General features: G+C 45.8%; 7 protein-coding genes and 3 long non-coding RNA genes across 13 annotated transcripts in view; 6 read left to right on the forward strand and 4 right to left on the reverse strand.

Moving 5' to 3' along the window:
* Nucleotides 1–2,707, reverse strand: part of SIX1 (SIX homeobox 1) — a 10,964-nt gene extending 8,257 nt beyond the window's left edge. Inside the window, exon 1 of one of the 2 annotated variants that reach the window (XM_083737937.1) lies at nucleotides 1,504–2,707. In XM_083737937.1, coding sequence (XP_083594063.1) covers nucleotides 1,504–2,063 — 560 coding nt within the window. In that variant the 5' untranslated portion in view covers nucleotides 2,064–2,707. The remainder of the gene's footprint in view (nucleotides 1–1,503) is intronic. The other variant, XM_083737938.1, reaches the window with a different exon arrangement.
* Nucleotides 2,708–12,860: 10,153 nt separating this feature from the next.
* Nucleotides 12,861–15,689, forward strand: LOC310851648. Its single transcript, XR_014567785.1, has 3 exons — nucleotides 12,861–13,148; nucleotides 13,231–13,443; nucleotides 14,779–15,689. It is a non-coding gene; the product is annotated as an uncharacterized lncRNA (long non-coding RNA).
* Nucleotides 15,690–50,687: 34,998 nt separating this feature from the next.
* LOC310844879 lies at nucleotides 50,688–54,663 on the forward strand. The gene is made up of 3 exons (XR_014564372.1): nucleotides 50,688–51,604; nucleotides 51,772–54,518; nucleotides 54,556–54,663. It is a non-coding gene; the product is annotated as an uncharacterized lncRNA (long non-coding RNA).
* LOC310841796 (homeobox protein SIX4-like) lies at nucleotides 53,518–79,760 on the reverse strand. Its single transcript, XM_083733277.1, has 3 exons — nucleotides 78,591–79,760; nucleotides 61,553–62,262; nucleotides 53,518–56,124 (listed from the first exon to the last, which is right to left on the reverse strand). Exons 1-3 carry the CDS (start codon nucleotides 79,577–79,579, stop codon nucleotides 55,337–55,339), a joined length of 2,487 nt encoding a protein of 828 aa, XP_083589403.1. The 5' UTR covers nucleotides 79,580–79,760; the 3' UTR covers nucleotides 53,518–55,336.
* Nucleotides 79,761–91,588: 11,828 nt separating this feature from the next.
* MNAT1 (MNAT1 component of CDK activating kinase) lies at nucleotides 91,589–235,753 on the forward strand. The gene is made up of 8 exons (XM_083737633.1): nucleotides 91,589–91,782; nucleotides 132,305–132,457; nucleotides 133,425–133,498; nucleotides 142,023–142,126; nucleotides 143,550–143,690; nucleotides 153,359–153,484; nucleotides 191,727–191,848; nucleotides 235,285–235,753. Exons 1-8 carry the CDS (start codon nucleotides 91,694–91,696, stop codon nucleotides 235,403–235,405), a joined length of 930 nt encoding a protein of 309 aa, XP_083593759.1. The 5' UTR covers nucleotides 91,589–91,693; the 3' UTR covers nucleotides 235,406–235,753.
* A 2,208-nt stretch (nucleotides 235,754–237,961) lies between these two features.
* Nucleotides 237,962–248,141, reverse strand: TRMT5 (tRNA methyltransferase 5). 2 transcript variants are annotated; one of them, XM_083735395.1, is made up of 5 exons: nucleotides 248,003–248,141; nucleotides 241,943–242,598; nucleotides 241,393–241,520; nucleotides 239,644–240,289; nucleotides 237,962–238,252 (listed from the first exon to the last, which is right to left on the reverse strand). In XM_083735395.1, the coding sequence occupies exons 1-5, from the start codon at nucleotides 248,005–248,007 to the stop codon at nucleotides 238,167–238,169; spliced, it is 1,521 nt and encodes a 506-aa protein (XP_083591521.1). In that variant the 5' UTR covers nucleotides 248,008–248,141; the 3' UTR covers nucleotides 237,962–238,166. The 2 variants fall into 2 exon arrangements, with proteins under 2 accessions (XP_083591521.1, XP_083591522.1); XM_083735396.1 differs by lacking the exon at nucleotides 248,003–248,141 and adding an exon at nucleotides 246,454–246,582.
* A 55-nt stretch (nucleotides 248,142–248,196) lies between these two features.
* Nucleotides 248,197–304,367, forward strand: SLC38A6 (solute carrier family 38 member 6; the record flags this gene model as incomplete). Its single annotated transcript, XM_083736211.1, has 16 exons — nucleotides 248,197–248,313; nucleotides 251,463–251,593; nucleotides 253,487–253,560; nucleotides 259,619–259,671; nucleotides 260,473–260,512; nucleotides 279,163–279,241; nucleotides 287,645–287,727; nucleotides 288,235–288,293; nucleotides 296,361–296,426; nucleotides 297,516–297,569; nucleotides 298,340–298,419; nucleotides 300,114–300,214; nucleotides 300,579–300,703; nucleotides 302,497–302,641; nucleotides 302,746–302,840; nucleotides 303,469–304,367. The coding sequence occupies 16 exons, from the start codon at nucleotides 248,197–248,199 to the stop codon at nucleotides 303,547–303,549; spliced, it is 1,383 nt and encodes a 460-aa protein (XP_083592337.1). The 3' UTR covers nucleotides 303,550–304,367.
* Nucleotides 304,368–326,888: 22,521 nt separating this feature from the next.
* Nucleotides 326,889–345,983, reverse strand: LOC310845019. The gene is made up of 4 exons (XR_014564427.1): nucleotides 345,882–345,983; nucleotides 335,197–335,319; nucleotides 330,128–330,266; nucleotides 326,889–327,038 (listed from the first exon to the last, which is right to left on the reverse strand). It is a non-coding gene; the product is annotated as an uncharacterized lncRNA (long non-coding RNA).
* Nucleotides 345,984–375,982: 29,999 nt separating this feature from the next.
* On the forward strand, nucleotides 375,983–493,157 carry PRKCH (protein kinase C eta). The gene is made up of 14 exons (XM_083734129.1): nucleotides 375,983–377,309; nucleotides 408,470–408,533; nucleotides 424,268–424,418; nucleotides 428,397–428,431; nucleotides 430,784–430,872; nucleotides 431,543–431,672; nucleotides 434,622–434,749; nucleotides 440,523–440,666; nucleotides 441,158–441,331; nucleotides 451,569–451,723; nucleotides 480,541–480,679; nucleotides 481,574–481,762; nucleotides 489,819–489,962; nucleotides 491,611–493,157. Exons 1-14 carry the CDS (start codon nucleotides 376,962–376,964, stop codon nucleotides 491,791–491,793), a joined length of 2,073 nt encoding a protein of 690 aa, XP_083590255.1. The 5' UTR covers nucleotides 375,983–376,961; the 3' UTR covers nucleotides 491,794–493,157.
* A 59,364-nt stretch (nucleotides 493,158–552,521) lies between these two features.
* HIF1A (hypoxia inducible factor 1 subunit alpha) overlaps nucleotides 552,522–576,716 on the forward strand; it is a 641,105-nt gene continuing 616,910 nt past the window's right edge. The window contains exons 1-2 of one of the 2 annotated variants that reach the window (XM_083733151.1): nucleotides 552,522–553,148; nucleotides 575,130–575,320. In XM_083733151.1, coding sequence (XP_083589277.1) covers nucleotides 553,105–553,148; nucleotides 575,130–575,320 — 235 coding nt within the window. In that variant the 5' untranslated portion in view covers nucleotides 552,522–553,104. The remainder of the gene's footprint in view (nucleotides 553,149–575,129; nucleotides 575,321–576,716) is intronic. The other variant, XR_014562736.1, reaches the window with a different exon arrangement.

Below are 576,716 nucleotides of genomic sequence, written 5' to 3' on the forward strand. Positions count from 1 at the left end.
GGGGGGGGGAGAGGATTAAAGGGGAGAGTGGAAACATTACTTGGCACCAAAAGAATCAGGATAGCTTCTATCAAGTACAGGGAACGCTGGACTAGCTCCCAGAGACGAAAGGAAATCGGGAACAGAGCTGCAAATGGGACCTCTTTTTGCAGGATGTGCTGGTCTGTGGGCTTCAGTCCACAGAAGTTTCTGCCCTGACAAATGTGTCGTCTTTTAAGGTGACAAAAGACTCTGATTTGTTTTCCTGCAAGAGACTGACGCAGCTGCCACTCTGGAAATCTTGGCCTTCCAGTTACCTTGTCCTTTCAATATATATATATGTGCATAACCCCCCTAGGCCAAGCAGGACTGCAGTGACGTTTATTTGTGCTGAGCGCCAGAAACTGTAACAACTCCACATCAGGAAAATGCCGCAAAGGGTGTGATTATTTTCATTCTCCTCCCTCAGGACATAATAGGAGGAAGGAGAGGTTTGGAAGCAACAAGCAACAATCAAGGGAAGGAGTTGAGGAGGTTTTGAAAAGGCCCTCTTTCACCAAGATACGGCCTTTCTATCGGGTACCTGCTAGTACTCTTGACTAACAGGTATTTAACATGACACCGTAGGCTGTGCGCAGATTTCAGAAGCGACTAAGAGCCCCTAGGGACACGATCCAGGCCCATCTGAGCCCTGAAGGCCCAATGAGTTTCGCGGTCAGGGTGGCATGATGCAATCCTAATCATGTCCATTCAGAAGCAAGTCCCACTGAACTTAATGGGATTACTCCCAGGTAAAGCAGGGTTTAACTAGGAACCTCCTCCTAGGCATGTCTATTGAGAGGCAAGTCCTTTAGGAGAGGGTATTATTATTATTATTATTCCAGGTAATACCATTACAGCCTAAAAATCAATGGGGATGGTGAACTGTATCGGGAAGTTTTTGATGTTTTGCTATGTTTTTATATGTACTGCATGCCCCACAGAGTGGCTGGGGAATCCTAGCCAGATGGGTGGGGTATAAATAATAAAATCCTTGCTTTTATTATTATAAACGCTAGGAATGATCATTTGGCATAGTTGGTACTGAATATAGGATACCATCCAGCCAAAGTTAAGATTTCCTATATAAATCACCATAAATTTAGGCTTCAACGATATATCCAACATACCTGGGGGGCGGGCGGGGGCGGTGTTTAAGGCCCCACAGCCCCAAACTAGAGTGACTTCTGAATAGACATGTATGAGGCTGCGATGCAAAAGTGCCTACCTGTGGCTGAATCCTTACATTATCTTATGGATAATTCCGGATAGCGGGAGCCTACGCGTGCTTACTCGGATGCAAGTCTCAGCGCGTTTAGTTGGGCTTGCTCTCTGTCGGTACGTCTGTCCGTCTGTCTGGAGGTCTCTCTCTCTCTCTCTCTCTCTCTCTCTCTCTCACACACACACACACACACACACACCCCTCCCCAGATAAAGTTTGGTCGCCCCCTCCGCTCCTCTGACTGGCAAAACAGCAGCACCCACCTCTCTTTCGCCTCCGCCGCTCGGTCGCGCTGCCTGCGGTTTTTGAACCAGTTGCTGACCTGGGTGGTGGTGAGGCCGGTGGCTTCGGCCAGCTCCCTCTTCTCCCGGGGCGAGGGGTAAGGGTTGTGGGCGTACCACTCGCGCAGGACGCCCCGGGACTTCTCCTTGAAGCAGTAGCTGGTCTCCTCGCCGTCCCAGATGGTCCTGGGCAAGGGGAATTTCCTCCGCACGCGGTACTTGCCCACGGCGCCCAGCGGCCGGCCGCGCAGCTTCTCGGCTTCCACGTAGTGGGCCTTGAGCCACAACTGCTGCAGCTTGGGGTGGTTGTGCGGAGAGAACTGGTGGCTCTCGAGGATCTTGTACAGCTCGCGGAAGTTGCCCCGGTGGAAAGCCACCACCGCCTTGGCTTTCAGCACGCTCTCGTTCTTGTGCAAGTGGTCGCAGGCGGGCAGCGACCACAGGAAGCGGCCCAGCCTCTCCAAGTTGCCGCCTTGCTGGAGCACCTCGCAGACGCACGCCACTTGCTCCTGCGTGAAGCCGAAAGACGGCAGCATGGACATGGCGACGGGGGCGCCGAGCCGCCGACGGGGCGCCCGCCACCCGGCGCTCGCTTAGCTGGCCGGAACCGGCAGAAGGACCGGCGGGGCGGTGGGGTGGGGGGAGCGAGGAAAAAGCAGCGCTGGGCGCCGCCCCCCTCCCCACGCAGGCAGAAGACGGGGAGGCGCGCAGAGACTCACCCCCAGGCGCAAACTCCAAAAAGACCCTTGGCGAATCCAAGCAGGGAGGCAAAAGCGCCCCCGACAAAAACCCAGCGAGCGAGGCGCAAAGGAACTGGATGCTCCGGCGCTGTCGCTGCAGGCGCAGGAAACTTTTGGGTCGGGATCTCCGACGGCAGCCAAGCTGAAAGCCGCCCCGTCGTCCTCCGGGCTCCCTTGGATTGGATGTTTGCAGCGCCCTATAGGAACGCGCGTCCAGCAAAGCAGCAGCTGCGCCCGGGAGAGGGAGAGCGAGAGCGCGCGCCGCCCAGGACGCAGCAGAAAAAAGCAGCCAAGGGAAGGCGCGGCCCGGCGCGGCTCCGGCCTGGTTGGTTGGTGCGTGAGCGAGCGAGCCGGCGCTGGCGACGGGAGCTTGGCAAGGTCCGCTTCGCTGTGGCTCTGGCTGCAGCCGAGGGGCCGACTGAGTGGCGAAGAAAGGCGAAGAAGACAGATAGGGCGGCTCTTGGTCTCTCGCTCTCTCCTCCTCCTCCTCCTCCTCCCTCCAGAGGGGAGACACGTCAGGACCCTGCAATTCGAGCTGCTTCTCAAGTGTCACCTAAGGGGAACTAAACTCTGTGCAAATCAATTATTGCAGACTCTCTTTTTTTAAGAAGAAAAAAGAAAAAGACAGCCACCCATACCCAACCCAGCTCTCTCCCCCTTCCTCTGCGGGCCCATCTCTCCTCTAGCTAGCCAGCCAGCCAGCCAGCAAACCTCCTCTCCCTTCGCCCCCCCCCCCGCCTTTTTTTTCAGACCTGTTCATTCCTGGTGAGCTCATATTTAATTACCTTAATGTTGAGAATGAATAAATGATGCCCCTGATGAATAGGTTATGGCGCGCGATAAATAATGAAAGGAGCTCCATAACTATGTCTTAAGAGGCTAGGGAGGCGAGGTGGGCATCTTATTGTTATTTATTCTTTCTTTCATTCATTTATTAATCATCACCCTCCTCGGAAATACATATTACTATTTATTTATTTTTTGCATTCAAAGAGGTGAAGCTTAAAAGCGATGCCTTTGGGCTGCCACCAGGAGTTGTGTTGCAGAAGGCCTGCGTGTAAATTGGTGGGAATTCGAATTATGCCAGGAGCGGACGCGGGAGCGCGCAGGAGCGCGTATTCCAATTACATCACGAAAAGCGATGCCCCTGCGGTCAATACAGCCTCCAAACGTAAGGTGACAGAAAGGGCACCCTGTCGACGTTAAGTAATAGGTGCTGGAATCGAACCAGCACATATTTCGCCTGTGCAGACGGAGTTAGGCCTATTTAAAATCCGCGATCCGCTCTGGAACGAACGGTACCGGGCTGAAACACTCCTTCCAAGGCGGCCTCAGCAAGATGACTCCGGAGTAAGCGTCTCCGGCCCTCTTGCAATGTGACCTGATCGCCGCGTAATTGCGCATCCTGCCCTGGAAGTCAGGCGCGCTGAACGGAGCGCAGGTTATTTCCGAGTAAACTGAAATGCAGTTGTTGTTTTCCCCCCTAATGAAGCTGCTGTCCTCGGCATATTAATCAGGGACGTGGACCCCCATCCATCGAGAGCTGGCCCTCCTTGTAAAAACGCCAATGATGTTGCCCGATTCTGTGGATGGTGACTCGGAAACAGCTGTCACTTGAATTCAATGGGGCTCGCGACCAACTTAGTATGTTGTGGGGAGCTGGCGCAACCCTAGTCGGGGTTGCGGGTGGTGTCAGAATTGTCTTACCGTATTTTCTGCACTGCGCGTAGCCACCCGCGCCCTCCCTTGAATTCTGCTAATCCTCATTTTGGTTCAAAAAGCAATTAGGAGGTTCCTCCTGGAGGAGGAAGATGATTTGGGGGAGGGAGGGAGAAACAATTAGAGCCTCTCCAAACAAAGGTAATCCATTGTCAGTAGCAAGGGCAGGGCTTGAGATAAGGACAATGAGGGCGAGATAAGCGCAGCAGCAGCGCTGCGGAAAAGAACGAAACGAAGAGTCTTTTATGAGCTGTACTTATCTTGGAGGCGATAAGTGACCAACAGCGGCGCTTACGAGGAGAGAACGCTTTTTGAGGTGCATCTAGTCAGGCAGAACTCCCGGGGTCCCCAAAAAACACCAGAGGGATTGAAGACCGGTGAGGTGCCCTCCAGGTGCTGTTGAACTACAACTCCCATCTGCCTCAGTTTGGCCCGTGGTCCTGGATAACGGGAGTTATAGTCCCTCAATTTATGGAGGGCGCCGCTTTGGGTACCGCTGGATTAGGAGAAGGTAATGTCAGAGCATCTCAATGTCAGAACATCTGCCTTGCATGCGGGTGCAGCTCCAATGAAGGCTGGGAGAGACTCCTGGACTCCCCAAAACCTGATGGCGCACTATAAGGCCGCCCTACGTTTCCACGTTCAGAGGGATAACGGTGTTAAGTCGGATGGTGCAGCAAAAAGTAGGGAGAATGGGGACTTGCTTCGAAGTCAGGGTCCTTAAGCATGGCAGGTGGTCGCCCCGCACCCCTAAAACCAATCGCGCGTCTGTTTTGATCCCACATCTTTGTATCTAGAAGCAAAGTCCGGTAGATGTCAGCCGTCCAATTCATTCCCAACTCGAAACGTGGGGAGCTGTCTCCTGCCCAGTCAGACCACTGACTGCTGCGTCCAGATCTGTGTCGTCTCCAGTAGGGGGTCTCAGGCAGATGCTCTGCCACGGGGCTACGACCCTTCCCCAACTGCGAATAATAATAATAATAATAATAATAATAATAATAATAATACTTTAGCATTTGTATCGCGCTTTTTACTACTTAGGATGCTTCGCGGGCATAGTTCCAGCGACCCCTCCATCCATACCCCATTGTTCTATTGACACCCCCCCCCTTGTGGTTTGTTTATTTTTTGCTTCCGCGGGGTTTCAGCTTCAGCGTACAGGCGCAATCCTATGAATGCTGGTTGGGACTTAAAGCTCCCCGGTGCGTGTATAGGATCGCAGCATTAGGCTTCCTTTAGCGCTCAAGAATGGTACCTCGGGTTACAGACGCTTCAGGTTACATAGGCTGCAGGTTACAGGCTCTGCTAACCCAGAAATAGTCCTGGGTTAAGAACTTTGCTTCAGGATGAGAACAGAAATCGCGCAGCAGCAGCGCAGTGGCAGCAGCAGGAGGCCCCATTAGCTAAAGTGGTGCCTCAAGTTAAGAACGGTTTCAGGTTAAGAACGGACCTCCGGAACGAATTAAGCTCGTAACCCGAGGCACCACTGTACTAGTTTTCATCCTCGTCTCAGCAGGTTTGTGAATCAGACCTGAGATTTGGTTTTTGTCCTTGGTTGGACTGATGTTCATATATCCTAACTGACTTTTCCAACCGGGTCATATTCCTTCCATCGGAAGGTCGTAGAGGTTGGAATCTGAACACGTGTTGTGTTGCTCGCCCACGTCGCTTGTAGTGGGAACGCGAGACCACACTGACAGGCACGGCGACGGTGACTATAACTAACCCCGTGAAGTTAGATGTTAGGGGACGGCTGAGGAAGGCCCGGGTGTCCCTCTCCCTTAGTAGGAGGGCTGAAACCCCTGTAGAGGCTGCCTAGATCAGAGATGTTCGCGGAGTGGCACCCGGAATGCTTGGCTATCAGTTTTTCTTTTCTTTTACGTCGTTTTTTCTCTCCCCTTTTACTCGCAGGAATAAAAGGGAAAGCATGCAGGCAGCAGGGTTTGTGTAGAACTGCTCACCAAGAAGTAATACAGTGGAAGAAGATTTAAAATTACATCAGGCCAGGACACATTTTGAAGAAACGCGCATTTGCCATCCAAAGACAGCGGTTGCGCTTAAGATCCTTAATTCCACAGCCTTAAAATGACCTAACTCGGGTCCGCAGAAAGAAGGCCCACTGCTCCTCCATCTGTTTGCACGCCTCTCTGCGTGTCCCTGTCACGTGAAAATGCATAGGATCCTCTTTGCTCCCGAAAACGACCGCGCCGGTCAAACAACCCTTCTGCCTTGGTCGGTCTGCTCTGTGCCTCGGTATTATGAAACCACAAGGCAAAGACACTTTCGCGCCTTGGCTTTTGACCGCCAGGTCTGAAAACGGGGCTGGGTTTTCTTTTGCACACTCGAGGAGCCCGTTCGTTTGGGGCTGAATTGAATCCGGTTCTTCTCATCTTTCTGGATCTTGCAGAAAGTGCCCTTAAGCCAGAGAAAGGCAGGCCCAAGCGCCTTGGCTGTGCATCACGCAATGGTCAAAGTTTAGCAATTTAAGACCATATGGACTTAAAGGCATTAGGTGAGTGTTGGGGCGGATCTTTTCCTTTTCCACGACTTCAAGAGGTGAGACCCCCTCCTGCACACTCTGCAAAGCGGGCCCTGGACGACATCTGCCCCCCCCCATCTTTTTCTGAAAGAATCACTGCATAGGAGCCACAAGTTAGGGGCAGTTGGCCCTTCGCTCCCCAATAAAATATTTTGAGGGGGCCAGCTCTCTACAAGTTGATGGGCATTGCCAGTCAAATGGTGCGTGTGTCTTGTGATCAGCACCCCCCCCCAATTTTTTTATTCAAGTTGGCACCATTACACCACTTTATGCGTGTGGATATAATATGCATATGGAGAGACAATCTCTACCCACTCCCCTCGGCCGGTGCAACGAATTGTCCCACCCGATCTGGTACTTTCCCCCACTTTATTTTGGTCATCGTGATGCCTTCAGAGAAGCTGCTGCAATGAATGTCCTGCCAGCAAAAAATGTCTCGACTTGGAACGGACTTCTTATTGACAAGGCAGCTGCGTGGGGACCGGAACGCGACTCTTTAGAAAGGCGTGTCTCTCTCTCTCTCTCTCTCTCTCTCTCTCTCTCTCTCTCTCTCTCTCTCTCTCTCTCTCTCTCTCTCTCCACACACACACTCACAAAATTATATGCTCCAACCTACCCCAAAGTCTATAACAGATGCGCAAAATATTTTCCCCCTCCGTTTAGCAGAGAGAGGTTGGAAAGCTTCCCCCCCACCCCCGGAAAAAAATGCCTCTCTCAAAGAGCTCAAATGGATGTTTACCGCGGCTAATGCTTTTAAAATAAGGACAGGAGGGATTTTTTTTTTAAGTCTTCTTTTAAAAAAAGAGGCCAAAGGTCTGACAGATTATACCTGCAGGACTGGCGGGCGAGGCGAAAGACAGATCTGAACCAAATTGGTGGAGATAACTCTCTCTCCGGCCTGACAGCTATTTGTCTGCTGCCACCAACCCCCTCAACCCGCTTCCCTCCCCTGGGATCCTTTTCAAACGTCTGAGAAGCAAACACGGGATTTATCATTCTGTAGCTCCGCGCTGGACGGGCTGAGGATTCTCTTTAAAGGGCCGGTTATAAATATATCAGCAGAGCCCACATGCTATCTAGCAGCAGTCGGCTACGAACAACGCTCTGGATTAATCTGTGTGTGTGTGTGTTGTGTGTTGTGTGTTTGTGGAGAACCCTCCAACACTTACACCCACATCCCCTAAACATTTATATCCGGCTCTGCAGAGAATACTTGGCAGTTTAAAGTCCGCTTTTGGTTTCTTTCCGAACTGATTTTCGCCTAACTCGTTCAGGACGCAAGAGCGGTGTTCCTTGCGAGTAAAAAATTCATTTCAATGTCGTTTTGCGCTCAGTTAAGTCTCATTTCTGTTGCAAATCATTCTGTTTCTGCTGCAATCGCCGACGAGCCACAAAAAGTGATATTTGTTTCCTAACGCGGAGATTAAATAATTCGCTTTTATAAACAAGGGAACGTAGAGACCGAGAGCTTTCCTGCGCCACAAGGGGGTCTCTAACCTGATGCTGGGAGTCCTGCACGCGAGAGCTAACTGCGGACGGTCATCATCACTTGCTATGTTTTATAAAAACCAGTCCCTTTCACTTCTCCAAATCAGACCGCAAAAAAAGGCGGATATGGAATCGCGTTGCAAATTTACCAACTAGCCGAAAGGAGAAGCGCATCGCCCTGACGTCCCTTTGCGGCGTTGTTGTTTTTCATTGAGCCTTTTCAGAGAAAAGAATTTGCTATAAATAATCATTTGAAACATCGGGTCACCCGACTGTTGTCTTATTATTTCGCAGCCGCATTTTCCGCGGAGTCAGTTTACAAAAACAGCGTTTCTATGCGCCGTTAAGGAGAATGCGCGCGCGCGCCGACTAGATCCTCTCCCTGGCGTCCACGTGTACGGCGCCAACGTCTGAAAGGAGCGAGCCCCCGCGTGGAAGCCCGCGCGCGCCGGGCGGGGGGGGGCTCCCTTCGGGTGCCAGATAGAAAGCCTATTCGGCGTGGTCCCGCTCCCTGATCTCTTGTTCTCCTCAAAGGTAAGTCTAAACGCCTGAAGAGGAGGCAGAGAGGCAGGATCCCATCCACACCTCTGCACGTCTTCGCAGAAGTAGTAAGCCCTACCGAATTTAAGGGGATTTGCTCCCGAGTAATTGTGCATAGGTTCAGGACCAGTGCTCCTCTCACAGTGCATGATTAATGGGAAGGTCTGATAAATAAAATAAAATACAGGAGAGCCTCGGATTCTAAGCATGTTTACTTGGAAGTAAACCCGACTGGCAGGAATTGTTTTCTGCCACGAACATCGTGAGCAATTTCCTCCTGAAATGCAAGTGTCATTACAATCACATCAGACAAGCTAGTTTAGGTGTATTAGGCTGGAGTGCTAATGAAATAGATAAAGTCCCATATAAAATATAAACATTTTAAGCGACAGACACTACTCAGCAGCTGTTTGTGTGTGTTCAACACCTTAAGTTATTGCACAAAACAGCTTCTACTTGTGCTATATTAAGACAGTTTACACGTCCAAAAATTTCTATTGATATGACCCCCCCCCATTTAAAGGCTTTTGCCTGACCGTTCAATCCTATACACGCTTATCCACCGTGTAAACTGGGACATTTACTCCGAGGTAAGTGCGGCACAATAACCCCCTTCTACTCAGAAGTCGCATTGAGTTTATTTCACTCAGGTAAGTACAGGTCAGGACAGCATCCTTAGTCTCCTCGCCAGATGATGCCAAACCCAATTTCAACTCAGTGTACCCAGTTTGTGAACAGAGGACTGTTCTATATAAACACACACACACACACACATTTTACACGTCGACCCTACTAAGCACACGTAGGGAGGACAAACTCTGATGAATTCAAGGGAGTTTTCTCCTGAATAAATAAACATCCACAGCATGGGGCGTAAATTTCTTTATGAATGGACGCTAGATTTTTATTTTTAAAAGAACCCCAAAAAACAAACAAAACAGGAACCTCCGTGGGGCGTAAGTGGCAGAATTTTGTGGACAATCCGAAGGCTGTTACCTTCGAAAATCGATTTGCAGCGTGAAATTGAACTGTCCACGGGTATAAGGCACGCATCTGTGGTTTGGGCGGAGTGGTGGGGGTGGGGGTGGGAGAGGCTGGCGAGAAATTTGCCCACCTTTCGGGCCTGGTTACTTCCAAATGCAGAACGTAAACAAGACCTTATTGGTGCGCGGCCTGAGGGAAAGAGCCCAGGGAAGAATGGTTTCTGGGGAATGATCGGCGCTGCTCCTTAATTAATTAAAGCAGAAAAAAGGATTTGCAGAATGCGGCCAGTTATAAGTGCGGCCAGTAACCCAAAACTCCAGCGATTTCCGACCCTGGAGACGCGAAGGAAACCCAAAACCGAGCCCATTAGCAAATGAGTTTTCTGTCGTGGACGGCTTCGTTCCCATCCACTTGCCGCTCTGAAAAATAGATCACATTTCGTTATCTTTAGTGGGAATCTGCAACGTGATACCGGATCTCACCCTCTCTGAGCTGCTAAGCGCAGAGGAAAGAGAGCGAGAGAGAGACGCAGGGAGGGAGCGAGAGAGAAAAAGAAGGAAAGAAAGGAGGGGTGCGGAGGGTTGGCTTATTTCTAAACAATAAAGGACTTGTCTTCTCTCTCTCACAACCCCTTTAGCTCTTTTTTCCCCTGCTTTCCTCCCTCTCTGCGCTTCCTCCTCCCCTGAAAAAATTCAAACCACTGAAAGAGAAGAGGGGCGCGATTTTGGAGACGCGTCCACCGCGCCGGGGCTGAAAAGCGTTTCGTGCAAAAAGGCGTCTGAAAGGAGGGAGAGGAAGAAGAACCCCCGAAGGAGGCTCGGGGGACCGGCTGGCCATCGCTGCCCTCCAGACACCTGTGAAAACAAAGCGGGTGTCACCCTGCGAGCTCTGGAGGAGCCCAGGAAAGAGGGGAGCGTCGCCAGGAAGCCCGCGGTCGCTCCTCCAGATGTTTGTGGACCGCAGCGCCGCATCAGGCCCGGCTGGTCAGAGAGGACGGGGAGAAGTGGAGGCTAACAACATCTGAAGGGCCACACGCTCCCCGGCCTTCTAGTGAAAGATGCGCCTTTTCAGCTCTTCCCTAAACGCCCCGCCGTAACGCCATTCCCACGCATTCCGCGCGTGATGGGCTAGAAAGGCAATTAATAAATGCAATAAATCCCTGCATTGCAGGGAGTTGGACTAGATGACCCTTGGGGTCCCTCCCAACTCTAAGATTCTAGGAAATATATGTGTGTGAGAGAGGAGGACATAGCTGTCAACATCCCCCCTTTTTTTGCGAGGAATCCTATTCGGAATAAGGGAATTTCCCTTAAAAAAAGGGAAACGTTGACAGCTATGGTGGTTGTGCGCCCCTGTATGTGTTTCAGCGGCGCAAGGGCAGGAGATGAGCGGCTGCTCTGGTTGCAGTCCCCGTGTTCAGACGCGTGTTCAGGAACGAACGTCTGAACGAAGTCCGGGAGCCTTCAGGAGCACGGGCTTCCATGCGCTCTGGGATACAGAAGGAAGGCTCCCTCGTCGCCACTTATACTAACCGGTAAGGCAGAACAAGCCAGATGTCGGCGCCTAGGGGTGCCAACTTGAATAAAATATTGGGGCGGCGGCGGGGGGCAAGGAAGTCCTGCCCCGCGCAATCAATCATGCAACGCGGTGCACGGGCACCATGTGAATGGGAATGCCCATCAACTTGGGGGGGACCCTCCCCCTCAAATATTTTATTGCCTCCTAGCAGTTGGCTCACATGGTGAGCGCTGAGTAGCTACCCCCGCCTACAGCAGTAACGTCTGAAGGCAAAGGAGCACTCGCGTGTATAGGATTCCAGATTCCACGCAGGCTCCCTCCGTTCAGACGTTACGTGCAGGAGCCAGAGGGGAAACGTTGCTGGTCGGCGGCGCCTTCTCCACTTGCCGGTTCTCCTCAACTGTGAAGTCTGAATGCGGGTTATGTTAGTAACTTGCCCGAGGACGCATCCCGAGTTCGTGGCAGAGGGAAGAACTGAACTCAAGAGACTTCAAAAAATCTGTTGCCGCCACCGCTTCACTGAAGTGCTTTCCCCGGTAGCCAGTGGGGGGGAAAGCCCCTGAGGGTTTTCGCAGAAATCCCAGGCAACAGAGAACATTTCAGGTTTTTAAAATAAAGCGCGAGCGGCCCCGTCCTTTCTCCCCTACAGCAAAACCCCAACCCCTGTTCCAAGGGGACTTCCTCTTGCCAGAATTCAGGACTGCGACCTTTCCAAACGGGATATGAGGTTCGGGATGAGAAAAGTAGCCAATCTCCCTGCTGAAAATTCTCTATGGAACATCATAGAATTGTTGGAAGGGACCCGAGGATCATCTAGTCCAACCCCGCAACGCAGGAATTTCAACTGAAGCATCCATGGAAACTGCCTTATATACTGCATCAGACAGTTAGTCCCCTTTGGCCAGTATTATCAACACTGACTGGCAGCGGCACGTCGGGTTTAGACAGGAGATGTCGGGGATCGAACTGGGCACCTTCTGCCCTCCAAGTCCGATCCTAAGCAGGCTGGCTTGGGAAGGGAGCCAGCCAATCCTCAGCCAGCCAGTCAGGTGGGCGGGGCTGGGGCTTAAATGCCTGAAATATGAAGCCCTGTGGGTTTGCTTCACCGGCTTGGGATAGACATCGCTCTCTCCCCACTGGCCCCATCCCGCCCCATGGTGGCGTCTGGCATCCTGCAGAGGAGCTGCAAGCCGCGTTCGATTCGGGGTTAGACTAGATGACCCTCTGTCCCTCTTCCAGCTCTACAGTTCTGTGATTCTATAGGATTCTATGTCTTCGGAAAACAGCAATGAACCAGCTTGCCTGATGAAAAGGGGACTTAATTTTGGTGTCACTATCCAGCTCTCTGTCTCTCTCTCTTTCTCTCTCTCTCTCTCACACACACACACCCACCCACCCACACACAAACACCCACACACCCACACCTGAGAAACATGCAAGGCTGCCATTGACGCGAGTTCCCACAAACTCTTAAAGAAGCAGCGGTTCCCACGATTAAGGTCATGTTGCACACAAACGTTCCCTCCACTAAATAGCCATTAAAACGTGTTGTCTCCCCACCACATGGGTTATAAGTGATCATGTGATTCTCCCTCCCATCTCTTTTACACCCCTAAACCTAAAAACGTTTCCTTTTGGAATCGCTCGCCTCCCACTGATATCTTGTTTGACTTCCGTGCACAGGAACCGGGGCAGGATCCAACCATCTCTCTCTCTCTCTCTCTCTCTCTCTCTCGGAAGTGTATTACACACATATTAGGGGGGGATCATTTCCCCTGCAAAATGTCGACATATTCTCATTGATTTCCAGGGGGGGCGAGGTCTACACGCGCACATTCCAGGCTGTAAAATGAAGTCGCGCTTACCAGGGAAAAGTTCAGCCCCACTGGACACAGTAGGGGGTTATTCCTCACAGCCAAATAAATATGCCGCCGCCTGGGCGCTCCCTCCCCCGCCAGTTTCAAGGAATGTGCTTAAACAGGGCTGGATCCGCGCGTCCTCTGCTTGCCGGAACCGGAGCGAAAACAGGAGCCAGTCCGGATCAAAGGGAGACTGGAGACGAGCTCCAGAAAACGGGGACGCGGAGACTTGGAGCCCAGGTAATAGTGCACGTGCCTCCCCCCCCCCCACTGCCCAGATTTCCGTCCTCCGCCCACGTTATTCCTCCTCTCTTTCTTTCAGAGGTTTCAATCATCGTGAAAATCAGCCAAGGGCGCAGCACCAGCGCTCCCGCCGCCTCCTCCTCCTCCTCCTCCTGCGCCACTAATGTACATCCTGGATGCTGAAGTCTGTCTAAGCTAAAAAGAATTTCCTTTTTGGAGGAGAAAGCCTCCAGCTCCTTCTGTTCAGAGGAAAGTGCCAGTGATGTTAATGCGGGGTGACACTAAATAAACAGTTAAGTTCGCTTTGGAAAGATGGAGTTCATTATCCAGTGAGCTGCAGTTAAAGCCAGACCAGGCGGGGCCGGTTTGTTTTGGCGCAAAGCGCACAGCAGACTTGCCCCCCCCCTCTCTCTCTCCGGAGCCAGCGAGCAACCTCCGATTCCCCCTCCTGCTCCGCTTCTAAAACACACCACTTCTTCTCCTCCTTCAAACTTTCGTAATTAGGTCATTGGAGGAAGGGGAATTAAAACGGCCGTGTTGTAACATAAATGGACAGTTTCAAATAGGTAGATCTACAAAATCACCAAATTTTGTGTGACTCCGCTTTTTTTTTTTTTTAAAAAAAGAACCCTGCTCCGAATTAATCCGGGATTTGCGTTCCGACTTGCCCTCGAAGAAGCGGAGATGTTATTCCAGGCAGCGAGTCGCAAAGAGCGTGTGGATCGCGCCTCTGGTCCCCCGCGCGGCATCCAAGGCACGCCTCTTTGGAAGGAAATCCCCCACTGGGAGTGATTCTCCCCCCTCACTAAGTGGGGCTTACTTCCGAGTAGACACGCACAGGGCAGGTTGCTCGGTCTCAGTGCTCACTTAGCTTGTGGTGGGATAAGGAGCCCCATCGAGTTAAGGTGGGTTTTTCTGAGAAAAACTCATTTGAATTGGAGGGATACCCAGACCCATCTCCTATACGTGTTTACTCAAAGGTAAACCCAATTTTGAGAGCCGGTGGAGCGTGTTCTTCCTAGGAAAGCCTGCCAAGGAGTGCAGGGGTTGTAAACACGCGTGTCCTGCTGCAATCCACGCTAACCTGGAGGCAAAGCTCCATTCAACTCAATGGGATTTCTAAATAGAAACACTCGGGACTGCGTTGCAAATTTAAAGGAGATTTTAAAATTTGCCTGGATCGTATCCTCCTTTTTTTTTTTTAAGCGACTTTACTCTCGCCTCCCGTATGCCAAATTCGTTTACCTGGAAGTAAATCGCCATTGAAAGCAATAGGGTTCGCCTCCAAGTCCGTGCGTTTCCGAATCGGGGCCCCCTCTCCGACTTCGCAGCAAGAAAGAAGCCGAGAACTTGTTACCTGACACCCGCAATCCTGTATTTACTTGCCTGGAAGTAAGTCCCAGTGAGTTCAACAGGGCTTGCTTCTGAGTAGGCAGGTATAGGATTGCGTTGCGCCTCGGCTAAGGTTCCACGCAGTTCAGAGCCTCACCGCACCAGTAGGAAATCTCAACAGACGCTTAATTAAAATAGCAACCCCCTTTGTGTTTTTTTAAAAGCCTACCTAAAAGACTTCATTCCAAACCTCCCCCCTTTAATTTATATTTTATCCACTATAATTTCCCCACAGGGCTCTGAAAAGAATTCCAAACCCTTGGCATAATAAGTGGATTGTACGGATCTTTTCTACTTTCCTCGAGCACAATTTGCACAACAAGAAAAGAGGAGAGCCGCTGCCGGTAACATAAACCTCTCGGATTGGAAAAGGAAGAGGAAGAATAAGGAGGAATAAGCTAAGAGGTGGAGAGCGGGAGACGCGAAAGAACAATCGCCGGGTGCCCCTCTTTCCGGGTCATTACGGTACTGCTGGTCTCCAATCAATCCTAATGCGATGGCAATTGGAGTCCCCGATGAACGCATCTCAGGTTTCGTGTAATGGCTCTACCACATTTTCCTGGACCCCCTTCTTTAACCTGAGATGCCAGGGGGACGAGTCTCTTTTCAGCTGCTGATTGCTTCAAGATGTGGGGACTTGGGGGGGGGGAGGGGAGCGAGAAAGTCTTGGGATAGCCAGAAACTGTTTGTTGTTAGTCTAAGCTGTTTATTTAATCAACAGAACAAAGCAGATTTTTCTCTCTTCTTCCATTTCTTTCTGCAACGCTCCCTCCATCTGTTCGGGATTCGGAATTCCGCCTCCCACTTGAGCTAAGTTTCCAGTTTTATAATACTGGGCTGCTGTCTCTGTTTACTAACAAACAGATCACTTGGAAAGGACTAAGGATTTATTCTAGCCAGAACCTACAAAGGCTGATTATGATTATGATATTTACAAACCACTTAAGGTCAAAACAGACTTCTAAACGGTTTGCGATTTTTTTTTTAAAAAAAAAACCAGTTCATACAAACCTTAGAATAGAATCTGCAATAGAATAATCCCATTATTTGACCCCAGAAAATTGTGAAGGTCTTTTATGTGCAGAGTGCCTATGCCAGCAGTAGCCCAAGACGTTTCTGCACCTGAAACCAAGAGTCACAATGATTTCTGAAGAAGTGTGCATGCACATCTGAAGAAGTGTGCATGCACATCTGAAGAAGTGTGCATGCACACGAAAGCTCATACCAAGAACTGACTTAGTTGGTCTTTAAGGTGCTACTGGAAGGAATTTTTTTTGTTTTGACTATGGCAGACCAACACGGCTACCTATCTGTAAATGATTTCTTAATATTTCTTATTTATTTGTTAGATGTATATCCACCCCCATCCTTGGATCAAGTTGCTACAGAAGTTTTAATTTATTTTTGTTCTCTTACATATATAAAAAGGAGTGTTCATATTCCCACACTTTCATTGTAAAAACCATGCATTGGAGACTCACATCAGGTATTTTTAAAAAAATGATAAGGAATCATACATATTATGATGTAGATTCAGTATCTGTGGGGTTGCACAGAATGCGGTACTGTGCCATACACAGCCCTATGCAGGGGGAGTAATGAATACATAAAGATCGACAGTTTCAGTAATAAGTACTAGTGTTACTATTATTTTACTTTTACTTTGGTCGTATTTAAACATTTATTTGTTAAAATTATTTACTTCCCACTTTGAGAAAACATTCCCTCCCCAAAGAAACCTGCAAACAAAAGTAATAAACACATGACAATAATGAAATGGGGGGGAAAATGGATTAAAACAGATCAATTAATATTTTTTTCATACTCGCATGTACTTCTGCAGAATGCCAGAATAATACCTGCAAAATAATTATTTATCAATGCAAATATGGGCAGAGAGGCAAGTATGTTTATTGAGGGAGAATCATGTGAAATGTGGTGAAGAACCTCATTTGTTCCAGTTTCCTTTCTCTTTTTGTTTTATCCTTATTTTTTTCTTGAATCTATGCTTATTGTAAATAAATGTTTTTGTAAAAATAGGGTGTTTTTGTTTTTTGGGGGGAATAACAGCGAGTCAAAAACAAATCAAATATTGATCTCTAGAGAGGGCAGAGGAGAGGAAGACAAATAGCAGCATCACTGAATGCAAGAAGAGAGCAATAAAAAGCAACAAATTGTAAAATGCCGGACAGGACTGAAAAGAGTTTCAGTGCTGGTTTCAAAGCAGGAGGAGAGAGAGGCTTCTAACTGGAGGGAATTATACAAGTGTGGTGCCAACACTGAAAAGGTCCTGTCTGGGAGAGCTCATTGGTACAGCATCTGCTTTGAATTCAGGTTCCAGGCTGAACCTCCAACATCCTCAGGTACAGCTAGCAAATACTCCTTTTCTAAAATTCTGGAAAGCCAATGCCCATCAGTGCAGTAACTGCTCTTGAGCTGGGTGGACCGATGCCTACTAAATCAATGTCTACTGATTTAAATAAAGAGATGCACTGACATGAAAAAAACAACAACCCTGCAGGCGTGAATAGAGTAGTCCCTGAAGAAAAAGCTTCCCCTAGCAACAGCTTCAAATTACTTTCATGGTAAAGGTAAAGGGACCCCTGACCATTAGGTCCAGTCATGGCCGACTCTGGGGTTGCGGCGCTCATCTCGCTTTATTGGCCGAGGGAGCCGGCGTACAGCTTCCAGGTGATGTGGCCAGCATGACTAAGCCGCTTCTGGTGAACCAGAGCAGCACACGGAAACACCGTTCACCTTCCCGCCAGAGTGGTACCTATTTATCTACTTGCACTTTGATGTGCTTTCGAACTGCTAGGTTGGCAGGAGCAGGTACAGAGCAACGGGAGCTCACCCCGTCGCGGGGATTTGAACCGCCGACCTTCTGATTGGCAAGTCCTAGACTCTGTAGTTTAACCCACAGCGCCACCCGCGTACCTTTCATGGTAGGAAGCACAAAATGGGGGTGCTCATCAAATGACACCAAACTGGGAGGGGCAGCTAATACCGCAGAAGTTAGAATCAAGAGTCAAGAGGACCTTAACAGATTGGAGAACTAGACCAAGACTAACAAAATGAATTTCAGTGGGGACAATTGTAAGGTTCTGCACTTAGGCAGGAAGAACCAGATGCACAAATAGAAGATGGGGAACACCTGGCTTACTAGTGTGGGGCAGGGGAGTTATTTGGTTTGTTTTTGTTTTAATTTTGATTATGTATTAATGTATTGTTGTCAGGGGTTCAGAAGCAGAGGCACAGGGGAGAGAGGAGATGGAGAGCGAGGGGGAGGAATCCGAGGGGAGCGTAGGAGATGACAGTGGTCCGAGGGATTCCATGAGCCTCTCCAGCGAATCAGAAGATTCACAGAAGGGGGCGCCGGTGGCCAGGGGTAGGGGGTTCCCAAGGGGAACGCCCCAGGAGCAAGGCAGCAGCAGGGACTCCCAGAGCAGTAGTTGGAAATCAGGACCAGCTTCCCCACCAGAGCGGAGTGGGGGGGAAGAGTCCCAAGCATCGGGGCCAGTGCATTCCCCACCAGGGAGAGAGGACGAGGCAGGGCTGACCACGCCTCCATCGGAGAGTCAGACAACGGGGGGGAGGTCAGATCCGGCCAGCGTCCCGGAAGGGGGAAGCAGTGACACAAGTAGTGTGACGGTTAGGAGAAAGGTCACTGGGTTGGCGCGAGAGGCAATTTCAAATGTACAGGAGCGCGGGACAGCAGAGAATGAGGATTGGGAACCGGGTCCTAAAGCCCGCCGGAGGCAGGGGGAGGAGCTAAGCGACTCAGCGTCGGAAGAGTCCAGAAAGGGCAATGCCCCAGCGGGCAGAAGGACCCAGAGGAGGAGAGAGCAGCGCAAGAGGTGGAGCAGGGCTAGGATCTTAAACTGGTGTCAGGGGGGAGGAGACTCAGATGGGACTTCGCCGATCTAGAGTTCAAGACGTAGTGCTGCACGCTGTGGCTTTGAAATGGAAATTGGACTTTAATAAAGACTTTTGTACATTACCACAGCCTAGCGTTGGTCCTCTGTGAGCTGGGACCTAGAGGCAGCTCTGACAATTGTGTATTAATGTATTTTATTTTTGATGATGATGATGAAGTAAAGGATCTAGGGGTCTTGGTGGACCACAAGTTTAACATGAGTCAACAGTGTGGTGCAGCAGCAAAAAAGGCAAATTTTATTCTAGGCTGCATCAACAGAAGTATAGCGTCCAGATCAAGGGAAGTCATAATACCACTTTATTCCGCCTTGGTCAGACCACACCGGGAATACTGTGTCCAGTTCTGGGCTCCACAGTTTAAGAAGGATGTTGATAAGCTGGAAGGTGTGCAGAGGAGGGCGACCAAGATGATCAAGGGTCTGGAAACGAAGCCTGATGAGGAATGGTTGAAGGAGCTGGGTATGTTTAGCATTGAAAAGAGGCGACTGAGAAGAGATGTGATGGCCATCTTCAAATATCTCAAGGGCTGCCACATGGTAGAGTGAACAAGCTTGCTTTCTCCTGCTTCAGAGGGTAGAATCCGAACCCATGGAGTCAAGTTACAAGAAAGGAGATTCCGACTGAACATTAGGACGAACTTTCTGATGGTAAGAGCTGTTCACCAGTGGAACGGATTCATGCAGGATGTTGTGGACTCTCCCTCATCGGAGGTGGGATGACCAGCTGTCAGGGACTATTTAGCTGAGATTCCTGCATTGAAGGGGGTTGAGCTAGATGGCCTTTGGGGGTCCCTTCTAACTCTTTGCAATCTATGCTAGGGAAAGGTGCATGTACTTGCAGGTTTATTTGTTTCAGATGCCAAGACAACTTGGCCACTGTTGAGGACTATGCCCACTTGACGCTCCATTTTACTAGCAAAACACGAACTATTTTAATATATATATATATATACATACAGTATATACAAATACATGCACATTTAATTAAGAACATAAAAAAGAGGCAGCAGGTTTCTGTATGGTTTGATGTAATGTTTAATTCCTTGACTCTGGCACTAGAAGGCAGCATGGAGCACAAGCCTGTGGGCTAAAGCAATTATGGTCAATTTCTATATTCTCACAAGGGTCACACCTTGATTGAAATTTGGCAGGGCTGTTGCACAGAATCTTTTTCTCCTGGTTGGACCTATTTGTCCTGGCCCAGAACACATAATGCACTAGAGTCTAGGTTCAAATTCATACTGGCTTTTAGACCATGGATGGGAAACCTGGACCCTCCAGATGTGGTTGGCCAACAGTCTGGGATGCTGAGAATTAGAATCATAGAAACATACGATACGATACGATACGATACGATACGATACGATACGATACGATACGATACGATACGATACGATACGATACAATACAATACAATACAATACAATACAATACAATAATCTTTATTGTCATTGTCCCATACAGAACAACAAAATTGAAAAAAATCTACATAAGACATTCAAAAACCAACAAGCCTGCTATCCCAGCTATCCCAACCTGGTTGTTGTTGTTTAGTCCTTTAGTCGTGTCTGACTCTTCATGACCCCATGGACCGGAGCACACCAGGCACTCCTGTCTTCCACTGCCTCCCGCAGTTTGGTCAAACTCATGCTGGTGGCTTCGAGAACACTGTCCAACCATCTCGTCCTCTGTCGTCCCCTTCTCCTTGTGCCCTCCATCTTTCCCAACATCAGGGTCTTTTCCAGGGAGTCTTCTCTTCTCATGAGGTGGCCAAAGTCTTGGAGCCTCAGCTTCAGGATCTGTCCTTCCAGTGAGCACTCAGGGCTGATTTCCTTAAGAATGGATAGGTTTGATCTTCTTGCAGTCCATGGGACTCTCAAAAGTCTCCTCCAGCACCATAATTCAAAAGCATCAATTCTTCGGCGATCAGCCTTCTTTATGGTCCACCTCTCACTTCCATACATCACTACTGGGAAAACAATAGCTTGAACTATACGGACCTTTGTTGGCAAGGTGATGTCTCTGCTTTTTAAGATGCTGTCTAGGTTTGCCATTGCTTTTCTCCCAAGAAGCAGGCGTCTTTTAATTTCGTGGTTGCTGTCACCATCTGCAGGGATCATGGCCATAGGAAGCGGCTTATACTGAATATAGATCAATATTGTCTGCTCCTGAATGGCAGCAAGGAGTCTCTCCCAGCCCTACCTGGAGATGCCAGGGATTGAACCCATGAACTTCTGTACGCAAGGCGGATGCTCAGCCACTGAGCTAGGAAGCTGCTTTATACAGACTCACACCACTGGTCCAGGTACCCAACCTACCCAACCTGGTTAGCCCCCTAAAAACTCTGATACCCCACTTTTAAAATACAATATGCTCCCATAGAGACTCCTTACACTGCATTTAAAACCAAAATCGCATTTGGATAGAAAGCATCGTATAATAATAATAATAATAATAATAATAATAATAATAATAATATAATTTATTATTTATACCCTGCCCATCTGTCTGAGTTTCCCCAGCCTCTCTGGGCGGTTCCCAATCAAGTGTTAAAAACAATATGGTTGTAGAATTGGAAGGGATCCGCGGGGTCATCTAGTCCAACCCCCTGCAAAGCAGGAAATTCAGCTAAAGCATTTCTGACAGATGGTCATCCACCCTCTGCTCTAAAACCTCCGATGAAGGAGAGTTAACAACATCTGGAGGAGCACAAGTCCCCCACTCCTGACCTAGTCAATATGTTCACGGGGTTATCCCAGTTTATTCTTCCAACAGTCCTGGGATGGTGCTGGGTTAGCATAGCTGAACCCTGGGACTCACTCTCTAATGGAGGCAGGGATAGCTGCCAACCTTGAGGGCTTTGGAAGAGGATGGGACAAATACACAGAGGCAGAGAAGGCTCTCCATAGCTACTCGCCACCATGGCTGCACTGTGCCTCCACAGAGGCACATTTCCGAATACCAGTTGCTGGAAGTGTTGTAGGACCAAGAGACGGCTTTCGGGTTGTATGACCCGTCCGGCCACCCTGGGCACCAGCACCACAGGGGGCGCTGCAACAATACAGTAGTACCTCAAGTTAAGTACTTAATTCGTTCCGGAGGCCTGTTCTTAACCTGAAACGGTTCTTAACCTGAAGCACCACTTTAGCTAATGGGGCCTCCCACTGCCGCCGCACGATTTCTGTTCTCATCCTGAAGCAAAGTTCTTAACCCGAGGTAATATTTCTGGGTTAGCGGAGTCTGTAACCTGAAGCGAACGTAACTTGAAGCGTATGTAACCCGAGGTACCACTGTAGTGTGAAACAGAGCACAGGAGACCTGCCCCCCCCCAATTTTAGTATCACACCAGGGGGTTCTGAATTTTTTTATTAATGTTCTTATGTCATATATGTATACATTATCATTACAGGGCATATTATAATATAATTCCCAACATGTATACAAAGTTTATATACCAAATTTATGTACCTAAATAAAAAAAAAGAAAAAACAAAGACATAAAGCCATTTCAAAATAATATTTGTACCAACACTACAGACCTTCCTATCAATCTCGTTGCATATTCTTTTTTTTTATACAAATGAAGGTACTCTTATTATTGTATATTTCTTTACATTTTATCTAATACATTCCTATATAATTATGTACCCTTAATCTTGTTTCTCAGCTCAGTTTCTCTCCAACATCATTCGAATGCTAGCATACATAGCGAACCTTTACTATATTTTTGAAGATATGTCTTATATCTATCCCATTTTTACATAAAATTTTGTTTTGAATTGCCTCTCAGGCTATTTGTCAATGGCGCCATTTCAGCAAATTCTTGTAGTTTATTATGCCAGTCCGTTATTGTTGGGGCTTCTTCTTCCTTCCACCCCTTTGAGGGGCTTTTGAAATTTGAGGCACCAAACTCCACCGCAGGTAGGTCTCAGTCAGGTCTGGTGTGAGGTTTTCTGCAACAGGAACTTGGTTAGGCTGGTGTAAGAACAGGACACTGAACCATGCTGGTTTTTTTGGATTTGGATTTGATATCCCACTTTATCACTACCCAAAGGAGTCTCAAAGCGGCTAACATTTTTGCTTTATGTATTAAATTCACACACTTGCCCTTCATCCAAAAATCCCAGGGCTGTTTGCAACATAAAAACACAGAATAAAACCAATAAGTAATCTAATTTTTTTAGAAAAAAACGACTTTTGTTTGCTGTTGCAAGTCTCATGGGCTAATTTATCAAAAGCATGGTCCCTGATATAGCAGACTCTACTTATGTTTGTATGTTCTTAAGTGAAATCAGTACCCAGGCATGTTCTGCCCGGACACTGAGGTCCAGCGCCGAGGGCCTTCTGGCGATTCCCTCGCTGCGAGAAGCCAAGTTACAGGGAACCAGGCAGAGGGCCTTCTCGGTAGTGGCACCCGCCCTGTGGAACACCCCCCCATCAGATGTCAAGGAAATAAACAACTATCTGACTTTTAGAAGACATCTGAAGGCAGCCCTGTTTAGGGAAGCTTTTAATGTTTAATAAGTTATTGTATTTTAGTGTTTTGCTGAAAGCCGCCCAGAGTGGCTGGGGAAACCCAGCCATATGGGCAGGGTATGTGTGTGTGTGTGTGTGTGTGTGTGTGTGTATAATAATTATTATTATTATAGCTACCTGGACCAGTGGTGTGACTCTGTATAAAGCAGCTTCCTAGCTCAGTGGCTGAGCATCCGCCTTGCGTACAGAAGTTCATGGGTTCAATCCCTGGCATCTCCAGGTAGGGCTGGGAGAGACTCCTTGCTGCCATTCAGGAGCAGACAATATTGATCTATATTCAGTATAAGCCGCTTCCTATGGCCATGATCCCTGCAGATGGTGACAGCAACCACGAAATTAAAAGACGCCTGCTTCTTGGGAGAAAAGCAATGGCAAACCTAGACAGCATCTTAAAAAGTAGAGACATCACCTTGCCAACAAAGGTCTGTATAGTTAAAGCTATGGTTTTCCCAGGAGTGATTGATGTATGGAAGTGAGAGGTGGACCATAAAGAAGGCTGATCGCCGAAGAATTGATGCTTTTGAATTCTGGTGCTGGAGGAGACTCTTGAGAGTCCCATGGACTGCAAGAAGATCCAACCTATCCATTCTGAAGGAAATCAGCCCTGAGTGCTCACTGGAAGGACAGATCCTGAAGCTGAGGCTCCAAGACTTTGGCCACCTCATGAGAAGAGAAGACTCCCTGGAAAAGACCCTGATGTTGGGAAAGATGGAGGGCACAAGGAGAAGGGGACAACAGAGGACGAGATGTTTGGACAGGGTTCTCGAAGCTACGAAAATGAGTCTGACCAAACTGCGGGAGGCAGTGGAAGACAGGAGTGCCTGGCGTGCTCTGGTCCAGGGGGTCACGAAGAGTCGGGCACGACTAAATGACTAAACAACAACAACAATGGCCCTAACCCAGGCCCACTCCAAGGAAAAACCCTGCGCATGTTTGCACCCCAAATTGCTAAGAACTCTCTTTTTTCCCAGCCCCGTCCACTGGCGATCAATCCAGCAGGCGCTTGTGGCCCAATTTGTCTACAGGCTTTGCTAAAACCTAATTCGAAATGCATTATCTTATTTTGCAAAGTGGGGGGTGGGGGGGGGGAGCCCTCATGAAAGTCTCTCTTATCCGTGTGTCAGGTTACTGCAAATTCCATTATGCTGAGAAATTGGAGGGGAGGCGGCTGGAGAGCAACAAAAACAAATGCCCCGTGAAAATGCGGATTGCTCTGCTAATAATATTGCGCACTAAAAGGAACCGATCTGTCTGCTGAGGCCCCCTTGACGCCTTTGATCTCCTGTCTGCCCAAAGCGGCGCGAGACAGTCCCCCCCATTTTTCCTGTTTGTGATAGGGGGGTTGAAGGTAGAGGAGGGTGTGTTTTTATGCCTTGAAAAACTGCGTCGGGTGGTGGGTGGGGGTTGAGCCTTGGTGCATCTCTGTACGGAAATAGATCTATGGTGCTCTGCTCATAGAAGTGGCAGGGGAAAGTCAGGAAATACATAAAGTGTATCTATGCTGCAAGGCAGGGACGTGGGTGGCGCTGTGGGTTAAACCACAGAGCCTAGGACTTGCCGATCAGAAGGTTGGCGGTTCGAATCCCCGCGACAGGGTGAGCTCCCATTGCTCGGTCCCTGCTCCTGCCAACCTAGCAGTTCAAGAGCACGTCAAAGTGCAAGTAGATAAATAGGTACCACTCCAGCGGGAAGGTAAACGGTGTTTCCGTGCGCTGCTCTGGTTCTCCAGAAGCGGCTTAGTCATGCTGGCCACATGACCCGGAAGCTGTACGCCGGCTCCCTCAGCCAATAAAGCAAGATGAGCACTGCAACCCCAGAGTCGGCCACAACTAGACCTAATGGTCAGGGGTCCCTTTACCCTTTATCTTTAAGGAGAAGAAAGTGAGGGTCCTGTTAAAGCAGGGGTCAGCAACCTTTTCCAGCCATGGGCCGGTCCACCGTCCCTCAGACCATGTGGTGGGCCGGATTATATTTTGGAGGGGGGGGGAATGAACAAATTCCTATGCCCCACAAATAACCCAGAGATGCATTTTAAATAAAAGAACACATTCTATTCATGTAAAAACACACTGATTCCTGGACTGTCCGTGCGCCAGATTGAGAAGGCAATTGGGCCGTATCTGGCCCCTGAGCCTTAGGTTGCCTATCCCTGTGTTAAAGCATTAATTCCAGAGCTTAACATTTGTACCTTAACATTTGTACCTAAACATTAATTCCAGAGCTTAACATTTGTACTATAGACACATGGGAGAAACTCCTCTTGAATCACCTGCAACATTTCTCCAATGAAAATAGCGATGTCCTGTTCCATCATCATCATCATCATCATCACCATTTTATTATTTATACCCCGCCCATCTGACTGGGTTGGTGGCTTCCAACAAACATAAAAACATAATAAAACATTAAACATCTTTAAATCTCCCTGTACGGGGTTGCCGTCAGATGTCTTCTAAAGGTTGCATCTCATCTTGTTGGCTCCAGGATTGCACAATTCCATACCCTCCAACATTTCTCCAAAGAAAAGCGGGACATTCCGGGATCAAATCAGAAAACCGGGACGGCTTCTGTATATCCAGGGCCGTCCCTCAAAAATAGGGAAAATTGGAGGGTCTGCAGAAGCACCTATCCTGTAGGGTCCTCCAGACTGTTGTGTTGAGGGGCGTGTATGTGCTCTGCGACATGCTCTTGACACAGTAAGAGTGTCTATAGTTTGTGCTGGGTTTCTTCAGCTTTAGGCAAGGCCGGCCCATCTATGAGGCAAGGTCAGGTGACCGCCTCAGACTACAGAACCCACAGGGACAGCCAATCTAGCCTCCAAGGAATTTATCGCCCCCTGGTGGCAGCAACAGCTATGTCATGCTCCTTGGGGGTCAGATCAGCCGCCTACCTTGGCAGCCCCCTCAATGCCACCTCTACAGCAGTGAATAAGAGGCGCTGACGGTCTTCTCCCACCCTTTATTCCCATGTCGATCTTCACTTGTCCCTTCTTCCCTGACGGTGGGTGGGAACGCCATTTTGTGGTTCGCCTCAGCTGGCCGAATGTCTTGGGCCGGCCCTGGCATTGGGCTACATTCATACCATACAGTTAAAACCACAGGACCCAACTCTTAGGGGCCGTGGGGCTTCGGCCCTCACAATAAAATATTTGAGGGGGCCAGGCCCCTGCAATGTCAATGAGCATTGCCACTCAAATGGTGTTTGTGCACTGTGTCATGTGATCAATGATGTGAGACGGGGCTTACCCGGGCCTCTACAATACAGTCATACCTCGGTTTACAGACGCTTCAGGTTGCGTTTTTTTGGGTTACGGACTGCCGAAACCCGGAAGTACCGGAACGGGTTACTTCCGGGTTTCGGCAGTCGCGCATGAATTGCAACTTGCGCGTGAGCAGATGCACTGCTGCAGTTGCAAACGTGCATCCCGCGTGGATCACGTTCGCAACCCGAGCGTCCACTGTATTTCATTCAAGTTGATACCCCTGGTTAAAACACTATGATTCCACTTTAGAGAGCCAAAGAAATCTGGGAGCTGTCGCATGTTAAGGGTGCTGACCGTTATTAGGAAAAACCCCATTGCCCTGAAAGAGCTACGTTTTCCTTCCTGTTCATAGCAGCTGGACTAGTTTTTGCCCAACAATGGAAGGAAATTTCTAAATTTCTAAGTTGTACCTTGGTTCTCAAATGGAATCCATTCCGGAAGTCCGTTCAACTTCCAAAAACGTTCAAAAACCAAGGCATGGCTTCTGATTGGCTGCAGGAGCTTCCTGCAGCCAATCGGAAGCCACGGAAGCCACGTCAGACGTTTGGGTTCCAACGAACGTTCACAAACCAGAACGCTCACTTCCGGATTTGCGGCAATTGGGAGCCAAAACGCTCAAGTCGCAAGGCGTTCGAGAACCAAGGTACGACTGTAGAGGCTTGGGTTAATAACATCTGGAGCATTGCTCTACCAGAACACCTCACATACCATCGGCAACTAACCAAGGTAAAGGTAAAGGTAAAGGTACCCCTGCCCGTACGGGCCAGTCTTGACAGACTCTGGGGTTGTGCGCCCATCTCACTTAAGAGGCCAGGGGCCAGCGCTGTCCGGAGACACTTCCGGGTCACGTGGCCAGCGTGACAAAGCTGCATCTGGCATCTCCAAAAAAGATGCCTTTGACACGATCTGGTCTCCCTTTTCTCTTTTATTGAAGAAGAACAGGATATTTTAATGCCACCATCATCACAGATATGTCTGTGGACAGGATATATTGATTGAAATGTATTGTATTGTAACTTTTGAATAAATGCTTTTTTCAAAATACAGAAGAGCTACTTTTTCCAAAGTTTTCCCGGGAAGAGCGATGGATTCTTAAGCCGCTCTGAGAATTCTAGCTCTGGCCAATGTCAGCTGGTTCCAGGAATCTTCCTCTTTGTGAGGTTTTTGTGGGTCCTCTGAGAGCGTGTTTGGACCCTGAGAGAGACCCAGGCTTGCTGGATGGGTGGAGTCCTGGGTGAGAGCCAGGAAGCTAAGAGAGGAGGGGTGTTGGAAGGAAAATGAATCAATACTGATTTATAATGATTAGTAACTTAGAATTAATGTGCATTTTTGTGATATTTGTTGTTGTTTAAGTAGTCTGTTGTTGCTTTAGTTTTCTGTGCACTGCTCAGAGATTTGTTTTACCTATTAAGCCATATAGAAATAGTGCAAATAAATTGTGTGTTTGTGTGTTGTCTATATTCTGTTAATGTTCTAATGTTTAGACCTGGATAGCTTAGTAAGTTATAGCGTGGTGCTGATAATGCCAAGGTTGCAGGTTCGAATCCCCGGGACAGCTGCATATTCCTGCATTGCAGGGGGTGGACTGGATGATCCCCAGGGTCTACAATTCTATGTTTTTAAATGTATTGTTAAGTCACTTGGAGACCTTTAAGTATCAGGCATCTTATCTTAATAGGTCTAATATGGTAATACCACAATAATATAACATACTCAGAATTCTTGAAATGTGCAATATAAATGCTATTCTTGTTGTTTTTATTTCAGCCTGAACCAATGACTGACTTAGATGGACTTGAAATCCCATTCAAGATCTAGGGTTACAGCCAAATGCTAATCATGCTCAAAATAGACCCAATCAAATAAATGAACTTGCTCAGTGTCAGTCATACTGAGAGCATTGCCCCTGAGCCTCTTGGGCTTGCCGATTGGAAGGTCAGCGGTTCGAATCCCTGTGACGGAGTGAGCTCCCATTGCTCTGCCCCAGCTCCTGCCAAACTAGCAGTTCGAAAACATGCCAGTGCAAGTAGATAAATAGGTACCACTGCAGCAGGAAGGTAAATGGAGATTCCGTGCACTCTGGTTTCCATCATGGTCCTCCGTGCGCCAGTAGCAATTTAGTCGTGCTGGCCACATGACCTGGAAAACTGTCTGTGGACAAATGCCAATTCCCTTGGCCTGAAAGTGAGATGAGCGTCACAACCCCATAGTCGCCTTTGACTGGACTTAACCGTCCAGGGGTCCTTTAGGTAAAGGTAAAGGGACCCCTGACCATTAGGTCCAGTCGTGACTGACTCTGGGGTTGCGGTGCTCATCTCGCTTTATTGGCCGAGGGAGCCGGCATACAGCTTCCGGGTCATGTGGCCAGCATGACTAAGCCGCTTCTGGTGAACCAGAACAGCGCACGGAAACACCGTTTACCTTCCCACCAGAGCGGTACCTACCGGTATTTATCTACTTGCACTTTGTCATGCTTTTGAATTGCTAGATTGGCAGGAGCAGGGACGAGCAACGGGAGCTCACACCGTCACGGGGATTCGAACCGCTGACCCATTAAGGAATCGGCAAGTCCTAGGCTCTGTGGTTTAACCCACAGAGCCACCTGCGTCCCTTCCAGGGGTCCTTTAACTGTTACCTAAATCTGAATGGATGGATAAAAGAAGGGACAAGGCAATGAATGCTTTTCTTTTCTCTTCCTTCATTTCCTTTCCTAACTGTTTCAGAGTTTAAACTGAGCAAGGGTGGCTCAGCATGCTTTCATCCGCAGACTTCTTTCTCCTGCAAAACAACAACAGCAAAAAACAAAAAAACGGTATAGCGACACACCTGGATCTTGCGATTTGTTTAATCCATTCTCTCCAGAGCCAGCCGCTCCCAGGGATGCCTGATTGAATGCTCTTTGAGATTTGCATCGGAGGCCTTGTTGACTTAACGCTCTTTGCATCCTGCGAGAAAACAAATATATCCCCACCCCCCACCCCACCCCAGTCCCGGCCATGTTGCGCACTCTTGTCATTGAGCTGTGATGAGAAGCAAACCAGCATGCCACATTTTTTTCCCCTTTTTAAAAAATATATTTTTAAGTGCTTCCAGACAGGCCCCTCCATTTGTTCAATGAAGCTGGCCTGTTGGGGAAGGGGAGGGAGATAACCTTAATTCAGACTTGGTGAGTCAGGGAGAGTTGCAGAGAGAGAGAGAGAGAGAGAGAGAGAGAGAGAGAGAGAGAGAGAGAGAGGACCTTTCACCCCCCATTAGTGGTGCCATCAACGCTCCAGCACAACAGAGAGCGAGGTCACATTACATATGGCGCACAGTCTGTTCAGCCCTCAGAATGCCAGCTTTGAAATTTTAGAGAGGCGAAAGGTCATCTTTAATAAGCGAGCGTTGAGGAAAGGGGGAGGTTATCAGTTCTTTCCGAGCAAACATGGTGGGTGTCCCATCTGCCACCATCACCACCAACATTGCTTGGGTCTCCTGACTGCAGGCACGGAAGAAACTAGGCTTTATTTTACCCGGGTCAAAGACCTAGCTTGACAGTCCTCCCCACATGCATGTACGTATACAGTGGCCAGCCATCACATTTATTTATTTTCGCATTAGCAACTAATTCAACAAAGGAGGAGGCCTCCAGATTGTCAGCATCATAACTTTGCAGAGTGAAGGGGGCTGGGAATTCCAGTGCGCCTGGGAACGTTAGTTTGGCGCACTCAAGCGCTACGTTTCCCTAGCGCCAACAAGTCGGCTTTTGAAAAAGACCGGATTTTCTTTTTTCTTTTTTCAATTTGAAAGTGACAAGAAAGTGTGGGATGAGGGCTGGAAAAATTCCTCTATAACAGGTTTAAGAAAGTTAAGTTCATTGCTGTCTCAAAGAAATTGGCCTGTAATCTTCACGCAGCTAAGCGTGATACTGATATTTCCGGTTTTACGTATTTGGAGGTTAGTTATTAACTACGGCAATGCAGTCACACTGGTGGCAGAGCCCTTTGAAATATTATTTTATTTGTGGGCATCTGTAAACAGACAAGACCAGTCCTATTTTTCTAGGAAAAAAGGTGCCTGCCCTGAGGTCTGGTGAGCTCTGACTGGGAAAAAAAAACCTTTCCCTTTCCCCCCTTTTCCGTTCAATGTTGTGTTTCTGCACCTCATTTATAACTTTATAACTATATTCACTTCATTTTCTCCTGATTTTTTAAATAGCGTTTTCATTTTATCATCCCAAACTCCTTGTACTGAAGTCATAATATTTTTTTGGTTGTTGTCAATGTCTGTCCTCCTTTTTTTCATATGTACTGTCTGTTTTATCATTTAATAAAATAATAATACATTTTTTTAAAAAAAGCAAAGCAAAGTGTGGGATGCACAGATGATTAAAAGTGCAAACAGTACTCCTCAGGCAAATCAGGATGAGTGCTCAGTTGTCATGCACCCACCCTGTAAACAAATCAGAACAAAATGCTCAGCAAAGACCATGGACCGTCTAAGCTTCACAAAGGCAAATCTGGATGAGTGCTGAATAAATTGGACACCTGGAGGCCCTTTTAAATCATAGAATCATAGAGTTGGAAGGGACCCTGAGGATCATCTAGTCCAACCCCCCTGGAAATGTTTATTGCAGCATCTTGGGTTGCCATATCATAGCAAAAAAAGAGGACACATTTGCCGACTTCTACTTTTAACCATGGATTGCCATGACGACTCTGCCCATGAAAAAGAGGACATTTCCTGGAAAAAGAGGCCTTGTAGCCAAAGTCGTCTGTTTTGTGTGGTGGCTCCCAACCGATGTCAAAATGAACCCAAACATCCTTTTGCCACAGCCCGCTTAATCAAAAGGACGTAAGGTTTTTAATTTAATTTGGTTTTATTTTTACAGGGAGGAAGGCTTGTCTTCTAGGGCTGCATCCACAAAGCTATAAAAAACGCTCTGAAAATGCTCTGGGGGGGGGGGGAGAACAGAACATTTTAAAGCTCACAATGGAAAATTTCATAGAGTTCTGATTTCAGCTCTATAGCGCCATCTGGTGTCACACTGTTATAACACATTTATAATGTTTTTAAAATATTTTGTTTACTAGTGTAGCCAAGTCCTAGGATACAGGTTTTAAGCTACAGGAACAAACCCATACAATTATTCTGCAGCTCATTTCTACAGGGGCCACAGGTGTTTGTTTGTTTTTTAATTATTGCTTATTTATCACTGCATTTATATTGCACCTTTCATCCAAGGAACTCAAGGTGTCCTGCATGTTTGTTTCCTCCCTCCCCAACTCATTTTATCCTCACAACGACCCTGTGAGGTAGGTTAGGCTAAGAGACAATGAGCAGTGCAAAGTCAACCCTAGTCAGTCTGGCCCTAGCTCAGCACTCTAACCACTGTTCCACACTACTTCCAGCAAAATAAACAAATAGACCAGGCATAGGCAAACTCGGTCCTCCATTTGTTTTGGGACTACAACTCCCATCATCCCTGACCACTGGTCCTGTTAGCTAGGGATGATGGGAGTTGTAGTCCCAAAACATCTGGAGGGCCGACTTTGCCTATGCCTGAAATAGACACATTGACAACTTCAGCTTCCAGGCCAGGAATGCTCCCTGCTTGCTGCCCTTTGGCAGGTCAGGGGGAGCCTTTACAAAATGGAAGGATAGGTATCTGCAAGGGGTAGTGGTCTGCTGCCTAAGTATACGGGTGCTTATGGCAGTCCTGAAGAGCATAGGAATCAGATCCTGGGTCCATCCAGCTCACCTTTGTCTACTGTGACTGCCACCAGATTCCCCGGGTTTCTGGCAAGAGATATTTCCCAGCTCTGTCTGGAAATCTTGGAAATTGAACCTGAGACTTGTGTGCAAAGCAGCCGCTCCACATAGGAACACAGGAAGCTGCCCTCTGAGTCAGGCCATTGGTCCATCTCACTCAGTATTGTATGGAGAGCCAGTGTGGTATAGTGGTTAAGAGCGGTGGACTCGTGATCTGGTGAACCGGGTTCGCGTCTCCGCTCCTCCACATGCAGCTGCTGGGTGACCTTGGGCCAGTCACACTTCTCTGAAGTCTCTCAGCCCCACTCACCTCACAGAGTGTTTGTTGTGGGGGAGGAAGGGAAAGGAGAATGTTAGCTGCTCTGAGACTCCTTCGGGCAGTGATAAAACGGGATATCAAATCCAAACTCTTCTACACTGACCGGCAGCAGCTGTCTAAGGTTTCAGATGCCGGGGATTGAACCTGCAAACTTCTGCACGCCAGGCAGATGTTACGTCCTGAGCTACGGTCCTTCCTGTAGGATAAAGGAGGGAGCATGGATGTGGTCCTGATAAAAGTGGAGAAAAGGCAGTGGAAGATGGATGACAACAACAGCAACCCCAGACCCAGAGCTCGGCCAGAGCTGTTCTGGTGCCTCCGTGCCACAACTCAGCCACCCTAGTGTTAGAGCTCCCCCTCTTGCACGGAAAGTTATTTATGTTCATCAAGAGGAATGCCCAGTTTGGGATTCCAAGTACGTTGCAGTTCTCCACGAATTTCATTTTGCAGGCTGGCTGCCAGCGTAGTTTCTGTCCGTCCCTCCTCCCCCCGTCTCTTATATCCACAAAACTTTTCTATTCCGCATTCCTCTGAGCTGGAAATCTCCCTGGGTGGGGCAGTGGGACTGCTGTCTGTTAGGCTTGTATGGCAGCCAAATGATTTTCTGCCGTTCTTCTCGTCCGCTGTGTATTGCATTTGGCAAGGTGGCTCTTCTGAGTCGTTCCTCCCCATTCCCTCTGGGGCATTGTGATATTTCACATCTGGTTTTAACTGTAGGATAGTGGGCTTTCAAACTCTCATGTCTTCTGGGAACCCTGTGTGCACATCCCACAGAACTACTAAGTCTTGCAGAAGAGTCGAGGGCATTTTGTAGGATAATGCAGTTTGATCTCCCAGAGGGTCAGCCCGGTCTATGCTGGAGCAGTGGAAGCTGGTGCCCATTGGGAATTGATAGGGTGGAAGGCATGGAGCCTGACAGTAGGGGGCACCAGAGCCAGTGGCAGGCAGAACCAGTAATAGGTGCAGTCAACTTACTCTGGTTTCGTCCCCCTGCTCCTCCTCTGTGTTGAATTCTGCAAGAGCAACAGTGAGACTAAGGAGGAGGAAGCAGCTGGCAGGCACAAGACTTTAAGAACATAAGAAGAGTCCGCAGGATCAGGCCAGGGGCCCATCTAGTCCAGCATTCTGTTCTCATAGTGGCCAACCAGATGCCTCTTCTGGGAAAGAATAGAATTTTATTATTACGGTCACAGACCAGATCCGGGTCACCTACAATATCAGGAAAATCATAAACAGGGAATTGCCATTAGGTATAACAGAGACAATTCAGATATAGCGGCATTAAATCTTGATCACTAAAATATAACCTAAAATTGTCATTTAAAACCTTAATCATTTTGGTAGTGCAGCTTGTTCCCTAAGTTTTATGGCAGTCGCACAGAATTTGGCCACCCTTAGTGTCATCTCTGGATCCTTGTCCTCTACCAGGAGTTTTAGACATTGAAGTTCGGACCCATTTGGAGATTTTTGTATAAAAGGAGTGATAAATACCGAGCGTATATCCCCGTAGAAACGTCTTCTGGGAAACCTGCAAGCAGAATTCTTGCACAACAGCTATTCTCCCCTCCTGTAGCTTCCAGCAACTGGCATTCAGAAGAGTTGGTGCCTACAACTGTTCGCCTCCAACAAGTGTCCCTATTTTCCAGGGACAGTCCTGCATTTACCAAAGCAATCCCAGTTTCTGATTTGATCCTGGAACGTCCCACTTTTCCTCAGGACGTCCCTATTTTCACTGGAGAAACATTGGAGGGCATGGAGTCATTGGACCCCAGAGCCAAGGAGATAAGTAACTATGCAACCTTTAGAAGACATCTGAAGGTAACCCTGAATAGGGAAGTTTTTTAACGTTCAGTTATGTTTTTATATATTTTGGAAGCCACCCAGATTGGCTGGGTCAACCCAGATGATGGGCGGGGGTATAAAAAATAAAATTATCATGATGTTGATGATGGAATAGGTAAAGTAAAGTGGCCCCTGACCATTAGGTCCAGTCGTGACTGACTCTGGGGTTGCGGCGCTCATCTCGCTTTATTGGCCGAGGGAGCCGGCGTACAGCATGACTAAGCCGCTTCTGGCGAACCAGAGCAGCGCACAGAAATGCCGTTTACCTTCCCGCTGGAGTGGTACCTATTTATCTATTGCACTTTGATGTGCTTTCAAACTGCTAGGTTGGCAGGAGAAGGGACCGAGCAACAGGAGCTCACCTCGTCGTGGGGATTCGAACCGCCAGCCTTCTGATCGGCAAGTCCTAGGTTTAACCCACAGCGCCACCCGCTTCCCGATGATGGAATAGGATGTCCCTATTTCCATCGGATAAATGTTGGAGGGTATGACGTAGCCATCATGCCTGGTAGCCGCCGATAGCCCTGTCATCCATGAATTTATCCTGCATTTTTATCTTGTTTATCCTGCATTTTTATCTCCCAAACCTTCCTGAGATCCTCGGGTGAAGGGTGGTCTATAAATTTCAATAAATAAATCTGTCCAATCCTCTGTTAGAGCCATCCAGGTTGGTGGCCATTTCAAAGTTTAAGTATGCGCTGCAAGAAGACATGGTTTTCTTTATCAATCCCCTGGTCTGGTCATGTAAGAAGGCAGGTTAGGTCAAGACGGGCTGCCCCCTTCATCCTAAACAGGGTTGCCATATTTCAAGAGGTAAAAATCTGGAGACAAAGGGTTGCTGAGCTTTCTTAGGGCTCAACATGGCCGCCCATGGCATACCCGACCGTGGACCATTTCTTTTTTAACCCAAAATCCAGGACATTTGCTTTAAAATGTAAGATTCCCACCCAGATGGGAAAAAGAGGACATGTCCAGGAATTACCAGACATATGGCAACCCTACAACAGACCAGCCTTCACTGATGTGTCTTGTCATTGCCCCCAGTGAATGGCGAACCAAACCACACATTCAAGTGGAATTTGCAATGAAACCGCATTCTTTTTCGCAAGAGCGTTTGCAGGGCAGGGGAGAAAAAAAATTGGTTTAGTGGTGTGGTGCTGCAGGTGTGGGGTCTTATTCTTGCCCCCTGAGTTGTGGCCCTGATCCAGCTTTCCCTCCCTCAACCGCCGAACTGCTATTAGCCATAGAGGAAGAAAGGTGCAGGCTTAAACATTTAAGATGTTTGGTTCTCCCTTCTTTTGTGACTCACAACAGCTCGGGATGGGGGGCTGATCTGGAGCACAGTTGTAGTCTGGCAGGAAAAAGGTAAACCCCTCCTTCCCTTGTGCCGTGGCCCTGATCCAAATTGCGACAGGGAGCGGGGTGGACAGATGCTTTTACGAAAGAAAAATACATCAGGAGCGCTCAATGTGGCACTTCGATGTGGAATTTGGCCCTGCGACAGAGTACATCAGACACACCCCAGTTCTCTGTGACTTTGCCTTTCAGCAGCAAAACAAAACAAAGCTCTTGTGTGCTATCGCTGCTCGTTTTGAGGACTCTCCCTGATATTGCCAAGGGAACTTTAGGGACACAGCTCTAGGAAAGGCCAAAGCTCAATGGAAGAGAACCTGTTTTTCTTGCAGAAGATCACAGGTTTGGTCCCCAGCATCTCTAGGTAGGGCTGGGAATCATAGAATGATGGAATTGGAAGGGACCACAAAGGTCATCCAGTCCAACCCCTGCAATGCAGGAATCTGTTGCCCAACGTGGTGCTCAAACCCACAACCATGAGATTGAGAGTTTCATGCTGTGCCGACTGAGCTGTTCCCTGTCTGTATAGTGTGTGTGTGTATATATAATTCTCTGTATTTTGTGAGACTGGAATGTAGTTGACTGCACAAAAGCCAGCCAGCCTAGTTAGCTTCAGCAGGACGTATCCAGGGAAGGGCACTTAGGATCACAGACTTATTTGGAGATAGGTGGAGCGGAACCTTTTTCAGACTGAGGGCCAAGTTCCATCCTGGGCGAGCTTCCAGGGGCCACATGCCAGTGATGGGCAGGAGGCAGAGGCAAAAGTTGGCGGAGTTACAAAATGCAGATTTTACCTTTGGTACTGTAGCTTTGTTCCTGCAAACGCTTTGCTCCTCCATCCAGGTGAGCCAGAAGCATTATGAAGAGTTGAGGGAGAGAGGTGGATTTGTGGCAGCGCGACTGGGTGCCAAGCCGAGGAGGGTGCCTCAGGGTGCCGCAACTGTGACATAGCGCACGTGCAGAATGGAAGGCAAGAGGAGGCACTGAATTTTGGCCTCGCCCAAGGCACTGCTGAATTTGAAAGACCACCTCAGTTGAAAGACCCAATAAAGCTTCTCCACATGTTTATCTGTAGAACAGGGCGTTTAGTGAGCTGTTTGATTGAGTTAACACAGGAGAAAAACGTACGCCATGTTGAATAAAGAAGATTTGGGGCTTTGTGGGTGGGGTTATAGACCGGAATAATGTTATACAACTAAGTATACAGTGGATGTTCGGGTTGTGAATGTGATCTGTGTGGAATGCACGTTCACAACCTGCAGCATTCGCAACCCGCAGCGGCACGTCTGCGCACATGAGGGTTGCGATTCGGCGCTTCTGCACATGCGTGACTGCCGAAACCCAGAAGTAACCTGTTCCGATACTTCCGGGTTTCGGCGGTCCGTAACCTGAAAAAACGGAACCTGAAGTGTCTGTAACCCGAGGTAGGACTGTACCAGGTTTTCTCATGTCATTTGTATATCACAAAAATAGCATAATAAATGTGGGAAAGTATCTACAACATATGTTTCATTATTAGTGGTCAATGATAAATTATTGGCTCATGAATTGGGGTTAAACAATTAGGAAGAAGAGAAAAAAAGAAAAAGAAAAAAGGGGGAGAGGGGGAGTGGCGAGTGGGGTGGGGTCAGGTGGTTATGCTTCTCTTATTCTACTTAGTGTGTGTGAAGGGTTGTGCCATTGTGTCGCTTGTGCAGGTTCTCTTTACTATTCGCTTATACTCCTTTGGTGGTGAGAGAGGTTGGGGTTGGCCTAGGGTGTGGTTGTTTGTTTGTGACTGGCTGTGTTGAACTTGGTTTTCGTGTGGGAGTGGGGTGGGTGGGTGTTTTGGATCAGGTTAGCCAGATTGTTTCGTATGCTGTTGGTGGATTCTTGTCATTGTCTTGTTGGGCTGTGTGTGTGATAAAGGGGAGTCTTCTTCTATTTGTCCCCGTGTCAGTTTCAGTTTATTGATTAGTTTTTCTAATAAGGCTGTTTCCCATACTATTTGGTACCCTTGGCCCATGCTTACTCCTGACTGGTCTCTCCAGTGTCTGGCTATGATGCTTTTGGCTGCTGAGAGTAGGCAGGTTATGAGCTCTTTGCGGTGTAAGTGGGCATTGTCATCTTGGATGATGTTTAGTCGGGCCAGTTCTGGGGTGACTTCGAAAACCTGGACAGCAATCATACAAGAAATATGCAAAATAACTAAACAAGAAGATCTGTTTTCAACTGTTAAGGATTCTCTGTTTATTTTTATGTTTTCTGTTTTTAAGCTCCACCAAGGCTTTAATTTAATTTTATTTATTTCACTCATCATATTATACATAATAAAAACATAGATGTTTTAAAACAAATCAGAAGCTTTACAGAAGAAAGCAATTGCTTCCTTTTAATTTCTTTGCCAAAAAAGAGAGAGAAAAAATATGAGGACAAGATATGCACTGAGATGTCAACACATTGTAGCTCCAAGGCTCCTATTTAAGTTAACATTATCCAACCTGTTTAACAAATTGCAGCAGCACAAAAATAACACTGAACTGAACCAGAAAAAATTACACAATTAACTGAAAGTTTCTCAGTGGCAATGGGGCCTGACAGACCTCACCTGGGAAAGAATTCATTAGGGTAGGAGCCTGTTGTCTTTGTCCATGGAGTTTTCTTGGCAGGAATACTGGAGTGGCTTGCTGGTTCCTGCTCCAGGTGGATCACGTTTGGTCAAAACTCTCCACTATGACCTGTCCATCTTGGGTGGTCCTGCATGGCATAGCTCATAGCTTCTCTGAGTTATTCAAGCCCCTTTGCCACGGCAAGGCAGCATCTTCAAAAGCAGAGACATCACAATGGCTGATCGCCAAAGAATTGATGCTTTTGAATTATGGTGCTGGAGGAGACTCTTGGGAGTCCCATGGACTGCAAGAAGATCAAACCTTAAGGAAATCAGCCCTGAGTGCTCACTGGAAGGACAGATCCTGAAGCTGAGACTCCAATACTTTGGCCACCTCAGGAGAAGAGAAGACTCCTTGGAAAAAACCCTGATGTTGGGAAAGATGGAGGGCACAAGGAGAAGGGGACGACAGAGGACGAGATGGTGGGACAGTGTTCTTGAAGCTACCAACATGAGTTTGACCAAACTGCGGGAGGCAGTGGAAGACAGGAGTGCCTGGAGTGCTCTGGTCCAAGGGGTCACGAAGAGTCGGACACGACTAAACGACTAAACATCAACAACAAAGGGTAGGAGCTACAGCAGAAAAAGCTCTGCCCATAGTTGACACCACACTTGCCTGCTGAGGGATTTGGAGCCGGGCCTCAGATGTCAGTCAGAGGGTGCAAGGAAAAGGCAGCTCCCAAGGTACCCAGATCTCCAGCCTTCCGCACTTTCAAGGTTAAGACCAACACCTTAAGTTGAGCCCAGACAGCTAGTGCATAAGCTCTCTGTTTATGACAGTGCAACGTCCCATACTTTCGCTAGCCACTCCTCTCGGGAAGGAGTCGATTTGGGCTTCCAATGGGAGGCCACTGACAATCTGGCTGCAGCAAGAAGCCTAAGCAGAAGAGGTTTATGCATGATGGGCGAGTCGGTACCACGCACCAAGGATAGGAGCGCCTATTTTATTATGTGATAGCTGAATGCCGCATTGCATTCTCAGTTGTTTTCAAGTTTCCCTCGACATAGCATCTTCGTTTTATTTTACTTTTTCTATTTCTGCATGCATTTGTATCGGCTACACTTTGACCGCATTTTACGTGTGTTTATACAAGAGATTAAATAAATTTTATATTGATAAATTAGAAGAGAAAGAAAGAAAGACACATTCCAGCAAGGCAAAAACTCTGTGGGGTGGGGGAGGCAAGAGTCAGTGGTGGGTATGGCAATATTCCGAGGGCCAGATACAGAGGTGTGGCCTGAGGGTCCCACACCTGACCTATTGACATTAACAGAAGCTGGGCAAGAGCAGGCATCCATTGTGTACTTTTGTGTGTGTGCGGAGGGGACGCCGCTTGGCTTTTCTGCTCCACGCACCCAAAATGTGCTGGGGTGACCCTGGAAGCGCCCCAGAACCGGGACTTCTGCCGGGGTGCTGAATCTCCGCCGGATAAGGAAGGCGGCTATTTATGGGGACAGGCAGACATTCACTTCATAACCTACTTGTTCAGAATAGCTTCCCTGTCATCTCGTAGCCAAGAGTGAAAGAGCTGGCTTGGCATGCCAGGCCCATCCCAGCCTGGACAAACAGCCCTGCATGCAGCGGGTTTGGAGGCGGCTGTCTCCAGGGAGCTTAGCATGGTCTGGAGAGGCAGCACCATCGGCAGCCTCCCAGCCTGTTATATAACAAACAGCCCCCTTTGTTTGAAAGGACAATATTTGTTTTTCCTATAGCAAAACCCCTGCAGCCTCAGACTTTGCAGGAGAGCCTCATGTTTTGGCACTGCTGCAAATGTTTGTCGCTTTCTGTGATCAGAGACACCCTAGATCAGGAGTCAGCAAACAGACCTTGGGGGGGGCAGACTATATTTTTTTTGGGGGGGGGAATGAACGAATTCCTATGCCCCACAAATAACCCACAGATGCATTTTAAATAAAAGCACACATTCTACTCATGTAAATAATAATAATAATAATAATAATAATAATAATAATAATAATAATAATAATAATAATAATTTATTATTTATACCCCGCCCATCTGGCTGAGTTTTCCCAGGCACTCTGGGCAGCTCCCAATCAAGTGTTAAAAACAATACAGCATTAAATATTAAAAACGTCCCTGAACAGGGCTGCCTTCAGATGTCTTTTAAAGATAAGATAGCTGCGTATTTCCTTCACATCTGAAGGGAGGGCGTTCCACCGGACGGGCGCCACTACCGAGAAGGCCCTCTGTCTGGTTCCAGGCAGGCCCCACAAATAACCCAGAGATGCATTTTAAATAAAAGAATACATTCTACTCATGTAAAAACACGCTGATTCCAGGACCATCCGCGGGCCGGATTTAGAAGGCGAATGGGCCAGATCCGGCCCCTGGGCCTTACTTTGCCTACCCATGCCCTAGATTGCTTCGGCTGCTAATTCGGGGTTGTTTATAAGGGTGGGAATCCCCAGAATCATAGCATCTTCGAGTTGGGAGGGGACTCTGAGGGTCATTTAGTCCAACCGCCTGCAATGCAGGAATGTTTTGTCGATTCCACTCTAGGGCAATGTGGGGGGAACCTCTGTCCCAGGACCTAAAGGACCCTGCCAGGCCGGCATCTTTCCTTCCAGCGCTGTAGTCCAGCTGTTGCCAAACTGGTGCCCACCAGAAAATAGCAGGACCTGAGCACAGGAGCACCACTCTCCCCTCCTGTCGTCTCTAGCAACAGGTATTCAGAAGCTGATCGCCGAAGAATTGATGCTTTTGAATTCTGGTGCTGGAGGAGACTCTTGAGAGTCCCATGGACTGCAAGAAGATCAAACCTCTCCATTCTGAAGGAAATCAGCCCTGAGTGCTCACTGGAAGGACAGTGAGGCTCCAAGACTTTGGCCACCTCATGAGAAGAGAAGACTCCCTGGAAAAGACCCTGATGTTGGGAAAGATGGAGGGCACAAGGAGAAGGGGACAACAGAGGACGAGATGGCTGGACAGTTTTCTCGAAGCTACCAGCATGAGTTTGACCAAACTGCGGGAGGCAGTGGAAGACAGGAGTGCCTGGCGTGCTCTGGTCCATGGGGTCACGAAGAGTCAGACACGACTAAACGACTAAACAACAACATTCAGAAGCATTGCTGCCATTGATGGGCTTGTCCTCCTTGAATTTGCCCAATCCTCTGTTAAAGCCATCCAAGTTGGTGGCCGTTCCTGCCTCCAGTGGCTGGGAGTTCCGCAGTTTAACAATGCGCTGCGTGAATAAGTCCTTCTTTTTATCTGTCCTGAATCTTCCAATGCTCAGCTTCACAGGGTGTCCACAAGTTAGAATGTTATGAAGGAGGGAGAAAAATCTTTCTCTATATACTTTCTCCACGCCATACATAATTTAAAAAAATGATATCATCTTGCTCAACTTTTCCCTTATCTAAAAAAATCCCAAACGCTGCAACATTTCCTCACAGGGAAGGTGGCCCCCCCCTTTCATCTTGATTGCCCTTTTCTGAACCTTTTCCATCTCCTTTTTGAGATGAGGCAACCAGAACTGTACGCAACATTCCAAATGCAGCCACACCATAGATTTGTATAACAGTGTGATGACGCCGATAGTGTTACTTCCAGCTCCTTTTCTAATGATCCTTAGCCTGGAATCTGCCTTTTTCACAGCTGCAGATACAGTGGGACCTCGGGTTAAGTACTTAATTCGTTCCGGTGGTTCGTTCTTAACCTGAAACTGTTCTTAACCTGAAGCACCACTTTAGCTAATGGGGTCTCCCACTGCCGCCGCGCCGCAGGAGCACGATTTCTCTTCACATCCTGAAGCAAAGTTCTTCACCCAAGGTACTATTTCTGGGTTAGTGGAGTCTGTAACCTGAAGCGTACGTAACCTGAAGCGTATGTAACCCGAGGTACCACTGTATTTCAGACTTCAGATCCCAGCAGTCTAAGCCAGTATGCTGAGAGAAGTTGCGGTCCGAAATATCAGTGGACACCAAGTTGGTCTGCTGCAGCCGGTCACTCCCACTGTCAGGTTTTATAACTGAAGCAAATCAGAGAGGAAAAAGTAAAATAACAACAACAACCACACAATTGAAATCTTGTTGAAGTTTTGTCTCTGTGATTGGGACTGTCTGTCAAACACGGACTGCGATTTCTTTTTTTAAACACTTCTCAGTGCAGTGTGTTCTTCACAGCACAACAGCCGATGCCTCCTGGATGTTGGTAGACTTTATTTTTGCTCGGTCTTCCCGTCAGGACCTCATCTTGCCAAGTTTGGTCCTCCAGCAAATCCCTCCTCTTTGATATAATCCCTCCCGACCTTTCCTTCTTCCCTTCTGCTGGAGCGCAGCCGCAAAAATGGCACCTGCTCATCAGTAACATTCCAGCCCTTTTTACAAAGCCGATCCGATGCTGTAAGAGGTAAATTAAATAATACAATTGCCTATAGGTGAAACTATTTTCGATCTGAAACATCTGAAGTTGGAAAACCAAAACCAAAAGAACAGCTCGCGAGGTCCATCACCATTATCGCCATGTTAAATTTCTATACTGCCACTCACAGGGCAGTTTACAATATAAAATATAAAAACACATACCACAAGAACAAACCATAATACCCCCCCCCAAAAAAAACACATACAGTTTAAAAGGCCATAAGATTGTTTATTTAGCCAGAAGAGGAATGTTTTCGCCTGGTGTCTAAAGAAATGCAATGAAGGCGCCAGGCGAGCGTCCCTGGGGAGAGCATTTCAGAAGCAGGGAGCCACCACAGATAAGGCCCGTTCTCATCTTGCCACCTCCAGACCTCTCGAGAGGGCACACAAAGAAGGGCCTCAGATACTCAAGCAGTTCTGTACATTATTTCCACTGCTCAACATCAAAAAAACAAAGATCATGGCCACTGGTCCCATCACCTGCTGGCAAATAGAAGGGGAAGAAATGGAGGCAGTGAGAGATTTTACTTTCTTGGGCTCCATGATCACTGCAGATGGTCACATCAGCCACGAAATTAAAAGACGCCTGCTTCTTGGGAGAAAAGCAATGACAAACCTAGACAGCATCTTAAAAAGCAGAGACATCACCTTGCCAACAAAGGCCCGTATAATTAAAGCTATGGTTTTGCCAGTAGTGATGTATGGAAGTGAGAGCTGGACCATAAAGAAGACTGATCGCCGAAGAATGGATGCTTTTGAATTATGGTGCTGGAGGAGACTCTTAAGAGTCCCATGGACTGCAAGAAGATCAAACCTACCCATTCTGAAGGCGATCAGCCCTGAGTGCTCACTGGAAGGACAGATCCTGAAGCTGAGGCTCCAATACTTTGGCCACCTCATGAGAAGAGAAGACTCCCTGGAAAAGACCCTGATGTTGGGAAAGATGGAGGGCACAAGGAGAAGGGGACGACAGAGGATGAGATGGCTGGACAGTGTTCTTGAAGCCAGAAACATGAGTCTGACCAAACCGCGGGAGGCAGTGGAAGACAGGAGTGCCTGGTGTGCTCTGGTCCATGGGGTCACGAAGAGTCAGACACGACTAAACAACAACAACAACAACAACAACAACAAATGCATATTTCTTCACTGTTTACCTCAATGCTTGCACTTTTGTGGATATTACTTAACTGGAGAACTCTATTGCAAAATACCGAGGAAAGCAAACTTCAAAGGATGGCATGGTTTTGATTGGCGCATTGCTTCGGGATGCATGCAAAGTGGATCTGATTTCTCTCCTCCATCCCTACTACCTGTCCTTCTCGGGCTATTTACAAAGACACCCAAATATCGATTGTCATCTTCTGCAGAAGAAACCGACCCTCAAAAGGCACTCCGGAATTTCCCAGCACTCAAGAGAAATGTGGATCAAGCTACTATTAATAAGCATTGAGCTGCTTTTCCTGGAACTTCCCAAGATGAGTGACGTCTTTCTAGACGAAGTCTGGAGTATGCTTAATTTCTGGTGGTGATCTGATTTTGTATCCGCCCCCCCTCCACCCTTTTGAAGAAAGGCCTTGAATGCTTTTAGAAAGCTCGATATAGGTCAAACTTTGTGGTTCAGAACCCGTTCCATTGTAATCCACTTTAGGTACTTCTAATAGATTTCCTCCCCCTGCCCACTGGCTTTAAGCTAAGTGCCCTTATAGAGCCAATGCCTTCCTTTCATTTTCTTGCAGGCTGCAGTTAAATGGAGTTTACTCCCTTTTTGAAAGTATGGATTATTTATAGTCACTAAAGAAAAGAGGCACAAATGCTGCCTTGCCATTGCGGTTGCTCTTAAATGCTTTTTATTGATTAACGGTTTTGCTCGATTCTTCCTGCCGAGCCAATGAACTTTCAATCAGAAGTTGTTTCTCGTTTCTCAGAGGCGTTTGGTTTAGAAGGACACATGATATACGGAAGACAGCAGGGAATGTGGGTTTGTGGCCGGTTCGCTGGAGGGAAGGAGGCAGAGAGACTGAGACAATTTTGCAAATAAGGGTGCAATCCAACTTCACCTAATAATAATAATAATAATATATTATTATTATTATTATTATTATTGTTGTTGTTGTTGTTGTTGTTGTTGTTGTTATTATTATTACACTGTCCATCTAGCTGGGTTTCCCCAACCACTCTGGGCAGCTCCTAACAGAATGTTAAAAGTAGAATCAGTTACAGATAGGTAGCCGTGTTGGTCTGCCATAGTCAAAACAAAAAAAATTCCTTCCAGTAGCACCTTAAAGACCAACTAAGTCAGTTCTTGGTATGAGCTTTCGTGTGCATGCACACTTCTTCAGATACCATCTGAAGAAGCGGTATCTGAAGAAGTGTGCATGCACACGAAAGCTCATACCAAGAACTGACTTAGTTGGTCTTTAAGGTGCTACTGGAAGGAATTTTTTTTGTTTTAAAAGTAGAATCAAACATTAAAAACTTCCCTAAACAGGGCTGCCTTCAGATGTCTTCTAAAAGTGAGATAGTAGTTTATTTCCTTGATATCTGATGGAAGGGTGTTCCACAGGGCGGGCGCCACCACCAAGAAGGCCCTCTGCCTGGTTCCCTGTTACCTCACTTCTTGCAGTAAGGGAACTGCCAGAAGGCCCTCGGAGCTGGACCTCAGTGTCCGATGGGGGTGGAGATGCTCCTTCAGGTATTCTGATGCCAGCTACATCCACAACACCGCTGGAAATGGCGACTAGGCTGGAAAAGGGAGGAGCCAACCAGGCCTGACCCAACCACCTCTCCATTCTCAAAATGCTGTTTCAGGGTCTTCCATTGGCTGCCATCAGCAGGCAGCCTGCCAATAACATCCTACCTACTGTTGGTTTCTATTTCCCTCACTGAGCAGCAACTGCAGTCACAAGACATTGTTTTGCATTCCACAGTCAGAGTTACTGTTGGATTCCCACGGGAATGGGAGACTGGATGTGACGTTCACTGGTTTCCTGTTTTTCACTGTTCTCTCGGTGTTCTTTGTTTCCGAGAGGAGTTGTTTCTCTGCTCTCGCAGAGGCAAGATGCATGTTTGTATTCTCTCAGCATAGAGTGTAAATAAAATTAAGAATGTGGCACATACTGCTTATCCTTCCACTGTGTATGACGACGCTCTGCTTGGGCTCAAGATAAGACGAGCCTGTATCAGCTTCAGCTTCAGATGGGCCAAAGCTGGTTGAAATCTCACACCTACATATTTAATAGGGGAGGTTGGTGACAACCAATGTGAGGCTGCCTCAGCTGGGCAGGGGGACGCCTCCAGCCAATCCCAGGCCAATGTAAGGATGGAGGCTTGGATATCTCTGCCAGTTCCTATCCCATCTGCCCTCAAATACCTATATAAGACATCTGTGGTGCGTCAATAGCTGGGGTGTGTGTGTGATGGTCCAGTGTGAGAACCAGCCTACAGGTGAATTTTACTCGCCCTAGGTGAACAGGTGACTGGTTATTGGTATGCCTGGGCTAGAATGCTTGACTTGAACAGAAGCTGAAAGTGGCTTCTTAGCAGTTTACAGGTATAAAAGCCAATTGACCAATCGTTACACAAGTTATGTATAAATATAAAGTTTATTCAGTATATAGTGTTTAGAAAAATAAGTTCACATTTCAGAATACAAACAAAACGAAACACAAAAAAAAACCACTTAAATTTTTCCAGGCACAAGCTTCTATTACAGTACAACATACATACACACATATTTTTTTCTCCTCGATCTCTTTGGTTGGGGGGTTAAAAGCATGGCAATCTCTCTAGTGACATGCAGTGCATCATCCCGGACAGTGCAGCAAACAACAATTCTGCCTCTTTAAACATCTACCTTTCGTGTTACGATTCCATCCTTTGTCATAAGGCACAATCAAAACCATATTGATTTACAGTTCTGGGCATACAGTTTGTGCGCAACGAAAGAAAAGAGACTTCCTAAGCGTAAATTCCAAAGACTAAGAAATCCACATGCTTTTTCTTTTCTTTTACAGCTGAGAAATGTAAAGGTTCCCTGTATTATTAGCTTTCCCACAGTATTATTATTATTATTATTATTATTATTATTATTATTATTTTAAAAAAGAAACTTACAAAATGCATTATGTTAAAACCACCCTTCGAGAAATGGCAGCTTGCAGAGATACAGGAAAGTTTCGGCAAAAGAGTTTATGCATATATTAAAACCTTTGCTGCATTTGCTCCTGGTAGCAGTTGCCTTCGGTGGTGGCTGGTGCCCACTGAACTGGTAGGTCAGAAAGCAGGGAGGCCATCAGTAGGGGGCACTAGAGCCAAGACAGGCAGAGCCACCCCCACCCTCAATGATTGGTTTTAAGGAGGGAAGGAGGCAGGTGGGAACTGCTTGAGGGCAAACTGAGGTGGGTGGGGCAGTGGCCCACCCTAATGGAGCAGTCCACAGGAGCATCCCCATGTCAACAGCAAAGGAAGATTCCCCTGTAAAGACGCTTGCCTGGTTCCAGTTAAGTTCACCAACAGCCATGATTTGGTGACAAGCTATCAAGGAGATACCCAATACACAAAATGACCAAAGGATAACATACAGACATCATTTTTAATAGCCCTCACTGCCAGCTTTCCAAGATGATTTCTGGATTCCTTTTTAATTTAAGCAAAAAGTATACAGAAAATAAATATTATTTAGATGTGTATAATTTTGTTTAAAAAAACTAGTAATACTTTCCGACAGCTGCAACCTATTCATGGACAGTGAAGACAGCGAAGAACAAATTTTTGTGGAGTTCAACAAGATACGACCCTTCACCCGCAAATCTAACTAAGGAAATGGAGAATTCGGTTTCACAGATTTCAAACTTAAAAGGAACGGGGCTGTATGGTCAAAGTATTCCAACATACATGGATTTTGTAATATTGCTCACGTTTCCAAGAGATTCTGAATTTCTGATTTTGTGTTCTCTAGGTAAAGCAATTTCTCATTCACCCCTTCGGCATGCAAGGGTTGTATTTTTGTGGTCCTCTCTTATGTGGGGAGCTGTGAGCAGGGACTGCCCCACTCAGCTGAATTGCTGGCGAATGTGCTACGAGGACAATTCCCACATATTGGGACATGGCTTGAGTGTGACTTAGGGCAGCACACCCAAGCCCACTTGTAAATGAAAAACACTGGGATTCCCTCGAATACATTTTGCAAATTTGGAAATCGAGCTTTTAATGATCAAAGCCAGAATTTTATTTGTCTGCAAGAGGAACCAGACTTCATTTCAAGTTGAATTGCATCGAAGTGATTCCAAATGTTAGGCAACACTTGGAAAAATACTATTGTAATTTTGACAACACCCCCTGTCATTCTTCCTCCCGCCTCCCAGTTTCTCATAACCTACCGCTCGACTTAGCAAACTATCTAATGATTATAGGCTCCCCACACGCCATGGAAACATGTTGTTTGTTCCAAGGCAATTTGCAGAACAAACCCAAATAGAAATATTTTTTTAAAAACACCTGTGAGAAGTTATTTAGCTTGGAACCAAGCTCTATAGTAGCCAAACTGGTACCCTCCAGATGTTTCGTTTGGCCTGATGGAAGCTGCTGTCCCAAATGTCTGGAGGGCAACAGAGTGTCAATGGCTGCACTATGAAACCTCCACACACTGCTGTGCCACACACCTCCGTTCTGTTTGAGACTTATCCCACGTTTCTAAAAATCGCCAGAAGAAAATAGCCGGTTCCAAAAGAGTCATCATAACCCATTTTACTGCTGGCCTTGTCACTCCTGGGATGTATTTGGGTTTCATGTGGCTATTTTTTGACATGTCACCACAAGGCAACTTTCCACCTCACATTTTGTACGGTGAAGTGCTCTGGTGAAAACCACATGAAAAGCTCACAAAACAAATCATCACATCCTCTATTCTGTGATTTCCCCCACCATAAAAATGGGGGAATCAGACCTTGGTAGGCTGGGCTATGATTTATTTATTTCTGAGAAGCAAAGACCTAGTTTTAAGGCAGCTGTGAACAAATAATTGTACTGGGGGCATGGAAACAAAAATGACACCCTTTCTGAATTACATGTATACACATTTCCTAATTGAAAAGCAGTTGCCTGTGTTACTGGAGAGAGACATGAATGAAAAACCTAGTTGAAATACACTAGTTTAAAAACCAAACAAACCACCCCCAAAGGGTGCAGTGACTTAGCCTCAATCCTATCTGCTTGCAGAAACCACAAGATTACAATTATTTAGGCCACATGTTTCGTGAACTGCTTAGTTTTATGGGATATCTATTGAAAAAACAAACACATAGCATCACAATTTTTTCCAACAGACTTTTAGCAGTGGAGTTATCGTTACAATGGTTACCAGCAGAACCATTTTCAGACCGTGTCTGGGAGTTTGAGGGTCTGGGCGTATTTAAAACTACCTGGAAAATGGGACTCTACATGCATAGCATATGATGATGATGATGACTCTGTATTTTGTTTTGAAAACTCCCAGTGATAGGTGGAATCTCTCTGTCACCAAAACTAGCAGTATAGCTTTTCTCCCTAAGGTTTCCTAAGTGCAGGAAAACTAGGTTCACCCACCCCAAATTTCTCCAAAACAATACCATCAAGTGTTATTGTCCAGGTGAAAAAAAATCACAACATAGTTCTTCATGTGCAGATTGGCTCTAGGTGCACCGAATGTGCACCCCCCCAAAGCCTTTGTTGATAGGTCTCCAAACCGATGCAAACACCACCAACTGGTAGTTCTGTAGAGTGGAGGCAGCCTGAGATATTTATTCTGTCTTAAGTGGACACAGGCTTAAAGCACCAGTGCACAACGCACACTTATTTGCTTCCTGGAAGACTTCAGAGCTATTGTCAGCAGCGAGCACTGCAAAGTAAAAAGAGCCAGTCATCTGCGATAGGAAGAGATGTTGCATTGATACACAGCACCGCATTTACAGTTGGTGTGGAAAGCAATGCCAGGTACATATAACTAGCTGTTGCATGCACAGGTGTTTTTAGGATGTATGTAGAAGCATGTATCCCCCCCCCCCCATATTTTATGTTCCTGCTGCATTGCTTTCTGCGACAATGGGATTGCATGCACATAGCTGCAATTAGGAGTCTTGGTAAAACACTTCAAAATAACAGTCAGATCAAGAGTTAGTGGCAACAGGTGCTGGCAGAACCACAAAGCCTTTCCATGAAAAGAACCATTTCCTTTAGCACGCCCATCAAAGAATATTTGCTCAACGCTACTCCTTCCCCCAAGGAAGCCTTTGCATAACTAAATACTGGCCTCGGAATAGGTTTTGGAACCATGATCCTGTCTGATTTAAGAGAAGGATCTGCACAATTCCCCAGAAGGGTTCGACAACGACAAAAGGTAAGTGAAAGAAAACTGAGGCAAGGTAAAAGACCCGGGCAAGGGTGCCTACTAAGAATGACTGACATGCACTCAAAAACCAAGAGCTGCCCAAGAGAGGGTACACAAAAATAAGGGATGCTTGACGTGAAAGGATTGTGCCTTGGAATGCAACATTTGGGGAGGGGGCAGACATTCACCAGCAGACCACAATGTGCAGGATTGTGACCCGGTTCACACTTGATAACAGCAACATCAAGTGTTTAGTTGCATTTGTAAATGGGCCAGTAATACAGCGATACCTCAGGTTACATACGCTTCAGGTTACAGACCACTAACAAAGAAATAGTACCTCAGGTTAAGAACTTTGTTTCAGGATGAGAACAGAAATCATGCACCAGCAGCACAGCAGCAGCTGGAGGCCGCATTAGCTAAAGTGGTGCTTCAGGTTAAGAATAGTTTCAGGTTAAGAACGGAGTGCTCACTGGAAGGACAGATTGTGAAGCTGAGGCTCCAGTACTTTGGCCACCTCATGAGAAGAGAAGACTCCCTGGAGAAGACCCTGATGCTGGGAAAGATGGAGGGCACAAGGAGAAGGGGACGGCAGAGGACGAGATGGTTGGATAGTGTTTTCGAAGTTACCAGCATGAGTTTGACCAAACTGCGGGAGGCAGTGGAGGACAGAGGTGCCTGGCGTTCTCTGGTCCATGGGGTCACGAAGAGTCGGACACGACTAAACGACTAAACAACAACAACAAGAACGGACCTCCGGAACGAATTAAGTACTTAACCCGAGGTACCACTATACAATGCCACCGACAGAACTTTTTTCAAAATTCAGAACCCAGTGCTTTTCAAGCAAGGCCAATTCAGACGTTTTAACTAATCAAGTGCAGAGGACACGTGTTTACATGTGTGAAGGAGTCTTCTCAGTGAACTGAGGAGGACCTTTCAAAAGGGGGCACTGCTCTATAACCCTGCTGTCCACGGATTTTTTTCACAAAGAGGCCCAACTGAGCAAAGGTCCGACAACCTTAGACAGGATTCAGAGGTGTTCTTTGGCAAACAGAAGGCCTCTTCCTGGAGGAGAAGGGCTTTTCGTTATGTTTTCTGGCTTAGTGCAATATCCTTGTATGCGAAAAAAAGAGCTGAAATCCAACGAGACCTTGCGCAAGATCTCAAGTTTCATATCATAGTAAGAGTTGGAAGGGTCTCCTGGGGGTCATCTAGTCCAACCCGCTGCAATTCATTATGGTGCAGGATCTTCCACTGGCTCAATTTATTACATTTTGTGTCTCTTCAGATCCAGCCCACCAGCTGCATACTGGAATCGTAGCCACACTTTCAACTCTACAATTCTATGAAATCCTATAACAGGCCACTTCAGGGTTGAACTGAGCCAGAAATTTGCCTTTTTTGTAGCCTAGGATACTTAATTTCCCTTAAAAAAAATAAACCCGAATGAGATAATGATCAAAACTATGCCATGGCGGTTCTGTTTAGCCACAGTGAGAGAAGCACATAAATTCTGGCATTCTTAAACTTCTGGAGCATGCGTTCAGACTGGGTCCAAGGCGGCCGCAGAGAAAGACACACTAAAACCTGTAAGTCAAACTTTGCATTCTTTAAAACTAAAGGCGGCGAGCAATCAAACAGATCACACTCAACACCATTAATCAGTGGCGTAGCGTGGGGGGTGCAGGGGGGGCCGGCCGCACCAGGCGCAACATCTGGGGGTTAGGGTTAGGGGGCGCAAATCCACGGGTTAGGGGGTGCAAATTACTTGCCTTGCCCCGGGTGCTGACAACCCACGCTACGCCACTGCCATTAATTAACGGCTAGATAGACAACTGAAAAGGTTGTTGCCAAGGTTCTTGCCATATAGTATGTTTGGAAAGTATTCCTTTTCAAAGCTCCTGTCTGTCAGAAATAAATAAGTTAAAAAAGCATTTTGATAAAGCACAAATTCCATAGAATCATGGAATTGTAGAGTTGGAAGGGACCCTCAGGGTTATCGTCGTACTTCCTGAGAGGCAGGAATCTCAACTGAAGTATCCATGACAGATGGCCATCCATCCACTGCTTAAAAACCTCCAAGGAAGGAGAGGCCACCACCTCTCATGGGAGTCTGTACCACAGTCAAACAGCTCTGTCAGAAAGTTCTTCCTGATGTTTAGTCGGAATCTCCTTTCTTGTAACTTGAAGCCATGGGTTCAAGTCCTACCTTTCGGATCAGGAGAAAACAAGCCTGCTCCATCCTTCCTGTGGCAGCCCTCAATATACCTGAAGATGGCTATCCTCTCAGCCACCTCTTTTCCCAGCTCCTTCGACTGTTCCTCATAAGGCTTGGTTTCCAGCCCCTTGACCACCCTGGTTGCCCTCCTCTGCACATGCAGTAGCCGTGTTTGGACTACAGTTCCTATCATCCCTGACCACTGGTCCTGCTAGCTAGGGATGATGGGAGTTGTAGTCCAATAACAGCTGGAGACCCAAGTTTGGGGAACCCTGTATTAGACACTAACAGGTTGTAAGTGGGACACATTAGGCAGACTGGGCTTACTGGGCTAGTGCCCTGCTTGCCTTCCACTGGCCGCATTCACGAAGTCCAGGAATCCCACCAGGAAGTCTACAGGTAAAGGAGGGGAATTTGCACCAGTTCCAGCTGCCCTAAGGATGGTGAGAGACCATAAACACTTTCTCCAACGCCCCATAGCAATTATGGTTTCACAAAAGCTCTCCTGACCAGGTTCTGTTTGCTCATACTACCATTTGCCCAGTAAACATGCCGATACTAGGCCAATTACAGATCAGGTCAAGATGTTTGTCCACTGCATATAAAGGCCATATAATGGTTTTCTGGAGACCTGTTTGTGAGATAAAAACAAAGAGCCCCTCTGCTAGCATTGCCTAGCCCTGCAACATAAGGGAGGGACGAGAACCACAGGACTGCAGTTAGATTTCTCCCCTTATCAGTCTCACAGACTCGTTCTGCAAGGGACTTCTGAGCATCTCCCTTGCAGTTCCTGTCACAAGCGATGGATGCAGTTAATGCAGGTTGGGACCATGGCGGAAGAGAAAGCCGAGGGCAATTTAAAGCAAGGTTTAAACATTGCATGCGGAAATGCCCTTATTGTTTCAAGGAAGTAAAATGTGCAAACAAATCCTTTGCCGTCATCTTCAGAGTTATTAAAGACGTGCTTGTTGTTGACTTTATTGCACGCAGACAAAAAAGGGCGAAATACAACCCACTGACAAAAGGGATCAAATATTTGGCCATGCTTAGATTCCAAGCCTCCCTGTATATGTTGCAAATGGCACTACAACAATTCTATTTCTGAGTAATGTTAGGGGGCTGCTTATTCTAGATCAAAGATAGATTCAGGATAATGTGGGCCAAAGAGGAGATTACCAGCTGAGTTCAATCAAGTGGAATCCTTCTTTCACAGACCTAGGGATTCCCACCCCCACCCCCGAATTAAAACTGGGAAGCAGACATCAAGGTTTATATTCAAAAATCCCCTTTTGCCAAAATCACTGCAACTCCAAAAAGTAAAGTAAGAAGAACGGACAGTACGGGGTGGTTGGGGCAGAGTTATCCAGTTTCAAATGGTTTAATCTGTTCGCTTTGTGCGCCAAGGGGGCATTTTCACCCCAAGTAACCAATCACAATTTCCATATTTATCAGAGCACTGGCACTAGTTTCAAAGTGACTGCACAGATAAGTAAGATAAATCAGGTTAGATTGCTGCAGAACAGAGTTCACATTTTGTACATTAGCTGTGCTTGTTGTCACAAAGATGTAAGGCCACTAGGCAAAAAGGCACGCAGGATTCTTCTTCTTTAGAAAAATACATGAACGTTGCAATATTACTTTAAAGCAGAAAACACAAATTCACAGGGCAGAAGCGGTGCCAGGGGGGAAATGTCCCAGAGTCTCTGAATTGCATTCGTTTATATTCCAACATCAGAAAGTTTAACCTTTTGTCTAAATCAGCCTGAAAAACATTTTTTTAAAACAACAGCACCACCAATTGATGCAAGCCCTAGCAAGAGGGGGCGGGGAAGGTTTTAAAAATGGTCAGAAGTGACTTCCTGTTCAAAAATATCAAAAATAAATTAAGCAGTTCTAAAAACTGTTCCAACATGTCTAAAAATGATAAATGGGACACCAACAGCTATAAATACAACCCAACATACTAATAAAAAGAGGAGTCCCTTTTGGAGCAATTAAAACAATATTTACATAAATAGTGGGGCGGAGGATTCTACGTTGCATGATTTCAAGTTGCAAAATGGACTTTTTCTTCCACAGCACTGATTCCAAACTCTCAGAGCAGGAGTTGTCAATATGGTGCCCCTCTAGTGTGTGTTTGCTTTAAGACTACAACTCCCATCATTCCAACCCAGCATGGCCAATGATCTGGGATGATGGGAGCTGTAGTTTAGCAACATTTGGAAGGCACCATGTTGGTTAATCCTACCTAAGGCGCAATCTGCACTATACATTTAAAGCAGCAGCAACCCTGGGAACTGCGGTTTGTTGAAGTTGCTCAGAGTTCCTAGGGAGAGGGGTTGATTATGCTGGGAATCACAGCTTTATGCAGCAACTTTTAAAAAATAAATCCCCAAGGTATCCAGCATTCTTGTGGGGGAAGCGATGGCTGTTTAAAAGTGGTGTAAGAGTGCTTTCAATACACATATAGTGCGGACGGGGGCCTTACAGAGAAGGAAAGAAAAAGAAAAAGTCACATAACGTTTCAGGAACCACAAAGGTTGAGTGCCCAGAAGTTTGGGGTGCAAAAAGGACTCTGATGCAAAAAGGAAAAGAGGGAAAGGAAAAGAAAAAAAGTTGTTTGCCATTGCGCTTTCTCTGCCAAGGAGGTAACAGCAGCTCATGAGGTATCATCTAGAATATTCCATAAAAACAAACACCACCTTCGTCAATGCCCAAGAACAAAATGCGAGAGACTGGCTTCCCAAACCCAGACTTTTCAAAAAGGTAATTCTCGTTCCTATCTAATATTTGGAAGATATACTTTCTGAAAATACATGGAAGTGTTGCATGTCTAATAAAACTATTTGGATTATATTAGTAAACCAAACAATACCGTATCTGACTGCTATGTTGCACCTCCCCCCCCCCCCGCCCAGCCCACCCCCATTACCAAGTTTAACAAAGGTCAGAGTTCATGCAAAAAACGCATGGCAATCTCATTTTCCTAATGGAGATTTCCACTTCGTTGTAGCAGACCCTTCAAAATGTGCTCTCTTTTTTTGGTTATTCTGTATGCATATCTTGACCAGGTGAGAAAAACAACAACAAGAACACTCTGTGCGTCTAGGGCCTCGTGAGGAAGAGACTTCTCTATGGAAATATGAACCAAAAAAATTAATTATTATTATTATTTAATTTACAAGTCTTGCATATCTTCATCCATTTGCACAGTCTGGAGCTTGGCCAGCTGCTTTTTGTCTGTCTCCAGCTCCTCACAGATTGCGTCGACCATATTGCTCATTACGTATTTGGTTTTCGAATCCAGCATCATCAAGCCACTAGCGGATTTGCTCTCAGCCTCGGACAAGAAGTTTTCCTTTAGGCTGGTGACCGGCTGCAGCACCAACCGCTGCTCCCGGGCGAAATGGGGGTGCACTTGCGCCGACGGGTGAGGTCCGACGTGGCCGCCAATGGCCGGGCCGATCCCCCCCAGCGCCGGCTGCGTTGCCGAAATGGACATCAGGTCATGGCCGGCGAGGAGGGAGCAGTTCTGGAGCGTTGCATAGTTTGAGTTGGTGATGGAAACCACGGTCGCCCCGCTTGTGGCGGGGGCCGACAGGGGCGGGCTCTCGGACACGGGCGAGCCGAGTTCTTCGGAGTTTATCAGAGTGGGCGGTCCCAGGGAAAAGTTATGCGACAGGGTGACGTTGACGAGCGAGGAAGGCCCCCCGCCAGAGAGGCTGTCCGAAGGCAGGGTTGCGTGGAGTTGCGGGTTCTGGCCCAGGGACATGACTTGAGAAAACACCAGGCTGGCCTCCAGGCCTTCCTGCTTGACTGGCCCGATTGCCTGGCTCGAGTTGGGGAGTGTGTACACCACCGCGCTGGGAGGAAGGTTGCTGAAAAACACTTTCCCTTGCTGTGCCGCGGCGGAGTCGCTTGTAAACGTGCTGCTGCTCGGGGTGCTTTGATTTAGCGGCAAGTTGCCTGCGGTGGGAGAGGAAGGGAAAAACAAACAAACAGGAATAGTCTTAAAGTTGTGCATCAGTGCAGAATAAAGATTGCAAAGTCAAGGTCCCACAGCCCATGTGCTTCTGTGTCTCCTGCAGCTTAAATAGTAATAATCATTAATAAATTACTTAAATAGTAATAATCATAATAATAAAATCTTTCAGGACCGCCTCCCTCCATATGAATCCACCTGGACCCTGAGATCATCCTTTGAGGCCTTCCTTCATGTGCCTCCTCTGCAAGAGGTCCAGAGGGTGGCAACACAAAAACGAGACGGCTTCCAACAAAGATTAAAAATACATTAAAATGTCACACATTAAAAACGCCCCTGAACAGGGCTGCCTTCAGATGTCTTCTAAATGTCAGCTAGTTGTTTATCTCTTTGACATCTGATGGGAGGGTGTTCCACAGGACGGGTGCCACTACTGAGAAGGCCCTCTGCCTGGTTCCCTGTAGCTTTGCTTCTTGCAAAAAAAATTCCTTCCAGTAGCACCTTAAAGACCAACTAAGTCAGTTCTTGGTATGAGCTTTTGTGTGCATGCACACTTCTTCAGATACACATCTGAAGAATCTGAAGTGTATCTGAAGAAGTGTGCATGCACACGAAAGCTCATACCAAGAACTGACTTAGTTGGTCTTTAAGGAGCTACTGGAAGGAATTTTTTTTGTTTTGACTATGGCAGACCAACACGGCTACCTATCTGTAACTTTGCTTCTTGCAGTGAGGGAACTGCCAGAAGGCCCTTGGACCTGGACCTCAGTGTCCGGGCAGAATGATGGGGGTGGAGACGCTCCTTCATGTATACAGGACCGAGGCTGTTTAGGGCTTTAAAGATCAACACCAACACTTTGAATTGTGCTTGGAAACGTCCTGGGAGCCAATGTAGGTCTTTCAAGCAAGGCAGGAAATGAATCCAGAGGGATTTAACAGAGGAGATCTAAGCTCCAAGCCAAAAAAAGGCCTGCCCCTTTAAGCCAAGGATGGCTAATCCATGGCCAAAAAGATGCTGCTGCAGTACAGTTCCCACCAGCCACTGGCCACTGGCCAGAGGTGGTGGGAATTGTGGTCCAGAAAGAACTGCAGGGCCTCAGGTTAGCCACCCCGACTTTATTTTTATTTTTTTTAAATAATATTTATTAAGGTTTTAAGGGTTACCAAAAGAAAAAGTAAAAACATCATATTAAACAACAACAGAAATAACACACCGTAATATGAAAATTAAAAGAAAAAAAGAAAAAGAAAATACGAAGACAGAAAAATAAAATCCATTAAAAAAAAATAAAAAATAACACATCGAATCTTCCCATAACTTATCTTTCGTTAGCTTGTTTCCTTGACCTCCTCACACCTCCCTTTTTTGTATTCTAGTTCGGTTAACTATTTCAGCAAATCCTTTCCATCTTTTCCAATTTTTGTCCTCTAATCTTAATATAATATAACTTTACTTTCCCTCGTTTCACCAATTAACAGTCTATTTTTTCCTGATCCTTTATAACATTTCTGCTAAAACCACATAAGTTCATTCCAACATCTTTCTAACATTCATTAATAGCCACCCTGACTTTAAGCCTTCTGTTCATTCTCAGGCGTTGTCTGAGCAAGTTGCTCATCTGAGTGCTATTCCTGCTGCCTTGCCAAGACCAGGATATGACACATCCGAACGCTTGGCTCCAGGCGCCTGGATTAGATCTATAAAGATCTGAATTAGGAGAAAAGGAGCTTCAGAATGATGATGCACTGCTAATCACTCCTTGGCCGCTGCCTTCACGAACCTGGTGCCATCGAAGATGCTTTTGACTGCAACTCAGATCAGCCCCAGCCAGGCTGGAATAATCAGTTTCTGGTTCTGTGGCACTATTAATTTTTTTCTGTCGGTAGAACATCAGGCTCTTGATCTCAGGGCTGTGGGATCACGATGGGCAAAACTTTCCTGCATTGCAGTGGGTTACACCTCCCAACTCTACAATTCTATGATTCTCCACCCTCCCCTGCGCCAATTTTATCCTCGCATCAACCCATAGCTGTCAACTTACAGATTTGAAAATAAGGGACCAGCAGCCTCGAAAATAAGGGATCGGCAGCCAAAATAAAGGATTGCCTTTCCTTTTACTCCACCATGTGCCCCTGCTCCAGACAGACCTTTTCCCCCAGCCAGGATGAGTGGGCCGTCGATGACGTATCCATCCGATTCTGATCCAAGCACTTAGCACAGGTATGTTCAACTTCTGAGCCCCTCTGAGCCAAAGGCAGAAAGCCCAGCCAGCAGCCAAACGAAGCCTCAAGCGGTGGTTCCCACAGCGCAGCAACCCGGCAAAGGGGATGCAGCAAGGGAAACCACCGTCACCTCTCCGCTGGGAAGCGCTGAGCAAAGGCAACGCGGCCGATTTGATCAGCACAAGGCATGCAAGCTCCACCCCCCAGTCGTTCTTAGACTCCTCATTGGGTGAGCAACACAGCCAAGCAACACAGTTGGAGCCTCCCTCCTCCCTGGCCGGCAGGGAGGGAGGGAGAGGAGCTGCTTCCTTTGAAACCCGGGAAATTTAAGGGACATCATCAATAAAGGACAGCAGTGGGACACGGTGCTGGGATAAGGGACTTTCCCACCAAATAAGGGACGATTGACAGATATGCATCAACCCTGTGAGGCAGGTTAGGCTGAGAGACTGTGACTGGCACAAAGTCATCCATAGAGCTTCATGGTCGAGCGGGGATTTGAACCCTGATCTCCTGGGTCCTTGGTCCAACCCACTAACTGCTACCCCACACTGGCTCTCAGGCAGTTTTATCCAGCAACTGCGGCATTGTCCAAAAGTTACGAATGACTCGCATGTTAACACAATTGAAGAAGTCAGTTCCCTGGCCTTTTAATCCTCCTCTTAAGATGTGGAGGAAGATTGGGAGAAGTTTAAAGAATATTTGAAAAAATATGTTAATATTTAAATCTTAGAATAGCTTTGGAAGTAGATATAGGCTGAAGGCTTAGAAGTAGAAGATAGTGTATTTTAAAATAGTATTACTTGTAAGGGATAAAATGTGAATATTATTATGGTGAAAGAAAGTGTGATAAAAAAATGGTTAAAAATTATGATATATGTAAACTGCTAAAGATGAGGTAAAATGAAAATCAGATAGGGGGGACTTGGGGAAGCTCACCTAAAAATGTTTAGAAAAAATAAGGATAAGACAATAATTTGTTTGTATTGTTTGTTTTTCTGTTTGTGTTGTTTATTTTGTTATAAAGTGAATTTAAAAATTTGGGGGGAAAAGAGAAGAGAATCAGTACCGAAAAGCAAAGCAAAGCAACTTAATGTGAATCGCAGTCAGATTAGTCTTTTTGCAGAAGGCATCGGAATGCAAATTCTAGCTCAGCAAAGAACAAAGAGGTATTTTGAGAAGCCCAGATGGTGGAGTGGAGAACTATTTATAAGGATCTCCTCCAGGGTAGAAGAAAAATGGAGACTGGAGATGTGAAGCTCTTGGCTCCTTGCAGCAAGTTGTTTGATGCAATTAAAATTCAGTCCAGGGAGATCATATACCAAGAAAATGAGCTCTCACTTGACCAATATAGGTTACCTTACTGTTTGCATTTGAGATCTGGTTACTTTGGTTGTCTTTTATAAATGCAAAAATGACCAAGAAAAAATAATAGAGAGTTTGGAAACTATGATAAGCTAGGTTACTAACTGGGCCTGGGAATAAGGGACACATCTAACTAGTTTGAAAACAGCTATGCTGGCTCCCAATCCATTTCTGAGCCAAATTCAACATGCTGGTTTTGACTTCTAAAGCCCTGTATTAAGGGTTGCTAACCTGTGGCCCTCCAGGTGCTTTGGACTACAACTTCCACTAGCTCCAGTTCACATGACCAATGGTCAGGGATGATGGGAGTTGTAGTCCAGCTTCTGGATGGTCACAGCTTAGCCACCTCTGCCCTAAACGGTTTGGGACCAGGCTATCTTAATGGCCATCTCCTCCTGCATGAGCCATGAGTCAGATGGGTGGGGTGCAAATAAAATAATAATAATAATAATAATAATAATAATAATAATAATAATAATAATTATTATTATTATTATTCCCCAGAGAACCTTCTACACATGCCCTCTTCCTTCAGATGCAATGCAGGTAGGGATCTGTGAGAGGGCCTTCTCAGTGTTGGCTCCCCAACATGGGAACATCCTTTCCACTCCTTTTCATGTATGCTAGCCAATTTTACAGGACTGACAGAGCAGGATAACTTTTTTAAAAAATAAAAAATAAAAACACACACGAAACTAAGCTAGCTTCACTATTTCAAGAGAGGTATTTGAAGAGATGCGCGTTTTAGAAAACTGTGGGAGAAAATGGTTGCTTCCCTCTGATTCAACGTTGCTTAAATACTTTAAATTTCAACCAAAGGTACACTATAGACATCACTTTTCAGGTCTGATTTAGATGGTGCGGAGCTCATTTATTTATTGGATGCAGGTGACACTTGAGTGGGGGGGAGGGATCCTCAATGTCTAGCTGCCAGAATCCTAGGCTTAGATCAATGAGAATAAGCCACACATGAGGTGGGTGGGTTTCTTCATTTTTTCTGGTAACCCCCACGCCTCCCCAGCCTCCCGTTTCAACACCAGGAGCCATTCTGCTCCAGAAGACTCAACCTCCAGGAGCCATTTTTTGGGGAGGAGGCTGTAGAGAGACCACTACCACCCCCCAGGGACAGCATGCGAGGTGACCCAGGGAGGACTGTCAAAAACTGCCACAACTTATATTATTATTAATAATAATAATAATAATAATAATAATAATAATAATAATAATAATAATTTATTTATACCCTGCCCATCTGGCTGGGTTTCCCCAGCCACTCTGGGCAGCTTCCAACAAAATATTAAAATACAATAGTCCGTCAAACATTAAAAGCTTCCCTAAACAGAGCTGCCTTCAGATGTCTTCTAAAAGTCTGGTAGTTGTTTTTCTCTTTGACATCTAGTGGGAAGGCATTCCACAGGGCAGGTGCCACTACCGAGAAGGCCCTCTGCCTGGTTCCCTGTAACTTGGCTTCTCGCAGAGAGGGAACCGCCAGAAGGCCCTCGGCACTGGACCTCAGTGTCCAGGCTGAACGATGGGGGTGGAGACGCTCAAATGACCTTCTCTTTGCAGAAAAATTCCTTCTGTGTACAGAAGGGACCTGCTTATGCATTCCATACAGAACCTGATGTTTTGGCCTACAACTCCCATCAGCCTCAGCAGGCACAGCCATAGACATCACGGCCATGATGGCAGGGGCTGATGGGAGTTGCGGTCCTGGAGGGGTGCAGGTGGGTCAAATTTGACGCACGAAGCACGGCTACGAAAATATGCAAGAGGCTCAGATTTCCGAACCCCGTAGCAGATTGGAAAGAGAGAAAAACCTACCTTGGGAAGTTGCTGTTGATACAGGAGGGAGCTGCACCGGCGAAAAACTGATGCCTCCGTTGAGGAGCTGGCCTCCGTTGGTTGCCGAATTGGGAATCTGGACGACGCCATACTGGTTTATTTGGACAGGGCCTGTGAAGGTAACAATGGAGCTGCCGTCTTGCGAGGCGATGGCTTCTTCGCTTTCTTCCCTCTTCACCTCAAGGCTTGGTATCAGACCTGAGAAAGAGGCAGAACTGGGGCTGTACGCTGTCGTCGTCGTTGTCGATGGGGCCGCCGAGTTGGACATGGAAGCCTGGAGGATTTTGAAGTCTTTCACGTCTTCCGACGAAGAGGCCAGCATGTCGGCCAAGGGCATGCCATTGCTCAAGGCGTTCGGAGACGATTTGGGCGGATTCAAGGGCACCGCTTGCGAGGCGGCACCCACGTTGAGCCCGTTGAGGAGGACCCCATTGGGCCCCTGGATGAAAGAGGTGCCGTTAAGGAAGACGGGGGACGGGTTGGCGGGCACCAAGTTCCCATTCAACAAAACCCCCGGGGAGCTGAGAGATATTTTGGAGTTTCCAAGCTGCTGCATGTAGACGGGCTCCATGTGGCCAGGAAGGCTCAAGGTAGCACTTCCGTCAGAGGCGCTGGCAAGCGGGTGGGGAGACAAGTCCTCTTGGCCCTTGCTGGACTCATCTTCCGTGCTGGGGTTGCCATCTGACTCGCTGCAATGCAAGAGAGAAAGAGCAGTGATTCTCACTGGGAGAATCTGCGACCAGAAAGAGGAACACCAGGAAGATTGGAAGAAATTTAAAGACTATTTGAATAAATATTGTAATATTAAAGATATGTAATCACTTGAAAGAAACAATTAGGCCTAGGATTAAAATGGAATTAAATTTACAAAGAAGAAAATGTACGATAAGGAAAGTTATGTAATATGATTAGGACTGTGATATGGTCTTTTGAAACACTGATATTGGAAACTGCTACATATAATTACTAAGAAATTCGGATGGAAGAGATTCGAGGAAGTCAAATACTATGTTTATGAAGATGGATGGTATTTAATTTTAATTAAGTGGCAATATGTTGTATGTATCTTTTTTTCTTTTCTCTCTTTTTCTTCTATTTTTTGTTTGTCTTTATTATTGTTAATCTCTTCTTTTTTATTATGTTTACCTATTGAAAATAATAAATATTATTTGGAAAAAAAAGAGAGAGAAAGAGCAGTGAATTCAAATGGTGCCTCCGATTTGATTTGAACGCAGCCTCATTCTGGGGGCAGGGAGAGTCTCCCTGCACACAGAAAACTAGCACGTGATGGGGAAGATTTTGAGGCTATCCTCCCTGAAGACACCCATTTTCCATATAGAGAGAACTGCTTTTTGACTTGAGGTTTCAAGGAGAGCAGACACATAGCTCTCTCTCCTAGGTCAGGCCAACGGCCCATCTTGTTGTTGCTGATAATAACAACAACAACAAAATTATTATTGATACTTATTCAAGCATATATAAAAATTCAGACCCACTACCAAGTCTCTTTCTATAATACAGTGGTACCTCGGGTTACATACGCTTCAGGTTACATACGCTTCAGGTTACATACTCCGCTAACCCAGAAATAGTGCTTCAGGTTAAGAACTTTGCTTCAGGATGAGAACAGAAATTGTGCTCCAGCGGCGCAGCGGCAGCAGGAGGCCCCATTAGCTAAAGTGGTGCTTCAGGTTAAGAACAGTTTCAGGTTAAGTACTTAACCAGAGGTACCACTGTACATGGAAATAATACAGATACTTAATCTAAAAAAGAACAGAAGCAGAAAGAAGAAGAAAAGGAAGAAGGGTAAAAATGATAATGGGGAAAAAAGCCACTTTTGGTTCTCTGTCCTGCAGCTAAACAGAGTATTTACTCATCCAACCATTCTATCTTCTATAAACCAATTTTTAAAAAATCTTCAAATCCTGATATTACAAGTTAATTGTCTCTTTCATGCTGGAAGTCCGTAAAAAGTTTGCAGTCCTTACAAAAAAAATGCCAGTAATGATTCTTCTCTAATTAAACAAGTCAACGATGCCATCTTAACAGGCCCAGCATCCTGTTCTCACAGGGGCCAACCAGATGACTGTGGGAAACCCACAAGCAGAACTGAGGCACAAGAGCAACACTCTCGCCTTCTGTAGCTTCCAGCAACTGAAATCCAGAGGCATCACTGCCTCCGACTGCTAGAAGCCACTCCATGAATTTGCCCAGTTCTCTTCCGAAGCCATTCAGGTCGTTGGCCATCTTTGCCTACACCATCCAATGCTGCCGTCCATGCACGTCAGATCCAGACCCTCCAAGCAGGGACCTTGTCAGGTGAGCATCTAGTGCAGGGGCCAGCAAACTTTCCACTCTTTCTGTTTCTTTTCCAAACTTTCTGAGGGACAGTGCATAAAGATCTGGTGATTTCTGTTTCGGTGTATCTGAAGAAGTGTGCATACACACGAAAGCTTATACCAAGAACAAACTTAGTTGGTCTCTAAGGTGCTACTGGACTATTTTTTAATGTTTTTATATACAGTGGTACCTCAGGTTACAGACGCTTCAGGTTACAGACTCCGCTAACCCAGAAATAGTACCTCGGGTTAAGAACTTTGCTTCAGGATGAGAACAGAAATTGTGCTCTGGCGGCACACCGGCAGCAGGAGGCCCCATTAGCTAAAGTGGTGCTTCAGGTTAAGAACAGTTTCAGGTTAAGAACAGACCTCCGGAACGAATTAAGTACTTAACCCGAGGTACCACTGTATTTCCATTTCCTCAAGCACAGAGAAGAGGCAAATGTCCTCTCCGGCTCCTATTTCCAGGGCAGTCCAACATGTTTATTGCAAAAGGAATCAAAAGGAAAGATATAGCCTCAGGCCAGCCTCTGCCTCCTGCTAAAGTGCCCTCAAGAGAGGCACAAATGTGGGGGACGCCCAGCTATTTGCAGCCATTTGGAGAAATGCCAGGGGGAACAATGTGTTCTTGGCATCTTGTCTGCTATCGAGTGTGGCATTAGGCAACCCCATACACAGAAGAACACACACATCCAGCCTAAATGTTATCAGGATTAATTTTTCGACCTTTCCTTAAAACCCCAGTTGCAAAAATGTATACAAAACTACCGTATTTACGGGGACGCGGGTGGCGCTGTGGGTTAAACCACAGAGCCTAGACCTGCCACTCAGAAGGTTGGCAGTTCTAATCCCCGCAACGGGCTGAGCTCCCGTTGCTCAGTCCCTGCTTCTGCCCACCTAGCAGTTCGAAAGCACGTCAAAGTGCAAGTAGATAAATAGGTACCGCTCCGGTGGGAAGGTAAAAGGTGTTTCCGTGCACTGCTCTGGTTCGCCAGAAGCGGCTTAGTCATGCTGGCCACATGACCCAGAAGCTGTACGCCGGCTCCCTCGGCCAATAAAGCGAGATGAGCGCCGCAACCACAAAGTCGGCCAGAGGTCCCTTTACCTTTAACCGTATTTACCGTACTTGAATGCGATGTCATGAAAATTAGGATGTGTGTTAGATTTGATGCGTATTTACACTCCCCAGCAAATGCTTTTTTGGTTTCAAGGTTCTGAAAACGGAGGTGCGCATTAGATTTGCTGCTTCATATAGACAGTTTAAACCACTGGTCCATCTACCAGGCATGTCCAAAGTCCGTTTTGGGGACCTAATCCGGCCAGTGGTGGAGCTTCATGCTCTGGCATGGGGGGGGGGGGGGCGGAGAGCAGGCAGGGGCGGGGCTGATGCGCATCCCGGGAGAGTGGTGTGCCACCCGCCAAGGCATGGCATGCGTCCTGGGGGAATGGCGCGCCGCCTGCAGGGGCAGCCGCGATGGTACCCCACCAGGATCCCCCCTGCACTCCTCTTCCTCCGCCAGTGAATCCTGTGGCAGTTTATTTAAAAGCTCAACAACGTCTATCCTTAAAAAAGGTCAACAATTTTGGTTGGCCCTCACCGCCCTTCACTTCATCAAATCTGCCACCCTTTGAAAAATTTTTGGACACCACTGAAAGTTGTTCTCCAGGATTCTGAACAGGGTTCTCTCCCAACCCTACCTGAATATGCTAGCATACGATACGATAATCTTTATTGTCACTGTCCCATACAGAACAACGAAATTGAAAAATCTACACCAGACATTCAAAAACCCACAAGCCTGCTGTCCCAACTATCCCAGCCTGTTTAGCCCCTAAAAACTCTGATACCCCATAATTGAATGCAATATACTCACACAGAGACTACCTTACACTGTGTTTAAAACCAAAATTGCATTTGGATAGAAACTGTTTCTCAGGCGGCTAGTCCTAGTCTTTATAACCCTGTACCTTCGTCCAGAAGGCAGAAGCGGAAAGAGATCGTTTCCGGGGTGCACACTATCCCCAAACTTGGGACCGTTTGAATGCAACGCAGAGGCTCTGCTACTAAGCTGCAGCCAGCATTTTGCACCCGGCTACTGGCCACTTGCAACAAAATGAAGATGCTAGGATGAAGACGCCTGACATCTCCATCATCTGGAGGTGCAAATTTGGGGATCCTTGGATCTTGCCTGTTTTCACACACTAATACCCCATCATGTAGAATTCTATCCATCATATTTTATCTGTACAATCAGAATGAATTTGAGGAACCAACATGCTTTTTCTGTGCAGCCTGAGCAGGAGCACTCCTCATTAAGAAAAAGAGGTTGGAACAGGCCAATATATATGTGGACTGTCCCTGGATCAAGAGACTTTTCTTCTTTAAATTCTCAAATCTCTTAATCTAGCTAAGGTTGTCATCTGAATTAGCCAGGTGTTTAACTGATAATCAACCACAGCCAGTCCATCATTTGAAAAATAAGACTTTAGAGCCGTCTTAACCCAAAATGGCCATAAATTGGACCATAAAGAAGGCTGATCGCTGAAGAATTGATGCTTTTGAATTATGGTGCTGGAGGAGACTCTTGAGAGTCCCATAGACTGCAAGAAGATCCAACCTATCCATTCTGAAAGAAATCAGCCCTGAGTGCTCACTGGAAGGACAGATCCTGAAGCTGAGGCTCCAATACTTTGGCCACCTCATGAGAAGAGAAGACTCTCTGGAAAAGACCCTAATGTTGGGAAAGATGAAGGGCACAAGGAGAAGGGGATGACAGAGGACGAGATGGTTGGATAGTGTTCTTGAAGCTACCAGCATGAGTTTGACCAAACTGCGGGAGGCAGTGGAAGACAGGAGTGCCTGGCGTGCTCTGGTCCATGGGGTCACGAAGAGTCGGACACGACTAAACAACAACAACCCAAAATGGCAACTAGACGCAATTCTTTGTCGACTGTAACCTTGGTTTAAAGAGCCATTTGGCACCTAGCTGATATATCTCCGTTTCTAACCCTGGCTGAAGCCCTTCCCCAAGTTTAATTTGGAAAAGACAAATGGCTTTATGGTAACTTACCAAAAAAGGGCAACAAAGAACCAACATTATAAATTCATAGAAAGATGTGCCTTGTCATCAACTTTTGGAATGATAAAATTACGGACGACATACACCCCTGTAATTCTTTCTCAAAGTTGGCTATCATTCCTTCTCACCTATATAACTTCTTTTTTCCCACCGCTGATTTTTTAAAAAATGATGGAATATTTTCTGCTATCTGAACTTGCTACCATGCAGAAAAATGCACGCAACTTCTGAGCAAAGATTGGAAGCTATATAAATATTTATTCTCAAGGACAAAGAATGTCTTTAAAGCTATGGCAATCTAGTCCCACATGATTTCCAGGTCCCACATGATCTTGCTTTCTTGCTTTTCTTTTTTTTAAAAAATAATAATTTATATTCGTATTTGTTATTGATTTTCAACTACATGCATATAAATACACAAGAAGGTTCTCACTTAACCCCATGCCATTTATACTACTTAAATTCTTGCATTATTTATGGTGCGCATTTTAATTATTTAAGGCACAGTCGAGCCCAATTTCAGTACTTTTCAAACCCCACTGATTTCAATGGGTGAGATGTGAGCCCAATGCCTAATTCTTCCTTTGGGATCAATGGGCCCTTGAAAACGATTAAACCCGGTTGGCTTGCATCCAGAGTATTTGGGCTAGTAGGTGCATTATGAAAACAATTCAGCCAGTTACAATCAGCTTCAACCATCAGGCTGAGGCAGGGACAGCTTGCATGTCTGTACGAAGGGAGGAAAAGAGCTGCAAAGATTGATCATCCAAACACGTTTCGATCGTATCATTTTACCCTTGATAAATATTGAAATGCATCGGGAACGCCAGCCCATGTAGCAGACTTTTCTGCATCCAGGCACACATGCATGTGTGCTTCTGCACTGACTTATAGTCATTTTTGATCCCCCTTCATAGTTGACTTACAAGTAGTCTTCACCAACCAGGTTATCTCCAGCTGCCACTACAACTCCCATCAGCCCCCAGCTGTTTTGGACTACAACACCCATCAGCGAGCTGACTGGGAATGATGGGAGTTGTAGTCCAAGCTGGCTGGAGGTCACCAGGCTAATGAAGGCTGCCTCATGACCTGTCTCACCCCACTGGGGTAAGACTTGAAAAATCTATTCTGGACATTGTGAAAATTTAGAGGAATAAAAGAAAATAAGAATGAATGAGACACTTGTACCTTCCGGCTTCCTGTGCTTTGCCTTGGGTTCTGAAGTTGTTGTCGTTATTGTTATTATTTTTATTAATTGGATTTATACACTGCCCTATACCCGGAGGTCTCAGGGCGGTTCACAGAGTAAAATCAAAATGTAAAACCACAAAATGCACAATCAAAATCAAAACAACAACCCAATAACCTCCCCTCCACACAAACCCCACATTTTAAAAAGCCATAGGATGTCAATCAAATTAACCAAAGGCCTGGTGAAAAAGGAATGTTTTTGCTTGGTGCCTAAAGGTGTATAATGAAGGCACCAGGTGAACTTCTCTGGGGAGAGCATTCCACAGATGGGGAGCCGCTGCAGAGAAGGCCCTGTTCTCATGTTGCCACCCTTCGGACCTCTCGAGGAGGCAGCACACAAGGGAGGGCCTCAGAAGACGATCTCAGGGTCTGGGTAGGTTCATATGGAAAGAGGTGGCCCTTGAGGAATTGCATCCTGAGCCGTTTAAGGCTTTATGGGTCAAAACCAGCACTTGGAATTGGGCCAGGAAACTAAATGGTAGCCGGTGCAGTCGGACCAGGATCGGTGTAATATGCTTCGGTGAGCAACCTGCCCACTGATTTCTGCACCAGGTGAAGTTACTCTGAGATCTGGGAATCCTTGGACAACCCGCCCCCCCCCCAGCCTACAGAAAGTAGCTCCCAAGCTAAGGCACCATCCTACGAAAACTGCTGGTCACGATCAGTGGCGAGGCGTGGGTTGTCAGCACCCGGGGCAAGGCAAGTAATTTGCGCCCCCTAACCCGTGGATTTGCGCCCCCTAACCCTAACCCCCAGATGTTGCGCCCGGTGCGGCCGGCCCCCCCTGCACCTCCCACCCTACGCCACTGGTCACGATCCAAAGCTCTGCATGCGTATTGAGGTTTCTCACAAAAAACGGCCCCTCTGCCTGCTATGCTGCAACACAAGTCACTTCTGAAGCCTGGGAAGGCGAGGGGTTGATTTATTAAAAACACATTTTGTAATTTTATTTGAGGTTAGAGGAGGTCCTGCTGTTCCAGGATTCATAAACTCCATACCTTCCAACATTTTTCTGATGGAAATAGGGACATCCTATTCTATGATAATAATAATAATAATTTTATTATTTATACCCCGCCCATCTGACTGTGTTGCCCCAGCCACTGTGGGGAGGCTACAAGCATATATAAAAACATAATAATATATTAAACATTTTTTTAAAAAACATCCCTAAACAAGGCTGCCTTCAGATGTCTTCTAAAGGATGAATAGTTACTTATCTCCTTGGCTCAGGGGTCACATAACTTAAAACCCTCCGACATTTCTATGATGAAAATAGGGACGTCCTAAGAAAAAGTGTGACATTCTGGGATCAAATCAGAAACCTGTAAATCTGGGACTGTCCCTGAAAAATAGGGACACTTGGAGGGTCTGAGTATGGGTTTGCATCCAATTCTGCTCTACTCACGGTAGACCCACTGAAATCAATGCACTTGCATTAATGTCAAAATATTTATGAAATCAGATAGCTAAGTGGCTGCATATAACAAAACTGTAGACGAAACACATGTAAAATCCAGGAAACCAGTAAGAACAAGTGTACATAAAATAATTATCATTAAAACACAGATAAAAACCAGTTTAACGATGAAGATAGACAACTGATTGTATGTCTGGGTAAGGTAAGGTTGCCAAAATAAAGCAACTTTCAGAGGATGACTTGAACAATACAATGAGGTCACTAGTCACATATCCATAACTTAGTCATGTCCGTTAATTTCCATAGGGTTACTCTGAGTTGAGACCAAAGGTAAATAATAATAATAATAATAATAATAATAATAATTTATTTATTCCACTCTTGGTGGCTTCCAACAGAATATTAAAAATAGAATCAAACATTAAAAACTTCCCTAAACAAGGCTGTCTTCAAATGTCTTCTAAATGTCAGATAGTTGTTTATTTTGTTGACATCAGACAGGAGGGCGTTCCACAGGGCGGGTGCCACCACCAAGAAGGCCATCTGCCTGGTTCCCTGTAACCTCACTTCTCGCAATGAGGGAACCGCCAGAAGGCCCTCAGCACTGGACGTAGTAAGCTGCCTTCTCAGAGCAAACAATTCACCTGCCGTTATTCTAGAACTGCCTGCCCTGACTGACAGTGGCTCCTTAGCAGACATCTTTCACATCACCTGTTTCCTGACATCCTTCTCAACTGGAGATGCTGTGGGATGAACCTGAGGCCTTTTGCATGCATGCCCGCCACTTTCTCAGTCATTACCCCTTCCTCAGCAAGTATAAGAAATAATAATAATAATAATAATAATAATAATAATAATAATAATTTTTATTTGTATCCCGGCCGAGACCGGGCTCAGGGCGGCTAATATCAAATATAAACATTGATATAAAATCAAACAATAATTAAATCACCTCTTAAAAACAAGTCGGGATGAAATTAAAATCTGAATTAGATGGCTTTCCGCAGGATTTGGGTTGGGAACAGTAAATGCTCATCGGGCCCAACTGTGTACGCTGATCTTATATGGGCCTGTGAGAATGCTGGGAGGCCTCTTTCATACTAGTTCTTATACAAAAAGGGAAGGGGAGTCAGGCTGAGCCCTGACCAAGGGCTCTGATCTCTTGTGCCAGAGCGTTCCACCAGGCTGGGGCCAAGGCCGAAAAGGCCCTGGCTCTGGTCAAGGCCAGCCTAATCTCTCTTGAGGCCCAAGATGTTATTATTTGCAGACCGTAAGGTCCTCCATGGGGCATACCAGGAGAGGCGGTCCCGTAGGTACGAGGGTCCTAGGCCATATAGGGCTTTAAAGCCTTTAAAGAAAAAATGGCTTAAGCACACACTAGCCATTTTCTTTCTACTTAGGATGGAGGAAGGAAAGACAGAGACTTGAATACTTTCCAGCACCTTACTTTTGAATAAGCCTGCAACTCCATTAAAAATGAAGACGTGGGTGCCTCCTGACTGCCAATATATCCCATCACGTTTGCAAAAAATAACCTTCCACTAGCCCTAGTTCAGACTTAGCTCTCAGAAACCAGTATTGGGTAACTTGGTTTGTAACATGCTATGGCCTCACGAGCAGCACGCCATGACATTCAGAATATTCTGGAATTATCTGGGGGATTCTTGAGGCCCAGGCACAACTCCACAGGGGAGAGCATTCCAAAGATGACCTACTTGCACCTTGAAGTCATCTTCGAAGGCCTGGCTAATGTGCCTGCCTTCAAGGTTAATTAGACTGGGAGGTAGAGAGGGGGAAAGGGCCTTCTCAGCTGTGGCCCCATGCCTGTGAAACTGCTACAAAGTGATGCCTGCCAAGTCCCATCACTGCTGGCTTTCAAGTGGGCTTTAACAACCCAACTGTTTAAAATTGCTTTTGCATAATGGGTTTTACAGCGCAACCGTTTGAATTGGTGCTGTTTCAACTATGAGCATTTGATTTTAGCGTTCTGGTGATGGGCTTAGTGGGCTGGTTCGCTGGTATTTTATTAAGTTTATGATGGCTTATTGCATTTGGATCCTGCCCTGACAGGATGCAAAAGGCAGCCTATCAATATTTCAAATAAGCAGGACAGTAGCCTTCAATTCTTACGGCAGCAAATCTTATAAATTAATTATGCATTACATGAATCACACATTAGGTGGCTAATTTGTCTTCTCTTTCTCTACACGTCTGCCTGAGGCCTAAAACACTATTTATTGACAGCGTTAGAAACTCAGATATATAAGCTAGGTGCCAAATGGCTCCTTAAACCAGGGCTACAGTTGCCAAAACGGAATGCCTAGCTGCCATTTTGGGGCCAGGCGGCTCAAAAGTCATATTTTTCAATACGACTTTTTGGCTCCTGAAATTCATTCCGATTGTGCAGATAAAAGATAATGGATAGAATTCTACAGGATGTGTTGTTAGTGTGTGCAAACAGTCAGGATCCCAGAACCCCTAGGCATGCACCTCCAGGTGGTGGAGACAACAGGCGTCATCTTGGCACCCGGGCATCTTCACTAATGGCCGATAGGCAGGTGCAAAATGAATTTAGAACGCTGCTTTTATAACCCACTCCCTACAGTATCCCAGCACAAGTTTTTTTTTTTTAAGACAATAAAACAATGAAGCTTGTGTGTGTGTGTATTTCTAACTAGCCAATTGCTTTGAGAGGTTTCATAGGAAGCGACTTGTTAATGAAATAAATTAAATACAGTGGACGCTCGGGTTGCAAACATGATCTGTGCGGGAGGCACGTTCACAACCTGCAGTGCTGTGTCTGGGCACACGCAGGTCGCAATTTGGTGGTTCTGCGCATGCGCGAGCACCGAAACCCAGAAGTAACCCGTTCTGGTACTTCCAAGTTTCGGCGCGTCCGTAACCCGAAAACATGCAACTTGAAGTGTCTGTAACCTGAGGTATGACTGTAAACAAAACAATATTTCACTTAAATGCCGTATTTTTCGCTCTATAACACGCACCCGACCATAACACGCACGTAGTTTTTAGAGGAGGAAAATCCATAGGCATGCCACCCGTAGGCATTCCCTCCATAACACGCACAGACATTTCCCCTTACTTTCTAGGAGGAAAAAAGTGAGTGTTATGGTGCAAAAAATATGGTAATTATCATGCCTGTTTTAATGGGTTATAGAATCACAGAATTGTGGAGTTGGAAAGGGCACAGTCAGCGGCGTAGCGTGGGTTGTCAGCACCCGGGGCAAGGCAAGTAATTTGCGCCCCCTAACCCGGGGCAAGGCAAGTAATTTGCACCCCTAACCCGCCGCCGCTGCCAGCTTCTTCTTGCTGCTGCCTGGGCTGGTCGGGTGTGGTTCTCTCCCGCACTCAGCGCTGTGCTGGGCGGCCGCTGCACTGTCCCTCCCCCAGATAGTCCCTCCCTCGCTCTCTCTCCGCTCCACAACGCACCGCACCCCTGGCACCCTCCCCCTCCACAGTGGGCGGCGACCCGGTGGCTCGGATCGGATTCGCACAGCCAGCACTGCAGCGCGAGCGCCCCCCCCCAAAATGTTGCGCCCGGTGTGGCTGGCCCCGCCTGCACCCCCCACGCTAAGCCACTGGGCACAGTGGTTCATCTGGTCCAACCTAAAATGCTGGAATTTCAGCTAAATCATCCTTTATATGAGCTAATCTGTCTATTATGCAGGAGGATAGAATTCTGAAGCAAGAAGCATATTTTGTTTTAAGATGATGTACCTGCTCACAGAAGGGCTTTCAGGTAAGAGTCCTTCCCAGCCTTACCTGGGAGGAGTGAACATGGGACTTTCAGCGTGCAAACCAGGTGCTCTACCACCAAGCGATGCCATTTTTCCCATGTAAGGAAAACAACAAGTAGAGAAGTCTTTAATATGACATCTGGAAGACGGACTGCAAGACATGGCCAACCAGGTAAAGATCCAGAATGTCAGAGTTGTCCCAAAATGTCACTGGCTGGTCTCAGACACAACAGCCTGTTAAAAGCTCTTTGAACTGATGGATTTATCACCACCGTGACAGCTTGGCCAAAATGTGTCAGATGTCCTCAATTCCTTGGCACTTCCCAATGGGAGGAAAGGAACAGCCCACTGGGGAAATGAAAGGAGTAAGCCCCCCAAGGTTATTGCAGCTGTGAAGCTTCAGAGGGGTTTGGAAGGGGCATGATCACACATCCCTGCAAATAAGCAAAGGAGCCGAGTTGTTTATTTTTCGAACGCTCTCATTTCTACAATGCTTGTGGTCTAAACTAAGAGGATGTTACAGCCCAGGTATCTTACTCATCTGCAAAACAAATCATTACTGGAAAGGATTCAAGGGATGGCAAAAAAAGAATTAAATGCAAGCACTGATTAATGCAGCTACAAGAGAATAAATTTGTATGCAATGTTTAGTGGCCCCTTTTCTGCAGCCAAAATAGAAAATAGCCAGGGAAAGAGATGACAATTGCTCTCCAAGCAGATTCATCGCAATAACCAATATTGCTAAAAGCTGAAAAGCAGTCAAGTCTTAACGCAGGGAAAGGGACACAACATCAGATTTCTGCAAGAGAGCAGGTGTAGTGTTGCAGTTATAGAGTGTCTGGACCCGGAACGTGAAGGTTCAAATCCCTGCTCAGCCATGACCCTCACTGGGCAAATCTTGGCTAGTCATTCTCTTTCAGCCTAACCTACCTCGAAAGGTTGTTGTGAGGATAAGAAATGGGGGAAGGACAAAATTAAGTATGCCTCCTTGGGAAAAACCGAAAGATATAGAGCAGGGGTCGGCAACCTAAGGCCCATGGTCCACAAGCAGCCCCAGGGGTCATTTTACTGGCCCCTGAGCTGCCCACTTGGTGAATCCCCGCGCGCTGCGCTAAACCGACATAGCATGGCACGGGGACTCACCAAGCGGCGATGGAAATCGCTTCATGAGCACCCGCAATCCAGCCCACGGAGGGAGCTCTGCAGCAGTAAACTAGCCCAGGCAAGGTAAAGCTTGCCAACCCCGATACAGTGGTACCTCGGGTTACAGACGCTTCAGGTTACAGACTCCGCTAACCCAGAAATATTACCTCAGGTTAAGATCTTTGCTTCAGGATGAGAACAGAAATCAGGCTCTGGAGGCGCAGCGGGAGGCCCCATTAGCTAAAGTGGTGCTTCAGGTTAAGAACAGTTTCAGGTTAAGAACGGACATTCTTAACCCAAGGTACCACTGTATAGAGATTTTGGGAGTGTTGATATGGAAGAGGCGTGAAGGGTCTGCTCTGGGATGGGCTCCTGATTAAACTGCACAAAGCAGAATGATTAAAGAATATTTGCAGGAGCTGGTTTTCTACACAGGTTTAAAAAATAGTCCTTAAAGCAAAAAAACAACAACTTCTGCCTTTGACCTGACACATCTGCTTTCTGAGGAAGATAAGATGCCCCTAAACACATCCCATGAATTCAAATGAACACTTTATTTTAGATCAGCAAAGAAAGCAAGAATATTTCACACATGCTCCCTTGCAACTCTATGATTCTATCACTCTGCTGCCTGCCTCCTCTCCCCACAGGGTTGCAGTTATAGGGGCAGGAATAAATATTTGCTATGAGGTGAAGCATGTCCTGTGGGTTTGTGCACACGTAATATCCGTTCCTGCATCTCATTGATCCAGAAGGGATTGAATTAGTTTTAAGTTTTACACTCCCTTTTCTATTAAAAATAGTCTTCAAATTAGTTTTGATGATGGAGTTTATCCATGCAGAGGAGGTGGGGGAGCAGGACTGGGGGGGGGGGGTGCAGCTGGGGTGATAGTGGTTAGGATCCAGTTTGCCTTCAGGATACATGGAACACAAACAGTTCAGTGTTATAACAAATTAGCGTTGCTAAGCCAGTGAGCTGACTGGAGATATATGGAGGTTTCTGAAGAACAGGAATCTGATTGGAGGAAGGGGCTGGGAGAAATTGGGGAGTGAAGGATTCCTCCCCCGCACCCCTAAACTGCATACATTGATAACAGGCTCCAGGAAGTTACAGCCAGTCATGTTCCTGCTACAACACTTGCCGATAGCAAACACATGTCTGCAAGCAACATGCATCAAATATTTTCTGGAGTTTTTTTGTGTGTAAGCCACATAAAAACATGTGATATAGCCCATGGAGGTATAAAACACCTCCTACTGGGTTATGTTTGCTTCCAGGTGCTTAGAAAAAAAGAAGGGATAAAAAGACCCAAGATTTTAAGAACTGGTTTAAACCACCAGAGGAAGAGGGCAACTGCAGCCTGAAAAGCTTGCCAGAGGGTCTTTGCTCAGTACCTACCAGCAAAAAAAAATAATGAAGCAAATTGCCCCTTACACCCATCAGAAAAAAACAAACAAATGAACAACTGGCCTTGCAAGAATTGCAGCCTGGTCAAACTTCCACCGTCCGGACTTTTGCAGCTGGTCCTCCCGGTTTTACACCCTCCTTTCTCGCCTGCCATTCGTAGCTTTGATGTTATGTCCTTCAAGGATTGAAAGGAGCTACCTGCCTCAGCACAACCAGTGTGTCCTTGCTTGAAAATGGGCCGTTGAGGGTGGTGTTTTTCCTTTCACAAAAACAACAACCACCCAGCCACTTTTCCTGCCTTCTGTCAACCAGCCCCTCTCAAAAGCAAGCAAAAGGGCAAGAAAAGAGGAGAGGAGGAACAGGAGGAGAGGAATGTGCCTTGGGCAGACAAGCAGGTCAGCTCACCTGGCTGGCCCAGCAGAATACCTCTGGGGTGGCCTCTCACTAGCCAAAAACGCCCCCCAACCCCGATTTTAAGTCTCCTAGCCCTGGCCAATTGACCCAACCATTGGCCCAGATCTAGTGAAAGAAAAAGAAAGAGCAGGCTTTGCAGGTTCAGACATTTAAACCCCTGTGGTATTTTAGGAATAAGTCATGCACCAGTATATTTTCAGTGGGAAAGAGGGAAGGAATACAGGGAGATCGGCTAGGTGGTGATCTGTCCTGGGAGCCGCCTTTGAGGGCAAGGGGCTGCTTGGGATTAGAGACCTGGGCAGGTTCCTGTCTTGTGGGGGAAAGGAAAACTGATCTGAACCGAAGGCAGAATCAAGTTTCACAACAAGAGACCCGAGTGAGTGTGCAAGGAGGGGGTGGGGAGAGGGACTAGCAACCCTCCTGCCATGGAAGGAGCTTCAAGTTTCCCTCTCTCTGTTTCCCACCCCCTGGTGACATAAAACCTGGGCAAATGATTAACGCTGTCAAATAAAAATGGGAGAGGGGAGAGAAAGTTTCCTTGGACAACAAGAAGAGGAGGTGATCGGGAGACGATTGAGTGTTTGTTGGATGTGTTGAGGGATCCTAGGAAAGGAGGCTGGTGCTATTTATGCAGAGGGTTAAGATGGAGAAAGAAAACTTTTCTTCCCATGGTAGTATGGAGTTTGCAGATCTGGAAACATTTTTCACACACACACACACAGCCCGCGGCAACAGCAGATTTTAAATGTTAGGTTGGCGGTTTGTGGCAATGTATACAGAACATAATTTCAAGAATCGTGCACAAGGAAAGGAGAAAACAGAAATAAAGGATATGGCATTGGAAAGAACACACAGAAGTTTTGCTGTTGGGGGGGCTGTTTTGCTGGTGGATAAAGTGGGGAGCATTGGGGGGAGAGGAACTTTTATATTTTCGCACTGGGAGAGGAATAAAGGGGTACCCCCACCCCAGGACGAATGAAGCTACAAAAAGTGCTCCCAGGCAGAGATACCTTGAAGGTTATGGAGTGCAAGCCATGGTGGAGGAGAGATTTTCCACCCAGGGAATCTGGAAGCAAAATAACCACTTTCTTTTTTAGTGAGTGGGGGAATTATGTAGCCTTGAGTGCAGGATGAAGGAAGTGGGAAGAAAGTACTTTTAAGGGACAAGGAGATTACCAGAGACACTTATTGTGCTCTACACTCTGCAAGGAAGAAGAGGGTGTGTGTGTGTATTTTTTAAAGTGAGAGATTTGGGGCAGTGGTGGGAGGAAAGAGAGAGAGAGAAGAAAGCTGTAAGGTAAACGCCATGTTTGTCAAGGAATGAGAGCCAGGCTAGGACAGACAGGGCAGGGGAAGGGAGGGAGCAAGCCAGACAGGAGGGGAAAGGGGGGAGGGCAGGAAAAGCAAAGGAGCAGGCAAGGTGTTAAAAGAGATGGCATGTGGTTTTTGGAGAAACAAAGAAAGACAAGGTGAAAGGAGAGGGTCAGGCAAGAAGGATGGGGGTGGGGGGCAAAAGGGAAAAATAAGCCAGGAATGAGACAGTGGCAAATTATGGATGCTAAACCAGAAAGCAAGATGGGGCATTGGGGTATGGTGGGGGCACTAAAGGCCTTTTGTGGGGCAGGGAAAATAGCATATGTAACAAGGCAGAGGGCAGAAGGGGGGGAGGAACCAAGCAAAGCAGCAGAAAGTTTTGGGGAGGGGAAGACAACAGGCGATAAAGGGCAGGGAACAAGGTCTAAACAGAGTGGAAATCAAGCAGAGCGAGGAGCCCCCCGCGTCCAGCAAGAGCCTCAGGCTGTGCCGTCTCTTAACCCGGGGACTTGCTACGCCAGATCGCACTCCTGCGCCCCCTGCCCATGTGCAGAGTTCCGTCCCCCTCGCCAGCCTCTCCCTCTCTCCCCGCCTCAAGGAGCTCCCGGATTCCGGAGCTGCTTTGTCCCCGGCCGATTCCCCACTCCCTGTCTCCTCCTCTCTCTCTCTCTCTCTCTCCAATAAGTGTCTCTGGTAATCTCTCTCTCTTCGTATCTGAAGAAGTGTGCATGCACACGAAAGCTCATACCAAGAACTGACTTAGTTGGTCTTTAAGGTGCTACTGGAAGGAATTTTTTTTGTTTTGACTATGGCAGACAAACACGGCTACCTATCTGTAACTGTCTTTCCAAAAAGTTTGCGAAAGTTTTTCCCTTTCCCGCGGGCGCGCTCACCTCTTGGACTGCGGCTCGGAGGGGTTGCGATCCCTCTGCCGTCGGTTCTTGAACCAGTTGCTGACCTGCGTGAGCGAGAGCCCGGTGACCTTGGCCAGGTTGCGCTTCTCGGCGGGCGACGGGTAGCGGTTCTGCTTGTAGAGCTCCTTGAGCGCGTTGCGCGACCTCTCCTTGAAGCAGTACACGGTCTCCTCGCCATCCCAGATGGTCCGCGGCAAGGGGAACTTCCTGCGCAGGCGGTACTTGTCGACGGCGCCCAGGGGCCGCCCGCGGGCCCTCTCCGCCTCGCTGTAGCGCGCCTTGTACCACAGCTCCTGCAGCAGCGCGTGGTTGGCGGCGTCGAAGCTGTGGCTCTCCAGGATGCCGTACAGCTCCGCGTAAAGACCCTGGTGGAAAGCCACCAGCGCGCGCGCCTTCAGCAGGCTCTCGTTGCCACGTAGCAGGTCGCTCCGCGGCAGCGACCACAGGAACCGCGCCAGCCGGTCCAGGTGGCCGCCTTGCTGGAGAGCCTCGCACACGCACGCGACGTGCTCCGGGGAGAAAGCCAGCGGAGCCTGCGACGGCGGCGAGCAAGGCGAGGCGGGAGACGGCGAGGAGCAGGCGGGCGCCGTGGAGAGGGCAGCGTGGCGCACGGGCTGGTTGCGCACCAGCAGCTCGGCGTGGAGCAGGACCTGGTCGGCCGCCTCCGCCGCTGCCTCCTCGTCCTCGTCGTCGTCTTCGTCCTCCCCGTCGTCCTCCTCCTCCTGCTTCCTGGCGAAAGGCGGCGCGCAGCCTTCCCGGGCTGCCTTCTCCTGCGCCCCGACGCCGCCGGAGAGCATGTCCGCCAGCACGTTTTCCTGCTTGATCGCCGCCACCACGCCGGGGATCGGGGCGGTGGGGGAGGCAGAGGACATTTTCCACCTCCCCCTCCCTTGTTTTGGAGTTGGGTGGTGTGGGTTTGTGGGTTTCCCCCCCTTTCCTCTCTCTCTCCCCCCCTCCCCAGTGCACATACACAAACACACACACCGTTCCTGCTCCTCCTCCTTGCCCCGCCACCCGGCTGGCGTTCAGCCGATCAGGTTTCCTCGCCGCCGCGCAGGAACCATTAAGACAGCTTGTTCGAGCAAAACTTTGTGTAAGCGGATCGCGGCTCCTTTCCCCCCCACCCCGTCCGACCTCCTCCTCCTCCCCCCGCTCTTCCTTCTCTTCCTCTCCCCCCGCCCCCCCTCCACTACCACCACAACGTGACTCCTCCAAAGCCTTCTCTGCCTCTCGCCTGCCTACATATTCTTTAATGGCACAAGCAGCCTCCTGGACCCGGGCGCGGGCGCGGATTGGCCGCCCAGTGCGGAGGGGGCGGGGGCATCCCGGGGTTTCTATGGGAACCGTCAATCAACCCCGCCCCGCCCCTCCCGTCGGTGCCCGCTTGGCGAGGCTTTGCTCCCTCCTTTTTCGAAAAGCGAAACACCTCTACCTGGAAGATCGGGGCGTCTGTACCACCCCCTCTCTCTTCCCCTGCAATGCTTCCCTGGAGCGGCTGGGATGCGGGAGATGCAGGGAAAAACCCGAAAGGGAAGCGTAGGTGTCCCTCTTTCTAGGCATCCTTAAAAGCAAAACTTTCAAGTTTCGAGATACTGTACGTAAATTGTTGAGAGAGCGGATATCTTTCAATGGAGTTGTAGCGCTTAGCTAAAGGAGACTTCAGAACCTGCCTCTCCACATTACTTGGTCAATAACACAGGACTTTGCACGTATATTTAGGAGTTAGATCAGGGGTCTGCAACCTTTAAGACAAAAAGAGCCACTTGGACCCGTTTCCAAAGGAAAAAAAAACTGGGAGCTGCAAAACTCGTCATTATAAAAATAACTTTTTTTGTCACTTTTTTATTATTTCTTTGTTTGACCCCTCAGAATTATTCCTCCTCATAGAAATAAACGTTAAATTAACAAGTTACCTTTTTTGTGTGTGTGTTCTTCACTCCCCTTCAAAACAGTGACCAGCGTACATGCCCCCTTTCAATGTAGCGGGCGGGCGGGAAGGTGACGTCGGGACGGTGCGTGACTAACGCACGCACTGCCCCCATGCGACGTCACAGCCAGTACAGCGCCCGCCACAGTGGGGAGTGTCGGGGGGCACAATGCGCCTCCTCCCCTCGCTAGTATCCGCCCCGGAGCCGCAGCAAAGGTGTAAAAGAGCCACATGCGGCTCCGGAGCCGCGGGTTGCAGACCCCTGAGTTAGATCCATTAAAGTCAGTGGTTCTTACTGCGTGGTGCGCAGAGGGTTGCTCAGAAATAAAGTCTCATTGAGCTCAGTCAGTCCCAGCTAAGCTTCCCAGTTAAGTTAAACTTTCAGGTTTCCAAATAAATGGTTGAGAGTGGAAGATAACTTTCTGTGGACAGCTAGTGTAGGGGTTAGAGAGTTCAAACCCCGCCTCTCCACATTACTTGGTTAATTATATGCATATATATTTAGGAGTCTGATCCATTAAATTCAGTGGTTCTTACTCCAAAGTGCGTAGAGGATTGCTCAGAAGTAAGCCCCATTGAGCTCCTCAACCCCAATTAAGCAGTCCGTGGGATTGAATCCTGTGAAATCCTGTATCAACTTATCTATAAGTCCCATAGAACTGAATGGGGCTTGCTTCTGAGTAGAGAAGCATAGGGTGGCGCTGTAAGTCACCATCTTTTTACATTCATATGTGGATGGTGGATAAAATATGGGAGTGCAAGTCGGGTTTATTCTAAGCTCTGATCCCCCCCCCCCCGCACTAGCAGCCAGTATACTGTCCATCCCCAAAATGAAAGAAAGAAAATGAAAGAGGGAAGAGAAAACAAGAGTTAACACAGAAAGAGGCAGGAAAGAAAAAAAACAGCACAGGAAAAAGGCTGGAAATTTGGGAAAATGAGAAAGACAGTGAGGGAGCAAGAAAAAGCAAAATTTCATTGAAAAGAATGTGTGATTCGCCTGCCGCAGTTTCTTGGGCAAAGAGATTATTTCCCTTTCTTAACCTGCAGTTTGGCACCAAGACTCCATTCCTGCTCAAAACAGAACTATAGAGCTGAGCCCCTACCCAAAATATTATTTTTTTGTGACTAGGATTTGCAGTCTGTTACAAAATGACTATTCTCTCTGTAAAATACATTGAAGGTTCTGTTTACTTTTACTGCTGCGGTATACTAAGAGTTAATGAAGGATAGTTGCAAAATGGCTGCTCAAAAGCTGCAGGGTTGCTGCTGCTTCTAACCCATGTATTATTTACAACACTGTCTGGAATAAGGTCCGGAAAACAAACTTATTAATATCAGTGGATCTGTCTGCCTGTCCTTCAGTTTTTGTCTGGTGACCTTGCACCTTTTGGTCTACCTGGTTCAGTCTGCTGGGCCTAGTGGAAGAAAGGAGGAATCGTCTCAGCCTTGTGATGCTATCCTCTGAACTGTCCACATGCCCTGCCATTTCGGAGAAGTCTTCTTTGAGGATTCGTTCTCCAGGATAGGAGTTGACAAGCTGGAAGGTATGCAGTGGGTGACCAAGATGAACAAGGGCCTGGAAACCAAGAAGAAGAAGAAGAGTTTGGATTTGATATCCTGCTTTATCACTGCCCGAAGGAGTCTCAAAGCGGCTAACATTCTCCTTTCCCTTCCTCCCCCACAACAAACACTCTGTGAGGTGAGTGGGGCTGAGAGACTTCAGAGAAGCGTGACTGGCCCAAGGTCACCCAGCAGCTGCATGTGGAGGAGTGGAGACGCGAACCCGGTTCCCCAGATTATGAGACTACCGCTCTTAACCACTGCACCACACTGGCTCTCCAAGCCTTATGAGGAACGGTTGAAGGAATTGGGGATGTTTAGCCTAGAGGAGACTGAGAGGAGATATGTCATCTTCAAATATCTATAGGGCTGCCACATGGAGGATGGAAACAAGCTTGTTTTTTCCTGCCCCAGAGGGTAGGACTCGAACCAATGGATTCAAGTTTCAAGAAAGGAAATTCTGACACTAAACAACTTTCCGACAGCAAGAGCAGTTCAACAATGAAACAGAGGCCTTCCAAAGGTGGTGGACTCTCTTTCTTTAGAGGTTTTCAAGTGGAGATTGGATGGCTATCCGTCATGGATGCTTTAGTTGCAATTCCTGCATTGCAGAGGGTTGGATTAGATGACCCTTGCGGTCCCTTCCAACTCTACATTTCTATGATTCTGTTGAGAGTTGTTTGGAGACCCCTATTCCCCCAGCAGAGCTTCAGTTCCTAGAGTGGTTTCACAATCAATTCATCTTCACCAGGAGTTCTGTGCGGGGAACTCTCAGCACACTTAAGCAACTACAACTCCCATAATTCTTTGGGGGGGGGGGAGCCATGGCTGTTTAAAGTGGTATCATAGTGCTATAAAGGTATGGTGGGAACGTGGCCTAAGACACAGCAGAGACCTTTGCCAGGCTGCAGCTGCTGTTATACTTGAGAAGTGAAGACAGAGAAGGGATGGGAAAGGGATGCAAAGAGCTGAGATGATAGTTGGCTGGGAGTAGGTGGGTGGGTGTATGTGCACTATCCTGTGATTTGCCAAACTGTCTGTTGAAGGAGAAATCACTAACTGGGCTACCAGGTCTATGTTCTACTGAAAGGCTGAGTTGAAAAGAGTCCTTCAACGGAGAACAGCAGCTGCTGGAGACAGTTTTTGGACCACAGACTGCTGAACACTAAACCACAACACTTTGCCTTTGGAAAGAGTTCCTTGCTGGCAAGGACAAAGACTCCTTTTTTTCTTTCTTTTTTTTACTTTTTCTATTTCTTTTTGTCTTTTCTCATCCATTTTCTCCTCTTCTTTTTAGACTCTACCTAGCTCCTTATTAAATCCCAGGTGCCTGACTGCAGCACAAGCTTATTTCACACTGCACAATTTCCGTGACTCTGCACAAGATGCGTCTAGCTGCATGTTAGAATAAACCCTGATCGTAACCCCCCAAGGTATTTTCTTGGCAGGGAACTCCACTGAGTTTCAAAAGGGCTTACTTCTGATAAGGTTGCAATCTAGACACATGTCACACTGAGTCCACTAAATGTGCATAGGCGTGCAGCAGAACATGAATCATTACCAAAATATAATTATAAACGAGCCTGTTCTATATATATATATCTTAAGTATGTATACAAACTCAATGAGAGGTGTGTTTGCTTTTGCTGGGTAATCTTATTTATATTAGGTCTAATCTGAGACAGAAAAACTCTCATCTCCTCATCAACACATAATAGCCTTTTTCTTTTCTGATTTTTTGAATTTCTCAGAGTTGAAAATCCTTGTTCACAGCAATGCATCGTAGGGAACTGTAGAAGATTAACCAATGCTCTTGAAGAGAGGCGCAGATACTGTTTCTAGTTGTATATCCAAAAAGAATCCAGTGGTGTACTTCTACTGCAAAACAAAAGAAAACAACGAAACATCTTCTGCAAATATTTTTGTTGTTGTTACTATACTATACTGCATGTCTAAATGTTTCTTTAGTTGTCCTTGAATATTCCTGCCACAGTCATCCTTTTGCCACACTCTTTGAGAACCATGCCTTTATATGCATGCCTTATATACAGCTGCTCATTCAGAGATTGCTTACTCACAAGTAGACTACATACTCATATGCTGCGTGATAACACTGGGTCTGTAGATGTAGCCTTCGAGTGCCAGTATTATGAAGGGTGTGGTGATCCTGTATGAAGGAGCGTCTCCACCCCCATTGTTTAGCCCAGACACTGAGGTCCAGCTCCAAGGGCCTTCTGGCGGTTCCCTCACTGCGAGAAGTGAGGTCACAGGGAACCAGGCAGAGGGCCTTCTTGGTGGCGGCGCCGGCCTTGTGGAACATCCTTCTGTCAGATGTCAAGGACATAAACAACTATCTGACTTTCAGAAGATTTCTGAAACAACCCTGTGTTTGATGTTTTCATTTGTCGGAAGATGACCAGAGTGGCTGGGGAAACCCAGATAGGTGGCATATAAATAAATTATCCTCCTCCTTTAACAGCTCCAAGGGTTCTTAAGCAAGTTTCCCACTGGAGGACCCAAGAGATTGCCTGCTTCTAAAGGTCCCTACCCTGTTCAGTGTGGTGTAGTGGTTAAGAGCGGTATACTCGTAATCTGGGGAACCAGGTTCGCGTCTCCACTCCTCCACATGCAGCTGCTGGGTGACCTTGGGCCAGTCACACTTCTTTGAAGTCTCTCAGCCCCACTCACCTCACAGAGTGTTTGTTGTGGGGGAGGAAAGGAAAGGAGAATGTTAGCCGCTTTGAGACTCCTTCGGGTAGTGATAAAGCGGGATATCAAATCCAAACACCTCCTCCTCCTCCTCCTCCTCCTCCTCCTCCTCTTCTTCTTCTCTGAAGACACAAGTGTCCAGCAGTGTTCAGTTACAAGGAGCATTTGAGAAATTGCTTAACCTTGAATTCATTTTCAGAGTCCTTCCAGCTCTAAGATTCTATTAACCTGAACTGAGTTCAGAATCCTTACGCGCCAAAAATCCACTCCTGGTTTTCTCCTAATGCCTAATTTAGGGAGAAAGGAAAAAGCTGTTAAATTCTTAGGAGTCTGAAACGCTTGTCAATCTATTGCAAAGTTTCCCCCCCCATCCCAAATTACTTTCTGCCCACCACCAATGTTGGAAAGCACAGCAATGGATTAAAACCAAAAGTGTCATCATAAAGAGCAGCTCAAGAAGGCAAAGAACGATGCAGTCTAGTCAAAATAGGCACTTTAAAATGAAATTTAAACCACATTCTGATGTGTGTCTACATAGAAGCAAGTCCTGCTTTTCAATGGGATGCTCTCCCACTTTGTGAGATATATGTTGAATTGTGTTCGAAATAGAAGTTACATAGTCAAAAACAGCCTGTTACATTGTGTGTTGCTCCCAGGTAATTGTGCATAGGATTGCGGTCTAAATGTGCTTAACTTAACTTTGGAAGAATCTCCCGTTTTTTGTTGCAATGCTCCTGTACCAGTAGTGGCATGACATTTATTTATTTGATTTTGGATTTACGAAAGCCAGTGCTTAAAAGAGTGCAGTATAAACAGAGAGCGCGTTGTGTCTAAATACAAAGCTGCTATCTTTGCAACCTCAAGTCACAGTGTACATAACACTGAACTCCTGGCTGCCACCGCCACTCTCTTGTGAAGATTCTCATAATGGATTCTGTCAGCTACAGGCAAGTGCTAACCACCACCATTTGTTAAAACTACAACTCCCATCATTCCAGAACCAATGGCCATGCTTGCAGTGGTTGATGGGAATTGGAGTCCAAAACAATAACACCTGGCTGGTACTTTTTTGAATACCCCTGGATTACACCATCATAGCTGCAACTCTAAACACATTTATTTGCAAGTAAGCCTCCCCAAACTCATAGTTTGTAGTAGGACTTAAGAGCACAATTCTACGCAACACATTTCTACTCAGAAATAAGTTTCATTAACTGTAGAGGGACTTATTCCCAGCTGAACCATAGGATTGCAGCCGTTGTCCTCTCAAATATCACAGAACTGCAGCTTTAAGTCTAAGGAAGCATAAAGGTAAAGGTAAAGGGACCCCTGACCATTAGGTCCAGTTGTGGCCGACTCTGGGGTTGCGGCGCTCATCTCGCTTTATTGGCCGAGGGAGCCGGCGTACAGCTTCCGGGTCATGTGGCCAGCATGACTAAGCCGCTTCTGGCGAACCAGAGCAGTGCATGGAAATGCTGTTTACCTTCCTGCCGGAGCGGTACCTATTTATCTACTTTATTTATCTACTTGCACTTTGACGAGCTTTTGAACTGCTAGGTGGGCAGGAGCAGGGACCAAGCAACGAGAGCTCACCCCATCGCGGGGATTCGAACCACTGACCTTCTGATCAGCAAGTCCTAGGCTCTGTGGTTGAACCCACAGCACCACCTGTGTCCTCTAAGGAAGCATATATGGGAGTAAACTGCAAGGCTACAACTCTATGTATGTTTACTTTCGAGTAAACACGATTCAGTTAAGTGGGACTGAGGCTGCCTATACAGTACACTCTCTACACTGCAAATACACCTCTCCCTGTAAAGAATCATGGAAACTGTAGTTTCCAGCACCATTAACAAAGTACAGTTCTCAGGATCATTGCTGTGTGTGTCAAGGCTTTAAATGTGTTTGAAATGTATAGTGCGTAATACCCAGTTGTTGCACAAGAGGCACTTGAGTATGGCACACAGGAGTGAGAACAAAACAGCTTCCTTTTTTTTAAAAAAGCATGTTTGATCAGCCGTTCCTTTCTCTGTCTGGGAAGAATTCATTCATTTTCTGAAAACATTTCCTTTCACCCACTGACACAGTGGATCGTTGCTCCTGGGTTCAGCTCACCGCAGCAGAGACGGGTACATTCCCCGCGTTTTGTGAATCAGAATCAGACACCCATTTCACGGAGGTGTTTGGAATGGGAAAGGACATCAGATGTATGATCCTAGCAAATTTATTAACTTGGATTGGCAGTACAGATTGGAAATCAGTTTTCATGTATAAAAGCGGCTGTGACTGTTCTGCTCAGAAGCCACCAATTGTATTTTATATGAGACGTCTTTCTTTTCCATTTGCTGTCTGGACTAGTCCGACAGATCCTCAAGCGCCTTGTAGATTGCTGCCAAGACAGACGTGATCCATAAGGTACTTAGGCCGTGCCCTATATTGAACTCCCATTACCAAGCCAGTCATTTAGCGTGAACCCTTCTCATATAGCGGCCAAGCGGACCTCCAACTACTGCAAAGACTCATCGTCCCTAACCACTGCTCCTGCTGGCTGGAAAACTACAGGTTCCCAATCCTTGCCCTATAGACCTATTCTCTGTTCTTGAGAAAATCTTAATAAACACAGGTTGGGTTTTGTTTTGGAAGACGAAAAGTACTTTGACCCTGTGAATGAAAAACAATTTCTAGTGTGGAAATAATGGAAGCTGCTTTCCTAACCCGATTTACTCGGGAGCAAGTCCCCACTGAAATCAGCGCATTCATGATTAGGATTTGAAGAAGAAGAATAAGAGTTTGGATTTGATATCCCGCTTTATCACTACCCGAAGGAGTCTCAAAGCGGCTAACATTCTCCTTTCCCTTCCTCCCCCACAACAAACACTCTGTGAGGTGAGTGGGGCTGAGAGACTTCAAAGAAGTGTGACTGGCCCAAGGTCACCCAGCAGCTGCATGTGGAGGAGTGGAGACGCGAACCCGGTTCCCCAGATTACGAGACTACCGCTCTTAACCACTACACCACACTGGCTCTACACTACATTTGATTGACATGACCCCTAACTGCTTACCAAGCCTAGATCTGTGTCAGATTGTGACATTATTGCAGAGCACCCAGTCCATAGCTGTCAACATTTCCCTTTTTTAAAAGGGAAATTCCCTTATTCCGAATAGGATTCCTTGCAAGAAAAGGGAAAAGTTGATAGCTATTACCCAGTCCCATTTTGGTTATCTGCAATTTTAATGCCTTTGGGACACTGTTACCGACTCAAGCATTTAGACAAGATCTGCCGTGTGAATCGTCCCTTGACTAGAGCAGGGTTAATTCGGTTCAGATCCAAATAGTAATATTTGGCATGTTGATGGGTCATTGGGACTTTAAATAACCCCCTTTCCAGCCTAGGGCTCCATGCACACTTAGACTGAAAAGTCCTCTACACACTTACCTGGGAGTAAGCCCCATTGAACACAATGGCACTTAATTCTGAGTTGACGGGCCTGGGATTACAATGATGGTTGCTGATAAGCCTGCAGTCCTATACTGTACATGCTGACCTGGGAGAAAGCCCCGTGGAAAATAATGAAGCTTACCTCTGAGTAGACAGGAATGGGATTGTACTGCAAGACTGTCTGAATTCAGTTGGACTTGTTTCTGGCTAAACACGCTTAGGATCTCCCTGGCAATATATACTTACTTGGGAATAAGCTCCACCGAACATACTGCACAATTCTTTGATCCTAGTGGGAAAACTAAGCAAGTACTTCTAACTTTCTCCCGCTGGAGAACGATTGTCTTCCAAAGTGGCTCACAGACACACCATCAGGCCTGGAGATAAGATGAGATTGAACCTGAGATCTTCTGCAGATCCTCGACCACTGAAGAGCTACACCCCTTCCCAGGTATGTGAGCTTTAAACATCCACATATTTATACATTTAAAAGTACGAGTATGTTAAATATTTATATACAGTACTTCGACGCGGGTGGTGCTGAGGGTAAAACCTCAGTGCCTAGGACTTGCCGATCACATGGTCGGTGGTTCGAATCCCCGCAGCGGGGTGAGCTCCCGTTGTTCGGTCCCAGCTCCTGCCCACCTAGTAGATCGAAAGCACCTCTAAGTGCAAGCAGATAAATAAGGACCGCTTTATAGCGGGAAGGTAAACGGCGTTTCCGTGTGCTGCGCTGCTGCAGGCTGGCCAGCTGCAGCTTTGTCACGCTGGCCACGTGACCCGGAAGTTTATTTGGACGGCGCCGGCTCACGGCCTCTAGAGCGAGATGAGCACGCAACCCCAGAGTCGGACACGACTGGCCCGTACGGGCAGGGGTACCTTTAACTTTTTATACAGTACTTCATTATTATTCTTATTATATGTCCCTATTTTCATCCGAGCAGTGTTGGAGGGTATGCAACGTTACGACAAAGGGGAGTAAGTGCTTTTGAATTAGGCAGTGGGACCCTACGTACGCTAAAGATGCAGTGCCAACCCTGGCTTCCCTGAGAGCAAGCCTCCTTGAATTAAACAGGATATGCTTCCCAGTAGGCAGGAGGACCATGCTGCAACCTGGGAAGCAAGCCGTATTTAAAATAGCCCGGGCTTACACCTGAGTAAGGCCGAGGTCCCCTCGCAGGAGCCACATTGCCTTCTGCAACGCAAAGGCAGATTGGAAGCACCTCGGGGCAGAGACCTGCATGGCCTTCTGCAGTCTGAAAGCTAAAATGGTGTGTGGGGCGTAGTCATGCCACCCCAATCTAGTCCAATAAAAAAAATACTTAACTAAAAGTAGAAATTGTAGAAAGATTTTGACAGATTTCTCTGAGAAATAATTTTAAAGCAACTGTTGTTGAGACATTTCATTCTGAATCTGCTTGATACAGCCAGAGGAAGATGACAGGTGTGGGTGTTGCCATTATTTTTGTTTGGGGGGGGGGGACAGAACCTCAGCTTTGTATTTATTTGCATTGATTTTTGTTGGGAGGGGGGACCGAACCTCAGATTTGTATGTATTTGTATTTTTTAAATTTTTATTTACAATTTTCATTTATATAGGTAAAGGTAAAGTGACCCCTGACCATTAGGTCCAGTCGTGACCGACTCTGGGGTTGCGGCGCTTATCTTGCTTTACTGGCCAGCGTACAGCTTGTGGATCATGTGGCCAGCATGATTAAGTCGCTTCTGGCGAACCAGAGTAGCGCACGGAAACGCTGTTTACCTTTCTATTTATCTACTTGCACTTGATGTGCTTTTGAACTGCTAGGTTGGCAGGAGCAGGGACCGAGCAACGGGAGCTCATCCCGTTGTGGGGATTCAAACCACCAACCTTCTGATCGGCAAGCCCTAGGCTCTGTGGTTTAACCCATAGCGCCACCCGCGTCCCTTTTTATACATTGCCACAATTAATTTACCAAGTTTTAACATTTTCCGTTTCGACTCCCTTCCCCCTTTTTCTGCGGTTCCTTACATTCATTTTTACCCTTTCCTGCCTACTCCTAACTGTCTTAACTCATTCTTTTATGCGTCTCTTCTAATATAGATCTCCAATATCAACCTGCAGGTTGTTACAAGAACCCTGTCTTAATCTGTTTCCAGGTTTGTTTTGCGAATACTCAATAAACCACACCCATTCCTTTCTAAAAAAAAAAAAGTTTGCTGTCTCGATTTCTTAAATATGTATTTCATGGATTCTGATGGATTTAGAAGCTGCCCCTCCTTGGCTACGCCCATGATGACAGGTGGGTATCCTTCCTCCACCCCCCCAATAAATCCTGGCTGCCCCCCTCCAAGTCTCTTCTTTTTTGGCGATCACTCGTAGCCGAGTAATATTGTCTTCCATAAACACGGTTTTAACAATGAATCTGTAAGTGACTGTAAGTGACTGTGGAGGCCAATTCTGGATCCACACGTCCTTCCACAGTGGGGACATAGGTTTCTGGGTGGGAGTTGATCACGGTGAGGATTTGCCAAGCGTGCCTTCCTCTTAGCACGTTTCTCCCTTGCGTCCTGAGTTCAAGTGTCTTCAAAGCCCATGAAAACTGGAGGGCTCGCAGGCCAGTGTTTCCCAATTGTTGGTGTTTATACTACATTTTTAAAAAAATGCCTTGAGACAGTATTTAAACCTCTTTTGTTGACCACCAGCATTACGCTTTCCATTCTTAAGTTCGGAATAGAGTAGTTGCTTTGGAAGACGATGATCAGGCATCCACACAACATGACCAGTCCAACGAAGTTGATGTTGAAGAATCATTGCTTCAACTCTGGTGATCTTTGTTTCTTCCAGTACACTGGAATTAGTTCGGCCGTATTCCCAAGTGATGTGTAAAATTTTCCGGAGATGCCACTGACATAGCTGTCAACTTTTCCCTTTTCTTACGAGGATTCCTATTTGGAATAAGGGAATTTCCCTTAAAAAAAGGGAAACGTTGACAGCTATGGCCATTGATGGAATCTTTCAAGGAGTTGGAGATGGCGTTTATAAGTTGCCCATGTTTCACAAGCACACAGTAAGGTTGGTAGGACAAATAGCTTTGTAAAGAAGCATTTTGGTTTCCCTGCGAAGGTCCCACTCCTCAGACACTCTGCACTTCAATAAAGCCGCACTCGCACAGCTCAGGCGGTGCTGGATTTTGGCATCAGCCTGGGACCTTGTGGAAAGACAACTGCCCATCACAACCTCCAAGTCTACAATTCAAAGAAGTCAGCCGTCGGGCTCTCTGTGCGGCGCGGCTTTCCTTCCCCCGCCCCGCGCCCTCTGCCAGGCGGAACTTTCGTTCCCGAGGCTTCGGAGCCGCCCGGACGTTGTTTGCGGAGGGACGCCGCTGGCCGGAGTTGCCAGGCGATGCTGAGCCTCGGCGAGGAGTAGCTGCAGCGCCAGGAGGAGGAAGGGAGCCCCGGCCGCCATGGACGACCAGGGCTGCCCCCGCTGCAAGACCACCAAGTACAGGAACCCCTCCCTCAAGCTCATGGTCAACGTCTGCGGCCACACGCTGTAAGTGCTGCTGGCCTGGGGGGGGGGGCGAGTTGCTTGGGGCGGCAGTAATCCTTGCCTGTTAGCTGCTGCGTAAAATGGGCTGTGTATATGTGTGCATGTATGTATATGTGTGTATACACACAGAGAGAGATCCCATTTTATATAAATGCTATAATATTGTAAAATATATATATATATATATATATTTGCTTTCGATATATATATATATATCTATCTATCTGTGTGTGTGTGTATACAAACACACGCACACACAAATATATATAACATATTCTGGGGTGTTGTTGTTTATATATAGAGAGATAGAGATAGATAGATAGATAGATAGATAGATAGCTAGCTATAGATAGATAGATAGATAGATATAGGCATAGAATGGAGGGGACCGCAAAAGGCCATATTACCAAACCCCCTTGCAAAAAGCCAAGGGGAATTGTACAATCGCAACAAGCAGGTATTGTTGTTTATATAGATATAGATAGATAGATAGATAGATAGATAGATGATAGATATAGATATATACAGTGGTACCTTGGGGTATGCTGGTCACATGACCCTGAAGCTGTATGCTGGCTCACTCGGCCAATAAAAAGAGATGAGCGCCGCAACCCCAGAGTCGGCCATGACTGGACCTAATGGTCAAGGGTCTCCTTTACCTTTACCTCGGGTTAAGTACTTAATTCGTTCTGGAGGTCTGTTCTTAACATGAAACTGTTCTTAACCTGAAGCACCACTTTAGCTAATGGGCTAAAGTGCCGTCGGAGCATGATTTTTGTTCTCATCCTGAAGCAAAGTTCTTTACCTGAAGCACTATTTCTGGGTTAGCGGAGTCTGTAACCTGAAGCGTATGTAACCTGAGGTACCACTTTAGATAGATAGATATAGGCATAGAATGGAAGGGACCACAAAAGGCCATCTCACCAAACCCCCTTGCAAGAGGGGGCAATGACAATAAAGATATTATTATTATTATTATTATTATTATTATTATTATTAAAAAGCCAAGGGGAATCGTACAAGCACAACAAGCAGGTGGTGTTGTTTATGTAGATATAGATAGATATAGATAGATAGGTAGATATAGGCATAGAATGGAAGGGACCGCAAAAGGCCATCTCACCAAACCCCCTTGCAAAAAGCCAAGGGGAATCGTACAATCGCAACAGGCAGGTACTAAAATTAATAGTTGCCTCTCCTCCGGTTCAGGTAGTAAAATGCTACTATTAATAACTGCCTCTGGTCTGGTAAAAACCTGTAGACTAGATTACTGCAAGGCATTAGAATAATAATAATAATGATTTTGTTATTTGTACCATGCCCACCAGACTGGGTTTCCCCAGCTGCTCTGAGCAGCTACCAGCAAATATGAAAGCACAATAAGGATAACAATGATAATAGTTTTATTATTTGTACCCTGCCCACCTTACTGGCTTGCCCCAGCCACACTGGGTGGCTTACAGAATATAATAAAAAAGTATCAGACATGAAAAACATCCCTAGACAGATGTCTTCTAAAAACTGTAGTTATTTACCTCTGTGACTTGTGGGACTGCATGTGAAGTGGGTTTGGAAACTTCAGCTGGTGCAGAATTCAGCAATGAGGTTGCTTCCCTGGGCAAAGCGGTTTGAGCATAGAACACCAGTCCTGGCTAGATTGCACTGTCTGCCGGTTAGTTTCCAGGCCCAATTCAAAGTGCTGGTTTTCATAGAATCAGAGTGTTGGAAGAGACCACAAGGGCCATCGAGTCCAACCCCCTGCCAAGCAGGAAACACCATCAGAGCACTCCTGACATATGGTTGTCAAGCCTCTGCTTAAAGACCTCCAAAGAAGGAGACTCCACCACACTCCTTGGCAGCAAATTCCACTGTCAAACAGCTCTTACTGTCAGGAAGTTCTTCCTAATGTTTAGGTGGAATCTTCTTTCTTGTAGTTTGGATCCATTGCTCCGTGTCCACTTCTCTGGAGCAGCAGAAAACAACCTTTCTCCCTCCTCTATGTGACATCCTTTTATATATTTGAACATGGCTATCTTATCACTCCTTAACCTCCTCTTCTCCAGGCTAAACATGCCCAGCTCCCTTAGCCGTTCCTCATAAGGCATCGTTTCCAGGCCTTTGACCATTTTGGTTGCCCTCCTCTGGACACGTTCCAGTTTGTCCGTGTCCTTCTTGAACTGTGGTGCCCAGAACTGGACACAGTACTCCAGGTGAGGTCTGACCAGAGCAGAATACAGTGGCACTATTACTTCCCTTGATCTAGATGCTATACTCCTATTGATGCAGCCCAGAATTGCATTGGCTTTTTTAGCTGCCGCGTCACACTGTTGGCTCATGTCAAGTTTGTGGTCAACCAAGACTCCTAGATCCTTTTCACATGTACTGCTCTCAAGCCAGGTGTCCCCCATCTTGTATTTGTGCCTCTCATTTTTTTGCCCAAGTGCAATACTTTACATTTCTCCCTGTTAAAATTCATCTTGTTTGTTTTGATATATAAAGCATTAAATGGCTTAGGACTGTAATACCTCAAGGACTGAACTGACCCAGACGCTGAAGTCATCGGAGGCACCACTCTGTGGAAGGTGGTAACATGAGAATGGGCCTTTTCTGTGGTGGCTCCCTGCTTGTGGTATTCTTTCCCCAGGGAGGCTTGCCTGGAGCCTTTGTTGCATATCTTTAGGTGCGAAAAACATCCTCTTCTCCCAGGCCTTTGTCTAACTAAACAATCTATGGCCTTTTAAACTACGTGAGGGGGTTTATTGTTTTTGTTTGTTACTATGTTATGCATTTTTGTGCTTTTATATTGTAAACTGTCCCGTGATCCTAGATGGAAGGCAGTATAGAAATTTCATAAATACTACTAATAGTAATAGCAGAGAGAAAAAACACCATGGTGCGTCTGTAACAGCGAAACTGGATGCCTTCATCTGCCTCAGTGGCATGAAACATGTCTCTCTCATATTGTTCTTCGTAGCCATAGCAGGCACTGTAACTCTCCAATGGGTTGACTTCACCCTGATGGCCCACTCTTCTCTGGAGACAGATTGAATAGTCATAATAAAATACTAAACAGTTTTTTAAAAAAAAAAATCACACCAGCATTTCTAAGCACAAGGGTAGGCTTTGCCTAAAGAAGAGCTGTATTTAGGCACGGAGAAGAGCACAGCGATGGCTTCCCACACTTGATATCAATAGGGAGGGAGTTCCAAGGTGGGGGTGTTGCCATGCTAAAAACAGTTGAGTTCATACAGGTGCAGAGCAGATATTACATGGCTGCGCTTGTAGCCGTGCCAGTTCTGATTGAAGTGGTCGAGTGAGCGCATGCAGGGGTAAGGTGATCTCGCCAAGTTTTATCAGTTAGTTCTGGCTGGTTGTTTTTGTAAACAAGGATGATGGGGTGTCTTGCTTAGCTATGAGCCACAGTCTTTAGGGAAGGGTCAGAACTCAGTGGTAATGATGGCTGTATTCACAAGATCTACCCACCTTGGAAGAATGGCAGATGAAGGTGATAGACTATATGGGACTGGCAGAAATGACTGGCAGAATCCGAGACCAGGGGAGAGAGACGGCGGAAGAAGATTGGAAGAAATTTAAGGATTATCTTAGGAAACATTGCAAAATTAATGAATGTTAGAATGACGTTGGTTTAGAAATTAAGTGGTTTTCAGCTGTAATGATTAAGTAAAAAGAAAAGAAAGGCTAAAAATTAAATGAAAAATAAGGGAGAGGATTTGCTGAATTAATAATTAGAAATTGGAATACAGAAAAGGGAGGTATGAGGAGGTCGGGGAAGTAAGTTACAAGAAAATAAGGGATTGAAACTATACTTGTTTCTGTTTGTGTTTGTTTGTATTGTTGTTTTGTTTTGATATAATTTTTGAAACTTTAATAAATATCTTTGTTTAAAAAAATGATGGCTGTATTATCTCCCTTGGCTGTCAGAGGCATTATGCCTCTGAATACCATTTGCTGAGAATCACAAATGGGGAGAGGACTGTTGGACTCTGCTCATGCTTGTGGGTTTCCTGCAGGCATTTGGCTGGTGACTGGTAGAACAGGATGCTGGGCTAGGTGGGCCTTTGGCCTCTTCCAGCAGGATTCATCTGAATTTTTTTTAAAATGTATTTTTATTAAATATTTTCTTGATTTACAAAGGTATGTGCAATGTCTCTCGTATTTGTTTTCCATGTAACATTTTTTTAAAAACCAAATCAGTTTCATTTGTTGAGACATTAGGAAGAATAAGGGGAAAGAGGTGGAGGGGGGAAGATGGGTGGGAGTGGGGTCGGGTGGTGATGTTTCTATTTTACTTAATATATGTGGGGTTTTGTGTCAGTGTTGCTTGTGCAGATTCTCTGCTGTTCACTTGTGTTCCTTTGGTGGTGAGAGATGTTGGGGTTGGCCTAGGGTGTGGCTGTTCATTTGTGGTTGGCTGTGGTGGTCTTTGGTTTCATGTGTGAGTGGGGTGGGTGGGTGTTTTGGATCAGGTTAGCCATATTGATTTGTATACTGTTGGTGGATTTTTGTCATGTCATTGTCTTGTTGGGCCGGGGTGAAGGCGTCTTCTACTATTTGTCCCCGTGTCAGTTTCAGTTTATTGGTTCATTTTTCTAATAAGGCTGTTTCCCATACTATTTGGTACCATTGGTCCATGCTTATTCCTGACAGGTCTCTCCAGTGTCTGGTTATGATGTTTCTGGCTGCTGAGAGTAGGTGGGTTATGAGTTCTTTGTGGTGTAACTGGGCATTGTTGTCTTGGAAGATGTTTAGTAGGGCTAATTCTGGGGTGATTTCTAATACCTGCTCGGTTATTTTACATATTTCTCGTATGGCTTTTGTCCAGAATAGTTGGATTTTGGGACACTCCCACCACATGTGAAGGTATGTTCGTCTTATGTTTTTATGCCTCATGTGCAGAAGGTCGCAAGTTAAGTCCCTGGTGTCTTCTTGGAAAGGTTCCTGCCTGGAACAATAGAGACAAACCAAAGTTAAGCTAAACAAACAATGGCTTAAAGTTATTATGTGTTAACCAGGCCAATGTCTCCTTGATAGATTAGAAGAGGATGTATTAGTAAAGTAAGATTTAGTTGTTGCTTGATATTCCAACCATCTTATTTATTACAGCACCATCACTGAAAGCCCATATGGCAGTTGTAGTAATAACATTCTGGGCAACACTATTCCAGGGAATTCCTTGAATAAAAATTTTTCTGAAGGAGTCTCACTTGATGTGTGCTGTTAAATTGTACTTGGATTCTCCAGGTGGGATTCTGTCTTGATCAAGAAGTCGAAATAAATTAAAAAATTGTCCAGTAGTACCTTAGAGACCAACTAAAGTTTGTTCTGGGTATAAGCTTTTGTGTGCATGCACACTTCTTCAGATGATGAGTTTCAAGCCAGTAGTACTTCATCTATCATGAGCAAAATCAGATTATTCATGGTCTTCTAGAGATTCCCAGACTAAATGTGTTGCCCAACTCTAATAAAGATATGAGGTGTGTCTTTAGATGAATGGTGGCCAGCTCTCTCTTTTCAGTTTGGACCTCTTTCCCCCCCTTTTTCAATTTAATGTGATTGATCTTTTTACTTGAATCAGGTTTAAAATCAATCAGCAAATATCAAATGAAAGCAATTTATAACAGGTTAAATCAAAGTCAACGCTACTTGTCTTACATTGTCCTTTGGAATTGTCCTATTGTAGTAATGAAACAAATAAACACCAGACACAATTGTTTCGAAAGTCTCTCATTAGGCCCAGATTGTCCTTCCCAAAGACATTTATATTTTTTAAAAAGCCAATTTGTTTGTAAGCAATTTGTATCTCCTGACTACTATTGAATGCCTTCAAAGTCTGAAAATACAGTGCATTCTGCCCGGGGTTACTTTCAATGATTGCCCTGAGGTGTAATGTTGTGTGGAATTTTATGTCTCTTTATAGAGTAGAGGGCTGCTAGCAATACACTATATCTCAACACTAGTAGGAACAGTGCTTAAACCCTATTGGCAGTATAAATGGTTCTCTCTTGGCACCGGTAATATGTTAGCAGCTTTGCTCATAGAAACAGGACTACTTTTGTACTTTATATCTGGTGATAAAAAAATTAATGATGTAAGGAGGGAGCTGCAACCCAAGATAGGAAAAGAGGTAGTAAGGGAGGACCTAGCTACTTTAAATGAATTTAAATCACCAGGGCCTGATGAGCTGCACCCAAGGGTACTAAAAGAGCTTATGGATGTAATTTCATAGCCTTTGTTTATTATCTTTGAGAATTCTTGGAGAACAGACTAGAGATGGGCAAAAGTTGTCCCCATCTTCAAAAAGGAGAAAAAGACTCAGGTAACTACCGTCCGGTGAGCTTGACAAGGAAGTCTCTAGAACAGAAAATTTACAAAAATAACACATTACAAGAGATGCACAGGCAGTGTTGAGCACAAGCCTGGGCACAACTAAAAATTTGTAGGCTACGCGGGGACCTTCATAACTGGATGCTCCCTCAAATTAAAAACATGCGCAATGTGTAGAGCTGAGGTCCTGGTTGTGACATCATGGGTCTCTTCCAAGGACCAGTGCAGCTGTGGGGATAGGCCTTCTGTGCCTTCCTCACCAGCTTCAAGCTCAGGCAGGGAAGATGCTTACCTATTTGTGGCTCAATACAAGGTCAGCAAGAATACGCAGTCATTGTGCAGTCATACCTCGGGTTACAGACGCTTCAGGTTATGTGTTTTTGGGTTGCGCACCGTGCCGAACCCGCAAGTACCAGAATGGATTACTTCTGGGTTTCGGCGCTCGTGCATGCGCAGAAGTGCTAAATCATGCTTTGCGCATGTGCAGAAGCGCTGAATTGCAACCCGCGCGTGTGCAGACGCGGTGCTGCGGGTTGCAAATGCTGCGGGTTGCGAACGTGCCTCCCGCACGGATCATGTTCACAACCTTAGCATCCACTTAGTGTGCCCAATCCTGTGGAACGCCCTCCTAGACAGGCATCCTCTTTGTTGAACTTCAGGTGCATGAATAAACTTTATTTTTCCAGCATGCGTTTTAAGGTAGCGTTCGGTTTTATGGTACATTTTTACTGGGTTTTTTGTCTAGTTTTCTGTGTACATCACTTTAATTTTAGGACTCAGCTTATCAGGCCCAGCCTTTGCCAACCTGCTGCCCTCCAGATGCTTTGGACTACAGCTCCCATCTGCCCCAGCCAGCGTTGTTTTTGCTGAGACTGGTGGGAGTTGTAGTCCAAGCTGCCTGCAAGGCAAGTAGACTGGGGAAAGCTGACGGAGTAGAAATTAAGCACTCAGTGGGAGAGCTGAGCTTTTGCTTGAGTCTCTCCGGTTTAAATCAGTAGGTCTTGAATGCCCTTAAACTTTGGTTGGTTCTTGTCCTTTGTGTTTAACCAAGAGGGAAAAAACTGTGTATGAGCATGACAACGTCTGGTTGCCCATCTGAGTGTGTGCTTGCCAGGCTGGCTTTATGGGAAGATCACAAGCTTATCTCTTAATACTTCCTCCTTAAGTTTCATTGCTTGTAATGAACCTTAGCTGGGAAAGTTTAGCTTTATGAGTTGTCTTGCAGGCACTAAAAAGAAAGAAAATGGAAAGGAAATACTGCACAAAGGGGAAAAAATACATCTAATTAATGTGAAGACTGTTGTGTTGAACAGGTCTGTGGAAATGAGGTTTATGGTTGGTTGTAAAATGTGCCACATGGTCTCTACAAGTCAGGGGCCAGATCTCTTACATGGGGTAAAATATATAGAGAAATATTTAAAAAACCAACCAGTTAAAAATTGGACCTGTTCCTTTTTTCCTCCCATATCAAAGAGGAAGAAGAAGGTGGGAAAGGTTATGGACCACCGGAATAAAATTCACGGCATGTAATGCCTTGAAGGAGAATATTATGAAAATGATATACAGGTGGTACATGACCCCAGTCAAGCTTGCAAAAATATATCACCTGTCTGATAATAAATGTTGGAAATGTAGAGAGGCTGAGGGGACATTCTTTCACCTCTGGTGGACATGCCCAAGAGTAAAGGTCTTCTGGGAAATGATCTATAATGAACTAAAAAAGGTATTTAAATATACCTTCGTTAAGAAACCGGAGGCCTTCCTCTTGGGCATTGTCGGCCAGAAAGTGTCAAAGAAGGACAGAAGTTTCTTTATGTATGCGACAACAGCAGCAAGAATACTTATTGCAAAGTATTGGAAGACACAAGACTTGCCCACACTGGAAGAGTGGCAGACGCAATTGATGGACTATATGGAATCAGCTGAAATGACTGGCAAAATCCGAGACTTGGGAGAAGAAACAATGGAAGAGGACTGGAAGAAGTTTAAGGACTATTTCCAAAAACAATATAAGTTGTATGAATGTTAAGTATCTGCACGATTTAGAAAACTTCAGTTCCAGCAAATAGATTTTGTAAAATAGAAAATTAAGTTATAAGTAAGAAAAGGTCGAAATTTAAGGCAACACTATGTTTAAATTTAAGGTATGAGTAATTGATAAAAATTATCTTAAATTTAGAAGTATAATATTTGGAAAGTATAAAATAAGGTATGAAACAAGGTAATAATTTGCTGATATTTTTATTATAAATAATGCAGGGTAAAGGAGATGTGAGGAAGTCCAGTTAGTCATTTAAAAAATTGTATTGAATGGTTGGTTTTATTCTTTTCTTTTTTCTTTTTTTATTATTATTTTTTACTTCTTTCTTTCTATATTGTTTTTTGGTGTATCTGCTCTGGCTTTTTTGTGTATGTATATTGTTTATTATGTATTTGAAAATTTATAAAAAAAAAAAGGAAGAAGAAGGGCGGTCCACCACATCCGTAAAGCTTGTCAGAAATAATTCTTTATTTTAAATGATAAAATCAAAATCCTACACTAAATTCTGATCCAAGAGTTGCTGAACTCTGCTGATTGCATAAAATGTGCAGATCAAATTAATCCCTGTGGCTTGTCTGATCTTGCCTAATTGTGGAACACTTTTTTTTTTTAAAAAAACAAAACTATAATTTTAAAATTACTTTTTTATCTTGTCCTTCCTCCAAGATGCTCAAGCAGCATACAAGGCTGCTTAATCTATGTGGTATTGGATGAGGCCGTAGACTGCATTCTCAAATAATTCTTTAACATTTTCTTTTTACACCAAACTGATGTTCGCACCAGCCTGTTAACCGAGCCTTGCAGCACTCTCCCACTATTTTCAGCCCTCTTCGGGTGGAGTATTTAACCGTTCCAGAAGACGTACTGCATCAAGTAGACCCTACTATAGGGCTGGAGGAGAATTCAGTCTGCATATTTGGTGTTTTAGACTACAGCCCCAGTCATCCTTGACCATTGGCCATGCAGGTTGTGGATGATGGGAGTTTAGTCTAGAACAGCTGGAGGGCACCAGGCTGGAGTAGACTGTGCTTGACAAGATGGGAAAAAGTGTGATCTACCCACACTCTCACACCTGCTTTGCTGCATCCAGGCATGCTTGAGTTCAAGGCCAGCAAGGCAAAAATGCACAAGGGTGTTGTCAGGGAACTGCCATCGGCTCAGGGGTGAGAGGGGAAAAACCGGATGGATTACAGAGAGCCCCCAAAGATCGTGGGAAGCAGCACCTCCTCAGCGGAGGAGAGTAACCATGCCTCCAGTGGAGAGGAGCTTCAGGGCTCGGAGGAGGCGAGGCAGGGCCAGGACACCTTGCCTGGGCAAAGTGGGGAGGAGAGAGGTCCTCCGTTACCCATGCCCTCCTTGTGCAGTAGGCTTCTGTGCAGAGAGCGGAAGCGCAGACTGGGCATCAAGAAACCACTCTGCTGGGGAAGGTTTAAGGACCACCCACTCACAGATTCTGCCAGTGAATGAGCAGGCCACGGAATAGTGGCGCTCTGCATGGTGAAGGGTTTTTAGCACCAATAACGAGGCTTTACAGCCAACCAGGGAGGCATTTGCCTGATTGCTCTCGAGTAACTCCCTTCTTGGATCACTTCCTTGCTGTGGCAAAGGGGCTTGAATAACTCAGAGAAGCTATGAACTATGCTGAGCAGGGCACCCAAGATGAACAGGTCATAGTGGAGAGTTTTGACCAAACGTGGTCCACCTGGAGGAGGAACCGGCAAGCCACTCCAGTATCCCTGCCAAGAAAACTCCAGGGACAAAGACATGATGACAGGAGTGCCTGGCGTGCTCTGGTCCATGGGGTCACGAAGAGTTGGACACGACTAAACGACTAAACAACAACAACCCCCTGATATTCTTACAGGTTTGAATAGAGAGGCCTGGAGGGCTGCATTTCGCTCTTGTGCCTGAGGTTTTCTGCCACTGCTATAAGCCCAGTTCTTTTCTTTCTTTCTTTAAAAGCATTTACCGTATTTTTCGCTCTATAGGACACACTTTTCCCCCTTCAAAAATGAAGGGGAAATGTGTGTGCGTCCTATGGAGCGAAGACGCCATAGCCCTGCGACCCTCGCCCGGCTGGAGAGGTGACGCGTGGCTATAGCATGAGCCTCTATAGCCGCGCGTCACCTCTCCAGCCAGGAGAGCGTGCGCGGGGCTAAAGAAGCCATAGCCCCGCGATCCTCTCCCAGCTGGAGAGGTGACGCGCGACCATGGCAGCAGCCTCTCAGCTGCGCCTTTCCGCTGCTCCCTGACCTGCTCTTTGGGGCTGGTGGTGGGCTTCCTTCTCGCTCTCCAGGCTTCCAAGGTAGCTGCCTGAACGCACCTTAAACGGCACCTTGTTTTAGAGCGGGAAAACCAGGCGGGGGGGAAATTCTCCCCGTCTCTGCGCAGCGCCTCCTGCCGCTTTGCTGAAGGGGCGCTGGGCAGAGAGGGGGATAATTTTTTTTTCTTGTTCTCCCCCCTCTTAAACAAGGTGCGTCCTATTGTCCGGTGCGTCCTATGGTGCGAAAAATATGGTATATATTGCTTAATATTTCAGGATTCTTTTAAGCAGTGTACCATCTTAAAAAACCCAGAACAATATATCATAAAAAAACCCTGTGATGATAGACTGCTCTGCCTCCTTTATTTTAGCAAATGTTTTGTGCCACTGGGGAAGTGGCAATTCTGTATCGATTTGTTTGGGATGTTTGTATGTGATGCCAATAAAAGGTTTGATGATGATAAAAAAAACAAAAACACAGCCTAAAACCAGCAATATGAAAACACAGCGAAGGGTATAAAAATGAATTTAAACAAAAAATTCAGAGGCATAAAGCAAGATCCAGTCTTATGGATTGGGGAACGCCTGGGCAAAACGATAAGTTTGAAGCAACTAATGGCTGCTGCTTCATGTATGGAACATGAAAGGGCATTCTGCAAAACAGCCATCACTACCCTGTGGTATTTTGTAGGGTGTATTGCCATGAATAGAATTTCCCCAGATGTGATCTGTACAGGGGCAGGCAGGTTGGTAGCCTTTTCTCTTTCATGTTTAAAAGCAACACTTTCTGAGAATAAGTGGGCCTGTGCTTTTTCTAATGCGGGAGGAAGAAGAAAAAGCATGCTTTCGCTATCAGATTTTTTTTGGGGGGGGTACTGCTGTACCATATTCCTTGAAGGTCAACCACTCGGTCAGCAAAAGCAGATGCAGCACTATTGTTTCAGGAAGGCTGTATCAGCTGCAAATGTGATCCAGAGAGAGAGAGAGAGAAAGTTGCAATCTCTAAGATGTACAGTTTTAAAAATAGAAGATCTGATTGCTTTGACATCTTCTGTGGCTATCTGTGGCTACAGTTCAAAAGAAGAAGAAGAAGAAGGGGACTTTGAACTACAACTATTACCTTAAATGCAGAAGTCTTTGGCACTGAGAAAAGGGCCAAAGCAATAGTGCTGTTGCTTGGGATTACTTGATCTGAAACACTTTTTTTATTGTCAGCTAGTCCAGACCTGATTTCACCGTTCCTGTTGGCTTGAAGGAAAGTACTCAGTATAGTAAGCCATTAGAGGCTGAGAGGTCTAAATTGCAGCTTTAATTTCAGGCAACAATCTTGGAGGCATCCAAGGGCATGCTTAATTCTACTTCCTTGATTATTCCTCTTGAGGTCTGTGCAATTTGTGCAGGAGTGAAGAGTATTCGCATTCGAGTTCTTTCTCAAAACATGGCAGCAATTTTCTAGCCCTCATGGTGCTTTTGATGAGGCAGTGACTTCTATGACTGTAGAAGTAGCAACATCCTAATCATCCTTTGTGGTCACTCTTGGGAGATGCTGTCTGTGAAAGTTGGAGTTGGATAAACAATGGCGATTACTTAAAGCAGGTTGGTGTATGTTGTAGGGTTTTTTTTAATTTAATTTTTTAAAAGTCCTCTTTCAGGCAGCCTGGAGCATACATGAAAACTCAGCTCAGAAAAGATGTTGACCATTTCCCTACCTGACATAGTGCGGCTTGGAAGGTCAGTCTGTAAAAATTCCTGGCTTGAGAAGAATGATAGGGAATTCAGATAGGCTTCTAAGTTTTGGAAAAACTTAGAAGAATAAATGCATTAATAAATGCATGAATCATAATCTGTTTGTTGCATGTGGAATGATGGGTTATATATAGCTCAAGGTCACATAGGGTTGTATTCAGTGAAGTCTTACTCAGAGCCCAGACCCATTGAAACTAATGATTCTAAGTTAGCAATGTCCATTACAGTCAATGGGTCTACTCTGAGTAGGTCCAGGATCAAATACCACCCATTACAATGAAAGTTCCCATTTGTCCTACTCATTTCTCCAAAAAGAGAGCACTGTAATATCTGAGACGAGTTGTGGCTGAAAACATGTGCCAATTGTATCTTTGGATTCAAATATAGATATACCGTACTTGCTTCTTCTTCTATGCACTGCATAGAGACATAAGGCAGACAGACGGAAACTTCTCTTTCCTGTAACGTGGGAAGCATCTCTTTGTTTGTAGCACAGGGATGCTGGGTGCTCAGATGCCTCAGCTCATTAGGAGGTATCGAATTGACCACTAATAAGCAAAAACTTGGGCCGTAATAAGTCAATGTCTCTTGATCATTCATAATATTTATATTCTTGGGCACCTGCCAAGGCTCCCCTCCTAGTTTCTTTAAGTTGGTTTGGGTGTACAGTGGTACCTCGCAAGACGAAATTAATTCGTTCTGCGAGTTTTTTCGTCTTGCGATTTTTTCGTCTTGCGAAGCACGGACTTTGGAAAAGCTTCAAAAATCACCAGAGTCTTCAAAAACCTCAAAAAAGGACCACCTCAGCAAGGCTGGGGGTGTGTGTCTTGTCATCTGGGCAGCCCAGGACCTCTAGACACACTTTCCAGGCTTGCGCTCCAGAGAAGTCATCTCAGTGCTGCTAAATGCAGCAAAAACAACATGGGAGGCAGCGGTTACGAGTTTCCGGTCTCTGCAGCTACAGCAGATGCTGTGATTCCTCATTGGTTTGACTTCACCCGCGGAAGTGCACTCCATTGTCTCTTGAGACAGACGGGTGTAACCTGTTTTTGTAGTGGGAGTGTTGCCTGCTTTTCTCTTGTCTGTGTCTTATTTGTTTCACGTTGCTCTATCCCAGCTTCTGCCAACCTAGCAGTTTGAAAGCATACCAGTGCAAGTAGATAAATAGGTACCACTGTGGTGGGAAGGTAAACAACGTTTCCATGCCCTCTGGCTTCCGTCTTGCTGTTTCCGTTGCACCAGAAGCTGTTTAGTCATGCTGGCACATGACCAGGAACGCTTTCTGCAGACAAACACTGGCTCCCTTGGCCTGAAAACCAAGGTGAGCGCTGCAACCCCATAGCCTCCTTTGACTGTACTTAACCGTCCAGGGGTCTTTTACCTTTACCTTTATTTGTTTTACAGTGCATCTGTGTGGTTTGGCTGTTGTTAGAGAGTTTTTCTTCCATGATTTAGAGCAGGCTTCCTCAACCTCGGCCCTCCAGATGTTTTTGGCCTACAACCTCCATGATCCCTAGCTAGCAGGAACAGTGGTCAGGGATGATGGGAATTGTAGTCTCAAAACATCTGGAGGGCCGAGGTTGAGGAAGCCTGATTTAGAGGCATACTGCAAGCAGTAGGATTTTATACCTGTGTGCGTCTCCTTGTGTGAGACCTTTGACGTATTGAAGGACTGAAGGGGCCATCCTTGTGACTGTGTCATGGTGACGCTTTCTTAGTCTTACAACAATTTCACTGGAAGTTTAAAGGAACAGGAAATGACTGGCAGAATCCGAGACCAGGGAGAAGAGTCGGTAGAAGAAGGTTGGAAGAAATTTAAAGACTATCTACAGAAACATTGTAAAATTAAGGAATTTTAGAAGGATGCTGGAATGAAGTTAGGTGGTTTTAGCAGTAATGTTACAAAGGAGTATGTAAAAATGGATTGTTAACAGGTGAGAATGTAAAGTTACAATATATTAAGATAAATTATTAAGATAAAAACAAAGATGGAAAGGATTTGCTGAATTAACTAACTGAACTAGAACACAAAAAAGGGAGGTGTGAGGAGGTCAAGGAAACAAGCAAATGAAAGATAAGATATGGAAAAATTGATTTGTTTTTATTTGTTTCTATTTTTCTGTATTTTGTATTTTTTGATTTATTTTCTTTTATTTTTGTAATTTTGTTGAAACGTCAATAAATATTTTTTTTTAAAAAAAAGGAAGTTTAAAGGAACATTAGCAAACATTACAAAGATAATCATCCCTACTGGTTAATGTCAGCATAATCATTGCCAGTGACCTCCCGTTTCCTCTCCCAACCCCAAAGAGGCAAGCTTTTAAAATAAACACAGACGTACGGATGTGCGAGATAGGTCTGTTCTTATTACAGAGGCTTTGAACTGATTATCGGTGCTTTTAAAATTCAAAATAGGTGAATAAAAACAAATTTACATTAAAAAATCAAAAATAATAAGCACACACACAAAAATATTATTTCAATTGAGGAGGGGAGGCGTCACTTAAAACTGCTTAAAGTAACTGTCATCAAAATAACCCCAAAATGGGATCCAGATTCCAATATATACCTTTAATTCCCCCCTCCCCCAAAAAACCTTTGCTCCCATTGCTAGATCTGTGGGTAGTGCTCATGTATTCATGAACATCTTCTCCCTCCCTCCCTCCCTCCCTCCCTCCCTCCGTGTGTGTGTGTGTGTGTGTGTGTGTGTGTGTGTTGTGCTGGTGTAGCTGTTTTGGGGCAGACTTCCCTTGCTCCTTTATAAGTGTCTCCAACGCCTATTACACATCAATTATTGAGGTGATTAATGAGTGAAACATCCAGGAGGGTCTCTTTTGGTGTTACCTAGCCATATAATCACTCTGATGTTCTTTATTGTGGGAGATGAGTAATATCTGAAGAATTGTTTGCAGGATTGAACTTTTTCGATTGCATGCTTGAATTATTATGTAGTTGGGACATGAAAGTGTTAGTGAGCAGAAATTACTGCTTTATTATTCTTCGTTTGCCTTCGTTTGTTTCTTCAAGCCATCCATGCCCATTACTTAAACTGTGTGCCTTGGAGAAACGGTGATTAATATGACTTTTATTAAATAGCTGTAAATCTCATTGCGCCTGTGAGGTACATATGTGTGTGCAGTTTTTATGTACATTGTGTATATATGTATGCCTGTGTGTGTAAGTTTTATGTGCTATGAAAACCGTACTGTTCCTTGCTGTAGTTATGACACAAAGAGTTTTAGGCTTAAGTTTCTCAGGCTCCTGGATCTATGCTGTGTCTTTCAACTTAACTGTAAAAGAACAAGCTCTGGAAATCTGTTCATGCCAATGTTTATCTTGGAAACCTAAGATGCTGCCATCTAGGGAGTCGGACCATTAGAATCATAGAATCATAGAGTTGGAAGAGACCACAAGGGCCATCGAGTCCAACCCCCTGCCAAGCAGGAAACACCATCAGAGCACTCCTGACATATGGTTGTCAAGCCTCTGCTTAAAGACCTCCAAAGACGGAGACTCCACCACGCTCCTTGGCAGCAAATTCCACTGTCGAACAGCTCTTACTGTCAGGAAGTTCTTCCTAATGTTTAGGTGGAATCTTCTTTCTTGTAGTTTGGAACCATTGCTCCGTGTCCGCTTCTCTGGAGCAGCAGAAAACAACCTTTCTCCCTCCTCTATGTGACATCCTTTTATATATTTGAACATGGCTATCATATCACCCCTTAACCTCCTCTTCTCCAGGCTAAACATGCCCAGCTCCCTTAGCCGTTTCTCATAAGGCATCGTTTCCAGGCCTTTGACCATTTTGGTTGCCCTCCTCTGGGCACGTTCCAGTTTGTCAGTGTCCTTCTTGAACTGTGGTGCCCAGAACTGGACACAGTACTCCAGGTGAGGTTGTCAACCTTGTTGTCACTGGCTGGTGGCATCTCTCCAGGGTTTCAGATAGTCCTCAGCTCAACCTGATTGAAGCTGGGACATTTCCCTGGAAAGCATAGAGTCAGAGAATTTTAGAGTTGGAAGGGATCCTGGAGATCATCTAGTCCAAACCCCTGTAACACAGGAATCTCAACAAAAGCATCCAGGACCGATGGCCACCCAACCTCTGCTTAAACACCTCCAAGGAAGGAGAGTCCACCATCTCACATGGGAGTCTGTTCCACTGCTGAACAGCTCTTACTGTCAGAAAGTTCTTCCTGATGTTTGGTTGGATACCTGGAATTTGGGGTCTCATTGATGCACTGGCTCCCGGTGGAGTACAGTATCAGGTTTAAGGTGCTGGTTTTAACCTTTAAAGCCCTATATGGCATAGGACCCTCATACCTACGGGACCGCCTCTCCTGGTATGTCCCATGGAGGACCTTATGGTCTTCAAACAAAAACATCTTGGAGGTCCTGGGCCACAGGGAGACTAGGGCCCTGCAGGACTTGTCATCTTTCCGCAGGGCCTGCAAGACAGAGCTGTTCCACAAGGCCTTTGGCCAAGGTAGAGTCTGACCCCCTCCTTTGGTAATCCTCACCAGAACTCTAGCCCAATGGTTGCCATTAATTTGATTTGAATTGATTTTAGAATGAATTGATTTTAGAATCCTGTGTTACTTTTATTGTTGTTAGCCGCTCTGAGCCCAGCTTCGGCTGGGGAGGGTGGGATATAAATAAAATTATTTTATTATTATTATTATTATTATTATTATTATTATTAGCACTGGGCTTAGCAAAGAGTGTGTGGGATGGGAAGGAGACATGGGGACCTGTGCAAAAGACCTTGGGCCCAGTCTCTCTAGGCAACCCCATAGAAAAGCCCCTGTCAGGATGTTGGAGGGACTATTTGCTACAGAGAAAAGGCAATTAAGAGTTGATGCGATAGAAGTTTATGAAATTATGCAAGGCAGAGGATAGAGAAAAGTTTCTTTCTCTCATAACACCAGGACTTGTGGACACCCAATGAAGCCGAGTGTTAGAAGATTCAAGGCACGTAAAAGAAAGGACTTCTTTTGCACAGCGCAAAGCTGAACTATGGAACTCTTTCCCACAGGAGGCAGTGGTGGCTACCAACAAAGATGGCTTTGAAAGAGGCTTCATGGAGAGGCTAGCCATGGCTACCAGCCATGATGTTGTACTCTGCCTCTACAGTTGGAGGCAGCTAGGCTTCTGAACCTTAGCTGCTGTAAACTATAGGAGGCTGGAGGGCTCTTGTGATCAAATCCAGCTTGTGGGCTTCCACTCAGGGTATCTGACTGGCCACTGTGAGAACAGGATGGGAAGCTCGATGGGCCATTGACGTTATCCAACAGGACTCTTCTTACTGTCTTACGAATGTGAAATAATAATAAAATAATAAAATAATAACTTTTATTTATATCCCACCCTCCCCAACTGAAGCCAGGCTCAGAGCGGCTAACAACAATAAAAGTAGCTTTATTACTGAGGTTATGGGCTCCTCTCTAGCATAGTTGCTGTACCATATGAAAGCATGCTTCCACAAAGCAGTGTGGTCCAGTTTTCGTTGTGCAAAACATTATTTGATTATATTATTATTATTATTATTATTATTATTATTATTATTATTATTATTATCTTAAAGACATTTTGTGGAGTGAGGCATGGAAAGTGAGAAAATGCTGAATTTGAAGAATAATGTAATAAACCCCAAACATGACGTTGCTTCACTTTAAGAAAAGAAAGGAAAGAAAAAAGCCAAAGCCAAATACGGAAGTAGTTATTACTGAAAATTTAATGATGTTTCTATCGATGTGGTGCATTGCCTCTGCAGTTTTGCAGTGATTTATTTATATTTCATGAGCCTGCAATTTCTACTTTTGGGTAAAAGGAGCAACTTGCCAGTGGCCATGGCTAATGTGTTTACAAAGGCATGTCCCATTGTCTGCAATGTTATTTCTTAGAGCAATTCAGAGGCTAAATTGAATTGGTTCGCCTTTTGAGGCATACAACTCATTTGGCCACCAAGGAGTCCTGCCCCCTCCAACTATTCTATACTACTTTCATCTGGCACCATGTATTAAAACTCATGCACCACAGTCCTGGCTTGGGCAGCTACTTGTGAGAGATCCCCAGAGTCCTGCTGTGTTTCATCAGAGCAGTGTTTGCTTGATTTTGTTGTTGTTTAGTCGTTTAGTCGTGTCCGACTCTTCGTGACCCCATGGACCAGAGAACGCTAGGCACTCCTGTCTCCCACTGCCACCCGCAGTTTGGTCAAACTCATGCTGGTAACCTCGAAAACACTATCCAACCATCTTGTCCTCTGTCGCCCCCTTCTCCTTGTGCCCTCCATCTTTCCCAACATCAGGGTCTTTTCCAGGGAGTCTTCTCTTCTCATGAGGTGGCCAAAGTACTGGAGCCTCAGCTTCACGATCTGTCCTTTCAGTGAGCCCTCAGGGCTGATTTCCTTCAGAATGGAGAGGTTGGATCTTCCTTGCAGTCCATGGGACTCTCAAGAGTCTCCTCCAGTACCATAATTCAAAAGCATCAATTCTTCGGCGATCAGCCTTCTTTATGGTCCAGCTCACTTTTGCTTGATTTAAAAAGGTAAAGGTAAAGGTACCCCTGCCCATACGGGCCAGTCTTGCCAGACTCTGGGGTTGTGCGCCCATCTCACTCAAGAGGCCAGGGGCCAGCGCTGTCCGGAGACATTTCCGGGTCACGTGGCCAGCGTGACAAAGCTGCATCTGGCGAGCCAGAGCCGCACACGGAAACGCCGTTTACCTTCCCGCTGGTAAGCAGTCCCTATTTATCTACTTGCACCCGGAGGTGCTTTCGAACTGCTAGGTTGGCAGGCACTGGGACCAAGCAGCGGGAGCGCACCCCGCCGCAGGGATTTTGCTTGATTTAGCATGTGGTAATTTGCTCTGCCACTAGGTACAGCCTTCGCTATTCTCCAGACCTTTTGGACCACACTTCACAGCAACAGTGTGAGTGGTGAGGGATAGTGGGAGTTGTAGTCCACCACAGCCAGCGGACGGGGATGGTTGTTTATTTCATTTATTCAATACCCACCCGGCTGTTCCTCCCTAAGGAGCCCAGGAGTGGCGAGCAACAAAGCAGCCACTTTGAAAAACAAACAAAATAAACATTAAGAAATAAATATTTGGTTTTTTATTATTAGTTAAGAACAAGTGATGCAGTTTCATTTGAAGAGGCTAAGGGTCAGCCTCAACAGGGACAGGCTTTCCATAACAGAGGGTGATGCTGCAGAACATTACCAGCAAGCACAAAAATGTGTTTGTCCGCTGGCTGCTGTGGAGCTTATTGATTCTGTCTTTCTCCTTCGAAGGGTGAGCTTCGTTCTAAGTGGGGGGTGGATTTGAACTTGGAACTCTCCGACCAAAGCCCCACTCTTTGGTGCTCGCCACTTTGGCTCTCAGTTGAAAATGAAACCTAGAGACTTCATTTTATTTATATATATATATATAGGTAAAGGTAAAGGGACCCCTGACCATTAGGTCCAGTCGTGGCCGACTCTGGGGTTGCGGCGCTCATCTCACTTTATTGGCCGAGGGAGCCGGCGTACAGCTTCCGGGTCATGTGGCCAGCATGACTAAGCCGCTTCTGGTGAACCAGAGTAGTGCACGGAAACGCCGTTTACCTTCCCGCCAGAGCGCTACCTATTTATCTACTTGCACTTGATGTGCTTTCAAACTGCTAGGTTGGCAGGAGCTGGGACTGAGCAACGGAAGTGCACCCCGTCACAGGGATTCGAACCACCGATCTTCTGATTGGCAAGTCCTAGGCTCTGTGGTTTAACCCACAGCACCACCTGCATCCCTATATACATATATACATACATATATATTTACAGTAAAAGGTAAAGGGACCCCTGACCGTTAGGTCCAGTCGCGGACAACTCTTGGGTTGCGGCATTCATCTCGCTTTAGTGGCCGAGGGAGCCGGCATACAGCTTCCGGGTCACAGTAGCTGTCTTTATTTACCAACAGAGTATCCAAATGCATGTTTGAGTATTAACGATGGCTAGGTTTCTCCCCGCTTTTCTAAACAATAAAATAGAACCAGCCCTTTTCGTTCTACTGACTGCATTGTTTAGTTCATAGCCTCCTTACGGTTTCTCATAATTATAACTGGCATATATCCATTCACGGTTTGATTTGTATTTTGGAGAGGCATTCGAAGAAGGAGAGGCCCATATAAGGCGATGTCATTGAATGCAGAAGCATAAAACTTAACAACCAGGCACATTCTCTGCTAATGTAGCCTTGTGCTGTTATCTCAAGTGCAATCTCGAAATGGGAGGTTCGTTCTTTTCTTAGCAGAAATCATACATATGTTTCTACTTGCCTAGTTCTCTCCCTCCCCCCCCCCCATTCAGCCCACCCTCTTTCGGTGTCAGTATAAAAAAAGATGAATGAGGCATTAAGGAGAAATGCAAGCTTGCAAGTCATATTTTATTATAAATGCATGTAAAAAGATGTATTGAAGTGTGTGTCTACTACAGCAGATCTCAAAGTGTGGTCCTGGGGCTCTGGAGATTAGGGCCAATCTGTGTTGCAAATTTAAAACAGATTAACTATCATAGAATCATAGAATCGCAGAGTAGGAAGGGACCCCCAGGGTAATCTAGTCCAACCCCCTGCAATGCAGGAATCTCAGCGATAGCATCCATAACAGATGGCCACCCAACTTCTATTCAAAAACTTCCAAGAAAGGAGAGCTCACCACCTTCTGAGGGAGTCCGTTCATGGTGTCCTCCAGTTAGCATAGTATTATGTTTTTTTCCCCTCCAACACCCTGCTTTTTACATTCTGGGATTATGGGGCATGTTCTAGGTCGTGCACACTCAACCAGAGCCAGGGCCTTTTCAATGCTGGCTCCGGCCTGGTGGAACGCTCTGTCTCATGAGACCAGGGCCCTGCAGGATCTGATTTCTTTCCGCAGGGCCTGTGAGACAGAGTTGTTCCTCCTGGCCTTTGGCTTGGAATCAACTTGATCCCCTCCCCCACTTTCCTTTTCCTTCTGTAATGGAACCCCTATTTGGGGACTTCCCTGGCTTTTTTCTGGCCCACGTAGGACCAGTCTGGATAGTTGGCCTTGGTGAAGATTTGACGTTTTCATCCCCAAAAAGTTTTTGATTTGAGTTTCTACTGAAATGAGGCTGAATTTTAATGTTGTATTTTAATCTTGTTTTTAAGTTGTATTTTAATCAATTGTTTTTATACCTGGTGTTAGCTGCCCTGAGCCCGGTCTTGGCTGGGGAGGGCGGGGTATAAATAAAGTATTATTATTATTATTATTATTATTATTATTATTATTTGCTACCCAGGCCTCTTTGGCATCAGCCATCGCCCCGTGTGAACTGAGCACATTCTTGCCCACTGCTACCAGTCTTCCCCTGAAGTTGCCAGCTGTCATTAATGGAATTGCAGCTCTGCTCATAATGGAACCCCTCTTAAGGTCACCTCTGCACTGTACCTTTAAAGCACGTCACTCTTCCAAAGGATCCTGGGAACTGTAGTTTGTTAAGGGTGCTGGGAATTGCAGCTTGTTGCGGGTGACAGTTCCCAGGATTCTTTGGGAGAAGCCTTGTGCTTTAAATATATGGTATGGATGTAGGGATTGGAGGGGGGGGCAGGGTTCAATGAAGTTCACATTTAAAAGTGAAGCTACCTAATTCACACTTTCTGAAACAAGACGTGACCCAAAACACAATCAGCCTTCAAAGGTCACACTTCAGCCAAGCGGTGTGTTAAAAAATGTGTAAATTAGGGCAATGTGCACTTAAAAATGCATATATTAGTGAAAATAGCATCTATGCATGCGTTATGTCAGGGAATGTTGTTTTGCAAAAATGTATATATTTTGTGTTATAAGATTTTTAATAACAACTAAATTAACAACACAAGATAAAATGAACGTGTTAAGTAAAATTGTATACAAAGATGTTTATATTTAGATTAGATTGCTGCAACGTGTTATACATGGGGCTACAACTGAAGCTGCATCGGAAACTTCAGCTGGTGCAGAAATCAGTGGCCAGGTTGCTCTCACCTGGGCGAGACAGTTTAAGCATATAACAGCAGTTGTGGCCTGACAGCACTGGCTGTCAATTAGTTTCTGGGCCCAATTCAAAGTGCTGGTGTTGACCCATAAAGTCTTAAATGGCTCAGGACCGCTTGTCCCCATATGAACTGACCTCAACCCTGAAATTATCATCTGATGCTCTTCTTCATGCTTTGGGAATGTCTCTTCCCTAGAAGTGACTTTTGTGTGTGCAGCTGTGGGGGGAAAGAGCCGTTCTGCCTTTGAGAAGCGCATTGTGTCTTTGTGTCCCTGGTAATGAATGCTACGCAGGTGAGTCAGCCTTTTGTGCTAGGGGGCAGGTGCTGATTCTCTAGCAGTTTCTTTTTTTGGGGGGGGGGGGAGATGTGGATGGCATGCTGAAACGCACCCTGGCATTCGTCATGTTTGCAAACACTCCAGAGTGTGGAGAGCGGAGGAAGGGTTGGGGTTTTTTGAGTGCATGATAAACCATTTCCCCATACCGTCTGGGAGAATTAAGCTTCTATTTCCTCCTCAGTGGGAGAGCTAAGAAGTAGAGCTCACTCTCTTGGCTCTGGTGGGAGAGACCAGCTCTGTCAGGAACCTTTTGCCCCTGAGCTGGGCCAGCCGATCATTGTAGGAACAACTCTTCAGGACTTGGCTCCCCAGTTTTTATTTTCCTCTTCCCTGTCACTTTCCTCTTGTGTGTCATGCTTTTTAGATTGTACGCCTGCAGGTAGGGACTTTCTTGTTTTGACTGCGTATAATTAAAGCTATGGTTTTCCCAGTAGTGATGTATGGAATTGAGAGCTGGACCATAAAGAAGGCTGATCGCCGAAGAATGGATGTTTTTGAATTATGGTGCTGGAGGAGACTCTTGAGAGTCCCATGGACTGCAAGAAGATCCAACCTCTCCATTCTGAAGGAAATCAGCCCTGAGGGCTCACTGGAAGGACAGATCCTGAAGCTGAGGCTCCAAGACTTTGGCCACCTGATGAGAAGAGAGGACTCCCTGGAAAAGACCCTGATGTTGGGAAAGATGGAGGGCACAAGGAGAAGGGGGCGATAGAGGACGAGATGGTTGGACAGTGTTCTCGAAGCTACCAGCATGAGTTTGACCAAATTGCGGGAGGCAGTGGAAGACAGGAGTGTCTGGTGTGCTCTGGTCCATGGGGTCATGAAGAGTCGGACATGACTGAACAACAACAACAACAACAACAAGCCACTCTGAGAACCTTTTTGGCTGAGGGGTACAAGTGCTCTCAACCAAAAGCCAAGCCATGGACCCCCAACTTCTGAAAATTTCCATATCCCTATGGTAGTTTTTGTTATGTGAATTGTGCCACGGACCTCCTGGGTAGGTTATTCAAACCTCCTCAGGTCCGCGGACCACCATTGGGAACCACCGCTCTAAACAATTGATGGATTAATTCATTTTCTTTTATAGCTCCAGAGCAGAATGAAACGTTGGAATGGTTACTGTAGTACAAGGGGTGTGGAACCTTTTTTCATCTTTAAAAATATAATAATAATAATAATAATAATAATAATAATAATAATAATAATAATAATAATAGTTTATTATTTATACCCCGCCCATCTGGCTGGGCCTCCCCAGCCACTCTGGGCGGCTTACATAAAAACATCCTTTCCTGAGCATCATTCTGGCGGGGCGGGGGGGGGGGGCATATGCCTGTGATGGGCGGGGCCAGAGGCAAAAGTGGGTGGAGCAACAAATGAAAACATTACCTTTGTACAGTAGGCTAGACTCTTACAGATCTCTCTATCCTCCATTCAGGCATTATCAGAGTCCAGGGACACCTGTAGGAATATTCCCACTTCCTGGGGAAATGGCCAAATTGGACGCTTTCCTCGAGTACAGGGCTTGCGCTTCCGGTTCCCAGCTTCTGGCATAACATCCAAAGTACAGGCCCATATATTTCCTCTGCAAGGGGCGGATAACACCTGGAGCTTGAGGCAGCTGAGAGCTATGGACTCCTCTAATTCAAACGGCCGCCGGGAGTCGCTGACGTGTCTCCTCTTGCTTCCTGCTTTTGGTGATGAGCGCTTGCATAAGCCCTTGGAGACTGTACATAACCAACTTGATTGAATGTGAATGTCTCCTTAGACCAGTACATCAGGCCTAAATAAAAAAGGGCAATCAATAAGAACGTTATAGTAGCTGAATTTACAGAAACGAGATATGAAGCAATATATTTTCCCAAGCAACTTTCGGATGTCTTTTGCAGAGTAGATTTCTTTCGAAAGACAAGTAAGGAGCCCCTGGGAGAACTAAGAGACAGCGGCCGAGGGAGAGTGGCTCAGAGAAGCTGTGTCATGAAGATCCCTAGAAAGCCTACATGTGTCTGTGAGGTGGGATGGGGGAACCCTTTCAACAGCCAATTTTTTTTAGTTTTGTACCCTGGCTTTCTTAAAGGTAAAGGTAAAGGGACCCCTGACCATTAGGTCCAGTTGTGGCCGACTCTGTGGTTGCGACGCTCATCTTGCTTTATTGGCTGAGGGAGCCAGCGTACAGCTTCCGGGTCATGTGGCCAGCATGACTAAGCCGTATTCTGGCGAACCAGACCAGCGCATGGAAATGCCGTTTACCTTCCCGCCGGAGCGGTACCTATTTATCTACTTGCACTTTGAGGTGCTTTCGAACTGCTAGGTTGGCAGGAGCAGGGACCGAGCAATGGGAGCTCACCCCATCATGGGGATTCGAACTGCCCACCTGCTGATCGGCAAGTCCTAGGCTCTGTGGTTTAACCCACAGCGCCATCCGCGTCCCTTCCTGGCATTCTTACCCCTGTGTTAAACACTGGCTTCTAGTTCGCTTCAAGGTATCAGTCCTGGTGTTGTTGGCATCTGTCTGATGGGAGGCAATGGAGGAGTGTGTCTTTGGAGGTGAAGTCAAACTGTTGGAAGGTTGCTGCAGCCGTATAGACCAATACAGGAGAGACATTTTTGTTGCAGCTGGGCCAAATGAAGGCGTCCCGTTGTGCCACTGCAGATGCGCCACGGCACTTCTCTCTGCGCTCCTCCTAGTGGTCATTCCTCCTCTGCTCACTGCTGTGGATGCATGACCTGATTGCCTGTCTCCAGGCACTGTGGTCTTCTGCAAGGGATTCCCCACACGGCGGGGTTGATGTTGTCAGCCTTCACGTCTACGTTTGCAGACATCTTTGTAGCGCAGAGCTGGTCTGCCAATGGGCCTGGTGCCTGAAGCCTGTTGCACAGAGACCCAAACACAGTAGCTGCTGGTGGCGTGATGACGCAGAGAGCTGTGTTGGTGATCTAGCTTCCCAATGCTACAGGGCACTGCCAGGCGCTAAGAGGGAGGAGGAGGAGGAGAAGAAGAAGAGGAGGAGGAGGAGTTTGGATTTGATATCCTGCTTTATCACTACCCAAAGGAGTCTCAAAGCAGCTCGCAATCTCCTTCCCTTCCTCCCCCACAACAAACACTCTGTGAGGTGAGTGGGGCTGAGAGACTTCAAAGAAGTGTGACTGGCCCAAGGTCACCCAGCAGCTGCAGGTGGAGGAGCGGGGAAGCGAACCCAGTTCACCAGATTACGAGTCTACCACTCTTAACCACTACACCATACTGGCTCTAGAAGGGCAATACCGTGGGGAACCTGATCCAGAAGCAGCAGTAGAGTCCATTTGACGCTTCTGCAGCTGCACCTGCACGTGCTGAGCAGGGATTTGGGGAGTCAGGAATCTGGGTCCTGCTACGTTGGGGCTGGAATACCTAAAATATCATCTCACCCCTTATATGACCAGCCGACCACTGTGAGATAACATCACACCGGGATGTCTGTTCGGTATGATGTTGGAATCAGGACTTTAGTGTAGTGACATTTACTCTCTGGAACTCCCTCCTGTTGCCACAATTTCTTCTGTCCTTTTGGCACCTGTTGGAGACTTTCCTTTTTTCAACCAGTCTTTTAAAGTGGAGATTTTTTAAAAAATCCCAGTCTGAATCTGTGTTGGATTTGGAGCAGTTGTGAAACATATGACATAGTCCTCTGTGTGTATTTCAACGCCGATGTTTTTATTGTTAAATCGCTTTGAGTTGTTTCATAGGAAACGATTCATAAACAAAAAGGAAATACGTAAATAAATATGCGAGAGACTCGCACTTAAATACAAACCAGCAATGAAAAACAGAGGTTATCTATGTAGTTTTAAGAATTCAGTGCCACCTTTCTGGGCAAGGACCTCCCAGGCAGTTTATATACATAAAAGGTAAAAGGTAAAGGTACCCCTGCCCGTACGGGCCAGTCTTGCCAGACTCTGGGGTTGTGCGCCCATCTCACTTAAGAGGCCAGGGGCCAGCGCTGTCCGGAGACACTTCCGGGTCACGTGGCCAGCGTGACATCGCTGCTCTGGCGAGCCAGAGCCGCACACGGAAACGCCGTTTACCTTCCCGCTGGTAAGCGGTCCCTATTTATCTACTTGCACCCGGAGGTGCTTTCGAACTGCTAGGTTGGCAGGCGCTGGGACCGAGCAGCGGGAGCGGACCCCGCCGCAGGGATTCGAACCGCCGACCTTTCGATCGGCAAGTCCTAGGCGCTGAGGCTTTAACCCACAGCGCCACCTGCGTCCCGTTTATATACATACAAATCTGCTATATATTTTGGAAAGCTGTTTGTTTGCTATGAATTTGGATATCTCCTAAAATCCTGTTCCTGAGATCAAGAAGCAGGTGTTTCTGGTTAGATATCGTTTTGAATCAAGGCAGTAGACTGTACCTTTAAAAACCGCATTGATTTTAACCACTGATTTCAAAACTGCACTGATTTCCTTTTGTTTCTTCAAATTCCTGAGCTACAAAAATTGTTGGCTGCCTGACATACAGGGAACCAAGACTTACCGTATTTTTCGTCCCATAGGACGCTCCGTCCCATAGGACGCACCTAGTTTTTTTGGGGGGAAATAAAGGAAAATTTTTTCCCCTTTATTTCCCCCCCAAAAGCAGGTCGGGGAAACCAAACCAGGTCGAGGAAGGGCGCTGCACCTCCCTGAGCTTGTGGGGCTGGCCGATGTCTGCCTCAGGCGGCAGGCTGCTATCCGCAGCGTGGGGAACCCTGCGGGGAACCCCTGCAGGGCTCCCCACGCTGCGGATGTCTGTCCAGCGCGCGGGGCGCTCTGCTTCAGGGCGCCCCACCCGCCGGGTGGCAAGCTGCTATCCGCAGGGTGGGGACCCCTCGGGGAACCCCTGCAGGGCTCCCCACGCTGCAGATGTCTGTCCGGCGCGCGGGGCGCTCTGCTTCAGGGCGCTCCACCCGCCCGGCGGCAGGCTGCTATCCGCAGCGTGGGGAGCCCTGCGGGGAACCCCTGCAGGGCTCCCCACGCTGCGGATGTCTGTCCGGCGCGCGGGGCGCTCTGCTTCAGGGCGCCCGACGCTCCGGGAAGCAGGCTGCTATCCGCAGCCTAGACATCCCTGCCGGACCTCCTGCAGGGCTGCCCGGGCTGCGGATGCGCTCCCGAAGCGGCGGGCGCTCTGCTTTCAGGGCGCCCGACGCTCCGGGAAGCAGGCTGCTATCCGCAGCCTAGACATCCCTGCCAGACCTCCTGCAGGGCTGCCCGGGCTGCGGATGCGCTCCCGAAGCGGCGGGCACTCTGCTTTCAGGGCGCCCGACGCTCCGGGAAGCAGGCTGCTATCCGCAGCCTAGACATCCCTGCCGGACCTCCTGCAGGGCTGCCCGGGCTGCGGATGCGCTCCTGAAGCGGCGGGCGCTCTGCTTTCAGGGCGCCCGACGCTCCGGGAAGCAGGCTGCTATCCGCAGCCTAGACATCCCTGCCAGACCTCCTGCAGGGCTGCCCGGGCTGCGGATGCGCTCCCGAAGCGCCGGGCGCTCTGCTTTCAGGGCGCCCGACGCTCCAGGAAGCAGGCTGCTATCCGCAGCCTAGACATCCCTGCCTGACCTCCTGCAGGGCTGCCCAGGCTGCGGATGTCTTCCTGAAGCCTGGAGAGCGAGAGGGGTCGGTGCGCACCCACCCCTCTCGCTCTCCAAGCTTCAGCGAAAGCCTGCATTCGCCCCATAGGACGCACCCAGATTTCCCCTTCATTTTTGGAGGGGAAAAAGTGTGTCTTATGGGGCGAAAAATACGGTATTTTGGATTCCACTTCTGAAACTTTTTGAGAGAGAAAGAAAGATGAAATGGGACTTGTAGGTGGCAGGGAACTGGATCAGGGCTAAGGATTGAAGCACCTGGGGTGGGGCAGTCATTTCTGCTGCGCTTGCCAAAGATTTCATCTGCCGCCTTTTTCGAAACCTTTTTGGAACTGCACACACAAGCTGTCTGCTGGCAGTAATTGCAGTTTTGGTTTTCATGCACCCAGATATTTATAGGGTGCCCTTGTTGTGAATGACATTTGGTGGATTTCAAATTGGCCAAAAAAAGAATCTTTCTTTAAAAAATAATAACCTTGGATCATCCCTCGGTGTCGATTGGACTTCTGAGTTCAGAAATCCTGTGTAGGATACGGCGGTACCTGTTTTTATTTTTCATATTCTGTAGAACCAAAGTACTTCTAAAAGAAAATAAGCACAGAGAAGCCGAAAATATTCCTGTGTAACTTCACCCAGTGCTCTTTTCAAGTCTTGCCTGCCCTTTTGCAAGACCATGAGGGGAAGGCGAGAGGCATTCTTACGCCAAGCCCTGTTCTCCTATTTTAGAAGCTTGACGTACCAGTGTAAATCCTTGCACCTTTCTCTCCCCACCCCACCCCCCTGTCCGCCCCGCTGCGTGTGGTTTATAAAGGTTGAAAGCAGCTCGGCTCTAGATAAAAGCCAGAAAATTAAGGAAGCGGGTTTCCTTAATGGGGATCTGAAAGATTTATGAAAAGAGTCTTTGAAATCACAGACGTTTAAAAGAAGGCATGTGAGAGCTTGAGATTGCTAATGATGATTGACGGGAGTCAAAGGGTTTCCCCCTAGGCAAGGGTGGCATATGGCAGGGGAGTGGGTGCCGCTGCCAGTAATGGATGGAGCGAATTACGTCAGGGGTGGGTGACATATGGCGTGTAGCTGGAGGGAGGGCCTCTAAAGGTGCTTTATGTGGCCCTCAGGCACCCGCTCGAAAATGTTGCCACATCCGTTTAGCAAGAGGGATGTCCTGGATCATGGGGGATAGGGACTTTTCTCAGCTCCAGGGTTCCCATTCCCTGCTGGGAGATTGTCTGAAGGCCACATACCTGTGCTGGGCAGGCAAAGATGGGTTGGGCAATTAAGCAGATATTACTTTTGCATGATAGGTGTCAACACAAGGGGGCTTGTGAAGAAGGCGCAGCAGAGACTGTACTTTTTAAGAATCCTAAGGAAAAACCATCTTCCGCAGAAACTGCTGCTTGCCTTCTATCACTGTGCCATTGAGAGCGTGCTCACTTATGGCTTATGTGTGTGGTACGGAAGCTGTACTACCCAGGACAGGATGGGGTTGTGCAGAGTTGTGAAGGCAGCAGAGAGCATTGTTGGCTGCCCACTCTCCACCTTAGAGCAGATTTATGCCACAAGGTGCCAGAAGAAGGCACTGGACATAGTAAGAGATCCATCGCATCCTGGTCACTGTCTCTTTGACCTCCTGCCGTCGGGACGGAGATACAGGACGATGATGACAAGAACGAGCCGTCTCAAGAACAGCTTCTTCTCCAGAGCGATCTCGGCCCTGAATGGGAAACCTGGACTTTGAAGTCATCTAATCTTCCTTGCTGTATTATATTATATTGTTTTAATTAGTGTTTTTATAGTTGTTCTGATTTTAAGTGGAGTGCCCTATCTGGGTGGATGGAGCAGCCAAGTAATTTCGTTGTCCCTGAGAGGGGGCAATGACAATAAAGATATTATTATTATTATTATTATTATTATTATTATTATTATTATTATTATTATTCTACACACACTCGGGCACCTTCCAGAGGCATTGCCAGAGTCCATTGTGGGCAAAAAGGCACTCCAGAAGGGTGTGAAGAAACCCCAGCGGGCAAATGTGGCTGCGAGTGTCTCCAAGAGAGACCTCCGAGGGTCAGATAAAGAGGAGAGCCTCGTTTGGCCTGCCGGGTTGAAGTACCCAACCTTCCTTTCCTACAGAGTGGGCCTTTGTCAGCTGGTGGCTTGTTGGGCTGGGCGATATCTGGGGTTCAACTTTGTGATGCATCGCCAGCTAAACACCGCGATATACTGATATATCACAATGTCTGAGCTGGTTTTCACCTTTGTAGTATAGTCGTACCTTGATAGTCGAATGGAATCCGTTCCGGAAGTCCGCTCGACTTCCAAAACATTCGGAAAGCAAAGTGCAGCTTCGGATTCGCGGCAGGAATGTCCTCCTTCCAAAAATAGTTTGCAAACCGGAATAGCCCCATCAGAGTTTGCGGCGTTCAGGAACCAAAATGTTCGAGAACTAAGCTGTTAGAAAACCAAGGTATGTCTGTATATTATCACCCAGCTCTAGTGGTTTGCAAGGTGGGACAAGGCCCACTGACAGCCTTCTATGGGTTCAGTTTGCCCTTTGTGTTTGGTCCCTGTGTGGGACCACAGAAACCAGCACGTGGCAGGGGAGGGGGAAGGAAGGACCTGTGGCTTGAGAGGTCACAAGTTGTGCAACCTGTTGTACAAGTAAGGTGGGTGGGTTTTTCAAAACTTTCCAGTTAACCAATTATTAATGAGTCTTCTGTTAAGCCCCTGCTGGAGATGCTCTCTCCCTTTCCTTTTTGGGAGTTAACAACAACAACAACAACAACAACAACAACAACAACAGTAGTAGTAGTAATTTTATTTACACCCCACCTATCTGGCTGTGTTTCCCCAGCCACTCTTTACTAACCTACATAGTGGAACTTCAGATGCCACAGGCTCTCCTCCCCTCAAGCAGCTAAGGCAGATCCACAGGAGGCAAAACCCCAGGACTCCCCACCCTGAAACAACTCAGTAAATGTGTTCCTATCTCCCTGGCCTGCAGGACTGCCATGAAAAGTGGAAGCCGCTGAACATTAGCCTCCTTTTCAAAGGCTTGATCAAGGCATAGCGTTCTATCCTCGCAATATTCATATGAGTACAGGAGAAACTTGATTAAGTTCGCATTTAAAGGTGAACCTAACAAACCCACACTGTATTTTGCTCTGGTCAGACCTCACCTGGAGTACTGTGTCCAGTTCTGGGCACCACAGTTCAAGAAGGACACTGACAAACTGGAACGTGTCCAGAGGAGGGCAACCAAAATGGTCAAAGGCCTGGAAACGATGCCTTATGAGGAACGGCTAAGGGAGCTGGGCATGTTTAGCCTGGAGAAGAGGAGGTTAAGGGGTGATATGATAGCCATGTTCAAATATATAAAAGGATGTCACATAGAGGACATCTCTGCTGCTCCAGAGAAGCGGACACGGAGCAATGGATCCAAACTACAAGAAAGAAGATTCCACCTAAACATTAGGAAGAACTTCCTGACAGTAAGAGCTGTTCGACGGTGGAATTTGCTGCCAAGGAGTGTGGTGGAGTCTCCTTCTTTAGAGGTCTTTAAGCAGAGGCTTGACAACCATATGTCAGGAGTGCTCTGATGGTGTTTCCTGCTTGGCAGGGGGTTGGACTCGATGGCCCTTGTGGTCTCTTCCAACTCTATGATTCTATGATTCTAACCCCCTGCAATGCAGGAATCTCAGCCACATCAAACATGACAGGTTATTCTAAGCTCTGCTTAGAAACCTCCAAGGAAGGAGAGCCCTCCTTCTTCGGTGCCTCATCACTCAGGTAGGGTATACAGCTCCTCTTGGCTTAGTGCTTTGTGCAATATCAAAGGAAAGAAAGTGTGTGTCTCTCTCCCCCCCCCCCCCAATTCTTGTATATCTTGAAGTTGAAGCTGACTAGCCCTCACTTTGCAAAAGTGACTCTGAGCGAGATTTCTAGATAAGAACTTGAACGCAAAGCATTACGGGGATGTAAAAACTTTCCATACGGTCTGATCTAGAGCCCTGACTCCTGACCTTTTTGCGCTTGGAGAGAAAACAAAGCCTTTTGTGAAATCTTGGGAAGTTAGGGGAACTTTGAAATATAATGTTGACGGGCAGCTCTGACCTTGGGGAAGCACTTTCAGTTGACGGACAGTTGTAGCATAGAGTCTTTTCAGATCTCACTAGACCACCACTCCCAACATGAAAGACTGGACCCCCTTTTAAAACTCCTTTTCTAGTCCAGTATATTCTTCTTCTGAGTGCCGGCCTTCATCGTTCTTCTTTGTTGAGTGCATAAGAAAAAGACAACACAAGACAAATTGGATAGCGATGCACTTGAGAAGTTAGAATCAGGGGAAACAGCCTTATATTGAGACAGACCATTGGTTCATCTAGTTCATTATTATCTACTCTGACTGGCAGCAGCTGTCTGGGGCTTCAGGCAGCAGGTAGTCCCCTTCCTCCTCAAGAGATGTTCAGGATTGAACCTGGGACCTTAGGCATGCTAAGAGATGCTCCACCATTAAACTGCAACCTTTCCCCTGCTAAGCCGTAGCTCTTTCCCAGATTGATGCAGAGTAGAAAGGAAGTGTGGAAGCAGACCCCGATGCAATTGTTTGGGAGAATGAGAAAGGTAAATATGGACACGCCTTTAGCATTGTGTCTAGTTGTAGACAAGCCCTGAATGACGGAATCTCAAAAATCATCATGAGTTACATGGATTTCCTTTCCTTTAGAAAAACCAGTGCCTTGGGCGCAGGGGTGGGGTGTCTTTCTCATACAGCGTGGGTGAAATAAGTAGGTAGCTGTACGGCCCATGAGAGTCTTAACAAAACACTCAGGCTGAAGGGTAGGCTGTGAGTTCCTCACTGAGCAGGAAGTTGAGCAATGAACTGGTCTGTTCCTTGAACCAGCGTTCTTTATTCCCCCCCCCCCAACTTGCCTTTTGTCAAAGCTGTTTGTCTTGGCTTCTGACAGCCAAGAGGCAACTGGTATTAGGAACTGTGTCTCGGATGAACTGGAGGTGATGCATCGGTTGGGGGGGGGGACCAAGGTAAAGACTTTTGCAACGATCCTTACTCATTTTTAAAAGCTTCCTTCCACTGCCAACGCTCCCATGCCAGGACGACATACTGAAAGATTGTGGACATTCTCTCCCCCCCCCCCCACACACTTGGGTGCATTAAGTACATCTGTTTGCCCAACATGCTAATGGATTTTGAAGTGGTCCTTCTTGCACCTTGGGTAAATTTTGTGTTTAATCTGGCAGTGCGTACATATTGTGCAAGTGCTTGCTTTTCTCATAGAACATTAGCTCTTTTTAAAAGAAATGGCGTGTATTTGGGCCTCACTGGCTCACCCCCCAGGAATATAAAAATTGTTTGGATAGGAACAATTCTGGTCTGAGGTGTGATGATGGCAGGCCTGTAGGGAACATTGTAAACTTCCGTAAAGTAGGTCAGGCCATTTCTCCATATAGACCAGTATTGTCTGCCTCAGCCTTCCTCAACCTGGGACCGTCAAGATGGTTGGACTACAACTCCCATCTGCCCCAGCCAGTATGGTCAGTGGTCAGGGATGATGGGAGTTGTAGTTCAGAACATCTTGAAAGTGCCACAATGGCAAAGGCTGGTCTGCACAGACTGCCATCATCTCTCCAGGGTTTTAGGCAGAGGGATTTACTGTCAATTTTACCATGATATGCCAGGGATTGAACTCAGAAAGCACGTGCTCTACACTGAACTATGAGCTTGAAAGGCATGTTGCGATAAGTTGTTGGCATCCGTCCATCTCGGGAGACAATGGAGGAGTGTGCCTTTGGGGATGAAGTCAAACTCATAGTGTTGGAAGGTCGCAGTGCCCGCTGTGGGTATAGAGACAGATGCGGGAGAGACATGTTTTGTTGCAGTTGGGGCAGATGGAGGTGTCTGGCTGTGTAGAGGCTAATTCATTTGCCCAGGAGCTTGCCAATACTGATTTTTGGTAGAAATAGGCCCTGTCCTATCGTTGCTGTACCATCATTTCTGTTTTTATAGGCAGCTGACCCAGAACAACTGCTGAGTTTCAAGCAAGCCGTATTGCTTTAACATGCACTCTAATGTTATCCGAGAGGGTAGAACAAACATTTGAAATAATCTTCCTGAAGCCTATTTGCGATGTCTCGAACACAGTTAAGTTGCCATCCAAATATTTAGGTTGAGCAGAGAAAGTCATTGCAGTCCCAGTGCAGAAGACATTAGCCATACCTTTGATACACATTCCTTGCTGAATCACCAGCTCTTGCCACTTCTGGGCTGGGAGTGGAGGAGTAGAAGAGGCTCCCCCCCCCCCACCTCAGTTTGAGTGGTCGCTCCATTTTTCAGTTAAGAAGGGGACATAGGGACACAGGAAATCCCCTTATTCTGAGTCAGACCATTGGTTCACCTAGTTCAGGGGTAGGCAACCTAAGGCCCGGGGGCCGAATGTGGCCCATTTTCCTTCTCAATCCGGCCCGTGGACGGTCCGGGAATCAGTGTGTTTTTACATGAGTAGAATGTGTCCTTTTATTTAAAATGCATCTCTGGGTTATTTGTTGGGCATAGGAATTCATTTTCCCCCTTCAAAATATAGTCCGCCCCCCCCCCCATGGTCTGAGGGACAGTGGACCGGCCTACGGCTGAAAAAGCTTGCTGATCCCTGACCTAGTTCACTGTTGTCTGCTCTGACTGGCAGCAGCTCTCCAGGCCTTCAGGCGTGGAAATCTTCCCTAGCCCTACCTTTCAGCAGCTTTCACTACCACTGATCATGGTATACAGTGGTACCTTGGGTTACAGACGCTTCAGGTTACAGACTTCGCTAACCCAGAAATATTACCTCGGTTTAAGAACTTTGCTTCAGGATGAGAACAGAAATCGTGTTCCGGCAGCAGCAGGAGGCCCCATTAGCTAAAGTGGTGCTTCAGGTTAAGAACAGTTTCAGGTTAAGAACAGACCTCCAGAACGAATTAAGTTCTTAACCCGAGGTACCACTGTATTATTATTATTATTATTATTATTATTATTATTATTATTATTTCCTGTGCCACAAATGACTAATGAATGGGCAGTAAACATTTTTGTCGGCTAGTAATGCCAGTGTAAGCTTGCAATCCTGTATGCATGTGTAAATATTGGCCTTCTCTTCTTCCCAGTAAGGCAGAGCAGCTGTCTGTTTAAAAAGCGGTCTCTGGAACCTTTTGTCAGTCACACTCTGGCAGCCCCATCGCTGCTAAGGGTTTGGAAAGCCCCAGAGACTCTGTTCTCCCCCCCCCACTACTTTTTCTTAAAGCTGCATTCTGCAGATTTTTATTCTGATTTTGGGGTGTGTGGGCTGTTCATTGGCCTTTTTCTGTAGGCTTTTAATAAATTTATTGCTGGGGTGTATTGTATTTTAGTTTCGAGCTGCCTTGGGCGGGTTAGTATCCTTATCCCCTGAAAGCTGGCATAAGAATATAAAAAAATAAAGGAAGTTTTGTCAAGCATTCCTCCCAGCACCCCCAATCACTGTCCACTTTCTTGGCTGTGGGGCAAAGCACACCTGTTAGATGTTATCCTACTTAAGAGCTCTGCAGGCATAAGGAACGCTGCCCTTTATGGAAAATTTTCACTCTGCCAAAGGAAGCAAGGCTACACCTGTCGCGGTCACTTCCTATTGTCCAAAGAGGGCCTATTTATATCCTTGGCGTGCTGGAGAGGGGAAAGGGTGCTTGGGGGGGGGGGTCACAGAAAGACCCAGTTGTAGCATGCCTGCCTCCCCCTCTGTCCCTCTCTCAATTTCAGGCTTGCAAAATGATTGCTGCAACAAGATTTCTGGCAGAGAAGTGTGCATTGATGTTGGAACAAACCTGCTGCCTCCAGGACCTCTTCTAGAGGAGACCGGCTTTGGTTATTGGGGTTGAACAGGCTGTGGCCAACCATTTCCCTCTCTCTCACCCACGCCCCCCCCCAACACACTCCCGTTCCCCTTTTCAGGCTGGGACAGTTTAGCCAACAATGTCTTTGTAGTTATTTGTCCTGGTCTTTAGTGCTGGCATGCAGCCTAAGCGAAATGTACCGCAGTGTTGCTCAAACAGGGCTTTGCTGCTGCTAGACAACGGGTTGGGTGGGGGGGGAATCCGTAACCTTTCATTCTCTTTCCCTTGGATCCCACACCTACAGACACTGCATTTCAGCCACGTATCTGCAGTGTGGCAGGTGGTGGTCGGGTGCAAATATTTCCCTCAGACTTTCTCCACACAATCTCTCGACCCTTGTTTCCCAGCACTTTTCTTCCGTGACCTTTTCCTCCTCAGCTTTCTATGGGAGCTTAGGAAGAAGCCTCCTTATGCAGAGTGAGGCCATTGGGCCATTTAGCTCTGCAGTTTTGTTTGGAGCACACGCGAAGCCAGACCGTGTCTTGGCATTTACTGAGGTAAAGGTAAAGGGAGCCCTGAGCATTAGGTCCAGTCGTGCCCGACTCTGGTGTTGCAGCACTCATCTCGCTTTATTGGCTGAGGGAGCCAGTGTGCAGCTTCCGGGTCATGCAGCCAGCATGACTAAGCTGCTTCTGGCGAACCAGAGCAGCGCACAGAAATGCCGTTTACCTTCCCGCCGGAGCGGTACCTATTTATCTACTTGTACTTTTGACGTGCTTTCAAATTGCTAGGTGGGCAGGAGCAGTGACCGAGCAATAGGAGCTCACCCCGCTGTGGGGATTTGAACCGCTGACCTTCTGATCGGCAAGTCCTAGGCTCTGTGGTTTAACCCACAGCAATTGCCCTGCCCCACAGGCTCTGTGGTTTAACCCACAGCAATTGCCCTGCCCCAGGGACGCAGGTGGCGCTGTGGGTTAAAGCCTCAGCGCCTAGGACTTGCCGATCGAAAGGTCGGCGGTTCGAATCCCTGCGGCGGGGTGCGCTCCCGCTGCTCGGTCCCAGTGCCTGCCAACCTAGCAGTTCGAAAGCACCTCCGGGTGCAAGTTGATAAATAGGGACCGCTTACCAGCGGGAAGGTAAACGGCGTTTCCGTGTGCGGCTCTGGCTTGCCAGAGCAGCGATGTCACGCTGGCCATGTGACCCGGAAGTGTCTCCGGACAGCGCTGGCCCCTGGCCTCTTGAGTGAGATGGGTGCACAACCCCAGAGTCTGTCAAGACTGGCCCGTACGGGCAGGGGTACCTTTACCTTTACCTTTACAGGATTTTTAGGTCAACGCAGTAGCTTGGAATGGTTGTTTGTTCATTCATTCCAGGGGTCAACAATCTTTTTCAGCCGTGCGCTGGTCCACTGTCCCTCAGACCGTGTGGTGGACCAGACTATATTTTGAAAAAAAAAATTATTCCTGTGCCCACAAATTCCTGTGCCCAGGAATTCCTGTGCCCACAAATAACCTGAGATGCATTTTAAATCAAAGCACACATTCTACTCATGTAAAATCACCAGACAGGCCCACAAATAACCCAGAGATGCATTTTAAATAAAAGGACACATTCTACTCATGTAAAAACACGCTGATTCCCAGACCATCCGCGGGCCAGATTCAGAAGGCGATGGGGCCGCATCTGGCTCCCGGGCCTTAGGTTGCCTACCACTGATTCATTCATTCATTCCATTTATGGCTTGCCACCCATAAAATATCTCAAAGCAATTTCACAATAAAAGCATCAGCAATGAAAAAAAAATCACAGCATTTAATATATATATAAAATTCTGTGTTGGCATCTGTCCGTCTCTGGAAACAATGGAGGATTGCGCCTTTGGGGGTGACGTAAAACTGTTAGAAGGTTGCAGCACCTGCTGTGGCTGTAGAGTCCGATATGGGAGAGACATGTTCTGTTGCAGCTGAGGGCGTCCGGTGCTGCTGCTGCAGATGCACCATAGCGTTTCTTCTCTCTTTGCTCCTCCCAGTGGTAATTCCTCCTCTGGTCACTCCTGTGGATGCACAACCTGTCTGTCTGTCTCCAGGCGCTGTGGTCGACTGCAAGGGATTCCCACAGGGTGGGGTTGATGTTGCCAGCCTTCATACATCTTCGTGAATCAGAGTTGGTCTGCCAACATGCCTGGTACCTGTCACCAACTTCCCGTAGAGCACGTCTTTGGATGCTAACGTCCAATATAAAAATAATTTTTAGAAGGTGTGGTTAAGGAGCAGACACCTTAACTGTGATCCTAAGTTCAGATGATCTGCTGTGTTAGGTGTTGGCTTAGCTCTCCTCCCACTCTGACCTATTAAGCCTGGAGAAAAGCCTAGTTGGTACAAGCTGTTCCTCCTTGCATGCCAGCCTGCTTGCGTGGTCATGGCAAACTCAGTGGCGGAGCTTCTTGCTCTGGCACCGGGGAGCGGAGAGCATGTACTGGCGGGGCTGGTGCGCGTCCCGGGGGCGTGGCGCGCTGCCCACAGGGGTGTGACATGCGTCCTGGGGGCGTGGCATGATGCCTGTGGGGGTGTGGCACCTAGAGCGGGCAAGGGGGCTGCAGCGATGGCACCCCACTGGGATTGCGCTGCTGGGGGCGGTGTGTTCCCCCCCGCACTCCTCTTCCTCCGCCCTGGGTAAACTCCATTCTGGCTTACCATGATGTGTGAACCAAGCCAGTATTGTCTACACTGACTGTCAGCGGCTCTGTAGGCCTTTTCCAGACCTAAATGCCATTGCTCCACCAACCTTTTTTCCTCTCCTTAAAAAAATAAATAAATCTGAAGTTTAGCAATGATTTGCAAACTGTGCAAAACCACTTGGTTTCCGTACATTCGTCCTAAGCTCTGTGTGGAGATTTCCTTTGTAAAACAGGGATTTCTGACCTGCCCAGCGTTGGTTATCTCATCTCACCCCTCATCCCCCAGGCCAAAGTGGCTGTTGTTGTTGTTGTTGCTGCCTTCGTTTGTAATAGCCTGAGAACACGTATTCACGTATTTCAAGAAGTTTTGCTTCCTTCTGAAAATCCAGTCCAACTCGCTTGTTCTGACCTTCATTTAAAACCAGCCGTTGTCGTTCATTTCCTAACCTTGTAGATCAGGGGTGAGGAGCATTTTCTTATATGGTTGGGTCAGCCTTTGCGAAATCAGCCGCTTTGCCCTTTTTTCTATTGCGCGTAACAGCCTCTTGTGGAAGAGGAGCTTGCCATCACTCCAGCGCAGCCTCACAGTCAACCACAATGTGGTCTGTGATTGTTTCTTTCGACTGCACACCCTGGGATGCTCCCTCTTCATTTATTAATTCATTTATTTAAACTACATTTAATTCCCACTTTTCTACCCGTTGCATTCAGGGTGGCTGGCAAGGGTAAGGGTTTGGAGGAAGTAATGATTCTGAACACCAGAAATTGCAAGAGGGGAGTGTTGCTCTTGGTTTCCCAATGGAGTCTCTGGTTGACCACTGTGAGAATAGGATGCTGGACCATTGGCTGGATCCACCAGGCTCTTATGTTCTTAATGGTGTGTGGACAGCCCAGTATAAATCTACCACCATGACAATACTTAGTGCACCAATGACATGTTGCAGAATTTGTTTTATTTTATTAAATTAGTATTCTGCCCTATACCTGTAGATCTCAGGGTGGTTCAGAACATAAAATCGCAATATTAAAAAACCCCAGAAAATACATAATAAAAACAAAAACAACCCAATAATTCCCCCCTTCCATGACATATTTTAAAAGGGCATTGGATGTCGCATCAGCCAAAGGCCAGGTGAAAGAGGAACATTTTTGCCTGGTGCCTAATGAAGGCACCAGCCTATCCTCCCTGGGGACTCATTGCAGAAAAGGCTCGTTCTCGTGTTGCAGGAGGGCCTCAGAAGATGATCTCAGGGTCCAAGTAGGTTCATATGGAGGTATTATGGTCCTGAGCCATTTATAGGTCAAAACAAGCACTTTGAATTGGGCCCGGAAACGAATTGGTAGCCAGTGCAGTCGGACTAGGATCAGTGTAATGTGCTCAAACCATCCTGCCCCCGTGAGCAACCTGGCCGCTGAATTCTGCACTAGCTGAAGTTTTCAAGCCATCTTCAGAATGCACCCACGAAAAAGCCCCCATTTCGAAGGGCCCTAAAGAGCAGGAGACAAATGCAAGAACCCTCAGCAGCAACTATGTGAGGCTGAAGTGGCATTTCCCCACCCCTCTTTCTTTCTTTCTAAAAAATAAATAGAGCACCAGTTTCTGCATTCAGCTGTTTTCTCTCTTTCAGCTGTGAAAGCTGCGTGGAGCTGCTGTTTGTCCGAGGGGCTGGGAACTGCCAGGAGTGCGACACCCCTTTGCGGAAGAGCAACTTCAGAGTGCAGCTCTTTGAGGACCCAGCTGTTGACAAGGAGGTGGAAATCCGGAAGAAGGTGTTGAAAATGTTAGTGTCACAAAGGCCCAAATAAGGGAGGCCGTCTCCATTGCCCTGCCGGTCAAGGCCAGATTCCCTTTGGTTGTGCTTGTGGAAGGGTCTCTGTTTAAACTGTTTGCCGAGTTGATCTCCAGAGATACAAACCGGATATAAGAAAGGCATCTTTCGGTGGAGACAGACCAAATGGAGATTTTGATGGTTGCCAGTGATCTCATCACCTGCTTGTTTTAGAGAACATAGTTAAATTGCACTTATGGTTGATGATTGCATACAACGACCCTCTCAGTTCTTTAAACGGGGCTTAGAACTTTTACCCCATAGGTTGGAAGATTTAAAAGCTGGATTGTTAACATTCCAACTTAGAGGAACCCCTAATGCCAATAATTAATTTACAGATATTTGTGTTATAACAAGTGCTTATGAAACAGCTTTTTACAATATAATAGACATCAGTTCTAACTGCGTGGTTGGCCCTCCAGATGTTTGAGGTTACAATTCCCACCAGCTGGCAGCAGTCCAGAACATCTGGCAAAGGCTTCTCTAAGCTTATCTTACACTCGAAGTCACAGTTGTCTTAGTGGTGCCATACTGCCCTTCGGATCTCGATCCTTGCTGTGCTTTGTTGTCTTTCAGGAAAAATATTTTCACTAGCTTCTAAACTGGCTGTGTTCTGTCTCTACAGTCAGAGGCACTTTATCTCTGAATACCAGCTACTGGGAATCACAGGAAGGGAGAGTGCTCTCGCACTTGGGTCCTCCTTGCAGGCTTCCCGTGTGTCTCGCATGTGACTGGCCACTGCGAGTACAGGATGCTGGACCGACTGGGCCTTTGGCCTGATCCTGATCCTGAAGTTGCTCAAGAGCTTAGTTCAAATGTGCCCAGGGCGCTTGGACCCTCAGGAAAAACGGTGAAGCATCAGGCGTTGGTACGATTGCATGCAAACATAATGCTGATTTCATTTCATCTTCTCTCACAGATACAACAAAAGAGAGGATGACTTCTGCAGTCTAACGGAGTATAATGATTTCCTGGAAGAAGTTGAAGAAATTGGTAAGTCCTAATGCTTGCATATTTGATGCATGGTGTGCTTTCATCTCTTGCAGGCCCTGCAGAATATTAAAGCTGAATCTCTTTCATTGGGTCTTGGTACCCAGTAGTTATCTAATTACTATCTCTTTACATTTTTTAATCGGAAACTCTTCAACTGGAGCACCGTGTCTTGTCTCTAGCTGTCAGGGTTGCAGGGAGTGGGTGTGAGATGCAGGGAGCAAATTCACCCAAAGAAAACGCTTTGTCAAGGCGCTAGGGATGCTGAAGAAACAGAGAGGGTGGGGAGATCAAATAAAAAAGAAAGGGGGATCTGTGCTTCCATTGGCTTTGTTTACTGTGACACAAGCCATATGGCCCCTTTTTCATCCTCTCACTTCTTCAAGTACAGTAGCTTGGAGCGCTTTGAAGCATTTGACCTTGCATACCACTTTGGGAACGGGTTTTTTATGGTGCTAATGTAGAGCGAGGGAGGCTTAAGAGCAGGCCCGGATATATCTCTCTCTCTCTCTCTGCTTGGATTTCAGGTCTACAGATGCCATTGCCTGAGGGCTCTCTAGCTTTGGTGGGGAGCTCGTACTTTTTGGGGGGTAGGGCAAGAGAGTGGCAGATGAGTTGAATATGTTGGCGAGAGAAGAGAAATCAGCCACCGCAGGGGGTTGCCGGGCAGATTATTTGGGGAGGTGGTGGGCAAGTGAGGTGAAAGAGTTGGGTTATCAGAATGGTAGAGTTGGAAGGGACTCCTTCAAATACTCCACCCCCCTACATTGCAGGAACCTTTTGCCCAACGTGGGACTTGAACCATCAACCCTGAGATTAAGTGTCTCATACTCTACCAGCTGAGCTATCCAAGGATATAGTTACATAATGCGGGAGTGGGCAATAGTGGCTGCTTCCAGGTGGTGGAGCTCCCTTCTGAAAGAGGCTTGACTGATGTCCCCTCTGCTTTCCTTTCATCAGCAGGCAAATACTTTTTTTGTTTAGACAGGCCTTTGGCCACTAATTGGCTGTTGGGGAAGGGTATTTTAATAGTGGGTCTTATATATTTTCTTCCCCTTTTGCTGTGCTTTTAAAGGTTTTTTTAAATTCAGTGCTACTTTTAGTATGGCAACTTATTTTTTTATAATGGATTGGTTTTTTTAATTTATTTGATGTGTCTGTTTTTAATTTATGTCGTGAGCCTCCATGTGTCCTGCACTGGGGAAACGTGGGGTTTAAAACAAACAAACAAACAAACAAACAAGCCAACAAACAAACAAACTCAAATAGACCCAGGGTTTGAAATGAAATTTCCATTGTGCAGAAAATGAGAACAGACAGGAGTGTTCCTTATAATGCATTACTTTTGCTTTCTGTCCCAGGGTCAGTGATTTGGGTGTTGCTGTTTTTTTAAAAATGTTGAATCGATTCTCCACCATGCAGATTAGACTAATTTTTGTAGGGTAATTTGCAACAGAAAATTGTCAGATTGCACTGGAATTTTTTTCCTGATGTCCCAGGGAGTGAATTAATTTAGTTTGTTTATTCTAATGTTAAGAGCTATTCGATGGTGGAACAGACAGAAAGTGCTGAACTGTCCTTTGCTGGAGGTTTCTAAACAGCAGGTGGAGGGTCATCTGTTGGGGATTTTTTAGCGTGATTCCTCCATTGCAAGGGGGTTAGACTAGATGACCCTTGGGTCCCTTCCAGCTCTACAATTATATGATTCTACTTGTATGTTGTGGACTGCCAAACTCGTCCCTTGCTGTATTTATAATTGGCACCTGTTCATTGCTACTAATGAACTTACGAAATGGAAAATTTTCTATGGAAAAATAAAGCAGTGGAAAGTTTTCTGTCCCACATCTCTACCGAGTGTTAAAACCTTTTTGTTCCAAGGAGCATTAAAGGATTAGCTTTATTAAACTGTGTGTTTGCTTCATTGGCTTACCCTGGGTTGTGGTCCCCCCCCCCCCCCGCCCTGCTTTTTATTATTATTATTTATTGGTTCATTGTACTTTTTTGCTGTTTTCCTCTGCTTTTAATGTCGAAAGATTCAGAATAAAAATGTTGTAAAATAAAAATATGCCAGGAGAAGATGTAGCCAGCTTTTCATTTAGGGGAAATTTCCCTAGTGGCTGAGAATATTGTACAAGCATGCCAGCCTTAATAGTGGTAGGAAACTATATTATTAAAGTGATCAGGGTGTCTTGGGCAAGTGACTGTGGGCATTGTTGTTGTTGTTGTTTAGTCGTTTAGTCGTGTCCGACTCTTCACGACCCCATGGACCAGAGCACGCCAGGCACTCCTGTCTTCCACTGCCTCCTACAGTTTGGTCAAACTCATGCTGGTAGCTTCGAGAACACTGTCCAACCATCTCGTCCTCTGTTGTCCCCTTCTCCTTGTGCCCTCCATCTTTCCCAACATCAGGGTCTTTTCCAGGGAGTCTTCTCTTCTCATAAGGTGGCCAAAGTATTGGAGCCTCAGCTTCACGATCTGTCCTTCCTGTGATACTAGCACTGCCAGAGTAGTTATTGCCCATTATTGGAAGTAGAGCTCGTGAAACCTCGTCCAACACCATTTCAACCATTTCAAAATGATGGAGCTGGCAATGTATTGCGAAGCAGAGTCATCAAAACTCCAGGAGGCGATAGAGCTGCGAGTCCTCTGGCGGCTGGATGCCTGCCTTCCCTTTTGGCTACCTTTCCCCTCTGATGGCGGAACAGTCCCACTCCCAGCCTTGGTGCCTCCCCGTAACCGCAGAGTCTCTGCTCGAGGCAGGAATCGTGGCTGGGTAGCTCCTTCCTTCTCTTTCTCTCTGTCTAGGAAGGAGTAGTAGGAGCTCGTGATAAGGTCTAACAACAAAATTTACAGGAATACAATCCAGTTACTAGTAAAAAGCCAATGCATCTTCATTGACTCCAGCAACAGCCTCACCCCGGTGGCCTGTAAGTCTCTTGAACAGCAGAAGCTGCCTTTGCAGCAGCTGGAGTCAGTCCAAATCCTACCCTCCCGGGCCAGACGAAACAGGGGGCAGGTATTGTAGGACTCACTGCCAATTGATGGGTCCCTTGTGTCACCTGACAACTTGTGAGTCTGTAAGCTGTAGGGGCCTTGGATAGAAGCCCAGTGGCTCTGTCTTCTGGCGAGGTGACCCAGACAGTGCGGTTGTCTGGAACTGGGTGAGGTGGTCTCAGGATTTTGGCCATTCAATAACCATGGCCCAATGGGAAAATTTATGGAAGATCAATTGGAAATTCACAAATTGTTACACGATTAGAGAGAACTTTCAAAAAATGCAACATCGATGGTATCTAACACCATGGAAACTCTCAAAAATGTATAAAAATGTGTCAAGTAATTGTTGGAGATGCGGAGACTCAGGAACATTCTACCATATGTGGTGGACATGTAGGAAAATACAGGTATTCTGGGAGAGTATACAGGTAGAACTGCAAAAAATGCTAAAGATCTCATTCAATAAAAAAACCAGAGGCCTACCTCCTGGGAATAACAGATTTGGATATTCCACAAAAGAGGAAGGGTATCTTTTTATATGCGACGGCGGCAGCAAGAGTTTTGATCGCAGCAAAATGGAAGAGTAATGAAATCCCCTCTATACAAGATTGGATCCAAAAGCTGACAGAATATGCTGAATTAGATGGTTTATCAGAAAAAATAAAGAATAAATCCAAACAGGAATTTGTTTCTAAATGGGAGGTTTTCAAAGAATATCTGAAAAATAAATATAGTAGTTTAAATTCTGTTGCAGCATTCGAGGAACTTCAGTAATAGTTGCTAGGTAGAGAGAAGAAATTTGATTTATTGAGAATAAGTTTAATTATGAAAAAAAATGTGTATTGGCAATAAGTAATTTGAACTTGAAATATGGAATAGACGGGAAGTTGCGTCTTTAGTGTTTAAATAGATGTTTTATTGTTTGCCAAGAAAATTATGTGTCTATGGTTATTTTTGTAATTTGTGTGTAATTTGGTACTTGTGTTTTTGTGTGTGTGTGTGTTTTCTTGTTTTTTTCTTGTTGTATAAATAAATATTTTTTTAAAATATATTTAAAAAAAAAAAAGGAACTGGGTGCCCGAGTCTTAAATTTGAGGCCTGGGCTTAAGTAGCAGGTGGAAAAACTGTGCAGCTCAGAAATATAGTAATGTAGGAAGTTGCCTCAGACCACTGGTCCATCTAGATTAGTGCCCCCCCCAAATTATATTTTATTAAGTTTCAATATTTTAAACATATACAGTCAAAACACAGTTTCGTCTTTTTCTCATTTTTGTTGACTTCACACTCCTTTTTCTACGGAGCTGTTGTTTTTCCTCTTCTGCTGCACCCTATCTTTTATCTATCTGATCATAACCATGACAATCTAGCTTAGTATTGTCCACACTGACTGGCAGCCACTCTCTAGAGTTGCAGGCAAGGTTCTCTCCAAGTCCTGCCTGGGGATGCAGGGCTTTAGCCAGATGTTCCACCACTGAGCTTGTGGCCCTGAGCTACGCCATAGTAGTTCACCTGCAGTTCTAGCTTCACGCCACTCCCCTCCCTTTTTGGATAGCGGCTTGGAAAATGCTCCTTCCTTTCAATTCAGAGCATTTTTCTTTCACCGCAGAAGAAAGTCTGGCTTTTCAGAAGTGGGATTGCTATTCAAAGAGCAGTAAACCTTTTGGGCTTCAGAAACAATGGGCTTTTTGTATTATATTTTGACAGATGTCTAAAGGCAGGCCAGTGTGTAAGCCCCGCCAATAAGAGATGGGCCAGGAGATAAAGAGCGGCTGCACACTAGTCTATTTTCCTTCTTGCTCTCCCAGCCCCTGTGGGCAGGTTCTTGTTTGGAAACGTACAGTATGCTTCTGTCCGAACGCAAAAGAGAGGCTTCTTTAAAATCCCTGCAAAACAGCCACCTGCTCATAAGAACGTAAGGGGAGCAGCCCTGTAGTTGGATCAGGCCGGAGGGGCTCATTCAGTCCAGGTTCCTTCTATCACGATGGCTAACAGAGTGCCTCTTCTGGGAGGCCCACTTACATATTTCACATAGGTACAATAGTCCAATCTCACTTATTGCACATGAGTGCAATAGTCCCATCTCACTTGTGAACCCCAGCGACTGGTATCCAAAGTTTTTCCTGAAATATAACAAGGCTTGTCTTAGTTTTTATTTCTTAAAAAATGCTTTTTGGGGGCCCTAATGCCACACTGGGGGACGCGGGTGGTGCTGTGGGTTAAACCACAGAGCCTAGAACTTGCCGATCAGAAGGTCGGCAGTTCGAATCCCCGCTACGGGGTGAGCTCCCGTTGCTTGGTCCCTGCTCCTGCCAACCTAGCAGTTCAAAAGCACAGCAGGAAGGTGAACGGCGTTTCCGTGCACTGCTCTGGTTCACCAGAAGCAGCTTAGTCATGCTGGCCACATGACCCGGAAGTTGTCTGCGGACAAATGTCAGCTCTATCGGCCAATAAAGCGAGATGAGCGCTGCAACCCCAGAGTCGGCCACGACTGGACCTAATGGTCAGAGGTCCCTTTACCTTTACCTTTAATGCCACATTCCCTCTTGAGCAGGTGTCTGGGGGGTGGTGTCATACTAACAGTGGGTTAGGGTGACACTTAACAGTTGTATACTAGGCTACATTCCAGCAGAATTCAGCCTCTGAGCTTGAGGTTCCCCAGCCCTGATTTATGTCTCCCCCAAAAAGCCCTGCGTAGAAGCTGAAGCCAGCAATGGGTACTCCTAGCTTGGAAAAGAAAACATAAACCCCATTTGAAATAGGAAGAACCCAATTTTTTAAAAGTACCAATCATACACAAACGCTGGCAGTCTTATATCCCATTTCATACATAACCGCAAGTGTTGTCTGTCCGTTTCCAGCCAATGGCTCTGAATGCTAGCCAGTGGTATCCCATGAACAATGAAAGAGGAAAATCCCAAGCACCCCCTCCCTCGCCCCACCATTAGTACTAAGCTGCTGAGCTGTTGGCTGCCCAGCCCTTCTTTGACATCAGAGTAGCTAAGCCAATGAGGTCAAGGGTGCTAGGGCAGTGAAGAATACACAGGTCACGAGACACATAGGGTCAATGTGGGAGGTTTGATGACCTGGCTTTTGGCCAGTTAGGAACTGAAGATGAAAGCTTGTCGTTGCCTTCCTATTTGCTAAAGAAAAGAAGTGCAGTTCAAAAGGTTTGCTGCTCTGCTTAATGCAGATATCAAACGTTGCATTTGAATTTGTGTCACGCACGCTCAAATCCTTTTGTGATTGCCTTTTTGTGAACAATTGTCTCGCAACCAGGATAAACTAGAAAATTAAATACATCTATATGTATAATCGGTGCTTTTTTCCTTAAAAAAAATGTTTAGGGGCACTCTCATTTTCCTACTCATATTGAAATACTGCCCCTCAATGAGGCCAAACTTAGATTCACAAAATGTTTAGGGGTATGCGTACCCCTGCACCCCCCGAAAAAAGCACTGTGTATAATTATGCATGAGGTATGTTGTTACTTAAATCTTTTCAAATTTCAGGGTGCGGGGAAATAGTAGCAGAAATTAATATTTTTTTAAAAAAGATATTTATTAAAGATTTTCTTAATACAATAGAAAAAACAAACAAAATAACATATAATTTTACAATAACCATATTTTCTTCACTTCTTTAGACTTCCTCGCATCTCTCGTTCCTGCGTTCCAAGTTTTTCGAGCTTTACCCAGCAATTTATCACCTTGTTTCAATTCTTATAATTTTCCAATATTGTGTCCCTAATTTTAGATAATTTTACCCAAACCTTAAAAGCTTAATTTTAGCATAATATTTATCCAAAATTTATCTTTTCTTATATTTTCATTTATCTTCATATTCCTTTTAACTAGCTTAATGGTGCCATATTGTTAATAATCTTACATCTTTCTTAACACTCATGCAATTTACAATATTTTTGTAAATAGTCCTTAAATTTCTTCCAGTCCTCCTCCACAGCCTCTTCTCCCAGGTCTCGGATTCTGCCAGTCATTTCTGCTAGCTCCATATAGTCTATCAGTTCCGTCTGCCATTCTTCCAGTGTGGGCAAATCTTGGGTTTTCCAATGCTTGGCGACAAGTATCCTTGCTGCTGTTGTTGCATACATAAAAAATGTTCGGTCCTTCTTTAACACCCTCTGGCCGACGATGCCCAAAAGAAAGGCCTCTGGTTTCTTAGGGAAGGTATACTTAAATACCTTTTTCAACTCATTATATATCATTTCCCAGAAAGCAATAACTCTAGGGCAGGTCCACCAGAGGTGAAAGAACGTTCCTTCAGTTTCTTTACATTTCCAACATTTATTATCAGACAAATGGTATATTTTTGCAAGCTTGACTGGAGTCATGTACCACCTATATATCATTTTCATAATATTTTCTTTCAAGGCATTACATGCCGTGAATTTCAAACCGGTGGTCCATAACCTTTCCCAGTCAGCAAACATGATATTGTACCCAATGTCCTGTGCCCATTTTATCATAGCTGATTTGACCGTTTCATCTTGTGTATTCCATTTTAGCAGCAAATTATACATTCTTGAAAGTACCTTAGTCTTAGGTTCTAACAATTCCGTTTCTAACTTTGATTTTTCCACCTGGAATCCTATCTTTTTATCCAACTTAAAAACTTCTTTGATCTGAGCATAATGTAACCAATCTCACACTTTATCTTTTAATTTCTCCAAACTCTGCAACCTCCAATTATCTCCATCTTTTTCTATTATTTCCCAATATTTCGGCCATTTGGCCTCCATATTGAGTCTTTTCCGGGCCTTAGCTTCCATTGGTGATAGCCACCTTGGGGTTTTATTCTCCAATAAGTCTTTATATTTTATCCAGACATTGAACACTGCTTTCCTGACAATATGGTTCTTGAAAGCCTTATGACTTTAGACCTTGTCATACCACAAATATGCATGCCATCCATAAGCATTGTTAAAACCTTCCAAATCCAAAACTCAGTGTTTTCAAGAAGCAGCCAGTCTTTCAACCAGCAGAAAGCTGCTGATTCATAGTACAACTTTAAGTCTGGCAGGGCAACGCCCCCTCTTTCTTTAGCATCAGTTAGTATCTTAAACTTAATTCTGGGCTTTTTGCCCTGCCAGACAAATTTGGAAATATCTCTTTGCCACCTCCCAAAACACTCCATTTTATCCACAATCTGTAAAGTCTGGAACAAAAACAGCATTTTGGGCAATACATTCATCTTTATAGCAGCAATTCGTCCTGACAAGGAAAGTTTCAATCTTGACCAAACTTCTAAATCCCTTTTAATTTCAGACCAACACTTTTCATAGTTATCCTTAAATAGACTCATATTCTTCGCTGTTATGTTTATCCCTAGGTATCTTACTTAAGATTTCTGGTGATAGAAACGGAGTCTTAATTTTAAGGCGGGAATATATTTTTAGAAAACATTGTCCTTGAATAAAAGTAATGCTTTGTTATGACTGCTGTTTAATATATAGCTTTGTTTCTTTTCTTCACCCCTCTCTTCCCCACTGCTAATTCATAAAACGTTGATCTAGTGTTCAACCTGACCAACAACATTGATGTAGAAAATACAAGAAAGAAGATGGAGATGTATCAGAAGGAAAACAAGGAAGTCATTCAAAAAAATAAGATCAAGCTGGTAAGTTGCCTAGGGTTGGCTTTTGTTTTGTTTTGTTTACAGTTCTTTGGGTTATTTGCCAAAAGAAACAATGGCATTTTTTTAAATAAAAAAACCCTAGTTCTGTCCAGTATCCAAAATAGTAGGCTTGCTAGAGCAAAAAAGTCTTGGTCCACTATAGACAGTCTTCTGAATGGGTAAAGTAGTGGCTTAAATAAAGCAAGCTAAGTTTGAAAAAATTTAAGGCATGTTCTTTGGGCTGGAGAACAAAACCAAAAAATATATTTTATATAATTTTATATGTAGCATTCTGAGTCTGTCTTGTAATTAGAGCAAACACACAGGAAAGCTGTGCTGGCACCCATATTCAGAACGAGTAAGGAGACATGCAAGGGAGTTGTGCTTCAGTACCTGTTGCTGTTTCGCAAGTCTGAAGCTTAGCCCGCACATCATTCTAAACATACTGAGGAAGGAGAGAGCAATTCCCTGGCTGCTTTATAGTATTTGAAACTCAGCTTAGTTCTGATGTATTTTGTGTGTGTGCATGACCTCTGTCACTTCAGCTTGCAAGTAGGTGATGGAGGGGACCCAGTGAATTCTACTCAAAAAATAATTTTTATTTACATGGAGAACTAGCATCTCAGGCTGGATTCTCCCCCTGGATATACTAGCATTCTATCTGGAGGAAAACCTTTTTGCTTGTTCGTGTTTAGTTGCATTCCATCTGAAGTGGTCTGAAGTGGTGCAGCCTAGGCGCAAGTTCACCACCTCTGGGGAACGAGCCTTTGTGATGTTCCAAAGCATGGCTCAGTCAAAGGTTTGTTCTTCCCATTGCATAGCTGTCAATCATCCCTTATTTGGCGGGAAAGTCCCTTATCCCAGCACTATGTCCCACTGCTGTCCCTTATTGATGATGTCCCTTAAATTTCCCGGGTTTCAAAGGAAGCAGCTCCTCTCCTTCCCTCCCTGCCGGCCAGTGAGGAGGGAGGCTCCAACTGTGTTGCTTGACTGCGTTGCTCACCCAATAAGGAGTCTAAGAACAACTGGGGGGTGGAGCTTGCATGCCTTGTGCCGATTAAATCGGCCGTGTTGCCTGGGGACTCGCCTTTGCTCAGCGCTTCCCAGCGGAGAGGTGACGGTGGTTTCCCTTGCTGCATCCCCTTTGCCGGGTTGCTGCGCTGTGGGAACCACCGCTTGAGGCTTCGTTTGGCTGCTGGATGGGCTTTCTGCCTTTGGCTCGGAGGGGCTCAGAAGTTGAACATACCTGCGCTGGGAAAATCCCTTATTTTGGCTGCTGTTCCCTTATTTTCGAGGCTTCTGGTCCCTTATTTTCAAATCTGTAAGTTGACAGCTATGCCATTGTTTTTCTGCTGCGATGGTCATTGTTGAGACACCCTTTTCTTTGGCTTTACCTCCCAAGTGCTCCCTGTTTTCTCTCTCTTAGTCTCGAGAGCAAGAGGAGCTGGAAGAGGCTCTCGAGGTTGAGCGGCAGGAAAGCGAGATCAGGCGGCTTCTTATACAAAAGGAGGAGCAAATGCAACAGATGCTGAAGAGGAAGAACAAGCAGGACCTTCTCGATAAGCTGGTAGGTGATGCAGCATCCAGAAGGGCATCTCTATTACTTAATATGGAAATGGGCAGATTCTCTCTCTCTCTGTTTGTCTGGCTTATTCCTATATCATGCCACCGAAGACAAATGACACTTCTCCTAGGTTCCACTCCCAAAAAGATGATGTTCCCACACTAGGCTACTTATAGTGGCTGGGGAAACTCAGCTAGATGGGTGGGGTATAAATAATTACATTACAGTGGTACCTTGGGTTAAGTACTTATTCCGGAGGTCCGTACTTAACCTGAAACTGTTCTTAACCTGAAGCACCACTTTAGCTAATGGGGCCTCCTGCTGCTGCTGTGCCGCCAGAGCCCAATTTCTGTTCTTATCCTGAAGCAAAGTTCTTAACCTGAAGCGCTATTTATGGGTTAGAGGAGTGTGTAACCTGAAGTTTGTAACCTGAAGCGTATGTAACCTGAGGTGCCACTGTATTATTATTATTGCCATGCTTTGTTTAGTCACTTTTTGATGGGACATCCACATAAATAATAATAAATAATTTATTTATATCCCGCCCTCCCCAGCCAAAGCTGGGCTCAGAGCGGCTAACAACAGTAAAAATAACACAGTTTGCATAAAATCACAATCAATTAATTGAAATACATTCTAAAATCAATTCATTCTAAAATCAATTCAGAGTCAAATTAATGGCAACCATTGGGATAGAGTTCTATGAGGATTACCAAAGGAGGGGGTCACACTGTGCCTTGGTCAAAGGCCTGGTGGAACAGCTCTGTCTTGTAGGCCATGTGGAAAGATGTCAAGTCCCGCAGGGCCCTAGTCTCTTGTGACAGAGCGTTCCACCAGATTGGGGCCACAGCCGAAAAAGCCTTGGCTCTGGTTGAGGCCAGCCTAACCTCTCTGTGGCCTGGGACCTCCAAGATGTTTTTATTTGAAGACCGTAATATCCTCCTTGGGACATACTAGGAGAGGTGGTCCCGTAGGTACGAGGGTCCTAGGCCGTATAGGGCTTTAAAGGTTAAAACATGACCACCAAACTCCAGTATTGATGATTCTGCGTTTTCCCTGAGGATCTGCCTTTTTGCAGACTGCAGCAACTCTGATTTTTTCCCTTCTTCCCCAGAAGAATGGGTTGCACAGACCATAGCAGGATGTGCACACAGCAAAACTGCAACACTCCAGATATTGTGGGAAGTTGATGGCAATTCCTTTTGCAGCTTGCAGTGGGAGAGCGGTGATTAGATTGCATTAGGAGCCACCCATCTGGCAGCGGCTCTTTTGTCAGTTTGTACACACAGTTTGTCTCGGTGCGTACGTTTTGTATCCCACCCTTCCTCCCAAGGATTTCAGAGTGACGCGTGTCTCCTTGTGTTTTATTCCTCACAGCAATCCTGCAATGTAGGTTAGGCAGAGTACAGAGGTCGCTCAGCAGGTCTCACCACCAATGGGGGTTTAAACCCCAGCCTTTCTGGTCCAAGTCCCATACGGTAACCAATTATCCCACACTGGCTCTGTAGGCTGGAGCAGGAGAATGACTGGTTTATTCTGGCGACTGGCTCTTTTTCTGTCTTCCACCCCCTGCCACCAGAGGAGGTATTCCGTCAGTCTGCCAGTTGTGTACAGGACTGGTCATCAGGCTGTGTCAGATCTTTTAAAAAACACACCTTGGCTACTCTATTGGCATCATGGCCCAACCTGAATTTTCATTTTGGCCACATGGTTCCTCCATTGCACCCCATAATGTTCACTTCCCCCTTCTCCTCTCCTCTGGGTCTCTTGTTACGAGCCCACCAGCTGGATTTCACTTTCTTCCTGTCTTGCACCCCCTCCTCCCAAAAACCCCAACAACACTTTTTATTGTTCTGCTTTAATAGTCCTATCCAATTGTTGATGTGTTTTTATTTCTCTTCTGTTTCCGTTCTTCCTTTGGGAAAGCTGAGCACCTGAACTCCTTATCTGACCCTGAGGGATAGCCACTGAAACGGGAAGGAGATTTAGTGTCAGGTGATTTAAGAGGTGGTTTTATTGAGCGGGCGGCTATACCCAGGGAGAACCTCGCTTGGGAGCAAGGGGGCATGTGGGTTTTTTAATTTTTTAAAGGGGAGGTATTGTATTTTTTAATTATTCCTGGGCCACGGGCCTAGACATTTTGGCATGCTCCCCTTCTTGGATGTTGACAGAAAAAGGAAATCCTGTGTAGCCTTTGACCTTGCAGGCAGCAGAACAGTATAATTTTTAAAGACCTTGCAACCTGCTCAGGGTCTGGTTGTTTTCCCTCCTTCCCTTCTTCTTTTCTTAAGTCTATAGTCTCTGTCACTTCCCCTGCATTATCAAAGTGGCTGTTGAGCATATGGATGCACTTAGAGCCCAAACAGGTGGGCAAGGCAGGAACGCACTACATGCCTTATGCAGAGTCAGACCATTCATCCATTTGGCTTAGTTGTGTCTACACTGACTGGCAGCTGCTCTCCAGGTTTTCTTTTTAAACATTTTTGAAATTCATTTTCACTTTTAACATTTATCACCATACATAAATCATGATCATTTTGCAAAAAGGATTCTCAGAATCCTGGAACTTCCCTCCATGGTTTCCCCAGATCCTCTTTTCAAACTGCATTATATCATATTCTCCATATTTTCTTAAAACTCAGTTTTTGTCATAGTTCTGGCTTCATTGCAAATATTTTCAGAATCCTGCCAATGTTTTCAGTTGTTTACAGTGTTCTTTCAAGTAACTTAGAAAATTTCCCCATTCTTTGTTAAACTGGTCCTTTTGCTCTCTGGTTTCCCCGGTCATTTTTGCCAATTCGGCATAGTCCACACCTTTATCTGCCATTCTTCTTTTGTAGGCCGATTGTTCTCCTTCCATCTTTGGGCAAGTAGCATCTGTCACTGACGGGCTGCCCTTCTCCCTCCTCGGGGAAAAGCCTACAAGCGCTGCACACACACTCCACGCGGCTCATGAAAGGGAGCGCTGAGCAGAGCCTGGGATGCATACAGGCTCTGCTCAGCGCTCCCTTTAAATAATATTTTTTTCCTTGAATACCCCCCCCCCAAAAAAAAACTAGGTGAGTCTTATGGTCAGGTGCGTCTTATGGTGCAAAAAATACGGTACCCTTTGAGAGCCAGATCTCAAGCAATAACATCCTTTAAGCCAGGAATAGCCAATGTGGGCCCCTCCAGAGATTTTGGACTACAACTCCCATCATCATTGCTCTTGCTGGCTGATGGGGATCGTAGTACAGCCACATCTCAATGGTTTCGTATTGGCCACCCCTGCTTTAAGCTATGACAGCTAAAAGAATCTGGGTGGGCTAAGGGGGGAAGTTGCCTGTGAGCCTAGTCTCTCTCTCTATGGGGTTCTTTTTTTAAAAAAAGAAAGCTTAAAGGTCCCAAGAGAGGGCTTTGAAGGACAGACTTCCTCCCTGCCCCCCCCCCCGAAACCTTCACAGATGCGTCCTTGTGTGTAAAATACTTCCAAAGCAGCCTCTGGTAAAAACGTAAAGCAGACCAGGACATTCCAAAGCCTAACAACAAAGCTACTGAAATAATGCTTTTGAATGCTGTGTTATGGCAATAAGCAAAATCAAGCCAAACTCCGGGGCTGTCCGAAATCCGCAGCTGTTGAAGAAAACTGCAGCTGCGCTACTCCCTACCTTCCCCTTCCTTTTGTAATGTCTGAGATAATTTTTCCCATAGCCTGGCTTCGGGAGTTTCTGCAGTCCCTCCCCCCCCCCCCACCAAAAAAAAATCATTGGTTGCAATTGACTGGACATGAAAGCCCAAGTAAATTCAACATGATGGGAAGTAAACAGCCAATGTTACCTAATGCAGAAAAGAGGAATATATGAAAATTCAGCAGCACAGACAAACAAAAGCCCAGCGAAGAGAAAATCCACACCAAATGAGCCGGTGTGGTGTAATGGTTAGATCATTGGACTAGGACCTGGAAGAGCAGGGTTCAAATCCCTACTCAGGCATGAGGTTCACTGGGTGACCTTGGACTAGTCACCCTCTCCTAGCCTACCTCACAGGATTGTTGTGAGGACGAAATGGGGGGGGGGGGGAGAAAGCCACCTACACCAGAGCTTCCCAAGCTTCATGTCGCTGGCACACTTTTTAGACATGCATCATTTTGTGACACAGTAAATCGGTTTTACTAGTAAACTGGAGGTTAAAACTAACCCCTTTCCAGCCCCGGGAAGCACACGGGGAACGTTGGCATGACACACCTGCACACTGCAGCCAACGCATGGTTGTGTCGCGAGACACAGTTTGGAAAGCTCTGATCTACACCACCTTAAAATCCCTGGAAGATAAAGGTGGTATACAAATTAAAATAATAACTAATCAACCACAGTCTTTGCTGGTATTCCAGTGATTTGCAGAAAAGGGGCCACATGGTCCTTACTTGGTCGGGAGTTGCGTAATTTAGGCAGCGATTGTTCCAAAGTCACCCACTGAGCTTCATGGCTGAATGGGGATTTGAATTCTGTTGTCCCCAATTGTAGTGTGACCCTCTAATCATTTCACATGGTCAGTAGGCAAGACATTTCTCCCAGTACATGGGGAAACATGACAGAAAGCCCTATCTCTTTATCTCAAGTGGCAGGGGAGGGGAGGCAAGCTGTAAGGAGGCAAGCTGTAAGGTAGACATAGTCTGAAGTTCACAACAGCTCCAGTACTAACAATTTATTTCTTTTAATGGCTGGAGTGGGGGTGGGGGGTGGGGTTAAACTGAGTCACCAAAGTGTTTCCAACTCAGCTTTAAATGCTCTTTTAATTTATACGGGGCGGACATTGTTTTCTTACACAGCAGTTGGTTTTACTGGAAATCCATTTTGCCAGATGGCTTGCAAAAAAAAAAAAAAGAGCAGTTATAAATAATCTTTATAACATGACCAAAATAGGTAACTTAATGACATTTGTGCACACATTGCTACTAAACATATCTAAATATGTTGTTAATGACTGAAAGGTAATGCGAAGGGCAGGGGGAGGGGGAAAGAAGGTTCTTGTTTGTGTTTCTTTCCACCCTAAAGGGAATATCCACAATCTCCTTTGTGAATTCTCAATTAATTTTTTTCTTTAAAAGCAAAAAAAAACCTCAGTTTGCATTGGTGGTGAGAACCTCATGCCTTATGGAGTGCAGGTGATCATTCTGATGGGATAGAGCTTAAGTAGTTCTGGGATGCTTCTGAATCTATAAACAAGCCCTCTGCATTCCAGACAGCATCCCTCTTATAGTCTCTACCCCCAAGTTCAGCCCGGACATGGAGGTTGACCCTTGCAGTGAAGTTCCCTCCCTGCAAGAAGTGAACAGTTACAGATAGGTAGCCGTGTTGGTCTGCCATAGTCAAAACAAAACAAAACAAAAAAATCCTTCCAGTAGCACCTTAAAGACCAACTAAGTCAGTTCTTGGTATGAGCTTTCATGTGCATGCACACTTCTTCAGAGTGTATCTGAAGAAGTGTGCATGCACACGAAAGCTCATACCAAGAACTGACTTAGTTGGTCTTTAAGGTGCTACTTGAAGGATTATTTTTGTTTTGGTTTGGAAGAAGTGAAGTTACAGGGAACCAGGCAGAGGGCCTTCTTGGTAGTAGCGCCCGCCCTGTGGAACGCCCTCCCGTCAGATGTCAAGGAGATAAAGAGCTACACACCTTTTAGAAGACATCTGTTTAGGGAAGTTTTTAATGTTTGATGTTTTATTGTGTTTTTGTATTTTGCTAGAAGCTGCACGGAGTGGCTGGGGCAACCCAGTTAGATGAGCGGCATATAAATAATAAAGTTATTGTTGATTATTATTATTAGCATCCGTCTCTGTATGACTTCCTTGCATTATACAGAAATTGCCCACATGCTTTTTGGGTTCCCTCTTTGTGACTGTATGACCTGGAAATTTCCCCTTTCAGTTCATAAACTGTGTTTTTAAATTCCCAGGATCACCCTAGAGGGGTTGGGTCCCTTTTCATAGCAGAGATAGACAACGTGGTGCCTTATTATTATTATTATTATTATTATTATTATTATTATTATTATACCACCCTATACCCAGAGGCCTCAGGGCAGTTCACTAGAATAAAATCAAAATATTAAACCAGAAAATACATAATCAAAATAAAAACAACAACTCAATACCCCCCCAAACCCTACATTTTAAAAGGGCATAGGATGTCAACCAAATAAACGAAAGGCCTGGTTAAAAATGAACGTTTTTGCCTGGCACAAAATGTATATACACCTTTGCCTGGCGCAAGGTGTATAATGAAGCTGCCAGGCGAACTTCCCTGGGGAGAGCATTCCACAGCCAGGGAGCCACAGCAGATAAGGCCCTGTTCTCATGTTGCCACCCTCCGGACCTCTCGAGGAGGAGGCACATGAAGAAAGGCCTCAGAAGATGATTTCAGGGTCTGGGTGGGTTCATATGGAAAGAGGTGATCCTTGAGGTATTGCGGTCCTGAGCCATTTAAGGCTTTATAGGTCAAAACCAGCACTTTGAATTGGGCCCGGAAACTAATTGGTAGCCAGTGCAGTCGGACCAGGATCGATGTAATATGCTCAAACTGTCTTGCTCCAGTGAGCAACCTGGCTGCTGAATTGTGCACTAGCTGAAGTTTCCAAACCGTCTTCAGAGGCTAGCCCTACGTATAATGCATTGCAGTAATCTAACCTTGAGGTTGCCAGAGCATAGACAACAGTAGTTAGGCTATCCCTGTAGCTGGACCACCAGCTGGTAGCTGGTGGGGCGTAGCTGGACCACCAGCTGAAGCTGATGGAAGGCACTCTGGGCCACTGAGGCCACCTGAGCCTCAAGCAACAGCACAGGATCCCGGAGTACCCCCAAGCTACGAACCTGCTCCTTCAGAGGCCGTCTAACCCCATCAAGAGCAGGCGATCTCCCACCCATCTGGTCTAGGGAACCACCCACCAACAGTGCCTCAATCTTATCTGGATTGAGCCTTGGTTTGCTGGCTCTCATCCAGTCCATTACCAAGGCAAGCCACTGGTCTAGCACTTCCACTGCCTCGCCTGCAGATGTAAAGGAGAAATAGAGCTGAGTGTCATCGGCATATTGCTGGCAACGTACTCCAAACCTCCGGACAACCTCGCCCAGCGGTTTCATGTAGATGTTAAACAACATAGGGGATAGGATTGAGCCTTGCGGAACTCCACATCGAAGGTTCCACGGTGCTGCAAAGCTTTCCCAAGCAATACCCTCTGGGAATGACCATCCAAGTTGGACTGGAACCACCGTAAAGCGGTGCCACCCATCTCTAGTTTGGACAGTTGCTCCAGAAGGATACCATGGTTGATGGTATCGAAAGCCGCTGAGAGGTCGAGAAAAATTAACAGGGACATGTTTCCCATGTCTCTCTCTTGACAGAGGTCATCATACAGGGTGACCAAAGAAGTTTCTGTGCCAAAATTGGGCCAATCCAGTCCCTTGATGTCGCTGGACTATAATCCCATAATCACCGGCCAATGGCCTGCTGCTGGGAGTTGATGGGAGCCTTGCTGCATCTGGAGGCAAGCACTCTAGCCTTGCCGATGGCCAGTCCTGTCTCCTCTCCCATGTCTCCTTGCCTGGCTATTTCTGCCTCTGTACGCTGTAGAGAACAGAAGCGGAAGGATCTCTAGGGTCATTTTAAGTTTGATGATTCAATTGTTCTGTGAAATAATATTGGGAGATGGCAGCTGAGAGCTTGAGTGGATGGTGTTTATATATACACGTTTACTCACATGTCAAACAAGAGGTTTGGAACAAGGCTTGATTGGCAGGTAAGCTCCGGACTGGGGAAAAATATACTGCTGCTTCACGCAGTGCACTGTTTATTTCTTTAACATATTTACTCAGCCGTGGCTTTTAGAGGGGTTTACAAAGTGACATTAAAATGAAACAAAGAGAGAATTGAGCGGGCAGTTTAGAATATCCAGCAAAAAATATAGACAGAACTAAAGAGCTTTGGAAACCGAATTTTCGCCTGGTGCTGAAAATAAAAACACTGCCAGGAGAATCTCCCTGAGAATGGAGTTCTGCAATCTGTGGGGCCACCACTGAAAAGCCCCTGTCTCCTTTCACCCCATTCCCAACTTCAGTGTTGATGCTGATGGGCAGCCAAAGCAGAGCTTCTGGAGCTGATTTGAAGCCAGGCAGATTCATCCAGGAGAATGTGGTCCTTTAAAATTTTGTACCCTGACCCCTTGCAATTGAGGGTTTTGTAGGGTACAACCAACGCTTTGAATTGTGCTCAGAAATGCACCAGTTTCCAGTGTCGCTGTTCCAAAACTGGCACAATCTGCTCTGTATGAGCAATAGGAAAATAAGAAGAGCTTTGCGGCTGGATCAATGTAGGGAAAAACGTGAAGCCAGCCACTGCCTCTCTTGATTCCCACAGCCCCTGTTAGCTCTGTCAGGACAGCGAATCACAAGAGCAGGTGTCGGCCAAAATCACGATGCGGGGAAAACTGGGAAGCCAGCCAATGCCTCCATCCTTATGTCAGACTTTGTGATACATTGGTATATTGCAATGTTTCATTGGTGATATATCATGATGTTGAAAACCAGATATTGCCCAGCCCTAGTTCCCACTTGTGTTTTCTTGCAACTGGTGTTCGCCAGCAGTCTGCCTCTGATAATGGAGATGATGATGACGATAAGGATAATAATGATAATTTTATTATTTGTACCATCATGACTAGCAGCAATTCCTAACCTTATCCTCCAGGAGTTTTTCCTCAAGCCATATCATCACATGCACTGTCCTGCCCTACAGAAGTGGAGCAGAAAAATGTGCACTGTGATACTACATAATTCGTTTTCTTAACTGCATATCAGGAGGAGGGGAGAAATCTGCCATTTTTGGTCTCATGCCCGCGGCGGGCATTGCATCTAGTTCCCGTCAAAGCTCGGGAGTCAGTTCAGCCAATAATTTGATTTCTTGTTCCTTGGTATGCAGAGTGTTTGCCCGCATTAACAATCCTTCTGTTGTTTCTCTTGCTCATAAAAATTTAAGTAATTTTAACTTCGTTTTTCAGCAACTTTCATTGCTTCGTATGTGCACGCACACCCATTTTCTTTTAAAATAGGAAAGGTTTTGACTGGCCTCCCTAAAGAGAAATCACTAAAGGAGAAAATAAATATGCTGTTGGTTGCGTGTACAATAGTGCTATTGTGCAAAGGGGGAGCGAGGATCACCTCCAAACGGCCTCAGGTGAAATCTAATGGAGAACCAATTTGAAACTGGATGGAGTTCATTGGTCGAAAGAATGCGTCTTAGATAAACATCTGATCCAAGTTAGATGACTTTCTGTGCTGCTTGTTTTTGTGATTAAGTTCTAATTATTATTACTTAAAAAAACATTTTTTAATACATAATGGCTGCATTTGGCCTTCTGAAATAAGGAGCTTGTTATATTGTCATTTAATGTGGAATCTATAAAAATGGCTGTTTGCAAGTCCCTCTGATTTATGAGGCTAATGCAGCTTTTTCTTATTACTGAAAGTGATCGTTTTCTGGTAAACCAGGAGTATCGAGCCGTGTCCTGTTCTCCTGAAAACAGCCTTTTGAGATGCAATTTGTCATTCTAGGAATATACGGCACTAATGGTGAATTGTTTATGCCTTTTAAATATTTTACTCTGTCTTATTTCTCTCTCTCCTTAATTCCATTTACAGGAAAGTTCTCATCTTCCGGCTTCTTTGCTGTTGGCCCAGCACAAAGACAGGTCTACCCAACTCGAAATGCAACTGGAGATTCCCAAACCAGTCAAGCCAGTTGCATTTTCAACTGGCATCAAAATGGTAAGGGCAGACATTTTTGTGCATATGTGTGGCGGGGAGGGGGGGGGAGAGGGATGAGTTTTCTGCATTCTGCATCGCAGTCTTTAGCTTCTTCCGTCTTGGTCTTTGAGATCTACATTTGACTTGCATTTAACACCATGCCCGCATCAAACTTTGTGGTCGCACTTAAATAGTGTTGGTATAATGTAAATTTGAAGGCGGTGGTTAAAAAATAAATAAAGGAGGGGGATTATTATTATTTATTAAATTTCTATACCACTCCTCATCCGAAGATCACAGAGTGGTTTACAATATAACCCTCTCCCCCAAATACATTATGTGCTACACTGGTGCATGCAATCTGGTGTGAACCAGATTTCCACATGGTATGTGTGTCGCCTATTCTGAGTCGGCTTGTGATGGTGGAAGTAGGCAGACCTCTGTTTAGAGTGATTGGCGCGTGTGTGTGTGTTGAACTAGAATCCCTTCCAACATTCTTTGGGTTTTACCCAACAAAATGGTTCAATTCGCATAAGGGCTTCCACTCACAGAATAGAGCTTCCCCTCCCTCTCCTCTGTGTGTGCTCTCCATGCCCCCCAAACTGTTTTGGGGGTTCCACCCAGCCCTCTGGAGCAGATTTGGAGGGGGGCATGCAGGGATGTGCAGGGAGAGGACAGGAAGTTGCGTGGTGCGAGTAGATATCCTTGTGTTAACCAAACAACTTCATTGGACGCAACCCGATAAGTCTAAGTGGTGTTTGCACAATCCGTAGGTACACAAGAACTCCATGATTGCGCAAGCGACTCTGCCATACTTTCTAGTTGCTCAGTAGTTAACAAAGCCACAAGTAGCTTTTGTTTGGGTAATGACTTAATCTTCTGTGCTGCTTAAACGCTCCTTGCTCTCTTAATTCAAAATAAAAAATAGGGCCGATTGCATGCAATGTTGAAATGCTTTTCCTTTTCTTTCCTCCCTCGATGTTAGCCCTCCAAAGCTTTCCCTGCTTGTTTTAACACATTTTTGTTGGTTCCCTGTAGCAAAATGCATTGTATGGAGATAATTACTTAATTCCTCAAATATCCCAATGCCATTTGGAGCAGTTTTATCTGGAACGTCAATCTTGTAAACGGTGAAGAGGTTCAGCGTGATTTCTGTAAGAACACTTCAGATAATTGGCAGCTAAAGCAAGCTGCAAACTTTTTTACCCTTACAGACAGGTTGGCCAAAGTCTTGTGTTAGCATGTGTCCAGCCCATATTTTGGCAAAAGGGATCTTACCCGGGATTCTTGATTTTTCCTGGGGATCTAGCTTCTGCATGGACTTAGCTTCCCTTACCTGCTACTCTTTACAGAGACATATCTGGCATAGAGAGAATTCTCTGCAGCAGGAGTAGGAAAACTCAAGATCGGGGGGCAGATATTGCCCTCAAAGCCTTTCTCTCTGGCCCTTGGAACACTTCCCAGGCCAAACCATGTTTTTAGATATGCTGTAAGCCGCCCAGAGTGGATGGGGAAACCCAACCGGATGGGCTGGGTATTAATAATGATAACAGTAACAACAACAACAACAACAACAACAACAACAACAACAACACCCCTCACCCCTCCTTCAATGCCCTAGTGTGTTTGCCGGCCTGGCAAGTGTCCTTGAAATCTAATAATGCTTGGCTGGATGCAGAGGGGTGGGGGGGCACCAGCTGGGGAACCCCCAAGGGAGGAAGGCTCAGAGCCAAGGGATTGGCAGTGGGACAACAACAATAATTTTATTACTTACACCCCACCCATCTGGCTGTGGCGACTTTGAACACGTATAAAAATGCAACTAAACATCAGACATTAAAAACTTATCAAACATAAAAAAACCTGCTGTGAACCAGAAGAGGTATAAAAACCTCCCAGAACCAGAAGAGGTATAAAAAAAGGGGGAGCAAAAACAGTCAAGGCAATGGAGTCTCACATTGCTTAGGAAGGACCCAGGGAGGAGGAGATTTAGGGAGCCGTGGGAAGGCGAGGACCTCATTGGTTGCTGTGCTCACTAGGCCTGAGCTGTTTTGTTTCTTTGAATAAAGAGTTAACGTCGGTGACAGCTTGTGAGTTATTGCAGAGCTGCACCCGACACCCGCCATGACGTTGGGTTGAGGCTACACAGGGATGCGTGAGCATTTGTAGAAACTCGACTTCTGTACAAGCATAAACTTACATTTAGTACTTGCCCACTTTTGCCTCTGGCCCTGCCTTCTACTGGCATGTGGTCCTTGGAAGCTCGATCTAAAAAATGGCATCTGCTGGGAAATGGATAGCAATAACCATGGAGGAGGAGGAGGAGGAGGAGGAGCTTCTTCTTCTTCTTCTTCTTCTTCTTCTTCTTCTTCTTCTTCTTCTTCTTCTTCTTCTTCCTCCTCCTCCTCCTCCTCCTCCTCCTCCTCCTCCGCCAGTGTGGTGTAGTGGTTAAGAGCGGTAGTCTCGTAATCTGGAGAACCGGGTTCGAGTCTCCACTCCTCCACCTGCAGCTGCTGGGTGACCTTGGGCCAGTCACACTTCTTTGAAGTCTCTCAGCCCCACTCACCTCACAGAGTGTTTGTTGTGGGGGAGGAAGGGAAAGGAGAATGTTAGCTGCTTTGAGACTCCTTAAAGGGAGTGAAAGGCGGGATATCAAATCCAAACTCTTCTTCTTCTTCTTCTTCTTCCCTCTTCCTCCTCTTTCTATCAGAAGATATTACAGGGCCTAGATGTCCTACTTATCTTCCAGCTCTCTCTGACGTGCGAGCTGTTTCCAGGAGAGAGGTATGGAACTACTGATTTCAAAATATTAATTTCCCCCTGCCTTTCGGCAAAACAGCTTTCCAGGCAGCTAACAACAGAAATTAAAGCTCTAAATTTAAAACAAATGTGGCAATAAAAATGTCTCAAACAGCAGCGAGAGGAGGCCAGCAATAAAACCATCAGCAACAAGTCAGCAGTCAAATGATAAAGCTGCCCTGAAATATTATCCACAAAAACATCACCTGTCACCTAAAAGCTAATAAACAAAAGGTGTCGGGGAGACCATTCCATATTCCGGGCACCACGACTGATACGGTGCTGTCCCTATTCATTTCTTAACTGTCCTCTGTAGATGGGGACCCCCGGAGAAGGCCTCTGAAGGAAGTTCTCATGGGAGATGATGGCCCTTCCATAATCCTGGCATTGATGGGCTACCCTAGTACATTTGCTCATGGTTTGATTGGGTGAGGAGGCCACATTCAGAAAGCTTCCCATTCAGCAAAATGCAGCGTGTAGCAGTAGTGGAAGAGCTCACAGCCTTTCTTTCAGGGTCTTGCCAAACCCCCTGCAATATGCAATCTGTTGGATATGGAACAGGACAGAGTTCTGCCAACTGCATCATCTTAGCAGCATTGTTCGCCAAGTCGCTGGTGGTTTTTGGTTCAGGGAGGCTCATGGTCCCAGCATTTGCAAATTCAAAATCTAGGGCCAGCCTTGTTTTTCTCTGTTGACACAAGTACTGTGGGTGCAGGGATGCTCTGGAATGTTTTTTAGGCAAAGGGCTGCAGGGCCAGACACACAAACAATCAATCACATTCAAAGGGCAATGCACAAAACCAACCAGAGGCACAAGAGACAGGGGTGGCACTGTGGGTTAAACCACAGAGCCTGGGACTTGCTGATCAGAAGGTCGGCGGTTCGAATCCCTGCGACGGGGTGAGCTCCTGTTGCTCGATCCCTGCTCCTGCCAACCTAGCAGTTCGAAACACGTCAAAGTGCAAGTAGATATATAGGTACCGCTCCGGTGGGAAGGTAAATGGCATTTCCGTGCGCTGCTCTGGTTCACCAGAAGCGGCTTAGTCATGCTGGCCACATGACCCGGAAGCTGTACGCCGGCTTCCTCGGCCAATAAAGCGAGAAGAGTGCCGCAACCCCAGAGTCGGCCACGACTAGACCTAACGGTCAGGGGTCCCTTTACCTTTACCTTTACTAACCAGAGGCACACATTTTTAATTCTTAGTAACTCCACTTAATTTTCACCTTCCATTTTTCCCATATGCCCCTACCATAAAACATTTGGAAAAAGCTTTCCAGGACCCCTTTACCTGTCCTCACTGTGCAAAAGGCAAATGCTCAACCTTAAAAGTGCATCATGAAAATTTCATGCATGCCGCTGAAAAATGCATGGGCACTTTCTGGATATTTTGCAAGGAGCATCTGTGTGCTGGCATAATTCCCCCAGCTGCTCTATCTTCTTGTAGAAGAAGCAGCTTCAGTTGCACACTTCATGGTGGTTGGGGATGAAGGGAGGTTTGTTTCAACAACACCTGGAAGGCCACCATGTTGGCTATCCTTGTAGAAAGTACAGAACTATGCGTACCATTGGGGTGATCGGGTATAGAAGAACATCTTACCTCCCTGTGGAGAAAGACAGTTGCAGGGTAGAGGTGGGGGTTCATGCCTTCATCATGTATGCTTCCATGCGGTATCTGGTTTTGACTGGCCATTGTGGGAAGCAAGATGGTGGACCAGACAGAGCTTTTGATCTGAACTAGCAGGGCTCTTCTTATGTTCTTATTATCAATCTCTCTCCCCAGTGCTGCTTGGGAGTATTTAAATTCAGTGTTTCAATTTTTTTGAACAGTTCAGTCCACCGTCTTGATTCAAAATGGTGCCCAACTGTATCTGAACATAGATGAAAACCTACTCCTCGATCTCAGGAACTGCCATGCAACATTTGGTTGTGGAATCTTAAGAGCTGTCCAACTGCAGAGCAAACAACTTTCTGAAAAATATAGGGCCGGATTCAACCAAGTTGTTGAGCTAGCAGAAGCTGGGGCAATGGGACTCTCCCTTCTGGAAAGAGTTTGTAGATTTCTGTTGTGCACTGGAATGTCTCAGGCCAGACACAAAGCCTGGAGTTTATTGTTGTTGTTGTGGCGGATATAACAAAGACCTTTCAGCCACATTAGAAAATTAAAACGTTCTTAGCAAAGAAAAGGTTCAAGTAGGAACATGTTTAGCTACATTTGAGAGGTTTGGGCTATTTCCTCCTTTTCCCTCTTCTTTTTTTGTTATTTGAAGTGTAAGCAAGACAGAGTGTGTTGAAAAGCAGCCTGTCATTGGATCAGTTTTTCTTTTTTTAAATGAGTGCTAACCTGCCAACTAGTGCATAAAAGGTAAAGGTAAAGGTACCCCTGCCCGTACGGGCCAGTCTTGACAGACTCTGGGGTTGTGCGCCCATCTCACTCAAGAGGCCAGGGGCCAGCGCTGTCCGGAGACACTTCCGGGTCACGTGGCCAGCGTGACATCGCTGCTCTGGCGAGCCAGAGCCGCACACGGAAACGCCGTTTACCTTCCCGCTGGTAAGCGGTCCCTATTTATCTACTTGCACCCGGAGGTGCTTTCGAACTGCTAGGTTGGCAGGCGCTGGGACCGAACGACGGGAGCGCACCCCGCCGCAGGGATTCGAACCGCCGACCTTTCGATCGGCAAGTCCTAGGCGCTGAGGCTTTAACCCACAGCGCCACCTGCGTCCCAATTAGCCTGGGGATTACTATGTAATTGCCGATCTTTCAGAGTGTCAAGCATTCAGCTCAATTAGCTTGGATTTAGTTTTTAGTTTAGTTTAGTTTAGTGTTGTTTTTTTAATCGTAAGTGACTAATAAGTCATTTTATTGGTCATCATCCTGCCCATTTCCGCCTCCAGCCAGAGGCCCAGCATCCACACAGCCTCACCTGATTTGCATGCAGTAGCCTGAGACTGAGCTGAAGGTTGCCGGCATATTGATGACAGCAAGTTCCAAACTCCCGGTTGACCCCACCAAAAGTGGAGCCCACAAGATGTTCTGCTGATTGGGCACAGCTTCTAGGGGCTCTGATGCCCCTTCATCATAAGGTTTTCATCAGGTAGTTTGTTGTACAGAATAGCCCAGCTCGGGAGCAACTCCAGAATGTAATGGTGGTGGAGAAGTAAGCGTTCTTTGGCACTGCTACCTAGTAGGCAAATTATGATCCTGTGCTTGTTCATTGATCCACTGTATTCAAGGATTCACTGTATAGCTCAGTTGGTTAGAATGTGCTGCTGATAATGCCAAGGTTGCAGGTTCAATCCCCATATGGGAGAGCTGTATTGGAGGTGCTTGGACAAGATGATCCTCAGGATGTCTGCCAACTCTACAACTCTGTGATTGTCCCTACACAGAACTCACTAGGAAACTCAAGAGCCTCCCATAGAGACTTGGTGTGAATATTGAAGTCCCCCAACACAACTGTTTGGGGACGGTCCAGTAGCAGGGCAGCTATTGCCATTGGGCATCAAGGTGAGCAGAACTTCAACAGAATACACCACAGCCTTCCAATTTGTGTTGATGTTGTACCAAATACATAGCTGTCAACTTATAGATTTGAAAATAAGGGACCAGCAGCCTCGAAAATAAGGGATCAGCAGCCAAAATAAGAGATTTTCCCAGCACAGGTATGTTCAACTTCTGAGCCCCTCCGAGCCAAAGGCAGAAAGCCCATCCAGCAGCCAAACGAAGCCTCAAGCGGTGGTTCCCACAGCGCAGCAACCCGGCAAAGGGGATGCAGCAAGGAAAACCACCGTCACCTCTCCGCAGGGAAGCGCTGAGCAAAGGCGAGTCCCCAGGGAACACAGCCGGTTTGATCAGCACAAGGCATGCAAGCTCCACCCCCCAGTCGTTCTTAGACTCCTTATTGGGTGAGCAACGCAGCCAAGCAACACAGTTGGAGCCTCCTTCCTCCCTGGCTGGCAGGGAGGGAGGGAGAGGAGCTGCTTCCTTTGAAACCCGGGAAATTTAAGGGACATCATCAATAAGGGACAGCAGTGGGACACGGCGCTGGGATAAGGGAGTTTCCTGCCAATAAGGGACGGTTGACAGCTATGCAAGTACTTGCACAACTGTCAGGTGTCAGGGAATCCGATCCCCCCCACAGCAGGCTGCCAGGGATAGATAAACAAGAAAAGCTCTTGCCAAAGTCTTTTATTCAGTATTCACAAAGAGAGGCTTAGAAGGCAGCCCCTTGGAGTAATGGCATTGCTCAGAGTAATCTCCACCCCACTTCCATTGCTGTATCTGCTTAGGGCCACTTGTCTCTTAGCTCTTTCCTCTCCTACTTTTAATGCTCTCCAGGTTCTGGGAGAAGGGGGAGTCTGGAATGCTTTCTAGTGATAATGTGTCAGCCGGCTGCTTCCACTCTTCTCCCTGCCCTCCCATTATTTCCCAGCTTTGCCCCTCATCTGTCTCTGAGCTGTGACCTTCTGCAAACCAGTGTTGTAAATCTATACTGTCTTCCTCTTCTCTGAAAGGTTGAGGAGGGCGATATCCACCATTCCTCCTCAGTCCAGTCCCTGACATCAACTGGACCACCCAAGTCATCCACCGAGGTTTCAGTAGCCAATGGCAGGGGTCAGCAACATTTTTTCAGCCGTGGGCTGGTCCACCGTCCCTCAGGCCATGTGGTGGGACAGACTATATTTTTTGGGGGGAAATGAATGAATTCCTATGTCCCACAAATAACCCAGAGATGCATCCCCCCCCAAAAATATTTATTTTATAACACAAATAAAAAACCGAAACAGAAAAGACAAACAATAAAAACAAATTCTTGTCATATCCTTATTTTTCTAAACATTGTTAAGTGGGCTTCCCCAAGTCCCACCTGATTTTCATTTTACTTCATCTTTAGCAGTTAACATATATCATAATTTCTAACCATCTTTTTGTTTTAAAATAACTTCACATTTTATCACTTACAAATAATACTATTTTAAATACCCTATTTCTACTTCTAACCCTACAGCCTATATCCACTTCCAAAGCTATTCTAAGGTTTAAACATTAACATATTTTTTCCAAATATTCCTTAAACTTCTTCCAGTCTTCTTCCACCGTCTCTGCTCTCTGGTCTTGGAGTCTCCCGGTCAGTTCGGCAAGTTCCATATAGTCCATCATCTTCATCTGCCGATGCATTTTAAATAAAAGGACACATTCTGCTCATGTAAAAACACGCTGATTCCAATTGAGAAGGCGAATGGGACGCATCCGGCCCCTGGGCCTTAGGTTGCCTACCCCTGGCTTATGGGACATGCAAACACTCACTCAGGACTCGCCAGGGTGTTTCCAGAAAGATCTTCCCTAGTGCTCTCAGCCTCTAAGGTAAAGGTAAAGGGACCCCTGACCATTAGGTCTAGTCGTGACCAACTCTGGGGTTGCGGCGCTCATCTCGCTTTATTGGCCAAGGGAGCCAGCATACAGCTTCTGGGTCATGTGGCCAGCATGACCAAGCCGCTTGTGGCGAACCAGAGCAGCGTACGGAAACACCATTTACCTTCCCGCCAGAGTGGTACCTATTTATCTACTTGCACTTGACTTGCTTTCGAACTGCTAGGTTGGCAGGAGCTGGGACCAAGCAACGGGAGCTCTGCCCGTCGCGGGGATTCGAACCACCGACCTTCTGATCCTTGGCTCTGTGGTTTAACCCACATCACCACCCGCGTCCTGCTCTCAGCCCTCTACACCCCCCCAAAAAGAAAATAAACGTTCTGTTGTAGCCACAGACTAGGTTGCAATGTATGCTTTGTTGCAGGCTGTATATGGTATCCACGATACTTTAGGTCCCTCTGCTGGCAAGGTTATAATGGAGGGGATCACCATCCCCTGAGACTCTCATGTGCCCCCTCCACAAGAGGTCCGGAGGATGGCAACATGAGAATGGGCCTCTTCTGTGCTGGCTCCTCATTTGTGGAATGCTCTCCCCAGGGAGGCTTGCTTGGCACCATCATTATATACAGTTGCAATCGAAATTATTCAACACCCCTTGCAAATCAGGCTTGTTATCAAAATGTACAGACTTTCAGCTCTTTGCAATGAAACAGCAATTGAAATAGCTCAACACAATGGATGCTTCAAGTGGTTTCAGCTGAAAATTGCAACCTAGGTGCCAGTCAAAAACATTCCTCTGTCACTGGGCCATTGGTCTTGAACTAGCTGTGGCTTTTTAGAGGTGGGTGGGATGTTTTTAATGTACTTCTTTTTCCAGTTGGTTTTAATGTGGGGTTTTTTGTCTGTCGGGGTTTTTTTTGTAAGTCGCTATGGATTGCGCTGGGCAAGATAAACAAATGTAAATCATCATCGTCATCAGGATCAGGGCAGGGCCTTATCAACAGTGGCACCATGGCTGTGGAACATCCTCCCTGGGGGATGCTTGTTCTGTCCACCCTCTGCTGATCTTTAGATGCTGGAAAAAGGCATTGCTTTGGTATGGTGCCCCTGTTCCCTGCAGTTTTCTGTTGCGTTCATTTCTCTGTGCCTGTCTTCTTTTTGTTTATTATTATTTTCTAATATTTCCAACATGTTGTTAACCACCTTGTATATCTTTAGAGACCAGAAGACAGGGCGCCAGTATATCCATTAGTAAGTAAATACTCATCGGTGGACTCCCAGGGTTTTTAGTGCTGATTTTTTTGCTGTCTCTTCCTGTGTTGTTCGCCTAAGCTGTGCAAGAACGACCAGTACTGAAAGACGGAAGGTGTCTCATAGAACTAGCCAAAAAATAGCTGGCGGGGAATAGATACTCTTTGTTTTTCCCTCCTCTTTCCGCTGTTGTTTGCTTTGGAAAGATCACGTTTTAAGCACATGGAAGTACTTCACACTTTGGATAAATGCTGACTTCCTACATGCTTTCTGACGGAACAGCACATCATCCGTGCAATGCAAGCACATTTAATAGATTATCTCAATATAACTTCTCATTTCTGCTGTCTGGGTTTTTTTTCTTTTTTAAAAAAGACGAAGTCTATTGCATTCCTTCTTTTGTTAACCGTGGGGTTTTTTTGACCATGTGCTGAATAAATCACGGAGGGCCGAGAAATGAAATAAAACCTTGCACTATATAAATATAATGGAAAGATGCATTTTGAGTGGTAACTTTTACTGCTCTAGAATGTTGGTAATAAACTTTTAATATTCAAAGTGAAATGGCTGAGAAAAGAAACTTGGATGAAGTTTTAATGGCTGGCAAATGTTGGTGGCCGTGAGATCAGATCCCACTGCTTTTAAGCATTTCTCTATTTAAATATATAAAAACGGCACTTTCCTAGAAAACGTAGCAAGGCAGTGTTCAGCATAGAAAACATAGCCTTACAACAATAGCATCAGTGAAGACAACAATAAACCGATTGGGGAAAAAAGAATTCTAGTTGCGAAAGCCTGCCTGAACAGTGCAGTTGTCAAAAGATCCCTGAGAGAAAGCAGGGATGTCTCCCTCTGGACTTCTACTGGCAAGGAGTTCCACGGGTCTTGAAAACAGCCTGCTGTTGGCTTCAATAGAACTGTTTGGTTTCAAACCTCCTTCTGTCGCAGGGGCATTTTCCAGGATAGCCACAGCTGGGGCAACCCGTAAGAGCATCAGCAACTTTGGCAAGGATCGCCATTTGCTTGCAGCTCAGCTTAAACAGTATTTTGTGCGATTTGTTGCAGGTTTTTTTTTTTTTTTTTGTATTTCTTAAAACCGAGTAATGCAGCTCTGTGGTAGAGTGTCTGCTTTTCATTGGGACCATCTGCTTTGAATGTAGGCGGTTGCAGATTCAGTCCCCAGGAACCTTCGGGTAGGACTAGGAAGGGGTCCTGGTATGAAACTCTGGAGGGCCGCTCCCAGTGTGAACAGCATCGAGCTAGATGCACTAAGGGGCTGTAGCCTCCTCTGTTCCCCTTGAAGTGTAAGTCGCAAGGTCTTACAGGCATGTGGCTGCTGTATGCTCTAAAATAGTTTGGAAAGAGGCAGTCCTTGAAGTATTGCGGTCCTGAGCCATTGGCACCCATCTGCCCTGAGAGACAATGGAGTATACTTCCAGGGGTGAAGTCTAACCACTGCGTTAGCAGCATCAAAGTGACCTCCCTGTGGCACAAGCCAGGGCAGTGTGTACAAAGGCCCTGGGCTGCTCAGACCACAAGACCCCTGGATATGTGTCCGATTAATGCTTATAATATTAATATATATATATATATATATATATTAAAATATATCCCGCCCTCCCCAGCCGAAGCCAAGCTCAGAGAGGCTAACAACAGTAAACAACAGTAAAAGTAACACAGTTTACATAAAATCACCATCAATTAATTAAAATATATTCTAAAATCAATTCAGAATCAAATTAATGGCAACCATTGGGCTAGAGTTCGATGAGGATTACAGAAGGAGAGGGTCAGGCTGTGCCCTGGCCAAAGGCCTGGTGGGACAGCTCTGTCTTGCAGGCCCTGCGGAAAAATGTCAAGTCCCGCGGGGCTCTGGTCTCTTGTGACAGAGCGTTCCACCAATTCGGGGCCACAGCCGAAAAAGCCCTGGCTCTGGTTGAGGCCAGTCTAACCTCCCTGTGGCCCAGGACCTCCAAGATGTTTTTGTTTGAAGACCGTAGCTTAGCCTTTAACTCCTTAGTTATCCAGCAAGGCAGCAGAGGTTTCGGATAAGAGGTTTTGACCTTTGGACCCGCTATTGGGTCCAATCCAGTAGAGCCTGTCTTCGCATGCAGTGGAAGTCCTAACACACCGAGGGGCTGAGACCCATTGGCTACCTTCCCCTGGTTTTGCCACCCAGTCGAAGTCGTTTCCTGGGTGTGGCCGCTGATAGCTTCTAGGAGCCCCAGGTGAGAGCTGAGTGCAGGGTGGAGACCAAAGGTGGACAAGCTGCCCCAGAAGGAGCATGACGTGTCCCCACCAGAGGTGCTCCTCCTCCTGTGGGGAACTAAAGAAGAGTGAATTTATTTGGGTGCCCATTGCATGTTTGGGAATTGGCGTTAATCAGGTACAGTACAGTGGTACCTCTGGTCCAGTATATCTGGCCTCGGTTCAGTATACCTGAAGAAGCGTCTCCACCCCCATCGTTCAGCCCGGACACTGAGGTCCAGCTCCAAGGGCCTTCTGGTGGTTCCCTCACTCCGATAAGCCAAGTTACAGGGAACCAGGCAGAGGGCCTTCTCGGTAGTGGCACCCGCCCTGTGGAACGCCCTCCCACCAGATGTCAAAGAGAACAACAACTACCAGACTTTTAGAAGACATCTGAAGGCAGCCCTGTTTAGGGAAGCTTTTAATGTTTGATGCATTATTGCATTTTAATATTTTGTTGGAAGCCGCCCAGAGTGGCTGGGGAAGCCCAACCAGATGGGTGGGGTATAAATATATCATCATCATCATCATCATCATCATCATCATCTGGTTGCCACTGCCTCTGGTTGCATATGCTGTGGGTTACAAGCTCCGGTAACCGGTAGCCGCTCCCGGTTGTGAACTTTGCCCTGGGATGTGAGCGGAAATTGTGTGCTGGAGGTGCGTGCGCAGCGGGAGGCACGGTTTCACTAATGGTGCCTCAGGTTATGAGTGGTTTTTGGTTACAAACGGACCTTCGGAAGGGATTCTGTTCGTAACCAGAGGTACCACTGTCCAAGCGTTGAGTGCCTGCCTTCATGTGTTGTGGTGAAAAGGGTTTTTGCATCAAAGAGACAATGAGCTAAAGTGAGGAAGATGTCCTAATGATGGTTTGCATGAAGGGTGTTTGCTCAGGTGCTCAGGGGCGGAGAAGAGATTATTGTTCCCTGCAACCATTGTCAGACATCAAACGCTGGCATCCCCGGTTTGCACCCAGGACAGGTTTGGTATGTCCGTGAAGACAAAACTGAGGCAAATTCACTCACCCAATGGTTACTCTTGAAAGAAACATCCCTGTTTGTTTAAAGGGATAACAATATTCAGCCTTTGAAAGGTTTAATGGCTTATCTTTGTTTTATTGTATCAGCTCTTATTTCCTCTCAGATAATTAACCCAGCTAATCCAGTTTCAAAGTATACCATTACAGACCCTTTGCAAATCCTTTACCTGTAAATAAAACTTTTAGTATTTTAATGGGACATGAGAACACTTGCTGTAGTTTGTAACACATTGGGGTGTGCGTGTGTGTTTGAATCTGCAGGAGGTGCGAGTCTGTCTGTCTCTGTTTATGATGATGAGGGCTAGAAATATGTGTTTCAACTCTAATGAAGCCCAGCTAAGAGGTGCGCCTGTGTTTGTTAATTTCACAGGTAAATAAATGGACAGCTTATTTTCCACATTATACAGTGGTACCTTGGGTTAAGAACTTAATTCGTTCTGGAGGACCATTCTTAACCTGAAACTGTTCTTAACCTGAAGCACCACTTTAACTAATGGGGCCTTCCGCTGCCACTGCTCCACCACTGCACGATTTCTGTTCTCATCCTGAAGCAAAGTTCTTAACCCGAGGTACTATTTCTGGGTTAGTGGAGTCTGTAACCTGAAGCATATGTAACCTGAAGCGTATGTAACCCGAGGTACCACTGTATATACGTTTTATTTCAGCTCGGACATTTAATACTTTAGGTGGCGGTTGTTCATACAGTCAGCTATGGTTCACCAAGTAATCTCCATATATGTATGGAGCCCCTCAATATCTTAATTCCAGAGTTGCGGGTTCAATCCCCACACAGGGCAAAAGGTTCCTGCATTGCAGAGGGTTGGACTAGATCAGTGTTTCCCAACCTTTGGTCTCCAGCTGTTTTTGGACTACAATTCCCATCATCCCTGACCACTGGTCTTGCTAGCTAGGGATGATGGGAGTTGTAGTCCAAAAACAGCTGGAGGCCCAAGGTTGGGAAACACTGGGCTAGATGACCCCCGTGGTCCCTTCCAACTCTACTGTTCTGTGAACATTTCACTGTCAGTTCCCCTCCATTTCACCATCGGCCAATTTCTTTGGCTAAGTTGACAGTCCAAATGGCTGCCCTCCAGTATGGGGCCACCCCAGTGTCCCCCCATTGCCTTGCCCCTGCTTCATATCATTGGCTGCTCAGAGGGATTGATCCACGGGAAGGGCTAGACATGGAAGATGCAGAGTAGAAATAAAGGAAAAAACGACCTCCTGTCTTGTGCTTTAGTTTTACTAATGAATAGCGATGACCAGTCCGTAAAAATGGGAGGCGAGGGGATGGATTTTGAGGCCGCGTAGCTTTGAGCACCGACATGATTTCATTTAACAATTAGATGCTGGGTGTGGGTGATAATGGCTGCTAAGTGCAGGATCCTTTCTGTTCCGACAAAAAATAAATAGAAGTGGATTTGAAGTGGCAGGTTGGAGACAAGGACAGCATACACGCTATATTTCTAAAGCACACCATGGCCTCTGAATAATCATGGCAACTGTAGTTTATCCCACACAGGGCTACAGTTCCCAGACTTTGGGGGACGTAATGTGCTTTAAATGTGCTTTAAATGCCCCAACTCTAATTTGCAGAGATTTTTCAGCTGGAATTCAACCTTGTTGAGAGGGTCATGAATTCACTATCCCTGCACTAGGAGAAAAGTATGGCTCTCTCTCTCTCTCTCTCTCTCTCTCTCTCTCTCTCTCTCTCTGTGTGTGTGTGTGTGCAGCTGGGAATGTCCCAATTCCTTATTTTTCAGTTCTATTGGTGCGTTCATGAATTTTCAATTGCCTGTGACAGCCAATGTTGAGGCTGGAAGGGGAGAGAGGGAGAGAGAGGTCAGATAAGGGAATGTCACCTGAATCAACATATTTCAGTTTTGGCAAAGGAGAGTGATTTTTCTGATAAGCTAGTTTGAACCTGAAGTCCCCAGATGAAAATACTCAACCCGGTTGCATTAGCTCCTTTCTGTTTCCTTTCCCTTCTCTTTTCAACAAAGAGATGTTTTGATGGCTGATCGCTTAGAGCTCTGGAGTTAATGTAAAGGATGTAGATGTTTCTGTGATTAAGTTTGATGTAGTTTAGCATGCATGAGCTATGTCCCCCGCCAGCCCAACTCCTTCATCTCCTCTCCTCCTGGGTTTGACATATACGCATTGCTGGCTCATGCAGTTATGCCTTACTGTTAGTTAATCACCTATGGTAAAAAAAAGTTACCGCACTTTTTGCTCTATAAGACTCACTTTATCCCTCCTAAAAAGTAAGGGGAAATGTGTGTGTGTGTTATGGAGCGAATACAGGCTGCGCAGCTATCACAGAAGCCAGAACAGCAAAAGGGATTGCTGCTTTCACTGCGCAGTGATCCCTCTTGCTGTTCTGGCTTCTGAGATTCAGAATATTTTTTTCCTTGTTTTCCTCCTCCAAAAACTAGGTGCGTCTTATAGAGCGAAAAATACAGCAATTATCTTTTGATTTCAGTTTTTTGTTTTAAAGAAGACATTCAGATAGAATGGTAAAATACATTTTTCTTGGCACCGGTATGGTCCTGGATTTGGGTCCGTTAACTTTTGGTGGGTTTATCTCTGCCCAGCCTTGAGTCCCAGTTTTCGTGCACCATTTTTGGCCGTAGGTTTGAGTAGCACACACAGCAGATCTGACGAAGGAAGCTGGTCCCCCTAGTGATAAGCTTAGGCAACAGCGTCCTGTGTGTGGTTGTGCACACACGGTCACTTTTGGCCTTGGAGGACAAATGTCAGTATCGACATACCACTTCCGTGGGATTTCTGGATCAACGCTTCGAGTGCAAGGGGAGAGATGATACATATTTAGTTTCCGTTCTGTAGAATTCTGCGAAGCCCTACATTCTGAAACCAAGGATGTCAGACGCTGTTGATACCCTGCAATAGGAGACGCCTCGTGAAAACTGAGTAGCTTCTTGATGGCCATCGCCTCGAATGGTGGGAAAGAAACCCTCTTGTTGTAATGCATTAATTTAGCTGGCAGAATAATTTAGTCATGCTGTTCGCTCTGCAGGAACATATGTTTCGTATGCCTTCCTGTTTTACCGGCAAGAGACATGCAGCTGTGCATGTGAGTCCTCAACTTACTTTACATGCAGTTTCCGTAAGGCTTAGTGCTTGAGTACTGTTCATGTCATTGGCAATTTATAATGGGAGGCTTCAGAATACGTCTTTCTCATTCCCCCTTGAGTTTCAGATTTAAAATTCCAGTGCCCAATGCTGTCAGATGCGGGGAGGGGAGCGTTTCCCATGAAAATAGCTGCAGTCCAAACCCTGCTAAGCTAGGGCTTACTTCTGAGTAAACCTAGTTAGTTAGGCTTGTGCTGTTAATGATCCCTGAGCGCTCATGTTTAATCACATTAAAGTGCATCGTTTTAGGGGAATCCGATGCTGTTTGAGCATGGAAATATACTTCAGATAAACAGCTGAATGGTTTGCTGAATCCCCCGAGTCCAGTTACAGGAAATACTAATTTATTAATAAAAGTCCCTTCCAATACTTGCAGGCACTGTCTCGTGTGATCTCTCTGCATCCATAATGACATTAAAGCCCGGCATTTAAAACACAGCAGCAAAAGATCTTTCATAAGTCACCAAAGATCCTGTGGATTTAGCCATTGGAAACGCTAAAAGGGATTAACCGTTTGTACGCATTTTGGAGTGCTCACTCAGGTATAAAATAAATACGGAAAACTCTTTCTTCTCATCTATACCGCTTCATAACGGATACGGTCTCATCTGATAAAAAAAAGTTGGTTTTGCAGTGCTTCAGACCTCACTTCTCTGTGATGGTTCCACTGAAAGGGTGTAGCGGTGAAATAAAATGGCGCACTTCCACAAAGCGTTGGGAATCTAAATGACTCCACCATGGCACAGGTTGCCATTGAACAAACACGATAGTAGACAGGAGTGGGGAGCCTCAGGTCTAGGCACCAAATGTGGCCCCTTAAAGCCTCTATTTGGCCCTCAGGACTCTCCTTACCCAGTATGCCCCTCTCCGCAGGCCGTGCCCATTGTGGGCCCTCCTTGAGTGTCCTTGTGTGGCTGAAATGTCTCCTTGAATTCTGCTAATGCCTTTTGCTTGCATGGATGGAGGCTAGGGACACGGGTGTGTGAATCTCTGTAGAAAGCAGACGCGGGTGGCGCTGTGGGTTAAACCACAGAGCCTAGGACTTGCTGATCAGAAGGTTGGCGGTTTGAATCCCCATGACGGGGTGAGCTCCCATTGCTCCGTTCCTGCTCCTGCCAAACTAGCAGTTCGAAAGCACGTCAAAGTGCTAGTAGATAAATAGGTACCACTCCAGCGGAAAGGTAAACGGCATTTCCGTGCGCTGCTCTGGTTCGCCAGAAGCGGCTTAGTCATGCTAGCCACATGACCCGGAAGCTGTATGCCAGCTCCCTCGGCCAATAAAGCGAGATGAGCGCCGCAACCCCAGAGTCGGCCACAACTGGACCTAACGGTCAGGGGTCCCTTTACCCTTTACCTTTATGGAGGCTAGGGACACGGGTGTGTGAATCTCTGTAGAAAGCGGCCCACTACACAAAGGTAAAATTCACCTCTGTGGCTCTGTCCACTTTTGCCTTTAGCCCCGCCCACTGCTGGTATGTGGCCCCTGGGAGGTTGTCAAGAAAGGCATCCGGCCTTCAGGCTGAAAAGGCCCCCCCCCCCCTGCATTAAGATGATTAGGTGTGAACCATTGGGTGCTTTTTAAAGAATTGTTCATACCCCCAGGAAGCTTTCCATTGAAAAAGTGGATGAACAAAAGTATTGGAGGACCCCCCTGGAAATTACTTAGGGGGCTCATTGCATATCCTAACCACTACCCTGGGGATATTTATACCCATGTTGATACAGGTTGTTGTTGTTTTTTAATGTTTAATTGGAGCAAATACGTCTCATTTTTAAAAAATGTGATTTTATCGGGCTCTATTTGACCTCCAGATAAGTAAAAGTGGGTTTTTTAAAAAAAGGCGTAGGAGGGTTAAACTTGACTCGTACGTACGTGGAAGACGCATGTTGTGCAATAACGCCCCTTCGTTTCCCTTTCATAATAAATCTTAAGGGAATATTCGTCTGAAGGGCAAGATGCCAGAAAGAACAGGTTCGACTTGTCTGCGAGGATTTACACCACAGTAGTACGCACAACTGTTTTTTCAGAGGTCGTTGGGAAGGTCATGGAGCTAGCTTGCGTTACTGAATGAGAGCAGCTTTATGGCAGCCGGGGGCGGGGGGGCGGGGGTATGTTTAAAACCTGATGTGAAAATGGAGATTGAAGCAGGTCAGGTTTACTTGTTGGGGAAAAAAAGAAAAAGAAGTTACAACTTTGCAAAGTTATCCATAGTTTTGCTTTTCCCTTCTGATCTACGGAGTGGATCTCATTTACAACGGCACTTTTTAATTCCCCGAGCTGGTTTCGTGACCACGTATATTTGACAACTGAAATGGCCCAAGGAGCTGGGAGGAAAGGCTGGAGCCAGCGATTCCCCGAAACGGAGATCACGGTTTTCAAAGCACCTCACCTGCAAAACGGCTTACCTCTTTTGTTCTCGTCTGAGTCACCGGGGTGGGCGGCCCCTTCCCGGCAAGCGATTATTCTGCATCTTTGCACTGGGTGCGATTAGACCATTCAGTTACACCTGGTGCAGAGATGCAGCAAAAATGCCCACCCCCATCTGAGCCTGATGCTCATGCAGAGTTGCAGTGGGCAGCCTGCGGATGTGTACTTCGGTTTCATCACCCTCATCCTCAATTTCTTGCAGTATAATTGCAATTCTTGGAACACTTGGCTTGGGAATTTTGTTGTTGTTGTTGTTTAGTCGTGTCCGACTCTTCGTGGCCCCATGGACCAGAGCACGCCAGGCACTCCTGTCTTCCACTGCCTTCTGCAGTTTGGTCAAACTCATGCTGGTAGCTTCAAGAACACTGTCCCACCATCTTGTCCTCTGTCGTCCCCTTCTCCTTGTGCCCTCCATCTTTCCCAACATCAGGGTCTTTTCCAGGGAGTCTTCTCTTCTCATGAGATGGCCAAAGTATTGGAGCCTCAGCTTCAGGATCTGTCCTTCCAGTGAGCACTCAGGGCTGATTTCCTTCAGAATGGATACGTTTGATCTTCTTGCAGTCCTTTGGACTCTCAAGAGTCTCCTCCAGCACCATAATTCAAAAGCATCAGTTCTTTGGCGATCAGACTTCTTTATGGTCTAGCTGTCACTTCCATACATCACTACTGGGAAAATCAAAGCTTTAACTAGACAGACCTTTGTGGCAAGGTGATGTCTCTGCTTTTTAAGATGCCATGAAGAGCCCTGTTGGATCAGGCCAAAGGCCCTTCTAAACCAGCTTCTTGTTCTCGCAGTGGCCAGCCAGATCATTTGGGAGCCCGCAAGCAGGAACTGAGTGCAAGAGCTGTCTCTCCATTTGTGATTCCTAACTGGTGTTCAGGTGCCTATTGCCTCGGACAGTGAACATACAGCCTAGTCGTTGTGGCTAGTAGCCATTGATCACCTTGTTTCCTCGAACTTGTCTCATCTTCTTTTAAAGCCATCCGAGCCATCTTAGGGGAGCGGATTCCATAATTTAACTCCACGAGGAAGTATTTTATTTTCTCTGTTCTGAATCTTCCAGTGTTCAGCTTCAGTGGATGGCTTCAAGTTCTGGTTTGATGACAGAGGGGAATAAACTTTTCTCTACCCAATTTCTCTACGCCATGCACAATCTTACTCGCCTCTCTCATGCCTCCTCTTACTCTTTCTGAACCCTTTCCTTGTTTTGAGATGAAATGACCAGAACTAAACACTCTTCCCTATCCTGGTCTTCCCTGTCTTGGAATTTGCCTTTCTCACAGCTGTCACTGGGTCAGCATCTTCATCAAGTTATCCACAGAGACCCGGCAGTCTTGTTCCTGGTCAGTCACTGCCAGTTCAGAGCCCATTAGTGTATATGTGAAATTAGGGCTTTTTGCCCCAATGTGCATCACTTTAAACTTATCAAAAGCTTTTTGGAAGTCTATATATGCAGTGTCTATATCTATATCTGCTTGTTGACATTCTTAAAGATGCTGCACTGGTTGTGCTTCAGCAAGATTTGCTCTTCAACATGCTTGGTTTCCTTAACAATGCTTTCCCACCACTGTTCCTGGAAGAGACATTAAGGTGAAACATTCTGTAATTTCCAGAATCATCTTAGACTCCATTCTGGGGGGGGGGGGGAGTTCAAGTGCAGGGATCTGCCCCTCCATCTTCTCCTGTGAGGTAAAGGTAAAGGGACCACTGACCATTAGGTCCAGTCGTGACTGACTCTGGGGTTGTGGCGCTCATCTCGCTTTATTGGCCGAGGGAGCCAGCGTACAGCTTCCGGGTCATGTGGCCAGCATGACTAGAGCAGCACACGGAAACGCCGTTTAACTGCCCACTGGAGTGGTACCTATTTATCTACTTGCACTTTGACATGCTTTCGAACTGTTAGGCTGGCAGGAGCAGGGACTGAGCAACGGGAGCTCACCCTGTTGTGGGGATTTGAACCGCTGACCTTCTGATCGGCAAGTCCTAGGCTCTGTGGTTTAACCCACAGCGCCACCCGCGTCCCTCTCCTGTGAAGACAGATGCAAATAATTCCGTTAGCTTCTCTGTAGTCACCTTTTCCTCCGTTAGCGCACCTTTGACTCCCTTATCATCCGAAGGTTCAGTGGCTTTCCTTGCCGACCTTAGGAAGGCTCCAGAGTGTGTCCCTTCCCTCGCCGTATATTACAAGGGCGTAGGGTCACCCAGTGAAGTTGATTTGGCGATAGGTTCACTACTTCTTCACACTTAGCTGACTTGATTACTTAATTTGAGCTAGATGGGCTGCGATCTCGGCCAACACCACGATTCTTATCTTCTTGTAAAAATAGACCCTGGAGATTCATTTCTCTCCCCCCCCCTCAGCAGTTTACTATATATTATCTTTGGCTGATATTACAGCAGCGTTTTTGAAATGGAAAAAGGAAAGCAAACGCTGGGTTCCCGGCTCCCCCCCCCCAACCTCACGGACTGCTGTGCTTTCTATTCCTTAAAAAGAAGAGGGGATTGCTTCTAACTGCACATGGCCAGTGGGGGGCGGGGCGAGTTTGGTGGGGGGATTACTTAGCAAACTCCGGAATGCGCTCCGGCAGATGCTCCTGAGTGGCATCAGCATGTGTGGCGGCAACTGGTGGAAAGAGGGTGCTTCTTCTGGGGCAGCTATTTCCAAAAAGGCTTAAGGCTTCAGAGGTGCGTTAAGTCTTCCAAGCGGATCTGTGCTAATTGCTTCAAAGCAGTGTGTTCGTTAGCGCAGGGAACTTCCTTTTTAAAGTTTCACGGAGTAAGCTCGGCGTTATGAGAAGATTAAAAAAATAATTGGACTTCCACATGCTGTCTAAAAATAAGACCCACTCATGGAAAAGAAGAATTTGCCCCCAATCCAGCAAGGGAGAACTGTGTGTGTGTGGATTATACAGGTGCAAAGGCACATCCGGATACTCACTGAACTGCCTGTGTATTTTGTTTTATATACATACCCACCTGGAGCGTGCATCTAGTTCAGGGTTTCCCAAAGTTGGGTCTCCAGCCATTTTCAGACTGCAATTCCCATCATCCCAAACCGCTGGTCCTGCTTGCTAGGGATGATGGGAGTTGTAGTCCAAAAACAGCTGGAGACCCAAGTTTGGGAAACTCTAATCTAGTTGATATATGCAGCTGAAGGTGGATCAGGGCCATTTTATTTTATTCGCCACTCTGCTTCAAACGCATATAGAAATATATGCCTGCGGGGTACAAAATCTCAATTAAAACCAAAACGATAGAAAATAAGGGATATGGTTTTGGGGGTTGGGGTTGGAAGAACCCCCAGAACTGCACATGGAGGAAGATAGTGGGGGTTGTTCTGTCTGGCAAAACTGAGTTGCTTGCGCAGACAGAACATTTATCACAATGTGATGTTGAATCCCACCCATTCTCTCTCTGTATATATATATTTACTGATGGCTAATGGCCCAGGGCGGGGAAGCAGCCTGAAAACAAATTGTCAGCGTGTAGCTGAACTTATTTCTATAGCCTGCCCCACACCAAACGGTCCCAGGGCAAGTCGCAGAAGAAGAAAACAGTGCAATTAGAAACATACAGTGAAAACCACAAAAACAGCCACTATCAGAATAATAGCCCAGCAGCACAGAACTGCAGTGCACAGCAATGTATAGTAATGCAGGGATGTATAAATAAAAATTTTTTTGTTTGTTTAAGAGTAACTCCCTCAAACCCAGTGGAGTGAACTTCTGCATAGAGCAGCCTAGGATTGGGAATTCTAATCTGGATAGCTGGGAAGAAAAATGAAGCAGGGTGGTCTTAATTTGGGCTGATTTTTCCACAACGTTTTTTGTCTCTTGGCTCTCCCAGTCATTGATTCTGATTCCTTCCATTGCCAGCACGCAGCTCTAAGCAGATTCCTGCTCAAGGGAATGTTGCCCTCTGCAGAGAAAAGGGTACCCAGCACCACTGAAGGACTTTTAGCATGATTCCCTCCCCCCCAATTGCTTTTTAAACCCTTTACCGTTTTTATATCTTCACGTTTTAAGATTGTTTGTTTTACGTCTGCTGTTCTGTTTTTTAAAATATAACTTTATTTTTACGGGACTTCGATGTTTTCGTTGTTATATATGTTTTGGCTGCCTCGAGGGCTTGATCTGGGATGTAAGGCAGGCTGAAAAATCCTACAAAAAAAAAAAGTTGTAAACCTCCGTGTTGATTTATCTTTGTTGCCCTTTGCCAGACTAAGCAGTAATGTTTACATGTGCTGTTTGGAAAATATTTAAATAGGTGGCTCCTAGCCTGATTTTGTGATTTGCTGCGGAGGAGAAAAAGCAGGCTGGGTTTGGGTGTGGAAGCTGCCACTCCAGTTCCCTGCCTTGGATGTGAGTGCAAGGGCCCAGGGCAGTGTTCCTCTGGTTCAAAAGATAATGTGATGGCCACAGAGCCTTTTGCTAAACTTCCAGGTACAGTGGTACCTCGGGTTAAGTACTTAAGTCGTTCCAGAGGTCCATACTTAACCTGAAACTGTTCTTAACCTGAAGCACCACTTTAGCTAATGGGGCCTCCCACTGCTGCCGCGCCGCCAGAGCACAACTTATGTTCTCATCCTGAAGCAAAGTTCTTAACCTGAAGCACTATTTCTGGGTTATCGGAGTCTGTAACCTGAAGCGTATGTAACCTGAAGCATATGTAACCTGAGGTGCCACTGTATTCCAAAAGGAGGGTTTGGTAGGGTTTGCCAAGCACTCCCTCCCCTGTCCCGCATCTTGGCTTCCTGAAGTCTGCTCCTTCAGACACTTAATTTTTATTTTAAATTAATTATATCTTTTTAAAGTTGATTTATATAAAAAAGAGGTCTCAAAGCGACATAACAAGATAATATGCAAAGAGATTAATTAAAAGCCAGAAATCTAAGCAACAATGTACAAAACAACATTCCCAAACAGCAACCCCAGAAGAAGAATAAGTCCCACTAGAGGCTGAGTTAATATTTATTTTAAGAATATAGGATGCCACCTTACTGAGTCATACCAATGGTCCACGCAGCTCAGTATTGTCTATGCTGGCAGGAGCTCTCTGGGATTACAAACTGGGATTACAAACTGAGTCTCCCCCAGCCCCGCCTGGAGATACCAGGAATTGGGCCTTTAGCATTCAAAGTAGATGCTGTGCCACTGAGCCACTATGGCCCTTCCCTTTTATAAGTGTAGTTAAAATGTGTTAATTCCTGAGGCAGAATCGATGGGAGCGGAATATGTTCATGGAGCAGTGACAGGCAGCCTTTGCAACAAACCCCAAGCAAACTTTTAGAAGTCCATGAATAACTCTCCTGTATTTCAGCTGCAAAATTTCATATGCAGAGATTTATCAATCACTTGCTGCGAAGCGAAGTCCAGTGGTTGCGAAGATTTAATGCAACTGCTCGTAAAGGTAAAGGTAAAGGTAAAGGGACCTCTGACCATTAGGTCCAGTTGTGGCTGACACTGGGGTTGCGGCACTCATCTCGCTTTATTGACCAAGGGAGCCGGCGTATAGCTTCCGGGTCATGTGGCCAGCATGACTAAGCCGCTTCTGGCAAACCAGAGCAGTACACGAAAATGCCATTTACCTTCCTGCCACAGTGTTACCTATTTATCTACTTGCACTTTGACATGCTTTCAAACTGCTAGGTTGGCAGGAGCAGGGACCGAGCAACGGGAGCTGACCCCGTTGCGGGGATTTGAACCGCCAACCTTCTGACTGGCAAGTCCTAGGCTCTGTGGTTTAACCCACAGTGCCACTCGCTTCCCTTGCAACTGCTTATAGTGCTGTATAAATTTAAGCTTACTTTCCTATGCATGGAAATCCCATGCATAGATAGTAACCTAACTGCTTGCTAACTGATTGATCAGTTATTTATGTTTTTTATAACTTGCCATTGGCGTGCAAGCCCCTTCGAGGCATTGTGTGTGTGTGTGTGTTTTGTTAAAAGTAATCCAATTAAGCCACAAAACCCTTCAACTTGTAAAACTCAGAAGATCTTATCCCACCCCCCACCCCCCGCCCCCGAACTTTGCTTAAATTAAGTAATAGCTGATCATGGCTTGGATCTAGAATTTTTACTCCCTGGGGAAGGAGCATACCTAAAGTGTGGAGTTTTGCTCAGGGGACTCTGCTGGTGGGAGAGGGGAGGCAACTTTTGCCAATAGCTCCTTGCATCCTCTGAAAATCTGCTCTTCAGAAGTGGAGGACTCCCTCTGACTGCGTGTGCGCGCACACATAGAGGGACTTGGAAAGGGGAAAACCACTTCCCCTTCCTCTGACAGTGGGAGGCTATCTGTGGACAGAAGGAGCCCTCCATTTGGAGATGGCTAAGTTTTGATTCCAACCCAGTAGTGATACTTCATCTTTTATACAGTTACTTAGTTTAGAGAAATGTGGGACATGGGTGCCGCTGTGGGTTAAACCACAGAGCCTAGGACTTGCCGATCAAAAGGTTGGTGGTTCGAATCCCCGTGACGGGGTGAGCTCCCATCGCTCTGTCCCAACTCCTGCCCACCTAGCAGTTCAAAAGCACATCAAAGTGCAAGTAGATAAATAGGTACCGCTCCGGTGGGAAGGTAAACGGCGTTTCCGTGCACTGCTCTGGTTCACCAGAAGCGGCTTAGTCATGCTGGTCACATGACCCGGAAGCTGTACACCGGCTCCCTCGGCCAATAAAGCAAGATGAGCGCTGCAACCCCAGAGTCGGTCACAACTGGACCTAATGGTCAGGGGTCTCTTTACCTTTACCTTTAGTTTAAAGAAATGGCAAGAAAGAGGGAACATGATAAGAGATGTATGTATGTACAACCAGCCCCAACACAACAGGGTTTCGCTCTCAACAGTGACTTGTTTGTTCAAAGTACCATACATGGGTGAATTTCTGAGTCAAAGAAAAATGGGTCCAGAAATGCAAAACAAACAAACAAAAACAAACCCCGTAGGATTGAAAGCAATTTATACCTAGGCTGCTATATCTTAAAAGTCTTATTTTCCAGGTGCTCTTGGAGGGAGATTACCTTTGGAAGTAGTCTGAGAAGGAGTGTGCAAAAGACAGTTTGCATTGTGTTAATTGATGAAGTATTTATTTACAGAGGTGCTTTACAAGCCTTGTCATGAAGGATTACTTGGCTTTTAATAATGCAAATAAGTGTTCTCTGCCTGTTGCCTTTCCATGCAAACAGAAATTTCCAAGGCCAGCAGAGAAAATATACATATCGTGCACATGTGTCTACAACAAATGGGATACGAAAAGAAATCACATTGACTAAATTAGTGCCAAGCTCTGCTGGTTTTAATGTCCGTCATGTGCTGCTCCTCTCGAGGTGGAAGAGCAGTGTGATGCAGAGATGAATCAGGGCCAGTCTGATGTGGAAGTCACCACAGAATTCAAGGGGCACCAACTGTGACCCATCATGGTCTCTTGATGTTAAGAGGTCTCCTTGCTGGTGTGGCCAGAAGTGCATTGTGGAACATCGACCCCATCCCTGGCTGTCATCCCTCTGGCCCCAGGTTAAGGGGATGCTGAAGGTTTGAAACCTGCTGAGTGCTAGTGGTCCAGAGAGTCTAACTGAGTGCTTCAGATTTTTGGTAAAAAATGAATGTTTTGTAGTTTAACTGGCACAGTTAATTAAGCTGCAGTACCAACTGCCTGCAGATTCAGGATACGGTTTGTTAAAGCGAGAGGCTTCATTTTATGAAGTGGGTGTTTTCCCCCTGTCTCTTCAGATGGAAAGGCGGATACTGATTGATGTTATTGGGTTTATTTCTCAGAAGAGGTACCTTGAAACACAGCAAGGCCATTTGCATCGACTGCCAAGAGCTTAGTGCAGATTTTCCTTTATGGAAATGCCACATAGGACATTGTCAAAGAAAAGAGAACCTCCCTCTATGTCTTCTCTTTTGACTAGCAAATGCCTGTCATTTTGATTCTTAATCATCCTTTTCTTTCTCCTGACAGACAGTTTTTAACAAAACAAACCCACTAGGTTAAAAATGTATTACACAAAGCTTGAGGAAACAGCTATGAACTTAGATGAGGCTTTGAAGAAGCCCCAGTTTGCTCAGCTCTCAACCAATCCTTAGGATGCCACTACCGCTGCCATGTTTCGCTGCCACTGTGAGGCCTCGCAGTCTTCCACCACTGCCACCACTGCCTGTCACCGCCGTGAGGCATTGCAGGCTGCCGCTGCTACTGCCACCATCTCCTGTTGCTGCCGTGAGGCTGCCATTACTGCCTCCACTTTTCGTCACTTCCAAGAAGCCTTGCAGCGTGCCGTTACATTCATCACTCCCTGTCACCACTGTGGGGCCTTGCAGGCTGCCACCATTACTTCTGCCACCTCCTGCTGCCACCATGAGGCCTCACAGGCTGTCGCTACTGCCACCACCTCCCTTCACTGCTGTGAGTCCTCAAAGGCCGCCACTGCTGGTGCCTCCCTTCGCTGCTGTGAGTCCTTGCAGGCCGCTGCTGCTACTGCCATCACTCTATCACCACTGGAAGGCCTCGCAGGACACCAGTGTTTGTGCCGCTGCCACGAGGCCCTGCAAGCTACCACCACTACTGCCACCAGCTCCCGCCACCACTGTGAGGCCTCACAAGTCGCCACTGCTTGTTCCGCCTCCACGAGGCCTTGCAGGCTGCCGCTGCTACTGCTGCCCCTTCCCATTGCCACCCCGAGGACTCGCAGGCCACCACTGATTGTGCTGGCACTGCCAGGCCTTGCAGGTTGTCGCTGCTACTGCAGTCATGTATTGCGGTCCAGGCAAGCTGTTTCTGCCACTGCTGCTTCTGCCTCCTAGCAGGCCTGCTGGCAGTCTGGCAGTCCCGGATTATTTGTATTCACTATGACTTATTGCCGTACTTTAGATTGTCCTGAATACCACCATTTGGTAGCCAAGCCCCAAACCAAAAGTCCTGTTGGGATGCATTTTGGCTTGCCTGCTGATGAAACTGGGTGCGTGATAATGGATAATATTGTCATTTATCCATTTTATATTGGATAATATTGTCATTTATCCATTCCCTAAGTAGTAGCAGTTGTCAGGACATTGTCCTGTTTGCCTCTGTATAGTTCCATCCTTATTTCAGATATTGTGGTAGATTGCAATATTGGTGATAATGTGAGGTTTAGCTGGTGATAACATTGCAACGTTTAGCTGGTGACATTGTGAGGTTTAGCTGCTGGTAACATTGCAGTGTTTACCTGGCGAGTTATTGCAATGTTGAAAACCAGATATCACCCAGCTCTTACACACATTGTGATTCGCGATACATTGCCAGCTCAGATATTATGAAACCATTATCACGATGTGAACTTCAAACCGGTTTTGGACGATATATCGATATATATCACCCTACTTCCCACAAAACACCCCAAAGCGTTTTAACAGTAAATAGGGCATAAAAAACACACATAACAAAAACACATAACAAAAACAGTTTCAAATCCAACCAGAGACAGACTGGGATAAGAATCTCCACTTAAAAGCCTTGTTGGAAAAGGAAGGGCTTCACAAGGCCCCCGAGGGACAATAGCGACGGCCCTTGTCTGATATGTAATGGGAGGAATTGTGTGGTTTCCTCTCATCTTAGACCTTTGTGCCTGGCAGATGGGATTCAAAGGAGAATTCGATGGAACTCCTTCTGGAATCTTTGCTGAAAACTAAATGAGTGGCTGGTTCCAAGAAACATCCACAAGTTCCCTCTTCCCCCTCCTGTCCCCCTCCACATCTAGCTCTGCAGTCCAGGAAGTTTTGATGTATTGATGTGAATGGGCGGAAAGATGCTCGATAGCTCCTTGCCGTGTAATCCCAAAACTTGCTCCGCAGCCAAGCAGACGGATATTGCCATATATTATTAAACAGACATTTGCTTTCTTCAGAGACGCTGCAGAAATGGCATCGTTTTGAAAGGAAGCTAGCGGCACAGCTCTTCTTTCTTTAGATAATTTTGGAAGGGTTTTTACTTTTCAAAAGTAATGCCCTATCTCATACCAACAAGAACAAAAAATATTCCAAAATCAACCAAACAAAGTGGAGAAAGACTGGGGAGAAAATCAAAAACTTTAGGAGACATGTAGCTCTCCTGATTTTGTTGGACTAATTATAATTATAATTTATTATTTGTACCGTGCCCATCTGAATGGGTTGTTCCAGCCACTCTTCCAGAATATATAAAAATATAATTAAATGTTAAATCTTAAAAAGCTTCCCTATACAGGGCTGCCTTCAAATGTTTATTAAATGTTATATAATTACTCATCTCCTTAACATCCACTACCATTGGCTGTGTCGACTGATGGGAGTCAGAGTCCAACAAAGTCTGAGTAAAGACAGGGGAAACATTAAATTTAATTCCAATTTAAAGATGTATCTGTCAAATTTGCATGCTACAAAACTAAATGAGGACTAAAACACACGCACCCTTTGAAATTCCCACTCATCCAGATTTCACGATGCGGTACTCCAACCAAACGATATTTACAAAAATGAATACATTGGGGGACATCGGCATAGAACGAATATATGGGTGAAAATAGCATGCACTATATTAGGAGAAATTGCTTTAAAAGTGTACATTTAAAAGGTTACTAGAAAAAATTAGTTCTATAGCGCTGAATAATTTTTCAAAATTTTAAATTGCACATTCCTGCAGAAATGTGGACGAAAGGTTGGGAAAATGAGAAACAGAGGACCCAAAATGCTGAACTGTTCTCTTGAATTTCCAGCCCACAAAGTCTACTTTAACTGGGAAGGGGGGGTCTCTTATTCGGAAAGCCATTGGAGTGCCTGAGGTTAGATGTGATCTTTAGCTGAGATTATTATTTATCCATAAGAAGGTTTCCCCAAATGCTATTGTGCAAACTGATTTAAGGGTGTGTGTGTACATGATCTTCAGTTTCTGAGCGTCCTGAAACTTAATTGCTATTGAATGAAGAACTATTGCTAACTCTTTGGCTTGGCAATTCCTGACCACACCGCTTTTGGTTTTGTTTTTGCTGTGGGCTGCTGTTCTCAGCCAACATTGCTGGAGTTTGGGATATACCTCCTGTGAAAATTCCCAACCCTCTGCATATTTTCTAGCAATATTTAGTACGTTGACACCTTTAAAACATTATCCAGATGGTATTTGATACCCCATAAATTGGCATATATAAAGTTTTATAATAAGTACGAAGCCTTTGGTAACACCACATACGTTATTGTAACTAAGCCTAAGTACGTGCAACTGAAATAATGGCATATTCTTGCTGGATTAGCCTTGTCTCCATTTCCCTCCCCTTCCTACAATGCCAGCCTTGTGTCAGCATCTAGACTGTAGTCTCTTTGGGGCAGGGAACTGACAGCTCATTCCTTCTAGTGCATCATGCACGTGAGTGAAAAAATATTAATTAAGAAAGAAATAATATTGATCCATGTAGAGATGAAGGATATAGCTTTCCAAATACTGACAATGGTCGTAAAAGATCTACGCTGGCTTTCAGTACATTTTTGAGCACAATTCAAAGTGTTGGTGCTGACCTGTAAAGCCCTAAACAGCCTTAGTCCAGTATACCTGAAGGAGCGTCTCCACCCCCATCGTTCTGCCCGGACACTGAGGTCCAGCTCCGAGGGCCTTCTGGCGGTTCCCTCATTGCGAGAAGTGAGGTTACAGGGAACCAGGCAGAGGGCCTTCTCGGTAGTGGCGCCTGCCCTGTGGAACACCCTCCCATCAGATGTCAAAGAGATAAACAATTATATGACCTTCTGAAGACCTCTGAATGCAGCCTTGTGTTGGGAGGTTTTTCATGTTTGGTGTTTTATTATGTTTTTACAGTGGTACCTTGGGTTACAGACGCTTCAGGTTACAGACCCCGCTAACCCAGAAATAGTACCTCGGGTTAAGAACTTTGCTTAAGGATGAGAACAGAAATGGCGCGGCGGCAGCAGGAGGCCCCATTAGCTAAAGTGGTGCTTCAGGTTAAGAACAGTTTCAGGTTAAGAACGGACCTCCGTAACGAATTAAGTTCTTAACCCGAGGTACCGCTGTATATTCATTGGAAGCCACCCAGAGTGGCTGGGGCAAACAGGCAGATGGGTGGGGTACAAATAAAATAATAATAATAATAATAATCATCATCATCATCCATATTTCTAGCTCAGAGTTGTTTTCCAGATCATCTCTTCATCCTGTTACATGCAATGGGTTTTTGCACCCATTCTGTGAGCCTAGCAGCTATAAAGGAGATGAACCACCTGCCTAGAGCATTTGGATTTAGATATTAATGCCGAATGGTGGGGGGATATTTTTTTCATCCTGACGTCCGCATGCCCTTGCAGAGCCCATGTGCCACTGGTGATTGGGGCCAGAGGCAAAAAGTGGGTGGGGCAAGGGGTGAGAATTTGACCTTTGTACAGAAGGCTGCATTCCAGCTACAGAAATGCCAGAGCTCTACATCTGTCTGTCCAGGCAAACAAGGGGCAATCTCACAGTGCAAAGGGCACATTCCAAAACACTTGAAGTGGGCATGGGGCTGGACTGCTGTGGGGTGTGCCCTAGGGAGGAGTCAGAGCCCCCAGGAAATTCTGAGGTCCAGATACAGAGGCCTGAGGGGGCTGCATTTTCTCTGCATCCCTGCATTTCATTTGGGTGAAGGGACATAGCACTTTGGTAGAGCATCTTCCTTGCTTGCAGAAACCCCCAAGTTCAGTTCCCACGGAGGGCTGAGTGAGTCTCTTTTCTCGAACCCTGGACAGCTGCTGCCAGTCAGTGTAGGCTACTTTGAGTTCGATGAACCAATGGCCTGACAGCTTCTAGTCCATTAGCAGATGCTGTTAAAACTATTTTGTGACAAATGAATCCAGTATTTTAGCTGCATATATCTCTTATGTGGGGGCAGTGTGGATTTGTTTTGTTATTGTTTATAATAATAATAATAATAAAAATTATTTATACCCCGCCCTCCATGGCCAGGGCCGAATTCAGGGCAGCTAACACTGAATATAAATTATAATAAAACGTAATAGAAAAAAGAAAAAACAGTTAATTAAAATACAGCTTAAAATACAGCTTAAAATGTATTTTATTTTGCATTTTTACACTGCGAACCTCCCTGTGATCTTCAGATGAATATACTAAATAGATAGATAGATAGATAAATGAAAACCCTCCTCCCTCCAGTTTTAATTCTATAACTCATATTTCAGAATCCCTCAACTCCTGACCTTCATTAAAACAAACTATAAAATGTGCATCAGGGAGCTTGGTGATTTGAGGTTCCCTCTATACATGAAACTCTTGTGACTCTTTTCTGGGAGGAGGGGAAGTGTTTCATCTATTCTCTCTCCTCTGATTTTTATGCTGTCTTTGTGTTTTGGAGAGGTCCCATGTGTATGTTTGTTTGTGCGTCTGTTTGTCTGTCTGTGGGTAATTACCATTGCCAGGGTAACAACGGGGAAAAAATACAGCAGGCGTCAGATCTGTGAAATTGTGAAGTAGCCAATGCTTTTTCCATCTGGCACTTGCTTCTACTTAAAAAGCAGAACAACAGCAACAAACTTGAATGAACTGTGAGGAGCAGGAGCCCCAGCAACAAACTTGAATGAACTGTGAGGAGCAGGAGCCCGAGTTACTCTGCGAGGCCAGAATCCCTCTTTGCCTGGGAATTAAAAGGGCAGGGATGGCATTGCACATTTCAGCTTGACACTTGTTTGTTTTCACAGGCTGCAGAAGATGGGGAGGGTTAGAGGTTAAAATAATACTGAATGGGGTCTTCCTCATCTATCGGTTTTACTCTCCTCTTCCTGGGTGTTATTGTAAGCAGCTTGGGCAGAATGCGGGGTTTGGGGGAGGGCGTTGGACGTTCAGGAATATGACTTGGGGTGGAAGGGATGGGATAGAATGGAAATTTGCTTTGGGGTTTTGCGTAGCAAGCTGATTCTCCCTTAGGAAATGCGTTGAAAAGTGTGGTGTGAGCAAACGACTAATGGGAATCGTTTTGTTTTGTTTTGTTTTGTTCTGTTTTGTTTTATTATTATTATTATTATTATTCTGTTAAATTATTATATAGTTTGTATTTTGCCTTTTAAGGGGAAGGGTCATGGCTGCCTGGGAGTGGGCCTCAGCCAATAGATTGGGTGGGGCAGGTTCCACAGGGGGAGATGTATTGGGACACCCGATCTCAGTGATCACGGGCAGGAGGAGGAGTTATGCTAAGACCAGACCATGTCATTACCGAGGAGGCAGGTTTAGTCGTTGTTTGAGGACTATCCCTGCCTCCAGGTCTGGTCCTGACCGGAAGGATACAGTAATCAGCAAGGGAAACCCACATGACCTGAAAGTGTTGCTGTGCAATGCCAGGTCAATGATGAATAAAACCACTGCCATCCACGACCTGATTGTGGATGGAGGATTTGACCTGGCATGTGTGACAGAGACTTGGTTGGATGAGGCAGATGGGCCTGTCCTTGCCGCTGCTTGCCCACCAGGTTTCTCTTACGCACAGCAACCCAGGTCATGTGGGTGGGGAGGGGGGGTTGCAGTGATTTTTAGGAAGTCATTAGTCTGCACCAGGCGTCCTATTGGGAAGACCCAGTTTTCTGAGTGCATGTTCTGGAAGCTGGGCAATAGGGGCAGTACAGGATTCCTACTGGTGTACCGACCTCCCCGCTGCACCAAGGATTCCCTGCCCGAGCTGCTTCAGGTCGTGGTGGATATGCTCCTGGAGACACCTAGCTTGGTTGTCCTGGGGGATTTTAACATCCATGCCGACACGACCTTACAAGGGGCCGCTCGGGACTTCGTGGAAAGCATGGCCTCCATGGGGCTGTCCCTGAATAAGTCTGGCCCAACTCATAGCCACGGACATGCCTTAGACTTGGTGTTTACCTCTACGGATGTTGGTGATCTGACATTAACTAAAAGCGAAACAAAATAAGTGCCATGGTCAGATCACTTCCTGGTGCAACTGGACTTCTCCGCAACCCTTCCCCTCCGCAGGGAGGTGGGACCGATTCGGATGGTCCGCCCCCGCCACTTAATTGATCCAATTGGCTTCCAGAGAGTGGTAGGGGATGCTTTATCCCATGTTGATGGCCTTTCAGCTGATTCCCTGGTGGCACGCTGGAATGCGGAGTTAACCAGGGCTATTGACTGTCTGGCTCTGAAGCGCCCTCTCCGATTGCATGGAGCCCGGACAGCCCCGTGGTTTTCCCCGGAGCTGAGGGTGATGAAACAATCGTTGACACGGCTAGAGCGCCGGTGGCGGAAAACTCATTCTGAATCAGACCGGACACGGGTTAGAGCTCAACGTCGAGCCTACCAAGTGGCAATGGCGACGGCGAAGAGGGCCTTCTTCGCCGCCTCCATTGCATCTGCAGAAAACAGCAGCAGGAGACTTTTTCAGGTGGTTCGCAGTTTATCGGAACCACCTGTACCACCGGGGCCTGGTAGGGACCCCAAGATCTCCTGCAACGCTTTTGCAAAGTTTTTTGCAGATAAAATCGCTCCGATTCAGAAGGAGGTAGACTCCACAGTGGGAGCAGGGCCAGGGCGGGAGAGTGCTAGAGTTCTGTCTGGTCCTGTTACATGGGATCAATTCCAATCTGTTACCTGCGAGGATGTGGGCAGGCTGCTTGGACGAGTGAAACCGACCACCTGTCTCCTTGATCCTTGCCCATCCTGGCTGATAAAAGCGAGCCGGGAAGGGCTGGGCGATGGGCTTTGCGGGGTGGTGAATGCTTCCCTCTGTGAGGGAGCCTTCCCAGAACCGCTGAAAGAGGCGGTCATTAAACCGCTTCTTAAAAAAACATCTTTAGACCCGGCCAATTTGGCCAACTATCGCCCAGTCTCAAATCTGCCATTCTTGGGCAAGGTGATTGAGCGGGTGGTTGCTGAAGAAGAAGAAGAAGAAGAAGAAGAGTTTGGATTTGATATCCCGCCTTTCACTCGCCTTCAGGAGTCTCAAAGCGGCTAACAATCTCCTTTCCCTTCCTCTCCCACAACAAACACTCTGTGAGGTGAGTGGGGCTGAGAGACTTCAAAGAAGTGTGACTAGCCCAAGGTCACCCAGCAGCTGCATGTGGAGGAGCGGAGACACGAACCTGGTTCCCCAGATTACGTGACTACCGCTCTTAACCACTACACCACACTGGCTCTCTCTCTTGGAACAACTCCAAGCACGCCTGGAGGAAACGGACCATTTGGATCCCTTCCAATCGGGATTCAGGCCTCACCATGGGACTGAAACTGCCTTGGTCGCGCTGGTTGATGATCTCCGGCGGGCTAGGGACAAAGGTGAGAGCTGTTTCCTAGTTCTGCTGGATCTCTCAGCGGCCTTTGACACCATCGACCATAATATCCTTCTGGACTGTCTAGAGGGGCTGGGAGCTGGGGGCACTGTCCTACAGTGGTTCCGCTCCTTCCTCCTGGGCCGTGTCCAGAAAGTGGTGGTGGGGGGTGAGTGTTCAGACCCCTGGGCTCTCACTTGTGGGGTGCCTCAGGGTTCTGTCCTCTCCCCCATGCTTTTTAATATCTATATGAAGCCGCTGGGAGAGATCATCAGGGGGTTTGGACTGGGTGTTCATCAGTATGCAGATGACACCCAGCTCTACCTCTCCTTTAAATCAGAACCAGTGAAGGCGGTGAAGGTCCTGTGTGAGTGCCTGGAGGCGGTTGGAGATTGGATGGCGGCTAACAGATTGAGGTTGAATCCTGACAAGACAGAAGTACTGTTTTTGGGGGACAGGAGGCGGGCAGGTGTGGAGGATTCCCTGGTCCTGAATGGGGTAACTGTGCCCCTGAAGGACCAGGTGCGCAGCCTGGAAGTCATTTTGGACTCACAGCTGTCCATGGAGGCGCAGGTTAACTCTGTGTCCAGGGCAGCTGTCTACCAGCTCCACCTGGTACGCAGGCTAAGACCCTACCTCCCCACGGACTGTCTCGCCAGAGTGGTGCATGCTCTGGTTATCTCACGCTTGGACTACTGCAACGCGCTCTACGTGGGGCTACCTTTGAAGGTGACCCGGAAACTGCAATTAATCCAGAATGCGGCAGCTAGACTGGTGACTGGGAGTGGCCGCCGGGACCACATAACACCGGTTCTGAGAGATCTGCACTGGCTCCCAGTACGTTTCCGAGCACAATTCAAAGTGTTGGTGCTGACCTTTAAAGCCCTAAACGGCCTCGGTCCTGTATACCTGAAGGAGCGTCTCCACCCCCATCGTTCAGCCCGGACACTGAGTTCCAGCGCCGAGGGCCTTCTGGCGGTTCCCTCATTGCGAGAAGTGAGGGTACAGGGAACCAGACAGAGGGCCTTCTCGGTAGTGGCGCCCACCCTGTGGAACGCCCTCCCATCAGATGTCAAAGAGATAAAGAATTACCTGACATTCAGAAGACATCTTAAGGCAGCCCTGTTCAGGGAAGTTTTTAATATGTAATGCTGTACTGTTTTTAACACTGATTGGGAGCCGCCCAGAGTGGCTGGGGAAACTCAGCCAGATGGGCGGGGTATAAATAATAAATTATTATTATTATTATTATTATTATTATTATTATTATTATTACATCTGAAGGGAGGGTGTTCTACAGGGTGGGCACCACTACCGAGAAGGCCCTCTGTCTGGTTCCCTGTAACTTGGCTTCTCGTAATGAGGGATCCGTCAGAAAACCCTTGGCGTTGGACCTCAGTGTCCGGGCAGAACAAAGGGAGTGGAGACTCTCCTTCAGGTATACTGGACCGAGGCCATTTAGGGCTTTAAAGGTCAGCACCAACACTTTGAACTGTGCTCGGAAACGTACTGGGAGCCAATGCAAGTCTATCTAAGATTCATAGAATTGTAGAGTTGGAAGATACCCCAAGGGTCATGTAGTCTAACCCTATGAAATGCAGAAATCCTTCCCACAGCCGTCTCAGGTTGGGCTCGAACCCCCAACCCTTTGGTTAGCAGCCAGACGCACTGACCAGTTGCGCCACCATTCCACACCTCGTCCTCCCAAGTGTCAGGCCAGATCATATCCTTGCTGCCATTTTCCTCCCGAGTTAAGTTTGAATCTTCGTTTACACGCCATGTGGAAAATGTAAGTCCTATGCAAGCAGTCTCGTAATAAACCTTTGGATGGTTTCGCAGTTCCCAGAGTTGCACAGAATGGACAGTGTACAGTAAACAAAGCAGACCATGATAAGACATGAAACAACCTCCCCCCCCCCCAAATCAACAACAACAACCCCTTATCCCTGTTGTCTATGTTCTTGGAATTTTTTCCATGTACCATTTGGAGTCTGTCAGTTTCCCCTGTACAAACATTACAGCATCCAGAGGGAATGAGACATTCTTACCTGTGACCACAGAATCAAATGCTAGGCCTGATAGGGTAAAGCAAAGCAAAGGCAGATTTGAGGCCTGCAGAGACACCCTGCTGTCTTGATGGACAGGCCAAACCTGCCCGAGCTAAAGTTTAATTCCTACTTTCTCTTTTCTCCTTCCTCTATTCCTATTTCTCCTTTCTCCTGCCTCTGTCCTAGCTTCCTGTCAACTCAGAGTCAGGGATGCAATGTTGAAACTGTGCTTTCATGAAGACCCGCCAACCTTCAAGTTCAGGGGAAGCCAATGTACTTAGAGTATACTAGCATTTAGCATTGTTGATTACTGGTGGGTTCCCTCTCCCCCCTGCCCAGCCAGCCAGCTTTAATGAAGGGGACACGTGCCGCTGTATGAATGGGCAATCCCTGCTGTTAATTCTAGAGTTCTTTCAGTGAGTAGGAGGAATCAGAGCAATATAATCTGCTCTTCTGCCAAAGGAGCTGGTCTCTGGTGGCGAGAAATTCGAATGTCAGTGAACTCGTATGCAGTAGTACCATTCCATCACCAGCCTTCACCTTCCTCTGGTCCCCGTCAACTCCATAGCCTCTGATGTTACAGATCCAATGTCTCTCAAAGTATGAGGTTGGTCTCCTTAAGGAGGTGTGGGAACCACCAAAGGCAAGGAGGTAGCATTTCAACCCAGTACAAGAAGCCATTGTGATATATTGGATAAGATTGCATGGCTGGCAAATACCAAGTTAGGTGTGAATTCTCTGGACATGATGCTAAAAACATAGGCTAGCGTTTCAGGAATGAGCTGCAGTGAATCCTGGACTTGCATGCTCTCCTCTCCCTCCTGTTCTAGCATAGCTGTGATGCAAAGATTGGAAGCTATTCCTAGTGTCCTAAATTTCCTGCAGCTTGCCGTGTTATTTGAACCAAGACAACCTGTGGTTAATCTTGACTACAGTTAGTTTAAACAAGCCAACATCAAACCATAGTTTATGAAGCAGGCTTGTTTCAACTAACCATGGTTAAGATTAACCATAGTTTATGGTACAGATGATATGGGAATTTTAAATGAGTCCTTATTGTTTCTCAAAGGCAGTTAGCTTGCAGATGTGCCATCTGAAGTTAACCTATTGTGTGTCTGTGTTCCTCCTTTTCAGTTATGAAACAAATGGGAATTTGCTGAATGAATTAATTGTTACTCCATTGTAAAAGCCCATCCTGAAAACCATTATGCATGGTAGCTTAAAAAGCCCTGCAGAGATTAATTAAAAGTAGCTTCCCCTTCTTAATTAGGGCTCTCAGGAAATAATTGATTACAAATTGCAACAGGCTTGCTGCACAATGTTTGCTTGATATTGCTAATGATAAGTTTTTACCTAATTAGTTCACCATTGACATAGGGAAGCAGCTGCACTCAGTTACAGTAAATCTGACATTAGTAAATCTTATTTTCCGCCCCTCCCCTTCCAGAAGAATTATCCTTACCAAACCATTATTCCCATACTGTTGAAGTCCTAGGGAAGAATGCCAAGTTAGAAGCAGGAAATGGATCATATAATAGCTAGCATGTGCTGGATGTGATGTTTTCAGTCCAGCGTTGTTCTAAGGGTCAACATTACCTTCGTTGTACCAAAGCCCTAAAATGTAACAGTCTTCTACATCGTGGTGTAACTTCCCAACAGGGTCAGCATATTTCGTTGGGACCTGTTCCAAAGATCGAGGAAGTGCTCTATGAATATCAGCCATTGCATGTGGAGACCTACGGGCCGCCAGTTCCAGATATTGAAGTGTTGGGGAAATTTGGGTAAGTTTTTCTTTATTTATTTATTTGAACCAACGTCACTGTCAGTGAAATGGTATTCAGGCGGGAAACTTGCCACCTTATCCCCCAAATAAAGGGAGGTGGGGGGGAGTGAAAGCAAAACAGACCTTAATGAAATACTAGACTTCCTGCCCAAATCAATGTTTTGTTTGGGTGGCCGAATATAATTTTTTTTTGGTTTTGTTTCTCTCTTGCTCTCTTTCTGCTTTTCTGGTCTTTTATAGATCAGCCGAGAATTTGGCTGGATCGCATTCATGTTTTCAAGGTTGCCGTTGGCAGCTAAGGAGAAGTAGCTGTTCATTTTCAGTTGCACAGCATTAAAGAGTGAAACCCCTCCAAAAATGGGGGGGGGGGCGCCTTGATTTGTCCAGCTGTAGGAGGCCAGGAAAAATAACAGGGCTGGCCCTTTGCCATGAGAGGGGTTAGATCTGGCTCTCTGGTCCAAAGCTCAGTGGTGTGTTCTATCCATCAGGAGAGCATCCATTGTCCAAGCTCCTTTTGAGCCTGGATTGGGAGTACTGGCTCGCCTCCCCGTGCAATTTGTGAGATAGTTCCAACTGCATGAAAGGTCTTTCCCATGGCTTCAAAAATAAAAGGTCCTTTTGCAGATTTTTGTCCCTCTCTTCTAATACCAGCAGCCAGGGCACACTCAGCTCTATTTCTCCTTTACATCTGCAAGTGAGGCAGTGGAAGTGCTGGACTACTACTACTACTAATAGCAATAATTTATTATTTATACCCCGCCCATCTGGCAGGGTTTCCCAAGCCACTCTGGGCAGCTCTCAACAAAATATTAAAATACAGTGGTCTGTTAAACATTAAAAGCTTCCCTAAACAGGGCTGCCTTCAGATGTCTAAAAGTCTGAAGAAGAAGAAGAGTTTGGATTTGATATCCCGCCTTTCACTCCCTTTAAGGAGTCTCAAAGGGGCTAACATTCTCCTTTCCCTTCCTCCCCCACAACAAACACTCTGTGAGGTGAGTGGGGCTGAGAGACTTCAGAGAAGTGTGACTGGCCCAAGGTCACCCAGCAGCTGCATGTGGAGGAGTGGAGACGCGAACCCGGTTTCCCAGGTTATGAGACCACCACTCTTAACCACTACACCACACTGGCTCTCTGGTAGTTGTTGGAAGGGTGGAAGGGTGTTCCACAGGGCGGATGCCACTACCGAGAAGGCCCTCTGCCTGGTTCCCTGTAATTTGGCTCCTCGCAGCGAGGGAACCGCCAGAAGGCCCTCAGCGCTGGACCTCAGTGTCCGGGAAGAACAATGGGGGTGGAGACGCTCCTTCAGGTATACTGGACCGAGGCCGTTTAGGGCTTTAAAGGTCAACACCAACACTTTGAATTGGGCTTGGAAACGTACTGGGAGCCAATGTAGATCTTTCAAGACCGGTGTTATATGGTCTCAGTGGCCGCCCCCAGTCACCAGTCTGGCTGCCGCATTCTGGATTAGTTGCAGTTTCTGGGTCACCTTCAAAGGTTAGTGTCTTGCCTCAGTAATGGACTGGATGAGAGCCAACAAACTGAAGCTCAATCCAGATATGACTGAGGCACTGTTAGTGGGTGGTTCCCTAGACCAGATGGGTGGGAGATCGCCTGTTCTTGATGTGGTTATACTTCCTCTGAAAGGGCAGGCTCACAGCTTGGAGGTACGCCTGGATCCTTTGCTGTCGCTCGAGGCTCAGGTGGCCCGGAGTGCCTTCCATCAGCTTCGGCTGGTGGTCCAGCTACACCTCTATCTGGACAGGGATAGCCTAACTACTGTTGTCTGTGCTCTGGTAACCTCAGGGTTAGGTTACTGCAATGTGTTATACGGTTCGGAAACTTCAGCTGGTGCAGAATTCAGCGGCTGGGTTACTCACTGGAGCAAGACGGTTTGAGCATATTACACCGATCCTGGTCCGACTGCACTGGCTACCAATTAGTTTCTGGGCCCAATTCCAAGTGCCGGTTTTGACCTATAAAGCCTTAAACTACTTAGGACCACAATACCTCAAGGACCACCTCTTCCCATATGAACATATTTGGACCCTGAGATCATCTTCTGAGGCCCTCCTTCGTGTGCCTCCTCCTCGTGAGGTCCAGAGGGTGGCAACGTGAGAACAGGGCCTTTTCTGCTGTGGCTCCCCATCTGTGGAATGCTCTCCCCAGGGAAGTTCGCCTGGCGCCTTCATTGTACACCTTTAGGCACCAGGCAAAAATGTTCCTTTTTAGGGATGTTTTTAATGTTTGGCGATTTATTGTATTTTAAATATTTTGTTGGAAGCCTCACAGAGTGGCTGGCGAAACATAGCCAGATGGGCAGGGTATTAACAACAACAACAACAATAACAATCAGGCCTTTGGTTGACCGGATTGGCATCCCACATCCTATACCCTTTTAAAATGTGGCTCTTTTTTGGAGGGGGTGTGTGTTGTTGTTATTGGGTCATTGTTCTTATTTTGATTTTATATATTGTAATCTTTTCTGTGAACCACCCTGAGACCTCTGGGTATAGGGTGGTATATAAATTCAAAAAACAAAACAAAACAAATAAATGATGCTGAATGTTGGAAGGTTCAGAACAGACAAGAGGAGGTTCTTCCCACGGCACAGTAAAACTTTGCAACTCGCTCTTGCGAGAGAGAAGTGACAGCTGCCAGCTTGGAGGACTTTAACAGGAAACTAAAAGATTCTCCTAAAGATTTCAGAATAAGGCATCGCAAAGGAAGGTCAAGTATGGAATCAGCATAATTAGCAAGGGAATAAAATGCTATCCTAAACACAGAAGGTATCTGCCGCCTCCCGTGGTTCATCATATTCAGCAACCAGGTTCAAAAATGCACAGCCATCAGCTTACAGGAATTTGGGTGGGTTGAGGGCGATGCTGCTTTCCGTCATTCTCATTTTGCCCCAGGATACTTTTGGGCCCCCGCATTATAAGTATTGGTTGCGGAGGGTGGGAGAGCAGGCTTCCTTTTGGCCCTGGTGCTTGGAGAGTAGGTGGCAAAGGGCCGTTCTCAAATGTGTGCCAGCCCTGACACCAGCAATGTCACATTGACAGTGCTGTTCTTCAAGGGCTTCAGAGTCTGTGGACAACAGTTTCACGGCCAGTTTATAGCAGAAGCTGGGGGGGGGGGCATAATAGCTATCTTAATCTAGGGCCTGGCCTCATCCGAGCAAAGCTACAGGGAACCAGGCAGAGGGCCTTCTCGGTAGTGGCGCCCGCCCTGTGGAACGCCCTCCCATCAGATGTCAAAGCGATTAACAACTACCTGACATTCAGAAGACGTCTTAGGGCAGCCCTGTTCAGGGAAGTTTTTAATGTGTGACATTTTAGTGTATTTTTGGTCTCTGTGGCTGGGGAAACCCAACCCTTGGGCAGGGTACAAATAATAAATTATTATTATTATTATTATTATTATTATTATTATTATTATTATTATTCGCTGGTCCCAGTAGCCTTTGTCCTTCAAGGTGATGAGCTAAGACCAAATGTGGATCCTTTCATATGCAACAAAGCAGTTCAGGAGATCCGTTCCTCACTCTCTTGCTTCTTTGGGTAGGAAAGGCAGGATATAAAGGTAACAGATAAGTATTGTAAATAATCACTAAATTGGTAAAGGAATTAACCTATGATGTCATTGTGTAGGGTTTGCTTTGGTTTCTTGAGGGTCTGCTCCAACTGTTTTATTTGAGGAGCCCTTTACATTTTGGGTTTCACATCTTCTCACTATCTGGTGTATCAGGTTATTAGAGGCAAATGTTAATTAGCTTTCCCAACCCTGGCTCAGCCTGAGCTTGCAAACGCCACCTGTTAGCAGAACAGCTGCTTGGGCCTCCAAAGCCCTGGGATTCCGAATGACGAATTGCAATGTGTGGTGGTAAGGAATGGGCCTCTCATTCCGCTCTTGGAACCTCTCAGCTCTTGGCATTTCGTGTTTTCCACTAGAGTTTTGAGAACCGGCTTTCAGCAGCCAAACATGAAACAGCCTCCCTGTGTCATGCTTGCTGGCACACGGCCTGAAGTCATCATGTGACATTCGCTGTTTGTTAAATGTCCTTGCTCTTGCCTAAAAGCAGTACATGTAACAAATACCGTATTTTTCGCTCTATAGGATGCACCAGACGATAAGACACATCTAGTTTTTGGGGGAGGAAAACAAGAAAAAAAATATATTTTGAATCCCAGAAGCCAGAATAGCAAGAGGGATCTGGCTTCTGGGATACCGTGTGGCTGTTCTGGCTTCTGGGATGACCTCGCCAGGCGTCTTCAGGGCAGCGGGATGAAGGCTCCCCCTGCCTGGAAGAGGCTGCGCGGGGCTAAGGGCAGAAGCCAGGGCAGGTACATCACTGAAGGGGTGCTGCACAGTTCACCCTCTCTGCGCTGCACAGAGGGAGAACTGTGCAGCGCCCCTTCAAGCGAAGCTGGAGAAGGAACTGAAGGAGTCCCTTCTGTTCCACCTCCAGCTTCGCAGGACAGGCACCTTGCTGAAGGGGCGCTGCGCAGCTCTACCTCTCTGTGCAGCGCCATTCACTCCATAAGACGCACTCACATTTCCCCTTACTTTATAGTAGGAAAAAAGTGCATCTTATGGAGTGTGTCTTACGGTAACTAACATGGGTAAGAGACTATGAGCCAAAAGGCACACCCTGCCGATTTTGCTAGCTGTTGTGGGTATCTGCATCAGGACATCAAGACCCTAGGTGAGGAGATGGGGAGCCAACGTGAGACACCCCACGTGTCGCTGGACTGCAGCTCTCATCATTTCTGATGATTTGCCCTGTTGGCAGGGTGAGTTGGAGTTGGCATCCAGTGTCATCTGGAAGGCTCAGTGTTAGAAACTCAGCTATATAAACTGGGCGCCAAGTGGCTCTTTAATCCAAGGTTCCAGTCGCCAAAATGGAATGCCTGGTTGCCATTCTGGGGCAAGACAGCTCTGAAGTCTTGTGTTTTAAATGATGGACTGTCGGTGATTGATTTTCATTAAACATCTGGCTAGTTCAGATGACGAACTTGAGCTAGCTTCTCCCGATTTAAGTGCAGGGTGTTTGAGAACCGGGACATTCTCAGGGAATGTTTACAAAGTTTACAAAGTTGTAGTACTACCAGTCTTACTGTACTCTTGTGAAACACGGACCACTTATAAACACCATCTCCAACTCCTTGAAAGATTCCATCAACGGTGTCTCCAAAATTTATACACATTACTTGGGAAGACAGGAGAACTAATACCAGATTTGAACCCTGGTCTCCCAGGTCCCAGTCTAGGACTCTAACCACTACACTACAACACTGGCTCCATCACCCATGGCCCCATAGCTAAGGCCCTAAGAGTTCTGTTCCTCCCCACCTGGCTATTCAGCGAAAGGTACAGTGATTTTGCTGATAAGGCTGCAGCAAGTCCGCTGTGAAAGGATATTAGACAGGCAGAAATATATTTTTGAAAGACCCATCTCATGAAATGCCCTGAAAGTAATAAACAATGTCTCCAAAAATCAATAGAAAATGCTACCAGAAGTAATTTTTTCATAAAGCTACAGGACAAAAGTAATACGCTGCACTGGCAGCAAAAACGGGTGGGTGGTTGGGAAGGGGGGGGGACCCAGAGGGGGGGGGGGAGGGAGTCCTTTGCTCCTGAGACTTGAAGAAGCTGAGGTCTGCACATCGCTTTGGGAAACTGGCTAGTAAGCAATAACTTGTAGTAATCAAGTTGCAATATTATTTTAGGAATGTGAAGTTTTTGCTGTAGCCGATGACTAACAGTGATATTTGTTTAAAAAGGGGGGAAAGAACAAACAGCAAAGTGAAATGGCACCAGTTTTGATGTTCTAATGCAGTGGTTTTCAAGCCAAGGTTCCAAAGGAATCCTGGGGTTCCACGGAGACGTGTCAAGGATTCCTCAGTGAGAGAGTCAGTAAAGATGAACAGACTTTCCTGGCTGCTCAGGACTCCTGCTCCAGCCAAGCTGTCCACCCCTGCGTTGCACAGCCATGGGGGACTAGCAGATGCACCCCATGGGTTCACTCGGCTCCTGCAAGGTGACAGTGAGGCCCAGCGTACTTGTGTTCCCTTCAATGCGCCCCAGAATCTGTGGGTGGGCAGGTGGCAAATGCACACAGGTGTGTCTCTGTCTGTGTGTAGAGGCACTGCTGTGCCAGATGCACACAGGTTCCTTGGCAGAATAGTTGCTATGGAAGGGATTTCCTGAAGCTAGAGAATGTGGAATGTTGCAGATCTTGTGTGTGGACAAGATGGCAGGGCAAAGGTGAGAAAGGGAAAAGTTTAGTATTAAATGGGTACAGGTAAGACCTGCAATGAAAGGGACGTGGGTGGCGTTGTGGGTCAAACCACAGAGCCTAGGACTTGCTGATCAGAAGGTCGCCGGTTCGAATCCCCGCCATGGGGTGAGCTCCCGTTGCTTGGTCCCTTCTCCTGCCAACCTAGCAGTTCGAAAGCACGTCAAAGGGAAGTAGATAAATAGGTACCACTTCGGCAGGAAGGTAAATGGCATTTCCGTGTGCTGCTCTGGCTTGCCAGAAGCGGCTTAGTCATGCTGGCCACATGACCCGGAAGCTGAATGCCGGCTCCCTCGGCCAGTAAAGTGAGATGAGCGCCGCAACCCCAGAGTCAGTCACGACTGGACCTAATGGTCAGGGGTCCCTTTACCCTTTACCTTTAAGACCTGCAATAAAACGTTGCATGTTCAGGGTTCCAAGCAGGTAACCATGCCCTATTCCAGAATACTCTATTCCACTTCCTCTTCCATCCACCCTTCCCCTTGACAGCCATCATTTAGTGCCCACTGGGTGTGCTTAGCCCTGACTGAATCTTTTTTGCCCTCTTAATCCCCCCCCCCCAAAAAAAATTGTTTATAGGCACATGCACACACTCTTTTGAAAACCTCCCTCTTGTGTGTGAATAGTCTTCTTTTAGTCAAATAAATTTGTGTAGCCAAAACATTTGCTTATCACATTTCATGAACAGGGTATGATGACTGAAGCCTTCTGTCACTTTCTTGTTTGTGTCTTACTTGGAAAGAAGAACAAAATAATTTTAACACGTTGCCTATGGTTGTTGTGAAATACAGCAGAATATTTTCTATTGCGGAATAAAAAGAAGGATTGCAAGATCCATGCGACTCCCAAGTGGCACTGCTCTCTCTCTCTCTGGCACTGCCAATTACACTAATTTGCTCCAGACGAGATGGAAACACAAGTTAATGTTTTGCCAATGAGGGCTGAGTTTTCCCAGTGCTAAGTGCTGAATGAGGTTCCCAAGACTGCTCTGTTGGCAGCTGAGATTTTCCTATGCTACTAACGTAAGCTTATCCTTTTTATATATTTAGATAAATATTCCCGTCCGCTCCCTGCTCCACTCTTGAGTAGCCATCTGGCGCTCTTTTGGAATCCAAAGTTTGTGTTGGGTGGTTTTGTTGACTCTTCCATCTTAGAGTGGATCAATACGCCTAGCATTTTACAAAGTAGGATCTCATCCATGCTGGGGCTTCCACCCTTGCTCTGCCATTCAGTTACACTCTGCTTTTTACATTCTGTTTTTTTAAAATAAATAAATAAATATTTATTTGCTTTTACAGAAAAAAGAGAAACATCACAACCACAAAAATAAAAGTACACACATACATCAAAAATAAAAAAAATAAAAAATAAAAACTCCAATTTTTAAATTCATGTTTACATAGCTTCCTTTCTTGACCTCCTCACGCCTCCCTTTTTTGTGTTCCTCTTTAACCAATCAGATACAGCAATTCCTTACCCTCTTTAGAAACTCATTTCTAATTATTAAAATCAATTCTATTATGTCTCCGATCTTTCCTCCTTATATTTAAACACCTTTAACATATTATTTACTTTTGACATAATATAACTTTAGTCTTACACCCTTTTTCTATTACGTTTTTGCATACTTCTTAACACTGTATCATTAATGCCATATTTTTTTTAATATCCAACATCATTTTAGCATTCATAAACTTTGCAGTGTTTCTGCAGATAGTCCTTAAACTTCTTCCAGTCCTCTTCCACCTACATTCTGAAGCACCTTAGCGAAATGAGATTAAAACTACTGTAGCCCCGTAACAACAATGATAAAAGGACAGAAAGAACAACAGCAAACTGTTAATATTTTATTGTAAACTGCCTAGAGGCTACGGCAGGGATGGAGAACTGGATGCAGATGTCGGATAGGATCCTGGTGTCCTCCAAGCCCACAGACCACTTTGTCAAACTCGTGACATCACAGTGATGTCATAGGAAACTGGGGCCCCCTCTGGGCCTAATTTGTCTCACGAGCTACAGGTTCTATCTGCATCAGTGAGCTATTGTGATAGGCATCTGACATGCTTAATGAATCACAATAAAGCAAAAACAACTGAGCAGAGAAGCATCAGTATCAAATGGGAAGCGACTTCAGGCCAAAAATTAATAATGATAATAATAATGAATAATGTTTTATTTATACCCCGCCCTTCCCGGTTCAAAAACCGGGCTCAGGGCGGCTAACAACAAATTTAAAACACTTAATTGTAAAAGCAGCATAAAATACAGTATAAAAACATGAATAACAATAAAATTCAAAATTCAGAAATCAATTTAGGGGAAATTAGCATTAGGTAATCCCCAGGGCTAGCTGGCTGAATTGGACCTACTTGGGCCAGTGAGGAGGCCAATTACCTCTGGGGTCTCAGAGCGGGTAATCTTCATAAAGGGGAGGGGGAGGGAAGAGAGGGGAAATAAAAGATCAGCCTGAATTCAGATTAAAGGCCAGGCGGAATAGCTCTGTCTTACAGGCCCGACGGAAGGGGGTTAAATCTTGAAGGGCACTAGTCTCATGGGACAAAGCATTCCACCAGGTCGGAGCCATCACTGAAAAGGCCCTGGCCCTGGTGGAGGATAGTCTGACTTCCTTAGGGCCCGGGACCTCTAAACTATGGTTATTCATGGACCTTAAGGTCCTCTGCGGGGCAGACCAGGAGAGGCGGTCCCGTAAATACGAGGGCCCTAAGCTGCAAAGGGCTATAAAGGTCAAGACCAGCACCTTGAACCTGACCCTATACTCCACTGGGAGCCGTTTGGAAAAATACTGTTTCCATCTTGAATCAAAATAGCATCAAAGGAAGGACTTTGTGTCAGAGTTTGAATGACACGGCCATTGCAGACCAGCCAGTCTTCCATCATTGGCGAAACATAATAATAATAATAATAATAATAATAATAATAATAATAATAATAATTTATTTGTACCCCGCCCATCTGGCTGGGTTTCCCCAGCCACTCTGGGCGGCTTCCACAGAGACCAAAAATACACTAAAATGTCACACATTAAAAACTTCCCTGAACAGGGCTGCCTTAAGATGTCTTCTGAATGTCAGGTAGTTGTTTATCACTTTGACATCTAATGGGAGGGCATTCCACAGGGCGGGCGCCATTACCGAGAAGGCCCTCTGCCTGGTTCCCTGTAACTTGGCTTCTCGCAATGAGGGAACCGCCAGAAGGCCCTCGGCGCTGGACCTCAGCGTCCGGGCAGAATGATGGGGGTGGAGACGCTCCTTCAGGTATACTGGACCGAGGCAGGACGTAGAGTAGGACCTCACCCAAAGAACATGGTGATCAGCGGGTTCATTTCAGAGAAGGTCCTTCAAGTATCTGGGTTTAGGGAACTTTAGGGAAGTGTTCTCCAGGCTCATTCTCCTGCAGTTTTGGACTACAATTCCTATCAGCCCCAGCCAAGGACTCCCAAAGTATCTTGAAGATAGCACCTTTGAGAAGGCTGGTTTAGGGCTTTGAAGGTGGTGTGGTAGATCAACCATTTGAATTTTGGTTCAGAAACTATTTTAAGCCTCTGTAACTGCTTTAAAAGTGGAGCTCATAGCATGCGCTGCTTCTTTACTGCCATGTTTTGCACCACCTTTTCAAGGGAACCTCCACTAATTCAGCTTGGATGTGGCTAGGACTGTGTCTGTTGTGATGTTCTTCTGGCTTTTATCTGCCTGCTGCGATTTGTATGCTGTGTTGGGTTTTCTTCTTTATTGTACTTTTTGTGGTTTTATTGGAAGCAACGCTGAGAGCCATGATTGAAGACTGGCCAATAAATAAACAAGTAAGGCATGAGTGGCAGTGGCCAAATCAGTCTTCTCCTTGCAGCTGTCGTACTAGCTTAAGCCGAGCAAAAGCACTCCTAGCCACAGCTGCTGCCCGAGGATCCAAGCCGAAATGGAAATCAAGACCCTTTTCAGGCTGAAATGCAAGGCTGGGGAACCTGTGGCCCGACAGATGCTGTTGGACTACGGTCCGCAACATCCCATACCATTTCCTATGCCGGTTGGGGCTGATGGGAGTTGTAGTCCAACCAATGGCTTCAAGTTGGAAGAAAAGAGATTCTGAGTAAACACCAGGAAACACATTCTGGCAGTAAGAGCTGTTTGAGAGTGGAACGGTCTCTCTCGGGAGTTTGTGGACCATCTGTCAGGGATGCTTTAACTGAGATTCCTGCATTGCAGGGGATTGGACTAGATGACCCTTGGGGTCCCTTCCAACTATGTTGTTGTTGTTTAGTCGTTTAGTCGTGTCCGACTCTTCGTGACCCCATAGACCAGAGCACGCCAGGCACTCCTGTCTTCCACTGCCTCCCGCAGTTTGGTCAAACTCATGCTGGTAGCTTTGAGAACACTGTTCAACCATCTCGTCCTCTGTCATCCCCTTCTCCTTGTGCCCTCCATCTTTCCCAGCATCAGGGCCTTTTCCGGGGAGTCTTCTCTTCTCATGAGGTGGCCAAAGTATTGGAGCCTCAGCTTCACGATCTGTCCTTCCAGTGAGCACTCAGGGCTGATTTCCTTAAGAATGGATAGGTTTGATCTTCTTGCAGTCCATGAGATTCTGATTCTATGATCATCAGGAGGACCACAAGATCCCCAGCCAGTGGCATCATGAGAGTGGTGCAAAAGGGAGAATTTGGGACCCGGAGCTTTCTCTGAATGAGTACGACTTGCTACTCCATGGTTGAACAAATGGTTCACACCATGAGATCAGCCCAATGAAACTGCTGCCTCCTCCTCCTCCTCCTCCTCCTCTTTCTCCTCCTCGTCCAACCTCTATACTGCACTTGGGAAGAGAATGTGAAAAATATGTTTAATTCACTCTCCATATGGATAGCGCTATGGAAGAGCAAATGATTCAATAGGCATCAACAAATAATGATGAAATTGTCCCAGGTCAGCAATGGAGAGGGAATCAGGTGCAGAAGCTGGGCTAATGTACGCATTGGGAACGAGGTGCAGATACACATCTGGCGGGAGATGTGCAACCACCTCACGGTCCCTTGCCCCTTTGAACAGACTGGACGGGCCTTCTGATGGGATTGTGGACTCCTCTCTAGGGACACCCAGCATTGCCGAAAAGATGAGTTCCGCACGGCAGGAGCTGGATCACAACTCCTGATTTCTAGGAACGGGTTTATTTGGCCTTTGTGAATGTTTGGAGTGACCCTGCTTTGATGGTGAGGTGGTGGCTTGGAACCAACGTGAGCCTGTTTTCTTTCCAAATAACGAGGGAAGCAGATAGCGGAGGCTTGGCCAGCTGAACGGCAACCAAGGACAGCAGCGTGGCCTCCTGCAGGAAGCCCGGAGTTGTTTGGAGAAGCTGGGACGTTTCTGGCAAGAGGTCTTCTGGGCTTTTTCACCCTGCAGTATATGGAGCTTTCTCCCCTTTTCTCTTCAAGGAGCACTTCTGTCAAGGTCGTTAACGGAATATGTTAGGAGCGGGCCGCTCATGAAACAGAATTTTTCTCCTTCCTGTCCACCCACCTGTGGGCCTAGTGTGGGTTCTGTAGCTGTTAACGGCCCCGGGAGGACGATTAAACCCAAGAATATGGAAAATGTATAAAGGAAGGGGGGCGAAAAAGGAAGCCTAGACCAGACCGTGCAGTTACTTATATTCCAAGTTGGCTTCAGCTGTGCATGTTACCACTAAATTAACCTCAAAAGCCTGGACCTGACAGGAGAATGTCCCCAGTAATTGTTTTTGTTGGCGTCCGGCTTCAGAATTAACTCATTGATCTCACATGAGCCGGTGTGCTCAGAATGCTTCTCCAATAATATGTGCTTTCCCCGACCCTTCACTTAAAAAAGAAAAGGGAAAAAAGCAATCATGGAAAAAAAAAAGGTTTCTGCTCTGAGCAGTTGTCAAACAAGCTTCTTTCATTGACAATCAGATACAGGGCAGCTGAAGGGGATTGTTTAGTCTAGAGTAAATACTCCAGAGATTACAAGGTCACTGTAGGAAATGTAATTATACCATTTTATTCTGGAATAGTCTCTGGGTTTTTGTGTATGTTGTAGGAGGGTAGCAAGGCCTACTGAATCTTCGGTCTTAGTGTTTTCCTGAAGTTACGGACAGTCACTTTTCAGTGGCCGAAAGTGTTGGAAATTCAGGGCAAGAAAGCAATGGGTTTATGGTACGTTAGGTAGGATGGCGCTGAAAAGCTAGTGGCTTTCAAAACATCTTCCAAGGCATCTTGATGGCTCCTTCAAAATTTTATGAAAAGATCAGTCAAGGAATGCTATCAGGGCAGGACTTTGGGGCAGAAGTTCAGCCGCCACCCCTACAGAATGAGCAGGAGGGCCCCCCAACTGGGCTAAACATTATCATCTAAATTGGGACAGGAAAACCAAGTCAATATGCCCTTGTATTCACAGGTGAGCTTTTGACTCAGTGGATGCTCTGCTAACTGGAGGGGAAAGGAGGCAATTTTTGCCAATTTCCCTCTCTTCCCTGCATCTCCCGCCACCTCTTAAAACCACCCTTTGGGACAGGGTAGAGGTGGTTTGGGGGGGCCATAGTGGGAAGAGTGAACCCCTTCCTCTTCCATTAACAAAGGTGTCGACGGGACCAAAAGCTTTTCCATGAGCGCTACGGCACCCGTTGGACTCCCCGCTAAGATGGCAAAAACGTTGGTCCACCTCCTGCACCCTTCCTTCTCCTCCACTTTGAGATGCCCAGTTTGAGAGTCCTTTGGCAATAAAAGAGTTTTCCAGTCTTCAAAAAGTTTCAGGTGTCCGTATCATTCAGACAGTAGCCTCCCTGTTGTAAGCTTTCCTACCTTAGTGGCATGTTCAGAAGTAGTCTTTTCTCTTTGGGAAGAGCTTTCTTACAAACACAGCATGTTATGTTCTTTATGTTGGGGAGAGAGATGTCTCTGTTGCTCTGTCACACGGAGAGCTGGTTGACCAATAAATACACTTAGGCACTGGGCATAAAGTAGTCTTTCATTTAGCGTGATCGCAAGCCTGGAGATCTAAATTGTACCATGTTTGTGCAAAGGGCAATGCGGCTGGTTCCTAAATACAAAATCAAGGAGAATAAACCTGCTGGTGGAAAGAGGAAGAAATCCCGACGAAAGAAGAATGGAGAATGAAGTTGATGGAATACGCAGAATTAGACAAGCTAACGGGGAGAATTCGGAACCGGCGAGACCAGAGATTTACCGAGGACTGGAATAAATTTACAGAGTATATTAAGAATAGTTGTGAAGGTCAATTAACGTTTGTAGGTTTTCAAGAAGCTCTGTGATAATAATGGAAAGAAATATTGTTTTATAATAATTGTTAAGATTAATTTGGTTAAAAAACAAAACAAAAAACAATATAGATGCAAGAAATGTGAATAACTGTGAAAACATGAAAGTTTCCAGATAGACTGAAGGAAGTCTGAAAGTGGAAAGATTAGAATTGGAAGTATAATTCAAATGGATTTTTTTTTGTTAAATTTGAAAATTTTATAATTTTTTTTTTTTTTTTTAAAGAAAGAGAATAAACTTGCTGGATTAGGTCAATGGCTCATCTAGATGTTGAGAATTCCGTTCCACCTTAAGGAACAGGCATGTGGAATAGTTCCATGTCACGTGTCTGTTTACATTCCAGCACAGCTTGCTGGGTACTTCCATTTTGTTTATAGCTTTTGCTTATGCTCTTTTGCTTTGAACATGAAGGAGATCAGACATGTCTCCTTTTGTCCTGATCTACACTGAATAAACCTACTTGTAAATATGCTCACACAGCCTCTCGTGCCACTTCTGTTTGTGCAGCGTTTGCTCTGCTGCATAGCGTGCTCAGTCTTCTAAAGTCTGGGGCTGCAGATTTATGCTGCACCAAGGACCAGAGTTTGCCCGGCACACCGGCCAGTGGGCTGGAGCCAGCTGGGGGCCTGCCAATTGCCCCGTTTCCTTCAGTGCTTGCCAACACTAGTCCCAACACCCCCCTGTTCTTACACTGGCCAGCCAGATATCTGTAGGAAGTCCTGAACCAGGACCTGAGTGCAACATCTCTCTCTCCACTTCTAAATCCCAACAAGTCACAATCAGATGAAGAGCATAGTTGCCAATGGCTAGAAGCCATTGATCGCCTTACCCTCCATGAATTTGCCCATTCCTCTTTTGAAGCAAAAATAATAATAATAATAATAATAATAATAAAAAGCAGAGACATCACCGTGCCAACAAAGGTCCATATAGTTAAAGCTATGGTTTTCCCAGTAATTATGTATGGAAGTTAGAGCTGGACCATAAAGAAGGCTGATCGCCGAAGAATGGATGCTTTTGAATTATGGTGCTGGAGGAGACTCTTGAGAGTCCCATGGACTGCAAGAAGATCAGACCTCTCCATTCTGAAGAAAATCAGCCCTGAATGCTCACTGGAAGGATAGATCCTGAAGCTGAGGCTCTAATACTTTGGCCACCTCATGAGAAGAGAAGACTCCCTGGAAAAGAACCTGATGTTGGGAAAGATGGAGGGCACAAGGAGAAGGGGACGACAGAGGACTAGATGGTTGGATAGTGTTCTCAAAGCTACCAGTATGAGTTTGACCAAACTGCAGGAGGCAGTGGAAGACAGGAGTGCCTGGTGTGCTCTGGCCTATGGGGTCACGAAGAGTCGGACATGACTAAACGACTAAACAGCAACAAATTGGTGGCCACCATTGCTTCTTATGAGAGTGAGTTTCCTAGTTTAACCTTATCTGTCTTGAATCTTCCAACATTTAGCATCATTGGACGCCTCCAACTTCTAGCATTATGAGAGGGGAACGAAAAATTCACTACTAATAACTGAAGTGGTTGCTCCACTATGTCTTGGTAAATCAGAGGTGTATTTGTGTTTGTGTGTGTTTTTTTATTCGACTTTAATACCTTCAAACAAATTCCAGGCAGTTAGTAAGTAAATACATTTCCTGGCCTTGCCTGCAATGTCAAGAAATGTGTTTTTTGAGTTTTGGACTCGGAACGTCTCAAAGTCTTGTAATGTTTCTAATAATAAAATAATGACTTGAACATATGCAGAATTTACAGATTAGCCATTGTCAAGGCTAGAAGGTAACACGGCTGTATTTTTGTTCCTTTGCGCAACTGGCTTTAAATGTAAAAACATAAATCCTACCTCGTTGGAGAGGAGACGGCAGGGTGGTGTGGTTTTCATTTGCTATAATTTCCTGTGAGACACTGTTCCAAACAAGGCCTACCTTTTTGCAAGACAATGCAGTTTTGCGTTCAGCAGCATGCATCTGAAATATTTGAAACTTGTTTAGGCAGCCTTGGGTATATCGTACAATCTCGGTGAATGTGTTTAATAAAGCGTGGTGAGGTCTGAAATAATTTTTGAATTATTTCACAGTAAAATCACAAGTTAAATCAGCCCCCCTTTGCAGTCATAAATGTCACCAGTCTCCTTCCTACCTTGCTCCCTTCTCTATGCTTTTGCATGCCACTGCAAAATCAATTGTGTAACTTTTTCTCCACTTCACCTTACACACACACACCCCAAAAATCCCTGGGTTGTACATTACTGAGCTGTAGGAACTCTATACTTCTGCAACTTGTCAGAATCAAGTTTTAGTTAATAGATATTTTTCAGTGATGTAATGGGAAACGTTTGGCAGAGAGACAGAATATAATGGACTGTGATTAATGTTTTAATAAGCACTTTTGCTCTTACTTATGATGCAGAGGTGAAATGTTTTCCTGCTCTAGATTGATAGACCTGTAGCAGGTGTGTGTACACAATCTTTTTCTTAAAAAAGAAAAAAAAAACCACTAAAAAAATAAAGCTGAACGCTTTAATTTGTTTTTGTTTTTTAAAAAATGGGTTCTTAGTCTTAAATAAAAATAAATCCCCAGCAATATTGATGTCTATGAAAGTGTACCTTCCAGAGACTTTTTCCACTACCTAAAGTAATTGCATTTAACAAAACAAAGCAAAACAAAAAACCTCACACAGTAAAAAGATTTGTTTGAAAATACCTCAAAAGAGAGTCAGAGTGTTAGGTTGATGATAATAGCTGATTCTGATTTATTGTCAGTTCTTGGGTTTGCATTTGCTTTGCTTACTTTGGTTGACTTTTCATTATAGAAATTGTATTTTCTGGATTTTTTAATATGTTTCCGTTAATTCATTCTTCGGTTAACATATTCCCCAGTATCCATCACTTCTAGTATAAATGTCTGCGGATGGTTTTGAAAGCAATGTTAAGAGTAAGGCTCAGGAACTCCTTCATTTTGGAAGAGCTGAATCTGTCGTTCAGCTCCTGCGTTGAATGCAAAATGTCTCTGATCTGTATTTTGCAAACTTTTAGAAATTAGGCACTCCAGGTTCAGGGGGAGCAGAGAGGTGTCTTGCCAACTCCTTATATTTCAGCTCTTCATGTTTCGTGTTTTTCAATATATGAAATATATGCATTTTTCAGTATATGGAATACATTTCAGTATATGAAATACGTTGCATATTTCAGTTTGCATGTTCAACCCACATGCATATTCCTCAGGATGCTTTCCTATCCCGTTATAATGTTATGTAACGAAGGGACCACAAGTTTTGTTGCATTCAACTAATGGGTCCCGCTAGCAGAAGCCTATGCAAGGACTTCGGCTAGTGCAATGGGCCTTTGCCCCTCTTCTTTGCCCCCATGCCCTCCAAGTTGGCTCGGGGTGGCGTTGGTTGGGAGAATCCCCAGAACAGCGCACAGCGGGAGTAGAGGGCAATGCCTGCACTGACGGAGTGAACTTCTTAGCACTACGTTGAATATTGTTTTGGGGCAGTTTCGTTCTTCAGTAGATCCTAAGAGGGGAAGGCTTTTGAACTGCCCCATGAACCTTGCCTGTTGTCTTTGTCCATGGAGTTTTCTTGGCAGGGATACTGGAGTGGCTTGCTGGTTCCTGCTCCAGGTGGATCAAGTTTGGTCAAAACTCGCCACTATGACCTGTTCATCTTGGTGCCCTGCTCGACATAGTTCATAGCTTCTCTGAGTTATTCAAGCCCCTTCGCCATGGCAAGGCAGTGATCCATGAAGGCTGATCGCCGAAGAATTGATGCTTTTGAATTATGGTGCTGGAGGATACTCTTGAGAGTCCCATGGACAGCAAGAAGATCAAACCTATCCATTCTGAAGGAAATCAGCCCTGAGTGCTCACTGGAAGGACAGACCCTGAAGCTGAGGCTCCAATACTTTGGCCACCTCATGAGAAGAGAAGACTCCCTGGAAAAGACCCTGATGTTGGGAAGGATGGAGGGCACAAGGAGAAGGGGACGACAGAGGACGAGATGGATAGTGTTCTCAAAGCTACCAACATGAGTTTTACCAAACTGTGGGAGGCAGTGGAAGACAGCAGTGCCTGGCGTGCTCTGGTCCATGGGGTCACGAAGAGTCGGACACGACTAAACGACTAAACAACAACAACATGAACCTTGCTCTGCTCTCTGCCTCTTGGCCTGTCTAAATGGCTCCCATACTAAAGGCACAACCGAGGAAGAAATTCTCCTGGACAAGCCCTGCTAAAGAGAACGGCAGCTCTTGGCTTAGCTCCTGTTCCTGTTTTAGTAGGATTTGTGCAAGTAAAATTTAGCACCAAGAAGGGGCTTCCTAAGCCAATCTAGCCCAGCATCCTCGATCCATTAGTGGCTGGTCAGATGCTTCTGGGAATCCCACAAAAACTGTGGTTGCAAAAGCCCTCTCCCGTTGTTGCTCTCCCACGTTGATATTTCTGACGGCCCACTGGCTTTGAATGTGGAGGCTTCATTGTGTGGCTTCACTAAGCAGATTTCATCATGGACCTGTCGTGGCCAAAGGACCATTGAAGGCCCTTCCCTGGGTCTCCCTCCCAGTCGCCTCCCCTCCAAATAAACTGCTACGCACCATTTCTAAGTAACATTTGGGTTTATTTTTTTAGCCCCTCGCCAAAATCTTGTCTCCAGTGAAGTCAGCAGAGGGTTTTATTGTTCTCTTTAATGATGCTGGTAATTCACACTCAATTTCACTCCGTTTCCTCTTACTTGAAAGTTCAATAGAACTTGATTGACTCTATAGGCCAAGTGGGGGATAGTTATTTGACCCATGCTGAGTTAGTGCCCCCTTGAATGAAGTCTAAAGGAAGGTTTTTGAGGGGCAGGCAGCTGCAATATATAGCTGATTAATCAGTCTGATGAATTGACTAAAAACCTTTTGATTGACTGACTTAAAAGGGTATCCCCCAATTAGTCAGGCAACGGGTTGAAGAAAACCGCTTTTCTTAAGCCTGAGCAACAATTGCAGGAGGCAGCGCATGAGAAATCACCTTCGTCTTCCTTTTGAAAGCAACAATTATGCTTTTAACGACACGCAATTATAATATTTAAAGAGAAAGTATCTCTGCCCGATTAACTACAAGCAGTACAGATGGCACTTTATGCCCTGGCTTCTAGCTGAAGTTCTTGCTAGGAGTTCAGTTTGAGGTTTTGAGTCCAGCTCCAGTGACTGAGCTTGGAGGTCTTGGGTCGGAGAGCAGATAAGGTTCCAGGCCGGAGGTTGGCAGTTCGCCACCCACAGCCCTGGCTTCTCCCCATCACTGGGCCCGTATTTCACAACAAGAAAGCAGCGTTGCAAAAGTGTGCCGAGCCCTTGGTCTGCTACCCTGATGCACAACTTGGTAGCTGGTTTAACAGCGTGTCTGCTTCTGTACTTAAGATTCAGATCTTGCCGTCAACCCAAAAGGGGGAGGGGGGGCTGGACGGAAAGGAAAATCTCATACTTTTGTTTCTGCCTGAGCCACACAGGAGAATTAATTTGAACTATAAAACTATTAAATGGATCCAATGTTTGGCTTGGTTTGAATGTTTTAGTATATGCTTGGTTTTAAAGCGACCTCTAGTATTTTCTCTTCCTTCTTTAACGTATGATACCCCACCGCCCCCCTGTCCCGAGCATGGAGTAATTTCTGTCCTCCGCTTAGTTTTTGATTATTTATTCCATTGCTCCTCCACGTTCTCGGCCCAAAAGGGCTACTTAAGGTGGCTCCTTATATTCCTGATGATAGCAGAGGCCAGCAATGGGCTGCAGAGCCAGAATCATCATTTCTTTCTGCTTGCATTCAGCATATATTTGCCCTTTCCGAGGTCTCCGGCAGCTGAAACAGCAGAGTCCTGCCACGCACTATTTTGGCCGAGCCTTGGTGGAAACGGTATCTCCGTGAAATGTTTTGCGACCTGTTTTTAGAACAGGATCCTGGCTGCCAGCTTTCCTAAGAAAGCAAAAGACAGCATTTTAAGGCAAGAAGTACAAATGAAAGCGAGGCTGTACAGCACACATACTCTTTAAATCTATTTAAATTTCCATACCTTTAAATTTAGCAAGCTAGCTCTCTCCCCTTCCCTTTCCATCTTCAAAGGAGCCTTGCGAACCCTCACATCCCTTTCTCTCTTTAAGTATAGCTTCCCCCCCCCCCCGACCCTATGGTTGTGGGGCCAGTTTTGTTTAAATCACAGTTGGCGGTAGAACTTGTGGAGCCAAGTTGGAGGGCATTTATTGTTTTATGTATACCGTTTCTGTACCGTAATGTGGACATGGGATAGCTTAGTCAGTAGGGCATAAGGTTTTTAATCTCAGGGTTGTGGGTTTGACCCACACGTTGGGCAAAAGATTCCTGCATTGCAGGAGGTTGGACTAGATGACTCTCATGGTCCCTTCCAACTCTACGATTCTATATGATTCATAAGACCCTGAAGCGACTTTGTTCTTAAAAACAGGAATAAATCATACACAACTTTAGGCAATGCACTGTTCTTTAAGCTGCCTTCATCTCACATATTCAATCTCGGCTCCATATTAGCCCGGTTTGCTATATCCTACCAGAAGCCTTTCCCAAATGTCCATGGCACAGTCGCTTGGCTCCATCAACCTCATCCTAATAAAATCTTCCTTTTAGGTTTTGTTTTGTTTTCACTGCAAACTGTAGTATGTGTGCAATTGCTTGCCTTCTCTGTTGCCTTTAATTGGGAACGTTGCCCATTGATTTGGTATGAACAGAAACCCTTTTTTGCGGGGGGCGGGAAAGCAATGGATGTGAATTATAGTTGTCGTAAAATATGATCAGATCTGGCACGTGGCTCAGTAAGGATATCACAGCATTGTACGTCCTCTCACTGAACGGTATGGTATTCTTGACTAATGCACGTGTCTATTTATTTGTTCAAAATAATTTATATCCTACTTTTCGTCCCTACGGAGATGAGAGCGGACATTTGGTTGCCTCCCCCCCCAAAAAAAAGCCAAGTGACGTAGATAACACACAATCTAAAGAAACCAGGCAGCGAGATAGCACAGGTCATCAATGCACAATACTGACTGGTCCCAAATGGAAAGAAGAATTATTAGACTGCAACAGGCACCTTCCTGGTCAATGATGGTGTGCGAAGACAACAGTCGAGTTTCTTTGCACAAATGAGATTTGGAGGTCTTGGGTGCTTATGCTGGTAAAGTTGGGTTTGTTGGTATTAGGAAGGAGAAGAGGTGAGCCAGGGTAGAAAGCATAGCCCAGAAAGGAGACCTCAGTTACTGGGGTTCAAGAGCATGGAGGAAACAGGAAGTCAATGTAGGAGTTGAGTCCAGCCAGCCAAGCAAGGGCAGATTCTCTCAGTGATGAATTGCCTAGACTGAGGAAGGCAGCAGACTCTGTATAACAGGCAGTGAGTGACACAGGACCCACTAGCTGGGATCACTTGACCCTGGGACCAGGACGATTCTGTTGTTGTTGTTGTTTAGTCGTTTAGTCGTGTCCGACTCTTCGTGACCCCATGGACCAGGGCATGCCAGGCACTCCTGTCTTCCACTGCCTCCCGCAGTTTGGTCAAACTCATGCTGGTAGCTTCGAGAACACTGTCCCACCATCTCGTCCTCTGCCGTCCCCTTCTCCTTTCCCAGCATCAGGGCCTTTTCCAGGGAGTCTTCTCTTCTCATGAGGTGGCCAAAGTATTGGAGCCTCAGCTTCAGGATCTGTCCTTCCAGTGAGCACTCAGGGCTGGTTTCCTTAAGAATGGAGAGGTTTGATCTTCTTGCCGTCCATGGGACTCTCAAGAGTCTCCTCCAGCACCATAATTCAAAAGCATCCATTCTTCGGCGATCAGCCTTCTTTATGGTCCAGCTCTCACTTCCATACATCACTACTGGGAAAACCATAGCTTTTACTATACGGACCTTTGTTGGCAAGGTGATGCTCTTTTAATTTCTTGTCCTGAGCTACCTTGCAACTCCTCTTTCCTGGGGCCCTTTGCACACTCTGCCATTGAGTTGCACCCTTTCTCCAGAAAGAGACTTTTCCCCTTTCAGAGCCGGAACAGATAAAATAGGCTTTGCAGCGCCTTCTGTGTATGTTTGCCGATTTATACCGGACGCCTCTTAAAGGACATTTCATTTGGATAGCCTTACTTTCTGTAAAGGGAACTCCAAATGTTTTCCGCCTTCTCCTCTTCTTTTTTGGCCTCCATTTTACTTTCAGCCACTGTTGGGTTTCTTGTCTTGGGTCATCTTAATTTTTATTTGGATCCTTCTCTGTTGTTTTATCCAACTTTCTTTCCTTTCCCATTCTGCTTCAAGAGCTTTCTTTTGAAAAGAATACAATATATATGAAAACATGGGGTTATGATTACATGTTTTTGCGGTTGGGGGAAAATGCTGAATGCTATCCTTGGAATAAAAATAAACACTTACGAAACTGTGGAAACAGAACCATTTTCATAACTATGAGGCTGATTTTCTTCCTGCAGAGTTTCCCATGTTGCCATCTTTTCATTCTTTAAAAGCCTGTCTTCTGCCTCCAAATCATATTAGGAGCATAGAGTTCCTTTGCATTTCTATACTTAAACTTTATGAAATTCCCCCCTATTTGAAGCATATTGATTCTTGTTAGCGTTGAAGAGTGAAAAGCAGACAGTAATTTAAACATGACAGGGGCAGTTCGTTGTGCTGTTAATTACTGGCTTTCTGGGCAGCCGGTGCAAATTATTTTTCATTTTCCCCCACTGCCACCACAACACATACACCAGTAAGTGCACTTATTAAAATTTAGCCCCTTGAAGATCATGCCTAAGTCTTAGGATCACATGTTGTTTTCCTGTCTCCGCCCTCTCCCAGTTTTTGGTTTTCAAAATCTGTTTCAGCTTAGCAGGACACAGTTTTATTCAAGATGCTCAAATGTTGATACTCTCCCTCCCCCCCCCCAGCCGCCTTACCCTTTCTGGCAATCAGTGTTATAACATATAATTATGCCGTAAATATTCAATGTTCTTCATCAGAACTTGGCTCTCCTCCCAGGTCTGGCATATCATTTGCTTTTCTTGTTATAGCGACAGAGGCGGTTCAACAAAGGGGTGGGTGGGTTCTGACCAAAGCATCAGCACCCTACCCCCACCCTGCACTGTGACCCTCACTTCAAAGTTGGGAGGGGGGGGAAGCGTGGCAACAATTAGAATTTTTATTAAACCGGAACATAGGAAGCTGCTTCATATACCAAGTCAAACCATTGAAGCACCTTCACCTGGCATTGTCTGCACCAGGGTTTCCAGCTGCTTTGGGACTACAACTCCCATCATCCCTAGCAAGCAGGACTGGCGGTCAGGGATGATGGGAACTGTAGTCCCAAAACAAGTTTGGAAAACCCTGACTGGCAACAGGGCTTCAGCCTTGCCTGGAGGTGCCAGGGATTAAATGCAGGCGCAGATGCTCTAACCACTGGGCTATATGGCCCTTCCCCATATAAAGCGAGAGTCTACAGTCCCCATGGTTTTGAATGAAGCACCGTTTTAAACAGGAACTTAGGAAGCTGCCTTATTGGATGTGAGGGCGATCTGGCTGCGACATCTGTCACCCCATTGATCGGCAGGGTTGATTCTGCTGATCTTGCTGGCTAGGCGGGTGTCTCCTCCCTCCCTCACCGCTCCATGTGCGTCCCTCCTGAAGCTGCACGCTCGGTGGAAGAGGACGACCATCCCAGATAGAAGGAGTGTACCGTTCTTCGGTCAAGGGTATACGATAGCTGCGCTCCCCTGCTAGAACCTCCAAACAAGGAAGCTGCCTTATCACGAGCCAGTCTATGTCCCATTATTTTCCCCACACTGGCAGTAGCTTTCTGGGGGCTTCAGGCAGGGGACACCCCCAGCCCTATATGAGATTGGACACAGGACATTCTGCATGCCAACCATGTACTCTGCGACTGAGCTGCACTATTTTGGATTTTTACTGCACCTTGTCCCAGGGGATGCAGGTGGGTAGCAGCTCTTTAACACCAAATAAGCCTGATTTCCACCAAACTATAAAACACTGTTTTCAGACAGGATTTGTTTGCTTAAGGGGCTAACCCATTCCTTTTTTTAAAAAAAGAAATGTTATTAATTTTGCGAATAAAAAATACAAATAAACACACATTGTAATATGTGAAGATTCTTCGAATCTCGCGTCTTCATCCCATCCCATCCATGGAGTCTTGTTTTAAAACATCTACAACTGTGTATTAGTTTGTACTCCAGGTATTATATCAAACCATATTATCCACAATGTTTCTTACACTACAAGTGTGTCAGAATCATGCTCTTGTTTTCATCTGCTTACAGTGGTCTCCTAAATAATTTGTAATTTTTTCCCATTCTTTTATAAAGTTTTTATCCTCTTGGTTTCTGAGTTTTTCCAGTCATCTCGGCATAGTCCATCAACTTGGCTTGCCATTCTTCTCTGGTTGGGACTTTATCATCTTTCCAACTCTGGGCCAATAACATCCGCACGGCTGTTGTTCCATACATAAAAAGTCTTTTCTTGCTCCTTCAGGATATTGGTACCTGTAATTCCTAATAAAAAAGCTTCTGTTTCTTTTTAAAAAACAACAAAAGTTATTTTAAACATTTTCTTTATTTCGTTATATTTATCTCCCAGAAAGCTTTTATGACCTTACAGTTCCACCACATATGATAAAAGGTATCTTCCTTTTCTTTACCATTTCCAGCAGATATTTGAACTTGTCTTATACATTTTTGCTTAACTTTGTTGGAGTCAAATACCCACCAGTACATCATTTTCGTATGATTTTCTTTCAGTGTAGAACACGCCATAAATTGGGGCTAACCCATTCTACCCATTCTAGGCGACACAAAAGACGACGGCATTTAGGAACAGAGGAAATTGCCTGATTCAGAGTCAGACCATTGATCTATCTCAGTGGCGTAGCGTGGGTTGTCAGCACCCGGGGCAAGGCAAGTAATTTGCGCCCCCTAACCCGTGGGTTTTAGCACTCGAGTGCGAGCGCGCCCCTCCCCCCAAGATGTTGCGCCCGGCCCCCCTGCACCCCCACGCTACGCCACTGCTTCAGGCCCCCCAATAAAACATTTGAGGGGGCCAGTCCCCCAGTTGATGGGCATTGCCAATGTGGTAAACAATGTAGGGCGGGGCTTACCTGCCTCCCCCCCCCCCAAATATCATACTGTATTCACGTTGGCACCCCTGATGAACTCAGCGGGGCTAACTTCTGCCCCGCAAGCCTTTGCACCTCCGCGTCTCCTTTCCGCTCTATATGTAAGAGAGTGAAGGTCAGGCTGGCAGCGCGAATAAGGGCCCCGCTGCTGAAGGCCTCGCCCGCCATGACCTCCTGGTCCACAGGCAGGGCAAGAAAGTGCCTTTTCCTTGGGGGGGGGGGAGTCTTAAATTTCAAACCATTATTATTATTATTTATTATTATGAATATCAAATGTGTGTGGTTTCTCCACCGACGACTCGCCACGTGCGAGGAGGAAGGTGGGCTCCCTTCACCTCCCCGTCTCCTTAAGGGAAAGGGAAAACGATGTGAGGAAAAGCGACGCGGGACAGCGAGCGAGGTTCTCCTCAGAGCCTTTTCCCGCCGCCCCCTCGCAAGACAGCCCTGAAACCGAGCGCAGAGTGAGGGGCGGGGCCCCCGGCGGAGTCTCGCTGCCCCCCAACGCCTCTCGAGGGGGCATGAGGGGCGCCATGTCAAGGGCGCCCGCGGGCGCAACGGCGGCTCCTGTCAGGGCACGAGGCGGGCGGGTGTCCCTCGCGCAGCGGCAGCCGCCGCCGGCTGGCCCCGCCTCACCCGGCGCCTCTCCCCCACTCACCCCGTCCGCCCACCCATACCCCGCTCAGGAGGGGCCGGTGGGCTGCCAAGCGCCTCACTGCAGCAGCACCAGAGAGGGAAAGAAGTCCGCCTCCTGCCGCCGCCGCCTCTTCATCCCCAGCAGCAACTTCCTTGCCCAGCTCCCCGCCGCCGCCTCCTTCTTTCCCTGCTTTGCAGTAGCAGCCGCCGCCGCCGCTCCTCCTCTCCTCCCGGGGACGATGCTCTGGCTCCTCAGCGGCAGCTCCCGAGCCGTGTCCCCGCAGCACCTCCGCTCCCCCGGGCTCCCCTTCGCCGCCTGGCTCCTGCTGCACCACCTGGGGGCAGCGCCCATGGCTGGGGCTTCCTCCTTCCCGAGACATGCGGCTCTGCTACAGCCTGCGCTGTAGCGACTCCGGAGGCGGCGACTCCGGAGGCGGCGAGTGCGCCCCCCCAGATGTTGCGCCCGGTGCGGCCGGCACCCCCTGCACCCCCCACGCTACGCCACTGATCTATCTACCTCAGTGTTGCCCACACTGCCTGGAAGCAAGTCTCCAGGGTTTCATTTTTTAAAAAAATGATATTTTATTAAGTTTTAACAAGAAAAAAGTTATAAGACAATAAATAAAAAACACAAGAAAAATACAAAAACACAAAAACACAAAAATACAAACATTTAACATAGAAAAAAAAATAAAAAATAAAAATCCCTCTTTTTAATTTCTCACCGTTCGTTAACTTATTTTCCTGACTTCCTCACACCTCCCTTTTTTGTATTCCATTTAAAAATTGGTTCAGCAAATTCATATCCTGATAGTTTATCCTTAATTATTTTTCCTCACATATTATAGCTTCAAGTTTTCATCTAATATTAATCCATTCTTGCATATTCTTATTTTACCTTATTACTAGAACCCCTTCATTTCATTTCAATGTCATCAACATTCAAAAATTTTACAATGTTTCTGTAAATAGATTTTAAATTTCCTCCAATCTTCTTCCACCAACTCTTCTCCCTGGTCTCGGATTCTGCCAGTCATTTCCGCCGCAAGTCTCCAGGGTTTCAAACCAGTCTCCTGCCTGGTGATGCCAGAGGAAAGCTCTACCAGCGAGTTACGGCTTTCCCTTATTTTCGCTAGACTATCTTCCCTGGTATACCTGCAGAGGAGTAGCAAAGCTCCAGATAAAGTCATGGCAGAGCAAAGGGACTGGACTTTCTCTGTAAGTCTTCTGCAAGTTTGTGGAAGAGCTGGAACAAAGCCCGAACTGTATGTTGGGAAGATGGGTGCTCACTACTGACCCACATCCCCGTTTGGATCTTCCTAGTCAAATTTACAATACTAGTTACAGGTAGGTGTTAGTCTGCCGTAGTTGAAACAAACAAACAAACAAAAATCCTTTCAGTAGCACCTTAGAGTCCAACTAAGTCAGTTCTTGGTATGAGCTTTTGTGTGCATGCACACTTCTTCAGATACACTGAAACGGAAGTCACCAGACCCTTATATATAGTGAGAGGGTGGGGAGGGGTATTACTCAGAAGGGTGGTGGGAGATGGGTGATTGGCTCATAGGTGTGGTTGACCTGTTAATAACTGTTAACGACTGCAATTGGTCTTACAGGAAAAAGCAAAGGGTGAGATGGCTAAAAATAGCTTTATCATGTATAATGAGATAAGAATCCAATGTCTCTATTCAGACCAGGTCTCTCCATGGTTTTAAGTTTGGTAGTAAGTTGCAATTCATCAATTTCTCTTTCCAGTCGATTTCTGAAATTATTTTGTAATGAGACAGCTACTTTGAGATCTTGTATAGAATGTCCTGGGAGTTTGAAGTGTTCTCCTACTGGTTTCTTTGTCTTGTGAATCCTGATATCAGATTTATGTCGCATTTATCCTTTGGCGTAGGGTTTGGCCTGTTTGTCCAATATAGAGATCTGAAGGGCACTGAAAGCTCATACCAATAACTAACTTAGTTGGTCTCTAAGGTGCTACTGGAAGGAAATGTACAATAGTTCAGGACACTCTCTAGAGCACAGAATCATAGAATTGGAAGGGACCCCAAGGGTAATTTATAATAATAACAATTTATTATTTATACCCCGCCCATCTGGCTGGGTTTCCCCAGCCACTTTGGGCGGCTCCCAGTCAAATATTAAAAACACAATACAGCATTAAACATCAAAAACTTCCCTAAACAGGGCTGCCTTTTAAAAGTAGGATAGTTGCTTATAATGCTGTTGGACTACAACTCCTGTCATCCTTGTCAGTTCCCTATACTGGCTGGCACTGGTGGTTCAGTCATCCTCAGTGGGAGCTTTTCCAGTAGGGTGAATGGGTCTCTGCACTACCACCCTCATTCTGCCATCAGCCAGCCCTCACCCACCTGCCTTTGTACTTCCAATAAGTCCAGGCGTTGGCCCTGGCTCCCAGCTTCCTCCTCCATAGCCTCAGTGTTGTTGCTGTGGAAGTCAGCAGGGAGGGAGAGGATGGGCACAAAGCCAGAACCAGGTGGCTCTGCTGTCATTGGCTCTAGCGCCACCTGCTGTTGGTCTCCCTGCTTTCTGCCCTATCAGCCTGCCTCTGATCACCAGCATCTCCAGGGAGTGCTGGGAAAGACCCCTGCCTGAGACCCTGGAGAGAAGCTGCCGGTCAGTGTCAAGAACCCAGAGCTTCCTGTGCTCTTTTGGGGAAAGGTTGTAGTTCAGAGGTAGAGCATTTACTCCACATGCAGGAGGTCCAGGTTCCATTTGTGGTGTCTCCAGGTAGGGTTGGGGTAAGACTCCTGAAACCCTGGACAGATGCTGCCAGCCAGTGTCAAGGATCCTGAGCCAGGTGAAGCAACAGTCTGACACAGGCATGGACAAATGTTCCTGTGATACTTGCACAACCTTCTTCTGCAGCCACACAGCAATTCACAATAGAAAGCAGGAGGGAGCAGCCTCACTTTTCCTGTGACGTTATATTGTGGTTTGAGTGCTGGGATAATGTGAATAACCCGGGGAATATAGAAAGTCTCTTGTTCTTACAGGAAGAACCGTGCACTTGCTGTGCTAGAAACCAACGCTCTAGAGGGGGTTCTGAATGGAGCACACAGGGGAAAGGTGGTCTCCCAGGGTGTTTGTGTGGACAGGTGTGGATCCTTAGCCGCGCACCCATGTTTTCCTAGGGTGAGGCTCAAAATGCAAAGCTGGTTATGAATGCAATACTGCTGTTTGTCCCGGCAGTTCTATTGCTTTGTGCACCGAATAGCAACACACATAAACACACCCCGTATTGCTGACAGAAGGAACCAGTAGCACAAAAATAGCTTTTCCTGACTGGCCTCTGCCTCCCTCACCCTCCCATGCATTGAAAATCTGCCTGAGGATAAGTTATTCGGCAAGCGGGTGTCTGTTCGCAGGTGGCCCCGATGAGACAGATCCTCCTGCCACCTAGTGTCTGATGAGATACTTTCTGTGCCTTCGGAAAGCTTACAGCAAGCAGTTTTCATGGCTCCTGCTCGGTGCCAGGCATTCAGGCAGCCTCGACATGCCGTCAACCTGCTCTCCCCTTCTCCCTAGAGATCCATGCTTTCTTCGAGATGTTCATGTGCTCAAGAAAATGCAGCGATTCCAACATTTCTTTCTTTACACAAGTATTTCTATACTTCTCTTTTACAAAATATCAGGGTGATGCACTGTGAGAACAAACACAAACACAAACCCCCCTGTTAAAAGCAGTGCAGAACAATGATTAAAACTACAGGCTATTTAAGAAAATTGTGATCAACTCTATAAGGAAAACTGGATTAAATCACAGGATTGTAGAGTTGGAAGCGATCCTGAGGATGATCTAGTCCGACCCCCTGCAAAGCAGGGATATAATAATAATAATAATAATAATAATAATAATAATAATAATAATTTATTATTTGTACCCCGCCCACCTGGCTGGGTTTCCCCAGCCCCTCTGGGCGGCTTCCAACAAAGATTAAAAATACATCAAAATGTCACACATTAAAAACTTGCCTGTTTGCAGGGATTGAACCTGCAATCTTCGCATCATCAGCACCTTGCTCTAACCAACTGAGCTATCCAGGCTGCACTCGGATGTGTGTGAGTTTTCACGTAGGAGCTGGAATTTGATAATCAAGTCGAGGCTGCAAAAGCTTGTGTACATAATCAACACTGGTTCCACCAGACATTCAAACACCCCTTATTTTTTGGAGGCCACGTAAGAGAGAGAGAGAGAGAGAGAGAGAGAGAGAGAGAGGTGTAACTCAAGTGCCATAGCCCTGGAGTCAGGGCAGTGGACAAGCTGGAACTTGCAGAGGAGGACAACCAAGATGCTCAAGGGTCTGGAAACCAAGCCTGAGGAGGAAAGTTGGAGAAGATGGGGTTGTTTAATCTGGAAAAGAGGAGATATGCTAGCCATCTTCAGATATCTAAAGAGCTGTCACATGGAAGATGGAGCAAACTTGTTTTCTCCTACTCTGGAGGGTAGGACTCGAACCCATGGCTTCAAGTTAAAAGAAGGGAGATTCCGACTAAACATCGGGAAGAACTTGCAGACAGTAAAAGCTGTTCGACAGTGGAACTGCCTCCCTTGGGAGGTTGTGGGTTCTCCTTCCTTGGGGGTTTTTAAGCAGAGGCTGGATGGCCATCTGCCATGGCTGCTTTAGTTGAGATTTCTGCATCACAGGGTTGAGCTAGATGGGATCGCTTTGGGATCCCTTCCAACTCTACAATTCTGTGATGCTAAGATTCCCTTTCTTCCCTCAGAAGAGGAATTGCACCTCTGCAAGATGAGCCTGTGGTCGTAGTACAACTTGATGATATCACACTGCCATCTTCTGACTTAAGAATGCTCTATTGCAGAAGCCCCAGGACAACCAATCTCTCTCCCACTTCCTCAGAGTAAAGCTGCTGGAAGCAAGCTGGGCCTCTTTAACTGGAGAGCCCCCTTTCAGCAAAGGTGGAGGTTGTAGTTTGGACAGACCTACTGCCTCTATATAGGGCTCAGTGTAAGGTTGCCTTTTGCCCAAGCAACATCTAAAGCAGGGGTCAGCAAACTTTTTCAGCAGGGGGCCGGTCCACTGTCCCTCAGACCTTGTGGGGGGCCGGACTATATTTTGGGCGGAAAATGAACGAATTCCTATGCCCCACAATTAACCCAGAGATGCATTTTAAATAAAAGGACACATTCTACTCCTGTAAAAAACACCAGGCAGTCCCCACAAATAACGCAGAGATGCATTTTAAATAAAAGGACACGTTCTACTCCTGTAAAAACACCCTGATTCCCGGACCGTCCGCGGGCCGGATTGAGAAGGCGATTGGGCCGGATCCGGCCCCCAGGTCTTAGTTTGCTTACCCATCATCTAAACTCTGCTCTCCTTTGATAATGAGTCTCACTTGATAATCAGTTGCCAGGCAGTATCAATTGAAGTTGCAGATGGGTCGTTGAATGTTCAGACATTCCCCCATATAAACAGAAATTCCCTGTATAAACATAACTCAGATCTTTCATACATAGAAGCCGGTTTTGAGGTTAAGGGACATACAAGCGCTTGCTGCATTCGCCTTCAGGCTGAAGTGGTTTAGTCCAGACATATTGTGTAAGTTTGCCCTAAACCTGTTCCCTGGCTGACGTTTTTCTGGGTGCTTTCCATGTAATTTTGGTGATGAGTCCTGCCCGTCCAGATGGCAGATTGGGGGGACTAGCACAGGTAGTACGCCCCCACCCCAAAATAAAATTGCACGACATTGACATGTCAATTGATGCTTCCATCTTTCAGTACATTCAGAGCTGGCTCACCCATTAGGCAAGGTGACTGCCTCAGGTGGCAGGATCCACAGGGACAGCAGTTATTAGTGCAGATCTTCATTCCCCTCTTGTTCCTGATGTTGATCTTCACTCACTCCTTCTGTAGCGGAGAGGTGGGTGCCATATTGTGGTTCACCTCAGGTGCCAAAATGTCTTGGGCCGGCCCTGAGTACATTCTTCCCATTTAGCAAAGAACACTAGGTCAGCCATGAGGGGCCCTTCGGCCTGGGCAAGCACTGAAGCAAGTGGCCGAGTCCCTCTCTAGTACCTGGATCCAGGGACAAATGTTCCATTTGGTCACTGAATGTGCTGGCTCTATCTCAACAGTACCCTTTGCACCAGCTGGAAAATGCAGCCCTTATCTCAGAAGATGATGTTGTCCTTAAAAAAAAAAATCTGTTTAGTTTTTATATCTATAACGTCTTGTTGATTTTACCCTAATACGGCTTTGTTGTTGAGGCTGCAATTCGTAATGGGTGTCTCACGGTTTCCTTCTGCAACCGTGAAGAATTCCAGCGGATGAGAAACGCTGTCTCTGCACAACAAGTTTCTTAGCTCTTTTCCTGTCCCAGGTGCAAAGTCACAAATAGAGATCTGCACACTTCGGTCCTGATGGCTTGGCTCCTGCGGCTTCAGGGAATTGTATTAGCCCCACAGAACCATATCACCTACAAACATGGATTCTGTGTTGTTGTTTTTTAAGCCCTCCTTTCTCTAGCATCCTCATTCATTGTTGTCTTCACTCTAAAAGGAAGCTGAACTTCTCTGTCTGCTTCCCTCCCCCCCCCCTTCCTTATTTGTGTTTTTAACTGCGTTTCTCTGGAAAGTCTATCATGGCGAGATGGAGCAGGACAATAAAACGCAGTGAGTTATGTACAGACCTTGTAACAAATAGGAAAAACAGGCACAGTGTTTGGCGCAACAGAAGCCAAAGAATAATGGCGCTCATAATACATTGACCAAAAGGGGGGCAGTGAGTTCGCCTGGACTGTTTTCATGCTCTGAGCATGCAGCGCTTGGAATCAGGGCTGTCTAATAGAATAATAGAATTGTCGAGTTGGAAGGGATCCTGAGGATCATCTAGTCCAACCCCTAATAATAATAATAATAATAATAATTTATTATTTGTACCCCGCCCATCTGGCTGGGCCTCCCCAGCCACTCTGGGCGGCTTCCATAAAAACCAAAAATACACTAAAATATCACACGTTAAAAACTTCCCTGAACAGGGCTGCCTTCAGATGTCTTCTGAATGTCAGGTAGTTGTTTATCGCTTTGACATCTGCTGGAAGGGCGTTCCACAGGGCGGGAGCCACTACCGAGAAGGCCCTCTGCCTGGTTCCCTGTAGCTTCGCTTCTCGCAATGAGGGAACCGCCAGAAGGCCCTCGGCGCTGGAACTCAGCGTCCGGGCAGAATGATGGGGGTGGAGACGCTCCTTCAGGTATACTGGACTGAGGCCGTTTGCAAGGCAGGAATATGAAGCTATCCCATTCAGGGATCAAACCTGCAGCCTTGGCGTTCTCAGCACCACGCTCTAACCAACTGAGCTATTCAGTCTGATGGGGCAAGTGACCTAGGTGAGTTTGCCTGGGGTTCTGAGCACAGGCTACCTATCCTTGGCTGTCCTCTCACAGCAGCTGAAGCAAAATGGCACTTTGTCATGCTGGCAGCACCAACCTACATGGGTTGTTGTTAACTTTTTCTAAGAAATAATAATTGGGGTGGGGGTGGAGCGGCAAATTTACATTAGTGCCCGTTCAATACATGGTGAGTGCGTGAGTGATTACGACCAGAATCATGCAAGGTGGAATCCATGCTGCACAGCAGGGGGGTTTATATAACATTTTAAGAGGTTGGGGGAATTTGCAGGAACTTTATTTCAGCAAGGGTGATCTATAGATCTAAAGGGAATTTGTGCTAAAATTCTAGCATCGTGGCATGTGGGGAAACAACCGCGTTGCACTGAGGATTGCAGTTGCCAGTTCTCAAAGTCCCAGACTATATCTGAGATCATCCTGCTTGTTACCATTGCTTATCAGTACTGTATTGTGGCGTCTGTCCATGGAACTCAGGTTGACATGTGAGGATCAAATAGGATAACGCCCCCCCCCCCCGCCAACCTAAGTTCGGCTGAAAGGCGGTGACTGGGTCAAGGGAGATTTGAGCAGGATTTTTTCCTGCCCTGTGTCCAACACCACTTTGGTGGATTTGCCACAAACTTTGGATGCAAAAGCCAATTAAAGGTGTCACATTTGCACTTTTCGCCATTCATCAGGAAAGGAATCAAGCCAGCAGGATCTGCGTTCAAACGGTTGGCTTTGCTGAACATGACCCGCAACCTCCTTTTCTCCGTTCCATTTCCGCCAAAGTCTTTGAGACTCCTTCAGAAGTATGTCAAAAGCTGCGTGGCCTGTGGCCGCCTGCTTTCCTGAGTGCCCTACTCAACAGAGACGGAGGGAATGGCAACACCGGTCTAATGAGAAACCCAAGCTTTTGGATTCTGCCCAGTTGTGTACGTGGCTGAAAGGGAGCCGAAATCCAAGGGAGAGCCAATGGGAACGAAGAAGTGTCCCTCACGCTTCCTGGCATTACCCTCCCTGCAGAGCGAGATGCATGCGAAGCCTGATTTAGCCATGGCCTGAATGCTCTGCGGTCCCCGAGCATGCAATCTATCCCCACCATGCAGCGGGAGCGCGTTTGCCGGATGCCGGCCCGGGGACTCGACTGCAGTGTCCTTGCCAGGCAGAGGAGCTGCTCAAGGATGTGAAAATGCTTACTTGCAGTTGTTTTCTGCGGGGAGATGATTGATTTGCTCTATCTGGAGGCTTTCGGACCTGGAAACCCGAGTGCAGCAGAAAATGCGCTGGCTGTTTTGGCGGAGCCGGGTGTTGAGAGGACAGACAGCTGGCCGATGACCTCAGGAGAATGAGAAATGCAGGGCCAGGTGTCTCGGTCCGCTACAGAATGCCTCCAGCTAAGCCAGGCCCCAGCTTGGAGGAGGGTGGGCGGAAGGAGCTCAGGCCGAGAGGAGGCCCCCAGCGAGCTCCCTTTGCCGTTTCTGATGAACAGGCAGGGGCTTGTGCTTGGAGGCTCGGCATCCAGGGACGCAGATTCCCTTGTGAATTTGGAGAGGCACATTTCTGCCTTCCTTTGTCGCGCTGAAAAAGCTGGTTGGAGCCGACCTTGTTGCGCAGCCAAGCGACGGCATGCGGAATGTTGTAGGGATGAGATCACCGCTGTAATCTAAGACACCAGTGGCTGTTTGAACACACACACACATATATAGAAAGAAAGAAATTAAAAAGGCATTTGTTACCCAGCATAACCCATGGGCCTTTCTCAGCAGGGTGTATTTGCACCTGTTGAAAACTTCAGTCGCTTTAAAAAAAGAAAATCTGGAAGGAAATGTAAAGTTAGCATTCCCTGCATGTCGAAACAGGAGCACAGGGATTGTGGAGTGAGGAAGCCGGTGACTAAAGGAAACTCAAATGCTGCTTTCAAGTTTAATTATGCAAATCAGTAGTTTTATGCAAATCACTCTGGGGTGCAACACCCAGAACAAGTTGCTTGGAGGTACGTTTGATCTCTTTTGACTTTTATCCCAGTAAACGTGTTTAGGAGGGGAATGGCAGTTTCTGTAATCCTCCTCTGGTTTTCCCTGGACACATTTATGAAATCATTGCAGTATCTGGGCTAAGATGGATAGATAATCTTTGTGTGCCCCCTCTGCACAAGAGGTCTGGAGGGGGGCAACACAAGAACGGGCCTTTTCTTCCGTTGCTCCCCATTTGTGGAATGCTCTCCCTCTTGAAGCCTGTCTGGTGCCTTCATTGTACAGTGATACCTCGGGTTAAGTACTTAATTCGTTCCGGAAGTCCGTCCTTAACCTGAAACTGTTCTTAACCTGAAGCACTACTTTAGGTAATGGGGCCTCCCGCTGCCGCCACGCTGCCAGAGCATGATTTCTGTTCTTATCCTGAAGCAAAGTTCTTAACCTGAAGCACTATTTCTGGGTTAGCAGAGTCTGTAACCTGAAGCGTATGTAACCCGAGTACCACTGTATATTCTTAGGCGCCGGACAAAAACGTTCCTCTTTTTGGGCCGATCAATATTCCACAGCCTTTTAAATGTGTTTGTGGGGAGGGGGGTATTGTTTTGTTTTTCTTTTAACTGTTTCTTTTATGTTTCTAGCCTGTATTTTTATCTTGTAAACCACCCCGAGATCTTAGGTTTACATTTCAGTCAGTCAATCAATCAATCAATCAATCAATCAATCAATCAACAGGACAGGTTGTGGAGGTAGAATAAAAAAAAGGTAAAGGACCCCTGACAGTTAAGTCCAGTTGTGAACAACTTTGGGGTTGTGACGTTCATCTCGCTTTACAGGCCGAGGGAGCCAGCGTTTGTCCACAGACAGTTTTTCCGGGTAACGTGGCCAGCATGACTAAGCCGCTTCTGGCGAAACCAGAGCAGCGCACGGAAACGCTGTTTACCTTCCTGCCAGAGCAGTACCTATTTATCTACTTGCACTTTGACGTGCTTTCGAACTGCTAGGTTGGCAGGAGCAGGGACTGAGCAACGGGAGCTCCCCCTGTCGTGGGGAGTCGAACCGCTACCTTCCGATCGGCAAGCCCAAGGCTCTGTGGTTTAGACCACAGCGCCACCCGCGTTCCTGGAGGTAGAATAGAAACATCAATAAGAATGTGGGGTTGCAGAAGCACGTGAGGCAGGAGATCAACAGTGGGAGACCTCCCGAGGACAAGGTAGAAAAACTCCGCTATTGTTTGTACCATGGGGGTCTTTTTTATCCTATATTTGTGCTAAAAGTTCCATTTATTCCAACAAGAGTCTTGGGCCAGGCCTGAGTGCAGGGGCCAAGCTGCCTGTCTCCTGCCTCCTCGGTCTCTATGTTGCCCCTTGTAGAACTCATCAGGAAGGAGGAAGAGGTTGGGAGGTAAACTAGAATTAATGGTCTCTGCTTCTCATTGGCACTGGCTCCAAATCGTGTTGACCTCCCGCCTTCCACCTTACCTTTCCCAATGGGCACCAGCAGATGTATATTGATGACACTCCTCTATAAAATAATGATCATGGCAATGATGACAGCAATAGTAGTTGCGGTGCTCCCTCCCCCTGGAAGCAGGCCTGAACATTGCCTGGATGCGTTGTAAGGCTTTTTGCTGATTTGTATTGGCTGTTTACATCCAAGATCAAGGCAGGTTTTGTCTGGATCAATCGTCATAGCAAGCTTCTTTTCCCCTGCTCTGGAGGGTAGGACTCAAACCAATGGCTTCAAGCTGCAAGAAAGCACATTCCGACTAAACACCAATAAGCACTTTCTGACAGTGGGAGCTGTTTGACAGTGGAAGGTTGTGCACTCTCCTACGTGGAGCTGCCTTTGAAGGTGACCCGGAAACTACAATTAATCCAGAATGCGGCAGCTAGACTGGTGACTGGGGGCGGCCGCCAAGACCATATAACACTGGTCCTGAAAGACCTACATTGACTCCTGATACGTTTCCGATCACAATTCAAAGTGTTAGTGCTGACCTTTAAAGCCCTAAACGGCCTCGGTCCAGTATACCTGAAGGAGTGTCTCCACCCCCATCGTTCAGCCTGGACTCTGAGGTCCAGCTCCGATGGCCTTCTGGCGGTTCCCTCACTGCGAGAAGCCAAGGTACAGGGAACCAGGCAGAGGGCCTTCTCGGTAGTGGCACCCACCCTGTGGAACGCCCTCCCACCAGATGTCAAAGAGAACAACAACTACCTGACATTTAGAAGACATCTGCAGGCAGCTCTGTTCAGGGAAGTTTTTAATGCATGACATTTTAATGTATTTTTAATCTTTGTTGGAAGCCGCCCAGAGTGGCTGGAGAAATCCAGCCAGATGGGCAGGGTACAAATAATAAATTATTATTATTATTATTATTATTATTATTATTATTATTATTATTATTGGAGGTCTTTTAGCCGAGGTTGGCTGGCCATTGGCCGTGGATGCTTGAGTTTAGATTCCTTCATTGCAGGGAGGTGGACTAGATGACCCTTGGGATCCCTTTCAGTTCTATGAGTCTACCCCAAGGGAGAGGGCAGGAGGTAGGAAGAACGTATTTCTGCATTTTTCTCCCGCTTTAAAAAGCTGTCGTACTTTCCTGCCCCCCAGTTTGTGATGCTGAGGTTAAATCAGGGAGCCGGCAACGTTTTCCAGTGGGTGTGCAACTTTCTCCCCTCCTGTCAAACAGCCGGCAAACGAATGAATCTTATCTTCCCCATGCCGCCTGTTAAGACATCTGGACAGCAGATTTTGAGGAGGGAAACATCTGCATGCCAAATACTTGCAGATGTATGGTGCACTGTCAACAGTCTGTGTGTAACGCACACTTTCAGGCTGCCCAAGCGAGGACAGGATAGGGCGAATGATGCTTCCGTCGCCCATGTTTCCAGGAAGAATCGCTTTGCCTTTTCAGGGCTAGGTCTGGGCCCTGCTCCGAGAGAGACAAAAAGCTGTCACGTGGCACTGCTGATCAGTTTTCCCGAACACAGGCTTTCAAGACCTTCTGTCAGTCTTGCACTAACACCAGCTATTCCCCACTAGGGCTGGGCGATACCTGGTTTTCAGCATCACGATATGTCTGCCAGGAGTTCAGCCTACACCCGAGTAGGACCCTGGTAGAGACACATGCCCGACTGGCATGTTCCCTCCCTCCTGGTCGATCTTCAAAAGCTTTCTTCAGCCCGAACATCACAGCAACCAATGCCAACCAACACCGGCACACTTAGGGATCCGCAGAGTCTGCACAGCATGCGTGACAGACCTCAGTAACTCAGGATTTTGGCTAATCTACTTTAAGGTAAAGGGACCCCTGACCATTAGGTCCGGTCATGACCGACTCTGGGGTTGCGGCGCTCATCTCGCTTTATTGGCCGAGGGAGCCGGCGTACAGTTGCCGGGTCATGTAGCCAGCATGACTAAGCCGCTTCTGGCAAACCAGAGCAGCACACAGAAACACCAATAAAGCGAGATGAGCGCCACAACCCCAGAATTGTCCGCGACTGGACCTAATGGTCAGGGGTGCCTTTACCTTTACTTTATCCAATGAACAACATAGAAACAAGATTCCAGAGAATCTCCTGGACTTCCTTCTTCCCCTTTGTGGGTCCTATTTTTAATCATTTCCTCCTGCATCTTTTATAATACTCCAAATCTCTCCATTATATTCACAATTCACCATTAAACTACAAGTGTTATTCCAATCCTCCTAATGATTTAAACTGTTCACAATAATTTTTAAGATAAGTTATAAATTTCCCCCATTCCTTGTTAACATTTTGGTCTTCCTGATTTCTGATTCTTCCGGTCATTTTAGCCATTTCGGCATAATCCATCAACTTCATCTGCCATTCTTCTCTGGTAGGGACTTGATTGTCTTTCCATCTCTGGGCCAATAGCATCCGTGCAGCCGTGGCCGCATACATAAATAGTCTTTTCTGCTCCCTTGGGATTTCGGCACCTAGAATTCCTAAAAGGAAGGCTTCGGGTTTTTTAAAGTAAAGGTTATTTTAAACATTTTTTTCAATTCATTATATATCATTCCCCAAAATTCTTTTACTACCTTACATTACCACCACATATGATAAAAGGTGTCTTCTTTTTTCCTTACATTTCCAGCATACATTTGACCCTCATCATATGCTATTAACTGGGGGAGTTTGCCGCCTCCAGATCTGGGGCTGCCCTCTTACTCAGACAGCTATCGGAAAGGATTTGATAAACTAACAGAGAATCCGTTTCTTGATGGCTGCTTGCCAAACAACACCTTTTTGTGTTTGGTGGCAGTGCTGGCGATCGGATTTTGAGGGCCCTGCAAAACTGAGAAAGGTTTTATCCTGTTGGAGTGATTGGCCCTCCTGCTGCCTTGATGCATTTTGATGGAAGGGAAATGTTGAAATGGATGAAGAAAATAACTTAATGTGGTGAATGCAAGTGGTGTTGGGGGGTGAGTGTTCAGACCCCTGGGCTCTCACTTGTGGGGTGCCTCAGGGTTCCATCCTCTCCCCCATGCTTTTTAATATCTATATGAAGCCGCTGGGAGAGAACATCAGGGAGTATGGGCTGGGTGTTCATCAGTATGCAGATGACACCCAGCTCTATCAGAACCAGTGGTGAAGGTCCTATGTGAGTGCCTGGAGGCGGTTGGAGGATGGATGGTGGCTAACAGATTGAGGTTCAGTCCTGACAAGACAGAAGTACTGTTTTGGGGGGACAGGCGGCGGGCGGGTGTGGAGGACTCCCTGGTCCTGAATGGGGTAACTGTGCCCCTGAAGGACCAGGTGCGCAGCCTGGGAGTCATTTTGGACTCACAGCTGTCCATGGAGGCACAGGTCAAATCTGTGTCCAGGGCAGCTGTTTACCAGCTCCACCTGGTATGCAGGCTGAGACCCTACCTGCCTGCAGACTGTCTCGCCAGAGTGGTGCATGCTCTAGTTATCTCCTGCCTGTACTACTGCAATGCGCTCTACGTGGGGCTACCTTTGAAGGTGACCCGGAAACTGCAATTAATCCAGAATGCGGCAGCTAGACTGGTGACTGGGAGTGGCCGCCGGGACCACATAACCGCGGTCCTGAGAGATCTGCATTGGCTCCCAGTATGTTTCCAAGCACAATTCAAAGTGTTGGTGCTGACCTTTAAAGCCCTAAACGGCCTCGGTCCTGTATATCTGAAGGAGCATCTCTACCCCCATCGTTCAGCCTGGACACTGAGGTCCAGCTCCGAGGGCCTTCTGGCGGTTCCCTCATTGCAAGAAGTGAGGTTACAGGGAACTAGAAAGAGGGCCTTCTCGGTAGTGGCACCCACCCTGTGGAACATCCTCCCTTCAGATGTGAAGGAAATAAGCAGCTATCCTATCTTTAAAAGACATCTGAAGGCAGCCTTGTTTAGGAACGTTTTTAATATTTAACGTTGTGTTGTTTTTAACACTCGATTGGGAGCCGCCCAGAGTGGCTGGGGAAAGTCAGCCAGATGGGCAGGGTATAAATAATAAATTATTATTATTATTATTAATCATTTGCACGACACTTGTGGACTAATAAAAGCAATAGTGAATACTGCTGGGATTCGCTTGTGTGACTACCATTTCTGATCTCTGATGAACGTGTGCTTTGTGGCCATTTCTGCTCCAGTCTCCCTTTCTGACGGAGTTGCTTGGCACGCCTACCAGCGAGTAATCACAGGTCGCTTTCTTCCATTTGGGATTAGCAAGCTGTGCCTTGTGATCCCCTGTTTGTGAGCAGATTGAGTACCGTATTTTTTGCTCTATAAGACTCACATTTTCCCTCCTAAAAAGTAAGGGGAAATGTGTGTGCGTCTTATGGAGCGAATGCAGGCTGCGCAGCTATCACAAAAGCCAGAACAGCAAGAGGGATTGCTGCTTTCACTGCGCAGCGATCCCTCTTGCTGTTCTGGCTTCTGAGATTCAGAATATTTTTTTTCTTGTTTTCCTCCTCCAAAAACTAGGTGCGTCTTGTGGTCTGGTGCGTCTTATAGAGCGAAAAATACGGTACTCCAGGGGAGTGACGAATTTCCTTTCCCTTGGAAGGAAGCGCAGAGGTCTCTGGGTGCCTCGGCAAGTGTAGGGGCACGACCCCCTTCTGCCTCTTCCGCCGAGACACTGCAGCAGAACTGACCTTGGGCATTCGCCCTCCCCATTCTGTCTACGTAGCATCTTCACAAAAATAACCAGGTTAGAAATAGTGCTCGCGTCTGCCTGTTCTGTTTATTAGGTGCAAGGCACAGACTTTTGGAAAACTGTAATTAATCAATTCATCCTTTAAAGCCCCCCACCTTAAAAAAACAAAGAAACAAACAAAAAATTATTGGTTTTGAAACAAATACAAGAACCATTAAACACTTATCCAGCGGCACGTTTGTGTGAACGCTCGAAATCAAGACCTGGTTATACCAACCACTCAGTTTTCTCAGTGGAGAGGTTAAATAATAGGTTTGAACATTGAATGTGTATGTAAGCTTATGTCTAAAGTCAGTGGACAGACCTTTTTTTCTTTAACGCTTTTACAGCATTGGTGGGCTCTTCCTGCTTATGACATCTGCCCTGTAAAAGCAGGCTTCGTTTAAGCACCCTTCACGGAAACTAGCTGTAAATTAGAAGATGCAACTGCTTGGCCTGTTTTACTGGTGGTCCCATGTTCTCTCCTCAGCCAGCGCTGCAGCTGTTTCAGGTTTCTCGGGGAAGCGTAAGAGAGAATCTGTGGGTGGGTTGCACGTTTACGCTTGAGCTGCCAAGTGGAGAGATGGAATGACTCTACCTTCCCAGGAGCAAGTTGGACCAAGATGGGGCGAAACCAAAACAGCGAGTCGTAATCTTGCTGGTTTGAGGTGGAGCTGCGAAAGCTGGTTTTCATTTGGGATTCTGGTGTCTGTGAAGGGCTGAGACAACCAGCTGCCCACTTAGGACAGGATAACGCCTTACGATAGAGATAAGCAACTGACAGCCAGGGAGAGGGAGGGGCTTCCTGTCTGGCCTCCAATATACTCTCTCACCTCTGTTCATTAACTTCCAGCCACTTTCTCCCAAACTCAGACATTGGGTGGGGTGTGGAAACATAGAATTATAGAGCTGGAAGGGACCCTGAGGGTTATCTAGTCCAACCCCCCTGCAAGACAGGAATCTCAACTAAAACATCCTTGACAGGTAGCCATCCAACCTCTGCTTTAAAACCTCCGATTATGGAGAGTCCATCACCTCCCGAGGGGGTCTCTTCCACCATCGAACTGCTCTTACCGTTGGAAAGTTTTTCCTGATGGTTAGTTGGAATCTCCTTTCTTGTGAATTGAAGTCATGGGTTCGAGTCCTACCCTCCAGAGCAGGAGAAAACAAGCTTGCTGCGTCCTCTGGGGCAGCCCTTAAGATATTTGAAGATGGCTGTCCTACCTCCTCTCAGTCTCCTCTTTTCCAGATTAAACACCCCCATCTTCTTCAACTTTCCTCCTAGGGCTTGGTTTCCAGACCCTTGATCATCTTGGTTGCCTTCTTCTTCACCTGTTCCGAGTTACCAATATCCTCCTTAAATTGTGGTCCTCTAGAAGTGGTTGGACTTTGACTCCCATCAGCCTCAGTCAATGTGGCCAGTGGTCAAGGATGATGGGAGTTGTAGTCCAGCTACGCCTGGAGGGCTACAGGCTCCCCACCCCAAAAGGGCTCCTCTAATTATTTCCTTCCTAGCATAAAACAGCAGCCGAGGCCTTGGCCAGATTCACCTCTGCTGATTCCCACACCGAGGAACCCTTGGGTACGGGCATCCATGGTGCATCGTAAGGGCACTGCTGCGCCCAAAGCAGAGCGGGAAGGTGGCCAAGATCCTTTTGCCTCTGTCTCAGCTGGTATGGGAGTGAGTCAGAGGTGACCCTTCAGGTGTTGCTCGATTCAAAACATCATCCCTTTGAAAAGATAGTAACAAAACCAGCTGCTCATCAAGGCTCAGGCTGTATTTATGGGGTGACAGCGTTACTGAGCAATAGTAACTGTGTAATGTTAATTTGAGCAGATTGGACCCACCAGTTGTAAATGTTGGACAGAGGTGATGTGAGATCCCCAGTGGGGTGGATGTCTAGCTCTTGCCATTTACTCACCAATAGGTGGACTAGATTAACCTCAAGTGCCCTTCCAATTCTGCAAATCTAGGATTCTGTAAGCTCTGTGTGTCATTAGTATCTCTTTACAACCGCAACAAGTGCTTTAAAGATTTCCCAAAGCTGGGCCACACAACAGATGAATAGATTTTATGTTGTTGGGCTCTTTCCTGCGTAGCATCTTTGAAACCATTTCAGTCACATTCATATGAATATTGTACTGATGGGAGCGATTTGGGAGCAGCTTAAACTTTCCATCTCCTTTCCTGGATATGCGAGAAAATGTTGGGCAGGCATCTGTTGAAGTTTTGGGTACTGGGCATCCTGACTCCGGGCAGGAGGTGGTTGAACCAGGTGAGGCACCGAATCCGTTCAACCTCTCTAATTATGGGAATGATTAATCCAGCAAGGAGAGTTAAATCAGATTTGGTCTCTGCAGTTTCCGATTCCGAGGTTTTGAGAAGTGTCCAGTGTCTGTGGCAGTGTATCCAGCGGTGGGAACCAGAGAAATTGGCTTTTCTTTCAATTCCCATCCCGGAGCATGAAATGCTTGTTTCTCAGCTCAGACAATGCCTTTCTTTGTTCTAGGTATCTAAACCACGTCCGAGCCGCCTCCCCCCAAGATCTCGCTGGTGGCTACACTTCCTCCCTTGCCTGTCATCGAGCCCTTCAAGATGCCTTCAGTGGGCTATTTTGGCATCCTGGCTAGGTTGGGAGTAACAGACACTGGAGCGGAGCGAGCAAAGCAAAAAACCTCAGGTGAAAGTTGCTGCTGTCTGCACCCTGGCCAGGCTGCCGTCTGTCTTTCCTTCCTTTTTTGTGTGTGAAGCCAGCTGCACTTAAATATTAAAAACATGATGTACAGCAACTTTCTTTTTAAAAATGGTGGTCATGTTTCTCCTTCTCTGGTGGAATGAGGGTAAGGGTGGGAAAGGCTCTAGTCACTTTGCTTCTAGAGGCTATTGGAAGAGAGAATGATTTTGTTTTGTGTGTTTTGAGGTTTCAGAACCAGACTTGTAAAAGATTTTTAAAATAAAGTCAGATTGTTGTGATTAAATTCTGCAGATTCTGCCGCTGCACTTCAGGGTTTTATTTGCACAAGCACTGAAATGCTACTTTTATACATTGTAGCTCAGCAGTAAGGGCAAAGTTCTTTCATCTCATAAAACTGGCTTCTCCTAATGCAAGCAAATGGGGGTTTCCTTCCTTGAAGTACGATACAAGAACCGGATATGGGACTGATTTCTAATTCATTCTACTTTGCATTCTGAATTATGTAAGTTAGAATGATTGTGCCGCAGAATGCAGCAGCTCTATTAAGAATGTCTCATCTTTCTTGCTGTAGAATAAAATTGCAAGGGTGCCATCATGCTGCAGTTTGCATGGCTGCCTATATGATATATTGCCTATATGATGACAGAACAGTAGTGGAGGCAGGCAAGTCACAGAGGAACAGACAGGACAGGACAGCTCCTTTGCCACCATCACGCTTACGTCAGTGCCACTGTTGTGGCCTTAGCAGCATACGAGTACGTTGGAAAACATAACTAAGATTGTCATCAGTATCACTTGATACCCTTGCTCTCATTTTGAAAATTTATCTATCCATATTCTTCAAATAATAAAAATATTTTGATACTGTATTATACTATACTATGCTGAAATGTTTAAATGTTTGTCCTTGAATCTTCCTGCCATACCTGCCTTCCTCCCCTGTCACACCAGTGTGCCGCACCACACCTTTTGAGAACCACTGATTTAGACAGTACTTTGGAGAGTTGCAAGTGCTTCGTATCTAAGCCCAATGCCTGAATTCATGGCGGTTGCAACTTCCGGATTTGCAACCCAGTCTCTTAGCCACAACCCCATAGCACTAAATATGCTAATTTTCAGTGGAATGATGCATAGTGTCAGAAGGACAAGCATCGAAAATATTCTCTCCCTTTCCTCTCAACAGAACAGAAAAGCTATTCAGAGTCTGCAGCTTGCATCATAACCTCATAATTGTACCAGTTGTTCTTTTCTCCCAGGGAATACAATAAATTGCAACTCAGCCACTCCAAGGCCTGCTTGGAAAATTCTTGCTTCTTCACAAACAGCAAAACAGCTGCTTGATTGGTTTTATTATATTGTACATTGCTTTGAAATGGATGAAAATATAAAATAAATGAATGAAATAAATAAATTTAGTGATGACAATGAGTTACTTTGGACAGCAGTGCAGGCAGCACCTAAATGTGCCTCTGGACATTTCTCAGGCAAGGCAGATTGGTGTAGATAAGCACTGTGTTCAGAATGACTGCTGATTATAATTTGGGACGATGTTGTTTATTTATTTAAATGACTTTTACAGCCTGCTTTCTCCCCACAAAAACCTCAAAAGTGGCTTGCTCAAAAATAAAATTCACTAATAAAAATAGCTATATTTAAAATATAAAGCACAGCAGCATTAATATCAACATTTAAAAATAATTTCACAGTGCTCTCTGAAACAAAATAAAAAGGGGGTGGGGAGAGAGATACTTTCAGCATCTATCTAAAAATGGGAAGGGAAAGATTTGGATAAATTCCCCAGAGAAAATTCCAGTGTTATAGTGCCACTGTCAACCAGGCTCTGTTGCTAGTACCCAGCTATCAAATATCTGCTAACAACAGGCTAAAGAGCAGGTCCTCTGATGCCAAGCTGAAGACCCAGGCAGGTTCATATAGTTCAAGGTGGTCCTTTAAAAAATCTGGTTCTGGGTCATTAGAGGGCTTTAAAGGCTTACAGCAGCACTTCCACACTGTGTATGTTGCGGAGAGAACCAGTTGGCTTGGGTAGGTCTGGGTTGCAGAAGTAGACCCAGAATGTGTTTCTGTCATGATTCAAACATGGGCAGGGCTGGAATCCGGAGTCAGCTTTAGCTGCACTCTTTCTATAGTCTGTATCCCAGCTGGGAGCCCACTGCCTATTCCTGATGCTCCCTTGACCTGCTGCTGTCGCCACCTTTTTGTCACCTGCTCATCTATCATGAACACAGTGATGGCCTGGGTTTCATCTCATAAGAGAACCTGAGCAGGAGGTGGTCAGTCTAAAAACATGTTCATCTGTTCATTCAATTTAGACCCTGCCTTTCCTCCCGAAGCAGCCCAGGGGCAGGAACAGGTGTTGTTTCAAGGCTACCAAAGACACAGACTGTTTCACCTGGTTCCTTTAACCTCTCACCTCAGTTTCTCATTGGCTGGGGAATGACCGCACGCAACCTAAACAGAAGATGCTACCAAGTGTGGCAAAATAAACATTTAATATTCTTTTTTTAAAAAAAAAAAATGTACCCCATCCAACTGTTACAGAATTAAAAAGAAGCAAAGATGATCAGGGCATAATCAGCACAGCAGCTGTTAATACCATTTTTCAGAGGCTGTCCTTACAAGTTCTGATGAACAAATGCAATCTGCTTGCCTCTCTTGAATGGTACCCACGAAGTCTCCTAGACCATCAGGTTATTTTTTTCTTCAAGGGGCTCTTCATTTGGACGCAGGCGTTTAGATGCTGGTTCCTGGGGATTATCTGCACCTACAAGTAAAAGATGAAAGACTATCTGAATCAATATGGATCTGGAGGCATGTGTGGATTTCTAGCAGTTTAGGGGGAGACCCTTAAGTTTTTCTCCCAGTCCCCTGCCACACAGCAGCCCCCTGACTTTCATGCAAGTGCCAGTGGCCTGCCTGTGGCTGGGCAGTTTTGTTGGCATCACAAAACATGTCTGAAAGTGGGTTTGATGTGGCATTAAAAGCAGCCTGGTTCTGTGTGTGGCAGTGGGTACACATGTTACAGCGACAGCAGGCTGTGTGATGATGTAGGCAGCACAGTCAAGAGGCTGCCTGGAGGTGGGGAAGGGTCCTAAAAAAGGAAGCTGGAGGGGGGGGGAGCAGGAACCAGGGAGCAAAATTAAAACCACACTTTCAAACTTGTCTCACGTAAAGCGGCTGTGGAGGCAGGAGGGGTAGGTGAGGTACAATAAAGGGACCCTGGGACAGGATGTAGAGGAATTGTAGCTCTGCCTCCATTCCCACCACAGCCTTTCTTGCTGCTCCCGAAGCTCAGGAACCCTCTGCAGTAGCAGAACTCAATGGGAGGCAAAGGGCCTGCAGTTGGAAAGCGACCATCGGTGACACCTCAATGCACACCTGCAAGGCTCTTAGGATTTGGGGTCGTCTGCAGCACAAAGCTTGAGCAGGAGCAAAGCAAAATGATTTTACTAAGCATCCGAGGCACTGACAACACACTTGCAACTTGCCCCAAGACATGCAGCCGCATCACAGGTTGTGAACTTCCCACAGGGAAAACTGCACACAGGAGGTCATGCGTGCATACACACACATTTGTTTCCCTATGTATTCATGTGCTGAGAAACCAGGACTGGCTGCAGCTTCCCTATGCATGCACAGCAACGAAACAGTTGCATGTGCGCCTGTAACACATTATTTATTTGTGACATTTATGTTTTTTCCTCTCTAGAAATACATTTCCCCTCGTCCTCCTATGCAGATTAAGGGCCACCATTAGGGCTGGGCGATATATCGATTTATCATCAAAAACTGGTTTGAAGTCCATGTCGTGAAGCCAGCCAATGCTGTTTTTGATTCCTGCAGCCCTGTTAACGCTGCCTGCTCAGCTCTCCTCTGTCTCCTGCAGGGTGCAGCGATCACAAACACAGGCGCCAGCAAAAACCACGACACAGGAAAATCTGTGAAGCCAGCCAATGCTTCTGCATATCTCCATCCTTATTTCAGACATCATGATATACCGATACATCACAGTGTTTAATTGGTGATATATCACAATGTTGAAAACCAGGTATCGCCCAGCCCTAATCCTCATTTCAATGTCCGATCTGAGGCAAAGGATTCACAGGGGACCCTAAAAGCTTGCAGTAGTCCTGCCTCTTTCTTTGACTCTCTTACCTTTCAGAGAATACAGTGGCTTGTACAACACCTTGGATGGGAGGCTAAAGCTGATGCACATCATGTCCTTATTGGGCGCTACGTTCCTCACCAGCTCCACAGAGCAAAGGCCCTCTAAGGAGATTCCCAAGCAGGCTTCGACTCTCTCCTGAACATCTTGCGCAGGGTTGTCGTGCTTGGAAAAGCAGTAGCAGTGCACGGTGGGAAGACTGGTGCTGCCCGGCTCTGCATCCAAGAGGTGCCTGAAGACATCCAAGAATTCAACTGCCATGGCTGGCAAGTTCATGACGATGTGCAGGCAGCTGTTCCGCTCCTTCAAAGAAAGCTGTCTGGTGAGTTCTTCCTTCACCGGCTCCTCCAGGAACTGCCTGCCATCCATGTTGAAGACCTTGACTTTTCTGTCCACTTTGTTTAGCTTACAGTTGTGCTGCAGCCACTTGTACGAGTCAGGGTTGAGGTCGTTTGCAAACACAATGCAGCCCTTCTTTGCTGCAGGAATCGCAAAAGGCCCCACCCCGGCGAAGACATCAAAGAGAAGATCGCCTGGCTTGAGGAGGCCGACAACGCGCATGTGTTCTGTGCAGAGGCGGGGGTTCCAGTAGACTTTGGAGAAATCAAATTCATACATGATATGGTGCTCCTTAACCTGCAAGAGTTCAAAATATTGGGATGATCTCTAGCAGGCTAGAATCTCTCTGGTCCAGAATTCCCCAGTACAGTGGTACCTCGGGTTACATACGCTTCAGGTTACATACGCTTCAGGTTACAGACTCCACTAACCTCGAAATGTTACTTCGGGTTAAGAACTTTGCTTCAGGATGAGAACAGGAATCATGCTCCGGCAGCGCAGCAGGAGGCCTCATTAGCTAAAGTGGTGCTTCAGGTTAAGAACAGTTTCAGGTTAAGAACGGACCTCAGGAACGAATTAAGTACTTAACCCGAGGTACCACTGTAAAGGATGCCTCACACATTTTATTTTCTATTCATGAGCTGCTTTTGAAGATAAAATACATGTATGTGCATCACCTTCTATGAATGACATCAAGATCTATCCCATCTAATATCTTTTGCATATGCAAAACCTACTATCAGTGACTGAGAAATGATCATGCCCCTAGCCAAGTGTACTCCATGGGTGAAAGCTGTGATACATGTGGGTGCCATTCAGAAATGGTGCTGTATGTTTGCCTTTTCTAATCAGCAATCAGATCCCAAGTAGAAGACATATCGTAAGTCTTAAATCTGTTCTGCCCCCCCCCCCCAATTCTCTAGAACAGATTTGGGGACTGCATGGAAGCCGGTCTTGATGTGCAATTGGACAATAATTTAGTTGAATGCCACCCACAGTTTCTTCAAACTAATGCACAAGGAAGACAATGTTTTCCCAAAGAAGCAAAATCAGCTTCTGAACTGGTTTCTGAACTGGTTCTAAAATTCAAGAGTTCATTAGCATCTTTGATTATGTGGTTTTAAAAAAATTAATATACGTCTATACATTTGACCACCACTAAGCTACGTTCTTCCTACAAAAGTCTTATGAACAATTGTGATTTCATTTAGGCTAGACTTGGACATCTGGGAACACACAGAGACTGCCAAGTCTATGGAACAGAGAGGAATAAAGAATTAATATGTCAGACTGTATCTTTCTGCAATGTCTGCTCTTTGCTTTGTCTGCTTTCTCAATGTTAGATTTTTAATCCCCCATTTTTGTTGTTGCAAGAAAATATTATTAAAAATTCCTGGTACCTTTGTGATCATATTGGCCTCCTCTCCAGCTAATACCTCCATTTGAAAATTCCGATAAGCATTATCTATGGTATTGGTTTTATTTACAGCGCAGGTGATTCCTGGATTCTTGTCAAGGATAACTTGACCTGAAAGGCAGAGAAACGGGCTGTGAAATTTGCTTTTCAAAAAAGCAGACATGTGATTTAAACGTCTATGATACAGACTCATAAAGAACATATAAAATAAACCCCACTCCGTTTCCATTAGGCTGTTGCTTAATTTTTTTAGTGAAGAAATCCTGATTGCCCTTGCCAAGGAATGTGGCATAATGCTTGCCCTCCTGTAGCCATTAATTATCAGTAGGCGTTTATGAATCAGGGAGATCACTTTTGTCTCTCCAGAATTTTTGTGACATTATAGCTTAGATCTAGTCATATCCACACCATGTATTTAAAGTACATTTAAATACATACTTCAGACATACTTAACACTGCTTCAGAAAGAAACCGCTCAGTCATTGCTTAGGAAATAACCAAACAAGACTTCTCTGATGTAAGTCTTAACCTACCAATTATGTGTTTGTAGGGCAGCTGATGGTCCCTCAGATTCAAGTGAATGATGTGGCCAATTCTGCTGAATGCAGTGGTCACTTCCTGACCTTCAGGAAGCACTGCTTGCAGAATTTCGTCCACCTTGAAATGGTCGTATGTCAGTTCCTGGTTATACTTGACAATCTCAGGGCTAATGTTAAAGCTCTTTAGGATCTGTTGCTCAGATTCGCCCAGGGAACAGCTGTCGGATATGGCATGAGGATCTAACAAAAGAAACTTTCTGCTTTCATCTTCTGGGTCTTCAACAACTCTTTTGAGACCTGGGCGCTTCAACAGCACTCGTTTGAGAGGCTTTTCCAGCTTGCTCAGGAGGTCTTTGTTAACCTTCAGAGCTGGGATCACAACATTCCTTTTGAAAGCAGCTCGGTCAAGGGTGGTCATTCCACGGACCCTGGGATGTGGCGAATGCAGGTCAAGGTCAAATTTCTGCTCAGGTACCTCCGGCATAGTGCACAAACTATTTCTACAAGCGGCTGCAAGATGTCCAGGCAACCTATTAAGAGGCTGACCGCAAAACGTCCAGACTGCTGGAAATGATGTATTTGAGGCAGTTGTTCCAAAATATTTCAGTTTCAGGAGGCTAGCAGGCAAGCTGTTTAATCGCCTGAAAATCCTAGAAGGGAAATCATTCACTTTATAGACATTATGTAAGCATTCAATAAAAAAATAGGGGGGGGGGGAATGCTACAAATCCACATGTCTGTACAGTTCTCATAAAATCACTAGCAGTTGTATGAGATTATTCGAAACTGTCCTACATAACCCAAAGATAACACTGATGCAGCACCAAATTAGAAGCTTGGCAGAGGAAGGAGTTTTGGGCTTGTATCCAAAGTAGTGCTATGTGAACTTTCCTAAGCACAAGGATTGCTGCTTGTGCAACAGAATATTTTCCCCATCTCCTCCTGTTTCCCCCCATATGCCACCTACAACTCTTCTAGGGGTTCCTGTAGCCCTGTGGAGCAAATCTGGTACCCAGGATTTTAGCCCTGTTGTCAATGGCAGGGTGCAATCCTAACTGTCTAATCAAAGCTAGGCCCTATTAAAATCAGTTATTCCCAAATAACTGAAGTTAGGACTGCGGCCCTGGCCCTGAAATGTATGCCATAACAGGTGAAGGCCTCACTAAACATGTGCAGAGGATTTTTCCCTCAGCAGCTGAATAACCACATCCTAAGAACCATCAGCCTTATCCTTGTACCAAGTAAAGTAAGAAGGTGCCTCTGGTCAAAAACACAGGGATCTTTAATTTGGGCAATAGGCTTTCTGGATGGTTAGAATATAAAACTTCCAAATAGCTTTTGATTTAAAAAGAAACTCGGTGAAACACAAAGCTATTTGGAAGTTTTATACTTGATTTAAAGAACACGAGAAGAGCCCTCCTGTATCTGTCCAAAACCACACATCCTTTATCACACAGCGGCCAACCAGATGTTTTTGAGATGCCCACAGATAGGGTGTGGGACGCAGGTGGCGCTGTGGGTTAAAGCCTCAGCGCCTAGGACTTGCCGATCGAAAGGTCGGCGGTTCGAATCCCTGCGGCGGGGTGCGCTGTGAAGTGTGGTCCAAAAGGTCTGGAGAATAGCGAAGGCTGTACCTAGTGGCAGAGCAAATTACCACATGCTAAATCAAGCAAAATCCCTGCGGCGGGGTGCGCTCCCGCTGCTTGGTCCCAGTGCCTGCCAACCTAGCAGTTCAAAAGCACCTCCGGGTGCAAGTAGATAAATAGGGACTGCTTACCAGCGGGAAGGTAAACGGCGTTTCCGTGTGCGGCTCTGGCTCGCCAGAGCAGCGATGTCACGCTGGCCACGTGACCCGGAAGTGTCTCCGGACAGCGCTGGCCCCTGGCCTCTTGAGTGAGATGGGCGCACAACCCCAGAGTCTGTCAAGACTGGCCCGTACGGGCAGGGGTACCTTTACCTTTACCTTTACAGATAGGGTGGAAAGGCAAAAGCCCTACCTACTCTGCCCACATCCTGAAACATTCAGATGTGTATATTCACTCACTTCCTACACTATAATAATAATAATAATAATAATAATAATAATAATAATAATAATAATTTTTTATTTATACCCCGCCCTCCCCAGCCAAGGCCGGGCTCAGAGCGGCTTACAAGCAATAATAAAAACAAGATGAATGGTTACAACTTAAAAACAAAAATAAAATACATTAAAATAATGGAACATTAAAATATTAAAATGTAGCCTCATCGCAGGAGGAGAAGGAAAAGAAAGGGGGGAAAAAAGAGAGGGAGGGAGGGAATCAAATTGGCTCCAAGCCAAAGCCCAGGCGGAACAACTCTGTCTTACAGGCCCTGCGGAAAGAAATCAGATCCTGCAGGGCCCTGGTCTCATGAGGCAGAGCGTTCCACCAGGCCGGAGCCAGTGTTGAAAAGGCCCTGGCTCTGGTTGAAGCCAATCTAACTTCTTTAGGGCCTGGGACCACTAGGGTGTTGTTATTTATGGACCTTGAGGCTCTCCGTGGGGCATACCAGGAGAGGCGGTCCCGTAGGTACGAGGGTCCTAGGCCGTGAAGGGCTTTAAAGGTCAAAAGCAGCACCTTAAATCTGACCCTGTACTCCACCGGGATCCAGTGCAGCTGGAAAAGCACTGGGTGAATATGCTCCCATGGCAGAGACCCCGTGAGGAGCCTCGCTGCAGCATTCTGCACCCGCTGGAGTTTCTGGGACAGCTTCAAGGGCAGCGCCGCATAGAGCGAATTACAGTAGTCAAGCCTGGAGATGACCGTCGCATGGATCACTGTGGCCAGGTCGGGGTGGGAAAGGTAAGGGACCAATTGCTTGATGCGGCGAAGGTGGAAAAATGTCGCCTTGGCTGTTGCTGTAACTTGCGCCTCCATGGAAAGGGAGGCATCAAGGATTACACCCAAACTCTTAACGGAAGGCAATGGCACTAATTGGGCCCCCGCAAGAGAAGGGAGTTGGTCCCTCATCCCCATGCCATCCCGACCTAGCCATAGGACCTCTGTTTTCGAAGGATTTAGTTTCAATCGGCTCCCACGAAACCATCCAGCCACAGCTTCCAAGCATCTAGGCCTCAGGAGTTCTCAAACTGGTTTGTGAACTTCATGCAGGTAGCCCACATAATGTCTGTGGATTTGTGGTTGAAAATGCGGCACGTCCATTGCATTAAATATTCACATTGATTTTAACTGTTTTCCCTTTTTTTTTTGAATATATTATATTTTATTGTATTGCAATTCTATGAAATATTTTGACTGTGTGATTTGGGTTTAATTTGGAGATTGTTTTCTCCCCCACACAACGGTTCTGTCGCTGATATCTCCTTGGGAAATGAAATGGGGTAGATGGGTATTTTAAGTAAACAAACTCCTAAGAGAAGATCAGGCATAGAAAAACAAGTTATGTGAGGAAAAATGGAAACGATTGGGTATGTTTAGCCTGGAGATGAGAAGACTGAGAGAGAATGGGCCAGCACTCTTCAAATGTTGGCCATATGGGAGAAGGCAAAGAACTTGGGTCACATGCACACCATAGATTTAAAAGACATTATACCACTTCAACCATCACGGCTTCCTCCCAAAGAATTATGGGAGCCATAGTTTGTTAAGGGTGCTGCATATTGTAGCGGGGGTGGGGTGGGGGGAGAGGATAAACTACAGTTCCTAATATGGCTATATTCTGAAGGCAGCCCTGTTTCAGTAAGCTTTTTATGTCTGACGTTTCACTGTTTTTATTGCTACAGTGGTACCCTTGGTTCTCGAAGTTAATCCGTTCCGGGAATCCATTCGACTCCCAAAACCATTCAAAAACCAAGGCATGACCTCTGATTGGCTGCAGGAGGTTCCTGCACTCAAGTGGAAACCGTGTTGGACGTCTAGCTTCTGAAAAACATTCACAAACCGGAACACTTAGTTCTGGGTTTGCGGTGTTCGACAACTAAGCCGTTTGAGAACCAAGGTACCACTGTATTCTGTTTATTTTTATTCTGTTGGAAGCCACCCATAGGGATATAAGCAATATATTATTACTACAGTGGCACCTCAGGTTACATATGCTTCAGGTTACATACATTTCAGGTTACAGACTCCGCTAACCCAGAAATATTAACTCGCGTTAAGAACTTTGCTTCAGGATGAGAACAGAAATCGTGCTCCGGCGCCGCGGCGGCAGCAGGAGGCCCCATTAGCTAAAGTGGTGCTTCAGGTTAAGAACAGTTTCAGGTTAAGAACAGACCTCCAGAACGAATTAAGTTCTTAACCCGAGGTACCACTGTATTATTATTATTATTCCTCCAGGATCGAAGGCAGTATGATTCTGAACAATAGTTGCTGAAACTGTCAGGTGGGGAGTGTTTTGTTTCACTCAGGTCCCCCATTCTGGCTTTTCACAGGCATCTGGTTGGCCATTTTTTTGAGAACAGGGAGAACTGGACCTAGATGGGCCTTTGGCCTGATCCAGAAGGGCTCTTCTTTTCTTCTTACCTTAAGTTGCAGAAGGATAATATCTTTTTGCCTGAACATTACATGAAATACCTTGAGAGCAATAACAAGTTATGGCAATGCAGCCAATTCAGCCTAGAAGGTCGCTGGGCTTCTCCCTGGTTTGGGATCTTCAACCAATGTTTAATTTTTTTTGTATTAATATTATATTTTGACAATATGTAGCAAAAACCATTATACACCATAATGTGCAATCCAGTCAGATGGGTGGGGTAATAATAATAATAATATCTTTGCTTCTCATGCAAAAAAAGTGTGTGTAATAAAAAGAGGAAAAAGCAGAAAACAAAAACAAAACAAGGACCTATTAAATGGGGGAACATAACAACCAAAGTCAATTTAGGTTGCCTTGGGCGAGATAAAGTGACAAAACACATTTAATAAATAATAATACAGTGGTGCCTCGCAAGACGAAATTAATCCGTTCCGTGAGGCTCTTCGTATAGCGGTTTTTTCGTCTTGCAAAGCAAGCCCATTGACAGTTTAGCGGATTAGCGCTATTAGCGGTTTAGCGGCTTTTAGCGGATCAGCTGATAAGCGGCTTAGGGCTTAGGAAAAGGGGGGGGAGAAAGGGAAAAAAACCCGCAGGAACTCGCAAGACATTTTTGTCTTGCGAAGCAACCCCATAGGGAAATTCGTTTTGCGAAGTGCCTCCAAAACGGAAAACCCTTTCGTCTAGTGGGTTTTCCGTCTTGCGGGGCACCACTGTAGTGACAACTGTTCTGGAGGCTAGGACCTGAACCAACAGTTTCAAGTTAAAATAAATGAGATTCTGACTAAACATCAGGAAGAACTTTCTGAGGGTAAGAGCTCCCTCAGGGAATCTCCTTCCTTGGAAGTTTTTAAACAGAGCTCAGGCAGGGCATCTGTCACGGATAATCTAGTTGAGATTCCTGCATTGCTGGGGGTTGGACTGGATGTCCCTCGGGGTCCCTTCCAACTCTGTGAATCTATGAACTCCATGTGTCATTAATATATCTTTGCAACCATAACCAGTGCTCTAAAAGATATCCCAACGCCTCTTCACTACACCACAGATCAGGGTTTCCCAAACTTGAGGCTCCAGCTTCTTGTTGGTTTTTTGGACTACAACTCCCGTCATCCTTAGCCAGCAGGACCAAGTAAGCCAGGGACGATGGGAATGGTAGTCCAAACAAAAAAAACCACAACCCCAGTTTGGGGAAAGCCTGCAGTAGGCGATGAGATTAAGGCCTGCTAGGGGTGTTCTCGCCCTGCGGTTGGCCTAGCTGGCCTACAAGAAGAAAGGCCCTTCTTCCTCCACGCTGCAGGGACGCGTGCCTCTGAGCGCGCGCAGAGTGCATTTGCCTAGTCAGACGAGGGAAGGAAGAAATAAAAATAATATTTATACGCCGGTCCATCTGGCTGGATTTCCGCAGCGGCCTCCATAAAAACAATAAAAAGTCAAGCATTAAAACCAACCCCATAACGGCTCCCCCCACCCCCCCTCAGGCCCCGTTGGAAGCGGCGGGGAGCCCCCAGCCCCTCATTTTTTAAAAACGGGGCGCCTCACCTCATGCCGGCCCCTCGCCGCGCCGCATTTCCCCTCAGCTCGCCGAGGCCCAGCCTCCCCGCCCAAGCGCCGCCCTCGAGTAGCGCGCCCCGCCCTGTTTCCTCTCAGCGCCCGCCGGCTCCTCCCCGGCCCTGAGGACGGGGCTTCGGTCGGCCTCCGGCCGCTCTTGGGACTTCTGCGCTCCCTTCGCCGCCATGGAGGAGCCGCGGCTCGTCGGCAGCGTCAACTGCGAGCCGCGGGGATGGTACTTGTCGGCGCAGGAGCTGGAGGACGGAGCGCCGCTCCTGCCGCCGCCGCCGCCCCCGGGCAGGGTGTGTGGGGCTGGGGCGGTGGGGGGCGAGAGGGGAGGCGGTGGGGCTGGGCTCCCCCGGGTTGGAGGGCGGCTCCTCGCTCAGCCCCACAGAGCAGGGCGGGTTGGCGCTTCCCGCTTTCAAATCCCCTCACAGTGAGGGGTGCTAAAAAGAAGAAGGAAGTTGTAACATGGCTTGGGGATTCAAAAGATATTTCGATAATAATAATAATAATAATAATAATAATAATAATAATAATAATAATAATAATAATTTATTTATACCCCGCCCATCTGGCTGGGTTTCCTAGTTTGGTTTGGCTTGGTAAGTAAAACGTGTGTGGAATTGCCATAGGAATCATTAATGACTGCCAAGTCCTTACAGATCTAAATCAGTGCTATTCGTATTATTGGTTTCCCCCACCTCCCCCATAATTTTTATTAATTCTTCTGTTTTACAATTTAGAATACTCATTTAAACAATCTTATAATATCAGTGACTTCCCTTCTCTTTCCATGGTTCATTTTGCTTAACGCAAACCCCTGCATATTTTATATAAACTGAATCCTTGAGTATTCCATTATCATATCCATGAAAACTTATTTACACTGTTGAATTTATCTTCATGCTGGCAACAACCCTGTGAGGTACTTTAGGCTAAGAGAGGGAGGGTGGCACCTCCAAATTGCTGAGTTGGGCATCATGGCTGAGTAAGGATTTGAAACCACTTCTTCTTTGAAGATACCCCATCCTGTGTCTTCAAAATCAGACGCCACGTAGATTGGGCACAAAGATTTTCCCAGCTCAGCAGTCTCACTTTGCACAGCGCCATAGCATATACTCATGGTACTCCTCATTCCACAATATTTAGCCCTGTACTCAAAAGATATCCCCCATGTTGCCTGGCTGCTCTTGAAAGCTATAGGACAGACTACAGTGGACGCTCAGGTTGCGAACGTGATCCGTGTGGGAGGCAGGTTGGCAACCCACAGTGCGGCGTCTGTGCACACACAGGTTGTGATTCAGCGCTTCTGCGCATGCGCAAAGCACTATTTAGTACTTCTGCGCATGCGCAAAGCGGTATTTCGTGCTTCTGCGCATGTGCGAGCGCCGAAACCTGGAAGTAATCTGTTCCGGTACTTCCGGGTTTGGCGCGGTGTGCAACCCGAAAACATGGAACCTGAAGCGTCTGTAACCCGAGGTATGACTGTACATCATTCACCCCTGATGACGCTCCCAGGCCTGTGTTGCATTACCATGAGCTTCCCAGCACACCTTGCTCACAGCCCCACGGGCAAAGTGGCATTTCCTAGTGCCGTAGAAACACACGGCATAGACCCCTGAAACTTTGCAACCCTAGGAAGACCTTGTTGAATGCATACACTGCCACCCCTGAAACATTGTAGGGCCCTCTCATAGAACTTCACAACCCCATAGAAGCCACAGAATGGACACATACTCCTCTCTCGTTCAGCTTGGTGGCACAGAAGTTCTTCACATGGGTTTGAAGACTCGGCCCCGTAGAGTCCTGTAGAATGGATCCACATACGTCTCCAAGCCACCAGTGTTATTTGTAACACAATTGCATCTCCATAGAGCCTCACAGGACCAACATCATTGCACAGGGCAATGATGCTTTTTGCAACCTTTGGAAGTGACCTGTGTCACCAGAAGGCCCCATAGTACATTCTCCCCCCCCCCCCCCCGTTATATACAGGTCATGGCACACAGTGCTCTTATAAATGGGATTGTCCAGCGCATTCTTTAGAAAAAGTGTTGTAGAACAGGTTTCTCCTCCGCCCATTTGTTTCATTCCATCCCACTTCTCAGAATCTCATAGTTCCAGAGTTCAGCATTATTCCTACAGCTGTAGTGGTGATCCTGGGAATCCATCTGGACCCATCAAAGATGGTTCTTCCATTCCTAGGAATCTATGGACTGGATATTAATTCCACAGGGTCCCTGTTGGATAGAAAAGATACTTGCATTGGTGTTGGGGAGAGGAAAGCGAGAATAATGCAACCCTCCCTGTTTCTACTCAAAAGTAAGTCTCATTGAAGTCAGTGGGGCTTACTCTCAGGTAAGTGGGGTTAGGATTGCAGCCCAAACCAAAAATCATGTATACCTCTTATGTCTCACAGGTTCTGGATGCCTGTTAAATAGACAAAATCGTAATGTAGTAAATGAACTAAAAGCAACAACAGCCACCCTCTAAGCACCGTAGCATTCCTCCCCAAAAGCCACTACTGTAAAACTATCAGTGACTCTCCCCATAGACTGTGGGAGTCTATTCAACTAGACTGGAGATCCACTAACTCTACCAGTAATGTTATTAAGTTTGAGTTTTAGTAGATGGAACAGTGTTGGCTCTGGTACAGTCTTTTGCAGGCATGACTTGGCTTCGTTTTCTGTTTTTATTGCCACTTTTGAGACCAAGGAAAAAAATAAAGTTGGAAAGCTCACATTTTGATTACGTATTTCATAAGTTCTGGCTCTAAGAAGTCCCTAAACTTACAATACTTGGTTAAAAAAGAAATCGAGTTAGGAAACCTAATGATGCTGAGGTTTCCACCCTCCTAGCCTCCTAGTCAAATCTAAAAAACCAAATAAATTACGACATTTTTCTTTTTACTGGCTAGATGAACAATTATTAGAATTTGTTCTTCCCTGATTCATCTCTAGTAACTTAGGTTTTAAATGATTTTTTGTATGTTCAAACTCAGACCTTTAACTAACTAACTAACTAACTAACTAACTAACTAACTAACTGCATATACTTTCTTTGGTGCCTGCTAAAACATTTATGCTTAGACAAGCCTACCCAGCTATTTTAAAAGTTGAGGTATTTTTTAAAATATGTTTTAATATTTTAACATTTGTATGATTTTAGTTGTAGTTTTTTCTTGATTTTACTGTTTTACCTTTTTGTAAACTTCTTTGAGGTCCCCCCCCCATCAAGCAGTGTATAAATTTTATGAAATAATTAAAATAAATTAATATACTGCTTGACTATAATAAAACTTCTGAGTGGATTGTCTTCGGTAGTCAAACCTCAGTCTTTGTCTATGAATTAAATTACTTTTCCACTCCCATTTGCTTTGGGCTTATGTGATTGCTTTTGCCCACATGAAGAATTCACAGTGTTAACAATCTGGTTCTGTCATTTACAGACATTTTTGTCCCAGACATCATCTGGGGCTTCCTTTGGCTTCTCGGTATTTAATTTAATGAATGCTATCATGGGCAGTGGGATACTCGGATTGGCATATGCCATGGCCAAGACGGGAATCCTTGGATTTAGGTAAGTTTTGTGTGTGTCAATTATATTTCATATTATATTGTACTATATTTTCAAGTAGTGTGTAAGAGTTTTATATAGTTAAACCTCAGTTGTCAAACGTAATCCGTTGTGGAAGCCCTTTTGGCTTCCAAAATGTTCAACAACCGAGGCACGGCTTCCGATTGGCTGTAAGAGCTTCTTGCAGTCAAGTGGAAGTCGCGTTGGACGTTTGGCTTCCGAAAAATGTTAGAAAACCGGAGCATTTACTTCTGGGTTTTCTACGTTCAGGAGCCGAAAAGTTCCAAAACGGAGGTGTTCGGGAGCTGAGGTTAGTAATGCTATAAATTAAGACTTACAGTTCTAGATTAATTAATATCAATGCTGTATTTTAATCTTTATAGTCAGAAATATACTATGTGATACTAAAAAAGTTAAAGTAAGCTTCAAAAATACCATATAACATGGGAGAGGGGAATGTAATTGTGCTAAAATCTCAACTTTCCTCAGTGTGCCACCCTTGTCTGCTTGATCTATACATGCGGCAGTATGAAATTGCAGAATCCTGGGGTGGTAGACTGGACAGTACCACTTCAAATGCCAGGTTTGGGCGACAGCAGTGCTTGGTGGGGTGCCGCAGGTAGGGTGGCACCAGGAGCAGACCACCACCATTTGACAAATAGTGCAGTTATCTTTTGTGATGTGTTAATCAATTTGCAAGCCATACCTCACTATTTCTGGCTTGGAAACCCGAACTGGGGTGATTCACATTGAATTGGTCCACACATAACATGGCGTGGCAACCAGACTGTGGCTTGGCATCATGTGTGAACGCTGCCCAGTGAGTTCATTATGGTTTGCTTGCTGCCAACAAACCTCAGCCTGAACCCATGGTTTGTTTTTAGCTTACAAACCATGGCTTGATGTTGATAGCTCAGCATTGTGTGTGAACCCAGCACCCTTCCTCAAACTTGCTGGCCATCCCACACCGGGTGCTTAAGGTAAAGGTAAAGGGACCCCTGACCATTAGGTCCAGTCGTGGCCGACTCTGGGGTTGTGGCGCTCATCTCACTTTATTGGCCAAGGGAGCCGGCGTACAGCTTCCGGGTCATGTGGCCAGCATGACTAAGCCACTTCTGGCGAACCAGAGCAACGCACGGAAATGCCGTTTACCTTCCTGCTGGAGCAGTACCTATTTATCTACTTGCACTTTGACATGCTTTCGAACTGCTAGGTTGGCTGGAGCAGGGACCAAGCAACGGGAGCTCACCCCGTTGCGGGGATTCAAATTGCCAACCTTCTGATTGGCAAGTCCTAGGCTCTGGTTTAACCCATAGCGCCACCCATGTCTTACCAAGCTACAAAGGCATGAGGAAAGGGCAGCTGCAAAACAAGCCAAAGATTGGCGGGGCAAGTTGTGATTTGTTGCATCTTCAGCAATGTGTGGTTTAGCATTGTGTGCAAACCAGGAAATTGCCAGTGCCAGGTTTAAATAGCTGCATCTTGTGATAGTGGTGGATCATCCAGCCAGAGTGTGATTGCTGTATCCTCTTTCTTAGGAGAGGTGCTGTTGTCATTTGCCATGAACAAACAGGCAAATACCAAATTAAATGGGTGACCTGAAACGTTATTTAGAACGTTCTAAAGCATAGAGATGGTGAAATGGTTCAACAATTGACCTTTTCCCCATATATAAAAAAGTCCAAATTCAATGACACAGAAAATTCAAAAGAAAAGCAGAACATGGAAAATATTGAGTAACCAACCGTGGCGTGAATTAGATTCTGCCGATGTGAAGCATAAAATGAGGAAAGAACAATTTCTTCTGCTTGTTTCTGGGAAAACACAATGTATTAAGTATATATATGTTAAATATATATTAAGTGTGGCCTTGATCATTCGTTTCTTCTGTCCTAGTGTGTTGCTGCTGATTGTCGCCATCCTTGCATCTTATTCTGTATTTCTCCTGCTTACTATGTGCATTCATACTGGTAAGTGAAGGCCGCACGCAGTGATTTAATCAGAGAAGCCTTTAGAATGGACAAGTTAGAAATACATTCAGAATTTGCGAAGCGCATTTCAGGGGCTAACAATCGCTGTGGCTGGGGCCGTCTGAGAAACCAGTGTGTCATAGTGGTTGAAGAGTTGGGCTAGAATTTGGGAAACCAGGATTCAAATCCCTACTCAGGCATGAAGCTGTTTGTAAGTTTGTCTGTTTTATGTTGATATGTGTTATTTCGATTTTCTCTTTTTTCTTTTTTTTCTTTCTTGCTTTTCTATTTCTATCTTTTAAATGTTTGTGCGTTTTTTGCTTTTCGATGTAGTTTTCAAGAACTCAATAAAAAGAATTTATATATATAAAAAAAAGCTCACTGGGAGACTTTTAGATCAGTCACCATCTCTCAGCTTAAGCTACCACATGAGGTTTTGTCAGGGGAAGTCCTGTGACTTGTTATTGCAGTGATTTATCTTGTTATTGCAACATAGAGCCCTTTCCACGTTGTCCTGCCTGATAGTGAAATCACACAATTGTGTTGCAAAAGGCTTTGGGGGATTTTTTTTTTTAATGTATACCCCATTTGTGCAAAGCACTAGCCAAGTCTGTTGGGCTTCTTTGCTGCTCTCCCCCTGCCCCCCATGAACTATAAGGGTGCTCTGGAAAGGGGAAGATCAGTAGTGCTGGGCAAGCTGCTTTTAAGCTTGCCTGCCATTATAAAATGTCAGATTTAGAAACCCCTTTGTAAAGCCAGGTTTTTCCAGTTTGAAAATTTCTCCTTAAAAGGTAAGGCTGTACTCTTTAAAAAAAATCAGTGTTTCTCGAACTTGGGTCCCCAGCTGTTGTTGGACTACAACTCCCATCACCCCCTAGCTAGCAGGAACAGTGGTCAGGGATGATGGGAGTTGTAGTCCAACAGCAGCTAGGGACCCAAGTTTATTTATTTATATTAAATTTGTAAACGACCCTGCGTCCAAAGATCTCAGGGCAGTTCACAGCATCAAAATACATAATAAAAACAAGAACGAAAAAGGGGTGTGTGTGTACCCATGACCTCCTCTCCCACAAACAAATTTAAAAAGACATAGAATATCAACCAGCTTCTGTCTTTTGGCGGGAGGCAGGGAAGGGAAATTTTTTTGGGGAAAGGCTGCAGTGTGCTGCTTTGAATATTGCACAGTTGGTTTGAGGATCATGCCACGATTTTAAATTGAGAGTAGTGGGAATGCTAGTTCTGCGTGGTTAATCTAACAAACGGGCTTTCAGCAACTTTAGATGCAGTAAGAGTTGGTGGTTTGGACAGAGGGGCTTCTTTGCTAACACTGCTTTTTGTACTTCAGTTCTTTCCATCCAAAGTGGACCCACCTATGGTATTCCAAGTGTTTTTAGAATTTCTAAGTAAATTCACCTAGCAAATCTGACCCCCCCAACCCCACTAATTTTTGTATTGAAAAGGGGAGGGTAGACACAGCAGTGGAAAACGCCCTGGGGGCGCCTGCAAGCCCCCAGAACTCTGAGCGTCCTCCGGTACGCGCAGCTCTGGAAAAGGCATCTCCCTTCTCTTCCAGTCTGCTCCCTAGCGACATACATTATAATGATCTACAGCCATACCTCGGGTTACAGACGCTTCGGGTTGTGTTTTTTCAGGTTATGGACCGTTGAAACCCGGAAGTACCGGAACGGGTTACTTCCGGGTTTTGGCGGTCGCGCATGCGCAGAAGCGCTAAATCGCGCTTTGCGCATGCACAGAAGCGCCGAATCGCAACCTGCGTGTGCGCAGACGTGGGTTGCGAACGTGCATCCTGCACGGATCACGTTCGCAACCCGAGCGTCCGCTGTATGCACACTAAGCTTCCATAACACAGCAAGACATTGTAAGCTAATCTAATAATAATAATAATAATAATAATAATAATTTATTTATACCCTGCCCTCCCCAGCCAAGGCCGGGCTCAGGGCGGCTAACAACCAATAATAAAAACAAGTTGAATGAATACAACTTAAAAACGAGATTAAAATACAACATTAAAGCATTAAAGCATTAAAATGTAACCTCATCACAGGAGGAATGAATGAATGAATGAATAAATAAACAAACAAATAAATAAATAAATCTACTATTTATTTATCTACAAACAGATACAAGTAAAAGTGAAAGTACATTACAAAGTACATACAGCGGAAGAGATAAGACTGTCTTTCGTTTCCTACACTCTTCTCAGACAGGCATGTGATTTACACCAATCACAAATGCCGCATCGGAGGAGTGTAATTGCTAACAAGGAATGCAAATCTCTCCTTTCCCAGTCTTGTCATCAATCATATGACAAGTAGAGGGGGCAGCAACCTTTTCTCCTCCTCAGCTGATTTGCATGGAACTACTAAGGAGGGGAGCTGTGAGCAGAGGCAGATTTAGGGCATCGCGACATTCCATTACACTGGGCATTGAGCCTAGGGGGCGCCGCAACTATGGCAGTACATTTCCAAGCACAATTCAAAGTGTTGGTGCTGACCTTTAAAGCCCTAAACGGTCTCAGCCCAGTATACCTGAAGGAGCATCTCCACCCCATCATTCAGCCAGCGCCGAGGGCCTTTTGGCGGTTCCCTCATTGTGAGAAGTGAGGTTACAGGGAACCAGACACAGGGCCTTCTCAGTAGTGGTGCCTTCCCTGTGGAACGCCCTCCCATCAGATGTCAACGGAAAAAAGAGCTATCCTATTTTTAAAAGACATCTGAAGGCAGCCCTATTTAGGAAAGTTTAATAATAATAATAATAATAATAATAATAATAATAATAATAATAATTTATTATTTGTACCCCGCCCATCTGGCTGGGTTTCCCCAGCCACTCTGGGCGGCTTCCAACAAAGATGAAAAATACACTAAAAGGTCACATATTAAAAACTTCCCTGAACAGGGCTGCCTTCAGATGTCTTCTGAATGTCAGGTAGTTGTTTATCGCTTTGACATCTGCTGGGAGGGCGTTCCACAGGGCGGGCGCCACTACCGAGAAGGCCCTCTGCCTGGTTCCCTGTAACTTGGCCTCTCGCAGTGAGGAAACCGCCAGAAGGCCCTCGGAGCTGGACCTCAGTATCCGGGCAGAACGATGGGGGAGGAGACGCTCCTTCAGGTATACTGGACCGAGGCCGTTTAGGGCTTTAAAGGTCAGCACCAACACTTTGAATTGTGCTCGGAAACGTACTGGGAGCCAATGTAGGTCTTTCAAGACCGGTGTTATGTGGTCTTGGCGGCCGCTCCCAGTCACCAGTCTAGCTGCCGCATTCTGGATTAATTGTAGTTTCCAGGTCACCTTCAAAGGTAGCCCCACGTAGAGCACATTGCAGTAGTCCAAGCGGGAGATAACCAGAGCATGCACCACTCTGGCGAGACAGTCTGCAGGCAGATAGGGTCTCAGCCTGCGTACCAGATGGTATGTTTAGAATATTTAATGCTGTATTGTTTTTAACACTTGATTGGGAGCCGCCCAGATGGCTGGGGAAGCTCAGCCAGATGGGCGGGGTATAAATAATAAATTATTATTATTATGGCATAGTGGATTGAGCAGAGTGAGAGGCGGGGTGCGCACACCAAATTTTGGCCTTGTACAGGGCACCACTGAGATTTTAAAGACCACAGTCCGCCCCTGCTATGAGCCTGTGTGTACCCCTGAACATGCAAAAGCATGTGTGCAAGAGTGTGGGTGCCACACTTCCTAGTGGCATGTGGCCCCAGAGAGCTAACAACGGGTGCATGTGGCCCCAGGTCATAAAAGATTAGCCACCTGTGCCTTAAAGCATGTTGTGAATGCATGTAGTATTCCTTGTTGACTTTCACATTGTTTTGCCTGCATTTGCATCAGGGACGCGAGTGAAAAGAGGCTTGAGTCAGTGTCATCTCCATAATTATTATTCCAACTCATAAACCTGCCTCCCAATCTTCTGAATGCAGGATTTCCAGTATAGTGGTATCTTGGTTCTCAAACTTAAATCTGTTCCGGAAGTCCGTTCCAAAACCAAAGCGTTCCAAAACCAAGGCACACTTTCCCATAGAAAGTAACGCAACATGGATTAATCCGTTCCGGACTTTTAAAAACAACCCCTAGAACAGCAATTTAATATAAAAATTTGCTATCCAATGAGACCATTTATCCATAAAATGGAAGCAATAAACAATGTACTACAGTCACACAATCAGTCAGTAGCTGAACTGGGTTCCACATAGTCACAAAAACAAAAACAAAAAAGAGCCACAATAACGCAAAATAAATAGCAAAAACAGACAGACCTCAGCGTAACACTGAAAATGGAAGTGTAGCACTCAAATCGGAAGCGCAACACTAAAAACGGAGCATGTTCGGCTTCCGGAAAAAGTTCGCAAACTGGAACACTTCTGGGTTTGTAGCATTTGGGTTCTAAGTTGTTTGAGTTCCAAGGTGTTTGAGAACAAAGGTACCACTCTATACTTGGGCCACAGTCTCTTCTGTCACGTCACTTGCATGTTTATTTCCTGACTCCTCTCTCTGACTTTTTCTGATGAGGGGGGGGTTCATGTTATGAGAAAACTTTTCTTCTCTCTTTCCTTGTTCCTTTTGTTTGCCATAGCGGTCTCTGGCCAATCTCTGGCCTTCTCTGATTCTTCTCTGAGGCTGCTGCTCCTAGTCTTCCACTTCTTCTTGGCCTGCACTCTTAAATGTTGGACAGAGGTAGGGTCCGATTGTTACTTTTTTATTATTTTGAGGTTATTATTTAAGGATATTATTCCATAAAACTGGCCAAGTCTTTTTTTTTAATGTCAACAGTTACAATGCAATAAGCAAATGTTAAAATCATGACAAGAACAGCAGGTCGGTATTAAGGCAAGCACAGACTTGTCTGGAAAAAATAATGAATATGATGGACCCAAAAAAGAGAGAGAAGATGCAAGATGGTTGATTAAATTCTGGCAGAATGAGCAGAGAATACTGTAGCAGAAGACCCTTGAGCAGAAAGTGAGCTTCTTTGGCGCCTAAATCTTTTTGGGAACTCATGGCAAAAAGGATTAGCTAGGACATTGAGCAGTAGTTGATCTCCACCTTTTTACACCCGCTGTGATTATTTTTTTTTGGGGGGGGGCAGTATTGAGATGTAAAATAAGATGGCACCTTTCATTGGGTCACTTCCGTTGGTACAGGAGTACCCAACCTTTGAGCTATGCAGGAGTCTTCACTGTGCCAAAGAGTTTTATGGAATGCAGAATCTCACACACTTTTGCACTAACAGGTTGTGCATGTCCTTCTTGTTTAAGAGAATGTTTGTTTCCATTGTGCAGCAATTTTCTGTATCATGCCAACTGCATTTTCCCATTAATCTGCTCCCAAATATGTAATATGCTAGTTTCTGTGATGCAGAAAAATAATGAAATAAAAACCTAGATCGTTACAGTGGTACCTTGTGTTAAAAACGCTTCTGGTTGCGGGCCGCGGAAAACCCAGAAGTACTGGAAAGGGTTATTTCCAGGTTTCGTCACTCGTGCATGCGCAGAAGCGCCAAATCGTGTCACGCGCATGCGCAGACACGGCGCTGCGGGTTACGAACGGTGTGGGTTGTGGATGTGCCTCCATCACGGATTACGTCTGCAACCCGAGGTTCCACTGTATTTTGATTGATTGTATTCAGCAATTCTAATTTCTCTTTTTGTAAACACAAAGGGCATGATTCAGTAATTCCAGCAAAGTTCAGCATCAACACGGATATGTATGTGCTTTATGTTCATATTTAAATCAGTGAGACTTAAAATAGCTTAATTTTGGCTAGATTTAATATTTGGCAATTAACTGTAATTTCACCAGTAATACAGCACCCACAAAATTAGCATTTTTGGGCACACTCCATGACTACCTTAATTAACCCCACAAAACTTTTCCCATCTGCATTTCTAAGTCTTTGTGCTTTTTTGATGGAAGAAGCACATATTAGATTTATAACCATATGATTTGTACTTGATATGCATGCATAAATCATGCATATAATTTTCCAGTAAATATTAATGTGGAATTATTTGTTTCCTTCTAACAGCTGTTACTTCTTATGAAGATCTCGGTCTCTTCGCATTTGGCTCACCTGGAAAGGTAGTTTCCAAACTCTCCTTTATCTCCTTTTGGTTTTGTTATTGCTCATTTTTAAGAGATAAAAGTCCATCATCACTTGGAGGGATGTAGCATGTAGGATATCTAGCTACGGCTGTTGCTCGCTTAGGTAAAAAGGTAAAGGTAAAAGACCCCTGAACAGTTAAGTCCAGTCAAAGGTGACTATGGGGTGCGGCGCTCATCTTACTTTCAGGCCGAGGGAGCTGGCATTTGTCCACAGACAGCTTTCTGGGTCATGTGGCCAGCATAACTAAACCGCTTCTGGTGCAACAGAACACTGTGACGGAAACCAGCGCGCACGGAAACACCATTTACCTTCCCGCCACAGCGGTACCTATTTATCTACTTGCACTGGTATGCTTTTGAACTGCTAGGTTGGCAGGAGCTGAGACAGAGCAACGGGAGCTCACCCCATCACGGGGATTCGAACCACCGACCTTCCGATCAGCAAGCCCGAGAGGCTTAGTGGTTTAGACCACAGCACCACCTGCTCGGGGACTGTTGTATGATATTTCATGAATCACATGAGAATGTTCTTACATGGTTTCCAAGCATTATGCCCAAGTCAGAACTTACTTCATTGACTCTTTTAAAAAAAAGATTAGTGACAGTAGGGATGGTTAGCTTTTACAGCCTTCTTCTCTACAGTACCATATGGACACCCAGCATCTCCTCTTCTAACATTCATTTAATGACTTCTGCTCCTTTTTTGTTCTAGACATAGTTAAATCTGGTAGACAATAACATTTCTACTTTTCCTAACATCATCCACTGTTTTTGTAGGTTCTTGTGGCCAGCACAATTGTTGTACAAAATGTCGGAGGTAAGAAATGTTAAGTTACAATAATTATTAACACTGAGGATCTTTCAGAGCTGTCCTGAGAACAATTATATAGTAATTTGATCTAGTTATGGTCAACTGCTCTGTCTCCTTCAATGTCTTTTATCGTCCCATCCTTCCAGTCATGGTCTAGTTATTCTACATACAAAAACTGGGCATGAAATTGTTTCTATGTCCTTAAATTTGTGGACACCTCTGTTAGAAATCATAGATATATTTACCTGCCTAGGAAAGGCTGTTGTAGCTTTGGGACCTGTGACTGCATAAATTTGACTCACGCTGCCCAGTGACTGCTCTTTTTATAAACATACTTGAGAACTAGGTTGCTTGCTTTCATAATTCAATTTAGTGTCCTTTGTAGAACAAGCTATGTTTTAAAGTGTAATAAACTCTTGCTATTAACTCCAGGCAGGAGTATGAACACTCTAATCCCAATGACCGAGTATTATTTATTCATACCGGTTTGGGGTGACGTTACGTAGTGAGAAACAAATTTTTTAATTTCCTTTCCTATTTGACTGCACCTCTAAATAAATGTCATTAAACAAGTTAGGTCTAAGCAGTGAAGGGTCTGCCAGACCCAGGACCCCGTTATAACAGTGTGCTGGTCAAAGGAAATTTGAGTCTTATTTTCTTCTCCTTCCAACAGTTCATAACCTTGTATGTGTGTCACTTTTAATAAAACTCCCTCGAGAAACCCTAGAGGCCTGAGCTATTGCACACTGGGTGTTATCAAACTACTTATTCTGTCCTCAACAATAACACTGGCTGTCAGAAAGCAAAGACTTATCTGCCAAGAACTTCCATTCTGATTAATTCAAGAAGCAGCATTTGCACTTGGAAAATATTATTTCAAGCTTTTAAATACCACTAGATGGAAATTTCCATGTTCCTTCAGCATTCGGTGCTTTTGTTTCGCTTTCTTTCCATAGGAGGACACACATTTCTCTTGCAAAGTGTGGGTATTGCACCTCCCACCACCACCGCAAAATTAACCTGTTCTAAAGTCACCGCAAAAGGATAATTTGCATGGTTCCCATGTTACATGGACAGTATTGCTTTCCTTTGTACGTAGCTAATGACATCTGTGGACAGTGCAAACATGCCAGTAAGGTACAACATAACTGCATTTTTGCTAAAAAGGCCAACCAATCAGAACATTGCACAGCCAGGTGGAGAGGTGGCTTACGGACTGTGAAAAGGACCGGTCAACCATTATTCTGCATAAGGAGCTAAGCAGTGGTGGTGGTGTTACAGGTTTCTAAAATTGTCAATGCTGTGATTAAATAGATTGGCAAGCAGGGCTATTTTGTGTCAGTATTCACTAGTACAGAGTACTGGCACCTTTTTTGTGCATCCATTTTGTGCTGGTACCCACGGCAGTCGTATCAAAATATGAGTATCATAACCTAATTTTGTTTTTAACCCCCCTCCCCCAAAGCACTTATCAGCAGCAGGTTCAGAACAATTAAGTTCTATTTCACATGATGCATAACTAATTTGTAGAACTCACTGCTGCAAGATCTGGTGATGACTTCTGGATAAGGTGGCTGGATTAAGCAGAACATACAACATCGATCTACCAATGGTTATTGGCTTTTTAATAACATGCTGGGGGCAGAAAATGGGAGAGGGTTGCTGCATTTGAAGCTGGCTTAAGGGAGTTCCTAGAGACATCAGCCTGGCTAATATTAGAAGCAGGATGCTGAATTGGGTGAGCTTTCTGACTTGCATCCAGCTGTGCACGTGGTGTTTCACTTGTGGAATGGGATATTCCCCCTCTTCTCCTCTCCCTGCATGCCCCCAAAATCTGCCCTGGAAGACCTCCCAGCCCTCTGAAGCAGATTTTGAGGGTGTTTGGGGCTGTCTGGGGAAGAAAAGGAAGTCACTTAAGTGAAACGGCAGCATTGGATACAGCCCTCTGACCATAGCTGTCAACTTACAGATTTGAAAATAAGGGATCAGCAGCCAAAATAAGGGATTTTCCGGGCACAGGTATGTTCAACTTCTGAGCCCCTCCAAGCCAAAGGCAGAAAGCCCAGCCAGCGGCCAAACAAAGCCTCAAAGCGGTGGTTCCCACAGCGCAGCAACCCGGCAAAGGGGATGCAGCAAGGGAAACCACCGTCACCTCTCCGCTGGGAAGCGCTGAGCAAAGGCGAGTCCCCAGGCAACACGGCCGATTTAATCGGCACAAGGCATGCAAACTCCACCCCCCCCCCAGTCGTTCTTAGACTCCTTATTGAGTGAGCAACGCAGCCAAGCAACACAGTTGGAGCCTCCCTCTTCCCTGGCCGGCAGGGAGGGAGGGAGAGGAGCTGCTTCCTTTGAAACCCAAGAAATTTAAGGGACATCATCAATAAGGGACAGCAGCAGGACACGGCGCTAGGATAAGGGAGTTTTCCGCCAAATAAGGGACGGTTGACAGCTATTGCCTCTGACCAGATTTTGTGTTGTGTAGCAGTTAACTTGTTTTTACATTTTTCTTTCATGTTTGACTGTAAACACTTGCAATTTTTTTAAAAGAAAGGCTGGAAGGAAAAAGAGCAATTTCAGATTTGATATAATTTCCTACTGGACATTTCCACGAAGGAAGTGTAATGGGTATATCTGTGAACTCTTTTGGTAAGGGCAACCTTTCAGAAGCTGGCTCTGAGAACCTGCATGTTCCCTGGAAACCAGAAATGCATTGCGTGAGAGCCCTTGCCAGACCACTCTCGATCCTTTCAAAGCCAGGAAAAATCCCGCAGGCAGAAGTGCAGGGTCCCTTCCCACTTTCCTCTTGTTTTCTCTTACTGGTTATTTACTGCCACTTCCTCGTCAAAAGTTTGGAGATTGTTAAAAGATGGAACGATATGAGAAGAGCTAAGCAGATAGCAAACAGAGCTAGAACCAAAATGGGGGCTGAGAAGTTGGGAGCTGCTTTCATGCGGCAGCCCATGAGCCGTACACTGCAATGTCCTGCATATACAAATATAAATCGATATTTGAGTTACTACAGAGCAGGGATTCTGAAATCCTAATGTGGAGAAATGGTTAAACAATTGGAAGGCAGAAACCACCCAGCGATGTTCCAGTAGATCCTAGTTTACCTTCTGTTCAGTAGCAACTGCAGCAGTCACTACAGAAGGGATTTAGCAGAGTCAATGTTGTTGTTGTTTAGTCGTTTAGTCATGTCCGACTCTTCGTTACCCCATGGATTAGAGCACGCAACATAAAAAAAAAACTAAGATCATGGCCACTGGTCCCATCACTTCCTGGCAAATAGAAGGGGAAGAAATGGAGGCAGTGAGAGATTTTACTTTCTTGGGCTCCATGATCACTGCAGATGGTGACAGCAGTCACGAAATTAAAAGACGCCTGCTTCTTGGGAGAAAAGCGATGACAAACCTAGACAGCATCTTAAAAAGCAGAGACATCACCTTGCCAACAAAGGTCCATATAGTTAAAGCTATGGTTTTCACAGTAGTTATGTATGGAGGTGAGAGCTGGACCATCAAGAAAGCTGATCGCCAAAGAATTGATGCTTTTGAATTATGTAGCTGGAGGAAACTCTTGAGAGTCCCGTGGACTGCGGACTATATGGAACTGGCGGAGATGACTGGCAGAATCTGATACCAAGGTGAAGAGTTGGTGGAAGAAGATTGGAAAAAAATTAAAGTTTATTTACAGAAACATTGTAAGATCCAGGAATGTTAGAAGGATGTTGGAATGAAGTAATGTGGTTTTAGCAGAAACGATATAAAAGATTAGGTAAAAATTGATTTTTTAATTGGTGAAACGAGAATGTAAATTATAGTACACTAAGATAAATTATTAGGATAAAAACCAAACTGGAAAGGATTTGCTGAAATATTTAATTGAACTAGAATACAAAAAAGGGAGGTGTTAGGAGGTCAGGGAAACAAGTAAATGAAAGACAAGATATGGAAAGAAGGAAATGTTTTTAATTGTTTTTATTTTTCTGTATTTTGTATTTTCTGCTCTCTTTTTTATTTTTATTTTCCTTTCTTTTCTCATTTTTGTAACTTTTTTTAAACTTTAATAAATATTATTTTTTTAACAAAAGAGAGAGTCCCATGGACTGCAAGAAGATGAAACCTCTCCATTCTGAAGGGAATCAGCCCTGAGTGCTCACTGGAAGGACAGATCCTGAAGCTGAGGCTCCAAGACTTTGCCCACCTCATGAGAAGAGAACTCCCTGGAAAAGACCCTGATGTTGGGAAAGATTGAGGGCACAAGGAGCAGGGGACGACAGAGGACAACAAGCACTTAATATTGTTCCATATTTACCAGGCCGTTTAAAAGGAAGCATGAGTGTGCAAGGCTACCTGTAGAGCCTTTGGTCTCCAGGCCTTAGACATGATTAAGGATCTGCCATCCAGCTTTTCAAGATTCCTTCCACGTAGGAAGAAACCAAAGGTGGCTGGGATTAGGAGCTGCATGTGTTTATTTCTCTGAGAACAGGATAAGAAAAAGTCCCAGGTACACTTGAGAACATTTCGTTCCCCCGGTGCTGTTGTCACTCCATCTGGTGGTCATTTGAAGTAGAGCTGCATCTGGAACATTTCTCAGGAAAGAGCTGGAGCCAAGCTCTTGTGATTTTCTCTCTCGGAGGAAGGCAACAAAAAAATAACAAACAAGCAAAAATTAGAGAGCAGTGTGAATCCTGACCTTGGGGGAGAGGGGATTATCTTAAAACCTATTGTACTAGGTTCATGCTTAATTTTATTTGCAAGTCTGTAATTAGTCTAATCTGTATTTCCTCTGCAGCAATCTAGAGAGCAGCTTTTCTGCTTTGCAGAACCTTTTCTTTTTATGGTTTTAGCCTTTTAACTCTGAATTCTTTGTGCACCCGGGGTTTATGTAGCTGTTTGGTGATGGGGAGTCATTTTATTTCACTTCTGAATCCCTTTCAGTGAGGCATTCTGAAGCAGTTTACAATATAAAAACATATATAAAGCAGGTACGTATCTAAAAACAGCCAAAGCAATTGCATATATGAAAACAAAAACAAAACAAAACCCCCAATGAGAATATGTACATTGGATGCTCGGGTTGCGAACGTGATCCGTGCAGGATGCACGCTTGCAACCCACAGCATTCACAACCCGCATTTGCACATGTGCGGGTTGCGATTCGGCGCTTCTGCACATGCACAAAGTGCAGTTTAGTGCTTCTGGGTATGTGCGACCGCTGAAACCCGGAAGTAACCTGTTCTGGTACTTCCGGGTTTCGGCAGTCTGCAGCCCGAAAAAATGCAACCTGAGGCGGCTGTAACCCGAGGTATGACTGTATTTAAAAAGCTGTTTAGAAAGGACCCAGACAGCTTATGCAAATTTGTGCCGGCATCTAGGAGTTCAAAATTATGTTTCTGCCATTTCACTTTTTTTTTACCCACCCCTCCTGAAACATCTGCACTAGTGTATGGGTCTGTCTTGGGGAAAGTGGCCAAGTTACATTGACTTGGAAGCAGTCAGTCTGCTGTGGAGGATTTGTAGAACAGTTGGCATATTGCAGTGACATGGCTCCAGAGTAAACATTGCCTCAATCTTTTCTCTAGCATAAGTGTCTCAGATTGGTGGCATGGGCAGGAAGGAGCCTCCATGCTACAGATAGGGGACTTCTGTCAGATTTGGCCCTGAAAGGGTGATGGAGAGGACAGAAGCCAAGTCCTCTTGATGCCTTCACTCAGATCCTTAAAGGTCTTTGACTAAACCAGTCAGATTTCTGATTGTGTACAGGGAGCTATGCTAGTGCATACTCCCTCACCTCCTTTTCTTTTGTAAAAAGGAGTGTAGGACAGATTTGTAAATATACACTTGCCAGATTACCTTGGTCAGATTTGCCATAATGGCAAGTAGGAAAGCTTTTGTAAATTGGGTACATTTCCTTCCTGCCTGTCCCCTTCCCATTAATGTAATGTAAATTACCATCTGAGGACAAGTAGATTAGCAAATTTTATGGACGTTTGCAAGATTGCTACAGGATCAAGTGGGGGAACGGAACAAAAAATGTTGTGTGTATCTAAAAGATTCCCCCCCTCCTTTATAAACTTCAGTTATCTGCAAAGGATGACATGGGGCAATCCCTGCACAGATCACAGACTCCTGAATGCCAAGGAGAAAAGATTTATTTTTGTATTCGTGCGTGCGCAGTGTGTTTTAAAAAGTGCTAATCCAGGGAATTAGAAAGGCAAATACAGGGAAGGAAGCCAGAAATATATAGCTTCTTCTCTCACCACAGTACATACTTTCCAAACATGTTTGAAATAAGCAGACACCTAAAGTGGGAGCCAATTTCCTGCCAAGGGGCATCCATTTCTTGGTAAAGATCTGCCTAAATTAATCTTTTAAGTGACTTCTGTATTAGCTGCAAGTGTAGGTTGTTTACAGAGGGATTTGGACTAATTTGAGTGCTCACCCCTTCAGCAGCTTATGTTTGGCCTGAAAGCTAATTACCCTTATTGTTTTAAATTGATGATTTCCAGCTCCGCTTTAATTAAAGGCAGGCTTGCGATCTCCAGTCCTAGTTGAACAATTCAGGCCCATTAAGGTCAATTACGTTTTATTTTTATAATTAAGGCAATAGTCCAGGATTTTTATTTTGGAAAAAAAATTAAGGACAGGAAGGCCTTTCCAAAAGAGAAACAATGAATGTGCTTGTGGGTTGTGTCATTCCATCCCTATATATTGACTAGCAGGAATGCATAGTGGAAATAATGTGAGAAGGAATGGGCTTCATAAAAAGCAGCACTTCGGAGCTTGTAATCTAACTGGGCTTGGATCAGCCACTTTTATAATTAATTCATAGTGTTTTCCCACTGCAAATTGGTGCCCTGTGGTGTTAAAACCATATCTTCTTTTGCCCATGTCAAGAGTACCTGCATCCTTATATTGGGCTCCCTTAGATTTCCCTATCGTTCCCAGTAAGATTTCCCGCTTTTCATAACCACATGCACTGTCCACACTTTTATGAGTTTTTTTTCTACAGATAGGTCTGTGACTCTTTTGAAAATTGTCTGTCTGAGCAAATTCCAACTAGTTCAGTTTCACAAGTGCGTGTTTGCGGAGCTGGGGGAGGCTGGGCTGCAAAAAATAACAGCAAGAAGTATACTTTCCAAAAATGCTGTGGAACCTGAACTTAGAAGGAACTTTATCTACAGGTTAAGGATGGTACCTTATAAATCAGTAAAGATGGTGCAGTGGTACCTTGGTTCTCAAACTTAATCCGTTCTGGAAGTCCGTTCTGAAACCAAAGCATTCCAAAACCAAGGCGCGCATTCCCATAGAAATTAGTGCAACATGGATTAATCCGTTCCAGACTTCTAAAAACAACCCCTAAAACAGCAATTTAACATGAATTTTACTATCCAGCGAGACCATTGATCCATAAAATGAAAGCAATAAACAATGTGCTGCAGTCGCACAGCCAATCAGTCAGTAGCTGAACTGGGTTCCACACAGTCACAAAAACAAAAACGCAAATTAAATAGCAAAAACAGACAGACTTAACACTTAAAATCGAAACGTGGTGCTCAAATTGGATGCGTAACACTCAAAACGGAGCACGTTCGGCTTCTGGAAAAAGTTCACAAACCGGAACACTGTTTGGGTTCCAAGTTGTTTGAGTACCAAGGTGTTTGAGAACCAAGGTACCACTGTATAAAGCTAAGATGTGGAACTTAGTTCCTGGAGAAGTATGCCTGGCACCTTCAGTTTACAACTTTGGGCAAATGCCGTCACATTTTTACCCTGGCTTTTGACACTTGAGATAGGTGTATGTCCCCCACTTTTTAAGTTGTTTGGTGCAGTCATTAAAGTAATTAGTTACCAAGGATGAAAGTAGTAGTGAAAAGGCATCTAGGTGGCCTAATCATTTTGACCTGCTGATGGCATGAATGGGACCCTCCCCCCCAAATGTGCTGGCTTACAAAAGGCCTCCAAAGCTCTAGACCATGGGTAGGCAAACTAAGGCCCGGGGGCCGGATCCGGCCCAATCACCTTCTAAATCCAGCCCGTGGACAGTCCGGGAATCAGCGTGTTTTTACATGAGTAGAATGTGTCCTTTTATTTAAAATGCACCTCTGGGTTATTTGTGGCGCCTGCCTGGTGTTTTTACATGAGTAGAATGTGTGCTTTTATTTAAAATGCATCTCTGGGTTATTTGTGGGGCATAGGAATTCATTCATTTCCCCCCCAAAATATAGTCCGGCCCCCCACAAGGTCTAAGGGACGGTGGACCAGCCCCATGCTGGAAAGGTTTGTTGACCCCTGTTCTAGATATACAGTGAGAGCTACATATGCTTCTTTGCTCCTGTGACCACCTGTCCCACAATCTGAGGCCAGGTAAACTTCAAACAAACCCAGGATCTGCAACAGTTCCCAGAGAGGCTTGGCCCACCTGTGAGGTTGGTGGGGACGGGATGTTAAACATAGCGCCTGGCCAGGAGCTGTTGGAAATGATCCACCCAGTTGCAATATTATTGCAAAGCTGCTGGATTATTATCAGTTGTTATTGTTACTGAATTTATATCCCACTGTTCCTCCTGAAGGGGCCCAGCAAGCCTCAGTCGCCTGTGTTGTACTTCACACTAGTGGATCACACAATTGGTAGATGCCTCTGCCTGTGTGATTTGTGGACTAATAATAATAATAATAATAATAATAATAATAATAATTTATTATTTATACCCTGCCCATCTGGCTGGGCTTCCCCAGCCACTCTGTGCGGCTTCCCAAAAAATATTAAAATACTGTAATACATCAGACATTAAAAGCTTCCCTAAACAGGGCTGCCTTCAGATGTCTTCTAAAAGTCTGGTAGTTGTTGTTCTCTTTGACATCTGGTGGGAGGGCGTTCCACAGGGCGGGCGCCACCACTGAGAAGGCCCTCTGCCTGGTTCCCTGTAACTTGGCTTCTCGCAGCGAGGGAACCGCCAGAAGGCCCTTGGTGCTGGACCTCAGTGTCCCTGTAACTAGGACAAGCAAGTATCAGCCTCACTTCCCCATCTGCAAAAAGAATTGAGTAGGATTGACCTACTTCACAGACTTGTTACCCGGGTAACCACAGTGAGGGCAAGGCAATTTGAAAATGAAAAATGCTGTGTAAGTGATGATCAGTAGGGAAAATAGATTTCAGAAGTCGCCAAATGCACCCTCAGCCCATATGCATTTTTATAAAACGCTCTGTTAGCCTGTTCCATAAAGCCCCGTAAGGAAGACATGCGTCCTTCTTAATAACAGTGTCATGAACTGAACTGGTTGGGTAAGAACATCTAGCCAGAGGGGATGAGGTTCATTCTTTCCAACCACCGGATATTTCTAAGGGTGTCTTGCCAGCCCTTCAGCAAGGGAAGGCTGATCCCATGAACTCTCTGACAACTCCCTAAGCTCACAAACACACATCCTGCTTTTGTCACCAAACCGACGATTTGTCTCTGGTCTCTTGTCTGTGGATGGAGTGGTTAGGAAAAGTTGGAGCCTCTGGATGCAAATCTTTAAAAACAAAACCCACCTTGTGTGTGTGGAGTGGCACATTTTCTGTGACTTCTGAGATACACGGAGATATTTCTATCTTTCTTCAGTACATTATTTCTTGCAAATCCTTGTTAATGGTTTTGGGATTTGTTTGGGAAGCGATATCTAAGTTGAATTTCTCTGCTCTTCGTTTCTTCTTCAGACACATGCCTTTAGAATCGTTTCCGATATCTCACAGGGCAAATCCTGACTGTTTCATACATTACTCAGGGCAAACACTGACTAAAGCAGCCTTCTCCATCCATGTTTTGGACTGAAATTCGATCCAGCAGTCACTGGACTGAGGATACATTCAACAGGGAACTGTGGGGAATTCTGATTCCCTATGATGCACATGCTTTTTCACATTCACACTTAAAAAAAATAAAAAACGAATTCACTTTTTATTTGTCCTGCAGTTTAGCAGAGCAACAGCAGCAAGAAGCTGCCATGTGGTCCCCTTAACACTCATTTTGGTAATTTTTTGTTGTTGTCATCTTCTGTCTCAAGAGACTATGGAAGAGTACACCTTTGGGGGGTGAAGCCAAACGAATGGTAGGTTGCAGCATCTGCTGTGGCTGTAGAGACCGATACAGACGAGACATGTTTTGTTGCAGATGGGGCAGATGAAGGTGTTGGGTTGTGGTTACAGTTAGGTAGCCGTGTTGGTTTGCCATAGTCAAAACAAAAAAAATTCCTTCCAGTAGCACCTTAAAGACCAACTAAGTTAGTTCTTGGTATGAGCTTTCGTGTGCATGCTTGGTATGAGCTTTCGTGTGGTATCTGAAGAAGTGTGCATGCACACGAAAGCTCATACTAAGAACTAACTTAGTTGGTCTTTAAGGTGCTACTGGAAGGAATTTTTTTTGTTTTGGGTTGTGGTGCTGCAGATACACCATGGGGTTTCTTCTCTGCGCGCCCCCCCCCCCCAGTGGTCATTCCTTCTAGGAAACAGGCTTTTATCCAGAGTAATTCATTCTGTCAGTGCAAGGATTCATGCTGGTGCAATGGAACTCTGCGTGCATCCTGAATCTGTTCTGGGGTTTTCCCCACACCTCCAGAGCATATTTGGGGAGTGTGCAGGGTACGCGCATTAGGAGGAGATTCCGTGAATCCTTGTGCTGACAAAATGAGTTAGGCGGATGCAGCCCAAAGTTTTTTTAAATTTCCAGTTGTGTTTCTTCCATTTCAGTTCTAATTTGTCATTGTTACGGCAGGTAGCAAGCAGCCATAGCTTAGTGCAGGCATAGCCAAACTCGGCTCTACAGATGTTTTGGGACTACAACTCCCATCATCCCTGACCACTGGTCCTGTTAGCTAGGGATGATGGGAGTTGTAGTCCCAAAACATCTGGAGGGCCAAGTTTGCGTATAACTGGCTTAGTGCCTTTCTACACAGTGTGGCAGTGGCTGCACAATGTGACCCATGAACTTGCTCCCACTAAGAGCCTCTCCAGTAAAGGCAAATGAATATCATTTGTGTGGTTACATATTGTGGTAGCACAACCTCACAGACCTTTCCTCCTCCTTTCTGGCCAATGTCATGGGATCATTTTTCCGGGTTGCTCCCAGTCTCAGCTAGGATTCCACATACATGGCAGGGTCCAGCCACCTGCAGTACAGAGTGTGGTCATTTCACAGGAGTTGCACAGGAAGCCCAACCCCATGAACAGCAAACATTTCAGTATTTAGTTTTAGTATTTAGTGTTCTAAATAGCAAATGGGAAGGCAGGCCTTCTAGCCCTGAACCACATTGGGGAACAAGAAGTTAGACAAGTCTATAGGGTACCATGTTGGGCATAGTGATTGGTTGACTCCTGCCCACTTCAGGAATGGTGAATTTATTCAAAATTGCTAGGAGCGAAGCACAAACAGCCTAGCATTTGAATGCACCAATTGCAGACCCTGGGAGGGAGGAAAAGAACAGGGCGTTGGGCTCTCTGTGGCTTTAGGGCCTTTACTCCCACCAAGACTGGGCTATTGGATGTACGTGTGCCGCATGTGAAGGCTGCTAGAAATTTCCCAAGTTCCCTTTGCAAGAATTAACTCACTTACCCAGCTTGCACCACAAGGATATAGACCAGAAACTGATTCCCCTAACAGCCCTGCAATGTGGGGAAGTAGTCACCTGAGTCTGGCATCTGATAGGGAAATATGGGCACTTTTTTTTTTTTTTAAATATTTTTATTAAGGATTTTCTTGTTTTACAGAAGTGTAGTGCCTCGTATTTTTTTTTCTTCTTCTTCTTCCATGTAACGTTTTTACAAATCCGTTTCATTTGTTGAGGCATTAGGGGGAGAAGAAAACAGAAAGAAAAAAGAAAGGGGGGGTGGGGAGAGGGAGGATGGATGGGGGTGGGGTCGGGTGGCGGTGTTTCTATTATGTTTAATGTATGTAGAGTTTGGTGTCAGCGTTGCTTGTGTTGTTCACTTGTGTTCCTTTGGTGGTGAGAGAGGTTGGGGTTGGCTTAGGGTGTGATTGTTTGCTTGTGATTGGCTGTGGTGATCTTTGTTTTCGTGTGTGAGTGAGGTGGGTGGGTGTTTTGGATCAGGTTAGCCATATTGATTTGTATGCTGTTGGTGGATTATTGTCATTGTCCTGTTGGGCTGTGTATGTGATAAAGGGGAGCCATACCGGGGTGAAGGCGTCTTCTTCTGTTTGTCCCCGTGTCAGTTTCAGTTTATTAGTTAATTTTTCTAGTAGGGCTGTTTCCCATACTATTTGGTACCATTGGTCCATGCTTACTCCTGACAGGTCTCTCCAGTGTCTGGTTATGATGTTTCTGGTTGCTGAGAGCAGGTGGGTTATAAGTTCTTTGTGGTGTAAATGGGCATTGTTGTCTTGGAAGATGTTTAGTAGGGCCAATTCTGGGGTGATGTCTATTACTTGCTTAGTTATTTTACATATTTCTTGTATGGCTGTTGTCCAGAATAGTTGAATTTTGGGACACTCCCACCACATGTGGAGGTATGTGCCTGAGGAGGTGCACCCTCTCCAGCATTTTGGTGAGGTTCCTGGGTGTATTAGCGCTAGTTTCCTTGGTGTTAGGTACCACCTGTAGGTGAGTTTCAGTGTGAGTTCTTTTCTTTTTGTTGATATGGATTTAAAGGGGGGTTTAGACCACATTCTGGTCCATTGAGTGGGGTTAATCTCATAGCCTATGTCATTCTCCCATTGTTTTTTGATTGTGTCTAGGGGATTTGCGGGATTTTGGAGTAGTATTTTGTATATTGCGGATACCGTCCCTTTACCATTTCCCTTTGTTGTTAGGAGGAGGTTTTCGAAGGTTGTCAGGGGCCTAGTTGCTGCTGATTTTACTGTTGGGTTGTTTAAGAAGGCATGTAGTTGGTGTTGTGTTAACCAGGTCATTTGGGTGTCTTCTAGTTTGTCTTGTATTTCTTGTGTTGACAAGGGTTTGTTATTTTTATAAAAGTCTATTAGGCGATATAAGCCTTTGGTTCGCCAGGTTTTTGTCTGGAGGTTTTGTGCTGCATGGTAGAATAATGGGTGGTACGCCAGGGGGATTAGTGGGGATGGGGTTGGGGATAGTTTGCCTATTTGTGTTTTCCATGCTTTGAGCATGGTCTGTGTGTACCTGTTAAGTGTTGTGGGAATTTTCTTTAGTTTGTTTGGGAGGAGTGGGTATGTTGTGGTGCAGGTGTTTTCAATTGTGTCCCTCTCTAGGTGTACCCATTGTTTTGTCTCATCTTCTAGTATATATGGGATTATATGGCGTATTTGGTTGGCATTGTAATATGCTTCTATGTTGGGGATTCCCCATCCTCCTTCTGAGGTGGGGAGGTGCAGGTATTTGGGGCTTATTCTTGGTTTTTTATGTGAGAAGATGAAAGAGTGTAGTTTTCTCTGCCAACTGCGAAGTTGGGTTGAGGGGATCCAGATTGGGAGGGTTTGGAATAGGTAGGTTAGTTTTGGGAGTGTGATCATTTTGATCATGGCTATTTTGTCTGAGAGAGTGAAATTCGTGTTATTCCATCTCTTTAGGTCTTTGTTAATTTGTCGCCACAGGGGCTTGTAGTTGTGGAGGTACAGTTTATTGAGGTTTCTGGTTATTTGTACCCCTAGGTATCTGAACTTGGTGTGGCAAAGTTTTATTTTGGTGACCTTCGTGAGTTCTTTTTGGGTGTGAGGAGGGGTGTTGAAGCACATTGCTTCTGACTTTGTAAAATTTACCTGTAGGCCCGACACCATTGCAAATGTGTTGAGTTCTCTGATTAGGGAGGTTGCTGTGCTTATGGGGTCTGGTGTTGTGACCATTAGGTCATCTGCAAAGAGCCCTAATTTATAGGTTCTGCCTTTTATTTCCACTCCCTTGATGTCTGTGGCTGCTCGGATGCGGATTGCTAAGGGTTCCAGAGCCAGGATAAATAAGAAGGGAGACAGTGGGCATCCTTGTTTCGTGCCTCTTTGGATAGCTATAGTATTAGAATCCATATTGTTAGTTCTGCATTTTGCTGAGGCTTGGGAGTATATTTGTTTGAGGATTTGTAGGAAGTTGGGGCCAAATTTCATGTTAGTTAGTACTGCTAATATGTATTTCCACTCCAAGCAATCAAAGGCTTTGAGGATGTCTAGGGACATAATTGTCAATGGGAGTTTGGTTGCCTTGCTGTGTTCGATCAGGTTCAGTAGTTTCCTGATGGGGTCTGTTATATTGCGGCCAGGGACAAAACCAGTCTGGTCTTTTGTTTGCAGATCCACCAAGGAATGTCAGGGATCTGCAGGGAGTAGGGCAGTTTCACTCCTGAAGCTTAGAGGAGAGATACTCGAGAACTGGCTGCAGACCAGACCAGGAGGCTACTCTGCCCAGCGCTCTTGTCTCCAGCAGCAACCAAATGCCCCAGCAATGCCCAGATGCTGGCATCTTTTGTGTAAAATTCCTGTCTAAGAGCCATGCGGAAAGGAAGGGCTGTAAATCAGTTTTAAGCGTCTCTAAGCAGGAGCTAATTTCTGCCGTTAGTACTCCATCATTGATAATTGAGTTATGTGGCTGTGGAAAGGCATACAGGGAAGTTCTCTGACCACAGTTCAGCTGACAACTAGTAATGCAGGTCTAACAATAGATGTAATGTGCCAGTGTTTTAAGCACTGCCATTGTAGCTAACTCTGCAACTGTGCGCATTACAATTTGTGCCTGTAAACTAGGGGTCATTTCACACGCTAGCAAGGTTATGCTTAAAATTCTACAAGGCAGGCTTAAGCAGTATGTGGACCGAGAAGTCCCAGAAGTGCAAGCTGGATTTCGAAGGGGCAGAGGAACCAGAGACCAAGTTGCAAACATGCACTGGATTATGGAGAAAGCTAGAGAGTTCCAGAAAGACATCTACTTCTGCTTCATTGATTATGCAAAAGCCTTTGACTGTGTCGACCACAGCAAACTATGGCAAGTTCTTAAAGAAATGGGAGTGCATGATCACCTCATCTGTCTCCTGAGAAATCTTTATGTGGGACAAGAAGCTACAGTTAGAAATGGATATGGAACTGATTGGTTCAAAATTGGGAAAGGAGTACGACAAGGCTGTATATTGTCTCCCTGCCTATTTAACTTATATGCAGAATTCATCATGCGAAAGGCTGGGCTGGATGAATCCCTAGCTGGAATTAAGATTGCCGGAAGAAATAACAACCTCAGATATGCAGATGACACAACCTTGATGGCAAAAAGTGAGGAGGAATTAAAGAACCTTTTAATGAGGGTGAAAGAGGAGAGTGCAAAATATGGTCTGAAGCTCAACATCAAAAAAACGAAGATCATGGCCACTGGGCCCATCACCTCCTGGCAAATAGAAGGGGAAGAAATGGAGGCAGTGAGAGATTTTACTTTTTTGGGCTCCATGATCACTGCAGATGGTGACAGCTGTCACGAAATTAAAAGACGCCTGCTCAAACATGAGTCTGACCAAACTGCGGGAGGCAGTGGAAGACAGGAGTGCCTGGCGTGCTCTGGTCCAGGGGGTCACGAAGAGTCGGACACGACTAAACAACAACAACAAAAAACCAGGGGTCAGCAAACGTTTTCAGCAGGGGGCCGGTCCACAGTCCCTCGGACCTTGTGGGGGGCCGGACTATATTTTGGAGGAAAAGAACTGAACGAATTCCTATGCCCCACAAATAACCCAGAGATGCATTTTAAATAAAAGCATGCATTCTACTCATATAAAAACACACTGATTCCTGTCTGTGGGTCAGATCTAGAAGGTGATTGGGCCGGATCCAGCCCCTGGGCCCTAGTTTGCCTACCATGCTATAAACAATTCAAGTACATGCAGACCTTGTGCTTCCCCTTTAATTCAGTGCTTTAAGTGGCTGCACAGTGGCTGATTTTTTATTCTTACAACAGCTATTACTATTATTTGGTGGTGGCTTTTATGTGAAACCCCTCTTCAGTTCTCAGCATTTTGTGGTGGTGGTAGGGGACCAAACCCATAGCTTAACCTTTTAAACTCAGGATAAAGCACACGTCTGAATTGTACTGTTTTCTCACAAGCTGCCAAAAGAGAGATTTCTATCTTATGGAAGCTTCAGGGTAGAAATAGATTCACTGAACTTCGAGTCCATTTTCCTTATGGCCTAGAGGAAGAAAAGGAACAGCTTAAGAGGGGAAGAGAGGGTGCTCATTTCATTTTAGTTTTTGTATAAAAGCACCCGAATGTAGCACAGGGGATCGGGTCTCTCTCTGGAGCATGGTATTCAAAGGAGTAGTGCTGCCATTTAGGAAACAAAAAGAGTCAATCAAACAACAAAGGATAAAAATGATCAAATGGTTAGCCAGAGGCTAAAATAAATGCATGAGAAAGAGTGACACATTGTATATTAGCAAGAAATCTGAGCTGGAAATTAGTTGAAGGTTGGGTTTTTTGTGTGATTTAACCGATGTGACTTTTAAAAAACAATTGTGAAAGAGATAAATGCCTGATCTCTCAATTCCAGATGTGCAAAACGGGCATGAGAGAAATTTTAAGTTTCGATACAGAAGAAGTTTGAATTTCTTTGCAAGAGATTTTTTTTTGAAAAAAAGGAAAAGGGGGAAAAAAATCTTCTTTATATTCATTGGCACCTATTGGTTACCATCAGAAAGTACAGCATCGTTATTACTGTCCTGCAATCATGCTGGTGGTTTTCAAATTACATGACCTTATAACACTCCATCAAATTTCCTTTTAAAAAAGGAATAAAATTGGAGACACCAAATAAAATGTCTCCCCATGCCTTAGTCAACAGGGAAGGCCAGCGTTGATTGGAAAAACCTGAGTATCTCAATACAAAGAAGTGAATGTTTCCTTATTTAGTGACCTCACAACTGTTTTTAATTTAACCTTGCTGTAGGTACATGCCACTCTGGATTAATGCAATTCACTTTTCTTTATGGAGGCCACATTCCTCCACTTGAAAAATTGTAATTTTAACTGTTTCAGGGCTGCAGCATTCTGCAGTTAACTTTCTACTCCTTTTTTGTGATTGATACGGATAACAAACTTACAGAAATGTGTTGCATTTTTATGTTTTCTTGTGGGGGGAAATCCACTTAAGTGAATTAGTTGGGAATACCTTTCTGGTTATTTAAAAGAATGTAGGTGGGGTTTTCCCCCAAAGCAAGGTGCAGAACAGAATTCAATAATAAATTGTGCGGGATACCAATCGAATCGTTTTGATGTGTGCAATTAATCGCCCTATACCTGGAGGTCTCAGAGCGGTTCACAGAAAAGATCAACATAAAAACCACAATATATATAATCAAAATAAAAACAACCCAATAACACCCCCCCCCCCCAAAAAAGCCACATTTTAAAAGGTTATAGGATTTCAATCAGATCAACCAAAGGCCTGGTTAAAAAGGGATGCTTTTGCCTGGTGCCTAAAGGTGTATAATGAAGGCGCCAGGCAAACTTCCCTGGGGAGAGCATTCCACAGATGGGGAGCCACTGCAGATAAGGCTCTGTTCTCACGTTGCCGCCCTCTGGACCTCTCGAGGAGGAGGCACACAAAGAAGGCCTCAGAAGATGATTTCAGGGTCTGGGTAGGTTCATATGAGAAGAGGCGGTCCTTGAGGTATTGTGGTCCTAAGTAGTTTAAGGCTTTATAGGTCAAGACTGGCACTTTGAATTGGGCCATGAAACTAATTGGTAGCCATTCCAGTCAGACCAGGATCGGTGTAATATGCTCAAACCGCCTTGCTCCAGTGAGCAATCTGGTCACTAGTAAATTTATTATGAGGACAGGTAGGGCAGAGAGAAGACCTCTTTTGCAGCGTCCTCATCCTCCCCACCGAACCCAGTGGTCAAGACTGCTTCACCCAACGCAGGGGTCTCCTTTTGCCTCAGCAGTGTCTCATCGCCAGTTCCCACCCCACCCCCTTCCATAAGAGTACAGAGCACCATGACACTTACATGGGAGAAAGTAATGAAGGAAAAGGAAGAGGTTAGCCTGCTCTCTTTCAGGTATCCCTGACTCTCCAAGTTGTACACTGGGATAACGTGGAATGAAATCGCCCCAGTTTTTCCCCTTTGTGTAAAGGTAAAGGGACCCCTGACCGTTAGGTCCAGTCGTGGCCGACTTTGGGGTTGAGGCGTTCATCTCGCTTTATTGGCCAAGGGAGCCGGCATACAGCTTCCGGGTCATGTGGCCAGCATGACTAAGCGCTTCTGGCGAACCAGAGCAGCGCACGGAAACACCATTTACCTTCCCGCCGGAGCGGTACCTATTTATCTACTTGCACTTTGACGTGCTTTCGAACTGCTAGGTTGGCAGGAGCAGGGACCGAGCAACGGGAGCTCACCCCATCGCGGGGATTCGAACCGCCAGCCTTCTGATCGGCAAGTCCTAGGCTCTGTGGTTTAACCCACAGCGCCACCCGCGTCCCTTCCTTTGTGTAAGGTCCCCCCGATTCTAATGAACCCTCTACAGTACTTATGAAATAACATTTGTATGAGTTTTTCACCGGAATATAAGAAAGGGACAAATTGAGTTTTTATGTGCTATGCCCTTTAGTGAGACACGGTCTCTTGGTCTCCTAACTGTTTTGTACTAGCAATGCTAATTGCACTTTGCCTAGAGATGTCGAGTTTCTAACTCAACCAATGCCTGTTTTCTTATTTCTCAGCCATGTCAACCTATCTTTTCATTGTTAAGTCCGAACTTCCTGGGGCCATTGCAGGGTTCCTTAGCGGAGACCACAGCGGGTAAGGAGAAACGTAAAAGCATCCTATGAGGGCAAGCAAAGGCATTTCTTCTTAAACATAGAGGCCGCGATGCTTCCCACTGTTCTCCAGGTGAAAGAGAGAGACGGGACCTTGCAGATTCCGGCACCTGTGCAATTCAGATGTGTGCTACTGTTCAAAAGTGTAATTCATTACTGATTGCTCCCTTAGTGATTAATAGGAGCCTGAAAATCATAACTTGCTGTCAGCATATTTACATCTGCAGCTCACACAAAAATAGTTGTTTCTTCTTTGTGCCAAATGCGGAATACTTCTTCAGACAAGCTTACACAGTCAGCAGAACCAAGTGGCAACACATTTCTTGGATTGCAGATTTTCAGGCTGCAAATAGAAGGTTTTCATGCACAAATACACACACGTCTCTGCACATAGAAAGTTGGAAGGTTGAGGTGAAGGCCATGCTGAAGCGCTACCTTTCCGTGTTTAGAAAGTTTCTGAATTGTGGGTCGTTCAAATATTCTTGCTTTTTCTAAAGTGGTGCACTCCATGCAAAGCTTTAGCAACTGATTCTGCTGGTTATATAAATTGCAGCTGAACTGGGTTTTAACAGCAGCTATACTGAAGCCAAGTCTCTCACTGCCCTGCCCTGCCCTGCCTACTTGATTGTCAGTACTGTATTCCATTGATTTAACCTCCCCCTTTCAAACCCCCCCCCCCCAATTCTGGAAAATTTGGTTTTCTAACAAGAGGTCTGAGGCAACTCTGCCTTAGGTAAAGGGACCCCTGACCATTAGGTCCAGTGGTGACCGACTCTGGGGTTGTGGCACTCGTCTCGCTTTATTGGCCAAGGGAGCAGGCGTACAGCTTCCGGGTCATGTGGCCAGCATGACTAAGCTGCTTCTGGCGAACCAGAGCAGCGCACAGAAACGCCGTTTACCTTCCCGCCGGAGTGGTACCTATTTATCTACTTGCACTTTGACGTGCTTTCGAACTGCTAGGCTGGCAGGAGCAGGGACTGAGCAACGGGAACTCACCAACCTTCTGATTGGCAAGTCTTAGGCTCTGTGGTTTAATGCACAGCGCCACCCACCTCCCTAACTCTGCCCTAGACCACATTAATACCACACATGTGAAGTACTATGCTACGACTTTAAACGGTCACGGCTTCCCCCAAAGAATTCTGGGAGTTGTAGTTTGTTAAAGACACTGAGAGTTGTTAGGAGGCCCGTCTTCCCCTCACAGAACTACAATTCCCAGAGGTCCTTGTGAAGAGGGATTGATTGTTAAACCACTCTGGGAACTGTACCTCTTTGAGGGAAATAGAGGCCTCCTTTAGTGGAAGCCATGTTTAAAGTAGTGCTTCAAATGGATGGTGTGAGTGTGGTTATAATCAGTTGCACTTTAGATGAATTTTCGAACTCCACTCAGAAGCAGCCAAACAAATTCCTTGGTCATGTGGTGTCGTTCCCAAGTTGCAAATCACCATTTACTTTTACACGTGTGACGTTTTCACAAGGTGCTTTAACTGCCTAATTTTTGCACAAGAAAATACTTTAGAATATATTTTTTCACACGGTAGGATCCAGTTTTACCTTACTAAGACAGGCTAGTTTCCTATGGGTTTCTGTCACTTGTAAAATCCACTTTGTGCCAAAGAAATCACACCAAACTTATAGCATGAGAATCAGGCCTCTGCCTGAGCCCTGAAACGTTTAAACTGCCGCTGTCATGTTACCATGTTAACATATTTTTTCTAACCACAAAGCAAAATCTGGCAGTTAGTGAAATTTTAAATATTTTTGTTTTCGCTGAGTAGTTATTGGACTTGTCTTTGGGAAACGTGCCAGTTTTCATATTTGTTTTATAATTCCTCCAATTTGGCTGTGCAGCTGCATTCACTTCATCTTTAGATCTGACTCAAAACTTCTTCTTTTTTTAAAAAAAATTGTGGTTCAGCTTGCTGAGAAAAATGTTCCAACATTTGAATAGCTTGTTCTTGTTTTGAATAGACTGGAGTTGCCCCTGCTCTTACAATAACTTCAGGGCGTCCTTTGCCTGTCTTTTCAATCTCCTGGTTTCCATGAATTCGAACTCTTAGCACGAAACATACTCCTTGAACTGTAGGTTAATGTGCAACATTTTTAGTAGACCTTTTTTTCAAAAGCGAAAAAGGTGTTTTTGATTATGGGTGGAGGCAGCAGGGGGTCAGTTTTTTGATCTTAAGCATTTGTTCCATTTTCATTATTCTCTCTCCCTAGTTTCTAGTCAAGTTTGGAAATAAAATAGGGCACAATACACTAGCACTGGGTGATCCATGCTGTAAAAACAATTGGGATATTTCCCTCCTGATTACCTATGCTAGCACTGGGTTTCAGCTCGTTGGTTGGGACCCACAAGTGGGGTGGGCCCCAACCTAAGGTATACATCAGTATAGCTTGTTGGTTTACTTCTAGAACAAAGCAAGTATTGAGGGAGACAGGTTTCCTGAACCTTTAATAGTTGTACAGTGGTACCTCGCAAGACGAAATTAATTCGTTCTGCGAGTTTCTTCGTCTTGTGGATTTTTCGTCTTGCGAAGCACGGGTGCACCCTGGTATTAACGGTTTTAAGAAAAAGGAAACAAACTCGCAAGACGTTTTCATCTTGCGAAGCAAGCCCATAGGGAAATTCCTCTTGCGAAGCAACTCAAAAAACGAAAAACTCTTTCGTCTTGCGAGTTTTTCATCTTACGAGGCATTCGTCTTGCGAGGTACCACTGTATAAAAGAGCAGTTCTAAACCTTGTCTGCATGGTAACCCACAAGTCCAAAATCACCTTGGGATGGCGACCCATAGATTAATTGTCCCATGGATTCCTGAGTGTTAAAATGTAAGACTCAAATCTTGCTGGCATTCGATTGCGTGTGTCAACACACAGCGTTACAATCTGCCAGTGAAACAAAAAGTTGCATCATAGACCAGTTGCGGATTCCAATCAACAATAATTTTGTGTTTCCTTATAAAGCCTGCAACCCACTTTTGGGTCATGACCCATAGGTTGGGAAACACAGGCATAGAGTTTTGGCAGGGCTAGCCTTTTTCCATCCCTCTCTGACGAGCTCTTCTTCACAACTGCTGAAGGTGCAGGAGTTGGTCCCATGTTAAGGCTGTTGTTTGAGATAAGTCACTGTGTCTGAAAAAGTCGAACTACCCTTCTCTGTAGGATTTGTTTGCAGCTGCTGTACTGGAAGGAAAAGAGAGTTGTGTGGTGCTGGAGACTCGGGTGGGTTATGTGAGTGGTAACTGGTGATGGGCTTTTCATGGTGGTGCTCCAGTTTTGGAGGACCATTCCTCAATATTTGCCTAGTGGCTACACTCTTCACAATATTAAAACATTATGAATATGCCCCCCCCCTTTTAAACACTCAGCCAATGATTTCAGGATTGTTAGGAACAGTATTTCAGCCATCAAATGCCTGGGTAAACCTTCTGAATGTCAGTAATGAGGGAAACAGACACATCTTGTCAGGGAGGGCATTCTGCAAATGTGGAACCATCACTGAGAAGGCCCTGTCACTGGTCTATGCCAACCAGGCAGCCCCCCCACCCCCCTGTGGCACTGGCACCAACAAGGCCTCACCTGCCAATCGCAGGGTCCAAGATGGTTGGTACTGGTGCTCTTTTAGGTAATCGGTTCCTGGCTATTTAGGGCTTTACAAACTAGTACTAACATCTTGATCAGGGTCCATCTCACTGGCAATTCATTGCAGCGCTTTCAGGACTGGTGAGACGTGATCCCATCGGGCTTCCCCACTTCACATTTTTATTTTGTTTGTTTTACAGATAATGATTTTCATTGCTGTTTTTAGGGGCTTTGTTAAAAATTGCAAGTCTCCTTCTGCACATGGGTGTAGAGAGATGGATTAAAAAAAAACATTTTAAGCTAAGGAAACCTGATATTTGACACGGCACTTTTTCAGAAGTAAAACTTCTCTCCTACAGCTGGAAAGCTTTGTGTTTTTTTAGGGCATGCAAGAGCGAGACCCGCCTGCCCTCATTGGAGCCCTTTCCTTGTCTTCCAATTACATTCAGTTCTGGGCATGCCTGCTCTGAGGACAGGCCATTCTGTTTCACCTGCATTGGTAGCGATTGGATCTATTCAGTGCAGAGACGGGACAGAATCCATCTTCTACTGGAGGCTGAATTGAAACCAGACATAGTTTCTAATGTAGTCTCTTTCAGAATCAGAGAGACAGCAGGCAGCTTTCTTTGTGGATGATGCTTTGAGCTCACAGGAGTTAATCTATTTCTCGCAGCGCACAGTTTGAGAATTTATGCTCTGCTTTTCACGGGACCTTAGACACGCACCATCTTAGATCTGCATCTGCTTTGTTATCTGCCCACTCCAGCCAGGTGGGTATCAAGATGCTCTGGATAACTTCGCACTACACTTACAAACAGGAGCCACACATAACGTTGCTCAGGCTGCTTTCACCTATATGGAACAAGAGCCACAGTTTCCAAAATATGAACATTGACCCATCTCAAGGCTCTTGTAGCATGTGCCAGACTTGCAGAGGACAGCTGGCTGTGCCAAAACTTGTGTAGTTCTATAGTAAGCTCTTTATTTGGGAGTCATCTGCAGCTGATGGTCAGAACTGCCAAGGAAAACACTTGGCCAGAAACAGTGTTCAAGCCCTTGTAAAAATAGTTACCCCCCACCAAAAGAGCCAAACCAAAACAACTTTGAAAATTGAAGGAGCCAAATTATTAACCTATAGTGAACTTTTTAGAGAGAATCTGCTTCATTTACGGCCATTTTGAAAGCGAGTTTGAGAACATAGACCCAAACTTTGGAGCTACTACCTTCTCCAATAATATTGTTCTTTCCATAACAAATATTTTTAAATTGCTGTATAAGCAAGAAGCATCTTTCCTGCTTTTGTCAACATCAGCCAGAGACTAAGTGCTGATAGGGCAGAATTCCCAATTGCCTAAATAACATTTTAAAAAGAGATTCTAGTTCCCAGGAGCCTTAAATTTCGTTAAGTTAATCTATGATGGAGTAGAACTTTCACGTGCACCTCTTTGCAATGGATTTTTAAAGTAGAGGAAATGCTTAGAAATGGAAAATATACAATCCAACACTGAATCTAAGGAGAGGCTTCAAAATGTGCAAGGAATTGCAATATTAGGGTAATGGTTATTGGGTGTTTTTTTTTGTAATACAATGGGATGACATATTGGTTGATTCATAATATTAGGAGGTTATGATATTTAATTATAGTTCATCAAAATGAATTGGGTTTAAATATGCTTGGCTGCTAATGACTATTTTGCATTTTAAAAATATTAAAATAGAAAAAGTACACTTTGAAACAGTAAAGTGCATCTTTCATACATTTCAGGCAGGTGAGTTCAGAGGCACTGTAAGCCTTGCGCACAGGATTCATTTTTTGTTTCCTTGGGTGTGTCACATAGTGCCAAAGAAACTGCATGCATTATTTATATTCTATTGGCATTTTAAAAACAATTCAAGAAAAACGCAGTAAAACACAATAAAATAAAAGCACAACAATTAAATCAAAATACTCAGCCCAGAGACCAAAGAAATGAAACCACAGAGCCAGATCAATATAAAATCTCATTGTTAATCTGTGCCAAGCAATCCAGCTGGCGTAAAGCCATTGTTGTTCCATAGATTCCATGGGAGAAGGATGGTTTTACTCCAGCTGGATTGCTTGTCAGTCACTCTTAAGGCTGCAATCCTAAACACGCTTAACTCACGAGAACATGAGAAGAGCCTGATGGGTCAAGCGAATGGTCCACCTAGTCCACCATCCCAGTGGCCTACCAGATGCCCGTGGGAAACCTGCAAGCAGGACCCAAGCGCAAGAGCCCTCCGGTGGTTTCCAGCAGCTAGTATTCAGAAGCATTACTGCCTCTGACCATGGAGGTATAGCAGCTTGGTAGCCATCCCTGCCTTGTGTAGGCGCACGTTCCATAGGCTACCTATGCGCCGTGTCTTGAAGCACTTCCTTTTATCTGCCCCTGATCTTCCAAAATTCAGCTTCGCTGGATGTCCACAAGTCCTAGTTTTTATGAGAGAGGGCAAATTTGGTTAGGGATGCTCTGAAAAGTGTGTTGGGAAGAGTAGGCATGTTTTCAGGGTAGCAGATGAAAAATCATTTATCAAGATTCTGGGGGAAATTGGGTCCTGTTATAGCAATACTCACACCCACCCACCCTCCTTTTATGTCTCTGTTCTTCATAGAATGCCGTTTACAGAACATAAGGATCAGGAGATGGTGTGATCAAATAAATGCAGGCTCTGTTGGTTTAGTGTAGTCTTTTATGCATTACGAAGAGACCCAGGGGATGCAAGGAGAAGGCAAGGCCACAAGCTGTTCTTGAACTCGTAGAGGAGTAGGGATGGTGGAGCTGTGTAACTCAAGTGGGGCAGTAGGCCTGGATGATGATGATGAGAGAATAGTCCATTTGCACTCCTGCTCCCTTCCTCTTTTCACCAGTGGTTTCCTCTTGGCTGAGAGGTGCAAAAATGTGGAGCTAGCTGCACAGACCTAGGGGTTGTGTTGATCGGCTCTCTGCCAAGGTGCGCATGTTGGGGGGGGGCATTGAGAAAGTAGGGCGACCACAACCAAAGCAGCTACACAAGTTGTAATTTGCCACTGATGCCTATTGCCCTGTGTGTATATACTGTTAAATACATTACTTGCTCAGGCAGGTCAGAAGTGTGTAAATATATGTCTCAGGTCAGTACTGCCCACCTAATTTCAACAACCAGTACAGACATGCCCATAAGTGTTACTGGCACTCTTAAAATGGTAACATGATGCCCCTTCTTGTTTACGAGGTGCTAACCATGTTCTGGGCTAAATAAAACCAGAGACCAAAGGCCAAGGTGTTTATAGGGAACAACCATAAGGGATAATGCATAAGACACTCATCAATCAGCATTAGGGGTTTTAAGCAGAGAGGGCTCTTAATGTGGCGTTCAGAACATTCTTGGTGGCTCTGTAGCTCTCAGTCAAAATAGCCCCTTTTGGGATTCCCCCCCCCCCCGGCAAGGCAGACCATACCTGTCATCAAGGTCCTCTGACTTGAGAGCTATACAGTGGTGCCTCGCAAGACAAAATTAATCCGTTCCGCGAGTCTCTTCGTCTTGCGGTTTTTTCGTCTTGCGAAGCACGGCTATTAGCGGCTATTAATGGCTTAGCAGCTTTAAGAAAAAGGGAAAAAACTCGCAAGAACTCGCAAGACGTTTCATCTTGCGAAGCAAGCCCATAGGGAAATTCGTCTTGCGGAACGACTCAAAAAACGGAAAACTCTTTCGTCTAGTGAGTTTTTCGTCTTGCGAGGCATTCGTCTTGCGGGGCACCACTGTATTGGTTAAAAGTGCTGCCGCAATTGTCCTCACATCTTCCCTGGGTTCGACTGCTTGCAGTATACTGTACACTGGCACCTCTGGATGCGAACGGGATCGGCTCCGGAGCTCTGTTCCATCCTGAAGCGAACGCAACGCATGTGCGCGGGTCGCGATTCGCCGCTTCCGCGCATGCGCGTGACATTTTGAACGCATGCGCGAGCAGTGAAACCCAGAAGTAACACATTCTCTTACTTCCGGGTCGCCGTGGAGCACAACCCGAAAATACTTAACCTGAAGCTACTTCAACCCGAGGTATGACTGTAGAGTGGTACATCGGTTTACGAACTTAATCCGTTCCAGAAGTCCGTTATTAAACCGAAACCGCTCTTAAACCAAGGCATGCTTTCCCTATTGAGGCCTCCCGCTGCCAGTGCCCTTCCACCGTTCGGTTTCCGAGGTAAAGTTCGCTAACCGGAACACCTACTTCCGGTTTTGCGGAGTTCTTACACCAAATAGTTCGTTAACAGGGCTGTTCATAGACTGAGGTACCACTGTAAAACTATATGTTGCTACATGAAAAACATTTACCTGATGAATTAGGCATGAGATTTTAATAACTTATCTTACTTGTTTTTACTTAGATGTAAATCCCGTTATGTTCAATGGGATTTACTCCCAAGTAAATGTGTGTAGGGTTGCAAGCTAAGAATTGTTTAACAGGTAACAGCCCTTCTAACCTGTTCACAGTCTGCGAGTAGTAGTGTCATGTTTTTTGTAAACTCTAAATAAATGCATCCTTTAAAAGACCACTCTTTGGAAGTTATTAGGGAGACTGAAAGAAGGTGATTCTTGTTTTTTGATGCTTAATTATCCAAGATTTGTTAGTGTTTAGTTAAATAGTGTTTGTCTATCTTTTCCTTAAAAAAACCCCTAATTTTATTAAGACTTTTCAACATACAATAAACAAAACAGCAAATAAGAAAGAAAGAGAGCGAAGAGAAAACCAGGGAAACAGAGAGATAAGAATAATAACAGAAACCCTACTGTTTTTTCCAATAGCTCCTGGTATCTTGATGGGAGATTGCTGCTGCTTCTTACCTCAGTTTGCATTGTCTTCCCTCTAGCACTTCTTCCTAAAATTGGTAAGTAATTTTAAAGGGAGTATTATTGCTTCCATAATTACTATTAGCAGTAGTGTTCTCTTTTAGTAGCAATTTAATTGAGGAGTTTAAAAAGAAAGCCTTAATGGGTGGTGGTGTGTGTGTTTTTTAAAAGATTCGAGGAAAGATTGGGAGGGGAGGCACGTTTATTTGCAACCTAGTCTGTCCTCCAGCTTTGCCTAGTTAACCTATTACTTAGATTGCAGTAGTCCTGTGTCTGCTCTACTAAAATAAAACCTTTACAACAGAACATTAAAGAGCTGCATTTACTTACAGCATGCCATTAGTGGTAAGCCAGTTCTAATTCTGCCCTACAAAACTACATAAATGATCTGTGACAGGCAAGTTGGAATGTTGTTATTCTGAATCTTAAGCCCCAGATACCGAGCCCGGTAATGCAAAACATACCTAGAGCATGAAGCTCCTTTCGCCCTGCACCAGGATCACTTTCCTTATAAATTGCCTCTTATTTTTACTGTTATTTTACAGGCTTTCTTGGCTACACAAGTAGTTTATCATTTTTCTTTATGGTGTACTTTGCTCTTGTGGTAAGTCTGGAAAAAAAACAAAAAACCCAACCCAACCCAGATCGCAGCTTATGTTAAGTTTTCTTATTATTTTGATGGATCTCAGAGTTCCTTTGAAACGGATGTCTGTGCTTTAAAAGCTTGCCTCTAAAAACGAAGTGTTCCTTCTCCTCTCCTTTAAGTGTGGTGGTATGTATTTTCTTGCTTTGGGGTAAGTTGGTTTGGCTGAAAAGTCACGAATGTGAAAAGATGTGCCATCGTTAATTGTTTGGACTGTAAAATGCAGTTGGAGTGTATTTGTTTTGCTGACAGGGCAATGAAAAATACTGGCCTGAGCACTTTCCCCTCCCCTTCTCCACGTGTGGAATGGATTTTTTTTTTTTTGTCCTTGCTTCCAACCACCATTTACTGCAACTCGTGCAGAAGAAAATGTCATATATTCCAAGTAAAATTGAATGTACATGTTAGCTTAATAGTAAAAAAGCACAAGACGCAGCAAATCTCTTTTGAGCAATTTAATATATATATTAATATAGCAAAAGCCTTATTCTTTCCATCTGAAAGCAATACTTTCCCTCCCCTTCTCTCTCTCTCTCTATCTCTGTGTGAGCCAAGTAGGGCATTTCAGTGCTGATATTTGCAGCCATTGATGCCTATATGATATATGGAAAGCAGAGTACTGGAACACATTTGGTCTGGATTTGTTTTGCTAGTGGTTTCTGCAAATGAGGGAGTATTTGGAAGTGTTTTTAGCAGGCACAATCATTTTAGGCATGATTCCGTCTCCGAGACGGCATGTATGGTGCCCACAAAACTGCTATCTGCGGTGGTGGGTCTTGCAGGTGCCGTTACATTTCTTTAAAGTTCTTAATCCACGTTGCAGAGTGCATAGGTTAGCTTGCTGGTCCCTGGCCCATACACCCTGAGCATGTTAATGCCTTTGTGGCAGCACTGCACACCAGAGGTACATTATGTCTAAATTGCCGCCAGATTTCATCAAGGAGATAGGGAAGTAAGTAATGGTACTCTCCAGAAGGGAGATGGAGAATTTATACAGCTCACATTTCATGGGCAGTCCACCAGTCCTTGCCCCATGGTTTCTAGAGAATTTCCAAAATGATCGTATTTATTTAGAAACACGAGAAAAGCCAGTTAGATCAGGCCAAAGGCTCATCTAGTCCCAATATCCTATTTTCACAGTGTCCAACCAGATGCACATGGGAGGTCTGAGTGCAAAAGCAGTTTCGCCACCTGTGGTTCCCAGAAACTGATATTCAGAGGAATAACTGCCTCCAACAGTGGAGGTAGAGCTTATTTTTTAAAAAAACCATTTTAGTCCCTTTTTGATCACAAGCTCTAAAAAGCTGAGATTCCTACATTGCAGGAGCTTGTATAAATGACCCTTGGGGTCCCTTCCAACGCTACAATTCTGATTCCATGAAAGTAGTTTAAAATTGACCACACCAAGTAATCACAGTGCAATGTTAAAACCATATAATGTTAAATATTACTAAACTGAGGTAAAATACCTAGCATAACATACTAAGGCAAGATTTCCCTTTTGTGAAGCCGTAATCAAAAATAATTGTGAAGTTGGAAGGGACCCCGTGGGTCATCTAGTCCAACCCTCTGCGATGCAGGATTTTTTTTTGCCCTAGGTGGGGCTTGAACCCATGACCCTCTGGTTAAGAGTCTCATGCTCTACCAATTTCTCAGAATTTTTTTTTTTTCCTGACTGGTGTGCGGTTTTTCTTTTGTGAATTCCAACTCCGCTGGAGAATTTCGGTCCTACCTGGAATTTCAGCAAAATGGTTTCCCGAATTTTGCCATCCGTGAATTTTGGGTGCAACTGTGGATCTAGTTTGCTCTTTCCCATCGTCTCTTATTGCACTGATTTATTCATCTGCCAAGATGAACCATCAACAGAGTTTCGTTCAACATTAAGTGAGCTGAAATTTCTCAGAAGACTCCTTTCGAAGGGGAAAAAAAAGTCTTTGAGAATTTTACTTCCCTATCAAATATTTGGCAAATTCCCCCTCCCCCAGTTTCACTGCCCACAAATGGCATGGAGTATTTTCTTTTCTTTTATTATTGTATTTCACCAAATACATATACCGCTTGATAGTAAAAACAAAGAAACATCAAAGCTGTCTCATAAAGCAATGAGGTTATCAATAAAAGCAGTTAAAAGCAATTATTGTAAATATTCATAAACAATTAAAATGAATGAATTCTGCGACGCCACGGTGCCTTTTGAGCTGGGCAGGGCTTACCACAAACTTAGCATAAGCAAACCCCGACATAACTTAAGATGCAAGATGATGGTGTTTATTTTAAAGGTGAGGGATTTGATGCTGGAAAACAACTGAAAGGGAACACAGAGCTATTCCTTGGAGCATGATAGAGCAAAGCAGATTTCCCCATGCTAGAAGCTCATTATTTTGGAGACCTGAATATAAAATTTATAGCACTTCATATGCTACCTTATTGGCATAATTGCAGTTTCTGCATGGCTGCTTCCAACAGGTTCTGGTGACTTGCAACAAAGATGGGGTGACCTGTAACATTTTTTCCTTCCACTGCAAAGCAACCAGCTCCCAGGGTTGAGTAGCACTGGAGTGTGGAGTTGGTATGTTGCATATATTTCTACCATATTTTTTGTCCCATAGGACGCTCCGTCCCATAGGACGCACCTAGTTTTTTTGGGGGGAAATAAAGGATAATTTTTTTCCCTTTATTTGCCCCCCCCCCAAAAAAAATGCAGGTCAGGGAAACCGAAGCAGGTCGAGGAACAGTGGGATGGCGGCGCTGCGCCTCCCTGCTGTCCCCCGAGCTTGTGGGGCTGGCCGATGTCTGCCCGGCGCGAGGGGCGCTCTGCTTCAGGGCGCCCCGCCCGCCAGGTGGCAGGCTGCTATCCGCAGCGTGGGGAGCCCTGCGGGGAACTCCTGCAGGGCTCCCCACGCTGCGAATGTCTGTCCGGTGCGCGGGGCGCTCTGCTTCAGGGCGCCCCGCCCACCAGGCGGCAGGCTGCTATCCGCAGCGTGGGGAGCCCTGTGGGGAACTCCCGCAGGGCTGCCTAGGCTGCGGATGTCTTCCTGAAGCCTGGAGAGCGAGAGGGGTCAGTGCGCATGACCCCTCTCGCACTCCAAGCTTCAGCGAAAGCCTGCATTCGCCCCATAGGACGCACCCAGATTTCCCATTCATTTCTGGAGGGGAAAAAGTGCGTCCTATAGGGCAAAAAATACGGTAGGTTGTTTCCCTAATGCTGAAGTGGTGTGAGAAGAAGCCACACAGAAACAGCAACCCAGGCCACAAAGGGAACATATGGCAAAGTGCCAAGACTGACTCAGTTCATGTTCCACCTGTGCCATAGATTCACTATGGCGGCCTTCAGCGTTCACTTATCAGGCACAGTTTCTTATCTGTAGAAAGAAAGGAGGGTGTTAAAGGAAAACACAATAACGCTTGTATGGCATTGTGCAGTGCAGCATAGTAAGAACTCTGAACTTGGACCTGGGAAACTTGGATTCAAATCTCTAGGCTGGTCGCTATTTATCATCCTAACCTGAGGGGTTTAAAATGGGCAAATCCCCTGCTTTAAACTTCTTGGAGAAAGGGTGAGATACAAATATGATTATTATTAATCATATTAAAAATTCAGAGAAGTCCAGCGATTTATTGCAAACATGGGAGTTCTGATGTGCTCGGAATTCCCCTACCTGCAGAGGAATATGCTTCTGTTTAATTGAATTGGACAATCGGCATAAGAGCAGAACACATGAATATTTTCACATGGCAGTCTGGATGAAAGCGGGTCCATCAGCAGTTGTGAAATAGTGGCTTTGTTCCTCTCCCCTCACATCTTTTTGTGCGTGGCACACTTTTCTTCCTCTTCTTTGTCCTCGGTGTAAGTTCGAGCTTTGTGATTAAACCAAGTTTTGTACTAGACTGGCTGCCTGTGCATCATCTCTCAAGTCGCTGTGCAGCTGCGCAGGCTCTTGAATGCGAAGGTCAGCTGCGTTGCCCCCATTATTTTGGGACTCTCCAAAAGTAAACAACCCCCTAACAAATGGCCTCTCCTCTCCCCTCCTCTTCCCTTTGGGGTATCTAGCCTAAGGCCCAGGATGAGATTAATCACCACCTGCTGAGTGGTCTGGACTTCTTGTTTTGACTTGCTGTGGTTTTCTTTCTTCTTTTGCTGGGGGAGGGGAGAAGATTGGCTGGCTTTTAATGGCTTGAATTAAGGAGCAACATGGTAATGAGGTGCCATGTGCCCTGTCCCTGTAGAGAACATACTTTTTAATTTCAGACGGCATTTTTACACTTAAAACAAAGGCTGATATGTGTGTTTGTATTTGTTTGTTTGTGTGTGTGTGTGTGTGTGTGTGTTTGTGTGTGTGTGTGTGTTACTTAATTGGGTGCTTTATTCTGTTACCCCCTCCCCTTTCTTTTAAAAGCCCGCTACCTGCCCTGTGGATGGATTGGGGAAGAAATGAATGCAAATGAATGAATGAAATAATGCCTGCACTTAATAGGAGCTGAACTGTCTTGCTCCTAAGCCTTCTGTGCTAAGAGTTCAGTGTTGTTATTTTAGCAGCATAAGGAATGCCCTTAGCTTGCATTGACTTGTGTGCAGGTCTTTGATAACATGGACCAATTTTGTTCTTAGGTGTTTTTTTTAAGAAGATAAAAATCATGCATAGGGCATCCAGCAAAAAATAAATAAATAATGCCATCCAGAGTGCAAGACAACCAACCCATTAAGGAACTGAACCATGTGATAACATCAGACTTCAAAGCTGTCGAAGCAGCTCCCTAAGGGCAGTGTCTGTCAAGAATTCCAAAATACGTTGTAGAGGTCTAGGAGATGGTAATCTTCAGCATCAGCCTCCTCTTAACTGAATCCCCATTCAGTAATATGGACTTTGGTCTACATACGCCCAGCATGTTTCATCTCCTTGAGCTCTCCCAATGGGTTGTGTTTTTGTTTTGTTTTGAGTTTTTAAACTTAGAAGAACAAGCTATTTTTCCATGTCAGTCTGTTTTTCAGACTCCTCTCTGTTTCAAAAGCGACTTAAATATATGGCACTGGAGGCAGGTTTGCTGTTTGCATTCCAAGGTTCCTTTTTTATTGATCCCATGTATGCTTCTGTGAAAGTCCCATTGTGCTCTTATCGGTCTTATTCTCAGTTAAGAAGTATACTCAGTTGGTGGTGGAGCATGAGACTCTTGAAAGCCCAGGCTCATGGATTCGTGCCCCATGTTGGCCGAAAAGATTCCTGCATTGCAAGGGGTTGGACTACACCAGGCATGTCCAACCGGTCAATTGCGATCTACCGGTCGATCGTGGGGCGTGCCTGATCGATCCTGGTGGATCGCTCAACAGCTTTGATGAATGCATCCTCCTAAAAGCTCAACAACTTTTGTGAAGTCTCCCCCCAAAAAGTTCAACAACTTTGGTCAATCCAATGGATAGATCACAGCCAGTTATTTTTTAGTGGGAGAAGATCGCAGTCTCTTAGGAGTTGGACATGCCTGGACTAGGCGATCCATGTGCTCCCTTCCAGCTCTATGATTCTAAGAGTTCATAGAACTGCAGCCTTAGCCTTTGCATTCCTTACGAACCTTATATTCCTTGAAGCTTAAAAGGGATTCCCTCCTTGCACGACTGGGCATTGTACAAATTCATTGTATACACATTTGCTTGGAAGTAGGTTTCACTTTGCTCAACAGGGCTTTCTCCCTAGTGAGTGGGTTTAGGACTGCAGCCATACAATGCATTTGGCTTCAGTATACAACTAGATTAGACACAGGGGAGGGAGGGGGGTCCACACATTTTGGCTGGCCTTGCCAGCTAGCCCTTACTTGCGATTGCCACCACCTCTGCTATACTCCCCTGCACAGAGGACCCAGGAGAGGGGCAGGGTCTCATCTTTCATATGCTGAGCTTCAGAGTCACTGGGAAGTAGAAGCCCAGCAGAAGATCGGAGATAACATCCATCTCTCATTTCATAGTGAGACAGGCAGTTGCTAGACTGGGGGTGGGGTTGGGGGGGAAGGAGCTCACCACCTGCAGCCTGGCAACGATATTTGTTGACTCCTGTTTGGCAGCTCTTCCAGAATGATGAATTAATGCAGCCTGAAAAGGTGTGATCGTGTGCATGTGGCAGAGGAAAGGGTAAACATGGAGGATGAAGAATGAAGATTGCAGGAAGGAACGAGAGACGAAAGAGCAGAGTGTATTATCAAGACCACATATGCTATTGAATATAGTTCAACCTTATCAATCATTGCTCGGAAGTGAATCCCACAGAGTTCAGTGAAAACCTACCCCTAAGAGAATGCGCCCAAGGTTGCTGACCTTAAACGTAAAGTGAGACACATGTGTTCTTCAAGCATTCATGCGTCTGCATGGAGTTCGATTCAGGAGCACGATCTTGTATCTGCCTGTATTTATTGCTTAGAATTTAATGTAGCATTTTTATTAGTATCTGAAATTAATCTAGTGCTCCTTATTCACACCCCTTTCTGCAAACCAGTGAGGCAATAACTACAAATGGGGGTGGGGGCTTTAGATTTTAAGAAAATTACGTTCTTCAAGGTGATCTTCAATCTCCATCTCCATTGAGCCATAAACGGATGCAGAAAGTTATCTCTGGCCCTAATGAGTCAGGGGGATTTCTTACGAATCTAGAGCCATTTTGTGTATCCTAAAGTGTCGATGTGGCACATCAGGAGCCAAATATGGGCCCCCACCCACCATATAAACGTTTTTTATCATTATATATTAGGCTGCTGCTTGGAAATCCACATCTATATAAAATTTCCATTTGCCGCACTGGAATACTGGAAGGTGTATTAAATGCAGTTCAGTTTTCCAAACTAGTTGGGTGTTTTTTGTTTTGCTTTTTGAAGCTGGAAAAATGTCGTGTTGAAATGCAGACGGCGGTTTGCATTATCATCTGTTGCTGTCACAAGCAGATACACTTTAATGTGTTCCGGAGGGGAAATCTTCACCAGGCATATGGAAGCAATACTTTTACATTTACTGTAATTTTCTGTGATTGGTTTCTAGGGTGAGCCATCTGTTCAGATTATTGCCTCTAAAAGAGAGAGAGAGAGAGAGAAACTGAATACAGTGGTACCTCGCAAGACGAAATTAATTCATTCTGCGAGTTTTTTTGTCTTGCGAATTTTTCGTCTTGCGAAGCACGGATTCCCATAGGAATGCATTGAAAATCAAACTTGCAAGATGTTTTCGTCTTGCAAAGCAAGCCCATAGGGAAATTCATCTTGCGAAGCAACTCAAAAAACGAAAAACTCTTTTGTCTTGCGAGTTTTTTGTCTTACGAGGCATTCATCTTGCGAGGTACCACTGTATTGGCTACAGAAATGGGCTTAGCCCTGAGAGACCATCAGGTGGGTTGAAATCCCACCTGGGAGATCTTTGGCAACCTGCTTCCCATCTTTATTACGGGAGTAACAATAAGCTACCTTGCAGGGTTGTTGAGAGTACGTATGATCTAAGAATAACAGAGCTGTGCTCTAGAGTTACTAGCATATTAGAATAATGCGTAGAGAGCCCAGCATTCTGTTCCCTAACGGAGCACCATCGTTTTAGATCTCCAATCCTTCTCTCTGGACAAGTCATTATTTCCACTTCTTATTGCTACATTTTAGAGCTAAGGTGTGACTTAGCTATACTTCTGCCTAGCTCAGGGTGCAATTCAGCAGAGCGCAGAGCTGAGTACGCACACTGGGAATGAAGTCTGCTTGCACAATAAGACTTTTGCCACCCTTCCATCCCCCTGCACCCCCTAAACCTGTTCTGGTTTCCTCCCCAACCCTCCAGAGCAGGCACCCCCAAACTTGGCCCTACAGATGTTTTGGGAGTACAATTCCCATCATCCCTAACCACGTGTCCTGTTAGCTAGGGGTGGTGGGAGTTGTAGTCCCAAAACATCTGGAGGGCTGAGTTTGGGGATACCTGCTCCAGAGCATGTGAGTGGACCTCATTCTGTGCTTGCGACAACTTAGTTGAATCCTGCCCATTGTCTGCAAAGTATTAACTGTATTCTTTCTCTGCAGGTCATAATTAAAAAGTGGTCCATTCCTTGCCCTCTGCCACCAAAGCTCGCTATGGGGTTCTCCCAGGTATGCACCTTTCCTGACTTATCTGCAATATTTGATTGCCAAAGAGCTCACCACATTTAACTGTAAGATAAGTTGGTCAATTATTTTTCATTGTTTGAAATTGCACAGAAACAGCAGAAATGCCTTACTTTGATGCAGTGGGATCTTTGGATCCATACAGTGATTATAGTCATATCCAAGGCTCTCATTTTATGACTGTGATGTATTTGTGAAAACTAACGTATTAGCGGCACTGCTGGAAATGTTTATGCCCTCCGCTCCTGAATGTTGCACAGCTTCAGGTTCCAGAAAAACTTGAAGTCCCTGTGTATAGTATGTGTCCAATAATGTCAGCACCTTGCTGAAGCTAAGCAGGTTTGGTGTTTGGATGGGCAACTACCTGGGAACCATGTATACCACCTTGAGTTCCATGTTGGAAGAACGGCACGGTATAAATGTCAGAAAATAGTAAATGACAGACATCTGGGTGCAGGCTATTCTGGAGGCATACATTTGTCTGTTATGAGAAGTTCATACAGAAGTTTATATAACCCTGAATGGATGGATTTAAAAGAGGATTAGACAAATTCATGGGTGCCAACTCTGATGGCCATGTTCTGCCATCAGCAATGCTTCTGAATACCAATTGCTGGAAACCATAGGGAGGGAGAGTGCAGTTGCACTCAGATCCTGCTTGAAGGCATCTCATGGGCTTTGGGTTGGCCCCCGTGAGAACAAGATGGTAGACTGGGGGGGGGGGGTGTTTCACCAGCCTGATCCAGCAGGGGTCTTGTTATGTTCTTATGCCGACATGCTTGCACTGAGTGATTTGCAAAGAAAGTTGTGCTTCTTATAATGGAAGGATGACTTCCTCCATAGTAGCTTGTCTAGGGATAAGCGGGAGGTTAAGGAAGCGTCCATACGCACATTTGCAACCATTTCTGATGTGTTTTGGGTTGCGGTGTAGTGAAGGTGCACAGCTGGTGGTGCATGAGTGTTGAAGCAATGTTACTGTCAGCTGGAGTTATGGATTTCAGAGTATTTGTTATAAAATTATGGGGTGGGAAGCCAGCTGATGAGTCTCATTTCTTGCCTCTCTGTCCTACACAGGCCTCAAATTCTACTGAAGATTGTAAAGCAGCGCTGTTTAACTTTTCCGCAGAGGTAATCTTAAATCATCCTCTTAACAGATCACAAGAGTTTGCAAAAATGTATTTAAGCATCGGGCTAAGCCAGGGTTTCTCAGTTTGTGTGTCTCCTTGTGTGTGTTGCACCCTGCTCTGGTGATAAAAATAATATGAGTGTGGAATTTAAATGTTCAAAGCCCTGTCGGCATATGGCTAAAACAAAGGGTTAATTTAGAATCAGGCCATTGTCCATTTAGCTTAGCACTGTCTACCCTGATTGGCGGTGGCTCTGCAGAACAGACGGGACATTCCCAGGCCTACCTGGAGATGCCAGGGAGTGAACCTGCAACTGTATGCATGCAAAGCACTTGCTCTGCCACTCGGCTGTGGTCCTTCCTCAGCAGCCCTTTGAGAATCTGTGCAACCCAGCTCTTATTTTATTATAAACATTTGTATCCTACCTTCCCATAAAAATGCCCAGGGTGTACGTAACAACAAAATATAACATTAAAAACAGTCAATTTTTTAAAAAGCATCAGAACTCTTGAGTCTACGGGCAGCTGCAAATAAAATGTTTTAAGTGTGTTGTAAAGTGCATTATAAAAAATGTGACACTAGAAGGTGATCGTGAGCTACGGCAAATTCAATACATTTTTCACAACTTTTTTTTAAAAAAAGATTTTCACAATGTTTTTAATATGTGTCTAGGTTCCACCCAGGAAGGTTATAGAAATGAGTATCAAATATTTATAGGTTGCATTTCAGCTGTGTGACTTTTCTTCCATTTTCCTTTTCTTTTTTTGGCAGAGTGCATATGCCATTCCAACGATGGCTTTCTCCTTTCTCTGCCATACATCAGTGTTGCCAATTTATTGCGAGCTCCAAAGGTAACATGTGATTTGTAAATGCTTACCATTTTTTTTTTTAAAAAAAATGTTGTTGGCTGTCACTGCTGCCATTCTCAGAACATAAGCTTCCTGTTTCATTTAGTGTTCATGTCCAAAAGGAATGCCAAATTTATTATATGTCTGATTCTCCCAATACACTGGACAAGCCCTCTAAAGCTGCCTTCCCTTAGCTAGAGTCACCAGATATTGTTGGGCTACTGCTTCATTTGGGACGTGGGTGGTGCTATGGGTTAAACCACAGAGCCTAGGGCTTGCCGATCAGAAGGTCAGCGGTTCGAATCCCCGCGATGGGGTGAGCTCCCGTTGCTCTGCGCCTGCTCCTGCCAACCTAGCAGTTCAAAAGCACGTCAAAGTGCAAGTAGACAAATAGGTACCGCTCCGGCGGGAAGGTAAACGGCGTTTCCGTGCGCTGCTCTGATTCGCCAGAAGCGGCTTAGTCATGCTGGCCACATGACCCGGAAGCTGTACACTGGCTCCCTTGGCCAATAAAGCAAGATGAGTGCCGCAACCCCAGAGTCAGTCACAACTGGACCTAATGGTCAGGGGTCCCTTTACCTTTACCTTACTGCTTCATTTATGAATTGCTTCCCATGAGATATCTCGAAGCAATTTACCTATGGCAGTTACATATTTAAAACCTGTTAAAGCAATTGCATGTTTTGTTTTGTTTTTTGTGTGTGTGTGTGTGCAGCATAAAACAACAACACATACATAAAATGAGTTAATATCCAAGGCAGATGTTTTTGAACAGGGACTTTGCTTTTTGAGGTTTACGTTCCCTCTCACCAGTAGGTACATCTCCCCATTTGGGCCACAGTTCCCTTAATAAAACACCACCTAACTTTAATCTCTAGCAATGCTAACACAAATCCTGCCTTGTTTCTCTTTACTTCTGCTCTCTGCCCAGCAAGGGACCAACGTATTTCACTTAAGGCTGGAAACAGATCTGCGTAATTTGTAGACTTTCTTGGAGGGGAATCAACGTAGCACTATAGCAATCATTCCCTCGGCATAAGCATTTCAGCTTAACAGACAGAGCAATTCCCTCTCTCTTCCCACCCCGCTGTTCTGAGGGTTATCTTGCCCCCTATGGCCAATGGGGGGAAGGGAGAAGAAAACCCCATTGCACTAGTGGAAAAACTTGCATTGGCTTCTGCTGGTGGGTCTTGTTAACTGCATCCGGTCCTATGTTTCAAAAAATTACCTGTCAGCTAGGTGTGTCCTGAGACCTGCAGGATGTAGCAGAGACTGTCTGTACTTTCCCTCTTGAATCTATGTCTGGATGCAGGCAATTTTGTTATTGTTATTTTTGTTTTGTTCTCTTTCCTCTACTCCTCCCCCCCCCCGCCTCGCTTTGTATAACATCTTCCCTGCTAAGAGTTCTTGAGGACTTGAAAGTGTGCACATTACTTTGTGACATTTTAATCGCTACTCAGCAATTATGATTGACCGTTTGAAAGTAGCATTCAGTTGACTAATTAAGATTCGACAGTTTTCAATCCCCTGAAGATTCAGAATTGTTTCACGGTTTTAGTGTTAGGCCAGCCCAGAAACCTGTTTCATGTGTGCATTGGGAAGATGTGAAAGAGTCAATAGCAACTTCTTTCCTGCATTTTCATACTCCTCCTCCTAAAGTCTTAAATAATGTATTATTTCTCTCTGTGTGTTTGTAGTCCCTCCAAAAGCAGGATGCAGAAGGTAGCCAACACTGGGATTAGCCTGAGCTTTCTGGTTTATTTTGTGTCAGCGCTATTTGGATACCTCACTTTTTATGGTACGTTTTTAAAGTATTAATTCTTGTTTCTTCATAAGTGATGGCGCAGGCCTGTGCAATCGTGTCACCCACTAGGCTTAACAGTGGGGCTGGGGCTGCCATCCGTTTGAACAACTCTCTAAAATGTGCCAATATCTTTTCTGCAATTGCTCTTTGCAGGTTTAAAACAGTAGTGGGCAGTTTTTCAGGGAAGCTTGTATACTCTGACTAATTTTCACCTTAAGAACCCCTGCTTACTTGCCAGCAATCTCCGAACTGTTTAAGAACCCCTGCAAAGGCACGAGCCTGCTGTTTATTGTATGGGTGGGGTCCAATTCAGATTGCGGCTTGCAATTTTAATAACCTTTCCCCTCCAAAATTTCAGACCATGTGGACTCAGAATTGCTGCAAGGATACAGCACGTACCTGCCCCATGACACTGTAATCATGACTGTAAAACTGGGCATCCTCTTTGCGGTGCTGCTGACGGTGCCCCTAATCCACTTCCCTGTAAGTATTGCAAAAGACCTGATTGCTGGCCCAGCAAAAGTGGCTCCCTTAATTATTTGCAGGCCCCGCCATCCTAGTCTTGGCTGTCTCATCCATTTGTCTTGTGGTGGATCAGAGTGCTGTGCTTGTGTATGTTCCGTTAGCAGCGGCAAAGGAACAAGGCCTAAACCGCTAAGCTAATTTGTGCTTTCTTTCTTTCTTCTCCTTTTTTAACGAGTTTTAGATCTGAGCTGACTCACAGCATTGCTTGCAGTTTGCAGAATGTGGCGTTCCTAAAGTTTATTTGGTTTGATTTTTCTTGTTTTGTTTCTGTTTTCTTCATATTTGGTTTTCAAGCAAGCGTGCATTTTAATGTAAATAGGAGTCAGCAAGAAGTGGCCTTTGCTAATGATTTCCTGCAAGCAAGCTCAAAACGGATCTTCCTGACATGGAGTTTACTTTAAGTTTTTAACAGGGATTGTAGAAAACCACAAAACTGCTGCTGGCCACAACCATTTCTGAAATCCCCCGCTGTATTGGGGCCAAACTAGATGTCACACAGAGGTATATAACATTGGCTCCAAACCTCTTTTTGGGCTGCACATTTGATTAGAGTATCAGCCGAGGGAATTGCTGTGCTTCACTACTTATTCAGACTCCTGAAAGCTGTTTTATCCCCCTTTCCCCCCTTTGTTTGGAAAAGCAGATAAGGAAACACTCTTGAACCAGAAGAGTGCAAGTGCTCTTATGGCCAGTTCACACATTATGTAGTAACAAGTCCAGGATTCCCACCAGGGGTGCCAACTCCTGGGGGCTGTGCCCTTTGCCCCCTCCCATTATTTTGGGAGGGTGCCAGCCCCCCCCCCCGAGTGTCCCAAAAAAATCAGCGGGTGGAGGAGGTTGAATGCGGAGCAGAGCACAGCCTGGCTTCAGGGATCAACTCCTTCCTCTCCTCCTGCCACAAAGAGGAAGGAAGATCACTTCCGGTGGCAGTGGCAGGAGGAGGAGCCACTGGCCATTGAAGCTGCCACCGTGCTCAGCTCCTCCCCCGGCTCCTCCCAACGTCCTGAAGATCCACATGTGATGTCAGCCCCCCCATCTCAGCCAATTGCCCTTGCCTCTGTTTGCAACCTAGTATATACCCAACAGGGAACTGCAGCTAATCATGGCTCCAACACAATTTACCGTATTCTTTGCTCTATAAGACTCACTTTTTCCCTCCTAAAAAGTAAGGGGAAATGTGTGTGCGTCTTATGGAGTAAATGCAGGTTGCGCAGCTATCCCAGAAGCCAGAACAGCAAGAGGGATTGCTGCTTTCACTGCGCAGCGATCCCTCTTGCTGTTCTGGCTTCTGAGATTCAGAATATTTTTTTTCTTGTTTTCCTCCTCCAAGAACTAGTCTTGTGGTCTGGTGCGTCTTATAGAGCAAAAAATACGGTATGTGTAATGTGTTAAGATATCGGTCCTTAGTACAAATTGACAGTCTTTGGTGAGCAACAATCCAGATGCCAATTTTTTGTTTTGTGGGGATTCAGTAATGGACGGGATTCAATTAAGTTGTTAAGTGTGGAACAAGGTCCACATGCACGGCAGGCCTTGCCCCCTATTCCTCCTGCCTCCCCTAATGTACTCTGGGGGTGGGGGAGACCCAGAACAGGTTTAAGGAGTGCACAGGGAAGTTGCATTGTGCGAGTGGACCTTGTTCCATGCATGCAATACCCCTCTTAGCGCTACGTTGAATTCCACCCAATGAACGTCAGATTTATTTATTACTGGTCTGATATGCCTTTATTTTTCTCCTTTGAATTCCGCAGGCGAGGAAGGCTGTGATGATGGTGTTTTTTTCACATCTTCCTTTCTCCCTGATCTGCCACATTCTTGTCACTTTGGCACTCAATGTGACAGTTTTCTTGATTGCGATGTATGTGCCTGACATCAGACACCTTTTTGGAGTGGTTGGTAAGTTTGCGTGCTTTCATCTTCCCCAATCCTATATTCTAAAAAAAAATCTGCATGCAAGCCTCGCCGTGACTAAATAACTCCCCCTCCCCATCTTTTTAAAGGCTCAACCACATCCACCTGCTTGCTCTTTGTATACCCTGGGCTCTTTTATCTGAAGATTAGCACAGAGGATTTTATATCGAGACAGAAGCTTGGGGTAAGATGCCGACCTAAGTTCTTAGTTTTGGAATGCTAATGTGGAAGGTACTTAAAGCAATTGTTTAAAGCAGTTGCTAAAGCGCATGTCCCTCTCTGACTTGTGCCATTTCAAGGAGTTTAGGATCATAACTCTGAAGCCCCCCCCCCAACCAATATGCAGTTATGTCTAGCCATTACTGTCGTGGAGGTCACTGCAGCCTTACCCAGTTGAAAGGGCAAATTCTTCGGTGTAATCGTTTCCTAACCCACAAGTGCAGTTTTTGTGAATAGATGTCTTATTCTCAGTGATTTCTGCATACCAAGGAGAGGTTTTTATCCTGTTTGTTTTGATTTAAACTGTTTAAATCTTCACAGAATCTCTAGCCCAATGGTTGCCATCAATTTGATTTGAATTAATTTTATAATGAATGATTTTAGAATGTTGTACTATTTTATTGTTGTTAGCCGCCCTGAGCCCGGCTTCGGCTGGGGAGGGTGGGATATAAATTATTATTATTATTATTAAAAGCCTCTACCACCTAAGAGGTAAAATGATTTTCTGTCCACCACTCTGTATGTGTAACAGAAGAGTAAATAATTGGTTTCTCCTGCTTAGGATTAAACTGTTTGTGTGATTTTCTTCACAGGCATGTGCACTGCTAGTTCTTGGCCTCTTGTTTGGTATTGTCAGTTTAGTACTGATCATTTATGATTGGATTCATCAGTGAAATAATCCCTGCCACCTTTGCAGCAGCCCAAATGATCATTTCCGGCTACGTCTAAAGCAAAACCACTCAACTGGATGCCAGAAAGAGACTGTCTGGAGCTTTGAAAACCACCACAAACCAAACTCCCAACCAATTACCTCTTCATTCACCAAAGCAGGCTTTGTGATCATGCAAACTTATTCTGGAGCTAGAGAAGATGGAGGATTTCCACAGTTCTCCCATTTTTTTTTTAAATTCCTGCATGCAGTAGCTAACGAAATCAAGCGAGGAAACTCGGAGCCCAATGGCATTGTGTTAACTAGATCTGGTCTTAGGTGCATAATGGGACCTAGTGGAGATTGCAGCTTGTGAAGATCATTTGCGAATTGCTCCTTGCCGATTAGTGAATAATCATGTGTCTTGTGTCAAAATGTGGAATCGTTATGGCTAAAATCCAGCAAGACAGGTGGTCTTCTCAGAACGTTGGTTGAAAATTGCTGAAATCTTTCTACACCTGTTACTGTCAGTTTCACAGAAACAGCTTGCAAACCCTCTGCAGCCTTCTTCCAGAGTGCTTAGATTTGCAGATCGAAACCAGGCCTGGTCTTAAGTTTGATTAAAGCCTGCCATATGAGACAATTTACAGTTCAACAGAGGAGTAAAATATGATGGTGAAATTACTCTGCCTTGCCAACGTGTCCTGACTTCATAACTGAACTGTAAAATATGTATTGTTTTATACTTCAGTGCAATTAATGATAAAGTTCCCATTTTATGAATCATCCTTAATGTCAATACAGACCTAATTCAAACCATATGTATTAAATTGACACGGTACAGTCCTGTCATATGTCTATGGCACTTCAGAATTCACATATAACTAGGTTTGGGGGGATACCTCTAGTTTCTCAATACCTCCCTGCTTTTGAAAATGTTACACATCAAGGAGAAGGTGGTTCGGGGATTGGGGGGGGGTGGAGAAGAAAGCAGGATTAGAAGCTTTCTGCAGCAGAGGAGAGCAACTAAGATGATCAAGGGTCTGGAAACCAAGCCTTATGAGGAATGGTCAAAGGAGCTGGGTATGTTTAGCCTGGAAAAGAGGAGACTGAGAGGAGATAGGATGATGAAGAACTAGAGTTTGGCTTTGATATCCCACTTTATCACTACCCGAAGGAATCTCAAAGCGGCTAACATTCTCCTTCCCCTTCCTCTCCCACAACAAACACTCTGTGAGGTGAGTGAGTCAGAGAGATTTCAGAGAAGTGTGACTAGCCCAAGGTCACCCAGCAGCTGCATGTGGAGGAGCAGGGAAGCAAACCCGGTTCACCAGATTACGAATCCACCGCTCTTAACCACTACGCCACACTGGCTCTCATAACCATCTTCAACTATCTGAAGGGCTGTCACATGGAAGATGGCGCAAGCTTATTTTTTCCTGCTCTGGAGGGAGGTAGTTGGCTTCAAGTTATAAGAAAGGAGATTCCAACTAAACATCAGGAATTCTTATTGACAGTAAGAGCTGTTCGTCAGTGGAATGGACATCCTCATGAGGTTGTGGACTCTCCTTCCTTGGAGATTTTTAAGTAGAGGTTGAATAGGCATTTAAATGACCCCTCAGGTTCCTTCCAGCTTGTATGATTCTATATGAAGGGGTCTCTTTCTATGGAAGCACTTTCAAGCAAGACAATTAGACAGTATCTAGAAGATCAGCCAGCTTGAATTGGCGCTGGCTAGATCTTTTGGGAGCTGCAATCCGAAACATTTAGAGGACACCAGTTTTGAGGAGGCTGGTCTATTGCAAAACTAGGACTGCATCGCTTCAAAACCTTCCAAGTTCGATTTGGTTCAAACACCGCATTCATTGAAGTTTAGAAAACTAGGGACTAGGAACATAGGAAGCTGCCTTATGCTGAGTCAGATCATCTAGCTCAATAGAGTCTACACTGACTGCCAGCAGCTCTCCAGAGTTTTGTCTCAGCCCTATCTGGAGATGCCAGGGATTGAACTGGCATGCAAAGAGGATGCTCTGCCACTGAGACCTTCCCCTAATTTACAGGGCTGAAATTGCATAGCCCGAAATGGAATATGCATTTTGAGTCAGTTTTAAAGAAGAGAAGAGAAGGAACTGTGCTAAGGGAAAATTGGGTGCCATTGGAGAAAGTAATGTGGTGGCTGGGAGAAGATTTTATTAAAATAGAGGCCGAGCAGCCACCCTGAACCTCAAAGCAAGACAAAGGGGAAAGAATCGCCTGAGAATTACCGTATTTTTCCCTCCATAGGGCACACCGGACCATAGGATGCACGTAGTTTTTAGAGGGGGAAATCAAGAAAAAAAATCTTATTTCCAAAGAGCAGCGTACAGGCTGTGTGCAGCTATCCCTAAAGACTTCTGAGCCCAGCGCAAGTTCCCGCTGCGCTCCTCAGGCTTCGGGTTCCTTTTGCTGAAGCCGGGAGAGCAAGACTCTCCTGGCTTCAGCGAAAGGAACTTGAAGCCTCCAGAATGCAGCGCTGGTGTGCAAGAGTGTTCCAGAGAGCAGGAGAATATTGCCTCTTACTCTTGAGTTCTGAAAAGCATTAATTAACAATGTCACAAACGTGGGAAAACTATCTTGATTTGTAAACACCACTTCTATTGTGTTTATGCCAAGGGGGGAACCTCCAGATTAGCTATGCTGCGAACACTTCTGGGCAAAGCCAATATTATTCATGGAGTAGAAACAACAACATTTTCCCCTCTCTCCCCCGAAATCGTCCCAAGGGATGGTTTGTATTTTAAACCGAGAGAGCCTTTCATCTGTCTTGAAAATCGTATGCTCAAAGGAAGCGAGTTTCTCCAGAAAATAGCAGCTTAACATGAAATTATGACATTAAACCTTATACTGGAATGGCAAGAATTCAGAGTGCGGAGTTCCTCATTATTTCCAGATGGATGGAAGGAGTTTAATTTTGGCTGAGAGCTTACAAAAGCATCCCTGCCTCCGGAGCACTCCTGCCTGCGTGCTGGAACTTCCTGCCAAAAGCACAAAAAACCCCTCGATGCCCCAGGTCTGCTGTGAGATTTCTCCACTCCAAGTTGGACGACCTTTTGCTTCCCTTACAGGACTTGCACTGTCTGTCAATAGGTGCGCCTCTCCTTGAGGACTTGGCATGCGCAAGATCTAGCCATGGGCTAAAAGCACTTTTAAAATAGCCTGGAGATCTGCCTCGGACTTGGCAGCCTAGATGGAAGCCAGCACTTCAGACCCACAGCGGTTCTCGTTCTCCCCTTGCCTCTACCATTCCTGTTCACAAACAAAGGTTAAAGCGAACATTCACATTGCCAATAAAAGACAGGTGTTAAAAACCAAACTGTAATTAAAATCAACAGTGACCTAAAAACATTCAAATTACATGTCAACTCCTACATGTCTGCATAAGGCTGGCCTGAACAGAAACGTTTTTAGCAGCTGTCAGAAACAGTACAAGCGATGGCAAATGGCTGGTGTCACTAGGAAAGGAGTTCCAAAGTTCCAAACTGATTTAAGGTTTCATTGCAACCAGGCAGTACGTGCTTTGTTTTCTTGCATAAAGGTAAAGGGACCCCTGACCATTAGGTCCAGTCGTGGCAGACTCTGGGGTTGCAGCGCTCATCTCGCTTTATTGGCCGAGGGAGCTGGCGTTCAGCTTCCGGGTCATGTGGCCAGCATGACTAAGCCGCTTCTGGTGAACCAGAGCAGTGCACGGAAACGCCGTTTACCTTCCCGCCGGAGCGGTACCTATTTATCTACTTGCACTTTGACGTGCTTTCAAACTGCTAGGTTGGCAAGAGCAGGGACCGAGAAACGGGAGCTCGCCCCGTCGTGGGGATTTAAACCGCCGACCTTCTGATCAGCAAGTCCTAGGCTCTGGTTTAACCCACAGTGCCACCCGCGTCCTGTTTTCTTGCATACACGCCCTATAAAAAAAGATTATTCACTGGTGTGGAAGCCAACTCACAAGCACTAGAATAAAACATAGTCTTAAGCGCTCACTTCGTAGCCTTGACAAGTGGTCTTCATCACCCCTTCCTTTCTCAGGATCTCTTAATTCTCCAGATTCACAGGCTTAGCTCTGCAGTTATTCTCAGCTGTCTTGGTCTGTGCGATGAAATTCCTAAATAGATAACAGATGGCAAAAACGCACCTTGTGCAAAAAGTGAAGACAGCTGTAAATCAATGATTACTTGTTGCCTTATCCCCCAGGGCCTGATGAGGCATCCCCCTTTTTTCTGAAGTCCCTGGAAATTTTCCTTCTGTTCTTTTCCCCCCTCTATCCAATAAAGGATCAGATCTGTCAACATTGCTTGTTCATAACATCTTGGAAAGAGGAGCTGAACTGTAGAGCAGTCTTGAAATTCAGGGTGCATGAAGCTTAGCTAGAAGCACATAACAGGATTCCTTCTGATACTGGTGTGAGCTCTCAAGGATTGATCAGACAGTTTGCGAGACCCTAAAAGTTAATATAGAAGCCAGGGAAAATGCAGTTTGTTAACTTCCATTTGCACCCAATATAGGATGTTCCAGGGCTTAACTAAATATTCTTGGCTGGCAAAGGAAGAACACAATCCACTACTCCAGGGCTGAAGAATTTGACGTCCACTAGATGATGGACGCGGGTGGCACTGTGGGTTAAGCCACAGCACCTAGGACTTGCCGATCAGAAGGTCGGCAGTTCGAATCCCTGCAACGGGGTGAGCTCCTGTTGCTCGGTCCCTGCTCTTGCCAACCTAGCAGTTTGAAAGCACATCGAAGTGCAAGTAGATAAATAGGTACCACTCTGGCGGGAAGGTAAACAGCGTTTCCGTGCGCTGCTCTGGTTCACCAGAAGCGGCTTAGTCATGCTGGCCACATGACCCGGAAGCTGTATGTTGGCTCCCTCAGCCAATAAAGCGAGATGAGCGCCACAACCCCAGAGTTGGTCATGACGACCTAATGGTCAGGGGTCCCTTTACCTTTTTAGATGATGTACTCCTGACTCCTATCGACTTGCATTGCTCTTCCTGCATTTTAGGGAGGTTGGACCAGATGACTCTTCAATCCCATGATTCTATGATTCAGTGCTGGACCATTGGCCGTGCTATGGTTATGTGCTGTTGTTCTTTGTGGGGGATATATATATGGGATAGACACAGCTGCCTGCATTTTTCGATTCTCCTTGGAGAATGTAGCTATGCACCCTCTTTTTTTCGGAGGCGCTGACATGCTGAGCTTCAAAATTTTGCTGCTGCCACACCACTGTTTTTGTTGGCTGCGTAACTCTCGGCTATCAAGATGTGAAAGTTCCCTGGCATAGAGATCCAACGATGGGAAAAAGCTTAACCTGCTGTTTTCTGCCTCTTACGCAGCTGTTGGAAGATTGAAATAGACCTGCCAGGGAAGAAAAGAAGAAAACCTCTTATGGCCTGAAGGCACTTTAGGCCAAAGCCTTATTCCTGCTAAGCAGGTCTTGGTCTGGGAGACCACTGGGTTTAGACAGCTTTGGATTCTGTGATGGAAGAAAGGTGGGGTATAAACTTCAGAAGATAAAGAACCATAAGCCCTTTCTCAAAGCTCCCTCAGTTTCTATATTTTTCCATGCCCCACCCAATATTCAATTCTTTACAATCCCACACCAGTTTCCATTTTTTATAGAAGCAAATACTAATGAAAAACCAGCAGCATTTTGGTGCAAATTTACCCTTATCTTTGTGTGCATTTCCCCCCAATATACACATTTTCTGAAAGCAATTTTCCCTTACCGAATACATTTTTGTATGCTATTTTCTCCAATAGATGCATTTTTATGCATACTAGGTCACCCCAGTATACGGCTCTTTGTACGCATTACTTGAATGGTGAATGATGCTACAACATTCTGGGAAGTGAGAATTTCAAAGGATGGCTGCGTTTCAGTTTGAATTAGCTAGGTTTGCTTAGAAACATAGAGCCAATTTTCTCTCCCGTCACTACATGAAATAGAATGTACTAATTTGGTTGCATTTAGGATTTATCTGTGGCCCCCATTTTTCCCTGGACTGGTTCCTGCACCTTAAAATATAATAATAATAATAATAATAATAATAAGAAGAAGAAGAAGAAGAAGAAGAAGGAATAGGAATAATAATAATAATAATAATAATAATAATAATAATAATAATAATAAAATAATAATAATAATAATAATAATAATAATAATAATAATAATAATAATAATAATTATTATTATTATTATTATTATTATTATATTTATTTATTTATTTATATCCCGCCCTCCCCAGCCGAAGCCGGGCTCAGGGCGGCTAACAACAATAAAATAATACAACATTCTAAAATCATTTCATTATAAAATTAATTCAAATCAAATTGATGGCAACCATTGGGCTAGAGTTCTGTGAAGATTGCCAAAGGAGGTCAGGCTGTGCCCTGGCCAAAGGCCTGGTAGAACAGCTCTGTCTTGCAGGCCCTGTGGAAAGATGTCAAGTCCCACAAGGCCCTAGTCTCTGTGACAGAGCGTTCCACCAGATCGGGGCCACAGCCGAAAAAGCCCTGGCTCTGGTTGAGGCCAGCCTAACCTCTCTGTGGCCCGGGACCTCCAGGATGTTTTTGTTTGAAGATCGTAAGTTCCTCTGTGGGACATACCAGGAGAGGCAGTCCCGTAGGTAAGAGGGTCTTAGGCCGTATAGGGCTTTAAAGGTTAAAACCAGCACCTTAAACCTGATCCTGTACACCACCGGGAGCCAGTACAGCTGGTATAGCACCGGGTCAATGTGATCCCGCAGTGAGGACCCCATAAGGAGTCTCGCCGCGGCATTCTGCACCCACTGGAGTTTCTGGGTCAGTCTCAAGGGCAGCCCCACGTAGAGCGAGTTACAATAATCCAGTCTGGAGGTGACCGTTGCGTGGATCACAGTGGCTAGGTCAGGGCGAGAGAGGTAAGGAGCCAACTGGAAGAAGCCTGGCCCGTTGCTAAGACTGGAACCGGATGCACACTTACCTGGGAGTAAGCCCCACTGAACGCATCGGGACTTACCGTATTTTTCACCCTATAGGACACACTTTTCCCCCTCCAAAAATGAAGGGGAAATGTGTGTGCGTCCTATGGGGCGAATGCAGGCTTTCGCTGAAGCCTGGAGAGTGAGAGGCGTCGGTGCGCACTGACCCCTCTCGTTCTCTGGGTTTCAGGAAGCTTCAGGCTTCAGGAGGCTTGCGGATAGCAGCCTGTTCTGGGGGCTGGGGTTGGGGGAAGCTCGGGCTTCCCCAGCCCCGCGGCTGGGAGGGGAAAATAAATTTTTTTATTCACCACCCCCCCCCAAATGAGGTGCGTGCTATGGGCCAGTGCGCCCTATAGGGCAAAAAATACGGTAACTGAGTAAACCTGAATGGGCGTACGAGCTCAACCACCAGCCTACACTTCCTGGTCCTGCAAGAAAAGGAGGAGAATGGGTTGGCAATCGTAACCAGAAGCCTTAACTAGATGTCCAGACCCAGGGATGTAAAAGTGGCTCAAAATCACAGTGTTGGGAAGCTTCCTTTATAGTCTCAGTGCCTCGTTGCAGAGAAGCCCACCATTTCAAGGCACTGACAGTAAACAAAAATCAATCATGGGCAACATCTTGGGAGACAAGCTTTTTAGAAACTGCTGGTTTCAATGGTTAGGCTCAGCCTTTGAAGTTGACACTCTGTTAAATGGAATGGAGGCAAGTCACACCTTCATGGGAGCAATATAATCTCCATCGTGCTGCCGGGCAGACAGAACGGGGCGGGGGGGGGGGGAGACACACTCTGATTTACAGGTTATCTTCATTGTCTACAGATGTGGAGAGATCCCAGGCTGCACGCATAGTATGGTGTGCTATGAGGTTCCTAGTTGACCCGTTCCAGAATAAATTAATTAAAGGCACCAGAAATATACTCTGAGTCGAGAGTGGATTTCATGCTCTTTATTCATCTCATAGTAGTGAGGAATGAAAGTTTCCCCAAAATATCTTCTTTATATACATTATTTACACAATGGGCCGGACGTGATTGGCTAATTCCAGGATTTTCCTGTAGGCCAATCAGATTGCGGATTCAGTCCTACCTGGAGCTGGATTGGGTGGCTCCTGCGGACCAATCATACTGCTGCATTGTTCTAAGACCAATCAGACTGCTGCATTCTGTTCTAGGAACAATAAGACTGCTGCATTTTGGATCCTATTGTTCTAGGACCAATCAGACTGCTGCATTTTGGATCCTATTCAACTCAGTACATAACAGCACCTCACTTTTAAGTAGAAGCTCTAGGACTGCAAGTAAAGGGGGGTGTTCTGCTTGTTCTGCCTCTGCCCATTGGCTCCACTCACAACAGTGGGACTTGACACTTTCATGTGGACTGTGCAAAAAACAACAGCACACCTCCCAGGTGAATTGCAAGCTTATGTAGCCGGATGCTCCAGGTATTTGCTAGACTACAGTACCCATCAGCCCTAGCCAGAATTGCCATGCATGATGGAAGGTGTAGTCCTACAAATTCTGGAGGGCCACAGGCTCCCCAGGCTGGCCTAAGTGCATGCATCTTCCACCTGCCATAGGCATGTGGGCAGCTACCTTTTTGTCCATGAAGTTCAGCCTTCCCTACTCTGTCTTGGTCCAGCAAGCGGGTTCATTTCTATTATTTGCCACCCAGTAATTCTTGTTTTTATGTGGAGATGTTAGCTGAGATTAAACCTGGGAGCTTTTTCAAGTGGTCTTCCAATGAGTCAAGGTCCCTCCCCTGCCAAATGCAGCGGACAGCCAGGTGTGACAATATTTCAACGCTACCTGTTGCTGAGCTCCACCAAGATGGAAAGGAGGTGCCAGAGACTGCAGAATGGGCTTTTTAACGTCACCTGGCAAGTTGAGGAACCATGCTTTTTAACTCGTCTGTGGTTCTGCTTCCAAAGCAAAACACACCTCCCTGTAGGTATGAAACTTCCATAGGGACATCTCCTTAATGTGTTAGCTTTTTATTTGCAGGGATTTTGTTTTTGCAACAAGGAGGAACATCCCAAAATGTGGGCAGCCCCCACCTGCAGCCTGAAGTGGTACATTGCACAGCCCACTCTTCTTGTTGTTGTTTAGTCATTTAGTCATGTCAGACTCTTCATGACCCCATGGACCAGAGCATACCAGGCACTTCTGTCTTCCACTGCCTCCCGCAGTTTGGTCAAACTCATGCTGGTATCTTCAAGAACACTGTCCAGCCATCTCGTCCTCTGTCATCCCCTTCTCCTTGTGCCCTCCATCTTCCCCAACATCAGGGTCTTTTCCAGGGAGTCTTCTCATGAGGTGGCCAAAGTATTGGAGCCTCAGCTTCAGGATCTGTCCTTCCAGTGAGCACTCAGGGCTGATTTCCTTCAGAATGGAGAGGTTTGATCTTCTTGCAGTCCATGGGACTCTCAAGAGTCTCCTCCAGCACCATAATTCAAAAGCTTCAATTCTTTGGCGATCAGCCTTTTTTATTGTCCAGCTTTCACTTCCACTTTTCACTCTTACTGTCTCAGAATTTTACCACCACATTCTATTTTTTTGCCCTTCACCCTGACAGGCTGGCTTTCTACATGCAGAGAGCTTTTTTCACATCCAAGCAGCATGTCCAAATAATGCACCATAATTCATAGGATTTCAAGGGGGGGAACCGCATCCACCGGAACTTGACTTCAAATCAAGGCTGGTGGCAGCCTTTTCTGAATACTGAAGGTGCTTAGCCCAGCTCCCGGGCTGTTGGCAGCTTGCTCTGTGGCCCATAATACTCCTGGGCCATGCACCTGGTTTGAATTTAAAACTCATTTGCACATGATGTCACTTTTTTTTATTATCAGCCCAGGGAAGGTCGCGATGGGTCATTTGGGGAAGGCTTGCATTGTTGAGTCTCCACAGAGCCGCCGCGGCTGATGCCTTAACCATCTGACTTGCGTTTCAATTTTCGGGCATGATGTAATCTGAGGCCCGAGATTTATAATAAACCAAACAGGGAGCTACTTGCCCGGAGGCTAATCAGCCTGGTCTCGTGGAACTACTTTTCTGGAAAACGGGTCGGAAAATTGTAGCAAATGTCATGTAGCAAATCAAAGTCATGGCTGAGAGTTTGCAAAGGCTGGGAAGGTGGGTGGTTGCTTCGTGAGATGGCGATGGGCTTTGGAGAGGCGCGGGAAGCGGTCAGCTGGTGCCGTGAAAACGTGTGTGGCTGTTGCATGCATGTTCTCAGCTCCCATATTATTGTTGGGGATTTATTATACAGTACCATTGCATCAGGGACGCGGGTGGCACTGAGGGTTAAACCACAGAGCCTAGGACTTGCTGATCAGAAGGTCAGCGGTTCAAATCCCCGCGATGGGGTGAGCTCCCGTTGCTTGGTCCCTGCTCCTGCCCACCTAGCAGTTCGAAAGCACATCAAAGTGCAAGTAGATAAATAGGTACCGCTCCAGTGGGAAGGTAAACGGCGTTTCCATGCACTGCTCTGGTTCGCCGGAAGTGGCTTAGTCATGCTGGCCACATGACCCGGAAGCTGTACACCGGCTCCCTCGGCCAATAAAGCGAGATGAGCGCTGCTACCCCAGAGCCGGTCACGACTTGACCTAATGGTCAGGGGTCCCTTTACCTTTTTAACATTGCATCTCATGCGGGGGGTTATCTTCTGGGCATGGGGCATACACAAAAATGCATATACCCAACCACCCCCTTGGAACCATCCTCCATGCCAAGGGGGCCTTACATAGGCGCCGACTCCATGGGGCCTGAGGGGGCCTGAGCCCCCTCAAAAATTCGTTTGGGGGGGCTCCGCCCCCCCAATAATTTAAGGAAATTATTACCGTAAATTTCGCTCTATAACACGCAGATTTTTTCTCCTAAAAAGTAAGGGGAAATGTCTGTGCGTGTTATTGAGCGAATGTGTGGTCCCTGGAGCTGACTCGCCGGAGCGCAGGGGCAAAAATAGGCAAAAATCAGGCAAAAATAAGATCGGGTGGGCGGAGGAAAGGCGGAAGCTGCTGCTTTCCTGCATTCTGCCTCAGGGTCTTACTGCCCACCCGCTTCTGTTGCTGCGTTTGCTCAAACTCAACAAAGAGCAGGGAATCCCCTGCCCTCTTGGCAAGCAGAGGGTTAAGGAAAGGATCGAGTCCTTCTTTCTAATTCTTTCCTAGTCACACTGCGTGCAGGCTCCAGCCCACCACCTCCTCCTCTCTGTGCTCTAGGGACTCGCAGGTGGGAGAGAGAGAGAGAGAGGGCTGGCTTGGGGGGGGGGACTTTTGCCTTCCTTTCCTCCCCCCTACCCCGTTAAACTCCTCCCCTGCATTCTTAGCCAGCTGCTTCTCCGCACACCCCTCTTGTGCTTCTTGTCCCTTCTGTGTTTTTCCTTCCCTCCCCATTTAAAACGTGGTGACAAAGCACGGATCCACATGGATCCTCAGGATTTTTGCATTGGGTCACTCCAAATTCACCATCAGATCACATTACATGTCCATGGCTACAGTCTGTACCAAAAAAATCATGCACCCACTGTTGCCTGGGGCTGCAATGGTGCAAAAACGTGGTTACAAAGCATGGATCCACAGGATCTTTGCACTGGGTCACCCCAAATTCACCATCAGATAACATAGCATGTCCATGGCTACAGCCTGCACCAAAAAAATCACGCACCCACTGTGGCCTGGGGCCACAATGGTGCAAAAACGTGGTTACAAAGCACGGATCCACATGAATCATCAGGATTTTTGCATTGGGTCACCCCAAATTCACCATCAGATAACATAGCATGTTCATGGCTACATCTTGCACCAAAAAAATCACGCACCCACTGTTGCCTAGGGTCACAGTGGTGCAAAAACGTGGTTACAAAGCACGGATCCACATGGATCCTCAGGATTTTTGCATTGGGTCACCCCAAATTCACCATCAGATCACATAGCATGTCCATGGCTACATCTTGCACCAAAAAAATCACGCACCCACTGTTGCCTAGGGTCACAGTGGTGCAAAAACGTAGTTACAAAGCACGGATCCACATGGATCCTCAGGATTTTTGCATTGGGCTACTCCAAACTCACTGTCAGATATTAAAAATCTTTATAAAATAGAGAATTAAATACATACAGAATGTTAAATTTTCAGTTTCGAAATATTAGTACTAGTTTAGTACTGTATTTCTATATTACTATAGTACTGTATTAGTTATTTTCAAATACTTAAATATTTTTAGGGTGTAAGACCCAATTAAAGCCCGTTATTTACATACAGTATTACAGTATTTACATACAGTATTAGGCATACTGTATTAACTTTATTAACTGTATTAAAGCATTAACTTTGAGATATTATTTTTATTTAATGAACCCTCAGCCTTATTCAAAGTAAGCTTAAATTAGCTATTTCACTTATTAATCAAAGTGCTATTACTGTGCGACAGCAATATTTTATGTTTTATTCTTTTAATGATAGTTTAGGATTTATTTAAATATCATTTCAGTCTTTTCAGAGCTATATATTCACTGCTCTGTAATAGTCTATAAGCATAATTGTTACTGTAAATTAAATTAGCTTTTTACGAAAATACCGTGCGTGTTTATGTTTTGTTTCTTTTTTCAAAGCCAAAAAGTGTTTCAGGCTTGTCGAGTTTCCCGGAGTGTGGAGTTATAGAGAGTCGAGTTTTCGGGGTTCTAATGTTGATCATATGACTCTAAAATACTTTTAAAAAACTTTAAAACTCACTAATTTTCATCTAAAATTTAGAAAACTTCCCGGGGCAGGACCCCGGTATGGGCCCCCCCAATATTTTTTATAAGTCGGCGCCCCTGGGGCCTTACCCACCCCCCAAGTAATGCAGAGAAGTTTTAAACTCTCTGCCTTGCTTAACTGGGCAAGTTCTGCTCAGTGTGAGGCTTCCGGGATGTTCTCAGGAGATCTTGCAGGGCCGCCTGTGTTCTCACAAGAGCATCCCAGAGCCCATGTGTGGAGCAGGACTTGTTACACAGAGGTTCTCAACCTGTGGGTCCCCAGATGTTGTTGGACTACAACTCCCATCATCCCTGAGCTCTGGCCTTGCTAGCCAGGGGTGATGGGAGTTGTAGTTCAACAACATCTGGGGACCCACAGGTTGAGAAAGGCTGACTTAGAAGCTCTGCAGGCTGGGAAAATGCAGTGCAAAAAGAGCCTTTAAGCTCTCTGCCTTGCGGGCATGTAATTTGACAATTTCAGTGAGTTTACTTTCAACCATGCAAGGTTGAAATCACACAGATTAATTCTGCATCAGATGCAGTCATACTGTATTTTGCTTTGTTGACCCTTACGTTCCAAGTGCTTTCTCCATAAATCTACGTTGCACTGCCTAGACTCACAAAAGTGAAAGACAGCCTCATAGGCTATCTGGTCCAACCATAAGAGCCGTGGGGGCTTTGGCCCCCACAATGAGATATTTGAGGGGGCTGGAGCCCCCCAAAGTTGATGGGCACTGCCATTTAAATGGTGTGTTTGCACCGCATCGTGTGATTGATTATGTGGGGCAGGGCTTACCTGGGCCCCCACAATATTTTATTCCAGTTGGTACCCCTGGGTCCAGCTCCTCTGCTCTGTGCAGGAGCCTCAGGGCTAGAGCACCATTTACCCACCCTCTATTTGAAGACCTGCAACGAAGGAGCACTCTCCCTTCAGCTTCCTCCTTGACAGGTCCCGAGCAGAGTATGGTTTAAACCACAGCTGGGGAGCCTGTGGCCCTCCAGATTCTGTTGGGACTCCCAACTCCCATCAGCTTCTGCCAGCATTGCCAGTGATCAGGTGTTGGGGACTGGCAGGACATTGATGGCCAGGGGGAAGGGGGGAAGTGGCCAGGAGTCTGACTCGGGAGTGGGGGGCAGTGATTTGTGGGGAAGGCAAGGGTCAGAGGCAGGGGAAGCTTCAGAGCTGGAGAGTGGAGCTCAATATGGGTTGGAAGGCGAGGAGGAAGAGGCAGGTTGGGCAAGTGAAGGGCTGGGCGCTTCCCCACCCTCTCCTGCACCACTGTCTCCCAGAACCAGGAGCGGGTTGAAAAGGGAGGAGCAGAGGGGGTTTCCATGCAGGCCCAGTCTTTGGCTGCACGTCTTGCAGCCCATCGGGGGAGCTACTTAAACTATTGGCCCCCCAACTGTTCCGCAGAGCATGGATCTGGGAATAGCTGCCTAGAAGTTAGATTGGTGTGTGTGTGGGGGGGGGTATTTGTAGCCATAGAAACAACTATCAGATTTGACAAGAAGTTAATTATCTGGGCATCTGTGTTCCCTTGGATGGGAAGCTTGTAGTCCAATAACATCTGGAGTGAACCATGTTGGCCACCCTTGTTCCAGTCCAGGGGTAGGCAACCTTTCTCGCCAGATTATGTAACTCACAGGCCACATTTGGCAGGTGGGCGGAACCACCCACGTGCCAATCGCCTGACATCACAATGACCTGGGTGCAACAGAGCTCTCGGAGCCAGTGTGGTATAGTGGTTAAGAGCAGTAGACTCATAATCTGGTGAACTGGGTTCACTTCCCCGCTCCTCCACATGCAGCTGCTGGGTGACCTTGGGCCAGTCACACTTCTCTGAAGACTCTCAGCCTCACTCACTTCACAGAGTGTTTGTTGAGGGGGAGGAAGGGAAAGGAGATTGTTAGCCACTTTGAGATTCCTTAAAGGTAAAGGTAAAGGGACCCCTGACCATTAGGTCCAGTCATGGACGAGTCTGGGGTTGCGGCGCTCATCTCGCTTTATTGGCTGAGGGAGCCAGCGTACAACTTCCAGGTCATGTGGCCAGCATGACTAAGCCGCTTCTGGCGAACCAGATCAGCACACGGAAATGCCGTTTACCTTCCCTCTGGAGTGGTATCTATTTATCTACTTGCACTTTGACATGCTTTTGAACTGCTAGGTTGGCAGGAGCTGGGACCGAGCAACAGGAGCTCACTCCGTCGCGGGGATTAGAACAGCCGACCCTCTGATCGGCAAGCCCTAGGCTCTGTGGTTTTACCCACAGCGCCACCCGTGTCGTTTTGAGACTCCTTAGGATAGTGATAAAAGAGGATATCAAAGCCAAACTCCTCCTCCTGCTCTGCACTGGTGATTCCCAGCATGCTGCCTCTGATAGGAGCGATGGTGCACAGCCATTGTGGGTAGCAGCCACTGATAGCCTTTCCCTTCGTTCCTTTATCTAATCCTCTTTTTAAAGCCACCCAAATTGGTGGCCATCACTGTGGGAGCGAATTCCGCAGCAGTCGAGGCAGCTGGCCGGGACAGGAAGGGCTTCCTTTACTGTCAGCTTGTCCCTCATTCTTAGGCAGGAGAAGGACTTGCCCTACCTTCCTCCGCAGCTGTGGCTGTCTTTCCAGAGCAGTTGTTCAGTTGTTTGCTCTGGCAGCTGCCAGCTTTGCCTAGTCAGGGGAGATCAGCTGCTGCCTGAGCGAGCCTAACAGCAACCAATATCCTGTGGCCAAAGTGCGCAACACACTCTCGGTCACAGACACACGTTCAGACAGACACATGCAAACCTTCGGACACCTTTAAAGCAGTTTTGCACTTTTTTTGCATAGATAATCATTTCTCAAGATACTCCAAATCTAGGCCCAGATTCTGTGGTTCCCCCTTCACAGCACCTTTCAGAACATCCCATGTCGGTTAGGATCCAGAAAGGATCTGGAGAACTAGGGGTGGAATTCAGTTATTCCGTCAATTCAGGCATTTCTGATTGCCCAATGGAATAACCTCCTCACTCCTCCCACTCTATATGCTGATCTGGGGGTTCCCCAAAAGCAGATTTTGGGGAGACAGCAGGGGCAGGAGAGGGAGGGAAATCCCTATTCTGCTAGTGGGAGTCATTGTGCTGGTTTCTGCTACAGGAATGGTTCAACTGAATCTGGCCCTGGTTGCTGTATCCACTCAGACTAAAGCAATAGCCCTTCCTGGGAATTACAAATAAGGAGAGTGCTGTTGACTCAGGATTCCCCATTGGACTACTGCAATGCGCTCTACGTGGGGCTACCTTTGAAGGTCACCCAGAAACTACAACTAATCCAGAATGCGGCAGCAAGACTGGTGACGGGGGGCGGCTGCCGAGACCATATAACACCAGTCTTGAAAGACCTACACTGGCTCCCAGTACGTTTCCGAGCACAATTTAAAGTGTTGGTGCTGACCTTTAAAGCCCTAAATGGCCTCGGCCCAGTATACCTGAAGGAACGTCACCACCCCCATCCTTCTGCCCGGACACTGAGGTCCAGCTCCGAGGGCCTTCTGGCGGTTCCCACGTTGCGAGAAGCCAAGTTACAGGGAACCAGGCAGAGGGCCTTCTCGGTAGTGGTGCCCGCCCTGTGGAACGCCCTCCTACCTCCCATGTCAAAGAGAAAAATAACTACCTAACTTTTAGAAGACATCTGAAGGCAGCCCTGTTTAGGGAAGCTTTTAATGTTTGATGTATTACAGTATTTTAATATTTTTTTCGGGGGGGGGGGGGGGAAGCCGCCCAGAGTTTAGGGAAGCTTTTAATTTTTAATAGGTTTTAGTGTTTTGTTGGAAGCTGCCCAGAGTGGTTGGGGAAACCCAGCCAGATTGGCGGGGTATAAATAATAAATTATTATTATTATTATTATTATTATTATTATTATTATTATTAATATTAATTTATTATTATTATTATTATTAATAATAATAATAATAATAATAATAATAATAATAATAATAATAATAATATTACAGCATCTAGTTGGCCACTGTGAGAACAGGAGCCTGTCATTTTGCAGTTGGTACCAGCATCATGTGGGCGTTAGAGCCTAGATGCACCCCTCCAAGGATGGGAGAACCTTTCCATTTCAGTTTATCCCCCCCCCCCAAAGTTTGGATTCAATTCTCCGCCGCAGTTTGCAATATTTTTGAAAGACCTCATGAAAATTCATCACCATCATAGAGCCAATATACACATCGTTGTGTGCATTTTTGCCTAATGGCACACATTTTTCCCCAAAGCATTTTTGTATATTCTTTTCAGATGCATTTTTAAAATGCACCCTTTCCCCTAGGATAGGCTTTCCTGTACACACTGCTTGGCTGGAAAACTTCATTGCAAAATCCTGAGCAAGGTGGATTTCATAGGGTGGCTGTGTTTGGGTTCGTGTATTGTTTCAGAAGGTGCAGGTTTCGCCTGTTCACTTTTAAATGTGAACCGAACTAAGTTTCTCCTCTGCCTCTAGCAACTCATGCTGACAACATTTTGGGAGGCATCTCTGCAAGGAAAACATAGCAGCTGTGATTTACCGGGAAAGTTCGGACTGCCTGGATAATCAGGGACCATGGAGCTGCATGGGAGCCCTCCTCCCCTCTCTCTGCCCTGTTTAGATGCATTGCGGAGAGGATGTAGACCTCCCCAGGCTGCCTTTATGGAAAATCCCCAGCCTTTTTCGTAGCGAGAGGAGAGAGATTCTCCCACACCCACCAGCGTAATTCATGTGGGCACCCAAGTTGCTAACCTGTTGCTGACAATCACTTGAAGACATGCAAGTGTAAACTGAGTAATTATTTGGCAATTTACTGCTGGGGATTTATGATTGTGGCAGATCCCTGGGTGCTGAAAAGGCTTAGGCCTTGCGGTGAGTAAGAATAGCATCTGCTGTCAGGGACGGCGCGGATCGGGTTGCAAGGGCAAGCGGTTCTCTTGCACAATCCGGTCACCTGTTCGGATTAAGATGGAAAATGTCCTCTCCTGTCCCGTGGGCTGGCATTGCACAAGCCAGGGCGCTCTGGAAGTCTTGAATTTCCCCTCTGACATGCTTGGAATGGTTCGAGGCCGGACAGGTGATTTTTTCTTCAACTGGGCCATTGTGGGGCTCTTGCCATAATCGTTTGCAGGCTGCGGTGGAGCTCCCAAGACATCCATGCCGAAGCACTGTTTTGGGGAAGGCAGGGAGGTACGGTGATGTTGGACTGTGACTCGGGAGACCAGGGTTCAAATCCTCACTCGGCCACAAAGCTCATAGGGTGATCATGGGGCGGTCGCTGCCCCTCATGAGAGCCAGTGTGGCGTAGTGGTTAAGAGCGGTGGACTCGTAATCTGGTGAACCGGGTTCGCTTCCCCGCTCCTCCACATGCAGCTGCTGGGTGACCTTGGGCTAGTCACACTTCTCTGAAGTCTCTCAGCCCCACTCACCTCACAGAGTGTTTGTTGTGGGGGAGGAAGGGAAAGGAGAATGTTAGCCGCTTTGAGACTCCTGAAGGGGAGTGATAAAGCAAGATATCAAATCCAAACTTTTCTTCTTCTTCTTCTTCTTCTTCTCACCCTAACCTACCTTGCATTTAACCTGATATAAATGTTTCTTGCTAGCAATTGTCCCTGATACAACAAAGCACTGTGTGCTATTTTCAGCAGTAAGTGCATTTTTAGTGCATCCTTCCTCCTAATGTATGCATTTGTGTAACCGTTCTCCTTGATCTCAGGAACCATCGTGCAACATGCAGTGATGATAACTTAAGTGGTGTCCAAATGCAGAGCAAAATAGACAACAACTTCCCAAAACATAAAAGGTAAAGGTAAAGGTACCCCTGCCCGTACGGGCCAGTCTTGACAGACTCTGGGGTTGTGCGCCCATCTCACTCAAGAGGCCAGGGGCCAGCGCTGTCCGGAGACACTTCCGGGTCACGTGGCCAGCGTGACATCGCTGTTCTGGCGAGCCAGAGCCGCACACGGAAACGCCGTTTACCTTCCCGCTGGTAAGCGGTCCCTATTTATCTATTTGCACCCGGAGGTGCTTTCGAACTGCTAGGTTGGCAGGCGCTGGGACCGAGCAGCGGGAGCGCACCCCGCCGCAGGGATTCGAACCGCAGACCTTTCGATCAGCAAGCCCTAGGCACTGAGGCTTTAACCCACAGCGCCACCTGCGTCCCTCCCAAAACATACAGTAGATCAATTAGCAGCCAACGCCTTAAATCATTGTTGCCACCCAGCACCCTGAGTGTGGGAGAACCATGTGGAATGAGGCTACAACATCTCCTTGCACAGTATAATATTAAACATTTTGCTAAGCTGAATTGCTTCCCCTGACTGGTGGAGTCCGCCACCAAGCTTCAGGAGAAAGGCGAAGGAGGAGATAACTCTCATGCCATTCTTGGCAGTTCTGGATGGTCAACTGCTTCCATAGCACAGTTGGTAGAGCATGAGACTCATAAACTCAAGGTTGTGTGTTTGAGCCCTACGTTGGGCAAAAAGATTTCTGCATTGCAGGGGGTTGGACTAGATGACCCTCGTGGTTCCATCCAACTCCACAATTCTAGGATTTTATGACTACAGCACGCAAGCCAAGAAGTCTCTCCTCTTGGCAAATGAGACAATCCCATTCCCATCATAGGATTCGGCCCACAATCAACAGGAAGCAGACTGCAAGGAATGCTCTTGGCTCTGGCGAAGGCCCGACCATGACCTAATAGGCCTCGTCCGCCTTTGAGTTCCAGAAGGCATTCCTGCCCCTTGCAGAATTAGCAGGCTGTTTCTGCAGAGCCTCCCAGCACCTGCTGAGCCCGGATTCCCTGTGTAGAGGTCAGCTGCGTATCTATGTTCCTCTTGCAGAGATATCTTGATATGCTGATGGGAGTTGTAGTCTAAAGCAGCCAGAGGCCACCAGCTTGTCAAATGTTGACTTCTCCCATTGAAGAAAGAACTTCAGGGAGCAATTAATTCAATGAAACTCACCCCTGAGCATTGGGGAAAGAGAATCACTGATCAGTCGTCATGCCTGCAGTGTAAAAGAGATATAGCAGGATGCAAACTCTCTCTTTCACTCTTTCTTATATTCCCATCCCTTGCCAAAGTCAATTTTTGCAATAAGATTTTTATTAAAGTTTTTCATAATGCAATGAAATAGCAACTACAAAAAAATTAAATAGGATATGGAGTCCTCTCTTAAAAGTAGTTCTTGGCCCTTGCCACCCACAGAAGATTAAGCATCTCCTCCCAGCCTCTCACCTGAGATCTGCCATTTCTCTGTCTCTCACCCAGGATTCTCCATAAACCATCTACTACCCCCATGAGTATACAGTCTCTGTACCTTACTAAAGGCCCCAAGCTTAGGCCTCCAAAGAAAAAAGGGGGAAGAAAGAAAGAAAGAAAGAAAGAAAGAAAGAAAGAAAGAAAGAAAAAATAACCCACGTAACTGACCCTGGAAGGGTGATCGCCGAAGAATTGATGCTTTTGAATTATGATCTTGGAGGAGACTCTTGAGAGTCCCATGGACTGCAAGAAGATCAAACCGATTCATTCTGAAGGAAATCAGCCCTGAGGGCTCACTGGAAGGACAGATCCTGAAGCTGAGGCTCCAATACTTTGGCCACCTCATGAGAAGAGAAGACTCCCTGGAAAAGACCCTGATGTTGGGAAAGATGGAGGGCACAAGGAGAAGGGGACGACAGAGGACGAGATGGTTGGACAATGTTCTCGAAGCTACCAGCATGAGTTTGACCAAACTGCGGGAGGCAGTGGAAGACAGGAGTGCCTGGTGTTCTCTGGTCCATGGGGTCAGGAAGAGTCGAACACGACTAAACAACAACAACAACTGACCCTGAGCATTGGGGGGAAGGAGATTCGAAGTGAACCACTGTTCAGTCATCACGCCTTCAGTTTGGATGAGATATTGTGGGATGCTCACATGCAAATATATTCCACCCCTTTCAGAGTGTGGAGAGGCAAAGTCAATTATGCTTGTGGCATATAGCAGCAGGGCAAAGACTGTGGTGTGCTAGGGGGCTGCTCCTCCTGAGATAACACCCTGATACACCATTAACGGACAGGTAGTGGAAAGACTGCCAAGGGGCTGGGGGCAGAGATGGCTGAAACACAAAGCTGGCAAGGCATGCAAGATTGCCAGGGAGAACCACTAATCCCCATGTGAAGAATGAAGGCGGTTTTGAAGGCATGGCGAGCCCTGCTGCTTTCTCGGCCAACAGCTGCTGGGCTCGAAGCACATGAGCTGTGGAACCCTGAAAAGCCATCTGGTGTTCATCCGAGATAAATCCGGCAGCAATGGCCAGAATTCTCCAAGCACCAGGGCAAGGGGGAAGCTTCCAGCTGGGAAAATCGCCTAGAGAGGCAGCTTGGGTAGCAAAATATAGAGAGGTTGCTTGGGGAATAAAGTGGGGAGTAGAAGAGGAAGCCAGCAGCTTAACGCTAAATGGGTGGGATCCAGGACAATTGCTCACCTTGCCCTATGGGTGGAGAGACCCGTAGATCTGATTTCTTTTTCTTTTTTAATTGATTTTCACATTTATCACAAAGAAAAAAGAAAAACATTACAAAACACAAAACAAAGAAAAAAGACACAAAAAAGAATTATTACTTCATATCTCTAATTTCATGACATTCCTCAAATCCCCTCTAACTCCCCTCTATAATTTCTGTTTAACAGTTCTCCAAATTCATATTTCTAATAATATTAACTCCTTTCATTTACTAACCTCTTCTCCTTTATTAATATTCTAATCCTTAATATTTACTAGCACATATTTTTACTGAGGCCCAAGGTCACCCAACGATCTCCATGACCGAGTGGAGATTTGAACCCTGGTCTCCGAGGTCCTGGTCTGACACTCTAACCACTGTGGCTCTGTGATAGAGAAACAGATTTCTCTGCCCTTGGTAAAGTGCAGTCTTTTCTCTATTCCCTCTTTTCTATGCAGTTGTGTTTTGCATTTTTCTTCTTTCACTGATCCTAAACCTCCGCTGCCTTGTGAGATATCTTCAGGAGAAGAAGAAAAGGCGAAGGCATAAACCATGCAGAAATCCAGAGTCCGTAAGGCGGTTGGATGGCGCCTTGCGCACCTCTTTCTGGCAACCAAGCTGGTGCCAAACGTCCTGCTCCGCTTTCCTTTGGACCACATCAGCGAGGCCGACAGGGCAGTCTTGTCATCTGGGCAGCTCAGGACCTCCATACACATTGCCCAGGCTTGCACCCCAGGAAGGTTGCTTAGGTTAATGCAGTGGTTTGACTTCACCCACAGAGGCACACTCCATTGTCTCTCAAGACAGATGGATGCCAACAAGATTGTCCCCTGCAAATGCCGTCTGGAGGAGCCACAGGAGCACATGGGAGGATGGCTTACACGGAGTCAGGCAATTGGTCCATCTTCCCGTTTTTGCCCTAATTGCTGAACAACATTCCCCACTACTTCCATAAAGCATAGCGTACACCTTTCCATTGTTACAGAGGATCGAGTCTGGTTTCATTGGAGGACAAGCCTTTCCATACCAGTGGGAAAACACACTGCTTGCTAAAAGCAAAATGCTTCATATATAAAAAAAGAAATAAATCTGTCGTTCTGCCCACTGGCACAATAAAACTACGCATACACCCACACACACACATAGAGCCCATGGCGAATGATCACTTCTGCAATCCAGTGATTGATTTCCACAGCTGAAAAACAGGATTACAGCCCTGTTTTGCCACAGGAGAGAGCAGGGTGATGGATGAGTTCGCTCGGGGATTACGCTATAGATAGAGTTGTCAACAGCAGGAGTTGCTTTTATTTCCCTGTTCCCCCCACATCTGTGGAGATAACGCAAAAGCAGGGCCAATTAATTGCGGTTTCCTGGTGGCGTCTGGTTATTAAGACTCCCTCCTTTAAAACACTTCCTCAGGCTGTAAACTGAGCCCCTCGCTGCTCTGCCTCTTCAGCTTTCCATTCTCCCGCCGTTCCCCAGGAAAAGGGCGAAATTCTGTATCATCAACATGTGCACACGAAGATCTCCTTGGCGTATGGAGAAGCTCCAACTAAGAAGATTTTGATCCGGCTGGGAGTTTGAGGAAAGACTGCCTGGGGGCCAAAATGACATGCTACACATGGTTGTGAATAATTTCCCCAGATTTTTCTTTTCAAGGGCTGCATATCCCTCCTCGCTTTCAAAACCATCCCTCCCCCAAGGTGCTCCCCTTCTCATTGGGGAAAAGGATACTGCTCCTTGTATCTTTTCCTTAGGGACATGGGTGGCGCTATGGGTTAAACCACAGATCCTAGAACTTGCCGATCAGAAGGTCGGCGGTTCGAATCCCCACGACGGGGTGCGCTCCCGTTGCTCGGTCCCTGCTCCTGCCAACCCAGCAGTTCGAAAGCACGTCAAAGTGCAAGTAGATAAATAACCTCTGGTGGGAAGGTTAATGGCGTTTCCATGCGCTGCTCTGGTTCGTGCTGCTCTTAGTCATGCTGGCCACATGATCCGGAAGCTGTACGCCGGCTCCCTCATCCAATAATGCGAGATGAGCACCGCAACCCCAGAGTCGGCCACAACTGGACCTAATGGTCAGGGGTCCCTTTACCTTTATCTATCTTTTCCTTAAAGGGGAAAAATTAATAGATGGGTACAGCTGAGTGGGAGAAACAGTTTAAGGGAAAGGACCGAGCAGTTGCTTTTCTTCTACTTTTCTCAAAATCACAGTTGTCCTGTGATGGCTTTTTCCATTTAAAAGAGGCCAATGGGCAAAGATGATGCGAGCTTTGGTTCAGCAATATCTGGAGGCAGCCCTATACAGGGAAGATTTCCATGTTTGGCGTTTTACTGTGATTAATGCCAGTCAGATGGCCACATATAAATATCAAATTATTACCGTATTTACTTGAGTCTAATGCACCATCGGATCTAATGCACACCTCAATTTTCAGAACCTTGAAACCCAAAAAAGTATTGGCTGGCGAATGTAAATGGGCCATCAAATCTAATGTGCACCTTAATTTTCGCAGTGCAATTTGGCCAAAAAAGGTGAGCATTAATTTGAGTAAATATGGTATTATTATAGTGAAGGCTCTTGCTTCCATGACTTTCTTGTGGGCTTCCTGAAGGCACCTGCTTAGCCACTGTGGGGAACAAAACCACCAAACTAAGTGATCTGGAACCCTGAGCAGGAGCATTCCACACTGCAACACATTGTAGCAGCTCCAACTCATTGGCAATCTATATAATAATGCAACACAATCCCCATTTCTTTCTACTAACTGCTAGAAACCAAAACCATCCATCAGGATGACAAAAGACAATGCTCTCCTTCAAAGACCAAGTGAAAACACCTCAGTTTCACCACCTGTTGTCTTTTACAGGGTTCGGTGATTTACAGCAATAGAGAGAAAAGTGAAGGAATAAGACCACTCAGTTGTAAAATGTGTTCTGATTTACTGCTCAGAACAAGGGAGCTAGGATTTCTCACCTACCACTCGCGTGATCTCTCAAATCCCTGCTGCCCAGTTATTAGAGTAGTGGTGAATAGGAGCAGGTACCTGCAGATATGGAAGCCCTGCATGAAGTTTACTGGTGCCATAGGATTACCCCATAAGCCACACCCCTTGAAAGTTTCAGAAAGGTGTTTGGAATGTGTTCTCAGAATGCTGTTGTGGAAGCTGTATGCGATCTGGCTTGTTTGTTCCTTTTAGTGGCTTGTAAGAGCCATGCGGTCTGAGCTTGCAGCAACCAGCTCAGGCTTTACATGTTGAGCTTCATGTAACCAGCATGCTTAAGTCTAATCAATGCTTGAAGGGGTTAACTCCATAGAGTAAGCTGTCCTGCCAGGTTTAGCTAGGTCATCCCCCCTCAGCTTGGGAGGAAGGTAATCAAGCCTATTGTTGCACCTTAGTCTACCTGAGAAGCTCAATGTGTCAGGTCTGAGCTGGATGCTCCAAGCTTTGACTGCATGGCTCTTGCAAGTCACTATTGAGTTCCTATAGCAATGGTTTAGGAACTTTCACCACTGTAACTAAGCAAAGTTTTACTGCCTGTGCAACCTATTCTGAATGATGTATGGAAAAGCACATGAACTTGACTTTTAAAGAGTTTGTAAGTAAACCAAATTTTAACTTACCAAATGTGTGGTCTTTTCCAATGCTGGGGAAGAGGGAAGTTTTGGAATTCACAATGGCATATTTTAAAGGTTTAACAACCTATATTATGTTTTACCTTGCTGCATATTTTGTGATTTTAAATCTCTGGTGGAGTTCTCTCACCCAAGAGTGCTTGCCCCAAACCTGGATCTTTGCATTCAGGGACTTCTTCTATATTTATACCTGGTTTTTTATCTTGCACCAACACCAAGTAAATGGTTAAATGTGCAGACGACAACAAAGAGGGGCACATGCAACCGATCTGTGTGCCTCTCTGTGTGTGCTGGGCTATTATTACATCAAACCTCGGCGACAGGTCAGCATGGCAGGTTAATGCACTTGGAGAATTTTTCATGAAGATTTTTTGACTTGGTCACAGCTTGGATTCATAGATCATCCATTAGTCACAGATGTCAGCAAGAGTATCAAAAGTATTAAAGGTCACAAGAAGAAGAAGAGGTCACCTGTCCTAGGGAGGAATCTTGAATGCAATAATGCATCGCAGAAGGGCTCTCCATTGGCTGGCTGCAGAGTTAAAATTACACCCAGCCTTGCAGTTCTCCGTGACCCTCCCTCATAAGGCTTGAATTTATGCCCACAGATTCAGCAACATGTCTACTCTGCATTTTGTACAACCCTTTTTGAGTGTTTGGAGCAGACATCAGCTCAGAAATCCTTCCTGAAGCCCTGTAATCACATTAAGAAGAGTCGTGCTGGATCAGGCCATGGGCCTACCTATCCCAGTGTCCTCACAGTGGCCAACCGGATGCCCCAGCCTACCAGAAAGACAAGAAAGTACTGTAATGGTTGGAGTTAGCAGCAAAAAGAATAGCTCACTCGAGGCCAGTGAAGCTAAAGCTTTGTTCAAGGAAACAAACCACAGCTCAGGCCGAATGGTCTCAGCAACCCTTTCCAGGAGGTCTCGTCCTGATGTAGCAATCCCAATGAAGGACTGAAGGTCCCCGCATGTCAGGGACCATGCTGAGGAGGTCTGCACTGAGGAAGAATGTTGGTCCTGATCCTGATCCTGAACCTTCCCAGGAGCAGGAGGACAGCATAGATTTGGAACAGTGGTTTGCAGAGGGGCATAATTCAGAAGGCAGAAGCTGGGAAATCATGGATGGGGGAAACAGCTAGCAGAAGAAACACTAGAAGTGAGTTAACAAATTTTCAGTTTCTGGATAGTATCCAACCCCCTTCCTCAAAGTCCTGGAGAGCTCAGAAAGTTTCAGAACAGAAAGCGCAGCGGCTACAAACTCAGATTACAAGACGTAGGAGTGACGTAGATTAATAGGGACGGAGGAGTGAGTAACCTTAATTGGGAGCACCGCCATTCTGGTTAGAGGCTTACTTTTGTCCTTCGCTGTCTTTATTAAAGAAATTAACTGGTAAGAATTCCCTTTCATTTGATCTGTTCATTTATGGCCACGGGGGAGGAAGAAGATTCCCCGAAGCCTGACACTGCCTTCCCAGTGTCCTCTAGAACAACTCCTCTCCAGGGTGTTTCCCATGCAGTCTGCGTTAGGCTGCGTCTGTGCACAACCACCCTCTGCTCTGCTAGTTTCATTTCTCTGTGAGTTCTGGGAGATCAGCGAGGAGGGGAGCTGGTTGCAGCAGCGGGGGAAGACTCCCTTGATTCTTCAGCAGCTGCCTCTTGGCCCCACTCCTCACCAGCCTCTGCTTCCGCCTCCTGATTCTGGACTGCTCTCTGCTACAGACTCTCCCAGCTCACTAAGACCTGTTACCTCTTCAGCTTACAACACCTCCTCCTCCCAGTCTGCTCCCTCTTCTCCCTCTGACTGCTCCTTGTCGTCCCACCACCAGCCCCCTGGCTCTGAGTCTTCTTCCCCTGTGGGTTCTCTTGAATGTTCCCTTGCTGGGCCTCTCACCACTCCTCAGCATCCAGGCAGTTCATGACAAGTAGAGAGAGAAAGAAAAAGTCAGGGACGGGAGAAGAGTGAAAGATGGAGATACACAGTCTTAAATTTAAGGGGGGGGGGACTAGACTTGACACAGATCTGACACCAAAAATGGTAGCCCTGTGTCAAATTATTTTCTACCGTCCTGTTACATTTAGCTAAATGTTTCTGTGTTGTTTCTCCAACTCCATTCAGTGTTGTTGGCTTTTGCTGTTCAGGAATTTGCAGGGAAACAGCATGGGTACATCTAACTAAATGATACAGGAGGCGAGAAAGCAACAAAGGATGCCTCTTTTCAGGGACATCCCTGTGTCAGGTGTCACGTCTTGTTCCATCCTTAACTAGGGGAAGGGATAGCTGATTGGTTAAAGCACCTGCTTTCCATGCAGACTATCCCAGGTTCAATTCCCGACATCGCCAGTTAGGGCGGGGAGAACCACTGCTGGTCAGTGTAGACGACTTCACTTGTTATAAGGCAGCTTCTTACCAAAACTGGAATGGCCTCCAAGATAGTGAGGCATCGTAGAGATTGGAGCCGGTTGACCATCGATCAACAGAGATGTGAAGAGATTTCCGGCGACTGGCATTTTCTTATGCCCCAGTGTGAAAGATAATGGATCAAATGGGAAATCAATGGGAAATACGACATTTTCTCCAGTGCCTGCTTCAGAGTGCATTACACCAAGGTTTTTGGTTCCATTATTACGATGATATATTGCTGGAGGTGGGCAGGGAATGAGCATCGGAGGAGGAAACTTAACTCGACACAGTTTCTATTCATAGTTTTGCTCGTGCCGGGAATGACTCCTAAGATATGTACGAATATTTCCCCACTGCCAACGCTGCCGCAAACCATTCTTTTTGGAGAGTGTGAAATCAATTAGTGATTTTCTGCCTATAAAGTGGCAAGGCGAAAATTTATATGTATATCTATCTATCTATCTGTCAGAAATCCTGGATTTCCCAAAGATAATATCAGCAGAGGATAAGATCACATCTATTACCTCTGTGTTTTGTTGTGTTTTGGTTAATATTTTACGCATTGCAGAAGGATTGCCAGAGTCGTTTCCAGACATGACACATGGCAGACACAACTGGTATGGACCAATCGGGGCTAAGCCATGTGCTTCCTGAAGCAGGCAGGGAAAACGCAGATGGGAGCCCTGATTAGACCAGAGTGGGGAAGAGGAAATCCTCATCTACAGAGGTCCCTGTTACCCATGGATCTGGAAGTATTGCGGTTAAGAATGTTAAAAATGTTTAAAAAACAACAGCACCCCACCTGTAATCAACTGGTGCTTCCAGGTAGGGGCTTAATTTGCAAATGGGTCCCAGGGATACCGCAAATGGGTCATTGGCAACAGAGGTTTTTCTTTTTTAATAAAAAAATATTTTAAGAATCAAATTTCCTAGAGAAAGGGGAAATCCAGATTAAATTTGAGGGCAGGATACTGGCTGGTGTCTTGATGCCAATGCTGCAATCATCTTGCATGCTCAAGAAACTGGCATGCACAGGAAGTACTGATTCCACAATAAATAGCAAGTTCGTAAAATTACCTCTGTATTGCTGGGTGTCTATCAATTGCCCAAAGATGGAAAACATTATCTGAAATTAACACCTCATTATGGGGACATGGGTAGCGTTCTGGGTTAAACCACAAAGCCTAGGGCTTGCCGATCAGAAGGTTGGATCAAATCCCCACGACAGGGTGAGCTCCCATTGCTCAGTCCCTGCTCCTGCCAACCTAGCAGTTCGAAAGCACTTCAAAGTGCAAGTAGATAAATAGGTACCACTCTGGTGGGAAGGTAAACGGCGTTTCTGTGCACTGCTCTGGTTCACCAGAAGCGGCTTAGTCATGCTGGCCACATGACCCGGAAGCAGCACGCCTGCTCCCTTGGCCAATAAAGCGAGATGAGCGCCGCAACCCCAGAGTCGGTCACGACTGGACCTAATGGTCAGGGGTCCCATTACCTTTATCTTTATGATGGAGTAATATCTGGAAAATTACAGTGCATGAAAATCTTACTGGGCACACCCATTTTTTGAAAGGAAAATCAAAGGTAATCTCGTTGGTCTCGGTTTGGTGGGAATACAGTGGTACCTCGGGTTACAGACGCTTCAGGTTACAGAATCCGCTAACCCAGAAATGGTACCTCAGGTTAAGAACTTTGCTTCAGGATGAGAACAGAAATCGCGCAGTGGCAGCTGGAGGCCCCATTAGCTAAAGTGGTACCTCAGGTTAAGAACAGTTTCAGGTTAAGAACAGACCTCCACAACGAATTAGGTACTTAACCCGAGGTACCACTGTATGTTAAAAAAAAGGAGAAAATTTACACTTGCCTTTTCCACAAGCCTCTCAGGAAATTTGGGATAAGTAACATCTGACTGCTTGAATCAGAAAAATTCTTGATGTGATATAGAGCCTTTTATTCTTGCACGCCTTGTGCCTCTGATAGTTTAGTTGCCACCCTTGTGGACCTCTCGGTTCTTATGATGATACTCTCCATTTCCCTGTCTGCATCTTATGACAAATATCCCGATAACCTGCTTTATCACTTCTTATTGTGCATGTAACATCTCATGCCAACTTTGGCTTCGTTTTGTATTTATGTGTTTCTCTCATGATTTTATTATTTGAGTTATATGGAAAAATCCCCTTCATGGATCATGGCCACTGGTCCCACCACCTCCTGGCAAATAGAAGGGGAAGAAATGGAGGCAGTGAGAGATTTTACTTTCTTGGACTCTATGATCACTGCAGATGGTGACACAAAATTAAAAGATGCCTGCTTCTTGGGAGAAAAGCGATGATAAACCTAGACAGCATCTTAAAAAGCAGAGACATCACCTTGCCAACAAAGGTCCATATAGTTAAAGCTATGGTTCTCCCAGTAGTGATGTATGGAAGTGAGAGCTGGACCATAAAGAAGGCTGATCGCCGAAGAATTGATGCTTTTGAATTCTGGTGCTGGAGGAGACTCTGGAGAGTCCCATGGACTGCAAGAAGATCAGACCTCTCCATTCTGAAGGAAAGCAGCCCTGAGTTCTCACTGGAAGGACAGATCGTGAAGCTGAGGCTCCAATACTTTGGCCACCTCGTGAGAAGAGAAGACTCCCTGGAAAAGACCCTGATGTTGGGAAAGATGGAGGGCACAAGGAGAAGGGGACGACAGAGGACGAGATGGTTGGATAGTGTTCTCACAGCTACCAGCATGAGTCTGACCAAACTGCGGGAGGCAGTGGAAGACAGGAGTGCCTGGCATGCTCTGGTCCAGGGGGTCATGAAGAGTCGGACATGACTAAACAACAACAACAGCTGAATGCCATGATCACACTGGAAAACTGGCACCTAAATTTCGCACTGGTACCCAAACATATTGTGCATCCAATGCATTTTCGTATAAAAGCATTGCTTCTAGTGCCTCACGTGCCTAAAGATTTTAGGAAAGGGGAAACCCTGGCAAGCAATTTTGTTTTTGTTTTTTGTTTTTTTTAATGAATAGGGCTTTTGATCTTGCAGGCTGCTCTGCATCTGAGCCTGTGCTTTTCAAGTTTTGCAGATGGAGTGGAAATTCAGAGTAACCGCAGGACTCCTGGCACAGGTGATTTTTCCTGTTTTCAAAGTTGAAACTGGCAGCAGCAGATGCTGCCGCTTTTCTCTTGAACAGGACAGCCATCAATGGATTCAGATGATTTGTGGACAGAATGGGAGGATAGGATAGAAGCTTGAAAACTGCATGCATAGTTTTCCTAATATTTTTTTTTTAAGGTGCTTCCACCTACCTGGAAATTCAAGCCTGCCACCAGGTCAGTCCTGAGGTCTGGCAACCCTAATCTGGAGGGCTCAAACCCCACTCATATGTGTGCCTTTGCATGTGCCCATATTGTCAACATAAGAATACAGTGGTACCTCGGGTTAAGAACTTAATTCGTTCTGGAGGTCCATTCTTAACCTGAAACTGTTCTTAACCTGAGGTACCACTTTAGCTAATGGGGCCTCCCGCTGCCGCCACCTCGCGATTTCTGTTCTCATCCTGAAGCAAAGTTCTTAACCTGAGGTACTATTTCTGGGTTAGTGGAGTCTGTAACCTGAAGGGTCTGTAACCTGAAGTGTCCGTAACCTGAAGCGTCTGTAACCCGAGGTACCACTATAACACTTAAACATTGCAAGTACTTGACTTTTCATTTCCTTTTCCTTTTCCTCCTTTCTTTTCCTTCCTTCCTTCCTTCCTTCCTTCCTTCCTTCCTTCCTTCCTTCCTTCCTTCCTTCCTTCTCCCATCTGCATTGTTCAGTTAGCCTAAAGGACTCCTGCTTTCATGTATTTTTTCCTGACATAAAAATTGCCTTGCTGATATATCCAGTAACTTTGCACTCAGTTACAAGTGTTTTCGTTGGAAAGCATTTCTCCAGTCCTTGTTTCAGCATGAAAGGACTTATTGATACTTCTTTTTTTTTTTTTAAAAAAAAAGACCAACCAATGGAAGCCTAGAGTGAAAAGGAGTCAGCAAAAGAGATCTTTAAGTCCCTTTGAGAGCACACCTGGCCGGGTCACCTTGAAGTGGGCTTTAATTGACTGGTAGACAAAAGAGCAGAACAAAAGTCCTTGAGAGAGGGGAGGAGAGGATTCCTACCCTTTGGCTTTTAAGAACTCCACCTTCCCTGACCTTATTATTGGCTCCTGGAATGAAGGTGCCAGCAATTCAGATTGCTTCCTTTCTTTTTTGTCCGATTCTGCTATGGTCGTAGAGTTGAGTAAAGGAATGGAGGGTGGAGGGGAGACAACATTTTGCAGACATTTGGCAGAACATAAGCATTAGAATTCAATATTTTTTGAGGGGAGGATTTTCATTTTGTTTAACCGCTAAATACTCAAAAGTTTGAAATAACTGCAACTTTTAATTCCTGAAAGGACTGTATCCTTTTCTTCTTCTGACTAGCTTCCAGTAGTTGTACAGTCATACCTTGGTTTTCGAACAGCTTAGTTCTCAGATGTTTTGGCTAATGAATGCCTCAAACCTGAAAGTGACTGTTTTGGTTTGTGAGCTATTTTTGGAAGCCGAACATCCAATGGAGCTTCTGATTGGCTGCTGGAGCTTCCTGCAGCCAATCAGAAGCCACGGTTTGGTTTCTGAACATTTTAGAAGTCGAACAGACTTCTAGAACGGATGCTGTTTGACTTTCAAGGTACGACAGTATAGTCCTTTCAGTTCCTGCAAAATACTTTTAAATTTTTTAAAAAAATGAATTAACTATTCAATTCCTTATAAAACCTTTAAAATATCCATATATCAATGGGGGAAATGTATCAAAGGAGCAGGCCAATTTTAGATTTGCTGGGGAATTCCCCTTCACTCCATTTTGACTCCATGTTAACTGGGCTTAGTGAGCGGGGAGAGACTGTGGCAGAGAGCAGTCCAGAACTGGAGGAAGAAGCTCAAGCAGGGGTGGAGGGAGGCCAAGAGGCAGAGATGAGTCAGGCTGGGGAAGGATCACCGGTGTCTCCCCCTCCTGCTGCTACAAAGTCCCCTTCTTCCTTCTCTCCCAGAATCAGAAGAGACATGAAGAGGGCAGAGGAGAGATTCGCTGCATGGAGGTGCATTCTCCGATTGCTTGGAAAAGACGCTAGGGAGACAGGAGCTTTGTCTCGCCAACTGATTCATGTGGCCAGACTTACTGGGGATGAGCCGCTGTGCTCATTAGGCCTCACACTCAGCCAAATTGGTGAAGATTGTGTTTTCCTAATAAAGAGTTAACTCCAACTTTGAACAGTGTGATTTACTGCCCGCTCACACTTTGACACTGGAGGGCACCCGCTTGGGAAAGGCTATCTTACAGAGACAGAGGATTCATCCTACCTCTCCCTGTCCAATGTTTGTGGCACTTAACTAATTTCTTAGATGGTTGGATGATTCTCACATGGAATCTTGCAGACGACCAGTTACGTTAAATAAAGAAAGAGCATCTCCTAAAAGGGAAGTCCTTAACCCAGAAAATAAATAAAATAGTTGATAGGTAAAGGTAAAGGGACCCGTGACCATTAGGTCCAGTCGCAGACGACTCTGGGGTTGCGGCGCTCATCTCACTTTATTGGCCAAGGGAGCCGGCGTACAGTCATGTGGCCAGCATGACTAAGCCGCTTCTAGTGAACCAGAGCAGCGCACCGAAACGCCGTTTACCTTCCCGCCGGAGAGACACCTATTTATCTACTTGCACTTTGACATGCTTTCGAACTGCTAGGTTGGCAGGAGCAGGGACCGAGCAATAGGAGCTTACCCCGTTGTGGGGATTCGAGCCGCCGACCTTCTGATTGGCAAGCCCTAGGCCCTGTGGTTTAGACCACAGCGCCACCCGCGTCCCAAAATAGTTGATAGCCATTGGTATATGGATCTGCACAAAATGTGGTTTAAGAATCTGCACGGCACACACATGTTTTCATTTCCTTAATGTCTGTTTGGTTTAGCTGCCGGTGTGTCAGCGAGAGCCTTGGGCTTTCTGTTGTTTCTAAGCCACGGCGCATAAGCTGCTGCAGCCGAGAGGTCGGGGCTTCCCCCTCGGATCTGGACTGCTTCCTCTGTTTGTTCTCCCCCTTTCTTCTCCAAACCGTTTAGTGGAACAGTCCTAAATTGCCAGCTCCAAATTAATAACTGGAACCTGGATTACTTCACCATCAGAAGCCTTGGCAGCTCAGCCCCCCTCCGATTGATTGCAGGTGAACAGCTCCCAATTGCTCTTTCCTGGGTCATGCCTCTGGCCTGCGGACCACCTGGAAGGCGGCTTTTGTTAAATTGCCCCGAAGATCCCCTGCCCTCCCCTTCTGCCGCGTACTTTTTCGCTTCCTGGTCCCTATGTAAACCCGCCATCTCGCCCTTCAGCCGCACGCAGTGGCTTCAATTAGCCTTTTTACGAGTCAAGAGGCCATCTCGGCATCGGGCGTACTTGCTTGGCGCACTCCCTGGGGCTACGCGCTCGGAACATAGGGGAAGCTCTGTTTATTTGGACGGCACGGCCAGCACATCTACTTAAAATGCTTCTCGGCTGGGAGACGTGGCCTGCTTAGGGTTAAGTCTGCTCTTAAAGCAATTTAATTAAAGCTGTTCAGATTCCTGGCCTGATAATGCTTTGGATAATGCTTGGATCTGACCAAGGTAAAGCCCATCTGGACCGGATGCTGTTTCCAGCTGCTGACAATCAAATGCTTCGGAAGAGTCTCCAAGTTCCCTGGGAAGTGGGATGGTTAAACCCAGACCCTCCAAGTGTCCCTGTTTTCTAGGGACAGTCCCAGATTTACAGAAGCCATCCCTGTTTCTGATTTGATCCCAGAATGTCCCGCTTTTCCTTAGGATGTCCTTATTTTCATCGGAGAAATGTTGGAAGGTTATGTGACTCCCAAGCTGAGGAGATAAGTAACTATACAAGCTTTAGAAGACATCTTGAAGGCAGCCCTGCATAGGGAAGTTTACAATTTTATTATATTTTTATATATGTTGGAAGCCACCCAGAGTAGCTGGAGCCACCCACTCAGTCGGGCGGGGTATAAATAAAACAACAACAACTATTATTATTATTACTGCTGTATATTTCCATCAGAGAAATGTTATGTGACCCCTGAGCCAAGGAGATACGTAATTATACAACCTTTAGAAGATATCTGAAGGCAGTCCTGTATGGGGATTTTTTTTTTAAAAAAAGGTTTGATGTTTTATTTTGTATTTATATATGTTGGAGGGATGTGGGTGGCACTGTGGGTTAAGCCACAGAGCCTAGGACTTGCCAATCAAAAGGTCGGCGGTTCGAATCCCCGCGATGGGGTGAGCTCCTGTTGCTCAGTCCCTGCTCTTGCTAACCTAGCAGTTTGAAAGCACGTCAAAGTGCAAGTAGATAAATAGGTACCACTCTGGCGGGAAGGTAAACGGCGTTTCCGTGCACTACTCTGGTTCGCCAGAAGCGGCTTAGTCATGCTGGCCACATGACTCGGAAGCTGTATGCCAGCTCCTTCGGCCAATAAAGCAAGATGAGCGCCGCAATCCCAGAGTCGGCCACGACTGGACCTAATGGTCAGGGGTCCCTTTACCTTTATATATGTTGGAACCCTCCCAGAGTGGCTGGGGCAACCCAGTTAGATGGGTCGGGGTATAAATAATAACATGATGATGATGGAATAGGACATCCCTATTTTTATCGGCAAAATGTTGGACGATATGTAAATCGCTTTGGAAATTGCAGCTCAGAGAGGGGCAACGGGTGTCCTAGCAACCTTCACATCCATAACATACTACAGTTCCCAGAATCTTTCAGGGAAACCAGGGCTGTTTAACCTGCTTGGCTGGGGAGTCGCTTTGCACATTGCAGATTTTGGCAGATGGCTGTGTTTTGGTTTGTATGTAGTTTAGGAAAATGCTAATCCGGTAGGTTCACTTTTGCAGGTGAACTGAATCGAGTGTCTCCCATTACCCTAGAGGCCTGGGAATGATCTTTCTCCCTCTGCCTGAGAGTTTGGACATCTTCTGCCAGTTGCAGGATGGAACAACATGGACCAATGATTTGGTATCAGTCAACTTTGTATGTCTTTTCTCTCCTCTACCCCATTCCATTATTCCTAAGATTGTGCAAATCTATTATTCTCCTCATAAATATTCCCGTCAAAAAATGTTTCCTTGCCTATGTTTTTGGCAGCAGCAGCTGTTAGAAAATTCCCAGAGCATTGGCAACAGCCTTCCTTTGTGTGTGTGTCTCCTAACCTACCACAGAATATTATTAAACTTTTTCCACTCTGCCTCTTTCCCCGTCTGCAGGGTAGAAAAGAGTTTGGTACCAAATTTGGACGCTGTGTGACAGAATGCAAAGACTATATGCATTTTATTATTATTACTATTAAGGAGCCTGAGTTGAAATTAAACTTTTGCAGCAGTGAACTCGCCTCCTGAAGTGCTGCGAAAAGTGGGGTGGGCCCGAGGAGCTGTACCCAACCAGACAGGCACAAGGCTCTCTCTGACTGATGCCTTCTTGACTGCAGGAAACCCAAACATCTGCTTTGATTCAGTCTTGATGGAACGGTGGCTTGTAAATTCATGACTTAATCAGGACTGCTGAAACAAATGGCACATACTGCGGTGAAGGGGGGAAGGGGAGAGATCAGAGCCAACCTGAGATCTATCTGTCAGTGAATGCTGTATAACAACACCAAATCACAGAATCACACAGTTGGAAGGTACCCCAAGCAAGGGGTCATCTAGTCCAACCCATGCAAATGCAGGCATCCTATTGAATATTTATTTATTTATTTATTTATTTATTTATTTATTTATACATACCCCACCCATCTGGCTGGGTTCCCCCAGCCACTCTGGGTGGCTCCCAACAGAATACAGTGGTAGCTCGGTTTACGAACTTAATCTGTTCCGGAAGTCCGTTCTTAAACCGAAACCGTTCTTAAACTGAGGTGCGCTTTCCCTAATGAGGCCTCCCACCGCTAGTGCCTTTCCACCGTTTGGATTCCATTCTTAGACTGAGGTAAAGTTCTCAAACCAAGACACTATTTCTGGTTTTGAGGAGTTTGTAAACCAAATCGCTCGTAAGCAGGGCTGTTCTTAAACTGAGGTACCACTGAATTAAAAACACGACAAAACATCAAACATTAAAAACTTCCCTAAACAGGTTTACCTTCAGATGTCTTCTAAGATGTCTTGACATCTGGTGGGAGGGCGTTCCACAGGGCGGGTGCCACCACCGAGAAGGCCCTCTGCCTGGTTCCCTGTAACCTCACTTCTCGCAGTGAGGGAACCACCAGAAGGCCCTCGGGTCTGGATCTCAGTGTCTGGGGTGAACAATTGGGCTGGAGACACTCCTTTAAAAACCAAGTAGTTTTTGGTTCTTTTAAAGCTATTTTATAGATTTGTTAACAAAAATTAAGAAGTGCAAACAACAGAAAGGAAGAAAGCAAAGAATAAAAAAAAATGTTAACCATAAGCAGCCCACCAGGACAAAAGCACAACGCAGCTCCAAAGGGAATGATAAAAATATCAGCTCCTAGGAAGATTCACTTCAGAGATAATAATATATAAATGAAAGTATTCTCTGCCTGTGAGTTCCGTCATAATTGAGACCAAAGGTATAGCCTTAAAAGAAAGAGATCTCAGGGTGCTCTACAACATAAGATCACAATATAAAAACAACAAAATACATAGTAAACAACAACAACAATCCAATAATCCCCTCTCTTACAACACATTTAAAAGGGCTTTAGATGTCAATCAATGAAAGGCCTGATTGAAGAGGAACATTTTCGCCCGGCTTCTAAAGGTGTATAATGATGGCATCCGGAGAGCACACCCTCCAACATTTGTCCAATGGAAATAGGAATGTTCCATTTCATAATGATAATTTTACTATTTATACCCCACACATCTTACTGGGTTGCCCCAGCCACTTTAGGCAGCTTCCAACATATATAAAAACATAATAAAACTTTTTTTTTTTTTTAAATCCCCATACGGGATTGCCTTCATGCAGCTCGAGGATTGGATAACTCCATACCCTCCAACATTTCTCCAATGAAAATAGGGACGTCCTGAGTAAAAGTGGCTCCTGATGTATGGGAGTGAGAGCTGGACCATAAAGAAGGCTGATGGCTGAAGAATTGATGCTTTTGAATTATGGTGCTGGAGGAGACTTTTGAGAGTCCCATGGACTGCAAGAAGATCAAACCTCTCCATTCTGAAGGAAATCAGCCCTCAGGGCTCACTGGAAGGACAAATCCTGAAGCTGAGACTCATAGGCGCCGACTCCATGGGGCTTGAGGGGGCCCGAGCCCCCTCAAAAATTCGTTTGGGGGGGGGCTCTGCCCCCCCAATAATTTAAGAAAATTATTAGTTATATTATGCTTTGTAAAATCACAAAATTATGTTGGTATTTTTTTTTTCCTTGTTTGACGATAGTTACCTTTTAAAATACATTCAGTAATGAGTTAAAACAAAGCCACTCCCAATCTAGAGAGGGGGTGGGGTTGTGGGCTCTCGACCCATCAACAATCTCGCGGGGCTGGCATCAGCCCCACAAGAAGCGGGGATTCCCCCTAGCTCATTAATATTCACCGCCCACGGCGGCAGCCAATCGGCTGCCGCAAAGGGCGGGCCCTCACAGGTTCACTTAAGGTCGGGGCAGCCCGGGGCTCGCCCCTTTCGTTCCCCCAGCAGCAGCGGTTTTGAGGTCTTGGGCCCCCCCAATATTTTTTATAAGTCGGTATGGGCCCCCGCCCCCCCAATATTTTTTATAAGTCGGCACCCCTGCTGAGACTCCAATACTTTGGCCACCTCATGAGAAGAGAAGACTCCCTGGAAAAGACCCTGATATTGGGAAAGATGGAGGGCACAAGGAGAAGGGGGCGACAGAGGACGAGATGGTTGGACAGTGTTCTCGAAACTACCAGCATGAGTTTGACCAAACTGCGGGAGGCAGTGGAAGACAGGAGTGCCTGGCGTCCTCTGGTCCATGGGGTCACGAAGAGTCGGACACGACTAAACGACTAAACAACAAACAACAACAACAAAGGAAAAGTGGACATTCCCGGATCAAATCAGGAACCGGGACGGCTTCTCTAAATCAGGGACGTCCCTGGAAAATAGGGATACTCGGAGGGTCTGCAGGTGAGCCTTTCTGGAGAAAGCCTTCCACAGATGGGGAGCCACTGCAGAAAAGGTCCCGTTGCCACCCTCTGGATCTCTTGTGGAGGAGGCACATGAAGAATGCTCTCAAAGGATGATCTCAGGGTCTGGATAGGCTCATATGGAGAGGTGGTCCTTGAGACATTGCTGCCCTGAGCCATGAACAGTGTCTCTGCTGGCGACCAATAAATCATCCCAGTGGCTCAATCTGGGAAAGTGCCACAAAGCTATACATTAAAAATCGGAGAATCCTCCTTTTGCCAAAATCCTTTTTCTGTGTCAGGGGCAGGGGGACCCCATTCCAAATGCCTCCTTAATACTTACTTGTCTTTAATGTGGCCTCGGAAAGAGTATTAATTCATTAGCAGCTGCTCAAATATGAGGAATTGTGATGGGGCACAATATAATTTGTTTTTATTAATATAATTTGTTTTTATTAAGGATTTGGGAATTTAGCTTATATGCCAAGAAGATGGAACACATTTGTCAAAACGTTATTTATAAAATATTGGAATAATAAGGTGCAAGACACAATCAGCCAAATTACTTTGGGGGAATAGATAGAATAATTATTATTGCAGTTTAGTCTGCATGAATATTCTGTGGGAGTCCCCCCCTCTTTCCTTATGGCAAATAGTTTATGTGGCTACATAAAAATATTATGTATTAAGGAAGCACAAGGCTACTAGCTGCAGTTCACCACTGGGAGCAAGGTTCACCTTATGTTCATGTGATAATTACTAATCCACCTCCTTCTCAGTATTATTATTATTTTGTAATTTTTTGTACGCTCCTGAAGGAGCGTCTCCACCCCCATCGTTTCCGAGCACAATTCAAAGTGTTGGTGCTGACCGTTAAAGCCCTAAATGGCCTTGGTCCAGTATATCTGAAAGAGCGTCCCCACCCCATCATTCTACCCAGACACTGACGTCCAGCTCTGAGGGCCTTCTGGCAGTTCCCTCGCTGTGAGAAGCCAAGTTACAGGGAAGCAGGGAGAGGGCCTTCTCGGTAGTGGCACCCGCCCTGTGGAACGCCCTCCCACCAGATGTCAAAGAGATAAACAACTAGCTGACATTTAGAAGACATCTGAAGGCAGCCCTGTTTAGGGAAGCTTTAATGTTTAATAGATTATTGTATTTTAATATTCTGGGAAACCCAGCCAGAAGGGTGGGGTATAAATAAATAATAATAATAATAATAATAATAATAATAATAATAATAATAATAACATTACACAGAACTGTAGAATCTTAGAGCTGGAGGGGACCCAAGGGACATCTAGTCCAACCCCCTGCAAAGCAGGAATCTCAACCAAAGCACCCATGACAGATGGCCACCCAACCTCTGCTTAAAAATACTCTCCATGGAAGGAGAGCCCACTGCCTCCCAAGGGAGACTGTTGCATTGTCAAACAGAAAAATTCTTCATAATATGTTTTGTTAATATGTGGGAGAGGAAAACCGCTTTCCTGCCTTTGTTAAGCTGCAGAGGAGACTCTGCATAATGTCAGACAAAAGGGAGTGGGACGGATGCCACCAGACTTCAGTGCAACATGAAGCTGTCTGTGCCCTCCTGGGCAGGGAGAAATCAATGTTTGACAGCAGACAATTCCTCAGGGGTGGGGGGGATGTGTAACACTGTAAAGTATTCAGCGGGAGGGGGCTGGTTGCAATGGGGGGGGGGGGGTTGGAAGGCTCTGCCTCCGTCAGGGCACAAGCACACGCCTTTGATTTTCTCTTTACGGCCCCCATGTTGAGTGATCTGTCTTATTGGCACCAAGTTAACTATTTTTAAATGATGCAGCAGCTGGCTCAACACATATTTCAAAGATTTATGCTCCGGCTTCTGGCTGGAAGGGGGAAAATTCTGGACCAGTTACTACCGTTTATCCCATATACAGATATGGGCTTCGTAAATTCGTCCCAGGCCATTCAGAGTGCAGAGTCTTCAGGAGCTAAAAACAGGGCAATGAGGTAACCGAGGAAGGCAGGCCAGAAGCAGCCGCCCCCGGAAAATATAGGACAGATTTGCATTTAAGAACATTAGGAATCGCTACGCAGAGTCAGGACCCGCCAGCCACCAAGCTCAGAGTTTGGCCAGCCGAGTTTGCACAAGTAAGGCAAGATGCGGGGTCCCTCCCTTTTGCTCCTCAATACTTTGGGCATCGTGCCCCAGCCAAAATCCCCGAAAATTGCGCTCTTTTCTGCTAGGCCTGTGGCCGGAGGACATCGCTGTAAACTGCTCAGATCGTGGTGCAAATAATGAAGACCACAATCTTCCTGGTCTTCCAGATCAGGTGGCCTTAGAGGACCAATCCTGTCACAGCACCCTCTATAGGTCCAAGACTCTCCACACTCCTTCAATATACCCTCCAATGTTTCCCCAATGAAAATACGGACGTCCCATTCCATGATAATAATTTTTCTATTTATACCCTACACATATTACTGGGTTGCCCCAGTCATTCTGGGAGGCTTCCAACATACAGTGGTACCTCGGGCTAAGAACTTAATTCATTCTGGAGGTCCATTCTTAACCTGAAACTGTTCTTAATCTGAGGTACCACTTTAGCTAATGGGGCCTCCTGCTGCCGCCGCACGATTTCTGTTCTCATTCTGAAGCAAAGTTCTTACCCCGAGGTAATATTTTTGGGTTAGCAGAGTCTGTAACTTGAAGCATATGTAACCTGAAGCGTATGAAACCCCTAGGTACCACTGTATATAAAAACATAATAAAACATTAAACATTTTTTAAAAAACCCTTCCCTATACAGGATTGCATTCAGACGGCTTGGAAGTCGGATAACTCCATACCTTCCAACATTTCTCCAGTGAAAATAGGGACGTCCTAAGGAAAAGTCGGACATTCTGGGATCAAATCAGAAACCGGGATGGCTTCTCTAAATCAGGGATGTCCCTGGAAAATAGGAACGCTTGGAGGGTCTGCAATCTGGCCTGTGAAGCCGTAATTTATTTTATTACTTGATTCATAAAATTTATACACTGCTTGATTGGAAAAAAGAAACCCACCCTCAAAGCTGCTTTCAAAGAGAACAAAAGAATGAAACTACCAGTGAAAGCAATTCTTTGAAACATTCAGAAGATAAAATCGGCAATAAACTAAAAGCAGACTGAAACATATGCCAGCATTCTACTAGTCTTGGAAGGCTTGAAAATGTTTTAAGCCGGCACCGAAAACAGCATAGTGAAGGAGGCTGCCTGGTGTCAACAGGCAAGTAGTTCCAAAGTTCCCTCAGCAATTGTGCTGCAGCATTCGGCACGAACTGCAGCTCCCAGATCAAGCTTGAGAGAAGTGCCACACTAGACGGACAGTTCTTTTCATTTCTCTCCCACCCCATTTCCCCCCCTTCCTATGTCCTGCTCAAGCTGAGGTTGCTCTTGAACCCCGTTAAATAAGGGGCTGTTTAGCAGCTGATGTCTAGCAAGGCCGCCTCCTTATGCTGAGGTCTTGCAAGGCTTGCAGAGAAAGGATTGCTGCGAAAGGGATTCGCTTCAAGTCTGCAGTAGGCTGGTGCTTGCCAAGCTTAAAGGTAAAGGTAAAGGGACCCCTGACCATTAGGTCCAGTCGCGGACGACTCTGGGGTTGCGGTGCTCATCTCGCTTTATTGGCCGAGGGAGCCGGCGTACAGCTTCCGGGTCGTGTGGCCAGCATCACTAAGCCGCTTCTGGCAAACCAGAGCAGCGCACAGAAACGCCGTTTACCTTCCCGCCGGAGTGGTACCTATTTATCTACTTGCACTTTGATGTGCTTTCGAACTGCTAGGTTGGCAGGAGCAGGGACCGAGGAACAGGAGCTCACCCCATCGCGGGGATTCGAACCTCCGACCTTCTGATCGGCAAGCCCTAGGCTCAGTGGTTTAACCCACAGCGCCACCCACGTCCCGCTCACCAAGTTTACTCGCTGGGAAACAAAGGCCAAAGTTTTCAAAGCTGCAGGTGGCAGAGGGAAGAGTCAGAAGATTGGGGGAAGGCCTGGAGGCAAAAGGGTCCATTCTGGGAGGCCTCTGTAGAAGCAGACCCACAAGTGGTAAACAATTTACTTGCCAGGGTATGTCCTCCCGAGCTGGCATCATTCTTCCTGCCCCCTTTGGCACAAGGGACGTCAAAGCCCTTTGGAGTGCAAGATAATCTGTGGAGGGTTAAGAGCCAGAGGGATGTGTTTGTGATGAGATGAGGGAAGTGAAGTGCCCAGTTATTCCTCGCTCCAGCTTCTATTAATGTTACTGGCACCTCAACAGGTAAATTCACTCGGAAACACTTGGCCCATGAGGTCAGGCGGCAGGAATTGATCAGTCTAATTTTAAGCAAAGTAATGTCAGGAACAAGGAACCGCCTGCACCGTGTTTTTACATTAGTTTAAGAGTCAAACAACACATGTTGAAGTCTACCACCTCTCAATAACCCTCTCCTGCTCTGATCTTCTTCTTTTGACTCCTTTGCCCCACAAGTTGGTGCGTTTGCAGTTTAAAAATGGAATTAAGTTGCAATAAGCCTTCTAATTAGGGTTGCCAGATCAGAAGAACATACCACCCAACATTTCCCCAATGAAAATAGGTGCATACTAACTAATAATTAATGATAATTAATGATAATAATAATAATAATAATAATAATAATAATAATAATAATACAGTGGTACCTTGGGTTACATATGCTTCAGGTTACATACACTTCAGGTTACAGACTCCGCCAACCCAGAAATATTACCTCAGGTTAAGAACTTTGCTTCAGGATGAGAACAGAAATCGTGCAGCAGCGGTGCGGCGGCAGCAGGAGGCCCCATTATCTAAAGTGATGCTTCAGGTTAAGAACAGTTTCAGGTTAAGAACAGACCTCCAGAACAAATTAAGTTCTTAACCCGAGGTACCACTGTAATGTTAATACCCCACCCATCTGACCGGGTCATCCCAGGCACTCTGGGATGCTTCCAACATATATAAAAACATGACAAATCATTAAACTTTTTTTTTTTTTAATGTAAACATTAAAAAAATCTTCCCTATGCAGGGCTGCCTTCAGATTTCTTCTAAAGGTTGTATAGTTACTTATCTCCTTGGCCCAGGGGTTGCACAACTCCATACCCTCTGATGAAAATAGGGATGTCCTAAGGAACAGCGGGACATTCCGAGATCAAACCAGAAACCCGGATGGCTTCTGTAAATTCGGGGCTGTCCCTGAATACTCCCAGCCCCTGATGTTTCAGGACCCAGGCCCAATGATGTGGCAGGGGGAAGCCCGTAGTCACATTACAGAGTGAGCCCAGGAGATGGAGGTTAATTGGGAGAGAGGAGCGGAGGAGGGCAGCCTCCCACCTCAGGTGTCTTATCTGTAGCCAGCTTCTGCCAGGCCTAAGCTTATAAACTTCATGCACTGTCTTCTCAATAACATGATTATTAAAGGCCTTCTCAACTACCTGGATATTAAACCCCTCCACCTGCCACCTGGAGGGGGTCAGACAAACCTGGAGACTGCAAATCAGACCTACTTCCAAGTGGAATTTCTTATGCCACTCTGTTTATGAATTTATTTGACTTTTTTATACGTATATACAATTGTGTGCATGCACATGTATGTGTGGTGTGCAAAATTATTTTAACTTTTTTACATATGAAATTGTTTCGTGCATTGCTTTCATCATGGTGTGAAATCATTTCAAGGTGCTTCGCAGGAAGCGATGCATAAATTAAGCGATAAAGAAAAACATGAAAGTGACATTAAAATGTGATGCAAAAGCTTTGCGTTTAACGGCAGGTGTAGATTCGCCCCAAGCTAGTTGTTCTCTAACTGGGAGGATTAAAGACAGAGCAGGTGGATGAATGAAGGAATTGCATGATCTGAGGCTCTTGTGAGCTCAGCATATCCGTGCACTGAGGAGGTTGCCTGCTGCATCTCTGCATGCTTTGTTCCAGCTTTAATTCAGAAAAGGTACCATGATTACAGGGATGCGGGTGGTGCTGTGGTCTAAGCCTAGGGCTTGCCGATCAGAAGGTCGGCGGTTTGAATCCCCATGACGGGGTGAGCTCCCGTTGCTCGGTCCCTGCTCCTGCCAACCCAGCAGTTCGAAAGCACATCAAAGTGCAAGTAGATAAATAGGTACCGCTCCAGCGGGAAGGTGAACGGCGTTTCCGTGCACTGCTCTGGTTTCACCAGAAGCGGCTTAGTCATGCTGGCCACATGACCCGGAAGCTGTCTGCGGACAAATGCCGGCTCTCTTGGCCATTAAAGTGAGATGAGCGCCGCAACCCCAGAGTTGGCCACGACTGGACCTAATGGTCAGGGGTCCTTTACCTCTAGCATGATTATAGTCATCAGGGGCTGAACTCTACAATACTGCTGAATAGTTGTATGACCAAATACCCTCCCCACAATCTCACAGATTTGGGAGAAGGGTTGTTCTCTTCCCTGACCTGCTAGCTTTTTTGAGAGGCAGCCTTTTGCTCTTGGTTAGATGGACGCAAGTGGGACGCGGGTGGCGCTGTGGGTTAAACCACAGAGCCTAGGGCTTGCCGATCAGAAGGCCAACAGTTCAAATCCCAAAGTGCAAGTAGATAAATAGGTACCGCTCCGGCGGGAAGGTAAACGGCATTTTCGTGCGCTGCTCTGGTTCACCAGAAGTGGCTTAGTCATGCTGGCCACATGACCTGGAAGCTGTACGCCGGCTCCCTCGGCCAGTAAAGCGAGATGAGCGCTGCAACCCCAGAGTCAGTCATGACTGGACCTAATGGTCAGGGGTCCCTTTACCTTTATTAGATGGACGCAGAGTGGTCCCCCCAAGACTTCTTGTCTCCCCTCTGCTCCCCTTTTCATCCCAACCAGGGCGGCCCTGCCCTCTACCCCTCAGAGCTGGCACACCATGGAGGGCTGGGCCTTGGCAGTCGTGGCAACCTCTCCTCCTCCTTGCTTGTTCTCCAGAGCTTCTGCAAGCTTCCCATGAGAACGAGGCTGGCATCAGCGGCCATGGAGAGGCAAGAAGACGTTCCCTCACTGCTGCTGCTCGGGACAAGTGCCGGCTCCTACTCCTCTCTGAGCTTGGTGGTGGCAGCATTGGCAATAGGGAAATGAGGATATTGCAGGATCAAATTGGAAGCCGGGATTGCTCTCGTAATTCTGGGACTGTCCCAGGAAAATCGGGACGCTTGGAGGGTTGCTTGTGGGCTTCCTGAAAGCACCCACCATCAGAAACAGAAAGGTGCACTCAGTTGGGGATTTTCTCATGCAGGTTAAGTCTAACTTCACGGTGGTGGGTACCAGCGTATGCCTGAGAGCGACAGGCGCAGTCTCAGCCACCGCTTAGATACCAGGTAGTTTTGCAGTTTAGCAGGCCCCTCTTGTAAAATGCTTTAAAGCTCCTTCCTTCAACCTCACCCCAACCCCTACCCTCTTGCCAAAACGTCCTTCATACTCCCCGGAGTCCAATTCGGTGTTAAATAGAGAACATTGCAACTTGCTGGTAAGTCTTTGCCTTTTTTCTTTCTTTCAGGCTAACAGGGGTTATGCTAATAAAACGAAAACACAAGGAATGTTTAAGAGGCTGCAGACCACACCGGCTACCTTTATTATTCAGGCGCAAGCTTAAGAATGCTGGTAAACCTGATGTGCTGGCAGGGCAGCCGGCTTGCGGCTAATTCTGTTAATGGCCTCCCTGCTATCTGCCATACGGGAAAATGCAAACCACACACACAGAAGGGCTTCATTTTGATCTGGCCACGAATTCACACAGCTCCCAAGGGGTGGGGGTGGGGATAGCAGGACGGGGAGATGCTCTTGGAAAGAGCATTATTCCTTTCCCTTGAATGCGCACACATGCGCTTGTGTGCTTGGTCTTTCCTCTGAGGAGTTCAGAGGAGATTATAAGAAGAGAGGAGTAGGGAACCTGGGGGCCCTCAAATATTGCTGAACAGCAACTCACATCAGCTCCATCCATCAGTTGCTTAGACCAAGGTTTTATCCCCGTATGGGACACTGCATATTCCTCCCCCATAAAAATAATAATAATTTATTATTTATACCCCGCCCATCTGCTGGGCTTCCCCAGCCACTCTGGGCGGCTTCCCCCCCCCCAAAAAAATATTAAAATACTGTAATACATCAAACATTAAAAGCTTCCCTAAACAGGGCTGCCTTCAGATGTCTTCTAAAAATCTGGTAGTTGTTTTTCTCTTTGACATCTGGTGGGAGGGTGTTCCACAGGGCGGGCGCCACCACCGAGAAGGCCCTCTGCCTGGTTCCCTGTAACTTGGCTTCTTGCAGTGAGGGAACTGCCAGAAGGCTCTCGGCGCTGGACCTCAGTGTCTGGGTAGAACGATGGAGGTGGGGACACTCTTTCAGATATACTGGACCAAGGCCGTTTAGGGCTTTAATGGTCAGCACCAACACTTTGAATTGTGCTCGGAAACGTACTGGGAGCCAACGTAGGTCTTTCAAGACCGGTGTTATACTCTTACATTCAGCTTCTTAATGTTTTCTTATTTACCTTGCGCTTTGTCGCTATCGGACTTCCTTCCTTACCTGCTTCGGCTTTCCCAAATTAACATCCACTCATACAGATCCTTATTTACACTCCACCCACGTCACAAGATTTAAGTTAACCCTGCTGCAGTTTTTAAGCGTCTACAATTATTCCGTATATACACAACAAATTTACTCCACTCCTCTTCAAACTTTGTTACTTTTTTGGTATCTAATCTTATTAGTCATTTTCGCCAACTCAACATATTCAAACATTTTCATCTGCCGCTCCATTAACGTTGGGTTCTTCTGGGTTTTCCATTTCTGGGTCATGAGAATCCTAGTGGCGGTTATAGCATACATAAACAACTTACAATCCTCTTTTCTTACTTCATCTCCTATTCTTCCTAGTAAGAAAGCCTCTGGTTTCTTTGGGAAGGTATATTTAAACAGTTTTTTCATTTCGTTATATATCGAATCCCAAAAGTTTTTCATTTTTTGCATGTCCACCACATGTGGAAAAGCTCACCCTCTTTTAATTTACATTTTACAGCTGGAAATGGAAATGGACAGCTGTGTATTCCTGCATTGCAGGCGGTTGGACTAGATCAGGGGTAGGCAAACTAAGGCCCTGGGGCCGGATCTGGCCCAATCGCCTTCTAAATCTGGCCCATGAACGGTCCGAGAATCAGTGTGTGTGCTTTTATTTAATTATTTTTTTCAGAAAAATTAAAAACACATAGCATTTACATTCCTTATTTTCAATAACATCTTTCCCTGACTTCCCCACACCTCCCCTTCTTGTATTCCAGTTCCAATTATTAGCTCAGCAAGTTCTTGTCCCCAAATTTTGCCTTATTATATTTAATTCGTTTTAATTAACCAATTTTAACTTATAAACCTCAATTTGTACATCAATGCTCATTCTTTAAACCCTTTTCTAAAGTCGACCCAAGTTCCCTTCCACGAATTTCTCAGTTTTTATACTGGTAACGAAACAGAGTAAAAAGAAACAAAATATAATTGTACACCCTTTGGATTCCCAAAATCCCACCCCCCTTTCCCGGTTTCGATCCCCAACAAATGTACATCAGTCTATCAACTATCAGCCTGGAGACCTCACGTCCGAGGCTCTTAATTCTCTTTCAATTCCTCTCTGCCGGTTTTTTTGATAGTCCTTTGTATTGAACACCAAGTCTCGGAGAAGCTCTGTCCCAATAGGGTCCATATTTCTTCCAGCCAGACCTCCATATTTAAAAGTGGGGCCCAAATCTTGTTTCTTACTCCTTTTAATTCCAAATGTCCCAAATGTCCCAAAAGCTCCAGCTTCCACCTTAATCAGATTTGTAATCCATAGGTCTTCAGATCTCCCCATGAGGAGATCTCTCCATTCTTCATTCTCAAATTCAAACCAGATTCTCATCATCCAAATCTTGTTTTCCTTTGTATCCATCTTGGCAGGCCTCTGGCTCTCCTTTATCATCTGCAGCATTCCAGCTCCTCCTTCCCTCTCCTCCGGAACAGCACGTATCTCTTTCTCCACTCTCTCAAAAATCTCAGATTTCTTTTCTTGTTCAGCTGCATGGGCTTCTTGAGTCAAGTCCTTATCAAATTCAGTGAGTTTATTTGCTGTTAAGTTCATAATTGTAACATTTGTAGCCAAAACTTCACTTTGACCTTGTAACTTTCCCAAGAGAAAAAACATTCTGTCCAGTTCAGCCTGTATTTTTCCACCTGCAGCCATTCTTGTAGTGTCCCTGAACCCCCTCTAGAGGGATTCTGGTTACTTAGTATTCCTTCCAGCTCCAATCCAAAAGTCAGGTTAACTTGTTTCAGTTCTTCTTTGTTTTCAACAGTTTAGAACCAAATTGTAACAAATATAGCCAGCAAAGACAACAGAAACAAAGTTCTCTTTTCTTCAGCTTTGACAGCTAGTTTGACACCTGTCAAACTCTTCTATGTCTCCTCAACAGGCTCTCTCGCAGATCACTCCCGGGTCTCGGGGGGTTGCACTTCAGCTCTCAAAATCAAAATCAACTCTTATCCTCCAGCAAAATTACTTATACTGCCAAATCGTGAAATTAATAACTTTTATCCAGAAAAAAAAGTTCTCTCGACCTTAGTTATCTAATCCTTGCTTTAAATTGTCTACAGAACAGGGAGACGGACTTCCTTTTTTCGCCTTCCCCGATCGTGCCTAATTCAGAAAAAAAAAAGAATTTTCCCTTTGTAGTTCCAATTTCCGTACTACTCACGGGTTGTTACTTTTAGAGTCCAATTGTTCAAAAGAAGAAGTCAGCGCTCTCCGGCCATGGCATGCGGCTTCGCTCCGTAGGAGAAGCAATCGACTCACAGCCCCGCTCCCCGTCCCCCGTTCCGTAGCCTTTAAAAAGGCTTCTTCGCGGGTCGGGGGGGCGCAAATGGTGCCCGCCGAGTCACCAGGTCCACAGGCTGCAGCGGCTGTGGTTTCTGAGGGTCCCCGCGTCGCCGCGTCGGCAAGACCCATCTTCTATGGAGCCGATTCCCTCCGGAGCTCGGAGGGAATCCGCCATTAGTCGATGGCGCTAACTCGGAAGTCGGTGTGTGCTTTTATTTAAAATGCATCCCTGGGTTATTTGTGGGGCATAGGAATTCGTTCACCCCCCCAAAAAAAATATAGTCCGGCCCCCCACAAGTTCTGAGGGACAGTGGACCGGCTCCCTGCTGAAAAAGTTTGCTGACCCTCAGACTAGATGATTCTCGTGGTCCCTCCCAACTCTACAATTCTATGATTCTGTGATTCTATCCAGCATGGCCAACGGTCTGTTTCCCGTGGGCATCCAATCGGTGGCATAGCGTGGGTTGCCAATGCTCGGGTCCGCAAAGAGGGAGAGAAACCAACAGCGTGTGCATGAACATTCAACTGCCTAACAGCGTCTGTGTCACCCAGGAGATCGCAGCCGCAGTGATAAGGAAAGAAGAGCCATTGCCTGGAGAGGTCACTTTCTGATTCACATGGAGAAGCCATTTTCAATGGAGCGTGCAGCACCGGGTGTTGAAATTTTGCGCCCCTAAGAATTTTGCAACCCCCCTGTGCCCCCCCCACCAAGCTACGCCACTGCATCCAACGAAGCTGAATGTTGGGAGATTTGGGACAAAAGAAAACACTTCTTCACACAGCACATAGCTAAACTGTGGAACTCACTGCCACAAGGGGGCAGTGGTGGCCAACAAAGGTGAATGGCTTTTTAAAAAGTATGAGACGAAGTCAGGGAGGACAGGATTATCCATGGTGACTTGCCAAGGTGGCTATTTCCCAACAGCCTTTGAATGCCAGTGGCTGGACACCACGAGAGGGGAGAGTGACGCTCTTGTGCTCATGTACCGTATTTTTCGCCTTATAGGATGCACTTTTCCCCCTCCAAAAATGAAGGGGAAATGTGTGTGCGTCCTATGGGGCGAATGCAGGCTTTCGCTGAAGCCTGGAGAGCGAGAGGCGTCGGTGCACACCGACCCCTCTCACTCTCCAGGCTTCAGGAAGCTATCCGCAAGCCTAGCGAGCCCGGTGGGAGGTTCAGCCGGGAGCGCAAGGCTTGCGGCGGCAGCTTGCAGCCCGAACTACGGGGCGCGCTCCAGAGCACGCCCCGTGCTTCGGGCAGATGTCCGCAAGCCTTGCGCGCCCGGAAGCTTGGGCTTCCCCCGCCCCAGCCCCGCGGCTAGGGGGGGGAATTATTTTTTTAATTCCCCCCCAATAAAAACTAGGTGCATCCTATGGGCCAGTGCGCCCTATAGGGCAAAAAATACGGTAATCTGGTTGGCCTCTGTGAGGACAGGATGCTTGGCTATGTGATCAAGGGTCTGGAAACCAAGCCTTATGAGGGGCCAGAGAGAGAGCTCACTGTCCCTCGCATGCCGCAGCCCAGCAGAGATCATAGAATCCTAGAGTTGGAAGAGACCACAAGGGCCATCGAGTCCAACCCCCTGCCAAGCAGGAAACACCATCAGAGCACTCCTGACATATGGTTGTCAAGCCTCTGCTTAAAGACCTCCAAAGAAGGAGACTCCACCACACTCCTTGGCAGCAAATTCCACTGTCAAACAGCTCTTACTGTCAGGAGGTTCTTCCTAATGCTTAGGTGGAATCTTCTTTCTTGTAGTTTGGATCCATTGCTCCCTGTCCGCTTCTCTGGAGCAGCAGAAAACAACCTTTCTCCCTCCTCTATGTGACATCCTTTTATATATTTGAGCATGGCTATCATATCACCCCTTAACCTCCTCTTCTCCAGGCTAAACAGGCCCAGCTCCCTTAGCCGTTCCTCATAAGGCATCGTTTCCAGGCCTTTGACCATTTTGGTTGCCCTCCTCTGGACACGTTCCAGTTTGTCAGTGTCCTTCTTGAACTGTGGTGCCCAGAACTGGACACAGTACTCCAGGTGAGGTCTGACCAGAGCAGAATACAGTGGCACTATTACTTCCCTTGATCTAGATGCTATACTCCTATTGATGCCGCCGCGTCACACTGTTGGCTCATGTCAAGTTTGTGGTCAACCAAGACTCCTAGATCCTTTTCACATGTACTGCTCTCAAGCCAGGTGTCACCCATCTTGTATTTGTGCCTCTCATTTTTTTTGCCCAAGTGCAATACTTTACATTTCTCCCTGTTAAAATTCATCTTGTTTGTTTTGGCCCAGTTCTCTAATCTGTCAAGGTCGTTTTGAAGTGTGATCCTGTCCTCTGGGGTGTTAGCCACCCCTCCCAGTTTGGTGTCATCTGCAAATTTGATCAGGATGCCCTTGAGTCCATCATCCAAGTCGTTGCTGCAGTCATGCGCCAGAAAGCTGCTCCATGGCAGCTCCCTTGCGCTCTGGAGCCAGGCTTCAACGAGGGAGCCCATCACGGGGGTGCCTGATCTCGCCCCATCCCAAAAATGTGCCGGGGGCCACAGTCCCCCCCCAGCCTCTCCCCATGCTACACCACTGGGAAGAAATTTCTGGCAGTAAGAGCTGCTCAGTGGTGGAATGGATCCCTAAGAGAAATGGTGGACTTCCCTTCCTTGGAGGTTATTAAGCAGAAATGGTTGGGGGTTGGAATTTTTTTTTTATTTTTTTTGCCCAAAGAAAACATCTAATCTTTCTACTGTAAATATTTAAAAATTATTTCACAATGGAATGCCCCCCGCCCCTCTTTCATTAAGTAAGAAACAAAGCAATTTAAATTTAAAGCGTGCTCTTTTGGCAAGGATTCTATATGTATTCCGCAAACATTCTCGTCCTTGACTCTGCGATATTGTGGGGAAGGTACAGGGGAGTACCATACGCCCAGAGAACTTGTCATTGTGCCATGGGTGTGGTTGAGTCCACCGAACACATTCTCTTGACTTGCCCTTCTTATGCAGAGCTTAGACAAAATTTTATAGATCCACTCCTATGTCAATTTAGCTTCCTACCTGGAGAAAACCAGGTTTTACACTTGCTGAATAATGTCACTAGAGCTATACCTTCCTTGGTGGCCAAATTTCTTTTTTTAGCTTTTAAGCGTCGCAAGACTATAATTGACTGTATCAATATGGGGCTATCTGTTTAGCCCATTTTAGTGTTGGCTAAGCTCTAAAATCTTCCTGGATGTTTAACTGTGTATTTACAAATGTACTTTTTCTGACTGACGGTCGAATAAAAGGTTGATGATGATTCTCGCCCATTTGGGTATCTGGGGAGAAAGCCAGGATGTAGGCATTTAAAATCAGCTGTTGCTTCCCCACCCCCCCTCTCTCTCTGCCCCCCATCCCGGTATTTTAGCTACCCACAGCATATTCTCTGCCCTCGCTTGCACACACAACGGATTGATTCATCCCGCATTGCAAGTGCCTGCATCTGGTTTATGGATTTTATTAGTCACTGCAGAAATATTTAAGCTTGCGGTGAGCATTTACAAGTGTTATTGCATGAAAAAGTTGAAGAATCAAGGCGAGACGATGGGTTTGCCAGACAAGGGTAATGAGACATAATCACCAAGAGCGAGGGGTGGAGGGTTTGGGGGGGTTAGAAATCCCACCCCCGCCCCTTCCAGATATACATATACAATTCCAGCACAAAATCCAAGGGATTTAACTTCTAGAAAGTTTGGAAAGGGTGCTACGAAATTGCAGCTATTTAAAAAGAAAGAAAAGAACGAGCGAGACTTTGCAGATCAATGGTAGGCAGGAAGTCACAGACTGCCTATACTGTTACAGCATCTTTCTGATCTATTATCACAATTCACAGTTTTATCCTTGTTATTGAACTTAAATTCCAACTTTCCTACAAGGAACTCAAGATTCTTCCAGCTCCACAACAACCCTGTGAGGTAGTTAGGCTAGGAGGCTGTGGCTGGCTCAACTTCAACCAATGGAGGTTCATAGATGCAGACGTAGAATCGTAGAGTTGGAATAATAAATAATAATAATTTTTTTTATTTATACCCCACCCTTCCCGGTTCAGAAAACTGGGCTCAGGGCGGCTAACAACAAATTTAAAACAATTGATGCAAAAAAACCCAAAAAAACCCAGCATAAAATACAGTATAAAATGTGAATAACAATAAATTCAGAATTCAAAAATCAATTTAGGGGGGAAAACCATCCAATAAACATTAGATGATCACCAGGGCTAGTTGGCTAAATTAGTCCTATTTGTGGTAGCGAGGAGACCAGGGGAGAATTAGCTGTGGGATCCCAGAGCGGGTAATCTTCATAAAAAGGGGAGGGGGGGAAGGAAGGGGAATAAAAGATCAGGCTAAGTTCAAATTGAAAGCCAGGCAGAATAGCTCTGTCTTACAGGCCCTGTGGAAGGAAGTTAAATCCTGCAGGGCCCTGGTCTCATGGGGCAGAGCATTCCACCAGGTCAGAGCCATCACTGAAAAGGCCCTGGCCCTGGTGGAGGATAATCTGACTTCCTTAGGGCCCAGGACCTCTAAACTATGATTATTCATGGACCTTAAGGTCCTCTGTGGGGCAGACCAGGAGAGGTGGTTCTGTAAATATGAGGACCCTGAGGGTCATCTAGCCCAACCCCTGCAACGTAGGAAAATGCCTTCTTTTGTCTTCCTTTTTTGTGGGGTAGGGTGGGGAGGGTGATATATATCCTCGTATTTAGTGATGCCCTACTAGCAATGAAGCATCACAAAACAGGACATGATACTAATGTATATATATATTAGTTTTTATTGGGATTTTATGACAGTGATAGAAAGCAACCCCAGGAACAAGGCAAGAATTAACCAATAAAGAACAGCGAAAGCAGATGGGATCAGAGTGGAAACCGAAAGTGATCAGTAGGAAGAAATTGTACCAGGTATGCCCTATGGACGTGGGTGGCGCTGTGGGTTAAACCACAGAGCCTAGGACTTGCCGATCAGAAGGTTGGCGGTTCGAATCCTCGCAACGGGGTGAGCTCCCGTTGCTCAGTCCCTGCTCCTGCCAACCTAGCAGTTTGAAAGCATGTCAAAGTGCAAGTAGATAAATAGGTACCGCTCCGGCGGGAAGGTAAACGGTGTTTCCGTGCGCTGTTCTGGTTGCCAGAAGCGGCTTAGTCATGCTGGCCATATGACCCGGAAGCTGTATGCCGGCTCCCTCGGCCAATAAAGCGAGATGAGCACCACAACCCCAGAGCCGATTGCGACGGGACTTAATGGTCAGGGGTCCCTTTTACCTTTATGCCCTATGGTTTAGGACTGGGGTGCAAGACTGTGTTGGGACATAGACAACCGAGTTTAGATGCTCTCTGTCCACATGTTTGAGGGAGGGAATGACCCTTTGTCCAAATACCAGCTTCTCTGTTCCAGGGAAAGACTTCATTGCCTTGCAGCCTAGAGAATCAACTGGCGAAGTTTGGAGGGCAATGCTGCCCTCTGCAGGATAATAAGGAAAATCCTAGTTATCTCTGGCCCCATCTGCACGGCAACTTTGCTTTTTGATACCAATTTTATTTTTCACCTTTCACAAATATTTTAACAAAAAACCCCCAAAACCCAGAATCTTTACAAAATCTAATTTACCTTTCCCTCAACTCCCCTCCCCTCCTTTCTGTGGTTATTTATTTTAAATCTTTTTATTTATTATCCAATATCCAATTCAAATATATTTACACTTTTACCCTTATCTTCCTTTTAATTGTCCCTTACTGCATGTGTTAATATCAGTTTTGCTAATGTTTTTATATGTTTACAGCATGTCTTCAAATAGTCAATGAATTTCCCCCCTTCTATTTCTAAAAAATCTCTCTTCTTGATTTCTTATTCTTCCGGTGAGTTTCTCATTTTCTGCGTATTCCATTAATTTTAATTGCCAATCTTCGTTGATGGGAACTGTTTCTTCCTTCCATCTTTGGGCATAAATCATTCCAGCAACTGTGGTAGCATACATAAACATTCTTTTCCTGTTTGCTAGGTACTTCACCAATTATACCTAAAAGAAAAACTTCTGATTCCCCCCCCCTCAAAAGTTATCTTTACCATTTATTTCAACTCATTATAAATCATTTCCCAGAAGGCTTTTGCAGGTTTCTCTTCAGATCATATAAATTTTGCGTGACAACATTGAAACAGGTGATGATGAAGATTATACTGCCCTTCCTCTGAAGTTCTCAGGGCAGTTCACAAGTACAAATAGTCACAGCTCCCCTGCAAAGAATCTTGGGAATTGTAGTTTCCAAGGGGGGCTGAGAGTTCTCAGGAGGCCCCTAGTCCGTTCACAGAGCTACTATTTTCCAGAGTTCCCTGAGGGGAAGGTTAGAAACACTGGAGAAACGTGAGGGGAATTGTTGTTGTTGTTTAGTTGTGTCCGACTCTTCATGACCCCATGGACCAGAGCACGCCAGGCACTCCTGTCTTCCACTGCCTCCTGCAGTTTGGTCAAACTCATGCTGGTAGCTTCGAGAACACTATCCAACCATCTCGTCCTCTGTCGTCCCCTTCTCCTTGTGCCCTCCATCTTTCCCAACATCAGGGTCTTTTCCAGGGAGTCTTCTCTTCTCATGAGGTGGCCAAAGTATTGGAGCCTCAGCTTCACGATCTGTCCTTCCAGTGAGCACTCAGGGCTGATTTCCTTCAGAATGGAGAGGTCTGATCTTCTTGCACTCCATGGGACTCTCCAGAGTCTCCTCCAGCACCATAATTCAAAAGCATCAATTCTTCAGCCATCAGCCTTCTTTATGGTCCAGCTCTCACTTCCATACATCACTACTGGGAAAACCTAGGAACAATGGTCCCCTAACAACCCTCAGCATCCTTAACCTTACTCCATGTGTGCTCTGATTGGCAGAATTGGCACTCCTACGGATGCCACATAATACGCGTCCCACATTTGTAAGAACCCAATTGTTTAGTGTATGGGACGCGGGTGGCACTGATCAGAAGGTTGGTGGTTCGAATCCCTGCAATGGGGTGAGCTCCCGTTGCTCGGTCCCTGCTCCTGCCAACGTCAAAGTGCAAGTAGATAAATAGGTACCACTCCAGCGGGAAGGTAAACGGCGTTTCCATGTGCTGCTCTGGTTCGCCAGAAGCGGCTTCGTCATGCTGGCCACATGACCAGGAAGCTGTACGCCGGTTCCCTCGGCCAATAAAGCAAGATGAGCGCCGCAACCCCAGAGTCAGTCACGACTGGACCTAATGGTCAGGGGTCCCTTTACCTTTACCTAATTGTTTAGTGTAACAGCGTCTGACCTTTGGAACTCTCTGCCCATTGTGATCAAGCAGGCGCCTTCTTTGTACTCTTTCCTGCACCTGCTGAAAACATCCTTTTTTCAGACGAGCCTACTCAAATGCTTAGGAAGTTGAAGGGCTTTTAATCTCTTTTAGTACTCTAACCCTAGTACTCCAGGGTTGTAAACTGCTTGCAAATCTACATCTGTTGAGCACAATTGCATGCAAAATGTGCACCAAAATATTGGTTAATGTTCACAATAACTTTTTTTTTAAAAAAGGCAAACTGATGTCCAGGTATGGAAAAGGGAACTTCAGATTGGAAAAAAGGAGAAACCCTAATGTTAGATCAACCATCCCTTCCTTGGCCCTGGGTTCTTTGGGGAGATGTGGCGGGATATAGATTTAATAAAGAAAATTTGGAGGGCCTGTACATGGGTGTTTTTTGGTTTTCTGTTTCGGGTTGTACAGTAATAATAGAAGAATAGAACATACGCATTTTCATCGGAGAAATCTTGGAGGGTATGCTCTTGGAACTACAGCTCTCATAATTCTTTGGGGGAATGCATGACTGTTTAAAACAGTATGGTAGCACTTTAATTGTATGGTGTGAATGGGTTCCTGATGGCCGTGAGCCTTCATCATGCAGAGGATGATATCCAATATGGCGGCAACCAAAGGAGCCATTACAGAGCCATGGAAGACAGGGTCACTCTGAGCATATTGGCCTCACTCAGTGAATAACTCTTGTCATGGAGAACCGGGTTTGGCCTCTTCGCCTGACTTCACTGAAGTCAAGAGACTCCAGTATCCAGCGGTGGAATAAACCAGATTCCTTCGCTTTGTTTGTTTTGGCCTACTGTGCCTCTTTATGAGGAAAATGGTCAAAGCGAAGTACTTCCCTTGTGTATTTTGACAGGAAGCCCCAGTAATATGCTTTCCTTTTGTTGTATATCTTACTCGTTCCCCCCTCAATCTTGTTTAAATATTTTCAAGCACAATGACATATTTATTAACCCACCACCCTCTCCATGAGGTAACTCTTTGATTAGCTATTTAAAATTTTTTTTTTGCAAAGACTCTCCGCAAAGGTAGAGATCTCTCTCTCTCTCTCCCCCTCCTGCTGTCTCCAATGAGAGTTAATATTATTACTGCTATTTGTGTCGAGCTCTTGAGAACAATCTCTGTAAAAAATGGAGGACGTTTATTTAAAACAGCTGGGCGAAAGAGCATGCAGGCCCAGCTAGAGTCGCCGGGGTCAGCGTTCGAGGCTAACACCAATCTCTGCAGAACTTTGAAGCTGACATTTTACAGATTATATGTGTCCCACCGCACAGTGGGCATGGCGTATAAATTGGGCTTAGAGGCCCCTTATTTGTTCTTTTGCATTTTTATGAGCCCGCAGCGTTCCTCTTTGAAGCGGCACACACAGAAAATAATAATAAAAGAGAGAGTTGTTTTAATGCCGTGGAACTATTTGCAGTAAATCATGTTATAGCATCCTGGAAATATATCTGCTGCACTGTGGGGTTATGTTTCAAGTCCTCTTGTTCCTCGCATTCTCGTCACCCCCCCCTTTCTTCTTCCCTCACTTATCAATCATCTTGTGTCTATAGGCGGGCAGAGAGGCCAGCAGATACGTTACAGTTATAATGAGGAGATTAGCAATGGCTGATGCCCACATCTGAATGCCATTTCTTCTGTGAAGGTCCTATTGTGTGGTGGTGGAACAAGAGAAAAATACACACATACACATACACCCTGCAACAAACACCCCCCCACCACCAGTGCTTGGGAAGCATGAGCTCTCTGAGGGAGGAGAGTTAGAGGTGGTTCCTTGGAGGGCAAGATCCGATGTCTGACGCCCCCTTCCCTTCATGGAACCTTCCGCAGCCCTTGCCCTACCATCTCAGGAAATCCTACATCCATCCTAGGTGTGCTGTGGGCATCTTGGGTGTGTATTTCTAATGGAATGCATATTTTCAGGCGAAGGAGATGGAAAAGGATAGAGGATCATAAGTGTGTTGGTAGTTCTTTAATTTGCTCCCTTGCCGTGAGAAGTAAGGTTACAGGGAACCAGGCAGAGGGCCTTCTCGGTAGTGGCACCCTCCCTGGGGGATGTCCTCCTATCCGATGTCAAGGAGATAAGTAACTATGCAACCTTTAGAAGACATCTGAAGGCAGCCCTGTATAGGGAAGCTTTTTAATGTTTACTGTTTTATTATTATTATTATATACACTGGTACCTCAGGTTACAGACGCTTCAGGTTACAGACTCCGCTAACCCAGAATTAGTACCTTGGGGTAAGAACTTTGCTTCAGGGTGAGACCAGAAATCGCGTGGCAGTAGCGGGAGGCCCCATTAGCTAAAGTGGTACCTCAGGTTAAGAACCATTTCAGGTTAAGAACGGACCTCCAGAATGAATTACGTTCTTAACCTGAGGTACCACTGTATGATGGAAGCTGCTCACAGTAGCGGGGTACAAATACAGTAGTACCTCCGGTTACGTAACCCTCTGGTTACGTAAACTTTAGGATGCGAAAGCAGCAAACTTGGAAGTATTCGATCAGGTTTCGCCTTGCGCGCATGAGCAGAAGTGGTCCTGAGGTTGCGGAAACCTCAGGATGCAACCGGACCTCCGGAATGGATCCCGTCCGCAACTGGAGATACTAAATAATAATAATAATAATAATAATAATAATAATAATAATAATAATATCGATAAAACATCAAACATTAAAAACTTCCCTAAACAGGGCTGCCTTCAGATGTCTTCTAAAAGTCAGATAGTTGTTTATTTCCTTGACATCTGATGGGAGAGCGTTCCACAGGGCGGGTGCCACTACCAAGAAGGCCCTCTGCCTGATTCCCTGTAACCTCACTTCTTGCAGTAAGGGAACTACCAGTTAAAAGTGCTGATCTGACTTTTCCCTTGCCAGTGTGAGCACTGAATACAATTCACCCTCTTCTGCTTCTCTCTCTCTCACCACCTTAGAAATGCAGTCTGCCATATTTCACTAGGAATGTGAAGTCCTTGTGAAAATTCACCAGCATTTTCACATGCATATGCACATTTTTTAATGAATGCATTTCTGTATGTTGTTTGCACTAAGAAACACATTTTTTGCACACACTCTTCCGCTGGAGAACTGCAATGACAATTCGGAGAAGTGTGAATTTCAGAGTACAGCTGTGTTTCGGTTCATAGATGAGTTCTCTAAGTGTGAACTTCATTGGTTTGCATTAAATGTGAATGGAACAACCCCTGCCCAAGCAAAGCCCTGCCACACATGTACCAAAACACCCTAGTAGATGTCAGGCACAGCTTTCTCTGCTTAGCTTTGCACTGGCAAACGTCAACCGTTTCAGAAACACACTTCTCTAGGATTGTCAGCATTAATGAGTGATGACATCTGTTTTGGCATGCGTCTATATTCACCAGCGTATATCCAGAATATTGGTGGGTGCCCATAACTCCCCAAAGGACTGTTACTAATCCCAGATATTCATAACTAATAATGACGATGGTTTAGTGACATTTGGGGCTCCTATCTTAATACATACGTATGCAAAAGGGTGGCCATTTAGTCACTGCCAAAATAGAGGAAATGCAAAAGCAAAAAGAAAGCACTGCTCTGCATAAGATTTGCATATGCAGATTTAAAAATAGCTGTGCAGTTTAAATAGAAACCCACCTACATCCTCCAAAGCGGGAAAGCTGTGGACAGCAGCTGACTTGTGTGCTTGCACAGTTTCCTACTCAGGGTTCTTCTTCATTAAACAGGGCTTGGGCCAAACAGCCCTTCAAATAGAAGGCCTTTGGGATAGGACCCCATCCACAGTTGGCTGCTATGAAGACAGGATGCTGGTCTAGACGGGTCTTTGGCCTGATCCTGCAGGGCTCTGCTCAGGTCCTTATGACTTCATGCTTGTTGTGGCATCTACAGTGGACACTTGGGTTGCAAACGTGATCCATGCGGGATGCACATTCACAACCCGCAGCAGCACATCTGCGCACATGCAGGTTGTGATTCAGCGCTTCTGCACACGCACAAAGCGTTATTTAGAGTTTCTGCACATGTGCGACCCCCGAAACCCTGAAGTAACCCATTCCGGTACTTCTGGGTTTCGGCAGGTTTGTAACCTGAAAAAACGTTACCTGAAGCTTCTGTAACCCAAGGTACTTCATTTTGTTTCTTAATTAGACTTGCGAGGCCCAAGAGCCGGTGGGAGCAAATAAAAGCTGGAGGAGGATGCAGAATGTTAGCTGGGGTGGTTGGGATGCCTACATAATGGTGGGGCTGGCCCCTCCCACAAGTTTTTCCGAATGTTTGTTTAGTCGGAATCTCTTTTCTTGCAACTTGAAGCCATTGGTTCCAGCCCTACCCTCCAGAGCAGGAGAAAACAAGCATGCTCCCTCCTCCATGTGACAGCCCTTCAGATATTTGAAGATGGCTATCACATCTCCTCTCAGTCTCCTCTTTTCCAGGCTAAACATACCCAGCTCCTTCAACCGTTCATCATAAGGAATGCTTGGTTCCCAGCCCCTTCATCATCTTGGTCACCCTCCTCTGCACATCTTCCACCTTGTCAACATCCTTCTTAAATTGTGACACCCAGAATTGGACACAGTATTCCAGGTGTGGTCTGACCAAGGCAGAATAGAGTGGTACTTCCCTTGTTCTGGACACTAGACTTCTGTTGATGCAGCCTAGAATAGTATTACCTTTTTTGCTGCTGCATCACACGGTTGACTCATGTTAAGCTTGTGGTCCACCAAGACCCCTAGATCCTTTGCACATGTACTGCTAATAAGCCAGGTGTCCCCCATCCTATATTTGTGCACCTGGTTCTTCCTTCCTATGTGCAGCACTTGACAGCACTTTGTCCCTACTGAAATTCATTTTGTTAGCCTGTGCCCAGTTCTCCAATCTGTTAAGGTCATTTTGAATTCTGATTCTGTCTTCTGCGGCATTAGCTAACCCTCCCAGTTTGGTGTCATCTGCAAATTTGATGAGCAAATTCCTTCATCCAAGTCATTTATAAAGACGTTGAACAACAACGGGCCCAGGACAGAACCCTGTGGCACCCCACTTGTCACTTTTCCCCAGGATGACGAGGAACCATTAATGAGTACCCTTTGGGTTCGGTCAGTCAACCAGCTACAAATCCACCAAACAGTTACCTCATTCAACCCACATTTTACCAGCTTCCTCATGAGAATATCATTGGGGACCTTGTCAAAAGCCTTACTGAAATCAAGATATACTTTGTCCGCAGCATTTCCCTGATCCACCAAGTTTGTAATTCCATCAAAAAAAGAAATCAGGTTGAGTAATTCCTGAGTAATCGCTCTCTGCCAGGGAGGTTTCCCTAACCCCGAGCTATTTATTTATTTATTTATCTCGCGGCCAATGTTCTCAGTAGAAATCCAGATCCATTTTGCACTGTCCCAAAACATTTCCATCCTGCCCGTAAAACAGGCAGTAGGTGTTAAAGAGGTTCACAGACTCACAACTCATTGTCAACTAATTATCTTTAAGATGGTGTCACCACATATTTAATCGCTGAGTAATCGCTGGCCTTGCTCTCTCCGGCAGGGAAGTTTTCCTACCCCAAAGCAATTTATCTCTGGCATGTTCTCCGCCTCCCATCTCCTGCCCCCCCCCCCCGTCCCCTGGACTCCAGATAAGTTCATTAACCTAAACCGGCCACAAATGCAGACATGCACACACAAAGCTTTTAGGAACTTTCATCTTTTTTTTTTTTAAAAAAGGGCACTGGGAGAAAACCGTGCAATAAACTGGTAGCCTGGCTAGCAGTAGGGGATAGCTTAGGACACCATGGGTGGCTAAGGAATATGAGAACCAGATGTATGGGCTTTGGAGGGGCAGATCTGCTCTTTCTGTTTACTGACAAATGGAGTGGGCCGTGGAAGGCAATTAAAAAGCAATAACTGTACATTAAAGGCACGACTCATAATAGCAGCAAGAAACACCACAGCCAGCTCGGGGGGGGGGGGTGTTGGTGGAGGAGAGTACATATTATGTAGTTGAGACAGATCTATAAATTGCCAGGAGGCTTTAAAATACAGCTAGCTAACCAACTAGCTTTGTAGCTGAGACAAGTAGCTGAATTTCTAGGGGACTTTAAAATATAACTAACTTCACAGCCAAGCTAGGTATCTGCCATGGGACCTTAAAGTCTAACTAGCTGATGCGGGTGGTGCTGTGGTCTAAACCACAGAGCCTTGGGCTTTCCGATCAAAAGGTCAGCGGTTTGAATCCCCGTGACGGGGTGAGCTCCCGTTGCTCGGTCCCAGCTCTTGCCAACCTAGCATTTCGAAAGCACGTAAAAAGTACCTTCCTCTGGCAGGAAGGTAAATGCCATTTCTGTGCACTGCTCTGATGTCAGTGTTCCGTTGCGCCAGAAGTGGCTTAGTCATGCTGGTCACATGACCCAGAAAAACTGCCTGTGGTTCCCTTGGCCTGTAAAGCGAGATGAGCGCCGCAACCCCAGAGTCATTCGCGGCCGGACTTAACTGTCAGGGATCCCTTTACCTAGCTGACGGACTAACTAACTAACTAACTTTGTCGCTAAGACATATAGATGATTTGGAACGATACTTTAAAATACAACTAGGAATCATGCAAAATAGTTGCAAAGCCACGTGGTTTTGCCTTGGGAAGGTCAAAGTGGGCTGGCCACTCTCAACCTAATTTGCCTCATGGAGTTGTTGTGAGGATAAAGAAGAACTCGTTTGAGAAAGCGTTGAGATACAAGTGTTATAATTATAATTGCAGAATAAGTTATACAAAAGAACATTTCTGCAATTTTGCACGATGCAGAGAAGATGCAGAATCCAGCCATTTCTTAGCAAAGAATTTGTATTTCCCAGACAGAGATTTTCCTTAAATGAAAATCACTCTGCTTCAGCATGCTGCCTGAATAAGGTGCTGCAGTATAATACCAAATTGCAGATTGTTTAAAAATAAAACAATATCAGAATGAACAAAGCTTCACACAAAAAGAGAAGGATGAGTTTCCCTGACCTTTGCTTGGAATTGGCCATTGCCTCAGTTTTGCTTCAAATCATGTCTAGCATCTCCATCTAGTGGTATCTATCAAAACCACAGGCTAGAACCATGCGGTGTTGCAAAACCCTTGCAGGGAATAATGGCCCGACTCCAAATGCCACCTTCGCAGCAACACACCTACACTGGCACCTTCAGATCCACATGTACAATCACCACTGTCCAGATTTTCCTGTTCTTATTTAGGGCAGAGTATTATTATTATTATTCTTTTCGGCTACATAATTAGTCTGGAATGACTGGTTTCAAAGTGGCTCATAAAAGCTGGGAGTGGGCGGGAGTTGAAAGATTTCATGTCAACGCGTCAACCTCCGTTCAGTATTTTGTTTTACAGAGCTGCTCAACAATGTTTTACTTTGTCAAATGCAGGAATGGGCAGATTGGTGGATTTTGGTCCATCTCAGCTTCTCCTGATTCCAAATTTAAGTTCCGTTCTCTGCATTTACACATCAGCTTTCAGATTTCTTTCTTTTTTTTTAAAAAAAAATGTCCTCATGAAAATTCAGCGTTTTAGTGTGATTTTCTCCTACTTAACACACATTTGTGTGCAATTTTGCCTAACGTTTGCATTTTGGAAAGCCGAATTCCCCAATAGAATGCGCCTTTGCATGTTATTTGCAGCAATATATGCAAATTTAAAATGTGCACATTACCCTAGATTATGCATTTTTATGCATGGCTAGAAGACTGCATTGAAAAATTCAGAGAATTTCAAAATTTGAAGAATTTCGAGTCCCCTGTTCTCCCAGATCCACTGTTCTCAGAGTGGTTTTACAATCAATTGCTTTTCACAGGGAACTCTGAGAATTGTAGCTCTGGGAGGAGAAAATGGCTGATGTCCTTCTCAGAGTAGATCTATTGAAATCAGTGAACCTGAGGGAGCCCATGGGTTGACTCTGAATTTAGGCAATGTTGGATACAACCCATAATTTCTAAATTTGCATGTAAATTAGCATATGTAAATGTTATGCCAGCAAACCTTTTGATCTCTTTTTGGTGCTATGTTTTCTCCTTTTCGGTGATGTGTCTGTGGCCACACCATGCTGAGTACTTTTAACAGAGCACTCATACATCCAGCAAAGAGGTTCAAATGAGGTCAGCACATCTCATATCCTGTTCTGCCGTGTGATATCAGTCACATTTTTCTGGAACACACAGGAGTCTAAATGAGATTGAGAAATAAGCAAGAGAAAAAGGTCCTTTCAGACCAGCAAGGTAGATAGTACTAGATTTGTTTCTTGAGAAAGCTTTAATAAATTCAGCCAGCTCCACTGATATCAGCATTTAATGACCGCCAGGTTTATTAATGGCTGTGAACAAACAAGAGCCCTTGCAATGTAATTTACTCTCCCGTTAGCTGCATTAATCATTAGCCAGTAAGAGGGCGGTATTGCTTATTTTAATAAACAATGGCCTGCGATTTATAAAACCACATGATATCTATGTTATAAATACAGTCATACCTCGGGTTACATACGCTTCAGGTTTTTGGGTTGCACACTGCGCTGAACCCAGAAGTACCGAAACAGGCTACTTCCGCGTTTCGGTGCGAGCGCATGCGCAAAAGCACTAAATCGCACTTTGCGCATGCGCAGAAGCGCTGAATCATGACCCGCGCGTGCGCAGATGCGGCGCTGCGGGTTGCGAATGCTGCAGGTTGCGAACATGCCTCCCGCACTGATCACGTTTGCAACCTGAGCGTCCACTGTAGTTTGTGATTTATAAAACCACTTCAGAATCTGAAGTGGCACAACCAGATTTGCAGATGACACTCAACCTTGAAAGATTCCATCAACAGTGTTGCTGCGGGACATATCCTGAAAGAAAGTAACATGAAGCAAGCGTAACATGAGGTAAGACTGTATTATTATTTTGTGCCCCCCTCAGCTTGGTACCCTGTGGGGGGCAACTGCCCGCACTGCCCTAAATCCAGCGCTGAAGGAAAGAGTTTAGAGATGATTGAGGGGCTCATCCAGATTTCCCTTTGTACCGCATTTCTAGGGACAGGTCTGTGTTTAAAAGCGATTTGTCTTTTTTTTATAATAATATTTATTAAATTTTTAAACAATAATCAACATACATAACAACATAATCTTTTTCAATAACCTCATTTCGTTCTCATCTTTGGACTTCCTCACATCTCTTGTTCCTGCTTTGTAAACACATAGATTTTCTAGCAAATTATTAGCCTAATTCAGTTTATATCATATAATTGTCCAATGTTAAACCTCAAATCTTAGAATTTAAAAAAATCTTAATTCTAGCATATTATTTATCCAAAATTTGTCTTTTCTTTCAATCACATTTAAATTTATATTCTTTATTACTAATTTGTTGGAGCCCTCTTATTACAAATCTTACATCTTTCTTAACATTCATACAATTTACAGTATTTTGTAAATAGTCCTTAAATTTCTTCCAATCCTCCTCCACCGATTCTTCTCCCCGGTCTCGGATTCTGCCAGTCATCTCTGCCAGTTCCATATAGTCCATCAGTTGCATCTGCCATTCTTCCAAAGTGGGCAAATCTTGAGTTTTCCAGCTTTTAGCGATGAGTATCCTTGCTGCTGTTGTAGCATACATAAAAAAAGTTCGGTCCTTCTTTTGCATGCTCTGGTTAACAATGCCCAAAAGGAAGGCCTCTGGTTTCTTAAGAAAGGTATACTTAAATACCTTTTTCAGCTCATTATATATCATTTCCCAGAAAGCCTTCACTCTGGGGCAAGTCCACCAGAGGTGAAAGAATGTTCCTTCAGCTTCCTTACACTTCCAACATTTGTTATCAGGCAAATGATATATCTTTGCAAGCTTGACTGGGTGTTTAAAAGCGATTTGTCTGTTTGCTTTGCCCTGCAGTGTCCCCTGCAAAATGCTGCTTTTCAATGCTGAGTTGGAACCCATTGCATTTCAGGTTTTCAGGAAGTCCCTGTTCTGTTCACAGAGCAATAATTTCAGAGTAGTTCAACCGCCGATCCCTCTTCCTGGGGAACTCTGGGAATTGTAGTTCTGTGAGGGAAACAGGGGTCTCCTGACAAACCTCAGCTCCCTTAACAAACCTGCAGGATTCTTTGGGGAAACTGCTGCTTAAAGTGCTTTGAATGTTTAGTGCAGACAGGGTCTCGGTGAGGTAGCTTGATGTGCAGAGCTACCGCGTTAGAAAAAAATACTGCTTCTTACAAACGAAACACTTCTTACGAGTAACACCTCCCCCCTCTCCCCTGCAAGCCGCAGTTCTGCAAAGAAGGAACTATTCTTTACCAAGTTTCACTATGTGGGCCTATTTATATCTCTTTCCTCCTACACATGTGTCTATACTGGTTCTTAAGAACTCCCCGTTTCCTGGGAGCACGGTACTTTTTGAATTTTTGATTATTTACACCATAAAATCTGCCAGGGGGAAAGTTGGCAACCTTACATTAACAACCTTGTTGCCAACGTTTTAGAAAACTGGACTTACTCCTGTGCCTTTAACAGAAGCCTGGTGTCTTAGCCTTATCTTTTGACAGTTTTTCCTAGGTCCACCCTCCCCCTTTTCCCCCCTCCAGTGTTGTATCAGAGCAAACACCAATCCATGGGAAACCCAAATTGCTGTTTGTTCCTGTTATGTACTGAGCTGAAAAGTATCCAAAATGCAGCAGCCTGATTGGTCCTAGAACAATAGGATTCAGAATACAGCAGCCTGATTGGTCCTAGAACAATAGCCTCCAGAATGCAGCTGTCTGATTCGTCCACAGGAGCCACCCAATCCAGCTCCAGGTGGAAGTGAATCTGCGACCTGATTGGCCTACAGGAGAATCCCAGAATTAGCCAATCACCTGGGGCCCATTGTGTAAATAATGTATATAATGCAGACATTCTGGGGGAGCTTCCATTCCTCACAACTATGAGCTGAATAAAGAGCATGAAATCCACACTCGACTCCGAGTATATTTCAGTTCCAATTCAGTTTTAAAGAGCTGGTGCAATCACAGACCACACGTTCTTTTTGTTCTTGGTAGTTTTGTCTTATTGTACTTTCTCCCTTCATTCCTCTCATTTAATATTTTCTCATAATGTTAAGACTATTTAAACTCCCCCCCCCTCCAATTCATTGGAGAATGCTGATTTGGTCGAGGAATAGGAGATTAAGGGTGATGTTTATTCCTGATTGCTTTTCCCCTGTTTTTCACCCAAAAGATACTTAGAGGAGCTTACAGGATTTTTAAGACATGAACGCAATACAGTATCTATGTTTTGGTAAGTTGCCTGTTTGTCTTTTCTCTATGCATTCAGACACCTCTTAAAGTATTGCAACACAATTTGGCACAATGGTTCCTGAGACTGAGAAGCAGGTTTTCATTCAAGTTTGGATACTATTGAACATGATTCTGAATCAAGATGGCAGAATGAACGGTTGAAAACTGCACACATCTCAACGACATCCTTTTCTCATAATGGCAACCAGATGTTGACAGACCACACCTGGAATACTGTGTCCAGTTCTGGAAATCACAGTTTATGAAGGATATTGACAAGTTGGGAAACCAAGGTGATACAGGATCAGGAAACCAAGCCTTATGAGGAATGATTGAGGGACTGGCTATGTTTAGCCTAGTAAGGTAAAGGGTAAAGGGACCCCTGACCATTAGGTCCAGTTGTGGCCGACTCTGGGATTGCGGCGCTCATCTCGCTTTATTGGCCGAGGGAGCCGGCGTACAGCTTCCGGGTCATGTGGCCAGCATGACTAAGCAGCTTCTGGCGAACCAGAGCAGCACACGGAAATGCCGTTTACGTTCCCGCCGGAGTGGTACCTATTTATCTACTTGCACTTTGACGTGCTTTCGAACTGCTAGGTTGGGAGGAACAGGGACTGAGCAACGGAAACTCACGCCGTCGCGGGGATTCGAACCACCGACCTTCTGATCTGCAAGCCCTAGGCTCTGTGGTTTAACCCACAGTGCCACCTGCGTCCCTTTTAGCCTAGTAAAGAGGAGACTAAAAGGTGATATGAAAGCCATCTTCAGATATCTAACAGACTGTCCCATGGAAGATGCAGCAAGCTTGTTTTCTCCTTCTCCAGAGGGTAAGACTCGAACCATGGATTCAAGTTACAAGAAAGGAGATTCCGACTAAACATCAGGAAGAACTTTCTGACGGTAAGAGCTGTTCAACAGTGGAACGGTCTCCCTCGGGAGGTTGTGGACTCTCCTTCCTTGGAGGTTTTTAAGCAGAGCTTGGGTGGCCATCTGCCATGGATGCTTTAGCTGAGATTCCTGCATCGCAGAGGGTTGGACTAGATGACCCTCAGGTCCCTTCCAACTCTGAGCCCACGTGCAGGACCTGAGCACAAGAGCACTCCCCACTTGAGATATTGTGTCTGGCAGTGGAGATACAACCTAGACATCTGTTGCTGTGTGTTCTGGCCAACAATACCTCTCCAGGGAGTTTTCCCAGTCTCGTTGCTCACAGCCATTCAACGGGAGATTTCTGGGGTTGATTAATCCTGGACTCCCCTGCTCAGCGCCTGAGGGCCCCAATCCTGTCACTCACCATCTGGCTCAGAGCGGGGCCTGATGGGCTCTATAAAGGACTGCAGCCGCCGTTGGGCAGAGAGGGCTCCATTTTGTATCGTTTTCGTTTTTTGTTTAAATTGCTGTTATTTTTTACCTATGTCATTTTAAACTGTGATATTAATGCTGTATTCTTAGTTTCAGATTTTGATTTATGTGGAAATTGTTTCCCATTTGGTTGTGTATTTTTTTTTGATGTGGTTTATTTATTGTTTAGGGACACGGGAGGCGCTGTGGGTTAAACCACAGAACCTAGGACTTGCCGATCAGAAAGTTGGCTGTTTGAATCCCCGTGACGGGCTGAGCTCCCATTACTCGGTCCCTGCTCCTGCCAACCCAGCAGTTCGAAAGCAGGCCAATGCAAGTAGATAAATAGGTACAGCTCTGGTGGCAAGGTGAACGGCATTTCTGTGCGCTGCTCTGGTTCGCCAGAAGCTGCTTAGTCATGCTGGCCACATGACCCGGAAGCTGTACGCTGCCCTCGGCCAATAAAGCGAGATGAGTGCCGCAACCCCAGAGTCAGTCACGACTGGACCTAATGGTCAGGGGTCCCTTTACCTTTACCTTTATTTATTGTTTATGACTTTTGTAATTATGTCAATCTTGTTATGCTTTAAGCCGCCTTGAGCATTGTTTTTTTAACTGTGGAAAGGTGGCATACAAATAAAAAATGATGATGATGATAAATGCAAAATGTCGTGACACCTTTCTGACCCCTTGTTTGTCAATCTGCTGTTAAAACTCTGAACAGCTGGCAAACAAAACCCTGTCCTGTTCTTACGAAATACACTAAACACAGCCCAAACAATCTGCCAGCCGAACCAAGTCTTATGACATGACATGATGGGTGTGTGACTACAATCATAGACCACACGTCCTTTTTAAACTCGGTATGTTTTGCTGTTGACTCAGTAGACCGCATAGCTGTATCCTGTGGGCGATTGTGTGACAACTTATTGTTATCTTTAAAATGATCTTTCTTTTATTTCTACTCCTTTCCCTGTAACCTGTCTGCTATTAAAACTTTAAATAAAATTATTAGGAGGGGGGAATGATGGATGTTGCTATTGTTCATTACATTTCTTACCCAACTTTCTTTTTTAAAAATAATAATAATAATTAGATTTTTCAGATCAGAATTTTACAATCACATATCCAACATACAACATAAAAATAAGATTCCAAGGAATCTCTTGGCCTCCCCTCCTCCCATTTGTGGGTCCTATTGTTAGTCATTTCCTCCTGCATCTTTTATGAAAATCCAAATCTTTTACCTCTCCATTGTGACCAAAATTCACCATTAAACTACAAGTGATATTCCAACGCTACTAACGATTTTAGCTGTTTACGATGGTTTTGAAGATAAATTATAATTCTCCCCCATTCCTTATTAAAATTTTGGTCTTCCTGATTTCCGATTCTTCCGGTCATCTTTGCCATTTCAGCATAATCCATCAACTTAATCTGCCATTATTTTCTGGTAGGGACTTTATCTTCTTTCCAAATCACCCAACCTTCACCATGAAGTCCCAGGAATCATAGAATCATATCACTGTAGAGTTGGAAGGGATCCCATGCACCATCTGGTTCAACCCTCTGCAATTCAAGAAGGGTTGCAACAAGCATTACAATTTAAGCCAGGCTAACTTCCTGTTGAAGCGATAGCCTGGGTGATGGGCCATTAAGGAGAAAGGAAAGGGCTCTGTGTGAGACTTCCAACTCTATAAAGTGGCAGTGATGTGGCCTAGAATCATAATAGCAAGCAGAGTTGGGGCAAGGAATGCTAGATCTCTGCTTGAACTTAAGGCTGCAACTCTGGGAGAAACAAGACCCTCATGGGGTGTTAATGCTGTGAACCTCTCCATCGCCGGCTCCGGTTGCATATCTATATGAATAAACCATATATCACAAAGACACCACAGCTATGCCTCATTCCCAAAAGAATACTTGAACCTTGGGTAAGCACCTCAAACCGCTGGAATTTTGCGCCGCTTGGAGATTAGGCTGGTGTGCAGCAATCTAATATGAAGATGCATTTATTTATTAAATTTTATTTATTAAATTTAAATACTGAACTTCATCCAATGATCACCTGAATTTGCAATATAAACACACACACAAACCATACTACAGTAACAAGCAGTAGCAATAACCTGAAGGAGCGTCTCCACCCCCATCGTTCAGCCCAGACCCTGAGATCCAGCGCCAAGGGTCTTCTGGTGGTTCCCTCCCTGCGAGAAGGGAGGTTACAGGGAACCAGGCAGAGGGCCTTCTTGGTAGTGGCGCCCGCCCTGTGGAACGCCCTCCCACCAGATGTCAAGGAAATAAACAACTATCTGACTTTTAGAAGACATCTGAAGGCAGCCCTGTTTAGGGAAGTTTTTAATGTTTGATGTTTTATTGTGCTTTTAATATTTTGTTGGGAGCCACCCAGAGTGGCTGGGGAAACCCAGCAAGATGGACAGGGTATAAAAAATAAGTTGTTGTTGTTGTTGTTGTTGTTGTAACCCTGCCCCCAGTTAACACAGTTAAAACAAATGAATGTTGCAAACGGAATCTAAAAAGGAGGGGGGGGGGCTAAGCAAAGAGAAACTAGATATTTATTTACCATTTGGTGACCCTTTATTTCATCTGTTAATGACAATCACGGGACAGACCAGTTATCATCCATTCGACAACAGATATGGCTATCATAACATCGACATACGAACTTCAAATTAGCATTGCTGTGACAGGTTGATGATGTGTTTCACTACGATGGACAAACCAAACTCCACCCTCCTGATAACTCCAAGCTGCATAATGAAACAAAATTTAATTTTTAACTGACTTGAGTAGGACTGAATATGGGATGTTTCTTATTTCTTATGATGCCTTACTTTTTGTTTTCATGCTCAGCTTTGTAAATTTATAAAACCCAATAAAAATGTGCTTTTAAAAAGGGGGGAGGGGAATAAAGAAAGCAATTTTATTTTATTTTAATTTTAAAAAAAATGCAAAGCAAGATGTGCCTCCATGTGGGTTGAGATGCAAAGAAGTTGAGAAGAAATTTCACCCTTCTTTTCCGGCTGCTCCTCTGAGACAAGATGTTAATTTTTCTGGAGGGTGTGAAGAAGAAGAAGAAGTGGATATTCCAGGTGTGGCTCCTCCTCCTCCGAGAAAGAGGGAGGGAGCGAAGTTGCCAACAGAGATTCAAATAAGTGGCTTTGGAGACACGCCTTCCTGGAGGAATCTGAAGGTGCAGGACCTTGCCCAGCAAAGGAGCCAGGAGGGGGCGAGAAAGAGAGCTCTTTGCACAATGGGGTTTGGAGAGTGTGTGCTTGTGATAAAATGACAGCTGTAGTTCTGAAGAACAGGTTAGAGCTACACACAGCAGCAGCAGCCGCCGCTGGGACAAGTCCTTGCAAGGCTAGGTGGAAGCCCCACCCCTTGGCCTTCCCTTCTCGTGGGCTAGTCACATCTCTCAGGTGTTTCCCTTGCTCAACAACCACTTGTGTTGGGTTGTTCTCTCTGTGTGTCTCTCAGGAGGAGGAGGAGGAGACGCTCTTCTCAAACCACCCGGGCAGGAGAAGGAAGGAATCAAATTCTGAGCAGTGAGAGAGGAAGATTCTGCCGAACTGAAAGCCTGCTCTCTCTTATCTGTGGATTTGTGGCTTGTGGTTTGGGTGAGCGGCTCAGGAAAAGGGGGGAAAGAGAGGTCCCCCCCCCTTCTCACTCTGCTGCAGTTTCTTCCTGAACTAAAGGGAGGAGGGAGAAACTGAAGCGGTTTGTCTGTGAGAACCAAGAACAGCTAAAGGTGTTTGGTTGCTGATGTGCACAGAGCCAGGAGCGCTGGGGTGTTTGGCACCAGACAGCAGGGCTCTGGAAAGCTGCTTCGCTTCTCTCTCTCTCTCTCTCTCTCTCTCTCTCTCTCTCTGTGTGTGTGTGTTTCCATGCTCTGTTATCTCCCAAAGGAGGTGAAGGAATTAGCTCCTCTCCGCTGTGAAGAAGAGAAGTGATTCAGCAACTTGGTTCGTCTCCTTCCTTTGTGGAAAGGGAAGACAGGGGGGCAAAGGGCTGGGTGTGGGTTAGTGCCCTTGACAGCATGGCCCAGAGACCAGGAGCTGCCACCACCGGCTGCCCTGTCCCCTGAGGACTGCCTAGCTACTCTCCGGGCTACCACAGACTCAGTAGGACAGCACCTTACTTCTCTGAAGAGGACGCATTCCTCTGTTCCCCCCCCGTCCGGAGCCATGAAGTTCAACGGCTACATGAAGGTGCGCATCGGGGAGGCCGTGGGGCTGCAGCCCACCCGCTGGTCCCTCAGGCACACGCTCTTCAAGAAGGGGCAGCAGCTCCTGGACCCCTACATCACGCTGAGCGTGGACCAGGTGAGGGTGGGGCAGACCAGCACCAAGCAGAAGACCAACACGCCGACCTACAATGAGGAGTTCTGTGCCCCAGTCAATGACGGCCGGCAGCTGGAACTGGCCGTCTTCCACGGCACCCCCATTGGCTACGATGACTTTGTGGCCAATTGCACCGTGCACTTCCATGACCTCCTGCACGGCGCCGGGTCCTCGGACAGCTTCGAAGGCTGGGTGAGTCACTGAGCTTCTCCTGGGGCTGTTTGGCGTCTAAGGTAGCTTGGCACCTGTGCCCATTTGTGATGGGATGTGTGATGTACCAGGGCTGGGGGAACCTGTGGCCCTCCAGATGTGACAGGACTACTAAAACTCCCCTTCTCCCTGGCCATTGGCCGTGTTGGCTAGGGATAATGGAAACTGGAGCTAGAAACATCTGGAGAGCCATAGGTTCCCTTATGTGCATGTGTATACTCAAGGACTCTCTTCCCTGCTTTGGGGGATTTGATGGTTTGGGGGGTGGAATCAAGGCTTTTTCAGGTGTGTGTGCGTGCAAAAAACCTGGTTACCAGGGTAGCTAGAAACCTGAAACCGGGGAACTTAAAAGAACAAATGAATTATCTTGCTGGGCCTGACCAAACATCTCCCTCGACCATCATACAATGATGGACATTGCTATTGATTATTACATTTCTTACCCAACCTTCACCATGAAGCTCCAGGAATCATAGAATTGGAAGGGACCCCGAGAGCCAGCTAGTCCAACCCTCTGCAATGCAGGAATCTCAGCTGAAGCATCCATGACAGATGGCCACCCAACTTCTCCTCGAAAACCCCCAAGGAAGGAGAGTCCACCACCTCCCTAGGGAGTTCGTTCCACTGCTGAACAGCTCTTACAGCCAGAAAGTTTTTTCTGATGTTCAGTCGGAATCTCCTTCCTTGTAACTTGAAGCCATTGGCTGGAGTCCTACCCTCCAGAGCTTGAGAAAACAAGCTTGGTATTCAGACGATGGGCATCTACCAGGGAATGTCTGTATCTCAGTGGTAGAGCGTTTGCTGTGCATGCAAAAATTCCCAAGTTCAGTTCCAGCATCTCCATGTCAGGCTGGGAAAAGTTCCCGCTTGAAGACCTGGAGATTGAGATGGACCATTGGCCTGAGATGGCCTGAGGCAGCTTCCTGTGTTATTCTGTCCTCCGATCATGTGGCATTTGGAGGCTCATCCTCTTTGAACATGCAAGTACCATCCATACTGACTTACAAAAGCCCATACAGTGTGAGTTTTGAACCAGTGGAGGTCCCTATGAGTCCCAATGGGCAGCAGCTCCCACTGGTAAGTGTACTGGGCTATGCCAGTGAGTTTTTCCTTTGGATTACGCCATCTTTGGCTGGTGTCTACTAAATGGCAACATGAGAGGTGGCCTTCTCAGTGGTGGCACCCCAGCTTTAGAACTCCCTATCCTCTATGACCTAGCAGAGGAGACCCTGTGGCACCTGCTCTTTTAAGTCTTGGGCACCTGTCTTTCAGTAACATCTGATGCCAGTGTTGTCGTTGTTAGATGAGCTGCTGCTGATTTTAGCACCTGCGTTGCGAATTTGAGAGTGTTTGAGTTGTAACCTGCTCTGAAATTGCTGTGCAACGAAGAGCACATAGGGAATGTTTCAAATACACGAATCAATAGCACCTTTCACCATCCTCACCAAAAAGAAGGCAGAACCCTGTTGCCCCAGGACTTTGGTCTGTTTTTTCCAAAGCCATCTCACCTAATGGCTATCGCTGCACCTTGTGACAAGGTGTTCCATCAGTTAATTATGTGTTTTCAGAAATCCTTCCTTTGCTCCTTAACCAATCCCAGCGTCTGGCGTTTTTTGGGTGCACCTGGTATCTGACATTTCACCCAGCCCTACTCTGCGGCTGGTGCTCAAAATACCCAAAGGTGGTGCCTACCATTCTTGTAATATATATTTTTTTCTGGGTAAGCCAATGTTTATTTCTCCAGGAAAGAGATGCATTTCATTGCTTCTCAGCAGGATCCGAAGCCTTTTTTTTTGAATAAAGTCGCATCCAAGTCTATGAGCTACATATTAATGAAAAGAAATTGGAAGAGAAATGAATCAGATGAATGGGTTTTTCAATCAGAATTCCATTTTCACTAAAATCCCTGCATTTTAATGGCTAAAACAAATGGGGCTCATTTGAGGGGAGGTGGGAAGGGAGGGAGAAGAGAAAACTGTAAGTTTGAGAGTCACTGAAAGCACAATTCAACATGGGTTTATTCAGCAGTAAATCTCCTTGTTTCTATGGGCTCTTGCTGCTAGGTAGGTAAGTGTGTGTGTGTGTGGAATCGCAGCCTTAAAACTTTTCAGAATGATTAGCTGGGTCCTGTGAGTGGCCAAGCAAGATCTATTTTATCTTTTATCCTGTGCAGTTCAAAAATCTCGCACGTTTGCAAAAGGTGGAAGATTTGCTGCGCGAAGGCGACATTTTTTTTTTTTTGCCAACTATCTTGCACATCTAATGAGAAGGCTAGAGAGAGTGTTTACACCTCGCAGTCATTCAGGCATCGACAAGAAATGTGTGCCTATTGATTTCCCGCATCGGAAGACATGGGGGTATTTGGAAATTTCTTAGGAAAGATGCCAGCTATTGAAAACCTTACACTTCAAATGTATTGGCCAGAGGCGGGGGAAAACCTCTAAGCTGGCAGTCCCCGTTGCCACATGGGGTGTAGGCACGTTGAACACGTAGACAGCCCTTCTCCTACAGAATTATTAAAGGTAGAAGTTCCTTGTACCCCCTTTCATCTGGTTGTGTAGTGCTGAATGTGTCAGGCAAACACACACTCAAAGAAGCCGGCCTCAGCTACCTTGTCAGATCTTCCTTGTTGGAGACTTGCTGTTGCCTTTAAATCAGACTTGCTTAGTGGTGGATAAGCCTATTAATTCCATTTTATCATTTCCCCCAAATCTTATGTTCAGTTTGCAGCAGCTTGTGATCTGAAAACCCTCGCAGAAATTCACTAGTGTGAATTTGCGTGCATTCCTCCTAAGGAAGATGTTTTGTGTGTGCATTTTTGCCTAATGTAAATATTATTTTTTGCCAGCAATTTCCCTTAACAATGCACTTTTGCATGTTGCTTTCCACAAACATATGCATTTTTATTTTTTTAATTTTTTTATAAAAAATCTACCCTTTCTCCATATATATATATGGTTTTCAAAGGCTTGGGTTTTTTTTTTTTTGAAAACCACATTGCAAAATTCAGAGGAAGTTTGAAACGTACCTGCGTTTCGGTTTGTTTTGGGGAGAACTAGGTTTGCATTGAAATGAGAGCTGGGCGGAATTGTCCCCCATCTCTAGGGGGGAATCTGTGGGACACCCCCCCCCCCCCCGATCTCATTGGACCCTCTACACCCATCAGCTCCTGCCAATGTAGCCGGCAGTCAGAGATGATAGGAGTTGTGCTCCAACAACAGCTGGAGGTCCACAGGTTCCCTATTGCATAGATAGAGTTGAAAGGGATCCCGAGGGTCATCTAGTCCAGGAATCGCTGCAGGAATCACAGCAAGAGAATTCCTTGCCCTGGTTTTCTTATAATCTCCCAAGTCTTCTGTCAGGGCTGACTCCTTCATCCTCTTCCTCCATCATTTCCACTGGCACTTAAACATACCTTGCTTGCAGGCAGTTCCACTGCTGATGGAAGACAAACGAATACCTCATCCTTTGTGATGTTAGTTATTTTCTGCATTTCATAGCTTATTTTGCAGGCCTTCGAACTGTGCCCGTGCAACAGAAACTAACAAGGCTATGTGCTCCCTGCTGAATTCTTCAAATGACCACTGAACTTACAGGGAAGGTGGCTGAGATATTCCTGAGGGGGCTGGGCCACACAGCAGTCCTCCCCGCATCCAGTAATATACAATACACCATAATACCATTGACCTGATTCAGAGATAACGGATAAACTATGGCTTCACCACTGTTCCTGAGGCTTTCAGGGGGCTGCTGAGCCTCTTCGCTGTGTCCAAACAGTCCTCTCCTAGCAAATGAGCAGCAACGGGAGTGAGAAGGAGTCAGCTTTGAACATTCCTTTGTTGCAAGGGGTTGGACTTAGAAGGCGATTGGGCCGGATCCGGCCCCCGAGCCTTAGTTTGCCTACCCAGGGGTTAGACATTCTCCTGGAAGACAGATTTAAAGGTAAAGGTACCCCTGCCTGTACGGGCCAGTCGTGTCCAACTCTAGGGTTGTGCGCCCATCTCACTTAAGGGGCCGGGGGCCAGCGCTGTCCGGAGACACTTCCGGGTCACGTGGCCAGCGTGACGAAGCTGCTCTGGCGAGCCAGCACCAGCGCAGAACACGGGAACGCCGTTTACCTTCCCGCTATAAAGCGGTACCTATTTATCTACTTGCACTTAAGGGTGCTTTCGAACTGCTAGGTGGGCAGGAGCTGGGAACGAAAGACGGGAGCTCACCCCATCGTGGGGATTCGAACCGCCGACCATGCGATCGGCAAGCCCTAGGCACTGAGGTTTTACCCACAGCGCCACCCGCGTCCCTAAGACAGATTTACTGAAGGCTAAATTGGCTTTTTAATTGCCTTCTAAATCCGGCCTGTGGATGGTTCGGGAATTAGCGTGTTTTTACATGAGTAGAGTGTGTCCTTTTATTTAAAACACATCTCTGGGTTATTTGTGGGACCTGCCTGGTGTTTTTACATGAGTAGAATGTGACTTTTATTAAAAAGGCATCTCTGGGTTATTTGTGGGGCATAGGAATTCGTTCATATTCCCCCCCCAAAAAAATATAGTCCGCCCCACCAAGGTCTGAGGGACAGTGGACCAGCCCCCTGCTGAAAAAGGTTTGCAGATCCCTGCTCTTCACCATGAAACTAAATTGGATCTTCACGTTCAAAGGTGAAGTATCAGGCACTTGCGGATGACAACAGGGTGGCTGTAGCCATCCTTCCAGGCCTTTGAGCTGCCAAAAGCATTCTGGCTGTCCATCACTGGAAACAGTACACTGGGCTTGGTGGAATTGATGTGATCTAGCCAGGCAGTGCATTGTGCTCGTACTTATAGATTCTTTCTGAGCCTTTGTCCTTAAAGGAAATGTCGCTATGGGTCCCGCACAGAAAGGAAAGAGTGAACCATTAAACGATAGCTTTCAAACACAGACAGGTTGCTTTGAGAGCTGCCTTATGAAATTTAGAACAGTGTGAAATTCTGAAGGATGACATCAGTTTACATTTTGTTTTGGGGAAGTGTGAATCATAGAATCATAGAGTTGGAAGAGACCACAAAGGCCATCCCATCGACTCCAACCCCCTGCCAAGCAGGAAACACCATCAGAGCACTCCTGACATATGGTTGTCAAGCCTCTGCTTAAAGACCTCTAAAGAAGGAGACTCCACCACACTCCTTGGCAGCAAATTCCACTGTCAAACAGCTCTTACTGTCAGGAAGTTCTTCCTAATGTTTAGGTGGAATCTTCTTTCTTGTAGTTTGGATCCATTGCTCCGTGTCCGCTTCTCTGGAGCAGCAGAAAACAACCTTTCTCGCTCCTCTATGTGACATCCTTTTATATATTTGAACACGGCTATCATATCACCCCTTAACCTCCTCTTCTCCAGGCTAAACATTCCCAGCTCCCTTAGCCGTTCCTCATAAGGCATCGTTTCCAGGCCTTTGACCATTTCGGTTGCCCTCCTCTGGACACGTTCCAGTTTGTCAGTGTCCTTCTTGAACTGTGGTGCCCAGAACTGGACACAGTACTCCAGGTGAGGTCTGACCAGAGCAGAATACAGTGTGAGTTTGTTAGGTTCACCTTTAAATGCGAACTTAATCAAGTTTCTCCTGTACTCAGATGAATATTGCGAGGATAGAAAGCTATGCCTTGATCAAGCCTTTGAAAGGAGGCTAATGTTCAGCGGCTTCCACTTTTCATGGCAGTCCTGCAGGCCAGGGAGATAGGAACACATTTACTGAGTTGTTTCAGGGTGGGGAGCCCTGGGGTTTTGCCTCCTGTGGATCTGCCTTAGCTGCTTCAGTTGAGGAGAGCCTGTGGCTTTTGTTAAGCCATCTGAAGTTCCACTTGTGATCTTGCTTCTTGTGGCAGGTATTAGACAAAGGTAAACAAAACTCTTGGCCTCTGAGCCTCTGTGTCCATTAGGCAATGTGGGTGGAGTTTGTTTGAACGTACTCGTTTCAGCTTAAGAAATGAGGTTTTGCCCACACATGGCCCATAGAGAGAGCCACGCTCCGTGGGGAGATGTCGATCGGCTGGTTCTGTAGCGAGAGTGGGATCTTAAGAGGAACGGCTTTCGTTCTTAATGTTGCATCACGGACCGAGTTTGGTGGTTTCATTTCTGATCTTTTTGTGTGTGGGTGGGATACAATCACATGCAGGCAAATTCGGGTCGCCCAATTAAAGCAAATTTGGTACTGAGGCAGGACAAACCCGTTCTCTTCCCCACCCACCCACTGAACTTTTTTGCAGCAAGGCTCATGATGGGGAAACACACTGGAAAGTGTGGGGTGGAAATTTATCGAGGCAACATTGTATATAACCTCTCTGCAACCAAATCAAGGTCAACGCACGATAATCAGGTTGCCTGGAAGCGATCCAAGTCTCACTGGTATTCCTATTCTGACAGTGTTGCAGCACTGCAGCTTCGAGATTGGCCCTTGCATGGAGGAGCTCAGTGTGCATATGTTGGCACATGCGTGACATCACTTCATGTGGCAGTTGGATATGTGCCTGGCATGGGGCATAGCAAGTGCATGTGCGTCACTAGGATCAGGAACAGGTTTGTTATTGGTTAGTCGTTTACTCGTGTCCGACTCTTCGTGACCCCATGGAGCAGAGTATGCCAGGAACTCCTGTCTTCCACTGCCTCCCGCAGTTTGTTCAAACTCATGTTTGTGGCTTCGAGAACACTGTCCAACCATCTCGTCCTCTGTCGTCCCCTTCATCTTTCCCAACATCAGGGTCTTTTCCAGGGAGTCTTCTCTTCTCATGAGGTGGCCAAAGTATTGGAGCCTCAGCTTCATGATTTGTCCTTCCAGTGAGCACTCAGGGCTGATTTCCTTCAGAATGGAGAGGTTTGATCTTCTTGCAGTCCACGGGACTCTCAAGAGTCTCCTCCAACCCCATAATTCAAAAGCATCAATTCTTTGGCGATCAGCTTTCTTTATGGTCCAGCTCTCACTTCCATACATCCCTACTGGGAAAACCATGGCTTTTACTATACGGACCTTTGTTGGCAAGGTGATGTCTCTGCTTTTTAAGATGCTGTCTAGGTTTGTCATTGCTTTTCTCCCAAGAAGCAGGCGCCTTTTAATTTTGTGACTGCTGTCACCATCTGCAGTGATCATGGAGCCCAAGAAAGTAAAATCTCTCACTGCCTCCATTTCTTCCCCTCCTCATATTCCCATTCTTGACTTCAGCTCTTCTCATTTCCCCATTTGCAAATATGCGCATGTGTGTGTCCTCATGAAAATTCACCAGCATTTTAGTGTGAATTTGCCTTAACCAGGGATGGATACCCCTGCTTGTTTTGCTTGCCAATTCCTGGCAAATTTCCACCAAGCCCCACTCCCCAAAGCCCCCTGGCAGGGCCATAGCTCAGCAGAAGGACATGTGTTGGGGATGCAGATGGTGCCATGTTCAGACCCTGGCATCTTCAGGTGGGGCCTGAAATGTCTCCTGTTTGAAATCTTGCAGAGCGTCTACCTGCCATTGCAAACAAGGCTGAGCTAGGTAGACATTACAGCATAGTACCAATATTTTCGAGTCATTTCCCAAAACTATTTGCAATAGTTATAAAACAGTTACATATATAAAACCTTGGAAACAGCTGCTTTATCTAGCTGGCTAGTTATTTATCTGTCACCTGTCTTTCTATGTATATGGAGACTGAAGTTATAACTGGCTAGACTTTATCCATGTAATAGTAAAATCCTCCAATTTTACTATTTGAATATGTTAAAGAATCTGTACTAATAGAAGACATTAACGCAACATCGCTTAACTGCTGACGTAATTATTATTTGTCAAAATTGTAGGCAGGGGGGTGGGAAAATCATCCACAAGAGAATGGATGTCTTAAATCTGGGGCATAGTATGCATGGTTGAGCTTACATATATAATAAGAACCAGAGAGGGTAGACAAGATGATGTTTTTATGGAGAGATTAACTATAATTAATCCAGAATGTGGCAGCTAGACGGGTGACTGGGAGTAGCTGCTGAGACGATATAACATTGGTCCTGAAAGACCTATATTGGCTCCCAGTACATTTCCAAGCAGAATTCAAAGTGTTGGTGCTGACCTTTAAAGCCCTAAACGGCCTCAGCCCAGTATATCTGAAGGAACATCTCCACCCCCATCGTTCAGCCTGGACACTGAGGTCCACCTCCGAGGGCCTTCTGGCGGTTCCCTCCCTGCGAGAAGTAAGGGTACAAGGAACCAGGCAGAGGGCCTTCTTGGTAGTGGCACCCACCCTGTGGAACGCCCTCCCACTAGATGTCAAGGAAATAAACAACTACAGTATATGACTTTTAGAAGACATCTGAAGACAGCCCTGTAATAAATTGCTGTTGTTGTTGTTGTTGTTGACCAGATTAATAAGATACAGAGTAATGTAAACCCATTGGCCTTTCTTGGAACCTTGTGATATGATTTTATTGTGTTTCTTTTGGTGTGGAAATCTGCCCCTACATGTTTAGCACCAGATATCCCTTTCTACTTTTATTCCATTTGCCCTATGCTGTTATAAATAAATATATGCAAAAAAAAAGTTAAGAAACTGTTGCATATATAAAAACAATTGCATATATATATAAAAAATTGAGAACACTTATAAATATAAACCAAGGGACGCGGGTGGCGCTGTGGGTAAAACCTCAGTGCCTATGGCTTGCCGATCGCATGGTCGGTGGTTCGAATCCCCGCGGCGGGGTGATCTCCTGTCTTTCGGTCCCAGCTCCTGCCCACCTAGCAGTTCGAAAGCACTCTTAAGTGCAAGTAGATAAATAGGTACCGCTTTCTAGCGGGAAGGTAAATGGCGTTTCCGTGTGCTGCGCTGGTGTTGGCTCGCCAGAGCAGCTTCGTCACGCTGGCCACGTGACCCGGAAGTGTCTCCGGACAGCGCTGGCCCCCGGCCTCTTAAGTGAGATGGGCGCACAACCCTAGAGTCGGACACGACTGGCCCGTACAGGCAGGGGTACCTTTACCTTTACCTTATAAATATAAAAAGTAGTTTTAAGCATGTGCCTAAAACCAATTCAAATCCAGTACAGACTCCAGCTGAGATAATAATTTTCAAAGTCTCCTTAGAAGATGAACGCCTTTAAGCGGCACCAAAAAGAGCAGGTGCTTGGCTGATTTGCAGTGGCAGGGAGTTCCAAAGGGTGCCACATTAAAGCTCCAGTTCTGACAGCATTAGGAACATAGCTTTGGACAAGCTGGTATCTGCAGCATACACAGATTGATGCAGCGATCGATTAGGAATGTAGGGGGTGAGATGCTCTCTTAGATATCTTTGTCTCAAGCTGTCTTCATACACTAATACCAACACTTTAAACCTAGCCTGGTAGCTAATTGACAGCCAATGGCCTGGCTGTATAAAGCAAGCTCCTTCTACTTTGGGCTTGCTTGAGGCTTTGCCAGATCTGTGACTCATGCAAAAATGCAGGGAGTGGGCTCTTCTGAGGAACAGGTAGTTCTGATGTTGCACATGCCTTTCATTTGATAGTCCCCCCCCCCCCCAAGAAGCAGGAGGAGATGTTGCATCAAGCCTGGCTCAGCCTGGGAAGGGCTCCATCGTCTCCAGTCACCTGTCCTCTCCCAGACCCAACCCACTGGAAATTCCACGAGGCACAACCACAAGGACTTAATAAGTCTCTCAAGCCTTCGACCCAGATCCTTTGCTTTCTTTCCAAAACAAAACCAAAGCAGCAGTAGGGAAGCAGACATCTGTAATAAGGACTCGACGGCTGCTGTAATTACATCGCAAACTCTTGCCTTGGTGCCAGAGGGGCATGTCAGATGAGCACAGCTGTTTTGACATATTTTGGCAGAGGTTTTCGTGCGCGGCAGGTGCAGAGCAAAGTGCGCTTGGGCTGCGTTGCACGCTTAAAAAAAAAATTTGGTTTCTCAGATTAAAATTTGACAGTCACATATCCAATATGCAACATTAAAACGAGATTCCAAGGAATCTTTGGGACTTCCTTCCTCCCCCTTTGTGGGTCCCATTGTTAATCATTTTCTCCTGCATCTTTTATGATGATCCAATTTTTTTACCTCTCCATTGTGTCCAAAAATCACCATTAAACTACAAGTGATATTCCAACCCTACTAACGATTTTAACTGTTTACAACGGTTTTTAAGATATACATTTCCCCCATTCCTTATTGAAATTTTGGTCTTCCTGATTTCTGATTCTTCTGGTAATTTTTGCCATTTCTGCACAATCTGTCAGTTTGATCTGCCATTCTTCTCTGGTAGAGACTTTATCTTCTTGCGCACTTTAAATTTTGACGCGAATTTCAGAGATCGGGATTTGAATAGCGGCGGTCAGAAAACCCTCTCCTTGCAGCCGATCTCCTGTGCTTCACCCGATCTTTCATGCTGGTCCGCCACCCAGGCTCAAGATGCTGCAAAAGAGAAAATGGTGTTCTGCCTCCTCTTTGTCGGACGTCCTCCTGTCACACCCCACAGACACTGCCTGAAGTTACTGGAGGTGGCCTGGGTGCAATGAAGGTTGAAGGAGGAGGTGGAGGAGTTTGGACTTGATATCCCACCTTTCACTCCCCTTAAAAATGTAAAGGGACCCCTGACCATTAGGTTCCGTCGCAGACGACTCTGGGATTGCGGCGCTCATCTCGCTTTATTGGCCGAGGGAGCCAGCGTACAGCTTCCGGGTCATATGGCCAGCATGACTAAGCCGCTTCTGGCAAACCAGAGCAGCGCACGGAAATGCCGTTTACCTTCCCGCGGAAGCAGTACCTATTTACCTACTTGCACTTTGATGTGCTTTCGAACTGCTAGGTTGGCAGGAGCAGGGACTGAGCAATGGGAGCTCACTCCATAGTGGGGATTCAAACCGCCGACCTTCTGATTGGCAAGTCCTAGGCTCTGTGGTTTAACCCACAGCGCCACCCGCGTCCCACCCCTTAAGGAGTCTCAAAACGGCTAACATTCTCCTTTTCCTTCTTCCCCCACAACAAACACTCTGTGAGGTGAGTGAGGCTGAGAGACTTCAGAGAAGTGTGACTGGCCCAGGTTCACCCAGCAGCTGCATGCGGGGAATCAAACCCAGTTTACCAGATTAAGAGTCCACTTCTCTTAACCACTACACAACTGCTGGCTCTGGACATGCCGTCCCTCCTGCCTGTCTCCAGACTGCCACCTGAGGCGGCCTCCTAACCAAGCCTCACGGGCCTGGCAGTCACCTGAGCTGTCCCTAGGAGCCATCACTCATGCACCTAATCTTTCCCAGCAGTTGGGAGAGGGCAGAATTCGAACGATTAGCCATGTGGAGCAGTCTGCACACATGCCAGAGCAGGGTCCAATGTTTGTCCAGGACAAAGCACGGGACCTTCTGGGAATGCAACGTTCGAGCTGGGCGATATATTGATAATATCGTCCGAAACAGGTTTGAAGTCCATAATTTTTGACCTGGCCACATGATGCATGTGTGTCTGTGTGCTATGCAGAAATCACAATGTGGGGGAAACTGCGAAGCCAGCCGATGCCTCCACAGAGCTCCATCCTTATTTCAAACATTGTGATATACCGGTATATCGCGATGCTTAACTGGTGATATATCACGAAGTTGAAAACCAGATATTGCACAGCCCCGCTGTTCTAAGCAATGAAGCCAAACAGATAGGCTAAATCCTTGTTTGGTCACCAATGGCTTCCCTCTCCTCTGGCCTATCCCTCACCACTGAATCACATTCCTTATATATCTCCTGGGATAGCTCAGTCAGGAGAGCATGGGAATCTCAGTTTCAGGGTTCTGGGTTCGAGTCCCACATTGGACAAAAAGATTCCTGCATTGCAGTGTGTTGGACTAGGTCACCCTCGTGGTCAACTCTACAATTCTGTCATTCTTCTGCTTCCCCTCTGCGAGTCACAATGCAGCTGCCAAGGGCTCTTCGGCCTGATTTTTCCGAGTGGGAACAGCAACAGAGTCCTTGGAAGATCCTCATCTTTATGAATTTCGCTTGCTCTCACCTTCTCCTTGTCTTCTTCGTGCAGGGAATTCTCCCAGCCCACTGGTGCAGAGCAGCATTCAATCATGTTAACAGTCCCCAGTCTGAGGTGTTGTAATCCAGACACCATTTCATGTTGTTGTTGTTGTTCCCCACCCATCTGACTCTAAACCAGGTGTCAAAAAATTAAAAAAGGATAGTCAGGTGTCCTCCTTTACAGAGGCTGCTCCTCTGTTTGAAGCAGATGCCTGCAGAATGCGGGGTTGAAATCTCCCCTCGTGAGTTCAATCCTGCTGGGTCCTTCTTTGCCAGTGTGCTCTTTGCCCTCACCACTGAAGGTACAGGCAGCTGGGGCAACCCAACCTATCAGGCACGTGACACCATTATTTGTTTGTTTATTTATATTTATATACCACTTTTATCTTCCAAGGAACTCAAGGTGGTGTACATGGTTTTTTCCTCCTCCCCATTTCACCCTCACAACAACCCTGTGAGGTAGGTTAGGCTAACAGATAGGGACTGACTCCAAGCCCACCCAGTGAGCTTCATGGCTGAGTGGGGATTCGAACCCTGGTCCCCTGGATCCTAGTCCAACACACTAACCACTTGACCACACTGTTGCTAGATGGTGTTTACATGGTTTTTTGTTTTTTTGAGAAACCGGTGTTGAAAAGTGGGGCATTTAGAAGTCAGTAGATGATGAAGGAGCCATTTGGGGTTGTTTCACTGACTTCGTGCTTCTGAATCTGGCACCTCAGCGACTGTTTTCCACAGGAACTGAGCTCCGCACAGCAAAGCGCCCCTGTGGCCCGTTGAGAAACCCACACTGCAGACGCGTGTGGGTGTTTCTCGCGCCTCAGAAGCTTCTGAGATCTTTCCATTTCTCGGCTCTTAATTTTTCCGGTCGGTCATTAGCTTCTTGCACTATTTACCACACAGCTATTTATAGCGGAGGCAGCTTTGTGCGGTGCTTCAGTCCGCTGCGCTCAAGAGCAATCTCTGGCAGAAAGAAAGTGCGTGGTGAGGGGGGAGGAAGTCACTTGGAACGGATGAGGCCTAAACCTAGACAGTGCCTTCTCCAAGGGCAGGATTCTTCCCACTCTGGCCCCTATGTGTGGAGGTGGGCATGTGTATTTATTTTTATTATGATTAAATTTATTAAATTTATATAACTGCCCTTTGTCAAGAGATCATAGGGCATTTCACAGAACAAAATACAAGATAAAATACAAGTAAATGATTGAACCAAAACAATAACCCCACCTCTGACATTGCCAGACATTTGTGTGGGGGCACAAAGTTGGAGCACAACACACAGTGGAACTGTGGAACTCCCTGCCACAGGAGTCAGTGATGGCCCCCTAACTTTGTTGTTGTTGCTTAGTCGTTTAGTCGTGTCTGACTCTTCATGACCCCCTGGACCAGAGCACGCCAGGCACTTCTGTCTTCCACTGTCTCCCGCAGTTTGGTCAAACTCATGCTGGTAGCTTCGAGAACCCTGTCCCACCATCTCGTCCTCTGTTGTCCCCTTTTCCTTGTGCCCTCCATCTTTCCCAACATCAGGGTCTTTTCCAGGGAGTCTTCTCTTCTCATGACGTAGCCAAAGTATTTGAGTCTCAGCTTCAAGATCTGTCCTTCCAGTGAGCACTCAGGTCTGATTTCCTTAAGAATGGGTAGGTTTGATCTTCTTGCAGTCCATGGGACTCTCAAGAGTCTCCTCCAGCACCATAATTCAAAAGCATCAGTTCTTTGGCGATCAGCCTTCTTTATGGTCCAGCTCTCACTTCCATACATCACTACTGGGAAAACCATAGCTTTAATTATACGGACCTTTGTTGGCAAGGTGATGTCTCTGCTTTTTAAGATGCTGTCTAGGTTTGTCATTGCCCCCAACTTAGATGGCTTCAAAGGAGAATTGGGCCAAATCATGGAGGAGAATGCTATCGACAGCTGCTATTATTTAGATAGATGATAGATGATAGATAGATAGATAGATAGATAGATAGATAGATAGATAGATGATAGATAAATTTATTGTCATTGTCCGTATATACACAGTATACACAACAACGAAAATCAAACACCCGAGACCGGATTCACATAGACATTCGCACGTATCTCCAACACTCTCATCCTATGCAGACATCATCTATTAGAACATAACATAATCCAGAATATAACATAACCTATTTGAAGCATAGCATAACCTAAAAACCTATCTCATTCCTTACTACTCACTGCTTGCTATTTCTTACAACTGACCCTGAGATCATTATTTATTGCATTTCTAGTCCACCTGCGCCTCAAGGAGCTCAAAGTAACTGCAGCGCTAGGAGAAACCACAAGTGTCCCGGGTTGGATGTTATTTCCTTGTTTCTTTATCAGGAATGTCCTAATAATAACACAACAAGTTTACTAAGAGCTTTATATTATAATGGCTGTGTATGGTAGACCAAACATTACCTTCCCATTAAAGGTGGAACGCTCTGTGTGCTGTCTGAAGTTGTGTGATTTGGTGAGGGTTACCTTACAAGCTCCCAGCTGAATTGAAATTTAAACCAGGAATCTCTTGCACCATCATTTGCCTGTTCTAGCTGCTACACCTGCTCTGCATATTTCAAATACTTATTTTCTTTCCATAATGCTTATACAAAGACATCTGAGCACCCCTTTGTACAACATCTTATGACGGAAGGGAAACACCCAGGATTACTTTGCCTTGTGATTGTCCATGGTTTCTGTAGGGGAACTTATATAACATACTTCCTGCATTCCACTTTTGTGTATTTACTTTAAAGGGAAGTTAGAAAGATGAACTAGCCACTGCCTGTGTCTTCCCCCGAAGGAGACCTGTGTCAAATAGAGCAGTGATTTCGGAAGAAGGGCCATCTCTGCGACAAATGGGAATATTTGGATAAGCTGGGAAATTTCCAGAGTCGACAAAATCTAGGCCAGATACAATATGAGCTGGGAACTTTTTTCTTTGGTATTGTTCTCACAATGGGTGTTGTTGACACAAAATGCTAAAAACAGATTTTATCGCTTCTATAAATTGAAACAGCCAATTTGATGTGAAGTCTCCCCCCCTTTTTTGTATAATACACCCAAAGAGATGTTTTCTAGATCCATCCTTTGGGGTTGGGGAAGAGAACACCTTGCATCTCTGCATCAAGGCCTCTCTTCCTGGCATTCCCAACTGCAAAGAAAGGATGAAACACCATCTGTGCCACCATGGCAGAACAAGGTGGTTTGTAAATCTCCTTTTTTAAGAACCTTCCATGTGCTGAGCTTTTAGGTGGGGCTGGCCCACCCATGAGGCAAGGTGAGGTGTCCACAGGAACAGCAGGCCTGGGCTCCAAGGAATGCATTGTCCGCGTCTTCTTCTGCAGCTGCAGTGACAGCTGTGACACACTCCCTGTCTCCTTGACAGCCCCTGTCATGCTGCGTCTACAGTGGTCTTACGGCGAATAGGAGGTGCTGCTGGTCTCCTACCACCAGCGATTGGGTGCCTGGGGCGGTGCGCGTGCCCTGCACCCGGGGCGGGACAAGCCAGGCACAACGCTCCGCGAGGACCTCCAACTCTGCCTGCCTTCTCCCACTCAGCCGCCCTACAGCTGAGGGGGAGGCGGCGGGCAGACGGTTTTGGGCAGCGTGGAGCCTGTGGGCACCCAAGCCACTCCCAGGAGAGATGTGTGGCTTGAGTGCGCTGCAGGCCCTGCAGTGAGTGCCGCCTGGCATTTTGTCACCAACCTTAGTTGTGACACTTGGGGCGGCCCGCCTCCACTGCACCCTCTTTCCTCCGCCCCTGCCTCCCACCCCTAGAGGCTGCTCCCTGAGGGTCTCCTGGGCTCTGCGCCCACCTGGCATGATTCGGAGCAGGCCATTCCCCCCCCCCCCCCCCGTTACTGCCTCTGATTCCCACTTCAACTATCGTGTAAGGTTGATTTGATTCCTTCTCTTTGTTCCTGATCTTCACTCACTCCCTTGTTCTCAATGTTAACCTTTATCAGGCTGCCAATGGCAACTAACTATGATGCTTATCTTCTATGTCCACTGTGGCTGGAGTGTCACAATTGACAATTTTTGCTTGTTACAGGATTCCTAGCCTGTAACAGGTGAGTGAGAGTCTACCCCATCCCCGCCCTGTATGAATTAAGGTTTATTTCTCTCCGGTTTCCATTCCTCATTCCCAGGGCTTCTGTTTATCAGGGAAAGAAGACCCTTGCTCTTACAAGTTGCTAGCAGATAAAGTACAGCTGCCACATGTGGTACGAGAGCCAGTGTGGTGTAGTGGTTAAGAGTGGTAGTCTCGTAATCTGGTGAACTGGGTTTGATTCCCCGCTCCTCCACATGCAGCTGCTGGGTGACCTTGGGCTAGTCACACTTCTCTGAAGTCTCTCAGCCCCACTCACCTCACAGGGTGTTTGTTGTTGGGGAGGAAGGGAAAGGAGAATGTTAGCTGCTTTGAGACTCCTTCGGATAGTGATAAAAGCGGGATATCAAATCCAAATCCAAACATGTCCGCAATTTCCTGGACATCGCCGGGATTCGTCCTTCAAAAGTGATGTCTGGGAGGAATTTTCTAATATCGCTTGAAATGTCCAGGAAAACCCAGGCATATGGCAGCCCATATCCTATGTGTTGGTTGGGCAAACCATCAACAACTTTTGTTTCTGGATTTTCACTTTTTGAAATATGGCAACCCTAAAACAGCTTTGTAGCTTTGTTTCTGGTCTGGTTGTTTATCTTGGTAGCATTGCGTTCCCTTTTGGCAGAGAAACATCCTTGAGTCATGTATCTGGATCAACTTGGCATACACAGCAGGGTTTTGTTTAAAGCTCACAATCTGGTCCCACCCTAAAGGGGGCTCTTAAGAGGAGGCAGGATGAATCTGAATACCAGCGGCAGGGAATTGCAGGAAGGGAAAGCACTTTTGTGCTCTAGCTCTGCTGGTGGCCGTCCTGCGGGCACTTGGTTGGCCGCTATGAAAACAGCAGACTGCACTCAGTGGTTCACTTGGCCTGATCCAGCTGGGCTACTCTTCTATGTTCAGTGAGAGACAGCTGCCCTGGGCAGCAGATGATAAGGGGTAAGGCTGGGAGATACATCCATATATCACCCAAAACGTTGAAGTCCATATCGTAGTATCAGTTTCATAATATTAAATCTGGCAATATATCGTGAATCGTGATGTGTGTGTGTGCTATGCAAACAACACAAGGGGGGGGGGGGCTGTGAAGCCAGCCATTGCTTCTCTCGATTCCTGCAGCCTCTGTTAACTGAATCATAAGTGCAGGTGCCGGCAAAAATCACGAGGTCCATCCTTATTTCAGACATTGTGATATATCAGTGTATTGTGATATATCATGATATTGAAAAGACAGATATCACCCAGGGGTGTGGAGTGATCACAGCTATATGTAACATGGAGCCTGGCCTGCCCTCCTGCCCTCAGGTGTGCTGTGCTGTTCCTTTCCCTGTTTCGAAGTGAATTTCAACTGCTTTTATATGTGGAATTGGGGAACCTGCCATCTTGTCATTTGCCTCGGGCAGCCAAATGCCTTGGGCCTGGCCTTGTGCAAACACCTTGCAATTGGAATAGTTCTGCATCATGCAACCCTTGACCTTTGCTAAGAATCTGGCACCTCTGCAGGCGTTCACCTGCATGCATGGAGCAGGGAGAGTCACTTTTCGCACCTTGCAATGCACTCCATGAGTCCTGCCTGGGACATGATGATGATGATGATGATGATGACGATTTATACCACGCCCTTCTGATTGGGTTTCCCCAGCCACTCTGGGCGGCTCCCAACAAAATATTAAAAACACAATAAAACATCAAACATTAAAACTTCCCTAAACAGGGCTGTCTTCAGATGTCTTCTAAAAGTCAGGTGGAAGGGTGTTCCACAGGGCAGGTGGCACCACCGAGAAGGCCCTCTGCCTGGTTCCCTGTAACCTCACATCTTGCAATGAGGGAACCACCAGAAGGCCCTCAGAGGAGGACCTCAGTGTCTGGGCTGAATGATGGGGGTGGAGACCCTCCCTCAGGTATACTGGGCCAAAGCTGTTTCGGGCTTTAAAGGTCAGCACCAACATGTGAGCAGCTTGCTTGCAGGACCACAGAAACAGCTTGATGATGGATGAAAGATGCAACTTAATGACACCATGTCATGTGCTTCAGAAACTTGAGCTCTAAACAGGGTCAAGTTCAATGTGTTATCATTCATCTATAAAGTCCTGGACAACTTGGTGTGGTTCTGTCTGCAATATTGCCTTTTATCCGCTCAGCCGCTTCGATCTGTGGAATTGGCACTGCTACAAGTGCCACAAAATGTTCATTCTGCATTTGTAAGAAATAAATCTTTGGAACTCCCTGTCTATTGATATCATGCAGGTGCCTTCACTGTACAGTGGTACCTCTGGTTACGTACTTAATTCATTCTGGAGGTCTGTTCTTAACCTGAAACTGTTCTTAACCTAAAGCACCACTTTAGCTAATGGGGCCTCCTGCTGCCACCGCTGCACGATTTCTGTTCTCATCCTGAAGCAAAGTTCTTAACCCGAGGTAATATTTCTGGGTTAGCGGAGTCTGTAACCTGAAGTGTATGTAACCTTAGGTACTACTGTACTCTTTTCAGCAAGGGCTGAAAACATTTTTGTTCAGACAAGCCTTCCCAAATACGGAGAACGTTGTGTTTTAATCTGTTTTTAGTCTATCGCTATTGTTTTTTTTGTGGGGTTTTTTATTGTTTTAAATACACAGTTGTTTTAAACTGCTTTTACCAATAATTTTATTGCTTTAATTTTTTTTGTAAACAGACATGAGGATTTTTCCTATCATCAAGCAGTGTATTAAATCAATACATTTGAAGCACGTGGTGAGGAACAGTAGCTTACTTCCCAGCACCCTTAACAAACTAAGTTGTTCTCTGAATTCTCGGGAAACGTCACATGCTTTAAAGGCATGGACAAAGTCTATAGAAGAAGAAGAAGAGTTTGGATTTGATATCCCGCCTTTCACTCCCTTTAAGGAGTCTCAGAGCGGCTAACATTCTCCTTTCCCTTCCTCCCCCACAACAAACACTCTGTGAGGTGAGTGGGGCTGAGAGACTTCAGAGAAGTGTGACTGGCCCAAGGTCACCCAGCAGCTGCATGTGGAGGAGCGGGGAAGCGAACCCAGTTCACCAGATTACGAGACTATCGCTCTTAACCACTACACCACACTGGCTCTCATAGGGGCTATGGGTAGAGTAGTAGAGCTTAGATGGAGGATTCACCCCCCCTTTTTAGCATTTCTCAGTGACCCACCCCATTCTGCATGAGATTTGCTCATTTAAAAGTTGAGGTGGCCCTCTGCTGTGTCCATCCAAGTTACAGTGGTACCTCGGGTTACGTACGCTTCAGGTTACAGACTCCAGAAATAGTGCTTCAGGTTAAGAAATTTGCTTCAGGATAAGAACAGAAATCGTGCTCCGGTGGTGCGGCAGCAGCATTTAGCCCCATTAGCTAAAGTGGTGCTTCAGGTTAAGAACAGTTTCAGGTTAAGTACGGACCTCCGGAATGAATTAAGTACTTAACCCGAGGTACCACTGTACACTGAATATCTGAACAAGCACAACCCCCCCCCCCACTTTGTGAGTTGTGAGTTGTCAGGGAGGATGTAGCACTCAGAGACATGGTTAACACCCATGTGATTACACAGAGATGTCGCACGGTAACATGAAATGCGCCTGGTCCCAGCCAAGACTACGCAACGTCCACATTCAATGGGGTTGACTGCAAAGGAGGGAGATTTCACTTGATGCATTGCAGAGAGAGAGAGACACATTTTCTTCTTCTTTTTCTACGCAACTGGAGAAGTGTCTTCTATGAAAGACAAAGGGGCCCAGCACTTGCAGAATTTTTGTTTTATTCATTTCTTAAAACCTATGCACCCCTTGATTGCAAAATAAAATTAAAAAAACCCTCAAAGATGATAAAACAATAACATCAAGGAAAATCCGCAGCTATGCTTTAAAGCGTACAAAAATTAAAATACGGAAACACAGATTAAAATTACGCCAACTTCCTAAGCATCTGGGTGGGCTTGTCTGAGCAGGAATGTTTTCAGCAGTTACGTGGCGAGTTCCCGCCCCCCAAGACACAAGACACAATGATTTAAAGTTAAATGGGCGAATTAGGCCACAACTTTATTGAATTCAGGAATGAGAGGCATTGGCTTAGGCATTGGTCCTATCGACTATCCGGCGCGAGCCCCGTACACGCTAGCCCTAAATAGGGCAGGCCACGCCCCTCAGCCACCTGATTGGCCGGCTGGGGGGGACGACGCGGACGGGATTCCCCTGCTCTCGCGGGAGCTGAAACCAGCCCCCGCTCACGTGGGGTGGGCGTGAAGCCCGCAAACCCACCTCCTGGGCAGGCCGGAAGTGGCTATGCCACAAAGAGTACAGTGAAGGCACCTCTTGATCTTGAGGCAGGGAGTTCCAAAGTCTAGGCACTGCTGCACTCAACAACCGAGTTCTCGCGGAATAGGTATTATGTGGCACCTCTCATAGTGCCAATTCCACTGGTTGAAACAGTTGAGGGGAAACATGTGTGTTAAGGCTACCTCTTAGAGAAACTAGTCCCAAGTTGTAAAGACCTTTTACATTCTGGGAATCATGGAATTGTAGAGTTGGAAGGGACCCAAGGGTCATCTAGTCCAACCCCCTGCAATGCAGGAATCTCATCTAAAGCATTCAGGACAGATGGTCACCCAACCTCTGCTTAAAAACCTCCCAGGAAGGAGAGTCCTCCACCTCTCAAGGGAGACCATTCCACTGTCAAACAGCTCTTACCGTCAGAAAATTCTTCTTGATCTTTAGCTGGAATCTCCTTTCTCGTAACTTGAAGCCATGGGTTCAAATTCTACCCTCTGGAGCAAGAGAAAACAAGAACGCTCCATCTTCCATGTGACAGCCCTTGAGATATTTGAAGATGGCTATCACATCTCTTCTCAGCCTCCTCTTTTCTGGGCTAAACATACCCAGCTCTTTCAACCGTTCCTCATAAGGCTTGGTTTCCAGACCCTTGATTATCTTGGTCGCCCTCCTCTGCACACCTTCCAGCTTCTCAATCCCTATATACAAAATACACTTCCATTGTGTTCCATGCTGTGTTTTTTCCTTAAAATAATAAATAAATAAAAATCCCAGCAGCATGCTTCATATTTCATGTCACAAATTTCCACAGCACTACTAACGTATGTGGCACTTTTACAGAATAAAGGGAATAATAGAAGCTCCATCCTCTAAGGAACTTCCGGTCTGAGGTATCCTGCTCACTGAAGAACTTTATTTATTCAAGAATTTGCTCGATTTGTATGGTGGCCTATCGACACATGTTCTTTGAGCAGCTCATAGAATATAAATGACGAAATGCAATATTAAAATGTGGAACGCAGAGAGGAATTCAACACCATGCTTTTCTGACTGTCCCTCTGGAACAAGCATTTTGAGTTGCCTGGTGAGATTATTCCCCCTTCTCTTCCTCCTGTGTGCTGCTTTGGGGGTTCCCAGAGCCAATCTTGGGGGTGCAAAGGGATGAGGCTAAAGATTGTGGTGGAACCCAGGAAGGCAGAATCGCCTATCACCTCAAGTGTGTGGTCACCAATGCTGATGCCCAAATGCTGGTGACGTCCTGACTCAGGCTGTTGGTCTTCATCAGGCTGCTGAAAATTTTCCACATCACTTGGGAAGACCGGCAAAGAATTGTCAGTGTACTGGAAGAAGCAAAGATCACCCGTGTCAAAGCGACAATCCTTCAACATCAACTTCGTTGGACTGGTCATGTTGTGTGGATGCCTGATGATCATCTTCCAAAGCAACTACTCTATTCCCAACTTTAAAATGGAAAGTGCGATGCTGGTGGTCAACAAAAGAGGTTTAAAGACTCTTTCAAGGCAAATCTAAGCAAATGTAGTATAAACACCGACAACTGGGAAACACTGGCCTGCGAGCGCTCCAGTTGGAGAACAGCCTTTGCCAAAGATGGGCTTTGAAGACGCTCAAACTCAGGACGAAAGGGAGAAATGTGCTAAGAGGAAGGCACACTTGGCAAACCCTCACCGTGATCAACTCCCGCCCGGAAACCAATGTCCCCACTGTGGAAAGACGTGTGGATCCAGAATTGGCCTCCACAGTCACTTATGGACTCACTGTGAAGACCGTGTTTATGGAAGACAATCTGACTTGGCTACAAGGGATCGCCAAAGAAGAAGAAGGAAAGGCCAGACTCCCTGCAAACTTGGCAAATCGGTTGACTCTCTGTAAAACATTTGGAAAAATAGGGAGCTTCCTTGTACTGAGTCAGACCTTTGGACCTGCTAGGCCCACATTGTCTGCAGACTGAGGTCTTCAGGCAGGGGACATTATCAGCCCTACCTGGGAATGCCTGCCATTGAGCTACAGCCTTCTGGAAGACCACAAGTTCCCTATCCCTGACCCACATGATGTGATACTTCGCTGTACAATTCCCCCCCTGCTCATAGAAAACCAGCACCTCAGGAAGGACTCTAGCTTCACCACCCTGCTGGCATGCTAGCTTTCTACGTGTGAGGAATTTAAATTATGTATGGAAGAGCAGGTTAGCGGAGAGCTTTTGTCCCTGACAGGCTAATTTTCTACATGCAGGGATATCGCTTTGTACGCAGGTGTATTCAGTCATGGGCCTACTCTGAGCAAATGGAGCACACTTAGTTTCAGTCAGAGGTGAGGAATATGGCACCTCTTTTTAGAGAGAGGAGGATTGCGAGAATCAGTTCCTCACACACAGGGCCTCTGTGTGTGTTTGAACAGGCTCTTGGTATAATCTCTGTTTCTGGTATTATTGCTAAAGGCAACAGCTGCTGAATGAGACCCCATAATAAAAGCCTTTGCGGGGGAGGAATCTTGCCTTCTGTTCCTTTTGAATAGGTTTCAGGGGCCGATCAAACAGGTTTGTCAGGAGACACAAGTATTTTATATGAATGCTCTAGCTGTCTTTGTAGGGCGAAACTCACCGTGGAAGCTGAGGGCAGACTTTTCTGAGTTACAACTTGAGTCAAAACAAAATAAGGCAGAGGGGAGAAAGTTCACAGCCTCTTTTTGTCCAGGCCTGGAAGCATGTTGCAAATTCCTAATTATACAGCTCAGGAGAAGCAGCAAAACTTAAGCAACTAGACAATCGGGTGCCTCCATTTTTCCAGATTTAAAGCTGAGGACAGTGGGGAAATTGGATTTAGTTCTCACTGAAAGGCAAACCTCCTTGACTGCAGCAGTTTTCATTGACATTGGGCCCCCAGCCCCCAATTTGAATCAAGATGGCGGACCGAAATCTCACTTTGGCATGACTCGAACTCGTTGCTTCTCGAGATATTGTCACCAGACCTGGCATGAGTGACCCAGAGGTGGACATTTGGGCACCAGGTTCCATTTCAAATCAAGATAGCTGACCAAAACATGATTTTGCTGTGACTTCGCTTGATTTTCTTTGGCACTCTCCACTTAAAAATCACAATATATTTTGGATTTCCAAAATTCCTCACCGTCAGCAGGCACCCCCCACTTAGTTATATGAGGGGAAACTGCATTACAGAAGTCGTTTATTAGGAAGAATTGCATATAAACTTGCTTATACTGGGAGAAACCCAGCCATGAATTTTCATTAGGACTTTGAACAAATAAAATTTGCAAAATGACCTGGAACATCGATAAACTGAGGAAAACAAAAATGGACACATTTAACCAGCCCTACTTCTAGCTCAAAGGTCCAAAGGTCCATATACTTAAAGCTATGGTTTTCCCAGTAGTGATGTATGGAAGTGAGAGCTGGACCATAAAGAAGGCTGATCGCCGAAGAATTGATGCTTTTGAATTCTGGTGCTGGAGGAGACTCTTGAGAGTCCCATGGACTGCAAGAAGATCAAACCTATCCGTTCTTGGTGAAGTCGGCCCTGAGTGCTCACTGGAAGGACAGATCCTGAAGATGAGGCTCCAATACTTTGGCCACCTCATGAGAAGAGAAGACTCCCTGGAAAAGGCCCTGATGCTGGGAAAGATGGAGGGCACAAGGAGAAGGGGACAACAAAGGACGAGATGGTTGGACAGTGTTCTCGAAGCTACCAGCATGAGTTTGACCAAACTGCGGGAGGAAGTGGAAGACAGGAGTGCCTGGCATGCTCTGGTCCATGGGGTCACGAAGAGTCAGACATGACTAAACAACAACAACACTTCTAGCTCTGAAACCTGACAGTCTGCTGCTTTAGCAAGGCTCCTTGCAGTCTAGTGCGCCCACTTATGCATCGCCAAAAAAGAGGTAATGCATCTTTGAAAAAAATGCTTGTTCATATTTCACCTATCTTTGTATTCTAGAAACCTTTCTCTCTCTCTCTCTCTCTCTCTCTCTCTCTCTCTCTCTCTCTCTCTCTCGCAAGGTCACCGCACATCTCCAAGAATCCTGGAGACAGTTGTTTGTTAAAAGGATGCTGGAAGTTGTAGCTCTGTTGGAGGGAAACTACATTTTCCAGGAGTTTTTTTTTTTTTTGGTTGGAGACATGCGCTTTAATTGTATGTTGTGGATGTGAGCGCGGTGCAAATGAAAGCTTAGTGTGCCGTCTTTCTCCTCCCCTTCTCATCACAGCAGTGAAGTTTCTTTTGTCGGAAAAAGAAGAAGCCAAACTTCATTTTCCCACATCAACCGGTCATACCTGCTCTACCACTTCACTGAGTGCCTTGTTTGGTTGTCAGTGTGTTGCCGTGTTTTCTCAGTGTAAGGTGTGTAGGTGTGTGTGTGTGTGTGTGTGTGTGTGTGTGTGTGAAGCTTTGAAACCCTCTACTGGTGATGACTAATCTGAAGCCAGTTTCTGTTACATATGGGAGATGGGCCAATTTAAAAGATCCCTCTGCGTTTCGTCTTGCAACTTGTTTCTCCTTTGGGTTTTTAAGGGGTGTCCTTGGGAGATGGAGGAGGCAGAATACATAAAATCATAGAATTGTCGAGTTGGAAGGGACCCTGAGGGTCATTCAGCCCAAACCCCTGCCAAGCAGGACTATGCAGCTGTCCCATACGGGGATTGAACCTGCAACCTTGGCATTATCAGTACCACGCTCTAACCAGCTGAGCTATCCAGGCATGCAGGTTCAGTCCCTGGCATTTCTGATTAAAAGGATCAGGTAGCAGGTGGTGTGGAAAAGGACTTGTGTCAGCCTGACAACCTTGTGACCCCCCAGATACAACAACAACAACAACAACAAGGCACCCTGGGGTGCCTTGAATGCTGGTCAGAGGTGCTGTGGCCAACAATGGCCTCTGTCCCTCTTTTCGTTTCTGATGCCCTCTTGCTTCTCTGACTCCCAAAGGCTTGCACAGCAGGTTTTTTTTATTAAATAAATTTTATTAGCATTTTCCACACAACAACAACACGAAAAATATCGAATAATAACAATACACAACACACAAAAACCAACATCAGAAAAACTAAAAAAGCAACAACTAAAAAAAATCCAAAACAAATCCATATCTTACAAGTTAATAATATAAACACTAAAACAACAACAAAACATTGACTTCCACCAATCCCACAGCACCTCCTTTATCTCTCATTGTGTCTTCCTGTTTTCCTTATCATCTCTATCCTAACATCTAGATATAAATCCCTCTTTCTTATCCTTTCACTTCACAAGGTTATTCCAGATTTCTGTCCTCGAACCTTGACTTTTGAGGTATTCATTTAGGCACTCCCATTCTTTTTTTACTTCACTTTTTGGTTTTGGTTTTATTATGTCTGTCAATTTGGCTAATTCTAAGTATTCTTGCAGAGCCGTTTGTTGCAGCAGCCCTGGCCACAAGCTCCCCAGGCGAATGGTGCTTCTGGGGCTGGCCAGGGGGTGCTGGGTGCCAGGAGCTGAGGCAGCCTCAGAGCAAACAAGCAAGCAAGCAGGCGAGGGAGCCCAGCCAGCCAGTTTGTCAGCCCTTGCTGTTGGGAATGGACAGACTAGTCCCAGGCCCCTGTGGGGCAGTGTGAGGAGGCACCTCTCTCTGGGGCAGCTCAGAGACCAGGGGCGGCAGCAGCAGCAGCTGCCCAGAGGACTCCCAAGGGGAGAGGAGAGGAGGCTGAGGGAACCCTCCACAAGGGAGGGTGTTCGAAAAGGGGTGAGGGGCTGCCAGCTCTGCAGGCAAGGGGTGGCATCACTGGGCTCCTGAGCCCCACAGAGGGGCTGCAGAAAGAGTGTACTTGGTCAAGGGACTCAAAAAGGTTGAAAACCTCTGTTTATTCAATGCTGGACTGACCCAGAGTAGATGCATTGAAATTAATGGGCTGTAAAGGTAAAGGTAAAGGTAAAGGTACCCCTGCCCGTACGGGCCAGTCTTGCCAGACTCTGGGGTTGTGCGCCCATCTCACTCAAGAGGCCAGGGGCCAGCGCTGTCTGAAGACACTTCCGGGTCACGTGGCCAGCGTGACATCGCTGCTCTGGCGAGCCAGAGCTGCACAAGGAAACGCCGTTTACCTTCCCGCTAGAAAGCGGTCCCTATTTATCTACTTGCACCCGAGGGTGCTTTCGAACTGCTAGGTTGGCAGGTGCTGGGACCGAGCAATGGGAGCGCACCCCGCCGCGGGGATTCGAACCGCCGACCTTTCGATCAGCAAGCCCTAGGTGCTGAGGCTTTTACCCACAGCGCCACCCGCGTCCCTAATTAATGGGCTGAAGTTAGGACAAATGAAATATACTTGGAGTCGAGAGTGGATTTCATGCTCTTTATTCAGCTCACAGTGGTGAGGAGGAATGGAAGTTCCCCCAGAATGTCTGCTTTATATACATCATTTACACAATGGGCCCCACGTGATTGGCTAATTCCGAGATTCTCCTGTAGGCCAATCAGGTTGCGGATTCACTTCCACCTGGAGCTGGATTGGGTGGCTCCTGTGGACGAATCAGACTGCTGCATTCTGAATCCTATTGTTCTAGGACCAATCAGACTGCTGCATTCTGAATCCTATTGTTCTAGGACCAATCAGACTGCTGCATTTTGGATCCTATTGTTCTAGGACCAATCAGACTGCTGCATTTTGGATCCTATTCAACTCAGTACATAACAACAAAGCAGCTTCCTCTGTGCAGCTTAGTAGTACAGAAGACATGACTGTTTGTAAGTCGTTGAACTGGGCATTCTGGGAGCAAGCGGCTGTTCTTTACTGCATTTGCTAAGCATGCTGAGATTCTTGCATTGAAGGGGGTTGGACTAGTTGACTCTCAGGGTCTCTTCCAACTCTGTAATCAGTGGCGTACCGTGGGGGGTGCAGGGGGGCCGGCCGCACCAGGGGCAACATCTGGGGGGGCTCGCTCGCACTCGCAGCTCTCTGCCCCTACCTGGCTCACTCACTCTCTCACACAGGTTAGGGGGCGCAAATTACTTGCCTTGCCCCGGGTGCTGACAACCCACGCTACGCCACTGTCTGTAATTCTGTGATTCTACGAGTGAGAGAGAATTCTGCCCACTTTTGCTCTCACTCTACATGCCACTAGTGTCAGCCCCTGTCCATCACTGATATGCATTTCTCAACAGATCACCCTTGTGGGAGTGTAGTCCTCGTCAGAAAAAAATATATGTCCCCAACTCCTGTCTTATAAGTTTGACCTCAAACCATCTCCTGAGACAGCTGAACTTTTGTACAGGAGCTTCAGAAAAATGGCATATTTCCCTCCATGCTAAATTTCAGAGCGAATGGGCAGAGTTGTTTGGGTTGGGTGCTTTTCCTCGTTATTTTTTTTTTAATTGTGGCTTGTTAAAATGAAACACTTATTTTGGGTCTGCTTGCAAGTCAGGGCATGAGGAGAGGCTGTGGGAAGAGGCTGAGTCATCCCTCCAGAGAACTTTATTTTCAGAATCTTTCAACTGTTGCGAATATTGCATGCAGCGTGAGGCTTATGTTTACATTTATCAGCTGTGATTAAAAAAACAAATTAACCTGGAGCTTTTTATAGATAGCACGCGATGGGGTGACTTGAACTCTGCAGATCTCAGCAGAATCGCACTAAAAAGAAAGCTAAACAAAAATTTCCACAGATTATTGACCTATATTTTGCTCAAATAACAGCTGAAAACTAATGGAGTGTGTGTAAAGACCTGTGGGAAATAAGCTAATGGTTTTATTTAAAACAGGGGTGAGCAGAAACTGGATTTGCAGGGTCCGTTTTTTAAAAAAAAAAACCTAGAACCACAAGTTCCATCAACAGAATCCAGATGTAAGATGTTGGCTGGGAAACAGAACTAATTGCCTGTTACTAGTGCTTGGAATGCCCATTTTAAAAAGGAACTAGGTCGTCCGGTTCAAAAATGAATTCGTTCTGGTTCCAGTTATTTTCTAAAAGTTCAGTCTTGGCACTCTCAACCCCCCCTCCCAGCATCCAGATTGTTGCAAACTGCTGTGCCAGTTTCAGAAAGTAAATCAGGGACCACATACAAGTGATACAGTGTATGGCAGGCATAATATCAACAGGTGAAGCTTTCACCATAATCATATTTCCATGCTAAAAAAGGGTTAACCTGTTTAATTTGGGCCATCCACACAAGGTGTCATTTGCTTTATTCCTGTGCTTCTTGCAGCTACTCTCTTCCTCGGGGAAGATACAGGAAATGCCTCATATTCCTTCCTTTCTGTTGCTTAGCAACAGTAATTTAGTGACTAAGCATCCTTAGCAAAAGTTGCACCTCCCTAGCTGCCTATGGGGTGCCACAAGGTTCTGTCTTGGGCCCGGTCTTATTCAACATCTTTATCAACGACTTGGATGATGGACTCAAGGGCATCCTGATCAAATTTGCAGATGACACCAAACTGGGAGGGGTGGCTAACACCCCAGAGGACAGGATCACACTTCAAAACGACCTTGACAGATTAGAGAACTGGGCCAAAACAAACAAGATGAATTTTAACAGGGAGAAATGTAAAGTATTGCACTTGGGCAAAAAAAATGAGAGGCACAAATACAAGATGGGTGACACCTGGCTTGAGAGCAGTACATGTGAAAAGGATCTAGGAGTCTTGGTTGACCACAAACTTGACATGAGCCAACAGTGTGACGCGGCAGCTAAAAAAGCCAATGCAATTCTGGGCTGCATCAATAGGAGTATTGCATCTAGATCAAGGGAAGTAATAGTGCCACTGTATTCTGCTCTGGTCAGACCTCACCTGGAGTACTGTGTCCAGTTCTGGGCACCACAGTTCAAGAAGGACACTGACAAACTGGAACGTGTCCAGAGGAGGGCAACCAAAATGGTCAAAGGCCTGGAAACGATGCCTTATGAGGAACGGCTAAGGGAGCTGGGCATGTTTAGCCTGGAGAAGAGGAGGTTAAGGGGTGATATGATAGCCATGTTCAAATATATAAAAGGATGTCACATAGAGGAGGGAGAAAGGTTGTTTTCTGCTGCTCCAGAGAAGCGGACACGGAGCAATGGTTCCAAACTACAAGAAAGAAGATTCCACCTCAACATTAGGAAGAACTTCCTGACAGTAAGAGCTGTTCGACAGTGGAATTTGCTGCCAAGGAGTGTGGTGGAGTCTCCTTCTTTGGAGGTCTTTAAGCAGAGGCTTGACAACCATATGTCAGGAGTGCTCTGGTGGTGTTTCCTGCTTGGCAGGGGGTTGGACTCGATGGCCCTTGTGGTCTCTTCCAACTCTAGGATTCTATGATTCTATGATTCTATAATAGGTCTTGGAATGTTGCCTCCACGCTTTACTTTCTAACTTCCTTTATAGATGACTTATTTATTTATTTGCTTGTTTGTTTTGTTTCTTTCTTTGTTTAAAGTGAAAGCTGTGAGTCTGGGGGCCCTGCTGGGGTGCAAGGAGGAAATGATTGTGAAAATGACCAGAAATTGTTCAAAGGTGAACCTGATTCTCCTTTAGTTCACCCAGCCGAATTCAGAAATTTTTGAGCTTCAAGGCAGGGCCTATTGGACACCTACACAGCTATTGCCTATCATTATTCCCTCTGTTTCTAGTGTTTAGGCTGTGAGTTTTAAACTGGCTTATGTAGCCAAAATAGCACTATCCATGCCCAGGCAGATGGCCACCCAACCTGTGCTTATAAATCTCCAAGGAAGGAGAGTCCACCGCCTCCCGAGGGAGACCATTCCACTGTTGAACAGCTCTTACTGTCAGAAGGTTCTCCCTGATATTTAGTTGTAATGTATGTTGCGCATGCAGCCTTAGTTACAGACTCTGTTAAGCTAGGGCACTTCCTGAAACAAATAGTAAAGGTAAAGGGACCCCTGACCATTAGGTCCAGTCGTGACTGACTCTGGGGTTGCAGCGCTCATCTCGCTTTATTGGCCAAGGGAGCCGGCACTTCCGGGTCATGTGGCCAGCATGACTAAGCCACTTCTGGTGAACCAGAGCAGTGCACAGAAACGCCGTTTACCTTCCCACCGGAGTGGTACCTATTTATCTACTTGCACTTTGACGTGCTTTCGAACTGCTAGGTTGGCAGGAGCTGGGACCGAGCAACGGGAGCTCACCCCGTCGTGGGGATTCGAACCGCCAACCTTCTGATCGGCAAGTCCTAGGCTCTGTGGTTTAACCCACAGCGCCATACATGAACAGAAATGCTGCTCTCTTGATTCCCCCCCCCCTTCTCTGTATTTTGTGCTGCGTCCCTCTATGCCAAAATATGTTCAAAAATACCTGTGTATTTGCAAAAGCGTGCAAAATTCATTGCAAAAAAATAAAAAAACGTGTACAGGATGCAAAATTGCTTAGAAAAATCTACTTGTTGGGAGAAACACAGATGATTTCTGCTGAGTCAACTTGGAAAACAAGAGAAACTGAAATGGATTGATTTGTCCACCCTCCAATTAGCACTAAACTTGGTCTGGAAAAACAAAAGCCCTGATCGTAACTGGTGTTGATGGTTGAGATTTTCACAGTGTGGGGGAAAGCAGTCTACAAATATTGGAAATAAACCAATAAATTGGGAGTGAGGAGGACCATATACACTACTTTGAGCACACTTGGGAAAAAGTAGGGTATAAAGGGAAATGCAATAAATAGATATCTTTCAGAGTTATAGTAGGGGACCTTTCCTGCCTTTGGGCAGCTTGCATTCAATAAATTAATTTAAAAATAATGATGATGATAAATTCTCCTTTTTTTACAGGTGGACCTGGAACCAGAAGGGAAAGTGTTTGTAGCAATAACTCTCTCAGGAAGCTTTACTGAAGGTAAGAGGAATGCCATTCCCCCCTTTACCTGCCAGTTATATTTTTAGAGCTTACACACAACACACCATTAGCCTCTAGTTGCTGCAGTCGAGAGTCTCCTGTGGCCACTGAGCAGAACGTAAGGATGTCATAATTGCCAGGGGTTCAATAGCTTAAGCATCCTTGTCGGAATAGCAGCAGGAGATACCTGGATGGGAGCAAAGATCTCCTTTAACAGGCTCAAGCTACAGAGCGAGTTTGAAGGGCACATCTGAGCCCTGGTGCTGTTTTTTTTTTTATTTTAAAGAGGAGATTCAGAAGGGGGGAACTGAAGATGGAATGTAGATGTGCTAGGAAAGGAGAGGGTGTGTAATCCTTTCAATCCTACCATCTCTCATGCCTTGGGTGGATCTGGGGCCTGGAACAAGTCCTCTGCGAGGAAAATTAAGAACAGTTTGGTCTCTTTTTTTTCTTTTATCATTTTTATTAAGTTTTCCATTTTTTTCAGTATTACATCATAACAAATAACATGATTCACAATTCCAAAATTTCCCCATTCCCTTCGGACTTCCCTCAACCGCCTTCTCTGGTTTATTTCAAAATAATATCATTTCCTGCATATTTCCTTTTTCACTCCTTTTTTAAAAATATATTTTAACTTATAAATTATATAATTTTTTTGCTAATTGTAAATGATTATTCAAAACCTGCAGTCCAGTTCTTTGCATTGATTCTTTACATAGGCCGAAAATGGTTCACCGTCTTTCTTAAAGGATTTTTTTGTCTTTATTTCAAAGTCTTTTGGTTTTGCCATTTTGGTGTATTCCCAAAGTTTTTCTTGCCATTCTTCTTTGGTTAGTATTTTATTGCTTTTCCACCTTTGTGCCAGTAGCATCCTTGCCGCGGTTGTAGCATACATAAAGAGTTTTTGTTTGGTTTTGGGCAAATCTTGACCTATGATTTGGTCTCTTTCATTCAGGAACAAAAAGGCAAGTAAAGAGATAAAAGTTTAGAAAGTTATGCATAGCAAAGAAGAAGAGTTGGAACCACAGTTACAGTACCTCCCATGAATGATGGGAGGTTCAGGAGACATAAGAGGAAGAACTTATTGAGGCTCCTCAGCGACAGAGCATTAATAGCAAAATAATAATAATAATAATAATAATAATAATAATAATAATAGTAGTAGTAGTAATAATAATAATAATAATAATAATAATAATAATAATAATAATTTATTATTTATACCCCGCCCATCTGGCTGAGTTTCCCCAGCCACTCTGGGCGGCTCCCAATCAAGTGTTAAAAACAGTACAGCATTAAATATTAAAAACTTCCCTAAACAGGGCTGCCTTCAGATGTCTTTTAAAGATAGGATGGCTGCTTATTTTCTTCACATCTGAAGGGAGGGTGTTCAACAGGGTGGGCACCACTATCGAGAAATAATTTATTATTTATACCCCGCCCATCTGGCTGGGTTTCCCCAGCCACTCTGGGTAGCTTCCAAAAGAACACTAAAATACAATAACCTATTAAACATTAAAAGCTTCCCTAAGCAGCGCTGCCTTCAGATGTCTTCTAAAAGTTTGGTAGTTATTTTTCTCTTTGACATGGGAGGTAGGAGGGCGTTCCACAGGGCAGGTGCCACTACCAAGAAGGCCCTCTGCCTGGTTCCTTGTAACTTGGCTTCTCGCAGCGAGGGAACTGCCAGAAAGCCCTCGGCACGGGACCTCAGTGTCTGGGCAGAAGGATGGGGGTGGAGACGCTCCTTCAGGTATACTGGACTGAGGCCGTTTAGGGCTTTACAGGTCAGCACCGACACTTTGAAATGTGCTCGGAAATGTGCTGGGAGCCAGTGTAGGTCTTTCAAGACCGGTGTTATGTGGTCTCGGCAGCTGCTCCCAATCACCAGTCTAGCTGCCGCATTCTGGATTAGTTGTAGTTTCTGGGTCACCTTCAAAGGTAGCCCCACATAGAGCGCATTGCAGTAGTCCAAGCGAGAGATAACCAGAGCATGCACCACTCTGGCAAGACAGTCTGAAGGCAGGTAGGGTCTCATCCTGCGTACCAGATGGAGCTGATAAACAGCTGCCCTGGATACAGAATTGACCTGTGCCTCCATGGACAGCTGTGAGTCCAAAATGACTCCCAGGCTGCGCACCTGGTCCTTCAGGGGCACAGTTACCCCATTCAGGACCAAGGAGTCCTCCACACCCGCCCGCTTCCTGTTTCCCCAAAACAGTACTTCTGTCTTGTCAGGATTCATCCTCAATCTGTTAGCCACCATCCATCCTCCAACCGCCTCCAATTTGATTTGCATGCAGAAGGTCCTAAATTAAATTACCGGCAACTCTCAAGCAGGCCTGTGTCTGAAACCCTGGAGAGATGCTGCCAGTCAGTGTGTGCACTACTGAGCTAAATAGACCAATGGCACACAGCTGAGCTCCTTCTCAAAGCCCAGGAAGTGCTTACCAGGCTTTGGGAAGGGGGTAGGAGGTCTCTAGGATGCTGCCAAAGCCTTGTGCCTCCTTCCCCAAGCCGCAGGGACTAGTGGGGAGGGCGACAAATGTTGGCCTCACACAGGGCAGCATATTACCAAGGTCTGCCACTTGCAGCACACAAAAGCTAGAAAGGAATGACTTCACTAGCTTCCCAGAACAGTAGCTGTACTGGGCTGAAAAGATAAACAAATAAAATTCTTTTATTTATCTGGCACCCCATCGAACCCAGTGGGGCTTACTTCTCAGTAGGCCTGCACAGGGTTGCAAATTCTCATCTGAGTAAGTCGTGGTGAAAATTGAAGCAGGGTGGTTTTAATTCCGTTTTAGATAATGATAATGATGATGATGATGATAATTCTAATAATAATTTTTATTTATACCCCGCCCTCCCCAGCCAAGGCTGGGCTCAGGGCAGCTAACAAGCAATAATAAAAATAAGTTGAATGAATACAACTTAAAAACAACATTAAAATACAACATTAAAATATTGAAACATTAAAATATTAAAATGTAGCCTCATAGCAGGAGGAGAAAGGAAAAGAAAAAAGAAAGATGAGGAGGGAATCAAATTGGCTACAAGCCAAAGGCCAGGTGGAACAACTCTGTGTTACAGGTCCTGCGGAAAGAAATCAGATCCTGCAGGGCCCTGGTCTCATGAGGCAGAGCGTTCCACCAAGCCGGAGCCAGAGTTGAAAAGGCCCTGGCTCTGAATGAAGCCAATCTGACTTCCTTAGGGCCCGGGACCACTAGGGTGTTGCTATTTATGGACCTTGAGGCTCTCCGTGGGGCATACCAGGAGAGGCGGTCCCGTAGGTACGAGGACAGTTTTGTCTAGGCTCTGCCCATTGGCAGTTTGCAGTGTCTGGCTGATCAACCCTAAGGGGGGATGCCTCTCTTGACAGAATTAAGGTTGCCCGCTCCTGCTGGAAGCATGCATATTGGCGATGATGTGTTTGAACCGTGCTTTGAATGCTCTGAAGCAGCCTTGTGCAACCTGGAGGCCTTGGTATGTTGTGGACGGGAGCTGAAGTTCAGAACGTCTGGGGGATGCCAAGTTGCTCTAAAGCACTAAGGTTCCTTGGTGAATTTATAGCGAAGGTGAGATTTGAATGAGGATCTTCCCAGAAGACACTCCTTTCGCTGCCATTCTAGTCTAGCCTTTCTCTGTGGCTTAACAGAGCAAATAATGTTATGTGTGCAGTGGAATATTGACTCAGAGTCTCATCCCCAGTTTTAAGACAAAAACAAATGGAAGCTGTAGGCAGCACAAGCAGATCAAAGGGAGTAAATTCAGAATTTACTAATGCAATTTTTATGGGGCTGGTTCCTGAATATTTCATGCTCGGCTATATTTGCAGAAGGTGTACCTACCTCTGAAGTGCAGAAGAATCTGTCTGACACGTTGCTTCCAGTCTGAGCAAGTGAGATGTGCTGGGAAATGCTGACAAAGCCCCGAGAAGGGAGATGGGTTGGTGATAAATAATATGTTTTGAGAAGGAGACAGACAATTTTCAGCTTGCCTTGGGTCCTGGAGTGTATCGTTCTTCTCTTCTGCAAATGCAGAGCATGTTTTTTCACTTGTGGCTTTGGGCTGTGGGAAAATTCGGCCACTCGTTTGTTTCCGTTCGCAAAGCTTTCTGCCACTGCTAAAGATATGTAGGTCACATCCGCATCGTACATTTAAAGCACGCGCATCCCCCCAAAGAATCCTGGGAACTATAGTTTAACCCTCACAGAGCTATAATTCCCAGCAAAATAATCCATGACTGTTACAGTGGCATATGAGCGCCCTAAATATGTGTTGTAAGTAATCCAGTGCCTAGGGCCTTCTGGCAGTTCCCTCACTGCAAGAAGCCAAGTTACAGGGAACCAGACATAGGGCCTTCTTGGTAGTGGCACCCGCCCTGTGGAATGCCCTCCCACCAGATGTCAAAGAGAAAAACAACTACCAGACTTTTAGAAGACATCTGAAGGCAGCCCTGTTTAGGGAAGCTTTTAATGTTTAATAGACTATTGTATTTTAATATTCTGTTGGAAGCCACTCAGAATGGCTGGGGAAACCCAGCCAGATGGGCAGGGTATAAATAAATTATTATTATTATTATTATTATTATTATTATTATTATTATTATTATTATCATCTGCTCAAAGGCGGAACATGCTTAGCAACATAGGGAAACCTGAAGCACAGAGCCAAACTCTTCCTTTCCTTAATTTGGCCCAACCTCATCCTTGCAAAAGAGATAGAGAGGAAAAACTGGTGTCATATGCAATACCTTTGCCCAGGGATGCTGAATGACTTCTCGCCTCCGTAATGACATTTTTTGGGTACTCTAAGATGGCAAGCTTTCACAAGCTCAGCTGAAAGTTCCTCTCAAAGAGTCGGTAACCTATATGACCCTTTCTAGTAAGCGCAGACTTTCCCCATCCATTGTCCAAGTGTTACAGCAAGTTATTTAGTTTCTTGTTTTATTTATATCCTGCCTTGCTCCCAGGACAGGACCCAATATGGTTCCAGACATAAATTAAAACAGGTGTAAAACACGCAGTTACAGATAATATAATAAAACACCAGTTAAAGAAAAGAATCTATTTTTAAAAACGACACTGGAAACACTCTCTTTTAAAAAATGCAAAAGCACACTCACAAATATCCCAACACCTGCTCTTAGGGGTTCCTGTGACAACAAGGAACATCTGCTGGGCCGCTGTGAGAACAGTATGCTGGACTTGACCACTGGCTCGATCCAACAGGCTCTTCTTATATTTTCATGACATTTGAAATTTGCACCTTAGCTCAGCTTGCCATTCCAATTTGGAGTTTTCACACATGCAAACAGGGCGGCTGGATTTGCCTGCTCGTGCCGCAATAGATCTCAACTTTTTGTCGAGAGAAGCTTTTGCTTAATGCTTTTCGTGGGGGAATGAGGCAGTTGTCTGGGCATACCCAAGTGTTTTTACTCTTCTCCATGTTTTCTGATTATATGTCTCCTGCCCATGTCAGTGTAGCAGTTCCAAAAAAGAGGCAGGCAGGTTGCTGTGCTCTGGCAGGCATCTGAGACATCGTTGTGTTACGTATTCAGTGGTCGGTGTTGCCTGGGCTTGAGTCTGGACTAAGGAATCTGAGCTCCTGTGTCCTGATTCGTTCCATGATGTCCAATCACAGAACATTTCAGGATTTGGTTCTCTGCCATTGGCCCTTAAACTCTGAGTCATGATTCGCAGCTTGGAAGTTTAGACAGCCAATCACGCTGGGAGTGGGAATGGTCCAGGCTTTCACAAATGTATATAAGCAGTTGCTTTGTCCCTGTTGTTCAGTTACTGTAATGGTTCTAGGGGGTTGCTCGTGCGTAAGTTGCCGCCACTCCTGGCTAGGTTGCCTGGTTGAACCCTTTCTCTCTGGACAGCCTTTCACTCCTGGCTGTCTCAGTCGCTGGCAGAATCCGCCAGTGGGCGTTTCTTGAACTTCTTCCAGCAAAGAAGTTCTTTGACTCCAAGTCTCCTCCTACTCTCCCTGCGTGGAAGTCTTCTGCGCAGGGAGGGTGTGGGCAGCGGAGGACCCGTGCTCTCCCCACTGGTCTCCAGTGAAGAGTCCTGGAGCCTTCTCTCCGATTCCCCCATCTGCCCCCCTTCACCCCTAGTGTTACGCTGATTTCCTTCCCCAGCAGATGGGCTGCCTCTCTCCCTGCTGGGACCCTCTCCGGCATCGCTCTGGAGCCTTCCCTCCGCCTCTGGCTCCAATGGCAGTTCCCTGACAGTTACATACTTCAATCAATGTTCTTGCTGTTATCTCTGTGTCTTGCCTTGTGGGAACCCACCTACACTTCAGTTGTTACAGATGTTCAGGCATCTTGTGAGAAATAAGGGACTATTACTCCAATAAGAGACTATTACTCCGAGGAGTTGATGCTTTTGAATTGTGGTGCTGGAGGAGACTCTTGGGAGTCCCATGGACTGCAAGAAGATCGGGCCTAAACATTCTTAGGGAAGTCAGCCCTGAGTGCTCACTGGAAGGACAGATCCTGAAGCTGAGGCTCCAATACTTTGGCCGGCTCATGAGAAGAGAAGACTCCCTGGAAAAGACCTTAATGTTGAGAAAGATGGAGGGCACAAGGAGAAGGGGACAACAGAGGACAAGATGGTTGGACAGTGTTCTCGAAGCTACCAGCATGAGTTTGACCAAACTGCAGGAGGCAGTAGAAGACAGGAGTGCCTGGCGTGCTCTGGTCCATGGGGTCACGAAGAGTCAGACACGACTAAACGACTAAACAACAACAACACTCTGATAATCATTGGCCTGGTAGGCTTTGCCAAATGCACTTGTTCTGAATATGAAATGGACTGGGGAGGGAATATTCCTGCTTCCCTTCCTCTGTGTAGGAGTCAAGGTGGGAGAGGGAAGTGATAGAAGCACCTGAGAACCAGAGGAACCTGTGTTGCATCCTAGTTGCCCAAGGGGCATGTGGAAATCACAGATAATCCATCTAAGGTATGCTGCTGGACCACCTTGGGCTACACCTGCTTAGGAATTTGGCTCCTTTGGGAAAACCTGGATGCTGCAGGAAGGAAGAGGAGGGCTGGTGTGAGTCAGGAGGAAAGCTCTGCCATTTTCCGATGAAGTATAAAGCCTACTTTGTCGTCGCTGAGGAAAATGGTCAAGCTCTTTGGCTGAAAACCAGTGGGTTTGTGTGTGTATGTGTGTGTGTGTGTGTGCACGCATGCCCTTCAATTCTGGGACACAGGGAGGCATGTAGGCAGCATTGACACGACAATTTACTCCATTTTCATGACACGTTGCGATTTCCACACTATATTTGAGCTTGCACACAATGTCAAAGCCTCTTCCACAACTATCGTGTAATACAGGGGTCAGCAAACGTTTTCAGCAGAGGGCCGGTCCACTGTCCCTCAGACCTTGTGGGGGGCCGGACTATATTTCGGGGAGGAGGATGAACGAATTCCTATGCCCTACAAGTAACCCAGAGATGCATTTTAAATAAAAGGACACATCCTACTCATGTAAAAACACGCTGATTCCTGGACCGTCTGTGGGCCAGATTTAGAAGACGATTGGGCCGGATCCAGTCCCTGGGCCTTAGTTTGCCTACCATGGTGTAATATGATGGAACCGTTGTGGAATGTATCACATTTTTATTACTCATTTCCATATTACATTTTTCATATTACATTTTCGGCAGTGGCTCCCCGTTTGTGGAATGCTCTCCCCGGGGAGAAAATGTTTCTCTTCATCTGATTGACATCCCAATGGCGTTTTAAAATGTGTTGTGGAAGGGGGGGGATATTGGTTAGCTTTCGTTCCTATATTTGTTATGCATTTTGTGTTTTTCATATTGTCATTTTATGTCATATGATCCACCCTGAGATCTATGGGCACAGGGCAGTATTTAAATAAATAAATAAATAAATAAATAAATAAATAAATAAGAAAACAGATCTCCCCCCCTCCCCAAAGGAAATAACATATAAATGAGCGTTAAACTTGGACCAATATTCCACTAGAGTTCCAAAAGAGGCTTTTGCGTTGTGTGAAAGCTCAACTATAATGTGGAACTTAACAGGTAGATATATTGGGAGTGGAATGTTGAACAATCTCAGGACTGGGCAAGGCATATGCAGAAGTCGGCTGTTAGCCCCAGTGGACCAAAAGCAGGTGTGCAGTTGGAACCAAGCATGGATCGAGAACTAAAGTAGCAATTCAAATGCAGACTCATTGGCAGAGTTCTCATGTGCAAAAACACAAGACCTAATAACACAGTTTTGTTTTTTAAACACATACACCTTGCAATACATTTCCATGTATGTACTGTCATTCTTCTTCTTTTTTGGCAACCACACGTAGCCAAGTAAGATTGCCTTCCATGAACACAGTCTTAACAGTGAGTCCGTAAATGACCAGTTCTGGATCCACACATCCTTCCACAGTGGGGACACAGGTTTCCAGGTGGGAGTTGGTCACGGTGAGGGTTTGCCAAGCGTGCCTTCCTCTTAGCACGTTTCTCCCTTGTGTTCTGAGTTTGAGTGTCTTCAAAGCCCATGACAACTTTGGTAGAGGCTGTTCTCCAACTGGAGCACTCGCAGGCCAGTGTTTCCCAGTTGTCGGTGTTTATACTACATTTTAAAAAAGATTTTCCTTGAGAGAGTCTTTAAACCTCTTTTGTTGACCACCAGCATTACGCTTTCCATTTTTAAGTTCATAATAGAGTAGTTGCTTTGGAAGACGATAATCAGCCATCCACACAACATGACCAGTCCAACAAAGTTAATGTTGAAGAATTGTTGCTTCGACACTGGTGATCTTTGCTTCTTCCAGTACACTGGCATTAGTTCGCCGGTCTTCCCAAGTGACGTGTAAAATTTTTCGGAGACACCATTGATGGAATCTTTCGAGGAGTTGGAGATGGTGTTTATAAGTGATCCACATTTCACAAGCATACAGTAAGGGTACTGCCAGTTCTTCACCTTAGGCAGCTCCTGGGTGAGATGCAGTCAGATGCAAGTAAATACTGTCATTGCACAAGCAGAGTCACACAGGTTGACCTGGAAATCCTGTATAGTTCTTCTGGGTCAGGAGAACTCAATGGCTGGCCCGAGTGGGTGGGGGTGTTCCAGAGCTTTGGAACAAACACTTGATGCTCCAACCAGTAGGACTGGTGGCTCACCACTCAGGTGTGTGGCACACAGGTGTGCAGGCTCCTAGTCCTGTGGGTTTTCAGCTATTCCAGATACATCTGCAGTTAAGATTGTGAGCGATCAGTTTGATCTTGAACTTTCAGTTGTTTATTTGAAGGGCTGTCATGGGACAGTCCTCTGTTAAGTTCACCGTCTCTCCCACCATGGCGAGAGGCCTTATTTCTATCAGAATTGTGCCCATTGTTTCCAAATTTGCATATCAATTAGCACAAGCAAATGCTATGCAATACTATTCTCTTTTAGCTTTCTTGGGTAATACAAAAGTGTCAACTCTACTTAATCTTAGGCCTTCTGGCAAAAGGGGTAAAATTTCAAGACGAGGGCTCAGAAGCAAGGGGGTGAGGGATGAATACTGTATTTTTCGCTCCATAAGACGCACCTACTTTTTTTTTGGGGGGGGGGAATTCAAGAAAAAAAAAATTATTTAAAGGGAGCGCTGAGCAGAGCCTGTATGCATCCCAGGCTCTGCTCAGCGCTCCCTTTCATGAGCCGCATGGAGCGTGTGTGCGACGCTTGCAGACTGCCCTTCTCCCTCCTCGGGGAACAGCCCCCAAGAGCCACACACACACTCCGCACAGCTCTTTAAAGGGAGCGTGGCTCTTGGGGGCTTTTGCGGGAGGTGGGGGAAGTGAGAGAGCCTCGCTCTGTCCCTTCCCCCACCTCCCGCAAAAGCCAGGGATAGCTGCGCAAAGCCTTCCCAGGGCTTGTGGGGCTGGGGGGGGGGAAGCCCAGCTTTTCCCCACCCGCAGCCCCAAAGAGCAGGTTGGGGAGCAGTGGAAAGGCTGTGCGCAGCCTTCCCGCTGCTCCCAGAGCTTGTGAGGCTGGCGGGGGATGCCCGGGTCCCGCCCCCCAGCCCCAGGGACCACACATTCACTCCATAAGACACACAGATATTTCCCCTTAGATTTTAAGAGGGGAAAAAGTACGTCTTATGGAGCGAAAAATACGGTATATTTTGTCATTCAGCCACTCCATCCATCCCATGATATTCACTGGGCTTCAGTCCTGGAGCACTAGGCATTACCATGCACTTCCTCTGATCTGTCTCCTATCCCACCAGGCTCCACCCTATGAATTTCTAGGTACCACCTCTTAGCTCTCAAGCTCCACCTGCTGTGTCTAAAGGTGTGAGTCTTAGAAGACTGGCAAATCTAAAGCATGTGTCTCTCTCACCTGCTTATAAGACCCTGCTCTGTCTAAGGCTACAGAGAATGAGTGTTATGGAAATGCAAGGGGAATGAAGAGGACATCTGTAAGTGCAGCCAATTTTAATTCCAAACTTATTTCCAAATTTCCCAAATAATGAACCTTCTTCCTTTAGGGCAGCCTTTCTCAGCCTGTGGGTCCCCAGATGTTGTTGAACTACAACTCCCATCACCCCTAGCTAGCAAGGCCAGAGCTCAGGGATGATGGGAGTTGTAGTCCAACAACATCTGGGGACCCACAGGTTGAGAACCACTGCTTTAAAGGAAACCTCACTATATGTAAATCAGGAGGTCATTAGCAGTCTAGACAAAGGGAGGGAGGGAGGGAGGGAGGGAGGGAGGGAGAGAGAGAAGCTTTTCCATGAATATCAATCAGAATGGACTTTACAATAAAAATAACTGTGTGGGGGTGTCTTTGTTTGTTATTTTGGTATATAGTTTTAGGTTGTAAAACAACCTGTGATCTTCTGATGAAGGGTGGTATAGATTTCACACACACACACAGAGAGAGAGAGAGAGAGAGAGTGCTTTTTTTCTTTAAAAAATGTTTAGGGGTACTCGTCATGTTGTGTGGATGGAAAGCATAATGCTGGTGGTCCACAAAAGAGTTTTAAAGACTCTTTCAAGGCAAATCTTAAAAAAAGTAGTATAAACACCGACAGCTAGGAAACACTGGCCTGTGAGCACTCCAGTTGGAGAACAGCTTTTACCAAAGGTGTCATGGGCTTTGAAGACGCTCAAACTCAGGACAAAAGGGAGAAAGGTGCTAAGAGGAAGACAAGCTTGGCAAATCCACACTGTGATCAACTCCCGCCTGGAAACCTATGTCCCCACTATGAAAGGATGTATGGATCCAGAATTGGCCTCTGCAGTCACGTATAGACACACTGTTAAGTCCGTGTTTGTGGAAGACAATCTTCCTGTATGTCACAACAGCAGGAAGACTACTCCTCACACAGAGATGAAAACAACAGGATATTCAGACAGTTGAAGAATGGCAACAGAAATTATTGGAGTATATGGAAATAGCAAGGCTAACTAGAAGAATCTGACAGCAGGACAAAGAGGAATTCCAAAAATAATTATCTGAATCTATGGTATACTTAGAGAAAACTGTACATAAATAAAGACACTCTCAGGACTGAAATAAAACTCATAACGTTTATTGTAATCATTTGGTTAGACCATAAGATGTAATGCTGTAATATAAGAAGGATTGTATGTTTAAAGTGGGGCACGGGTGGCGCTGTGGTCTAAACCACAGAGCCTAGGGCTTGCTGATCAGAAGGTTGGCGGTTCGAATCCCCACGACGGGGTGAGCTCCCATTGTTCGGTCCCAGCTCCTGCCCACCTAGCAGTTCGAAAGCACATCAAAGTGCAAGTAGATAAATAGGTACTGCTCTGGCAGGAAGGTAAACAGTGTTTCCGTGCACTGCTCTGGTTCACCAGAAGTGGCTTAGTCATGCTGGCCACATGACCTGTCTGCGGACAAACGCCGGCTCCCTCGGCTTATAGATCAAGTTGAGCGCCGCAACCCCAGAGTCGTCCGTGACTGGACCTAACGGTCAGGGGTACCTTTACCTTTATGTTTAAAGTATAATACAAACTTATTAAGGAATTATAGACATTTATAGACTGTATATATAGTAAACACGCTTAAGTAAGAGCAATATAGAGATGCCAGAAGAGGGGTGGAGGGAAGTTACCGTATTTTTCCCTCTATAACACGCAGATTTTTTCTCCTAAAAAGGAAGGGGAAATGTCTGTGCGTGTTATAGAGCGAATGTGTGGTCCCTGGAGCCGAAAAATCAGGCAAAAATCAAATCGCGGAGCTTCACGGAGAAGGGAAACCTGAAAAGAGGAAGCGGCTGCTTTCCTGCATTCTGCCTCAGGGTCTTACTGCCCACCCTCCTCTGTTTCGTTGCTGTGTTTGCTGAAACGGAACAAAGAGCAGGGAAAGCCCCTCCCCTCCAGGCAAGCAGCTCCGGTGCTGCTGGGGGAGAGGGAGAGAGAGGGGGGAGGGAGAGAGAGAGGGGGAGGGAGGGAGGGAGGGAAGGAGAGAGAGAGAGAGAGAGAGAGAGAGAGAGAGAGAGAGAGATGGCTGGCTTGGGTGGGGGAAAACTTTTGCCTTTCTTTCCTCCCTCCCGTTAAATCCCTCTCCTGCATTCTTAGCCAGCTGCTTCTCTGCACACCCCTCTCATGTCCCTTCTTTGTTTTACCTTCGCTCGCCGCTTAAAATGTGGTTACAAAGCATAGATCCACATGGATCCTCAGGATCTTTGCATTGGGTCACCCCAAATTCACCATCAGATCACATAGCATGTCCATGGCTACAGCCTGCCCCCCCAAAATCACGCACCCACTGTTGCCTGGGGCTGCAATGGTGCAAAAATGTGGTTAAAAAGCATGGATCCACATGGATTCTCCGCATCTTTGCATTGGGTCACCCCAAATTCACCATCAGATCACATAGCATGTCCATGGCTACAGCCTGCACCAAAAAAATCACGCACCCACTGTTGCCTGGGGCTGCAATGGTGCAAAAATGTGGTTACAAAGCATGGATCCACAGGGATTCTCAGGATCTTTGCATTGGGTCACCCCAAATTCACCATCAGATCACATAGCATGTCCATGGCTACAGCCTGCACCAAAAAAATCACGTACCCACTGTTGCCTGGGGCTGCAATGGTGCAAAAACGTGGTTACAAAGCATGGATCCACAGGGATTCTCAGGATCTTTGCATTGGGTCACCCCAAATTCACCATCAGATCACATAGCATGTCCATGGCTACAGCCTGCACCAAAAAAATCACGCACCCACTGTTGCCTGGGGCTGCAATGGTGCAAAAACGTGGTTACAAAGCATGGATCCACAGGAATTCTCAGGATTTTTGCATTGGGTCACCCCAAATTCACCATCAGATCACATGTCTGTGGCCACAGCATGAAGCCCAAAAATGATACATCCACTGTTTCATTCAGAATGTTTTTTCCCTTGTTTTCCTCCTCTAAAAACGATGTGCGTGTTATGGTCAGGTGCGTGTTATAGAGCGAAAAATACGGTAATTCAAATAAGATATAGATTTTAAGGAGAATAATATTGTTAAGCTGTATTGTGTTTAAGATATTTGGGGCGGGGGGAATCAATAAAAATCATGGAGAGAGAAAAGAAGAAGGAGAAGATGTCATGGAATGGATCATTGACATCAATGGACTTGAGTAATTTGATTTCATTGGGTCTACTCTGGGTAGGACTTAGCTGGATACAACCAATGATTGCTAAATTTGCATCTATGCGTAGTAATCAGCATATGCAACTCTGAGTCCTTTCCTTGCTTTCTTTGGCAATACATAAGTGGCCACCCTAGACAAACAGATGTCTGTCTAAATTCTTCAGTGTGCAAGAATCCAGTTCCCAAGCCCTTTCCTGATGTGTGATGTCCGGGTGTGATTTGGAAATAGTTACCTGGCTTTTTCCTTGGCCAGTCATGGAGCAGAATGACAGGCAGGTGCGTCTAAAGGCACTTATAAGAGCCGTGTGTCAGTGTGGAAACAGGAAGTTTGCGATGTTCAGCTTTAAAAATAGCCATTCTGAAGAACTGGAAGAAATTAATAGCAGGTTTTGGAACCCATCATTCAATGCCTTAACACTCCTCTTGGTGTTTCTGAGAACACTGGGGGTTTTTTCTACTCATATGCAAATTTAATCAGTTAATCACCTTGAAACTCAGCTGACCTGGTGGTAGCCTTAATATAGTGTTATGTGCACCTCACTTCGCCAAGATTTCAGGGGTGCGGTGCTTCCAACGGTTTGATTTCCTTTGGAAGGAGGTCACCGGGGGCTTCCTAGTGCTTGGCAATGTTTGCATGTATTTACAAATATACAGGTTGAATATAGCTGGAGGCACACAGCTTAAAGACTGCAATACATCTTCCCCAATCCAACGTGTTGCCCAGATGTTGCTTTCTGGCCCAACTGGTGGAGGTTAATGGGAGGTGGCCTCTGCCAACAACATCTGGAAGGCCACAGTTTCTGTACAGTATAGTGTGATTGTATCTTGTGATGGGGGAGGTATATTCCAGGGATGGTGCGTGTAGGGGAAAAGTGTATACTCGAATCTGAAACTGCCCTTGCGTGAGCATCCTTACCTTCTGGCACGCTGCTCTTGCAAGCTCCCGCATGGTCTCCTGATTGCATCCCAGAGCCTGCTAAGCAAGGTGGTCAGCAGGGTGGAGAACTTAAAAGCTCTTTCCGCTTTGGGGGGGGGGGACCTGGCACAAAAAGAGCTTTTAGTTTCTCTGCAGTTAATCCGCACGATTTCAGCCGGCCGGCATCCAACTGCACAAGGTTGAAAGTTGAGTGCTCATATGATGTGATCGCACTGCAGCAATTCAGACAGAGTTTCGAGACATGAGAAAAGGATCTGCAAGCAAAAAAGAAAGGATAGGGACCATATGATCCCAGAAGTGGAGATCCAGGGTTTCAGAAGGCGATTTGCTGGCTGATGGAGCAGAGAGAAGGAGGGGGAGGAGAGGAGACAAGGAGGAGCAAGGAATGAAGGTGCTTAAAGATACAGTGGTACCTCAGGTTAAGAACTTAATTCGTTCTGGAGGTCCGTTCTTAACCTGAAACTGTTCTTAACCTGAGGTACCACTTTAGCTAATGGGGCCTGCCGCTGCTGCCGTGCCACCGGAGCACGATTTCTGTTCTCACCCTGAAGCAAAGTTCTTAACCAGAGGTACTATTTCTGGGTTAGCGGAGTCTGTAACCTGAAGCATCTGTAACCTGAGTGAAATATATTTGGAGTCGAGAGTGGATTTCATACTCTTTATTCAGCTCATAGTGGTGAGGAGGAATGGAAGTTCCCCCACAACATCTGCTTTATATGCATTATTTACACAATGGGCGGCACATGATTGGCTAATTCCGGGATTCTCCTGTAGGCCAATCAGGTTGCGGATTCACTTCCACCTGGAGCTGGATTGGGTGGCTCCTGCAGACCAATCAGACTGCTGCATTCTGGATCCTATTGTTCTAGGACCAATCAGACTGCTGCATTTTGGATCCTATTGTTCTAGGACCAATCAGACTGCTGCATTCTGAATCCTATTGTTCTAGGAACAATCAGACTGCTGCATTTTGGATCCTATTGTTCTAGGACCAATCAGACTGCTGCATTTTGGAACCTATTCAACTCAGTACACAACACAGAGGTACCACTGTTGTTTTGAGATAACATGTGGTTGAAAATTAAAGGAAAAGAGTGACAAATAACTAAGAACTAGTACTTAGTTTGCTTCCCTGTTTTGTCTCCTTTACCTTTGTACACGCAGGAACTCTCCAGAGGGACAGAATATTTAAGAACTTCACCAGGAAACGCCAACGGGCCATGCGGCGGCGAGTCCACCAAGTCAACGGGCACAAGTTTATGGCTACCTATTTGCGGCAACCCACGTACTGCTCGCACTGCCGGGAATTTATCTGGTGAGAGAGAGGCTTCGAAATGGAGAGTCTTCCCATTGTCTCTTGCTAATCCCTTCACTAGGAACAGCCCTACCTTCAACAATTTCTCTCCGCAGATCAAAGAGAAGGGACCACAACAGAGGCACAAAGTGCAGCTCTCTGACCTAAGATAGGGGTGGAAAAGATAGTCAGAGCCATCGTGTCTGCTTATGAAGATTTGCAGGCAGCCTGTAGAATATCCAAAGGGAAGGGGGAGAAATTTGATTCACCCTAAATTTAAAGGGGACGCGGGTGGCGCTGTGGGTTAAACCACAGAGCTTAGGACTTGCTGATCAGAAGGTCAGCGGTTCGAATCCCCGTGACAGGGTGAGCTCCCGTTGCTCGGTCCCTGCTCCTGCCAACCTAGCAGTTCAAAAGCATGTCAAAGTGCAAGTAGATAAATAGATACCACTCCAGAGGGAAGGTAAACGGCATTTCCGTGTGCTGATCTGGTTCGCCAGAAGCGGCTTAGTCATGCTGGCCACATGACCCGGGAGCTGTACACCGCCTCCCTCTGCCAGTAAAGCGAGATAAGTGCCACAACCCCAGAGTCATCCGCGACTGTACCTAATGGTCAGGGGTCCCTTTACCTTTACCTTAAATTTAAAGGGGATTGGCCTAATTTGCACTGTCTGAAACATCTGTGCCGAAACGCAGCCATCGTTGGAAATTTGTGCTACTCCAAATTTGGTTCTTCAGTCAAGTAACATGTTCAAAACTGCATATAGAAGGGTAAAGAGTTGTATCCAGCTGAGATGGAGTAGGCCCATTGAAATGAACCGACCTAACTCAGTTGTGCCCATTAATGTGCAGTGGTCCTCTATGAGTAGGATGAACTTCGGATTCAACCCGAAGCGTGCATAAGAATGCATATATTATTAGTGAAAACAACATACCGAAATGTTTGAGAGAATTGCCTTGTAAAAATATTACTGTTAGGCCAAATTTGTATACAAAAATGTGTGCAGCATGATAAATGCACACGGAAATGCTGCTGAGTTTTCATGAGGATTTTAGAAAATTAATCTGCAAACTGATATGGAAAGGTGGAGAACTGAGAGAAACCGAGATTGACCCACCCTAAATATTCCACATCCTGAGAATCACAGCTTTTATTTTAAAAGGCAAGATTTCATCATCATCATTTATTTCAGGGCCAAATGCAGCCATTGAGATACCCCTCTCAGGCCATTGGGTCTCTGCCTAGGCCATAACTGTTTTTAATACAGTGTTTTAATTTAATTTTAAAACAGTGTTTGAATGGTTGCATGGTTTTATCTTGTACGTAAAAACGCAAAATAAAAACACAAAATGCATATTATTATTTTTTAAAAGCAGAAACAAGTGACCCCCTTTCCCTGCCTTTACTTCTGTTAAATAGTGGGAAAGATGGACAAAGGACACAGCTCTGTTAGATTCACAGCTCTTTATTACAGCAGCTAGAACTGCTCCTGGAGTCAGACTGACTGCAGCCTAGCTGGCTGCTTTATTTAATACTAAGTAACTTGTAACAGTAACAACTCCCAACTAGCTAACCAATCAGTGAGCGACAGTTCTCAAACCTTTATTTGAATACTGGTGGCCCTGAGTGAGAACTGCAGCTAATCTTAATACACAACAACTTCTAGGTGAAACCACTGCCCCTTTCAACTCTAAACTCAGGCTTTGTCCTTATAACTCTCGATAAATTGAGGGAGGGGCCCCATCGCACCCATTTGCCGTCTCATACAGAGCCCATAGAACCAGAGAGTTGGAAGGGACCACAAGGGTCATATAGAACCAAGCAGAGGGCCTTCTTGGTAGTGGCACCTGCCCTGTGGAACACCTTCCTGTCAGATTTCAAGGAAATAAACAGTTATCTGACTTTTAGAAGACATCTGAAGGCAGCCCTGTTTAGGGAAGTTTTTAATGTTTGATGTCTTATTGTGTTTTCAATATTCTATTGGGAGCCGCCCAGAGTGGCTGGAGAAACCCAGCCAGAAGGGCGGGGTATAAATAATAAATTGTTATTATTATTATTATAGTCCAACCCCCTGAAATGCAGGAAACTTTTGCCCAACATGGGGCTTGAACCCATAGCCCTGAGATTAAGAGCCTCACACTCTACCAGCAGAGTTATAATTTCCCTTTAATGGCCTATCATAGTCTGGTTTATGTTTTGACACTTGCTGAAGTGCTTTTGCCTACCAGGGATGGATTCTTTTTTCTTTATTGAAAGATGATATATGAAAGTTAGAGAAAGTTAGGTGAAAAGATAAAATTATAAGTGCACAGGGTACAATACAAAAATAACATCCATATACAATACAACCCCCCCTAACCTTATAAGCATTAGAAGTTGTTGTAAACAAAATCTGCCCTTATTCCCTCATGGGGGACACAAGAGGCCTTATAGGTTCTCCATCGGTCGGAGAAAAGAACAGAGGCCAACCAGAGAATATTGAGAAGCAAAGCAGTTAGTAAGCCTGATTTTTATTGAACTGTTGCAACAGGGTGCCCCCTCCCTTCACACGCAGGAGAAGGAGGAGGACCCAGAACAAAGGTGTGCCTGCCCTTATATAGACATTTTAAATTGTCTGCCCTGGAGTCTGGGCACCACAGTTCAAGGAGGACACTGACAAACTGGAACGTGTCCAGAGGAGGGCATCCAAAATGGTCAAAGGCCTGGAAACGATGCCTTATGAGGAACAGCTAAGGGAGCTGGGCATGTTTAGCCTGGAGAAGAGGAGGTTAAGGGGTGATATGATAGCCATGTTCAAATATATAAAAGGATGTCCCATAGAGGAGGGAGAAAGGTTGTTTTCTGCTGCTCCAGAGAAGCAGACACGGAGCAATGGATCCAAACTACAAGAAAGAAGATTCCACCTAAACATTAGGAAGAACTTCCTGACAGTAAGAGCTGTTTGACAGTGGAATATGCTGCCAAGGAGTGTGGTGGAGTCTCCTTCTTTGGAGGTCTTTAAGCAGAGGCTTGACAACTATATGTCAGGAGTGCTCTGATGGTGTTCCTGCTTGGCAGGGGGTTGGACTCGATGGCCCTTGTGGTCTCTTCCAACTCTATGATTCTATGAGTCCAAGACCACCCCCAGAAACATCATACCTACATCACAGAAAAGACGGTCTACAACAGAAATTTGAATGTTGTTGTTTTTCCTGTCTGCCAGGTTATCTGATAATGCCTTATCTGATTACCTTTCCCAGTAGTCTGGCCATTCCTTTGAGATGGTAATCGCTTAATTCCCGAGACAATGGGAAGATTCCCCCACCCCCTCCCTCCTTGCAGAGTAAACATTTGGTCAGTTTTGGGAGTCAAAATGGTTTCAGGACTGTCGTCCTGTGCTGCTCCAGACATGTGGTTTATATATTTATGTATGTGTTTGCTTGTTACATTTATGAACATTTATTATATATATATATATATATATGAGACCTTAATTTTTTTTTATCACAAAGTTAACCTACATCTAACCCAATACAGTGTTTATAAAAACAGATTTTTGATATGTGATCATTCCTTTTGCTTGCCTGTATCGGAGTGAAGAGGAGCACAGCAGATGAATCCACTGATCTTTAAATTGCTAAGAGGTGCCTCTGCCTGATATATTGACTCCCATGGGGGAGTCAGCTTTGAACCAAGAGAGTATAAAAAATAGCGAGCCTTCCTTAAATGTAGGGGTTTGGTGTTTTTTTTTACATATGCGAGAGAAGCCTATGAACCTGCTATGTCTGTCCAGGGAGGGGCGGGGAGCAAAAAGGATCAGCCGTGACTGCGTCACTCTGCTCTGACTCTGCTCAAGGAGAGGTGGAAAAGTCTCCAAAAAGAGCTGTTTTTACATTTGCATTGTAAACTGTGTCACTGCTGCTTTCCCAGCCACTGTGCTGTTGTGTACAAACCTGACCTGATTTTGGCTCTTTTATCTGATCCTGAGTCATGCGCTTTCTCTGTTTTGTCTCCAACAGGGGAGTATTTGGAAAGCAAGGATACCAGTGCCAAGGTAATGTGCCTCGTCTCTCTCTTGCGTGCTGAGGTCCCCAAAACATCCCTTCCCCAATAACTCACACATCACACATAATTTTTGTTTAAGGTTTTTGGCATAATTTTGGCCACAACTTTATTATCATACAAGATTGTGAATGGTTGCTTAGGCATTGGTTATGACTAGCTATCCCCCCCCGCCTTGGGGGATAGCACTGACTCCCGGATTCCAGCGTAAGTCAGTGTGGAGGAACAAGCAGGGCAACTGGGGCTGCGATACAGACCCTTCAGTTCCTCCCTGCATGCGCCTTGGGGTCTTACACGGCCCGCACCCGATTCCAGGGGTTTGGACAAGGGGATGGTAAGCCCCAGAATTCCTTTAACGGAATTCCCATTCCGCAGCAGCATTGGAGGGGTAGGCACAGCCAATCCATACCCCTCCACCAACCAATTTAACCAATGCCTAACCGCCAACCTTACAAGTTGTGACGATTTGCTACGTAGTAGGCAAAACCCAATTGGCACACACTAATCAGCCAAAAGGTAAATTCCTACCAGGCCCCCACACCCAGGCGAACGACCCCATGACAGGCATAGCAAGGTCAAGCAAAAGCCCTTTCAAGGGAGGGCGGGCGGGTGATCCGGTGTCCACAGCGAAAGAGAAAGGAACACTCTGTGGACCCAGTATAAATAACCTCTGATCCCACCCCTTAATTGGCAACATCAAATTTACCCTAGTAACAACAGCCACCAATCCATTCAATTCCCTTGCCACAGCCTGGCTGGCAACTAGGAATGTTTTTGCTGGCCCCAACCGCAACACGTGCTCTCTTTTTAATGAGAACACGCTTTGCCGAAATGCACATGCCACAAACTGGCTGAAATATACTCAGAGTCGCAAAGTGATTTCATGCTCTTTATTCAGCTCATAGTGGTGAGGAGGAATGAATGAAAGTCCCCTCAAAGTATCTGCTTTATATACATTATTTACACAATGGGCTGCACATGATTGGCTAATTCCGGAATTCTACTGTAAGCCAATCAAGTTGTGGATTCACTTCTATCTGGAGCATGATTGGGTGGTTCCTGCTAACCAATCATACTGCTGCATTTTTCTAGGACCAATCAGACTGCTGCCTTTTGGAGCCTATTGTTCTAGGACCAATCAGACTGCTGCAGTTTGGATCCTATTCAACTCAGTACATAACATTGGCCTTTTTCTATTGCTGCACAGACCCCATTAAAATGCATGGGAGATATACGCAAGGCTGGTTCTCGGTGAATCAGGCCCATGCTGAAGTTTAGGCTGAGGTTATGCATATCTCTGGGTGTGCTGGTAGACAACATTAGTCATACCAGCTAAGGCCATTTTGATCTGAAAGGGTCCATTCAGAGTCCATATGACGCAGATGGATATCGCCAAATAATTTCTCTGCCTCTCTGTTGATACAAAATAAAAATAAATAATTCCTTCCAGTAGCACCTTAGAGACCAACTAAGTTTGTTGTTGGTATGAGCTTTCGTATTTGAAGAAGCATGCATGCACACGAAAGCTCATACCAATAACAAACTTAGTTGGTCTCTAAGGTGCTACTGGAAGGAATTTTGTTTGTTTGTTTCGACTATGGCAGACCAACACGGCTACCTACCTGTTGATAGTTGATCTCTGTTGATAGTTATATTGGTTGCAATTGATGGTCAGTCTATTCTGGAGAAGTCCTGTCTGTCACTTCTTGTCACCCCTATGTGGTGGACAATGAACCTATGGAACTCCTTGCCACAAGATGTAGTTAGTGGCAACTTAGAGGGCCTTTGTGGGGGGGGGGGTGGAAAAGGGGAAGGATTAGACTAATTGATGGAACATGGACCTGTCATCAGCTATGAATGTTGCAATTGCCTTGATATTTGTAGTTTGTAGTTTGCCCCTGTAGTTAACAGCAGCTTGGGAGATTTCATAGAATCTTAGAATTGTAGAGTTGGAAGGGACCAAGAGGGTCATCAAGTTCAATCTCCTGCAACGCAGGAATCCTTTGCCCAACGTGGGTCTCAAACCCACAACCCTGAGATTAGCAGTCCGATGCTCTACCGACTGAGCTAGGGTGCTGTTAGGGGGATCAGCACAGGGGCAAATGGTTAAGACCACCCTTTCCTCCTGTGCTTTGACTCCAGTCCAACACCTACCCACCACCTCCACAGCTCCTTTGAGAACAAGATAAAAATGTTGGTGCTTCCATTTTCCAGGGCAAATAAGAGATGTTGACCCTGATATATGTGTAATACCTGCATTGGGCTTCCCAGTGATTCTTGTCAATCTCACCTTCCTGTTCTGTTTCAACCCTTCCCCCCCCCCACTCCTGCGTCTGTTTTCCAGTTTGCACGTGTGTCGTGCACAAGCGCTGCCACCATCTCATTGTCACGGCTTGCACCTGCCAGAACAATAGTCACAAGGTGAACACAAAGGTAAAGCCACAGTTACACATTTGGGGTTCTGTAGCTTATTGCAATGTAATTTATTCACCTCTCTGTCGATCCGCCTGTTTCGATAGAGCAACACACTTCGTTTAATGAATTTTCGGGCTGTGGGTTTGCCTGTGTACTTGGTGCCAGGATCTGTTGGTTTTGTGAGATACAAGATGAATGGGTGTACCCTGCTGAGATGGAGTAACTTCATCCTATGTTCCTATGCCACTTCCACCTTTGTCCTGGAGCCGAACACAACCTCCTTAGGTCCATTCACTTCAGTGGGCTTAATCCTCTGACTTATGCCAAGTCCAACCTTTGGCCCATTTAGCAGAAATCTCCTTCATACCAGCTCATGACGGATGCCGCATCTTGTTTGTCCCCTAGTTTCTTTCCCTACCTGTGAAATGGGCGTAATAGTTGTCCGCATCACAAGGTTGGAGTTAAGACTTTAAAGACAGCCAATCCATAAAAAATAAAGGCTTGCTAAGCAATGAAGTTAGAAAAGCATTGCATTGTTTCTGCAAGGCAATGGAAGGTGTAACCCTCCATTGGCTATTAATGGTATTTTTTGCTGGGAGAGAGAGGAGGATATTCTTGTGTGTGTTTTTACTTGATTTACCATCTACCCAACTAACCAGCCTTTCCTCTATTGCTGCTACCTCCTCAGATTTCTGAGCAGAGATTTGGAATCAACATCCCTCACAAATTCCGGATCCACAATTACAAAGTACCCACCTTCTGCGACCACTGCGGGTCTTTGCTTTGGGGCATCATGAGGCAAGGTCTACAGTGCAAAAGTAAGAATTCGTATTAGAATCATAGAATCATAGAATCAAAGAATCATAGAATAATAGAGTTGGAAGAGACCACAAGGGCCATCGAGTCCAACCCCCTGCCAAGCAGGAAACACCATCAGAGCACTCCTGACATATGGTTGTCAAGCCTCTGCTTAAAGACCTCCAAAGAAGGAGACTCCACCACACTCCTTGGCAGCAAATTCCACTGTCGAACAGCTCTTACTGTCAGGAAGTTCTTCCTAATGTTTAGGTGGAATCTTTTTCTTCTTCTTTTTTTTCTCACTAGTTGTTTTGCAAAAGGCCAACAGCCCCTTATATGATGGTTTGGATGTCCCTGTTTGCGAGGGAAAGCTGTTGAACATTCATTCAAGTTTCTACTTCCCTCTAGCAATGAAAAGTCCCTAGTCAGAGCTTCCTAGGGTTTGGCTACTTTTGGATGCGAGAGCACCAGAGACCTTCGGTGTCTTTGTAATAATTGTTTCATTTGTAATTATACAAGCTGAGCATGGGTTAGGGTTAGGGTTAGGGTTAGGGTTAGCAAGAACACGATCTGCACAGACTTGGCTGAGTGTCAGGGCTAATGAGCACAGCAACTCATCCCTGAGAGGGCTTGCCCCATGGATCAGTTGCTGAGACTGAAAGTCCCTGCCTCCCCACAATTGTTAATAATAATAATAATAATAATAATAATAATAATAATAATAATAATTTATTTATACCCCACCCATCTGGTTGGGTTTCCCCAGACATTCTGGGTGGCTTCCAACAGAATATTAAAATACAATAGTCTATTAAACATTAAAAGCTTATCTAAACAGGGCTGCCTTCAGATGTCTTGTAAAAGTCTGGTAGTTGTTTTTCTCTTTGACATCTGATGGGAGGGCATTCCATAGGGCTGGTGCCACTACCGAGAAGGCCCTCTGCCTGGTTCCCTGTAACCTCACTTCTCACAGTGAGGGAACTGCTAGAAGGCCCTCGGAGCTGGACCTCAGTGTCTGGGCTGAATGATGGGGTGGAGATGCTCCTTCAGGTATACTGGACCGAGACCGTTTAGGGCTTTAAAAGTCAGCACCAACACTTTGAATTGTGCTTGGAAACGTACTGGGAGCCAGTGTAGGTCTTTCAAGACCGGTGTTATGTGGTCTTGGTGGCCGCTCCCAGTCACCAGTCTAGCTGCCCCATTCTGGATTAGTTGTAGTTTCCGGGTCACCTTCAAAGGTAGCCCCACGTAGAGCGCATTGCAGTAGTCCAAGTGGGAGATAACCAGAGCATGCACCACTCTGGCGAGACAGTCTGAAGGCAGGTAGGGTCTCATCCTGCGTACCAGATGGAGCTGATAAACAGCTGCCCTGGACACAAAATTGACCTGTGCCTCCATGGACAGCTGTGAGTCCAGAATGACTCCCAGTCTGCGCACCTGGTCCTTCAGGGGCACAGTTACCCCATTCAGGACCAGGGAGTCCTCCACACCCGCCCGCTTCCTGTTCCCCCAAAACAGTACTTCTGTCTTGTCAGGATTCATCCTCAATCTGTTAGCCGCCATCCATCCTCCAACCGCCTCCAATTTGATTTGTATGCAGAAGGTCCTAAATTAAATTGCCGGCAACTCTCAAGCAGGCCTGTGTCTGAAACCCTGGAGAGATGCTGCCAGTCAGTGTGTGCGCTACTGAGCTAAATAGACCAATGGCACACAGCCGAGCTCCTTCTCAAAGCCCAGGAAGTGCTTACCAGGCTTTGGGAAGCGGGTAGGAGGTCTCTAGGATGCTGCCAAAGCCTTGTGCCTCCTTCCCCAAGTCAGGCACCTTGTTTACCTGGCTGGTAGACAGCTGCCCTGGACACAGAATTGACCTGCGCCTCCATGGACAGACTCTTCCCGCTCACTAAGCCTTGTTGCCTCTCCAGCTTCCAACACCTCCTCCTCTTCCCCGTCTTCTCCTTCTTCTCCCTCTGACCACCCCCCATCCCACCACCAATCCCTGGGCTCTGGGCTTTCTTCTCTTGGAGGTTCTTCAGCTGGTTCCACCTAGCATTCCTCTGCATCCAACCAGTCCATGACACGTAGCTCAGTAGCAGGACATCAACTTTGCATTCAGAAAATTCTAGGTTCAATTCCTGGCATCTCCCAATAGGACTGGGATTGTCAGCTGTCTGAGACCCTGGAGAGATGTTGCCAGGTCAGTGTTGGCCATATTGAAGCAGACAGACCAATAGTCTGGCTCGGAACAAGGCCGTTTCCTCTGTTCCTATGAAACATCATCTTTCAGTATGGGGAACCAGAAGAAAACCTTATAGTAGGTTTTTTTTTTTTTAAAAAAAAAAATGCATCGGCCAGGACTAAGCACCTGCACTGGAGCAAATGAGACCCTCACATTTGTCCTTTATAAGGTGGGGTTCGTGTCCCTTGTTTGAAACCTGGAGAGCCCGTCACAGCCGACAGCGCTGAGTTAGCTGGGCCGGTATTCCGATTCCAGATAAGGCAACTTCCTTTATGTTCCCCAGGGGTTTGCAATCTGTCTCTCAACTCACCTCAGTTTGAAATTGGGTAAGAGAGACAGGCAGACAGGCAAATTCAGGTTCTCATAACTGGCTGACAATGAGAAGTCTTCAATCAGCTTTGGCTGATTAACAACCTATATCCTTTCAAATGTGCTTGGGGTGTGTGTGTTGGTTTGTTTTGTTCTTGTTCTTGTTTTTATTATGTATTTTATGTTTTCATCTTGTATTTTTATGCTGTGAACTGCCCCGAGATCTTCGGATGAATACGAATTAATACGAATTTAATAAATCACATAACATAAACAGCCGGGCAGAGGTGTCCCAGGCAGATGCCATTGCCCTTCTCCCATTCTAATTCAGGTTTATGGAAATATTGCCTTGTGCATTGCTCAGTGCATTGATTCTGCCCCCTCTCACTCTTTGCCCCATTTCTTTCTTTTGTCCCTCTTTCAGTATGCAAAATGAATGTACATATTCGTTGCGAAGCCAACGTAGCACCGAACTGCGGCGTGAACGCTGCAGAGCTGGCCAAGACGCTGGCGTGTATGGGCTTGCAACCAGGAAACATTTCTCCAAATGGGGTAAGGCTTTGTTTATCCCTTCTCTCTGGCCCTCTCCTCTTCTCCACGTCAGGAGCTCAAATCGAATACCGCAGCACAGAGGAGCGCACAGGCCAGATGAACAGTCACTCGTTGGGTTGCTTTTTCTAAAGAGCTGCCCCACCTTCTAGCACAAGAAGTGGGGGACCTGTGGCTCCAAAGGTGTCCTTGGGATACAGTTCCTAAGAGCCTAAGCCAGCATGTCAAGGATGATTGGAGCCAGAGTCCAAAACTCCAACGCACCAGGTTGGCAGAGGCTGATGGCAAAACCTAGAAAGTGTTCAAAACAGCTAGTGAAAAACAATTAGAATCATGTTGTTGTTTAGTCGTTTAGTCAGGTCCGGCTCTTCGTGACCCCATGGACCAGAGCAAGCCAGGCACTTCTGTCTTCCACTGCCTCCCACAGTTTGGTCAAACTCATGCTGGTAGCTTCGAGAACAGTGTCCAACCATCTCATCCTCCATCATCCCCTTCTCCTGTGCCCTCCATCTTTCCCAACATCAGGTCTTTTCTAGGGAGTCTTCTCTTCTCATGAGGTGGCCAAAGTATTGGAGCCTCAGCTTCAGGATCTGTCCTTCCAGTGAGCACTCAGGGCTGATTTCTGTACGAATGGATAGGTTTGATCTTCGTGCAGTCCATAGGACTCTCAAGAGTCTCCTCCAGCACCAGAATTCAAAAGCATAAATTCTTCGGTGATCAGCCTTCTTTATGGTCCAACTCTCACTTCCATACAACACAATAAAACCCAAGGGAGCAGAAAAGACTATTTATGTATGCTGTGTGGGTGTTATTGGCCCAAAGATGGAAAGAAGATAAAGTCCCTACCCAAGAAGAAGGGCAGATCAAGTTGATGGACTATGCCGAAATGGCTAAAATGTCTGGAAGAATCAGAAATCACGAAGTCCAAAAATTAATAAGGAATGGGGAAAATGTATAACTTATATTAAAGACCATTGTAAACAGCTAAATTCATTAGTAGGATTGGAGTAACACTTATAGTCTAATGGTGAATTTTGGACACAATAAATCATCATAAAATATAGATGCAGGAGGAAATGATTAATAATAGGACCCACAAAGGGTAGGAGTGAAGTCCAAGAGATTCCTTGCAATCTTCTTTTTATGTTGCATGATGGATACGTGACTGTAAAATTTTAATCTGAAAAACCAAATATATATATTCATTTTTAAAAAGAATCATACAACACAACAACACTTTAAAATAATGCCACACTAAAATATATAATAGCAGGCTTGATAATCCCACCACAGAGCCTTGTTTTTAGAAGTATTTTTTTGTGGCGGGGGGAGAGATATGGGTGCCCCCTTTGCCTGAAGGGGCAGCAAGGTTTTCTTTTGGAGGAGTTAAAGAGCAAACGAAGAGGGAAATTTTTGGCCACCTTTCGTATTAATATATATAATTTTTATTCAGTTTTTTCCAATATAAAATTTATACAATTCATACATCTTTTTTATATCCATTCTCTTTTTTGACTTCCCTCAACTTGGCTGATACTACTTCCCTTCTTCATTTCTTACACATTTCTAAAAACTTCTATTATTTTTATAAATTAAATCTTATTTTACTCATATTCTAACATTTCTTTTTACAGAGCTTCATTAAAGCTTACAAGCGTTATTTGATTATCACTTAATTTATGCATATACTCTGTAAACTTTTCCCAGTCTTCTATAAATCTTTGGTCTCGTCGATTTCGGATCCTTCCCGTCAGTCTATCAAGTTCTGCAAAGTCCGTCATCTTCAATCTCCATTCTTCCAATGTAGGTAGCTCCTCTTGCTTCCATTTCTGAGCCATCAATATTCTTGCTGCAGTCACTACATATAAAAATAGCTTCCTTTCTTTCTTATTTATCTCATTCCCTGTAATACCAAGTAAAAACGCTTCTGGTTTCTTAACAAAAGTGTACTTAAACATTTTCTTCAATTCGTTATATATCATTTCCCAAAAGCTTTTTACTTTTTTACACTCCCACCACATATGATAGAATGTACCCTCTTTCTCTTTACATTTCCAACATTTGTTACATCCTTTATACATCCTTGCTAATTTCACTGGTGTTACATACCATCTATACATCATTTTCATCACATTTTCTTTTATTGTTGTACATGCAGTGAATCTTAAACCTTCTTTCCATAATTTCTCCCAATCCTCCATTTGTATATTATATCCAAAATCTTTGGCCCAGTCAATCATAACCGATTTTACCTCTTCATCTTTTGTATACCATTCTAATAATATCTTATACATTTTAGCCAAAACTTTAATATCACTGTTTATTATTTCTTTCTGAAATTTTGACTCTTTATCCTCAAAACCTCTTAGTTTTAGATCTTTTTTAAACATTTCATTAATTTGAAAATAATGCAGCCAATCATTAACATGTTCCTTAACTTCTTCAAACTACTTCAACCTCCATTTGCCTTCTGTTTTTATTATTAGATTCTGGTATGTTGCCCACCCCCCTTTCATATTGAATTTTTTTCACACTCAGCGCCTCTAGTGGTGACAACCAATACGAAGTTTTTACTTCCAACAAGTTTTTATACTTTTCCCAAACTTCTATCAAAGACCTTCTTATGGTGTGGTTTTCGAAAACTTTATGTACTCACTTTTTTTCATACCATAAATAGGCATGCCACCGAAATCTATTATCAAAACCTTCTAGATCTAGCAGATCAGTGTTTTCTAATTTCATCCATTCCTTCAACCAGCAGAGGCAAGATGCTTCATAATATAATTTCAGGTCTGGCAGGGCGAAGCCTCCTCTTTCTTTTAAATCAGTCAGTAACTTAAACTTTATTCTCGGCTTCTTACCCTGCCATATAAACCTTGAAATTTCTCTTTGCCAATTTTTAAAGATAGCTGCCCCCCTGATTACTGGAACGGTATGAAATAAAAATAATATCTTTGGTAGCACATTCATTTTTATTATTGCAATTCTTCCCCAAAATGAGAATTTCATTCTTTCCCACACCTCTAAGTCTTTTTTAATCTTACTCCAAGTTGGTATGTAGTTATTCTGATACAAATCAATACTTCTGGGGGTTAACCAAACTCCTAAATATTTAACTTTCTTTACCACTTCTATTTCTAATTGTTGCTGCACTTTATCGGTGGTTTCTCGATCCATATTTTTACAAAACATTTTTGTCTTTTTCTTATTCAAAATAAATCCCGCCAATTGGCCAAACTGTTCTATTTCATTCAAAACTTCTGTTACAGTATTTGTCGAATTTTCTAAAGTTAGTACCAAGTCATCAGCAAAGGCCTTAACCTTATATTGTTTACTTCCTACCGTTATCCCTTTTATCTGTTCATTGCCTCTTATTGCTTTTAGAAGGACTTCCAGTACCGTGATGAATAACAGTGGTGAAAGTGGACATCCTTGCCTAGTTCCTTTAGTTATTTTTATGTTTTCTGTTACCACATTGTTAACTATTAATTTTGCTCTTTGGTCTCTATAGATTGCCCCTATACCGTTCATAATTCCTTGTCCAATATCCATCATTTCAAAGTTTTTTAACATAAATTCCCAAGAAATATTATCAAAGGCCTTTTCCGCATCCACAAATATCAACATAGCTTGCTTAGCATTCCTGGCATTCAAATATTCCAAAACGTTAATTACATTCCTAATATTATCTTTCATTTGTCTGCCAGGAAGAAAGCCTGCTTGGTCTTCATGTATCAAACCCTTCAACACTTTTTTCATCCTATTTGCTAATATATTGGCAAACAGTTTGTAATCATTATTTAGAAGCGAAATTGGCCTATAATTCTTAACTTGAGATAAATCTGAGTCTTGCTTGGGAATTAAGGTAATATATGCTTCTTTCCAGGTTTCTGGTATCTCTCTTTTTGTTAATATATCATTCATTACTTCTCTCAGTGGTACAACTAGGATGTCCTTCATTTCTTTGTAAAATCTTGCACTGAATCCATCCAGCCCTGGGGTCTTTCCACTTTTTAATTCTTTAATTGCATTTCTTATTTCTTCTATTTCTATTCTTTCATTTAGTTTACTTTTCTCTTTCATCAGAATTTTCTGCACCCCTTTCTCTTTCAAGTATTTTTCTATTTTCTTTAGATTATCTTTCTCCTTCTTCTTGTATAATTGTCTATAAAAGTCCACAAATCCTTTCCTTATTCCTTTCGGGTCCTCAATCTCTTTATCTTCAACCATAATCTTATGTACCGTACTTTGTTCTTTCCTTTTTTTGATCTGCCACGCTAGTAGTTTCCCAGATTTATTTGCATTTTCAATGTTCTTTTGTCTCATCCTTTTGATGTTCCATTCCACTTCCCTGTTTATTATCATAGAGAATTGTGCTTGTAATGTTTTTATGTTAAGTTTCAATTTTTTATCATTAGGTCTGTCAATAAGTTTCTTCTCATTTTCCATAATTTGTTTTACGATTTCTTTTTTCCCTTGATCTCTATATTTGTTTTTAACTGCATTCTGTTGTATAAAAAAACCTCTCATAACTGCTTTGCCAGCGTCCCAAACTATACTTGTTTTTGTTCCTTGATTCATATTGTTTATAAAATAGTCCCTCATATGTTTTTGCACATTCTCTACTATTTTTTGATCATCAAAAAGATTTTCATTTATTCTCCATCGGAAATATTTTTCTTCAAATCCTTTTAAGGTACATTTTATTGGATTATGGTCCAAAAGCACCTTAGGTTGTATTTCGATCTTTAAGATTCTTGTTCTAAGGTCATTTGTTATCCATACTTGGTCGATTCTTGACATTGATTGATTTGCTTCTGATTGATAGGTAAACTGTTTTTCCAATGGGTGTTTCAATCTCCAGATATCAATTAAATTACAATTCTCTGACATCGAAAAAAAAGTCTTTGGTAACTTCCCTTCTTTTGATTTTCCTGGTGCTCTTAATCTGTCCATCTCCACTAAGACCACTGCGTTCATATCACCCATTATTATAATTTTTTGATCAATATATTCAAATAATTTCTCTTCTAAGTCTCTGAAAAAGTCCATTTTGTTTTCATTAGGTGCATACACTCCGACGATTATTATTTTTTCACCTTGCCATTTGACTTGCACTACCACAATTCTACCTTCTTCATTTTTAAAAATCTGGTGGGCTTCTATTTTATTTTTAATATATAGAACCACTCCTCTTTTTTTTATTTTGTCCAATGAAATAAATTCATTCCCTAATTTTTTATTTACCAAAATTTTTCTATTTCTCCTCATCACATGAGTCTCTTGCAAGCAAATAATATCCAAATTTTGTTTTTTCAAATATTGTTGAATTTTGTTCCGTCCCCCCCCCCCCATTTATCCCATTAACATTCCAGGTCCATAATTTCAACGCCATAATATCTTCTGATTAGTTTTTAATAATAGTCTTTAATTTATTTTCCCCTCATCCTCCTCTTCCTCGTATTAATTTCGCCCCTGAAAATTCTAAGAATGTGCCTCCCCCAAATGTCACCAAATACAGTATCTTTGTGAGGGACAAGTGTTTCCACAAAAGTTGAGGGTAGGTATTCAGTCTGCCTCAACCGCAAAAGCCTCAAAACAGTCCCCACAGTTGCTATTAGCTTACTCAATCAGACGGAGCAAGTTTCTGTCCCTCATTGTTACGGAGAAAAAAATGCAAACGTCATGTGGGTGTGAATACGTCAGCTGTGGCGCTTCCATGCAAAAATAAAATAAAATAAGCGGTGGCTTGATGCCTTCTCTCTCCCCCTCCCAGAAACTGGTCTCCAGGTCAACGCTGAGGCGACAGAAAAAAGAGAGTGGAAAGGATGGCAATGAAGTGGCTGAAGTCTCAGCGAGCAAACTCAAAATTGAGGATTTGCTGTTCATTAGAGTTCTGGGAAAGGGCAGTTTTGGAAAGGTAAGAGTTCCTCGTCGACACCTGGAGTATGGGCAGAACTTGCTCCTCAGCTTCTTCCATGCAACTTCCATTTCATTTCCACAGGGCTTGCATGTAGGAGGGAAGGAGAACTGGGTTGCACCCAATTTCCTGGCCATTTGGTTCCGCCTTTGCATACTTACTTATTTAAGGACATTTGCAACCCGTTAACTTTGAATAAAGATATCTAAGCAGTGTACGAAACTCAATATATAAAAAACAACAATTTAAAACCATTGTTCTTTGCATCAGTAGTTATTTAATTAACCTATTTCTATTTGTGCCCATAGATTTATTTATTTTTTTAAGGTGGGAGAAAAGCAGAAGAAATCAGAATCTCCTGCCCAGCACCAAATGAGATCAAATTCTAGCATAAAAAGTCCCTCTACCCAGTTCCCCCACAACATCCATAGTTTTATAAACTCGTATCTCCTTTCCCTGCAAACTCAAAACATTTCTTTCTGCCTGGTTAGGTGATGCTGGCTAAAACAAAACAGACGGGATTCCTTTATGCCATAAAAGTGCTGAAGAAGGATGTGATTCTGCAAGATGACGATGTGGAATGCACTCTGACGGAAAAGCGGATTTTGACCCTGGCCAGGAATCATCCATTCCTAACCCAGCTCTACTGCTGCTTTCAGACACCTGTAAGTATTCTTCTCAACCTACACAACAAAATCAGCATTAGGAACACAGAGATCTTCGCTTCCTGAATGAGCTCTAAATCTTCCTTATAAAACAGGTCTGCGGACCATAGAGTTTTCTGGGTTTGTTGGAGTTATTCTCAAATAAGTATAGAGAGGATCCTGCTGGGATAGCTCAGTTGGTGGAACATGAGTGTTATGTACTGAGTTGAATACGATCCAGAATGCAGCAGTCTGATTGGTCCTAGAACAATAGAATCCAGAATGCAGCAGTCTGATTGGTCCTAGAACAATAGGATCCAGAATGCAGCAGTCTGATTGGTCCTAGAACAATAGGATTCAGAATGCAGCAGTCTGATTGGTCCTAGAACAATAGCATCCAGAATGCAGCAGTCTGACTGGGCCACAGGAGCCACCCAATCCAGCTCCAGGTGGAAGTGAATCCACAACCTGAATCCCAGAATTAGCCAATCATGTGGGGCTCGTTGTATATAAAGCAGACATTCTGGGGGAACTTCCATTCCTCCTCACCACTGTGAGGTGAATAAAGAGCATGAAATCCACTCTCGACTCCGTATATTTCAATGAGACTCTTAATCTCAGGGTTGTGAGTTTTAGTCCCGCGTTGGGTCAAAGATGATTTCTGCCTCGCAGCTCTACAGTTCTGTGATTCTCACAACTCTGGAGATCTACTTGTCTTGATTGCAATACAGTTTCTGACTTTGCAAGGAACGGGCTGTGTTTTCCTGAGAGTGAGCACTAGGTGGCAGGCGTCGCAAATGAAAAATGCAACCAGTCACATGGCCCTTAAAAAAAAAATTCCCAGGAAAGGTTAGCTGAGGAAAGAGGCAGCAGCTGCCTCGTTGGGACCTCACAACCACAGTCCGCATTCTTACCAAAGGACAGGCTTCTGAGTCCCTCGGCATTAACTTTCCTCACAAGCATTTCAATAAAACGGGATTACTAGTTTTCCCTGGGAGCGACTCTGTTTTTGAGAGGCTGATCTTCCTCTTTTCATACGTTCCCCACGATGCCTGCCAAGGAAACTCACAGCCTCCATGCCATACCTTTAAAGCACACAACTTTGCCCACCCCAGGGCCAGCCCACCCATGAGGCAAGGTGAGGCGACCGCCTCAGGCGGCAGGATGCACAGGGGCAGCAGATCCAAGGAGTTGCCGCTGGCGCTGCCGCCCAAACGACGCCGCTTGCCCGGAGGAGGAGGAGGGCAGAGAGATGAGGAAAATGCAACATGGCCCAGCAGCTGCAGCAGCAGCGGCGGGGCTGTGAGGAGGGGCTGCCTGGCGCGCCCTCCGCGGCCCTGACCGCGGCGAGCGCTGAGAGCCGCTGCCTGCCGGATGCCTTCAGCCCGGACGTGCGCACAGCTCATCAGTTCCGTGAGACATGGGGCTCTGCTACAGCCTGCGCCCGAGGCTCTTCGGCGACTCCGGAGGCGGCGAGCGTGCCCCCCCCCAGATGTTGTGCCTGGTGCGGCCGGCCCCCCCTGAACCCCCCACGCTACGCCACTGCTGCTCACACAGCCACCACCCCCAGCACCTTTAACAAACTACAGTTCCCAGGATTCTTTGGGGGGGGAGCCATGTGATTTAAATGTGTGGTGTGTACACAGCCACGGTTGTTGCTCACGGTGAGCAAGGCTGTGTTCAAAACTTCTGGTGTTGATTCCTGGGGGGTCTTTGGGCAAGACAACCCATCTTGGGCCTCCACCCAAATGGGTCCACCTCCTCCCTGCGGCAAGTACTGGGGGGTCTTATCAGTGACCCCCCTCCTAAAGTATAGGCCCTCATTACATGTCCAGTTGTACCAACTCTTGAAGCCAGGTTTGAAAACATCCCCCTTGCCTCTTTTTCCTTTCCTGTTTCGGGAAGCTTTTAATGTTTCCTTTCCTTTTTCCCCCTGTTTAGGGAAGTTTTTAATGTCTGTGTCTTATCATGTTTTTAATATTCTATTGTGAGCTGCCCAGAGTGGCTAGGGAAACCCAGACAGATGGGCGGGGTACAAATAAATAAATAAATAAATAAATAAATAAATAATAATAATTTCCTCTCCTCTCCCTCATTTGAGTCACACAAATGCTTTCCTGCTTGACATAGAACCAGCTGCCAAGTCACCATCAGAAGACTAGAAAAATAACCCAAACTGAATTGCCAGGAAATATAGGGTCACAGAAACAGCCTCCTGACCTTCGTTGTTGATACAATAATAATATTCATTATGATTCATTATGGAACCATTCCCAGTCCCTCCCTCTCTCTCTCTCTCTCTCTCTCTCTCACACACACACACACACACAAACACAAACACACTTACACAGGTCTCTGCTTGCAACAATGATTTCTTTTTCCATTTTATCTTTTAAAAAGATCATGTGCTGTTGCAGAGCGACTCAAAGTCCCTTTGCACCAGGCTGGGGTGGGTTGGATTGGGCAGAGGGGTTGCTGCGCCAGCCTCCCGCTGGTTGGTTGCCAGTTGTGGCGGGATGCCAGTCCCAATTCTGGCTCGGAGCTCCTCCTTCCTCCTGCCAAACGGGCAGGTGAAAGTGATGTGGGTGGCATCCTCACCAGCGGTGGCCAATGAAAAGCCTTTTTTTTTTCCCAGGAGGCTCTTGGGACTGAACCCAAGAATTTGTGCAAGACAGCGTCCACTGAGCTAACAGCCTCACCTTTGAGAATTCAGCTAGATCAGTTTCTGAATATATGAACATGAAATTTATTACAGTCAGAGACCAGCCTGTGAAACACAAATGGAACTACAATCCCAATAGCAAAACAAACATTTAAAACAATATACAACAATGGATTTTAAGTTTTAAAATGTGATAAGGCATATAAACACGTAAAAACTTTAAGATAGACTACCTTAGAGAAATGACCCAGAGTCACCTGTGAATCCAAGTTTGGGAATTTTCTTAACAAACTAGATTGAATCAGGGGATGGAGAAGAATTTTTGCTTTACCGGGAGGTCAGCAAGCCTCACCTTCAGGGGGTCAATGTTTTCTCCATGTGCCTCCTTGTAAAAGGGACATCTAAAAAATATGTGTTCAGGGCTTCCTATGTCCCCCAATGGACAGGCACAAATTCTCTGGTCATATGGGACTTTTTTAAAGGACCCTTCCAAGACTGATGAGGGCAGAGCTGAGCTTCTGACAAGTGTAAAAGCCCTTCTTGCATTTTTGGATACAAGAAAAAAGAGAGATGCTGCTGGTTAATTTCTGAGTACCTAGGAGCCACCTAAATGTTTCTCGTTTTTTATTGCAAGCCCTTCGCTCATTTACAGTAACTTTTTTTCTCTGCAGCTTTTTCGTTCGGCTTGATTCCAGCCTAGAGCATTGTGCAATGGGGTCTCTCTCTCTCTCTCTCTCTCTCTCTCTCTCTCTCTCTCTCTCTCTCTCGTCTGGTCCCCATGCCCAGTTGAAGGGCCTTTTGATGCCACACGGCTTCCTGTCGACGCCATCTTTTCTCCGCCACTTCTTAGTACTGCCAGCTTCTGCCCCGGATAATACTGTCACAAAAGTTGGGCGCCAACCCCTCACTCTCTGCCGAGTGGTAGCAAGATCCCAAGGGGTTCCAGGCACTCACCCAGGGTCTGTGTTCCTCTGGAGAACTGAGACGTGGCGGAGACTGTCTTTCCTTTAAGAAATGTGGTTTATTCACCTATTTACACCTTCAGTCTGCATGGAGAGAGTCCAGGGACTCAGCTGCACAGCATCAATTATAACGTTATAAGTGTGTTATAAAAATGTGGCACCAGATGGCACTGTAGAGCTCAATGACAAATTGCACATATATATATATATATATATATATGAAGTTTTTTTTCAGAGTGTTTTTTTTATATCTGTGTAGATCCAGCCCAGATCTTACAGCATGGTCATATCAAGAGGGGTTTCCCCCCCATTGTAGTGCAGCCCTGAAGCCAACACGTTTCTCCCAACCTCCCTTCAGCCAGTCTGGGAGAGACTCCTGCGGTGGCTCTAAACACCGGGTGGGGGTGGAAATAAGTAAGAAATTAGATCATTTAACAAAAGAAAAAAATCTCTATGAAAAATCGAGTTTTAAAATTTTCTGCCCTCTGGCGCCATCTGGTGTTGCATGTTTATAGCTCATTCAAATTGCTATTTCTTTACTAATGTAGCTGAGTCCCTGCCTGAAGCCTAGAGAGTCACTGCCAGTCAGTGTAGACAATACTTTTTTTTATATAAATATTTATTAAGATTTTTTGTAAAGAAAATACATAGATAATAAACAACATTGCTTATATCATAACAAAGTTTCATAACTTGTTTAGACTTCCTCACGTCTCCTGCTCCCACTTACATTGTTGAGAAGTTTTTTTCAAGCAAATTATCATCTTGTTTACAATCTTATATTCACTCATTTAAGTATAGTCTAACAATTCTCCAAAAGGTTTGTATTTTCCTTGATCTCACTTATCATCAAATTCCAATCTAATTTAGTGGTGGCCAGTTATTTATGATCAAGCATCCTTCTTAACATTCAACCAGATTACAATATTTTTGTAAATAAATCCTAAATTTCTTCCAATCTTCTTCAATCTTTTCTTCTCCCAGGTCTCGGATTCTGCCAGTCATCTCCGCCAGTTGCATATAGTCTATCAGCTGCATCTGCCACTCTTCCAGTGTGGGTAGATCTTGAGTTTTCCAGTTCTTGGCAATGAGTATCCTTGCTGCCGTTGTTGCATACATAAAGAATGTTCGGTCCTTCTTTAACACCTTCTGGCCGACAATACCCAGGAGGAAGGCCTCTGGTTTCTTAGTGAAGGTATACTTAAATACCTTTTTCAACTCGTTATATATCATTTCCCAGAAGGCCTTCACTTTAGGGCAAGTCCACCAGAGGTGAAAGAATGTTCCTTCATTTTCTTTACATTTCCAACATTTATTATCAGACACATGGTATATTTTGGCAAGTTTAACTGGGGTCATGTACCATCTATATATCATTTTCATTACATTTTCCTTCAGAGCATTGCATGCAGTGAAGTTCAGCCCAGTGGTCCACAACCTTTCTCAGTCCTCAAATATAATGTTATGCCCAATATCCTGTGCCCATTTTATCATGGCCGATTTAACCATTTCGTCTTGTGTGTTCCATTTCAACAGCAAGTTATACATTCTTGAAAGTACCTTAGTCTTAGGTTCTAACAGTTCTGTTTCCAACTTCGATTTCTCCACCTGGAACCCTAGCTTTTTGTCATTTTTAAAGACTTCTTTAATCTGAGCGTAATGTAACCAGTCTCGCACTTTATCCTTCATTTTCTCCAAACTCTGCAATTTCCAATTGTCTCCATCTTTTTCTAGTATTTCCCAATACTTTGGCCATTTGGCCTCCATATTGGGTCTTTTTCGGGCCTTAGCCTCCAGAGGCGAGAGCCACCTTGGAGTTTTATTTTCCAATAAGTCTTTGTATTTTGTCCAGACATTGAATACTGCTTTCCTGACAATATGGTTCTTAAAGGCCTTATTGATCTTTACTTTGCCATACCATAAGTATGCATGCCAACCAAAAGCGTTGTTAAAACCTTCCAAATCCAATACATCAGTGTCTTCTAGAAGTAGCCAGTCTTTTAGCCAGCAGAAAGCTGCGGCTTCATAGTACAGCTTTAAGTCTGGCAGGGCAAAGCCCCCTCTTTCTTTCGCATCAGTTAATATCTTAAACTTAATTCTGGGCTTTTTGCCCTGCCAGACAAATTTAGAAATATCTCTCTGCCACTTCCGGAAACACTCCGCCTTGTCCACAATTTGCAATGTTTGAAACAAAAACAACATCTTTGGCAATACATTCATCTTAATAGCAGCAATTCGGCCTAACAAAGAAAGCTTCAATTTTGTCCAACTGTCCAAGTGTCGGTGTAGACAATACTAAGGAAGATGGACCATGTTCCTCTCTTCTTCCTGTCCCTCCTGCAAAATACTGGCAGCCTGGAGGGAACCTTAGAGTGTCGTGTGAGCATTCGTTCATTTGTGACTTTCTCCCTCATTATTTTTTTAATGGAAAACTTTCATAAATGCAAAATTGCTCCAGAGGCTGGAGTGGGGGATAAGGTTTCTTGGGCTGTGCACACACCATGCATTTAAAGTACAAGAATCTTGGGAACTGTAGTTTGTTAAGGATGCTGGAAATGGTAGCTCTGGGAAGGGTAAACTGCAGTTCCAAAGAACAGTTTGGTTTAAGTGTATGGTTGTATACACAGCCTTGGTTACATCACAGGAGCTAGCCAATCCGTGCTGTGCACAGTCAGTGCTTTGTGCAAATGTGCAGAAGCTCCACTTTGGAAAAGAAAGGTGTGGTTGGGTTGAATGGGGTGAAAGTGCTTCCACAGAGGCTCCCACCACCCTACAAATGTTGCACCCTTCTTCATGCACAAGTTTAAAACATTGCACAAATTGCAATGTAGTTCTGACCTTCTTAGGAAGCACATTGTGGGTAGAAAGGACTGTAATCGGACCACTGCTACAATCAAAACTTTATTAGCAAAGCCAACAGGCCACAGCTATACAAGAATTAAAAATAGAAATAAGGATAAAAGGGAGAAAAGAACAAGCAAAAGGAGGTCCGTGAGATGAACAAGTCTATCACTCAGATGGTGGCCCTCAATTTCATAGCTCTTTCGATGTACCTCGCGACCTTCTCTGTTATCTGACTATCCGTATCAGATAAGAGGAAATACAGTGTGATGTCTGGTGAACGGCCGGGGTTGGAGAGAATGAGTGGAGTAATAATCTCATTCCTTAGGTCTTTGTAAAGGGGGCAGGATAGGAAGACATGGGACACTGTTTCCGTGTTACCATCTCCACATGGGCAGAGTCGTTTTTCAAATGGAGTCTTTTGGTAGCGACCTTCGAGTACGGCAGAAGGGAGAACATCCCATCTAGCCAATGTAAAGGCACGTCTGTATTTTGGGATGGTTAATTTAAACAAATATGAAGCTGGAGAGTCAAAATGAGAAGGGGGAAAGTAGGTATACCATGGGCACAGTTTCTTTAAGATAGTCAGGTTGTTTTGCCGTTCAATGTCTTTCAGGCGCTGGCCTATTAGGCTCTTTGCTTTAATGAGGCCCATTGATAGTAGGGACTGTGAATGCAGACCGCATGTAAGAAGTTTTTGATGCACAGTTTTGAACCACTTGCTTTTGTGGGGGTCTTGCATTACTAGAGGCAGTAGACCAGGTGGATTTAGATTAAGACGAAGCCAGTAGTTGAATGTTCTTTGCCAGGTCTGAGTTTCTACAGATGGAAGGCAGGCCTCGAGTCGTAATGCTGCGTTTGGAACACAGGAGGGGACGCCGAATATCTGCCTTAGGAATTTAGACTGAACAGTTTCAAGACTGGAGCAGTGGTTCCCCGTCCAGATTTGTGCCCCATACAGTAACTGCGCCAGAGGTTTTGCTTGAAAAACTTCAAAGGCTGCTGGGATGTATCTGCCCCCCTTCGTATAAAAGAAGCGAGACAGCATCTTAATACTTTGAGCTGCTTTTTCTTTGGCACATTTTTGATGGACATCCCAGGACCCGGTCGACTGGAAAACGATACCCAGATATTTGAAGGCTTTAACCTGTTCAATTGTCTGGTTATCCATCCTCCAGCTGTACTGTCTGTGTTTCCTTGCAAAGACCATAATTTTGGTTTTCTGATAGTTTATTACCAGTTGCTCTCTCCTGCAGTATGCTGAAAATTCACCTATGAGCCTATTTAAGCCTATTCTTGTTCGAGATAGGAGTATCGCATCATCAGCATACAAAAGTACTGATATTGATTTGTCAGCCAGTTTGGGGGCGTGGAAGTCTGGAGATGACAAACAATTAACCATATCATTGATGTAAAAGTTGAATAAAACTGGGGCCAAGATGCAACCTTGCTTGACCCCCTTGCAGACAGGAACTGGTCCTATAAGATGGCCATTTGACGAAGTTCTTACATGCAGCACCGTGTCTTTATATAAACAGCTGATCAGAAATAATAGTCTTTTGTCTATACTTGATGTGCTCAATTTATCCCAGAGTCTTGCACGTGGAATTGAATCGAAAGCAGCCTTTAGATCGATAAAGGCTGCATATAGCACCCCACGGGATTTTTTGGCATATTTGTCAATTAAATAGGCTAGGGTGAAGCAATGGTCTATGGTGGACCTGCCTTGCCTGAAACCCGCTTGCTCTTCCGCTAGAATAGCTTCAGTTTCGAGCCAGCTAGTTAGCTTAATATAAAGATGTTTGGCATATAGTTTGCTGGGTATAGGCAGAAGACTGATTGGTCTATAACTCGCCGGGTCTGGCATAGGTCCTTTTTTATAGATTGGAATAACTATTGCCTCAGTCCAACCATCTGGGAGTAAACCCGTTGAGTCGATCCAAGAAAACAAAGACGCCAGCAGGGGGGCCCACCAGCCAATGTTGGACTTCAGAAGTTCGGCAGGGATGTAGTCATTCCCTGGGGCCACTGCTGTGTGCACATACCTGAGATAAAACCTAGCCACGTGGTGATTTCAAATATCTGCGGTGAATTTTTAGTTGGCTGGACTTGAGGCCTAACTTTGGCTTTTTGTGTTTGTACTAGCAGAGGACATCACTCTCAGGGTGTGGGAACACTCATTGCATTTGAATTCCCTTCTTGTGCGCTCAGGCACCTGCCATGAGATAAAAGATCCTTGCCTGGCTGGCTTTCGTTTTCCTCTGCAAGATAATAAACAAGAGTAGCTCTTTCTAGACTGAGGCAGTGCCAGATTTACGAATAAGCTAAACAAGCTATAGCTTAGGGCCCCATTCTCTTGGGCCCCCCCAAAAATTTAAAGGATAAAACCACTGGATGTTCATTTCCAAAATATAAGATAAAAAACTAAAGGGCATCCTGATCAAATTTGCAGATGACACCAAACTGGGAGGGGTGGCTAACACCCCAGAGGACAGGATCACACTTCAAAACGACCTTGACAGATTAGAGAACTGGGCCAAAGCAAACAAGATGAATTTTAATAGGGAGAAATGTAAAGTATTGCACTTGGGCAAAAAAAAAATGAGAGGCACAAATACAAGATGGGTGACACCTGGCTTGAGAGCAGTACATGTGAAAAGGATCTAGGAGTCTTGGTTGACCACAAACTTGACATGAGCCAACAGTGTGACGCGGCAGCTAAAAAAGCCAATGCAATTCTGGGCTGCATCAATAGGAGTATTGCATCTAGATCAAGGGAAGTAATAGTGCCACTGTATTCTGCTCTGGTCAGACCTCACCTGGAGTACTGTGTCCAGTTCTGGGCACCACAGTTCAAGAAGGACACGGACAAACTGGAACGTGTCCAGAGGAGGGCAACCAAAATGGTCAAAGGCCTGGAAACAATGCCTTATGAAGAACGGCTAAGGGAGCTGGGCATGATTAGCCTGGAGAAGAGGAGGTTAAGGGGTGATATGATAGCCATGTTCAAATATATAAAAGGATGTCACATAGAGGAGGGAAAAAGGTTGTTTTCTGCTGCTCCAGAGAAGCGGACACGGAGCAATGGTTCCAAACTACAAGAAAGAAGATTCCACCTAAACATTAGGAAGAACTTCCTGACAGTAAGAGCTGTTCGACAGTGGAATTTGCTGCCAAGGAGTGTGGTGGAGTCTCCTTCTTTGGAGGTCTTTAAGCAGAAGCTTGACAACCATATGTCAGGAGTGCTCTGATGGTGTTTCCTGCTTGGCAGGGGGTTGGACTCGATGGCCCTTGTGGTCTCTTCCAACTCTATGATTCTATGATTCTATGAAAAACAAATAAATTAAAACCTACATACAGCAACAGTGTTTTGTGTTGTGTAGGCTCCAATGATGTAAGTAATGGGCCCCACCTGCTAGCCTGCTCCCTAAAATATCACTGGTTATAGATACCTATTAGGTCCATAAATTACCATATAGCATATATTCATAACCAAAAAAGCTGACAATTTGTTGTTGACAAAGGACAGCTGGACATATAAAGGGCCCCATTACCTTCAGTGATCAAACCAAAATCCTGCCCTGGACTGGGGGAGTGTCTGAGAGGAGCCCATAGGGGCTTTGCCAATGCTTCTCAAGCATTCATCACTTCCAGCACTTAATGATTATTTAAAATGAATTTAATCAAAGCAGCATGTGAAATTTCAGGCTGCGTCTGACGTGGTGCCTCGGTGCATTGCCAGATTTACCAAACGGGCTCCCGTTGAGCATGGTGTCTCCATGTCTTCTGTTAGGACCGCCTCTTCTTCGTCATGGAATTTGTGAATGGAGGGGACCTGATGTTTCACATCCAGAAATCCCGTCGCTTCGACGAAGCCCGAGCCCGGTTTTACGCCGCAGAAATAATTTCGGCCCTCATGTTCCTCCACGAAGGAGGCATCATTTACAGGTGAGCAAGAACACCATGCAATAATTTGTTGTTGTTGTTGCTGCTAATTAAATGAATTAAATTAAATGAAATGAATAAATTCCATTTATACCCTCCCCTTCAACCAATGATCACAGGTCTGTTCACAGAATTAAAACAAAGCCCAAAATGAATAGACCTGGGATAGCACAATCAGTAAAGCACGGGACTCTTAATCTCAGGTTTGTGGGTTTGAGCCCCACGTTGGGCAAAGGATTCCTGCATTGCTGGGGGTTGGACTACTAGGTGATACTCTTGGTCCCTTCCAACTCTATGATTCTATGCCTCCTTCTCTTTTTAGAATAATAAAATCAATAAAAGCAGCCTCACAGGGAAATGTCAGTAGGTGCCACTTTTTCAGCCATATAGCAGTATGTGGGGAAAACAAACACCCTCCCCAATTCACCCTTTTACTGGCTCACAGCCCAACACCTGCTGCCAGCTTTTTTCTTGAAGCTATTGTGGGTAAAACCTCAGCGCCTAGGACTTGCCGATCGAAAGGTCGGCGGTTCGAATCCCCGCGGCGGGGTGCGCTCCCGTCGCTCGGTCCCAGCGCCTGCCAACCTAGCAGTTCGAAAGCACCCCCGGGTTCAAGTAGATAAATAGGGACCGCTTACCAGCAGGAAGGTAAACGGCGTTCCGTGTGCTGCGCTGGCTCGCCAGATGCAGCTTGTCACGCTGGCCACGTGACCCGGAAGTGTCTGCGGACAGCGCTGGCTCCCGGCCTATAGAGTGAGATGAGCGCACAGCTCTAGAGTCTGGCAAGACTGGCCCGTACGGGCAGGGGTACCTTTACCTTTACCTATTGTCCTACCAATCTTACTGTACTCTTGTGAAACATGGACCACTTATAAACACCATCTCCAACTCCTCAAAAGATTCCATCAACAGCGTCTCTGAAAATTTTTCACATCATTTGGGAAGACAGGTGAACTCATGCCAGTGTACTGGAAGAAGCAAAGCTCACCAGTGTCAAAGTGATGATTCTTCAACATCAACTTCGTTGGACTGGTCATGTTGTGCGGATGCCTGATCATCGTCTTCCAAAGCAACTGCTCTATTACTTAAAAATGGAAAGCGTAATGCTGGTGGTCAACAAAAGAGGTTTAAAGACTGTCTCAAGGAAAATCTAAGAAAATGTAGTATAAACACCGACAACTGGGAAACGCTGGCCTGCGAGCGCCCCAATTGGAGAACAGCCTTTATCAAAGGTGTCATGGGCTTTGAAGACGCTCAAACTCAGGACGAAAGGGGGAAACGTGCTAAGAGGAAGACATGCATGGCAAATCCACACCGTGACCTGGAAACCTATGTCCCCACTGTGGAAGGACATGTGGATCCAGAATTGGCCTCCACAGTCATTTACAGACTCACTGTTAAGACCGTGTTTATGGAAGACAATCTTACTCAGCTACGAGTGATCCCCAAAGAAGAAGAAGAAGCTGATGGCAATCTTCAGAGCAGGTGAGCATCTGGAAAGCAGAAGGGCAGAGGTGGCCCATCCTGGCCTGTCATGGCCGGCTATAAATCAACAGAGACAGAAGTAGAGCTCTAAGGAGGTGGTGCCGCGAATTACCCAAGTTCTTAAATACTGGTGATGCATTTATCACTCCCATCATACCCAGCTAGACCAAAGAAGCACCAGCGCAGTGTTGGGTGGTGCCCATTAGGACTAGCAGGGCACAAAGCCAACTGGAGGTGGAGCCAGTGGCAGGCAGAGGAAGCTGATTCTGGCTGGGTCCCCATCTTCCTTCTGAGTTTTACAAGTGTGACACGGAGAAGGAACTGGGCAGCCACGGCCACCCTCTGGTCTGGTTGCAGTTCAGAAGACAGGCAGGCAGGGGCTTGCTGAGGGCTGTTGGAGGTTGATGGGGCAGTGCCCCTTTTCACACTGCTAGACTATCCCCCATTTGTCAGCATTGCCCTTGAGCCAGTGCACCAACTGGACTCATGCACCTCAACCCCGACTGGGCTAGGCGAGCTGGGTAGCACTGCCAGAGACCACCTTTCCCACAGGAACAGGTCACAGTGCTGTGGACTCACAGCTTAGAGCTGAGAGCACCGGATTCACTGTCTCAATAATACAGTCGTTGCGCAGCAGAGTTTTGCAGAGTCTTGCAGAGTATAAACCACTCGGAGAGCAGCTCTGTAGAATATCTTCCTTTTATTCTGTAACTACAACTATGATACAAAACTATATACAGAGCTGAATATTCTAAGCATAAATCAATGCTACACTGAGAGTCTGCAGCTGCTCTTAGCAGCAACCTTATCTCTAGACACGATCTCTAACACACACTCTCTCTCTCTCCGATACACTGACTGACTGACTAATTGACTCACTCACTGACAGACTCACTCACTGAGCTGAATAAGTATAAAGCAGAACATTGCTCCTCCTCTCTGTAGAATCAGCAGGCTCCTCAGGAGATTCTTGGGTATGGGAGGGGTGAAATCTCCTCACCATTCCCCCAGCAGTTGCTGACTGTAGTCCAGGCTTCCTCAACCTCGGCCCTCCAGATGTTTTTGGCCTACAACTCCCATGATCCCTAGCTAGCAGGACCAGTGGTCAGGGATGATGGGAATTGTAGTCTCAAAACATCTGGAGGGTCGAGGTTGAGGAAGCCTCCTCTAGTGTTGCAGCTCAACATTGTATCATGGGCCCACTTGTTAGTGGGCATCATGCTTGCCACAGTCTGGTTGGATGCCGAGGAATGGTGGCTTGGAGTGAGTGATCAGAGGGAGTAAAGGGAGAAGTCTGGGAGGAGGAATGTCGGAAGATGAAGAGGTAACAGGGCTTAGTGAGATGGGAGAATCGGTGGCAGAGAGAAGTCCAGAATCAGAGGCAGAAGCTGAAGCAGGAGAGGAGGGAGGCCAAGAGGCAGAGACGAGTCCTGCTGGTGTCATGGTGTCTCCCCTTCCTGCTGCGACAAGGTCCACTCCCCCTGGTCTTGCAGAACCAAAAGAGGCATGAAAAGGACGGAGGAGAGGTTGGCTTCCTGCAGGCACGGTCTCCAATTGTTTGGGGCAAACCCTGGAGAAGAGGAGACTTTGACGACTTTTTAAGGCTGGCATATCCCTCGGCCTGCATGGGCATCTGAAACATTGTCAGAATTCAAGGGCACAGCACGTTTGCAAAAGTAAACAGGGTCAGGCAGGGTCTCAAATTGGATGGGAGACCAGAGATTGGATTCCTGCATTGCAGGGGGTCGGACTAGATCAGGGGACAGCAACCTAAGACCCATGGGCCACAAGCAGCCCATGGGGGTCGTTTTACCGGCCCACGAGCCACCCCCCAACCGAGCCACCTTCTCGGTGAGTCCCTGAGCACTGTGCTGATCCAGCGCAGCGTGGCACAGGGACTCACTTAGGCGGCGCCAAAAATTGAGTCTGTGCAGAAGCCGAAAATTGTGTCTGCACAGACACCGTAAATCGCAGGCACGCGCTTAAGCACACCCACGACCTGGCCCACAGAGGGGGCTCCACAGCAGTGAACTGGCCCAGGCAGGGTAAGCTTTGCTGACCCCTGGACTAGATGATTCTGTGATCCTAAAGGTAAAGGTAAAGGTACCCCTGTCCGTACGGGCCAGTCTTGCCAGACTCTAGGGTTGTGCGCTCATCTCACTCTATAGGCCGGGAGCCAGCGCTGTCCGCAGACACTTCCGGGTCACGTGGCCAGCGTGACAAGCTGCATCTGGCGAGCCAGCGCAGCACACGGAAACGCCGTTTACCTTCCCACTGGTAGGCAGTCCCTATTTATCTACTTGCACCCGGAGGTGCTTTTGAACTGCTAGGTTGGCAGGCGCTGGGACCGAACGACGGGAGCGCACCCCGCCGCGGGGATTCGAACCACCGACCATGCGATCGGCAAGTGCTAGGTGCTGAGGTTTTACCCACAGCACCACCCGCTGTGATCCTAGACAGGCCCAAATATTCAGGGAGGGTGTGAATCAGGGGTGGTAAGAGGCATGACTCAGAAGGCTGTGTGGCCTGTGGAAAGTCCCCAGGGTCAGGCAGAGAGGTCTGGAGGGTCATATTTAGTCCCTGGACCGAAGGTTCCCCATCCTTGTTCAAGGAAAGTGATGTTATTATTATTATTATTATTATTATTATTTATACCCCGCCCTCCCCAGCCAAGACCGGGCTCAGGGCGGCTAACAACAGATATAAGAACAAATGGATTGAAATACATCTTAAAATACAAGATTAAAATACAACATTAAAACATTAAAATGCAGCCTCATTTCAATGGAAACTCAAATCAAAAACTTTGGGGGGGATGAAAACGTCAAGTCTACCAAGGCTAACTATCCAGACTGGTCCTACATGGGTCAGAAAAAAGCCAGGGAAGTCCCCAAATAGGTGTTCCATCTCAGAAGGAGAAAAGAAAAAGGAAAGGGGGGGGAGGGGAGTCAAAGGCCAGGTGGAAAACTCTGTCTTACAGGCCCTGCAGAAAGAAATCACATCCTGAGGCAGAGCGTTCCACCAGGTCGGGGCCAGTGTTGAAAAGGCCCTGGCTCTAGTTGAGGCTAGTATATTTGAGTGAAAAAACAGAAACATGAGAGATGTTTGCAGACTGGGTGAATGCAACACAGAGAGCCTTAGAGAAAAGACCACGAGGAGCCGCAAGGGGCAAGAGATCAGGTGCGAGAGTAGGGGCCTTTCAGGAATGCAAGCATGTCCACATTATCACTGGAAAAGTGTTGTTGGCCATAGAAATCTTCCTCCCTTCTTCATCTCAAGCAGGCGCCGCAACATTCTCACAGCAGCCAGACTCTGAGACCGTTTTTACCAGGGAAATTGCATAAATAACTCTCCCACTCCAGCATAACATTTTGCCTGTAAATATGGAAGCAAAAGCTGGTAGCTGCGGGCACAGCCCCCCTCTGGCAAGGCGAAAGGAAGGAAGAAATGTCCTGTTAATACAGCACTCGCGTCTCGTTCTCACTTCCCCTCTCGCGCTTGATGCCAAAGCCCAAAGCAGAGGAGACGCCAAATGGTTACGCAACCAAGACCCTGTTTCAAACAGCGACGAGCGACAGCCATTGACATTCAATCAGTCCTCCGAAGAGATCTGTTTACACCGATCGGAGCACCCCCAGGCTTCGGCCTGCTCGCGAATGTATTTTCCTAGAGACGGTGGAATAAATTATCTTATGTCTAGGAGCCCTTCAGCGCATGCAAACACAAACACACACACTTGCGCCAAGTGTCACAATAAATATTCGAAGGGCAACTGATGGCAGCAGGCTGATCTTGCGGAGAAACGGGCCCTCATATTACAGTTTAATGCACACCCAGAAACAAACACACGTCCCGATATTAAGCCATTCTGAAGGCAGGAGGGCTGGGTAGCTGGTTGTCTTGGTTTGGAAAACAGCTGTGGAATTGCCTGAGAGTGAATGAGGCAGGGTGGAGAGGTTGTAGGGTCATTTATTTAGGACCCCTCCAGACTTCCTTTTCTTGTGCATCCATGATTTGTGCTCATGGTGGTCTTGGCCTGCTTTGGGGCAGACATCCTGCTTCTAGAAACATAAAATTGTAGAGTTGGAAGGGACCCTGAGGGTCATCTAGTCCAACCCCCTGCAATGCAGGAATCGTTTCCTATCCCAAATGTCCGAAATCCTGTAACTTTTTGTAGTAGTAGTAGTAGTAGTAGTAGTAGTAGTAGTAGTACAGCAGTACCTCGGGTTAAGTACTTAATTTGTTCCGGAGGTCCGTTCTTAACCTGAAACTGTTCTTAACCTGAGGTACCACTTTAGCTAATGGGGCCTCCCGCTGCTGCCGTGCCACCGGAGCACGATTTCTGTTCTCATCCTGAAGCAAAGTTCTTAACCTGAAGCACTATTTCTGGGTTAGCGGAGTGTGTAACCTGAAACGTATGTAACCCGAGGTACCACTGTAGTAGTAGTATTAGGAAGAAGGAGGAGGAGGAGGAGGTGCTGACCTTTAAAGCCCTAAATGGCCTCAGTCCAGTATACCTGAAGGAGCGTCTCCATCCCAATCGTTCTGCCCGGACACTGAGGTCCAGCGCCGAGGGCCTTCTGGTGGTTCCCTCACTGCTAGAAGTGAAGCTACAGGGAGCCAGGCAGAGGGCCTTCTCAGTAGTGGCGCCCGCCCTGTGGAACGCCCTCCCACCAGATGTCAAAGAGAACAACAACTACAGTCATACCTCAGGATAAATGTGCTTCAAGTTAAGTATTTTCGGGTTGCGCTCCGCAGCGACCCGGAACTAACGGAGTGCGTTACTTCTGGGTTTCACCGCGTGCGCATGCGCCAACGGTCAAAATTACGTCAAGCGCATGCGCGGAAGCGGCAAAACGCGACCCACACACACAGAGATGTGCGGACGCGGGTTGTGTTCGCTTCAAGATGCGAACAGGGCTCCCAAGGTACCACTGTACCAGACTTTTAGAAGACATCTCAAGGCAGCCCTGTTTAGGGAAGCTTTTAATGTTTAGTAGACTATTGTATTTTAATATTCTGTTGGAAGCTGCCCAGAGTGGCTGGGGAAACTCAGCCAGATGGGCGGGGTATAAATAATGAATAATAGATTATATTATTATTATTATTATTATTATTATTATTATTATTATTAAACAACAATAATAATAAGAGTAATAATGATACCACCTTGCCCTTCTGGCTAGGTTGATTTGGTGAAGCAAGCTTGTTTTCTGCTGCTGAAGAAGGATAAGACCGAAGCCAATGGCTTCAAATGTCAAGGAAAGAGATTCTGACTCCTGTAAATGTTAGGAAGAACTTTCTGATGGCAAGAGCTGTTTGAGAGTGGAATGGACTCCCACGAGAGGTGGAGGACTCTCCTTCCTTGGAAGTTTTAAAGCAGAGGTTGGATGGCCATTGTCAGGGAACTGCCATCGGAGCTAGAGGCGGAGGGAAGGCTCCAGAGGGATGCCGGAGAGGGTCCCAGTAGGGAGAGAGGCAGCCCATCTGCTGGGGAAGGAAATCAGCGCAACACCAGTGGAGATGGGGGGCAGATGGGGGAATCGGAGAGGAGGCTCCAGGACTCCTCGACGGAGACCAGCGGGGAGAGCACGGGTACTCCGCTGCCCACACCCTCCCTGCGCAGAAGACTTCCGTGCAGGGAGAGTAGGAGGAGACTTGGCGTCAAAGAACTTCTTTGCTGGAAGAAGTTCACTGACGCATTCTGCCAGCGACTGAGACAGCCACGAAGTGAAGGGCTGTCCAGACAGAAAGGGTTCAACCAGGTAACCTAGCCAGGAGTGGCGGCAACTTACGCACGGCAACCCCTAGAACCATTACAGCCATCTGTCCTGGATGCTTTTAGTTGAGATTCCAGCATTGCAGATGGCTTTCGGGATCCCTTCCAACTCTACAATACTAGATTCTAAAATGGGCTCCCACCCCTTTTTATCGGCTCACCTTTTAGCAGATTAATCTCCCAGCGAAATGGTGGTTATAGTTATGGCCTTGATTTGCACACTTTAAAAAGGATTCAGAAAGTTTCCTCGTGTTTTGTTCCTGCATTTTGTGGGTTGGCAGGGCTCGCATCTCGCCTTAACCTCTTGCCTTGAATGGTTATCTCCTCCTGACTGAGGTTTACAAGCTAGCTTGTCTTCCTCAGAAAGTTTATTATACGACCTGGCATGATCCCGCTCATTGATCTCAGGGCTTCAGGGTTTATTCTCTTCTTCTTCTTTTATAGCTTTTTTTTATACAGGACATGCTTTTTATCAACAAGTTCATAAACTTGATGGCTGAGCTGCAGCTGCTGACATTTAGAAGGTGCCTTATATAATAATCCTGGCGGTTGTTGTCATGTGTGGGTTCTTTTTTAAGGCAGAAGATTTGTAATAAAGGGCAGATAGGACACAGTCGTGGGTTTCTTTCTGCTTGGGAAATGGCAGTTCCTAAGAAAAGGATATTAAATGAGAGGCAGGAAGTGTGTTTGCGAAATCTTTTCCCTGAATTTATTCAGTCACCTTTTCTGTTTAAAATGACAACAGTAATCTTACTTCCAATCGCCTTTGGGTGCAAATGAGGGTGCTGACTTAGCAGTCCGATCTGATACATGTTTACTCAGAAGTAAATAACCCTGATTTCAAGAAACTCCATACTTGTCTTATGCCAGGCTCCAGCATTGTCTTTAGCATACGCACCGCCGGGGTGCAAAGATCCGCCCGGCGCCCCTAAATTTAGTTTAGCCCCCAAATTAACTTGTATTAAGCTTATGTCAGACACCATGCTTACGCCTTATCTCTTGCTTACGAAAGAAGAGAGGAAAAAGAAACAAAATTTTTTATTTGCTCATTTATTTACAATACCCTTAATACTTAAGCGTACAACACCACTACACTTAAACTTATAAGTATTATCTAGGCACCTACTTAGGGGACACATCGGTCATGTCAAAGGTGCCGCTGACCCTACGCTGCCGCGTAGAAGCTCAATACAATACGAAACATATTGTTTTGATGGAAGAGTTAATTTCGCATCCACTGCACCGTTGTGAATGACAAGCGCCGCCGTTCTGAGTGACAAGCGCCGCCGCTGGCATGGCGCGTATTTGGTAAATGAGCGCACAAAGTCAGAAGTCCTGTAGTGAAACAGTAGGTATACATTTCGGTAATACCTAGGTATAGAGTTGTACCTCGGGTTAAGAACTTAATTTGTTCTGGAGGTCCGTTCTTAACCTGAAACTGTTCTTAACCTGAGGTACCACTTTAGCTAATGGAGCCTCCCGCTGCCGCTGTGCCACCGCTGCGCGATTTCTGTTCTCATCCTGAAGCAAAGTTAATAACCCGAGGTACTATTTCTGTGTTAGCGGAGTCTGTAACCTGAAGCATATGTAACCTGAAGCTTCTGTAATCCGAGGTACCACTGTATATGTATTTTGTTTTTCTAGCTTGATCAAAATTATTTATTATTTCATAAAAGGGTAGATAGTTAAGAGCTTAGGCAGCTTCAGCAGTGGGCCCTGGTGCCCCCCAGAATTTTGCGCCCGGGTGCCCTGCACCCCTTGCACCCCCGGGTAAAGACGGCCCTGCCAGGCCCGGAGATATGGATCTGCTATGTATCATAGGCTCTCTCAGCCCAGGAGGGTAAATATTGCTTGGGCTAAACCAAACCAAATTACACTAGTTTGAAGAGGGTGTGATTTTGGCAGGGAGGAGATGGGTTGGATGAGGAAGCTGTCTCCCCCATGAATTTGTCCAATCCTCTTTTACAGCCAGCTGAGTTGGCGGCCATCTCTGCCTCCTCTGGAATTAAGGTCCATAGTTTAACTATGCGCTGTGTAAAAAAACCCAAAAAAACTTTCTTTTATCTGTTCTGAGTGACTCCACTCAGGACCTAGGGTGGAGAGCTCCCCACCCCGGACATGTCCTGGGGAACAAACTGGTGAGAGTGGAACGTAATATATAATTTGAACAGTGAAAAAACCAGAGAGGTACATTTTGGCCTCCTAACATTTTTTTATTCTTATTCATACTTACCAAAAGATATACATACCCAGTACAAAGTATCTTTTTATAATACACCAGAATAAAAGAAATGTTTTAAAAATCTAATCTAAAAAGAAAGAGGAGCAAGGATAAAGGAGAAGGGGAAAAGAAAGAAAAGAAAAGAAAAGAAAAGAAAAGACGAGGGGGAGAGAGAGAGGAAAGAGAAAAAGATGAAAAGACTTCTGGTTTTCTATCTATAGTAACTTGCTCAAAGTATTCACTCAAACTGATATCCAACTATTCTATTTTCCACAAGCCAGTATTTTTTCAATCTTCAAATCCAGATATTATATTTTCTCTTTCATGCAAAAAGTCCACAAGAAGCTTCCAGTCCTTAATAAATGTCAATAATGACCAGAGAGGGACATTTTGGGTTGTTTGAAGAGTGATGAGTTTTCCCCCCTTCGTGTCTCAAGATTCTTGCAACGTTTCCAGCCCGTGTTAGTCCGGAGGCTGATAGCTGCAAATGTTTCCAGGTTATATTTTCCCACACAGGCTTCAACATGTGTGAATCGGTGGCTGAGTTGAAAGCTGGCATGTAATACAGTAGCTTTGGGGAGGAAGAGGAGGAGGCGTGAGGTTGGCACTGCACTCATTCTGGCTCCTATGAGCACCTCTTCTTTTGCCGCCTTAGAAAAACCAGCACCGAAGAGGCTCTTTGGGCTTGTCTTGCAACCTGAATTTGTCACCTTCTATTGCTCTGAAAAATGTTTACGCCACTCTTCATATTCTTCTGCCCGCCTCGCTGCCTTTCTCTGCTCCAGCTCAGCCCTCTCACCTGCCCTGGCAGGATCCTCTTAAGCACTTGGAACCACCTGAGCCTTCCCTTATTCCGCTTAGTCTTTTAATGTTCACCCTCCCTTGTTTGGGCATGTTCTGTGCAATGTTTTAATAGCCCTTCTGGGTCATAAGTGCCTTGGACGTGGCTGGCAGAGCACAGCAAGTCTCGCAGAGCTTACTGTGGAAGAGGAAGCTTAGGAGAAGCAGGGTTCACACCCTTGGTGGATTGTGTTGGCTCAGAGGCTGCAGGGCTCTTACCTGGTCAGCTGCTGGTTGCCTTTTCCTAAGCACAGGGAGGGTCCCCAGCCAGCTCAGCACTTGAGCATATGCATCCATCTGTCTTGGGAGACAATGGAGGTGTTGGAAGGTTGCGGTGCCTGCAATGGCTGTAGAGACCGATACAGGAGAGACAGGTTCTGTTGCAGCTGAGGCACATGAAGGTGTCCAGTTGTGCTGCTGCAGATGCACAAGTTGCCTTGGCTTAAAAATTAGGGCCATTTGAATCATTGAAGATTCTTGGGTTTTCCCCGACCACGTATGAGGCCACTGAGTGGGGCATAATGAGCCACTCAGCTGCATTTCAGTTTTTTGTTAAGGCGGAAGATGCAATCCCAAATCTCAAAGCATGCCATGTAGTTAGGTTCTTAATATTCAGAGAACAGCCATCTAGGGTCGTCGCTTCCAGTGGCCATGTTTACGGAGCATCCGTCCTGGTTTGTCTGCAGGGAGATTAGGCAACAGCTGGCTGTTTTTAATGAGCCTTCTTCGCTCCAGTTTGCGCACAGAGAGACTAGACGAAGTCTGGTCTTTTGGGGAAGTGGGTTTGTTGCTCAAGAGCTCTCAATCCGCTTTAATCCACAGACTTGATTTGCCGGTATGTGACTGAATCCCATTCAAAAATTGCGACAGTCCAGAAGCACCCTGGATGGTGTCAGAAGTGGAGCTAGCTGTTCCAGCACCCAGAGCGTGCACCCAGGGGTGGAGCCATGGGGGCAGGGCCAGCATCCCAGGGGGTGCCGCGGTGAGCGTCCCAGGGGCTGAGATGCCCATGGGCGAGCAGCGAGTCCCCCATGGCAGGCTGCTTCCTGGGCTGGTTGGGGGGGGAGCCACGCCGCTTTGCCAGCAGCCTTCCTCCCTTCCCTCTTCCTTTTGACAGCTTGGGGGAGGCTCCCCCCCCCCAGGAAGCAGCCCGGGAGTGGGGGGCAACGGCACACTGCCCGCCTGCAACTCCCAAGCTTCCCCCGAGCTGTCAAAATCAAGGGGGAAGGGGGGAAAGCCACCGGCAAGGCTGTGGAACTCTGCCCCTTCCCCCCGACGGCTCGGGGTAGGCTTGGGAGTCGTGGGCAGGTGGCGCACCGAATGTCACCCCCCTCAGTGATGACACCTGGGGTGGGCTGCCCCCACTGCACCCCCCTTCCTCTGCCCCTGGATGATGTCGATTTTAGCACTTCAGCTGGAAGAGCATCGCTAAGGGCAGATCCACTGCATGCATTTAAAGCGCATCCAACACACATTTAAAGCATGTGATTCCCCCTGAAGAATCCTGGGAACTGTAGTTTCCCTCCTTACAGGGAAACTACACGCCCCAGCACCCTTTGGAAAACTACACTTCCCAGAATTCCTTGGGGAAGTCGTGTGCTTCAAATGTGTGTCGGGTGTCCTGGTGGAAACTTTTCGGTGTGCCCACTGATGAGTGCTTTGGAAACCATGATTGTGGGGGAAGAAGCTTGTAAAGAAAGTGGAGATGGGCATTTGAAGCCTCCTTTGGCATTGCAAAGGGGATGCAGGTGGCGCTGTGGGTTAAAGCCTCAGCGCCTAGGACTTGCCGATCGAAAGGTCAGCGGTTCGAATCCCTGCGGCGGGGTGCGCTCCCGCTGCTCGGTCCCAGCGCCTGCCAACCTAGCAGTTCGAAAGCACCTCCGGGTGCAAGTAGATAAATAGGGACCGCTTACCAGCGGGAAGGTAAACGGTGTTTCCGTGTGCGGCTCTGGCTCACCAGAGCAGCGATGTCACGCTGGCCACGTGACCCGGAAGTGTCTCCGGACAGCGCTGGCCCCTGGCCTCTTGAGTGAGATGGGCGCACAACCCCAGAGTCTGGCAAGACTGGCCCGTATGGGCAGGGGTACCTTTACCTTTACCTTTGGCATTGCAAGGATGGTTGTATCACAGAGCCAGTGTCTGAGTCACAAGTGGAAAGGGTTCCTGATCCATCTCTTCCCCCTCCCCCCCCCCCGGGACCTTGTGATCTGCTGACGATCCACAATTACTGTAAATACAGCTGAGTAATCTGTGTCCTGGGAAATGTGTGTGTGTGTGTGTCTGTGAACCTTTCCCCTGCCAGCTGGCAAACTGCAGAACGCTTGGCTTGTGGCAGGGTTAAAAAGAGGCCAAAGCTCAGCCTGAGAGAACAGGCTTTGCCCATGCGAGGTCCTGGGTTCAATTGTCAATTTCCCATCACAGGTTCTGCAGCATCTGCACCTTAGGTAGCTCCTGTGAGACAGCAGAGAACCAGGACTGGGAAATGTGGTGTGTTCCCTCCCCAGATATTCTACAGCTCCCATCATTCTTGACCATTGTTCATGCTGACTAGGGATGTTGGGAGTTGTAGTCTGCCAATGTGGAGGCCATCGCATTGGCTGTCCCCGGGGCAGTCAGCGTTGGCTGCCCGAACCAATGGGCTGACAGCATAAGGCAGTTTTGTGTGCTCAGATATGCAGGTGACACAACCTTGATGGCAGAAAGTGAGGAGGAATTAAAGAACCTTTTAATGAGGGTGAAAGAGGAGAGCGCAAAATATGGTCTGAAGCTCAACATCAAAAAAACGAAGATCATGGCCACTGGTGCCATCACCTCCTGGCAAATAGAAGGGGAAGAAATGGAGGCAGTGAGAGATTGTACTTTCTTGGGCTCCATGGTCACTGCAGATGGTGACAGCAGTCACAAAATTAAAAGACACCTGCTTCTTGGGAGAAAAGCAATGACAAACCTAGACAGCATCTTAAAAAGCAGAGACATCACCTTGCCAACAAAGGTCCGTATAGTTAAAGCTATGGTTTTTCCAGTAGTGATGTACTGAAGTGAGAGCTGGACCATAAAGAAGGCTGATCGCTGAAGAATTGATGCTCTTGAATTATAGTGCTGGAGGAGACTCTTGAGAGTCCCATGGACTGCAAGAAGATCAAACCTATCCATTCTGAAGGAAATCAGCCCTGAGTGCTCACTGGAAGGACAAATCCTGAAGCTGAGGCTCCAATACTTTGGCCACCTCATGAGAAGAGAAGACTCCCTGGAAAAGACCCTGATGATGGGAAAGATGGAGGGCACAAGGAGAAGGGGACGACAGAGGACGAGATGGTGGGACAGTGTTCTAGAAGCTACCAGCATGAGTTTGACCAAACTGCGGGAGGCAATGGAAGACCAGGAGTGCTTGGCGTTATCCATGGGGTAACGAAGAGTCGGACACGACTAAATGACTAAACAACAACAACAACAGGTACCGATTGGGCATTTACAGGCCAGTTTCCCTTCACTGAAATCTCTGGTCTAGAGTTACGAGTTGCAAAGTGAACCCAGAGCTCAGCGCCCATTGCAGCTCTGCTCAGCTTGTTTGTGTTCTAATGGGTTTCATGATGTTCCTCCAAAGAAACTCAAAGCACACTTCACTTGGAACTATTCCCACAACCAGTCCTCTTCCGAGAGCTGCTGGGTCAGGGTTTCATCAGGAGCTGTTTTAGCAGTTGGCACCATGCAACATGCTGGAGGCAGGGAGGCAAAATGATGTGATGTAGGACCTGGAAGAGCACCCAGTAAGCTCTCCCTACCTGGAGATGCTGAGGATTGAACCTGAGACCTTCAGCATGCAAAGCAGATGCTCTACCACTGCACTATACCTGAAGGAGCATTTCCATCCCTATCGTTCTGCCCGGACACTCAGGTCCAGCTCCGAGGCCCTTCTGGTGGTTCCCTCACTGCCAGAAATGAAGTTACAGGGAACCAGGCAGAGGGGCCTTCTTGGTAGTGGCTCCTGCCCTGTGGAACGCCCTTCCACCAAATGTCAAAGAAATAAACAACTATCTGACTTTTAGAAGACATCCAAAGGCAGTCCTGTTTAGGGAAGCTTTTAATATTTGATGAATTATTGCATTTTAGTATTTTGCTGGAAGCCGCCCAGAGTGGCTGGGGAAACCCAGCCAGATGGGCGGGGTATAAATAATAAATTCTTCTTCTTCTTCTTCTTCTTCTTCTTCTTCTTCTTCTTCTTCTTCTTCTTCTTCTTCTTCTTCACCTTCCGCTAACTTTTAAGCTGCCCCTATTTTAACCTTGCAGTAACACCAGGATACATCATGGACTAGCCGGATGCAGAGGAGTGGATGGAAGAACCAACTGGGGAACCACCAAGGGAAATAGACTCAGAGCCCAGGGAGTGGTGGTGGGACGACCATGAGTGGTCAAAGGGAGAAAAGGGAGAATCCAGGGAAGAGGAGGTGCCGGAAGCATAAGGGGCAACAGGACAGTGAGCTGGGAGAGTCTGTGGCAGAGAAAAGTGCAGAATCAAAGGCAGAAGCTGAAGCAGGGGAGGAGGGAGACCAAGAGGCAGAGATGAGTCAGGCAGGCTGGGGAAGAGTCATGGGTGTCTCCTTCTCTGGCTGCAACAAGCTCACCTCCCCCCTGGTCTTCCAGGACCAGGAGAGGCATGAAGAGGGAGGAGCAGAGACAGGCAGGTTGGCATGGTCTCAGATTGCTTGAAAGGTCAAAACCACTGCAGTGCTCTCCAGAAGTTGTTGGACTCCAACTCCCATCATCCCCAGCCAGCATGTCCAGAGAGCCGGGGTGGTGGTAGTCGGAGCCCTACACTCCCTGGAGAGCCACAGCTTCTGCTTCACAAATGTATCTTGACAGGAAGCCCTGTTGAAGTCCATAGGGATTACTTCTGAGTAGGCCTGCCTAGGATCGCACTGTAATTCCCTGGCATGATTCTCTCTTCTGAGCTGCCTCTCGCAACTCAGTAATAGGAGTGAGTCACTTTTTTGGCACCTCTGAAGGGTGGCATCTCACAGCGCACGTTTCCAAAAGTGTTTCCACATCAAGGAGCGATGGTTTGACGTGCGGAGGAGGCAAGAAGCAACAAACAGCAAAGAACAGTCTGACACAATCTGACATATGGCGCTCTATGCTCAGATCTCCACATTTGCCATTGTTACACACTTCAGACTTGCCTGATGGCTCAGAGACAGGGCATCTGCAATGCAGGCAGGAGGCGCCGGGTTCAAGTCTTGACAGCTCCAGGGAGGGCTGTGATGGGAGGTGCCCAGAGTGGCTCTGGCAACCCAGTCAGGTGGACGACATATAAATGCTGTTGTTGTTGTTGTTGTTGTTGTTGTTGTTGTAACTTAATGCAAGGCAGATGCGCCTCCACTGAGCTATGACCTATTCCCATATATATTTTAATCTGACCCAAAAAAGAGAGAGAAAATGCAGGGGTGAGATGGCTGCTTTAGTCCAATGCAGAGTTAAGCGAACCCTAATTCTGCATGAGACAGAGGTCATGGTTTGTTTCCATTGGGGTGTAAATTCTTGGCTCCATAGATTCCCATCTGTAAAATGGGCACATTGTTTCCCAGAATCTGTCCATGCTTCATTCCTTCACAGTACATATATGTGCATTTATACGTGTGATTTAACACACAACTTGCATATTGAAGATTGGATTTACTGTGCTAAAGTTCATTTTCGGCAGGGATGGCGTGGTGGAGGGGGGGAACCTGACCCCCCTAGCTCCTGAGAAGTGTGATGGTCAGTACTAGGCAAGCTACTTTTTCCTCTGTGATTTGGGTTCCTTCTCTTTCTGCCACCGTTCTGATTTGACTGCTGCCTTGCCCTTTGTGAGTGCTACTCTGGTTAGCTGCTGCGCTTGTGAACTGAAATTAAAGAGGCATAAAAATGTAGACATCAGAAGGCAGCCCTGTTCAGGGAAGTTTTTAATGTGTGACATTTTAATGTATTTTTAATCTTTGTTGGAAGCCGCCCAGAGTGGCTAGGTAAACCCAGCCACATGGGCAGGGTACAAATAATAAATTATTATTATTATTATTATTATTATTATTATTATTATTATTATGAGCTGGAAGGTACCCAGGGATCATCTAGTCCAACCCCCTGCAATGCAGGAAACACAGCTAAAGTGATTAGCTGCCCTCTTACTCAGAGTGTTGTTGGCAGGGGTGACCATTGTTCTTGGATTCCCAGCTCCTGTCATCCCAGGCAGGCAGCATGGCCAATAGTCAGTGAAGAAGAGATATGGGGGCCCACATCATTCTTGTCCCCCTGCCACACCGTAAAGCATACATGGGATTATTCCACCCTGACTAGGAGGATTCCTGCCCATGTTCCTGGAGTCATGAGATTCTTAATCTCAGTGGTCGTGGGTTCGAGTCCCACGCTGGGCAACAGATTCCTGCACTGCAAGGGGGTTGAGCTAGATCAGGCACCCCCAACCTTTGGCCCTCTAAATGTTTTGGACTACAATTCCCATCATCCCTGACCACTGGTCCTGTTAGCTAGGGATCATGGGAGTTGTAGGCCAAAACATCTGGAGGGCCTCAGGTTGGGGATGCCTGAGCTAGATGATCCACATGGTCCCTTCCAACTCTAGAATTCTACGCTTTCATGAGCCATTCACATGCCTTTTCAAGTTGTATGTGAATAAAGAGCTGCCGCGTGGAATTTTAGCTCAGGAAACGTGCCCCAAAGCCTTTATCTGGGATACACCAATCTGCTTTGTCCGTGCTGTCATCAATGTGCTTTCCTTGGAGGGCTCCAGGTTGCAGATTTGCTTGCCCCCGCCATTCCCCCTCCCCGTTTGGCATGCATAAAATAGCTGCACTGTTAAGAGCAAATTGGCTCCGTCGTCGGATAGGCTAGAAAAAATTCCAGCAGCTCCGTTCAGTGAAATGAAAGAATCCTCTACATTTCTAGGTTGCTGGTTATTTGGTCAGCAGGAGGTTTGCCCAGTCTGCCTGCCACAGAGGAAGGATTTTCCCCTTCCCGGTTTGTGTCTGTCATACATTCAGTGAAATCGCATCCCCACCCCCTGGCATTTCTGAGAAATGACTGCGTGTCTCAGTCTGGATGAAAGAACAATGCTTTTACATATATTTAAAACGCAACATTTAGCAGAATGCAGGAAGTGAGTTGCCCCTGGGTTGTTTTAGAAGCCAAGCGATGGTTCAAGGCAGGGGTCAGCAAGGGTTACCTTGCCTGGGCCAGTTTACTCCAGCGGAGATCCCTCCGTCGGCTGGATCACGCGTGCGCAGCCACGATTTCCGGCGTCTGTGCACAAACGATTTCCGGTGTCTGTGTCTACGCAGACGTGATTTCTGGCGTCTGAGCATGTGCAGACGCGATTTTCGGCACCGCGGAAGCGAGTCTCCACGCTACGCTGCACCAGTTTAGCACAGCGCTTGGGGACTGACCGAGCGGTCGGCTTGGTTCGGGGGTGGCTCGTGGACCGGTTAAACGACCCCCGTGGGCCGCTTGTGGTCCATGGGCCTTAGGTTGCCGACCCCTGGTTCAAGGCATCAGAATTCAAAATGGCCTCACTGCGAAGATCTGTCGCTGGCGGACAAGCGTACTTTTGAGGAGACTGGGCTAGACCGACAAATGGTTTGTGTAGGTGTGATGCAGCTTTGTATATTCATAAGTGGAGAGGTGGGTGGTTTATTATTTATTTATTTATTTATTTATTTATTTATTTATTTTTCAAAATTAAAACAAAACATATTATCCAGAAACATATCATTCTTTTTCCCTCCCCAATTTTTCCTCCCCCCCACAAAACCGACCTACCCCCACCCCCCGACTTCCCTCAGTTCCCTTCTTTGATTTCTCTGAGAATGCTGATTTCTGCATGTTACAAAGTTGTATAGATCCTCAAACTATTTAGCTAATTTTTATCAATAAGAAGTTTGTGAATGTTTATTCAAAGCCAGCCAAGGAGTTCAGTTCACTTTGTTGCGTCTAAAAATACCTGTATTTTTTGCTCTATAAGACGCACCAGACCAGTTTTTGGAGGAGGAAAATGAGAAAAAAATATATTCTGAATCTCAGAAGCCAGAACAGCAAGAGGGATCGCTGCGCAGTGAAAGCAGCAATCCCTCTTGCTGTTCTGGCTTCCCCTTACTTTTTAGGAGGGAAAAAGTGAGTCTTATAGAGCAAAAAATACAGTACTTTGTAAAGGGTTCCCATTCATCTTTAAAGTCACAGTTATCCTTGTCCCGTAGCTTATATGTCAGTTTTGCCAGTTCTGCATAGTCCATCATTTTTTCTTGCCATGATTCTTTGGTTGGGCTTTTAGGTGGGTGTTTTTCTAAGAGTCCTTTGGGACTCTGAGAAGCACATCGCCAGAGATTGTTCGAAGCTAAACTTACTGCTCCCACAAGCCATTGGACAGAGGGCTTAATGGCCACATTTATTTCATCACAGGTAGGCACCATCCCTAACTAGCAGGACCAGTGGTCAGGGATGATGGGAGTTGTAGTCCAACAAAGCTGGAGCCCTCAGTTCGAGAAACACTAAAGATGGACTTGTGTTCCTATTTCCTCCTTATTTTCCCTAAACTTTGAAGTGTTTCCTCTCTCCCTGCCCCCCCCATCTTTTGGTGTAGTTTCAGAATATTTGGAAGAGACAATATGTTGTTTGATAAAAATAGCTTGATGGGTCTCGGTTTGGTTATGTTTTCCTGGTTGTATGGCTGAAGAAAAAACAAGTTGTTCTGCTGCCAGCTGTCTGAGAACAAACTGGCAAGCTTCTGTCATATCCATGCAAACGTTTGTGTCTTTGCTTTGCTTTCTAGAACAGTAGCTGTAATGGCCATAGCTGTCAACCGTCCCTTATTTGGTGGGAAAGTCCCTTATCCTAGCGCCTGTCCCTTATTGATGATGTCCCATAAATTTCCCGGGTTTCAAAGGAAGCAGCTCCTCTCCCTCCCTCCCTGCCAGCCAGGGAGGAGGGAGGCTCCAACTGTGTCGCTAGGCTGCGTTGCTCACCCAATAAGGAGTCTAAGAACGACTGGGGGGTGGAGCTTGCATGCCTTGTGCCGACCAAATCGGCCGCATTGCCTGGGGACTCGCCTTTGCTCAGCGCTTCCCAGTGGAGAGGTGACGGTGGTTTCCCTTGCTGCATCCCCTTTGCCGGGTTGCTGCGCTGTGGGAACCACCGCTTGAGGCTTTGTTTGGCTGCTGGCTGGGCTTTCTGCCTTTGGCTCAGAGGGGCTCAGAAGTTGAACATACCTGTGCTCAGAAAATCCCTTATTTTGGCTGCTAATCCCTTATTTTCAAATCTGTAAATTGACAGCTATGGTAATGGCCTGCTCCACAGAGGGCCTTTATTCCAGATTTGTTAAACATTTCTGCTTCTGGCTCCACCCACGATCAGTTCAGGCCCTCCCCTCTGTCAGAATGTGGATCCCCTGACAGACTACCCTCAAGGGATCTCATCCCCTGGCAGAAATAAGGTTGCTCCCATTCATCCTCCCATGTAACATCTTGTTAGAACAGGTTGTACACTGTAATCACTTTTTTCGGCAATATTTTTGACAGCAGTCCTTGTGTTCGTTTTGCAAACTTGCCGATTCCCCCCACAACTATCTAACCACATCAATGAAACAAATATATTCTGCTGCAGTTTCATGCTCCCGTGTTTCGTTCTGGATGCTGTAGTTTGAGCAGTTCATAATAAATGTGTCGGAAGAAGTGCAAGAACCCTTGCAATTGCTTCAACGTGTAGGAATGTTCATTGCAATCCCTCCTCGGCTGCTGCCTTTTCTATGGTGCTCTGCTAAATGGAAAAGGTTTGGGCAGTTGCAACACTAATATTCCACTCGCTAATGCTAAACAGATATTCCTTACTTCTCCCTCTCCCTCAGAGGACTCGGGCTGGCCAGTCTTCTTATAACAGCTTAGCAATTTCCTCCTGCGGTGTGGAACTTACCACGTTCGCCTTGTCCAAAGTTAGCAACCCAATTATCCAGCAAGCGAGGTTCCTCCAACTGATGAGAATAGAACACAAAAGCCAGCAGGGGCAGTCCTGCTTAATTTGGCTCCCTGGATTCATAGCTTCAGGGTCTGTGGTTTGCAAAGGAACATGTGACACCAACCTCTCTCTTCCTCCCTTCTTCCCATAGTCCCTCCTTCCTAGCATCGCTGCTAAAGAATGCCCAAAGCATGCATGCTCCAAACTGCAGAGAGAAATTTAGCCTTGCAGAGCAGATGGCTCCAGCCCACTGCCCGCTACAACCCAGCAACCCTGGAGAACATGCTGACCATTAGAACATAAGAAGGGGCATTCAAACATTAGGGAAGGGGGAAGGGCTGTGGCTCAGACTCAGGTGGAATCTACACATATATTAAAAAATGTTGTGAAAATGCTTTTTTTTATTAAAAACATGTTTAAAAAAATATATTGAATCTGTCATTAGCTCACCATCGCCATCTTGTGTCACATTCATATAATGCACAGCGGGTGGCGCTGTGGTCTAAACCACAGAGCCTAGGATTTGCCAATCAGAAGGTCGGCGGTTTGAATCCCCGCGACGGGGTGAGCTCCCATTGTTCGGTCCGTGCTCCTGCCAACCTAGCAGTTCGAAAGCACGTCAAAGTGCAAGTAGATAAATAGGTATCGCTCCGGCGGGAAGGTAAACGGCGTTTCCGTGCGCTGCTCTGGTTCGCCAGAAGCGGCTTAGTCATGCTGGCTGCATGACCCGGAGGCTGTCTGTGGACAAAGCCAAGCGGAGAAGAGTAACTAGTGGGGTGCCACAGCGTTCTGTCTTGGGCCCGGTCTTATTCAACATCTTTATCAACGACTTGGATGATGGACTCAAGGGCATCCTGATCAAATTTGCAGATGACACCAAACTGGGAGGGGTGGCTAACACCCCAGAGGACAGGATCACACTTCAAAACGACCTTGACAGATTAGAGAACTGGGCCAAAACAAACAAGATGAATTTTAACAGGGAGAAATGTAAAGTATTGCACTTGGGCAAAAAAAATGAGAGGCACAAATACAAGATGGGTGACACCTGGCTTGAGAGCAGTACATGTGAAAAGGATCTAGGAGTCTTGGTTGACCACAAACTTGACATGAGCCAACAGTGTGACGCGGCAGCTAAAAAAGCCAATGCAATTCTGGGCTGCATCAATAGGAGTATAGCATCTAGATCAAGGGAAGTAATAATGCCACTGTATTCTGCTCTGGTCAGACCTCACCTGGAGTACTGTGTCCAGTTCTGGGCACCACAGTTCAAGAAGGACACTGACAAACTGGAACGTGTCCAGAGGAGGGCAACCAAAATGGTCAAAGGCCTGGAAACAATGCCTTATGAGGAACGGCTAAGGGAGCTGGGCATGTTTAGCCTGCAGAAGAGGAGGTTAAGGGGTGATATGATAGCCGTGTTCAAATATATAAAAGGATGTCACATAGAGGAGGGAGAAAGGTTGTTTTCTGCTGCTCCAGAGAAGCGGACACGGAGCAATGGATCCAAACTACAAGAAAGAAGATTCCACCTAAACATTAGGAAGAACTTCCTGACAGTAAGAGCTGTTTGACAGTGGAATTTGCTGCCAAGGAGTGTGGTGGAGTCTCCTTCTTTGGAGGTCTTTAAGCAGAGGCTTGACAACCATATGTCAGGAGTGCTCTGATGGTGTTTCCTGCTTGGCAGGGGGTTGGACTCGATGGCCCTTGTGGTCTCTTCCAACTCTATGATTCTATGATTCTATGAAATGTTGGCTCCCTCGGTCAGTAAAGCAAGATGAGCGCCGCAACCCCAGAGTTGTCCGTGACCGGACTTAACGGTCAGGGGTCCCTTTACCTTTACTAGCTGAGTCCTCAGTATGACCTTCCATTTTGAGTGGGTCTCGCAATTAGGAGGCAGCTGTGCTTCTACTTAATATATATGTGTATTTATTTATTTGCAAAATCTATACACCGATTGGTTTTTGTAAAAACGAACAAACAAACCTCAAAGTGGTTTACAAAGAGAACAAAACAATAGAATTAGAAACGTAACAGTTAATCTTTCAATCATTCAAAGCATAAGATCAACAATAAACTAACAACAGGATTAAAACATACATCCACATTCTACACATGTGGCTAAAGTAAGGTAAAGGGACCCCGACGATTAGGTCCAGTTGTGACTGACTCTGGGGTTGCGGCGCTCATCTCGCTTTATTGGCTGAGGGAGCCAGCGAACAGCTTCCAGGTCATGTGGATAGGCTTGTCTAAACAAAAATCTTTTTAGCAGGTGCCAAAAAGAGTACAGTGAAGGCTCCTGCTTGACTTCAATAGGCAGGGAGTTCCGGAGGAACTAAAATATTGGTATCTTACAAATGTGGAATGGTTGTTACATGGCACCTTTAACAGTGCCAGTTCCGCGATCGAAGAGATCAAGTGGGCATATATTGGGTATGGCGAACTTGCAGGCAAACTGAACCCATTTTTTTTTAATAGGGTTGAGGGTCATTCCATCTCCCTGCTGAAGCAATATAGGAATTTTATATCCATGGAGCTTTATGCTATCCTAGGGTTGCCATATTTTGAAGAGCAAAAAAAGAAGACACATTTGCCCTCCTCTGCTTTTAACTACAGATCGTTATGACAACTATCATTTAAAAAACGCCTACTATATGTAGGCTATAGAACAGGGGGTCAGCAAACTTTTTCAGCAGGGGGCTGGTCCACTGTCCCTCAGACCTTGTGGGGAGCCAGACTATATTTTTTTGGGGGGGGGAGGAGAATGAACAAATTCCTATGCCCCACAAATAACCAAGAGATGCATTTTAAATAAAAGCACACATTCTACTCATGTAAATTAAGGCTTTCAGCAAAATAATAATAATAATAATAATAATTTAAGATGCTTCTCTGCTGTGATTCTCTGCTGCAGACAAGTTTAGCCGGGTGCCTTAGATCGAAGTCTAATGCAGTAGAAAAAGTTTATTGGGTTACTGCAAACAAAAAAAAAAACCAAGCTAAAAAATCCATTTTTTGCCAAATTTTGTGACAAATTTGCACCCAGACCTGGAAAAGGGAATGTGTCCTGGAAAAGGAGGACATATTTCTTGCCCAGCACTGAGCCTCTCCGCAGAACCAGAGCACAGAGGCCATTTCATACAGCAAAGAAATAAGAGCGAGCAGTCCAGGAAACGGAACAAATTCTAGTTCCTCCAGAAGCACAGGGGAGGTATCTGAAGATGAATGGGAGCCAGTGTTTCGGTTGTCATGGCAACAGGCAAGAAGCAGAGACAGGCCTTAGGCTGGCTGTGCTTTGCCCTTTTCAGAGAGGAGGCGAGTGATGCCAAGCCGGACTAGAGGTCTCAGGTGCATCACCTAAGCGAGCCTTGAAGCAAAGTCTCCCACAGGCTGATGTGTCAGGAAGGAGATGGTGAAAGTTAAGAGAATGACAAAGCCAAACGGATAGGTACCCAAAAGAGCTGGAGGGGAAGGGGGAGAGAAAACAAAGCGATCAAAAGAGGAAGGAAATTTTGGGAGCTGTAGTTTGTTGAGGGGGAATAATAGTTAGGAGACCCTGTATTCTCCCTCACAGAGCTCCCGGGGAAGAGGGACTGATTGTTAAACCACTCTGAGAGTTATAGCTCTGTGAGCGGGACTTGGGGTCTCTTAACATCCAGCGACACTTCCCAGAATCCTTTGGGTAGCTTTAATATGAGGAAGCTTAACGTGAGTCCACAGTGTGATGCAACAGCAACAAAGCTAATGGCTGCATCAACTGAAGTATAGTATTCAGTTCAAGGGAAGTAATAGTACCACTCTATTCTGCCTTGGTCAAACCACAGTTCCCAGGATTATTTGAGGTAAGCCATTCACTGTTTAAAGTGGTATGATACTGCCTTAAACAGTATACAGTAAAAAGGTAAAGGACCCCTGGACGGTTAAGTCCAGTCGAAGGCGACTATGGGGTTGCGGTGCTCATCTCACTTCCAGGCTGGCGTTTGTCCACAGACAGCTTTCCGGCTCATGTGGCCAGCATGACTAAACCACTTCTGGCACAATGGAAGACCGTGACAGAAACCAGAGCGCACGGAAACACCGTTTACCTTCCTGCCGCAGTGGTACCTATTTATCTATTTGTGCTGGTTATCCAGTGATAGCCAAACATGGCCCTCCAGCTGTTTTGGGACTACAACTCCCATCATCCCTAGCTAACAGAACCAGTGGTCAGGGATGGTGGGAATTGTAGTCCCCAAACAGCTGGAGGGCCAAGTTTGGTTATGCTTTCGAACTGCTAGGTTGCTAGGGTTGCCATATTTCAACAAGTGAAAATCTGAACACAAAAGTTGTCGAGCTGTTTTGGGGGGGACACCGCTTCTGACTGCAGTATTCTGTGTATGTCCAGACGTATGGCATATGCAAATTCCAGACGTATGGCAGGTTGGCAGAAGCTGGGACAGAGCAACGGGAGCTTACTACCATTGAGTGGATTCGAACTGCCAACCTTCCGATCAAGAATGTGGCTCTCAAGTCAAGAATTCTTCTCCCCACCCTATGACAATGTGGAGCGGGGAGCAAGCGAGATCACTCCAGTCAGGAGTGGGTGACGATTAACCCCTTGAAATTTCAGGTGCAGAGGAGCTATTTTCCCTGTTCCCAGTTCTATAGGGTTGTAGTCGTGGTTTTAAAATTTGCCTCTTGGAACAGACTGTCACAACAAATAAGCTAAAAAAGGAACAACAAACTAAAAATGACTGCAGTGCAGCTTTAGAAAAAAGCCTCCCCAAACATTTTGCCATTGGAAACTTTATCTGTGAGCAAGGCTTGAACCAGATGACTTACTGGGAAAAATTTCTTTCCCCCTTCCCTCCCCAAACGTAATGTATTGACTGGGGTGGTAATGTTGGTCTTCTTTTGTTTGTCATTAAGATCTGTTTCTCTTTTTCCTTGTTCCTTGTTCCTTCTCTTTCGAATTACTGACTCTGCTTGGCTCTTCTCCCATTTTACATCTTCTGCTAGTAGTTATTTGTCTCCTGCCTGGGCCTGTTTTCCAACCTCACTGCCTGAAGTCGGATCCCATTTCTCTTTTCCTCTTCCTGAGATTGCAGCGGAGGTCTCATTCACACATAGCGCAAGGAGGCCACCTTAAACAACCATGGCTATAGTATACCTCCACAGTGCTACAATTCCCAACAGAGGAGCCATTAATGGATGCTGGGTTTTTGCTGACGTTTTTATGTGTAAAGTGCTTCCCATCACATTTTCTTTTGGCAGATGACACAACCTTGATGGCAGAAAGTGAGGAGGAATTAAAGAACCTTTTAACGAGGGTGAAAGGGGAGAGCGCAAAATATGGTCTAAAGCTCAACATCAAAAAAACTAAGATCATGGCCACTGGTCCCATCACCTCCTGGCAAATAGAAGGGGAAGAAATGGAGGCAGTGAAAGGTTTTACTTTCTTGGGCTCCATGATCACTGCAGATGGTGACAGCAGTCATGAAATTAAAAGACGTCTGCTTCTTGGGAGAAAAGCGATGACAAACCTAGACAGCATCTTAAAAAGCAGAGACATCACCTTGCTGACAAAGATCCGTATAGTCAAAGCCAGTAGGGCTGTATGGAAGTAAGAGCTGGACCATAAAGAAGGCTGATTGCCGGAGAATTGATGGTTTTGAATTATGGTGCTGGAGGAGACTCTTGAGAGTCCCATGAACTGCAAGAAGATCAAACCTATCCATTCTGAAGGAAATCAGCCCTGAGTGCTCACTGGAAGGACAGATCCTGAAGCTGAGGCTCCAGTCCTTTGGCCACCTCGTGAGAAGAGAAGACTCCGTGGAAAAGACCCTGATGTTGAGGAAGATTGAGGGAGGAGAAGGGGATGACAGAGGACAAAATGGTTGGACAGTGTTCTCGAAGCTACGAACATGAGTTTGACCAAGCTGTGGGAGGCAGTGGAAGACAGGAGTGCCTGGCATGCTCTGGTCCATGGAGTCACGAAGAGCTGGACACAACTAAACAATAACATCATAGGGATTGATGGTTCTTCCCAAATGACAATGACTCAAAGAACACAATAGGTGCTATTCAACTGAAGTTTACTCAGAGCAGACTTACTGAAATGCATGGCCCTAACTTACTCACCTCTGTTGATTTCAGAGGGTCTACTCTGAGTAAAGTTGAGTATCACCTGCATGATATTCATGTGACTCATGACAGGATCAGTGGTTCCCACTGTGGGCAGTGCCCCCCTCTGTGGGGAGGGGGATTACCTGGGGAGGGTATTAAGAGGCAAGGGGGCACCAGGAGGAGCTGTAAATAAGTATGACTCTGAAAAGTGGATATTGCGGGCCGAGTTTTGAGAAATTAAAAGATAAAGTGCGAGACTGGCTTCACTATTATCAAATAATGGAGGTTTACAAGTTGGGCAGGAAAATTGGCTTCCAGGTGGAAAAATCAAAATTGGAAGCAGAATTGTTAGAACCCAAAACTAAGAATTTGTCAAAAATGTATAACTTGCTGTTGAAATGGAATACGCAGGATGAAACGGTTAAATCAGCCATGATTAAGTGGGCACAAGATATTGGTCATAACATTATGTTTGCTGACTGGGAAAAGTTGTGGACCACCGGTATGAAATTTACGGCATGTAATGCCCTAAGAGAGAATATTATGAAAATGATTTATAGGTGGTACATGACCCCAGTCAAGCTTGCAAAAATTTACCACTTACCTGATAATAAATGTTGGAAATGTAAAGAAAATGAAGGTACATTCTTTCACCTTTGGTGGACGTGCCCAAAGATTAAGGCTTTCTGGGAAATGATATATAATGAAATGAAAAAGGTATTTAAATATACCTTCCTGAAGAAACCAGAGGCCTTTCTCCTGGGTATGGTCAGCCAATTGGTGCCAAAGAAGGATAGAACATTCTTTATGTATGCTACAACAGCAGCAAGAATACTCATCACAAAGTATTGGAAGACACAAGATCTACCCACCTTGGAAGAATGGCAGATGAAGGTGATAGACTATATGGGACTGGCAGAAATGACTGGCAGAATCCGAGACCAAGGAAGAGAGACGGTGGAAGAAGATTAGAAGAAATTTAAGGATTATCTTAGGAAACATTGCAAAATTAATGAATGTTAGAATGATATTGGTTTAGAAATTAAGTGGTTTTCAGCTGTAATGATTAAGCAAAAAGAAAAGAAAGGCTAAAAAATAAATGAAAAATAAGGGAGAGGATTTGCTGAATTAATAATTAGAAATTGGAATACAGAAAGGGGAGGTATGAGGAGGTCGGGGAAGTAAGTTATAAGAAAATAAGGGATTAAAACTATACTTGTTTGTGTTTTTTGTATTGTTGTTTTGTTTTGTTTTTATATAATTTTTGAAACTTTAATAAATATCTTTTAAAAAAAGAAAAGAAAAGTGGATATTGCTGGATCAAGTCCATCATTTTTGTTGAATTAAATAGTTTTAACTGGATTTTGAATAAATGTGTAATCAGTGGTCACTGTTTTGAATTTTATTGTGTTTTTTATCTTCCTTGGTGGGTCATGCAAACTGCTATTTTGAATGATGCTTTTTAGGGGGTGGGGTAGGGGGGCACTGGGCAGATCTGAAAAGATTTGGGAACCACCCATCTGGATGATTCAAGCATCACTTGGGGAGGGCAGAATTTGGGGTAGCATCTATGCTGGGGGTGTTTGTGTGTAATTAAATTTTTGCTTTTACAATTTAAAATACTCATTTAAACATCCTTAAAATATCAATGACTTCCCTCCTTCTCTTTCCATGGTTCATTTTACATATCATAAAAATCCCTGCATAGTTTACAAAAACTAAACCATGCAGTATTCCATTATTACATCCATCAAAACTTATTAGCACTCTTGAATTTATCTTAATGCTGCCCATGTTTTCAAGTGTACACAATTTCCCCCATGTATTCAATAAACGTTTCCCAATCTTCTCTAAACATATTCTTGTTCTCTTATTCTGTATGTTAAATCTGCAAGCTGTGCATACTCCGTCAGCTTAAGTTGCCATTCTTCTTTGGTTGGGACCTCGCTCATTTTCCATTTTGGGGCTAACAAAACATGGGCTGCAGTAGTGGTGTTAAGTTGTGGGCGAACATATCAGATGACACAGTGATTCTTCCAAAGCAGCTCTTTATTTGTAAGCTGGAACTGAACTGGACTGAGGAGCTCAGTCAGTCTGCTTATATAGAGCTCCACTAGAATGTAACAGTAACCATTTTCTGTAACTAGCCAATCACTGAACGTCACTTTCGATCCTTCATTTGCATACAAACTATCCAATCACTGAACATCACTTTCGATCTTTCATTTGCATAACTATCTACAGTATCCCCCTGCTGGCCCAGGGTGAGAACTTCAGTACATAACAAGTGGCATACATAAATAACCTTTTTTTGTTGGTGTTGATCTTCAACTTGTTGTCACACTTCCTTTTTGTCTCAATTTACCACCTGCACACTGACGTGTGTCTCCACTGTTGCAGGGATCTGAAGCTGGATAACGTGTTGCTCGATCACGAGGGCCATTGCAAGCTGGCTGACTTTGGGATGTGTAAAGAAGGAATCCGCGACGGGGTCACCACGGCGACCTTCTGTGGAACTCCTGACTACATCGCCCCAGAGGTACAGGAAAGATGTCACCAGGGCAAGAGCTTTGCTTTCTGAAACCCTGCATTTCCCCACCAGCCTCGGCTCGGCAGTGCAGAAACCGAGCTAGGCCAGGTTATGTGGCAGAATAAATGATTCCAAATTAGAAATATTTGCACAGTGTTTGTGAGGCGTTTGGATATATGTTGCACAGGGTTTACATATGTAGTTGCCTCAAAGCCACGAGACTCTTCTGCATGCAGCATGGATGTTGTTCTGCCAACAGGACAACGGTTCTGTGCATGCACCCAGAAGCTCACTGCATGCAGATAAAGCTGTGTGCATGAATAATGAACATCTGCAAATGGGAGTGCATGAGCTGATGTGGGGGGAAAACCCTACACAGTGGTTGTGCCTCAGCGAGGGCCAATATGTTCCCCATCAGAACAGTTGTACCTTGGATGTCAAACGCCTTGGCTCCCAAACAAATTGGCTCCTGAACGATGGAAACCCAGAAGCGAGTGTTCCGGTTTTCGAACAATTTTCAGAAGCTGAACGTCTGGCGCGGCTTCCGATTGGCTGCAAGATGCTCCTGCAGCCAATCAGAAGCTGCTCCCTGTTTAGGGTAGTTTTTAATATAATGCTGTATTGTTTTTAACACTCGATTGGGAGCCGCCCAGAGTAGCTGGGGAAACTCAGCCGGATAGGCAGGTAATAATAATATTATTATTATTAATAATAATAATTATAATTAGCTGCAAGAGCCTAACATGGCTGCTCTTCTGGAAACAATTATGAAATCTCACTGGGCTTTGATCTGTGATCTTTCACATACACATGCCATCACTCGCTGTTGTAGTCATCAACAGGCAGGGAATAAGAATGACTGGGTAGCATTGTTGATTTTGACTCCTGCTCATCTCACGGCAGATTTTACAAGAAATGCTGTATGGTCCTGACGTCGACTGGTGGGCAATGGGAGTGCTGCTCTACGAGATGCTCTGTGGCCACGCTCCCTTCGAAGCTGAAAACGAAGATGACCTCTTTGAGGCCATCCTTAAAGATGAAATCTCCTACCCTTCTTGGCTCCCAGAAGATGCTGTTTCAATTCTGAAGGCCGTATGTATACACTTGTCTTGTTTGCACAACTTCCCTCTGACTTACATCTTTTGCTAAACAGTAAGGGACGCGGGTGGCGCTGTGGGTTAAACCACAGAGCCTAGGACTTGCCGATCAGAAGGTTGGCGGTTCGAATCCCCACGACGGGGTGAGCTCCCGTTGCTCGGTCCCTGCTCCTGCCCACCTAGCAGTTCGAAAGCACGTCAAAGTGCAAGTAGATAAATAGGTACCGCTCCAGCGGGAAGGTAAATGGTGTTTCTGTGTGCTGCTCTAGTTCTCCAGAAGCAGCTTAGTCATTCTGGCCACATGACCTGGAGGCTGTACGCCGGCTCCCTTGGCCAATAAAGCTAGATGAGCGCCGCAACCCCAGAGTCGGTCACAACTGGACCTAATGGTCAGGGGTTCCTTTACCTTTAAGAGTCAGTAGGAATTTTAAAATATCCCTGTTCACCCAGGTATTTGCAGAGGAGGGCAACCAAGACGATAAAGGGTCTGGAAACCAAGCCTGATGATGAACGGTTGAGGGAGATGGGGAGGTTTTGCTTGAAGAGAAGACTGAGAGATGATGGAACAGCCATCTTCAAATATCTGAAGGGCTGTCACATGGAAGATGGAGCAAGCTGGTTTTCTGCTGCTCCAGATGGTAGGATCCGAACCAATGGATTCAAATGACAGAAAAGCAGATTCCAACTAAACATTAGGGAGAACTTTCCAATGGTAAGAGCTGTTCAGCAGCAGAACAGACTCCCTCAAAGGTGGTGGGCTCTCCTTCCTTGGAGGTTTTTAAGCAGAGGTTGGATGGGCATCTGTCAGGGATACGTTAGCTAAGATTCCTGTCTTGCAGGGGGTTAGACCAGATGACTCTCAGGGTCCCTTCCAACTCTACAATTTTCTATGATTCTGTGATTCTGTTAAAGATACTGTTCCTGGCAACCTTGGAAATACCAGCTGTGGGGGATATATGGCTGTTTTAAAATGTTCTCAGCTGTTGTCATTGTTTCGATTCTTTAAAATTGGATTGTTTTGCTCCTTGGGTAGTTCATCTGGGCGAATGGGCCATTTTCCCACCAGTCTCAGTCTGTCCCCAACCAACCCCACCTTCCTTGTTTACAACTGGTCAGTATGTGGCTCTCTGCCTGTCACTGCCTGTGTCTCCACCTAATGCAGATCTTCCCTGCCTTTTGCCCTGTCGGTCCCAGTGGGAACAAGCCACTACTGGGCCATAAATGTTGAGTTCACAAGTATTGTCTCTCACAGCTACCCAAAAGGGGAGTGGGGCCAGAGAGGCAGGAGGAGAAGCATAGAATTGGAGGGGACGAAGAGGATCACCTAGTCTAAGGTTACCAGATTTTTTTCAAAGAATCCTTGAAAAGAGGAAAAAAAAAATCAGATTTTTTTTTTAAAAATAAAGAAGTAATATCTTCTCTTCTGTGGTCTCCTCTGTCACACGGCCCTCCTCTGGGCCCTGGCCTGCTCTCTTGGAGTGCTACCCTGCCGTGGAGTAAGCTTGGGTTGGGCCTGGGCTCGGCCACGTGTCCTTGCCCTCCCGGTGCTCTCCTACCTCTCCTCCTCAGCGGTGGTGATGGCAACGGCGTAGCAAGGTCGGAGCTCCCCTCTTTTTTATCCTTCCTCTTTCTCTCTCTTACTTCTCCTCTCCTCCTTCTCCCTGCGTCGGCTCCAGGGTTTTTACTGGCCCCGGAGCGCCGCTGGGCAGTCGGCCGGGTGGCTGGGCACTCTCACTCCTGGCTCGATTTGGGTCTGGGGGGGGTCAGCGGTTTCCCCCAGTTGATGTGCCGGTGTCCCCAGTTCCCCCTTGGCAGCGGCAGCAGCAGTGGGAGTCTCAGCAGCCCGGAGCCAGCCTGGTAGCGCAGTTGGCTCTGGCTGGTTTCAGGAGCAGCTCGCTGCCGTGGCGCCTGCCATTTTGCCTCGCTGGAAGTCCCCATATGATGGGTCTTGTGCTGTTGAACCAATCACGCAACATTCATTCCCTACTAATAAATCTACAACACTCAAAATATAAATCTGGGGACATTAAATGAAATCCGGGGACATTCCGGGGACGGATTTTGTCCGGGGACAGATTTGTAAATCCAGAGACTGTCTCCGGGAAACGGGGACGTCTGGTAACCATAACCTAGTCCAACCCCCAGGAATGCAGGAATCTTTTGCCCAACATGGGACTCACAACCCTGAGATTAAGAGTCTTATGCTCCACCGACTGAGATATTCCCAAAGACAAGTCTCCAGTTCCAAGTTTGCTGTCCCTTGGAAGGCAACCTAAGGTCACTTCTCTTCCTGGAATGTTCCTGAGAACATTCTTTAGCAGGAAAGCGGCAGTGACCTATAATGCACAAGGGGGAAAACTGAGCAAGGTTCCCAAAATCCCTCCCTCGCTCCGGCTTCAGTTATTTGTTTCTGACGAACAATTTATTGTCAGCTTTCCAAGGCAAATAACATTTCCAAACAATAGAATAATCACTGGCCACTGTAAAAACAGGATGGTGGACTAGATCGGTGATAGGCCTGAGCCAACAGGTCTCTTCTTATGTTCTTATAAAAGAATCTGAACACCGATAGCCTACAAATCAATATGGCTAACTTGGGGTTGCCATATTTCAAAATGTAAAAAGCAGGACATCCTGAAAGTTCTTGAGCTTTTTTAAAGGAAGACCCCAAAATTGTTTTGGAGCTTTTTAAGGCATTTCCAGCACAATTTAACCCCCACTGCCAATTTTCCGGGACACTTGCCCAATTTCCGAAACATAATCCAGGACACCATTTTTGGAGGCAAATTCCAGGACATGTCTTGTAAAATCAGGACATATGGCAGCCCTAGGCTAACTTAACCCAACAACACTCTCCTCCCATCACACACAAATAAATCTTACTAAAGACAACCAACCATGCTCTGGGCTCCCCAACCAAGGAAATATAACAAACAAATAGAAAGAGAACCCACCCAAGTGATGCTGACATAACCCCCCCAACACACACTAAGTAAATAATGTAAGTTTTACCACCCCACCCCCTACCCCTTCTCTCCCCTTTTTCCTCCTTCTTCCCCAACAATATTCTGTTCACAACACTAATGTTTCATATAAAATGTAACTGATCTGTAGAAAGGACTCTACAACCTGAAAAAGAGACAATGCATGTACATTGGTACCTCGGGATGCGAACGGGATCTGTTCCAGAGCCCTGTTTGCATCCTGAACGGAACGTAAGACGCAACAGTGCATCTGTGCATGCGCGGGTTGAGTTTTGGCGCTTCCGTGCATGTGTGTGACGTCATTTTGAGTGTCTGCGCATGCACGAGCAGCGAAACCTGGAAGTAATGTGCTCCGTTACTTCTGGGTTGCTGCGGAGCGCAACTCGAAAGCGCTCAACCTGAAGCACATTCAACCCGAGGTATGACTGTACAGTACTCTTGTAAACAAAGAAAAGCTTTCATATTTTTTTCTTTTTAAAAGAATCTGAAGCAGCATATGTCCATATTTTAAATGTCTTTATTTTTTAAAACAGAGGCACTGGAGGATACTTTCAGGCAAATCCAAAGGCTCTTTCCTAATTAATCAATTAACTGATTAAACTTCGGAATTGGTTCCCATGAAGCATCACAAAACAATTTCACTATCCATTTTTTTTTAAATGCAAAACTATTTTAAAAGCTGCATGTATGAAAACCAATTGTAACTCAGCCAGATGGGCGGCGGGGGGGGGGGGGGAGGGTATAAATAATGAAATAATATAGAAACCAATTGAAATCCAACAGAGGTGACTGACTGGAATAAAAGAAATCTCCCCTTAGAGGGCTTGTTGAAAGCGGAAGGTCTTCAACAGGCACCAGAAAGGCAAATAAAGGCAGTGCTTTTCTGATATGCAACAGCAGGGAGTTCCAAAGAGTAGCTGCTGTCACACTATTTTGATTTCCAACATTGTTTTGGGAATACCCAACACATTTGGGCTTGGGTTTTCCCTCCTTCAAAAAAATTGCCTTGGCTTTAAAACACTGTCCAAAAACAATCGCAAAACAACAACAAACCTCTAAGTTACGTGAAACATATTCAATAAACACACAAGACATAACCGGCTGTACGTTTGAATAAATAAAGTATACTATTCATTGTATTAAATTGTAGATTTTGACAGAAGCAGCTCATAAAGTTCAACGAAAAAAGTACAGCCATACCTCATGTTACTTTTGCTTCAAGTAGCGCGTTTTCAGGTTGCGTCCCACAGCAAAGTAACCAGAAAGGGTTACTTGCGGGTTTCGTCACTCACGCATGAGCAGACGCACAAAATGACGTCATGCGCATGTGCAGAAGCGGCAAATTGCGACCCGCGCATGGGCAGACAGGCAGACACGGGTCGCGTTCTTTTCAGGTTGCGAACCGGCCTCCGGAACAGATCCCGTTCGCAACCAGAGGTACCACTGTAGGAGACCCAGTGGATAAGTTCATTCTCTAATCAGTTTATGCGTAAAGTCCATGTATGTGTAAGTGTCTATTCCACCTGTCTGTTCATAGAGTCCAACAATCCACACGAAAGGTTGTTACAGTTCCACAGAATCCTTTCACAGAGTCTAAGACAAGATTAAAACACAAATCATTGGACACAAAATACTTTATAATCCATTCTAATTTGCTTTCTGCATCCGGTTACATCTTGTGTGTTTACTGAATATTATTTAAAACACTGTCCAGCTTGCATTTTGCAATCGTTAGATACACACATGTGTTTCTGCAATTGCAAATTCTCACCAAAGGTGCATTCATGAGTCCACAGAATTTCCAGAGTTCAGCATTACATCTCTTCTGCAGTTTGCTTCGCTGTGTTGCTCCTCTGTTAAAAGAGCCGGGCTTCAGGCCCCTATATGTGTAAGAACAGTGGAAGGGACCTTTTACAGCCTTATCCTTAGGCACCGTTGCGACATTTAAAGGCTGGCGTTCTTCCTGTGCATTCATTGCCCACCTGGGATTTGTCCTGTCTCATTCCGGCTCCCAGGACAGGAACAGATTCCCAGGGACAGCAGACTGCGCTTCCTGGCTGATCCAAATCAACTTCAGGGCAGGGTCATGTGAGACAAGGGATGGGTATGCACTGACCACAAGATTTGGTTTGGTCCTCAGTTTAGGGCTTTGTAAAAACAGCCTGATTCACCTCATACTCATTTAGTGGCTGACCAGTTTGGTTTGGAGGTCCAAATCTCATTTGCCATCCCCACTTCACTATTGGGAATTCTAGATGGATATAATTTCTTTCCTTTTTGACAAAAGTGGGTAGAATTTGCAGGCTGGACCCTCCAGGGTGGGTGAACCCTGTCAGATTGCAGGCAAGTAAATCTCAGGGGTTTTGTGTACTTAAAGGTACCCCTGCCCATGCAGGCCAGTCGTGTCCGACTCTAGGGTTGTGCGCCCATCTCACTTAAGAGGCCGGGGGCCAGCGCTGTCCGGAGACACTTCCGGGTCACGTGGCCAGCGTGACGAAGCTGCTCTGGCGAGCCAGCACCAGCGCAACACATGGAAACGCTGTTTACCTTCCGCTATAAAGCGGTACCTATTTATCTACTTGCAGTTAGGGGTGCTTTCGAACAGCTAGGTGGGCAGGAGGTGGGACCGAACGGCGGGAGCTCACCCGCCACAGGGATTCGAACTGCCGACCATGCGATCGGCAAGCCCTAGGCGCTGAGGTTTTACCCACAGTGCCACCCGCATCCTGTGTACTTTGTGTACTTAGGCACCTCTAAAATGTGACCTCTAAGTCTTTAAACTTTTTTTAACTGGAGGGAAATTGCATGAGGTTTTCAGGCAAGGGTGTCCCTTCTGAGGGTATAAGCCAAATTTAGCTAGGAGAAATTCACATTTAAACTTAGTAGGAATTACATCTCAGTAGGCCGGTGCGGGTGGCGCTGTGGGTTAAAGCCTCAGCGCCTAGGGCTTGCCGATCGAAAGGTCGGTGGTTCGAATCCCCGCTGCAGGGTGCGCTCCCGTTGCTCGGTCCCAGCGCCTGCCAACCTAGCAGTTCGAAAGCACCTCCGGGTGCAAGTAGATAAATAGGGACCGCTTACTGGCAGGAAGGTAAATGGCATTTCCGTGTGCAGCTCTGGTTCGCCAGAGCAGCGATGTCACGCTGGCCACGTGACCCAGAAGTGTCTTCGGACAGCGCTGGCCCCTGGCCTCTTGAGTGAGATGGGCGCACAACCCCAGAGTCTGTCAAGACTGGCCCGCCCGGGCAGGGGTACCTTTACCTTTTAGGCCGGTGCAGAATTGGGCTGTTAACCATCTGCTTAGCTTATTTAAGCTGTTCCTAAGTCGAGTGGTAAAACAGCAACCTTTTGAAACTAGTAAGCTTGGCAGAGTTCTCCATGCAGAGCAGATTTCACTAAGGGGAAATCTGATTAGGTATTTCTCAACAGGAAAAGGTACCAGGAAGGAGATCAAATCAGTCTGTGGTTTACAGTGTCAAAAAGGAGAGTTCTCACTGAGTCACAAGGGACAAAGTTTACGCTCTGGGCTGCAGATGGGAATTTCTGGTGTGAGCTGTTGCTGCTGCAAAGTTCACGTCCTGAATTTTGGGGAGCTCTTTTGGATTTTTGGATTTTGGAGAGCGAGGTGGTCTAGGCTGGGAGATGGCAACTTGTCTTAGTACATTTTCCAGCAGAAATGGAACCCCAGATCTGACTCCAGTTTATCTGTCTTCTTTTCCAACCACAAGCAAAGCACATAATGAGCAGCAATTTTCCCTGTTTCTCTCCACCCACTTTCCTTACATAATAATCAGATGAAATTGCTTACAGGACCTTCAGCCTCCAGTCCTGGGGCAACATGGAAGGAAGCCTTAATTAGAGTAATTGCTCTGTTTAAATAACTATTCTCTCTTTGTTTAAAGGCCAATGGATGTTGGAGCGAACCTCTCTCCCCTTCTCCTGCCTTTCTTTTCCCTTCTGATCTAATTCATCCCTCATTCTTTCCGGCCATTCATTTAATGACTATCTCTCCCAGATATTTCTCCTTCTTCTTTATTTTACAAGGGCAATTAGATGGCAGATTCTGGCTCTTCTCTCCTTTTTTAGCCGCTGCTTTTGTAACAAGGAATTTACAGCGCTTTGCTGAGGGCAGCAAGGGAAGCTAGCTTCCCACACACATACTTTTGCGAATTTTTTTACAAGGCACCATGAAACTTTTCACCAACGTCGTTAAACCAGCATCAGACCCAGCATGCAAACCTACAGTATCCAGAATTTTTATGGCAGTTTTGCAGAAGCTCAGGCTCAGGGGCGAAATGTGGCCCTCCACACCTCCCTATCTGTCCCTCGGGATCCTTCTCAGGCCACACCCCCTTCTCCCCAGGCCATACAACCTAGTTTGCATCCTCCTTCGCTGTTTTTGCCTGGCTGGAATGTGTCCTTGAACCCTGGTAAGGTCTCTTGCTTGCCTGGGTGGAGGGCAGAGAGGAGCCTGTGTAGAAACTAGCCTTCTGTACAAGGGCAAAATTAACATTCATTGCTCTGCCAACCTTTGCATCTTGCCCTGCCCACAACTTGCACAGGAGTGGCCGTTGAGCCTAGAAGGAAAAGCAGGTCTCCAGCTGAAAAAGTCTCCCCACCCACTGGCTTAAAGTGATTACGAGCAGAGGGTTGGACTAGATGACCCTTGGTGTCCCTTCCCACTCTACACTCCTATGATTCTAATAACAGAAGTATTTAATTTGGTTCAGAAGCGGTATCTGTTGGTCATCAAATGTCTTGGCAATGTTTTTAAATTCCTCCTGAACTCTAAATGTGAGGGGGAGGTGAGAACAGGTGCACTTCATCAGGCAGGGCATTCCACAAATGGGGAGCCACCACCAAGAAGGCCCTGTCGCTCGTTGATGTCAGCAGGGCTTCCCCCAGCATCTCAAGATAAGCAAGGGAAAGACCCCCGTCAGAATTTCTGGAGGCTCACTGCCAGTCAGAGCAGACAGTTCTGAGTTACATGGGCCAAGGATATGGCAGCTTCCCATGTCTCTAATTAACAGGACCTGATAGTGGATTCTTCCTCTCATCTTGTTTTTGCAGTTCATGACCAAGAACCCCAAAATGCGCCTCGGCAGCATTGCCCTGGGTGGAGAGAATGCTATCCTACTGCACCCATATTTTAAGGAATTGGATTGGGATCTGCTGAACCAGCGTCAGATAGAGCCGCCTTACCGTCCTCGAATTGTGAGTGCTTAGAATTTTCTCAAGTGTGCATGTACTCAGAAGTAGATACCATGCATTACATGAAAAAATTCCCCGGATTCAACCCCTGGTAGCTATGAATTGAACCGGGTAGCTTCTGCATGCAAAGCGTAACCGCATTCACATCAATGACCTGGTTTGCTCATAACACCAAACCACAGTTACTCAACAACAACAACAACAATAATAATATCATAATAAATTTTTATTTATACCCCGCCCTTCCCGGTTCAAAAACTGGGCTCAGGGCGGCTAACAACAAATTCAAAACACTTAATTGTAAAAGCAGCATAAACTACAGTATAAAAACATGAATAACAATAAAATTCAAAATTCAGAAATCAATTCAGGGGAAATTGGCATTAGGTAATCCTCAGGGCTAGCTGGCTGAATTGGTCCTACTTGGGCCAGCGAGGAGGCCAATTACCTCTGGGGTCTCAGAGCGGGTAATCTTCATAAAAGGGGAGGGGGAGGGAAGGGAAGGGAAATAAAAGATCAGGCTGAATTCAAATTAAAGGCCAGGCGGAACAGCTCTGTCTTACAGGCCTGATGGAAGGAGGTTAAATCCTGAGGGGCCCTAGTCTCATGGGACAGAGCATTCCACCAGGTCGGAGCCATCACTGAAAAGGCCCTGGCCCTGGTGGAGGATAGTCTGACTTCCTTAGGGCCCGGGACCTCTAAACTATGGTTATTCATGGACCTTAAGGTCCTCTGCAGGGCATACCAGGAGAGGCAGTCCCATAAATACGAGGGCCCTAAGTTTAATAACTGTGGGTTATTAAACGGTGGCTCAAAGTTATTGGTGAACCCTGCTCGGTAATTTAACAATGCTTTATTTGCTGCCAGCAAACTACAATCTGAAACTAGCGTTTGTTTACAAAACTTGGGTGTTACGTGTGAATCCAGCACTCTCAGTTAACCATGGTTTGCTTGGTCATCCCATCCCATCACCAAGTGACAAAACAAACATTGGAGAAACAAGAATTGTTTGATAGTCTGTGGGACAACTTGTTAAGAAAACTATGGTTTAGCATTACGTGCAAACCAGGCTAGTATGTTGTTTTCCTGAGATAAGCCTTTAATGTAATATTTTGGACTAGATGGTTGTTGGTATTTTGGGTTGGGTACCCACTATACATTTAAAACACACGCCAAAAATTTAGGAACTGTTCTTTACCTATCATACAGCTAGTATTCTCAACACTTTAAAAAAACTACAGTTCCCATGATCCTTTGGGAGAGATGTATTTCAAATGTGCTTTATATGTCTGGTGTGTATGCAGCCATTTCTGTAATCCACTTTTGGGGTGCTTTTAACAGAAAAGCTGAGTACAGTTAATTTCTGATATATAAGCCTAACAGATTGGACCCAAGCTTAAATTACTCACGCTTAGGTCCTATAGAAATCACTGTGTTAACTACCTTTTCACACTGATTTCTGTGTGGTGCAAGTACTTAGTGTGATGTAACAAACTTAGTTAGGATCCTGCCCAATTTTTAGAAAATGACAATGCCATTTTTTCTAAATCCTCAAAATACTGAGAAACCAATGTGAATGTCACCCTTGTTAATGGGGGGGGGGGGAGAGAACGAAAACTTAATATATTTGTTTTATATTTGCATATGACAGAAATCAAAAGAAGATGTGAGCAACTTCGATCCCGAATTTTTAAAAGAGGAGCCAATATTAACTCCCATTGAAGAAGGAATTCTTTCTATGATTAACCAAGACGAATTTAAAAACTTTTCTTACACTGACCCAGAACTAGAGTCTTCACCACATTTGCGGGCGTCTACTAGCCTCTCCCCCTGACAATGAGGAACAGTGGCAATTTAGGCCTTCCTGAAAATTTGTCCAGCTGGGAGATCGAAACCCGACAGCCTAATATTAATGCCTCACAGACAAGAGAAGCACTGTTAGTTTAATATCGGAGCAGAGGGACTGTCCTGGAATTTTTGAAGCAGCAAGAACAAATATTTATAGCAGGGCAACGAATCCCCTTCGGTAAATGGATGGTGTGGATATGGGAAGAAGAAATAATTTGACCACGTTGACTCAAGACAGCTGGCTGGGAAATTTGACTTTGCAGTGTGTCTGGGGAGTCACCAGAAGCGTGAAATGAACTCCGAGCCAGGCCAAGTTTTTATACACCACTGATGTCCTGCAATTGCACCTTCCACAAAACAGGAGTAACAAAAAGAGGGGAGCCAATGGCTGGGTCAAGCTGCATCAAGAAAAACGTTGTGCATGGCATTACCTTGGTTAAATAATTTATATAGTATACTGTTCTTCCTCTGAGGAAGAACGTTGTAGATCCCTCCTGGGCAAAAATGGGTCTCTGAAATGTTTCAGGCTTCCATCTGAAGAGATATTTCATTGCACAGATTGTCAAAAACATTTTTTAAAAAAATACCCTCGAGGCAAGGAAGTCTTCCATGGGATATAGGCCCAGATCCAGGCCCGGTTCTGATTTGTTGTATGCTAGTGGTAGCTCCAGATAGGATTGTACTGTCCTCATTTCCATCACGTGCATCCTGTCAACTGAAAGGAGGATAAAACAGGTTTTCATATCTGCTCTGAGAAAGAGAGAGGAGGCGGAGGCGGAGAGAATGAATCTTCCTTGCTGAGTTGGGGTAAAAGTTTGTCACTGTTGTTAACAGAGTAAGACCACCTGCTACCTCTCTGTGTTAGAGACTTCCGATTTTGCCACAATTTGTAGGTGCGGGTCCATGTTTTCCAGCCATGTGTCAAGAGCAGGGTAGGGTTTTTTTCCTCCCACTGCTTTCCTCGGGAAACCTGGTTGTTTACTGCTGCATCTGAGAAAACGCCAATCCACAGCAAACCCAGTTGACTTTTATTGTGATTCACAATGGGACAAAAACAAAACAAAACCCTGCTTGGACCCATGCCTACAGAGTCTGGATGAGCCCTTCCTAACCGTAAGATGAGAGCGAATTTATTTCCTGTGTTTTTCAAATAACCGAGATGACCTGGGGCTTCCTAAATATTTTCTTCTCCCATCCTCAGTGCTTCCTCTCCTGTTTAAAACAGACTGTGTAAAGTACTCTCTGCCTTTTACCTCAAAGAGGATTTTTACCCTGATTCCCTTGAAAAAATATATAGATGTTTTCTTCAGGGCTCATTAAAAACAGAAGAAGAAAAAACTGAAACCAAAATGGTGGTCCCTCAAATTATTTCGCCACTGGTGGCATGACCTTTCTGCCAGGCACTCAGCTTACAACTCAGGACCTCATTTTGGGACAAAGCAGGGAAATTTCACACAAGCGGAAGACGAGGTTCTTAAGCCACAACTGCTTGGTTCTCAATGTGCTTCTGCATACCAGTTGTGGGGAATCAGAAGTGGGGGGGGGGTGTTGGAGGCTTCCAGTGGGTTGACTGGTTGGCTAGCTTGAGAATAGGATGCTGGACTAGATGGGCCATTGGCTTACAGAGTTCCTTGTGGTTTCTTACGTTCTTAAGTTGATTAAAAGTATATTTATTTGAATGAGTAACATTAGTTTATATGAGTTAAGTGGGGTACACATTTCGGCTAGCAGACTATGTTCAGTGTCGGGATCTCCGCTCAGCCAAGCCAATATGGCTCATCTTCCTCAGAGTCCTTCGGAATCGCCCTCCTGACGAAAAATTAACGACCTGAGCCTTACTCTTACCGCCGGAGTGGATTCCTTCTTCTTCACCCCACGCAATTCTTTTTCAGCTGGGTTCTTTAATTAGGACTTCTGTCTATTATCAGCTTGGTTGTATTAGTTATTTCCCAGCTTTTTTAGCTGTTGTCGGAGGTTCACCGCTTTTCACGCGGAGCCTGAGGCTTCACAGCACAGAATCTGTTGCTTCCCCTTCATGCTGCGGCTCCAACCCTGTTAAACGCCGACAATACAGGTGAGCACTCGCAGCGTCGCTGGGTACTTGTACCCCAGAATAATCCTCCTGAGGTTTCGGGGTTCACGGAGCCTTCGTGACCCCTCTAAGCCTCCGTGTTGTTCGAGACCTCCCCAGAGGGCAGCCTCGCGCTCCTTCCCGTGACCGCGGCGTCCTGGACGTCCACCCTCCTGACGAATAATTAACGACCTGAGCCTTTGATAAGGCCTCAGGCATGTTCTCCCATTCAGCAGAGAATCCAGCACAGGGAAGTGATGAGATTTATGGCTACATCACTGTGCTTTATTTCATACTACACAGACAACAAAGAAATATACATCCTCTCTCTATGAAAGCAGAGAGCAACTGAACAAAGGAACAAAGCAAACAGGAAACCGCTAACATCCCATCCCATCTCCCGTCTCCCGTGAGATGTCCAATAGCCTGGACTGTCTCTGGAATGTAAACAGAGTCCTGTGACTCTAAGCAGCTGCTCAGTGGCAAACAGAAACTAACGTCCAGTACAGGTGTCCCCCACCAACTTACATGGGGGTGGGTGGGTTATATTCTGGACCCCAACATGCATAAGTGAAATTGTGTATAGTGGGGAGCATCCCACTTTAACAGAGAGGGCACGCGGGGAGGAGAGAGAGCGGGAGGAGAGAGAGGCAACTTGGAAATTGTCCGTGGCCTGCTTCCCCTATCCTGAACCTGCCTGCCCGAGGGGAGCCGGAGCGCATGGTGGCAGCATCTGGACACAGAGTGTGAGGGCCAAGAAGGGCACCCAGCAGAATGGGTGTCAGGAGGGGGCGCAGATGCGTGGCACAGCCAGGGAGAAGGTGCCTCCTGCCCCGTGCCACTGGTCGATCGGCGGCCACCTTCCCTGGCTTGGGCAGCAGTCCTGAGCAAGGAAAGTCCTATTTATTTATTTGCGCATCATGACTTTAGCCAGCTTGTGCCATCAAAATCAGGCTCCTTGCCACCAGACAACCAGCGTTTGGCTTCTGCTGCATCACTGTGAACCACCCTGGGTGTGGCATCTACCAAGAGGTAACCCATCGCGAGGGACACTGTGGCACTTTGGGTTAAACCACAGAGCCTAGGACTTGCCGATCAGAAGGTCGGTGGTTCGAATCCCCGCGACGGGGTGAGCTCCCACTGCTCGGTCCCTGCTCCTGCCAACCTAGCAGTTCGAAAGCACATCAAAGTGCAAGTAGATAAATAGGTACCACTCCGGCGGAAAGGTAAACGCCGTTTCCGTGCACTGCTCTGGTTTGCCAGAAGTGGCTTAGTCATGACCCGGAAGCTGTACACCGGCTCCCTCGGCAATAAAGCGAGATGAGCACCGCAACCCCAGAGTCGGTCACGACTGGACCAAATGGTCAGGGGTCCCTTTACCTTTACCTTTAACCCATCGCGATAGGCCTGGTTTCCTTGATCCATCTTCAGGTTGGTCTACCTTACATGAGCCCAGCAAGTGATGAGAAGAATGGTACCTACTCGCCTTCATTCCCAGAATTCTGATTCAGCGAGGGTAGCCAACATGGCACCGTCTGGATCTCATGGACTACAACTCCCATCATCCCTCGCTATTGGCCATGCTGTCTGAGGCTGATGGGAGCTGAAGGCCAACAACATCTAGAGGGCAAGAGGTTCGCTAGTCCTGTCCTGTACACAGAACCTCCAAGTGTCTCTATTTTCCAGGGACGTCCCTGATTCAGAGAATCCGTCCCAGTTTCTGATTTGATCCCGGAATGTCCCACTTTTCTTTAGGATGTTCCTATTTTCACTGGAGAAATGTTGGAGGGTATGGACTTATGTGACCCACCAAGCCATCTGAAGGCAATCCTGTAGGGATGGTAAAAAAATAAAATAAAATAATAATTAAAAATATTTAATGTTTTACTATGTTTTTATATACATGTATGTTGGAAGCCACCCAGAGTGGCTGGGGGAACCCAGTAAGATGTGTGGGGTAGTACAGTGGTGCCTCGCAAGACGAAAATAATTCGTTCCGCGAGTCTTTTCGTAAGCACGGTCCGTCGCAACTGCGCTTCTTCAAGCGGCTTTAGGAAAAAAGCGAACAAACTTGAAAGACATTTTCATCTTGCGAAGCAAGCCCATAGGGAAATTCGTCTTGCGAAGCGACGCAAAAACCGAAAAACCCTTTCGTCTTGCGGGTTTTTCGTTTTGCGAGGCATTCGTCTTGCGGGGCACCACTGTAATCGTAAAATTATCGTTATGGAATGGGATGTCTCTATTTTCATCAGAGAAATGTTGGAGGGGATGTGTATGCACGCACCTGTGGTAAGTGAATGGCTCAGCCGGTGGAAGCCTGTGTTCAAGCAGCAATGCTGCTGAATTATTTCACCACTGGCACTAAATGCTGCTGAATGTGGGTTTGTGAGGTGGCAGCGTAATGTTCTTGCGTTTTTTAACAGAGCACTGACTTCTCTCCCTCTCCCCTGCCCTGCTGCCACTGCACAAACTTAAGCATGTGCCATCTTACTGCAAAAACATGTTCTCATGTGCCACACTAGGTACTTTCAGGTGTCCAAGGAGCCTAGTTAGAACCAACCGCTTCCTTGCAAACATCCAGCGCTAGGGCAAGCTGAAAACTGCCCTTTCTCCATCTTTGCAGGCCCAGAAAAGTCTCATCTGGAAATTTCCTTTGTGAGTTTGCAACCAAGCCAGAAAGTGTGGGGTGGGGATGGGGGAGGAGGAACTGCAACAAGCAGCAACATTGCCCTTACTGGATTTTGCCATAAACGTTGCGACATAACTTCTCGCCAGAGGATTCGCTTGCTGTCGCACACACCCTGCAGTTTGCGGGAAGGAGCAAGCTGTAAAAGTTGAGTAAGCATTGCAGCTAAACCTGACTCAGCGTTTTATCGCCACTAATAGGCTGGCGGCTTATCTGCTGCTGTCTGAATTTGATCTTTCAATCTCTCCTCTTAAGCCTGCTGGAGGTTTTTCCTTTCTTTCTTCCAGTTCCGCTTCCACTTAATCTCGAGATTCTTCGTCCCTGCCCTGTTCTTTACCCCAGACAAGTTTGCACACATCACGATCCTGTCTCTCACTGTGCTGAAAAGGTCACCAGGTACCATGTGAAGCAAGGGGCTCCTCTCAGGCCCCTAATCCATCCAGCCCATCAGGAAGAAGCCAATGCGGTGTCCTTCAGAAATTGTTGGACTACAACTCCCATCATCCCTGGGCCTTTGGCCCTGCTAGCTGAGGCTGATGGGAGCTGGAGTCCGACAGCAACTTGCAGGTATTGTGTCGGCTTCCCCTGGTCTATATGGGCAGGCAGGAGCCCTCCAGAACCTCAGGCACACTTCTCTCATAGAATCATAAGAGTTGGGAGGTACTGCAAGGGTCATCTAGTCCAACCCCCTGCCCAATGCGGGATTCGAACTCACAACCATGAGATTGAGAGTCTCATGCTCCAACAACTGAGCTAACCAACTGACGGTATGGGACCCACTACATTGTTTTTTAGCTAACATGAGATGCCCTGGGGCCACACGGGAATAGGTCACAATGCAACTCCTCTCCATTCCAGTGCTTCCCCTCCCAGGGACAGTGTTGTCATGGAGAGCAGCCCCAGCACAGGGTCTTTGCCCAGAGACTCGGGGCAACTCATTTTATCTGGGAATAAACTCCATTGCTATGTGGTCACTTATGCACCAGCACAGATTTGGATGAAAATTGCATGTGCTACTTTACATGTTTGCAAATTCAGAGGTGATTGCTGTCATTTAAATAGACATTAATAATAATAATTAATAATAATAATAATAATAATAATAATAATAATAATAATAATAATTTTTATTTATACCCCGCCCTCCCCAGCTAAGGCCAGGCTCAGGGCGGCTAACAAGCAATAATAAAAACAAGTTGAATGAATACAACTTAAAAACAAGATTAAAATACAACAATTAAAATATTGAAACATTAAAATATTAAAATGCAGCCTCATCACAGGAGGAGAAAGGAAAAAGAAAAAAGAAAGGGGGAGGGGATCAAGTTGATTCCAAGCCAAAGGCCAGGCGAAACAACTCTGTCTTACAGGCCCTGCGGAAAGAAATCAGATCCTGCAGGGCCCTGGTCTCATGAGGCAGAGCGTTCCACCCGGCTGGAGCCAGAATTGAAAAGGCCCTGGCTCTGGTTGAAGCTAATCTAACTTCCTTAGGGCCCGGGATCAGTAGGGTGTTGCTATTTATGGACCTTGAGGCTCTCCGTGGTGCATACCGGGAGAGGTGGTCCCGTAGGTATGAGGGTCCTAGGCCGTGAAGGGCTGGGTGGGGGGGAGAAGACTTTGGCCAAGTGATCAGTGTGCCTGTTGAGTCTGCAGTGTTGCCGCTGACTTTTGATGGCTAACTCCCTACTTACAGTTCTTTCTCTTTAAAGCAGACTTAGACGGGAGAGCCCTTAAGAAAGAAGATCCTTTTTTCACATAGAGGTCTTTAAAGTAGGTCACATGCTGCCAATGGCATGGGAGGAAGAGGGTTTGCTGAGCCCCCATCTCCCACCCTGAGGGCAGATGTGACCAAGACTTGCCCGGACCCAGCATGCATGTGCGTCAGGCCTTTCTGGTGACCGTGCACAGCTCAAAGCTGCTGCCACTGCACTGGGAGAAAAGGGATCCAGTTGATTCCGGAGCCAGCTGCCCTGCCTCTGCAAAGGGACTCATGGATGAGTTGTACTTAAGCCTTTGTCCTGATAAGTGTACAATTTAGAGTTGATGTAAGTTCCCTATCAGAGAGAACATGGAACTCCAGTTGCCCATTGCCCTCAGACTCCAGAGCTGAAGGGAAAAACAATCTGGCCTCCGACATCTGCCAGGGGACTCTGGGAGGCTTCTCCCCGTGGCTATCAGGAGACAACATCAAGGCAAGGGGAGAGATCACCCGGTCCTATTGCTTTCCCCCCTCTCCCTGTTGAAATTTTAAAAACCCCAATAATTTAAAGAACTTTGTCATGGAAAGATCGCTCACACTCCTGCTTGTCCCACTGCTTTCTCCCGGGGAAACCAGCTGTATCCCACTGAATCAAATCAAACGTCAATTGGGTATTCTGCAGATAGACATTTGTTTCAATTCAGAGGTAAACAGCAGGTTTTCCCAGGGAAAGTGGTAGGGCAAATGAAAAACTATCAGACAAGCCTTAAGATCTAGTATCTGAATCTGCATTTTTCCTCCTCCCTCCCAATCGCTTTTTCCTTTAGTGTTGTGGCTGTAGACTGCAAGTCCAGGGGCAGGTACTGCCTTATTACAGATCATGGTAAATTGCCCTGATAGCCTTGGTTTTTAGCCAAAAAGAAGGGTAAGGATACTTTAATTAAATAAAGAAATGTGTATGCCCCAGTCAGGAGGCTCTTGATGCTGCAGGGACAACCTGTTCCTTGCTGCCTCCACCCATTTCACACGCCCTGCCCTTGGACATAGTGAATGAGTTGTGTGTGCAGAGTATCTACCTTGCATACCAGATAGAAATAATGATTGATTGATGTGCGTGAAGGGAACAGATCATCTTGGTCGCCCTTCTCAGCACACCTTCCAGCTTGTCAACATCCTTCCTAAATCGTGGTGCCCAGAATTGAACACAGATTTCCAGGTGTGGTCTGACCAAGGCAGAATAGAGAGGTACTGTTACTTCCCTTGTTCTGGACAATAGACTTCTGTTGATGCAGCCTAATAATAATAATAATAATAATAATAATAATAATAATAATAATAATATTTTTTATTTATACCCCGCCCTCCCCAGCCAAGGCCGGGCTCAGAGCGGCTTACAAGCAAAATAGAAACAAGATGAATGATTACAACTTAAAAACAAAAATAAAATACAACTTTAAAATAATGGAACATTAAAATATTAAAATGTAGCCTCATCACAGGAGGAGAAGGAAAAGAAAAAAGAAAAAAAAGAGAGAGGGAGGGAGGGAATCAAATTGGCTCCAAGCCAAAGGCCAGGCGGAACAACTCTGTCTTACAGGCCCTGCGGAAAGAAATCAGATCCTGCAGGGCCCTGGTCTCATGAGGCAGAGCGTTCCACAAGGCCGGGGCCAGAGTTGAAAAGGCCCTGGCTCTGGTTGAAGCCAATCTAACTTCCTTAGGGCCCGGGACGACTAGGGTGTTGTTATTTATGGACCTTGAGGCTCTCCGTGGGGCATACCAGGAGAGGCGGTCCCGTAGGTACGAGGGTCCTAGGCCGTGAAGGGCTTTAAAGGTCAAAAGCAGCACCTTAAATCTGACCCTGTACTCTACCGGGAGCCAGTGCAGCTGGAAAAGCACTGGGTGAATATGGCAGAGACCCCGTGAGGAGCCTCGCTGCAGCATTCTGAACCCACTGTAGTTTCTGGGACAGCTTCAAGGGCAGCCCCGCATAGAGCGAATTACAGTAGTCAAGCCTGGAGATGACCATCGCATGGATCACTGTGGCCAGGTCGGGGCGGGAAAGGTAAGGGACCAACTGCTTGATGCGGCGAAGGTGGAAAAATGTTGCCTTGGCTGTTGCTGTAACCTGCGCCTCCATGGAAAGGGAGGCGTCAAGGATTACACCCAAACTCTTAACGGAAGGCAATGGCACTAATTGGGCGGGGGCAAGAGAAGGGAGTTGGTCCCTCATCCCCATGCCATCCTGACCTAGCCATAGGACCTCTAATAGGCCTAGAATAGCATTAGCTTTTTTTGCTGCTGCATCACACCAACGACTCCCACTAAGACCCCCAAATCCTTTCCCCATGTACTATTAACAAGCCAGGCGTGCCCCATCTTAAATTTGTGCTGCTGGTTCTTTCCTGCTAAGTGCAGGACCTAACTTTTGTCCCTACTGAAATTCAGTTGTGCTTGGGCCCAGTTATCCAACCAGTTGAATCCTGACTCTACCTTCTGTGACGCAAACTACGCCTCCCGGTTTGGTGTCACCTGCAGATTTGATGACAGTCCCTTCAATTCTTTACAAAGACAAGAAAACAATGCCAGGCACATCCGCTCACTTTTGCGGCCTCTATTAGATAAGTATAATGAGATTGAAAGTTAATCCCCTCTCTTTCAAATCCAACAATTAGCAAGAGTGTTAGAGGGCTATGTATCGTAGATACAGTTCAGCGCTCGCATTAGAGGGGTATTTAAACCGTCACGTTCTGACCTCAGTGATTATTGTGTTAAGTGATGCTTCTGGAGGTCATACTATAAATGGGGCCAAAATAAGCAGCTCACTCCATAGCTTTGCATCTTGGCCATTAATCCATTTCATCTTTGGGATCACTTCTAGCCCAGTGACAAAGCCAGATAGGCAGATTTCGAGCAAGAGGCGCAGTTGCCTTGAATCCCTCCAGAGAGCCACCAGGGTAACATGAGGCCACGACAGTGAATGTTTTGCACCTGGTGTTTGACCTGCGATCCCTCATTCACTCCCCTGCAAATCTCCACTCAAGTCACGGGCCTTGCATGTGCAAAAAGATTATTTTTTTAAATGGAGATTTCACACCCATCCGAAATTGGGTGTGAAATCTGGATGTGATGTTCTCAAAGAGGTCTCACACTTTCAGGTTTCGCTTTTGGAGTTTGAATCTCTGGGAGCCTTTGAAAAATTCACGATGTTCATAGCGCCAAAGATTTCTGCATACATTGGGGAGATATGTTTGAGGAACACCCAACTCAGCAGTGGCTTCTGAGAGCAGTTCCTGATATTGATGTTGCATGCCTCATGTCTGCTGTTCAGGGAGGAAGAGCTTAAATGCTTTGCTCAGCCCAGAGACACTTGAGAGGTGAAGTGTAAGGCTGCAGTCCACAAACCACAGGAAGCCTCTGGAGTAGTCCTGTGGACATCAGTGGGGTTTCAGAAAGGCAGGTTTCGAATCAGTGGTTGGTTGGATGGAGCCAGGGAGGTGAGGCATCATTGCTTGGCTCTGTCTTGGTAATGGTTTTTTTTGCAAATGTTTTTCCCCTCCTGCACTGTGTGCCTAATGGAGACTGACTCATAGCAGAGTACCGTATTTTTCGCCCTATAGGACGCACCGGCCCATAGGACACACCTAGATTGGGGGGGGGAATAAAGGGGGGGAATTATTTCCCCCACCAGGCGCGGGGCTGGGGCGGGGGAAGCCCGAGCTTCCCCCTCCCCCAGCCCCCAGAACGGGACTAAGAGCCATGCCATGCGTGCAGCTTTGGCATCGCTCTGGGAGCTTGCGGGGCTGGGGTGGAGACCCCAGCCCCCAGAACAGGCTGCCGCCCCAAGCCTCACGCGCCCGGCGGGACCTCACGCGCCCGGCGGGACCTCCCGCCGGGCGTGGGAGGCTTGTGGACATCTTCCCGAAGCACGGGGCGTCCTCCGGAGGGCGCCCCGTGCTTCGGGATGTAGGCTGCTGCCCGCAAGCCTTGCAAGCCCGGCGGCAACTCCCGTTGGGCTCCCAAGGCTTGCGGATAGCTTCCTGAAGCCTGGAGAGCGAGAGGAGTCAGTGCGCACCGATGCCTCTCACTCTCCAGGCTTCAGCGAAAGCCTGCATTCGCCCCATAGGACGCACAGACATTTCCCCTTCATTTTTGGAGGGGAAAACGTGTGTCCTATAGGGCGAAAAATACGGTACATGGTGCAGCCACAGTGTTCGCAAATGGGAGTGCAGAAACACTCCAGGATGCAAAATCAAAGGAAATTTGTGATTCAGTGGGGTGGAAGATAGTGACTCAGAAAATCTTAGAAAGAAGTGATTGAAGACGACCTCAGCCATCATGCTCAGTGAAGGGCCGAATCCTGGTTTGAGGACTTACTTGGCTGTGGAGGCAGAACTACTACTGCAAGAAATCTAGCCACCTTCGTTGATTTCTCACAATGCCCCTAAAATTGACTGATCTTTCAATATTGGTTCCTGTCAAAGTTTCTCGTTTTAAAAAGTACTGTGTTAAATGGGAACATGCAATTAAACGATCACCATCCTGCTTAAATATATACTGTGGGAGAAATGATTAAACCTTGAAGCCAAATGCTTCGCTGAAGATCGAAGTGTCAGATCCCGTCAGTGTATGAACCAAAGAAGCTTTAAATTTTTAGATTTTTTTACAGCTGGCAGTAAAAGGGGAAATGAAAACCTGCATCTTCCACACACAAAAAGAAAAGAATGAGGAAGGCAGGATGAAAAGAAGGCATTTGAAAACTGGAAGTGAAGGAGTGAGGACCAAGGGTCCACCTGGGTCCACTTTGGAGAGCCAGACTGAAGCCATTTTATAAGAAGCAAGCTAAAAGCTAAAAACTATTTCTCTCCTCTGCCTGCACACAGCATTTTTGTAAATGCAGCAAGTGTGGTCAGAGCACTTCACACCTGCTCTAGTCGTTGACCCAATTCCAGTAAACACACCGAGAATAGAGCGAACAACAGGAAGATGTAGCCCACCACAAAATAAGGTGAGAACACGGATGGTCAATGTGGTTTTACAAGGAATTGCAAATAGGTCAAGAGGATTATAAGCTTACAGCGCCACCTAGTGGATAATGCAGCTTGGAACCGAAGGGCCACCATCAATTCTTTAATTGGTTGAGCTTCAATGAATATGCATAAAGGGGAATGTTTGGGGGGTGAGTTTAGAGGCTGAACTTTGCTTTGCCTAAGGGGATAAAAACTGTCTGCCCCTGGTGTTCGGGGGCATTCTCTCATTTTTGCTGAATGTACCCACTTTGCTTTGCTTGTCTGACAAATAAACCAAAGTCAATAAAACTTCTTTTAAAAATATTGCTGCCTGGATTTTTTTCCATTCTGGTCTGGATTCTGAAGTCTCCAACAGAAGCAGTTTAAGCCTGCCTGTCTGATTTGTGCTCTTTCCCCTCCTCTGCTAAGGGCCATAAACAGAAATTACACCCAAGTGACCTCAGAGCCTCTCTCGACTGGACATCCTCAGGTGTTTTTCTCCTTACATACCCTCTGTTGTGTTATAGATTAGAGACTTACACTCTGACGCTGGGATATTGACACTCAAGATGGATCTGGGTGGCTTCCAACACATTTAAAAACATAATAAAACATTCAATTTTTTTTTAAAAAAAATCTTCCCTGTACAGGGCTGCCTTCAGATATCTTCTAAAGGTTGTATAGTTACTTATCTCCTTGGCTTGAGGGTTGCATAACTCCATACCCTCCCAACACTTCTCCAATGAAAATAGGGACGTCCTAAGGAAAAGCGGGACATTCCAGGATCAAATCAGAAACCGTGGTGGCTTGCGTAAATCCAGAACTGTCCTTGGAAAATAGGGGTCTGCCCTTGTGGTCCCTCGCAACTCTACGATTCTATGATTCTACACTAGTCATGCATCATCCCCAAGATCGTTTGCTCACCTGGAATGTATCCCTAAATTCTGATTATTCAGTGAAAGCTCGGAAGCAAAAGCAAAGGTGCTCTGACACGGAACATTAATGTGCAGACCATGCCTGGAAAGCACGGACGAGATGTAAGTGTGGATAAACCCCTGCCCACTCATTTGATCACAGGTTCATCCAATCTGGTAGATTCCATCCCCAATTTGTTGAGGTTTTTAAGGCCTTTGAACTTTGACAATTTGGACTTCCTGCTTACTCAGAGATGAATATGTATATGTGAGTAATTTTGTATCTGCTCTCTTCTTCCCCCACCCGCAGACACTGACCTCAGTTTGGCCACTCCTGCCAAAGCAATTTCTGCCTTGCGTCATTTTCACAGGCCACAGTCTGTCACAAAGTTCTGCAATGCAATACACGCTGGTGAAATTAATTTGAACTGCACAGGAGCTTCCACCGGCAGTTGCCGAATTACAGAAACACAGTGGCTCTCCAGCGTTTAAGGCAGAGAGAAGCTGGGGATGGAACCTGTGACCTTCTGCAGCAAAGCAGGTGCTCTGCTACATATGGGACACCTGCATGTTCATGCATTCCTGTATTATCATCATCATCATCATCACCTTCTGGCAAATAGAAGGGGAAGAAATGGAGGCAGTGAGAGATTTTACTTTCTTGGGCTCCATGATCCCTGCAGATGGTGACAGCAGCCATGAAATTAAAAGACGCCTGCTTCTTGGGAGAAGGGCAATGACAGGCCTAGATAGCATCTTGAGAAGTAGAGACATCACCTTGCCAACAAAGGTCCGTATAGTTAAAGGTATGGTTTTCCCAGTAGTGATATATGGAAGTGAGAGCTGGACCATAAAGAAGGCTGAACGCCGAAGAATTGATGCTTTTGAATTCTGGTCTGGAGGAGACTCTTGAGAGTCCCGTCGACTGCAAGAAGATCAAACCTATCCGTTCTTGGGGAAGTCGGCCCTGAGTGCTCACTGGAAGGACAGATCCTGAAGCTGAGGCTCCAATACTTTGGCCACCGCATGAGAAGAGAAGACTCCCCGGAAAAGGCCCTGATGCTGGGAAAGATGGAGGGCACAAGGAGAAGGGGACGACAGAGGACGAGATGGTTGGACAGTGTTCTTGAAGCTACCAGCATGAGTTTGACCAAACTGCGGGAGGCAGTGGAAGACAGGAGTGCCTGGGGTGCTCTGGTCCAGGGGGTCACGAAGAGTCGGACACGACTAAACAACAACAACAAAATACCTGGAAATCTCAGGGCAGTTCACAGAACAAAATCAAAATATAAAACCACAAAATATATAATCAAAATAAAAACAACCCACTAACCCCCATGGGATTGGACTAGAGGACTCTCGGAATTCCTTCCAACTCTACAATTCTATGGTTCTATACTGGGCTATGACCACACTATGCATAATTTTATACACTATGTATAATTCCATTCCCCTCTATCATGTCCCACTCCTTGTCTTTTTTGCTAAAGTGACCCCCCCCCCACACACATCTTTTAAGCTTTCCTCTTAAGTCAACCTGGTAAAAGCACTCATTGAATAACTGGTGCTGCCTCAGGAGCCGCCATTTTCTACCAGGAACCACCTAAGGGACGTCTAGCAAAAAAACAAAATAGATCCTGTACGCCTGAAGTGTCTATCTGTGGCTGGTGTAGAAACTGGAAATATACGCTGCTTGCTGGTGAAGGGAGAAGAATAAGAAGATGTGGATGTTTGTGGATGTTTTATTACGTTGCTAATGACACCTGGATCATTATCTTAAAACAAACATCACTTTGAGGCCCTCATGAACCAATCACGCAGGGAGCTGCAGTTGCTTTTCCGGGGCTGTTGGGTATCCATAGGGCTTGTTGAGCAACCGGCATGTTGAAAACCTTACAAACCACAACATGTTGAGAAAGATTTGGGAAATGCCTTGCGGTCTGCATCCATAACACGAGAAAGCAACAGTGCATTCTTGAGGCTTGACACGAGCATGCGCTGCTGTTGTGGCTACAGCTCTCCTCTGACAGCAAAGAGGAGAATAGTAGGATAACAGAGTCCAGAACTAGCCTCAAGTCAAGAAATCCAGCACTAGGGCAGCCTTTTCTCAAAGACTGAAGGAGAGCCCCCTCTCCCAGGTCATTGTTAAATTGCTTGGATCATCATGAAGCCTCTCCTCACACTCAACCCAAATCTACATCTTGTAGCTTAAAGCACACGTTAGATCTAGTTTTACATAATGGTGGTCACATTTAAAGCATATTTCATATGACTTTAACGCTCTCACCCCCCATAATTACAAGAAACCACTAAAATCGAAACAGCCAAGATGGTCAACAAAAATGCAATACGCAAAGGGCCACAGGCTAGGCAAAATTATTGTTACGAAGGTTTGCGCGCCACCCGCAATCTCTGCCGAGCAGCAACAAGATTCCAGGGGTTCGAGGAGCTCACCCAGGGTTTACGTTGGTGAAACTGAGGCACAGCAGAAGCTGGTATCTTGAAGAAATCTGGTTTATTTTGAACCTATTTACACCTGAGGTTTTCAATGGAGGGGATGCAGATGGTGTAATGCCTGTATCCTTTTGTGGTCCTGTCTTTTTTAAGATGTGGCAGCCATTTTGTATTATGCCACACACGCCACCGCAGCCATTTTGTATTATGCCATGCTCCCGTGGCAGCCATTTTGTGACTGGCACCCATGGCACTTACTCCACATTGCAAATGGGCGTAATGTGCAAAAAATGGTTGGTGACCCCTGTTGAAAGGTAAGGTATTTCCTGCCTGCAGGTTCACAATCTAACAGACGTGATCTAAAAGGAAAAGGGAATGAGGAGGAAAGAATAAAGCAAGCATTGGAGCTGCTTCTTTACTGCCCAATGGATGTAGCCAGTTGGTCTCCCCCAGACCATAATATTCTTCCAGGAGGGAAGGAGGTACAGCTTCCCATTGTGCCTGGTTCAGCTGGCTGACAGCAGAAGCCAGAGTGAGCCTCTGTTCAGATCTCCTGTCTGAGGGAGAGAGATGTATAAATGACCTTTTCAGCAACAGAAGACAAATCCGTCCATTTCAGTCTCACTCAAGTTTCTATTCCCCCTGCCCCCAATCCTGAGTTCGGCTCCCTGTATATTTCTGTATCACCTTGCAATTATTTTAGCTCATTTTTTAAGAAAAGCTGGAAATTTCTGCATTACTTCCAACATGCAGTTTTGTGAGCAGTGTTTCCCGGTGCAGTGCATCTTTGTACGTTATTTTTAGTCATTTGCATTTTAATGCATGCTTCCACCTAATATATTCATTCCTGCATGCGTTTTTGGGTTGCATCACAACTGCATCACAAAACTGCATCACAAAATCCAGCGAAGCGTGGCTTTTGAAGGACACCCACAATCCATTGCACGTGCTGCTCCAGGAACCGCGAATTAGGTAGCTTGGCATTGATAGCCAAACCAAATCCCACCCCCATCCCTAACAAGTAGCGAAGGTGTCCTGAACTGACATTTGCTCCACATTTCGGCGGACTGGGTGACGTGGAAGTCACATGCTGCGTTAGATATCGATTCTTTCTCTCACCCGTCCATTTCGAGAGAAAGATGTGCAAATGTCCAATTGTGGCATTCCCCTAGTAATGCTACGAGAGTACCCTCACAATCCCAGCACCCCACAAATGGACAAAGCCGTCTTTATCTATAAACCGACCCCTTTTCTGCTGGTTTGCCTGCATTTAACTGCACTCTTGTATCGTTACATGAATGAGTGTGTTTAATTAATCCCTGCCAGAGGGAGGGCAGCGACTTAGGCAGCACAAGACAAGAGCAAACAAGGTCAGCTTTCCCATTGGCAGCCACTGAAGAGCTGCGCATCAGCGGTGTTTGGGGCGTGGGGGGGGGATAATATCATATGCTCTTTATTTTGAGCGCGGTTTTCGCTGCTCGCCTGCAAGCGATGACCTCTCCATGAGGACAATGCAAAGCTGAGCGGCAGAGGAGCGCAGCTTCTCTGCACACAAGCTAGGTCAGTGGAACCAAGGATGCCATAGGCAGCAGAGCCTGGGTATTGCTGGAGGAATAATGGCCGCAGCAGAGCTACGTTGTTGACTCTGCAAATGTATATGCCAAGCTTCAGTCTTTGTGACATGCCCTTTGGCTCAGAAGCAAGCTTCCAAGAAGCAAGCTTCTTACAGGGTTTCCAGTGTCGTCGGTTTGCGCCAGCGGTTGCTTCGAAAGCATTTCAGATGCAAATGAAAAAACAGAAGTAAAATGGTGAGCCCAAAGGCAAAACGCAATCCATAATGGGGCACATGGAGATTATGCTTCAGAACTGATACGATTTGCAGGTGGGGGTTCCATCACGTAACAGAAAACTGTGCAGTTGAGTAGGTGCACAGAACGTAATCGCTTCCCTTCAAAATCAGATAAGGAAAATACAGCAGCAGCAGTAACAAATAAGAACAAATGAAGCAGGCCCTAAAGAATACACCAGGCTCTGAGCCAGATCGGGGATTCTATGCCACTTCTGCCCTCTCCCTGGCTGTAGTTTGCCTCTGAAGGTGCTATTTGCAGTAAATAGCAGTTTTCGGGCCAAACAGCTTTGTGGTGGGGGGATGACTTTCAGCGGTAAACTGGCAAGGGACTACAATCTAAATCATGAGCCGGTGCTGGTCCTGCTATTAAGCAGAGAGTAGAATAAAGTTATTTAACTTATATGCAGAATTCATCATGCGAAAGGCTGGGCTGGACGAATCCCAAACTGGAATTAAGATTGCTGGAAGAAATATCAACAACCTCAGATATGCAGATGACACAACCTTGATGGCAGAAAGAGAGGAGGAATTAAAGAACCCTTTAATGAGGGTGAAAGAGGAGAGCGCAAAATATGGTCTGAAGCTCAACATCAAAAAAACCAAGATCATGGCCACTGGTCCCATCACCTCCTGGCAAACAGAAGGGGAAGAAATAGAGGCAGTGAGAGATTTTACTTTCCTGGGCTCCATGATCACTGCAGATGGTGACAGAAGTCACGAAATTAAAAGACGCCTGCTTCTTGGGAGAAAAGCAATGACAAATCCTAGACAGCATCTTAAAAAGCAGAGACATCATCTTGCCAACAAAGGTCCGTATAGTTAAAGCTATGGTTTTCCCAGTAGTGGAAGCGAGAGCTGGACCATAAAGAAGGCTGATTGCCAAAGAATTGATGCTTTTGAGTTATGGTGCTAGAGGAGACTCTTGAGAGTCCCATGGACTGCAAGAAGATCAAACCTATCCATTCTGAAGGAAATCAGCCCTGAGTGCTCACTGGAAGGACAGATCCTGAAGCTGAGGCTCCAATACTTTGGCCACCTCATGAGAAGAGTAGACTCCCTGGAAAAGACCCTGATGATGGGAAAGATGGAGGGCACAAGGAGAAGGGGATGACAGAGGACAAGATGGTTGGACAGTGTTCTTGAAGCTACCAGCATGAGTTTGACCAAACTGCGGGAGGCAGTGGAAGACAGGAGTGCCTGGCGTGCTCTGGTCCAGGGGGTCACGAAGAGTCGGACACGACTAAACGACTAAACAACAGCAACAACAACAACAACAACAATATGTACATGTGAATGCTGAGAAAGCTGTAAATCCGGGTACTGTCCCCAGAAAACAGGGACATCTGGTAACCTTAGAGTAGCAACCGCTTCAGACGGAAGATGCCAGAGGTGAAATGATGGCATTGTTTCTAAGCTAATCTGTTGCCCTCAGGTGTAGTGAAGAACACTGTCAGACCCTCCCAAAACATCTGGAGGGCCGAGTTTGCCTATGCCTGAGTTAACAGCTTCCTTGTACAGAGCTACCTTCAGATGTCTTCTAAAGGTTGCATAGTTACTTATCTCCTTGGCTCTGGGGTCGCAAAACTCCCATTTTCCAGGAACAGTCCTAGATTTACAGAAGCCATCCCAGTTTCTGATTTGATCCTGGAATGTCCCACTTTTCCTTAGGATGTCCCTATTTTCATCAGAGAAATGTTGGAGGGTATGGAGTTTTGCGGCTCCCCCGGAACCAAGGAGACTCCAGATGTTTTGGGACTACAACTCCCATCATCCCTAGCTAACAGGACCAGTGGTCAGGGATGATGGGAAGTATAGTCTCAAAACATCTGGAGAGCCAAATTTACCTATGCCTGTGTTAATTGTTTAATGCTTTATTGTGGTTGTTATATATATCAGATGCTGCCCAGAGTGACCGGAGCAACCCGGTCAAATGGGTGGGATATAAATGAAAAAACCACCAGCATTATTATTGTGGAATAGGACATCCCTATTTTCACTGGAGAAATGTTGAAGGGTATGGAGTTTTGCGACCCCCAGAGCCAAGGAGATAAGTAACTATGCAACCTTTAGAAGATAGCTGAAGGCAGCTCTGTATAAGGGCGTTGTTAACTGTTTCATGTTTTATTGTGGTTTTTATATATGTCAGAAGCTGCCCAGAGTGAGTGGAGCAACCCAGTCAAAGTGGTGGGATATAAATGATAAAAGCACCATCATTATTATTATGGAATAGGACATCCCTATTTTCATTGGAGAAATGTTGGAGGGTATGCACAGTCCTGACACCAGGAAGATTCTCCTGCTGGTCTGGTTGTACTCTGTGTACATACATAGAATGGGTAGAGCACCATATTGTCCTCGGGCAGCAAAATGCCTTGGGCCCAGGTGTGGCGCCAACAGTTGGCCAGCTTGAGCCCTGGCTGAGGGTCCCAAGGCTTTGAAGGATCTGTCACCTGCCAAACTGTGCCAAGAGCCACACACACACACCGGCTAGGTGTATATTCCACATCAGGGCCCCACAATTACTTTTCTCTTCAAAATAAAATTACCCAGCTTAAGCACTCTTAAGTGTGGATAGCATACTGTGTCATTCGGCCCTTAAGTGACTACTCCTCTACCGCAGAAAAAGTCCACTTAAGGGACTCTTACAAAAACTGCTAAGAAAAATAATAAATCTGCACACTCCCAAAGCAGAGGTTCCCACTTTTTTTCCAGAAAACATTTCCCAAAAGCAGAGGAGCGCTTGCTTCATTCTGTTGCCGCTGGGCCAGTTCATGTGAGAAGTAAATGCATCGATGTTGCACTCTTGCCTGAGCAGAAACCGCAATTTCTCACAACCTCCGGTTATCGTAATGTGTTTGCTTTGCCGCCAACATTAATGTCAGAAGCACTTGGAGCCTGTGAGATTTAGCAGGAGCAGAATGATTGGCCTTCTTTTAACAAGTATAAACGGTTGTCGGTAGAATCGTATATACTAATAAGGAAACTCCAAGTGCTGGCCATTAAACAGGCAAAATGGCATCATCTAGGCGAAAGAGGCTAGTGCTGGCTGACTTGGGAGAAGCCCAAGTTTTGCAGAAGTACAAGAAAATATTTGCAATTTAAGTATCTTCTTTTTAATGGGCCCAGGATTATGTACTGAATAGTTGTGGGAGAAAAAAAAATCAGAAAGCCAGGAAGGAAGGTGTGTGTGTGTGTGTGTGTGTGTGTGTGTGTGTGTGGTATTTGAACAGAAGCACTCCACATTGTATATATCAAATTCTACTTGTGTATGCTGAATTCTGCAATGGTGTGTGTGTGTGTGTGTGTATGGTTGTTTGGTAGTGTTCCTGCCCACTTTGCTTGCCAACCCCACCTAACCCCATGTCCCCACCAGCCCCCTCTGAAAAGCCAGCCACCATCTCCAAATGGCATATCAATATCTAGGGAGACAGGACTAGTCCTATCACTACTCCGTACTATGGAACTTGCTCCCACGGGAGCAGTGATGGCCAGCAAACTAGATGGCTTTAAAAGAGGACCAGAGGGTCTCATGGAGGGTATGGATGTTGATGTCTCTTAGCCATGATGGCTATACTCTTGCCTCCTTAGCTGGAGGCAGCAATATGAAATGGGAAAAGAATTAGAACACTATTTCTGAACAAATGCATACACCAAGGAAGGGCGACGAAGAGGATCAAGGGTCTGGAAACCAAGCCTGATGAGGAACAGTTGAGGGAGTTGGGTATTATTTAGCCTGGAGAAGAGGACTAAGAGGAGATATGATGTTGTTGTTTAGTCGTGTCCGACTCTTCGTGACCCCATGGACCAGAGCAAGCCAGGCACTCCTGTTTTCCACTGCCTCCTGCAGTTTCGTCAAATTTATGTTGGTAGTTTTGAGAACACTGTCCAACCATCTCGTCCTCTGTCGTCCCCTTCTCCTTGTGCCCTCCATCTTTCCCAACCCATCTTCAGATATCTCAAGGGCTGCCACATGGAAGATGCTTGTTTTCCCCTGCTCTGGAGGGTAGGGTTGAATGGACTGAAGTTACAAGACAGGAGATTCCAACTAAACATCTGGAAGGGCTTTCTGAGAGTAAGAGCTGTTCGAGTGTGGACAGACTCCCTTGGGAGGTGGTGGACTCTCCTTCCTTGGAGGTTTTTAAGCAGAGGTTGCATGGCCATCTGTCATGGATGATCTAGAAGAGATTCCTGCATTGCAGAGTGTTGGACTAGATGTCCCTCAGGGTCCCTTCCAATTCTACAGTTCTGTAGTTCTATGCATATTCCCTGGATATTGGCCCCGCTGGTTGGGACTGTGTTATGTACTGAGTTGAATAGGATCCAAAATGCAGCAGTCTGATTGGTCCTAGAACAATAGGATCCAAAATGCAGCAGTCTGATTGGTCCTAGAACAATAGGATTCAGAATGCAGCAGTCTGATTGGTCCTGGAACAATGCAGCAGTATGATTGGCCCACAGGAGCCACCCAATCCAGCTCCAGGTAGAAGTGAATCCACAACCTGATTGGCCTACAGGAGAATCCCGGTATTAGCCAATCACGTGCGGCCCATTGTGTAAATCATGTATATAAAGCAGATGTTGTGGGGGAACTTCCATTCCTCTTCACAACTATGAGCTGAATAAAGAGCGTGAAATCCACTCTCGACTCCGAGTATATTTCAGGCTGATAGAAGTTGGAGACCAAATTCATCACCACCTTGGATTGTTTATAATTATCCAGGTTTTGCAGTTCCTGGTTACAATGGGGATTCAGTGCTTAACAATGAGAGGGCTGGTTGGCTGATACCATGCTTCTTATAACTCTGCAAATAGTAAATAAAATTGGAACTGAAGATAGGGGGAAAGAATTCTCGTGGGCTAGAAACTTGGGTTTTAAAATAAGATTCTCAAGATGCTGAATATCAGATTCAGTCAGTGCTTTTTTTCCCTAAAAAGTTTAATGGTACTCTCATTTTGACTCAATAAAATCACCATTTTATAGTTCAAATCAGGAAAAAATAAATACAGCAAATGGACAAAAGTACAAAGTTTCACAAAATGTTTAGGGGTATGCGTACCCCTGCATACCCCCAGAAAAAAGCACTGGATTCAATGTTTGTGTTATGTAGTGAAGTTCACCCTGGGCCAGCAGGGGGATACTGTAGATAGTTTTCACTCAGGTCTGTAGATAGTTTTCACTCAGGTCCACATCAGTTATTTTAGGTGGGAAACTCTGGGTTGTTGTTGCTACAATGTTGACAGCCGGCTGCCTATAAAAGCAGGCCGGCTGAGCTGTTTGCTGTTCAGTTTTCTGTTCCAGCTTACAAAATAAAGAGCTGCTTTGGAGAAATCGCTGTGTCGTCTGCCATGTCTACCCACTATTTTACAGTTTGTATGGCACCTACCTCACAGGGTTGGTGTGAGGTTAAACTGGGGAGTGAGGAAGAACCATGTATCCCACTTTGAGCTTCTTGGAAGAAAGGAGGGATAGAAATGTAATACAAAAACAAACAAAAAGTGGCAAAAACAGAAAGGCTCTTATCCCAATTATGGAATGCTTTCCTCACAATGGAGCTGCCTTTCTGGTGTACAACCTGAAAAGTAACAGGCATCTTTTTATTTTTTATTCACTCACACATTTTACTGGTTTGGGCTGAATAAACAAAAATGTCCTATTTTGGTGCCTTTCTGATGTTTGCTTTTTATTCCGCTTTATTTATACAGTTGTTAGCTGGTTCCTTGCAGTCTTTAAGCTACGTTTTTTTTCAAAGCTGTCTTGAGAATTTTGATTTAAAAGCTTATTGAAGCAAAGAAGCAAACTAACAAACAGTGCCATTTATGCCCAGTTTTGGTTTTTAGTAAATCAGAGGCAAAGGTCCCCTCACTTTTAGAAAGCGTTTTGGGTCGTAACCGGTGGAAGCAGCATTTTTTCTGTGAATAAACCTATAATTTTTTTTTCCTTTGCTGGAAGCAGAAAATGACTAGGCTGTCTTGACAAGACAAACTGGTGAGGGTGGGAACAAAGAAAATATCTGGAGCCGTTTTCAGTGCTTGTTGCTCTGTTTTGTCTTGAGAAAGAAAAAGGAAACCTCAGTCTTAAAATAAGAGGATAAACTGAGGAGTCATTTTGTGGCTTGATTCTGGATGGTGCAAATGCTAAGCTGCTAACAGCAAGCAAGGAACGGAGGAGAGGACAGAAGCAGGTTTGTTCACTTCGTTTTGGATGACGGCCTAAACAACCCTTTGGGCCAGTGGGCACACTTGAAATTTTTGGAAGGTGACGTAGGTTGCAGTCACAAAATGGCTGCTGGGTGTGTGTGTGGCAAAACACAAAATGGCTGCTACATCTGGAAGAGCAGAAAACACAAAATGGTGGTGATGTGCCCCTTCCATCAATGGAAAAATGGCACCCACATCAGCTGCTGCCGCACTTGCTCACAGAGAAAAAAGCTCTTTGCACCTCTCCTCTGTTCAGAATGAGTTTCCAACCCTGAGATGTGGGCATGTTTAAATGCACATGTTCAATTTATTTATTATATTTATATAATGTAGGGTCTATGAAACGCAGGGCTGCTGTATTTCAAAAAGTGAAAATCTGGACAGGGAAGTTTTTAGTTTTGCCCAAAGTTGTTGAGCTTTTTTTTTTTTTTTTTTTGCAATATCTCAAATAATAAATAATAAATAATTATTTATTATTTATTCCCCGCCCCTCTGGCTGGGTTTCCCCAGCCACTCTGGGCAGCTTCCAAAAAAATATTAAAATACAATATTAAAATATTAAAATGCAATAACAAACTATTAAAATACAATACAAAAAAGAAATGAAGTTCAGCTATTTTTAAGGAAATTCGCCAAAACCTACACTTCCAACATGGGTTGGCATACGTCTGGATTTTCCTGGACATTTCAGCAATTTCCACCCGGACACTGTTTCCAATGGCCGAATCCTGGCTATGTCTGGGAAATTCTGGACGTATATGGCAACCCTATAGACTGCTATCTTTTCCTCCAAAGAATTCCAGGCGGCCTCCATGGTCTTCCCCTCCCATTTTTATCCTCACAACAACCCTGAGGCATGGGCATAACGGGGGGGGCAGGAAGGGGCAGCTGCCCCCCCACAATCAATAAAAATCAACACAAAATCTCCCCACTAACAAAAATCCTGGCTATGCCCATGCTGAGTGGTTTGCAACGCTTAGCCAGTGCAAACAGCAACTGAGCAGGAAGAACAAACGTTTTCTCATGCCTTGTGGATTTCTGACATGATATCTACTGAAGATTTTTGCAGGGTGTCCTGCTGGCAACGCCCAGAGATCTTTCGCAGGCAGAAACACAACAGACCTAGCATTTCCCAGCATGGAGATGTGACAGAAATTTCTTTCATGCCCGCACATTGTGCAAAGGCATCAGTACTGTCTGAGATCAGAGCTGTTGTGGAGTCAGGAGGCGGCTATTGAACGCCAGCCCTCATATCTTTTTTTTATAAATAAATTTTTATTAGTTTACATCAAAAACAAAAACATATTAGTCTCACATCAAATTTTTCACAACTTATTCCTTTTCAGGACTTCCTTCAGCTTTTCCGTAAATCATCCGTAGTTATTATTTAAATTACGCATTTCTTAAATTTATATTGACATTATTTATATCTTTCTATTCATCCCTCATATCTTTTATACTTCACTTGGTCAAGAGCAATTTAAAAGTGGTGTGCAAGGTTTTTGGTTAGACAGGTCTCAACAGCAGGCTAAATGTGTATCCAGGAGCACAGATCTGCAACATGCGCTTACAGGTCGACTTTGGCCAGATTCTTACAGCTGAATCCATAGACAAAAGGCAGGAGGCATTGAAACCTTAATTAGATTTTTCTCATGGCCAGCATTAGCTGGCTTTTCCTGGCGCTCAGTGTACAGAATTGAGACGTGTCCAAGCGAAACAATGAGCTTCATTAATCTTCCAGAGCTTCCTCGTCTTCAGGTCAACATGCCCCAAGCTCACTTGCGCAGCCAACACTTAACGCCATGTGACACATAGGCTCAGCTGGCATAGTATAGTGGTTAGCTAGTTGCTGGCAAGTCCCCAGTTGAAACCTGAAAGCAAACTGGCAACCAATCTGTGCGGTCCTGTTAAGCCATAGTTTTGGATTATTTTGTCATATAAACCAGGCAGCAGAGATGCAGAAAGCTGCATCTGTTGGATTACAGCCTGCTGGCTTACCACCTGTTCCGTATGCAGTTCCTTTTCAAGTTAATAAAGAACACAACTTGTTTCTCTCTTTTATACGTTTGTTTGCCTAGCCCACAGACTGCAATAAGGAAAGTGACAAAAGGTCATTTTTTTACCATCTCACACAATGCCTTCCTTATCCCGAACCTCTTCAGGTGGCAAGCGTAATAGCCTGCCATGCAATTATGAAAACAAACAGGAATCCTGTTTTGGGGGACCAATAACGCAGAATGTTTTTAGTCTTCTCTACAAAAAAGCAATTGGGGCTTTAGGGACGCGGGTGGCGCTGTGGGTTAAACCACAGAGCCTAGGACTTGCCGATCAGAAGGTTGGCGGTTTGAATCCCTGCGACGGGGTGAGCTCCCGTTGCTCGGTCCCTGCTCCTGCCAACCTAGCAGTTCAAAAGCACATCAAAGTTCAAGTAGATAAATAGGTACCACTCTGGCGGGAAGGTAAACGGCATTTCCGTGCGCTGCTCTGGTTCGCCAGAAGCGGCTTAGTCATGCTGGCCACATGACCTGGAAGCTGTACGCCGGCTCCATCGGCCAGTAAAGCGAGATGAGCGCCACAACCCCAGAGTCAGTCACGACTGGACCTAATGGTCAGGGGTCCCTTTACCTTTACCTTTATCTTTACAGTGGTACTATCAGGGTAGGACTTGCAGAACCAGATTGCCACATTTTGCAGTAAAACAGAGCCCCTGCTCCTTGCTGGAAGATCATAAAGTCTTGATTCTAAAATTATCTAAATGCACCAGCGGGACTTTTAGTTTCTGAATAAACCACAAGGAGAGAAGGGGAAAGACTGTGGTTTCTCCACGGTTTGGGAAAGCAGGTAGAGCTAGAGATGCTTTTTCTCCTTCCTGTAATAGTAGAACTCAGCCCATCACAGATAGTACTTATTTGGGAGAAAGAGAAACAAATGCACATACGTTTCCAGTTCTTAAAGTCCTTGGGAAACCTGCAAGCAGGATCTCGGTGAAACAGCACATTTCCCCACTTGTATTTCACAGCTACTGGCATTTTGAAACATACTGCTTCTGACAGAGAAGGTAGAACATATTCAGTGTGGCTAAGCATCCATTGACAGCCCTTGTCCTCCATGAATTTCGTCTCATCCTCTTTCTAAAATCATCCAAGTTGGTGTTTATCACTAACTTCACTAGATAGTTCGCTGCCACAGGATATGCTGACGGTAACTAAATTAGATGGTTCTAAAGGGAGATTGGAGAAATTCATGGGAAAGAGCCTTGAGGTGTTTAGCAGAACGAGTGTGGGACTTGGGCTGTGAGGTTCCAATACAGTACTGCCTCAGCTTAGTTGGTGGAGCTAGTTGGCAAGCTATGCTCGGCCTGACCAACCTCACAGGGTTGTTGGGAGGTGAAAATTGATAAACTCTTGTGTGCTATTTTTGATCTCCTTTAGACCAGCCTTGGGCCATCCTGATGTTTTGGACTTCAGTTCCCATCACGCAATGGTCAGGGGTGATGGGAGTTTTAGTCCAGTAATATCTGGAACGTACCAGGTTGAGGAAGGTTGGCATAGACTAAAGGGCAGAGTAGATATGCAATGATAAAAGGGCAGGGCAAACAGATAACAACGGGGGGGGGGCATTTAGTTGCCCTCCCCGTTCCTTCCCAAGGCCAAGTGCAGTTAACCACGAGAGTGATGTCATCATTTTACAGAAGTTGAGAAAATTTGCAATAGAGCTTTGGTTGCATCTATAAGTGTTTTTCTTTTTTCTTTCAAGGCTGGCAAAGTAGCTCAAAGGTTTATTTTTGTGCTTTTGGTTTTTTAATCGATGCAGCCTTCCTGGAACAGCCTGCCTGGAGGGTTGAGACCAAAGTCTACATCTATCAATCAATAATAATAAAAAATTAAGAACAAGAACTAAGATTTGGGGGCCTGAGAGAGGTGGTCCCTTCGGTTTTAGTTGCGTAAAGTGCTCTGGAGCCTTTCAGCTGCTCCACTGAAAGGTTAAGTGTCTTATGAGAATAGCAACAGGATTTCCATGCATGTCCTTGAACATCCTTCTATGGAACCAGCTCCCTGGCAAATGTGGAAACAGCAGTTCAAGTTGCTCACATTAGTGCTTAAAGCCCGAAACGACTTAGGCCACAAATACCTGAAAGAAATCTCTCTCCTTCCCTGCAGACTCTCCAGGGTGTTAGGAAAGTGGTGAGGGGGGTGCTCTTGGTAGTTCCCTCAGAAGTTTGGGGTGATAGTGGCAATTCAGGAAAGGGCATTTTCTGAGGCAGCCCCTATGTTGCGGAATTCCCTCCCCACAGAGGTGCGTCTGGAAACCAAGCCTTATTAGGAACGGTTGAAGGAGCTGGGAATGTTTAGCCTGGAAAAGAGACTGAAAAGAGACAGGAGAGCCCTCTTCAAATATCTCAAGGGCTGTCATATGAAAGAGAGAACAAACTAGGACTTGAACCCACGGCTTCAAGTTACAAGAAAGGAGATTCTGACTAAACATCAGGAAAAACATTCTGACGGTGAGAGCTGTTTGATGGTGGAACAGTCCCCCTTGGGAGGTTGTGGATTCTCCATCCTTGGAGGTTTGTAAGCAGATGTTGGATGGTCATCTGCCAGGGATGCTTTAGCTGAGATTCCTGCATTGCAGGGGGGTTGGACTAGATGACCCTCGGGGTCCCTTCCAACTCTACAATTCTATGATTCTGTGACTACACAACTTTTTGGTGACTACACAACTTTTGGTGAATTTTCAAGGGACGTCCCCGATTTAGAGAAGCCGTCCTGATCCCTGATTTGATCCTGGAATGTCCACTTTTCCTTTGTTGTTGTTGTTTTGTTGTTTAGTCGTTTAGTTGTATCCGACTCTTCGTGACCCCCTGGACCAGAGCACGCCAGGCACTTCTGTCTTCCACTGTCTCCCGCAGTTTGGTCAGACTCATGGCTTTGAGAACACTATCCAACCATCTCGTCCTCTGTCATCCCCTTCTCCTTGTCCCCTCCATCTTTCCCAGCATCAGGGTCTTTTCCAGGGAGTCTTCTCTTCTCATGAGGTGCCAAAATACTGGAGCCTCAGCTTCAGGATCTATCCTTCCAGTGAGCACTCAGGGCTAATTTCCTTAAGAATGGATGTGTTTGATCTTCTTGCAGTCCATGGGACTCTCAAGAGTCTCCTCCAGCACCATAATTCAAAAGCATCAGCTCTTCGGCGATCAGCCTTCTTTATGGTCCAGCTTTCACTTCCATACATCACTACTGGGAAAACCATGGCTTTTTGACGCCTAGGACGTGTGTTTTCAGGGCACGACCTATTACTGCGGATGTAGTCTGTTTTAGCTTTTAATGTTGTATTTTAAAATTGTAGCCCACCTGGGGGCCTGCTGGTGAAGTGCGAGTAATAAGTCTAACAGCAACAACAACTATTTGTCATCTTCTTCCTCCAATACCTGCCATACCTGGTTTGATACAGTCACCGGAAATCATGGAAGGCTTAAGTGGGCTCCTTTGCATGTTTTCAGGGCCCACCCTATTATTGCGAATGTAATATTTTAAATGCTTTGGGTTTTGAATTTTAACATGGTTGCAACTCTCTCCAGGGTATGCTGTTGAGGGGTGGGTGACAACAACAACAACAGAACAAGGCAGCATTCCTCGAATTCAACAAACTAGATAAAAACATGCCAATTCCACTTGACACATGCTTAAAAGCGAGGTCACACACACCCCTTCGAAAACCAATTCAGCCTCTGCCTCGCTTATGTAATGATGGCTCAGGAGGCATTAAAAGCAGGCGTGATGTGTTAGTGGAAAGAGTTAAAAGCCCCAGAAACGGCTTGTCCTCAAATCCCCCCAAGAGGACTGTAATGAAAATTCCCATTCGTACTGTAGCTGGGCAGAGAGGGAGTGGCCAGGGCTCCCACCGGAAATGAAGTTGGTTCAATACTGATTAGGATCCCAGCTGGGCTCACCTCAGATGATCCACCATAGCAGACGGGGGCTCTGATTGGGCAAGCGAGCCTCTGTGCTGACCCTGCATGAACTCCCCTCAGCTGGCCTTAAACAGCAGCGCAGGAAACGGCCAAACCAATGGGAAATAATATTTTGCTTGTGAATGACGTTGTCAGATTGGCTGTGCTTTGAGGATAAGGTGGGCATGTGCCCGTTCTTTACAGAGGGCAGTCTTCTGCTTTGAGGTGCCCTCTGTTTGAAGGACTGCCTGGTCCAGTTTAAAGACAAAGGAAATTAAGAAGTGAGAGGAGGGCCACATTTTCACCCGACGTTTAAAGAAGCATGATGCCAGTTGTAATAATAATATTATAATACTTTATTACTGATACCCTGCCCATCTGACTGGGTCGCCCCAGCCACTCTGGGCAGCTTCCAGCAGAATGTAAAAAACACAGCGAAACATCGGACGTTAAAAACTTCCTGATACAGGGCTGCCTTAAGATGTCCATGGAACGTTGTATAATTGTTTATCTCCTTGACATTGGCTAGGAGGGCATTTCAAAGGGCAGGCGCCACTACCGAAAAGGCCTTCTGCCTGTTTCCCTGTAGATTCATTTCTTTCTTTTTTCCTAATTTTTTTATTCATTTTATAACACAAATAAAAAACACAAACAGAAAAGACAAACAATACGAACAAATTCTTGTCATATCCTTATTTTTCCAAACGTTGTTAAATGGGCTTCCCCAAGTCCCACCTATCTGATTTTCATTTTACTTCCTCTTTAGCAGTTTACATATATCATAATTTCTAATTTCTAATTTTTTAATCACACTTAAAAGAACTTCACATTTTATCACTTACAAATAATACTATTTTAAAATACCCTATCTTCTACTTCTAACCCTATGGCCTATATCCAATTCCAAATCTATTCTAAGGTCTCTATTTTACTGACAGAGCTACAATTCCTATACAGTGGTACCTCGGGTTACATACGCTTCAGGTTACAGACTCTGCTAACCCAGAAATTGTACCTCGGGTTAAGAACTTTGCTTCAGGATGAGAACAAAAATTGTGCTGCAGCGGCGCGGCGGCAGCAGGAGGCCCCATTAGCTAAATTGGTCTTCAGGTTAGGAACAGTTTCAGGTTAAGAACGGACCTCCGGAACAAATTAAGTACCGTGCCGCCACCGCACAATTTCTGTTCTCACCCTGAAGCAAAGTTCTTAACCCATGGTACTATTTCTGGGTTAGCAGAGTCTGTAACCCGAAGCGTCTGTAACCTGAACCATCTCTAACCCGAGGTACCACTGTATAAGGTCTCAGGGTGGGTTATTACAATGTAAAAATACAATATCAAAATCAGTTAAAACAATTTACGTCAGAAGAATAGGGCAGATCCTAGGAACACGCATCTAAAATGTATCTCAAAAAATCACAATATCAGTAGTTTTGAAACTGTGTTCTGGGAAACTCCGCTGATGGAGTATAAACTTACTAGGGACTTTCCACTGAGGTCAGCAATGAGCGTATAAGCTTTCCTGAACATGTCACAAAATAAGCAAAATGCATACAAAATGCGCTGGTTATCTGCAGAAGTCCAAATGTGATAAGTGCTTTGTGGGATGAGACCAAAGAGGCATTTGCATCCAGAAATTCGCTTCTTACAGCGTGGCTGTTCGCATGCCTCCCCCGGGAAGCTTGGAAGGGGGGCATGGAGGCAAGCTTGCTTGCCTTTGTTAACAGCAACTGGTATCTGGTGGAATGATGCCAATCAGCACTGAGGTTGTCTTTATCTCATAAGAGCGAATAATATCTTGATTAATCATCTACAGGAGAAACGCTTCATTTGCAGTCATACCTCGTCTTACGTTTCCTTCATGTTGCAGCTTTTCTTTTTCTTTTTCCCCCCAAATTTTTTACTGGTTGTCACAACATTAAAAACAAACACGTAAGACAAACAAACATAAATCATAGCCTTATTAAAAATAACACTTATTAACATTGTTAAGTGACTTCCTCACATCCCCTTGGTTGAATTTCATTGCATATCCTTTTACCGTTGCAGCTTTTCAGGTAACCAACGTGGTAAACCCAGAAGTGTTTGCTGCGCACTTTGCGCATGCACAGAAGCACTCTATCACGCTTTGTGCACGTGTGGTAGCAGCACTCACCTCACCTGGAGTACTGTGTCCAGTTCTGGGCTCCACAGTTCAAGAAGGACACTGACAAACTGGAACGTGTCCAGAGGAGGGCAACCAAAATGGTCAAAGGCCTGGAAACGATGCCTTATGAGGAACGGCTAAGGGAGCTGGGCATGTTTAGCCTGGAGAAGAGGAGGTTAAGGGGTGATATGATAGCCATGTTCAAATATATAAAAGGATGTCACATAGAGGAGGGAGAAAGGTTGTTTTCTGCTGCTCCAGAGAAGCGGACACGGAGCAATGGTTCCAAACTACAAGAAAGAAGATTCCACCTAAACATTAGGAAGAACTTCCTGACAGTAAGAGCTGTTCGACAGTGGAATTTGCTGCCAAGGAGTGTGGTGGAGTCTCCTTCTTTGGAGGTCTTTAAGCAGAGGCTTGACAACCATATGTCAGGAGTGCTCTGATGGGGTTTCCTGCTTGGCAGGGGGTTGGACTCGATGGCCCTTGGGGTCTCTTCCAACTCTATGATTCTATGATTCTATGATTCACTCTACTTACGGACTTGGGATGCAAATGGCACCCTAAAACGGATCATATTTGTAAGTAGAGGTACCACTGTACTTTACAACCCTCAGGGGTGGCCCATGGACAGCAGTCTAGAGTGAGCAAGCCAGGAGCTGGGAATCAGGACCCAAGGGCAAACTAGAGAAGCGTCAAGGTGGGAGTCACAACTTAAGAGCTGCCAGAACCAAAGAATAAGCTTAGACAGCAATGTCTAAGTCAGCAAAGCTCAGGCAGACTTGCTTAAGTAAGGCTCACTTGGAAAAGGATGCTCTTACATACTTCCTCCGGCCCAGGAGGAGCCAATGGCCAGTAAGTGGGTGGAGCCAGGCCCAATCAGGAAAGAGTCTTCTCCAAGAAGCTGCAGTAATGATCCTCCACCACATGGGGCAGCGGTCAGCAAATCGTGACAATGGCAAGCCTTTATCGATGGTAAGTTGCTTTGAACCAGTGTGAGAGCCAGTGTGGTGTAGTGGTTAAGAGCGGTAGTCATGTAATCTGGGTAACCGGGTTCGAGTCTCCACTCCTCCACATGCAGCTGCTGGGTGACCTTGGGCCAGTCACACTTCTTTGAAGTCTCTCAGCCCCACTCACCTCACAGAGTGTTTGTTGTGGGGGAGGAAGGGAAAAGGAGATTATTAGCCGCTTTGAGACTCCTGAAGGGGAGTGAAAGGCGGGATATCAAATCCAAACTCTTCTTCTTCTTCTTCTGAACCTCTTTGAGAAATGAAAGGTAAAATCGAACCCAAATCAACCAATCATGGGACTGGAACATGGCATTTGAAACAAGCTTTTTAAAAGGAGTTATAGCCTAGAGGTGGCAGTGCCAGGGTCTCTCCTATGCAAAGCCTATAAGGAGGAGAAGGAAAAGCTGTTTGCATTTGCTGAGTTCTTGGCCTTCCAGTTCACTAGTTATATTGCTTAGGCGTAAGAGGCAAGCAGGGACATCGATATTTCTGTGGTTTTTCAGACTGTTGGCATCACCTGCAGAGCCCCATCTAGGAATCTGAGGAATGTAGCCAATTTCCCCAGTTAAAGCAACATTTCATCAAGTGTTGCTAATCGAGAAATCTTTCATATGCTGGAAGGCACAGAGCTACTACAAAGAGATGCAACAGGTGCGTTTTCAGCCACGTCAGCAGCTGAACCTTGGGTGGGGCACAGTAAGTGTCGCAGGACTGGGAAGTGTTGGGACCTGTCCATGGGCCCCTCCAGGCTGGGGTGTTTTTGTGGGTGAACTCTGCAACATGACCTTGACACAATAACAGTGTGTGAGGGGTGGATTTTATTCTGCTCTAGCCCGCCCTGCTATGTTGCCTCAATGCTGCCACATTATTGCTGTCCAGAGAGGCTGAGTTGCAACACCACCCCCAAAAAGGGGACAAAAAGAAACCAGAGCATTGGTGGTCTCAACATTTACAGGATTTCACCAGGACGTTACTGGATATACAGTACACTGATTGGAAATGAAGCAGTCTGATTGCCCCAATAGCACTGAGAGTGGGATTGCCTCAATTGCATCATGGACACAGATCATCATGAATGTGAAATAAAAACGATGTCTGAAGGAGCACAGTAACAGACCCTCAAGCATGAAGAGTGTTTGCCTAGGAAGAAATGAGCATTTGTAACTAAATTATTTGGTCGTTCATACATAACCTATAATAGCCATTTGGGAGCATGGTGGTGGAGGAGAAAACAACATTCTCTTCTATTATTATTATTATTATTATTATTATTATTATTATTATTACCACCACTAGTATGCCTTGCCTGGAGGACATTCTTCTTGCCCCAAGTAAACAGCAATGTGGCTATTTCTAAGCGATCTTCAGCTCTGTGCAAGTGGACCCAGGTGGGGTGGGTAAATGATCTACTCCAAATCCAGTTATCAGCTCTTTGTCTTCAGGAAATATTTGCACACAAAGCAGAAAGGATGGGACCCGCTTGATCAAAGGAAAGCGCTACAATGGGTGCTAAGTGGGTTGAAACTGCATTTCAAGCTAGCTGTCAGGGCCTCTTAGGCTAACACAGGCTGAGCGAACAATATAGACACCCTTGGCAGCCAGAGATGGCCTGTTGGGTTAATGCGTTGAAAGGAAGTCAAGAACATTTTACAAACATTTCCATATCTAATGCAAACATACGTCTGTCTCTCCATCCCAACAAGCTTAAATGCACCAATTCGATGAGGAGCCCTTCTTGGATCAGGTCCAAAGGTCCACCTAGGCATCAGCTTTCCTTCCCACAGTGCCCAGCCAGATGTGTCCAGGAAGCTCAAACGCTGGTCTGTTGAAGGCAAGAGACTTATTCTATTTGCTCCAACGCTACTGGTACTCAGAGGTAAAAGTAGGGCATGTTGACATGCCATCTTCCTGCGTCCTAGCCCACATCACTGGGACTGGGATAGGTGTGTCCAGGAATCTTTCATCACAGAGTAGCCCTGTGTTGAGGGTAGAAAGTCAGCCACACAGATGGAGAGCTCATGATGTCATCAGTGCCCTTCGCTCTGGGAGACCATCACTGCTGTGTGGTCAGGTTGCGGGGACTGGCGGCACACCTGGCTCGGGTCCCCAGAGAGCAAAATAATCTGTTTCTTTCGGCAACTATTATGAGGAAAAAACTGCTTCTTTTCCCTTATGGGGTACCCAAGAGCCCATATATAGTGGTACCTCTGGATGCGAACGGGATCCGTTCCAGAGCCCCGATCGCATCCTGAAGCGAACGCAACCCACGTCTGCGGGTCGCGATAGCTGCTTCCACGCATGCGCGTGACATCATTTTGAGTGTCTGCGCATGCACGAGCGGCGAAACCCAGAAGTAACGCGTTTCGTTACTTCCGGGTCACCTCAGAGGGCAACCCGAAAATGCTCAACCCGAAGTATGACTGTAGAGTCCTTTTGTAGGTTCTCTATCGGTAGGAGAAAATAACAGAGACCAGCCAGAGAATATTGAGAAGCAAAGCAGCTAGTAAGCCTGATCTTTATTAAAGGTGTTGCAACAGGGTGCTCCCTCACACACACGGGGGGGGGGGGAGAGGGACCCAGAACAAAGGTGTGCCCGCCCTTATATAGACTTTTTAAATTGCCCACCCTCAAACTCCAGACCACCCCCAGAAACATCATACATACATCACAGAAGGGGTGTATCTCAGGACCACCCCCCCCCAATGCATCATACATACATCACAGGAGGGGCGGACTACAACAGAAATCTGAGTGCGTTGTTTTTTCTCCTGCCTGCTAGGATGCTTGATTGGATAATGTAATGGTTCTAGGGGTTGCTCGTGCGTAAATCAGCGCCACACCTGGCTGGGTTACCTGGGTGAACCCTTTCTGTCCGGACAGCCACCCATCCGCAGCTGCCTCAATCACTGGCAGAATCCGTCAGTGGGCGTTTCTTGAACTTCTTCCAGCAAAGAAGCTCTTTGACGCCTAGTCTCCGCCTAGTCTCCCTGCGCGGAAGTCTTCTGCGCAGGGAGGGTGTGGGCAGTGGAGGACCCGTGCTCTCCCCGCTGGTCTCCGGTGAGGAGTCCTGGAGCCACCTCGCCGATTCCCCCATCTGCCCCCCTTCTCCACTAGTGCTACGCTGATTTCCTTCCCCAGCAGATGGGCTGCCTCTCTCCCTCCTGGGACGCTCTCCGGCATCCCTCTGGAGCCCTCCCTCCTCCTCTGGCTCTGATGGCAGTTCCCTGACAGATGACCTGGGCATCTTGGCCACTCTTTTTGTTATTCACTTCCCAAATCCAGGTCACAGGCTCACACCCTATTCATATCTTAAATGTGCCCTTAAGACAGGATTTGTGAAAGAGACAATGGGGAGATTTCCCATTTCCTTTGACCTTGCAGAGAAATATTTGAGGTCATTTTGGGAGAGAGAAAATGGTTTCAGGACTTTTCTGTGGATTTCAGACATGTGGGTTTACATATCTGTACGTGTTTGCTTGGTACAGTTATGAACATTTACTTTATATATATATATATATATGACCTTAAAATTCTTATAACACAACCAAGGCAGCTGGAATGGTATATGCGCCGAAATGCAGGGAAGGTTCAGTACCTACGAAGGAGAAACAGCAAATGAAACTGAAGGAATATAGAATAAGAGACCAGGAACAAAGAGTATTTAAAGAAGAGTGGGAAATGTTTGTAGAATATTTAAAGAATCATTGTACACAAATTAAAACATTAGCAGGACATGAAAAAGAATTAATATGGAGTAATTAGAATATGCAGCAGCAGAGGATAATTAGAAGGAAACCTAGAAGGGGCAGGGAAGGGAAGCCGGTGAATAAATGTACTGTTTTTTGTTGGCAAATGTGAATGTGGAAACTTGTAAAAGTGAAAATAATTAAAAAAAAAAAAAAAAGGATGGCACACCTGGCTCAGAAGAAGGCTATTCAAAGGACATCTCCCATACAGAAGCTACATGCAAAGCTGCTTCCATCATGGCTAGTCCCTGGACAAAAGGGAAGTGTGCTGGGCCCTACATTTGGTAGGAGAGGCTCTGCTGCCAGCACCACCTCCAGCTGCTGCCAGATTGGCACTGGCAGGATCTTCTCAGTGGTGGCTCCCCATCTGTGGAATGCCCTCCCTGGGGAGGAGCGTCTGTCTCCTTCACCACTGAATTTCAGGAGAAATTTGGAGACATTTCTCTTTACCCAGGTATTTGATGACTGATAGATACTGTCCGTGGCAACCTTGAACTTAGTAACTGTCAGGATGTGTGATTTGTTTTGTAAAAAGGAATGTTTCAAGATGGCTTTTTGTTGTTGTTGTTTAGTCGTTTAGTCATGTCCAACTCTTCGTGACCCCCTGGACCAGGCACTCCTGTCTTCCACTGCCTCCCGCAGTTTGGTCAAACTCATGCTGGTAGCTTCCAGAACACTGTCCAACCATGTCGTCCTCTGTCATCCCCTTCTCCTTCTGCCCTCCATCTTTCCCAACATCAGGGTCTTTTCCAGGGAGTCTTCTCTTCTCATGAGGTGGCCAAAGTATTGGAACCTCAGCTTCAGGATCTGTCCTTCCAGTGAGCACTCAGGGCTGATTTCCTTCAGAATAGATAGGTTTGATCTTCTTGCAGTTCGTGGGACTCTCAAGAGTCTCCTCCAGCACCATAATTCAAAAGCATCAATTCTTCAGCGATCAGCTTTCTTTATGGTCCAGCTCTCATTTCCATACCTGACTACTGGGAAAACCATAGCTTTTACTATACGGACGTTTGCAACTGTCCTCAAATGTTTTCTGATGGCTTGTCAATGTTTCATTTGGTTTAAATTCTTTTAAATATGTTTCGCTTTGTTTTAGGTTGCAAGGTGGTGGGTGGGGGAATTACTAAACATCAGTTGCTATGATGAAACTTGTCAATTAAGCCTTGCTGTCTGTTTGATTTCTGAACATGAGGGTATGTGATGGGTCCGATTAGAAAAGAAAGAGATGGATGGCACTCCCATGATTGGGTTTTTTCCCTTTTTTAAAATGTATGTTTCGTTCTTTGCAATGGATAGTGAATCTGTTTTAATGCTTCGTGCTCTGGGCTCCTTCGGGAGCAGGGGTGGGATCCAAGTATAATAACTAACAAATAAATTTGTATCGCCAGTGGAAAGAAACCTTGAATCTTCTTAACTATTGCAAGCAAAGAACTGTCCTGTACAAATGGATGCATATGAATGATGCTCTTGGCCAGGCTTCGTCAACCTTGGCACTCCAGATGTTTTGAGACTACAATTCCCATCATCCCTGACCACTGATCCTGCTAGCTAGGGATCAAAACATGTAGGGCAAAAACATCTGGAGGGCCGAGGATGAGGAAGCCTGCTCTTGGCAGACCCTCCAAGTGTCCCTATTTTTCAGGAACAATCCCAGGTTTACAGAAGCCACCCCAGTTTCTGATTTGATCCTGGAATGTCCCACTTTTCCATAAAGGTAAAGGTAAAGGTACCCCTGCCCGTACGGGCCAGTCTTGACAGACTCTGGGATTGTTCGCCCATCTCACTCAAGAGGCCAGGGGCCAGCGCTGTCCGGAGACACTTCTGGGTCACGTGGCCAGCGTGACGAAGCTGCATCTGGCGAGCCAGAGCCGCACACGGAAACGCCGTTTACCTTCCCGCTGGTAAGCGGTCCCTATTTATCTACTTGCATCCGGAGGTGCTTTCGAACTGCTAGGTTGGCAGGCGCTGGGACCGAGCAGCGGGAGCGCACCCCGCCGCAAGGATTCGAACCGCCGACCTTTTGATCGGCAAGTCCTAGGCGCTGAGGCTTTAACCCACAGCGCCACCTGCGTCCCTTCACTTTTCCATAGGATGTCCCTATTTTCATCAGATAAATACTGGAGGGTATGGTAGGGTGCCCCTATTTTCACTGGAGAAATGTTGGAGAGTATGGAGTTATGCAACCCTCAAGTTAAGGGAGTTAAGTACAGTGGTACCTCAGGTTAAGTACTTAATTAGTTCCGGAGGTCCATACTTAACCTGAAACTGTTCTTAACCTGAAGCACCACTTTAGCTAATGGGGCCTCCTGCTGCTGCCGCGCCGCCGGAGCCCAATTTCTGTTCTTATCCTGAAGCAAAGTTCTTAACCTAAAGCACTATTTCTGGCTTAGTGGAGTGTGTAACCTGAAGCGTATGTAACCTGAAGCGTATGTAACCCAAGGTACCACTGTAACTATATAACCTTTGGAAGACATCTGACAGCAACCCTGTATAGTTTTCTATGTTGGAAGTCTCTGAGAGTGGCTAGGTCAACACAGTCAGATAGGTAGGGTTTAAATAATAAAATTATTAATATGGAATAGGATGTCCCGGCAGGCTGTCTTCCTTGGAAACTACACAGTGTTCTGTATAGGCAAGTCACATTGCAGAGGCGAAGAATCCCACCAGCTCCCTTTATTTCCCTTGCATAAGAGCCCAACACAGTATCTGGCTTAGTTCAATCACAAGAGTCCTCAAGGAGCTTTGCGGAAACCCATTTACAAACAAACAAACCGATTCACCGTCCTCATCTGACCTGCCATCATCTTGGCCCTAATCGAGGTGTTCCCTCTTGCATCCCAAAAATAACAGCCCTTCTTGAATTGTGCTCTGCCAACTGCTGGGCAAAAATTGGGCCCTTGCCAAATCGGTGTTTCACAGGATTAGCCTGCTTAGATCAACTAACCCAGTTGTGCAATGCTTAGGAATACAGAGTCAAGTCAATTACATCACTCATGGGAGAAGAAAGCTACTAAAGCAAGCAGGATTTTTGAGTCCCTGCCAAAAATGTAACATGGGTGTATTCACGTGCATTCAAAAGGGAATCATGCTACACAAACAGAAAAAAGATTGATTCTGCCACTTTCCCACCTCCACCTTTTTCTTTTTCTTTTAAGGCAACAAGGGCAGATAGATATCTTGAGTATTTTAAAGGAAATTAAAGTCCCAAGATGCAGCTGCTTATTTCCAAATCATTATATAAGCTTCAACTTGCTTTCCCTGTAGCTCTTGGCAATATGTGGAACATAGGAGGCTGCCTTGTGCCAAGTGAGAACCCTTGGTCCATTTAGCTCAGTTGGTTTAGAGAGTAGTGATGACAACACAAAGGTCACAGGCTCCATCCCCGGATGGGATAACTGCATATTCCTGCATTTCAGGGGGTGGGACTAGATGATCCTCAGGGTCCCTTCCAACTCTACATTTCTATTAATCTATTTCTAGGACTCTAGGACCGGCTCTCCAGGGTTTCAGGCAGACACCTTTCCCATCCCTGACTGGAGATTGAATATGGGACCATGCAAGCCAGATGTCTTACTACTGTGCCACAGCTTTTCCCATCTGTCTGTTCTCTCCCATAGTGTTTTGTGTGTTTGTGTTGAGGAGGGATCATTGATGCCTACTTCTTCCTTGGCGATCACTCGTAGCCGAGTAAGACTGCCTTCCATAAACACAGTTTTAACAATGAGTCCATAAGTGACTGTGGAGGCCAATTCTGGAACCACACATCCTTCCACAGTGGGGACATTGGTTTCCGGGGAGGGAGTTGATCACGGTGTGGTCTTTTATGACCGCTAGGTGGTAACCCCACTGGGCGCGGTAATCCACTCAGGGGAAAAGGGAGCCAGACTATGTTTAGGGCACCTTTTCTAGCCCCTCCCCCTTTTCGGGGTGAGCGGAGTGGATCCTAAAAAGGGCTGCTCAGTCATGGATACAGCTGCCGAGCTGCTCAACTGCCTCGTTCCTTGAGTCAGAACGACTGAATCTGTATCCACCGCCCATGTGCCGGTTCATGACTAGGGGCTACCAGATTTCACGATCCTGTTCCTGTTACCATTTGCCAATCGCCATGGGACTTTTGGGGTTTGTGATGGGTTTTTGGAAGATGCCTGTGTGTGAATTTGTTTTATGTGTGTAGATCAGTGCATGCTGACCAACGCACAGTCTTTACAATAGAGCTCTGTTCTGATGACATAAGTAGTCATGATGAACCAGTAGATTGCTATCTGCTGCAGCCTTCATCCGCCTTCACAGCCGTTGTAACATACCACTTGTTATCATCCGCCTGTTCTGCCGTTGAGGACTTCTTGGATCATTCTTTGTCTAGCTCCTTCCCTTTGACCTTACCGCCTTTGGCGACCCTGCTGGGAGTATGAGATTCCCAACGGCTTCGCTCACAAGGGTCATAGGAACGTGCAAGCCCACTCACCACGACAAGGTGATGATCCCTTCTCTGCTGGGGAAGAACGGTGGGAAAGAGCAATCGTCTCTTGTACTGTTTGTGAGCATCCCAGAGGCATCTGTTTGGTCACTGCAGGCCTTTGATCTGACTCAGCAAGGCTCTCCTTATGTTCTTACTGTAGCTCAGTGCTGGAGCAGGTGCGCTGCAAGAACACTGCCCAAGGTTTTAATCCCAAGCATCTCCTCTCAAAAAGGGATCAGGCAGCAGCTGATGCTGTGGCAGGTCAGAGTTGGCAAAGCATTGCTGCAGGTTTCTGAGCTCAGTGCAAGGTGCATACAGTGACACGAGCACTGGATTGGCAGTTCCACTGTGCCGAGCACCCCATGCCGAGCTCCTCCCCAAGTCCTCCAAACTTGGGGTTTGGAAGGGTGGAGAGCAACACCATCCCACCTCCACTGCCCCACTGACTGCTACTGGCATCTGTTGGCGGCCTGGCAAAGGAGTCAGCAAAATTCACTTTGACAAAAATGAATGGGGGATGTGGAGATAATATAACCTACTATATTAATTGACTGAAAAGCTCATGAAACTAGAGAAGGTTGCTGTTGATTAAGTTCATTTGTTTCTGTTGTGGTAGAAGGGAAGGATCCGACTGGTTAACTTGGGAAATATCACAAAACACTGACTGTTAAGTTGTGGGTGAACATATCAGACGACACAGCGATTCTTCAAACACCTCTTGTTTATTCACAGGCCAAGACAGAACTGAACTGAAGGGTTCAGTCAGCCTGCTTATATAGAGCTCCAGTACAATGTAACTGTAACAATTTTCTAAAACTATCCAATCACTGAACGTCACTTTCGATCCCTTATTTGCATAACTATCTACAGTATTCCCCTGCTGGCCCAGGGTGAGAACTTCAGTACATAACACTGACGAATGCACAAACTGTGGATAAAGAGATTAGTTCTGTGCTGCTGAAAGTCAGTAGAGCTGCCTTGAGGGAAGAAAGAAGGTCAGTTTGGCTGGTGGAAAAGAAAACTTTGATAGGGCTTTTGGGAGTGGATATGACTATTGGGGTACGGGGCATGGAAAGGTAGGGCAATCTTTGCATTTTGATTCCAAATATCGTGCCGAATAATAAAGTAATTTATTCATGTTGATGTGGTGCCATGCATGGAGAAATGTGAGGCACACCTGCTTACAAGCCTGGAGTCTGTTTTGGTTCCACACCACAAATGAGCTGATAAATGATTGCAGCCTGTTTAGATTGTAATATGAATTGACATACATATATAAAAATTGCTCAGAGCCCATCTGCTGAGGTTACATAATGCTGAGATCGCAAGCAGTTTTAGAAGCTGGATTTACTGCACAAACAGAAACATTTCTGGTAAGACGATTAAGGGGGAGGGGAAAGGGGGGAAGGGGGGCTGCCATCACTGTACACACAAGTGTGTAATGTTCCAAAAGGCGCAAGAAGTCAAATATGCAAGTCAGTCTGTGTTTGCTTTTGAACAGATTCTTGCATAAATATGATGAGAAACTTGTATAAGTACCTTTTTTTTTTTTGCAGGGAGGCAAGTATCTTAATTTTGATGGGCGCAGTAAAACACCTGATAATATTTCCATATCACCCTTTTGGCACATCCATTGTTCCTTCGAAAATCAGAGGTGCTATTAATACTGTGCCTTTGGAATTGAAACCCACTGTGCGTCTTCATCCCCATCCTTCAATTCTCTTTCCATTCAGCGTTACATAACTGCCAGCATTCAGGAAATCCAGGCCGTGAATATCCTGAAATAACCTCTCCTACCGAGCGCTCATTAAAATGGCTATAAATAAAGAGTAGCCACAACTGGGTTTGTTTTTTAATGAGATCATGTGGCTGCCTTGTAGTAAATTGAATTGTGTGTTACTAAGGGAACTGTTAGCCCATTGCAGTGCTGTGTCTAAAAAAGCTCTACTGAATACACCTGTAGGGTTTTAAATGCTTCTTTTTATAGACATCTTGGGGTTCTTTTGTGTTTGTTCTATAAAAGAAAAATCATTTACTTTGAGCAGGTTACATAAGGGCACCGTGAATGCTCAGGGTTAGGTTTTAAATATCAGCACCCCAAGGGATGAAAACTTGCCCATCACACTGTTTATTCTCAGGGGTAGCAGAGTTCTCACACTCACATTGGGTACCTACAGGTATTTCTTTCCACTAAGGCTACCTGCTTGTCTACCTGCCCCAGTTGCTATACATTTAGCAGAGTCTGGGGCATCAGCCCAAACTGGCAGGTGGTGACATTTCATCCCCAAGCCTGGAGATGCTGGTCCCGAATCACTTGATGCCAGTCAACCTGCAGTTCAATAAGGGCACAGCAGCAGAAGCAGGTTGAGAAGCTGGCACCCCTAGAAGACTATGCCTCTGCCAAACAGGGTTTGTGCAGGGAGATCATTTGGGTACATTATCTTTACATTTATTTATCTCCCTCCTTTTCCCTCGACCAGGACTCAAGGCGGCTTACACAAATTTAAACAGCACAAATTTTAAAAAAACACTTTGTTGTTTAGTTGTTTAGTCATGTCCGACTCTTCGTAAATGATCATTAAAGGTAAAGGGACCCCTGACCGTTAGGTCCAGTCGCGGACGACTCTGGGGTTGTGGCGCTCATCTCGCTTTATTGGCTGAGGGAGCCGGCGTACAGCTTCAGGGTCATGTGGCCAGGATGACTAAGCCGCTTCTGGCGAACCAGAGCAGCGCACGGAAATGCCGTTTACCTTCCTGCCGGAGTGGTACCTATTTATCTACTTGCACTTGGACGTGCTTTCGAACTGCAAGGTTGGCAGGAGCAGGGACTGAGCAATGGGAGCTCACCCCATCGCGGGGATTCGAACCGCCAACCTTCTGATCAGCAAGCCCTAGGCTCTGGGGTTTAGACCACAGCGCCACCAGCATCCCTAAATGCTCATTAAAGGTAAAGGTACCCCTGCCCGTCAGGGCCAGTCGTGACCAACTCTAAGGTTGCGTGCTCATCTCGCTCAAGAGGCCGGGAGCCGGCGCTGTCCGATGACACCTCCGGGTCACGTGGCCAGTGTGACGAAGCTGCATCTGGCAAGCCAGCACCAGAGCCGCACACGGAAACGCCGTTTACCTTCCTGCTAGAAAGCGGTCCCTATTTATCTACTTGCACTTAGGGGTGCTTTTGAACTGCTAGGTGGGCAGGAGCTGGGACCGAATGATGGGAGCTCACCCCGCCGTGGGGATTCGAACCGCCGACCTTTCGATCAGCAAGTCCTAGGCTCTGTGGTTTAACCCACAGCGCCACCTGCATCCCTAAATGATCATTAGAAAGTAATTAAAATCGAATAGAATTAAAACAATACAATAGCCATCTTCAAATATCTCAAGGGCTGTCATGTGGAAGATAGAGCAAGCTTGTTTTCTCCTGCTCTGGACCAATGGATCAAAGTTACAAGAAAGGAGATTCCAACTAAACATCTGGAAGGGCTTTCTAACAGTAAGAGCTGTTCGGCAGTGGAACGGACTCCCTTGGAAGGTTGTGGACTCCAACTTCCTTGGAGGTTTTTAAGCAGAGATTGGATGGCCATCTGTCATGGATGCTTTAGCTGAGATTCCTGCATTGCAGGGGGTTGGACTGGTTGAACCTTTGGGTCTATGAAATCTATTAAAAGGCAGACGATGGAAACAGCACAACACTATTACAGCCCTCTCCTTAAAAACAGTTAGTTCCCTGTTGGAATAAAACAGGACAGCAAGGAGGGAGCCAGTCTGGCTTCTCTAGGGAGGGAGTTCCAAAGTCTGGGAGCAGCCACCAATGAGAAAGCCCTCTCCCCCATCCCCACCAAGCGTGCCTGTGGGGGTGGCAGGGACCGAGAGGCCACTGCTTTGTGCCAGAGGGTGCTGCTTGAATGATAAAATATTTAGTTGTTGCTTCTGTGGCTCATATGTGAGAGCTGGGCTAGAAGCAGGAAATGCCAGAGAGTGAGTGCCATGCCTGAATTCTGCTTGAATCCAAGGCTGTGACTATGGGAGAATAATAATAATAATAATAATAATAATAATAATAATAATAATAATAAAATTTATTCATATCCCACCCTCCCCAGCCAAAGCCGGGCTCAGAGTGGCTAACAACAGTAACAGCAATACCTTCTGGAGTGTTAATGCTGTGAGCCCCTCCATCGTAGGCTCAGGCTGTATAAATGATTCTATATGTCACATAGAGGAGGGAGAAAGGTTGTTTTCTGCTGCTCCAGAGAAGCGGACACGGAGCAATGGATCCAAACTACAAGAAAGAAGATTCCACCTAAATATTAGGAAGAACTTCCTGACAGTAAGAGCTGTTTGACAGTGGAATTTGCTGCCAAGGAGTGTAGTGGAGTCTCCTTCTTTGGAGGTCTTTAAGCAGAGGCTTGACAACCATATGTCAGGAGTGCTCTGATGGTGTTTCCTGCTTGGCAGGGGGTTGGACTCGATGGCCCTTGTGGTCTCTTCCAACTCTATGATTCTATGAAATGTGTAAATAAACCATAGATCATAAAGACACTGCAGCCTCCGCTGTGCCTCATTCCAAGGAAACTGAACTTTGGGTATGTTTCTGGAACCCCTGGAATCTTGCACTGCTCAGAGATTGCGGTGGCCTGCAACAATACTGAGCTCAGTGGACCACTGGCCTGGCACCTATGTTCCTATGATGGCAGTTGCAATCCAACAACATGTGAGGTCCTCACATTCTCCATACCCAAGTAACAAAGTTAGAACTACAGACTTCTGGTTGACAGGAAATTTCACTGGTTTGCTAAGAGCTATTGTGAAATGGGCCCCTCCGTCTGTCTCACTAGCCCTGCAAGACGGCATTTAGACGGAGTCTGTGATACAAAAGGGAAGTGAGTTGGCTTAGACTGAGCGGTTTGATGCCAAAGCAGAACAATAGGGCACAACCAGAGAAAATATATGAATCATAACTCAGAGTGGGGGGGAACTTGTGTCAATGAAACTAACTGCATCTCTCTTAAAATTTAAACTGCGGCCTGATAGCCCGAATGGACCTGTTTCATGAGTCACACTTTTGCCTAGATCAACCATTATGCTAATCGTGCTGGAGATGATGCCCACGCCCACAATGCAATTACTACCTGCATGTAGATTCCTTCTGGGAGTACGTTAAGCCAATGATCTAGCACCCATAGTTTGCAAGCACACAATCTGGACATGCAACACACTCTTCTCTACAGGATTTTGCATTGCTTTAATAGCTGGAGGGCTCTTATTGGCTAGTGGCTACTACAAGCGGGTAATATCACATCTGTCAACAGCACCTGCCTGGGTGGGGGCTGAAGGAAGCAGCTCCCCCACCCCACCCCATTTTGCATCTGGCTAGACTACCAAATGAGAGAGAAGTTTGCATTTATGGAGGTAAGCAGCTGCATATTTGTTCGTATGGAAATATGATGCTCCAAAGTTTAACACACAGAGACACACACCTCAGATTCAAGATATATTGATCGACATGCTATAAATGTTGAGAACATGAGAAAAGCCTGCTGGATCAAGCCTGCTGCCTATCTAACCAGGCATCCTGTTTTCACAATGACACTTGGGAAACCCACAAGCAGGAGCCAAGCACAAGAACACTCTCACTTCTCGCAGTTCCCAGGGCCATTTCTCTCCAAAATAGGCTTTGAAGTTGTTCACAAGTATGAAAACCAGCGGTACAAGCACTGAAATATGAACATCCACCATTAAAATGCACAGTGAGCAATCCCATTAAACCATTAACACCTGTAATTAAAACACCCGTAAGGATGCACACTCATACAATGTTCTATTGGGAAGGATATAGGATAGAAGTCAAAGCCTGGTCCGGATTCTGGAGCTGACAAAGCAACTATTGTGAAACTTTGCATTTCCTCCAGCCGGTCATCCAGTTAGAGGAAACTCTTATTTGCTTACTTTATTGCCCCCTCGAGTCCTGATAAACACCAAATTACGTCAGGAGTTTGTTCCTGCTGGCTTGCAGTCTATCATACAGTTCAGCTTTCTGATCGCAGTGTTGGTGAAGCTGCAGGCCTTGTTTACTTAGTTCTGCTGACTTTAATTTATTGCATTTTGTAAAACCAAGGGTTTGCTGCTACCTGGGTTTCATCACAAGTAAGTTTTAGGCAGGCAATGCTTATGAGGACACCAAAGGAGATGCAATGCAGCAGCGGTTGCTTAATGTTTTGGACCGTGGTGGAGCAGGTGAGGCAGCCCAAGAGGTCCCTGGAGGTTGGGACAATTAGTTCTGGTTTTCTCCACCATCCTCCTCCCTTGCAAAGATACCCTGCAGACACTTAAGCAATTGATCTGTAAGGATGTTAACAGGGCTCTACCCCACCTTGCCCTAAGTGACCATCCTCCCAGGCCCATGAGCGCATTTGCAAATGAAATAAACATGAATTGCTTTCTATTCTGTTGGCTGCTAGGCAATGGAAGGCAACAGCTTCTCAGCAGATGGTATGCAGAGGTAAAACTCTTCCAATCACCACCTCCAGACTGGAGTTCAGGAATGGAGCCAATATTGAATTCAAGCCGGTCTTGATAAACAAACACTTTACCTGATTATTATTTTTTTAAACCAATTTATTCGGACATGTTACAGGACTACGGGAAATCAAGATTCAAGGAATCTGATGGCTCTGATTCTGAAGCCTCCTTCCACCGCCATGTATTCAAGGACCCTCAGGCCCAGCCAGTTAAGGAAGGAGATATCGTGGTCATCATCCAGGAGACCTTGATCTCAGAAGTAAGGAATGTGAAGGAAAGCTGAACTCTGCTGCCTTGCTCGAAAGAAAACTTGGAGATGCTCTCCTCCTCTTCCCCCCCACAGCCCATTTTCCTTGGAGCTGCACACAATGATGTTCCGACACTTCTGGGGGTCAAGGTGCAGGTTGAAGTGAAGAACGAGGTTCTCAGGGTCTTGGCCCAGTTTCACAACAAATTCTTTGGCATCTGGCAGGATCCTTCCTTTTAACTAGACCATGTCTCCATGCAGGACTTGAAACTCAGTGGCAACTACTCCAGTCTTTGTCCTGGAAATAAGGTGAGCCCAGGGGCCACCGAGCAGACTTGGTGGTTGGGGCTACATGGCAATCTCTTCCAAGGGTCCAGCAAGTAATCAAAACTTTATTCCTTCCAACCTCAAAACAAAATTAAAAAAATCCTTCCAGTAGCACCTTAAAGACCAACACCTTCCAACCTTTCACACTTTACCTGATGTCAAGAGCCCATGTGGAGTAATGGTTAGAGTGCTGGGAGATCAGAGTGCAAATCCCCATCCAGCCATGAAGCTGGATGTCACCCATTGGGTGACCTTGGGCCAGTCACCATCTCTTAGCCTGACCTACCTCACAAAGTTTTTGTGAGGATGAACTGGGGAGGAGAACCATGCACCCCACCTGGGGCCTCTTGGAGGAGAAAGGTGGCATATAAGTGCAACAAATCATAAAATAAACGGTTGACAGCAGGTGATTGATGGGTGAGTAGACCTGCTCACCTGCCAAAGTGCCCCATATAAGGTGGGGGACATCTGATCCAGCCCCCCAGCCCAGCCTAAGGCCTTCCTTTGCATTCGGCCACCCATGCCCACGATGGCAAGACTTTTTCCAATCTCTCCCTCCTGTTGCTTAACTTCAATTCAGCACAGAGAAGCAAGAACCCCCATTACTGCTTACCTTGGGCAGGGCGAGTCAGTAGCAAGCTCATTCCTGCAACGTGCTCTATGTAGGGTTTCCTTCGCGCTTGAGCTGGAAGCTGTAGTTAGTTCAAAATGCTGCAGCACGATTGCTGACAGGAGTGGGGCCTTGTCGGCATACGACACCTGCGCTCAGAGATCTGCAGTGGTTGCTGATTTGCTACAGGACCAGGTTCAATAGTTGTTGAGCTTCCTGGTTCTGTTTGCAAAAACCCAAACGTATTGCTGATTTTTTGAAATTTCCCCCAATGGTAATTTCGCCATTGGAATTGGACATATGGCGACTCTGGGTTCAAGGTGCTACGATTAGTTTATTAATCCCTTAGCAACTTGGGACCAGTGTACCTACGAGATCGCCTTACCTCACATGTGCCCAATTGACCTATTTGATCAGCAGAACTGGCCCTACTACAGGTGCCACATAATACCTGCATTTTAAAGAACCCCATCATTTAGTGCAGCAGTGACTGCACTTTAGAACCCCCTGCCTCTTGAGAGCAAGCAGGCACTTTCACTGTAATCTTTTTGGGGTGTCTGCAAGAACCTTTTGGCTGTCTGCAAGAACCTTTTTGTTCCGACAAGTCTACCCAGGTGATTAGGAAGTCAAGGTGCCGTATTTTTTGCTCTATAAGACTCACTTTTTCCCTCCTAAAAAGTAAGGCGAAATGTGTGTGTGTGTGTTATGGAGCGAATGCAGGCTGCACAGCTATCCCAGAAGCCAGAACAGAAAGAGGGATTGCTGCTTTCACTGCGCAGCGATCCCTCTTGCTGTTCTGGCTTCTGAGATTCAGAATATTTTTTTTCTAGTTTTCCTCCTCCAAAAACTAGGTGCATCTTGTGGTCTGGTGCGTCTTATAGAGCGAAAAATACGGGTAATTTGAATCTGTTTCAGTATTTTAACTTTTGTGTGTTTTTTTGCAGGGTTGTAATTTTTCTTCTTCTTGGTTTTATTGTTTTATCCCTTTGCAAACCACTTTGAGGTTTTATACAACCAAGCAATACCGGTATATAAATTTTATGAAACAAGTAAAATAAGGGTGGGGGCGAATGCATGCACACATGTGTGTGTTTGTGTGTTTTTGCTTTTTGTGGACTTTGCAGGGGAGAGGTTGAACTTCCATGCCAAGGGGCAGAAGGATCAGATTTTAAAGGCCTGTGAGAAGAATTAAAAAAGAGTTGTTGCCTAGTACTGAAATGACGTTTTAAAAGTTCCAAGTCAAACAATGTCACACGCAGCTGGGACAATAATAAACAGCTCAACGTTTAGAAATGCAGAACTTGGCCAGCTGGATCAGAAAGCTCTTCAGTACACAAGGCACTACTTGTTTCTAAAAGTTGTCGGATGTGGCTATGGCCACGAGGCAGGCACCTTTAAATGGGGATTAAGACAAATAAATGAATGACAGGTCTGTCTGCGGTACAGTGGTACCTCGGGTTAAGTACTTAATTCGTTCCGGAGGTCCGTTCTTAACATGAAACCGTTCTTAACCTGAAGCACCACTTTAGCTAATGGGGCCTCCTGCTGCTGCCGCGCCGCTGGAGCACGATTTATGTTCTCGTCCTGAAGCAAAGTTCTTAACCCGAGGTATTATTTCTGGGTTAGTCTGTAACCTGAAGCGTATGTAATCCGAGGTACCACTGTATTTATTCTTAAACAGAATCCATTGGTTCTTGAATGGAATCCATTCCAGAAGTCCGTTCGACTTCCCAAAATGTTCAAAAACCAAGGGGCGGCTTCTGATTGGCCGCAGGAGCTTCTTGCACTCAACCGGAAGCCACAGAAGCCGCCTCAGACATTTGATTTCCCAAAAAAGTTTGCAAACTGGAACATTCACTTCTGGGTTTGCGGCATTCGGGAGCCAAAAGATTCGAGTCACAAGGTGTTCGAGAACCAAGGTACACTGTATTAGACTTAGTAGTTGCTTGTCGCTCAAAGGTCTCCAAGCAACTTACAGCAAAAAGAAAAGAGAAAAGAGAAATACAATATATAAATATTTGTCCCTACTGAACTCCAAACTAACCAAAAGAGTTTCAGTGGGGACAAATGTAAGGTTCTGCACTTAGACAGGAAGAACCAGATGCACAAATATGAGATGGGGCACATCAGGGTTTTTTTGTTGGGGACACGACAGTCTGTTAATGAATTCCAAGAATGTTATACTAGGAGATTCCAGCAAGTATTCAAGACAGGCTGGCATTTAGGAACATACCAAGCCAGGTCACGGACCCTCTAGCTCAGTAATGACAGAGAGTTTTAGACAGGTGTCTTTCTACCTGAAGATGCTGGGGGAATGAACCTGGGAGACCTTCTGTGTGAGGAGCCGATGTTCTGTCTCTGAACTACGAACTCTCCCCTTGGAACAACAGCCAGTTGTGTTGTTGCGCTGTTTGTGCACAGTGCCCTTCCTTTAAAAATTAACTGCAGCGAGGCAAAGGTTAGGCTGCATGCTGTGACTTGTCAACTGTCTCCGTTAAGTGATGTGAGTGCTTCTGGTGACCTATCGCCAGCATCATGTGAGCAGATTGCATAAACTGCTTTCAACTTGTTGTTTCCTGTGTCTGGGGGGGTTTTGAGTGGTGTGTGAAAGTCAACAGCAGGACTCTCCTTTTTTGCATGCTTGTTCCATCCCTGCCACTGTTTTTCCTGTTAGTGACCGCCTGTCACTATGAAATGAGTAAATTAGTGTTTCTGAAGTTGGGGTACATTTTTCTCGTGCTATGCTGGCAAAATTATTAGCCTGTGTGGACAGTTGCTGTCCATCTAGAGGCACTGTTTAGATTTGGGGGCAGGAGAGGAGCGGGGAAAATTCCCAGCCAGGTTTTTGTTTTTTTTAAAGAATATTTATTAACATTTCCAAATTAATACAAAAACAGAAAAACCAAAAAAATAACAGAAATACAAAAATACAAATTTAAAAACAATTAAAAACAAATACAATTTCCACTACTTATTTTCTATTAACTTATTTCCCAGACCTCCTCTCACCTCCCCTTTTTGTATTCCAGTTCAAATTATTGGCTCAGCAAATCCTTATTATAACTTATTATAGCTTATTTCTCAGCCTTTACATTACAGCTGGTAACCACTTAATTTCTGTCCAACATCATTCTAACATCCATTAAGTTTACCATGCTTCTGTAAGTAATCTTTAAATTTCTTCCAGTCTTCTTCCGCCGACTCTTTTCCCTGGTCTCGGATCCTGCCGGTCATTTCTGCTAGTCCCATATAGTCTATCACCTTCATCTGCCATTCTTCCAGAGTGGGTAGTTCTTGTGTCTTCCAATACTTCGCAATGAGTATTCTTGCTGCTGTTGTTGCATACATTAAAAATGTTCTATCCTTCTTTCCCAGCCAGGTTTTAATTGGATATATTTAATATCCATATTTACTATACCATTTATATGCAACATACCCTAGGTTCAACACCCAGAGTCTCCAGGTAGGGCTGGTCAGGACTTTCTGTCTGAAGCTGTGGATAGCCTGATGGACTGTTGATCTGACTCTGGCTACCATACAAGCTGTGATACCACTTTAAACACTCAAGGCTCCCCCCACAAAGGATTCTGGGAGCTGTAGTTTGCTAAGGGGGTGGAGAGTTCTTAAAGGTAAAGGGATCCCTGACCATTAGGTCCAGTCGTGACCGACTCTGGGGTCGTGGTGCTCATCTCGCTTAACTGGCCGAGGGAGCCGGCGTACAGCTCCCAGAATGACCAGCATGACTAAGCCGCTTCTGGCAAACCAGAGCAGCGCACGGAAACGCCGTTTACCTTCCCGCCGGAGCGGTACCTATTTATCTACTTGCACTTTGGCATGCTTTCAAACTGCTAGGTTGGCAGGAGCAGGGACCGAGCAACGGGAGCTCACCCCGTCGCGGGGATTCGAACCGCCAACCTTCTGATCAGCAGGTACTAGGCTCCGCGGTTTTAACCCACAGCGCCACCTGTGTCCCTTGGAGAGTTCTTAGGAAACCTGTATTTCCCTCACAGGGCTACAATTTACAGACCTGAATGAACCTCACACATATTCATTTGCACAGTTCCTGGCTGTGAAAAAGCCTATCTGAGTTCCACTTATATACACACAGCTAAGGTCCATGGCTCAGTGGCAGAGCATCTGCGTTGCAAGAAGGACGTCCCAAATTCAACCCCCCACAGCATCTCCAGGTAGGTAGGTCTAGGAGAGACTTGAAACCATGGAGAGCTGCTACCATCTGATTCTGAGCTGGTTGGACCAGTGGTCTCGACATGCTGTAAGGCAGCTTCCTATATTCTTGTGCAAACTTTCAGATGAATGTCCAAGGGACTGGGAGAAGGGACAGCAGGTACAATTCTGATTTGAAGGGACTATAGAGAAAGGAAGCGATTGGCAGCCTGAAGCAGTGGTTGTTGGGAAGAAATATTGAGCCGTAAGAGCCAGGCCCAGTTGTCTTCCATCTGAGGCTGATTTGGATAGGTGCATGAACGCAGTCACTTTTGGCTTCAAATTGACTGTGAAATTTGAATGCCTGGGCAAAATTCGCACAAGGCACTTTCCCCTTAACTTCTGCCCCGCCCCCTGACTGCATTTACTGCCTGGGGTTCTCCTGACCTTTTGCCCTCCCCAGATGAGTAATTATCTTGCATAAGCAATGCCTTTTCGTCAAGAAGTTCTACTAACCTGAAAGATGAATTAAAGAAGTGTGAACTTTGCACGCAGATAAGAGGCAGGAAAAGTGAGTGAGTCACTGGCTGCCATTAACCTGCATTGTCAACCCCACTTCCAAACACCCCCTTAAAAAGGGCAGGGCCTGCGAAACAAGCCAGCAACCTACGATTTGGAGTTTTCTAAGGTAAACAGAAGGAGAGGTAGCCTAAAGAACTTTCAGAATGGACCCTGGGAGGGTCCAGCACCTTCATTGCTTTGGGGAGTGCTATTGTTCCCCACCTCTCCTCCCCCTGCACACCCCCTAAACCTGTTCTGGGTTTGCGCCAACTCTTTGAAGCAGATTTGGCAAGGTGGGGTGGGTGCATGAAAGGGAGAGGAGGGATCCTGCGGTGCTATCAGTAGCCCTTGGGCTAACACGACTATTTATTAGTAACATTTACACACCGCAGGAGTGTGAAATAACCTCCTCGAAGCGGTTTCCAAAAAAGATAAAGCAATAAAATTATCAATATAAAACGAACAGCAATAATTTAAAACTTTCAAAGAGTCAAACAGCTGGAGAATCGCAATACCTGTTGTGGCTGCAGAGACCACTAACCCTTTCTGCAGTGCTTTCCTTGCCTTAGCAGCAATGAAGTGACCTCTCTGGGATGCAAGCCTGGGCAGTGAGGTCCTGAGCTGCCCAGACGACAAGACTCCTCTCTCGGCCTCACTGATGTGGGCCAAAGGACAGCAGAGCAATATGTTTGGCCACAGCTTGGCTGCAGGAGTTGCCAAAAGGAGGCGTACAAGGCGCCAGCCAACCACCTTAGGGACTCCACTCCAAATTTGTGTAGGGCTTACTTCTTAGCCTTTTCTTCTCCTGAAGATGTCCCGCAAGGCAGTGGGTGTGGATTCTTCCTCAGTATTTACTCCCGAATCACCGTACTGTTCGCTCTATAAGACACACCAGACCATAAGACACACCTAGTTTTTGGAGGAGAAAAGCAAGGGGGAAAAAAATTCTGAATCCCAGAAGCCAGAACAGCAAGAGGGATCGTTGCACAGTGAAAGCAGCGATCCCTCTTGCTGTTCTGGCTTCTGGGATAGCTGCGCAGCCTGCATTCGCTCCATAAGACACATACACATTTCCCCTTACTTTTTAGGAGGGAAAAAGTGAGTCTTATAGAGCAAAAAATATGGTATATGAGTATAAGCGCAAGGCAGTGTAGGTTTAGGATCAGAGTTTTCCTTCTCCTAGATGGGCTCCTTTCCCAGTTGGACGAGCCCCATCTGACCCTCACTTCCCTCTGCGACATTTGCGGAAACCGCCTTCTTGACTTTTGCACTTCCCCTACATGTGAAAACAGGCTCTGGCGGATTGAGCAGACAAAAGCCTGTTTTCACATGTAGGGGAAGCCCTTAATTCACTCAGGGGTTGAGAACTATCAGCCACTCTCACCTCTGGTTTAGCCGGCCAGTCGAATCCATTCCCAGGATGTGGCCACTTTCACATGGTGACAGCTTCTAGGAGCCATAGGTGAGAGCTGAGGACAGGGTAGGAACCAAAGGTGGATAGTAAAGGTAAAGGTACCCCTGCCCGTACGGGCCAGTCTTGACAAACTCTGGGGTTGTGCGCCCATCTCACTCAAGAGGCCAGGGGCCAGCGCTGTCCGGAGACACTTCCGGGTCACGTGGCCAGCGTGACGAAGCTGCATCTGGCGAGCCAGAGCCGCACACGGAAACGCCGTTTACCTTCCCGCTGGTAAGTGGTCCCTATTTATCTACTTGCACCCGGAGGTGCTTTCGAACTACTAGGTTGGCAGGCGCTGGGACCGAGCAGCGGGAGTGCACCCCGCCTCAGGGATTCGAATCGCCGACCTTTCGATCGGCAAGTCCTAGGCACTGAGGCTTTAACCCACAGCGCCACCTGCGTCCCCACAGCGCCAGAAGGAGCATGATGTGTCCCTCACCAGAGGTACCAACCCCCCCATATATACACGCACATTTCCTATACAGTGGTACCTCTGGATGTGAACGGGATCCATTCCGGAGCCCCGTTCGCATCCTGAAGCGAACGCAGTCTGCGTGTGCGTGGGTCGCGGCTGCCGCTTCTGCGCATGCACGTGATGTTATTTTGAGCGCATACGTGAGCAGCAAAACCCAGAAGTAACACATTCCGTTACTTCCGGGTCGCCATGGAGCGCAACCCGAAAATGCTCAACCCAAAGCTACTTCAACCCGAGGTATGACTGTAAATAAATTCTGCTTCAAAAGATGTGTAGGTCTTTATGTCACTGCTACAGATGTCTAAGGAGAATGAAGCTTAGACTAACTCCATTTTTAAAGAGAGGTTGCTATTCATTCTTAATGCGAGTGGCTTTGATGCTGGATATGTGGTGCTTGCTTTGATTATGTTTTCTTGGACCTTAGGTCTGTGATACCGTGAGCTGAACACAGTATCTGTTGTCCAAAGTTTCTGGTGCATATGAGGTTTTGTTGTTATGGCTGCAACAGCTGATGAATAAATCCGCATCTAACCTGAAGCCACGATGCCACTGGCTGTGATTCGGCCAAATCATATGAATTCAAAGAAAAATGGGCTCTGCTAGTAGCTGGACTTTGGATTAGAAGCCTCAAATGTGCTCCAAATAAGACAGGAGCAGGTCGTATATTGTTGTTGTTGTTGTTTAGTCGTGTCTGACTCTTCGTGACCCCATGGACCAGAGCATGCCAGGCACTCCTGTCTTCCACTGCCTCCCGCAGTTTGGTCAGACTCATGTTTGTGGCTTTGAGAACACTGTCCAACCATCTTGTCCTCTGTCGTCCCCTTCTCCTTGTGCCCTCCATCTTTCCCAACATCAGGGTCTTTTCCAGGGAGTCTTCTCTTCTCATGAGGTGGCCAAAGTATTGGAACCTCAGCTTCATGATCTGTCCTTCCAGTGACCACTCAGGGCTGATTTCCTTCAGAATGGATGCGTTTGATCTTCTTGCAGTCCATGGGACTCTCAAGAGTCTCATCCAGCACCATAATTCCAAAGCATCAATTCTTTGGTGATCAGCCTTCTTTATGGTCCAGCTCTCACTTCCATATATCACTACTGGGAAAACCATAGCTTTAACTATACGGACCTTTGTTGGCAAGGTGATGTCTCTGCTTTTTAAAGGTCGTATATTACCAACAAGCTTTTAGAATGCAGTGATTGAGGGGCTTTTAAATACTTCCTGGGCTGACAGTCAGTTAGTCCAGCCTATGCTGATTTACTTGGGAGCAAGCCACTTTGAAATTGGTGGGACTTACTTTTGAGTAGACATGTCTAGGAATGCACGGTAAAGTCTGAGCTACAATTCCTGCCATGAGCACACTTGGTAACTTTAGGCAAGCTGCAGTCTCCTTGCTTCAGCTTCCCTCCTCCTATATAGGGATAATTACTGACTTAGCTTGCAAGGGTGTTGTAAGGTTTACTGTGAGAGAATGTCTGTAAAGTCCTTTAGATGTGGGGATTTTACTTTTTTTTTTTTTAAACATTTTTTATTGCTTTTTTAAAGATACAGAAATACAGAAAAAAGAATAAAGAGTGGTTATATGAAAGATAAATATAAATAACAAATTTCCATATTCTTTTTCCATCTAACCTATAGGACTTCCTCACATCCTCCGAACCCTGCGTTCTCTGTCTTATAAAGCATCAGCAATTTGTTAACTTATTTCAAAACTTATTGTAACTTCCATTTTATCATGTTCCCTATTTTCAATTTTACTGTCACTCAATTCTTATGTGCTTTGTATTAAACACAATAAAGTTGTTTCATTATTTTACCTCTAAATTCTTGTGTCTTAATTTTCATTTCATTAACTTACATTTGCTGAAGCTAGTGTTTCCTGAAAGGTGCATTTTTTTAACATTCATACAGCTTATAGTGTTTTTTCAAATAGTCCTTAAACTTTTCCCAGTCCTCCTCAATTGTTTCTTCTCCCACGTCTCGAATTCTGCCAGTCATTTCAGCCAATTCCATATAGTCCATCAACTGCGATTGCCATTCCTCCAGCGTGGGTAAATCTTGTGTCTTCCAATATTTTGCAATCAGGATCCTTGCTGCTGTGGTAGCATACATGAAAAAGGTTCTGTCCTTCTTAAGCACTCTCTGGTCCACCATGCCCAGAAGGAAGGCCTCTGGTTTCTTAGGTAAGGTAAATCTCAGTACCTTTTTTAGTTCATTATGGATCATTTCCCAGAAGGCCTTCACTTTCGGGCAGGTCCACCAGAGATGAAAGAATGTCCCTTCCGCCTCTCCACATTTCCAACATTTGTTGTTAGATGTGGGGATTTTACAAATAATGATGATTATATTGCAAAAGGTAAGTGGTAGTAGCCATTCCAACGAGAGCAACTGTGTGTTCATGAAACTGTTGTTTCTCTAAACACACTCCCGTTTTGTAGCATGAACTAAAGTTGTTTCCATTTTCTTTCCATTGATTGGCTCTGCTGGGCTGAAAGTGTGCACAAGCAAATGGTTTTGTCTGTGGAAGGCAGTGATTCCCCAAATTAGAAGCATCTGTCTTGTGAATGCTCTTGGAGGCCCCATGCACTATGATGGCTCTATGCTCTGCTTCCACATTTGGATGCAGCAATGCTTATGACTACCAGTTGCTGGAAACCACAGGAGGCGAGAGGGCTCTTGTGCCTCATTCCCAATTTGCTGGTATCCCACAGTCCACTGTGAGAATAGGATGCTGGACTAGATGAGTCACTGGCAGGATCCAGCAGGCTCTTTTTATGTTTCTATATCCCTCTCCATATATGGGCACTGATGTCATCTCAAGGGAGGACCCCAGAAGCATCAATATTGGCCAGAAAGCACAGTATATTTATATCTATAATCATTAATTCAAACTCCATCTTTTTCCCTGACAGGAGAAAGCGGGGGTGGGGGGGGGAGAGACAATCTGAGCACACAAGTTAAGCCTACCCCCAGTTTTAATCCAGGAAAAAACAACTTTGTGTGTCTTTTGAGTTTCCAAAGTTTGGAAAACACTGGTGTAAGGTGTCCCATTAGCAGTACAAAAAGAGCACCTTGTGTTATGGTAAATGAAAGATTAAGATCTAAACAAAGAATAGAAACATTTCAGATTCATGGTGTGAAATGGGGAAGGGCTGTGCTTTCCAGTAAAGTTCAAAGGGTGGGGGCTTACTTCTGTTTAGGCCAGGGGTAGGCAACCTAAGGCCCGGGGGCTGGATGTGGCTCAATCGCCTTCTCAATCCGGCCCGCGGACAGTCTGGGAATCGGCGTGTTTTTCCATGAGTAGAATGTGTGCTTTTATTTAAAATGCACCTCTGCATTATTTGTGGGGCATAGGAATTCGTTCCTATTTTTTCCAAAATATAGTCCAGCCCACCACATGGTCTGAGGGACAGTGGACCAGCCCACAGCTGGAAAAGGTTGCTGACCCGATTTAGACCCTGTTCATCTCTTTATACCCTTTTTGTGACATGCTCAGGCTTTCCAAGCCTGTGGCAAGCAAGTTCATCTGCACATGAATAGCTAAGGATTTGAATTTGATTGCCTTTGAGAAGCTGTGTTCATGCTAGCTCAGATGGCAGAGATTTGAGCCACATTTTCTCTTTTCCCCCAACTGAGAAAATGCAGCAAAGCTAAGTTCCCTTTGGCATCACTCCCCAACACTGAAGCCACATTATGCTACCCACCTACCCTGCCTTTCAAGAATCCAAAGAACTGTAATTTACCTCTCCCAAGGGTAAAATTCAGGTCCTGTATACCTGAAGGAGCGTCTCCACCCCCATCATTCAGCCCGGACACTGAAATCCAGCACCGAGGGCCTTCTGGTGGTTCCCTCATTGTGAGAAGTGAGGTTTCAAGGAACAACACCCTCCCTTCAGATGTGATGGAAAAAAGCAGCTATCTTCTCTATAAAAGACATCTGAAGGCAGCCCTGTTTAGGGAAGTTTTTAATATTTAATGCTGTATTGTTTTTAACACTTGATTGGGAGCCGCCCAGAGTGGCTGGGGAAACTCAGCCAGATGGGCGGGGTATAAATAATAAATAATAAATAATAAAAATTATTATTATTATTATTATTAAAAACTCCAGCACCCTTCCCTGAATTCTTTGGGCAAAATAATGTGTTTTTGAGGTGTGCACACAGCAATGTTTCAGGAAGGGTTACAATACGATACAATAATCTTTATTGTCATTGTCCCATACAGAACAAGGAAAATGAAAATCTACATCAGACATTCAGAAACCAACCAAGAGGTTGTGGGTCCATTGATCTCCTTCAAGTCTCTGTAAGGGAGCTGTAGTTTATGCTTGGAGGGGATGGAGATTTGAGAGATGGAGGATATTTATGGGTGTTTGATTGCAACAGGGCAAGGGAAAGAGGACAATCGTGTAAGGTCAGGTTTTATTGAGTAGGTAGCTTCTTTTTCTGCATTGAGAAGGAGGTTCTGGGGAGCAAATCCTGTTGGTGCTGAGAGGAGGAAGGGGCGTGTATCTTGCTTGTCAGTGCTTGGAAAGCTTTTTCAGTGGGTGGAGTGCTCTTTGCCCTCTGTGTCCACAAACGAAGCGCCTCTCAAGTGTAGACATGCTTTCAAGTTCTGTTCCAGAAAACCGCAAGCTGCTTTGGCATCTTATCAGCGTTTCCTCAGTGAAATGTAAAGCAGACAAGCTTCCTTCAAAGACAGCTTACCCACAAACAGTCAACTTTCCTCTGTAATGTGCTGATGCAGAAAGAGTATTTAGCATGTCCCCAGGCGGACTCTTAAGTTCATGGAGGGCAATTGTGAGACCTTTGAGGTCTGGCTAGTGCCTCACACAGACTGAATGTGCAGTACCTAACACATGCTCCAGCATCCTCTGAGCAGAGAAGCTGTGGCAAGTGGGCCGAGACTATTTATTTCCACATCTTGGTGTGAGAATGATTGCTTAGCTAAACTGGGGTTAAGCAAAACTGGAAGACAAAGCTTCCCAACTTTTTGCAGAGAACTTCTTATTTCCCAGCTTCTTTGGAGAAGAGGTAAGTATGTGTGAGCCCAGGGAAGCTAGTCTCACTCCTGTTACAACAAACCAGTCTTCTCCAAGCTGCTCTCTGGTTCTTGACCAGAGCTGTACTCAAAAACATCTAAAGGGCAACAAAATGGGGGAGATAACCTGAAAAACAGTGCCTGGCTTTTTCCTCCCAGGATGTTTTGGACATGTTGGTTCTATGCATATTAGCGGCGTTATCCCTGTTACAGTGGCCAAAGAAATTCTTGCACTACACTTTGTGTGTAACTCAGTGCTTGCTTTCTCCAGCAGAGAGGTTATTTGCAAGTAGACAGCATGGGCATAGGCTGGATTTAAGTGGGGGGAGGGGGCAGGACACCCACCTGCCCTATTCAGAACCAAGCTACCTGCAGCACGACTGGTCAGAAGCTGTACCTATCGCTCAGTCGGGTTGCCAGTTGTGTTGCTAGAATGTGCCACACAAGTGACTTCATTGAGCATGTCAATTTCAAATATTCTGATTATTTCCACTTTTAGTTAAGGATTTATTTATTTATTTACTTACTTGCCCCCCTGCCCTCCCCTGGCTACGCTCATGATAAACAGTATAACATGATCATGTGTACAGCAGGCTAATGGGTTGAGAACGGACCATCCATCAGTGGAAAAGCCTATGCTTTGAATTTAAAGGCTTTCCCCACATTGCCCACAACCTTCCAAACCAGTATTTCCCAAAGCTGGGTCTCCAGCTGTTTTCGGACTACAACACCCATCATCCCTGACCTCTGGGGTCCTGCTAGCTACGGAGGATGGGAGTTGTAGTCCAACGGCAGCTGGAGATCCAAGTTTGGGAAACCCTGTATAAACTTAATATACCTCTTCATCTAAAGGCAGCCCTGTTTAGGGAAGTTTTAAATATTTAATGCTGTATTGTTTTTAACACTTGATTGGAAGCCGCCCAGAGTGGCTGGGGAAACTCAGCCAGATGGGCGGGGTATAAATAAATGATTATTATTATTATTCCTCCCTGAATTTAAAAGCCCCAAACGCTACACAGGACAGCTGCCAACCCTGCCGTGCCCTTTCTGAGTCGGTAAGGCGACCTTGTGAGGCAGCCTCTCAACTTTGGTTCCCCAGATATTGTTGGACTACAACTCCCATCATCCCTAGCAACTAAGACCAGCGGCCGGGGGTGGCGGGAGTTGTAGTCCAGCAACGACACTTGCGGGTGCCCCCGTTTGAAGCCGTGAGGTGGGAGAAGGAAAGCGCGCGCAGGAGACAGCGGCGTCGGCCTTCCGTCCCGCCCCTCACACAGCGCTACACGTGAAGCGCGGCGGCTCGGCCCACCCACTCGAGCGCGGCGGTTGGCTGGGCCGCGCTAGGCCGCGAGGAGGGGGCTGGGCCGCCTAGGCCTCTCCTGACTGGCGCAGGCGGCGCTCGTGACGGGAAGGCGGAGGTCCGGACCCGCCTCGTCCCCGCCCGCCTCGCCTGCCTTTCCTGCGACTCCTCTTTCCCGTCTGTGCCGACGCCGCTGACTAACCTTCGCCGGCCTCCCCTCAGCCAGGTCGCCTCCTCGGTGGTGTTGCTGCCGCGGCGCGTGAGGCTTCGGCCCGAGCCGTCTTTCTGAGGAGATAGAGGCCTGCCTTCTCCCCCCCCCCCCCGGGAAGAAACCCCCGGCCTGCGGTAGAAGCTCCGTCCGGGCAGGCAAGCTGGCTTCCGACGACGACGACGACGGCGCCGCCGCTGCTGCCGCCATGCAGCCCTGCGCCACGACGGGCGGCTCCAGCGACAAGAAAAGGTGCGGGTCTGGGCGGCACCGCGCGCCTCCTTCACACGCCCCCCGCTCCGGGTTTCGGGAAGAGGGCCGGCCCGCCTTTGCTTGCTTGCTTGCTTGCTTACCCCGATATCTTTAGTATTCGTATTGTTTTGTGCCCCGGAAGCTGAGCGCGCTCGCGGAGTGGATGGTGGAAGGACAAAAATCCCCTTCCCTCTCTTTCTCTCTTGCTTTCCCACCAGCCTTTCTCCTCCTGTTCTCCCTCCAAGTCAGGCCATTGGGGAAATAATAATAATAATAATAATAGTAATAATATGCTTTCTTCCCACGTCCAAATTTTAGTCTCGCCTTGCCGCCGTCTAAATCTGGTTTCTCCTGTTCAAGGTTTCGGATCCCTCTTTATTATCGTTCTCTCTTCTTTTTTATACCTAGCTGGGCTTCAAAGAAGATGCTTTGCCATTTTGCAAAAGCGAGGAGCGTCTTGGGACGCTCCATCAGGGTGTTTTTTCTTCTTTTTGGCATCCTTCCTCCAGGGTCCTGTCATCATTTACCTTCCCCATTTACCTTCTTCTATTATTATTATTATTATTATTATTATTATTATATAACGTAGCAAATCTAGCAGAGAAAAAGTGTGTGTGAGAGAGAATAGAGTTGTTCCCTACTCCTTTATGTCCTTTCAGTGTGTGTGTTCCTGGCAGCGCCCCTTCCTTTCTCCCCCCCCCCTTTGTTCTTATCTTAATCTACCCCCCTGCCTCTTTTCTCATTCCTCCTGCTTCCCCATCCTTTCTTCTCCCTGGAGGGTGTTTCACTCTTTCTCCTCTTCTTCTTTCTCTCCCTCCCCCCCTCTTCCAAATTGTCCACGTCGCCATTTTGTTGGAGGGGGTGGGGGTGAGAGGGTTGGGGGGGGGGAATAAAACGAGAATCCAGGATATAGAAAAGTGGAGGGTGCCCTTGACTTGTTAATCAGCTCAACTTTTCTTACAAGATTAATTTTATCTTCGCTGCCTCCCCAGGGTAGACCCCCAATATTTTGAGTTTGTTGCTTTAGGCTGAATGTAAAACCTGGCTAAGTTTGAAATAAGGAGACTGCGAGCATTGTGGTTGAGATGAGCAGTGTGAGTCCAGTCTCTGATTTCTTAGGCACACACAGACAGGCGAGTTATGTTAATGTGTCTTTGAGTGTTTGTAGATGGATATTAGATGGAGATGAGTCTGCCAGGGCCTGGCTATGATTTAGAAAAAGAATGGTGCTTTGCTGTGGAGCTTTCCAAGTTCTCTGTAACCAAACCATATGGGAAAAAGTCAGTTTGAGGAAGGTATAAAATCACTGTTGGTAAGTGGATGGAAATTCCGTGCCTTTGAGTGGATGGAAAGTGAGAGGAAAGTAATGTTTTAAAAGGCGGCCCCGCATCCTGAGACAGAACAGAAAAGTAATGTTCCTTAAGTTCATGATTTTTTCAGAAGAACAGAAATGTCTCCAGTGAAAGAGACAAACTGTTCTTTTGTATGCTGCAAAAATAATGACTGTGCAGAGAATAAAGCATACAATTCAAATGTTCAAAAATTGTTGGAATTGTGTTTCCATTGTCTTTCAAGGACAAATGCTATGGTGTTTTTTTTTTTTTTTCATTTTGGGAGCATCCTGTAACAAGATCTGGGATGAGTGGGTTAGGATCCAGCGGACCTCTGGCTATGCTGAGAGGTTCCTGGTGTAGCCAGCTACCTTGGCTTAACTCCCTCACCCTCTGGTCAGCTGTCCGTATCTCCCCCATCAAGCCTGGTGGATCTTAAGCTGGTGTGAGCTCAGAAAGAAGAGTATTCTGGGGATGTGATTGGGCCAGAACCAGCGGGGTGGGGGGGACTTAGACTGGATCCTAAAACCCATTCAGCCTGGTCAGATGACAGACATAAATTAAGCCAGCAAAAAGGGTGGGTTAACTCAAACACAACTTTAAAAGTCTGCTTTCCTTCTGCCAGGCTCAGTCACAGTAGTAGCCCCACCGCTGAATGCAGTTTGGAGTATATTTATGCCAGCTTATTGTATATAGGATTGTAACTTTTAATTCTAAATGTTGCATTACTTGCCTGACCCTTGAGATGGAACTCGCTGAAAAGTTCAAATAACATTTACAAAATTCTCATTGGAATCCTGGAAATCACTCTTGTTTTCTGTAAATGTTAGTAAAAGAGGATGCAAGCAGCCTTATATCAAGGGTATCATCAGATTAACTTTTTTGACCTGTGATCAAATATTTTATACCAATGCAGTAATCAGTTTCTGAATCAGGGATAGGCAAACCGGCCCCAGCCAGCGTGGTGAATGGTCAGGGATGATGGGAGTTGTCGGAAAGTGCACCTTGGCTACCCCTGTTCTAGATGGTACTTCCGAAGTCTTTCGCCTGTGTTCTGTAACTCCTGGTGTTGTAGTAGCTCTCTATTTGCATCAGGCTCTCCCATCTATTGCTTCAGACTACAGTACAAGAGGCAGACTTGTCCTTCTCTGTAGTGGGGATGAGTCACTGAGAATGGAGGACGCTGAGAAAGAGAAACTGTAGCTCTTTCTTTTGGCAAGGGTAGCAGAGGTTATTCTAAACACCAGAATTACCCACATATTTCCCTTAATTGCTGGTTCCCATGGCATGTTCAGAAGGAGCTGGATCTTCCTTTGGTAATCACCTTGGATTTCCAAGTGATAAGATCCTGTAGTAATTTGCAGATGTGTAGTAAGGTTTTCCATTAGATATTTGTGGAGATTGGGTGGTCATTTTTTTATTATTTTTAAATTTGACACCAATCCTTTTTCTGGTGGATTAAGTTTCTTAATCTCCCATTGGCAGAAAGCAGTGTTTGTTTATATTGATAGCAATGCCATTTTTGCAATTTGAGACGGTTAAATGAGTTCAAGCTGTAACATTTCTCGCTGTTTAAATGGTGTTACTGGGACTGGATAAAACACTCACTACACCGTAATACCTTCAGATCTTGGAGAAGCGTAATCTCCCTAAAATTGACCAGTGGCTAAGAAGAGGGTGGGATGTCATTGTTGTGAACAGAATTATATGCCAGAAATGATGTGGGAAGAGAACAAACAATTCAGACTTCTCAACAAAATTGGTGTCTTTTATTATGGTTTGGAATAAAAACATTGATTATACGACAACAGTAGATATTCTTGGCATGATATAACTGGACGATATTTGTTTTAAAATAGAATGTTTGATATGATATACAACCAGACGAAAATATGCATTTTTAAACTTTAACTATGAGTTTGACCAAACTGTGGGAGGCAGTGGAAGACAGGAGTGCCTGGCATGCTCTGGTCCATGGGGTCACGAAGAGTCGGACACGACTAAACAACAACAAACTTTAACTGTAAATATTTATGGATACATGTAAACATGTAGTTTGTATACTTGATAAGAGTGTAAATTGTACAGGTATAACTATTAGGAAGCAAAGTTTGTCTGTGTTCACGAGGATATACAGCTAATGTGCTGATCCTATGCAAAGATTAAATTGCTTGTCTCTGATGTGTTCAAAAATACATTGTTTTAATGTCATCATGGGATGGTCTGATATGAAATTGCCTTGCTGACTGTGGCCAGAAAGTGATTGTGGGAAGACTACAATTTTAAGGCATGAAGGAGATCTCCTGGTGTCTACAAACTTCCCTGGTTTAGAGAAAACAGTAGATGCATTGCAGCTCCTATCTTGTGTGTTGAAATCTGGTGCTACGCATTCCTCTCCTGGGTCTTGGTGTGAACATTCAGTTTGTAATTAAAGAGAGTAGGTGAGACCTGTTTGCTTTTCTGTTAAGGGCTGTAGTTATTTATGCTGGTGTGGAGAGTTCTACAAAAACAAACAACCCACCACATACAAAGGAAGGTAACTACAGATTCTCTGAGAGGAAAAACTGGATTGTTTTGTAAGGTTCACAGGCATCAGTTATGTTCTCTGGAAATGCCTTTCCCTAACAATAAACTTATTTACACAAATGTAGTCTGAAACCTGCAGCCCCTCTGATCTTGCTTAGAAGCCACATAAATGATTTCTTCATGTAAATTTCATTAGTGTTTAAAAGGTTTCCTCATTCCCAACACACTTCTAAATGCTGTATGTTCTGCAGGTAAAGGGACCCCTGACCGTTAAGTCCAGTCGCGGACGACTCTGGGGTTGCAGCGCTCATCTCGCTTTACTGGCTGAGAGAGCCGGTGTACAGCTTCCAGGTCATGTGGCCAGCATGACTAAGCCGCTTCTGGTGAACCAGAGCAGCGCTTGGAAAGGCTGTTTACCTTCCCGCCGGAGTGATACCTATTTATCTACTTGCACTTTGACGTGCTTTCGAACTGCTAGGTTGGCAGGAGCAGGGACAAAGCAACAGGAGCTCACCCTGTTGCGGGGATTCGAACCGCCGACCTTCTGAACAGCAAGCCTTAGGCTCTGTGGTTTAACCCACAGCGCCACCCGCACCCCTTGTATGTTCTATAGAGGTGTGTAAATAGTTGTTACTTTATGCTGATACTTTTTTTTTTTAGCACACATAAGGACTTTCGACTCCAGGTCATTAGTGCTGGAGTGGGATGAAAGTATATGATACAGGAGATTCAGATGTCCTTGCAAACAGCTATGGGCTCCCCAGAATTGAACTCCTGGGGAGCTCCTGTGCAAGAGGGTTTTATCCCCTTTCTCCAGTCTCTTACCGGGGGGGGGGGGAGCAGTTTGAGGGGACAGATGGACAAAGTGATTTGATCAAGGAAACAATATAGGAGGAAGGGTTAGTCTCCCTCCCACTAGTGCCCCAATCCCCCCCCCCAATTGCTTCTTGTTTCAAAAAGGAAAGCTTCTCGGAACTGGTCATAGGTTTCCCATGTTCTGCCCCATAGGCATCTCTTTGACTAGGATTGTTTGGCAAAGATATGAACACAGTAGCATTTGTACTGAAGCCTAAGTGCAACTGTACTTGCTTCAGGGGTCTGATTACCTTTGCCACATCAATGCAGCTTTGAACCAGCTCTTTGCTTTCCTTGCTATCGTCTTTTGGGGGCTAGCGAATATGAGAAATCTAAAGGGGGAAGCTGCAAACGGGAGTGTCTGACAACATTGGTTAAGCAGGGAATGATGATACTGTTGCATTCAAAACATTTGCGGGCTTGCTGCCAAAGGCTTGTCCTTGTTTGCAGCAGCCTCCTGCCCTCTGCGGCTTCCTTCCTCAGAATTCAGGAAGCATCCAGTGGGCGAGAAGGAAAAGGCACTGGTTTCCTTGCAACCCCAGAGATGGTATTAGCTTCCGGCTTGATACTTAGCTGGGCACATGATCTTCCTGAGGCATTCTTCTGTTCTCGTCCATAAGAACATTAGAACTGCCTTGCTGGATTAGACCAATGTTCTGTTTCCAGTGACCAGCCCAGGGGTAGGCAACCTAAGGCCTGGGGGCCGGATGCAGCCCAATCGCCTTCTCAGCCCGGCGTGCGGACAGTCTAGGAATCAGCGTGTTTTTACATGAGTAGAATGTGTCCTTTTATTAAAAATGCATCTCTGGGTTATTTGTGGGGCATAGGAATTCATTCAATTTTTTATTTTATTTTTTTCAAAATATAGTCCGGCCCACCACATGGTCTGAGGGACGGTGGACCGGCCCATGGCTGAAAAAGTTTGCTGACCCTTGGACCAGCCAGATAAGAGGGCTACACCTTGCTTTGAAAATCTACTTGTGCTAAGAGGCTAACTCTGAAAAGAATTAGTACTTCTTGGATTCAGAATCAGCTGAAAATGAAGTCTGTTTTGTGCACAGATTTAAGGGGTTGGCCTTAATCATGAATAAAGACTAGGGGGTGAGGTTTTCCCAGGGAAGGGTTGTGGGAGAGGAGTGTCTATTCATAAGGGTGGCTTCAGATTTGAAACTTGCTGTTATTGAAAAGTCAGTATCACTACTGTACTGGAAAGTAACCTGAAATAGTTGATTTGCATTAAAAGAAAACAGAGGTTAGGAGTGTGCATCTCTCCTGCTCAGAATGGTCAAGGGGTTTTCCAGCTTGAAGATGAGCTTTAATGATAAGGTTGTTAAATAGCCCTGTCTTTTAGAATGGACATGGGATATGAAGAGTTGTTGTGGAATTTATCTTTTGGGCATCTGGGTAGCTAACTCTGATAGAAAGAGGCTTTTGTGGCATCATTGATGCCTGCTCTATATTATTTAAAATCCATTAGAATTGCAGGTTTTAATTACCAGTATGACTTTTGTAAATTATAAATCAACAAAGACAGTACTGTTCTCAATACCTGATATGAGACTAGATATTTACTGTACATAAAGTGGAGTGGCTTCTTTGAAACACACTGTCCCCATCTGTTCTTCAGAATCTTAGAACAGTGTATACTCTAATCGCCTATCAGATTTCCACAAGAGCTGAATTGGGGGGGGGGTTCTTTTTGCTAATTGGCAAACACTTTTTGCTGATGTTTAATTTTACTGTTTGGTATTATATTCTAATAGCATATAATAAACATTTAATAATAAATAATGGATAGCATTCTTTTCATCCCTGCTTTAGTTTGAAAAATAAGCTGCTTGATGCCAGTTGTGGATTTGTGCCAAGTATGCCAGAGATCCAAAGAAGTACTTTAGGCCTGCCCAAGGGTGTGGGCATATGTTTTTGAATTTGAACAATGGACAACACCATATAACAAACTATCTTGAATAGCCCTCACAATTTCTGTGTTCGTGGATGGACAAGCAGGCAGCCTGGCTGCTGTTTGAAAAGATGGATCCCCTTCAATGCATGGAATTAACTTTGTGGTTGTTTGGAACTTGTAATGTGCACATGTGCACACACAAACACACAATGGTGAGATATGGTGAAGAGAAGGTATCATTATGAGATCATAATTTTCTGTGCTTGAGAAACAGTAACATATGACACCTTACTTAAGAATAAACTGGCTCATAATCAAACTGATGGAGCATAGTTCCTAAATGGTAGTCCAGCCTTTCAAATTAGTCTACAAATGTTACTTGGACTCCCTACCCAATTTAGCCGTGGCAACTAGTTTCTTGATAATTTGTGTTCTGATGTTTGTGTACACTGAAGGTACCAGTTTTGATTACCACATAGTTACTGTTTTTAAATTTTAAATGGACCTCTTGAAGGTAGATAGCAACTACAGTACTGTTCACGTGAGGCTAGAGCTGTGAAAAAGATCTATTGTAGAAAGGCTTTGGTTCTGGAAGAAGAGCATATTTGCGACATGTGGCTCTGGCGTCACTATAGTTCCCAGCCTTTGATAAATGAAGTGTGCAGTTAGTTTAGATGTGGAGAAGATTGTGGCTTAACTTTAATGTTTGCCTTGCAAATTTATGTGAGTTTTTTCTTTCATGATAATAGTTTTAGGCAGTTAAATGTGACACATTTGTTTGCTGCTGAAGGGAATGTTGAGATCTAGTAGATGTGCCTTGATAATTTAGGAGAGAAGTTTTGGTGATTTTTTTTCTTTTCTTCCCAAGGAAGTTTCAAATTAGGTTATGGTAGAGGTGCAGAAAGCTGCTTAGAAATTGTGAGGTTCTATTCCATTCAAACAGTATTGTTCTGTGTTCTGAACCAAACACAGTGAAGCCTAAGTAATTTAGGCTAGGGAGTGGGATTCACAATGGGTTGTTGGACTAGATAAACCTTTGTTCTGAACCAGTAGGGCACTGGAGTTTGAAAAAGCTGAAGTTTGAAAAACACTGGTTGACTGAAGTAGGTGTTTGGGAATCTGCTTGGCTCTGAGAACTTCCATAGGATTCCCAGAAACGAATCCATAAATCAATCACTGGACAGTAAATAGAGAGCTTCCTTTCAGGCATGCTGAAGGGAGTATGGGATCAGTGCTTGTGTTTCCTTTTTGGCACACTGTCTAGGGCCAGCAAGGATTGGGAACCTTTCCCTGTCTAATGGCTGTATTTCCTCTTGGCCAGCCCTTGGGACATACAGATGTCAGCAGCCAAAAAAATCTGAATGTGGCCAGAGTGGGCTGGGCCATCTCTTGTGCACATAGACACATCCCTTCACTTTTCTGTAATTCCCATCAACAGAAACCAAGATCATTCATTCCCTTTATTCCTCTCCTCCTGCTCAAGTCACAGCCCATACACAGGTGAAATCTCTCCTTCGGTAATCAGTTTGTCTTGTCCCTCACACTTTCTGCCCCAGGGGCCACTTGTTGAGTTCTTGCTTGTGTTGAGTAGGGGTGAATAGCCTTGTGGGATTTTTTATGGTATAACAGTTTTCAGTGTATTTGTATTGATTTACTGGATACCTTGTTATTATTATTAATTTTTTACTTAAAGCTTTTTCAGCAATACAAAATAAAGTGAAAAAAGAGAATGAGTGCAATATATGCACACACACACACGTGCGTTCACACATATATATGCATATGTATATATGCTAATACATATATGATTATTAATGATGAGCCTCTTGGGCTTGCTGATCGGAAGGTCGGCGGTTTGAATCCACGTGACGGGGTGGTCTCCCTTTGTTCTGTCTCAGCTTCTGCCAACCTAGCAGTTCAAAAGCATACCAGTGCATGTAGATAAATAGGTACCGCTGTGTCAGGAAGGTAAACGGCGTTTCCATGCGCTCTGGTTTCTGTCATGGTGTTCCACTGCGTCAGAAGCGGTTTAGTCATACTGGCCACATGAACCGGAAAGCTGTCTGTGGACAAACACCAGCTCCCTCGGCCTGAAGCGAGATAGTCGCCTTTGACTGGACTTAACTGTCCAGGGTTCTTTTAATAACCTACTATATTCTGTATGAACTTGCTCCAAATATCAATATATTTATCCAAGCGAAGTCTGTGTCTATGAGAAATCCATTCATATCTTGCAAATGCTGTCATGTCTTCAATCCATTGATTAAAGGAGAGCATATTTTTGTTATTCCAACTCATGAATAACACAGCTTAAAAGTTTGGCTGTGACTGAGTGGGAAGAAGGAAAATTCTCACTAGCAGAGTGCTTCAGAAATTGTTATTTTTAAGCACCATCCAGCCCTCCTCATCCCATATCTATGTAGACCAGCTGTGCAGAGTCTGGGTTATTTACTGAAGATGTAACCAAGCAGGAACTTCTTCTTACAAAGCTGTTGATGCTAGTAACGTGAGTAGGGCATTTCAGGCAGCCGTGATCTCACAGCACTTCCAGAATTATTTGCAGCACTCAAAACTGATAATACAATTGAGCACTCCTGGAACTGCACAAAGAGTTAACAGCTGTTAATGCTGGTGAAAAGATGATCCCACTTGTTAGTAGTTCCCCTTCCTTAGTCTAGGTCATGGGTTGATAACCTGTGGTATGCAACCTTCCTGGGCAGAATGCAGGATTACTTAATCCAAGTTCACTCCTTGCATTCAGAATCAACTACATAAACACACTATAGTTTCTAGGGGATTTCATTTTAAACAGACGTTCTGCATTTTACTCAGTTGTCTAGACTTTTAATTGTTAAAAAATGAAAGTCTGTTCATTTGTTGGGACGTATTGAACCACTTGTCATATGTATGCCTGCATACAACTTTTTAAATCCCTACAAGATTAAACATATTGCAAAGTTAAAATATGGAATGCAGAAGCTACTTCGGTTTAAGAACAGTCCTGTTTACGAGCAGTTCGGTTTACGGACTCCTCAAAACTGGAAGTAGTGTCCCGCTTTGAGAACTTTACCTCGGTCTAAGAACAGAATCCGAATGGTGAAAGGGCACTGGCAGCGGGAGGCCTCGTTAGGGAAAACGCGCCTTGGTTTAAGAACGGACTTCCAGAACGGATTAAGTTCATAAACCGAGGTACCACTGTGTGTCTAGAAAACTTGTCCATTGCCATTGTTGCATCATCATGCTGCAGCAAAGACTGGTATGCTTTTTACCAGATTATTAGTTTAGACTGGCAACCATTACTTTTGTCAGTATGCACACACTCTAAATGTAACTCTTGGAGCTTCAAGGCATTTTTAGAAATACAGGTTAGCCCACACTGCAAGGAGCTCCAAATCAGGATGGCAAAGTGGGGAAAAGATGGGAGCAAAGTGAAAGGACAGAAGGATACTGTAGTTGTGGCCTCTGTGGTCAGCCAAAACAAAGGGATAGGACCACAGACTCCTACTTTCTGTTTGCTAGAATGCCTGCTCATCCAGACCCTTGTCTGAGTTTTATTTTCAAATGCTAACCTGCAGCGAGCTGTGAACCAGCTTTGCCCCATCCCTATGAGATCTGGCAACAGCCAATGTAATTCAGCAATAGCTGTAACGAGTCTGTCCTTCAGCATACCCGGAAGTGGATAGTAAATGATGGAAGGAGAGATGGGAATCAGAAGAATTCTCTATCCATGGTAAAATCCCTTCTTGCTGATAGGGAAGGATCTGCGCCACCCCCCAATACACAACTAAACTTGTCAGTGGTCCTCCAAGGAGGGGATGGAAGGAACAGTGTCTGCTTGGATCAGAGAATGAAGTGTGGAGCACTAATGGAGCTTCACTGACTCTCTAGTTCTGTGATGGCACTTCCCAGTAGGAATAGCAGTATCATGGTCCTGCTGATTATTGGTATCACTCTGTAAATAAACGGTGATGATAATTATAATAATTGAACTCATTTCTGACCTGAATTTAGTTACAGATAGGTAGCCGTGTTGGTCTGCCATAGTCAAAACAAAAAAAATTCCTTCCAGTAGCACCTTAAAGACCAACTAAGTCAGTTCTTGGTATGAGCTTTCGTGTGCATGCACACTGTATCTGAAGAAGTGTGCATGCACACGAAAGCTCATACCAAGAACTGACTTAGTTGGTCTTTAAGGTGCTACTGGAAGGAATTTTTTTTGCTCTGAATTTAGGTTCATCAGCCCCTTCTTCCTTTTTATTAGTGGGATTTTTTGTTTGTTTCCACGGTAACAAGCAGCCTGACAAATCCATCTTCCATCCCTGGAAGATGGGACCCAATGTGCTGGGCTATACTCCATCTTTCAAGGGAACTTCTCGTCAGTGAAGCCTGCTGTGAGGTCCTGGTACACACAGTCTCATAACATTAGCTATATATTTAGTTTCCTCTTTGCAGCCATATGAGATAGGAAGTTGACAGATAAATAACAAAGTCTTTGGAAGCTGTGCGTATGTGTTTGAGCAATACATTCACAACCTCACCAAGGTTGCCTGTGTCGTCTTTTTGAGGCTCTCTGGAATCCTAACCCAAGGAACATTTGATATCTAGTTGTCCCCTGATGGTCTCATTTTGTATTTAAGTACAAAATACATATATCCTTAAAAGCCAGAAAGAATGAAATACTGGATAAAATGCTAAGGAAAAATCAAGACAGGTAGCTGAAAAAAACAACAGTTATAAGCCAGATAAATTGATATTTTTTGGATCAATTTTTGTTGGTGAAAATGTATGTAATCAGTTTAGTTAAAAGTAATTATTGTTTGGATATAACATGCAATAAATAAAATAACAAGCACAACAACAATTCCATTCTACCTGACAATTACCTAAATCTTGCATACTCTTTCAATAAACTGGTCCAGAAAAATATTACATTACCTTATTTTGTGTATCTCATTTTCTGGAGTTTCAAAGGAACTCTAGTTTTTGCCACTGTACTATAATTTCTGGTGAATTACCACTTCCTCTGTGCCCCAGCCCAGCCCAATACAGTAGCACCTTACTTACAGGCAACTGCCGAGAAAAGAAGATACATGCAATACCAGTGAATTGTGTGGTGGTTTTCCTAAAGCCAGATAACCTACAGAAGGCAAATTAGTGCTGCCTCTTATTTTGTAGGCACTGAAGCTTGGTTATCTGATTATTTGTTGAAAGCTGCTTTGAGCTTGTGTAAAGGTTGCCTGTAAATGTGCTATTTTTAAAATAATTTTCTTGTTTACAGGGCATACTTTTTCAAGAGTTGTCTTGTTTACAGGATACATTTTTTGGAGAGCAACTTAATGTTTTGAGGTGTTAGGATAAAAACTCAAGAGCAGCTCCTTTAAATGGACTGCCTGGGAAAAAAATAGCAGAAGGAATAAGTTTTCCTCTGTTTATGCAGGTGGACTATTTTGTTTGGGCATCTGAGTTGCTTGTTTTGAGGTACATTGGTACCTCGGGTTAAGTACTTAATTCGTTCCGGAAGTCCGTACTTAACCTGAAACTGTTCTTAACCAGAAGCACCACTTTAGCTAATGGGGCCTCCTGCTGCCGCTGCAGCACAATTTCTGTTCTCATCCTGAAGCAAAGTTCTTAACCTGAAGCAGTATTTCTGGGTTAGCGGAGTTTGTAACCTGAAGCGTATGTAACCCGAGGTACCACTGTATTCTCCAGCACTAATGTAAATACTTGCTTAATGGTGGTACATTAGTCTAATTTACAATAGTCATATAAAATGATTGTATACCTCTCAAATCACCAGGAGACTTAATCCCCATGGTTGACTTCAGTGAGACTACTTTGGAGTAATTAATTTTGTGGATTGCAATCTTTTATCATTCACTGAGCATAAATCACAAGCTGCCTTTTCATTAACCCTTCATTGCACTTGCACATTTATCTTTTTGGAATAAAACACTTAGAAGCAAAACAGTTCAGTAGTCAGGCTTGAGTATCCGAAGCATTTAAAATTTAGAGTGCAGATCTTACAGCTATGTTGTTGTTGTTGTTTAACCTTCCCAACTGCTTTACTTACAGTGTTAGGTTGTACGGTCCCTGGAAGCAGCTATATGATGTTGCAGGCTGGAATTATTTACTATACAGTATATATCAAGCCTAATACTATAGTGGGAGAAGTTTTGGGACACAGTAGTACATGTGAGTTTGATAATGCTGTTAAGTCAAGCAAATGGGGCAAGCTGTAGTTCCCAACGCTGCCGCATAAGGAGTGCCAGATGTAGTATTTATTCAGCAGGAAGAAATGGTATGGGTTGTGCAAGTTCTATCTTCCGTTGTTCTGTGCTCAGGCTTTCAGTTTTTGGAAAATATTCCTACTTTGTGACCAAAAATATTTGCCACTGATTTCTCACTATAGAACCCTGCCCACCCCCACCCGCTCCCTTAGAAGTATATGCAGAGTCAGATTACTGCTATTGTAGCAAACATCCTGTAAATTAAAAACGGTAGTTCTCAAGAAATTTGGCTCCATCGTTTACAATTTCTACTAAGGGACTCAGCAGCCTCATAAGACCTTCTGTGGAATTTAAGCATGGTTTACCATAAAAGCAAAAATAAATTTTGTCATTTGACTGCAAGCATAAATATTGGATAAGGACACTGATAACTTCTTTCTCTTAGCTTTTTTTCCTGAGTTGGATTCCTGAAAGAGATTAAAACCAGTGTTAGAAACGCAGATATATAATCTAATCAGCAGGGTTTCTGTGAGACGTATGTTCACACTGATTACAGCTGATTGGTTGGACGGGACTTCAGGAATATGAGTTGTCATCTTGTTCTTTCAACTTCCCAAGCTCCCTTTGTACCTTTGATCTTTTATTTGTTGGGGGCTGCTATAGTTGCCATTTTATAAACTTGAAAAAACAGACCTTTTATATGAAAGCAGATGTAACTCTTGTCAAGACTGTTTTTTTGGATTTTTAAAATGTTTATCTATCCTGGGAATTGTACTTGGGCTAAGCCTGAAAAACAGCTTAAAATATATTTAGTTAAAATAAAAAAATAAAAAATAGTCGAGTAGCACCTTAAAGGTAAAGGGACCCCTGACCTTTAGTCGAGTCGCAGACGACTCTGGTTGCGGCGCTCATCCTGCTTTACTGGCCAACGGAGCCGGCATACAACTTTCAGATACCATGCACATGAAAGCAGATACCTATAACAAACTTAGTTGCTCTCTAAGGTGCTACTGGACTTTATTATTTTTTTTTTTTTGACTGCATCAGACCAGCACGACTACCTACCTGAATTTATATTTAGTTAGTTTGTGGCGCTGTGGTCTAAACCACAGAGCCTAGGGCTTGCCGATCAGAAGGTTGGCAGTTCGAATCCCTGCAACAGGGTGAGCTCCCATTGTTTGGTCCCTGCTCCTGCCAACCTAGCTGTTAGAAAGCACATCATAGTGCAAGTAGATAAATAGGTACCGCTCCGGTGGGAAGGTAAACGTCGTTTCCATGCACTGCTCTGGTTTCACCAGAAGCGGCTTAGTCATGCTGGCCACATGACCCAGAAAAACTGTCTGTGGACAAACATCAGCTCCCTCGGGCAGTAAAACAAGATGAGCGCTGCAACCGGACCTAATGGCCAGGAGTCCCTTTACCTTTACCTAGTTTGAGACAGAACGGCCCAGAGATTCATCTCTACACACCTTCAAGGCTGTGCTATTCCTAGATATTTGAACCCTTTTCCTATTAGTTTCTTAATCACCCTACACTCTTTCTCCAAGCTTTTTGCAATTACCCTTACAGTGGTGCCTCGCAAGACGAAAATAATTTGTTCCGCGAGTCTCTTCGTCTTGCGGTTTTTTCGTCTTGCGAAGCATCCCTATTAGCGGATTAGCACGCTTAGCGGCTATTAGCGGCTAAGCGGCTTAGAAAAAGGGGGGAGGGGAAAAACTCGCAATACTCGCAAGACGTTTTTGTCTTGCGAAGCAAGCCCATAGGGAAATTTGTCTTGCGAAGCGCCTCGAAAAACGGAAAACCCTTTCGTCTAGCGAGTTTTTCATCTTGCGGGGCACCACTGTATTTTGGTGCTTCATCTAGCTTTCACAGGCCCTGCCCCAGACCAAACAAGCATCCAGTTCCTGAAGAGAGCCTGCGGCCAACCCTCCTTGCTTTTCCTTTTCACAAATGGCCAGATTGCACTTAATTAACCATCTGTTTTATTGGCTAGTTTTACATGTTGGGAAAAGGGGAACACAGAGCTTCAGAAATGAAGCTCAAAACCGTGTGATACTGGAGACTGCATGTGAAGACTTGGAACAGGAGTGATTTTTTTCCTGGTTTTTATACATGATTGCTGTAAAATGGAGATGGGAAGAGTTTTCACAGGATAAAAATGAGACTACTGGCAAGGCCAAATCTATGTGTGTTTAAAAATGTAATATATTGTGTTTTATTTTTATAAGTGGTCATATATGAATTTCACTTGCAAAAAAATATGGAAAGGGTGATGACAGCTTAATTATTTTAGAACAGAGGATAAAGTAACAAAAATTAATCTGCAAAAAAGGAAACACGTTTAAGGCCTTGTATAATGAAGTAGGTGGTGTTAATATATAATATTGGTGGAGATAGTTCCTTTCAGCAGTGTTTAGGTGATCATCACAGCATTTCTTGGTAATCATACTAAATGTATAGTAGCAGTTGTTTCAGAATCCAAAAGTATTGGCAGGGCATAAGTGCTGTTTACATGTATTTTATAAATAGAGGACTTAATTACTATTGTTGCTGTTCCAGTGAGGGCATTAAGTCCTCAATCAGGAAGACCACCCATGGAATCAGAAAATTACCACTCTGGGAGTGTATACACAAACAATAACAGTGAAAAAAGGTCACCACCAGTATCAGTTCTTTTTTATTTAGCCATTATATAGGGCCAAGCAGCCAAACTGAAATACGTCTGCAGAAGTCAGTTGTTGTTAAACCATAATTCCTTCCTCAAGCTTAAGATGTGGTCTTCTTCACTGCCTGGTAAGGGCATTAAGACCTGCAAATGGAACCTGGTTAGTTAGATTTGTCATGGCCTGATGAATGTCAGCTTGTAGTAACATGGAGGTGGGCTTTTTCTCTGGTGCCACCAGTACTGTGGAATGCTCTGCCTGCCGAAATCGGTATTGGCAGTCTGGTCGCCCTTGAAGATGTGCCTCTTCAGATTAGCATTTCCTTCTGTTAAATATTTAATTTTGGATGTTTTAATGTAGTTGTTTTACTGTGTGTGTTAATTATGGAGTTTTATAATTGGCTTTATTCTTACTATTTTGCTGTTGGATTTTGTCTCTCATCTGCCTTGGTAGCTTTTCTCGAAATAAAATGCAATATATTGATAATTCTCTTTACTACTAAAATTACTATTAATAGTACAGCAGCAACATTGGGCTAAATCAGAGATAGCAAATATGATGACTTCCAGATGTAGTTGGACTCCAACTCCTTACATCATTGACCATTGGCACTGTTGGCTGGGGCTGCTGGGAGTTAAGAGTCAAATATCATCTGGGGGGCTCCAAGTTGGGTACCACTGTGCCAAACAGTATGCATGCTGGTTGATGAGAATGGTCTCAAGTACAAGGCTTGCATTATTGTCTGAAAAAGACCTGAGCAAAGTAGAGGTAACCTAGAGCTGAGAGCGAATAGAAAAACAAGACAGATGAAACCACAGGTGGAACATTGACAAATCTTGAGTGCTACCCTGTACTCATCATAACTTATCATTATTGGCAGATCCCTGTGTGCATGCCACAATTCTGCAGAAGTGCAGAGAAAACACCAAATGTGGAAGTGGCCACAGAGCTCTTGCTTCCTGAGAAACTCCCCTTTTGCCTTTTAGTGGTGGTGGCGGCGGCTGTTAGAGAGGAGTCTTCAAGCCTTATGACTGTGAACGTTGCCTTGAACACTTGTATGCAATGTTTTCCTCCTTATGGAAGCCTTAAATGTGGTTGAATAAGATACTGGCAGTGGCGGGGGGGGGGAGCACGCAAGGCCCTGGATGGCTGTTTGCAAGGAGAAACAGCACGACGTATGCACAGCCCTGGCTATCGTTAAAAAGTTAGCAACAGTCTATTCCAGGGCTGGGGAGCCTGGGGCCCCAAAAATATTACTGAAGTCCAACTTTCAGTATGGCCAGGGGACAGGAATGATGGGAGTTGTAGTTTTACCTTATCTGGAGGGCCACAGGCTCCACAGCCCTGGCATGGTTTCAGTCCATTCTCCATGCTCCCATGATTTCAGTGACAAAAGGACCCCCAAGGTAGCTTATAAATAGAACAGAGCATAAAACTCTACTATATCGCCTGCATCATGAATCCCTCTTCAGTTTGTGCTGTGGATAAACAACATTCCTCTGGTAAATATGCTTCAAGTCCTGAGTTACCTTGACAGGACTCCAAGGCAGTAGGAAGTTGTACAAATCCTGCCGACCTAGTTCTTTGTGTAACTTGGGGAGCTGCCATCCGCATTGTGTTTGTGACACAGGAGTGCTTCTGCCTGTCAATAGTTATGTCTAAAAACACGATGTGGAAAGAGTAATGTAAGCTGTGTTCAAGAAGGGTACATTGACTGACGGGTGTTGCCAGAGGCAGAAAAGGCAGATGTTGCCAAGAGAGATGGGAGCGGCTTGGCAGCATCCACAGGGTGTGGGCCAACCCTTTCCAACAGACACAGCAGCGAGTTCTGAGGAATCCAAAACTAATCAGGCCTGCCTGCGAGTATTTGGCTATTTAAAACAACCCGATGAACTTCAACTTTCCACCCAGAAGATACTGTTCCTTCTCTCTGCCAGTTCATTTCCTTCCCCACTGCCATTTTTCTCCCATTTCTTTGAACCGCTAGCCTTTTAAAAAAGCCCTTTCCTACCTTCCTACTCTTCTCTCTTTTGACATGCTGTGTTCCCAAACCCCAGTTGCACCTCGTCTTACAGCTTTGCTTTTTATTTCTCGCCTCCAAACCCAGATTGGAGCATCTCTGCGAATCACAGTTGACGATCCTTACTATTAGAGCAGTTTAGTCACTGGCAGAAGGACTTTTCTGCCAGCCCCACACCTCTGCAACATGCCACCGCTTATTCAGTTTTTGCAAGAGGTGTCAGTGGCATATAATATATGAAGCAACTTCCAGACCCTTATTGGAGGGTGAGATACGACTCTAGCCATATTGTTATCATGAAACATCAAGTAACATTTCTGGTGCTTTTTATATGGGCTTCCTTGCCAGTATTTGAAACTCTGATATAAGCTAGATGCCAAACAGCACCTTAAACCTAGGTTGCGCTTGCCACAGTGGAATGTCTTTGTTTGTCGGGGTTGGAATAAATGACCCTCGGGGTCCCTTCCAGCTCTACAGTTCTACGATCTCAGCTACATTGTTTGAATGTAGCTTTCTCGTACAACAATTCTCTTGCCCCAGTATGCAAGAAGAAGAAACACACAAAGTGGAAATGGCAATGAACCATGAACTAAGGCAGAAGTTTTTAAATGCTGACGGCTGGGTTCCATTTGGGTGGCTTGTGGAAAGCAGTCGTGTGTGTGTGCGCGCGCTTGCACGCTTTTGAAATACCACTTGTTGGAAGCTGCAAGAGAAATTGCCTCCTCTTAAATGTTGTAATAGCTTTATGAATAGGCTTATTAGTAGCCTTTTGAAGTTAAATATTTCATTTGACTGAATTGTTTATGTGTGTGTGTGTTTCATCACAATCTGATAGAAGTGGCAGTTAATCACATCTAAATTAATTTAAGTGCTTGCTGCACTAGATCATTTTAGTGGGTCTGGCTTCATCGGTGAAACAGATGGGTTGTGCAGCTGAGATGCTTGATGGATCCATCCTTGGTACACTGAATCAATTGATTGCTGGCAACCTTGCTCATAATTCAGGTAGCAATATGTGATATTTTAGCAATAGTTTTATTAATAACCACGTAGCTCTTTTTATAATACTACTTGAGTGTTCAGAGTGTTGAACCATATTTACAGCCTTGTAAGGCAGATGTGGGGGAACATTTCACCCTCCTCATGTTTGCTGAACTGCAGCTCCCATCAGCCCCAGCAAGCATGGCCAATGGGTATTGTAGTTAAGCAATATCTGGAGAGCCGAAGAGCCCCTACACTTGTTGTAAGATAAGATCTATATTAACATAAGCTGTGCAGGATCAGACAAAAGACCCATCTCATCTGTCAGGTTTACCACACTGGTAATGTTGTCACCTAGAGAACCTAGATTTGTAGGCCTATTGATTAATAAATGCCTCCTGGAAAACCTCCAGAGCTGGCTATTAATTTTATGTATTTATTTCAATAATTCATATCTTCTGAGAGAGTCTCGGCAGCTTACATCCTTCATCAAACACAAAACAATACCTTAGCTGCAAGCATGGTTTGAAAACTGCATTTCCACTCCCCATGAGTCACTCTTATGCTGGCTGTTCTGTTTTCTTCACTATCTTCCATCTTGCCTTTCACTCTGCTAGTCCGAATGCCACAGGAGCTCCCTTCCAATTCTCCTCCCACAAAACCCAGCACACTGAGCCCTTAAAATCACTCTCTGTGCTCTTCCTCCACCTTCCAAATAATTCACTTTATAGCTAATTATGACTATATACTCTCCTACACATTTCTCAACAATTCACGGCCTCTTGCTGCCAAATCATTCCTCACGGCACTGCTGTGCCAATCCTCCCTAAAGTCCCACAAACCTCCCTCTCATCTCGCCCAATCTTTCAGTGCTGTAGTCAAAACTCTTTCTGAAGTCAACAGCCCCTGCTTCTTATCAGTAGCATATTGAACCATCACATTGTGGTTAATAGATGCGGGCAGACCTGTTTTCCATGAATTTCTCCAATCGCCTTTTATTACGTCTGTACATTGCCTTTCCATCATAAGCTACCCAAGGTAGCTAAGATTAAAATGAACTCTTTAAAGGTTATATATTAAACAATATTGATATAATGGTTAGTGTCAGACTAGGATCTGGGAGACCAGAGTTTGAATTCCCACTCAGCCATGAAGCTCACAGGGGGACTTTGCGCCTCTCACCGTGAACTCCTGCCATGAGAAGTGGGATATAAATGTAGTATTAATAATTGTGTGTATGAAAATGGGGGGGGGGGGGTTTGGAAATCACAGTTTGTTGTGAAATGGTGGCCACTCGGTCACATTTTGCATTAGCCCTAGGTGTGCACAGTAGTTCAAAGTTAACAAAATTGCCTCTCAGTTTAAAGAGACGTACTACCCTTCTGCAAAGCAAAGCAAAAACGAACATTTGCAGTATATTTGATTTTTAGAACAATTCTTGGCTCAGCTGGTGAATTTCCTTGTAATTGCCACAACACAGAGAATTTTTAGAGTAGAAATTCTGCGGAGAAGAGTGCACGTGACAAAGTGGAATGGAAGTGAAACTACCGAAAATAATGATTTTGCATAGACTTTTCTCTGTCTTCTTTAAACAAATGGGGGGAATTTGAAGGTGAGCTCATATTACAGAAGCAGTACTGCAGATCCAGGGTATCTTGTACAGTGGTAAAGGTAAAGGGGACCCCTGACCATTAGGTCCAGTCATGGCCGACTTTGGGGTTGCAGCGCTCATCTCGCTTTATTGGCCGAGGGAGCTGGGTCATGTGGCCAGCATGACTAAGCCTTTCTGGCAAACCAGAGCAGCGCATGGAAACGCTGTTTACCTTCTCGCCGGAGCGGTACCTATTTATCTACTTGCACTTTGACGTGCTTTCGAACTGCTAGGTTGGCAGGAGCAGGGACCGAGCAACGGGAGCTCACCCCATTGCGGGGATTCGAACCGCTGACCTTCTGATCGGCAAGTCCTTGGCTCTGTGGTTTAACCCACAGCGCCACCCGCGTCCCCTGTACAGTGGTACCTCGGGTTAAGTACTTAATTCGTTCTGGAGGTCCGTTCTTAACCTGAAACTGTTCTTAACCTGAAGCACCACTTTAGCTAATGGGGCCTCCCACTGCCGCTGCGCGATTTCTGTTCTCATCCTGAAGCAGAGTTCTTAACCCAAGGTACTATTTCTGGGTTAGCGGAGTCTGTAACCTGAAGCGTATGTAACCTGAGGTACCACTATACAACCCTTTCCCTCCCCAAGAGAAATCTCAGAGGACGCATGCCAAGCGGCTTATAAGGCATTCCTGCTCAAAAGGCATAGCTGCTCAGTTTCTCCATGAGTAAGTCATCTGGATAGCTTAAAGGAATTGCCTTACAAGGAAGATCTGAGCTGCTGTGAAATGCAAGCTATATTGGGTAGAAACAGTAACTGGAAAAAAATAGCTCAACCTTTCAAAAACTTGGTATGAGGATGGTGCCTACCCTCCTGCTCATCTTTCCTACACTGCTACTTCTTTCAGCCTTTGCATATCTCTGTGCAGCCGCTGCTCTGTCTTGCTGGTTATCCTCCCCTCCACTCTGGTGGAGCTATTCCAGTGGGACCAGTGCCACACATAGAGCCAGTACCACAGGTAGAGCCATGTGCATGACCATGGCAGGCGTGCTAGCACTGCTTTGCTTTTGAGTTTCTAGTACTGTGGCCTTCAGACTCATGGCTGGTGTTGGCAAAGGTTTCTACTAGTGGTAGCCCCTCACAATGGGATTCCTTCCCAAGGAAGTCCCAGTCGCCCGCACCTTGCAGGCTTTTGCAAAGATAGCCGAAAGCTTATTTCGGGCTGACTAAACAATTTTAATTATTTTAACAGGGATTATTATTTTGTTGTTTTGGCATTTGTTTTTGGTTAAGCGCTCGAAATAGTTCTGAAACTTCATTATTTCGCACTGAACGCAGTAACTCTGTATTGGAATTGCTAGGAATTGTTCACTGCTTGCAAACCACTGCTTTTCAACCTTTGGACAGCTCCTGCCACCCCCAGCCACCTTGGCCAATGGACAATTAGGATGGGAGTTATAGTGCAACATCATCTGGGGGCTCAAGGCTGAAGAACACAGTTGTAAACCACCTATGGAGCCTCTTCTAGCACTGAATGTCAGATTAAAGGGGTCCCCACCCCTTTTAAAGTGCAGTTATGAAGGCTATGTGGTTGAGGTTCTTTCTCCCTTCTAGACTAAAAACCTGTGGCGTTTTTCAGGTGGCTAGGAGAGTGGTATGGTGGCTCTATCTTCAGGTAGTGGCTTGGAGGCAATAATTCCTCAGTGAAAACACAAGGCAAATACACATGGTCTTAAATACAGATAGGTAGCCGTGTTGGTCTGCCATAGTCAAAACAAAAAAAAAAATCCTTCCAGTAGCACCTTAAAGACCAACTAAGTTAGTTCTTAAATACTTAAAATGGTCTTAAATACTCATGCTTAACTTCATTTCCTCAGGATAAGTTCAGAACGCAGAAAGGAGAAGTCCAGAGATGCAGCCAGGTGCAGGAGGAGTAAGGAATCGGAGGTGTTCTACGAACTGGCTCACCAGTTGCCTCTTCCCCACCATGTGAGCGCACATCTCGACAAAGCCTCAATTATGAGGCTAACGATCAGCTACCTGCGCATGAGAAAACTGCTTGATGCAGGTGAGATTTTACAGTTGAAGTAGGATGGAGTGAAAAGCAGGGTTTGGAACAATTCGGTGAATCAGAAGTTTTAACTCTTGTGTTTGTGTTGCAATGATCTGAAATTGCATCATTTCCCAGCAGCTTAATTTCACTCCCCACCCCTTGCAGGTCAGGAAGGTCATTTCGTGAAATAATTGGAGGGGAAAACCCAAGAACTATCTTTTTTTCAGTGGTTGGAGCTCAAAAGTGTGCCATCCTCTCACCCTCAACCCATGTGACATTGCTTTTGCTAGAGAATGTTACTTCCACAGAATGATGAGCTCTGGAAGATATAACAGACTTGCTACATTTTGTTAAAGACTGCCAGCAACACAAGCTTTTTCGAGGTTTATTTGCATATATACCCTGCTCGGTTAAGTTGCCACTGTTTCCACAATATTTTCTCAGCTGCCTCTGCCATCTCTTAAAAGCCCATTTTATGTACCTTTTACATAACCTTTAATACCTGGTTTATGCGGAGACAGACAGTAAAAGGCCCAGGGCATGGTTTGAAGGCACACGGTGCTCTAAACTTATTGAAACTAGTTTGCTCTATGCTTGCATGGCACACACTGTAAGTTCCTGATTTACCTGAGAGAGCCAGACATGTGTGATCTCATCCACTTGTGAAAGTACTTAATGGGGTGAGGACTTTTCCCTGAGAAATTTGTGATGTTAAGATATGTGAGTAGCATAGGTCATAAGTACGTATTAAAATTGGAACAGACACCATAGTAGTACTATCATTATCAGTCCATGTCTTGTTTTAACATACAAAATCAAGTATTCTTCATTTTTTCATTAAACTGGTCCTCCTGTTTTATTTCACAAACTTTTATTAGTTTTGCTATAGTGACGAATATCTCAGATACTGGAGTGTTGAGGCAATAATCTAATTATTATTATTATTATTATTATTATTATTATTATTATTATTATTAACAACTGCCTTTCAAGAAGAAACATAGAGGTGGTTCACAAACAAACAAATTTATTATTTATACCCTACCTGTCTCAGGTATAAAAGCCAAGAAGCAAAATGATAATAATTTAAACCAGTTACAAAAAATAGAGCTACCTGTAATTAAAATACATAGTAAAACAAGTAAATTAAAGCACCCATAATTAAATATACAATGAACAAGCTATTTAAAACAGCAAAACAGTTAAAGCAGTTAAACAACAATCAGAGTAAGAGATTCAAATCTAGGGCTCTGGGAAATTGAATGCACTGGCTTTGTCTCCCAAATATTTGACCAGGCATTATCCTCAGATTGGTAACCAGTAGCCTTCTCCCAACATTCCTTTAGGCCCTGTAGGTTTTCCATATCAGATTTAATTAGTTGATAGTGTACTCTTGCAGTCACATCCTTAG

Source organism: Podarcis gaigeae (assembly GCF_964106915.1).
Source record: "Podarcis gaigeae genome assembly, chromosome: 1".
Taxonomy (NCBI): Eukaryota; Metazoa; Chordata; class Lepidosauria; order Squamata; family Lacertidae; genus Podarcis; species Podarcis gaigeae.

Coding starts and splice junctions, on each gene's coding strand:
- PRKCH (XM_083734129.1), top strand. CDS start 376,962: ATGAAGTTCAACGGCTACATGAAGGTGCGCATCGGGGAGGCCGTGGGG. Junction 441,332..451,568: donor ACTGCTGCTTTCAGACACCT/GTAAGTATTCTT, acceptor GTCTTCTGTTAG/GACCGCCTCTTCTTCGTCAT. Junction 489,963..491,610: donor CGCCTTACCGTCCTCGAATT/GTGAGTGCTTAG, acceptor TGCATATGACAG/AAATCAAAAGAAGATGTGAG.
- LOC310841796 (XM_083733277.1), bottom strand. CDS start 79,579: ATGTGCACTGGGGAGGGGGGGAGAGAGAGAGGAAAGGGGGGGAAACCC. Junction 62,263..78,590: donor TCCGAGCCGCAGTCCAAGAG/GTGAGCGCGCCC, acceptor CTTGCATTGCAG/CGAGTCAGATGGCAACCCCA. Junction 56,125..61,552: donor ATCAACAGCAACTTCCCAAG/GTAGGTTTTTCT, acceptor CTCCCACCGCAG/GCAACTTGCCGCTAAATCAA.
- TRMT5 (XM_083735395.1), bottom strand. Junction 241,521..241,942: donor GCCCTACAAACACATAATTG/GTAGGTTAAGAC, acceptor TCTGCCTTTCAG/GTCAAGTTATCCTTGACAAG. Junction 238,253..239,643: donor GCCACTGTATTCTCTGAAAG/GTAAGAGAGTCA, acceptor TTTTACTTGTAG/GTGCAGATAATCCCCAGGAA.
- MNAT1 (XM_083737633.1), top strand. CDS start 91,694: ATGGACGACCAGGGCTGCCCCCGCTGCAAGACCACCAAGTACAGGAAC. Junction 143,691..153,358: donor AGGACCTTCTCGATAAGCTG/GTAGGTGATGCA, acceptor TTCCATTTACAG/GAAAGTTCTCATCTTCCGGC. Junction 191,849..235,284: donor GAAGTGTTGGGGAAATTTGG/GTAAGTTTTTCT, acceptor TCTTTGTTCTAG/GTATCTAAACCACGTCCGAG.